The sequence below is a fragment of the Bos taurus genome, chromosome 10, assembly GCF_002263795.3.
Source record: "Bos taurus isolate L1 Dominette 01449 registration number 42190680 breed Hereford chromosome 10, ARS-UCD2.0, whole genome shotgun sequence".
Taxonomy (NCBI): domain Eukaryota; kingdom Metazoa; phylum Chordata; class Mammalia; order Artiodactyla; family Bovidae; genus Bos; species Bos taurus.
This window is the reverse complement of record NC_037337.1, coordinates 53,636,405-54,210,398: the sequence shown is the minus strand read 5'-3', so window position 1 is coordinate 54,210,398 and position 573,994 is coordinate 53,636,405. Positions and strand designations below refer to the sequence as shown.

The window sequence follows — 573,994 nt, the reverse complement described above, 5'->3', positions numbered from 1 at the left end:
TGTGAAAACAGCCATAGATAATATGTGATTGAATGAGCCTGTTTTGTTCCAATAAAACTTTATTTACAAAACAGGAAGCAGGACAAATTTGGCCTGTAGGCCACTTCTGTTTTGGATGAAGACAACATAAAGATGGCAGAGACAAGGCATGATGAAGAGATAAGAGGGAAGTTCTGAAAGTGTGTAAAACACACACAACCAGATGGCAGGAAAAATGTCAAATCACCAGTAATCAAAATATATGACAAATGGATATAATTTCCTAAGCAAAGACAGAAAATTTCAAATTCTGTAAAATAATAACATGTCTAATCATAAGATATTTAGAAGAAATACATCTAAAAAGAAGTTTGAAAAGAAAAAAACATACAAAGATAAATAAGCCTAATAACTAAAAATAGATAACACGTGTGGTAACATTTTAATGTCAGACTAAGAAAAAGGAATTTAATGTAAAGAGGATTTGACAAGATAAAGAACATTTATGTTGACAAAAGATACAATTCCATAAGAAGGCCAATTAATAATGAATCTTTACAAACCTAACAATATAACACCAAAAGTCATGTTTATAATATATGAAGTAAAAACTGATAGAAATACAGATAGGAATGAAAAATACACAGCTATTTTGGAAGACTTCAACTCAAAAACTGACAGATGAAGTAGGAAAAAAGTAAGCAAGAGTAGTGAGGATTTGAATAACACAATAAAGGAACTTGACTGAATAGGTGTAAAGGACTTTGTACACTATAATGGTGAATGCATAATCTCATCAAACACACATGCAACATTAACTACCTTCTAAAACACAAGGAAAATGTTAATAAATTCCCAGATAAGAAATCATTCAGTTCACATTCTTTGATCACACTGCAATAAAATTTGAAATTAGTAAACAAAAGAATACAGTTTTTATAACTTGGAAATAAAAACCCACATCTTTAACTTAGAATAACTGTAGTGAAAAGAAATGTAAAATGAAGTTATTGATTAGTTAAAAATAATGATACCAAAATTTATTCAACATTATTATACAACCAGTTTTGTGCTGAGTGATCTACTTTGATTGTCTCATTTTATTATTGCAATAATCCTGAGAAGTTGATTCCGTTATCATCTCTTTTCACAGATGAGGAACTGAAACACAGAACTCTGTTAAATAACCTGCCCAAGGGCACATACATGACAGAGTTGGGGTTTGAACTGAGCGACTTCACTTTCACTTTTCCCTTCATGCATTGGAGAAGGAAATGGCAACTCACTCCAGCGTTCTTGCCTGGAGAATCCCAGGGATGGGGGAGCCTGGTGGGTTGCTGTCTATGGGGTTGCACAGAGTCAGACATGACTTAGCAGCAGCAGCAGTATAGTCTGGAGCCAGTGTATTTAACCATTACAACAAGAAGAACGATGAGATCAATACAATTCAAAATCTATACATACTCAGAGAAAATATATAGCCTTGGGTGCATACATTAGAAAATAAGAAAAGAGTGAATAGAAGCAAATCATACATATAGCTCAAGAAGCTAAAGGGATAAAAATTTAAACATACCAGGAAAGTATTACTAAAAAAAAACAAAACAGAAATGAATGAAATGAGTAAATTTTAATAAAACTGAAAAGAATCAAAAATATAAAAAGTCTAGTATGTCTAATCAAGGTTTAAAAAAAAAATTATCAACATTTGAAATGAGAAGGGACATTATAAATATAGAGTAGATTCTTAAAAAGTCTGAGATAAATTCTAAATTTAAGATAATAAATCAGAAAAATCTAGACTAAAAAAGTTTCTGGAAAACAGAAATCACCAAAATTGACCCATGGAGGAATGTTCACCTTAAAACAACAAGCAACAATACAAACACTGAGAGCACTGAAAAGGTATTCAAAGCTCTTTCATAAAAGGACACCAAACAAAGAAGGTTCTATAAGTAAGGAATATGCTATACTGATTATAGCAATCTAACGCCTTGAAAAAAGTAAAAAATTTTCTAACCCATTTACATTGGAGCTGACATGGTCTGAAATTTAAAACTGACAAAAAAAGCATACACTCACTTATGAACACATATTTAGGTATCTTAAGTATTAGTAGAATGAATCCAGAATTGTATTTTTTAAATGTCATAACTAATAGCAAGAAGAGATAAGAAAGCCTTCTTCAGCAATCAATGCAAAGAAATAGAGAAAAACAACAGAATGGGAAAGACTAGAGATCTCTTCAAGAAAATTAGAGATACCAAGGGAACATTTCATGCAAAGATGGGCTGGATAAAGTACAGAAATGGTATGGACCAAGCAGAAGATATTAAGAAGAGGTGGCAAGAATACACAGAAGAACTGTATAAAAAAGATCTTCATGACCCAGATAATCATGATGGTGTGATCACTCACCTAGAGCCAGACATCCTGGAATGTGAAGTCAAGTGGGCCTTAGAAAGCATCAGTACGAACAAAGCTAGTGGAGGTGATGGAATTCCAGTTGAGCTATTTCATATCCTGAAAGATGATGCTGTGAAAGTGCTGCACTCAATATGCCAGCAAATTTGGAAAACTCAGCAGTGGCCACAGGACTGCAAAAGGTCAGTTTTCATTCCAATCCCAAAGAAAGGCAATGCCAAAGAATGCTCAAACTACCGCACAATTGCTCTCATCTCACACGCTAGTAAAGTAATGCTCAAAATTCTCCAAGCCAGGCTTCAGCAATACATGAACCATGAACTTCCTGATGTTCAAGCTGGTTTTAGAAAAGGCAGAGGAACCAGAGATCAAATTGCCAACATCCGCTGGATCATGGAAAAAGCAAGAGTTCCAGAAAAACATCTATTTCTGCTTTATTCACTATGCCAAAGCTTTTGACTGTGTGGATCACAATAAACTGTAGAAAATTCTGAAAGAGATGGGAATACCAAACCACCTGACCTGCCTCTTGAGAAATTTGTATGCAGGTCAGGAAGCAACAGGACTGGACATGGAACAACAGACTGGTTCCAAATAGGAAAAGGAGTACGTCAAGGCTGTGTAGTGTCACCCTGCTTATTTAACTTATATGCAGAGTACATCATGAGAAACGCTGGACTGGAAGAAACACAAGCTGGAATCAAGATTGCCGGGAGAAATATCAGTAACCTCAGATATGCAGATGACACCACCCTTATGGCAGAAAGTGAAAAGGAACTAAAAAGCCTCTTGATGAAAGTGAAAGAGGAGAGTGAAAAAGTTGGCTTAAAGCTCAACATTCAGAAAACGAAGATCATGGCATCCGGTCCCATCACTTCATGGGAAGTAGATGGGGAAACAGTGGAAACAGTGTCAGACTTTATTTTTGGGGGCTCCAAAATCACTGCAGATGGTGACTGCAGCCATGAAATTAAAAGACGCTTACTCCTTGGAAGGAAAGTTAGGACCAACCTAGATAGCATATTCAAAAACAGAGACATTACTTTGCCAACAAAGGTTCGTCTAGTCAAGGCTATGGTTTTTCCAGTGGTCATGTATGGATGTGAGAGTTGGACTGTGAAGAAGGCTGAGTGCTGAAGAATTGATGCTTTTGCACTGTGGTGTTGGAGAAGACTCTTGAGAGTCCCTTGGACTGCAAGGAGATCCAACCAGTCCATTCTGAAGGAGATCAGCCCTGGGATTTCTTTGGAAGGAATGATGATAAAGCTGAAACTCCAGTACTTTGGCCACCTCATGGGAAGAGTTGACTCATTGGAAAAGACTCTGATGCTGGGAGGGATTGGGGGCAGGAGGAGAAGGGGACGACAGAGGATGAGATGGCTGGATGGCATCACTGACTCAATGCTCATGAGTCTGAGTGAAGTCCGGGAGTTGGTGATGGACAGGGAGGCCTGGTGTGCTGCGATTCATGGGGTCACAAAGAGTCGGACAGGACTGAGCAACTGAACTGAACTGAACTGAACTAAGGAAGGATTTATCTAAGGTATTCAAGACTGCTTCGAAATTCAGAATATATTAATGCAAGTCAGTACATTCAAAATAAAGTGATATAATTATCTTAAGAAATGCAAAAAGCATTTGATACAATTTGACATCTATTTTTGATTAGAAAGAAAATGACTTTTGCAAACCAGAAGTAGAAAGAAACTTCTTTGTTTTAATGAAAGATATCTGCATACACAATTTTTGAGTATGTGTTAGTCACTCAGTCATGTCCGACTCTTTGGAGCCCCATGGACTATAGCCTGCCAGGCTTCTCTGTCCATGGAATTCTCCAGGCAAAAATACTGGAGGGGGTTGACATTCCCTTCTTCAGGGGATCTTCCCAATGCAGGGATCAAACATGGGTCTCCTGCATTGCAGGCAGGTTCTTTTACCATCTGAGCTACAAGCATCATACCTAATTAAATATTACAAGATTTCCCACTAAAGTTTTTTCAGTATTGTTCTGAGAGTCCTGGCTAATGCTATGGAATAAGAAAAAGAAAGAAATGGCAAACAAGGAGGAAATATTTTCAAAATATGTATTATTACATTTAATAAGGAACACTCCAAAATTGATAAGAAAAAGTGTAAACAACCTAATAAAGACATGTGCCAAGGATCTAAATAACCACTTCAGTAAGAAGAAATTTAAATAATGACTAAAAATAATTTAAAATAACAAAGAATTGCATTTTTCCCCCTTAGAACTGGCAACTTTTTAAGAGATTGATAATATCTAGTGTTTATTAAAAATGTGTGGAAACAGGTATTTTCATATATAGTTGGTCAGAATGTAATTTGTAAGGCTTTCTTAGAAAGCAGTTTAGCAGAATTTACCAAAATTTTTACTCTACAATTTTCTTTTCTCAACAGTTTTGTTGCTGCTGTTTTAGCCAAACAAAATTAATTGTTCATAATGCACAAAAAATATTTGTTTGCGTGCACCAAGAAATTTTAAGAAAGTTTGTTGCAGCATTGTTTCAAATAATGAAAAATTAGAAATAATTTGTATATCCGCTAGTAGGGAAATTACTCAATTATGTTACATTGATACAATAGAATGCTATCCAGCTATTAAAATGAAACTGATATGTATTCAACAGAAAGGGCTGAGAGATGAATTTTTAGGATAAAAATAAAATTATTATAAAGCATGAATTTTTAAATATTACACATATATGTGCATGTAAATGCATAAAAATAAATTGGAAGTAGGATTATTTTGGGAGGACAGCAAGAACGAGGGACAGGAAAGAGGTAAGGCTAATGGCTTAGTCTCTCTATTTCAGTGTTGTTTGAATCTTTCAGTGAAAATATATTCCTGTAAATTTTTCTGTTTTATTAAAGTTTTTTTTTGAGTTTTAACATTCAGAGACTAAAGTGCAAAACCAAAAGTATATATAGCCCAGTGAATGTTAACACGTGTATTACTTATGTAGCCACTGCCTAGATCAAGATGTAGAATATTTCTTCTCCCCAGGACACTCCATTGTGCTCCTCTATTGTACCTGCCACCACAGATTATTTTATCTGTCCCAGAAGTTCATAGAAGTAGAATCATACAGCTTACTTCAATTTTGTGTCTGGCTTTCTTTTGTTACATATCATGTCTACTATACTAATCCATGTTATCAGTTCTTTTTTATTGTTTGTAGTATCCCACTGTTTGAATATACCACAATTTAGTTATCCATCCTCCCTTGACAGACATTAGAGTTATTTCCAGCTATTAGGAAGAAAATTGCTGTGGCCAACCTTGTACAGATCTTCTGCAGTATTCGTGCATTTCTCTCATATACCTAGCACTGAAACTCCTGGGTCATAGAGGGGGTTTTAGTAGAGTGATTCAGGGTGGTTGTTACAATTTACATTTTTGTTAGTGTATATGAAAGTTCCAGTTCTAGTTGATCCATATTCTGGCTACTACTTCATACTGTCAATTCTTTTCATTTTAGCCATTTCAATAAGTGTGTACTGATATTACATTGTGTTTTTTTAATTTGCATTTCCATGATAATTAATCATATGGAATATATTTTCATGTACTTATGTCCATGCTGATAGTCTCTTTTGTGAAATGGCTGCTCAAGTTTTTTCTCATTTTCTTTGAGCTGTTTTTCTCCATTGAGTTGTTTTATCTTTTTCTTTTTAATTTGTTGACATTCTTTAGATATTGCAGATATATTTTTTGGATATATATGCTATATCTATGATATGTTTATATATACATGCATATATATATATGCATATGTATCACAAATATCTTCTCTTAGTCCATGTCTTGGTGATTCACGCTCTTGATGGTGTACTTTGATAAATAGAATTTCAGAATTTGTAAGTCTTTTATTGTTCATGGTTTTTTTGCTCTTATTTAAGAAATCACTGCCTATATCAAGGTCATGGTATTATTCTGTGTTGTCTTCTGGAACAAGGATCAGCAGAATATGGCTCATGTGGCCTGCCACCTGTTTTTGTAAATAAATTTTTACTGGAACACAGCCATTCCAATTTATTTATGTATTCTCTATGGCTACTTTATGCTACAACAGCAGAGTTGAGTAGTTCCAACAGAGACCATGTGGCCCACAAAGTTGAAAATATTGATTATCTTGTCTTTTACAGGAAAAATTTACTAACCCTTCTTCTAGAAAATTATTTACTTTCATATTAGGCTTATAATCCAATCAGAATTAAGTTTTGTAAATGGTGTAAAATAAGGTTAAAGTCTGTTGCATATGAATTATCCAATTGCTTCAGCATCGGTTTTTTAAAATAAAATCTCATTACCACAAAATTGCAGTAGCACCTTTGTCGTATATCAGGCTACTGTGTAGGCATAGCCATTTCCAGACTCTCTCTTCTGTTTCACTGTCTGTTTATCAATCACTGCACCAGTATCACACGCTCTTAAATATCATAGGTCTATGCTAAGTCTTGACATCTGACATTGTAAATCTTCCAACAATTTTTTTTTTCTGATTTTTGGCTTTCTAAGTTGTTTGCATTTCCATATAAAATTTTGGAATGGGTAGCCTTTCCTTCTCCAGGGGATCTTCCCAACCCAGGGATTGAGCCCAGATCTCCCACATTGCAGGCAGATTCTTTACCAGATGAGTCACTTGGGAAGCCCATATAAATTTTAGAATTCCTTAATAAATATCCACAGAAAATTTTGATTGGAACTCGACAGTGACTGTATTGAGTCAGTGAACTAATTTTGGAGTAGTCAACATCTTTATCCAATGGAGTCTCCATATCCAAGAACATGTTCTTTCTTAAAATTGCTTTTGCAATTCAAACTCATTTGTGCTTTCATACAAATTTTAGAATTACTTGTTCCAGTTCCATGAAAAATGCCATTGGTATTTTGATAGGGATTGCATTAAGTCTGTTCACTTCAGTTCAGTCGCTCAGTCATGTCTGACTCTTTGCAACCCCATGAGCTGCAGCATGCCAGACCTCCCTGTCCATCACCAACTCCCGGAGTCTACCCAAACCCAAGTCCATTGAGTCGGTGATGCCATCCAACCATCTCATCCTCTGTCATCCCCTTCTCCTCCTGCCCTCAGTCTTTCCCAGCATCAGGGATTTTCAAATGAGTCAGCTCTTTGCATCAGGTGGCCAAAGTATTGGAGTTTCAGCTTCAACATCAGTCCTTCCAATGAACACCCAGGCCTGATCTCCTTTAGGATGGACTGGTTGAATCTCCTTGCAGTCCAAGGGACTCTCAAGAGTCTTCTCCAACACCACAGTTCACAGTTCAAAGCATCATTTCTTCTGTGCTCAGCTTTCTTTATAGTCCAACTCTCACATCCATACATGACTACTGGAAAAACCATAGCCTTGACTAGATGGACCTTTGTTGACAAAGTAATGTCTCTACCTTTTAATAGGCTGTCTAGGTTGGTCATAACTTTTCTCCCAAGGAGTAAGCATCTTTTAATTTCATGGCTGCAGTCACCATCTGCAGAGATTTTGGAGCCCCCCAAAATAAAGTCTGCCACTGTTTCCACTGTTTCTCTATCTATTTGCCATAAAGTGATGGGACTGGATGTCATGATCTTCGTTTTCTGAATGTTGAGCTTTAAGCCAACTTTTTCACTCTCCTCTTTCACTTTCATCAAGAGGCTCTTTAGTTCTTCACTTTCTGCCATAAGGGTGGTGTCATCTGCATATCTGAGAATATTGATATTTCTCCTGGCAATCTTGATTCCAGCTTGTGCTTCTTCCAGCCCAGTGTTTCTCATGATGTACTCTGCATAGAAGTTAAATAAGCACGGTGACAATATACAGCCTTGACGTACTCCTTTTCCTATTTGGAACCAGTCTGTTGTTCCATGTCCAGTTCTAACTGTTGCTTCCTGACCTGCATACAGGTTTCTCAAGTGGCAGGTCAGGTGGTTTGGTATTCCCATCTCTTTCAGAATTTTCTACAGTTTAGTGTGATCCACACAGTCAGAGGCTTTTGGCATAGTCAATAAAGCAGAAATAGATATTTTTCTGGAACTCTCTTGCTTTTTCTATGATCCAGCAGATGTTGGCAATTTGATCTCTGTTTCCTTTGCCTTTTCTAAAACCAGCTTGAACATTTGGAAGTTCACAGTTCACGTATTGTTGAAGCCTGGCTTGGAGAATTTTGAGCATTACTTTACTAGTGTGTGAGATGCCCTAAAACTTGTCACTAAATCTCCTTCTTGTGAGATCCAGGTGCTTTTCAAGATGCTGCCTCTGTACTGGGTATTAGAGTGAGTGATTTTGTGCATGAGCCCTTCAGGGCCAAGTCTTGGTTTCCCAAAAGCCCACCAACTCTCCCAGACATAATCCATGCTGGTTTTCAGTGCTAAATGTTATGAGGGCTCATTTTCCTGGTGCAGATTTTCTGGGCCATGGAGACTATTGTGGGGAGCTCAGACCCCCACACTTCTCAGGGGAAACCTCTGTGGTTGTGAAATCTCTCCCACTTGTGGGTCACAGCATAGTGGGTATGGATTCTGACTAGACCAAGTCTCTGTCCCTTCTACCTGTCTGGATGTGGCCTTTTCTTTCTATTCTTAATTGTAGAAAATCTATTCTTCTTACTGTGCCATCTTGATCTGGACCCCTCTGGATTTATTATATTTAACAACTATTTAAATTTTTAAAAAATTTTTCTTCTGTCAATTTAGATAACTTGTGATTTTAAAGAAAAGCATCAGTTTTATTTAGTTTGTTAAATTTATTTATATTAAACTACTCATCATGACCCTGCATTATCTTTTTATGTCTATAGGGTCTGCAGTGATGTCTTCCTTTTTCTCTGAGGTTAGCAGTTTATACTTTCTTTTTATTGATTGGTCTTGCCAAGAATTTATCAAGTTTATTGATATTCTGAAAGAACAAATCTTGACTCTGTTGATTTTTTATTTTTGTCTATTTATGTGAGCTTTTTTTTCTGTTAAAAAATGTTTATTTTTATTTTTGACTTTGTCAGGTCTGAGTTGTGGCACTTGGGATCTTTTGTTGTGGCTTGTGGGCTTCTCTCTAATTGTGGTCATGAGCTCAGCTTCCCTGTGACATGTGGGAGCTTAGTTTCCTGATTAGGGATCAAACCTGTGTTCCCTGCACTGGAAGGCAGACTGTCAACCACTGGACCACCAGGGAAGTCCTGAGCTTACTGTTTTTTTCAATATATGTTTTCACTTTTATTAGTTTCTTTCCATATTTTTATTCTTTTTCTAACTTCCTGAGATGGTAACTTAGAAATTGATTTTTAACTCCCCCCACCCCTGCCAATATATGCACTTAAAGTCATCTTCATTCTAAGCACTGTGAATCAATAGGTCAATTCAGGAGAGAGTTAAGAACACAGTAATTTCAACAGAAAGATTTTATTAATAATATAAGGTATTACTGGACTTTACTGGTGGCTCAGACAGTAAAGAATTTATTAGCCATACCAAGGGATTGCAGTAATGAGGGGTTGGTTAGCAAGAAGTAAAGAGGATTCTAAAGAATACGGAAATAGTAGATACAAGGAATAGCTCCTACCACCTATCTCCCCCCCACTTCTCCCCCTCACCCAGAACTGAGACAACACACCAAAGAGGAGGCCCACTAAGACCTGAGACCCAGACTTTTCTGTAGAAGGCAGAGTGTGGCTCACTAGATGGCAGAAAAGTTACTCTGGTGCATCGTGCTAAGATACACCCTGGAAATCCACCCAGTGGGGTGCCAGAAACAACTTCACAGACATGTCTCACCGAAGGGCCTTTGCTACAGAACATGCCAGGGGAAGCTCTTGGCTGCTAAATGCTGCTGCCACAGTGGACTATTCAAGTTTAGAGTAGGGGAGAGCAATGAATCCTGGCAAAGTTTGCCCAGCCAGCACACCAGAACGAGGAAGCAAAAACTCTCCTCCTGCAGTGTATTTACAGTGCCCTCTGATGGCAAAGTTCCAGTTGGCAAGGGGAAATATATAAAGGGCCCAAACCTATTTTCACAAAACAACCTAATAGGTGGAACTTGGAAGGGAAAGGCAATAAATAATAACTAACACATGCTTTTTTAGCTATATCCTATATATTTTGGTGTGTTTCATTTTCAATATTTGATTTTCATTGTGCTTTCCTGACTACTGGGTTATTTAGAAGAGTGTTGGTTAATTTCTAAATGTTATCAGATTTTCTAGTTATCTATTAATTGATTTCTAGTTTTATTCCACCATAGCTTGAGAACATGCCTTAGGTGATTTTAACTTTTTGAAGTTTTTTCAGACTTGTTTTATGCATACCATATAGTACATTTTGGTAAATATTTCATGAGCACGTGAAAAGAGATTGTATTCTACAGTTGCTTATTGTTGTTCAGTCACCACGTCCTGTCTGACTGTGACCCCACAAACTGCAGCATATCAGGTCTCTCTGAGTCTCACATCTCCTGGAGTTTGCCCAAGTTCATGTCTGTTGAATCAGTGTTGCCATCCAACCATTTCATCCTCTGTTGCTCTCTTCTCCTTCTGCTTTCAATCTTTCCCAGCACTAGTGTCTTTTCCAATGAGTTGGCTGTTTGCATCAGGTCACCAAAGTATTGGAGCTTCAGCTTCAGCATCAGTCCTTCCAATGAGTATTCAGGGTTGTCTCTCCCTGCTATTCTCTGGAACTCTGCATTAAGTTGAGTATACCTTTCCCTTTCTCTCTTGCTTTTTGCTTATCTTCTTTCCTCAGCTATTTGTAAAGCCTCCTCAGATACCCACTTTGCCTTCTTGCATTCCTTTTTCTTTGGGATGCTTTTGTTCACTGGTTCCTGTGAAGTATTACAAACCTCTGTTCATAGTTCTTCAGGGACTTTGTTTACCAAATCTAGTCCCTTGAATCTATTTGCCACCTCCACTGTATAAATAGAGGATTTGATTTAGGTTGTACTTGACTGCTGAGTGGTTTTCCCTGCTTTCTTTAGCTTAAGCCTGAATTTTGCTATAAGGAGCTGATAATCTGTGCCACAGTCAGCTCCAGGTCTTGTTTTTGCTGACCGTATAGAACTTCTCCATCTTCAGCTACAAAGAATGTAATCAATCTGATTTTGGTGTTGACCATTTGGTGATGTCCGTGTGTAGAATCGTTTCTTGTGTTGTTGGAAAGGGGTGTTTGCTATGACCAGTGCATTCTCTTGGCAGAATTCAGTTAGCCTTAGCCCTGCTTCATTTTGTACTCCAAGGCCAAACTTGCCTGTAACTCCAGGTATTTCTTAACTTCCTACTTTTGCATTGCAATCCACAGTGATGAATAGAACATCTTTTTTTGGTGTTCGTTCTAGGAGGTCTTATATGTCTTAATAGAACTGATCAACTTCAGCTTCTTTAGCATCAGTCGTTGGGGCATAGACTTGGATTACTGTGATGTTATTTGGTTTGTGTTGGAAATGAACCGAGATCATCCTGTTGTTTTTGATGTTGGTCCCAAGTACTGCATTTCAGACTCTTTTGTTGACTATGAGGGCTTATTCATTTCTTTTAAGGGATTCTTGCCCATAGTAGTAGATATAATGGTCATCTGAATTAAATTCACCCATCCCCGTCCATTTAATTCACTGATTCCCAAGATGTTGATGTTTCCTCTTGCCATCTCCTGCTTGACTGTGTCCAATTTGGCTTGATTCATGGGCCTAACATTCCAGGTTCCTATGCAGTACCGCTCTTTACAACATTGCATTTTACTTTCATCACCAGACACATCCATAACTGAGCTTTGTTTCCACTTTGGCTCAGATGCTTCATTGTTTCTGAAACTATTAGTAATTGTCCTCCACTCTTCCCAGTAGCATATTAGACACCTCCTGACCTGGAGGGCTCATCTTTTGGTGTCATATCTTTTTGCCTTTTTATACAGTTCATGAGGTTCTCACAACAAGTATACTGGGGTGGTTTGCCAGTCCTTCCTCAAGTGGATCATGTTTTGTTTGAACTCTCCACTATGACCCATCTGTCTTGGGTGGCCCTGCACTACATAGCTCATAGCTTCATTGAGCTACACAAGCCCCCTTGGCACAATAAGGCTGTGACCCATTATAGATTATTACAATATAATGAACATATTTCCCTGTGCTGTACCGTAGGACCTCATTTGTTTCTATTTTTTATTTGGTAATGTATATCTGTTTAATCCCAGACTTCTAATTTATCTATACCCCATGACCCTGCCCTTTCCCCTTTGGTAACTGTAAGTTTGTTTTCTATGTCTGACTCTATTTTGTAAGTAAGTTCATTTGTATCACATTTTTAGATTCCATATATAAGTGACATTTTTGTCCCTATCATTCCTAATAAAACCTTAATTACTTCCAGATTCCATGACCAACAAGACCATACCATGGCTGGACTGCAGCTGAACAGGAATGGCCAGAAAGATCCATTAGTGAGATTTGGTCAGCAGATCCTACAGCTCTGAGGAGCCAGAGCCACTGGGGGCAGATGGCACCCAGGGCTCTGGGTAGGAGAAAGAGCCCAAGATCCTTGGCATCAGGCCTGGGAAGCAAGACCCCAAGGACAGGAAGTCCCAAAGTGATGAGGCAGCTGAGTAGTAACCAAATGGCACAAGAGGCTGGGAAAGGCCTGGGGCGCCTGCTGATGGGCGGAACTGGAGACCAAGTTTGTTGCCCCCACATGTCCCCCTTTGCAGCTAAATTGAGTCCCACCTTAAAGGCTGGCTGGTCTTGGAGCTCGGTCAGCCCCACAGCCCTGAGCGACACTTGAATAGCACATGTGGCAGTGGTTCAGAGGGACCCGGGAGGCAGTTCTTGATGATGATTATAAGCAGCCTCATTACCCCCTGACACCTCTAACATAGACCTATAATGTAGCTGTGGGGATGCCCAGATCACAGACATAGTGACATCTGATGTAGCTGTGGAGACATCTGCATCACAGACGTAGTGACGTCTGACGTGGCTGTGGGGACACCCGAATCACAGAGAGTGACGTCTAATGTAGCTGTGGGGATGCCCAAATCACAGATGTAGTGATGTCTGATGTGGCTGCGAGGACACCCGAATCACAGACATAGTGATGTATGACGTAGCTGTGGGGATGCCTGAATCAAAGACACACTGACATATGACGTAGCTCTGGGGACACCGGAATCACAGACAAAGTGACGCATGATGTAACCGTTGGGGCGTGCGTATCAGACATAGTGACGTGTAACGTATCTGTGGGAACGCCCATATCAGACGTAGTGACGTGGCTGTGGGGGCACCCAAATCACAGACATAGTGACGTTTGACGTAGCAAAGTATGACGTAGCTTCAAGGGACGCCAGTATCACAGACGTAGTGGCGTCTGATGTAGCTGTGGGGATGCCAGTATCACAGATATAGTGAGGTCTAACGTGGCTGTGGGGACTCCCATATCAGAAGTAGTGATGAGTGATATAGCTATAGGGGCACCTGAATCGGACACAGTGACGTCTGACGTGCCTGCGGGGACTCCCGAATCACAGACGTAATGATGTATGACGTAGCTGTGGGGGCATCCTGTTATAGACTTATTGACATAGATGTAGGGAGGCCTCGGAGCCCGGGGCTGAACTGGTGGCTGTGGATGACCACTCTATCCTCATGCCTGAAACTCCTTCCAGGCACAGAGGTGAGAAGCTCCAACTGAGAAAACTGGTCTCTCCACCTAGCAGCTCCCGCTGCCCCTGCTGCCTGGCTGGACAGTTAGCTACTGCCGTGTCCGTGGCACAGGTAGGTGGCCAGAATGTGGCACACACTTTTTATGATTAGTGTATACAGTTGATTAAATTTGTTAGTAATTTTGTTCAAAGAATCTACATAACATATATAATTTTTTTTCTTAGTCTAACATACCAGAGAAGGGTATATTAAACTAAAATTGGGGTTATGTCTGTTTCTCCGTTTTTTGTTTTATCATGTTTGAAACTATGTTATTTTGGATGTAAATAGTCAGGATTTGAATTGTTGCTTTGATGAATTTATGCTTTTATCTTTAGGAAATGCTACCATATATCTCTAGTACACTTCTTACCTTGAAGTTTACCTTGTCTGATATTAGTGTAATCATACAAGCTTCCTTTACATTATGGTTTGTATGATATATATTTTCATTATTTTGCTTTCAATCTGTGTACTCGTATTTAAAGTGTAACAACACACACTTGAGTTTTTTTTTTTAAATCTGGTCTGGAAATCTGCCGTTTAGTTGAAGTGTTTAATCCATTTGCACTTCATATAATTACTCATATAATTGACTTATTCTTTTAATTTCTCTTGTCTATTCTTTCTTTTTTCTTTCTCTCCTATTTTTTAGAATTAATTTTTTTTAATTCAGTATTACTTCTTTGGGCTTCCCAGGTGCCTCAGTGGTAAACAGTCTGACTCCAATGCAGGAAACATGGGTTCTAACCCTAGGTTGGTAAGATCCCCAGGAGGAGGGCATAGCAATCCACTCCGGTATTATTGCCTGGGAAATCCCATAGACAGAGGAGCCTGGCAGGCTACAGTCCATGGGGTTGCAAGAGAGTCAGACACAACTTAGCTACTAAACAATGAAAAATTATTTCTTCACTAGTTTTTCTTAAATTCAGGCTTACTGAGGTATACCTGAATAAAAATAGTGAGGTATTCACCATTTTTACTATATAGTTCTTTGAGTTTTTACAAATACCATCACTATCAAGATGCAGGCATACCTTGGAGATATTATTGCACATTCAGTTCCAGACTGTCACAATAAAGTGAATACCACAGTAGAGTCATGTGAATTTTTTGGTTTTCTAGTGCATATAAAAGTTGGGAGGTGATAAAATTCCAGTTGAGCTATTCCAAATCCTGAAAGATGATGCTGTGAAAGTGCTGCACTCAATATGCCAGCAAATTTGGAAAACTCAGCAGTGGCCACAGGACTGCAAAAGGTCAGTTTTCATTCCAATCCCAAAGAAAGGCAATGCCAAAGAATGCTCAAACTACCGTACAGTTGCACTTATCTTACATGCTAGTAAAGTAATGCTCAAAATTCTCCAAGCCAGGCTTCAGCAATATGCAAACCATGAACTTCCTGATGTTCAAGCTGGTTTTAGAAAAGGCAGAGGAACCAGAGATCAAATTGCCAACATCCAGCTGAATCATCGAAAAATCAAAAGAGTTCCAGAAAAACATCTATTTCTGCTTTATTGACTATGCCAAAGCCTTTGACTGTGTGGATCACAATACACTGTGGAAAATTCTGAAAGAGATGGGAATACCAGACCACCTGACCTGCCTCTTGAGAAATTTGTATGCAGGTCAGGAAGCAACAGTTAGAACTGGACATGGAACAACAGACTGGTTCCAAATAGGAAAAGGAGTTCGTCAAGGCTGTATATTGTCACCCTGTTTATTTAACTTATATGCAGAGTACATCATGAGAAACGCTGGACTGGAAGAAACACAAGCGGAATCACAATTGCCAGTAGAAATATCAATAACCTCAGATATGCAGATGACACCACCCTTATGGCAGAAAGTGAAAAGGAACTAAAAAGCCTCTTGATGAAAGTGAAAGAGGAGAGTGAAAGAGTTGGCTTAAAGTTCAACATTCAGAAAACGAAGATCATGGCATCCGGTCCCTTCACTTCATGGGAAATAGATGGGGAAACAATGGAAACAGTGTCAGACTTTATTTTGGGGGGCTCCAAAATCACTGCAGATGGTGACTGCAGCCAAGAAATTAAAAGACGCTTACTCCTTGGAAGGAAAGTTATGACCAACCTAGATAGCATATTCAAAAGCAGAGACGTTACTTTGCCAACAAAGGTTCGTCTAGTCAAGGCTATGGTTTTTCCTGTGGTTGTGTATGGATGTTAGGGTTGGACTGTGAAAAAGGCTGAGTGCTGAAGAATTGATGCTTTTGAAGTGTGGTGTTGGAGAAGACTCTTGAGAGTCCCTTGGACTGCAAGGAGATCCAACCAGTCCATTCTGAAGGAGATCAGCCCTGGGATTTCTTTGGAAGGACTGATGCTAAAGCTGAAACTCCAGTACTTTGGCCACCTCATGGGAAGAGTTGACTCATTGGAAAAGACTCTGATGCTGGGAGGGATTAGGGGCAAGAGGAGAAGGGGACAACAGAGGATGAGATGGCTGGATGGCATCACTGACTCAATGGACGTGAGTCTGAGTGAAGTCCGGGAGTTGGTGATGGACAGGGAGGCCTGGCGTGCTGCGATTCATGGGGTCGCAAAGAGTCGGGCATGACTAAGCGACTGATCTGATCTGATCTGATCTGATAGTCTGTTAAGTGTGAAATAGCATTATATCTTTAAAAATATATTGAATTTAATTAAATAATATGTTACCACTGAAGAATATTAACCATCACATGAGTGTTCAGCAAGTCATAATCTTTTTTTTGGTGGAGGGTCATGCCTCAATTATTTTTTAAAGAGTAGTTTTATTTATTTGTTTATTTTTGGGTGTGCTGAGTCTTTGCTGCTGCATGGGCTGTTCTCTAGTTTGGGAGAGTGGGGGCTACTCTCTAGTTGTGTTACATAGACTTCTCATTGTAGTGGCTTTTCTTTTTGTGGGGCATGGGCACTAGGTGTGTCGGCTTCAGTGGTTATGGCACATGGGTTCAGTAGTTTCATTCCTGGACTCTAGAGCACAGGCTCAATAGTGGTGGTTCCTGGGCTTAGTTTGCACTGTATGGCTTGTGGCATCTTTCCGGATCAGGGATTGAACCCATGTCTCCTGCTTTGGCAGGCAGATTCTTTACCACTGATCCATCAGGGAGGCCCATGCCTCGAAGTTGCTGACTGATCAGAATGGTGGTTGCTGAAGATTGGGGTGGCTGTGGCAATTTCTTAAAATAAGACAGAGATGAAGTTCGCTGCATCAGTAGGCTTTTGCTTTCACAAACAATTTCTGTGTAGCTTGCAGTGATGCCATTTGATAGCATTTTACCCACAGTAGGACTTCTTTCAAAATTAGAAGGTTCTTTCAAAACCTTGCCACTGCATATTCACAGCATCTTTACCATCAGTAAATTCCATCTCAAGAAACTACTTTGCTCATTCATAAGAAGGCACTCCTCGTTGGTTAAAGTTTTATCTTGAAACTGCATCAATTCAGTCACATTTTTAAGTTCAATTTCTAATACTAGTTCTCTTGCCGTTTCTACCACATCTGCAATTATTTCCTCCACTGAAGTTTTGAACCCCTCCAAGTCATTCAAGAGGACTGGAATCAACTTCGTCCAATTCCTGTTAATGTTGATATTTTGACCTCTTACCATGAATCCTTAATGTTCTTAATGGTATCCAGGATGGTGAATCTTTTCCAGAAGGCTTTCAATTTACTTTGTCCAGATCCAGCAAAGGAATCACTATCCATGACAGCTATAGCCTTACAAATTGTATTCGTTAAAAAATAAAATACTTGAAAGTTGAAATGATTCCTTGATCAGTGGGCTGAAGAATGGATGTTGTGTTAGCAGGCATGAAAACAACATGAATCTCATGTATCTCCATTAGAGAGCTTGATGACTAGGTGTGTTATCAGTGAGCAGTGATGTTTTGAAAGGAATCTTTTTTTTCTGAGCAGTAGGTCTTAACAGTGGGCTTAAAATGTTTAGTAAACCATCTTGTCAGCAGGTGTCCTGCTCTCCAGGCTTTGTTGTTCTGTTTATAGAGGACAGACAGGGTAGATTTAGCGTAATTTTTAAGGGCCCTAGGATTTTCACAATGGTAAATGAGCATTGGCTTCAACTTAAAGTCACCAGCTACATTAGCCTGTGATAAAGTCAGCCTGTCCTTTGAAGCTTTGAAGCTAAGCACTGACTTGTTTTCTTTAACGGGCAGTCCTAGATGGCATCTTCTTCCAGTATAAGACTGTTATGTCTACACTGAAAATCTGTTGTTTAGTGTAGCCATGTTTATTACTGACCTTAGCTAGATCTTCTGGATAATTTGCTGCAGCTTCTATATCAGCATTGCTTCTTCACCATGCACTGATATGTTATGAAGACGGCTTCTTTCCTGAAACTTCATGAACCAGCCTCTGCTCACCTCAAACTTTTCTTCTGCAGCTTCCTCACCTCTCCCAGCCTTCACAGAATTGCAGAACACTGGGCCTTGCTCTGCATTAGGCTTCCACTGGAGAGAATGTTGTGGCCATTTTAATCTTGTATGCAGACCACTGAAGCTTTCTCCATATCAGCAATAAGGCTGTTTTGCTGTCCTGTCGTTCATTCCTTTACTGGAGTAGCACTTTTAATTTCCTTCTAGAACTTTGCATTTGTAACTTGGTTAACTGATGTAAGAGGCTTAGCTTTGGGCCTGTGTCAGCTCTCTGTGTGTCTTCCTCACTTAGCTTAATCATTTCTGGCTTTTGATTTTAAATGAAAGCATACAACTCCTCCTTTCACTTGAACACGTGTAGGCCTTTGTAGGGTTATTAATTGGCCTAACTTTAAGATTGTTGTGTCTTGGCAAACAGGCCTGAGGAGAGGGAGCAAGATAGAGGAACACAGGTCTGTAGAGGAGTCAGAACACACACATTTAATAACTTTGCTCTCTTACATGGGTGTAGTACATGGTGCCCCAAACAGTTGCAACAGTGACATCAAAGATCACAGAGCAACATAACAGATATGCTAATAACAGGAAATTTTGAAATATATGAAGAATTATCAGAGTGTGACAGAGAAATGAAAGCAAATGCTATTGGAGAAACGGCACTAAGAGACTTGTTCAATGTAGGGTTGCCACAACCTTCAATTTGTAAAAAATGTTGTATCTGTAAACTACAATAAAGTGAAGCACGATAAAATAGGCATGCCTATATGTTGTTGTTCAGTCACTAAGTTGTGTCCAATTCTCTGCAACCCCATGGACTGCAGCACACCAGGCTTTCCTGTCCTTCACTATCTTCCAGAATTTGTCAAAACTCTGTCCATTGAGTTGGTGATGCCATCCAACCATCTTATCTTCTGTTGCTCCTTTCTCCTCCTGCCCTCAATCTTTCCCAGCATCAGGGTCTTTTCCAATAAATTGACTCTTCCCATCAGAGGGCCAAAGTACTGGAGCTTCAGCATCAGTCCTTCCAGTGAATATTCAGGGTTGATTTCCTTTAGGATTGACTGACTTGATCTCCCTGCAGTCGAAGGGACTCTCAAGAGTCTTCTCCAGCATGACAGTTTGAAAGCATCAATTCTTTGGTGCTCAGCATTCTTTAGGGTCCTGCTCTCGCATTCTTACATGACTTCTACACTTCTCCCCAGAATTGTGCCTGTGCTTCTTTGCAGTGAATCTTTCCCTATTTGTTGATAAATAATCAAGTTATTCCCAGTTTTTCACTATTAAGAATAATGCCTATAACTTACTACCAAATTTTGGTGATTTTGAATAGATTTGCTAGGAACATTTGCATACAGGCTATGACAAGAGTGAAGTCTGTATGCAGGTCAGGAAGCAACAGTTAGAACTGGACATGGAACAGACTGGTTCCAAATAGGAAAAGGAGTACGTCAAGGCTGTATATTGTCACCCTGCTTATTTAACTTCTATGCAGAGTACATCATGAGAAACACTGGGCTGGAGGAAGCACAAGCTGGGATCAAGATTGCTGGGAGAAATATCAATAACCTCAGATATGCAGATGATACCACCCTTATGGCAGAAGGTGAAGAAGAACTAAAGAACCTCTTAATGAAAGTGAAAGAGGAGAGTGAAAAAGTTGGCTTAAAGCTGAACATTCAGAAAACTAAGATCATGGCATCCGGTCCTGTCACTTCATGGCAAATAGATGGGAAAACAGTGGAAACAGTGGCTGACTTTATTTTTCTGGGCTCAAAATCACTGCAGATGGTGATTGCAGCCATGAAATTAAAAGACGCTTATTCCTTGGAAGGAAAGTTATGACCAACCTAGATAGCATATTCAAAAGCAGAGACATTACTTTGCCAACAAAGGTCCATCTAATCAAGGCTATGGTTTCTCCAGTGGTCGTGTATGGATGTGAGAGTTGGACTATAAAGAGGGCTGAGCGCCAAAGAACTGATCCTAAAGGAATCAGCGAACCAAAATGGACTGGAATGGGTGAATTTAATTCAAATGACCATTATATCTACTGTGGGCAAGAATCCCTTAGAAGAAATGGAGTAGCCATCATAGTCAACAAAAGAGTCCAAAATGTAGTACTTGGATGCAGTCTCAAAAATGACAGAATGATCTCTGTTCATTTCCAAGACAAACCATTCAATATCATGGTAGTCCAAGTCTATGCCCCAACCAGTAATGATGAAGAAGCTAAAGTGGAATGGTTCTATGAAGACCTACAAGACCTTCTAGAATTAATACCCAAAAAAGATGTCATTTTCACTATAGGGGACTGGAATGCAAAAGTAGAAAGTCAAGAAACACCTGGACTAACAGGCAGATTTGTCCTTGGACTATAGAATGAAACAGGACAAAGGCTAATAGAGTTCTGCCAAGAGAATGCACTGGTCATAGCAAACACCCTCTTCCAACAGCACAAGAGAAGACTCTACACATGGACGTCACCAGATGGTCAATACCGAAATCAAATTCATTATATTCTTTGCAGCCAGAGAAAGAGAAGCTCTATACAATCAGCAAAAACAAGACTGGGAGCTGATTGTGGCTCAGATCATGAACTCCAAGTTGCAAAATCCAGACTTAAATTGAAGAAAGTAGAGGAAACCACTAGATCATTCAGGTATGACCTAAATCAAATCCCTAACGATTATACAGTGGAAGTGAGAAATAGATTTAAGGGACTAGATCTGATAGAGTGCCTGAAAAACTATGGACGGAGGTTTACAACATTGTATAGGAGACAGGAATCAAGACCATTCCCAAGAAAAAGAAATGCAAAAAAGCAAAATAGCTGTGTGAGGAGGCCTTAACAAATAGCTGTGAAAAGAAGAGAAGCAAAAAGCAAAGGAGAAAAGGAAAGATATACCCATTTTAATGCAGAGTTCCAAAGAATAGCAAGGAGAGATAAGAAAGCCTTCCTCAGTGATCAGTGCGAAGAAATAGAGGAAAACAATAGAATGGGACAGACTAGAGATCTTAAGAAAATTAGAGATACCAGGGGAACATTTCATGAGAAGATGGGCTCAATAAATAACAAAAATTATATGGGCCTAAAAGAAACAGAAGATATTAAGAAGAGGTGGCAAGAATACACAGAAGAACTGTACAAAAAAGATCTTTATCACCCAGATAATCACGATGGTGTGATCACTCACCTAGAGCCAGACATCCTGGAATCTGAAATCAAGTGGGCCTTAGGAAGAATCGCTACAAACAAAGCTAGTGGAGGTGATGGAATTCCAGTTGAGCTATTTCATATCCTGAAAGATGATGCTGTGAAAGTGCCGCACTCAATATGCCAGCAAATTTGGAAAACTCAGCAGTGGCCACAGGACTGGAAAAGGTCAGTTTTCATTCCAATCCCAAAGAAAGGCAGTGCCAAAGAATGCTCAAACTACCGTACAATTGCACTCATCTTACATGCTAGTAAAGTAATGCTCAAAATTCTCCAAGCCAGGCTTCAGCAATATGTGAACTGTGAACTTCCAGATGTTCAAGCTGGTTTTAGAAAAGGCAGAGGAACCAGAGATCAAATTGCCAACATCTGCTGGATCCGAAAAAGCAAGAGAGTTCCAGAAAAGCATCTATTTCTGCTTTATTGACTATGCCAAAGCCTTTGACTGTGTGGATCACAATAAACTGTGGAAAATTCTGAAAGAGATGGGAATACCAGACCACCTGACCTGCCTCTTGAGAAATCTGTATGCAGGTCAGGAAGCAACAGTTAGAACTGGACATGGAACAGACTGGTTCCAAATAGGAAAAGGAGTATGTCAAGGCTGTATATTGTCACCCTGCTTGTTTAACTTCTATGCAGAGTACATCATGAGAAACGCTGGGCTGGAAGAAGCACAAGCTGGAATCAAGATTGCTGGGAGAAATATCAATAACCTCAGATATGCAGATGATACCACCCTTATGGCAGAAAGTGAAGAAGAACTAAAAAGCCTCTTGATGAAAGTGAAAGAGGAGAGTGAAAAAATTGGCTTAAAGCTCAACTGAATGTTTTCTGAAGATCATGGCATCCCGTCCCATCACTTTATGGCAAATAGAAAGAGAAACAGTGGAAACAGTGGCTGACTTTATTTTTTGGGGCTCCAAAATCACTGCAGAATCTGACTGCAGCCATGAAATAAAAAATAAATAAATAAAAGGAGGACTTCTAAGTTTTTCCAAATAGAAGATTTTTTTCAAAAATCTTTTAAATTATGTTATGAAGGCTTATTTTATATGACTTTAATTCTTTTAAATATGTTATTTGATTTATGGTCCAGAATATCATTTATCTTGATGAATGTTTCATATTTTCTTGTAAATATGACATATGTTGTTTTTGGTTGAGTGTTTTATGAAAATTAATTAGTTTAATTTGTTTGACCTGTTGTTTAGGTCTTCTCATTTCTTATTGACTTCTGGTGTAATTGTTTTGTTGATTATAGAAAGAAAAATATTGAAATCACCAATCACAACTTGGAATTTTTCTTTATTTTTTCAATTCTACTCTCTTTGCTTCTTGTATTCTGTATGTCCATGTGCACTTAATATTTTTTGATGTATTCTTAGTGAATTTATAATTAGTCATTATGTAATTTTTCTTTTTATCTCAGGTAGTATTCCTGTTCTAAGGTCCGTTTTCTGATATGAGTATTGCCTTCCTGGCTTTCTTTTGATTAGTATTTGTATAGGCTCCTCAGGTTCCAATCTGTTATGCCAGCTTCTATAACCACCAAAGACCCATGAGTTTTTCTTTCACCCATTTTACTTCTAATACCTGCACCATATCTAATCTGTAATCCAAGCCAAGAACTAGCCAATTCATCCAGGGAAAAAACTGCTTGCCAGCATGACTTTTTTGAAGGGGTTCTTCCACCTTTGGAGTATTGTTCAGCCCTTTTTTCTCCCACATCACTATAATGTCTTTAACAATACAATTTAAAGAATTTCTTTATTTTTCTAGTTGTTGCATCTGAAACATTGGCCTAATGCAACCTATTAAATTGTATGTATAACTTTATAGTTTGTTAATTTAAGGGGAAAAAACATTGTTCATATGCTTAGCAAGGATAGGACTTTTTTTTTTTTAAAGGTTTACTTGATGTTTGTATTTAGAAATATGCCTCAGGGGGTTATAGTTCTTGTGTTTTACAGTATTTGAAACTACCTGCCTTCATATTGTGTTGAGAAGAGCTTTAGGAGGAGAATAGCATATAGGACGCTTTGGATTCAAAAGTAAACTGTATTAAACATGAGAATTATCAAAGTTTTAAAAATTAAGACTTGTTTATTATACAAGTATTATAGTGAAGATGGGTCAAGGAGGATTTCCTCCATTATTGAGGAAATCATGAAGATGGCAAAGCTGATTCAAGGAAGATTCTGAGGAACTCAAGATTCCTTTCCTTTCCGGTGAAAGGAAAGCTGAAAAGAATTTGCTTACAGCTGTAAACTAGTGTGCTGCAATTCATGGGGTCGCAAAGAGTTGGACACGACTGAGCGACTCATCTGATCTAATCTGATCTGATAAACTAGTTAATGTCCCGCAGGGCAAGAAAACCTAAACAACTGGGGTTACCTTTATTTCCAGAGAGAAATCAAAAATTAATATCTAATTTTATAGAATCTAGCTCCTGTGCTATGCTCAGTCACTTCACTCATGTCTGACTCTTCTAGACTTTATGGACTGTAGCCCACCAGGCTCCCTATCCATGGGGTTCTCCAGGCAAGAATCCTGGAGTGGGTTGCCATACTCTCCTCCAAGGAATCTTACCAACACAGGAGTCGAACCCGTGTCTCTTACATCTACCTACATTGGCAGGCAGGTTCTTTACCACTTCCCAGCACCACCTGGGAAGACCAAATAGTAAGTCAACCAAAATATAATTCCCTAATCAGGAATTAAATAATATTTGGATAGAGCCATTAGTGCTTTAGAATAACAGGTGAAGACAAAGAATCAGATCAGATCAGATCAGTCGCTCAGTCGTGTCTGACTCTGCAACCCCATGAATAGCAGCACGCCAGGCCTCCCTGTTCATCACCAACTCCCGGACTTCACTCAGACTCACGTCCATTGAGTCAGTGATGCCATCCAGCCATCTCATCCTCTGTCGTCCCTTTCTTCTCTTGCCCCTAATCCCTCCCAGCATCAGAGTCTTTTCCAATGAGTCAACTCTTCGTGTGAGGTGGCCAAAGTACTGGAGTTTCAGCTTTCAGCATCATTCCTTCCAAAGAAATCCCAGGCTGATCTCCTTCAGAATGGACTGGTTGGATCTCCTTGCAGTCCAAGGGACTCTCAAGAGTCTTCTCCAACACCACAGTTCAAAAGCATCAATTCTTCGGTGCTCAGCCTTCTTCACAGTCCAACTCTCACATCCATATATGACCACAGGAAAAACCATAGCCACGACTAGACGAACCTTTGTTGGCAAAGTAACGTCTCTGCTTTTGAATATGCCTATCTAGGTCATATCAGTAAACAAAGGATGTTGAGCTACCAAGCCATCAGCACCTGTAGCCACCCCGAACCCCCACCCAGTGGTGCACCCTGAGGGGATTCAGGATTGAGAAAAACGGGATACTGGCTCGAGTAGTTAAGGTGCATGCTGTTGTTCAGTCGCTAAGTTGTGTCCTATCCTTTGTGACCCCATCGATTGCCACACACCAGGCTTCCCTGTCCTTCACTATCTCCTGGAGTTTGCTCAAACTCATGTCCATTGAGTCGGTGATTCCATCCAACCATCTCATTCTCTGTCACCCCCTTCTCTTCCTGCTCTCAATCTTTCCCAGTATCAGGGTGTTTTCCAATGAGTTGGCTCTTCCCATCAACAGGTGGCCAAAGTATTAGAGCTTCAGTTTTAGTTTCATTTCCTTTAGGATTGATTGGTTGGATCTCCTTGCAGTCCAAGGGACTCTTAAGAGTCTTCTCCAGCACCACAGTTCAAAAGCATCAATTTTTCAATGCTCAGACTTCTTTATGGTCCAATTCTGGAGGCAGAGGGAGGGCAGTGGTGGGGAGCCTACACACGTCACCTGGTTAGGGTGCATATCTGAAGAATAATTTCAGTAAATCCAGAATCTTGCATGTCCCCATACATAGAAAAGTAATAAACTCATTAACTTGAGATGTCTAGTTTTTCTTCAATTAGCAGCAATCTTTTGATGTTAGACAACCTGGGTTTTTTGTTTTGTTTTTGGCCAGAATTCCTATATATCCTGGCTCCTCCCTTACTGGTTGCGAACAGTCCCTCAAAGCTGTTGAGAGGCTATATCCTTGGCTTAAGTTCTTAGTAAGTCTGCTGAATAAAACATATTTCTTAACTTTCAGGTTGTGTTTTTTTTTTTTTTTTCCAGTCAACATAGTAAAAATGTATGTACCTACCCTTTTGTTTTATTTACAAATATAAAAATATTTTTCTTAATGTAAATATATTGTTATTCAGTCACCCAATCATGTCTGACTTTTTGTGACCCCCATGGTCTGCAGCATACTGGCCTTCCTGTCCCTCACCATCTGGAGTTTGCCCAAATTCATGTCCATTGCGTTAGTGATGCCATCCAGCCATCTCAAGCTCTAATGCCCTCTTCTTCTGCCCTCAATCTTTCCCAGCATCAGGGACTTTTCCAGTGAGTCAGCTGTTCACATCAGATACATCAGATGACCAAAATACTGAATCTTCAGCTTTTTGGAATGCTGAAGGAATATTCATTCCTTCCAGTGAATATTCAGGGTTGATTTTGATTGACTGATTGGATCTCTTTGCTGTCCAAGGGACTCTCAGGAGTCTTCTCCAGCACTATAGTTCGAAGGCATCAATTCTTTGGCACTCAGCCTTCTTTACAGTCCAGCTCTCCCAACCGTATGTGACCACTGGGAAGACCGTAGCCTTGACTACATGGACCTTTGTTGACAGAGTGGTGTCTCTGCTTTTCAACACAGTCTAGGTTTGTCATAGCTTTCCTGCCAAAAAGCAATCATCTTCTGATTTCATGGCTGCAGTCATCATCCTCAGTGATCTTAGAGCCCAAGAAGAGGTAATCTGTCACTGCTTCCAACCTTTTTCCCTCCTATTTGCCATGAAGTAATGGGGCTGGATGCCATGATCTTAGTGTTTTTAATGTTTAATTTTAAGCCTGCTTTTTCACTCTCCTCCTTCACCCTCATCAAGAGGCTCTTTAGTTCCTCTTTGCTTTCTGCCATTAGAGTGGTATCATCTGCCTATCTGATGTTGATGTTTCGCCTGCTTGTCTTGATTCCAGCTTGTAACTCATCCAGCCCAGCATTTTACATGATGTGCTCAGAGTATACCTGGCTGGCCTAGTGGTTTTCCCTGCTTTCCTTAGTTTGAGCCTGAATTTGCTATGAGAAGCTGATGATCTGAGCCACAGTCAGCTCCAAGTCTTGTTTTGGCTGACTGTATACAGCTTCTCCATCTTCAGCTACAAAGAATGCAATCAATGTGTAAAATGGTCTCTCATGTTGTTGAAGAAGGGTGTTTGCTATGACCTGTGCATTCTCTTGGCAGAACTCAGTTAGCCTTTGCCCTGCTTCATTTTGTATTCCAAGGCCAAACTTGCCTGTTATTCCAGGTATCTTTTGCTTTTATTTTCCAATCTGCAATGATGAATAGAAGATCTTTTTCTGGTGTTAGTTCTAGGATGTCTTGCAGGTCTTTATAGAACTGATCAGCTTATTTGGCATCAACGATAGGGGCATAGACTTGAATTACTATGAATGGCTTGCCTTGAAAAGGAACTGAGATCATTCTGTCATTTTTGAGGTTGCACCCAAGTGTTGCATTTCAAACTCTTTTGAGTTTGAAACTTTATTGATTATGAGGGCTACTCCATTTTCTGTATGGGATTCTTGCCCACAGTAGTAGATAGATATAATGGTCATCTGAATTAAATTTGCCCATTCCCAGCCATTTTAGCTCACTGATTCCTAAGATGTCAATGTTTATTCCTGCTTGAACATGTCCAATTTATCTTGATTCATGGACCTAACATTGCAGGTTCCTTTGCAATACTGTTCTTTGTAGCATCAGATTTTACTTTCATCAGCAGACACATCCACAATTGTGTGTTGATTCCACTTTGGTCCAACCACTTTATTCTTTGTGGGGCTATTAGTAGTTGTTCTCCACTTTTCCCCAGTAGCAAATCGGACACCTTTCAACCTGAGGGGACTTATCTTTCAGTGTTGTATCTTTTTGTCTTTGTATATACAGTTCATGAGGTTCTTACGGTGGTTTGCCATTACCTCCTCCAGTGGATCATGTTTTATCAGCATTCTCTACTATGACCTGTCTGTCTTGGGTGGCCCTACACAGCATGGCTCATAACTTTATTGAGCTACACAAGCCCCTCCACCACAATGAGGCAGTGATCTGTGAAGGGGGTAACTCTATTAACATGTAGCAAACTTCTCAGGAATGTTAAACGTGTGTACGGAAAAGCAGAAAATGTGCTATAAGAATTGAGAGATAATTTAGAGGCATTTCTCTTCTATGATCTTTACTAATAACTTTAGCTGGCCTTGCAGGAAGTACCTGTGGCATTAGGGAAATGACGTTTGTTATTTATTGTTAAACCCTCACATTGTGTCCTCACATTGTGTAACTCTTGAAAAATACACATATTCTTATGCAGGAATAATCTTAACAGAAGGGGTAACCCCCTTTTATCTTCTGAATATTCTGCTGCTGCTAAGTCACTTCAGTCGTGTCCAACTCTGTGTGACCCCATAGACGGCCTCCCACCAGGCTCCCCCGTCCCTGGGATTCTCCAGGCAAGAACACTGGAGTGGGTTGCCATTGCCTTCTCCAATCATGAAAGTGAAAAGTGAAAGTGAAGTCGCTCAGTCGTGTCTGACCCTCAGCGACCCCATGGACTGCAGCCTTCCAGGCTCCTCCGTCCATGGGATCTTTCAGGCAAGAGTACTGGAGTGGGGTGCCATTGTACCCAAAGGCAAAGATGGGGTTGTGATTATGATAGATGTAATTTCTGTGCATAAGGGATAAATTATGTGAGCCAAGTTAAATAATGTATAATTTGGCTGCTATAAATAAAAGTAACATTATGCCTACTTTGACCATTTTCAAGTAGACTTACAAGAAAAGGAAACATTGTCCACAAGAAGGATACAAAAGAAGTAACTCCCTCAGGATATTTTTAATTTTAGAGAACCAATGTCCTGAAGAAAGTTATATGAAGAGAGATGTAACAGAATCATTGGAGCTAGGAATGATTTCCACATTTGTCAGTCACTGGCTGAATCATTTAAATTCTCAACCCAGATTTTATGCCTAAGAGTGAACATTAATTAGAAAAACAAATGTTACTACAAAACCACATGAATAACTAATGCCTGGCATAGATCTGATAAAGTAATTTCAGCCAAAGATTTGTGTTGGGGTATCAGTCAGTGAATTAAGCCAGAAATCAAAGCAAAGTTGTCCCTTTATAGCTTCAGAAAGACTGAATGACTTCAATTCTTTTGAGTTTAGAGGTACTCCAGGAATTCTTTTTTAAATGGTTATTAAGAAAGTTATTGTGTGTGTGATAGAAAACTTGCATTGAACAGGTTGAATGACCTCTGAGTTATTTGCATATTACCTTCAGCATTACAAAAGTGCTGGTGTTCCTGAATATTAGAGGTCCTAAAACAACAGACCTTTAAAGATATTTGTGTCACAGAATGGGAAAAAGAAAAATAGAACCCTTTTAAGGCAAATGAAAAGCAAATTCCCCAAAAGATATTAGTATATGGGTTTAAGTCCTCAGATGGGAGCTTCCCTGGTGACTTAGATGGTAAAGTGTCTGCCTACAATGCGGGAGACCTGGGTTCAATCCCTGGGTTGGGAAGATCTCCTGGAGAAGAAAATGGCAACCCACTCCAGTATACTTGCCTGGAGAATCCCATGGACGGAAGAGCCTAATAGGCTACAGTCCATGGGGTCTCAAAGAGTCGGACATGACTGAGTGACTTCCTTTTTACTTTAAGTCCTCAGATAGTCAAAATAACTAAAAAGCAGAAGAAAACTGTGATATCTCTATAATGAAGTAATTTTGTAATATTTTTGCATGTTGAAAATAAGGACGGTCTTTGACCTAGGAATTTGTGGCAATTGGTATGGCTGACTGCATATAGGCAGTCTTCATGCCTATTATATTTTATACTTCTGCTCCTCCTTCTAAGAACTACAGGTTGGGAAATTTGATCTATCCACAGATGATGAGATGATATGGATTCATGCTAATAAGATTCACAGGGTACTTTCTTATCAATTAGATTATCAGTTGCTTTTCATTTATAATATAAGGCATTTCTGACCTAAGTTGAGAGACTAGCTACTCCATTAAATGCTGATGTTCTCTCATTCTAAGCTACTTCTCTCAACTCATAAAAAAAATATTATTAACCTTTCTCATTAGTATAAGTGCAAAAAATGCTAAACAAAATGTGAGAAAGAGAAAGCAACAATGTGTGTTTTTAATCTTCCAGACCAAAAAGATTGTATTCCAGGAAAGAAATCAAGATTCAACATTCGGAAGCTTTTCCTGTGATACATTATATAAATAAGTCATATAAAAATCACAATCATCTCAACAGATGCCAAAAGGGCATTTAATAAAACTCAAACCATTCATATTCTCTAAAATAATAAAAGAAGCAGAAGATATTAAGAAGAGGTGGCAAGAATACACAGAAGAACTGTACAAAAAAGATCTTCACGACCCAGATAATCACAATGGTGTGATCACTCACACTCACCGGGAGCCAGACATCCTGGAATCTGAAGTCAAGTGGGCCTTAGAAAGCATCACTACAAACAAAGCTAGTGGAGGTGATAGAATTCCAGTTGAGCTGTTTCAAATCCTGAAAGATGATGCTGTGAAAGTGCTGTACTCAATTAACCAGCAAATTTGGAAAACTCAGCAGTGGCCACAAAACTGGAAAAGGTCAGTTTTCATTCCAGTCCCAAAGAAAGGAAATGCCAAAGGGTGCTCAAACTACCACACAATTGCACTCATCTCACACGCTAGTAAAGTAATGCTCAAAATTCTCCAAGCCAGGCTTCAGCAATACATGAACTGTGAACTTCCAGATGTTCAAGCTCGTTTTAGAAAAGGCAGAGGAACCAGAGATCAAATTGCCAATATCTGCTGGATCATCGAAAAAGCAAGAGAGTTCCAGAAAAACATCTATTTCTGCTTTATTGACTATGCCAAAGCCTTTGTCTGTGTGGATCACAATAAACTGTGGAAAATTCTGAAAGAGATGGGAATACCAGACCACCTGACCTGCCTCTTGAGAAATCTGTGTGCAGGTCAGGAAGCAACAGTTAGAACTGGACATGGAACAACAGACTGGTTTCAAATAGGAAAAGGAGTACGTCAAGGCTGTATATTGTCACCCTGCTTATTTAACTTCTATGCAGAGTACATCATGAGAAACTCTTGCCTGGAGGAAGCACAAGCTGGAATCAAGATTGTTGGGAGAAGTATCAATATTCTCAGATATGCAGATGACACCACCCTTATGGCAGAAAGTGAAGAGGAACTAAAGAGCCTCTTAATGAAAGTGAAAGAGGAGAGTGAAAAAGTTGGCTTAAAGCTCAACATTCAGAAAACGAAGATCATGGCATCCAGTCCCATCACTTCATGGCAAATAGAGAAACAGTGGAAACGGTGTCAAACTTTATTTTTGGGGGGCTCCAAAATCACTGCAGATGGTGACTGCAGCCATGAAATTAAAAGATGCTTACTCCATTGAAGAAAAGTTATGACCAACCTAGATAGCATATTCAAAAGCAGAGACATTACTTTATCAACAAAAGGTCCGTCTAGTCAAGGCTATGGTTTTTCCAGTGGTCATGTATGGATGTGAGAGTTGGAATGTGAGGAAAGCTGAGCGCAAAAGAATTGATGCTTTTGAACTGTGGTGTTGGAGAAGACTCTTGAGAGTGAGTCCCTTGGACTGCAAAGAGATCCAACCAGTCCATCCTAAAGGAGATCAGTCCTGGGTGTACATTGGAAGGACTGATGTTGAAGGTGAAACTCCAATACTTTGGCTTTTCGAAGGTGAAACTCCAATAATTTGGCAATACCTGATGCGAAGAGCTGACTCATTTGAAAAGACCCTGATGCTGGAAAAATTGAGGGCAGGAGGAGAAGGGGATGACAGAGGATGATATGGTTGGATGGCATCACCGACTCAATGCACATGGGTTTGGGTCAACTCCCAGAGTTGGTGATAGACAGGGAGGCCTGGTGTGCTGCGGTTTATGGGGTTGCAAAGAGTCGGACACGACTGAGCAACTGAACTAAACTGAGATAGTCACTTCCTTAATAAGGTAGAGCGTGTGTATTTCAAACCACCAGTAGATATCAGAATTTAAGTGAAAACAGAAAAGGAATATTTATTAAAAGTGGGCATAATATTATGGTATTACCACTTAATATTGATTTGGAAGTTCTGGTTATGCTATAAAGATGAACCAGAAATAGGTAAACTCTCATTATTTGCAAATTATATTATTTTACATCAAGACACTTCATTTGAATTTCCTAAACCATTAGAATTAATATGATTTTATTAAAGCAGTGAGTATAAGAAAAATGTATATTGGAAAGTGGGAGAAATCACAAGCTGATACCTGAAGGGTGGTTAAGAGTTACCAAGGTGAAGTGGGACAAACAGGAACTGAATTCCTAGGTAAGACCCAGGGGCAAGAGGAGGCATCTGCTGCCTGAGGGAGTCAAGGAAGTTCACTGTTTGTTTGCGTAGGAGTTGGTGCGATTCCAGACAAAACTTCAATAGAATGTTCTGGAACTTCACAAGTTGTTTTAGAGTCCTTTCTGGATAAGGAATGTGCCACTATTATGACTAGTGAAAGGAAGAAACAAGTTTGAGAACTGAATGTGTAATATGAACCAATTTGTGTAAAAATTGGTAATGGGGAGCTAGATATTATATGTGTTTTTATAAATATATACGTGGACAATTTCTGGAAGAATGCACACACACAAAAAAATGTAAACAGCGACTGTCAAAGAGCAGAACTGAGAGTTTGAAAGGAACATGAAGGAAGGGAGCTGTTTTATTTGCTTTATACTCTTCAATATTATTTGCATTTTTCTATGACTGTGTTGTAAATTTTTTATAGCACTGTTTTGAAACAGAGACAATTAGCAGACAATCCCCAATGAAAATATTTCTAGAAGAAAAACAACAAAATATGTTTGAAAACCATCTGTTAAGTTTGGTCCTACTAAAATTAAAGAATATAATATAACTTGCAGTTATAAACATGCCTAAATACTGGGCCAAGAAGAAATAATCAATGGCACAAGATAGCTCAGAAATAAACTTGAATATAAAGTGAAAGCAATAAAGGACATATCATTAATCAACAGAAAAAGGAGTAATTCAGTGAATTATTTTGGAGCAATTGTTTAGCAATTTGGAAAAAAAATCATAGATTTTTACCTCTTAAAAAAACATCAAAATAAATTCCAGATGGTTTGAGTCAAATTTATATAAGCAATTTAAAACAAGAAGAACAGAAGTGAATATTTATCAAACTTTTGGAAGGAGATAGCTGAAAAGCAATAGAAAAAATAAGGGAATTATTTAACTATGTGAACATCTAAAACAGTATGGTTCTGGCATAAAAAACTCAAAATGGTTAAAGATTTAAATGTAAGACCTGAAACCATAAAACTCCTTGAAGAAAACATAGGGGGAAATCTCCATGATACTGGTCTTGGGAATGATTTTTTTGTTGTTGTTGTTATGACACTGAAAGCATAGGCAACAAAATAATAAGTGAATGGAAATATATCAAACTAAAAAGCCTCAGTGTAGCAAAATAAATAATCAACAAGATGAAAAGGCAGCTCACAGAATGGTAGAAATTATTTTCAAGCCATATATTCAAGATATATAAGGAACCCATATATAAATAGCAAAAAGTCAAATAATCTGATTTTTAAATGGCAAAGGACTTCAAAAGACATAGAAACAGACAGTAGGTACACGAAAAGGTGTTTAACATCAGTAATCGTCAGGAAAATGAAAATCAGATATCACCTCACCCCTGCTTTTATCAAAAAGGCAAGAAATAATAAGTGGTGGCAAGGATGTGGAGAAAAGGGAACTCTTGTGCACTGTTGGTAAAAATGTAAATTGGTACAGCCATTATGAAAAACAGTGCGGCGACTCATAAAAAGTTAAAGCTAGCACTACTATATGTTTTAGAAATCTGACTTCTAGATGTACATCCAAAAGAAATGAAATCACTGTCTCAGAGATATCTTCACTCCCATGTTCACTTATTTACAATACCCAAGATATGGAAACAACCTAAGTATCCATTGATGGTTGAATGGAGAAACGAAATGTGGCATATATGTATTATTTGGCAGTAAGAAAGTAGGAAATAGTTCCATTTTCAACAACAAGAATGAAACTTTAAGGTATTATGCTAAGTGAAATGTCAGAAAGACAAATACAGTATGATCTCATTTACACATGCAGCTAAACTCATAGAAACGGAGAGTAGATTGTTAGCTAAACCAGGGATTGAGGGATGGGGGAAATGGGGAGATGTTAGTCAAAGGGTGCAAACATTTAGTTATAAGATGAATGTGTCCTGGATTTACAGTGTACAGTGTGGTGACTATAGTTCAAAATATTGCATTGTAGTCTTCAAAGTTGTTAAGAGGGTTGTTGTTTAGTTGCTAAGTCCTGTCTGACTCTTTTGCAACCCCATGGACTGTAGCCCGCCAGGCTCCTTCTGTCCATGGCATTTCCCAGGCAAGACTACTAGAGTGGGTAGCCATTTCCTTTTCCAGGGGACCTTCTTGACCCAAGGATCGGACCTGCGTCTCCTGCATTGGCAGGCAGATTCTTTACCATGTGCTGCTGCTGCTGTTGCTAAGTCGCTTCAGTCATGTCTGACTCTGTGCGACCCCATAGACGGCAGCCCACCAGGCTCCTCTGTCCCTGGGATTCTCCAGGCAAGAACACTGGAGTGGGTTGCCATTTCCTCCTCCAATGCATGAAAGTGAAAATTGAAAGTGAAGTCGCTCAGTCGTGTCCGACTCTTAGCGACCCCATGGACTGCAGCCTACCAGGCTCCTCCGTCCATGGGATTTTCCAGGCAAGAGTACTGGAGTGGAGTGCCATTTACCATGTGACGAGGGTACAAACACACAAAAAATGGCAACTGTGAGGTGATGGATGTGTTCATTTTTTTTTTAAGTTAATAATAGTAGAAACTGAGTGATGAGAGAGGAGGTTGAAGAGATTTATGGGAAATCTCTGCTTTCCACTCAATTTTCCTATAAACTTAAAATGACTTTAAAAATATAAGATTTATTAATTAAAATAATTGTCTATATAATTTTAACCATGTTGGGTTTGTTGAGACTTGCTTTATAGTTATGTGTTAGTTGCTCAGTCTTTCTGAGTTGTCTGACTCATTTCGACTCCATAGTCTGTCCATGGAATTCCCTAAGCTAGAATACTGGAATGGGTTGCCATTCCCTTCTCCAGAGGATCTTCCTGACCCAGGGATCAAACCCGGGTCTCCTGCATTGCAGGCAGATTCTTTGCTGTCTGAGCTACAGTATAGCCTAATTTTAAAGTAATATTTTGTGTGTGTTTGGAAAAAATGTGTATGTTTTACATTAATCCTTTATTTAGGTCAGTTTTCTTAATTTGGGGGCTTCCCTGGTGGCTCAGATGGTAAAGAATCTGTCTGCAATGCAGGGGACCTGGGTTTAGTCCCTGGGTTGGGAAGATCCCCTGGAGAAGGGAATGGCTACCCACTCCAATATTCTTGCCTGGGAAACCCCGTGGACAAACAAGCCTGGCAGGCTACAGTCCATGGGGTTGCGAAGAGTTGAATACCTTCACTTTCCTTAATTTTATTCATGTCTTCTATATATCAACACTTATTTTGTGTGTGCCTATTTGGCAAATATTTGTTTAAAAATTTTGAGACTATACTATTTAGGATTATACAAATTTAAAACATTTATATTGTCCTGGCCAGTTGCACCTTTTTCATTCTGAAATGATCTTTTTGTCTCTTGTAATGTTTTTTGTATTGGCATTTTATTTGTTTGATATTAACATAGCAAAAAGCTAAACAGTTTTTTAAAAAACTATAGTTGATTTAGAATGCTATACTAATTTCTGATGTACAGCAAAGTGACTCAGTTATATACGTATATACATTCTTTTTCAATATTCTTTTCCATTGTAGTTTATCCCAGATATATTTTCCTGTGTTATACAATAGGACCCTGTTGTTTATCCATCCTAATGTAATAGTGTGCATCTACTAACCAAACTCCCAGTCCATCCCTCTCTCTCCTCCTACACTAGCTTTTTAAGAAGGAGTTTAGTATTTGCATGGCATACCTTTTTCTGTGCTTTTCTTTGAATTTTATTGTTTTAGACCTGTTTCTTGTAAATATCATATATTTATATCATGTTATTTTACCTAGCTTGAATCTCTTTTCTAGAGCATTAAGTCTGTGTCACACAATTCCTGACATACTTGGGTTTAAAATCTGTCATTTTACCTGTGATTTCTACTTGTCTCACTCTTTCTGTTTCTTTTTCTCTTCTTTCTTGCCTTCTTTTTGACTTCTTAAGTATTTGAAATGTATACATTAGGCTTCTCTTCTCCTACTGGTGACTTTAGAAATTTGAAAATATGTGCCTAACTTATCAAAATGAACCAATTCCTTTAGTCTTTTCCAGCACACTATCTAATTTTTGAGAGCATATTAAGTTCATTTCCCATCTCCATGGAATATTGTAGAATTTTAAAATTCTGTGTTGTGATTTTTTTTTTAATTTTACAAGACTTTATTGTCTTGTAAAATGACTTTTATTAAGTCATTGTTCACATTTAGATTTACCTATTATGTCCACCTTTTTTGTTCTTTATTCCTTATTGCATGTCAGATCTTCCATTTGAGATTTTTTTCTTTTTGCCTGAAGTAATTCTAAAAGTAATCTTTTAGAATTTGCCTTCAGAATAAAGCGGCTTCCCTGGTGGCTCAGACTGTAAAGCATCTGCCTGCAGTAGCATCTGCCTGAAGTGCAGGAAACCTGGGTTTGATCCCTGGTTTGGGAAGATACCCTGGAGAAGGCAATGGCACCCCACTCCAGTACTCTTGCCTGGAAAATTGCATGGATGGAGGAGCCCAGTAGGCTGCAGTCCATGGGGTTACTAAGAGTCGGACACGACTGAGCGACTTCACTTTCACTTTTCACTTTCATGATTGGAGAAGGAAATGGCAACCCGCTCCAGTATTCTTACCCGGAGAATCCCAGGGACAGAGGAGCCTGTGGGCTGCTGTCTGTCAGGTCGCACAGAGTCGGACACGACTGATACAACTTAGCAGCAGCTGCAGCAGGAGCCTGGTAGGCTCCAGTCTATGGGGTCACAAAGAGTTGGACACAACTGTGCGACTTCACTTTCACTTTAGAATGTACCTTTGTCTTGGTACATAGAATCCAAGGTTGGCAATTATTTCCTTTAAGAACATTTAAAGATATTCTCCTGTCTTCTGGCCTCCATTTTTCCTATTGAAAAGAAAGTCAACAGCTGACCTTTAAGGTGATCTTTTATATCTGGCTTCCTTTTTCTTTGGTGTTCTGCATTTTCACCATGATGCACCTAGATTGTGATTTCTTTTTATTTAGCTTATTCTATTTGACTCTGTGGATTGTTGTCGTTCATGAGTTCCAGAAAATTCTTAGCCATGATTATGAGTTTTACAAATATTTCCTCTGTCCACCCTCTCTTTCCTTCCTCCTAGAATTCTGACAAATGTATGTTAGACCTTGTCACTCCATCCCCATGCTTTTTAATGTTTGTTTCAAATTTTTCTATGTTTTTCTCTTACATACTGCATTCTAGATAATTTCTTCTAACATTTTTTTATTCATTTATTCTTTCTTCAGCTGGCTAGAACCAACTGGCTGATAAGGACATCCATTACATTCTTTATTGTGATCAGTATGTATTTTTTCTTTCTAGAAATTTCTGATTGGTCATTTGAGGTCTATTTTGTCCTGCTGCTGCTGCTAAGTCGCTTCAGTCGTGTCCAACTCTGTGCAACCCCATAGATGGCAGCCCACCAGGCTCCCCCGTCTCTGGGATTCTCCAAGCAAGAACACTGGAGTGGGTTGCCATTTCCTTCTCCAATGTAGGAAAGTGAAAAGTGAAAGTGAAGTCGCTCAGTTGTGTCTGACTCTTCACGACCCCATGGACTGCAGCCCACCAGGCTCCTCTGTCCATGGGATTTTCCAGGCAAGAGTACTGGAGTGGGGTACCATTATAGATAAAATTTCAAACATATTTTTCTTTCTTTAAACACAGTAGGAATAGAGGGGTTTCAAGTTTATATCTGAATACTTTGTGTTCTATTTATTATGTATTTCTACATCTATTTATTATGTATTTTCTGCTGGTTTTCATTAATTTTTTTCTCCTTGGCCACATCACATAAATATCCTGAGGTTTTGCCCATAATTTTTTTAAATTGCAAAACTAATATATATTCATTGTAAAGAATTTATTTGGATATCTAATTTTGTGTGATGGCAGATCGTAGCTTGTGGGAACTTAGTTCTCTGACCATGGATCAAACCAGGGCCCTTGGCAGTGAAAATGCAGAGTCTAAACCACTGGACCACCAGGGAAGTCCCTTGTTTTCATTAATTGTTTCTTTGCCTTTTTCTATGCTTTTTTTTTTCTTAAATTGTGTATGACCCTTTTTGCAAATTACTGATGGGGTTTCTTTGGGACCTATAATTAAGGTGGGTTTCCCTGGTGGCTCAGTGGTAAAAAATGGGCCTGCCAACGCCTGTCAATGCAGGAGATGCAGGTTGGATCCCTGGGTCAGGAAGATCCACTGGGGAAGAAAATGGCACTCATTCCAGGACTCTTGCCTGGAGAATCCCATGGACAGAGGACCCTGGTGGGCTACAGTCCATGAGGTCACAAAATAGTTGGCTATGACACTGACTAAACAACAATAGTTAAGGTACTTGTAAAATTTTCCTATTGCTGCTATAACAAATAACCACAAATTTAATCACTTAAAATCACACATTTTATTCTCTAATAGCTCTGAATTTTAAAATCAGGGTGTCAGGAGGGCTGTGTTCCTGCTGAGGACTCTGGAAGAATCTGTTTCCTTGTCTCTTAGCTTCCGAGGCTGCCTGTAGTCATTAACTTCTACCTCTTTCTTTGCACAGTTCGAACTCTGCTTCCGTCACCACATCTCCTACTTCTGACTCTGATCCTCTTGCATCTTTTGTATTAGAACCCATATGATTACACTGGATCTACCTGGACAATCCAGGCTAAGCTCCTGTCTCAAGATTCTTACTTAATCACATCTGCAATGTCCCTTTTACCAAGACAAGTATTAACATATTTACTGGCACCATGGATTAGAACATGTACACCTTTTGTTCTGGGGAACAGGGAGAGGTATGATTCTATTCACCACAGTACCTTCTCCACAGAGTATTTGTGTTTGCTTCTGCCAAGGTCCTATCCAGGACCGTCTCTCAAAATAAGTTTATGACTTGAGGTTTTCTTGACCATTTTGTGATTTAAATCTAGGCTGCTCATGCATGGGAAGATACACTGCATAGTTACAAATTCTTAGGGGTTTTAATCCTTTCTTTTTTTCTTCTTCCTCCTCTCTCCATCCCCCTTTTCTTCTCCTTCTCCTCAGTTTAATTTGGGTAAGTTTTCTATTCGTCTCCCCCTCCCTTCCACTTGGGCTTCCCTGGTGGCTCAGTGGTAAAGAACCTTCCTGCCAATGCAGGAGAAGCGGGTTCAGTTCCTGGGTGGGGAGGATACTCTGGAGAAGGAAATGGCAACCCACCCCAATATTCTTGCCTGGAAAATCCCATGGACAGAGGAGGTTGGCGGGCTACAGTCCATGAGGTCTCAAAGAGTCAGACATGACTTAGTGACTAAATAACAACCCTCCCACTTAGGATTTGACATCTGTCCTCACCACCCTGCAAATTTTCCAAGTCAAATCAAAATTTCCAGGAATGCCAACACCCTCAGGCCAAAAGTTGCTTTGTTTTTGTGCCTTCTCTCTCTACATTTCAGCTTTCTCTTGGATTTTGTCCCAGTGGTTTCTAATGATCTCACCAGTTTCTTAGTGCTCCTAATGAAAACATATATATTCAGCATTTGGGGGGTATTTTCAGTTAAAACATTAGTTAAAATACTTAACTGCCATTGCACAAAATTAGATCCCCAAACAAATTCTTTATAATGAACACATATTAGTTTTGCAATTTAAAAAAATTATGGGCAAAATCTCAGGATATTTAAAGAGCAAGGTAAGTCACAGTTAGCACTGATCATAACCAAAAGAATGAATATGGTGATAGTTATTTCTTTTGAGTTCAGACAAAAATGAAATCACCATAGTTTGACAAGTTTAATAGCAGAAGTGATTTAAAGTGAAAGTTAGACCAATGGATTTTGATGTAATTGGATAAAAATTATTTCATTAATCTTCATGGCTTCACCTTTCTTTAGCTTATGATCAAATCTATGTGGCAGTGAGATATAAATCTATTGGGTTTTCATCTCTATATTTCCATTCTCCTTACTTCTCATTCAAGCATGTTGTTCCGTGATCATTGCCTTAAAGAAGGTATGCAGCAGAAGGGAAAGCAGAAATTGACCACAAGTCTCCTTGGATTTTGCATTCCAAAAGTGTCACATGAAAGACTTAAAGGGGAAGTTAAAAGGAAGCAGGGATAAAATTCCTAGGCATAAATGGCATGTCTCAGAAGAAACATGAAAGAACAAAGATCGACCTCAGACTAAACAGATATTCTCTTGGAGAGCAGGAATAAGAAGGCGATCTGTAAAGTCCAGAGCTTAGATACTGGCATTCTACTGTCAGCTAGTACCATCAAGGAGAAAGCAGAGAAAGAGCACAGCCAGAGAGAAGTGGCTCTTGCAGCATCTAGACAGATGAAACGTAGGTAGTCTAAAAAAGATCCCCAGGCACTACATTGGCACAAAAGCAGCAGAGATCTTCTAGAATTGGAAGGTTTGTGGAAACAGGACAATGAACTTCCAGTGGTGACTGTGTAAATTCCCCTCCATGCGCTGGCACTATGTAAGACCTTGAAATTATGGTACAACCCAGGGAAAAGGGCATCCTTAAAAAAAAGCTGAGATCAGCTTTCCTATCAGCTCACGGGAATGGAGTCAGAAAGTGAATCAGGATCAGAAAGTAAAGATGTAAAAAAGAAAGTAAGTGGCATATCTTATACAAGTTTGTGAGTGACATTCAAATGACCTCATCTTTATCTCTAATGCTGACATTTTCCTCAAGTTCCGTCCAAGTTCTTACTGGAAATTTCTAGTTATGTATTCCACTGTCACCTCAAATTTGGCTTACATATTACCATACCACTAATATTCCCACTGTGGCAGAGCCAGCTGGGACAATTACCTCTGTATTCTTCTTCCTGCAATCAGGGGAGAAATAGGGAAATGCAATATGGGCAGAGTGTCCCTTATCGTTATTTAATGTCAGAGTGTTTAGCCCAGGTCAAGGAGGATTTTATGTTCTTTTAAGGTAAGGCCTGCTAAGTCGCTTCAGTCGTGTCCAACTCTGTGTGACCCCATAGACGGCAGCCCACCAGGCTCCCCCGTCCCTGAGATTCTCCAGGCAAGAACTCAAAGTTATGCCAATAGGAGAAATGGAAATCTTTTGTATAGAGAGATGTGTTTAAAAAATTAAACTTTAAGATTGATGGATGTTTGATTATTACGATTACTGAGAAGAATCGAAGTCACCAGTAGAGTGGCAACTTCTTTTCCCAACTTTCCATGGGAGAAAAGTGTCAGAGACAGTGAAGTTTGATCTGAGATCAAACCTTACTTGCATGCTAAAAGTCAACCTGAAAGTTTCAGGGATGCTTCAGAGGACGCAAGACTCCTGGGTCAGAGACAAAGGACGTTTTACTCATGTATGCACAGTGGACAGCATGAGCTTTCCGTTTTTGTGGTTACCATCCCCCGCGCCCACCCCGCCAAGTACCATGAAAGTGATGCAAGTAGATTTTTGTACATGCAGTAGATATGCAGTGGATCCCAAGAAAGGGTTAGGAGTTGATGAGTTCTGTGGGGACAGGTGACAGACTCCAAGGAAATGGAGAGGCAAACACTACAGAATGTGCAGAGGGAAATAGACCAGGTTAAAGATAGGGACATTTTCAAAGTGAGGGGGTTGGAGTTTCCAACTACCATTTGAAGGTCCAAACAGTGAAGCCTTACATGGAAAACAGAGCAGATTTCAAAACCCAAGAACCCAGTGCCTCATTTCTACTGCCACCAACCACTCAACCCTCATCTCAGTAAAATATCTGTATTCTTCCATTTGATTTGGAGAAGGTCAGTACTGCAGGCTGGATCCTCCAGGATATAGACGCTGAGTCAGAGTTTAGAGTGCAAGATGTTTATTACAGAATACCTTTGGGATTAATACCTGTTGTTTAGTCAATCAGTTGTGTCATTCTCTTGGCAACCCCATGGACTTTAACTCACCAGGCTTCTCTGTCCATGAAATCTCCCAGGCAATAATACTGGAGTGGGTTACCATTTCCTTCTCCAGGGGATTTTCCCAACCCATGTCTCCTGCTTGGTAGGCAGATTCTTTACTACTAAGCCACCAGGAAAGCCCTTAATACCTGAAGGGGGGTAAAAAAGCAGCAGGTAGATGCAGAGAGAAAATCCAAACAGTAATGCATTCCTGATGACACTTTTGCCAATGCCACAGAGAGCTCTGGAGCCAATTGTCTGAGTTGCCTTGTATTGGGTGGAAATGATGGGGCCTTACCCGTAGTGTTAGTCAGTCATTGGATGTGTGCCATTGAGAAGGGTTGTAACCTAGGTGAGGGACTTTTCTGCAACTGAGACAGTCCTGGAAAGAGCTAAGAGCTGGGTCCAAAAAACCCAGTGACTGGACAGCAAAGTCCTTCTCTAAAAAGGGGTCTGGGCATCACAGTGTCCATCACTGTATACCTTCTGAATGGCTCAAATCTGCTTCTTAAAATAGAACCCCAATGAAGCTCCTCTAGGATCCTGATGGATCGCTCCTACTGGAGAAAACACTTTAGAAGAGGAGTGTGAGATGAACTGCAGCCCCCAAAATTACAACTTGTCTCAGTCCAGATGCTTGTCATCCTCAGCTGCCATCTCTGCTCTTTTTGGACATGACTACCAAGTGAGAAAAGGGGATTGTTCTTTAGGATGCTATATTCATCTTAAAACAATACTCAGTAGTCTCTTAAATATTGGGACAGTTCCCTTTTCCCAGTACATATATACCTGAGTAAATGACTATAGGTCCTAGTGGAAAAGATTTTTTTTACCATGTACATCTGCCCTGCTGTTGCTGAGCTATTCCTTCTGAGGAGCTGGTATCCTCTGGGTCTAAAAAACTGGTTCAATTTTGAAAAGTGGGAAGAAAAATTATGAATTTTTATTGAGACAACTGTCCTCTGTCTCCTAAATAGTTATCCTTGATGTCTTCTGATGGCACAAATTGAATAGTACATTTAGTTTTGTCCATCTTTTTTGTTCCTAGGGATGCTATATTATACTAACCATCTCCATAATTCTCCATAATTCTCCAGTTCCTTTTAGTTCCTGCTTGAAGTTGCTAGTTATTAAGATAATTGCATCAACCTGGCTTCTGATCATTGAGTACTACCACCTGGCCTCTATCTTTCTAGGGCCCTTATGTCTCTATTGCTATGAGTTAGCCTGGTCTTCCAAGAGCGCGCGTGCGTAGGCATGCTCAGTCGCCTACGACTCTCTGCGGTGCCATGGGCTATATTTAGCCCGGCAGGCTCCTCTGTCCATGGAATTTCCGAGGCAAGAATACTGGAGTAGGTTGCTATTTCTTTCTCCAGGAGATCTTCCTAACCAAGTGATCAAGCCCGTGTGTCTCCTGTGTCTCCCACGTTGGCAATCACATTCTTTGCCACTGAGCCACCTGGGAAGTGCTCATCTCAGAGTGCCTGCATAAAGAAGAGAACCAACAGTGAATTTTACAAGTGATGCTTTTCTTCTGCCACCAGCACATCCCAGTGGTCTTGGTAAATTGTCTATCCTTCAGGTCTTCCCCTTGAATGTTATTAGAGGTTTCTTTGGTTTGTTCTTTGTTTGATATGGTCTACCTACTCTAGCATGCTTATTCCCTTTTGCTTTCATTCCCATTTTCCATCTGCCACAAGGATTCTGGCATTTTGATATCCTTTTTTTGGTCCATCATTTTTCTGCTTATATGTGCTGTCCAGTTAGTTCATACTCTCTTTTGGGATCTTTCCTATGGTTGTTAAATCCTGTGTCTCAGGATTTAATAAATAACCCTATTTACCATCTTTTGTTCTAGTCTCTTGACCAAGTCCCCAGAATACAGTCCCAGGCATGTTTCCCCAGCTCTTTCCAGCACATGCTGGCTGGATCCTGCATTTTCTTTCTGTCCTTATTAGTCCCAGTACATCCCCAGCTGAGTTTTGCTCTTAACCCCATCAGAATCATCCTCTACCTACCAACCTACCGTACAGATTCTTAGAGGAGCATACATTGTTTGGTAGGAGAGAGGAATCTACATTTTCTTAAAGCAAGAGAGTTATGATAACTCTGAATAGGGAAGGTTGGGCTCTCTATGAAAGCTGACAGCTTTCAGGAAATCTGAGAATTCCATATTTTCAAGGAATTTTGAAATTCCCAAACTTCCTCATTCTAAGTATTAAGGTCCAGTTCTTTCTCAAATAGTGTCTTGACCAGTCTTGTTTGAAAGGTGAACTTTTTTGAAAGTACCTACTCTTAAGTTCTGGGCCTTGTCCTAAGTTTTCTCTGCCCCCCTGCTGCAGGAAATGGAAGCCACTTTATATGCTGCTATGGGGCCCCCTGGTTTTCCACTTGTCAACTGAGTATTAATTGCTCTCAGCATCTTGTTGTATTTTTCTATAGCATCAATCCTCTTTTGCATTAGGTACAAAATTCCATTGCCCTTGTACTTACTAACATATCTATATTTCTACAATGTCTAATACATCAGACCAGCTAGGTTATTTCTTTCCACTGATATGCCTTCCCAGTTCATTACGAGGGGAAATATGACCCATTGCATAGCTCCCTGCCTCCAAGGCTGTGCTTCGTTTACTATCAGTGATGGCTTCCTCTTTACCAAGCGGGTAGTGAATGAACTAACTGTAAACCCCTATCTTATCTGTGTTTTTAGGCCACTCCTGGCACTAATTATTGCATGTTGGGCTTTCTGGGAAGCACACTGAATTGGAATTTAGGCTGCAGGTTGTTTATTAGGGAGTGCCATTGTGATAGACACCTGTGGAAGGGAGGGAGGAGCTCTGGAGCTAAAATAGCCCATCAGAGTTTTCCTTATTGGGCCCAGAGGGCAAGGCCTTTATACTCCCCTGTTAATAAGTCATGGCTGTGAGCTTCCCTGGAAGGGGCATGACCATGGGTTAGGCACTATCTGTACCTGAGGCTGATCCCATGAGTGCTGATAGCTGAAGACTGCCTGCTGACAGTGCTTCAGCAGCTGGAGTTACAAACTCTTTCCATGAGCGAGAATCTAGATAGCATATCCTGACCTTCACCGTGGGTGAGGCTGTATCTGAAGAATTCTGGTGGAAGTCTCCTCCTTCGTAGTATCATAGTATCAGCTCCATTGTCATTGTGTGTTGTTGGGTACAAGGCTTAACCACTCACTAACTGTATTCTTTGAGAGCTCTTTGACTTTGATTAACTGATATGAGATCCCACATAATATCTCCTTAGACCAAAGGACTCACTTTATGGCAAAGGAGATGAGACAACTTGTAGTTGAATATAGAATCCACTGGTTCTACCATATATAGCACAAACCAGGAGCTGTCAGCCTGATAATGTGGTGGAATGGCTTTTTGAAACTTTTGTTGAGGTGCTAGCTGGGAGATGACTCCCAGGTGAGAAAGGGTTACTGTTCTTCAGACTATTGTATATATCTTAAAGTGATGATTATTGTATAGAGCTATGTCACAAGTTGTTAGAATGCATATGTTCAGGAACTAAGGAACAGAAATAGTAGTATATTCCTGCTCAGCCATCCAAAAGACCCACTTGGGGAACTTCTCTTCCTATCTTTGCATCTTTAGAATCTGCAGGTTGGGAATTCTAAATTTCCAGCAGGGTGGGTCCTTCCACCAAGGAACATTGTTGTTTAGTCACTGAGCCGTGTCCAACTCTTTTGTGACCCCATGGACTGTAGCCCACCAGTCTCCTCTGTCCATGGGATTTCTCAGATAAGAATACTGGAGTGGGCTCCCATTTCCTTCTCTAGAGGATTTTCCCAACCCAGGGATCGAACCCATGTCTCCTGAATTGGCAGGCAGGTTCTTTTCCACTGAGTCACCAGGGGAGCCCACCAAAGAGCATAGTGTACCTCTAAACCTAAAGCTACAGCTGCTTCCTGGTCACTTTGTGATCCTTGTCCTTCTTCAGCAGTTGGTAGGCAAAGAAAATAATTAGCACAGTGGAAAGGGGTAATGCCTTTCATCATCACAAAGAGGTAGAACTTGATATCTAAAGGAGCAGGGAGAAATGGGTTTGCTTTTCAGGTGATCTGCCATGGCATCTCCGGAAAAGGCAATGGCACCCCACTCCAGTACTCTTGCCTGGAAAATCCCATGGATGGAGGAGCCTGGTAGGCTGCAGTCCATGGGGTCGCTAAGAGTCAGACACGACTGAGCGACTTCCCTTTCACTTTTCACTTTCATGCATTGGAGAAGGAAATGGCAACCCACGGAAGTATTCTTGCTTGGAGAATCCCAGGGATGGAGGAGCCTGGTAGGCTACCGTCTATGGGGTCGCACGGAGTTGGACACAACTGAAGCAACTTAGCAGCAGCCATGGCATCTCTTATTATTTTCCTGCCTGGTTTAACTGTAAATAGATGAAAATAGCAACTATAGGCTGGGAATGACCTTAGCCCTGTTCACATGGAGGGTCTGTGTTACTACACCAGGCAAATCTATTGCAATGGAAACCTTTGCCAATGCAGAGGAAATCTAGAATGAGTGGTAAAGTGGGGAGATTATGAATATCTGACCTTGTGATCCAGTGCAGCAGCAGAGGGCTGTAGCCTCACATTGACCTTCCTTTTGTAACTTTCCCCAGGGATTATGAGCACCAGAATGTAGGAGAAGCTGTGACTGGATGGTGTGAACTCACCGTGACAGCAGACTGAACCTGAGCAGTACCAGGTGTGGATGACATTCATTGCTATTGACGACCCATGCATTTGTGCTTTTCCAGGTTAGTGCGTCTAGCCTTGAGCTGCTGCCAGTGTGGTTGATACTGCTCACAGCTGCACTCAACCCTGGAGAACTGCCTTGGGCCACTAGTTGCAGCCTCATCCAGTAACTCGTGGGAAGGAATCCCTCCCCTGCGGTGGCCCAAAACCAGTGACTGACTGCTTTGGAGATACAAAGCCTCTTCTCAAGGTGGGTCAGGTCTCAGGTGCAGTCAGTGCTGTGTGCCTAGTCTGTGTCTATGTGCAGTACTTTAGCTGAAACCATTTCTTTATATATGTATATATTTTGTATATATCTTTATTTTTTGTATATAAATATTTATATACATATTTTGGAGGGGGGTCCAAATCACTGCAGATGGTGACTGCAGCCATGAAATTAAAAAACACTTGATGCTTGGAAGAAAAGCTATGACTAATCTAGACAGCATATTAAAAAGCAGAGACATTACTTTGCCAACAAAGGTCCATCTAGACAAAGCTATGGTTTTTCCAGTAGTCGTGTGGATGTGAGAGTTGGACTATAAAGAAAGCTAAGCACCAAAGAATTGATGCTTTTGAACTGTGGTGTTGGAGAAGACTCTTGAGAGTCCCTTGGACTGCAAGGAGATCCAGCCAGTCCATCCTAAAGGAAATCAGTACTGACTATTCATTGGAAGGACCGATGCTGAAGCTAAAACTCCAGTACTTTGGCCACCTGATGCAAAGAGCTGACTCATTGAAAAAGACCTTGATGCTGGGAAAGATTAAAGGCAGGAGGAGGAGAGGATGACAGAGGATGAGATAGTTGGATGGCATCAATGACTCGATGAGCGAGCTCTGGGAGTTGGTAATGGATAAATAAGTCTGGTGTGCTGCAGTCCATGGGGTCTCAAAGAGTCGGGCACAACTGAGCGACTGAACTGATATATGTATATATATGTGTATATATATATATATATATTGTTTTTTTTTTTTCGGTTGCTTTGGGTCTTAGTTGTAGGGTGTGGAATCTTCAGTCTTTGTTGCGGCAAGTGAGATCTTTAGTTGCAGCATGCAAACTCTTAGTTGTAGCATATGGGATCTAGTTCTTGGACTTGGGATAGAACCTGGGCTCCCTGCATTGGGAGCTTGGGGTCTTAGCCGCTGGACCACCAGGGAAGTCCCCTGAAAGTATTTCTTTGCTTAGCATCTTCCCTTTTACTACCGTGCCCCCCTCACATCCTGATGGCTTTCTGCTGAGAACACTTCTTCAGTAAATCACATACATAAGAGTCCTTGCTCTGCTTCTAGGGATCCCAACTAACACCGTCTCCTCTTCTCTATCTCCAGAAAGAAAATTCCTGGGGAAGAATTCTTAATGGCCTGGTATGCTTTGGTATGCATTAGAGAATTAACCTTACCTGAAGAGAGGTCAGGGGCTTCCTGGGTGGTGCTAGTGGTAAAGAACCTGCCTGCCAATGCAGGAGATGTAAGAGATGGGGGTTTGATCCCTGGGTCAGGAAGATCCCCTGGAGGAGGGCATGGTAGGCCACTCCAGTATTCTTGCCTAGAGAATCCCCATGGACAGAGGATCCGGGCTGGGCTACAGTCCATAGGGTGACAAAGAATTGGACATGACTGAAGTGACTTAGCATGCACACACACAAAGAGAGATCTGGCCTTTCCCCTCAACCACAGGGAGGTGACCTTGGAATGTCCTGCCTGACAGAAGTGTTTTTGTCTGAGGGTTTTGGCCCACAAGTTAGCAATCTAAAAATGTGACTTTTGTTGGGAGCTTTGGGCTGCTTGATACCAGTTTTGTCTCCAGAAGGGACTGGAGATTAAACATAACAGCCCAACCTCTTGAAATGGCTGAGGAATAAAGGTCAGCCACATAGACAGTATATGATGGAGCCCCAAAGAAAACTCTAAATACCAAAGATTGGGGTAAGCATCCATGGCTGGCCGTGCATATTGTCACACACCACAGCCATAAAGAGTTAACACCGTCCATGGGTCTTTGTGAAGAGGACAACCAGAAGCTCTGTATTTGGACCCATCCTGGACTCTGCCCTATGCATGTGTCTCTTCCCTTGGCTGATTTTAATCCCTGTATTAATCTGTAACTGTGGGTGTAGTAGCTTTCGGAGCATCCCGAGTCCTTCCAGTGAATTATCAAAACTGAGGGTGGTTAGGGGAATTCCTCACATTTGCAGCTGGTACCCTAAGTGGCAGCTGTCTTGTGTGGACACTGTTCCTCCTAAGTGTTCAGTTGGCTAAACTCTCATACCTTGGCTTGAATCTCATCTCCACCTCTGGAACCATCATCACTAGGGCTAAGTGAATGCCACCCAGCAGTACATTTGATTGGAGTTGGGAGGGAGGGCAATTGGCAGAGTGGACAAAGAGATATTTAGTTTCAGCAGCATTTTCTGGGACATGGCATCTGCCCTGCCCAGACTGAAGTTGGCTTTTCTATTCAGATTATTGCTGATGCTGCTTCCTCTACTTTCGTCTTTTTCCTGCATCAGGGACAGACACTCCCCCTCCTTTCAGATGCCCAATGTATGCTTTTATTGACACATCTAATACTGTTTTGCTTGAAAATCAGTGATGTCTTAGTATTGAATCTTTGTTTTTCTGATGCAAAGATATAACTCCTATACTATTTTTATCTCTGACATTGAGTTTCTAAAGTGTTTTGTTACATTGAAATTTCTGTGTAGAGGTAGTATGGCATCCATAGGATTGTGTTTATAATTTTTAAAGATCTGTGGTAATTTTCTTATAAATTTTGATTATCCTAGTTCATAATATCACTTCATCCTTAGTTTCCCCTGTTACAGGTGTTAGTTGATGTTGGGAGCTGGGAGAAGCCTTCATGACTATTTCCCAAAGATATGAAGGAAATTTAATTTGGAATTTGAATATCAGCAGATTTTAAACACAAGTTCTCTTTCACTTAGGATTTAGTTTAGGAACTGGGGTAATTTTCTGTAGACCAATTGAGAGAGTAAAAAAGTGGACACTAAGAAACTAAGACACAGATTGAGAAGAGTTGACATTATTGAAAGATTTCAATTCTGAATGAGAAAGGACTGGTTAGCATTAGAACATCACAGTAGCAAAGACTTGTATTTTATTTTCATTTTCCTATACATATATTAAAGTAAGCTTAACTATATATACATAAGTGAATTTTTTGCTTAACTGATAATAAATCTATATATTTTATTCCATAATATAAGCCTGATTTTTTCCTCCACTGCTTTACTGACAACAGACCTAGTTCAGCACCTTATTAGCTAAGTGTCTTGGGACTCTTTACTGTACGTCTTTGAGTTTTAGTTTCCTGTCTGTAAAACAGCAGTAAGTCTAAGTACCCTGTCAGCTCTTGGGAGCATTACAGGTAATTTATGAAAAGCACTTAGGCCAGTAGAGGTGCTCAGTAAATGTAGTTATTACTATTAGCTCTCATAACATTTTGAGTTTAAAAAATAATCTCACCAAGTATTCTTAAGGAGACACCACTCTGGCATCCTAATTGGATGTACCAGTTAATCAGAATGCTTTTTTGAATGTATCCAAGTACACACCATTCCTTTCGGGTTTCCATCCTCTCTGTATCATGGGTTACTTCTTGAGGATTGAGCTTTTATAGGCTTATGCCTCCGCTGGCCCCACTCTTTTGAAGGCACCAATACTTTCAACCTGCCGTTCAGCTCCACCAGGTTCCTGACCATCTTGCAGCCATTGCTTTTATCTTTGTTTCTAACAGGTAATTTTAAAAATCAGATTCAAACCAGAGTTGTTGGAATACGAGATTAGTCCTATTGCCTTAAGCCTGGATTTTGTGTGCCTGGGAAGAGCCCTGGCTTCTCATATGCCCTAAAGCCCAGGCTCTGCTTATTTCTCTGTGTTCTTCCAGGCCATTTGACTGGATTTCTGCTTCTATTAACTATTCAGATCTCTAGTTCCCCTTTGGAACAGGAGCACTAAACCAAATCCATGTGAATGAGACCCTATGAGCCTACCCTTGAGGTGTGAATCCTGTGCTCCGTAAACCAAGGCTTTGTTAGTTTTCTCATCCCAAGACCCCAAACCACCACCTCTTCTGAGTTCATTATTTTCTCATTTCTATACCCTTACCCTCTGAAATGGACCAACTCTCACTGCCAGTGTGAGTCAGTGAGGAATTTGCTATTTGAACACTAGCTTGCAGCCCCATGACCCAACCTATACCTAGATCTGTTCCTCCTACTGCCTCCTGGATTCATGACCCAGTGTACCTCAGGGTCAAACTCATATAAGCGTCAGGATTGATAAATGCACTCAGGTATTATATCTTTTAAAAATTCACATAAATTACATTCTATATAGAGCTTTGTAGAGCTGCCTGCTATCTACTGTATTACATGTGTTCTTTTAAAATCTTCCAATTATCTAATTTTGTGACAGTCATTCTAGTTTGTTACTGAGTTGCAAATTCCATTTTGTTTTAGAGCCCTAGGAAAATTGCACAAGTTGTTTTAATTAGTATCAATTTGGTTGTCAGATTTTCAAGATGAAGCCTTTGTGTTTCAGGATTATTTAAAGCTAGGGCATTGAAATAATTGGGATTTTTCAAGAATCACTCTTTATGACCCAATTTTAAAGTTATTTTAAATGGTAACATTAAAAAGAATTATTCGTAAGACCAGAAACTATAAAACTCCTAGAGGAGAACATAGGCAAAACACTCTCTGACATACATCACAGCAGGATCCTCTATGACCCACCTCCCAGAATATTGGAAATAAAAGCAAAAATAAACAAATGGGACCTAATTAACCTTAAAAGCTTCTGCACATCAAAGGAAACTATTAGCAAGGTGAAAAGACAGCCTTCAGAATGGGAGAAAATAATAGCAAATGAAGCAACTGACAAACAACTAATCTCAAAAATATACAAGCAACTCCTACAGCTCAACTCCAGAAAAATAAACGACCCAATCAAAAAATGGGCCAAAGAACTAAATAGACATTTCTCCAAAGAAGACATACAGATGGCTAACAAACACATGAAAAGATGCTCAACATCACTCATTATCAGAAAAATGCAAATCAAAACCACTATGAGGTACCATTTCACGCCAGTCAGAATGGCTGCGATCCAAAAGTCTACAAATAATAAATGCTGGAGAGGGTGTGGAGAAAAGGGAACCCTCTTATGCTGTTGGTGGGAATGCAAACTAGTACAGCCACTATGGAGAACAGTGTGGAGATTCCTTAAAAAACTGGAAATAGAACTGCCTTATGATCCAGCAATCCCACTGCTGGGCATACACACTGAGGAAACCAGAATTGAAAGAGACACGTGTACCCCAATGTTCATCGCAGCACTGTTTATAATAGCCAGGACATGGAAGCAACCTAGATGTCCATCAGCAGATGAATGGATAAGAAAGCAGTGGTACATATACACAATGGAGTATTACTCAGCCATTAAAAAGAATACATTTGAATCAGTTCTAATGAGGTGGATGAAACTGGAGCCTATTATACAGAGTGAAGTAAGCCAGAAGGAAAAACATAAATACAGTATACTAACGCATATATATGGAATTTAGAAAGATGGTAACAATAACCCTGTGTACGAGACAGCAAAAGAGACACTGATGTATAGAACAGTCTTATGGACTCTGTGGGAGAGGGAGAGGGTGAGGGTGGGAAGATTTGGGAGAATGACATTGAAACATGTAAAATATCATGTAAGAGACGAGTTGCCAGTCCAGGTTCGATACACGATACTGGATGCTTGGGGCTAGTGCACTGGGACGACCCAGAGGGATGGTATGGGGAGGGAGGAGGGAAGAGGGTTCAGGATGGGGAACACATGTATACCTGTGATGGATTCATTTTGATATTTGGCAAAACTAATACAATTATGTAAAGTTTAAAAAAAAAAAGTCTCTATCTCTTTGGTCTACAGTATCTCAAAGTTATATAAAAAACTAATTGCTAGCCAAAAATATCAGTTTTCACTGTGTAAAATACAACATCAACTCACTTTTCTGCAATGAGAGAAGCAGAGGTTCAGTAATCCAAAAAGAATTTATGTTTGTCTTTTGGATGCTTTTGTTCTTAAATTTGAATATGAGTGAGTCTGATGTCTAGGGAATTCATGTCAAAATAATGAAGCTGCATTATAAAGATCTCAAATAGGGAAGTTGATGTGTTCAATTTTTTTTTTTTTTTTTCAGTTGCTTTCCCAGGTTAAAAGAAGCAAGTTAAGCTGAACTATATTCCTCATTGGAAGATTAGAATATTGAACACAGATGTTAAATCATGGGTCTGGGAAGAATTCTGTAGCAGATTAGAAGCTGCTGAAGTAGGGATTTTTAGATCCCTATTGGGTTACAAATTTAGATCCCTATTGGGAAACAACAACAAAAAAGGAAGATGGATTATGCCATAGAAAGAAAAATTAGAGAAAATATGCAGAAATTCTGTAAATAGAACAGGGATGATGTCTTGCCCAGTATTATGTTGGCTTAGAATATACATACCAAATTCTGCATGTTGCACATCAAGGAAGTAGAGGTAAATTGGAGAAGAAAGTGAAATAATGAACTAATGAAATAAAAACTTTGAAGACTGGGGCATTTCTTATGTCCTGCTGCTGCTGCTAAGTCGCTTCAGTCATGTCCGACTCTGTGCGACCCCATAGACGGCAGCCCACTAGGCTCCTCTGTCCCTGGGATTCTCCAGGCAAGAACACTGGAGTGGGTTGCCATTTCCTTCTCCAATGCATGAAAGTGAAAAGTGAGAGGGAAGTCGCTCAGTCATGCCCTAGTATGTGAGAAATGCACGTATACACAATATTTTTTTAAATACTCTTTTGTATCATTTGAATAGTTTTTTTTAACCATATGTATCTTTTACTACCCAACAACAAACTTGAAAATAGACACCTTGAATTTGAAAATATATCGGATCAGATCAGATCAGTTGCTCAGTCATGTCCGACTCTGCGACCCCATGAATCGCAGCACACCAGGCCTCCCTGTCCATCACCAACTCCCGGAGTTCACTGAGACTCACATACATCGAGTCAGTGATGCCATCCAGTCGTCTCATCCTCTGTCGTCCCCTTCTCCTCTTGCCCCCAATCCCTCCCAGCATCAGAGTCTTTTCCAATGAGTCAACTCTTCACACGGGGTGGCCAAAGTACTGGAGTTTCAGTTCTAGCATCATTCCTTCCAAAGAAATCCCAGGGCTGATCTCCTTCAGAATGGACTGGTTGGATCTCCTTGAAAATATATAGAATTTGACAGTAACAGCAAATGTTTCTCTTAATGGTAAGTACCTAACACTCTACCTAGTGAGTTTAGTTTGCCACAGGATTTCTAAACTAAAAGACAGAATACTTTGTTTATACCTTTCCAACTAGACAGTACATGCCTTAAGGCGAATTACTCTCTCGTAGATCTTTATACCCATCACAGGCTCTAGGGAAACACCTTGCACATAGTAAGTGTTTGTTTTTGAATGAGTGAAGGCATGAATACAGAATGCATGAGTATCTCTGGTTAAGTCTGGATGCCCCAAATAACAAGAACACAGTAATTTGATCGTTTCAGCAGTTTTACTGCCCCACCAGATTGCCTCTGCCATGTTAATTGTGTGATCTGCAAGAACAGTTATAGCTGTTATAATTTACTTCATTTATAGTCTAACTTGTTCACAAAAAATATTTAGATGGCACCGGAATTGCTTTATTGACCATGCCACTTGTTCAATTGGGTTTTCTTTTAGATCCTAACCATTGCAACATGCTGTGCCATGATGTTCAGTTTTCCTTTCATAGTGGTTCATGATTTGGTAACACTTTCTTTGCCTCAGCAGATGTACTGCTCTCATTTAACTATGCCATGCCATCTTTGTTGTAAATATATACAACACAAATATATACATGTATATATATGTGTGTGTATAGGGCTTCCCAGGTGGTGCTAGGGGTAAAGAATCTGTCTGCTGTTATAGGAGATGTATGAGACGTGGGTTCGATCCCTGGGTTGAGAAGATCCCCTGGAGAAGGAAATGCCAACCCACTACAGTATTCTTGATTGGAAATTTCCATGGGCAGAGGAGCCTGGCAGGCTACAGTCCATGGGTCGCAAAGAGTCAGACACGACTGAGCACATACACATACATACATATATGACACAGGAGATAGTCCTTTACATTTCTAACTGTACTTATTTTAACATTGTTAGAAGGGAACATTTCATGCCAAGAGGGGTACAATAAAGGACAGATATGATATGGACCTAACAGAAGCAGAAGGTATTAAGAAGAGGTGGAAAGAATACACAGAATAACTGTATAAAAAATGTGTTAATGTCCTGGATAACCATGATGGTGTGATCACTCACCTAGAGCCATACATCCTGGAGTGTGAAGTCAAGTGGGCCTTAGGAAGCATTACTATGAACAAAGCTAATGGAGGTGATGGAATTCCAGCTGAACTATTTCACATCCTAAATGATGATGCTGTGAAAGTGCTGCACTCAATATGCCAGCAAATTTGGAAAACTCAGCAGTGGCCACAGGACTGGAAAAGGTCAGTTTTCATTCTAGTCTCAGAGAATGGTAAGGCCAGTGAATGTTCAAACTACCATACAGTTGTGCTCATTTCACATGCTAGTGAGGTTATGCTCAAAATCCTTTAACCTAGTTAGGCTTCAGCATTACATGGACTGAGAACTTCCAGAAGTTCTCAGCTGGATTTAGAAAAGGCAAGGGAACCTGAGATCAAATTGCCAACATCTGCTGGACCATAGAAAAAGCAAGTGAATTTGAAAAAGAAAAACATCTGCTTCATAGACTGTACTAAAGCCTACACTAAAACCTTTGACTGTGTGAATCACCACAAACTGTGCTAAATTCTTAAAGAGATGCAAATTCCAGACAACTTTACCTGACTCCTGAGAAACCTGTATGCAGGTCAAGAAACAACAGTTAGAACCTGACGTGAAACAATGAATTAGTTCAAAATTGGGAAAAGAGTACATCAAGGCCGTATATTGTCACCTGCTTATTTAATTTATATATGCAGAATACTTCACATGAAATGCTGGGCTGGATGAAGCTCAAGCTGGATGGAATCAAGTTTGCTGGGAGAAATATCAATAACCTCAGGTATGCAGATGACACCACCCTGATGGCAGAAAGCAAAAAGGAACTAAAGACCCTCTTGAGGAAGGTGAAAGAGGAGAGTGAAAAACCTACCTTAAAACTCAGCATTCAAAAAACTAAGATCATGGAATCCAGTCCCATCACCTTATGGCAGACAGGATGGGGAATAAATGGAAACAGTGACAGACTTGTTCACTGTGCATGGTGACTGCAGCTATGAAATTAAAAGACTTTTGCTCCTTGGAAGAAAAGCTATGACAAACCTAGACAGCATAGTAAAAAGCAGAGACATTACTTTGCCAACAAAAGTCTGTATAGTCAAAGTTATGATTTTTCCAGTGGTCATGTACAGATGTGAGAGCTGGACTGTAAAGAAGGCTGAGCACCAAAGAAGTGATGCTCTCAAATTGTACTGGAGAAGACTCTTGAGAGTTCCTTGGACTGCAAGGAGATCCAACCAGTCCATCCTAAAGGAGATCAGTCCTGGATGTTCTTTGGAAGGACTGATGCTGAAGCTCCAGTACTTTGGCTACCTGATACGTAGAGCTGACTCATTGGAAAAGACCTTGATGCTGAGAAAGACTGAGGGCAGGAGGAGAGGGGGAGACAGAGGATGAGATGGTTGGATGGCATTATTGACTCAATGAACATGAGTTTGAGCAAACTCTAGGAAATAGTGAAGGATAGGGAAGCCTGGCATGCTGCAATCCATGGGTTGCAAAGAGTCGAACACGACTAAGCAATTGAACGACTAATTTATTTTAATAACGAGAATTGATTTGCTGGCATGTAGCTAGCTAGGCATTTAAGAAATGACTCTTTTCTTTGGTTTCTTAGCAATCACATTGATGACCTTTCAGGAGAGTTAATATTTAGCAATGATAACTAACATTCATCTTCCCAGCGCTATGCTTGGCTCTTTAAATAACCTTATTTCTTTATTTTAAAATTTTAATATATGCACGTTATTTTATATACATTTATAAATATATACATAGATTTATAAATATATGAAAATATAAACATAAATATATACATCTCCCACTCTTCCACAATGGGAAGAGCCTGAGAGTCTGGGTGCTTCCACTTCACTTCAGGATGAGAAAGAGGAACTTAGAGAAACCACTGAAAGAGCTTAATATGCATTCCTGCAGTTTGGGGGACACACAAGACCGGTGTCAGAATTATATTTGAAAAGTCTTAAAAAATGAGGGCTTAAGAGGAAGTGGTCAATGGCTATAGTTGAGAAGTCAGTGCCCTTTAGAGTCTATCACAACAAGACTTGTGACATTTCCCATGGACCAGATCTGGATGGGTAATGTGACAGAGAGTCAGCTTGGGGTTGTCTTAGTTCCTGCCCTGGAGGAAATCTCAGTAAAAGGAGGCCAAAAGTAAACCAGCTGAACCCTCAGGGTGTGGAATAAAAAACAAATGGCCAGCTGGAGTAGAGATGGATTTGAGATATGCAGCAGGGGCGGTGGTGGTGATAGGGTTTGCAAAATAACCCAAACATCATCTAGGAGAGAAAGAGCCAGATGTAAACAGCGGCCAAGTCTAAAAGGAGCCAACCGCAATCTGCACCATCATCAGTTAAGTAAGAATTTTCTTGCCCTGCTTTCTTCTCCTCTCCCTCTGCACTCTAGCCTTGGAGAATAATAAAACTGTGGGAGGAGAAGTGCGATGAAAAGGAAGAGAAGTGAATCACATTCCCTTTCCTGACTCCTGGCTTCCCTAACTGCAGACTGCCCTGGATGTAGCCAGTCTGAGCTAGATACAGGAAGCAGAAGTCTAAAATATAAATGAAGTTTATAATTTTATTACATGGGAATATAATTTTTGTTTGCTTATGTCTTCATTTTATCATTCCTTAAATTGAGATATAATTGATGTAAAATATTAGTTTCTGGTACACAACATAATGATTTGATAGATGTATTTATTGCAAAAATGATCACCATAATAAGTCTACTTAACATCCATCATTCAGTTCAGTTCAGTCGCTCAGTCATGTCCAACTCTTTGTGACCCCCATGAATCATAGCATGCCAGGCCTCCCTGTCCATCACCAACTCCCGGAGTTCACTCAGACTCAGGTCCTTCGAGTCAGTGATACCATCCAGCCATCTCATCCTCTGTCGTCCCCTTCTCCTCCTGCCCCCAATCCATCCCAGCATCAGAGTCTTTTCCAATGAGTCAACTCTTCGCATGAGGTGGCCAAAGTACTGGAGTTTCAGCTTTAGCATCATTCCTTCCAAAGAAATCCCAGGGCTGATCTCCTTCAGAATGGACTGGTTGGATCTCCTTGCAGTCCAAGGGACTCTCAAGAGTCTTCTCCAACACCACAGTTCAAAAGCATCAATTCTTCGGTGCTCAGCCTTCTTCACAGTCCAACTCTCACATCCATACATGACCACTGGAAAAACCATAGCCTTGACTAGACGGACCTTTGTTGGCAAAGTAATGTCTCTGTTTTTGAATATGCTATCTAGGTTGGTCCTAACTTTCCTTCCAAGGAGTAAGCATCTTTTAATTTCATGGCTGCAATCACCATCTGCAGTGAACAGTTACAAATATTTTTCTTGTGATAAGAACTTTAAAGATTTACTGTCTTACAAATTTCAAACATAACAAGACAGTATTACTAACTGTAGTCACCATGCCAAACTGTATCCCCAGGAGTGCCACTCTGTTTTTATTCAAAGTGATAGATCTTCTGTCAACAAGTTTCTTGTTATCAGTAAGGAAAATAATCTCTAAGCAATATACCACATTGCTTCAGTCACTTCACTTTTCCTTCAAATTAAACATCTGCCTTAAAACAAAAGTCACTTTTTGACCTTTCCTTCTTTATCCTCCCTTGAAGGAAATATATTTTGTTTAGTTAGAAATATTAATTGTATACTAAATTTTAAATTTAGTATCCAGGTGTCTTTGGTATGAAGTTATGCAGAAAATGTAGATTTGTTTAAAGATCATAAACCATTTTTAAAAATTTAAATTCATAAGCCGTTTTATTTTTTCTCTGTTACACTTCTCTCCTCTTCCAAGCTGTCTATCTTGGGCCCACATTTTATAATCAGAAAAATAAGTAATTAAAATTTTTTTCACCCTGCCTCTTCCTCAAGCTATCTTATCTATCCCTTTCTTTGGTGCTAAACTTGGGAAAGGAGCCCACACACATTACCGCTTTCACTTTTTCACTGCTCGCTCATTCTAATCCTAGCTCTGGTTCACCTCTCTAATGAAACTGCTTTTCAAAGGTCACTCTTGTCCAGTCATGAGATTCAGAGGTATTCTCTTACACTTTATTTTTCTGGGTCATGTTTGTGACAGTGCTTATCACAGTGCCCAGTAACCAGTCAATTCTTAATACATTTTAATTCTTTTCCCACAAGATTTGTCTAATGTTATTGATTGAATGATTAAATATAAAGTATTCTTTATCTGTGTAAAAGATTGAGTCAAATGAAAATTTATGCAGTCCTGGTTTTCCTGTTGCTAATATAGCACAGTGCATTTCAATAGTGTTTTTTTCACTCATATCCAGATCATGGGGCCCAGTAGTTTAGAAATTCAACTCTGATTTGTTGTAATTCATTTCCATTCTGATTAATATAATTATTTAGCTGAAATATAAAATAAATAAGTTCTGGGAGTGTAGTGTACAGCACAATGACTGTAGTTAATAAAATTATATGATTGAAAGTTTCTAAGAGAGTAGATAATAAAAATTCTCATCACAAGAAAAAAAATGTATATGAGGTGATAGATGTTAACTAAACCTATTGGGGTGACCATTTTGCAGTATATACATACATTGTTATTTGTTATACACATAAAACAAATACAATGTTATATGTCAGGTATATCTCAATAATATATCTTAATAATATATCAATAATAATATCTCAGGAAAAATGATCTAGGTTCCTGGCAGGGAAAAAACCTCCGTCAACTATGACTATAAGCAGTAAGATACCAGCCTTCTCTAGAAGAAATCAAGCATGTTTGTTTTCTATATCTGTTACTCTATTTCTGTTTTGTAAACAAGTTCATTTGTACCATTTCCTTAGATTATACATATAAAGCGATACTATATGATATTTGTCTTTGTTTAACTTACTTCACTTTGTATGACAATCTCTAGGACCATCCATGTTGCTGCAAATGGCATTATTTTATCCTTTTGTATGGCTGAGGAATATTGCATATATGGTATATATGGGGGAGTGGATATATTGGAAGATTGGTATTGACATACACACTCACAACTCACACACACACACACACATATATATGTATAATAGATAACTAGTAAGGACCTGGGCTTCCCAGGTGGTGCTAGTGGTAAAGAACCTGCCTGCCAATGCAGGAGATGCAGGTTCGATCCCAGGATCAGGTCAAGATCCCTTGGAGAAGGGTATGGCAACCCACTCCTGTATTCTTTTCTGAAGAATCCTGTGGACAGAGGAGCCTGGAGGGCTATAGTCCATAGGGTTGCAAAAGGTTGGACATGACTGAAGCAACTTTGCAAGCAATGGGGAAAAAATCTAAAAAAGAGAGATATATGTATATGTATAACTGCCTATCTTTGGTTCCCCATTCTTTATCACAGCTCCTGTCCCAGTCCAGCTACTTGGACAGCTGTTTCCAGTTTCCCTTACTGGCAATCCCTAGTCCGTCCCACCTGACCACTGCCAATGCTGAAGGGCATAAAAGTTGTTAAACCCTGGACAGGACATAGCCTCAGATCCGTTATCTAAATTTAGGCTGATGGGAAAACCAACCAATCAACATTTTTAAATGCCCACTGTATGCCAGGCTTTTTAAAAAAAAAACGTTTTATTCATATATAAATTTACCCTTTTAAAATGTATAATTCAATGGCTTTTAGTGTATTTGTAAAGTTGTGCAGTCATCCCCATTCTCTAATTTCAGGACATTTTCATCACCCCAAAAAGAAACCTTGTACTCATTAGCATATACTCCTGTCTCCATTCCTCTAGCCACAGAAAACTACTTTATATTGTATCTCTATGGATTTGCCTATTTTGAACACTTGGCATAAATGGAATAATGTATAGACTTTTATGTCTGGCTTTTTTATTATTTTTATTTATTTATATTTATTTTTAATTAATTAATTTTACTTTACAATATTGTATTGGTTTTGCCATACATTGACTTGAATCCGCCACGAGTGTACATGTGTTCCCCATCCTGAACCCTCCTTCCACCTCCCTCCCCATCCCATCCCTCTGGGTCATCCCAGTACACCAGCCCTGAGTGCTCTGTATCATGCATCGAACCTGGACTGGCGATTTATTTCACATATGATATTTTACATGTTTCAATGCCATTCTCCCATATCATCCTGCCCTTGCCCTCTCCCATAGAGTCCAAAAGACTGTTCAATACATCTGTGTCTCTTTTACTGTCTTGCATACAAGGTTATTGTTACCTTCTTTCTAAATTCCATATATATGTGTTGCTGCTGCTGCTGCTGCTGCTGCTAAGTCGCTTCAGTTGTGTCCGACTCTGTGCAACCCCATAGACGGCAGCCCACCAGGCTCCCCTGTCCCTGGGATTCTCCAGGCAAGAACACTGGAATGGGTTGCCATTTCCTTATATGTGTTAGTATACTGTATTGGTGTTTTTCTTTCTGGCTTACTTCACTCTATATAATAGGCTCCAGTTTCATCCACCTCATTAGAACTGATTCAAATGTATTCTTTTTAATGGCTAAGTAATATTCCATTGTGTATCTATATTACAGCTTTGTTATCCATTCATCTGCTGATAGACATCTAGGTTGCTTCCATGTCCTGGCTATTATAAACAGTGCTGCAATGAACATTGGGGTACATGTGTCTCTTTCGATTCTGGTTTCCTTGGTGTGTATGCACAGCAGTGGGATTGCTGGGTCATAAGGCAGTTCTATTTCCAGTTTTTTAAGGAATCTCCACACTGTTCTCCATAGTGGCTGTACTAGCTTGCATTCCCACCAACTGTGTAAGAGGGTTCCCTTTTCTCCACACCTTCTCCAGCATTTATTGCTTGTAGACTTTTGGATAGTAGCCATTCTGACTGGCATGAAATCGTCCCTCATTGTGGTTTTGATTTGCATTTTTCTGTTAATGAGTGATGTTGAGCATCTTTTCATGTGTTTGTTAGCCATCTGTATATCTTCTTTGGAGAAATGTCTGTTTAGTCCTTTGACCCATTTTTTGATTGGGTCTTTTATTTTTCTGGAATTGAGCTGCAGGAGTTGCTTGTATATTTTTGAGATTAATTCTTTGTCCGTTGCTTCATTTGCTATTATTTTCTCCCATTCTGAAGGGTGTTTTTTCACCTTGCTTATAGTTTCCTTTGTTGTGCAGAAGCTTTTTTAAGTTAGCCTAATATTCCCAATGTTCATCTGTGTTGTAGTGTACATCATTACTTCACTTATTTTAATAGCCTACTAATATTCTACATTTTATTTATAGATTAATTAGTTGATGGGCAATTGGATTGTTTCTACTTTTTATCTACTATGAATAATACTACTTCAAACATTTGTGTAGAACTTTTTTTGTAAACATGAGCTTTCAGTTCTCTTCAGTATAAATCTAGGAATGAAAATATGTTTCATATGATAACTCTATGTTTAACTTTTTTTTAAAGATTTGTTTATTTATTCATTTTATTTTTTGGCTGTGGTGGGTCTTATTGCTGTGAGCAGGCTTTCTCTAGTTGTGGGGAGTGGGAACTACTCTTTGTTGTGGTTCATGGACTTCTCATTGCAGTGGTTTCTCTTGCTGTGGAGCACGGGCTGCAGAGCGCAGGCTTCAGTAGTTGAGGTGCCCAGGTTTAGTTGCTCTGCATCATGTGGCATCTTTCCACACCAGGGATCAAACCAGTGTCCCTTGCATTGCAAGGCAGATTCTTAACTGCTGGACCACCAGGGAGGCCCTGTTAACTTTTGAGGAACCACCAAATTGATTTCCAAAGTGACTGCACTGCTTTATATCTTATCAGCAGTGTATCAGTATTCCAATGTCAAGGTCTTGTTACTTGTTACTGTCTACCTTTTTGATTATAGCCATCCTAATGGGTCTGGAATGATATCTTATTGTGGTTTTGAGTTGCAGCAGCTGATGACTAATGATGTTGAACTTTCATGTGTGTATTTGACATTTGTTTGTCTTTTTTGGAGAAATATCAATTCAGATCCTTTGTCCATTTTTAATTGGTTGTCTTTTTATTGTTGACTTGTAAGAGTTCTTTATTCTGGATACTAGCAGAGAAGGCAACGGCACCCCACTCCAGTACTCTTGCCTGGAAAATCCCATGGATGGAGGAACCTGGTGGGCTGCAGTCCATGGGGTCACTAAGAGTCGGACACGACTGAGAGACTTCACTTTCACTTTTCACTTTCATGCATTAGAGAAGGAAATGGCAACCCACTCCAGTGTTCTTGCCTGGAGAATCCCAGGGACGGGGGAGCCTGGTGGGCTGCCATCTATGGGGTCGCACAGAATCGGACACAACTGAAGCGACTTAGCAGCAGCAGCAGCAGCCGTTCATCAGTTACTACATAATTTGCCAATGTTTTCTCCCAGTTTGTAGGTTTTCTTTTCATTTTCTTGATTGTGTTCTTTGAGGCATAAAAGTTTTTAATTTTGATGAAGTCCAGTTTTTATATATTTTTTATTGTTGCTTGTGCTTTTGTTATCATATCTAAGAGACCATTATCTAATCCAAGGTCAGGAAGATTTATCTCTATGCTTTTTCTAATAGTTTTATGATTTTAGTTCTTACTTCTAGGTCTGTAATCCATTTTTACATTAATTTTTGTATACTGGGTGAAGAAAGGGTTCAACTTTATTCTTTTGTACATGGATATCCAGTGGTCCCAGCACCAACTTTTGAAATGATTATTTTTTTCATGGTGAATTAATTGTGCCCTTTTCAAAAATCAATTGACCATAACTAGAAGTTTTTTTTGTTTTTTTTTTTTTTCTGGACTCTTAATTCTGTACCATTGATCCTTATGCCACTGCACATTGTCTTGATTAGCATAGCTTTGTAGTAAGTTTCAAAATTGAAAAGATGTGAGTCCCTCAACTTTGGCCATTTTCAAGATTAATTTGGCTTCTCAGGATTCCTTATATTTCCATATGAATTTTAGGATCAGCTTATCAATTTCTGCAAAAAATAAAAGTAAAAAAAGAAGACTACCCAAGTCTTTGACAGTGATTGTGTTAAATTTGTAGATCACTTTGGGGAGTATTGCCATCTTAACAATATTAAGTCTTCTGAACCAGGAATGTAGAATGTCTTTCCATTTATTTAAGTCTTTAATTTCTTTCAATAACATCCTGTATTTTTCATTGTGTAAATATTGCTCTTTTGTTAAATTTATTTCTGTGTATTTTTTCTTTTTGAGGCTCTTTTAAATGGAATTCTCTTAATTTTAATTTTGGATGGTTTATTTCTAGTATATAGAAGTAGAATTGATTTTTTTTTAATATTGATCTTGTGTTTTGCAACTTTGCCAAATTCTTTACTTAGTTCTAATGGTACATTGTGTAGATTCTTTAGGATTCTCTATGTACAAGATCATTTTATCTGAAAAATTTTTATTTCTTTTTTTCATCTGAATGCCTTTTTAAAAAATGTATTTATTTATTTGTTTTTGGCTGAACAGGGTCTTCGTTGCTGTGCACAGGCCTTTTCTAGTTGTGGAGAGTGGGCAGTACTCTTCATTGTGGTGCACGGGCATCTCACTGTGGTGGTTTCTCTTGTTGTGGGGCTCTGGATGCGTGGGCTTCAGTAGTTGTACGCAGGGTTAGTTGCTCCACAGCATGTGGGATCTTAGTTCCCAGACCAGGGACTGAATCCGTGTCCCCTGCATTGGCAGGTGGATTCTTAATCACTGGACCTCCAGGGAAGTCCCCCTTTTATTTCTTATTCTTAACTACTTGCCCTAGCTAGCATTTCCAATACAATTTTGAGGTAAAGTGGCCAAGGCAGACATACTATTCTTGTTCCTGATTTTAGAAGGAAAGCATTCAGTATTTCACTGTTAAGTATGATAGGTTTTTAATGAATGGCCTTCATCAAGTTGAGGAAATTGTCTTCTTTTTCTAGTTTTTTTTGGGTGCTTTTGTTAAGAAAGGATGTTGAAAATTGACAGTTTTTTAAATGTGTCTATTGAGGTGACCATGTGGTTTTGTTTTTTATTTGATTCATATTACATTAATTAGCTTTCCAATGTTAATCTGACAGTGTGTTCCTAGGATAAATCCCACTTGGTGTATAATCCTTTAAATATATTGCTGGATTTGGTTTGCTAGTATTGAACATTTTAACTTTGGTATTCATAAGGGACATTGATCTGTAGTTTGCTTCTCTGTGGTGTCTGATTTTGATGTGAGGGTAATACTGCCCTCATATAATAAGCTTGGAAACGTTTCCTCCTCTTCTGTTTTAATAGAAGAATTTTAAAAGGGCTAGTGTTAATTCTTTAAAACCTGAGTAGAATTCATTGGTAAAGTATTTGGACCTAGGTGGGTTTTTATTATTAATTTAATATCTTTACATATAATGATTTTATTCAGATTTTCTATTTCTTTTTGAGTCAGTTTTGGTAGTATGTCTTTCTAAGACTGTTAATTTAATCTAGGCATTGAATTTGTTCTCAAATAATTTTTTTTCATTTTAAATTTATTTATTTTTTAAATCAGGCTTCTCTTGTGGCTCAGCTGATGAAGAATTCACCTGCATGCGGAAGACCTGGGTTTGATCCCTGGGTTGGGAAAATCCCCTAGAGAAGGGAAAGGTTACTCACTTCAGTATTCTGGCCTGGAGAATTCTATGGACTGTGTAGTCCATAGGGTCGCAGAGTTGGACACAATTAAACTGAAGGATAATTGCTTTACAGAATTGTGTTCATTTCTGCCAAACATCAACATAAATCAGCCATAGGTATACATGTGCCCCGCTCCCTCTTGAACCTGCCTCCCATCTTCTTCCCCATCCCACCATTGTAGGTTGTTAGAGAGACCTGGTTTGAGTTCCCTGAGTCATACAGCAAATTCCCACTGGCTATCTATTTTACATATGGTAATTTAAGTTTCCATGTTACTCTCTCCATACACTGTACCCTCTCCTTCCTCCCCACCCAACCCATGTCCATAAGTCTGTTCTCTATCTCTGTTTTTCCATTGCTGCCCTGCAAATAATTTCATCAGTACCATCTTTTTATATTCTGTATCTACATTTTAGTATATGATATTTGTTTTTCTCTTACTGACTTTCTTCACTCTGAAGAATATTATATGGTAAAGAGGGGAAGGTATAAAGGAAAGTAAGAGGACAGTAAAAGAAATGGTAAAGAGAGGGTGGAAAGAAGGAGGGGGAAAAGAAAGCATGTCAAAAGGTGCTAACAAAAATGAATTATGAATGGTAGAACTTCAGATTTTTTTAAATTTTTTTGGAGAGTAGTCCTTCCTGGAATTCTTCACATCATATTGTTACATATCTGTAATTTACTTTAGAATAGCTCCTTAAGGACAGTGTGATATGTGTGTGTATAATTTTAATCTATACCCTAGGCTAATTAATATTGAGTTGGGTGTATATATACATGAATAGTGTGCAAAAAAGAAAAGAAAAAGTTCACATTCTAATATTCTTTAATCAACACAGAGGGCCAGTTAATTAGCATAATATGTATTACAGATTATTTTTTATTGGTAAAATAAATAGTATTCAAGAGATGTGCATTGTTACATGGCAACCTGAATGGGAGGGGAATTTGGGGAAAAATGGATACATGTATATAAATGGTTGTGTCCCTTCTTTGTCCATCTGAAACTATCACAATGTTGTTAATTGGCTATACCCCAATACAAAATAAAAAGATTAAAAAAATAAAAATAAAGAGATGTGCATTGTCTAGGAATATTATACTGGCCCTTTCACAGTTGCATGAACAAGAACAGGCTATGAAAACCTAGTGAACCTGTTAGTCTCTCCCCTTTGGAATGGCATTCGTACTTAGAATTTCAATTCACCCTGTGTACAACCTCTTAAGGGTTTTGTGACCTGAAATCAGCTAGATAATTTGTTCAGTCATATTGCATCTGCCTTAAGTGAATCTTTCCTCCAAGTTACTTGCTCAAGTGCTTAAGAGGACAGAAAGCTAGGGTTTTAGAAAGCTTGTACTGCAAGTGACATGAGCATTTTTATTCTTTCTTACTAATAAAAAAAAAAAAGTGTGGCAGAATTTGACCTAGCAGTTAATGGTATTATAAAATCCATTTGATAGGTTGTGGAGGAAGAGGCTGACTGACCTCAAGTACCTGTAACCATTGGAAGCTTCCAATAAAACCTACTAATCAGGAATAATTAAACTGGCTTAAGTCAATTTGGAAATATACTAGGTAAAGCAGCCTGCTTTATAAGGGGTTTAGTTCTTTGGTAAATGAGTATGTGCTCTCTCCATCAATGTAGCATTGAGTACCATCCTTAAAGAAGTTCAAACAAAATCATATAGTCTGCTTTTTTATGTTAAACAAGGAGAAATTTAGGCCCAAAACAATTAAGTAACATTCTCAAGGTTAGTATACACATTAGTGGTGAAGGAGGGACTGGGTCATGGGTCTAATGACCGAGAATGCTCACTTGCCATGATAATGGAGTAATATTTTCCAAACAAAAATACATGAGATTGTGACCCAGAACGTCTGATATGACTTAGGGAGCTGATAGGACAGAAGACTTGGGACCCCAGCGGGGCTAACAAAACACTCCCATTGCTTTCAGCCATCTTTACTGCTCTGTGCTTACCCGTATTCCAGCTTCTATAATCCAATTTTCTCTAACTTCCTTTAACAGCACTAGGAAGTTGTGTATGTGTGAAGGTCGCTCAGTTGTTTCCAACTCTTTGCGACCCCATGGACTATATAGTCCATGGAATTCTCCAGGCCAGAATACTGGAGTGGGTAGCTATTCCCTTCTTCAGGGGATCTTCCCAACCCAGGGATCAAACCCAGGTCTCCAGCATTGCAGGTGGATTCTTTACCAGCTGAGCCACAAGTGAAGCCCAAACCCCACTAGGAAGTTACTCATTAGCAAAGTTGGGGAGGTGAATGCCAACAATATTACACAATGACTCTTTCTTTCCATTTCTGCTGCTGCTGCTGCTACACTCTCATAATGCAGGCCAAGGAAAAAGTGTGTTTCCTTTGCCTTAGGATGCACAATGAATTTTCCTGTTTATTCAAGCTGACCACTTCTTGATGGTCTCTGGCATACATATTTCAAATGCTGGAAAATTGTATGAAACAAGACCTGTTTCATGGTTTGACTATAGTCAGTTTCAGTAATGTCAGTTTTTTGATCAATGTTTTTGGACCCACATTTATGCAGACTCCTAAATCTTTCTACCCTCTATGTTTTATGAATGTGTATTTACCACAAGGTGCTACAGTGATCTCATATGTCATGTCTGAACGTCTAGGAACGAGCATATGGTTCCAAATAATTCAATACTCCAAGTATCGTTAGTTAGAAAGTATAAATGATTCCCTGATATCCACATAGTTTGATTAATTCAACTCAAGAATTAGAGACTCTTTAAGTTGAAAGAGATATTAAACATCCTTCTGGAAAACTGTCCCTGTCAAGGACTCACCCAGGTTCTGTTTACACTGTCACTTATCACTAATGAAAATGCTCTTCAACCAGTCACAATTTATTCCAATTTGAAGCAGCTTTAACTGCCAGAGAGTTCTTTTCTTTTTTAAAAAACAATTTTATTTAATTATTTGTTTTTGGCTATGATGGGTCTTAGTTGTTGTACAGACCTTTTCTCTAGTCACGGCGAGCAGGGGCTACTCTTCCTTGCAGTGCCTGGGCTTCTTGTCGCTGTGGCTTCTCTTGTGGTGCAGCGTGGGCTTTAGGGTGCATGGGCTTCAGTAGTTTGGGTGTGTGGGCTCAATAGTTGTGGCTTCCAGGTTCTAGGGTGCAGAATCAGCAGTTTTGGTGCACAAGCTTAGTTGCCCCATGGCGTGTGGGATCTTCCCAGCCCGGGGCTTGATCCATTTCCTGCATGGCAGACGTATTCTTTACCACTGAGCCACCAGGGAAGCCCCAGACAGTTCTTATTTGATTAGAAATACTTCTTCTTGTGACTTTCACTAGCCTCTTTTCCTATGGTTTCTTTAGTATCATGATGAATACCTCTAATTTTTCTTTTACTTATCAGCCCTTTAATTATTTGAAAGAAGCTTTCATGCCCCCATCACAGCTTTAAAGATGATTGAAGAACAGAGAAAGAACTCTTTTCTCATGGTTATGTTTCTGTACATCTGATGTATAAAACATCAAGTGTAAAATGTTTTTTAAACTTTTATTAACTTTTTACAGAAATGATCTGAGCTTTGGTAGAAGTATTTGAAAATTACAAATAGATACGTAATATGAGAAAGTCCAGAAACAGATGAAACAAGGATTTGAGTGTAAGCACATTATTTGAGAAATGCAGAATTCTTATGGGAATGGAGGCGTAACGTAAGGAAGAGAATCCAACCAGTGCAGGGTATGTTGGTAAGCCAGTTATCACAGTGGGCCACTAGAGAAAAATCTCATAGAGAAATCCTGGGAAATGATGTAAAATAAATGCCGCAGAATGATTCCACCTTAGGGGTGAACTGCTACCTCAGCATTTCCAGCCTGCTCCCAGACAAGCTGTCTCCCACAGTTCTGAAATAAAAAGCTCTCAGGCACAGAGGAAGCCATTAGAAGTCGGCTGCAATACTGCATAGGACACTGACAGCATCTGGGATAATGAGCAAAATAATGATAATTATTAAAGAATAAAATTTTGATGTAATTCTATCTGAATATAAATTATCATAAAATAATGTCATTCTGCAATATTAACTTGCAGCCTGCTTTGACACTTAGTAATACAGTATTTCATATCTTCCTATGACAATAAATATAAATCTATTCACATCATCATTAATGGCGATATACTCTACGATCATTTATTTAACTAATTCTCTGGTTGAACATTTAGATTGGTTCCAGGTTTTTGTAGTTCTTAAGGGAGATGCTTTGTGTCAGTCTCACTGAATGGTGAATTTATATTTGGTTCAGCTGACGCTCAACTGTATGTTTATTATAATAATATTCTTTAAAGACAAACTGTGGGAAAGAATACTGTGTATTCAACTGCGAATGATTCATACTTTCTTTGCAGTTTAGAAATAATAGCTCAGATAAGTTTGTATTCAAAATACTGTATTATACCTTGTGATTATATCACAAGAGACAGCCATTTAGGTTATAGAAATTCAACTTCATGAATTTAACACCACTACCACAAATTAGGATCCATTTATTTACATTTACAAAAATTAATTTATATTTGAGCTGAGTACCAGCAGTCCAGAGTTATCATGGCTTCCTGTGGGCAGTTATATAGCTGGAATACTTTTCTCCTCAGAACCCTTGTTGTTTGTTTGTTTAAGGCAGTGCTAAATTATGCCTCATATACCCATGGTCTCAGCTTGCTGAGCAGGTATGATACCGTCTTAAGTTAGGTTTCTGGGGAAATAGACTGAGATGGAGATATGCCTGTGGGAGGTTTAATGGGGCGTAGGCTCAGAAACACTCTGAGAAACTTCATCTGGAGACATCTTATCCTGGATTCTGATTGTTGTTGTTCAGTCACTAAGACCTTTCTGACTCTTTGCAATCCCATGAACTGCAGCATGCCAGGCTTCCCTGTCCTTCACCATCTCCTAGAGTTTGCTCAAACTCATGTCCATTGAGTCAGTGATGCCATCCAGCCATCTCATCCTCTGTCATCCCCTCCTCCTCCTGCCCTCAATCTTTCCCAGCATCAGCGTCTTTTCCAGTGAGTCAGCTCTGTACATCAGGTGGCCAGAGTATTGGAGCTTCAGCTTTAGCATCAGTCCTTCCAGTGAGTATTCAGGGTTGATTTCCCTTATAACTGACTGGTTGGATCTCCTTGCAGTCCAAGGGACTCTCAAGAGCCTTCTCCAGCACCACAGTTCAAAAGCATCAATTCTTTGGTGCTCACTCAGCCTTCTTTATACATGACTACTAGTAAAACCATATCTTTGACTTAGACCTTTGTTGCAAAGTGGTATCTCTGACTTTTTAATACTTTGTTTAGGTTTGTTATATCTTTTCTTCCAAGGATCAGGCATCGTTTAATTTCATGACTGCAGTTGCCATCCAGTGATTTTGGAGCCCAAGAAAATAAAATCTGTCACTGTTTCAACTTTTTCCCCATCTGTTTGCCATGAAGTGATTCATGGGGTCGCTGAGTCGGACACAACTGAGTGACTGGACTGAACTGAACTGATAGGAATGGATGCCATGATTTTCATTTTTCTGAATGTTGTATTTTAAGCTAGATTTTTCACGCTCCTCTTTCACCCTCATCAAGAAGCTCTTTAGTTTCTCTTCACTTTCTGCCATTAGGGTGGTATCATCTGCATATCTGAAGTTGTTGGTATTTCTCTCAGCTGTCTTAATTGCAGCTTGTGAGTCATTCAGGCCAGCATTTCACATGATGTACTCTGCATATAAGTTAAATAAGCAGGATGACAATATGCAGCCTTGACATACTCCTTCCCCAAATTTTGATCCAGTTTGTCCTTCCCATGTCTGGTTCTAACTGTTGCTTCTTGTACTTCATACAGGTTTTTTAGGAGACAGGTAATGTGGTCTGGTATTCCCATCTCTAAGAATTTTCCACAGTTAGTTGTGATCTACACAGTCAAAGGCTTTAGCATAGTCAATGAAGCAGAAGTAGTTTTTTTTTTTTTTTTTTTAATTTTCTAGCTTTTGCTATGATCCAGTGGAAGTTGGCAGTTTGATCTCTGGTTCTTCTGCCTTTTCTAAATCTAGCTTGAACATCTGGAAGTTCTCAGATCACATACTGTTGAAGCCTAGCTTGAAGGATTCTGAGCATTACCTTACTAGCATGTGAAATGAGTGCAATTGTATAGTAGTTTGAACGTTCTTTGGCCTTGCCTTTGGGATTGGAATGAAGCCTGACCTTTTCCAGTCCTGTAGCCACTGCTGGGTTTTCCAAATTTGTTGACCTATTGAGTGCAGCACATTCACAGCATCATATTTTAGGACTGTAAATAGCTCAGCTGGAATTCCATCACCTCCACTAGCTTTGTTCATAGTAATACTTCCTAAGGCCCATTTAACTTCACACTCCAAAATGTTTGGCTCTAGGTGAGTGACCACCCCATGATGGGTATCTGGGTCATTAAGACCTTTTTTGTATAGTTCCTCTGTGCATTTCTTGCCGCCTCTTCTTAATCTTTTCAGTTTCTAATAGGTCTTTGTTGTTTCTGTGCTTTATTGTGCCCATCTTTGGATGAAATGTTCCCTTGATATCTCCAGTTTTCTTGAAGAGATCTCTAGTCTTTCCCATTCTATTATTTTCCTCTAATTGTTTACACTGTTCACCTAGAAAGCTTCCTTATCTCTCTTTGCTATTCTCTTGAATTCTGCATTCAGTTGGGTATATCTTTTTCTTTCACCTTTGCTTTTCACTTTTCTTCTTTTCTCAGCAAGTCCTCCTCTTTTACTTCAGCAAGACAACCACTTTGCCTTCATGGATTTTTTTCTTGATAATGGTTTTGGTCACCACTTCCTATACAATGTTACGAACCTCTGTCCATAGTTCTTCAGGCACTCTGTCTACCAGATCTAATCCCTTGAATCTATTTTCCACCTCAACTGTATAATCATAAGGGATTTGATTTAGGTCACACCTGAATGGTCTAGTGGTTTACCCTACTTAAATTTTTAAGCCTGAATTTTGCCATAAGGAGCTCATGATCTGAGCTACAGTCAGCTCCAGGTCTTGTTTTTGTTGACTGTATAGAGCTTCCCCATCTTTGGCTACAAAAAATAAAATGAATCTGATTTCGGTGTTGACCGTCTGGTGATGTCCACATTTTTAGTCATCTCTTGTATTGTTGAAAGAGGACATTTGCTATGACCAGTGAGTTCTCTTGGCAAAACTCTTTTTAGCCTTTGCCCTGCTTCGTTTTGTACTCCATGGCTAAACTTGCCTATTACTCCAGGTATCTGTTTACTTCATACTTTTGTACTCCAATCACCTATGATGGAAAGGACTTTGTGTGTGTGTGTGTGTTACTCTTTTTTATTTCCTGGAGAAATTTATAAGGCTAGTAGGAAAAACTTCAAATCCTGACATTGCATTTGATCCAGAAACTCATTCTCTCTCCTTTTCCACACATCCTGTATCCCTTTTACATTTAACTAGCCCTTCTGCTTGGCTAGGTATCTATAGGCTTTGTCCATTTGCTATCAAAAATGCCTTCAAGTGAAAGTGTTAGTTGCTCAGCTATGTCCAGTTCTTTGCAACTTGTAGCCTGCCAGGCTCCTCTGTCCATGGAATTCTCCAGGCAAGAATACTGGAGTGGGTAGCCACTTCCTTCTCCAGGGGATCTTCCTGATCCAGGGATCAATCCCAGGCCTCCTGCCTTGCAGGTAGATTCTTTACCATCTGAGACATCAGAGAAGCCCTAGGGAAGTTATTAAAGGACATTCCAATGGGTGCTGAATAGTCTTCCTTTCCCCTAATGATATAACACAATGAATGCTATCTCATCCAACTTTCTTTACCCCACCAGTACAGGGACTCTTTTTTAAAAAGAATATTTATTTATTTTTGTGCTGGGATGTAGTTGGGGCACATGAGATCTTTAGTTGCAGTGTGTGGGATCTTTTAGTTGTGGCATGTGAGCTCTTTAAGTTGTGACATGTAGGATCTAGTTCCTTGACCAAAGATGGAACCCAGGCCCCCTGTATTTGAAGTATGGAGTCTTAGCCATTGGACCAAGGGAGGTCCCAGTACAGGGCCTCGTTTCCTTGCCTGCCTGCTTCTTCACACAAGAACTCTAAAATGACCATGTGGCAGCCACGTAGTAAAATATAATACGATTTTTAATACTGTGTTCCTCTCTGGAAGCATTTTCTCTAAGCAAACTATATAGAAATGCCAAGCCTGTAAAGAAAGCATGGAGTTGCAGTGACAGAAAGTACTTGGGGTATTACTGGAGAGAGATATTCCTACCTCCATAACCTGGGTTTCTTTTCCCTGTTTGGAAACTGTCCCCATACAATGGCCATTGATTTGTGTGAGACCAATCCTGAAGAATCATGCCCATCTGTACATGATACTGTGCATTTGTAAATCTGTTTCACTTCTCTATCCAGCCTGCAGGTTTGGAGGAGTGTAGTATGTAATAGGGCCAGTGACGCTCATAGTTCTGGGTCCGCTATCACATCTCTTTGGTAATATTGCTCACTTCGTCTGAGACAGTGATTCTTTGTATAGTGGTGTCGTCTAAGGCACTTTAGGCAGGAAAATTAAACCTGTACCTGAAATAGATTTCAATATTTAGTTTGGAGGAGATGTCTCAGCAAGCCCCCAACTACTGGACCCCTGAAAACTTCACTGACACGGGTAGACCTGAATTTTCATAGGGTTTTTCTCCTATACTCTGGAGTGCATGTGTCTTATCAAGGTGTACAGAGTACTTGCCCATTTCTTACACAGTCGGTTCAACTAACATGAAATGTCTGATGTCATAGAACAGTGAGATAGATGTTCTGTGGGAAGTCCAGATGGTCTAGGTATTTTCCACTATGTTATAATGGAGTGTACAGGGAAGCCTGACATGTTGCAGTCCATGGGATCAAGAAGAGTTGGACATAACTTAGTGACTGAACAACTACAACATAACGGAGTGTGAAAGAGTTAACTTCATTCTGGTGCAAGACCATTAATGTATACTACTGTCCATTCCATGTAAAAGCAAACTGCTAATGCTCCTCCTGCTTGCTGGGTATTGAAAATCAATACATTTGTCAGATTAATAGCCACATACCACTTAATAAGGTCTGTGTTAATCTGCTATAACAATGATATCACATCCATTTCATTAGTTACAACTAGGATTACTACTTAGTTAAGTTTGAGATATTATTCTTGTATTTTAGAGGTCAGACAAGACAAATACATATGAATACAATGAGTACCATATAATGGTACTAATCTCTGTCATTCCCACTAGAGCAGTATTGTTTTTATTTTACAGTCTTCCAAGGATGAGGAAGGAATATCAAGGGTTTCCACTTGGACCTGTCATAACAGTTTTTCTTTCATAGGTCAGGAAACCAATGTGAGGGTTCTGCCCATTGCTGAGTATGTCCACTCCAACAATGTATTTATGTACCAGGGAAATCACCATTAGATCATCTTTTGTGTATTTTAATTCTTGGAACTAATGAAGTCATTATGAGATGGACTTGGGCCAAGATTCTATTTATTACCTGGCCTGCTTGTTCTAACAGAATTCAATTCCATATTCTAACAAAGGTGTGATTACATTTCAGGCCATGGGATATCCACCTCAGTATTCATTCAGACTTTATATCCAACATCCCTGAAAACCTTGTATGTATTCCCTTTCCTCAGTTTATAATATTCCTAAGAAAAGTCTGGGGAACGACTGGGGAAATAACCATGGCACACACTTGCTGTTGTAGTGCAGTGTTCTTAAGGTATCTGGGTTCTGTAATTGATGGGTTCTTAGTCTGAGAACTGTCTTAGATCTGGAAACTAGGTAAGGGATTATTTCTTCCCACTGGGGCCACTAATCTTAACATTTTGCTGATCCAGTAATGTATATCACTGATGAATTGTTTAAATTAGGTTAAACCTTTGTCAGATCCCTATCTTGCTCCTGGACATACCATGTTCTATAGATTACTGTGGGCTAGGCTTCCCTAGGTGCTGGTCCCTTGCTACTCAAGAGAATACTTACACCTGCCTTGCTCCTGACAATTAGGTGCTGCCACCTGGCCTCTCCTATTCCAGGATTATAAAGTTGCTGTTAGGGAGCCTAGTAGCCTAGTTCTGTTACACAATTTCTGTCAGCCTCTTCTTACGGAGAACTGAGCATCTTCCTGCTGCTGCAGCCAATCCTCACCATTACATTTTGTGTTGTTTTGGTAAATGGAATGTCCTCAGGGCCATCTCAGGTAATATAATTAGCTGTTGAATTTTCTACTTCATTTAACACAGTACGTTCCTTTTAGAAAGCTTCTAAGAACCATCGCAGAAACTTATTAGAACTGAATGTCAAGATCCTTACTAGTAAGTTTTAAATCCAATGTTATAGGAGAGTGCCTCTGTATCAACAACTCTCCCTTAGGCTGCTTTGCATCCTGTTCCCTGAGATTCAGCATCCTCAGGATCTTTCCTTGCACATGGTCCCGGTTTTGGACCTCTGCATTGTTACTGAAATGCTACAGCTCATTTGTTCCTAATTTCTCTCCTATCTTAGCAAATCCAATGCCCCTCCTCCCCAATTATGTTGGGATTTTACTCTAGTTATTAATCTGGTTTCCAGGACACAAGTTGGTGGCAGATCCTGAGAAGGGCAAGTATTGTTTTGTAGCTCGCCCATCTGTGTGAAACATCTGCGTATGCTTCAAGCAAAACAGTGTCATCTTCTAACAAGAATGAATGAAGCATTTCTGCAGGCTCAGAGGATTCACACATACAGGGGTTCAAGGTTCTGAGCAGGATCTAGCTAGAATCCTTAACCCAAGTCTCAGGGTCTCATTCTTTCCATCTCAGGGCCCTGACTTTGGCATAGGAAACTTTCTAGGGTTGAAAATGCAATATTTTCTGAAATTCTGCTTCTCTTATGATTAGGTCCTGAGCCAATGATGACTTAAGTGCTGCCTTGTAGGATCTTACTCTTTCAATTAGTCCCTCCCTTTCCTTCCCCCACTGTGTCCACAAGTCTGTTCTCTGTCTTGTCTGTGTGTGTGTGTTCGGTCACCAAGTTGTGTCCAACTCTTTGCGACCCCATGAACTGCAGCACGTTAGGATTCCCTGTCTTTTACTATCTCCCGAAGTTTGCTCAAATTCATGTTCATTAAGTCAGTGATGCCATTCAACCATCTCATCCTCTGTTGCCCCCTTTGCCTTTTGCCCTCAATCTTTGCCGGTATCAGGGTCTTTCCCAATGAGTTGGCTCTTTGTATCAGGTGGCCAAAGTATTGGAGTTTCAGCTTCAGCATCAGTCCTTCCAATGAATATTCAGGGTTGATTTCCTTTAGGGTTGACTGGTTTGATCTCCTTGCCGACCAGGGACTCTCAAGAGTCTTCTCCAGCACCACAGTTCAAAAGCATTAATTCTTCATGGCTAAGCCTTTTTTGTGGTCTACCTCTCACATCTATACATGGCTACTGGAAAAACCATAGCTTTGACTATATGGACCTTTGTCAGCAAAGTGATGTCTTTGCTTTTTAACATGCTGTTTAGGTTTGTCATAGCTTTCTTCCAAGGAACAAGCATCTTTTAATTTCATGGCAGCAGTCTTCCCTGGTGTCTCAGACAGTAAAGAATCTGCCTGCAATATGTGAGACCTGGATTCAATCCCTGGGTCAGAAAGATCCCCTGGAGAAGGGAATGGCTACCCACTCTAGCATTTTTGCTGGAGAATTCCATGGACAGAGGAAGCTGGCAGGCTACAGTCCTTGGGGTAGCAAAGAGTGGAACGCAATTGAGTGACTAACACTTTTTCTACCTTACTATGTCTTAAAAGTAGCTTTCCAACTAGAAGAGGCTGAGTTGAGCCTTCTTTTCTCATTCATTTTCTCTGATTATGGAAATGTTCTACAACTGTAGTGTTCAGTGTGGCAGCTACTAACTATATGTGGCTACTTGAAATGTGGCTAGAGTGACTAAAAAACTGAATTTTAAAAATTTTGCTTAATTTTATCTAATCTTGGTATAAAATTAGGGACTTCCCTGGTAGTCCAGTGATTAAGATTCTGCACTTCCAATGTAGGGGGCTCAAGTTTGATCTCTGGTTGGGAAACTAAGTTACCACAAGCCATGGTAAGCCACATATGGGTAGTGCTACCAAACTAGACAAAGTTTAAAGTCCTGATGGCCCATATAAATCAGGGTATCTACTTTAGCATTCAGAAGCAACCAATACTAATTTTCCCAGATGTCCCACTTTTTCGATTGGTTTCCTTAAGAGAGTTCACTTCATGACCAGCTAAGCCCTTTTTGTTGGAGAAGGCAATGGCACCCCACTCCAGTACTCCTGCCTGAAGAATCCCAGGGATGGGGGAGCCTGGTGGGCTGCAGTCCATGGAGTCGCTGAGGGTTGGACACGACTGAGCGACTTCACTTTCACTTTTCACTTTCATGCATTGGAGAAGGAAATGGCAACCCACTCCAGTGTTCTTGCCTGGAGAATCCCAGGGACAGGGGAGCCTGGTGGGCTGCCGTCTATGGGGTCAACAATGAGTCAGACACGACTGAGTGACTTCACTTTCACTTTCAATGATTTTACTTCTTCAGCATACCAGTACTACCAATACTCTACCTACCTAGAGTGATGAAGTCCTCACTGGCAGCTGGCCAGCAGGTGACTCGGCTCCTAAATACCATCCTTAGGGCCTGCTACCTACCCCATTCCTAACACATTCTGAGGTTACCTAGGAGCAAGAGTTGAGACAAGGTTTCAGGTGCAGGTGACATATGGAAAGAGTGCACTTCAGGAAGCAACTTAAAAGAGAGAGAAGGGCAATGCTCTGGTGCATTTCAAAATGCTTCCTTTTCCTCTCCCCTTGAAGGAAAACCAAGGGGATTTCTCTCTAGAATATACTGTGGGAATCTGGTCAGACTCTTGGAGATAAATCTCACAGTCTTGTGGGTGCCCTGCATGACTGAATCCCATTGGAATTTTTAACTCTCAGAGTTGTCTGCACTAAGCCTCCAGCAATTTGTCAGTCACCGTTTCTACCCAGGCACTGGTTCCTGTGCTATTTCCAGTCATGAATTTGCTCTGTTCTATGCTTAACAATACAAATGATGAAGTATTTTTACTGAGTCTGGGCAGAGATTTCAGCGTTTTCCAAAGAAAACTTATATCTAAAACTCTGTTCTTCCATGGTTGTTTGGGATAATGATGTAGAAAATTATTACAAATGATATGTGTTTAATTAAGGGACCCTACCCCCCAGAATTCCTGTGTCTTTTATGTTAGCTTGGAGGAAACCTGAACCCATTCTGAAAATCGTCTCCTGTGAAAACATTTTGAACAACTCTCATGAATATGAAACAATCTAAAAGATTTGAATTTCAGCACAATAACTGTTTGAGTGTGTATTTTATTTTATTTTTTAAAGATTTTTTTTGATGTGGATCAGTTTTAGTGTTTTGAATTTGTTACAGTATTGCTTCTGTTTTGTATTTTGTTTTTTTGGCTAAAACACATGTGGGATCTTGGATCCCCGACCAGGGATTGAATCCATACTCGTGGACAACCAGGGGAGCTCCTATAAGTATGTATTTTAAATCATATGTCAGTAAAGAACAGTTTCTTCTAACATCAAAAAAGAGCAGACTTTTTAATGGAATAAAAAATTTGATGAAAAATAGCTCAGTTTTACAATTTAACTTAAAAAGGACATTAAATAGAATAGATTGCTATGGATACAACAACATAGAATTCATAAAGTTTTCAAATATAATAAAATCTGTTGGATTTTTCTATATTAAATACAAGTAGAAAAAATAAAAGAAATAGAGGAAGCAGGAGAGGAAGGGGAAAGAACATGAAATGATGTGGTTGCAGGTCAAGTCTGACTTGACAATGGGGCTGGGCCCTCTGGAATATAAATCACACTGAAAGTTTTCCCAGCTGGAGGCGAGAGGGTCAGGCTTCTAGACTTTTAAGTCAGTCATTTACTAACACTCCAGACACTAACCTATGTACCTGGAATGCCTACTTTGTACTTTGAACAGTAATTTGAAATTTGGAAAACTTTATAAAAAAGTGGCCTCAGGCCCATCCTGCTGTTCACTGTCTTCTGAGATTTCCTGGTTAATTTTTTAAAATAAAGTGTTTTTAATTTTTATTTATTTTATTTGTGTTTAATTTTTTGGCTGTGCTGTGTCTTGGTTGCTGCATGCAGCCTTTCTCTAATTGCGGCAAGCAGGGGCTTCTCTTGTGGAGTACAGGCTTAACTGTCCCCCAGCATGTGGGTTCTTAGTTCCCTGACCAGGGATTGAACTCCTGTATCCTGCATTGGCAGAGGGATTCTCAACCACTGGACCACCAGGGAAGTCCCTTCCTAGTTAAGTTTATTGGAGAGTAATACTAATACCAAAAGTCAATAGTCCCTCAAATATTCCCATTGGTCAAGCTGTGATATTTGAGCAGCAGAATAATGATATTAATCATTACTATTCTAAGAATTGATGAAAAACTTGAGTCTGTTAAAGTTAGTGAGTGGAAGAGTATCCAAAAGAAAAAATTAATATGTTAATGTAAAGTATATAAAAACATCATAAATATAAAATGTCCACGTTAATAGGACAACTTTAATGTTAATTCTAGGTACACATGAGATTTGTTGTTCAGTCACTAAGTCATGTCCAACTCTTTGTGATGCTATGAACTGGAGCACGCCAATCTTCCCTGTCCTTCACTATCTCCCAGAGTTTTCTCAAACTCATGTCCATGGAGTCAGTGATGCCATCCAGTCATCTCATCCTCTGTCACCCCCTTTTCCTTTTGCCCTCAATCTTTGCCAGCGTCAAGGTCTTTTCCACTGAGTCAGCTCTATGCATCAGGTGGCAAAAGTATTGGAATTTCAGTTTCAACATCAGTCCTTCCAGTGAATATTCAGGGTTGATTTCCTTTAGTATTGACTGGTTTGATCTTGCTGTCCAAGGGCCTCTCAAGAGTCTTCTCCAGCACCTGGATTCAAAAGCATCAATTCTTTGGTGCTCAGCCTTCTTTATGGTCCATCTCTCACATGACAGCTAGTGGTAGGCAAAAATGCTGATAATTTAAGAGGCAGAGATGGAAAAGATAGTTCTTCTTTTTAAAACAGTTATGAGTTCATATTGACCTCAGTTTATCATATGTGCCTATGCATGCATGTGTGCTAAGTCTCATCAGTTGTGTCCTACTGAAGAGACAGTAAGTTACTTCTTAAAAAGCCTCTGTACAAGAAAATAAGCAAGAAAATTACGTTGGACTGAAATACTATCCTCTGGGGCAAATGTGGCTTTCTTAAGAATACTAGGATTTGAATGCATGTCATACTTAAATAATTCAGAAACAATTAAATACAATTATTTCATCTGGTTATTTAAGAAACTGACACATTTGTTCTATATTTTCCCATCCTTTTAATATTCCTTTTCAGTGACAGGGTAATCAGCTCTGTTTCCTTCTTCATCTGTCTAATTTCCTCCTTCAAGCAGAATGCAGTTCTAAGGAGCAGAAGGGAGAAAATATCTCCTTTCTTTTTAAGAGTTTTTGAGCTTTATCACTCAGTCATGTTCAACTGTCTGTGGCTGCATGAACTGTAGCCCGCCAGGCTCCTCTGTCCATAGACTTTTCCAGGCAAGAATACTGAATGGGGGTGCCATTTCTTCCTCCTAAGAGTTTTTAGAAGTGTTTTTTTTTTTTTTTTTTTTGGAAAAAACTTTTCTGTATTCCTCTATTCAACTCAGTGGTGCAAAAGGGAATACTTTTCTACTGTAGTTTGAAATCCTGTGCTAGATGTCTCTGCTCTTGGTTTAGACATTTTGCTGTGTTATTCTAAAATAAATGTGGCCAAGTTTCAGAGCTTGAGTTTAGGAAGTCTTTCTGTAGTGATGATTGGGTACTGTCATCATTCTTTATCCACCTAGGCTCTGATTGAAACAAAACACCTGGTCTACCAAAACTTTATAAAAGGTAACATCCTGGAGAGCTACCCAAAGATGCCTTCAAAGCTTAATACCTACAGAGAGCACAGATGCTTTCAGCAGGATGAGAATGATTCCAGAAGGGGTTCAGCCTCCACATTTTGAGTAATCAAAACTGCAGAAGGTTTTCAAGTTATAAATCTGTTAATACTTATATAAAAGCTGTTTCATGTTCAGAATAAAAAATGTATTCATCACTGTTATGGGTACATACTAAGAATTTCTGATCTTTTGGAAGACAGATGCTGAAAAAAATTGCAACAAAATTGGCAGTCATTTAGTTCAGCATTTTAATTTTAAAATAATACAGATGCTCAAGGATCTTCATGAAATGTGATGCAGTGGAGATGAGTGTAGTGCAGGAATAGAAATGGAGCACTAGGGAGAATAGTGATCTCTGAGGAAGTGGAAAACAAGACTGTAAGAAATTTTGCCTTATGAAAACTGGCACTAGAAAATCAGCCTCATTCATTTGTTAATTTGTTTTTGCATTTATTTATTCCTCCATATAACAACAAAAGGTTTATTTAGTCTTTATTATATGCCAGACACAGAAACCAAGGAAGCTCTAGCATAGCAGCTTATTCCTTCTGCATCTCTCTGTAACTACAGTGTCACTCTCTTCTGAGAGTGCCTGCTTCTTTCCATATTTCTTATTCAGTTCTTAGAATTTCACAAGTCCTCTAGAGTCTCTCTCTGACATGAAGTTTTAGCCTTGGCTTTCATTGTTAAATGACCTATTCTTCTGGGATTTCTTGGTTCAGATTTCTAAGAGAAAAAAATCTGATTGACTCAGTTCATTGAGCCATATCTGTTGGTACTAGATATGTCATAGGATCTTGCTAGGTTTATGCATTGACTGTCCATTTCCTCTCCCTACCATGCAGCCTAGTCAAAATAGTTGTCAAGGTGATGCTGGGGCACAGTCAGTTGGTATTAAATAGGAGGTTTGAGCTATAAATAGAGGTCATGAATGAGACAAGTAGCAGGAATTAGTGTCCAATACAATATTACCAGAAATTTAGGCAGTAAATTGGTCTATAATGAGGGAAAATTCCCTTAATTATATTTAATGATCCAAGTGATATTCTTCTACTTTATTCACAACCTCTATTTAATACAGATCTTACCTCCAAAATACTTCTTAACTCTCTTCTCTTGAACTTCTGTGCTATTACTTCTTTAGATCAAGTTCTCATGATGTGCTTTCTTTAATATCTCTCTTGGATTGCAGCAATAGTGTGAGTTTCCTGCCTCTTCACTGAGTACATGAGTGATGCACATAAATACAGATCTCACTATTTCATTTTCAGACTTGAGAACTTTCACATAAAGATTAAGACCAGGTTCCTTAACATGGCAGGCATGCCATCAGTCTTCTTATCACACCTAACATTACAAGAAATGAACTGCTTGTAATTCCTTTTCACACCATGTTTTTATTTTTCTGTCTTCAGGCGTTTGTTTATGCTGTTACCTTTGCTTCAAATACCCTTCACCTTATTTTAAAAAGATACTAACAGAGAAAAATACTATTTTATATTTACTCCAGTATTTGCCATTTCTGATGCTTTTTGTTCCTTCTTGAAGATCTACCTGGTGTTATTTCACTTCTGCCTGAAAAACTTCTATAATACGTTTTATCATTTAGGTCTCCTGATGATAAATTTGCACAGGTCTCCTGGTGCCAGGATTGTATGTTTTTATGTGAAAATATCTTTATGTTGCTCTCATTAGTAACACATTTTTGCTGGACAAAGAATTCTAGGTTAAGGGTTTTTCCTTTTAGCACTTTAAAGATGTTCCATTGTCCACACTCCTCCATTATTTCTGAAAAGAAGTCAGTAGTAATTCAAATTATTGTTGTCCTTTATGTGTCAGTTTTCTTTACTTTCAGGATTTTTTCTCTATCTTTAATTTTCAGAGATTTGATTGTTAGGAGTAGACATGATTTACTTCATTTTTATACTGTGTGGTGGCCACTGAACTTCTTAAAGCTGTAAATTTGTTTCTCTTACCCAGATTTGGAGAGTTTTTAATCACTATTTTAAAAATATTTCTTCTATTCCATTCTAAATCTTCTCTCCTTCTGTAACTTCAATAACCCTTACGTCACATATGTTAGAGCTACTGATATTTTCCATAGGTCCTTGAGTCTCTGTTCATATTTTTAACCTTTTTCTCTTTATTGTTCAGACAGAATAATTTCTAGTGACTTGTCTTAAAATTGCCTGAAGTTCCTTTGTCATCTCTATTCTACTGTTCTGCCCATCTAATGAATTTTTTAAATTTCACTAATGATAGTTAGAATAGCTGCTTTAAATTCCTTGTTTGCTGCTGCTGCTGCTGCTAAGTCAAGTCAGTCGTGTCCGACTCTGTGCGACCCCATACACGGCAGCCCACCAGGCTCCCCCGTCCCTGGGATTCTCCAGGCAACAACACTGGATTGGGTTGCCATTTCCTTCTCCAATGCATGAAAGTGAAAAGTGAAAGTGAAGTCCCTCAGTCATGACCAACTCCTAGCGACCCATGGACTGCGGCACACCAGGTTCCTCTGTCCATGGGATTTTTCAGGCAAGAGTACTGGAGTGGGGTGCGATTGCCTTCTCCCCTTGTTTGCTAATTCCAGTATTTGGATCATCACAAAGTCACCCTTCATTGAAGTCTTTTTATTTTCAGACTGAGTCACATTTTCATATTTCTGCATATGTCAAGTAACTTTGGGTTGTAACTTCAGTTCAGTTCAGTCACTCAGTCGTGTCTGACTCTTTGCGACCCCATGAATCACAGCATGCCAGGCCTCCCTGTCCATCACCAACTCCCGGAGTTCACTCAGACTCATGTCCATCAAGTCAGTGATGCCATCCAGCCATCTCATCCTCTGTCGTCCCCTTCTCCTCCTGCCCCAAATCCCTCCCAGCATCAAAGTCTTTTCCAAGGAGTCAACTCTTCCCATGAGGTGGCCAAACTACTGGAGTATCAGCTTTAGCATCATTCCTTCCAAAGAAGTCCAAGGGCTGATCTCCTTCAGAATGGACTGGTTGGATCTCCTTGCATCCAAGGGACTCTCAAGAGTCTTCTCCAACACCACACTTCAAAAGCATCAATTCTTTGGCAATCAGCTTTCTTCACAGTCCAACTCTCACATCCATACGTGACCACTGGAAAAACCATAGCCTTGACTAGACGGACCTTTGTTGGCAAAGTAATGTCTCTGCTTTTGAATATGCTATCTAGGTTGGTCCTAACTTTCCTTCCAAGGAGTAAGCGTCTTTTAATTTCACGGCTGCAGTCACCATCTGCAGAGATTTTGGAGCCCCCAAAAATAAAGTCTGACACTGTTTCCACTGTTTCCCCGTCTATTTCCCATGAAGTGATGGGACCAGATGCCATAATCTTCATTTTCTGAATGTTGAGCTTTAAGCCAACTTTTTCACTCTCCACTTTCATTTTCATCAAGAGGCTTTTGAGTTCCTCTTCACTTTCTGCCATAAGGGTGGTGTCATCTGTGTATCTGAGGTTATTGCTATTTCTCCTGGCAATCTTGATTCCAGCTTGTGCTTCTTCCAGCCCAGCGTTTCTCATGATGTACTCTGCATATAAGTTAAATAGGCAGGGTGACAATATACAGCCTTGACATACTCCTTTTCCTATTTGGAACCAGTCTGTTGTTCCATGTCCAGTTCTAACTGTTGCTTCCTGACCTATATACAGGCTTCTCAAGAGGCAGGTCAGGTGGTCTGGTATTCCCATCTCTTTCAGAATTTTCCACAGTTTGTGATCCACACAGTCAAAGGCTTTGGCATAGTCAATAAAGCAGAAATAACTTAGACCATGTAAATATTAAAATAATGTTATGGAGACTCTGGATTCTACTATATTCCTCCAAAGAGTTGTTTTAACATGAAATTAAGCTTGTTAGACTCAATCTGAAAATTTTGTGTCTTGGGAAATATCTCAGATCATATATCCATCATTAGCTGAGCTGCTTGAAGCCTGTCCATGCATGTATCATTCATTAGTCAATTAAAGAATTGGATAGAATTTATATACAGAATTTTGGATTCTTTGTCTCTGGTTCTGTTTTCCACTTGCTCCAAATTCTATCCTCTGGTTATTCAGGCTAGAAATACTGTGAGTTTTCTATCAGTTTTAGCCAACCTATGTTATTCCAACTATAGTTTGCCCTCAGTTTAAAAGGTATAAAAACGGCAAATGAACTCCATGCCATTCCCTTCACCCAGCTATACTTTTTCTTCCATAAATTGCCTGCTTTTGATCACTCTCTAAAGCCTACAGGTGATTATTTTGTGTTTAGACCTTATAGCTCCTATAAACTACAAATGTATTGGTACAGTAGATTACTTGGTCATATAAGAATTTTAGCTCCTTTGCTCTCTTTCTCTCTCTCCCTTTTTTTGATACCAAAGAACATTTATTTATTTGTCTAGAATTAGCTAAGATATTATCTCCTCAGAGAAACCTTCCCTTTTACCTACCTCCTTCAGGCTGAAAGTTAGTTAGCTACCTAAGAACTAGTTAAGTGTTCCGTCTTTGGGCTTTCATAGGGCTTTGTATCAAATTTGATTATACACTTTTTAGATTTTAGTGAACTTACTTATGTATATGCATTTTTTTCCAACTGACTGCAATAATTTGACCTCAGGTACTTTGTTTATTTATCTTCATATCCCTAGTGTCCAGTACAGGATCCAGTACATGAGCTAAATATTTTGTTGAATATTCTATATTGATACTGAATTGATTCTGTATCGATAGGCCATGAGATATGATTTTTATGATTCTATCCCTGTTGTTAAGTGTGTAAGGGTATAGTATCCAGATATTCAAATCACGTGTGTAAGGATATAGTGTCCAGATATTCAAATCACAGAGTTAAAAGTGACATGTCCAATCTACTTCTTGGCGTAGTAGGGTAGGATGGTTATGGAGACAGTCAAGTAGTGTGGAGTCTTAGAAAGGGTTTTAGATCCAGCAGTGGGAATGACAATTCCACCTATAAACTGAGATATAATCTATGTCCTATTTAGTAGGCACTGATGGTGGGGACAAGAGAATAAGTTAGCCACATTGTGGGCCTACAGGTAGGTGCCTGGAGGTTCTTATCTCATTCACAGCAACTGATTCCAGATTCTCCTCACCTAGTCTGCAATAGCCTTGGCACTGGCTGAGTTGAACCTTAAGTCTGGTGATCTTCAATGATTAAAGTTTATTTCTTCCAGGGGACATGTCAATCCTTGTCCCAGAAATGTCATGTTTTTTGATTAGTTTCATTAGGCCTTAAGCTTGTATTTATCCTTAAAAGGGCCCTAACTAAAGTGAAAATACTAGTGGAAGGAGTAACAGTTTAGAAGATAGTCAATTAACTGATAGTTTACTGAGACCAAGACCAGGCAAGAATGTGCCATATGATGAGTTTAAATAGTCTATAGGATGTGTGGCAGTGGAGTGGATAAGACAGAAGAAAGGCAACAGTAAAACATTTCTGTGTTGTTTCAGGGGACCCTTGTCCATCATAGACTTTCAAGGCCCAGGCCCTTAGGATACAATGTTTTCCCTATTTCTTGAGAAAAAGATGAAAATCATTTGTGACTATTAACTATGTTCTATAAGTTTTACAAAGGTTTTGTATACTTTTCTATAAAAGACAAATTTCACATTATAACAATCATCTATCCAAAGTAACTGTTTGAAATTTATGCCAGGTTTCTGTTTATTGTATATAGTAAAGGACAAAGAAAAACCTGCCTAATAACTTGTCTCAAATGAGATAATAGAGTTATGACAGGATACTGTCATTATTGAACATTTCAGCCCAGGAAACAGTTATAAAAGAGAGTTAGAACTCATTCTACTTTGAGGAACATATCTGATTGTAGGAAAAATCCTTTGGATTTGCCCCAGAAATGAGGAGAGGAGTAGGAGGAATGTGTAGTTTCACTTGAACATTAAAGTATTATGTCCAAGCAGAGAACTAAAACTGCACAAAAGTTGGGTTGCAGCCAGTGTGATGGTATCTGCATGTTGTGTCATATTGTTTTGAATGGAGAAAAATGAAGGGATGGCAGAGTAATCCTTGACTGATCTCTAGGTTTTTAGCTGGGCATAACTCTAGATTCAAAAAATATCTTAAGCAATCAGAGTTGTTGCTGCTGCTGCTGCTGCTAAGTCGCTTCAGTCATGTCCGACTCTGTGCGACCCCATAGACGGCAGCCCACCAGGCTCCCCTGTCCCTGGGATTCTCCAGGCAACAACACTGGAGTGGGTTGCCATTTCCTTCTCCAATGCATGAAAGTGAAAAGTGAAAGTGAAGTCGCTCAGTTGTGTCTGACTCTTCACGACCCCATGGACTGCAGCCTACCAGGCTCCTCCGTCCATGGGATTTTCCAGGCAAGAGTACTGGAGTGGGGTGCCATTGCCTTCTCCGAAGCAATCAGAGTTAGCAGTTGCCAAAATAATGAGCTCAAATAATTTTTGGCCTCAAAAAATCATTTAAAATATAGTCACAAAGATTGAGTTATATGTGAAAGTGAAAGTCACTCAGTCATGTCCCACTCTTTGCAATGCCATGGATGTCCATGGAATTCTTCAGGCCAGAATACTGGAGTGGGTAGCCTTTCCCTTCTCCAGGGGCTCTTCCCAACCCAGGGATTGAAGCCAGGTGTCCCCCATTGCAGGTGATTCTTTACCAGCTGAGCCACAAGGGAAGCCCTATATGTGAAAGGGAGAACTACTGTTTTATGTGGTACTGCATATTTCTTTAATCATTCAAAATGTTATTTCAGGTATAGTCCTAAATTGAGGTATGTAATATGCTTCCACTTGGTTTCTCTAAGTCCTAGTGTGTAACTTTGTTAATGAGGTGCTTTAGACACTGTTGTGGTTCTCCTTAGTACTTAAGATGAGTGGAAGAGCATGCATGATAAGTACATAATGACCAAGTGTGAAGGTACCATCCTTGTAAGTGAGCTTAAAGCTATTATAAAGTGAACAAGATTAAAAAAGAAACAACTTCAGTACTTTGGAGAGTTAATTTTATTCTGGGAAGTTAGCATGTCCAGGTTTATAAGGTCTCCCAGATGAAGCAGTTTGAAAAGTGTTGAGTGATGAGATGTTAAAGGCACATCCAGATGTTAGCTGTTACATTTCTGTTTCAAGCTCTGCCATGTGTCTTCCATTAGTATAAACCTATTAAAATTATTACATCTCTTGACAGTGCAGTGGCTGATGGCACTTCCATTCTTGTTTATTATCTCTTGTTGTTTTCAGTATTCTTGCCATAATATGATGCTTTTTTATGAGGTCACTGAATAGCAGGAAACATGTTTGCTGTCACTTCAGAAATATATTATTTTGGAATTTAAAAATATGCTTTTATTTACTCTACCCAAACTCTAAAATAAGATAGTTAATAAAGACTAAGCTCTGTTACTTAATTTCACACTATATGAGAGTGCTTGAAAACTACATTTCTAAATATCTTTGAATCGTTATTTTCCCCTTTACATTTTTATCTCCAGTTCAACTCATTATCTAAACTACCTAAGGTAAGTCCTTTCCTGTTCTTATACAGAACTGGTAACTAAATATTTGGATTCCTATAAAATAGGGCATAATATTTGGGTACCTGGCCTGCTCACAACCCCTTTCTGAACAAAAGACCAGTAGCAGCCCTTAAGCAGAGGTGACAATGCTCAGGTGTATAGGATCTCAATACCATAACCACAGTTGATTAGACCCAAAGGTATCAGTTTGACCAGAGGTAAAATTACCAACATCTGTTGGATCATAGAAAAACAGGAATTCCAAGGAAACATCTACTTCTGCTTCATTGACTACACTAAAGCCTTTGACTGTGTGGGTCACAACAAACTAGAAAATTCTTGAAGAGAGAATTACCAGACCATCTAACCTGTGTCCTGAGAAACCTGTATGCAGGACAAGAAGCAACAGTTAGAACCGGATGTGGAACAACAAACAGTTCAAAATTGGGAAAGGAGTATGTCAAGGCTGTATGGTGTCACCCTGCTTACTTAATTTATATGCAGTACATCATGTCAGATTCTGGGCTGGATGGCTCACAAGTTGGAATCAATCAAGTTGGATTGTCAGGAGAAATATCAACAACCTCATATATGCAGAATATATGGCATATAACGACAGAAAGGGAAGAACTAAAGAACCTCTCGATAAGGGTGAAAGAGGAGAGTGAAAAAACTAGCTTAAAACTCAGCATTCAGAAGGCTAAGATCATGGCATCTGGTCCCATTACTTCATGGCAAATAGATGAAGGGAAAGTGGAAACAGTGACAGATTTTCTTTTCTTGGACTCCAAGATTACTGCAGACAGTGACTGTTGCCATGAAATTAAAAGGCACTTGCTGCTTAGAAGAAAAGCTATCACAAACCTAGTCAAGGTATTAAAAAGTCAGACATCACTTTGCTGACACAGTAGTCAAGCTTTGATTGAGCTTGATAGCTCAATCACACATAGCTTTGATATAGTCAAAGCTTTGATTTTTCCAGTAGTCATGTACAGATGTGAGAGTTGGACCATTAATAAGGCTGAGCACCAAAGAATTAATGCTTCTGAACTGTGGTGCTGGAGAACACTCTTGAGAGTTCCTTGAACAGCAAGGAGATCAAACCATTAAATCCCAAAGGAAATCAACCCTGAATATTCACTGGAAGGACTGATGCTGAAGCTGCAATACTTTGGCTACCTGATGTGAAGAGCCAGCCCATTTGAAAATACCTTGATAGTGGGGAAGTTTTGAGGGTGGGCAGGGGGGCAACAGAAGATGAGATGGTTGGATGGTATCATGGACTCAATGGACATGAATTTGAGCAAACTCCAGGAGATAGTGAAGGAAAAGAAGCCTGGCATGCTGCAGTCCATGGGGTTGCAAAGAGTTGGACATGACTTAGCGACTAAACAACAAGAACAAAAGGTATCAAATGACCTGGCAAGGAAATGAGTGAGCCTATTATGAGAGCTTTGGCTGAGAATGGTGCCCTGGTGCCCCATAACTGGCCAATACCAACAAAAGCTTCTCTTAGAGAGTTTGAATGAGACACCTACCTTCTTTGAAAGGGTTATCTCATTGTTTTTTCCAGGAGCAGTAGCAATAAAGACAGTGACTGAGTTATGGAGCACTAGAATGTGGAGCAACAAAAGTCTACTGTTGTCTGTGATTAAGTAAGCAAATTGCTAAAATTCTCTTGTTTCCTTAATGATATCCCAGTTCTCCATGGCCTAGCTATATGGCTGTTGAGACCATTTCCATTTCTTTCAATGACCTCCCCTTCTCATATATCCATAAGATCAGATCAGATCAGATCAGTCGCTCAGTCGTGTCCAACTCTTTGCGACCCCATGAATCGCAGCACGCCAGGCCTCCCTGTCCATCACCAACTCCCAGAGTTCACTCAGACTCACGACCATCGAGTCAGTGATGCCATCCAGCCATCTCATCCTCTGTCGTCCCCTTCTCCTCCTTCAGCCCCCAATCCCTCCTAGCATCAGAGTCTTTTCCAATGAGTCAACTCTTTGCATGAGGTGGCCCAAGTACTGGAGTTTCAGCTTTAGCATCATTCCTTCCAAAGAAATCCCAGGGCTGATCTCCTTCAGAATGGACTGGTTGGATCTCCTTGCAGTCCAAGGGACTCTCAAGCGTCTTCTCCAACACCACACTTCAAAAGAATCAATTCTTTGGCGCTCAGCCTTCTTCACAGTCCAACTCTCACATCCATACATGACCACAGGAAAAACCATAGCCTTGACTAGACGAACCTTTGTTGGCAAAGTAATGTCTCTGCTTTTGAATATGCTATCTAGGTTGGTCATAACTTTCCTTCCAAGGAGTAAGCGTCTTTTAATTTCATGGCTGCAGTCACCATCTGCAGTGATTTTGGAGCCCAGAAAAATAAAGTCTGACACTGTTTCCACTGTTTCCCCATCTATTTCCCATGAAGTGATGGGACCAGATGCCATGATCTTCATTTTCTGATTGTCGAGCTTTAAGCCAACTTTTTCACTCTCCACTTTCACTTTCATCAAGAGGCTTTTGAGTTCCTCTTCACTTTCTGCCATAAGGGTGGTGTCATCTGCATATCTGAGGTTATTGCTATTTCTCCCAGCAATCTTGATTCCAGCTTGTGCTTCTTCCAGCCCATCGTTTCTCTTGATGTACTCTGCATATAAGTTAAATAAGCAGGGTGACCCTACACAGCCTTGACATACTCCTTTTCCTATTTGGAACCAGTCTGTTGTTCCATGTTCAGTTCTAACTGTCGCTTCCTGACCTGCATACAGATTTCTCAAGAGGCAGGTTAGATGGTCTGGTATTCCCATCTCTTTCAGAATTTTCCACAGTTTATTGTGATCCACACAGTCAAAGGGTTTGGCATAGTCAATAAAGCAGAAATAGATGTTTTTCTGGAACTCTCTTCCCTTTTCCATGATCCAGTGGATGTTGGCAATTTGATCTCTGGTTCCTCTGCCTTTTCTAAAACCAGCTTGAACATCTGGAAGTTCACGGTTCACGTACTGCTGAAGCCTGGCTTGCAGAATTTTGAGCATTACTTTCCTAGAGTGTGAGATGAGTGCAATTGTGTGGTAGTTTAAGCATTCTTTGGCATTGCCTTTCTTTGAGATTGGACTGAAAACTGACCTTTTGCAGTCCTGTGGCCACTGCTGAGCTTTCCAAATTTGCTGGCATATTGAGTGCAGCACTTTCACAGCATCATCTTTCAGGATGTGAAATAGCTCAACTGGAATTCCATCACCTCCACTAGCTTTGTTCGTAGTGATGCTTTCTAAGGCCCACTTGACTTCACATTCCAGGATATATGGCTCTAAGTGAGTGATCATGATTATCTGGGTCGTGAAGATCTTTTTTGTACAGTTCTTCTGTGTATCTTGCTACCTCTTCTTAATATCCTCTGCTTCTGTTAGGTCCATACCATTTCTGTCCTTTATTGAGCCCATCTTTGCATGAAATGTTCCCTTGGTATCTCTAATTTTCTTGAAGAGATCTCTAGTCTTTCCCATTCTGCTGTTTTCCTCTATTTCTTTGCATTGATCGCTGAGGAAGGCTTTCTTATCTCTCCTTGCTGTTCTTTGGAACTCTGCATTCAGATGCTTATATCTTTCCTTTTCTCCAGTGCTTTTCGCTTCTCTTCTTTTCACAGCTATTTGTAAGGCCTCCCCAGACAGCCATTTTGCTTTTCTGCATTTCTTTTCCATGGGGATGGTCTTGATCCCTGTCTCCTGTACAATGTCACGAACCTCCATCCATAGTTCATCAGGCACTCTATCTATCAGATCTAGGCCCTTAAATCTATTTCTCACTCCCACTGTATAATCATAAGAGATTTGATTTAGGTCATACCTGAATGGTCTAGTGGTTTCCCCCACTTTCTTCACTTTCAGTCTGAATTTGGCAATAAGGAGTTCATGATCTGAGTCACAGTCAGCTCCCGGTCTTGTTTTTGCTGACTGTATAGAGCTTCTGCATCTTTGGCTGCAAAGAATATAATCAGTCTGATTTTGGTGTTGACCATCTGGTGATGTCCATGTGCAGAGTCTTCTCTTGTGTTGTTGGAAGAGGGTGTTTGCTATGACCAGTGCGTTCTCTTGGCAAAACTCTGTTAGCCCTTGCCCTGCTTCATTCTGTACTCCAAGGCCAAATTTGCCTGTTACTCCAGGTGTTTCTTGACTTTCTACTTTTGCATTCCAGTCCCCCATAATGAAAAGAACATCTTTTTTTGGGTGTTAGTTCTAAAAGGTCTTGTAGGTCCTCATAGAACTGTTCAATTTCAGCTTCTTCAGCGTTACGGGTTGGGGCATAGGCTTGGATTACTGTGATATTGAATGGTTTGCCTTGAAAACAAACAGAGATCATTCTGTCGTTTTTGAGATTGCATCCAAGTACTGCATTTCGGACTCTTTTGTTGACCATGATGGCTACTCTATTTCTTCTTGGATTCCTGCCCACAGTAGTAGATATAATGGTCATCTGAGTTAAATTCACCCATTCCAGTCCATTTTAGTTAGCTGATTCCTAGAATGTCTCTTACTAGGGCACTAATCCCATTCATGAGGCCCCACCCTCATGACCTCATGTAATCCTAATTACCTCCTAAAGACTGCACTTCCTAATACCATCACTTTTTACTCTGGGAGGTAGGGTTTTAACACATGAATCTTGGGAGGACACACTTTTTTAGTTCATGATAAATGTCTCAGTCAATGCCAGAATCTTTATCTACAGTGTCTTTGCTGTGTGATCTCATTCAGCCTCTGAGTGGATGCTTTTTAGTGATAAAAAATATAATACTGTCCATTATACTAGTGAATAACTCTGGTTATGAGGTCTCCCAAAGGCAAGGTCTAACTACAAGTGGAGCCTAATCTAAATGTGCAAAAGCAATGAATCAGAGGATTTAAAAATAGTCATTTACCATCTATTTTAAAAAATAATTTTATTTATTCATTTATTTTTGGCTGTACCAGGTCTTCCTTGCTGCATGACCTTTTCTCTAGTTGGAGCAAGTCAGGGCTACTCTCTAGCCATGGTACTTAGGCTTCTCACTGCAGTGGCTTCTCTAGTTGCAGAGCATGGGCTCTAGGGCACACAGGCTTCAGTAGTTGTGGCACATGGGCTCAGTAGTTGCAGTTTCCAGGCTCCATAACACAGGCTGAATAGTTGTGGCTCATGGGCTTAGTTGTACCACAACATGTGAGATCTTAGTTGCTTATGTGGGATCTTAGGTGCATATGGGATCTTCCTGGATCAGGGATCAAACCTGTGTCTCCTGTATTGGCAGGTGGATACCCCACAACTGAACCACCAAGGAAGCACCTTTACCACCTATTGTGATTGTCATAACAACTCTGCAATATGAATTTCTCCATTTTGCAAATAGAAATTGAGACTCAGGGTAGGTAAGTTACTTATCCAAGTTTGCACAGCTAATAGGTGGTAGAACCAGGAATCTAGCCCAGATCTGTCTGAGTCTAAACTGGGTGTTCTTTGCCTAATACTCTTTTAAAGTATGATTTTGTTTTCTTCAAATGCTTTAAATGTCTAATTACCAAAATAGTTTCTTAGTTGAGGCCTCTGCACAGTTTATCTCCTCCTATTCTTTTTATTTGCTGCTGTTGAATGAAATAATTAAAAAAAAAATACATAATACTTCTTCCAGGTTCAAGGAGCCTTCGATATTTTCTGACTATCTTTCTTTTTTTTTTTATTTTTTAATCTTTATTGGAGTATAGTTGCTGTACAAAGTTTTGTATTTTTCAAATTATGAAAGTATGATAACATATTTACAGAAGACTTGGAAAACAGAGAACAAAGTTGTTATACAATATTTTGCTAGTTTCTATTGTACAGAAAAGTGAATCTGTATTATGTATCCATATATATCCTCTTTTTGGGGTTTCTTTCCCTTTTAGGTCACCAGAGAACACTGAGTAGAGTTCCCTGTGCTATATACTAGGTTCTCATTAGTTATCTATTTTGTACATAGTATCAATGGTACGTACATGTCAATCCCAATCTTCCCACCCCATCCCTCTCCCCCGCTCAGCGTCTATACATTTGTTCTCTACACCTGTGTCTCTATTTCTGCTTTGTAAATAAGATTACCTGTGGGACTTCCCAGGTGGCACTAGTGGTAAAGAATCCACCTGCCAATGCAGGAGACCAAGAAATGGGAGTTCGATCTCTAGGTCTTTCTGACTATCTTTCACTCCTTATTACTCCCTACTACCCACTGTTAACCACAATTCTGGACATTCCAGTCTCCTTTTTCCTTCCCTCCAACCCAAAATGATTCTTTTATTCCCCAGTGTTTGCCAAATGTTATAGGTTCTTTAAGGCCCAGATCAAATCCTTCAAATGTATCTTTTCCTTCCCCTTGAACTTTTTACTTATTTCTCGAGAATTTCAGGAGTTTTCTCTTCCTGAATTCCTATAGCATCTATTACATGTTTTAGCCCTTTTGGGATTACATATTCTGTCATATTGTTGTCTTGACTATTATATTTTTTCGGCTTCCTTTCCTCCAACATCATTTAAAAATTTTATGAACTACTAACATATAGCTTTATATGTAATGGATTTTTCTATCCAGCCCAGTTTATACCTCTGAAATAGCATGAATTTTATTTTTATACATTTTATAGCTGGCTGTGACACAGTGTCAGAGCAGGATTTTTTCTTAAAATTTGCACTTTTAACATGTCTAAGGGTTAAATTCTGATTTTGAAACACATTACAGAAAAATAAATTATTGGTTATAAAATTAAAATATTACTTTAATTTAAAAAGTTTGTTGTTTAAAAAAGCAATGGGGTTAAGGTCATAAAACCTGGCTTATAACCCCAAAGTTAGTGTTAATGAACCATGTAACCAAATCTCTCTAAAAATTGATTTCGTAATTACTGAAAGTGAAGGGCCTATGCTAAGTAATATACTCCTCTAAAATTTGGTGATTCTGTAGTATAATTTAATCTGAATTTTAAAAATACTTTAAGTAGATTGGAATTCTATTCTAGCTAATGTTAAAGAAATCTTAAAGATTTCCTGGTGGTCCAGTGGTTAAGACTTTACACTGTCAGTGCAGGGATATTGGGTTTGATCTCTGGTTGGGGAACTAAGATCCCACATGCCTTGCATACAAATGAAAGATATTTTAAGAAAAAAAAAAAAAGATACCTTAGACACTCACAATTACCAAGTTATGTTTGCTTCATGTACATACTGAACTGAATTCTTATTAGCTAACCACCCTTCAATAAGCCTTTTCTGTATCTAGTTTCAAGGTCCATATTATTGTTGCTGTTCAGTCACTCAGTCGTGTTTGACTCTTTGCAACCCCATGGGAAAAACTGCAAATGTTTATTTGACTCACAAAGTGATGAACGTTATTGGATAAAGGTCCAGAATTCACAACATCCTTTGAATTCCTGTTTGTTTTCATAATGTTTCCATAGCTAAATGCTCTGTTTTATATCTTCTCATTACCCTAAAACATCACTTCACAACAAATATAGTGGCTACGTAGAATTATATTGCTAATTTTTTTTACAAATAATTGCAGAATTGAATTATGAAAGACTAGTTTTTAATGGTGAGTTCCAATTAAAGTCAAAGAAGTCAATAACACTGTTGTTGGTTGGGGGGAGGGATAATTTGGAATATTGGGCTTGACATGTACACACTACTATATACAAATATATAATGAATAAGGACCTACCGTATAGCACAGGGACCTCTACTCAATACTCTGTAATGGCCTATATGGGAAAAGAATGGAAATAAGAACTGATTAACTTTGCTGTATACTGAAACAAATAGAATGGGAAAGACTAGAGATCTCTTCAAGAAAATTAGAGATACCAAGGGAACATTTAATGCAAAGATGGGCTCAATAAAGGACAAAAATGGTATGGACCTAACAGAAGCAGAAGATATTAAGAAGAGGTGGCAAGAATACACAGAAGAACTGTACAAAAAAGAGCTTCACAACCCAGATAGTCACGATGGTGTGATCACTCACACTCACCTAGAGCCAGACATCCTGGAATGTGAAGTCAAGTGGGCCTTAGGAAGCATCACTATGAACAAAGCTAGTGGAGGTAATGGAATTCCAGTTGAGCTATTTCAAATCCTAAAAGATGATGCTGTGAAAGTGCCATTTCAAATCCTAAAAGATGATGCTGTGAAAGTGCCACACTCAATATGTCAGCAAATTAGGAAAACCCAGCAGTGGCCACAGGACTGGAAAAGGTCAGTTTTCATTCCAATCCCAAAGAAAGGCAATGCCAAAGAATGCTTAAACTACCGCACAATTGCACTCATCTCACACTCTAGGAAAGTAATGCTCAAAATTCTGCAAGCCAGGCTTCAGCAGTATGTGAACTGTGAACTTCCAGATGTTCAAGCTGGTTTTAGAAAAGGCAGAGGAACCAGAGATCAAATTGCCAACATCCACTGGATCATGGAAAAGGGAAGAGAGTTCCAGAAAAACATCTATTTCTGCTTTATTGACTATGCCAAACCTTTGACTGTGTGGATCACAATAAACTGTGGAAAATTCTGAAAGAGATGGGAATACCAGACCACCTGATCTGCCTCTTGAGAAATTTGTATGCAGGTCAGGAAGCAACAGTTAGAACTGGACATGGAACAACAGACTGGTTCCAAATAGGAAAAGGAGTTCGTCAAGGCTGTATATTGTCACCCTGCTTATTTAACTTATATGCAGAGTACATCATGAGAAACGCTGGACTGGAAGAAACACAAGCTGGAATCAAGATTGTCGGGAGAAATATCAATAATCTCAGATATGCAGATGACACCACCCTTATGGCAGAAAGTGAAGAGGAACTAAAAAGCCTGTTGGTGAAAAGTGAAAGAGGAGAGTGAAAAAGTTGGCTTAAAGCTCAACATTCAGAAAACTAAGATCATGGCATCCGGTTCCACCACTTCATGGGAAATAGATGGGGAAACAGTGTCAGACTTTATTTTTCTGGGCTCCAAAATCACTGCAGATGGTGACTGCAGCCATGAAATTAAAAGACGCTTACTCCTTGGAAGGAAAGTTATGACTACTTTATACCTTTTAACATATATTCAGTTTATTAGATTGTTTGTTGAGAAATAATCAGATTTTATAAGCTTGTTTTAATTAATGTATATGCTGTTCTGGGTTCTGCTTATTTCCTCTCAAGACAGCCAGGTTATAAAATGAATGGTCACTTCCCAATGATGCCATAAGGAAATGTACAGCTTTGGATATTTTTAAGTAAAAAAATGAAAATAACAATTATTCCTGAATTTCTGATAGCTCTATCCAACTATTGGGGGAAAAATAATAAAACTATGATGAATAGAGATCACTTTTGAAAATCATAACCTACAGCTTTCTGCGTTGTGAATAATAGCTTCTTTTAAAGTTAACATTAACTTAGAACCAAATAATTATTAAAAAGAAAATTTTAGACCATGATTAACATTGTGATTTTAAATGAATTATTTAAAATAAAATGTAACAAAAATGGGGAAAATATAGCAAAAAGCGGTGATGTGTTAAAAACTGAAAGTGCCATACGTAAAGAAAGCAGCATGAGGCAATTCACTTGGTCAGGCCTACGGTTCAGATTTTGAGATATGGATTGATTCAAAAGAGTTCTGCACCCATCTTGTGGAACCAAAGTTCTCAAACCTATTGTTGATAGTAATTGCCTTCCACTCCTTCCCTTATAGCATGACTTCTATTTCTTCTGCTCTATTTTTAAATATACTGGCCTCCTTCCTGACCAGTAGCTTCTTTCTTGCCAAATCCAGAGAACTTTTCCCAGTTTGCCTATTGCTCAGTCTTTGCACTGTATTTTAGATGGGTAACCTCATATTTGTTTCATTTTATTTTTAGCATTATAAATATTACATAAGTAATGTGTGTTCTTTTTAGTAAATTAGAACATACAGACTTAAAAAAAATCCTATGTAGTAACTAAGGCTGACATTTTAGTGGAATCTTTCCTGGCTTTTAAATATGTTTATATACTTTGTACATTTGCGTCCTGAGTTAGGTCACTTGGGGTCAGGGATGGGAATCATTAATCATACATTAATACCTAGATGGGGCTAGCTTTTGCTTCACCTGCTTAAAGAGGACATTACTCACTTTTGCAGTGTCCTTTAATTATTACTAGGAGTCCCTAGAGGTGTCTCTCTTGTAGTTGTGTCTTGACTCTTTGTGACCCCATGGACTATAGCCCGCCAGGCTCCTCTGTCCATGGAGTTCTCCAGGCAAGAATACCAGAGTGAGTAGCCATTCCCTTCCCCAGGGGATCTTCCCAACCCCGGGATAGACCCGGATCTCATGCATTGCAGGTGGATTCTTTACCGTCTGAGCCACCAGGGAAGCTCCATATTCTTTTGGTCCCATTGTAAATAGTGCTGCATTTAAAATTTTAATTTCCAATTGTTCATTCCTAGTATATAGAACTACAATTAGTTTTTGTAAGTTGACCTTGTATCTTACAATTTTGTCAAACTTATTAAATAGCTCTGTAGATTGTGGGGGTAGGTTTTCAGAATGTTGAAAATAGATAATCATGTCATCTGTTAAGAGAAACAGTTTTATTTCCTCCTTTCCAAAATTGATTAATTAACTTACCTTATTGTGCAGGATAGAACCATCATTATAATCTCCAGTATGATTATGAATAGGAGTAGTAAGAGTGGAAATCCCTGTCTTACTCCTCATATTAGAGGAAGGAATTTGGTTTTTCATCATTAAATATGAAGTTAGATGTACTTTTTCTCTTTTTTTTTTTTTGAGATGCTCTTTATCAGGTTGAAGTTTCTTTCTACTCCCAGTTAGATGAGAATACAATGTTTTAGTCTTTTTTTTTTTAAACACCACAAGGTAGGCATTACTGTTGATAGGAATTTTAGAGAAATTATTTTAGACCTACATGCATATTTGTCATTTTATTTTGATTACTGTTCTTCTGGTGGGGCTTCTTCAGGTGGCACTAGTGGTAAAGAATTCACCTGCCAATGGAGGAGATGCAAGAGACGTGGGTGCTATCCATGGGTTGGGAAGATTCCCTGGAGAAGGAAATGGCAACCCACTCCAGTATTCATGCCTGGGAAATCCCATGGGCAGAGGAGCCTGGGAGACTACAGTCCATGGCATTGCAAAGAATCTGACGTGATTTTTGACTGAACAACAACAGTCTTCTGGTACCTCAAAATATACCTCTGATACTATTTTCTTCCTGAAGTACATCATTTTGAAGTTCCTTTAGCATGAGTATGTGGGTGGTAAATTTCTTATGCTTTATTTATCTCAAGATATATTTATTTCTCCTCTCTCTCGCAGGATAATATTAGAGACTGAGTACATGGTTCTAGACCGAAATTATTTTCTTTGATAACTTTGAAGGTATAATAAAACCCTCTCATAATAAAATTCATGAAGATGAAAATTTTCAATTGTGTAAAAAGAAGAGTGGGCTTTTTGCAAAAATTAAAGAGAAATGAGTCATCTGAGTCTGACTAGCTGATTGGTTAGAAGTCCTATTGGTCTAGCTCTATAATTAAAATCTTTGCTCATTCTGGTTGTGGTTAATACTACTTGGTGGTGGCTGTCTGCTTCAAAATAAGCATCAGAGGTGCCATTTCTGGATCCTGTCTCACTGGCTGGAACTTCCAGGTCAGTGCCAGCATTTATAGTAACACAGTGTTCAGCTGGGGCCCAGTAGGTCAGTCTAATCAAAAGATACTGAGCTAGAAGAATATTGGCAATAAAAGATCCCTGCCTCCCAGTTTCCTGAGATAGTGAGCTTACTTTTTTCACACACAGTTTTACCCTTTCCTCCATGTCCTACACCTCATCCACATCCTTATCCTAGAAGATAAAGTTTATCTCAACCAATCTGGGATTAGATAAAAGGCAGATAATCATTAATCATTAATTGGTGATTAATCACCAACCATACTTGACTCAAATTCTCACTTATAAATGGGGCTTATTATCCTAGGATTTCACTCATTATTTTACTGTCTTCTAGCTTCCACAATTGCTATTAAATCATCTGCTTTCAGCATAATTGCTTCTTTGTAGGTTGCCTGTCTTTTTTATCTTTGGTTGCTTTAAAGATCTGTTCTTTTTTATTGGTGTCTTGGATTTTATAACAGGCATAAGAATAAATTTTAAATTTATCCTCTTGTGACACTCTGTGCTTCTTGAATCTGTGCATTCATGTCTTTACTAAACCCTGGGAGATTCTAAACAATTAACTTTTGTAATATCACTCTCAATTCTAAAAATCTGTCCTTGGACTCTGATTATTTATATGTCAGATCTTCTCAGTCTATCTTCTATAATTGTTTAACATTTCTTTCATATTTCCCATGTTTTTATCATTCTCTGTTCATTCTGGATAATTTTCTTAGATATTTTATGCTTTACAAATTATCTGTGCCATTCAACCCATCCACTGAGTGTTTTTATCTCAACAAATTATATGTATTTATCTAAAAAAATTTTATTGGAGTATAGTTCATATGCAGTGATGTGTTAGTTTTAGGTGTCCAGAAAATTGACTTGGATCAGTTAACAAACATTTATTTAAAGCTTGAAAGCTTCATTTGGTTATTTGTCACATTTGCTTGGTCTTGTTGTTTGCTCATCATTATGATTTTATCCCTTATTTCTTTAAATATTTTCTAAATAGATATTCTACTTTTTACAGCTAATACAATTTTAATCTCATTTGGGAGTTCTAAATATTTATTATTTCTTCTCATTTTTCACTAATGGTGATTTGTTTCCTTTCTGCTTGGTGAGTTTTGTTGGTGAACTCACACATTTTCTTGATCTTACTCCAGGAATCTGGGGGGATTAATTAGAGATATTTTTCTCTAAAGAGGATTTGTTTTGGTTCTGCTGGGAGCCTGGGGGCACTACCAATCTGGAACTACTTTAGCTTTTTTTCATTTGGTTTAGAAGCTTCGAGCAAGGGTCTCAATTTCAGCTCCTCCATATTATTGTTGACCAAACACAGACTTTATTTTCTGAGCACAGTTCTTTAATGGGCATTTTCTCTGATTAGTCCTTTTATTTTTAATTGCCTATTCACACAATCAGTTTTGTTTTATTTGAGAGGGCAAAGAACTAGAGGGGGAGACATCAGCAAAACACATGGAAATTTTCTCTGCTTCCTTCAAATTTTCAGCAATGCATATATACTTCTCTGAATTTTTTAACATAATCTGGTTGTTTTGCAGTACAAGGGTGTCCCCAGATGATTTCATTTACAATTCTGTTGGAGCAGAGTCTCTTTTAGCTTATTAAAAAATAGACTTTATTTAAAAAAAAAAAACAGAATTAGATTTACAGAAAACCTGAGACTAGAGTTCCCATATATTCTCCACTCAATTTCCCTTATTATTAACGTTAGTCTAATGCATTTGTTACAATTAATGAGCCATTATTGATGCACTGTTATTAACTAAGGCCACAGTTTATTCAGATTTCTTTGGTTTTAGACCTAATGTCTTTTTCTGTTCCTGGATTTGATCCAGGATACCACTTTACATTTACTTGTCATGTTTCTTTAGGCTCCTCTTGGTTGTGATAGTTTCTCAAACTTTCTTTGCTTTGCCTGACATTAATGGTTTTCAGGAGTACTGATGAGGTATTTTGTAGACTGTCCTGACTGGATTTTTTTTTTTTTTTTTGTAGTAAAATATACATAAATAAAATTTACCACTGTAACTACTTTGAAGTATGCTATATGGTGGCATTAAATATATTCATAATGTTGTTCAGTGATAACAATTATCCATTTCCAGAATTTTTTGATCCCCCCAAACAGAAACTCTGAACCCATTAAAGAAAAATAACACACAAGTCTCCTCTCTCTCCATTTCCTGGCAAACTGTATTCTATTTTCTATCTCAGTATTTGTCTATTCTAGATACTTCTTATAAGCAGAATCATACAGTATTTGTTCTTTTGTGTTCTGGACTTCCCTGGTGGCTCAGACGGTAAAGCATCTGTCTACAATACAGGAGACCCGGGTTCGAGCCCTGGGTTGGGAAGATCCCCTGGAGAAGGAAATGGCAATCCACTCCAGTACTATTGCCTGGAAGATCCCATGGACAGAGGAGCCTGGTAGGCTACAGTCTATGGGGTCGAAAAGAGTCGGACACGACTGAGCGACTTCACTTTCACAGTATTTGTTCTTTTGTGTCTGGCTTATTTCACTTAGCATGTTTTCAAGGTTCATCCATTTTATAGTGTATATCCAAATTCATTGTATGTATATACAACATTTTGTTTTATCAGCCTTGCTTATTAATTCTAGGAGAGTTTTGCTGATTCCTTTGGATTTCTCCATCTACTCTTATGTCATCTACAAATGAAGGTATTTTATTTCTTAAATCTATATACTTTTTGTTTCTTTTTCTTGTTTATTATTGGCTAGGTCTCTAGGTGTGAGAGTAAATAAAAATGATGAGAAAGAATATCCTTGCCTTGTTACTGATCTTTGGAGGAAAGCATTCAGTTTCTTACTGTTAAGTATGATGCTAGCTTTAGTTATTTTGTAAATGTCCTTTATCATGTTGAGGAGGTTCCCCTCTATTCCTAGATCGCTGAGAACTTTTACCAGGATCTTCTCAAAAGCTTTTGCTGCATCAATTTATATGATTGTGTTTTTTCTTCTTTATTCTCTTCATGTACTGAGTTGTACTGATTGATTTTATGATGCTGAGCTAGTCTTACTCACCTATAATAAATCTCACTTGTTTGTGTTGAATAATTCTTTTTGTACTTTGTTGGATTCAATTTACTAATATTTGTTAAAGACTTATAACTATGTTCATGAGAGGTATCGTCTATAGTTTTTTCTTCTTATATATGTCCCTAACTGCTTTTGGTATTAGGATCATGCTGGACTCATGAGTGAGTTAGGAGTGTCCCCTTTCTTTCCATTTTTTAGAAGAGATTGTGGAGAATTGGTATCATTTAATCCTTGAATGTTAGTTGAATTCATAAGTGAAACAACCTGGTTCTGCTGCTTTCTTCCTTAGAAAATTATTGACTCCACTCATTATCTATTTTTCTTTATATGAATTTTGGTAGTTTGCATCTTTCAAGGAATTGGTTCATTTCACCTAATTTATAAAATTTCTGCATATGTAGTTGTTGATAGTACTCCTTTCTTTTCCTTTCAGTGTTCATGGGATAATTAATAATGATCCTGATCCCATTTTAATAATGGTATTAAATTATTTAGTTAAATTTTTTCTGTGTATTATTATGATTTGACATCTTAAAAAAAAAATAACCTTTCTGGATGATGAAACTTATTGACCTAGCCAATTCTCAGAGATAGCAAAAGGGCTCAGCCAGGAGTATACCTTAAATATGCCAACTGACCAATGTGGAGTCATACCCCCTCTACCTGGCCTGTACACTTTAGGAGGCAATATTCCTTAGTTTTATTAATCATCCCAGGGCCAGATACCATACAGCTAGGAACAGCCCCTAAAGCTTAAAGCCTGCTCAAATGATTCAAACTGAGCCAGTCCTAAACTGTTCACTTTGCCTTGCTTTTTTTGCAGGATAGCTTAGGTTTTCCCTTGACTCATGTTTTCTGCCTCCTACTACCATGGGGCTTTCCCATGGAGCCCTGCATGGCATTCTGTACCTCCTAGTTATGGAACTTATGAGTATAATGAACTTTATTTTCTTGAGCCTCTTCTGTACCTTTTCTTGTGGTTGCACCTGAGCATCACATAAAAGAACATATAATAGGTAATTACATGCCTTCATTTTTTTTCTTGGTTAATGTGGCCAGAGATTTATTGAATTTATTGATCTTTTCAAAGAACCAGATTTTGGTTTCTGTGATTTTCTCTGTTTTCCTGTTTTCAGTTCCATTAATTTCTATTTTAATTTTTATTATTTCTTTTCTTTTGCTCTCTTTAAGCTTAAATTGTTCTTCTTTCTCCCATTGCCTAAGGTGGAACCTTAGATTGTTGATTTTAGATTTGCCTTCTTTTCTAATATATACATTTAATGCTAAGCATTCTAAGTGCTGTTTTCACTGTATCCCTACAAGTTTTGGTAGATTGTATTTTCATTTTCATTGAGTTCAAAATACTTTTTAATTATTTTAATAGATTTTTATTAAAATATTTTTATTTTATTTAAATAAAATAAGCATTTAATTTAAATAAATATTTATTAAATAAATAGTATTTAAATTAAATAAATAATATTTATTTCATTTACATATTTTATTTTAATGTTTTATATCCATGTATTATTTTAAAGTGTGTTTAATCTCCAAATATTTTGGGTTTTCCAGCTTTTTTATGTTATGCCTCAGAAGATAGTTTATATAATTTCTATTATTACAGATTGAACTATATTCCTCCAAAAATATGCTGAAGTCCTTCCTTGGAAGGAGAGTTACGACCAACCTAGATAGCATATTGAAAAGCAGAGACATTACTTTGCCAACAAAGGTCCGTCTAGTCAAGGCTATGGTTTTTCTAGTGGTCATGTATGGATGTGAGAGTTGGACTGTGAAGAAAGCTGAGCACCAAAGAATTGATGCTTTTGAACTGTGGTGTTGGAGAAGACTCTTGAGAGTCCCTTGGACTGCAAGGAGATCCAGCCAGTCCATTCTGAAGGAGATTGGCCCTGGGATTTCTTTGGAAGGAATGATGTTAAAGCTGAAACTCCAGTACTTTGGCCACCTCATGCAAAGAGTTGACTCATTGGAAAAGACTCTGATGCTGGGAGGGATTGGTGGCAGGAGGAGAAGGTGCCAACAGATGATGAGATGGCTGGATGGCATCACTGACTCGATGGACGTGAGTTTGAGTGAACTCCGGGAGTTGGTGATGGACAGGGAGGCCTGGCGTGCTGCGGTTCATGGGGTCGCAAAGAGTCGGACACGACTGAGCGACTGAACTGAACTGAACTAACCCATCATACACACACCTCTCCCCTTAATCTGTGAATGTGACCTTATTTGGAAATTGGGTCTTTTACAACTGTAATCAAGTTAAGATGAGGTCATTAAGGTGGGTCTAATCCAGTATGACTGGAGGAAATGCCATGTGTAGACAGAGACACACAGGGGGAATGCTATATGATTGTAGAGGCAGAGATTGGCCAGATGCAGCTACAAGCCAAGGAATGGCAGGGAGTGACAGCCACCACCAGAAACTAGGAAAATGCACAGAAGAATTCTCCCCTACAGGTTTCAAAGGGAGCACTGCCCTGCTAACATCTTGACTTTGGACTACCAGTCTCTATACTGGGAGACAATAAATTTATTTTGTTTTAAGCCATCCAGTTTGTCGTGCTTTCTTATAGCAATTCTAGGAAATGAATATAATTTCTATTCTTTTAAATTTATTAATGTGCATTTTATGGCCCAGAATGTGGTCTATCTTGGTAAATGTGCCATGTGACCTTGATAAGAATGTGTATTCTGCTGTTGTTGGATGGAGTATTCTCTAAATGTCAATTAGATCAAGTAGATTTTTGCTGATTCCTTGGGACTAAAAATGCTGTTGAGGGCAATTCCATCCTTACTGATTGTCTGCCTCCATGAACTATCAATGACTGAAAAAGAGGTGTTGGTATCTCCAAATGTACTTGTGGATTTATCTGTTTCTCTTTGCACTCCTATTAGTTTTTGCCTCGTATATTTTGACACTCAACTGTTTGGTTCATACACATTCAGGATTGTTATATCTCCTTGGAGAGTTGATCTCCTTATCCTTTATATAATATTCCTCTTTATCTCTGATAGTTTTTCCGGTTCTGAGATCACTTTGTTTGAAGTTAATGTGGCTACTCCAGCTGTCTTTTGATTAGTGTTAGTATGGTGTACTTTTCCTCCATCTTTTGACATTTTTATTTTAATAATTTAATTTTTAATGTTTTAACCACTTGACTGATGTATTTCACATACTCACCATTTATCCATATAAAGTGTACAATTGTCTTTTAGTGTATTGACAGATTTGTGCAACCATCATCACAATCAATTTTAGAACATTTTCATTACCCTCGCCCCACTCCGCCGAAAATCCGGCAACACCTTAGTCAGTTCCCCATTATCTTTCAGAGCTAGGCAATCACTAAACAGCTTTCTGTCTCTACAGATTTGCCTGTTCTAGACATTCCATATAATATGTGGTCCTAATAGAATGGAATCATATAATATGTGGTCTTTTGTGAATTGCTTCTTTCACATAGCATGTTTTCAAGGTTCATCCATATTGTAGTATGCATCATTCCTTTCTGGCCCTGAATAATATTCCATTGATGAATACACCACTTTTTATTTACCTATTAATCAGTGTATCATTTGAGTCATTTTCACTTTTTGTCTTTTCTGAATACTGCTATAAACATTTGTGTACAACTTTTTGTAAGGGTATATGTTTTCATTTCTCTTGGGCATATAGCTAGGAGTGGGCTACTGGATCACGTGGTAATTTTATGTGTATGGTTTTGAGAAAATGTGAGATTGTTTTCCACAGTCAGTCAGTCAGTTCAGTCGCTTAGTCATGTCCGTCTCTTTGCAACCCCATGGACTGCAGCATGCCAGGCCTCCCTGTCCATCACCAACTCCTGGAGTTTACTCAAACTCACTTCCATTGAGTCGGTGATGCCAACTAACCATCTCATCCTTTGGCATCCCCTTCTCCTCCCACTTTCAAAAAAGAGTAGACTTGCCCCACTGAATGGTATTGGCACCTTTGCTGAAGATCAGATCAGTTCAGTTAGTTCAGTCGCTCAGTCATGTCCGACTCTTTGCGACCCCATGAACCGCAGCACGCCAGGCCTCCCTGTCCATCACCAACTCCCGGAGTTCACTCAAACTCACGTCCATCGAGTCAGTGATGCCATCCAGCCATCTCATCCTCTGTTGTCCCCTTCTCCTCCTGCCCCCAATCCCTCCCAGCATCCCTGAATGTGAAGTTTATTTCTGGATTCCGAAGGTTATTCCCCTCTCCTCCAAATGGAATTTTTATTGTTTACTTTGTTCCAGGAACAATCCTAAGCTCAAATTCATTTACTCCTCAAAGTAACTCTGCGAGATGGGCACTATTCTTACCCTTACTTTACAGATGAAGTAGCTGAGATAATGATTTTCCCAAGCTAGTAAGTGGCAGACCCAGGACATGAACTTAAGATGACTGCCTTGAGAGCCTGAACTTTCAACTATGCTGTAAATAAATGTGAGGAATCAAAACTTGAAATTCCAACAAATAGTTCATTTTAAACAAAACAAGCTAAAGATCAAATTGGCTACTTAGTTTGGAAATCACAGCAGAGTTTGCACAAAAGAGTAGGCGTTTTACCAGCTTACTTTCTACTATTAGAAATGGACCTGTCTTCTTTGGTTGAGACTCTTCCATCGCCACCTTCAGTTCAGTTCAGTCCCTCAGTCGTGTCCGACTCTTTGCGACACCAGTGGACTGCAGCACGCCAGGCCTCCCTGTCCATTAACAACTCCTGGAGTTTACTCAAACTCATGACCATCGGGTCGGTGATGCCATCCAACCATCTCATCTTCTGTTGTCCCCTTCTCCTCTCGCCTTCAATCTTTCCCAGCATCAAGGTCTTTTCAAATGAGACAGCTCTTCACATCAGGTGGCCAAAGTATTGGAGTTTAGCTTCAACATCAATCCTTCCAATGAACACCTAGGACTGGTTTCCCTTAGGATGGACTGGTTGGGTCTCCTTGTAGTCCAAGGGACTCTCAAGAGTCTTCTCCAATTCCACAGTTCAAAGGCATCGATTTTTCTGTGCTCAGCTTTCTTTATAGTCCAACTCTCACATCCATACATGTCTACTGGAAAAACCATAGCCTTGACTAGACAGACCTTTGTTGGCAAAGTAATGTCTCTGCTTTTTAATATGCTGTCTGCTGCTGCTGCTGCTAAGTCACTTCAGTCATGTCCGACTCTGTGTGACCCCATAGATGGCAGGCCACCAGGCTCTCCCATCCCTGGGATTCTCCAGGCAAGAACACTGGAGTGGGTCGCCATTTCCTTCTCCAATGCATCAAAGTGAAAAGTGAAAGTGAGGTCACTCAGTTGTGTCCGACCCTCAGTGACCCCAAGGACTGCAGCCTTCCAGGCTCCTCCGTCCATGGGATTTTCCAGGCAAGAGTACTGGAGTTGGGTGCCACTGCCTTCTCCAATATGCTGTCTAGGTTGGTCATAATTTTTCTTCCAAGGAGTAAGCGTCTTTTTATTTCATGGCTGCAGTCACCATCTGCATGATTTTGGAGCCCAGGAAAATAAAGTCTGCCACTGTTTCCACTGTTTCCCCATCTTTTTGCCATGAAGTGATGGGACCCGATGCCATGATCTTCGTTTTCTGAATGTTGAGCTTTAAGTCAACTTTTTCACTCTCCTCTTTCATCAAGAGGCTCTTTAGTTCTTTTTAACTTTCTGCTATAAGGGTGGTGTCATCTGCATATCTGAGGTTATTGATATTTCTCCCAGCAATCTTGATTCCAGCTTGTGCTTCATCCAGCCCGGCGTTTCTCATGATGTACTCTGCATATAAATTAAATAAGCATGGTGGCAATACACAGCCTTGATGTACTTCTTTTCCTATTTGGAACCAGTCTGTTGTTCCGTGTCCAGTTCTAACTTGCTTCCTGACCTGCATACAGATTTCTCAAGAGGCAGGTCAGGTGGTCTGGTATTCCCATCTCCTTCAAAATTTTCCACAGTTTATTGTGATCCACACAGTCAAAGGCTTTGGCATAGTCAATGAAGCAGAAATAGATGTTTTTCTGGAAGTCTCATGTGCTTTCTATGATCCAACGGAGTTGGCAATTTGATCTCTGGTTCCTCTGCCTTTTCTAAAACCACCTTGAACATCTGGAAGTTCACCGTTCACGTATTGTTGAAGCCTGGCTTGGAGAATTTTGAGCATTACTTTACTAGTGTGTGAGATGAGTGCAATTGTGCAGTAGTTTGAGCATTCTTTGGCATTTCCTTTCTTTGGGATTGGAATGAAAACTGACTTTTTCCAGTCCTGTGGCCAGTGCTGAGTTTTCCAAATTTGCTGGCATATTGAGTGCAGCACTTTCACAGCATCATCTTTTAGGATTTGAAATAGCTCAACTGGAATTCCATCTCCTCCACTATTCCATCACCTCCACTAACTTTGTTCTTAGTGATGCTTCCTAAGGCCCACTTGAGTTCACACTCCAGGATGTCTGGCTCTAGGTGAGTGATCACACCATCGTGACTATCTGGGTCGTGAAGATATTTTGTACAGTTCTTTTGTGTATTCTTGCTGCTGCTGCTGCTGCTAAGTCGCTTCAGTCGTGTCCGACTCTGTGCGACCCCATAGACGGCAGCCCACCAGATTCCCCCGTCTCTGGGATTCTCCAGGCAAGAACACTGGAGTAGGGGTGCCATTGCCTTCTCCGGTGTATTCTTGCTACCTCTTCTTAATATCTTATGCTTCTGTTAGGTCCATACCATTTCTGTCCTTTATTGAGCCCATCTTTGCATGAAATGTTCCCTTGGTATCTCTGATTTTCTTGAAGACATCTCTAGTTTTTCCCATTCTATAAATCAGTCCACGACTTTGGCTTCTTCAGTTCCTGTAAGACTGCGGTTAGGTTTACCGCAAGTCGGGTACAAAGACAGCAGCGCACACTCCCTAGTTCTCAGCCGGGTCCTAAGCTCGCGCTGTTTTCTGCCGAGAGTTGGGGCGTGGTCCCAATCGTGCCCTTAGCTGGAAGGCCGCCGGGGTTGTGATAACTCTCGCGGGAAAGTGCGTCGTTGCCGCGGTAACGGCGTCGTGGTCGCGGAAGATGGCCGGGAGAAGTTTCAAGGTTAGTTCAACTGGCCTCTCCTGGGTAGCAGCTAGGTTTCGGCGTCCTGAGAACACCAAAATTCATTGAACTTTGGTTCTGAAAGTGTCTGCCTCTTTTACAGAGACCGGGCGTTTCAGGGACTCTGCTCCCGCCACGCATTCAGCAACCTGCCACCCCTCGACGGGACCTCCTCGCCAAGGAGGAAGAATATAAGTAAGAACTTCGGCGGTTCAGCTTTTTCTTCTTTCACCTAAATGAGGCTGATTACAAGTACTTTTCCTGGTGACTGGATCTTTGAGACCGTTCATTGTCCAGCATTTTCTTCTCAGCCCATTTACTTGCCCTTCATCTTTTGTCTTTAACTTGAGCCGCGTCCTCGTAGGTGTTGGAAGTGGGAGAAAATTTTACCCAAATAAGTAAACCTGTTCGTCAGCAAGATGATATTTCTAGAAGTAGTTTGGATAGCGTGAATGGCCAGCGAATGGTTCAGTTTCTAGTTAAAGGAATTCCACTTAATTTCAGGTTCCTGGAGTTTACGTATGTAAATTTCTTTTAGGTTTGGTCTCTAAACTCAAAGCATGTTTCTCAGGGCATTTGGAATTTTCATTCTTATCCACGTTTGTTGGAGTTGGAAGGGTTTCCTTTCCTTACCTATTCTCAGTGTAATTACTGATATCCTGACATCACGTGTTTTCACTCTTGGACCACTCCACTCTTCATCCCCCGGTTGTCAAGCAGATGTCAGTAATCTTGTTGATTTGATCTTGTCTCTCCCTTGCCTAAAACTTTGCAGTGGTTTCCAGTTGCACTTCAAAAGCTCTGTCACACTTGGCTTCTACCTCTTGTGTAATCTTGACCTCTTTCGTTTCTGTCTACCAAAGTGGCCTTTTTTGCCTATGATAAGTAGGCTTCCTATTACTCTTTTATTGTCTGATTAAATTTTCTTTGCTATTAGTGTAACTTGTTACCGTTAATTCATTTGTTAGTTTACTTTGTGTCTGTTTTCTGTGCTGGACTGAGTTCCACGAGGTCACAGACCATGTCTTTTATTTGCCCTCATGTATACCCTTACCAAAAAAATAATATTTTAAAAGTTTACTTTCTTTTTAATTAATTTAAAGTAATGTAATTTAAAACTTGCAAAACATCCCAGCAATTCCTCAGATGGTTAAATGTAGTTACCAAATGATCTGTACCTAAAATGAAACCATGTTTAGAGTTAAAACTGAAGTGTACTGTATTTAGATAAGCTAGACATGTTGGCTTCCCATAGCATGTAGAAACATAATCATCTTCCACTGTTTGATAAAATGGGCCTATTATTCTAGTAACAGTGTACTTGATCAGTGGATCTGTTGTTCAGTACAGCTCTGAGTCAGCTAAACCACAAACATTTGTTTTCATTACCATGCATTAGGTTAATTCATCTGGGTATTTCGAAGTATATTTTGCACCTGGCCCTTCATTAAGGCTAATATTTAGTTGCTAAGTCTTGGCTCTTACAACCCCCATAGAATGTAGCCTTCCCAACTCCTCTGTCCATAGACTTCCCTAAACAGAATACTGGAGTAGGTTGCCATTTCCTTCTCCAGGGGATCTTCCCAACCCAGGGATGGAAATCTGTGTCTCCTACGTTGTAGACAGATTCTTTACCACTGAAGCACCTGGGAAGCCTCTTGTTAAGGCTGTCAGTTCAGTTCAGTCACTCAGTCGTGTCTGACTCTTTGTGACCCCATGAATCGCAGCACGCCAGACCTCCCTGTCCATCACAAACTCCCCGAGTTCACTCAGACTCATGTCCATCTCATCCTCTGTCGTCCCCTTCTCCTCCTACTCCCAATCCTTCCCAGCATCTGAGTCTTTTCCAATGAGTCAACTCTCCGCATGAGGTGGCCAAAGTACTGGAGTTTCAGCTTTAGCATCATTCCTTCCAAAGAAATCCCAGGGCTGATCTCCTTCAGAACGGACTGGTTGGATCTCCTTACAGTCCAAAGGGGCTCTCAAGAGTCTTCTCCAACACCACAGTTCAAAAGCATCAATTCTTTGGCGCTCAGCCTTCTTCACAGTCCAACTCTCACATCCATACACAACCACAGGAAAAACCATAGCCTTTGACGGACCTTTGTTGGCAAAGTAATGTCTCTGCTTTTCAATATGCTATCTAGGTTGGTCATAACTTTCCTTCCAAGGAGTAAGCATCTTTTAATTTCATGGCTTGCAATCACCATCTGCAGTGATTTTGGAGCCCAGAAAAATAAAGTCTGACACTGTTTCCACCGTTTCCTCATCTATTTCCCATGAAGTGATGGGACCAGATGCCATGATCTTCGTTTTCTGATTGTTGAGCTTTAAGCCAACTTTTTCACTCTCCACTTTCACTTTCATCAAGAGGCTTTTGAGTTCCTCTTCACTTTCTGCCATAAGGGTGGTGTCATCTGCATATCTGAGGTTATTGATATTTCTCCCGGCAGTCTTGATTCCAGCTTGTGCTTCTTCCAGCCCAGCGTTTCTCATGATGTACTCTGCATATAAGTTAAATAAGCAGGGTGACAATATACAGCCTTGACGTACTCCTTTTCCTATTGGAACCAGTCTGTTGTTCCATGTACACTTCTAACTGTTGCTTCCTGACCTGTATACAGGTTTCTTAAGAGGCAGGTCAGGTGGTCTGGTATTCCCATCTCTTTCAGAATTTTCCACAGTTTATTGTGATCCACACAGTCAAAGGCTTTGGCATAGTCAATAAAGCAGAAATAGACGTTTTTTGGAACTCTCTTGCTTTTTCCATGATCCAGCAGATGTTGGCAATTTGATCTCTGGTTCCTCTGCCTTTTAAAGCCAGCTTGAACATCAGGAAGTTCACGGTTCACACATTGCTGAAGCCTGGCTTGGAGAATTTTGAGCATTACTTTACTAGCATGTGATATGAGTGCAATTGTGCAGTAGTTTGAGCATTCTTTGGCATTGCCTTTCTTCAGGATCAGAATGAAAACTGACCTTTTCCAGTCCTGTGGCCACTGCTGAGTTTTCCAAATTTGCTGGCATATTGAGTGCAGCACTTTCACAGCATCATCTTTCAGGATGTGAAATAGCTCAACTGGAATTCCATCACCTCCACTGGCTTTGTTCGTAGTGATGTTTTCTAAGGCCCACTTGACTTCACATTCCAGAATGTCTGAGTCCAGCTTAAAGTCAGGCATCTATATTCTGTTTTAGCAAAAGTTTTGCGGTAAAGGCTTCCTTTTGTTACTTGTTCTACATACTCTGAGGTGTGCAGTGCTGAGGTGTTTGAACAAAGTAGCTCCCAGGTACTGCTTGAAGTTTGTGGATCACTCAGCACTATGGATAAAGGTGAAATGTTTGGCCATCTTTATAGGCAAGAATATAAGATCATAACACAGTATTTTGCTACATGTTTTCTTGGTGTTAAGCATATGGGGATTTTGTTTTAATTAACTGAACACAGCACTTCCCAGGGATCCCAATGTAGAATCTTTCACAATCAGCTCTTGTCACATAGTTGGAGGAAATAATTACTATGCTGCTAAGTCACTTCAGTTGTGTCCGACTCTGTGCAACCCCATAGATGGCAGCCCACCAGGCTCCCCCGTCCCTCGGATTCTCCAGGCAAGAACACTGGAGTGGGTTGCCATTTCCTTCTCCAATGCATGAAAGTAAAAAGTGAAAGTGAAGTCGCTCAGTTGTGTCCAACCCTCAACAACCCCATGGACTGCAGCCTTCCAGGCTCCTCTGTATGAGATAGTAAACCAAGGAATATGTTAATCACTCAAATCAATAGATATTCCAAGCCATGTGCTTGTATCATAAAATGAGAAAGCTAAATAGTAAGATTATGTGGCATCTGTTTTAACTAACCTTGATAGCTTGCAGGGCAAGCCTTCCCCCAAACTTCTTGCTGCTAAATGCCAACTAAATTGGACATATAGATTAATTTGCAGAGAACTGATATCTTTATATTATTGAATCTGCCTTTCCATGGATATGATATATCTGTATTTTACATGGAGGGGTTTTTGGTGTCCATTAATAATATTTTCTCATATTACTACATAAAGTCTTAAATATTCTTTTCAAGGTACTTTATAGTTTTGTTGTTATAATGAATGGCTATTTTCCTACTACATTTTCTAATTGGTTGTATGTATAGAAACGTTACTGATTTTTTGTATATTGATCCTACACCTGTATTTGTCAAGAGTGTCAGCACCGCTGAACTCTCTTATTTTGCAGAGTCCTTTGAGCTTTTTGTAAAGATGGTTATATCATATGCAAATTGTGATAGTTTTGTTCCTTTACAATTTCTTCTGCATCTTTTTTCTTGATCTGATTAGAACCTCCAGTATAATATGGAATAGAAAAAATGGTGGTAAGCATTATCATCTTAGTTACGATTTTCACTAGTCTGCATTTAATAATGTGCCACTACAATTGAGATTTGCTATAGAATTTTTTTAAAACTTTTTATTGTATACTGGAGTATAGCTGATTAACAGTGTTGTAATAGTTTCAGGTGGACAGCAGTATCAGCCATATCGGCTTTGTGCTGTATGTGCTGTGCTCAGTTGCTCAGTTGTGTCCAACTCTTTGGGACCTCATGGACTGTAAACCGTCAGGCTCCTCTGTCCATGGAATTTTCCAGGCAAGAGTACTGGAGCAGTTTTTTTTTTTTAAGTAACCTCCTTACTGTTCTCCATAGTAGCTGTACCATGTAACAGTGTAGGAGAATTCCCTTCTCTCCACACGCTCTCCAGTATTTATTGTTTGTGGATTTTTTGATGATAGCCATTCTGACTGGTATGAGGTGATTTCTCATTGTAGTTTCGATTTTCTTTTCTCTAATAACTAGTGATGTTGAATGTCTTTCCATGTGCTCATTAGCCATCTGTATGTCCTACCATATGACTCTACAATCCCACTCTTGTGCATATATCTGGAGAAAAACACCTGAAAGGATACACATACCACAGTGTTCATTACAGCACTGTTTATAATAGCCAAGACATGGAGGCAATCTAAATGTCCATCAACAGAGGAATGGTTAAAGGTGTGGTACATATATACAGTGGAATATTACTTGGCCATTAAAAAGAATGAAATAATGCCATTTGCAGCAAAATGGATGAGTGTCATATTGAGTGAAGTTAGTCAGACAGAGAAGGAGAGATATTGTATGACATCCCTTATGTGTAGAATCTAAAAAGAAATGATACAATGCACTTACTTACAAAACAAAAAGATTCACAGACTTAAAAATGAATTGATGGTTGCCAGGGGAAAGGGATAGTTTAAGGGAGTCTGGAAAGATCATGTACACACAGCTATATTTAAAATGGATAACCAATGTGGAGCTCTGCTCAGTGTTATGTGTCAGCCTGGATGGGAGGGGGATTTGAGGGAGAATGGATACATATATAAAAATGGCTGAGCCCTTCACTGTTCACCTGAAACTACCACAACATTGTTAATTGGCCATACTCTAATACAAATAAAAAGTTTAAAGTTTGAAAATAAATATTGAAAAAAAAAAAAAAGAATACTGGAGTGGGTTGCCATTTCCTACTCCAGAGGATCTTCCTGATCCAGAGATGGAACCCGTGTCTTTTGGGTCTCCTGCATTATTGGGCAGATGCTTCGCTACTGTGCCACCTGGGAAGCCCCCAGCACACAATGTTGTGATAGTTTTGGGTGGACAGCAAAGGGACTCTGCCATTTATGTACATGTATCCATTCTCCCCCAAACTCCCCTTCCATCCAGAGTGCCACATAACATTGAATAGAGTTTCTTGTGCTGTACAGTAGATTAGATCCTTGTTGGTTATCCATGTTTTGAAAATTTTATTTTTTAATTGGTGGAAAATTGCTTTACAATATTGCCTTGGTTTCTGCTGTTCAACAATGTGAATCAGTCATAATTATATATATATCATCCCTCCTTAGCTTCCCTCCTGTCCCCACACCCCACCCCTCTAGGTCATCACAGAGCTCCAGGCTGGGCTCCCTATGTTATTTAGCAGCTTTCTCACTAACTATTTCAGTGTATGATAGTGTATATATGTCAATGCTACTTTCTCAGTTTGTCCCACCCTAACCTTCCTCTGCTGTGTCCACAAGTCCATTCTCTAATAGATTTATCAGTATTGTTTTTCTAGATTACATGTATATGCATTAATATACAATACTTGTTTCTTCTCTTCCTTGTTTTAATCTTGCTTTGCATAAGAGGCTCCAGGTTCATGCGCCTCACTACAACTATCTCAGAATCGTTCCTTTTTATGGCTGAGCAATGTTACATTGTATAAATGTACCACAACTTCCTAATCCATTTATTTTCTAGTGTGTATGTCCAGTAGTGGTATTCCTGGGTCATAAGGTTTATTCCTAGTTTCTTACTCTCCATACTATTTTCAATAACTAGATTTATGCCTAGCTAGTTTTTAAGGAATCTCATACTGTGTTCTATAATAGCTGTATCAGTTTACATTCCCATCATGATGTAGAATTTTGGCTAAATATTTTTTATCAGGCTTAAGGACACAGTTTCCATTAATTCTTTATTTTTTAGTCTAGGATGTGAAGTGAAGTGAAAGTTGCTCAGTCGTGACCAACTCTTTGCAGCCTCCCCTGGACTATATAGTCCATGGAATTCTCCAGGCCAGAATACTGGAGTGGGTAGCTTTTCCCTTCTCCAGGGGATCTTCCCGACACAGGGATCGAACCCAGGTCTCTCACATTGACAATATTATATCCTTTTTTGTATTTTGAATGAATGTTAAATTTTAACGAAGTCCCCCCCCAAATTTATGTAGGTAATGAAAATTTTGTCACCCTGTCACCTAATGTTTTAACATACTGAACTACAAAGACAGGTTTATTGTTTTCTTTGAAAGTCCCCTGTGTTAGATTGCTTTAATTTTATGTAGATTTTTTATTTCATCTATAAACAAAATGAAATTGGTCCTACGTTTTTTTCTAGTTCTTTACCTTTCTGATTTTGATATCATTATTATCCTGACCTCATAAAATAAACTGAGCAGCTTTCCTTTTTTGTTTTATTCTGTTCTTGGAAGTTTCTTGTAATCAGAGATCATCTGCCCTATGATTAAAATTGTGAAACTGAGTCTAGTGTGAGGTTTTTTTTTTCCATTCTGTGAATTGTTTCTTTAATAATTATTGCTTCCAGAATAAATTTTGGTTATTTGCTAGTTTTCTAGAAAACTGTCCATTTCCTGTATGTGTCAGTTCAGTTTAGTCACTCTGTCATGTCCGACTCTTTGCAACCCCATGAATTGCAGCACATCAGGCCTCCCTGTCCATCACCAACTCCCGGAGTTCACTCAGACTCACGTCCATCGAGTCAGTGATGCCATCCAGCCATCTCATCCTCTGTCATCCCCTTCTCCTCCTGCCCTCAATCCCTCCCAGCATCAGAGTCTTTTCCAATGAGTCAACTCTTCACATGAGGTGGCCAAAGTACTGGAGTTTCAGTTTTAGCATCATTCCTTCCAAAGAAATCCCAGGGCTGATCTTCAGAATGGACTGGTTGGATCTCCTTGCAGTCCAAGGGACTCTCAAGAGTCTTCTCCAACACCACACTTCAAAAGCATCCATTCTTCGGTGCTCAGCTTTCTTCACAGTCCAACTCTCACATCCATACATGACCACTGGAAAAACCATAGCCTTGACTAGACGGACCTTTGTTGGCAAAGTAATGTCTCTGCTTTTCAATACGCTATCTAGGTTGGTCATAACTTTTCTTCCAAGGAGCAAGCGTCTTTTAATTTCATGGCTGCAATCACCATCTGCAGTGATTTTGGAGCCCCCCAAAAATAAAGTCTGACACTGTTTCCCCATCTATTTCCCATGAAGTGATGGGACCGGATGCCATGATCTTCGTTTCTGAATGTTGAGCTTTAAGCCAACTTTTTCACTCTCCACTTTCACTTTTCATCAAGAGGCTTTTTAGTTCCTCTTCGCTTTCTGCCATAAGGGTGGTGTCATCTGCATATCTGAGGTTATTAATATGTCTCCCGGCAATCTTGATTCCAGCTTGTGCTTCTTCCAGCCCAGCATTTCTCGTGATGTACTCTGCATTTAAGTTAAATAAGCAGGGCGACAATATACAGCCTTGACGTACTCCTTTTCCTATTTGGAACCAGTCTGTTGTTCCGTGTCCAGTTCTAACTGTTGCTTCCTGACCTGCATGTAAGTTTCTCAAGAGGCAACATACATTTATTCTAATTATGCTCTTATATTTTAAGTCTTTACTATATCTGTAACTTAATACATATCTTCTTTTGGGGCCTTTTCTGTCAGTCTTATTGGGAGATGTATATGTTTTATTGGTCTTTTCAGAGAATTAACTTTTGGTTTTATTGCTAATTTTCTGTGTGATTTAAAATTTTTTTCATTAGCCTTGTCTTTATAGTTTCTTTTTCTTCTAATTGTGGATTTAGTTTTTCTTAGTTTAGTTTTCTAATTTTTTAATACATTTAAATTTTGCATTTAAATTTAATACATTTAATATTCTCTGCAACCATAGCTAATCAGTATTTCAAGGTCTGTATTGATATGTCTATTCTTTCTGATTATTTAGTTTTGAATATTTTATGATTTTCATAGTGTTTATTTTAGGAGTGTGTTTTTGTAATTGCCAAGCATCTGTTTGTTTGCTTGTTTTATTTTTTATTTTAAATTTTATTTTTAATTGTACTATGGTCAGAGAATGTATATATGATTTATTTTCAAAAGCGTTTTGAAACTTAGTTATGACCAGGTACATGTGGAATTTTTGTAAATATTCAGTGTATTCTTTGATAGAAAGTGTATTTACTATTTGTTGACTAATAACTTAGATCAAGGTAATTACTTTTGCTGTCCATAATAGCAGTACCCTCATCATTTTTTTCTCCAGTAGCTATATTGGCTTCTGTTAGAGGTGTACTACGGAGAAGGCAGTGGCACCCCACTCCAGTACTCTTGCCTGGAAAATCCCATGGACGGAGGAGCCTGGTGGGCTGCAGTCCATGGGGTCGCTAAGAGTCAGACGCGACTGAGCAATTTCACTTTCACTTTTCACTTTCATGCATTGGAGAAGGAAATGGCAACCCACTCCAGTGTTGTTGCCTGGAGAATCCCAGGGACAGGGGAGCCTGGTGGGCTGCCGTCTATGGGGTCGCACAGAGTCCGACACGACTGAAGCGACGCAGCAGCAGCAGCAGCAGCAGAGGTGTACTAAAATCAGCTATAATTATAACTTAAAAATTTCTTTTAATTTGTCCATTTTTGTTTGGGAGCTATATCATTTTATTTAAAACCTCTTGAATAATTCCTGTCATTATTTGTAGTGTCTTTACATCTTTTTCATTCTTTTATTTTCAAACTTTGTATGTCATGTAGCTTTATTAAGAACATTTCTTTTTAACTCTCTAATAATTTCTGCCTTCTAATAAGTGAATTTATGGTATTTTGTTTGTTGATTTGAAGTTGTTTTGGTCATCTTATGTTTTGTTTTCTATTTGTGCCTTTTCTTTGGTTCTTTTCTGTCGTTTATTTGTTGAATGAGTTTTCATTATATCTTTATTTTCCCTTTATTGTTTTTGGAAAGACCTCAGAATAGTTTAACTTGGTTTCCCTTGTTTGCAAGTTAAATACTAGTTACTTCCCCTTTGTTTTGCATACCCCTACCTGTGTTTTCATATTCTGTGCTAATTTAGATTTATCATCATGTTTTGTCATTTCTTTGCATCATGATTCCTTTTTTTTCTAGGTTCAGTTTCCTTTTTTTATGAAGCATAGAGCATTCATTACTTTTCTATGTGAAAATCTGAGTCTTAAATTCACCAGTCTTACCTGAAAATTTTACTTTGTATTTATTCTTCAAAGATAGTTTAGCTGAATATAGAACTTGAAATGGCTAGTCCCTGTAGCCCACCTCCTGACAGTTCATTAAAAGTACCATTTGGTTGTCCAAAGGTACCATTGTAATCTAGAGATATTAATAAGCCATCTGCTGTCAACTTCTAAGATAATCATGTTGGGAGACTGTTTTTCTCTCTTCTTTTTAAATGTTTGGTTTGTAATTTAAAGCATATTTTCCTTGTCTTTGAAGTTATACAGTTTTACCCAGTGTGTACGGGTGTGGATTTGTTTTCTTGATTCTGCCTGGGATCCCTGTAATTATTCATTTCTGGAAAATTCTCAGCATTATTTCTTTTTATAAAAAGTAGTATCTTTTGTTTTTTGTCTCTTACTGTATTCTTCAGGTTTCAGATAATTTTTGTTTTTCTTTTTTTTTATTGAGGTATACTTGATTTACAATATTATAGTAGTTTAGGTTTATAGCATAGTGATTCAAAACTTTTATGAATTTATTCCATTTAAAATTATTGTCAAATAATAGCTGTATTTCCTGTTTTGTACAGTATATGTTTATGTGTTTGTGGTAAGTCATATCTGACTGTGTGACCCTATGGACTGTAGCCCGCTGGGCTTCTCTGTGCATGGGATTCTCCAGGCAAGAATACTGGAGTGGGTTGCTGTGCCCTCCTCCAGGGGATCTTCCTCACCTAGGGATCGAACCCATGTCTCTTACGTCATCTCCTGCATTGGCCAGTGGGTTCTTTACCACTAGCTCCACCTGAGAAGCCCATATATCCTTGTATCTTATTTATTTCATACACAGCAGTTTGTGTATCTTAATTCTTCACGACTATCATATGCCTTTCTTCTTCCCTCTTCCCATTGGTAACCATTAGTTTGTTCTCTATGTATGTGGGTCTGTTTCTATTCTGTTATATTCATTCATTTGCTTTATTTTTTAGATTTACACATAAGTGATAACACACAGTATTTGTCTTTCTCTGTCTGACGTGTTTCACTAACCAGAATAGCCTCCAGGTCCATTCATGTTGTTGCAAATGCAAAGTTTCATTTTTTTCATAATTGAACAGTATATCATAGTGTGTATGTATGTATTTTTATGCCACATCCTCTTTATCCATTCATCTGTTGATGAACATGTTGATGAACATATCTTGGCTCTTGTAAATGCTGCTATGAACATGAGGGTGCATATATTTTTTTCAAAGTAGTGCTTTCATTTTTGTTGGATATATATGCAAGAGTGGAATTACTGGGTTATATGGTAGTTACATCTTCAATTTTTTGAGAAACTGCCATACTGTTTTCCCCAGTGGCTGCACCAATTTATATGCCCACCAACAGTGTAGGAGGGTTCCCTTTTCTCCACATTCTTGCCAACATTTGTTATTTGTGGTCTTTTTGATAATAGCCATTCTGACAGGTATGAGATCATATTATAGCTTTGCTTTACATTTCTCTGATGATTAACAATGTTGTGCTTTACATGTGCCCATTGGCCATCTGTATTCTTCTTTGGGAAAATGCCTTTTCATGTTTTCTTCCCATTTTTTAACCAGATCATTTGTTTTGTGTTTTTTTTAGTATTGAGTAGTATTAGCTATTTATATATTTTGAATATTAAACCCTTGTTAGTCATATCATTTGCAAACATTTTCTTCCATTCAGTAGATGTTCATTTTGTCAGTGGTTTCCTTTCCTTTTTTTTTTTTTCTCCCCTTTCAAGTTTAATTAGGTCCTGTGCATGTATGTATGTATTTTATTTTCTTAGGAGACAGATCCAAAAAATATTATTGTGATTTATGTCAAAGAATATTCTACCTATGTTTTCTTCTCAGGTTTTATGGTTTGTGGTCTTACATTTAGGTCTTTAATCCATTTTGAGTTTATTTTCGTGTATGCTGTGAAAAAAGTTCTTATTTTATTTTAAATGTAGCAGCCCATCTTCCCAGCATGACTTACTGAAAGACTGTCTTTTCTTCACTGTATATTTTTTTCTGCTTTGTCACAGTTACCCACGTAAGTGTAGGTTTGTTTCTGGGCTCACCCTTCTGCTCCGTTGATCTATGTGTCTGCTTTTGTTCCAGTACCATACTGTTTCACCTGCCCTAGCTTTGTAGTAGAATGATCTATGGATCAAACCAAGAAGAATAATAAACAATTCTACCAAACATTTAGAAAAGAGTTAATGCTTATCCTAAAACAATTCCAAAAAGTTGCAGAGTGAGGAACACTTCTGAACTCATTGAATGAGGCCAGCATCACCTTGATACTAAAGCTATACAAAGATATTACAAAAAAGAAAATTATAGGCTAATATCATTGATGAACATCAATGTAAAAATCCTCAATAAAATATTAGCAAACTGAATCCAGTAATATATTGAAAGGATCATACACTGTGATCAAGTGAGTGTTATCCTGGGATGCAAGGTGGTTCAATATCTGGGAATCTTATCAATGTGATACACACATTAACAAAAGGAGAATAAAAATCATATGCTTATCTGAATAGATCATATGATCAAATGCAAAAAAAAAATTTGACAAAACTCAACATCCATTTATGATAAAAACTCTCCTGTCCTCAATGTTTGTGTGTGTGTGTGTGTTAGTCGCTCAGTCGTGTCTCTTTGCAACCCCATGGACTGTAGCCCACCAGGCTTCTTTGTCCATGGGATTCTCCAGGCAAGAATACTGGAGTGGGTTGCCATTTCCTTCTCCACAATGTTTGTGTAGAGGGAATATATTTCAACATAATGAAGTCCATATATAAGCTCATGGGCTTCCCAGTTTAGCTCAAATGGTAAAGAAACTGTCTGCAATACAGGAGACCCAGGTTCAATCCCTAGCTTGGGAAGATCCCCTGAAAAAAGGTGTGGCAACCCTCCCCACCATTCTTGCTTGGAGACTTCCATGGACGAGGAGCCTGGCAGGCTACAGTCCATGGAGTCACAGAGAATCAGACACGACTGAGTGACTAACACACACGTATAAGCTCATAGCTAACATAATACTTGGTGGTGAAAAGCTAAAAGCATTTTATCTAAGATCGGAAACAAGCATTTTCGTCTAAGATCAGGATGCTCACTCTTAGCACTTTAATTCAGCATAGTATTGAAAGTCCTAGCCATGGTAATCAGAGAAGGAACAAAAGAAAAGGAATCTAACTGGAAGGGAAGTAAAAGTGTCACTGTTTGCTGACAGGATACTATACATAGAAAATCCTAATGATGCCACCAGAAAGCTAGTACAGCTCATCAGTGAATTCAGTAGAGTTGCAAAATTAATACTCATTTCCCTGGTGGCTCAGTTGGTAAAAGAATCTGCTTGCAATGCAAGAGACTGCCTGCAATACAGGAGACCCAGGTTTGATCCCTCGGTCAAGAGGATTCCCTGGAGAAGGAAATGGCAACCCACAGTAGTATCCTTGCCTGGGAAATCCCATGGATAGAGGAACCTGGTGGGCACGGCTCATGTGGTCACCAGAGTCAGACATGACTTAGCAACTAAACCACCAACCACCACTGTACACTAAAAGCAATCTATTAGAAACAGAAATTAAGGAAAGAATCCCATTTATGATTGCATCAAAATAATAAAATACTTAGGAATAAATCTAAGGGGATAAAAGATCTGTACTGAGAAAACTATAAGACACTGATGAAAGAAATTCAAGACAACACGAAGAGGGTGAAAGATATATTGTATTCATAAATTAGTAGAATTAATATTGTTAAAATGACCATAGTACTGAAACCAGTCTATGGATTCATTGCAGTCCTATCAAAATACCAATGGGATTTTTTTTTTTTTAACAAAACTAGAACAAATAACTTTAACATTTGTATAGGTACACAAAAGACCCCTAATAGCTAGGACAATCCAGAGAAAGAACAGAGCTGGATGTGTCACACTTCCTTAGATTATACTCAGCATATCTCTTTAAATTTTGGCATTTCCTCCCTTTCTGGGATTTTCTTCTGCAGTGTCTATTAGGTTGCTATAATCTATCTTTGTCTTATTGTCTATCTTGAATAGATGTTAAACTCTGTCTTGCATTTTTATCTTTTTGTTTCTCTGTACCTTTTTGTTGGTAATTTTCTCATATCTGTCTTCTAATTCATCCATTCCCTCTTCATTCTATTGTTCAATTTATCCATTGCATTTGAGTTTTATTTACATTGACTATATTTTCATTACGTAATTTCTGTTGGGTTGTTTTCCAAATTCAGTGTTTTTTTGAATATATGTTTACAGTGCTTGGTTCTTGCCTAATGGTTTCTATTCTTTTTTTTTCTTTCTTATTGAAAAATGTTACTTAAAATTCTTTCTTAGGTTGTTTTATTATCTCCAGGTCTTTTGGTGCAGATTCTGTTTGTATCTGTTGATTGTCCATCCTGGAAACTTATTTGTTAATGCAATTTATTATCTTTGTGAAGGCATCTTTAGTATTAGAGTTTGCTTTCTGAGAGAGTTGCATTTGTTCTAGATGACTAAATATTCCTAAGGGTGGTTTTGCATTTCAGTTTATTAGCTTATCAGTTTTCACTGGTTCTAAGCCAACTTTCTATATTAAAGTTTTGGCCTAGTGTCCCTATACCATCTGGGTAAGACGAACTTGGAATACACTTCTGTGTGCTCTAATTACTCATAGGAGAATCTTTTCCACACATGGCTTTGGTTTCATTTCCGTTCACCTAAGGTTGTGGGTGGTGGTTTTGTAGTCTGTGGTTCACAGGTGTAGCCCTTTATGATTCCCTCAAGTGCATTGGTTTCTAGCTGTTAAGCTGTTTTGGCTTCTGTTCCTGTTTACTGCTCTAACTTTGAGTTACTGCTGTATTTTTAGTGCCAGCGTGTTTTCTTTGCCTGAGTTTAAGTTTAGCAACATTTCCTTTATTACAGTTTATCCAGGATTTCTATGGGTTTTGGAGCAGAAGAGTAGTCTTTTGAGTTACCTCAGTCTACTATGTTGACCAGAAACTTATCATGGTTCTTGTTAGGGAAATGTGGAAAATAAGGTAAAGGCATCTTGAATACAACTTTAAGACTGCATTAGATATTATTTCTTTTGATTAACTCATCCTAGGGTATAAAAATACTTCTTGAAACATCAGACTGTTTTAAGAAGGGATATGATACTGCTTTTTTCTTTCTGGGGGTTGTCACTGGTGTGCATTACCTCTGAATTACATATCTAAAAAACACAAGATATCTCATTTTAAAAATTGTTTTGCATATTTTCTTCATAAAACTTCAGAAGAGCCTACATCATCTAGAAATGTGACCTATGAATAGAACTGAGAAGTTATATGCTTTTGAAGATGTTTATTATAGTGTTAACCTTTAAAACAGAGAAGGGAACTTGAACTAACAAGAGGAACAGTTTAGTACACTATGTTAAATTCAACTCTTCAGCATATTTTGTAGCCATTTAAGGCTCTGATGCTGGGAGGGATTGGGGGCAGAAGGGGACGACAGAGGATGAGATGGCTGGATGGCATCACTGACTCGATGGACGTGAGTCTCAGTGAACTCCGGGAGTTGGTGATGGACAGGGAGGCCTGGCGTGCTGCGATTCATGGGGTCGCAAAGAGTCAGACACGACTGAGCGACTGATCTGATCTGATCTGAAGGCATTAATTTTAAAACTTATATACAGGTAAATATATTCCATCTATGTTGTTATGGGGGAACAGTACAATATTGTGTATGTGCTTACAGATGATAATTAGAAGGGAATACTAAAAATCATCTGATAATGGTGGTAGGATTATGGGCAATTTTTCCTTTCAAAACAGTTTCCTTCAATGGCATTGGTACTCTTACAGTCTTAATGGGACCAAATAGTATTCCTGTTCTTTGCTAGATTGCAAATAGATGGAAGAAAGAGAAATGGCAGGTGTAGATCAAAGGAATTGCCTGTATTTCTGATGAAGCTTATACTGAAGTATATAACGAGTGAGCCCCCTCAGAATCCCAAGAACATGAAGAGTGAAACTGAGGTGATCTCACCCAGTTTATTCTTTCCAAATAAATCATTCTACTTAAAGTAAGGGCAATATTAGTTGCACTTGTAATGAAATATTTGTACTAGTATATGGAGAGGCTAATATTTACACCACTTGAATTTCCACCACGAAGAAGAAGGAATCATAGGGATTTGGAAATAATCTAATAGTTATGTTAATTCTTAAGTAAAAATGTCATGTGTATGTTTTGGTATTTGTTGACTTAACTGAAGTGTAGTTATTGAAATTCAGTTTCTTTAGCTTTGTGTTACAGTCTTCAGCATATCACAGCTATTAAATTATTTTCTGCTTTTAGACGTTTAAATGCAGAATTAGAGGCAAAAACAGCTGATCTGGTTCGACAAGCTGAGGAAGTAATAGTAAGTAAATGTACAATTATTAGTATTTCCACGTCAGTGTTAATTTTTTAGCTTTTTAATTTGATGTATAACATACATACAAAAAAGTGCCCAAAGCATAAATTTTCAGTTCAGTGAATTATTATAAATTGAAAATCAATATGTGCATAGGTATGTGTATATATGCATATATATGTTTTTTGAGAAGCACACATTTTCTAAAAGCTACTGAAAAAGTGTTTTCCATTTTGATATATCAATCATCTAATTAATAGCTACATTAATATTTAATAATATTTCCTAGTATTTTAAGATTAATGTTTTGTGAGTAGCTATATTGAATTAGTACTAGTAGTTCAGTAAGGATATGGTTTCTGGACAGAAGTTGAATAAAGGATAACGATTATCACTAATGCTCAGATGGTAATCTGTTTCTTAAACTCTGCAGTTAGATGTAACTCAAATTCTTAGGGCTAGTCCATAATCAGATTTATAGTCAGGAAAATGTGGTGAGGCTATATTACTAGACAATATAAGGATATTTGCCCCATTCTGACTACCAAATTGGTTATTCCTTCTTTAAATGCCCCTCTGTAAGCATCAGCATTCCCATTATTAATGATAGGATATAGTAGTATTCCTTAGAGGAATAAGTATCCTAATTGATAGGCTATAATAGTACTCCTTAGAGCTGCTTTCAAACTTGTTTCATTTTTTGTTTTAATTAGTTATAATTCTCTTTCATTTAAACCCCATCCCCATCTCACTTTAGAGTTGATGGGGTCACTGAAGAATAGGTAATATTTTAATGCCTTAGACAGAACTATCATTATTTGTTAGTATAGGAACATAACATTTCAGGTAACAGATGGAGATAATGGTTAAAGATTTGTTAGTTGCATTTGTAATTAAATATTTTATTTAAAAATAAATACTTTATTACGTCTTTTGTTTGTGTCTGTTCTGAAGAGCTGGAAAATAGTTTGAACAAAGAAACCCCACATTATAGTAGAATGAGGGATTCATTATGTATTCTGATCAAATCCATTAGTCCTCTGATGGATATAACTCTTGCCATATTGAATTTTTGTTTTCTTACTTTCATACTGATACATCATCTTCAAAAGCTTTCACTCTTATTGCTTCATTTTTAGTACTTTTAAGTTCTGTGTGGTCATCGTAACATTGAAGTTTGTCTGATTTGAGACAAATTTTTCTATCCATTAAATGGATTTATGTTTTCATTTCTTGTGAACCTTACTTCTTTTGCATGTTACACAAGATGGAAGCCCTAATATAGTTGGGAAGAAGTCAGCTAAGATCATTTAGAGGCATTAACATTCTTAGAATTTTCCCTTAGAGTGACTTTCCTAACCAAGAATGAATGAAAGGTGAAACTACATTGTTACAGACCTTATTTTGATACCATAGCTTTTAGAATTCTGTGCTTTGATTTTATAGAAATTGTGAACAATTTTGAAATGATTAATGATCAGAAAGGCACTTGAATATATCCTAGTTTTGTGAGGTTTTTTTTCTTCATGACTTACCTTTGTTTTATTTAGAGAGATCAGCAAGAAGTCCGATCTAAGTCTGTTTCAGCACAAATTAAATCATATGAGGACAAAGATGATTACAGCTTTAGGTAAGTGACTTATATTCTCAAACACCTTAAAAGTGTGTTTTTACTGGGTAAATGCTTTAAGATTTTTTAAATTGAGGTATAATTGACATACAGTGTTATATTGGTTTTAGGTATACAGCATGATTCAGTATTTGTATGTATTGTGAAATGATCACCACAATGAGTCTACTTAATATCTATTACCATATATAATTACAGAATCTTTTTTCCTTGTGATAACCTTTTTTTAAAAAAATATATATTTTATTGAAGTATAATTGATTTACAATGTTTCAAGTACACAGCAAGACGATTCAGTTATACAAATACACATATTGTTTTTGAAATTATTGTCCATCACAGGTTATCACAGGATATTGACTGTAGTTCTCTATGCTATACAGTAAACCTTTGTTGCTTGTTGCATATCTGTTTTTTAATTAGAAATCTGGCATTCTATTCAACTGAGTTAAACAAGTGGAATCAAAATGTCATAGTATTTTTAGTTAGGCAAAAATTCATAAGTTTTCCAAAATATATATATTATACATATTTATATATATATATATATACACAAAAGCTTTTTTACTACACTTGATAGCATGAGAAAAAACATCAAAAAAAAAAAAAGAAGAGATGGAGAGATTGGAAAACATAAACTAAATGAAATGGGAGCACTGAATATGAAATAGAAAAAGTGAAACAAACTAGATAAAAGTAAAAGATAATCAGATAGTCCAGTTGTTTTTAAACATGACTACTCATAGAAACATATCTGGAGCTCTGGAGAAAAAAAGCAATACCTGAGCATTTTTTTTTTTCCCCAAAAAGTTTCAAGATAATTCTGAAATGCATCTGGATTTTATAGTGATTACAGGTTTTTCTGTTAGATCCTAGTTTTGGTGATACAGAGTTCTATTATTTGTCTGTTGACCAATCATGATACAATGGTAGTAAATGAGTAATAGTTACATAATCACAGTGGTAAAATATGTTTATCAATTTTCACAATCAATGGCCAGACAAAAAATAAAAGATAATTATAATTCCAAGCCATAATGGAAATATGATTAACTTAACAGTATAAAATAATCACATACAACTTGGGTGTTTGAGTGTTTGTTAAGCAGACTGATGTGGTAAGTGGAAGTGCATACATGCACATGTTTTCATCCACCGAGCCAGTCTGTGTCTTTTGGTTGGTGCATTTAATCCACTTACATTTAAGGTAATGATTGATATGTATGATCCTGTTACTGTTTTCTTAATTGTTTTGGGTTTATTTTCTGTAGGTGTTTTCCTTCTCTTGTGTTTCCTGCCTAGAGAAGTTCCGTTAGCATCTATTGTAAAGCTGGTTTGATGGTGCTGAATTCTTTTCACTTGTGCTTGTCTGGAAAGCTTTTGATTTCTCCTTCAAATCTGAAGAAGGGTCTTGCTGGGCAGAGTATTCTTTGTTGTAGGTTCTTCCCTTTCATCACTTGAAACATACCATCCCTTCCCTTCTGGCTTGCAGAGTTTCTATTGAGAAATCAGCTGATAGCCTGAAGGGAGTTTCCTTGTCATTTGTTGTTTTTCTGTTGTTGCTTTTAATATTTTATCTTTGTCTTTAATTTTTGTCAGTTTGATTACTATGTGTCTCAGTGTGTTCCTCCTTGGGTTTGTCCTGCCTGGGATTCACTGTGCTTCCTGGACTTGGTTGACTATTTCCTTTCCCTTATTAAGGCAAGTTTTGAGCTACTGTCTCTTCAATTATTTTCCCATGTCCTTTCGCTCTCTCTTCTCCTTCTGGGACCCAACATTCTCCTGTAATGCGAATGTTGTTGCATTTAATGTTGTCCCAGAGGTCTCTTAGGCTGTCTTCATTTCTTATTCTTTTTTCTATATTCTGTTTTGTGGCAGTGATTTCCACCATTCTGTCCTCCAGGTCATTTATCTGTTCTTCTGCCTCAATTACTCTACTATGGATTCCTTCTAGTGTATTATTCATCTCTGTTTGTTCTTTAGTTCTTCTAGATCTTTGGTAAACATTTCTTGCATCTTCTCAATCTTTGCCTCCATCCTTTTCCTTAGATCCTGGATCATCTTCACTATTATTCTGAGTTCTTTTTCTGGAAGTTGCCTATCTCTACTTCATTTAATTTTGGGGGAGGGGGGTTTATCTTGTCCCTTCATCTGGGAGGTAACTTTCCGCTTTTTTGTCATGATTACTGCTGCTACTAAGTTGCTTCAGTCGTGTCGGGCTCTGTACAACCCCATAGACAGCAGCCCACCAGGCTCCGCCATCCCTGGGATTCTCCAGGCAAGAACACTGGAGTGGGTTGCCATTGCCTTCTCCATTGTGTGAAAGTGAAAAGTGAAAGTGAAGTCACTCAGTTCGTGTCTGACTTGTAGCGACCCTATGGACTGCAGCCCACCAGGCTCCTCCATCCATGGGGTTTTCTAGGCAAGAGTACTGGAGTGGCTTGCCATTGCCTTCTCCGTTTGTCATGATTAACTTTCTGTAATATGGTTTTTGTTTTGCTGCTGTAAGACAATGCTTCTTCTTGCTTCTGTCTGCCCTCTGATGGATGAGTCTAAGAGACTTGTGTAAGCTTCTTGATGGGAGGGACTGGCGATGGGAAAAACTGGGTCTTGCTGTGGTGGGCTGGGCCTTGCTCAGGTAAAGCTTTAGTACAGTTATCTACTGGTGGGTGGGGTTGCATCCCTCCCTGGTAGTTGTTTGGCCTGACCCAGCCCTGGGGTCTATGGGCTCTATGGTTGGGTTAATGGTGAACTCCAAGAGGGTTTATGCCAAGGGGCATCTTCCACCACCCCCGTCCTGTGATGAGCCACTGCCAACCCACACCCCCATAGGAGGCCCTCCAACACTACTAGCAGGTGGTTTGGGTTCAGTCTCCTGTGGGGTCACTGCTCCTCTCCTCTGGGTCTTTGTGCATGTAAAATTTTATTTGTGCCCTCCAAGACTGGAATCTCTGTTTCTCCCAGTCCTCCTGAAGTCACATAATCAAAACCCCTCTGGCCCTCACAGCAGATTTTCTGGGGATTCCCAGTCCCTTTGTCAGATCCCCAGGCTGGGAAGCCTAATGTGGGGTTCAGAACCTTGACATCAGTGTGAGAACTTCTTTGGTATTATTGTTCTCAAGTCTATGGGTCACCTACCCAGCGGGTATAGGATTTGGTTTTATTGTGATTGCACCCCTCCTTCTATCTCACTGTGGCTTCTTCTTTGTCTTTGGACATAGGGTATCTTTTTTTTGGTGGGTTCCAGCATGCAGTCCATGGGGTCGCTAAGAGTTGGGCACGACTGAGCAACTTCACTTTCACTTTCCACTTTCATGCATTGGAGAAGGAAATAGCAACCCACTCCAGTATTCTTGCCTGGAGAATCCCAGGGACAGAGGAGCCTAGTGGGCTGCCATCTGTGGGGTCACACAGAGTCGGACATGACTGAAGTGACTTAGCAGCAGCAGCAGCAGCAGCAGCAGCATGCTCCTGTCGGTGATTGCTGAACAGCTAGCTACAATTTTGGTGCTCTTGCAGGAGGAGACGAATGCATGTCCTTCTGCACAGCCATCCTGAACCATTCTTCTGTGATGAGAACCTTTAAGATCTACCTTTTATTTTTAGCAGCATTCAAGTATGCAGTAAAGTATTATTAAGTGTAGTCTCCATGCCGAACATTATGTCCTGTGACTTATTTATTTTATAATTGGTAGTTTGTGCCCTTTGACTCTTTCACCCATTTCACCTACTCCCAACCAGCCAGCCTCTAGCAACCATCTTTTGTTTGCTTGCTTTTAGATTCTACATATGAGATCAGTTTGTAGTTGTTTTTCTCTGACTTATTTCACTTAGTGTACTGCCTTCGAGTCCATTCATGTCACAGATTGCAAGATTTCATTCTCTTTTATGGCCAAATAATATTTATATATATATATATATATTATAGTTTAGTATATGCATATATATAATATTAGAGAACATGCACATTTTCTTTGCTTGTTCATCCCTTGATGGACATTTAGGTTGTTTCCATGTTTAGGCTATTGTAAATACTGTTGCAGTGAACATGGAGGTGTATATATGTAAAAAAGAAAAAAATATATATATATAGTGTTTTTATTTTCTTTGCATAAATACCTAGAAGTGAGATTTCTGGGTCATATGATAGTTCTATGTTTAATTTTTGAGAAACTTTTATACTGTTTTCCAAAGTGAGTGTACCAAATTATGTTTCTGACAACAGTGTACAAGGTTTCCCTTTTCTCCACAGCCTTGCCAGCATTTGTTATCTTATCTTCTTGATAATAGCTGTTCTTACAGATATAATATCTCATTGATGTTTTGATTTATATTTCCCTGTTGGTTAGTGATATTGAGTATCTTTGCATGCATCTGTGGCAGTCTATATGTCTTCTTTAGAAACTGTCTATTCACATCTTTTGCCCATTTTTAAATCAGTTTGTTGGATTATTTAATTTGAGTTTAATGAGATTTTAAAAATGTATTTTTTGATAGTAACCATTTGCCAGATATATGATTTGAAAATATTTTCTCCTATTTAGTAAATTACCTTTCATTTTGTTGATTTTTTTTTAAAATTTTGCTGTGCAAAAGCTTTTCAGTTTGATGAAGTCCCATGGGTGTATTTTTGTTTTTGTTGCCTTTGCATTTGGTGTCAAATCCAAAAAAAAATCACTAAGACAAGTCTCGAGGAGCTAACCACCTATGTTTTTCTTCTAGGAGTTTTGTGGTTTTAGGTTTTCCATTCAAATGTTTAATCCATTTGAGTTTATTTTTTGTGTATGGTACAAGATAGTGGTCTATTTTCATTTTTTTATATGTGACTGTCCATTTTTCCTGACACTGTTTATTGAAGAAACTACTATTTTCCCATTGTATACCCTTGGCTCCTTTGTCATAAATTGATTGAACAAGTTCATTTCTGGGCTCTGTAGTCTGTTCCATTGACCTATGCGTCTGTTTTTATGCAAATACCATACTGTTCGATTACTGTAGCTTTGTATAATAGCTTGAAATCTGGGATAACACCATTTTTACTGGATAGTGTATGTGGATCTGTTTATAATATCTTTTTGTATGTAAGTATTGGAAATCTATAATTTGAAGAATAATGTAAGTTATAAAAATACTAATAATTGGGGGCTTATACCAGTCAGACACAATGTAAACCTTTTACCTACTTTATTTCATTTAGTTCTCAAAGTGTTATTTTGAAATCAGTGTTACTGTCCTCCTCTTAAAAATGAGGAAACTGCAAAACAAATAAAATAAATGAGAAAACTGCAGCTTAAAGAAGTTTAAGCTTATCTAGGACCCACAGATGGATGGATTTCACTGAGATCCAGACTACAGTTGATAAGACTTCTAAACCTGTCTTCATGAACTGTACCTTTTTTCTTTTAAAATTGCATGTGAAATTAAGTAAAAGTAAATAAATTAATAGATACAAAATATATTAGATCTCCCCCCCCCAAAGATTTCATATGATATGTCTAAAAAAATTAGGGAACAAAAAAAATATTTATGAATAAACTGGGTGTCAGCCATGGAACATTGGGAAAAAGGGCCCTCTTTCCCTCTCTACTACTTTGAGTATGGTAAGCCACTGAGATTTTGGGGTTAATATCATAGCCTACCTTAACTAGTAAAGCAGTTGTTATTGAGTCAGGTGCTGTACAACAAATATTCTAAAAGTGTGGTTTTCACTTAGTGGTTAGGCGGTACCAGCAAAGACACTTGATTTTGGAGGCTGTAAAGATAAGAGTGCTGTTAAATAGTGGCAGTGAATTTAGTAAAACTTGTCACTTTTTATAAATTGCAAGGTTGAATGAATGTCTGATGAACCAGTGTTCTTAAGGAAGAGGTTAGAAAACAGAGTATTATAGTATATGCTCTTGTTATTAGCTATATTGGCACTGTATTATGAGAAAGATAAGTTTAGGAAAGAATTGGCTGTTTTGTAAGTAGAAGTGAAAGGGAATATGGAAATTCTAGGAATTACAGGCCTTGTAATGTTCAAAAAGTCACCTGCTTCTAATTTTGATGAGGTCTGGTCTTTTATTTTTCTTTTGCTCCTTGTGCTTTAGGAGTTATATCAAAGAATCTATTGCTAAATCCAAGGTCATTAAGATCTACTATCTTTTCTTCTAAGAAAATTGTATCATTCTGGCTCTTACATTTAGATCTCTGATCCATTTTGGGTTATTGTTTTTTATATGGTTAGTGTTTTTTACATGGTGTGAGATAAGAGTCACCTTTGATTCTATTTCCTCTGTTGAATGGTCTTGGCATCTTTGTCAAAATCACCTGACTGGAGACCTACAAAATGGTTTTATTTTTGGACTCTCAGTTCTGTTCCATTGATCTGTGTATCAGTTCTTATGCCAGCACTACACTGTCTTGATTACTCTTAACTTTAGAGGGTTAACTTCTTTTTTTTTTTTTAATTTTATTTTTAAAATTTACAATATTGTATTGGTTTTGCCAAATATCAAAATGAATCTGCCACAGGTATACATGTGTTCCCCATCCTGAACCCTCCTCCCTCCTCCTTCCCCATACCATCCCTCTGGGTCGTCCCAGTGCACCAGCCCCAAGGATCCAGTATCGTGCATCGAACCTGGACTGGCGACTCATTCCATATATGATATTATACGTATTTCAATGCCATTCTCCCAAATCATCACACCCTCTCCCTCTCCCACAGAGTCCAAAAGACTGTTCTATACATCAATGTCTCTTTTGCTGTGTCGTATACAGGGGTATTGTTACCATCTTTCTAAATTCCATATATATGCATTAGTATACTGTATTGGTGTTTTTCTTTCTGGCTTACTTCACTCTGTATAATAGGCTCCAGTTTCATCCACCTCATTGGAACTGATTCAAATGTATTCTTTTTAATGGCTGAGTAATACTCCATTGTGTATATGTACCACAGCTTTCTTATCCATTCATCTGCTGATGGACATCTAGGTTGCTTCCACGTCCTGACTATTATAAACAGTGCTGCGATGAGCATTGGGGTACACGTGTCTCTTTCAATTCTGGTTTCCTCAGTATGTATGCCCAGCAGTGGGATTGCTGGATCATAAGGCAGGTTTATTTCCAGTTTTTTAAGGAATCTCCACACTGTTCTCCATAGTGGCTGTACTAGTTTGCATTCCCACCAACAGTGTAAGAGGGTTCCCTTTTCTCCACACCCTCTCCAGCATTTATTGCTTGTAGACTTTTGGATCCCAGCCATTCTGACTGGCGTGAAATGGTACCTCATAGTGGTTTTGATTTGCATTTCTCTGATAATGAGTGATGTTGAGCATCTTTTCATGTGTTTGTTAGCCATCTGTATGTCTTCTTTGGAGAAATGTCTATTTAGTTCTTTGGCCCATTTTTTGATTGGGTCGTTTATTTTTCTGGAGTTGAGCTGTAGGAGTTGCTTGTATATTTTTGAGATTAGTTGTTTGTCTGTCGCTTCATTTGCTATTATTTTCTCCCATTCTGAAGGCTGTCTTTTCACCTTGCTAATAGTTTCCTTTATTGTGCAGAAGCTTTTAAGTTTAATTAGGTCCCATTTGTTTATTTTAGCTTTTATTTCCAGTATTCTGGGAGGTGGGTCATAAAGGATCCTGCTGTGATGTATGTCAAGAGAGTGTTTTGCCTATGTTCTCCTCAGGAGTTTTATAGTTTCTGGTCTTACGTTTAGATCTTTAATCCATTTTGAGTTTATTTTTGTGTATGGTGTTAGAAAGTGCTCTAGTTTCATTCTTTTACAAGTGGTTGACCAGTTTTCCCAGCACCACTTGTTAAAGAGATTGTCTTTACTCCATTGTATATTCTTGCCTCGTTTGTCAAAGATAAGGTGTCCATATGTGCGTGGCTTTATCTCTGGGCTTTCTATTTTGTTGCGTTGATCTATATTTCTGTCTTTGTGCCAGTACCATAGTGTCTTGATGACTGTGGCTTTGTAGTAGAGCCTGAAGTCAGGCAGGTTGATTCCTCCAGTTCCATTCTTCTTTCTCAAGATAGCTTTGGCTATTCGAGGTTTTTTTGTATTTCCATACAAATTGTGAAATTATTTGTTCTAGCTCTGTGAAGAATACCATTGGTAGCTTGTTAGGGATTGCATTGAATCTATAAATTGCTTTGGGTAGTATACTCATTTTCACTATACTGATTCTTCCAATCCATGAACATGGTATATTTCTCCATCTATTAGTGTCCTCTTTGATTTCTTTCACCAGTATTTTATAGTTTTCTATATATAGGTCTTTAGTTTCTTTAGGTAGATATATTCCTAAGTATTTTATTCTTTCCGTTGCAATGGTGAATGGAATTGTTTCCTTAATTTCTCTTTCTGTTCTCTCATTATTAGTGTATAGGAATGCAAGGGATTTCTGTGTGTTGATTTTATATCCTGCAACTTTACTATAATCATTGATTAGTTCTAGTAATTTTCTGGTGGAGTCTTTAGGGTTTTCTATGTAGAGGATCATGTCATCTGCAAACAGTGAGAGTTTTACTTCTTCTTTTCCAATTTGGATTCCTTTTATTTCTTTTTCTGCTCTGATTGCTGTGGCCAAAACTTCCAAAACTATGTTGAATAGTAATGGTGAAAGTGGGCACCCTTGTCTTCTTCCTGACTTTAGAGGAAATGCTTTCAATTTTTCACCATTGAGGATAATGTTTGCTGTGGGTTTGTCATATAGAACTTTTATTATGTTGAGGTACGTTCCTTCTATTCCTGCTTTCTGGAGAGTTTTTATCATAAGTGGATATTGAATTTTGTCAAAGGCTTTCTCTGCATCTATTGAGATAATCATATAGTTTTTATTTTTCAATTTGTTAATGTGGTGTATTACATTGATTGATTTGCGGATATTGAAGAATCCTTGCATCCCTGGGATAAAGCCCACTTGGTCATGGTGTATGATCTTTTTAATATGTTGTTGGATTCTGATTGCTAGAATTTTGTTGAGGATTTTTTCATCTATGTTCATCAGTGATATTGGCCTGTAGTTTTCTTTTTTTGTGGGATCTTCGTCAGGTTTTGGTATTAGGGTGATGGTGGCCTCATAGAATGAGTTTGGAAATTTACCTTCCTCTGCAATTTTCTGGAACAGTTTGAGTAGGATAGATGTTAGCTCTTCTCTAAATTTTTGGTAGAATTCAGCTGTGAAGCCGTCTGGACCTGGGCTTTTGTTTGCCGGAAGATTTTTGATTACAGTTTCAATTTCCGTGCTTGTGATGGGTCTATTAAGATTTTCTATTTCTTCCTGGTCGAGTTTTGGAAAGTTGTACTTTTCTAAGAATTTGTCCATTTCTTCCTCGTTGTCCATTTTATTGGCATATAATTGTTGATAGTAGTCTCTTTTGATCCTTTGTATTTCTGTGTTGTCTGTTGTGATCTCTCCATTTTCATTTCTAATTTTATTGATTTGATTTTTCTCCCTTTGTTTCTTGATGAGTCTGGCTAATGGTTTGTCCATTTTATTTATCCTTTCAAAGAACCAGCTTTTGGCTTTGTTGATTTTTGCTATGGTCTCTTTTGTTTCTTTTTTTTTTTTTTTATTCAATTTTAATTAAAAAAAAATTATACATGTGTTGCCCATCCTGAACCCTCCTCCCTCCTCCCTCCCCATACCATCCCTCTGGGTCGTCCCAGTGCACCAGCCCCAAGCATCCAGCATCGTGCATTGAACCTGGACTGGCATCTCGTTTCATACATGACATTTCACATGTTTCAATGCCATTCTCCCAAATCTTCCCACCCTCTCCCTCTCCCACAGAGTCCATAAGCCTGTTCTATACATCAGTGTCTGTTTTGCTGTCTCATATACAGGGTTATCGTTACCATCTTTCTAAATTCCATATATATGCGTTAGTATACTGTATTGGTGTTTTTCTTTCTGGCTTACTTCACTCTGTATAATAGGCTCCAGTTTCATCCACCTCATTAGAACTGATTCAAATGTATTCTTTTTAATGGCTGAGTAATACTCCATTGTGTATATGTACCACTGCTTTCTTATCCATTCATCTGCTGATGGACATCTAGGTTGTTTCCATGTCCTGGCTATTATAAACAGTGCTGCGATGAACATTGGGGTACACGTGTCTCTTTCCCTTCTGGTCTCCTCAGTGTGTATGCCCAGCAGTGGGATTGCTGGATCATAAGGCAGTTCTATTTCCAGTGTTTTAAGGAATCTCCACACTGTTCTCCATAGTGGCCTTACTAGTTTGCATTCCCACCAACAGTGTAAGAGGGTTCCCTTTTCTCCACACCCTCTCCAGCATTTATTATTTGTAGACTTTTGGATCGCAGCCATTCTGACTGGTGTGAAATGGTATCTCATAGTGGTTTTGATTTGCATTTCTCTGATAATGAGTGATGTTGAGCATCTTTTCATGTGTTTGTTAGCCATCTGTATGTCTTCTTTGGAGAAATGTCTATTTAGATCTTTGGCCCATTTTTTGATTGGGTCATTTATTTTTCTGGAGTTGAGCTGTAGGAGTTGCTTGTATATTTTTGAGATTAGTTGTTTGTCAGTTGCTTCATTTGCTATTATTTTCTCCCATTCTGAAGGCTGTCTTTTCACCTTGCTAATAGTTTCCTTTGATGTGCAGAAGCTTTTAAGTTTAATTAGGTCCCATTTGTTTATTTTAGCTTTTATTTCCAGTATTCTGGGAGGTGGGTCATAGAGGATCCTGCTGTGATGTATGCCAGAGAGTGTTTTGCCTATGTTCTCCTCTAGGATTTTTATAGTTTCTGGTCTTACGTTGAGATCTTTAATCCATTTTGAGTTTATTTTTGTGTATGGTGTTAGAAAGTGTTCTAGTTTCATTCTTTTACAAGTGGTTGACCAGATTTCCCAGCACCACTTGTTAAAGAGATTGTCTTTAATCCATTGTATATTCTTGCCTCCTTTGTCAAAGATAAGGTGTCCATATGTGCGTGGCTTTATCTCTGGGCTTTCTATTTTGTTCCGTTGATCTATATTTCTGTCTTTGTGCCAGTACCATACCGTCTTGATAACTGTGGCTTTGTAGTAGAGCCTGAAGTCAGGTAGGTTGATTCCTCCAGTTCCATTTTTCTTTCTCAAGATAGCTTTGGCTATTCGAGGTTTTTTGTATTTCCATACAAATTGTGAAATTATTTGTTCTAGCTCTGTGAAGAATACCATTGGTAGCTTGTTAGGGATTGCATTGAATCTATAAATTGCTTTGGGTAGTATACTCATTTTCACTATATTGATTCTTCCAATCCATGAACATGGTATATTTCTCCATCTATTAGTGTCCTCTTTGATTTCTTTCACCAGTGTTTTATAGTTTTCTATATATAGGTCTTTAGTTTCTTTAGGTAGATATATTCCTAAGTATTTTATTCTTTTCATTGCAATGGTGAATGGAATTGTTTCCTTAATTTCTCTTTCTGTTTTCTCATTATTAGTGTATAGGAATGCAAGGGATTTCTATGTGTTGGTTTTATATCCTGCAACTTTACTATAATCATTGATTAATTCTAGTAATTTTCTGGCAGAGTCTTTAGGGTTTTCTATGTAGAGGATCATGTCATCTGCAAACAGTGAGAGTTTTACTTCTTCTTTTCCAATTTGGATTCCTTTTATTTCTTTTTCTGCTCTGATTGCTGTGGCCAAAACTTCCAAAACTATGTTGAATAGTAATGGTGAAAGTGGGCACCCTTGTCTTCTTCCTGACTTTAGAGGAAATGCTTTCAATTTTTCACCATTGAGGATAATGTTTGCTGTGGGTTTGTCATATATAGCTTTTATTATGTTGAGGTATGTTCCTTCTATTCCTGCTTTCTGGAGAGTTTTTATCATAAATGGGTGTTGAATTTTGTCAAAGGCTTTCTCTGCATCTATTGAGATAATCATATGGTTTTTGTTTTTCAATTTGTTAATGTGGTGTATTACATTGATTGATTTGCGGATATTGAAGAATCCTTGCATCCCTGGGATAAAGCCGACTTGGTCATGGTGTATGATCTTTTTAATATGTTGTTGGATTCTGATTGCTAGAATTTTGTTGAGGATTTTTGCATCTATGTTCTTCAGTGATATTGGCCTGTAGTTTTCTTTTTTTGTGGGATCTTCGTCAGGTTTTGGTATTAGGGTGATGGTGGCCTCATAGAATGAGTTTGGAAGTTTACCTTCCTCTGCAATTTTCTGGAACAGTTTGAGCAGGATAGATGTTAGCTCTTCTCTAAATTTTTGGTAGAATTCAGCTGTGAAGCCGTCTGGACCTGGGCTTTTGTTTGCTGGAAGATTTTTGATTACAGTTTCAATTTCCGTGCTTGTGATGGGTCTGTTAAGGTTTTCTATTTCTTCCTGGTCGAGTTTTGGAAAGTTGTACTTTTCTAAGAATTTGTCCATTTCTTCCTCGTTGTCCATTTTATTGGCATATAATTGTTGATAATAGTCTCTTATGATCCTTTGTATTTCTGTGTTGTCTGTTGTGATCTCTCCATTTTCGTTTCTAATTTTATTGATTTGATTTTTCTCCCTTTGTTTCTTGATGAGTCTGGCTAATGGTTTATCAATTTTATTTATCCTTTCAAAGAACCAGCTTTTGGCTTTGTTGATTTTTGCTATGGTCTCTTTTGTTTCTTTTGCATTTATTTCTGCCCTAATTTTTAAGATTTCTTTCCTTCTACTAACCCTGGGGTTCTTCATTTCTTCCTTTTCTAGTTGCTTTAGGTGTAGAGTTAGGTTATTTATTTGACTTTTTTCTTGTTTCTTGAGGTGTGCCTGTATTGCTATGAACTTTCCCCTTAGGACTGCTTTTACTGTGTCCCACAGGTTTTGGGTTGTTGTGTTTTCATTTTCATTCGTTTCTATGCAAATTTTGATTTCTTTTTTGATTTCTTCTGTGATTTGTTGGTTATTCAGCAGGGTGTTGTTCAGCCTCCATATGTTGGAATTTTTAATAGTTTTTCTCCTGTAATTGAGATCTAATCTTACTGCATTGTGGTCAGAAAAGATGCTTGGAATGATTTCTATTTTTTTGAATTTACCAAGGCTAGCTTTATGGCCCAGGATGTGATCTATCCTGGAGAAGGTTCCATGTGCGCTTGAGAAAAAGGTGAAGTTCATTGTTTTGGGATGAAATGTCCTATAGATATCAATTAGGTCTAACTGGTCTATTGTATCGTTTAAAGTTTGTGTTTCCTTGTTAATTTTCTGTTTAGTTGATCTATCCATAGGTGTGAGTGGGGTATTAAAGTCTCCCACTATTATTGTGTTATTGTTAATTTCTCCTTTCATACTTGTTAGCATTTGTCTTACATACTGCGGTGCTCCCGTGTTGGGTGCATATATATTTATAATTGTTATATCTTCTTCTTGGATTGATCCTTTGATCATTATGTAGTGACCTTCTTTGTCTCTTTTCACAGCCTTTGTTTTAAAGTCTATTTTATCTGATATGAGTATTGCTACTCCTGCTTTCTTTTGGTCCCTATTTGCTGGAAAATCTTTTTCCAGCCCTTCACTTTCAGTCTGTATGTGTCCCCTGTTTTGAGGTGGGTCTCCTGTAGACAACATATGTAGGGGTCTTGTTTTTGTATCCATTCAGCCAGTCTTTGTCTTTTGGTTGGGGCATTCAACCCATTTACGTTTAAGGTAATTACTGATAAGTATGATCCCGTTGCCATTTACTTTATTGTTTGGGGTTCAAATTTATACACCATTTTTGTGTTTCCTGTCTGGAGAATATCCTTTAGTATTTGTTGGAGAGCTGGTTTGGTGGTGCAGAATTCTCTCAGCTTTTGCTTGTCTGAGAAGCTTTTGATTTCTCCTTCATACTTGAATGAAATCCTTGCTGGATACAATAATCTGGGCTGTAGGTTATTTTCTTTCATCATTTTAAGTATGTCTTGCCATTCCCTCCTGGCTTGAAGAGTTTCTATTGAAAGATCAGCTGTTATCCTTATGGGAATATCCTTATGTGTTATTTGTTGTTTTTCCCTTGCTGCTTTTAATATTTGTTCTTTGTGTTTGATCTTTGTTAATTTGATTAATATGTGTCTTGGGGTGTTTCGCCTTGGGTTTATCCTGTTTGGGACTCTCTAGGTTTCTTGGACTTGGGTGATTATTTCCTTCCCCATCTTAGGGACGTTTTCAACTATTATCTCCTCATGTATTTTCTCATGGTCTTTCTTTTTGTCGTCTTCTTCTGGAACCCCTATGATTCGAATGTTGTAGCGTTTAATATTGTCCTGGAGGTCTCTGAGATTGTCCTCATTTCTTTTAATTCGTTTTTCTTTTATTCTCTCTGATTCATTTATTTCTACCATTCTATCTTCTAATTCACTAATCCTATCTTCTGCCTCTGTTATTCTACTATTTGTTGCCTCCAGAGTGTTTTTAATTTCATTTATTGCATTATTCATTATATATTGACTCTTTTTTATTTCTTCTAGGTCCTTGTTAAACCTTTCTTGCATCTCCTCAATCCTTGTCTCCAAGCTATTTATCTGTGATTCCATTTTAATTTCAAGATTTTGGATTAATTTCACTATCATTATTCGGAATTCTTTATCAGGTAGATTCCCTATCTCTTCCTCTTTTGTTTGGTTTGGTGGGCATTTATCCTGTTCCTTTATCTGCTGGCTAGTCCTCTGTCTCTTCATCTTGTTTAAATTGCTGAGTTTGGGGTGTCCTTTCTGTATTCTGGCAGTTTGTGGAGTTCTCTTTATTGTGGCTTTTCCTCGCTGTGTGTGGGTTTGTACAGGTGGCTTGTCAAGGTTTCCTGGTTAGGGAAGCTTGTGTCGGTGTTCTAATGGGTGGAGCTGTATTTCTTCTCTTTGTTCAGTCGCGCTCCTTTCGAAGAGTTGGATTGCTTTTCTGGGTGCCTGATGTCCTCTGCCGGCGTTCAGAAGTTGTTTTGGGGAATTTACTCGACGTTTAAATGCTCTTTTGATGAATTTGTGGGGGAGAAAGTGTCCTCCCCGTCCTACTCCTCCGCCATCTTGGCTCCTCCTCCTCTCTTTTGTTTCTTTTGCATTTATTTCTGCCCTAATTTTTAAGATTTCTTTCCTTCTACTAACGCTGGGGTTCTTCATTTCTTCCTTTTCTAGTTGCTTTAGGTATAGAGTTAGGTTATTTATTTGACTTTTTTCTTGTTTCTTGAGGTATGCCTGTATTGCTATGAACTTTCCCCTTAGCACTGCATTTATAGTGTCCCACAGGTTTTGGGTTATTGTGTTTTCATTTTCATTCATTTATATGCAAATTTTGATTTCTTTTTTGATTTCTTCTGTGATTTGTTGGTTATTCAGCAGGGTGTTGTTCAGCCTCCATATGTTGGAATTTTTAATCGTTTTTCTCCTGTGATTGAGATCTAATCTTACTGCATTGTGGTCAGAAAAGATGCTTGGAATGATTTCAATTTTTTTGAATTTACCAAGGCTAGATTTATGGCCCAGGGTGTGATCTATCCTGGAGAAGGTTCCATGTGCACTTGAGAAAAAGGTGAAATTCATTGTTTTGGAATGAAATGTCCTATAGATATCAATTAGGTCTAACTGGTCTATTGTATCGTTTAAAGTTTGTGTTTCCTTGTTAATTTTCTGTTTAGTTGATCTATCCATAGGTGTGAGTGGGGTATTAAAGTCTCCCACTATTATTGTGTTATTGTTAATTTCTCCTTTCATACTTGTTAGCATCTGTCTTACATATTTCGGTGCTCCCGTGTTGGGTGCATATATATTTATAATTGTTATATCTTCTTCTTGGATTGATCCTTTGATCATTATGTAGTGACTGTCTTTGTTTCTTTTCACAGCCTTTGTTTTAAAGTCCATTTTATCTGATATGAGTATTGCTACTCCTGCTTTCTTTTGGTCCCTATTTGCATGGAAAATCTTTTTCCAGCCCTTCACTTTCAGTCTGTATGTGTCCCCTGTTTTGAGGTGGGTCTCTTGTAGACAACATATGTAGGGGTCTTGTTTTTGTATCCATTCAGCCAGTCTTTGTCTTTTGGTTGGGACATTCAACCCATTTACATTTAAGGTAATTATTGATAAGTATGATCCCATTGCCATTTAGTTTATTGTTTTGGGTTTGAATTTATACACCGTTTTTGTGTTTCCTGTCTAGAGAATATCCTTTAGTATTTGTTGGAGAGCTGGTTTGGTGGTGCTGAATTCTCTCAGCTTTTGCTTGTCTGTAAAGCTTTTGATTTCTCCCTCATATTTGAATGAGATCCTTGCTGGGTACAGTAATCTGGGCTGTAGGTTATTTTCTTTCATCACTTTAAGTGTGTCTTGCCATTCCCTCCTGGCTTGAAGAGTTTCTATTGAAAGATCAGCTGTTATCCTTATGGGAATATCCTTATGTGTTATTTGTTGTTTTTCCCTTGCTGCTTTTAATATTTGTTCTTTGTGTTTGATCTTTGTTAATTTGATTAATATGTGTCTTGGGGTGTTTCGCCTTGGTTTTATCCTGTTTGGGACTCTCTAGGTTTCTTGGACTTGAGTGATTATTTCCTTCCCCATCTTAGGGACGTTTTCAACTATTATCTCCTCAAATATTTTCTCATGGTCTTTCTTTTTGTCTTCTTCTTCTGGGACCCCTATGATTCGAATGTTGTAGCGTTTAATATTGTCCTGGAGGTCTCTGAGATTGTCCTCATTTCTTTTAATTAGTTTTTCTTTTTTCCTCTCTGATTCATTTATTTCTACCATTCTGTCTTCTAATTCACTAATCCTATCTTCTGCCTCTGTTATTCTACTATTTGTTGCCTCCAGAGTGTTTTTAATTTCATTTATTGCATTATTCATTATATATTGACTCTTTTTTATTTCTTCTTGGTCCTTGTTAAACCTTTCTTGCATCTTCTCAATCCTTGTCTCCAGGCTATTTATCTGTGATTCCATTTTGATTTCAAGATTTTGGATCAATTTCACTATCATTATTCGGAATTCTTTATCAGGTAGATTCCCTATCTCTTCCTCTTTTGTTTGGTTTGGTGGGCATTTATCCTGTTACTTTATCTGCTGAGTATTCCTCTGTCTCTTCATCTTGTTTAAATTGCTGATTTTGGGGTGTCCTCTCTGTATTCTGGCAGTTTGTGGATTCTCTTTATTGTGGCTTTTTCCTCGCTGTGTGTGGGTTTGTACAGGTGGCTTGTCAAGGTTTCTTGGTTAGGGAAGCTTGTGTTGGCATTCTGGTGGGTGGAGCTGGATTTCTTCTCTCTGGAGTGCAATGAAGTATCCAGTAATGAGTTATGAAATGTCTATGGTTTTGGGGTGACTTTGGGCAGCCTGTATCTTGAAGCTCAGGGCTGTGCTCCTTTGTTGCTGGAGAATTTGCTTGGTATGTCTTGCCCTGGAACTTGTTGGCCCGTGTGTGGTGCTTGGTTTCAGTGTATGTATGGAGGCGTTTGATGAGCTCCTGTCAATTAATGATCCTTGGAGTCAGGAGTTTCCTGGAGTCAGGGTTTGGACTTAAGCCTCCTGCTTCCAGTTATTGGTCTTATTTTTACAGTGGTTTCAAAACTTCTCCTTCTATACAGCACCACTGATAAAACATCTACGTTAAAGATGAAAAGTTTCTCCACCATGAGGGTCACCCAGAGAGGTTCACAGCGTTACATGGAGAAGAGAAGAGGGAGGAGGGAGTTAGAGGTGACCTGAATGAGATGAGGTGGAATCAGTAGAGGAGAGAGTGGGCTAGCCAGTAATCACTTCCTTATGTGCACTCCACAACTGGACCACTCAGAGATGTTCATGGAGTTATACAGAGAAGAGAAGAAGGGGGAAGGAGACAGAGGTGGCCAGGAGGATAAAAGGGGGAAATGAAAAGGAGAGAGACAGATCCAGACAGTAATCAGTTCCCTAAGTGTTCTCCACCATCTGGAACACACAGAAATTCACAGAGTTGAGTAGAGTAGAGAGGGGTTAGGGAGGAGACTCAGGCGACCCGGTGGAGAAAAAGGAGAGTTCAAAGGGAGAGGGAGCAGTCAAGCCACTAATCTTGCTCCCTAGTGAAAAATGGGTACTGAAGATTGGGTTCTTAAAGGTACAAAATTGATAACAAATACATAAAAGCAAAAATTAAAAATCTAGAGTAGAGTGTGGAATTTCAAAAATACAGTGTTAAAGAAAAGAAGAAGGAAAAGAAAGAGAGAAACAAAAACAAAAACAAAGTCGCAAAAATTATAAAGAAAATATAGGTACAAAATTGATAACAAATACCGAAAAGCAAAAGTTAAACATCTAGAGTAGAGTTTGGAATTTCAAAAATACAATGTTAAAAAAAAGAAGAAGAAAAAGAAAGAGAGAAAAACAAACAAACAAAGTCACAAAAATTATAAAGAAAATATAGGTACAAAATTGATAACAAATACCAAAAAGGATAAATTGAAAATCTAGAGTAGAGTTTAGAATTTCAGATATACAATGTTACATAAAAGAAGAAGAGAAAGAGAGAGGAAAAAAAAATAGTCACAAAAATTATAAAAAAAAATATAGGTACAAAATTGATAACAAATACCAAAAAGCTAAAATTAAAAATCTAGAGTAGAGATTGGAATTTCAAAAATACAGTGTTAAAGAAAAGAAGAAAAAAAACACAAAAAAACAAGGTCACAAAAATTATAAAAAATATATATATGAAGTTTGCTTTAAAAAGGGGTCTTTTTTTTTTTTTGCTAAGTAATAGGTCATAAAAGTGAAAATTAAAGGAATAATAGAGGACTTAAAAATTTTTTTTAATTAAAAAAAAAAGAAAGAATGATCGTAAAAATAGTAAAAATATATCTAGGACTTTCTCTGGTTTTGTTGTGAGTATTGTGGGGTCAGTTCATTTTCGGCTAGTTCCTTGGTCCGACTTAGATTTCTCAAGATCTGTAGGCCCCTTCCTATGTAGTCGGTACTAACCACAGGGTTTAATCTATTGCCTGTAGCTTCCAAGGTGGTTCCCTCTGTTATAGCTTCTTCTGTTTGCTGGTCTCTTCAGTGTCTGGTTTCTGCCCTGACACAAAGGGGACGGTGGTGGACACTTTTTTTTTTTTTTTAGGCTCACTTGTTTAGGCTCACTTGTTCAGTCGCGCTGTGGGGAGGGAGGGACGCTGCAAACAAATAACACTGGTGTGTGCTTGCAGTGCCCTCAGCCACACTGGGTCTGCCCTACTCATGGCGCATGTAGCCTCCCTGCCCACACTGCTCAGGCTCTAGGTTGCTCCACCAGGAACCATCCGAGGCCGGCCCTGGGCTGCCTGCACCTCCCAGGTCCAAGCTGCTCAGGTTCAGGCACTCGGGTAGTCCTCAGAGGCCCAGACTCGGTTGGGCCTGCGTTTTGTGCCCTTCCCAGGTCCGAGCAGCTCAGGTGATGAGGTGTTTGGCGAGCGCGATTGCTGCGACTTATCGCCTCCCTGCCGCTTGGTTATCTAGGTGTACAACCGGCGCACCTTCTCAGATGGATGTTGACCGTCCAGACCCCCAGGAAGTTTTAGTTAGCAAAAAAGCCTGCTTACAGTTTTATAGATAATGTCTCTCTGGGGCTGCGATTGCCCCCTTCCGGCTCTGGCTGCCTGTCAGTGGAGGGGGATGGTCTGCAGCTGGCTATCTCTGTTCAGTCCTTTGTTCCGTGCGCGGGCCTGGCGGTGTCTTAGGTTAGGGGTGGCTTTTCGCGTGGTAGATATCCCACAGTCTGGTTTGCTAGCCCAAATTATTTCGCTCAGATAGCCCTCGGGGTATTCAGGCCAGATCCTTACTCTAAGCGATGCAGCCCGCGCCGCACCTCCCTGCCCAGCCCCCACTTGCTAGTGGCGTGTGCAGGCGTCTGCGCTGCTTCTCCGCTGGGGGAGTTACCATAGGGCTTGCAATCTGCAGGTTTTAACTGTTTATTTATTTTTCCTCCCTGTTATGTTGCCCTCTGTGCTTCCAAGGCTCGGCACAGATTCGGCAGTGAGAAGGTTTCCTGGTATTCGGAAACTTCTCTCTTTTTAAGACTCCTTTCCCAGGACGGAACTCTGTCCTTCCCTCTTTTGTCTCTTTTTTTGTCTTTTATATTTTTTCCTACCTCCTTTCGAAGACTTGGATTGCTTTTCTGGGTGCCTGATGTCCTCTGCTGGCATTCAGAAGTTGTTTTGTGGAATTTACTCGATGTTTAAATGCTCTTTTGATGAATTTGTTGGGGAGAAAGTGTTCTCCCTGTCCTACTCCTCCGCCATCTTAGCTCCTCCCAGTTAACTGCTTTTAGACCTAAAAAATTATGAGATAAAATTGAAAAAATGTTTAAGGGATAAAAGTCTATTAAATATTAAAGCTCACCTTTGTGGCAAAGGTCAGACTTAAAATAAAGTGATAAAAAACTTTTATCACAACTATTGATAAAAGTTGCCAGTGGATTAAGGTTTTTGAGGGCAAGGATCATTTTAAATTACACCTAGTGAACCTATCCATTTGGATAAAATGTCTCAGATTAAAGATCTAACTAAAGGTAGTAGTCCCCTTATAGAAACTTGACAACCTCAAAGTAAACTATTTTTCAACTGAGTTTGGGGGAAGAGGTGGGAGGAAGGGAGAGAGAGAGGAGTTTAGGGTTAAGAAGCAGTCTTAGAGTTATGAGTGTGGTAATGGCACATGTAACTGACTGGAATCAAATGGGTAAGAAACTTTTGAAAGCGTTATCAGCAAAAGAACATTAAGAATGGTGGACTAAACCTGCTTGTGATTCTTTAAATCTTAGAATAGTTGTGAGATCTCCCAGTCTTCTAAGATGAAGAAGCAGACATTGAGAGTTGCACAGAGAGACTTTAATGTTTAAACACCTTAAAGGCCTTAGAAACAGCAAAGCAATATTACTTAAGTGGCAGTATATTTGGCTCATATTTGAAATATTGAGACCTTATTCATTTAGTCAAGAATAATTATTGCATACAGTCCAGCAGTTCCCCTCTAGCTATATACCCAAGAAAAATGAAGACATGTATCCAAGAAAAAACGTGCATGCAAACATATATAGCCATTTTATTCATAATTGCCCAAACTGGGAACAACTCAAACATCGATCAAAGTGGTGAATGGATAAAAAAATTATGGTATATCCATGTAATTGAGTCTTTCTTTGCAATTAAAGGCAATGAACTGCTGATAACAGCAACAACATGGATGCTGAGTAAAAGAAGATAGACTGAAAAATGTATATACTGTATGATTTCATTTATTTGACATTCTGAAAAAGGTAAAAATATAGGGACAGAAATTGAATTAGTGGTTATGTGGGACTTGGGAAAGGAATTAACTACAGCAGGGCACAAGGGAACTTTTTGGGATGATGGAAATGTTCTTTATCTTGGTTGTGGTGATGGTTACATGACATATAATTTTGTAAAATTTATAGAAATGTACACCTAAAGAGGTATATTTTACCATGTATGAATTTTATTTCAGTAAGCCTGAAAAAAAAATAATGAACACTATTGGAAGGAAAGTTATGACCAACCTAGATAGCATATTCAAAAGCAGAGACATTACTTTGCCAACAAAGGTCGTCTAGTCAAGGCTATGGTTTTTCCTGTGGTCATGTATGGATGTGAGAGTTGGACTGTGAAGAAGGCTGAGTGCCAAAGAATTGATGCTGTGGTGTTGGAGACGACTCTTGAGAGTCCCTTGGACTGCAAGGAGATCCAACCAGTCCATTCTGGAGATCAGCCCTGGGATTTCTTTGGAAGGAATGATACTAAAGCTGAAACTCCAGTACTTTGGCCACCTCATGCGAAGAGTCGATTCATTGGAAAACACCCTGATGCTGGGAGGGATTGGGGGCAGGAGGAGAAGGGGACGACAGAGGATGAGATGGCTGGATGGCATCACTGACTCAATGGACATGAGTCTCAATGAACACCAGGAGTTGGTGTTGGACAGGGAGGCCTGGTGTGCTGCGATTCATGGGGTCGCAAAGAGTCAGACACGACTGAGTGACTGATCTGATCTGATCTGATCTGATTAGTGCCAAAAATAAATTAGGTCATAACAAATTTTGAACAATTAATGTATTGGTGGTACACTGGGGTGAATAAACAGACTAGGTTCTGCTCCCAAGGAGTTAATGCCTAATGTATTAAAAGAACATATTTTTAATATGTTTTGAAATTAAAATTTTTTTCCATAAAGATATCTTTATATCATCATTTGATATATACATTGTGTGTGTATATATATAATATATAACATGAAACTACATATCCATATTGTATATAATGCTTTCTGATATTTTATGGAACATAGTGTTTAATAGTTACCAAAATTCCAAAATTCAGTTACCATTAATTACACTTTTTATCCAGTAAATAAAAAAGATTGAAATAATGTTAACAACTGCTAATCCCTGGTTTCTGTTGAAACAAGTGAGAGACTGATTTTACAAGCATGAAAATAAATCTGTTGTTTTTCTTTCACTAAATTTTCCTTAAGTGCAAAGTGGTGATAACACCTCTGCTTACCTAGATCAGGTGGCCATTTTTTTTTAATGCTAGTATTTGAACAGATGGCTTTTGCCATGTCAAACATGGCACTTGATGGTTGGAAATTAAAGATGGGAGGTAATTCTGTGAAGCGACAATCTGTTTCAGCTTGGAACAGTGATAATTGAATTAAATTATTGTAGTCAGACTATTTATTGTAATAGGTCTTCAACATCCAGGGTTACTTCCCCTGTGTGAATATGGTAGGTAAACCAGATCTCAGTTTCCTGATAGTATAGCATGCCTGTCCTTCAGTCTGCTGGAAGCAGGGTTTACCACACAAGTTATTTTAATCCCATTACACACAAATCTTCAAGAAGTTTACCAAAAATAATCTGAATACTGTGGAAATTATCTTTCATGAAATACACTAACAAAGTAGTAGCACTCTGCTAAACCTGAGGGAGACAGATAACTGTTAAATGTCTTTGGTCCTTATGAATATGTATATGGTAGGTGGGCAGGGGGAGATGGAAGATGTAGAAAAATGTAAGGAAATGGCAAATACTGATTTAAAATAAGAATGATTTAAAGAGATCACTTAATCTTGTATAAAATTTGAAAACAGACTTCCCTGGTGGTCCAATGGCTAAGACTGCATGTTCCCAATGCAGGGGGTCAGGCTTGAATCCCTGGTGGAGGAATTAGATCCCTAATGCCCTGCATGCCACACCTAAGACCCGGCACAGCCAAATAAATAAAGTTTGGAAGCATTTTCATGTCATATATGAGAATGAGTCTTTGGTCTCTAATTTTAAGATATTTGAAGGCCTTTTCCCCCCCTTTATAGAGCAGTTTCTAGTTCTTTAAGAGGCTGTATTTAATATCTATCTTAAGTATATCTTTGTGTTTAGCATTGAACAAAAAGTATAGCTATTAGGTGACTGTAGGTGGCATCCGATAGAAAGTAATTTTGTTTGTATGTTCTCTACTTTGGTTAGGAGTCCTCAGAATATACAGAGGGCTTTTGTTTTTTTTTAATAGCAATGATAGGTACTGAAGTGGTTGGGTTTTAGAAATATTAATACATGTGTTGGGGATGATCTGGAAAATCGGTCATGGGTAGGCAGATTTTTTCTATAAAGAGCCAGATAGTAAATATTTTTAGGTTTGTGGGCTATACAGTCTTTGTCACAGCTACAGATTGGCTGTTGTAGTGCGAAAGCAGCTGTGGACAGTGTGTACGTAAATGGATGTGGGTGATTAAACCTTGGGCTGTAGTTTGCAGACTCCCATAAACATTATGTGTTTTAAGCTACAAACATATTCCCCAAACTGCATAAAAAATGTATTTTAGATATATTTATTTATACATTTAACAAATATTTATTTAGTGCCAATTTAAGAGCTTATGTGCCAGGTACTATGCCAAGGACTAGACGTAGAGCAGTCAACTCAGGCAGAAGTATTGCTACCCTCGTGGAGTTCATGATATAGTGAGGAAGAACACACTGATCAAGTTTTTACGTTTTTAAATGTGTGAGACAAACAATAACACTGAGTGACTTCACAATGTAAAGCCGTGTGGTGAATCATTTTGTAAAATAGATGATTCCCGTGTGAAGCCAGTATCCCTCATTGTGATTTCAATTCATTAAAATTTGTGCTACATTTTCCTACAAAAAAATTGGCACTTTAGTGTTTCTTCCCAAAGATGAATTATTTGACCAAAGCACTTTTCTTGTTTGTGACACTCACTCAAAGTAAGTTAACATGTGTATAATTAGAATTATAGCAAAGTCTACTTGATAGTTTTATATATTTTCCTTTCAGATATAATTGCTGTTGAATTTTATTCTGTCTCAGTTTAGTACCGTCTACTATTAATATATGATGTTTATTTTTTATCTGTAGACGTCCATTATCTGAAGGGACAGTTCATTTACATTCAGAAACTAAGGTATGAATTTAAACTTTTTGGAAATGTGATTACATTCTGTAGAATATAGGTTGGCTTTTAGTATTTTTCTTAGACAAAACCGTATGATTCTATAGAAATAGAATATTAGCCTTGTTATTTAAAAGATATGTGTTTATGAAATATTGCTCGTAAAATAAATTGAATCCTTTTTTGTCTCATAGTTTCACTGAACAGTTTGAAGATACATTAATTTTTAGTTTTCTCTCTGAAGCCCAAATTTATTAGATGGAAGATCTGAAAAAGAAAAGAATTTATATACAATGAAGGCAATTTGGGAGGTTTATTTGTTTGTTTAAATATTTACTGTGTGTAGAGATCACTATTCCAGGTGCTAGGCATACTGGGATGTACAGATTCCACCCATGGGGATCTTTGACCCAGGGAATAGTATACGTGGAGACGTGTCCGAACAAGAATTGATGAGAAGTAAATTCTGTAAATCAGAACATCCAGTTGAACATTCTGCTAACTAGCTGAATATCTTCAAATCTTTGGGACTCATTTTCTTATCTTTAAATCTCTTGGTCCTAGTAATAACTAGGTCTTTTCTAGCTATACAATTCTGGATTCCTTAAAATACAGTTTTATTAATTATGTGAAAATAGGAATTCTATGTAGCAAACTAGTGATTCTGTGTATTATGTAATTGCCTTCCTAGGCAACTGATTAGAATGTAATTAATTAATCAGTCATTTAAATTCTTATCCTTTAGCCAAAGACCAAAAATGTTGATCCCATAAACAAAGTTCAAAACAAACTATACTCTGCAAGTAAAGGAAGGAAATCAAGGTATAGTACAGTTTTTTAAATTATTACTTTCTTTTTTTAGTTTCATAATTTACAGTATCATTGTTCTTAACTAGTAAGTTTTGTTTCTTTGGATCTTTTTATATCCCAAAAGATACAAAATTACACTCTACATTTTTCTCCACAGTTAGTAATTTAAAGCATCTTCTAATCAGAAATATTTGATTAGATAAGCAAAAATGCCACATTTCAAAATTTTTAACTGTTATTTTTAGCTAGTTATTTTCTTAGATCAGAAACTAGAACCTAGATGCTCTTTCTGCCTAGTTCTCTCAAATAGACTGAATAGTCTTATACTTTTTGAACACCATGCATTATTGTGTATATTGAGATATAGAATGATTTTGGCATGCTCTCAATAAAACTACAGTATAGTTGTAATTTACATTCTATTGTTTTGGGTGAAAAAACTTTCAAGACTATTTTTAGTACTTTAAGCACTAAAAGGAGACCCAAGAGATTCTTCAGAATAGTAGACCTTCTTGAAAAGGAGTCTCACACCTGCAGTGGATTGTACCAACCAGCTTCTAATTCACAGTAAATTATTAAATTTACATGTCTATTGCTTATTCAAACTGATAACTGCATTATAATTCTGGAAAATCTTTGTTAATCCTTGTGTATTTTTGTCGTTGTTCAGTTGCCAAGTTGTGTCTGACTGCGACCCCATGAACTGCAGCTTGCCAGGCTTCCCTGTCATTCACTGTCTCCCAGAATTTGCTCAAGCTCATGTCCATTGAGTCAGTGATGCCATTCAACCATCTTATCCTCTGAGGCCTCTTCTTCTCTTGCCCTCAATCTTCCTAACATTAGGGTCCTTTCCAGTGAGTTGACTCTTTACATCAGGTGGCGAAGTATTGGAGCTTCAGCTTCAGCATCAGTCATTCCAGTGAATATTCAGGGTTGATTTAGGATTGACTGGTTTGATCTCCTTGCTGTCCAAGGGACTCATGAAGAGTCTTCTCCAGCACCACAGTTTGAAAGCATCAATTCTTTGGTGCTCACTCAGCCTTCTTTATGCTTCAACTCTCACATCCATACATGACTACTAGAAAAAACATAGCTTTGACTAATGTCTCTGCTTTTTAATATGGTGTCTAGGTATGTCATAGCTTTTCTTTCAAGGAGCAAGCATCTTTTCATTTCATGGCTGCCATCACTGTCCGCAGGGATTTTGGAGCCCAGTAAAATGAAATCTGATACTGTTTCCACTTTTTCCTCATCTATTTGCCATGAAGTGATTGGACCTGATGCCATGATCTTAGTTTTTTGAATGTTGAGTTTTAAGCCAGCTTTTTCACTCTCTTCTTTCACCTTCACCAAGAAAAGCCAAGTAAAGTTTTTGTTTTTTGAATATAAGAGACCAGAAACACAGGGTGAAAGGATAAGGAAGAAAAAAATCTAAAATGGGTAGAAGAAAAGAGAACATATGCTGAATACATAAGTACATACATAACTGGAAAGGGTTATCTTATTTTCAGACTTCAAGTTTACATTTTAAATAAAAGGTTCTTTTCCCAAAAGAATTGTAAAGCCTTTGCTTATGTGTTAAAAGTGAGTTAGGCTTTAAAGTTAAAAGTAAGGCTTTCAGAAACAGACTGAATGAGTTAGTCTTGGCCCATTCCTCAATGCCTTTGATAGTGACTTTTATTTCATATTTCTCCCCTTAAAATCAAAACACAACTTTTTGGTAGATTTTGATCCTGCTTATAATGTTTCTTTAGGTGGAAAAATATGTGGAGTTTGAGCTAAGAAGTCTTTACTCTGCAATTGTTTCTCAAGATGTATTGTTCTTCAGTGTTTGCAGACTTATGGCTAGAGTGATATCAAATTGTACAGTTCTTTTCCAGCAGCAGGTAAAATTAAAAGCCATAGTCTGTATTTGACCTGGGAGGCCAAGTTCAGTACTCTTAGTTTTGGTGTTCGGTTGAGAGTGCTGACCTAAAACACATAATTTTTTAGCAAAAAATGGGTTTGTTTGGAATCAGGAGAGAACTGCACTTTGGGATCTGTCACCATGGTGAGCCACATGCAAGTCCCTGCACAGCAAGGCGAGGGTAACTCTTTCTTAGGGGGAAAAGGAAGCTGGGAAGGCTGTAGGGAACAAAGGCTTTTCATCAGCGGAGCTGTAGCTGGAAAGGAAGAGGAGTCTTTCTTTACACTCTTGGGCTTTGCTGTTGTCGCATGGTGTGAAAGTGGCCCCTCCTGGTCTCCTGACTGTGTGTGTGTGTGTGTTTTTTTTTTTTTTATGATTTTAGTCTTCTCTTTATTTATGTATTTTTGATGTAAACTTATTTATTTTAATTGGTGGCTAATTTACTTTACAATCTTGTATTGGTTTTGCCATAGTGTTTAATTGAGGTTTCTGTTTATTTTTTTTACATTGTCAATGTCTAGAGTAACTGGCATCATAAAGCCTTCTCCAGCTCTGTGATTGTCATAAAGATTAAAAGTCTACTAAATCTCTTGTAGTATAGTCCTTGAAAGTATCAATTGTAGATATCATGATAAACTTAAAATTTATAATAATAATTTTGATCTGCTTTTTAATTTGAATAAAGGTCATATCTGGGAATCATATCTACTTTTTATATTTTATATATATATATATATATATATACACACACACACACACACACATATATATTTCTTTTTTTTTTTTAGTGTAAAATTGAAATACTCTCATGTGCAGACTGCCAGTGATGTTGCCATTCCAGAGGATTTCTCAGACTTTTCTCTTGCAAAAACAATTAGCAAGATTGAAGGGCAACTAGAGGAAGAAGGCTTACCTGATTTTATAAATGATGATATTTTTTCTGGTGTTAGTGAAGACATTGGAACAGGTAGGTTTTTTGTTTATTTATTCTTCTATCACAATTGCTTAAAAAAGCAACACTGAGAACAATTTTTCTTGTATTTAGAAAATGTATTGTGATGTTTTGCATTTGTTTGATAGATGAAATAAAATTGCTTTTAAGTTAGTAATTGTTAAAAATGGATGATGGGTAAGCAGAGTTTCACTGAACCAGTCTCACTACTTTTATATATGTTTGATATTTCTATTATAAAAAGTAAAACTAAAAAGAACTATCTAGGATTAGTTTCATTGACCCATTTTCAACTAAAGTTAAATAAATGCCCCATAGCTTATTATTAAAACATTGAAATAATTTTTTAAAAATGTCTCTTTGAATTCCTTTCATTTGATGTTACTGAATTCTCTTTATTGTGTATTAGATTAACATGTGTTAAAGGATAAATGAATTATTGATTAGCATCAAGTAAAATAATGAATTTTCTAATGAATATTATTTTTTTATGCTTTTATTTATTTTTTTTGTTTTGTTTTTAAATTTTATTTAATTTTTAAACTTTACATAATTGTATTAGTTTTGCCAAATATCAAAATGAATCCACCACAGGTATACATGTGTTCCCCATCCTGAACCCTCCTCCCTCCTCCCTCCCCATACCATCCCTCTGGGTCATCCCAGTGCACTAGCCCTGATACTGATTTCTTTCTTACAAACTCATTCTCTGCATACCACTAGAAAAATACTTAGTCTGAGTCATCAAAAACATTATGTTAGTTACCGGTAGTGCCTCTAAAATTGTTGAATTTATGACGTGCCACCTATTCTATTTACATAAAAAACAATACAGTTGAGTTTATATGAACATAGTTAATGTTGAACTATAATTAACTGGGTTCAGGGATACTGCTTAGTCCCTCTATAATAGCAATGTCTTCACTTGAAAATTTAGCAGTTTGTATTAATATTAGATGATCATGAAGTTTATGTTTAATATTCTGATTCTGTGAAAATCTTATTGATTTACATGTGTAATGATTATTATCCTGCTGCTGCTAATTAGTCATAAATGAGGAATAATTCATTTATGCATTTGTTACGTTTACTAACCTATCCAAGCTTTCTGAGGCTAATCATTAAGAATGAAGGCAAGTGAAAGAAAAAATTACCTTCATGCCTCAAGATGCCTTCAAGGACTAAGTGGTCAGATATTGGCTGTTACTCAGTTAATAGTCACTCATGGCCTTGTTAGAGAGTTCCTCCGCCCAGGTATAAGAACTGGCACAGACTACCTTAAATTGCTGCTTTGTTTCTTATTGCTTAATGACCTCTCTGCCACTTTTGCATCCTTCTCTGTTCACAGTCTTTGACCAAGGTGTCTCCCCTTTTAGGGAGTTCTTGCCTATTCCACATGATTACCTAGAATGGCTGGGTTATGTGTGGAAGGAAGCAATAAAAAAGTAGTTTAGTAGCACAAAACTTTGTAAGACTCCTTTGTAAGTTTAAAGTTGTGTAAGTGTACAAAATGTAATTAAGTATACAAAGCACTGCTTTGTAAGACTAAAATTGGAGTGCGATGAGAGGGAGGTTAATGCTGTGTACCTCCAGAGACAGAGCACTCAGCTCCTTGATGATACTACTGAAGTTAGAGTTGGGGAGAGAAGAGATGGATTGTTTCCCTTCTGTCCTCTGCTAACCTGGAGGCTAGAAGAGAGTCAAGGCTGGAGAAATCTAGGTGTGGCTAGAGCCAACCATAGTTCATCAGTTCCAAGTAATGCTGGGGACAGTTTATAACAAGAGCTTTGAAGCAGGAAGTATGTGTGGAGACGTGTGTGCTCTGTGGGGTTTGTCCTAATGATCTTTCAGAGACTGAATATTAAGATTGTTTACTTAAGATAAGCTTCATGAAGGCAAAGCTTGTCTTAACAATATCCGTATTATGCCTGAAATGTAGTAGAGACTTAATGTATATCTTTTAAATTAATGACTGGATGAATTATGAGTGAGTTCCAAGTTCAGTTTTCACTTTATGTACTTTTATACGCCTAAAAACTGCAAAGGTTTACTGATGTTATTGAATAAAGAACTTTTGCTAGCAATGAAATACTAAAAGTAGATCTTAATTAGGGGTTTGTGGGGAAAAAAGCTTCAGCAGTAAGGTATTTGTGTATTTTTCTGCTTCTCAGACACATACACTACATGTTAACTTAGGTGAAATTGGGATGTGTGTTGTAGTCAGTGGCATTTGATGATTGCAGTAGTTGGGACTGAAGTTGAGTTTTGCTAGAGAGGATTTGTGTTTGTTTCTGCCAAACACTTTGGGAGCATTATTGACCTGAAACCACTTTAAATTCTGCTTGAGGTGTTTTGAATGACATAGGTAAGTATGAATTCAGTCTGTAAACTACTGGCTTTTAGTTCCGATTCTCAGGAAAGATTTTTGATTTTCCCCCCTTTCTTTCTTTACTCTTTTTATATTGAGATATATATAGTTCCTTTTATACCTGGGTAGATTTTTCATTTGCCTCCACATTAGGGATTGTGTCTTTAGTGTTTTCTTCAGTGTTTCCTAAAAGGGATCTCCTATTAGACTCTTCATCTTGAGCACTTTTTTCCTTCATAAAATAATAGTCTGTTTTACAATTGATGGCATCTTAGATTCAATGAAAGACAATATATATTATTATTGATGCAGAAGCACAGATTAGATTTCTGAAGGCCAAACTCCGTGTTATGCAGGAAGAATTGGATAATGTTGTCTGTGAACGCAATAAAACGGTAAGTTTTTAAAACCTTTCAGAATAAATGCTCTTATAGTCAAAGACATTTTAGGAGCAGTTTTCAATTTTATTTTAAAAATAGCTTCACTGAGGTATAATTCACAGTTAACTTTTACATTCAATAATTGTGTATAAATACTGAACTTTGTTCTGAGATGTTGAATTTCCAGAGCTGAAGAGTTTTATGTTAGCAATTAGAATGCTGTATATTAGACTGAGATGTGTAAGCTAATAATATTAAACAGAAATAAAATATCTGACTTCCATTTTTGAGGCAGAAAATGGAATGTAATTTATTTTTCTTTAAGAAATGAGTATAAATATCTCATCAAAGATCATATAATGGAATATTACTCAGCCATAAAAAGGAACACATTTGAGTCAGTCCTAATGAAATGGATCAACTTGGAGCTTACTATACAGAGTGAAGTAAGTCAGAAAGAGAAAAACAAATATTGTATATTAATGCACTAGAAAGATAATATGGATGAACCTGTCTGCAAGGCAGCAGTGGAGATGCAGACATAGAGAACAGACTTGTGGACACAGTGTGGGAAGGGGAGGGAGCAGACGAATTGAAAGAGTAACACTGAACATATACATTACCACATGTAAAATAGATAGCCAGTTTGTTGTATGATGCGGGGAGCTCAAACCCAGACGCTCTGTTGTGACAACCAAGAGGTCTGGGATGGGATGGGAGGAGAGAAGGAGTTTCAAGAGAGAGGGAAGCAATTGCTGATTCATGTTGATGTGTAGCAGAAACTAACACATTGTAAAGCAGTTTTTCTCCAATTAAAAATAAATTACTTCTTTTAAAATAAAAAGATCATATGAAGCTACTTTCTGTTTTCAGTTTTATGATTTTTACTTTTGCGTTTTGATACCAAATCTTGTGTGTTTCTTCATATAATCTATAATTTCATGACTGTATAGGAGGATGAAGTTCAGGATTTAAAGTCTCAACTGAAAAATTTTGAAGAAGATTGTGTGAGACAGCAGCGGACAATTAATTTGCAACAATCTCAAACAGAAAAGTTTAAAACTCTTTTTGAAGAAGCAAACAAAAAATGTGATGGATTACAGCAACAGTTGTCTTCAGTGGAAAGGGTAATAATTTTTCTATTTTTTCCTAACCTAATGCCAAAGATGCACAAAAACACAAAAGTCACATGTTTGCTTAGACACCACTTTTCATGGTACAGTTATTTTGTTAGTGTTTCCTAAAACCTCTTCCCCTGTTATTAGAACAGTATTTTTTAGTGGCATTACTGAAATATAATTCACATACAATACGTGTTACCCTTTAAAGTATACAATTCGGTGGCTTTCAGAGTATTCACAGAGTCGTGCAACTGTCACCACTGTCAAGTTTGGAACGTTTTCATCACCTGGAAAGGCACCCTGTACCCTTTAGCCACAGTACCTCAACCTACTTCACCCCGTCCCCTCAAGCTCTAGGCGGCTTCTCACTTATTTTCTGTCTTGATAGATTTGCCTATTCTGGACATTTCTGGACAGGTAGACTCATACAGTATGTGATACTTCAAAACCAACATTTTTGCTTAATGTTTTTTTCATCTACATTGTAGCATATGTTAGGACTCCATTGCTTTTTATAGAGTAATATTCCTTGTTATAGAGTATATGAATATAATACATTTTATTTATCTGTTTATCAGTTTATGGACATTTGAGTTATTTCTGTTTTGGAACTGTTTTGGATAATGCTGTACTATGAACATGCATATACAAGTGTTTGTGTGGATATATGTTTTTGTTTTTCTTTTGTTTTTCTTGCCTAGGAGTGGAATCACTGGATTTATGTTTTATTTGTTTGTTTTTTATTTTATTTATCTATGACTATGCTGTATCTTCATTGCTGCGTGCAGGCTTTCTCTAGTTGGAGCGGGCGGGGGCTACTCTTCCTTGTGGTGCGCAGGCTTCTTGTTTAGGTGGTTTCTCTTGTTGCGGAACACAGGCCCTAGGCCCATGGGCTTCAGTAGTTGTGGCATGCAGTCCTTTGGGCTCTAGAGAATAGGCTCAGTAGTTGTGGCTCACAGGCCTAGCTTCTCCACAGCGTGTGGGATTCTCTCGGTCCAGGGATTGAACCTGCGTGCCCTGCATTGGCAGGTGGATTCCTAACCACCGGACCACCAGGGAGGTCCCAACCTTATGTTTAGCCTTTTGAGGAACTTCAGATTGTTTTCCGAATCACCTATACCATTTTTACATTTCTAACAGCAGTGTATAAGGGTTCCAGTTTCACCACATCCTATGAGTACATGTTAGATTGGCAGTACCAATCCCCTGTGCATGCTGAGGGATGACTGTATACCATTCTGTGAGTTTTGACAAGGGCATCATCATATAACCATTGCCACAACTGAGTTGTAGAAGACTTTCATCATCCCCAAAAATTTCTCTGTGAATTTAGTCCTCTCCCTACTCCCGGTCTTAGGTAACCACTCTTCTGTTTTTGATTCTTATATTTTGGCCTTTTCTAGAATGTCATATAAATAGAAATACATAGTAACTTCTTAGAGTCTGATTTAACTTAGCATAATGCATTTCTGATTCATCCATGTTATAATCTGTTCTTTTTTATTATTGATTGTAACACAGAATGAATATACCACATTTTGTTTGTCTATTCATCTGGGAAGAAAAATTACTTATAGTATCTTGTAGTCTAAGCCTGTGCTTTTGAAAATGATAGCCACTCGTGAGGCTAGTCCAAATTGTGTCATGCTGTGAGTGTAAATCAGCATCTAATTTTGAAGATGAAATACAAAGAAAGATGTAAAATCTCATTAATATTTTAATATTGGTTACATGTTGAAATGGTAATATTTTGGGTATACTGGGATAAGTGAAATATAGTAATAAAATTAATTTTACTTATTTCTTCTTAAGGTGGCTATTAGAAAATCTAAAATTACATACGTAGTTTGTACTATATTTCTGTTGCTTTAAGAAATAAAGCCAAGTGGTCTAAGAAAGAACAAACTATTATATCTGGGAAACAACTGTTTGTCAGTTTACGATTTGTCATCAGGCATCCAAGCTGTGATCATGTCACTGCTCAAGTAGATGTAACTTGCCTAAATCTTTGATTCTTTTCTTGTTCTTGGCCCTCATACCCAATCCTATGCTTTCTTGATTCTGAATGTTTTTCACTCATCTCTTGTTTTTATTTCCTATTGCTACTTCTTGGTTCAAGCTATTATATCTTATTTCTGAATCCTCTTCACTGGGGTTCTTTCTCTTTTCCATGGTATCCTGTACTCTGTCAAAAGATTAATATTCTCAAAGTACCACATTGATTATAACTCTACTTTTATGTAGGCAGGAAAGGAATTGATATTTTTGAGTGCTGTCTGTCAGGTAAAACACACTGGGAAACTGAATCTGAGAGGTCAGGCAGAATGCCTGTGGTCAAACAGGATTGGCAGAGCAGGATTCAAAGTGTGTTTATTTGACTCTGCAAATCATGTAGACTCTTTCTCCAACCCCCTAATAAATGGACTTAAACACATAGCTGTTCTAAAATTTCATTGTTGTTTAGGGTTAAGTATTTGAAAATTTTATTTCATGGTGAATGTATAAAGGCATTATGATACATTGGCTAGCTGAAGATTTTATGAAGACTTGCATTGACTCTGAACTCCCCAGCTTTAATTCCTATCTGCCTATTGGCCAAACAGACAAAACATAGTTTTCCTGGGTTATGTGGTACTCAAGATTGAATCTTTCTTTGTTAATTCTATTCATTTTTTCTCTATCTCAAAATAAGTCTTAGTGTACAGTTCAGAGAAATACAAACAGAGCTTAAGTAGCTGCTTCTATAAACCTGGAAAAATCAACTATTAAAACATTGTTATACATGTTAACTTATTTTAGCTGTTGATTCTAACAGATGGAGTCATTCTTAAAATATAAAATCAGAAATCATTTTACCCCATCTTTGGATTTTGTTTTTTTATTAATGATATGTTTACAAACCAACTCTATTGAGGAATAACTTAAACACAATATACTTGATTTAATTGTACAATTCATTGAGTTTTGACAAGTTAATATATCCTTGTAACCACCACCATGATTAAGATAAAATTTCTGTCACTCCCCCAAGTTTCCCTTGTCTCTTCCCTATAAGTCCCCAGTCTCTCTAATCATGACCCCAAGCAGCCACTGATTTGCTTTCTTTTGCTGCAGGTTCATTTTCCTTGTTATAAAATTTCATATAGATGGAAACCTAAGTATGTACTTTTTTGCATCTGTTTTCTTCAGCATAATGTTGAGATTCATCAGTGTTGTTGCTTGCTTTATGGTTCATTTTCATGTATTGCTGAGTGGTATTCATTTATGGATTTACCACATTTCATCTGTTCACCAATTGATGGGAATTTGAGTTGTTTTCAGCTTTAGGCTATGAGAAGTAAAGCCACTATGAATTTACACGTACAAGTGCTTTGTGTAGATACATGTTTTTGTGTAAACATATTCAGTATCATTCATCATGTTGATGAAGTGCCTAGGAGTAGAACTCCTGAGTTTATGGAAAACGCATGTTTAACTTTTTAAGAAGCTGTCAAACTGTGTTCTAAAGTGATTATACCATTTTTCATTCCAAGTAGCATTGTATGAGAGTTCTAGTTACTCTGTATTCTTACTAACACTTGGTATTATCAGTCATTTTTAATATTAGCCACTCTGGAGGATCAGACTCTGATGCTGGGAGGGATTGGGGGCAGGAGGAGAAGGGGATGACAGAGGATGAGATGGCTGGATGGCATTACTGACTCGATGGATGTGAGTCTGGGCGAACTCCGGGAGTTGGTGGTGGACAGGGAGGCCTGGCGTGCTGCGATTCATGGGGTCGCAAAGAGTTGGACACGACTGAGCGACTGAACTGAGCTGAACTGAGAGGACCAGAAGTAGTATCTCAATGTAGTTTCATTTGTATTTCCTTGATAACTTGATCGTGAGTATCTTTTCATAGGCTTATTAGCTGTTCATATTATCTTCTCTTCTTATGTATATGTTCAATTTTTTTGCCCAAATTAGAAACATTGGGTTGTATTAAGAGTCCTTAGTGTTTTCTTATATAATTTTTTTGCTAGAAAGAAGGTACTGTGAATAGTTTTTCTCAGTTTGAGTTGACGTTAAATTTTTTAAGTATCTTTCAGAAGGTAGCAGTTTAAAACTTTGATGAATTCTAATACATTTTTTGTGCTCTTTTTCATCCTATTTGAGAAATCTTTGCCCATAAATTTAATTATTGTATGTAAGTCTATTTGGATTTTCCATTATTTTGGAATCAGTTTTGGTAATTTGTGTTTTTAAGAAAGTTTTACAGTGCTGAGTAGTTAAACTCATTGGTATAGATGTGTCCATACGTACATACTCAGTCACTCAGTTGTGTCCAACTCTTTGTGACCCCGTGGCCTATAGCATGCCAGGTTCCTCTTTCCTTGGAGTTTTCCAGGCAAGAATACTGGAGTAGGTTGCCACTTCTATGGGATCTTCCCAACCTAGGGATTGAACCTGTGTCTCTTGTGTCTCCTGCATTGGCAGTCAGATTCTTTACCACTGTGCCGCCTGGGAAGCCCCATCATTTATTATATTTTTACTTATATTTTTAATCTCTGTGATTATGACTTCTGTTTCATTCTTGACACTAATAATTTGTCTCTTCTATGTTTTATTCTTAATTAGTCTAGCTACATACTTATCAAATTCACTGACTTTTTCAATGAATCAGTATTTGACTTTTGTTCATTTTTCTGTACTATTTGTCAGTTTTCCACTATATTGCTTTCTAATGTTACCTTTGCCTTCTCTGGTGGCTCATTGGTAAAGAATCCGTCTGCCAATGCAGGAGACATGAGTTCAGTCCCTGGGTCAGGAAGATCCCCTGGAGAAGGAAATGGCAACCCACTCCAGTGTTCTTGCCAGAGAAATCCCATGGACAGAGGAGCCTGGAGTCCTATAGTCCATGGGGTCACAAAAGAGTCAGACACGACTTAGTAACTAAACAACAACAAACTTTACCATTTCCTTCATTCTTATTTGGGCTTAATTTGTTCTTATTTTTCAGGATTCTTAAGGCAAAAGCTTACATAATTGATTTTTTACTTTTGTCACATAAGAATTTAAAGCTGTAAATTTTCTAAGTGCTGCTTTATCTGTGTCCACAAATTTTGATGCTTTTTATTAAGTTCAAAGTATTTTCTAATTTCCTTCCTGATATTTCTTGACAATTGGATTATTAAAAGTATGTGTTGTTTAATTTTAAATATTATTTTTCCTGTCATTTTGTAAATTGATTTCTAATTGAATTATGTGGTGTGTGATTTTGTTCTTTGAATATTTGTTCCATATAGTTTTGTAGGCCAGCATTTGGCCTCTCTTGGTAAATGCTTAATGTGCCCTTGAAAACAGTATGTGTTATTCTATACTGAGTAGTTTTCTATAAATATGTATTAGGTCAAATTTGTTGACAGTATTGTTCAAGTATTCTGTCTTTATTGTTCTATCAGCTATTGAGAGAGGAGTGCTTGTGCTGAATTCTTTGTTAAAATTGCCCCCTTGGTAACTGTATTGTTTTCTACATCTGTATTTACAAAACATTTTAAGTAGGTTCATTTGTACCATTTTTAAGATTACAGATATAACAGATATCATATGACATTTGTCTTTCTCCGGCTGAGTTACTTCAGTCAGTATGACATTGTCTAGGTCCATCCATGTCCTTGCAAAAGGCATCCTTTCATTCTTATTAATGGCTGAGTAATATTCTATTGTATATATGTGCCACATCTTCTTTATCCATTCTTCTGTTGATGGACATTTAGGTTGCTTCCATGGCCTTGCTATTGTAAATAGTGCTACAGTGAACATTGGGGTGCAGCTATCTTTTTGAGTTATGGTTTTCTCCAGAGATATGCACAGAAATGGGATTGCTGAATTATATGATAGTTCTTTGTTTAGTTTTTTTAAGGAACATCCTGATTCTTCTCTATAGTGGCTATACCAGTTTACATTCCCTCCAGCATTTACTATTTGTAGAGTTTTTTGATGATGGTCATTCTGATTGGTGCGAGGTGATACTCATTGTAGTTTTGACTTGCATTTCTCTAGTAATTAGTGATGTTGAGCATATTTTCGGAGAAGGCAATGGCAACCCACTCCAATACTCTTGCCTGGAAAATCCCATGGACAGAGGAGCCTGGTAGGCTGCAGTCCACGGGGTCGCTAGGAGTCGGACACGACTGAGCGACTTCACTTTCACTTTTCACTTTCATGCACTGGAAAAGGAAATGGCACCCTACTCCAGTGTTCTTGCCTGGAGAATCCCAGGGACAGGGGAGCCTGGTGGGCTGCCATCTCTGGAGTCGCACAGAGTTGGACACGACTGAAGCGACTTAGCAGCAGTAGCAGCAGCAGAGCATATTTTCATGTGCCTCTTGGCTTTCCATATGTCTTCTTTGGAGAAATGTCTATTTAGATCTTTTGCCCACTTTTTATTTATTTATTTTTAATATTGAACTGCATAAACTGTTAGTATGTTTTGGAGATTAATCCTTTGTCAGTTGCTTCATTTGCAGATATTTTCCCCATTCTGTGGGTTGTATTTTTGTTTTCTTTATGTTTTCCTTTGCTGTGTAGAAGCTTTTAAGTTTAATCAGACCCCATTTATTTATTTGTTTTTAATTTCCTTTAGGAGGTGGATCAAAAAAGATCTTGGTGCAATTTATGTTAGAGAATGTTCTATGTTTTCCTCTAAGAATTTTATAGTATCTGGGCTTACATTTAGGTCTTTAATGGTGATGGCATCACCAACTCAATGGACAGGAGTTTGAGCAAGCTCTGGGACATGGTGAAGGATAGGGAAACCTGGCATGCTGCAGTCCACGGGGTCACAAAGAGTCAGACACAATTAAGTGACTGAACAACAACAACAATCCATTTTGAGTTTACTTTTGCATATAGTTTTAAAGAATGTTCTGCTGCTGCTGCTAAGTTGCTTCAGTCGTATCTGACTCTGTGTGACCCCGTAGATGGCAGCCTACCAGGCTCCTCCATCCTTGGGATTCTCCAGACAAGAATGCTGGAGTGGTTTGCCATTTCTATCTCCAGTGCATGAAAGTGAAAAGTGAAAGTGAAGTCACTCACTCGTGTCTGACTCTTCATGACCCCATGGACTGCAGCCTACCAGGCTCCTCCATCCATGGGAGTTTGCAGGTAAGAGTACTGGAGTGGGTTGCCATTGCCTTCTCCAAAAGAATGTTCTAATTTCATCCTTTTACATGTAGCTGTTCATTTTCCCCACACTGCTTAATTGAAGAGACTGTCTTTTCTCCATTGTATGTTCTTGCCTCCTTTGCTATAGATTATGTTACTGTAGGTGTGTGGGTTTATCTTTAGACATTCTATCCTGTTCCATTGATGTATATTCTGTTTTTGTGCTTATATCATACTGTTTTGATTACTATAGCTTTGTAGTATAGTCTGAAGTCAGGGAGCCTGATTCCTCTAACTCCATTTTTCTTAAGATTGCTTTGACTATTCGCAGTCTTTTGTGTTTGCATACAAATTGTAAATATTTTTTGTTCTAATTCTGTGAAAAATGCTGTTAGTAGTTTGATAGGGATTACGTTGAATCTGTAGATTACTTTGGGTTATATACTCATTTTGATAATTTTGATTCTTCCAATCCAAGAATTTGGTACATCTCTCCATTTGTTTGTGTGTCATCTTTGATTTCTTTCATTAGTATTTTATACTTATATGAGTATAAATTTTGCCTCATTACATGGATATAATCTTAGGTGTCTTATTCTTTTTGATGTGACAGAAAATGGGGTTATTTGCTTAATTTTGGTTTCTGACCTTTTGTTGTTAGTGTATAGGAATGCAAGAGATTTCTGTGTATTAATTTTGTATCCTGCAACTTTATCAAATTCATTGATGAGCTTTAGTAGTTTCCTGGTAGCATCTTCAAGATTTTCTATGTACAATATCATGTCATCTTCAAACAATGATAGTTTTACTTCTTTTTCCAATTTGGGTTCCTTTTGTTTCTTCTGTGATTGCTGTAGTTGGACTTCCAAAACTGTGTTGAATAATAGTGGTGAGAGTAGACAACCTTGTCTTATTCTTGATCTTAGAGGAAATGCTTTCAGTTTTTCACCATTGAATATGATTTTTGCTATAGGTTTGTTGTATATTGCTGTTACTATGTTGAGGTAGATTCCCTCTGTGCCCACTTTCTAGAGTGCATGCTAAGTTGCTTTTGTCATGTCCAAATCTTTCTGACCCTGTGGACTGTAGCCCACCAGGCTCCTCTGTCCATGGGATTCTCCAGGCAAGAATACTGGAGTGAGTTGCCATTTCCTTCTCCAGGGGATCTTCCTGACCCTGGGATTGAGCCCACATCTCTTATGTTTCCTGCATTGGCAGCGGGTGGTGGGGGGGGATCTTTACCACAGGCACCACCTGGGAAACCCTTCACTTTCTGGAGAGTTTTTATCATAAATGGGTGTTGAATTTTGTCAAGAGCTTTTTCTGCATCTATTGAGATGATCATGTGGTTTTTATTCTTCAGTTTTTAATGTGGTTTTTCACATTGATTGATATACTTATGTTGAAGAATGTTTGCATCCCTAGGATAAATCCCACTTGACCATGGTGAATGATCCTTTTAATGTGTTGTTGAATTCAGTTGTTTAGTGCTCTTTAGTGATATTAGTATGTAATTATTTTTTCTTTTTTAACATTGGAGTGTAATTGCTTTATAATGTTGTGTTCATTTTCACTGTGCAGTGATGTTAATCAGCTATATGTATACATATATCCCCTTGCTCTTGAGCCTCCCTCCAATTCCTCCTCCCATCCCACCTTCTAGGTCATCAAAAAGCATGGACTGAGCTCCCTATGCTATACAGCAGCTTCCCACTAGCTGTCTGTTTTACACATGGTAGTGCATATTTGTCAGTGATATTTTCTCAATTCATCACCCTCTCCTTCCCCTCACTGTGTCCACAATTCTATTCTCCTAAGTCTGCATCTCTATCCCTGCCCTGCAAATAGGGTCATTGGTATTATTTTCCTAGATTCCATATGTATGCATTAATATACAATATTTGTTTCTCTCTTTCTGACTGACTTCACTCTGTAGGACAGTCTCTAGGTTCACCACATCACTACAAATGACCCAATTTCATTCCTTTTTATGGCTGAGTAATACTCCATTGTATGTATGTACCACATTTCTTTATCCATTCATCTCTCAGTGGCCATTTAGGTTGCTTCCATGTCCTGGCTACTATAAATGGTGCTACTGTGAACATTGGGGTACATGTATTAACATCTTTTTATATTATGGTTTTCTCATGGTATATGCCCAGTAGTGGGATTGCTGGGTCATATGATAGTTTCAGTTTTATAAGGAACCTCCATACTGTTTTCCATAGTGGTTGTATCAATTAACATTTCCCCCATCAGTCCAAGAGCATTCCGTTTTCTCCACACCCTCTCCAACATTTGTTTGTTGATTTTTTGATGGTAGCCATTCAGACTAGTATGAAGTGATACCTCATTGTATTTTTACAATACAGTAATCAGTGATGTTGAGCATCTTTTCATTTGTTTGTTGTTGGCCTATAATTTTTTTTTTTTTGGTGATAGATGTCTGGTTTTGAGATCAGGATGATGATAGACTCATAGAATGAGCTTGGGAGTATTCCTTCATCTACTACTTTTTGGAAGAGTTTCAGAGGAGTGTGTGTTAACTCTTCTTTAAATGCATCATATAATTCTCTTGTGAAGCCATCTGGTCCTGGACTTTTGTTTTTTGGAAGGTTTTAATCACAGTTTCAATTTCAGTGCTTGTAATTGATATGTTCATATTTTTTATTTCTTCCTGGATCAAATTTGGAAGATTGCAGCTTTCTAAGAATTCGTCCATTTGTTCTAGGTTGTCCATTTTATTTCTGTTTAGTTGCTTGTAATAACCTCTTATGATCGTTTGTATTTCTATAATGTCTGTTGTAACTTCTTTTTCATTTCTAGTTTTATTGAGTCCTCTCACTTTTTTCTTGATGAATGAGCTAAAGCTTTATCAATTTTGTTCATCTTCTCAAAGAACCAGCCTTTAGTTTTATTGATCTTTGTTATTGTTCTGTTCATCTCTATTTCATTTATTTCTGCTCTGATGTTTCTGATTTCTAGCCTTCTACTAACTTTGGGTTTTGTTCGTTGTTCTTTCTGTAGTTGCTTTAAGTTTAGGTTGTTCATTTGAGATTTGTCTTGTTTCCTGAGGTAAGATTGTATTGCTATAAACTTCCCTCTTAAAACTGCTTTTGCTGCCTCCTATAGGTTTTGGGTTGTTGTGTTCTTATTGGTCTCTAGGCATTTTTTGATTTCCTCTTTGATTTCTGTAGTGATCCACTGGTTGTTTAGCCTCTTTGTGTTTGTGTTTTATATATATATATATATATATATTTCTTTTTTTTTTTTTCTGTAGTTGATTTCTAATCCTACAGAGTTGTGGTTGGAAAATATGCTTGATATGATTTCATCTTTCTTAAATTTACTGATGCTTTATTTGTGGCCCAAGATGTGACCTATCCTGGAGATTGTTCCATGTACAGTTGAGAAGAAAGTGCATTCTGCTACTTTCGGATAGAATGTCCTATAGTTAATAGTTAAGTCTGTCTGGTGTAATGTGACATTTAAGACTTGTGTTTCCATATTAATTTTCTGTTTGGATGATGTCCGTTGGTGTAAGTGAGGTGTTAAAGTTCCCCACTACTAACGTGTTACTGTTGGTTTTCCCCTTTGTGGCTGTTAGCATTTGCCTTATACATTGAGGTGCTTCTGTCTGTGATTAGTCACTCAGTGCGTCCAATTCTTTGCGACCCCATGGACTTTAGCCTGCCAGGCTCCTCTCTCCATGGGATTCTCCAGTCAAGAATACTGGAGTAGTAGCAATTCCCTTCTCCAGGGGATCTTCCCAGCCCAGGGATCGAACTTGTGTCTCCTGCATTGCAGGTGGATTCTTTATCGTCTGAGCCACCAGGGAAGCATATATACAATTTTTATTTATGTGTATGTATGTATACACATCCATAATTGCTTTAAATGTAAATGGTTTAAATGCTCCAAACAAAAGACATAGACTGGCTGAATGGATAAAAAACAAGACCTGTATATATGCTGCCTATGAAAGATCCACTTCGGACCTAGGGACACATATAGACTGAAAGTGATGTGATGGAATAAGATATCCCATGGAAATGGAAATCAAAAGAAGGCAGGAATAGCAATACTAATATAAGATAGGATAGACTTTAAAGACTATTACAAGAGACAAGGAAGGACATTACATAATGTTTAAGAGATCAATCCAAGAAGATATAAAAATTGAAACTCCAGTACTTTGGCCACCTCATGCAAAGAGTTGACTCATTGGAAAAGACTCTGATGCTGGGAGGTATTGGGGACAGGAGGAGAAGGGGACGACAGAGGATGAGATGGCTGGATGGCATCACTGACTCAATGGATGTGAGTCTGAGTGAACTCTGGGAGTTGGTGATGGACAGGGAGGCCTGGCGTGCTGTGATTCATGGGGTCACGAAGAGTTGGACACGACTGAGCGGCTGAACTGAACTGAACTGAACTGAACTTGTAGATCTTTTTATTCCCTTCCTCTTTTGTTCTCCTGCGATTTGATCTTTGGTGGTGTATTCAGGTTGCCTCCATTTTTCCCCTAAGATTTTGGATATCATTGTTACTATCATTACTCTGAATTCTTTTTCAGGTAGATTTCCTGTCTCCTCTTCATTTAGTTGTTCTTGTGAGTTTTTAGCTTGTTCCTTCCTCTTTAGCGTATTACTCTGTTGTCTCATTTTGTCTAACCTTCTGTGTTTGAGGTCTCCTTTCCAGAGGCTGTAGAATCTTAGTTCATCTTGTTCTGGTGTCTGCTCCCTGGTGGGTGCGGTTGGTCTAGGGGCTTATGCAGACTTCTTGGTGGGAGGGATTGGTACTTACCCACTGGTGGGTAGAGGTGGCTCTTGTCCCTTGTGATGAGCAAGGCCATGTCATGGGGTGTGTTTTTCGGTGGCTGTGAGTTCAGTATGACTTTCAGCATCCTATTTTCTGTAATGGGCTGTGTTCCATCTTGGTTGTTGTTTGGCCTGAGGCTTTCAGCACTGGAGCCTGCAGGTTGTTGGGTGTAGCCAGATCTTGGTGCCAAAATGTGGACCTCCAAGAGAGCTCATTCAGATCTGTTTCCCTGGGACTTCCCCCACCAGTGTCTTTGCCTTCATGGTGAGTCGTAGTTGACCTCAGACCCCTTGGTATGTGTAGCCTGGGTTCCTGTTGAGGTACTGCTCTTTGCAGGATCCCAGTGCACGTGAGACCTTGTGTGCACCCTCCAGAGTAGAATCTCTGTTTTCCCCAGCCCGGTGGAATTCCTACACTCCTAAAGTCCTGCTGGCCTTTAAGACTATGCCCCAAGGGTTCTTCCACCCAGTGCCAGACCCTCAGACTGTATTTGAGGGCTATTTTATGTAGAAACATGCCTGTGTAGCCTTTGTAGGTGTACTATTTCTTGGTGCGTGTGTTGTTTTTAGTGTAGGTGTCTGCCACTTCTTTCTGCTGTGTATGCTGGCAGTTACCCCCTCTATAGGAGGTGTGATTACGTTGTGGTAACCAGCGTATGCACTGGATGTTGAGCAGGGCCTCCCTTGTGCTCTGTTGTCGCTACCCTGTCAGAGGTGGGTTCTATTCCGTAGTTGTTGGATTAGAGGCCCCCAGGTCTGTTTCTTAGGTGTGTTTTTGATCTGCATATGTAAGAAATTGGAATTGGAGCATTCCCACTGGGAGGAAAGCCACTGAGTATTCCTCCTCTGGAGCTGTTCACCAGTGGGTATGGGCTGTTATGTCATTCCTGTTGTATGAGCTCTCAGAGTCCACTGCTGTTGGCACTGCTCTGGGCCCCACCTTAACTGTGGATATGCTGGTAGTTGGCCCTAGTGTCTGTCAGATGTTATTTTCACCAGGCCACCAGCACAGATCCATTGAAGTCAGGTCGCAGGATGCAGTTATCATGGATATGGATCCACTGTAGGCACGATAAGGGGAGTTCATCCTCTGGCCTGGCCCAGCCCACATGTATATATGCTCACAAAGTGTAAAGCTGCTAAAGGTAAGACCTGTCTTGGCTGCACAACTACTCATTATCCATTCAGAGTTGTGGTGGTGTCAGTTCTAGGTTGCCCAGCTGGGAGGAGAGGTTTCTTAGTTGCACAGCCCCTGGGGCCCAGCTGTAGTTTGAGCCCCACCTCTGCATGTGGGCCACCCATAGGAGTCTGCTCCTGAGGCTGCCCCAGAACATAGGAATCCACCTCAGTGAGGAAGGGGTGTGGAGGCATCAGCAGCTGGAGTTGCTGGAGCCCCAGTGGGGACGAGGGGCTCAGAGGGAAGCTGGCAACCATGGCATGAGAGAGCTGGCCCTAGCCAGAGCCCTTCCTAGTGCCTTTGGAGGAAAGGCCGGTGCCTGGGGAGAGAGGCTACAAATGGCTCCACCCCTCTCTCATCACTCAACAATGACGCCTCTCTTCAGTGTTTCCTCCACAAGCATTCGAGGTTGTGGATTTCCTCACTCCTGTCCCCTCAGACCATCTCCCTGCAACTAACTAGAGTCCTCTCCCCAGGTTTCGTCTCTAAATGCCAAGTTCCAGCACCAAACCCGTCTTCCCTGTAGGTCTCACTCGGTCCTGCCTGCCTCAGACTGTTGCTCTGCTCTCCTTTGAATAACACCCGAAGCTCCCCTTCTTTCCCCTCTGATTTCCCCAACAATAAGGGGGCTTCATCAGGTGCAGGAACCTCTCTTCTGCTTTAGCTCCCCACCCGGAAGTGCTGGTCCTGTCCCTCTTCCTCTGCTCTTCCTTTTCCTGTCTTTCTTTTGTCCTACCTGGTTATGTGGGGATCTTTCATGTCCTTTTAGGTGTCTGAGTTCCTCTGCTAGTGTTCAGCTAGTGCTCTGTGAGAACTGTTCTATTTATAGATGATTCTTAATGCATCTGGAGAGAGATAAACTCCACATTCTCCTACTCCTCCATCTTGACTGTCTTTTGTCATCTTTTTACTTTTAATCTGTCTCTACTGAAAATGAGTTTGTTACAGAAACCACATAATTGACTTTTGCTTCTTTATCCACTCTGACAGCCTTTGTCTCTTATTGGAGTGTTTAGTTCATGTACATTAATACAGTTTTTGGTGTTTGGATTTAAATTTGCTATCTTCCTATTTGTTTCCTATTTTTCTGAACTGTTCTTTGTTACTTTTTCCTCCTTTGAATTGAATATTTTTTAGTATTCCATTTTTCTCCAACATTAGCTATAGCTAGGTTTAGATTTAAGGTTTATAATATACATATTTAACATATTACAGTCTACCTTCAAATCATGTTATAGTATTTCACATATAACGTAACACTCTCACAGTATACTCTGTCTGCTTCTTTTGTGGTCATACATTTATCTTTAAATGTCATATATCACACAACATTTTCTCTTTTAACAGTCATTTGTATTTTAAAGAGATGAAGATATTTGCCATTTCTTGTATTCTTCACTCTGGATGTTTTTCCATACTTCTGCTTGAAATACGTACCTTTTCTCTCTTTTTTGAAATAACTACCTTTTCAATTTTTGTGGTGCCAGTTTACTAGTCACTACTTCTTTTTTTGTTTCTCTGTAAAAGACTGTTTTTCCTTACCTGAAAAAACAAAACCTTTTTATTTTGAAGTGATTACAGATTGATGTGAAGTAGCAAAAACAGTACAGAGAAGTCCTGTGTGCCCTTCACTCAGTTTCCCTCAAGGCTAATACCTAACATAATTGTACAACATTAAAATGAGGAAACTGACATTGGTACAATCCATAGACATTATTCAGATTTTATCAGTTTTTGTATAAACTTGTGTGTTTTTGAGTGCTTTAATTTTTGAAGGGTATTTTTCACAAGGTATAGAATTATCAATTGACTGTTTTTTGTTTTCTTTGTTTAAAGATATACTCTGATTTATATGTTGTATAGTTTCTGACTAAAAGTCCACAGTAATTCTTTTCATTCTATTTTTGTAGGCTGCTACTGCTAAGTCTCTTCAGTCATGTCTGACTCTATGCGACCCCATAGACGGCAGCCCACCAGGCTCCCCATCCCTGGGATTCTCCAGGCAACAACACTGGAGTGGGTTGCCATTTCCTTCTCCAGTTTTTGTAGGCAGTGTGTCTTTTTTTTTTTTTTTGGCAGTGTGTCTTTTTTCTCTGTTTTTAAGACACTGTCTTTGTTGGTGGTTTTCAGCAATGTCATAATGATGTGCTTTCTCAGTTTTCTCAGTATGGAGTTTGTATTCTGCCTGAAGTTTGTTGAGCTTTTCTTCCCTAACTTGTTTTTAAATAAGTTTATTTTATTTTATTTTTTTTTTTTAAATTTTATTTTATTTTTAAACTTTACATAATTGTATTAGTTTTGCCAAACATCAAAATGAATCCACCACAGGTATACATGTGTTCCCCATCCTGAACCCTCCCCCCTCCTCCCTCCCCATACCATCCCTCTGGGTCGTCCCAGTGCACTAGCCCCAAGCATCCAGTATCGTGCATCGAACCTGGACTGGCAACTCGTTTCTTACATGATATTTTACATGTTACAGTGTCATTCTCCCAAATCTTCCCACCCTCTCCCTCTCCCACAGAGTCCATAAGACTGTTCTATACATCAGTGTCTCTTTTGCTGTCTCGTACACAGGGTTATTGTTACCATCTTTCTAAATTCCATATATATGCGTTAGAATACTGTATTTATGTTTTTCCTTCTGGCTTACTTCACTCTGTATAATAGGCTCCAGTTTCATCCACCTCATTAGAACTGATTCAAATGTATTCTTTTGAATGGCTGAGTAATACTCCATTGTGTATATGTACCACAGCTTTCTTATCCATTCATCTGCTGATGGACATCTAGGTTGCTTCCATGTCTTGGCTATTATAAACAGTGCTGCGATGAACATTGGGGTACACGTGTCTCTTTCCCTTCTGGTTTCCTCAGTGTGTATGCCCAGCAGTGGGGTTGCTGGATCATAAGGCAGTTCTATTTCCAGTTTTTTAAGGAATCTCCACACTGTTCTCCATAGTGGCTGTACTAGTTTGCATTCCCACCAACAGTGTAAGAGGGTTCCCTTTTCTCCACACCCTCTCCAGCATTTATTATTTGTAGACTTTTGGATCGCAGCCATTCTGACTGGTGTGAAATGGTACCTCATAGTGGTTTTGATTTGCATTTCTCTGATAATGAGTGATGTTGAGCATCTTTTCATGTGTTTGTTAGCCATCTGTATGTCTTTTTTGGAGAAATGTCTATTTAGTTCTTTGGCCCATTTTTTGATTGGGTCGTTTATTTTTCTGGAGTTGAGCTGTAGGAGTTGCTTGTATATTTTTGAGATTAGTTGTTTGTCGGTTGCTTCATTTGCTATTATTTTCTCCCATTCTGAAGGCTGTCTTTTCACCTTGCTAATAGTTTCCTTTGATGTGCAGAAGCTTTTAAGGTTAATTAGGTCCCATTTGTTTATTTTTGCTTTTATTTCCAATATTCTGGGAGGTGGGTCATAGAGGATCCTGCTGTGATGTATGTCGGAGAGTGTTTTGCCTATGTTCTCCTCTAGGAGTTTTATAGTTTCTGGTCTTACGTTTAGATCTTTAATCCATTTTGAGTTTATTTTTGTGTATGGTGTTAGAAAGTGGTCCAGTTTCATTCTTTTACAAGTGGTTGACCAGATTTCCCAGCACCACTTGTTAAAGAGATTGTCTTTAATCCATTGTATATTCTTGCCTCCTTTGTCGAAGATAAGGTGTCCATATGTGCGTGGATTTATCTCTGGGCTTTCTATTTTATTCCATTGATCAATATTTCTGTCTTTGTGCCAGTACCATACTGTCTTGATAACTGTGGCTTTGTAGTAGAGCCTGAAGTCAGGTAGGTTGATTCCTCCAGTTCCATTCTTCTTTCTCAAGATCGCTTTGGCTATTCGAGGTTTTTTGTATTTCCATACAAATTGTGAAATTATTTGTTCTAGCTCTGTGAAGAATACTGTTGGTAGCTTGATAGGGATTGCGTTGAATCTATAAATTGCTTTGGGTAGTATACTCATTTTCACTATATTGATTCTTCCAATCCATGAACACGGTATAATTCTCCATCTATTAGTGTCCTCTTTGATTTCTTTCACCAGTGTTTTATAGTTTTCTATATATAGGTCTTTAGTTTCTTTAGGTAGATATATTCCTAAGTATTTTATTCTTTCTGTTGCAATGGTGAATGGAATTGTTTCCTTAATTTCTCTTTCTGTTTTCTCATTATTAGTGTATAGGAATGCAAGGGATTTCTGTGTGTTGATTTTATATCCTGCAACTTTACTGTAGTCATTGATTATTTCTAGTAATTTTCTGGTGGAGTCTTTAGGGTTTTCTATGTAGAGGATCATGTCATCTGCAAATAGTGAGAGTTTTACTTCTTCTTTTCCAATTTGGATTCCTTTTATTTCTTTTTCTGCTCTGATTGCTGTGGCCAAAACTTCCAAAACTATGTTGAATAGTAATGGTGAAAGTGGGCACCCTTGTCTTGTTCCTGACTTTAGAGGAAATGGTTTCAATTTTTCACCATTGAGGATAATGTTTGCAGTGGGTTTGTCATATATAGCTTTTATTATGTTGAGGTATGTTCCTTCTATTCCTGCTTTCTGGAGAGTTTTTATCATAAATGGATGTTGAATTTTGTCAAAGGCTTTCTCTGCATCTATTGAGATAATCATATGGTTTTTATTTTTCAATTTGTTAATGTGGTGTATTACATTGATTGATTTGCGGATATTGAAGAATTCTTGCATCCCTGGGATAAAGCCCACTTGATCATGGTGTATGATCTTTTTAATGTGTTGTTGGATTCTGATTGCTAGAATTTTGTTAAGGATTTTTGCATCTATGTTCATCAGTGATATTGGCCTGTAGTTTTCTTTTTTTGTGGGATCTTTGTCAGGTTTTGGTATTAGGGTGATGGTGGCCTCATAGAATGAGTTTGGAAGTTTACCTTCCTCTGCAATTTTCTGGAAGAGTTTGAGCAGGATAGGTGTTAGCTCTTCTCTAAATTTTTGGTAGAATTCAGCTGTGAAGCCGTCTGGACCTGGGCTTTTGTTTGCTGGAAGATTTTTGATTACAGTTTCAATTTCCTTGCTTGTGATGGGTCTGTTAAGATTTTCTATTTCTTCCTGGTCCAGTTTTGGAAAGTTGTACTTTTCTAAGAATTTGTCCATTTCTTCCACGTTGTCCATTTTATTGGCATATAATTGTTGATAGTAGTCTCTTATGATCCTTTGTATTTCTGTGTTGTCTGTTGTGATCTCTCCATTTTCGTTTCTAATTTTGTTGATTTGATTTTTCTCCCTTTGTTTCTTGATGAGTCTGGCTAATGGTTTGTCAATTTTATTTATCCTTTCAAAGAACCAGCTTTTGGTTTTGTTGATTTTTGCTATGGTCTCTTTTGTTTCTTTTGCATTTATTTCTGCTCTAATTTTTAAGATTTCTTTCCTTCTACTAACCCTGGGGTTCTTCATTTCTTCCTTTTCTAGTTGCTTTAGGTGTAGAGTTAGGTTATTTATTTGACTTTTTTCTTGTTTCTTGAGGTGTGCCTGTATTGCTATGAACTTTCCCCTTAGGACTGCTTTTACCGTGTCCCACAGGTTTTGGGTTGTTGTGTTTTCATTTTCATTCGTTTCTATGCAAATTTTGATTTCTTTTTTGATTTCTTCTGTGATTTGTTGGTTATTCAGCAGCGTGTTGTTCAGCCTCCATATGTTGGAATTTTTAATAGTTTTTCTCCTGTAATTGAGATCTAATCTTACTGCATTGTGGTCAGAAAAAATGCTTGGAATGATTTCTATCTTTTTGAATTTACCAAGGCTAGCTTTATGGCCCAGGATGTGATCTATCCTGGAGAAGGTTCCATGTGCGCTTGAGAAAAAGGTGAAATTCATTGTTTTGGGATGAAATGACCTATAGATATCAATTAGGTCTAACTGGTCTATTGTATCGTTTAAAGTTTGTGTTTCCTTGTTAATTTTCTGTTTAGTTGATCTATCCATAGGTGTAAGTGGGGTATTAAAGTCTCCCACTATTATTGTGTTATTGTTAATTTCTCCTTTCATACTTGTTAGCATTTGTCTTACGTACTGTGGTGCTCCCGTGTTGGGTGCATATATATTTATAATTGTTATATCTTCTTCTTGGATTGATCCTTTGATCATTATGTAGTGACCTTCTTTGTCTCTTTTCACAGCCTTTGTTTTAAAGTCTATTTTATCTGATATGAGTATTGCTACTCCTGCTTTCTTTTGGTCCCTATTTGCATGGAAAATCTTTTTCCAGCCCTTCACTTTCAGTCTGTATGTGTCCCCTGTTTGAGGTGGGTCTCTTGTAGACAACATATGTAGGGGTCTTGTTTTTGTATCCATTCAGCCAGTCTTTGTCTTTTGGTTGGGGCATTCAACCCATTTACGTTTAAGGTAATTACTGATAAGTATGTTCCAGTTGCCATTTACTTTATTGTTTTGGGTTCGAGTTTATACACCGTTTTTGTGTTTCCTGTCTAGAGAATATCCTTTAGTATTTGTTGGAGAGCTGGTTTGATGGTGCAGAATTCTCTCAGCTTTTGCTTGTCTGAAAAGCTTTTGATTTCTCCTTCATATTTGAATGAGATCCTTGCTGGGTACAATAATCTGGGCTGTAGGTTATTTTCTTTCATCATTTTAAGTATGTCTTGCCATTCCCTCCTGGCTTGAAGAGTTTCTATTGAAAGATCAGCTGTTATCCTTATGGGAATTCCCTTGTGTGTTATTTGTTGTTTTTCCCTTGCTGCTTTTAATATTTGTTCTTTGTGTTTGATCTTTGTTAATTTGATTAATATGTGTCTTGGGGTGTTTCTCCTTGGGTTTATCCTGTTTGGTACTCTCTGGGTTTCTTGGACTTGGGTGATTATTTCCTTCCCCATTTTAGGGAAGTTTTCCACTATTATCTCCTCAAGTATTTTCTCATGGTCTTTCTTTTTGTCGTCTTCTTCTGGAACCCCTATGATTCGAATGTTGTAGCGTTTAATATTGTCCTGGAGGTCTCTGAGATTGTCCTCATTTCTTTTAATTCGTTTTTCTTTTATCCTCTCTGATTCATTTATTTCTACCATTCTATCTTCTAATTCACTAATCCTGTCTTCTGCCTCTGTTATTCTACTATTTGTTGCCTCCAGAGTGTTTTTAATTTCACTTATTGCATTATTCATTATATATTGACTCTTTTTTATTTCTTCTAGGTCCTTGTTAAACCTTTCTTGCATCTTCTCAATCCTTGTCTCCAGGCTATTTATCTGTGATTCCATTTTAGTTTCAAGATTTTGGATCAATTTCACTATCATTATTCGGAATTCTTTATCAGGTAGATTCCCTATGTCTTCCTCTTTTGTTTGGTTTGGTGGGCATTTATCCTGTTCCTTTATCTGCTGAGTATTCCTCTGTCTCTTCATCTTGTTTAAATTGCTGAGTTTGGGGTGTCCTTTCTGTATTCTGGCAGTTTGTGGAGTTCTCTTTATTGTGGTGTTTCCTCGCCGTGTGTGGGTTTGTACAGGTGGCTTGTCAAGGTTTCCTGGTTAGGGAAGCTTGTGTCGGTGTTCTGGTGGGTGGAGCTGTATTTCTTCTCTCTGGAGTGCAATGAAATGTCCAGTAATGAGTTATGAGATGTCTATAGTTTTGGGGTGACTTTGGGCAGCCTGTATCTTGAAGCTCAGGGCTGTGTTCCTTTGTTGCTGGAGAATTTGCTTGGTATGTCTTGCCCTGGAACTTATTGGTCCTTGTGTGGTGCTTGGTTTCAGTGTCGGTATGGAGGCATTTGATGAGCTCCTGTGAATGAATGTTCCTTGGAGTCAGGAGTTCCCTGGAGTCAGGGTTTGGACTTAAGTCTCCTGCTTCCGATTATCGGTCTTATTTTTACAGTAGTTTCAAAACTTCTCCTTCTATACAGCACCATTGATAAAACATCTACATTAAAGATGATAAGTTTCTCTACAGTGAGGGTCACTCAGAGAGGTTCACAGGGTTACATGGAGAAGAGAAGAGGGAGGAGGGAGTTAGAGGTGACCCAAATGAGATGAGGTGAATCAATAGTGGAGAGAGTGGGCTAGCCAGTAGTCACTTCCTTATGTGCACTCCACAACTAGACCACTCAGAGATGTTCACGGGGTTATACAGAGAAGAGAAGAAGGAGGAAGGTAACAGAGGTGGCCAGAAGGATAAAAGGGGGGAATGAAAAGGAGGGAGACAGATCCAGCCAGTAATCAGTTCCCTAAGTGTTCTCCACCGTCTGGAACACACAGAAATTCACAGAGTTGGGTAGAGTAGAGAGGGGTTAGGGAGGAGACACAGGCGACCTGGTGGAGAAAAAGGAGGGTCCAAAGGGAGAGAGAGCAGTCAAGCCAGTAATCTCACTCCCTAGTGAAAGATGGGTCCTGAAGATTGGGTCCTTAAAGGTACAAAATTGGTAACAAATACATAAAAGCAAAAATTAAAAATCTAGAATAGAGTTTGGAATTTCAAAAATACGATGTTAAAGAAAAGAAGAAGGAAAAGAAAGAAAGAACGAACAAACAAAAACAAACAAGGTCGCGAAAATTATAAAGAAAGTACAGGTACAAAATTGATAACTAATACCAGAAAGCGAAAATTAAAAATCTAGAGTAGAGTTTGGAATTTCAAAAATACGATGTTAAAGAAAAGAAGAAGGAAAAGAAAGAGAGAAAAAACGAACAAACAAAAACAAACAAGGTCGCAAAAATTATAAAGAAAGTACAGGTACAAAATTGATAACTAATACCAGAAAGCAAAAATTAAAAATCTAGAGTAGAGTTTGGAATTTCAAAAATACAATGTTAAAAAAAAAAAAAAAAGAAGAAGAAGAAGAAAAATAAAGAGAGAAAACAAACAAACAAATACGAACAATGTCACAAAAATTATACAGAAAATACAGGTACAAAATTGATATCAAATACCAAAAAGCATAAATTAAAAATCTAGAGTAAAGTTTGGAATTTCAGATATACAATGTTATATAAAAGAAGAAGAGAAAGAAACAGAGAAGAAGAAAAAAAAAAAAAAGTCACAGAAATTATATAAAAAAAAACTATAGGTACAAAATTGATAACATATACCAAAAAGCGAAAATTAAAAATCTAGAGTAGAGTTTGGAATTTCAAAAATACAATGTTAAAGAAAAGAAGAAAAAAACAAAAACAAACAAACAAAAAAAACAAGGTCAAAAAATTATAAAATATATATATATGAAGTTTGCTGAAGAAGAAAAAAATAGGGCCTTTTTTTTTTTTTGCAAAGTAATAGGTTATAAAAGTGAAAATTAAAGGAACAATAGAGGACTTAAATTTTTTTTTTTTAATTAAAAAAAAAGAAAGAATGATTGTAAAAATAATAAAAATATATCTAGGACTTTTTTTTTTTTTTTTTTTTTTTGTGGGTGTTGTGGGTTCAGTTCATTTTTGGCTAGTTCCTTGGTCAGATTTATATTTCTCAAGATCTATAGGCCCCTTCCTATGTAGTCCGTAGTAACCACAGGGTTTTGATCTATTGCCTGTAGCTTCCAAGGCGTTTCCCTCTGTTATATCTTCTTCTGTTTGCTAGTCTCTTCAGTATCTGGTTTCCGCCCTGACTCAAAGGGCACGGTGGAGGACACTTTTTTTTTTTTTTTTTTTAGGCTTACTTGTTCAGTCGCGCTGTGGGGAGGGAGGGAGGGAGGGATGCTGCAAACAAATAACACTGGCGTGGGCTCGCAGTGCCTCAGCCACCCTGGGTCTGCCCCCGCTCACGGCGCGTGTAGCCTCCCTGTCCACACTGCTCAGACTCTAGGTTGTTCCGCCGGGAACAATCCGAGGCTGGCCCTGGGCTGCATGCACCTCCCAGGTCCAAGCCGCTCAGGTTCAGGCACTCGGGTAGTCCTCAGAGGCGCAGACTCAGTTGGGCCTGCGTTTTGTGCTCTTCCCAGGTCCGAGCGCCAATTTGCTCTTCCTAGGCGAGCGCCAATGCTGCGACTTATCGCCTCCCCGCCACTCGGTTATCTGGATGTAAAACCGGCGCACCTTCTCAGGCAGATGTTGACCGTCCAGAGCCCCAAGAAGTTTTAGTTAGCAAAGAAGCCTTCTTACAATTTTATAGATAATGTCTCTCTGAGGCTGCGATTGCCCCCTTCCGGCTCTGGCTGCCTGTCACCGGAGGGGGAAGGTCTGCAGCCGGCTATCTGTTCAGTCCTTTGTTCGGTGCGCGGGCCTGGCGGTCTTAGGTTAGGGCTGGCTTTTCGCGTGGTAGGTATCCCACAGTCTGGTTTGCTAGCCCAAATTATTTCGTTCAGATAGCGCTCAGGGTATTCAGGCCAGATTCTTACTCTCAGCGATGCAGCCCACGCCGCGCCTCCCTGCCCAGCCCCGGTTTGCTAATGGTGGATGCAGGCGTCTGCGCTGCTTCTCTGCTGGGGGAGTTACCGTAGGGCTCGCAATCTGCGAGTTTTAAATTGTTTATTTATTTTTTCTCCCTGTTATGTTGCCCTCTGTGCTTCCAAAGCTCGGCACAGATTCGGCAGTGAGAAGGTTTCCTGATGTTTGGAAACTTCTCTCTTTTTAAGATTCCCTTCCCGGGACGGAACTCCGTCCCTCCCTCTTTTGTCTCTTTTTTTTTGTTTTTAATATTTTTTCCTACCTCCTTTCGAAGAGTTGGGTTGCTTTTCTGGGTGCCTGATGTCCTCTGCCGGCATTCAGAAGTTGTTTTGTGGAATTTACTCGACGTTTAAATGCTCTTTTGATGAATTTGTGGGGGAGAAAGTGTTCTCCCCGTCCTACTCCTCCGCCATCTTGGCTCCTCCCCCTAAATAAGTTTATTTATTTATTTATTTTTGGTTGTGCTGGGTCTTCATTGCTGTGTGGGTACTTCTCTAGTTGCAGTAAGTGGGGGCTACTTTTTGTTGCAGTGCATGACCAACCTAGATAACATATTCAAAAGCAGAGACATTACTTTGCCAACAAAGGTCTGTCTAGTCAAGGCTATGGTTTTTCCAGTGGTCATGTATGGAGTGAGAGTTGGACTGTGAAGAAAGCTGAGTGCTAAAGAATTGATGCTTTTGAACTGTGGTGTTGGAGAAGACTCTTGAGAGTCCCTTGGACTGCAAGGAGATCCAACCAGTCCATCCTAAAGGAGGTTAGCCCTGGGATTTCTTTGGAAGGAATGATGCTAAAGCTGAAGCTCCAGTACTTTGGCCACCTGATGCCAAGAGTTGACTCATTGGAAAAGACTCTGATGCTTTGAGGGATTGGGGGCAGGAGGAGAAGGGGACAACAGAGGATGAGATGGCTGGATAGCATCACCAACTCGGTGGACGTGTGTCTGAGTGAACTCCGGGAGTTGGTGATGGACAGGGAGGCCTGGCGTGCTGCGATTCATGGGGTCGCAAAGAGTCGGACACGACTGAGCGACTGAACTGAACTGAACTGAACTTATAGACTTCTCATTGCAGTGGTTTTTCTTGTTGCAGAGCACTGGGCTCTAGGCATTCAGGCTTCAGTAGTTGTGGCATGTTGGCTCAATAATTGCAGCTCTTGGGCTCTAGAGCACAGGCTCAGTAGTTGTGGCTCATGGGCTTAGCTGCCCTCTGGCATGTGGGATCTTCCTGGACCAGGGATTGAACCCATGTCTCCTGCATTGGCAGGTGTGTTCTTAACCACTGAGCTACCAGGGAAGCCCTTGTTAAGCTTTTTGAATCTGTGGGTTCCTACCTCGCTCCCCGACTTGAGACTATAATTATACTTCTGTTAAATTACTTGATATTTCCACAGTAATAATATCAATGATATTTAGTTACTGATGAGCTCTTTTAGCCTTTTTTTTCTTATGTTCTTTATTTGGATAATCTATTGCTATCTTCATTAGGTTACTGATCTTTTCTTTGTACTGTCTGTTAGTGTTAGTTGCTCAGTTGTGTCTGACTCTCTGTGACACCATGGAGGTAGCCCGCCAGGCTCATCTCCAGGTGAGAATAGTGGAGTGGGTTACCATCTCCTACTCCAGGGGATCTTCCTGACCCAGGAACTGAACCCAGGTCTCCTGCATTGCAGGCAGATTCTTTACTGTCTGGGCTACCTGTAATGTCTAGTATGCCCCTATACCTAAGCAGAGATACTCATTTTTATATATTCATCTATAGAAGTTCCATTTGATTTTCCTTTGCATCTTCAATTTATCTTCTCATTAAATTAATGTTTTGCTTTAACCACTTATGTATAATTAAAGTAGCTCTTTGACAGCCTTGTTAGCTGGACCCGTTATATTTCTCACTTATGGATTTGTTTCTATGGACTGATTTTTTTCTTCTGGCTGTTGGTCACATTTGCCTTGGCTTCTTGGCTTGGTTAGTGCTTTTTTACTGAATGCTATTGTTGAATGATTCTATTTAGTGTGCTTTTTGAAGACAGTGTTGGATTTTTATAGGTAGTTATTTGCCAGTTTAATCCTTTTGAGGCCTGTTTTTCAGTTTTATGAGAGTGTGTCTAGAGCAGCCTTCAGAGATAGTTCAACTCTACCCTTAATGCTTCCCCTAAAGAGACCTTTCATCAGATCAGATCAGATCAGATCAGTCGCTCAGTCGTGTCCGACTCTTTGAGACCCTGTGCATCCCAGCACACCAGGCCTCCCTGTCATCACCAACTCCCGGAGTTCACTCAGACTCACATCCATCGAGTCAGTGATGCCATCCAGCCATCTCATCCTCTGTCGTCCCCTTCTCCTCTTGCCCCCAATCCCTCCCAGCATCAGAGTCTTTTCTAGTGAGTCAACTCTTCGCATGAGGTGGCCAAAGTACTGGAGTTTCAGCTTTAGCATCATTCCTTCCAAAGAAATCCCAAGGCTGATCTCCTTCAGAATGGACTGGTTGGATCTCCTTGCAGTCGAAGGGATTCTCAAGAGTCTTCTCCAACACCACAGTTCAAAAGCATCAATTCTTCGGCGCTCAGCCTTCTTCACAGTCCAACTCTCACATCCATACATGACCACTGGAAAAACCACAGCCTTGACTAGACGGACCTTTGTTGACAAAGTAATGTCTCTGTTTTTGAATATGCTATCTAGGTTGGTCATAACTTTCCTTCCAAGGAGTAAGTGTCTTTTAATTTCATGGCTGCAGTCACCATCTGCAGTGATTTTGGAGCCCAGAAAAATAAAGTCTGACACTGTTTCCACCGTTTCCCCATCTATTTCCCATGAAGTGATGGGACTGGATGCCATGATCTTCGTTTTCTGAATGTTGAGCTTTAAGCCAACTTTTTCACTCTCCACTTTCACTTTCATCAAGAGGCTTTTTAGTTCCTCTTCACTTTCTGCCATAAGGGTGGTGTCATCTGCATATCTGAGGTTATTGATATTTCTCCCGACAATCTTGATTCCAGCTTGTGTTTCTTCCAGTCCAGTGTTTCTCATGATGTACTCTGCATATAAGTTAAATAAGCAGGGTGACAATATACAGCCTTGACGTACTCCTTCTCCTGTTTGGAGCCAGTCTGTTGTTCCATGTCCAGTTCTAACTGTTGCTTCCTGACCTGCATATAGATTTCTCAAGAGGCAGACCAGGTGGTCTGGTATTCCCATCTCTTTCAGAATTTTCCACAGTTTATTGTGATCCACACAAAGGCTTTGGCATAGTCAATAAAGCAGAAATAGATGTTTTTCTGGAACTCTCTTGCTTTTTCCATGATCCAGCGGATGTTGGCAATTTGATCTCTGGTTCCTCTGCCTTTTCTAAAACCAGCTTGAACATCAGGAAGTTCATGGTTCACATATTGCTGAAGCCTGGCTTGGAGAATTTTGAACATTACTAGCGTGTGAGATGAGTGCAATTGTGTGGTAGTTTGAGCATTCTTTGGCATTGCCTTTCTTTGGGATTGGAATGAAAACTGACCTTTTGCAGTCCTGTGGCCACTGCTGAGTTTTCCAAATTTGCTGGCATATTGAGTGCAGCACTTTCACAGCATCATCTTTCAGGATTTAGAATAGCTCAACTGGAATTCTATCACCTCCAGTAGCTTTGTTCGTAGCGATGCTTTCTAAGGCCCACTTGACTTCACATTCCAGGATGTCTGGCTCTAGGTCAGTGATCACACCATCGTGATTATCTGGGTCGTGAAGCTCTATTTTGTACAGTTCTTCTGTGTATTCTTGCCATCTCTTCTTAATATCTTCTGCTTCTTTTAGGTCCATACCATTTCTGTCCTTTATCGAGCCCATCTTTGCATGAAATGTTCCTTTGGTATCTCTGATTTTCTTGAAGAGGTCTCTAGTCTTTCCCATTCTGTTGTTTTCCTCTATTTCTTTGCATTGATCGCTAAAGAAGGCTTTCTTACCTCTTCTTGCTATTCTTTGGAACTCTGCATTCCAATACTTATATATTTCCTTTCTCCTTTGCTTTTCGCTTCTCTTCTTTTCACAGCTATTTGTAAGGCCTCCCCAGACAGCCATTTTGCTCTTTTGCATTTCTTTTCCATGGGGATGGTCTTGATCCCTATCTCCTGTACCATGTCATGAACCTCATTCCATAGTTCATCAGGCACTCTGTCTATCAGATCTAGGCCCTTAAATCTATTTCTCACTTCCACTGTATAATCATAAGGGATTTGATTTAGGTCATACCTGAATGGTCTAGTGGTTTTCCGTACTTTCTTCAATATAAGTCTGAATTTGGCAATAAGGAGTTCATGGTCTGAGCCACAGTCAGCTCCTGGTCTTGTTTTTGCTGACTGGATAGAGCTTCTCCATCTTTGGCTGCAAAGAATATAATCAATATGATTTCGGTGTTGACCATCTGGTGACCAGGGGTGGTGGCCGGGAGGACCAACCCCACGTCCAAGGAGCTGTGGCTGCACGGGCGCAGGAGGGCCTAGAGGAGCTATCCCACGTTGAAGGTCAGGAAGGGCGGCGGTGAGGAAATACCCCTCGTCCAAGGTAAGGAGCAATGGCTGCGCTTTGCTGGAGCAGCCGTGAAGAGATACCCCACGCCCAAGGTAAGAGAAACCCAAGTAAGACGGTAGGTGATGCAAGAGGGCATCAGAGGGCAGACACACTGAAACCGCACTCACAGAAAACTAGTCAATCTAATCATACTAGGACCACAGCCGTGTCTAACTCAATGAAACTAAGCCGTGTTCGTGGGGCAACCCAAGATGGCTGGGTCATGGTGGAGAGACCTGACAGAATGTGGTCCACTGGAGAAGGGAATGGCAAACCACTTCAGTATTCTTGCCTTGAGAACCCCATGAACAGTATGAAAAGGCAAAATGATAGGATACTGAAAGAGAAACTCCCCAGGTCAGTAGGTGCCCAATATGCTACTGGAGATCAGTGGAGAAATAACTCCAGAAAGAATGAAGGGATGCAGCCAAAGCAAAAAGAATACCCAGCTGTGGATGTGACTGGTGATAGAAGCAAGGTCCGATGCTGTAAAGAGCAGTATTGCATAGGAACCTGGAATGTCAGGTCCATGAATCAAGGCAAATTGGAAGTGGTCAAACAAGAGATGGCAAGAGTGAATGTTGACATTCTAGGAATCAGCGAACTGAAATGGACTGGAATGGGTGAATTTAACTCAGATGACCATTGTATCTACTACTGCGGGCAGGAATCCCTCAGAAGAAATGGAGTAGCCATCATGGTCAACAAAAGAGTCCGAAATGCAGTACTTGGATGCAGTCTCAAAAACGACAGAATGATCTCTGTTCGTTTCCAAGGCAAACCATTCAATATCACAGTAATCCAAGTCTATGCCCCAACTAGTAACGCTGAAGAAGCTGAAGTTGAATGGTTCTATGAAGATCTACAAGACCTTTCAGAACTAACACCCAAAAAAGATGTCCTTTTCATTATAGGGGACTGGAATGCAAAAGTAGCAAGTCAAGAAACACCTGGAGTAACAGGCAGATTTGGCCTTGGAATACAGAATGAAGCAGGGCAAAGACTAATAGAGTTTGGCCAAGAAAATGCACTGGTCATAACAAACACCGTCTTCCAACAACACAAGAGACCTTTCATGATCTCCACCAAATACCCCAGATGATCACTGAGGACTGTCCATTCTGGCTAGTTAGAGCTCAAATGTCTTCCTGCCCTGTATGACCTATGGGATTTGCTGTATTTACAGCTCCCCAATTGTTTTTTGTCTGGCCTTGTTGGGTTTTCATGTATTAAGGTGTGACCTAGTCCACAGTAGACTCAGGGGACCTCCTATGTAGATTTGTGACGCTCTCTCCTAATGTAGTTCCTCCTTACTTGAACCTTCATATAAATTCCCAGCTGCTTCAGTCTCCTCAACTCTGATCTGTTTCCTCAACTCAGTGGACCTCTGGACTCTTTGCATTTTCTCTTCCCTGTAGGTACTATGTGAAAATTGTCTCCCAAAGGAATGCTGGGGTGATTGTAAAACTCATTTGTTTCCCTTTTCTCAGGAATCACAACCCTACTGTTTTCCAGTATCTGTAAATAGTTACTTAACATATTTTAGTCATTATTTCTAGCTGTTTACAGTGCCTTTTTATATTAGCTATTTATTATTTCTTCATGGCTGGAAGACTTAATCTCAGTTTTATTTTGTTTTTTGGTTAAAATAAACTTGCTGGTACACTCCACAAGTTTCTCTTATTGTGAATATGTCATATTAACACTCCTATTAACATTAGTAACTCACTTTAAAAAAAAAAAAAAGTCTGCCCTTTAGTTACCTTGCTTCAGGAAAAATGATCTCTGTGTCATTTCCTAAAGCTTCTTTCTTCTTTTCTGCTTTCATAATAAAAACTCCTCAAAAGCATTTTCTCACCTCCTTCAAGTCATTTCCTTATCTTGCAAAGAAAGCTTTTTTGCATTTTTGCCTATATGTGTCCTGTAAAATCATGATACGATTCATCCCTTGGCTTGGTTTAATATTTGTATATCTACCATATATATATATATATATATATATATATATTTGGAGAAGGCAGTGACACCCCACTCCAGTACTCTTGCCTGGAAAATCCCATGGACGGAGGAGCCTAGTAGGCTGCGGTCCATGGGGTCGCTAGGAGTTGGACATGACTGAGTGACTTCACTTTCACTTTTCATTTTCATGCATTGGAGAAGGAAATGGCAACCCACTCCAGTGTTCTTGCCTGGAGAATCCCAGGGATGGGGGAGCCTGGTGTGCTGCCGTCTCTGGGGTCTCACGGAGTCGGACATGACTGAAGCGACTTAGCAATAGCAGCAGCAACATATATATTAATATTTGTGTAGTCTCATTTTTATATATTTTATTACATAGCTCTATGCCTTCCCCCATGTTGTTTATATCCTTCTTCCCCAACTTTGGTTCCATGGTACATGACTTATGTTATCTATTGAATATATTCTTAATTTCCCTGCTACTGCTGTGTGGCAAAACCCAACCTAATCCCCCCCATACTCCCTGCCTAAGTGTACAGCCAACCAGATGGGTGCTACTTTAATTTTATTTATAAATATCAAGTGTAGTGCTGTCCTTTCCTACTTTCTGAGAAGTCAGTTTCCTCTCCCATTGTCAGAGCTGATTTTTAAACAGGTAATATTTTCCCCTCATGTATCCAGTGCCTCTTCCAATGTTACCATTCTCAGTTCATGACTTTTCCCCCCTATTTTACTAAGAAAACAGCAAATTTTACTCTCAGTCTCTTGGTCTCTGTACCCTCATCTACTCTGCTTTCCCCCTCATTATGATGAATTACTCCCTCTTTCGTCTAAAGCTTATCACCTCACTGTACACTGGATCCCATACAGTCTCTATTACTCAAGGACTTTGCTCCTATGATTATCCTATCTTTCTTTCTCTTGCAAAAATCAAATTTACTCTGTGTAATTATTTGCATTAGCATACAAACATGCCATAGGATCTCCAATATGTATATTTTTAAAAACTTCCCTAGATCTCATAATTATCTCTAGCCCTGTATCATTACTCCACTTTATAGCAGAGCTTCTTAAAATAGTTATCTATGCTCAGTTTCTCTATTCATCATTTGCCATTCTCTTGAAATTAAAAATTAGACTTCCATCTCTACTCTGCTTCTCAGTAATTCACATTGACAGTTCTAGTCAGTTTTTGTTATTCATAGTAATTGATACCAACATTCTTCCTCCTTAAACACTTGATTTAACTTATGGAGCATCACACTCATAATTTGCCTCCTTGTTTTCCTGACCTTTCCATGTTGGAGTATCCAAGGCTCAGTCCTTGACTCTTTTCTCTTTCTTCATCCAGTTCTGAGATACGTCATTCATTTCCAAGGCTTGGTGTACCATCCATATGTCCATCACTTCCATGTTTCCACTTCTTGCTGTGATCTTCCTTTGAGCCCCAGGCCCTGTGTGTTCTCAGTTCCTTTGTACTTGTGTCTCCATAGTTCCACATCCACAGATTCAACCAGCAGTAGACCATGTATTCCTGTAGTATTTAATGTTGATAAGTTTCTACATGTGAATGGGTCCACATAGTTGAAACCCATGTTGTTCAAGGGTTAATTGCAATCCTTAGAAAAACTTAGATCTACATACACACACACACACCCTACTAAAACACTCCAGAGATTTTTCATGTCATTCAGAATAAAATCCAAACTTTGAGGTAGGGTTTACAAGGTCTGTCTAACATCTCCCTGACTGTTTCTGCGATCTCAAGGCCTAAAACTGCATGTGTCACTCATGTGAAGCCACACTGACCTTTGAATGTGATCTTTGAATATGTCACATGGATTTCTACCTCAGGGTCTTTGTCTTATTTGTTCCTCCAGATCTAGACATGAATCATTCCCTCATTTGGAAGCCTTCCCCTAACCGCTGTATCTTAAATAATTATGTCTCTTACCCATTGCTCTGTCCTCTTTTTTTTTTTTTCCTTGGCCATGCCAAGCTGTTTGTGGGATCTTACTTCCCTGATCAAGGATTAAATGTAGGCCCATGGCAGTGGAAACACAGAGTCCTAACCACCAGACTGCCAGGAAATTCCGTACTCTGTCCTCTTACCCTTTTTCTTCATAGGCCTTATTACTATGTTACATATGAGTAAGTAGGTATGTGTTTATCATCTGTATCTTCCTCTAGAGTGCAACCTTTATGAGAGTAGAACTTTGGTTAATTATCATGTGTCCATCATGTAGTATTGTTGCTGTTGTATTAGTCACTCAGTCATGTCTAACTGTTTGCAGCACCTTGGGCTATAGCCTGCTATCCTCCCCAGTCCATGGAATTCTCCAGGCAAGAATACTGGAGTGGGTAGCCATTCCTTCTCCAGGGGTTCTTCCTGACACAGGTCAAACCCAGGTCTCCTGCATTTCAGGTAGATTCTTTACTGTCTGAGCTATCAGGGACACCCCATCATGTAGTATAATACTGGCAATTTAGTAAGTGCTGGATAAATGTGTTGAATAAGTAAAACCTATTAGACATATATATTACTCCCAATTTCAGATGTAGGAACTGAATTGATCACAGCTGTCAGGTTTTCCGTTCCAAATTTATTGTGTTTTGAGCCTCAGCCACTTGTTTCTAGATCCTTGTCTGCTCATTTATTTGTCCTTATCTGATTATTCCTCATCTGAATTACTGTGGCTGTGTGACTCTTGAAGCATTTGCTATATTTGACTTGTACTTTGGTTACCGAGGACTTCCCTGATAGCTCAGTTGGTAAAGAATTCGATGGAGACTGGGTTTTTGATCCCTGGGTTGGGAAGATACCCTGGAGAAGGAAAAGGCTACCCACTCCAGTATTCTGGCCTAGAGAATTGCATGGACTTTATAGTCCATGGAGTCCCAAAGAGTGGGACCTAACTGAGTGACTTTCATTTCACTTGGTTACCAGTATATACCTCTTTTTTGTACTCTCCCAGTGCCTTATGAATGCATTAAAAATTATGGAACAATCACAAATTATTTCTTCTTGGATATCTTAGTATTTGAGTTTTAAAGTTAGACTTGATTTTCTATAAGCTATCCAGCTTTTCCTTTTAAAGTTAGTATAAACTTCAGGACTTGTGATTTTATAAAATTTTTCTCTAGCAACATGTAAACTTCTTAATTTATAGGGTAATAATAAACTTGTTGTAGGAGAGAGTTTTCATCTTAAAAATACTCTATAATAACATTGGTATCTTGTCTGTACTTTCTTTTGTAAAAAGTACTTAAGCATAGCTGAAAACAGAAAGCTTTTCAAGTTTTTGATAAGATTAACCCTTTGCTTAGTGGATTTTCTCATATAGGAAAACTTTATTTCCTACTTTACTATTCTTGTATCCTTTTTCTTTTTCACTTTTCCCAAGAAATGGGGCAGTATTGATTTAGTATTGATTTATTGATAGGGGACCATCATGTAGTAAAGAAGGGTTTTCATTTTTCTGTGGAGTAGGTTACAGAGTCTCTAGCAAGAAAGAGAAGGGCAAAGATTGATTTCTGTATTCTTATGAGAAGAGGCTGAAATGAAGCAGCAAGAACTGTGGCCTTGGTAGCTAATGAGAATCTGCCTTTTCCATGTGAACAGTGAGAGAAGTCAGGCTGCTCTTAGTGTCGCTACCACCCACAAAGCTGTGAAGAAGGCTGGTGAGAGCAGATGGTATCCAGACACAGTTTGATTTGTTTAGAAACCTGCATAAAGAGCAGCATGTGTTTTGTTTTGTTTTCCCCTTAATTACTCAGAGCCAAGGAGATCAGTTTTCAAATAAAACATAGTGATATAGCCAGGAGAAAAAATTAGAAGAAAACAGACAACTCTGTTATTAACTGCATCATTTCAATTCCATGATATTTATTATCTGCTTTGTATAATGCGATGTACTAGACATTGTAGGGCATGCAAAGTAGAGTGAGTTAAGTATTACAAAATAAATTCAGTTCAGTAAACATGGTATTAGTGCTTTTTATTTGCCACCGAAGTGCTAGGAACATAGAAATTAAAGTACTTCCTATCTTCAAGGAGCTTACAGGATAGTGAGGGAAATTAAGTAAATGGAGATCAGTTCCACACAAGCAGGCACTATGATATATGTATCAATGTGCCATAGAATCTCTAAAGAAAGGGTACTTCATCCAGCCTGAGAAGATAGTGAGGAAAGGCTCCTGGGAGAAGGTAAAACCCTAGTGTATAGCCCTAACTGAGGGTTAAAGGATGAATAGGTGTTAGCCAGTTAAAAATGAGGGGTGGAGAGAAATCAGGGGAGAAGGAAGAGCATGAGCAAAAGGTCAGAGGCAAGAAACATCATGACTCTTCAGGAGAGATCCAAGCAAGTACTGCCCATAGAGCTGAAGGTACATTTGTAGGAGTAGATGAGATTATGGTGCCAGATTGGGATGGAATTTGGAGTTTATTCTATATGTTCATGTTTCTTCCTGTGTGGCCTGTAGATTCTTCAACAGCAGCTCTTAGTCTGTTTGAAGAAGTGCAGGTCTAAACCCACACCAGGATGTGAAAAATATCCTTAAAATCTGTTGTTTTTGCTCAGAATTGGGGTTTTCTTATCTGGCTAATGTAGAATGTTCTGTATTTAACAGATATTTCTTAAATGATATATTTTATCGGGTTTACACAAGCACAATATTAATGAGAGAATTTATGTCTTAAATTGGTGTTTTGGGAGGTTTCCAAGAGAACTATGGTTATAAAAAGTTGTTTATAAAGTAAATACAGAAGAAATGTATACTATATCTTGGGATCAGTAAAAAGAGGCAGAAAATTCCAAACAAAAAGCAATCTGAAAGCCTGATTTGTGACTATATCTTTAAGGATATATTTTCCTAAAACCAATTCAGCGTGGGAATTCCCTGAAACCTCTATCATTCAGTGTTCAGTCTCTGGCTGTGTATGTGTCTGTGTATAATTTAGGAGAAAGCGAGGAATATAGAAATGGAAAATATTGAAAATATCAGAGAGAACTTATGTTTATAAATGTTTTATCTGTCTCTTTTGCTGTACAGGAATTAGAGAATAAAAGAAGACTACAAAAACAGGCTGTTGCTAGTCAAAGTGCCATGGAAGTTCGCTTAAATAGAGCTCTAGAAGAAGCAGAAAAGTATAAACTAGAGTTAAGTAAACTACGGCAAAATAACAAGGTATGGAAAAACGGAATAGTTTTGTTAGTGGTCACCTTTGGTAACTTCCTTTTTTACGCAACACTCAAAAGTAATAGTTTTTAAATTATTGGTATGGGGAGGGAGGAGGGAGGAGGGTTCAGGATGGGGAACACATGTATACCTGTGATGGATTCATTTTGATATTTGGCAAAACTAATACAAATATGTAAAGTTTAAAAATAAAATAAAATTTAAAAAAAATTATAATTCTTGATGTCATGGTGAACATATCTTTTCAAAGAAACACACTCATTAGGAATATGTATATTTCTGGTAAGTTAGGTTTATATTGTTTGGACTAGCACCATCATTAGGTGATAGCACAACTCTTTGGAGGAGGCATTCATTTTTTCCTCCAACAAATCTTTATTGTATGCCCATATTACATGCCAGACACTGTGGGAATAAATGGTGGAAAAATGTTTCTTGTCTCTCAAGTCTTTTAAATCCTTCTCTGAACATCAGTTTTCCAATATATATATAACACAAGGGGCTATATTACCAGGGCACTGGTTGTCAAACTTGAGCACATGTCAGAATTACCTGGAGGGCTTATTAAAACAGATTCCTGGGTCCCAGCCACAGATTTTATTATTCAGTAGTATGGGGTGAGACTTGAGAATGTGTGAGGTTTTTTATTTTATTGGAGTATAATTGATTTACAATGTTGTGTTAGTTTCTGCTGTACAGCAAAGTGAGTAATATATACATATATATATATATATATAATATCTCCACTGTTTTTTAGATTCTTTTCCCATATAGGCTGTTACAAAGTATTGAGTAGGGTTTCTTGAGCTAATAGGAGGTTCTTATTAGTTACATATTTCATATATAGTAGTATGTATATGTCAGTCCCAGTCTACCAGTTTATCCCTTCCCCACCCCTTACTTCCTCATTACCATAAATTTGTTTTCTAGATCTGTGACTCAGTTTTAGTTTTATAGATAAGTTCATTTGTTCTCTTAGATTCTGCATATGAGTGACATCATCTGATATTTGTCTTTGTGTGTTTGCTTACTTTACTCAGTATGATAATCTCTAGGTCTGTCCATGTCATTGCTAATGGCATTATTTCATTCTTGTTTATGGCTGAGTAATATTCCATTATATATATCTACCACATCTTTATCCATTCCTCAGTTGAGGGACATTTAGGTTGCTTCTTCCATGTCCTGGCTATCGTAAATAATGCTGCAGTGCACACTGGGGTACATGTATCTATTTTAAATTATAGTTTTCTCTGGATATGTGCCAAGGAATGGGATCATATAAAAGCGCTGTTTTTAGTTTTTTAAAGAACTTCCATACTATTTTCCATAGTGGCCGTAACAATTTACATTCCCACCAACAGAGCAAGAGGGTTCCCTTTCCTATACCTCCTTTCCAGCATTTATTGTTGGTACATTTTTTTGATGATGGCCATGCAAGTGGAGAGTGAAAAAGTTGGCTTAAAGCTCAACATTCAGAAAACGAAGATCATGGCATCTGGTCCCATCACTTCATGGGAAATAGAAGAGGAACCAGATGGGGAAACAGTGGAAACAGTGTCAGACTTTATTTTTTGGGGCTCCAAAATCACTGCAGATGGTGACTGCAGCCATGAAATTAAAAGGCGCTTACTCCTTGGAAGGAAAGTGATGACCAACCTAGATAGCATATTCAAAAGCAGAGACATTACTTTGCCAACAAAGGTCTGTCTAGTCAAGGCTATGGTTTTTCCAGTGGTCATGTATGGATGTGAGAGTTGGACTGTGAAGAAGGCTAAACGCCAAAGAATTGATGCTTTAGAAGTGTGGTGTTGGAGAAGACTCTTGAGAGTCCCTTGGACCGCAAGATCCAACCAGTCCATTCTGAAGAAGATCAGCCCTGGGATTTCTTTGGAAGGAATGATGCTAAGGCTGAAACTCCAGTACTTTGGCCACCTCATGCAAAGAGTTGACTCATTGGAAAAGAGCCTGATGCTGGGTGGGATTGGGGGCAGGAGGAGAAGGGGACGACAGAGAATGAGATGGCTGGATGGCATCACTGACTCGATGGACTTGAGTCTGAGTGAACTCTGGGAGTTGGTGATGGACAGGGAGGCCTGGCATGCTGCAATTCATGGGGTCGCAAAGAGTCAGACACGACTGAGTGACTGAACTGAACTGAATGCTGACTAGTGTGAGGTGATACCTAATTGTGGTTTTGATTTACATTTCTCTATTGATTAGTGATGATTATCTTTTCATGTGCCTCTTGGCCATTTGTATGTCTTTGGACAAATTACTATTTAGAACTTCCACTCATTAAAAAAATTTTTTTTGATTGAACCATTTTTGAAGTGTTTATTTAATTTGTTAACAATATTGCGTCTTTTAAATATTTTTTGTGTTTCTTTATTCCACAAGGCTTGTGGGTTCTTAGCCCCCTGACCAGGGATGGAACCTGCACCCCCTACAGTGGAAGGTGAGGTCTTATCCTCTGGACTTCCAGGGAAGTCCCCCAGTCTTTTTTTTTTTTTTAATTGGATTCTTTGTTATAAAACTACATGAGCTGTTTCTGTATTTCAGAGATTAATCCCTTGTCAGTTGCTTCATTTGCAAATATTTTCTCCTATTCTGAGGGTTGTCTTCTTGTCTGTGGTTTCCTTCGCTGTGCAAAAGGTTTTAAGTTTCATTAGTTTCCATTTATTTATTTTTGTTTTTATTTTCATTACTATAGACAGTGGATTGAAAAAGTTCTTGGCTGCAAATTATGTCTAAGAGTTCTCTGCCTATGTTTTCCTTTAGGAATTTTATGGTATCAAGCCTTACATTTATTTAGTCTTTAATCTATTTTGAGTTTATTTTTGTATATGTTATTAAGGAGTGTTCTAATTTCATTCTTTTACATGTAGCTGTTTTGTTTTCCCAGCACCACTTATTGAAGAGACTGTTTTTTCTGAATTGTATATTGTTGCTCCTTTGTCATAGATTAGTTGACCATAGGTGTGTGGGTTTATCTCTGGGCTTCCTATCCTGTTCCATTGGTCTATATTTCTGATTTTGTGCCTGTACCATATTGTTCTGATGACTGTAACTTTGTAGTATAGTCTTAATTCATGCAGCTTGGATTCCTCCAGCTGTTTTCTTTCTCAAGATTGCTTGGTCATATGAGGTCTTTTGTGTTTCCATACAAACTGTAAAATTCTTTGTTCTAATTCTGTGAAAAATTGCTATTGATAATTTGATCAGGATTGTATTGACTCTCTATAGACTGCTTTGGGTAGTATAGTCATTTTCACAATATTGATTCTTCCAATCCAAGAGAATAGTATATCTCTCCATCTGTGTGTCATCTTTGATATCTTTCGTCAGTATTTTATAGTTTTCTTAGTACAATTCTTTCGTCTCCTTGCTGTGCCGTGCTGTGCTTAGTTGCTTATTCATGTCTGAGTCTTTGCGACCCCATGGACAGTAGCCCAACAGGCTCCTCTATCCATGTTTGTCTCCTTAGGTAGGTATATTCCTAGATGTTTTATTCTTTTGATGCCACACTAAGTGGAATTTTTTCTTTAATTTCTCTTTCATCTTTCATTGTTAGTACAGGAATACAAAATATTTTTATGTATTAATTTTCTAACCTTGCAGCTTACCAAATTCATTCATGAGCTCTAGTAGTTTTCTGGTAGCATCTTTAGGATTTTCTATGTATAGTGTCACGTAATTTACAAACAGTGACAGTTTTACACTTCTTTTCCAATTTGGATTCCTTTTTTTCTTTTTCTTCTCTGATTGCCATAGCTAGGACTTCAAAACTATGTTGAATAATAATGGCAAGAGTAGACATCTTTGTCGTGTTCCTGATCTTACAGTAAATGTTTTTAGTATTCACCACTGAGAATGATATAATGGTCATCTGAGTAAATTCACCCATTCCATTCTAATTCGCTGTTTCCTAGAATGTCCACGTTCACTCTTGCCATCTCCTGTTTGACCACTTCTAATTTACCTTGATTCACGGACCTGACATTCCAGGTTCCTATGCAATACTGCTCTTTACAGCATTGGACCTTGCTTCTATCACCAGTTGCATCCACAACTGGGTATTGTTTTTGCTTTGGCTCCATCCCTTCATTCTTTCTGGAGTCATTTCTCCACTGATCTCCAGTAGCATATTGGGCACCACCGACCCGGGGAGTTCCCCTTTCAGTATCCTATCATTTTGCCTTTTCATACTGTTCATGGGGTTCTCAAGGCAAGAATACTGAAGTGGTTTGCCATTCCCTTCTCCAATGGACCACATTCTGTCAGACCTCTCCACCATGACCCATCCATCTTGGGTGGCCCCACACAGCATGGCTTAGTTTCATTGAGTTAGACAAGGCTGTGGTCCATGTGATCAGATTGGCTAGTTTTCTGTGAGTATGGTTTCAGTGTGTCTGCCCTCTGATGCCCTCTTGCAACACCTACCATCTTACTTGGGTTTCTCTTACCTTGGGTGTGGGGTATCTCTTCACGGCTGCTCCAGCAAAGTGCAGCCGCTGCTCCTTACCTTGGACGAAGGGTATCTCCTCACGGCCACCCCTCCTGACCTTGAATGTGGAGTAGCTCCTCTCGGCCCTCTGGCGCCCACGCAGCCACTGCTCCTTGGATGTGGGGTTGCTCCTCTCGGCCACCGCCCCTGACCTTGGACGTGGGGTTGCTCCTCTCAGCCATCTCCCCTGACCTCGGACGTGGGGTAGCTCCTCTCTGCCACTCCTGTGCTGACGCAGCCTGGCACTCTCAGTTGCCCCCCCGAGCTTGGGCGAGGGGTAGCTCCTCTTGGCTGCGCTTCTGCATGGTTTGTTGCAGCTGGCATACTTCTGCATGGTCCGTTGCAGCCAGCGTGCTTCTGGAATGGGTGAATTTAACTCAGATGACCATTGTATCTACTACTGTGGGCAAGAATCCCTTAGAAGAAACGGAGTAGCCATCATGGTCAACAAAAGGGTCCGAAATGCAGTACTTGGGTGCAGTCTCATAAACAACAGAATGATGTCTGTTTGTTTCCAAGGCAAACCATTTAATATCACGGTAATCCAAACCTATGCCCTAACCAGTAATGCTGAAGAAGCTGAAGTTGAATGGTTCTTTGAAGACCTACAAGACCTTTTAGAACTAACACCCAAAAAAGATGTCCTTTTCATTATGGGGGACTGGAATACAAAAGTATGAAGTCAAGAAACACCTGGAGTACAGGCAAATTTGGCCTTGGAGTACGGAATGAAGCAGGGCAAAGGATAATAGAGTTTTGCCAAGAGAATGCACTGGTCATAGCAAACACCCTCTTCCAACAACACAAGAGAAGACTCTACACATGGACATCACCAGATGGTCAACACCAAAATCAGACTGATTATATTCTTTGCAGCCAAAGATGGAGAAGCTGTATACAGTCAGCAAAAACAAGACCAGGAGCTGACTGTGGCTCAGATCATGAGCTCTTTATTGCTAAATTCAGACTTAAATTGAAGAAAGTGGGGAAAACCACTAGATCATTCAGGTATGACCTACAAAATCCCTTATGATTATACAGTGGAAGTGAGAAACAGATTAAGGGACTAAATCTGATAGATAGAGTGCCTAATGAACTATAGACGGAGGTTCGTGACACTGTACAGGAGACAGGGATCAAGACCATCCCCATGGAAAAGAAATGCAAAAAAGCAAAATGGCTGTCTGAGGAGGCCTTACACATAGCTGTGAAAGGAAGAGAAGTGAAAAGCAAAGGAGAAAAGGAAAGATATAAGCATTGGAATGCAGAGTTCCAAAGAATAGCAAGGAGAGATAAGAAAGCCTTCCTCAGCAATCAATGCAAAGAAATACAGGAAAACAACAGAATGGGAAAGACTAGAGATCTCCTCAAGAAAATTAGAGATACCAAGGGAACATTTCATGCAAAGATGGGCTTGATAAAGGACAGAAATGGTATGAACCTAACAGAAACAGAAGGTATTAAGAAGAGGTGGCAAGAATACACAAAAGAACTGTACAAAAAAGATCTTCACGACCTAGATAATCACGATGGTGTGATCACTGACCTAGAGCCAGACATCCTGGAATGTGAAGTCAAGTGGGCCTTAGAAAGCATCACTACAAACAAAGCTAGTGGAGGTGATGGAATTCCAGTTGAGCTATTTCAAATCCTGAAAGATGATGCTGTGAAAGTGCTGCACTCAATATGCCAGCAAATTTGGAAAACTCAGCAGTGGCCACAGGACTGGAAGAGGTCAGTTTTCATTCCAATCCCATAGAAAGGCAAAGCCAAACAATGCTCCAACTACTGCACAATCACACTCATCTCACACTCTTGCTTGGAAAATCCATGGACGGAGGAGCCTGGTAGGCTGTAGTCCATGGGGTCACTAAGTCGGACACAACTGAGCGACTTCACTTTCACTTTTTACTTTCATGCATTGGAGAAGGAAATGGCAACCCACTTCAGTGTTCTTGCCTGGAGAATCACAGGGCTGGGGAAGCCTGGTGGGCTGCCGTCTATGGGGTCGCACAGAGTCGGACACGACTGAAGCAATTTAGCAGCAGCAGCAGCAGCACATGCTAGTAAAGTAATGCTCAAAATTCTCCAAGCCAGGCTTCAGCAATACGTGAACCGTGAACTTCCAGATGTTCAAGCTGGTTTTAGAAAAGGCAGAGGAACCAGAGATCAAATTGCCAACATCCACTGGATCATGGAAAAGGGAACAGAGTTCCAGAAAAACATCTATTTCTGCTTTACTGACTATGCCAAACCCTTTGACTGTGTGGATCACAATAAACTGTGGAAAATTCTGAAAGAGATGGGAATACCAAACCACCTGACCTGCCTCTTGAGAAATCTATATGCAGGTCAGGAAGCAACAGTTAGAAGTGGACATGGAACAACAGACTGGTTCCAAATAGGAAAAGGAGTACGTCAAGGCTGTATATTGTCACCCTGCTTATTTAACTTATATGCAGAGTACATCATGAGAAACGCTGGACTGGAAGAAGCACAAGCTGGAATCAAGACTGCCGGGAGAAATATCAATAACCTCAGATATGCAGATGACACCACCCTTATGGCAGAAAGTGAAGAGGAACTAAAAAGCCTCTTGATGAAAGTGAAAGAGGAGAGTGAAAAAGTTGGCTTAAAGCTCAACATTCAGAAAACGAAGATCATGGCATCCAATCCCATCCCTTCATGGGAAATAGATGGGGAAACAGTGGAAACAGTGTCAGACTTATTTTTCTGGGCTCCAAAATCACTGCAGATGGTGACTGCAGCCATGAAATTAAAAGACACTTACTCCTTGGAAGCAAAATGATGACCAACCTAGATAGCATATTCAAAAGCAGAGATCTTACTTTGCCAACAAAGGTCCGTCTAGTCAAGGCTATGGTTTTTCCAGTGTCATGTATGGATGTGAGAGTTGGACTGTGAAGAAAGCTGAGCGCCGAAGAATTGATGCTTTTGAAGTGTGGTGTTGGAGAAGACTCTTGAGAGTCCTTTGCACTGCACGGAGATCCAACCAGTCCATTCTAAAGGAGATGAGTCCTGGGTGTTCATTGGAAGGACTGATGCTGAGGCTGAAACTCCAATACTTTGGCCACCTGATGCGAAGAGTTGACTCATTGGAAAAGACCCTGATGCTGGGAGAGATTGGGGGCAGGAGGAGAAGGGGACTACAGAGGATGAGATGGCTGGATGCCATCACCAACTCGATGACATGAGTTTGAGTGAGCTCCGGCAGTTGGTGATGGATAGGGAGGCCTGGAGTGCTATGATTCATGGGGTCATAAGGAGTAGGACTCAACTGAGCAACTGAACTGAACTGATTGAGAATCATGTTTATTGTGGGTTTGTCTATATTGCTTTTATTATGTTGAATTAGGTTCTTTCTGAGCTTCCCAGGTGGCTCAGTGATAAAGAATCTTCCTGCAATGCAGGAGATGTGGTTTCAATCCCTGGATCAGGAAGACCCCTTGAAGGAAATGGCCACCTACTCCAGTAGTCTTAACTCGGAAATCCCATGGACAGAAGAGCCTGGCAGGCGACAGTGTCTTTGGTGTTGCAAAAGAGTCGGACACAACTTAAAGACTAAACAACTATAAGCTTCTGCCTAGGCCCACTTTCTGGATAGGTGTTTTTTTTTTTTTTTTTTTTTTAATCATAAATGGGTGTTGAATTTTGTCAGAAGCTTTTTCTGCAACTATTGTGATGATATGTTGTTAATTCTTCAATTCAGTGTGGTTTATCATACTGATTTGCAGATATTGAACAATCCTTGTATACCTGAGGTAAATCCCACTTGATCATGGTATGTGATTCTTTTGATGTGTTGTTGGATTCTGTTTGCTAGTATTTTGTTGAGGTCTTTTGCATCTGTGTTCATCAGTGATATTGGCCTATAATTTTCTTTTATTATGATGTCTTTTGTCTGGTTTTGGGATCAGGCTGATCGTCCCCTTGTAGAATGAACTTGGGAATGTTCCCTTTGTCTCCAGCTTTGTGGAAGAGTTTCAGAAGGGTATGTGTTCACTCTTCTCTTAATGTTTAATGTAATTCATTTTTGAAGCCATCTGGTCTTGGAATTTTGTTTGTTGGAAGGTTTTAATCACAATTTCAATTTCAGTACTTGTGACTGAACTGTTCATATTTTCTCTTTCTTCCTGGTTCAGCCTTGGAAGGTTGTATCTTTTGAAGAATTTGTCCGCTTCTAGGTGTCCATTTTATTGGCATGTAGTTGCTTATAGTCTTTTATGATTTTTTGTATTCCTGTAGCATCCATTGTAGCTTTTCCATTTTCATTTCTAATTTTATTGAGTCCTCTCCCTTTTTTTTTTGATGAGGCTGGCTAAATTCTTACAATTTTATCTTCACACAGAACCAGCTTTTAGTTTCACTGATCTTTGTTATTGTTCTCTTCATTGGAGCATTTAATCTGTTTACATTTAATTAAGGTAATTATCAATATATATGTTCCTATTGCCATTTTCTGAATTTTTGGGGTTTCCTTTTGTAGGCCTTTTTCCTTCCTCTTGTTCTTTTCTCTTGTGATTTGATGACTGTCTTTGTTGTATATGGGTTGCTTCTTTTTTGTGTGTATGTCTATTATATTTTTTTTGGTTTGTATTTCTTGTGAGGTTTTGATAAAGTAATCTATATATATAAATATGAATAATTGAGGTGTTAGTTGCTCCATCATGTCTGACTCTTTACAACCCCACCAGGCTCCTCCGTCCATGGAACTCTCCAGGTGAGAATACTGGAATGGGTTGCCATTCCCTTCTCCAGGCGATCTTCCCAGCCCAAAGATCGAACCCAAAGGCCTTACCAGTGAGCTTTCCCATTTCTGATTTTCTTGTTTCTAGTTGTGGTGTTGCGTCCCTTCCTCCCCACCCCACCGACCCCCTGCCCCAAAGTTCTGTTAGCATTTGTTGTAAAGCTGCTTTGGTGGTACTGAATCCTTTTAGCTTTTAGTTGTCTGTTAAGCTTTTGATTTCTCTGCTGATCTGAATTAGATTCTTGCTGTGTATTCTTTTTTGTAGGTTTTTCTCTTTCATCACTTTAAATAAATATATCATGCCACTCCCTTCTGGCCTGCAGAGTTTCTGCTGAAAAACTAGCTGATAACCTTATGAGTATTTCCTTGTTGCTTTTAATATTTTTTTTAATATATGTTAAATTATAATGTGTCTCAGTGTGTTCCTCTATTTATCTTGTATGAGACTCTCTGTACTTCCTGGACTTGGGTGACTGTTTACTTTCCCATATCAGGTTAGTTCTCCATTGTAATCTCTTCAAGTATTTCCTTAGGCTCTTCTCTTTTTCTTCTTCCTCTGGGACCCCTGTAGTTCGAAAGTTGGTGCATTTAATGTTATCACAGAGGTCTCTCAGACTGTCCTTATTTCTTTTCTGTTTTGTTCCACAGCATCTGTTTCCACCATTTTTCTCTTTCAGCTCACTTTTTCATTCTTTTGCCTCAGTTATTCTGCTATTGATTCCTTCTGATGTTTTTTTTTCAGTGATTGTACTGTTTGTCTTTATTTGTTTAGTTCTTCTAAATTTGTTAAACATTTCTTACATATTCTTGATCCATGTCTCCATTCTTTTTTTGGAATCTTGGATCATGTTTACCATCATTACTCTGAATTCTTTTTCAGGTAGATTGCCTGTTTCCTCTTCATTTAATTGTTCTTGTAAAGGTTTCTATCTTGCTTCTTCATCTGCAACATACTTCTTTTCTCATTTTGTCCAACTTAACTGTGTTTTTGGTCTCCTTTCCACAGGCTGCAAGATGGTAGTTCCTCTTGCTTCTGGTGTCTGCCCCGTGGTGGGTGAGATTGGTCCAGAGATTTGTGCCATTATCCCTTTGATAGGGGATTTGACTGGTGGTGTGGTGACCAGAGCTTGCTCTGGACATTTAGCAGGGCCTCCTCTTTGCCCTGTAGTTGTCATTGCCCTGTCAGGGGTGGGGTTTCCTCCCTGGTTGTTGGGAGTAGAGACCCCCAGATCTGTTTCTTAGCTGTGTTTCTGATCTGTAGTGCTAGCTAGGTGTGATCGGACAACTTCCACTGGGAGAGAAGCCACTGAGTATTCCTTCTCTGGAGCTGTTCACCTGTGAGTGTGCTCTGTTGTGCTCCCTTTCATCCATTGTGTGAACTCACAAAATACCCTATCATTGGCACTGCTCTCAGTCCCACCTTAACTATGGGTATGCTCACAATTGGCCCTGGTGACTCTGAGGTCTTGTTTTCACCAGCCACTGATGCAGATCCACTGAGGTCAGGTCCCAGGACTGTAGTGATTATTTATGTACCTGAACCTGCTGTGGGGGGTGTGGGGGCTGTGGAGGCAGCTCAGACTCTGGCCTGGCCCAACCCCTGCAGTGTGTGCCCACAAAGTCTACAGCAGCTAAAGCCAGCCCATCCCAGCTGCAGGAGCACTTGCTGTCCCTTTCAGATGTTTGCAGGTACTAAACTTAGGAAGCTGTCAGTGGAGGTGTAACTCTGAGGTTCACACAGAGGCCAGGAGAGATTTCAGCTCTACTTCTTCGTCACATGGCCCTTTGGGCTCCGCTGTGGTTTCAGCCCCACCTCTGTTTGTGTGTCTCCTATCAGAGTCTGCTCTGGAGGTAGCCTGGGCACACAAGCCCATCAGGCCAGAAGGAACCGAAGTAGTGATCAGGGTGAGAGGGCCACCCAGGCAGGAGGATGCTGGGATAGCGACTGGAAAGTGAAAACCCACTAGGCAGTGATTGGGGTGAGTGGATCACCCAGGCTGGGGGAAGGGGTGGAAGAGGTGATGACAGTGGCGCGCAGGCTGTCTCCTGCAGAGCCTGTGGCTGGAGCGGATGGTGCACGAGGGGAAAAGCTGCGGTAGCAACTCCACCCTTTGTGCATTACTAAACAGTGGCACTTTGTGCAGCCATCCAGGCTTCTTCCACGAGCATTCCTAGTTTTGGAGCTCCTCATTCCCACCCCCTCAGGCTGTTTCCTCAAAGCTCAGAGCCATTCCCACCCAGGATTTGCTCTCCAAACCTCACATTCCAGCACCTATCCTCCAGGCACACCTTGAACACCCATCCTAGGCTGGGGCCTACAGGGCTGTGGCAGGGACCCTTTGTTTTGTTTTGTTAATTTATTTAATTGGAGGCTAATTACTTTACAATATTGTGGTGGTATTTTTTGCCGTACATTGACATGAATTGGTCACAGGTGTACATCCTGAACCCCATCCTGAACCCCGCCCCCCCACCTCCCTTCCCACCCCATCCCTCTGGGTTGTCCTAGAGCACCAGCTTTGAGTGCCCTGCTTCATGCATTGAACTTCCACTGGTCATCTGTTTTACATATGGTAATATGCATATTTTAGTGTTATTCTCTCAAATCGTCCCACCCTCACCTTCTCCCCCATAGTCCAAAAGTCTGTTCTTTATATCTCTGTCTCTTTGGCTGTCTTGCACACAGGGTCGTCGATACTATCTTTCTAAATTCCATATATATGTGTTAATACACTGTCTTGGTTTTTCTCTTTCTGGCTTACTTCACTCTGTATAATAGGCTCCAGTTTCATCCACCTCATTAGAACTGACTCAAATGAATTCTTTTTTATAGCTGAGTAACAGTCCATTGTGTATATGTACCACAACTTCCTTATCCATTCATCTGCTGATGGACATCTAGATTGCTTCCATGTCCCAGCTATTAGGGACCCTTTGCGTAGGACTTCTTGGCCCTGCCTGCCACAGATAAGTTTCTGGTCTGTCTTCTGAGCCCCTGGAGTTCCTCTTCTGTCCCAGGTGATTTCTGCACTGGTGAAGGGGCTTCCCCAGATGTGTGACCCTCTCCTCACCTTCAACTTTCCACCAGATGCACAGGTCCTGTTCTGCTTCCTCTCCTTTTCCTTCTTCCTTCTTTCATTCTACCTGGTTATGCAGGGATCCTTCTCATCCTTTTCGGTGTCCAAGGTTCTCTGCTAGTGTTCAGCAGGTGCTCTGTGACAATTTTTCCATTTGTAGATGTATTCTTGATGCATCTGTGGGGAGAGATGAACTCCATATCTTCCTTCTCCTCTGCCATTTTTGAAAGTCTGAATGTCCATTTTAAACTTCCCAAGTGATGCTGATGCTACTGATTCTGAGATGACATTTTGCTAACCACCATTAAAGAGTTATTGTAAGGATCACCATTGTGTCTCTAGCATCTCGCCAGTGATTGGCATTGAAGTTAACATTCAGTTCCTGGAATATATGTAGAATAAATCAAGGCTCAAATATCAATGTGTGTGAAAGCCTTTTGTATACACTATAAATACTGGCTATTAGTTTTTGGTTTTGTGTCAGCCTGAAATTGATGTTCCACTGGAGTCTCTCCCTTAGGACAATATTTAAGTTATTTAACAGTGCCCTGGATGATGAATTTAGGAGTTGGTCTCATTACATACACAGATGATACTATTTTGGATTAAATTAGTAGTGCTTAATAAGCATCTTTTAATTTCATGGCTGCAGTCACCATCTGCAGTGATTTTGGAGCCCAAAAAAATAAAATCTGACACTGTTTCCACTGTTTCCCCATCTATTTGCCATGAAGTGATGGGACCAGATGCCATGATCTTCGTTTTCTGAATGTTGAGCTTTAAGCCAACTTTTTCACTCTCCACTTTCATCAAGAGGCTTTTTAGTTCCTCTTCACTTTCTCCCATAAGGGTGGTGTCATCTGCATATCTGGCATATCTGAGGTTATTGATATTTCTCCCGGCAATCTTGATTCCAGCTTGTGTTTCTTCCAGTCCAGCGTTTCTCATGATGTACTCTGCATATAAGTTAAATAAGCAGGGTGACAATATACAGCCTTGACGTACTCCTTTTCCTATTTGGAACCAGTCTGTTGTTCCATGTCTAGTTCTAACTGTTGCTTCCTGACCTGCATACAAATTTCTCAAGAGGCAGAGCAGATGGTGACTGCAGCCATGAAATTAAAAGATGCTTACTCCTTGGAAGGAAAGTTATGACCAACTAGATAGCATATTCAAAAGCAGAGACATTACTTTGCCAACAAAGGTTCGTCTAGTCAAAGCTATGGTTTTTCCTGTGGTCATGTATGGATGTGAGAGTTGGACTGTGAAGAAGGCTAAACGCCGAAGAATTGATGCTTTTGAAGTGTGGTGTTGGAGAAGACTCTTGAGAGTCCCTTGGACTGCAAGGAGATCCAACCAGTCCATTCTGAAGGAGATCAGCCCTGGGATTTCTTTGGAAGGAATGATGCTAAAGCTGAAACTCCAGTACTTCGGCCACCTCAAGCAAAGAGTTGACTCATTGGAAAAGACTCTGATGCTGGGAGGGATTGGGGGCAGGAGGAGAAGGGGACGACAGAGGATGAGATGGCTGGATGGCATCACTGACTCGATGGACATGAGTCTGAGTGAACTCTGGGAGTTGGTGATGGACAGGGAGGCCTAGCGTGCTGCGATTCATGGGGTCGCAAAGAGTCGGACGCAACTGAACTGAACTGAGTAAGTGCATGTGTGCTCAGTCATTCAGTCATGTTCAATTCTTTGCGACCCCATGGACCTGTAGCCTGACAGGCTCCTCTGTCCATGGGAATTCCCAGACAAGAATACTGGAGTGGGTTGCCATTTCCTTCTCCAGGGGATCTTCCCGACCCAGGGATTGAACCCACGTCTCCTGCATTGGTAGGCAGATTTTTTACCACTGAGCCACCACACTTAGGGTCTTCCCTTATAGTTCAGTCAGTAAAGAATCTGCCTGCAGTGCAGGAGACCCATAGTATATGCTGTACGATCAGACAGTGTTCACATTTAAGATCTTTCAATAGTATGATAACTGGGATTTATTAATAGAAGGTATTTAATGAACAAGTTAGGAAGTCAGCTTTACAAACTTGCCAATAATTGTCATGCTGTTAGAGCATTATTTTTAATTTTCATGCATTCTAAAGTGATTTTGAAGAAAATAAAATGAAATAATCATGTAAATGTAAATTTCAGTATTTGCTAATTCTGGTTCCAGATTTGAACTCTATTTTAGCACATACATTAGAGAAATGGAAAGAAAAACTTGTTTCCATGACAACATATGACTCTAGCCAGCCATTCTGCAAATTCAAGTAGTGAGACTTTGGTATGTGAACGACTCAGTTCAAAGCCATCAACACTGTAAAAACAATTCAGATGTGTTTAAGACAAAGTTCTGACCCTAGATCTACATTAGGTGATAGATTAAAACATAGTGGGAAGACATTTTGTAATATATATTACTCACTCTTTAGTATCAAGTAGACATTTTGACATCATCATTCTTAAATGTAACTTATTTCAAATTTATGAAAAATGTGTATGCATCTTTTTGATTTTTAAGTCATTTTGCCTTGTTTCTAACTTTGAGGGAGTTTTCAAGACAATCAGTAAGATTTTCCTTGGGGTCTAATCTGTATATGTAAGTTTTTCTTTTATGACCAGTTATATTTTTTTTCTACCTTAATAAATCTTTGTACTTTGCTTCTCATTCTGATTAGACATAGTTAGGTAAACAAGTAAAATTATTCATGTTTATGTGTTTAAGGAATAGTAAGATTTCCATAAAATAGAACAATATTTCCTCAGTCATCAGAAAATTAAAGACTTATTTAAAAAATAATGGTAAAGTCATTCTGCACAGAGCTTAAGAAACAAGTTAAACTGGTTTAGAGTAAGAGTAACTTTTGAAATGAAAAGTCATTCAACTTAAACCAGATGCTGAATGAGTGCAGGGAGCCAATCTTACTCATTGCTATGCCTCAGTGCCTGGAACATAATTATAATTATTATAATAGCAACATAATAATTGCCTCTGAAACAAGCTGAAGGGAGGAATGATGAAAGACAAATGTGTGATGGTTTAACTGTGCATCTGATGGTCGCTTTAAGCTCATTGAAAATATGTCACCAATTACATGTTACTTCATTTAGGAACAGATAATTTCTAATTCTTTGTTAACTCATTTAAAAATATTATGAAGTCCTGCCGTGTACTTGTCAGGTCTTTACTAGAGGCTGGAGACACAAAGGAGATAAAAGGTGAATGTGGCCCTTGTAGTCATGCACCTTATAGTGGAGAAGTTGGATGTTAATTCGACAGTAGATCAAGCAAAACTAAGGTGCAACTGTGATGAATACCATGAAGGAGGGTTCATGGTGCTTTAAGCAGGTAACCAGATCAGTGAGTGCATTTTAAAAACTGTAATCCTAAGTTAAGATCTGAAAAAATCATATAGGAGTTATATAGCAGGGGAGAGATTGGGGCAGAAGGAATGGCTCTGTGGCAAGAAAGAAGGCAAGGTAATGAAGGTAGGGGTGGATGTGAAGGGAGTGTTGCAAAGTGAGGCTTCAAACACAGCTAGGGGCCAAACCATCCAGATCCTTTAGGCCATGTTAAGTATTATGGATTTTACCCAAAGATCAGTGGTAAAGCCACTGCACGGTTATTTTGAAAAAGATGACAGGAGATGATGCCATGATCAGGCGTGCACGTGGAAAGTATAGTCATCTCTCAGTGTCCACAGGTGCTCCAATCTCTTGCATAAAATGTGCAGTATTTGCATATAGCCTACATACATTCTATATACATTAAATTATCTCTAGATTACATATGATACTCAAGACAGTGTAAATGCTATGTAAGTAGTTGCTGACACATGGCAAATTTGAGTTTTGCTTTTTGGAACTTTCTGGAAAATTTTTACCCAGACTGTTTTCCATTCTCACTTGATTGAATCCATTGACGTGGAACCTGGGGATACAGAAGGCCAGCTGCATTTCTTTGTTGGTGTTTCTTTGTGAAGAATCAATTTGGAAGGAGGCCAGAATGGATGCAGTAGGCTGCATCAGAGTAACAGTGTCAGTGAGAGATAAGGATATAGCTTGGACTAAACTGAGAAACGGAGAGAAACCAAGTATCAAAAAATATACCTTGGAGAGAGTATCACTATGATGTGGAGATGGACCGGATATTAGGCTTGTGAGAAAGGGAAGCTTAAGGAAGGATATTTTGACTTCAAGTTTTAAGAATTAGAGTGCCATCCACTGAAAGAAGAAACAGTGTAGTAAGTCTGGAGAAGAAGACTGACTTGTTTTGGAACATGTTAACCTTGGAGATATTCTGAGAAATCCAAGGGGAGATGTCAAGGTGTAGGAGAGAAGCCTGCACAGAGACAGTAGAAGAAGCCGTTAGTGTTCACCAGGGAGAAGGGACAGAGGGAGAGAATGAGCAAAGCCAGGGCCAAGAGCTGAGCCTTGAAGAATTCCATCATCTCAAAAGTGGTCAGCAAACCCGAATACTCCTGAGAAGTCAAGTTTATTGGGGGAACTGGGAAAATTGTATTGGATTTAAAAGCACAGAAGTGACCTTGGCCAGAAATGTTTTAGTAGAGTGATAGGGAAGAAGCTAAATTCAAGGTGGATGAAAAATGATTGCAGGTGAGGAGATGGAGACACAGGATGTGTGTAATTCAGGAAGCTTAGCTGGAGGGACATAAAAGAATTGGGTTAGTTTTAAAAATTGAATTAGTTATATACAAGACAATGAAAGATACTACATCTATAATTGAGTGAGTTTGGGCTCTTAAACAGTTGTGAAACCACCATGTAAGGCAGTACATAGATTGTTTTTCTCACCCCTAGAAAGTTCCCTTGTATTCCCTTTCCAAGGACTCCATCCTCTGTAAGTGAAGGATGTTCTGATACTCTTGGTCTTGATTTTGATATAAATGAAACTGCGTAGAATGTACTCTCTCATGACTGGTTTCTTTCACTAGACATAATGTTGAGATTCATCCATGTTTCAGGTTTTTTCCCTTGATAAGTCTTGCTACCCAGTTACTACTTAATCTTTTCAACTTTTGGTTTAATTTTTTCTATTGTCTTTTTATTTTCACTGAATTCTCCTTATATAATTTTGTCTACTTGCTTTGTTTTTTAATCTGCTATCTTTTCAGTTTCTTAAATTGTAGACTTAGATTGCTGATTTTTCAACTTTCTTTTCTAATACAGCATTTTCCTCAAATGCTGTATTATTTTCCTATAATTTTCCTCAAAATGAAACTTCAGCTGTGTGTCACAATTTTTCTTTGCATATCTTTAATTATATGTATTTTATTTCTATTTTTCACACTGTGACATAATAATCCCACACATATTTAAGGTATAAAACTTGATTTGTAACTATGTGTATACCTATGAAAAATCACAATAGACATATCTATCACTCCTAAAAGTTTCCTTGTGCCTGTTTATAATCATGCCCTTCTCCCAACCTCTATCTCCAGGTAACTTATTTACATTTTCCAGAATTTCATATTCTTTTTAAAAATGTGACTCCTTTTGAGATTTACCCAAAAGTTTCCACTTTTCAGCTACTGCAAGTAAAGCCTCCATGAACATTCATGTATAAGTCTTTTTGTGGACGTATTTTTTCATTTCCTGTGAGTAGATACCTAGGAGTCAGTTTCTGGGTGTATTTTATGTGTGTGTTCAACTGCCAACGTGTTTTCTACAATGGTTGTACCAATTTACATTCTCAACAGCACTGGATGAAAGTTACAGCTGTTTCGTATCTTCAATACCACTTAATATGGTTGGTTTTTTACATTTTAGCTGTTCTAATAGGTACCTCCTGGTATTTCATATTATAGTTTTAATTTGCATTTCCCTAATGACTAGATAAGCATATTCGTGTGCTTATCTGCCATCTTGGTATCTTTTGCCCAATTTTATTGAGATATAATTGACATACAGCATTCTATAAATTTAAGGTATAGAGCATGATGGTTTGACTTACATATTTTGTGAAATGATTTCCACAATAAGTTAATACCCATCATCTCATACATATCTACAAAAAGAAAAAGAAAAAATGTTTTTTTTTTCCTGATGTTGAGAACTCTTAGGTCTGCTCTCTTAACAGCTTTTAAATATACCATACAAGGACTCCCCTAGCAGTCTAGTGATTAAGACTGTGCTTTCACTACAGAGGGCATGGGTTTGGATCCCTGGTCAGGGAACAAAGATCCTGTGTGCTGCAGTCATGGCACAGCCAGGAGAAGAGAAAAAAAAACCAACCAGACAGCAGTGTTAATTCTAGGCATCAAGTTGTATATTACATAGAACGGCTACCGCTTTTTCTTATAGCAGGAAGTTTATGTATTTTGACCAAATCTCTACCTCCTACTACCCTCACCTTTGGTTACTACAAGCTTTATCTTTTTCTGTTAATTTTGTTGTTGTTGCTGTTGTTTTAGACGCTATGTACAAGTAAGATCATATAGTATTTGACTTTCTCTGACTTACTTCACTTAGCATAATGTCCTCATCCATGATGCTGCAAATGGCAGGTTTTACTTCTCTTTTTATAACTGGATAATATTTTGTGTGTGTGTGTGTGTGTGTGTGTGTGTATCTCATAGCTTCTTTATCCATTCATCTGTCACCAGACACTTAGGTTGTTTCTATGTCTTAGCTGTTGTAAATACTGCAGACATTGTATGTAAATATTTCTTTGACATAGTATTTTCATTTTCTTTGGATATACTTTTAGCAGTGGAATTGCTGGATATATGGTAGTTCTATTTTTAATATTTTGAAGAACCTCTAAACTGTTTCCCATAGTGGTTGGAATATAATGTACAATCCTGTCAACAGTGTACCAGTGTTCCCTTTTCCCCACAACCTCAACTGTTTTTTGATGACAGGTATTCAAACAGTTGTGAGGTGATACCTCATTGCAATTTTATTTTGCATTTCCTGAAGGATGAGATGCTGAGCACCTTTTCATGCACCTATTGGCCATCTGCAAATCTTTGGAAAATTGTATATTCATGTCCTTTGCTCATTTTTTTAATTGGATGATTTTTTTGGTGTTGAATTATATGAAATCTCTATGTCTTGGATATTATTAAATCCTTTAGATATATAGTTTACAGTATTTTCCTCATTCTATGGCTTGCTTTTTCATTTTGTTGATCATTTCTTGTTCTGTGCAGAAGCTTTTTACTTTGACATAGTCCAATTTGTGGGGTTTTTTTTCTTATTTTGTGGCTTCTGATAAAGGTATCATTCAAAAGAGTCATTGCCAAGACGCATATCAAGGAGCTTTTTCCTGTGTGTGTGTGTGTGTTTAAGGAGTTTTATGGTTTCTAGTCTTACATGTAAGTTTCTATTCCATTTTGAGTTCATTGTTGTGAGTGGTATAATATAGGACTAGTTTCATTCTTCTTACATGTGAGTATCAAATTTTCCCAGCACCATTTACTGAAGAGACTATCCTTTCCCTATTGAGTATTCTTGGCTCCTCTGTCTAACATTCAGTTCAATTCAATCATTCAGTCGTGTCTGACTCTCTGCGACCCCATGGACACACACCAGGCCTACCTGTCCATCACCAACACCCGGAGTTTACTCAAACTCATGTTCATTGAGTCGGTGATGCCATCCAACCACCTCATCCTCTGTCATCCCCGTCTCCCACCTTCAGTCGTTCCCAGCATCAGGGTCTTTTCAAACGAGTCAGTTCTTCACATCAGGTGGCCACAGTATTGGAGTTTCAGCTTCAACATCACTCCTTCCAGTGAATATTCAGTACTGATTTCATTTAGGATGGACTGGTTGGATCTCCTTGCAGTCCAAGGAATTCTCAAGAGTCTTCTCCAACACCACAGTTCAAAAGCATCAATTCTTTGGTGCTCAGCTTTCTTTACAGTCCAACTCTCACATCCACACATGACTACTGGAAAAACCATAGCCTTGACTAGATGGACCTTTGTTGGCAAAGTAATGTCTCTGCTTTTTAATATGCTGTCTAGGTTGGTCATAACTTTCCTTCCAAGGAGTAAACGCCTTTTAATTTCATGGCTGCAATCACCATCTGCAGTGATTTTGGAGCCCCCCCAAAATAAAGTCTGCCATTGTTTCCACTGTTTCCCCATCTATTTGCCATTAAGTGATGGGACCAGATATGATCTTGGTTTTCTGAATGCTGAGTTTTAGGCCAACTTTTTCACTCTCCTCTTTCACTTTCATCAAGAGGCTCTTTAGTTCTTGTCTCTTTCTGCCATAAGGGTGGTGTCATCTGTATATCTGAAGTTATTGATATTTTTCCCAGCAATCTTGATTCCAGCTTGTGCTTCTTCCAGCCTAGCATTTCTCATGATGTACTCTGCATAGAAGTTAAATAAGCAGGGTGACAATATACAGCCTTGATGTACTCCTTTTCCTATTTGGAACCAGTCTGTTGTTCCATGTCCAGTTCTAACTATTGCTTCCTGACCTGCATACAGATTTCTTAGGAGGTAGGTCAGGTAGTCTGGTATTCTCATTTCTTTCAGAATTTTCCACAGTTTATTGTGATCCACACAGTCAAAGGCTTTGGCATAGTCAATAAAGCAGAAATAGATGTTTTTCTGGAACTCCCTTGCTTTTTCAATGATCCACCAGATGTTGGCAATTTGATCTCTGGTTCTTCTGCCTTTTCTGAAACCAGCTTGATTATCTGGGACGTGAAGATCTTTTTTGTACAGTTATTCTGTGTATTCTTGCCACCTCTTCTTAATATCTTCTGCTTCTGTTAGGTCCATACCATTTCTGTCCTTTATTGAGCCCATCTTTGCATGAAATGTTCCCTTGGTATCTCTGATTTTCTTGAAGAGCTCTCTAGTCTTTCCCATTCTGTTGTTTTCCTCTGTTTCTTGGCACTGATCTCTGAGGAAGGCTTTCTTATCTTTCCTTGCTATTCTTCGGAACTCTGCATTCCAATGCTTATATCTTTCCTTTTCTCTTTTGCTTTTCACATCTCTTCTTTTCACAGCTATTTGTAAGGCCTCCTCAGACAGCCATTTTGCTTTTTTGCATTTCTGTTTCTTGGGGATGGTCTTGATCCCTGTCTCCTGTACAGTGTCATGAACCTCTGTCCATAGTTCATCAGGCACTGTGTCTATCAGATCTAGTCCCTTAAATCTATTTCTCACTTCCACTGTATAATCGTTAGGGATTTGATTTAGGTCATACCTGAATGGTCTAGTGGTTTTCCCTATTTTCTTCAATTTAAGTCTGAATTTCGCAATAAGGAGTTCAAGATCTGAGCCACAGTCCGCTCTTTGTCAGTTTTTGCTGACTGTATAGAGCTTCTCCATTTTTGGCTTCAAAGAATATAATCAATTTGATTTTGGTGTTGACCATCTGGTGATGTCCATGTGTAGAGTCTTCTCTTGTGTTGTTGGAAGAGGATGTTTGCTATGACCAGTGTGTTCTCTTGGCAAAACTCTTAACATTAGTTGACTGTATATGCTGGGGTTTGTTTCTGGGCCGTTGATTTTGTTCCTTTGATCAATGTTTCCAATTTTATGCTGGTACCACTCTATTTTGATTACAGTAGCTTTATAATGTAGCTTAAAATCAGAAAGTATGATGCTTCTTGCTTTGTTCTTTCTCAGTATTGCTTTGGCTATTTGGGGCTTTTTGTGATTCCATATAAATTCAGGATTTTTTCCCTAATTCTGTTTAAAATGTCTTCAGAATCTTCATAGGAATTGGATTGAACCTATAGGTGGCTTTGGTTGCATTGACATTTAAAAAATATTAATTCTTCCAATCCATTTATCTGTGCCTTCTTTGATCCCTTTCACCAGTGTCTTAAAGGTTTCAGTGTAGATCTTTCACATCCTTGATTAAATCATTTCTAAGTTTTAAATTCTTCTTGATATAATGATCAATGGGATTTTCTTTTTAAGATTATTTCCTGCTAAGGTATAGAAACTAAGATAATGATAATTTATATGATTTTTTATATTTTTTATTGACGTTTAGTTACTTTACAGTATTGTGTTAGTTTCTGCTGTATAGCAAAGTGAATCAGCTATATGTATGAATACATTCCCTCTTTTTGGGATTTCCTTCCCATTTAGGTCACCACAGAGCATTGAGTAGGCTTCCCTGAGCTTTACAGGTTCTCATTAGTTATCTATTTTATACATAGGGATACTCTCTGCCAGTTCATCCCACCCCACCTTTGTGTACTTTCCCCACTTGGTGTCCATACATTTGTTCTCTGCATCTGTGTCTGTTTCTGTTTTGCAATTAAGATCATCTACCATTTTTCTATATTCTACATATGTATATTAATATATATTTGCTCTCTTTTTCTGACTTGTTTTAATCTGTATGACAATCTCTAGGTCTAGCCACATCCCTGTAAGTCACCCAATTTCATTCCTTTTATGGCTGAGTAGTTTTCCGTGTTGGAGAAGGCAATGGCAACCCACTCCAGTGTTCTTGCCTGGAGAATCCCAGGGATGGGGAAGCCTGGTGGGCTGCCGTCTATGGGGTCGCACAGAGTCGGACATGACTGAAGCAGCTTAGCAGCTTAGCAGTGTTCCGTTATACCTATATGTAACATTTTCTTTATCCATTCATCTGTTCATGGACATTTAGGTTTCTTTCATGTCCTGCCTATTATGAAGACTGCTGCAATGAACATTGGGTTGCATGTGTTTTTTGGAATGATGGTTTTCTCTGAGTATATGCAATGGGATTGCTGGGTCATATGATAGGTCTATATTTAGCTTTTTAAAGGAAACTCCATATTGTTTTTCATAGTGGCTATACCAATTTCCATTCTCACCAACAATGTAAGGGGGTTCTCTTTTCTCCACACTCTATCCAGAATTTGTTTGTAGATTTTCTGATGATGGCCATCATGACTGGTATGAGGTGATACCTCATTGTAGGTTTGATTTGCATTTCTCTAATAATTAGTGATATTGAGCACCTCTTCATGTGTTATTTGGCCATCTGTGTGTCTTTTTTGGAGAAATGTTTCTTTAGGTCTTCCACTCTTTTTTTTTTTTTTTGGTAATTGAGCTGCGTGCTGTTTATATGTTTTAGAGGTTAATTCTTTTGTCGGTTACTTCATTTGCAAATATTTCCTCCCATTCTTAGGGTTATCTTTTCATCTTTTTTTATGGTTTCTTTTGCTCTGCAAAAGCTTTTACATTTAATTAGGTCCCACTTGTTTATTTCTGTTTTTATTTTCATTACTCCATGCTGCTGCTGCTGCTAAGTCACTTAAGTCATGTCCGACCCTGTGCAACCCCATAGACGGCAGCCCACCAGGCTCCCCCATCCCTGGGGTTCTCCAGGCAAGAACACTGGAGTGGGTTGCCATTTCCTTCTCCAATGCATGAAAGTGAAAAGTGAAAGTGAAGTCGCTCAGTTGTGTCCAACCTTCAGCTACCCCATGGACTGCAGCCTCCCAGGCTCCTCTGTCCTTGGGATTTTCAGGCAACAGTACTGGAGTGGGGTGCCATTGCCTTCTCCACGAGGTGGGTCAAAAAAGATCTTGCTGCAGTTTATGTCAAAGAATGTTTTGCCTGTGTTTTCCACTAACGGTTATGACATTGGTGGTTCAGTGGTAGAATTCTCACCTACCTGTGTTTACTGCTAAGAGTTTTATAGTGTCTGACCTTATATTCAGGTCTTTAATCCATTTTGAGTTTATTTTGTGTATCATATTAAGGAGTGTTCTAATAGAAACTCTACTGAATTTTTAATGTTAATTTTACATCCTACAACTTTACTGAATTTGTTGATGAGATCTAACAGTTTTTTGGTGGCATATATATGATTTTTTATGTATTAAATACCAAATCATATCAACTGCAAATAGAAATTTTACTTCTTCCTTTCCAGTTCTGGTACTTTAGATTTTTCTTGCTGGTTTCTCTGACTAGGAATTCTAGTACTTTGTAAAGTAGGAGAGGTGGGAATGGGCACTTGATTTGTTCCTGACCTTAGAGGAAGATTTCAACATTTCATCATTGCATATGATTTTAGCTGTGGACTTCTCATATATGACCTTTTTTCATTTAAGTATATTCCTTCTAAATCTAATTTATTAAGATATTTTATGAATGGATGTTGAATTTTGTCAAATGCTTAGTCTCTGTCTATTGAAATGATTATGTGATTTTTTTCTTTCATTCTATTAACATATTATTCACCAGAGACACATATTAACATGTCTTTTGTTACCCAAATATTATTTATCAGAGATATTTCTGTATTCACTTACATAACAAATCAACAGCCACAGGTGTTTCTGCAGAAATCCCCTGGTCAATAATGAGTTAATGTATGACATTGACTGATATGCAGATACTGAACTATTCTTGCTTCCCTGGGGTAAATTCCACTTGATCATGATGTATAATCCTTTTAGTGTACTGTTCAATTTAACTTTCTAATATTTTGTTGAGAATTTTTGCATCTGTGTTCACCAGTTTTATTGGCTTATAGTTTTCAAACTTTGCGGTGTCTTTCTTTATCTGATTTGCTATCAGCGTGATGTGGGCCTCAAAGAATGACTTTGGAAACCTTCTTTCTCTTCAGTTTTTTGAATAGTTTGAAAAGGATAAGCATTATCCATTAAATATTCAGTGTATGTAATTCATCTGTGTGTGAAACAATCTGGTTTACACTTTGGTTTGTTGCGAGTATTTTTTTTTTTTTTATTACTGATTAGTAGTAACTGAGGTATGTTCACATTTTGTATTTCTTCCTCATTCAGTCTTAGGAGATTGTACTTTTCTAGAAATTCCTCCATTTCTTCTTGGTTGTCCATTTTATTGGTGTATAATTATTCAGAATAATCTCTTATCCTGTGTAGTTCTGCAATATCAACTCTAACTTCTTTTCTGATTTTATTTGGATCCACTTTCATTTGTTCGTAATGAATCTGGTTAAAAGTTTATCAACTTTGTTCATCTTTTTAAGAACCAGCTCTTAATTTCTTTCTTGCTTGCTTTCTCTCCCCTTTTTTCTTCCATCTCTATTTCATTCATTTCTGCTCTGATCTTTCCTCCTACTAACTCTAGGTGTTTCTTTATAATTAATTTGGATATTAGGTTAGGGCTTTGGGGATTTTTGTTTCCTGATGTAGGCTTGTATTTCTATAAACCCCTCTGGGAACTGCTTTTCCTGCATTCCATAGATTCTGGATCTTTGTGTTTTTGCTTCTGTCTCCATGGGTTTCTCTTGTTTATTTCCTTTTTGATTTCTTCAGTGACTCATTTTGTTGTTCAGTACCACATTGTTTAGCCTCCATGTTGGTGGTTTTTTTTTTTTTTATAGTTGATTTATAGTCTCATAGCATTGTGGTCAGAGAAGAGGCTTGGTATGATATCAGTCTTTTAAAATTTATTGAGACTTATTTTGTGGCCTAGCATGTGATCTGTTATGGAGTGTTCCATTTGCATTTGAAAACAATGTATATTTTGCTGCTTTTGAATAGGATGTTATATACATATATCTGTTAAGCTCATCTGATGTGTTAAGGCCTGTGTTTCCTTTTACATTTCCTGTATGGATGATCTGTCCATTGACGTACGTGGAGTGTTAAAGCCCCTGACATTACTGTCCTTACTGTCAATATCTTTCTTTATACTTGCTAATATTTTCTGTATTTATTTAAATGCTCCAGTTTGTGTGCATATATTTACAAGTGTTATTTATTCTTGTTGAATTGATCCCTTTATCATTATGTAATGTCCTTCTTTGTCTTAGACTTTTTTATCCCTTCACTTTCAGTCTGTGTGTGTAGTTAGATCTGGAGATAAGATAAGATACCTCTTATAGGCAGCATATGTTTACAGATTTTATTTTTGAATCTGTTCAGCCACTCTGTCTTTCCATTGGAACATTTAGTAGATTTACATTTAAAGTAAGTATTGATAGGTAGGTACTTACTGCCATTTTATTAAATTGTTTGGGGACTGTCCTTGTTTATTGTTTTCCTCTCTGCTTAAGATTTGATAACCATCTTAATGTTATATTTGGATTCATCTTGTGTGTATCTATTATAGATTTTTGGTTTGTTGTTATCATGAGGTTTATATACAGCAGCATATACTGGTGAATATTAAAGTTGATGTCTGAAGTTCGAACACACTCTGAAAACCCTGGAGATGAGCAATCTACCCAATTAAGTGTTTGTGGTAATGACCATAAAAATGCTCAACATATTTGGAAGAAGAGTGAGTAAATACAGGGAGAATTTTAACAAAGAGTTAGGAAACAGAAGAACCAAACAAAGCTGAAAAATATAGTAACTGAAATAAAAAATACACTAGCAGGAATCAACATTAGGTTGGTTAATACAGAGGAATGGATCATTAAACTGGAACACAGAATAGTGTAAATCACCCAAGTTGAATAGAAAAAGAAAAACAGAATTTAAAAGGAATGAAGAGTTCAGGAAACCTCTTGGAAAACATTAAGCATATTAATATTCACATTATTTGGGTCCCAGAAGGTGAAGAGTGACAGATAGGGGCAGAGAAATTAGAAGCAATTATAGCTAAAGACATTACTAACATGGGAAAGGAAACAGACATCCAAGTCCAGGAAGAACAGAATCCCGAAGAAGATCAATACAAAGAGTTCCACACCAAGGGACTTAAAGTTAAAATGGCAAAAATTAAAGATAGTGAGAGAATATTAAGGACAGTAAGTGAAAAGCAACTAGTTATGTATAAGGGAACTCCTCTAAGACTGTCAGACACTGCTGACCAGAAGGGAATGGCACAACATATGTGTGATGAAACATCACACAACATCACAACATGTGTGATGAAAGGAAAAAACCTGCAGCCAATAATACTCTATCCAGCAAGACTCTCATTCAGATTTGGAGAGAGAAGTTGTTTTCCAGAGAAGCAAAAGCTGAAAGAACTCAGTACTACTAAATTAGCTTCCTAAGAAATGTTAAAAGGGGGCTTCTCTAAGTGAAAAAGAAAAAACCACAACTAGAAATATGGAAATTACAAAAGGAAAAATCTCATTGGTCAAAATCTCATATAATGTCAAAAACATTAAACATGCAGGAAGGAGTGAAAATTCAGAGATCTTTCTTAATGTAGGCATTTGTTACTATGAACTTCATCTTAGAACCACTCTTGCTACATCCCATAAATTTTGGTATGTTGTGTCTCCATTTTCATTTGAAGATCATTTTTTTCCTCTTTGATTTCTTTGTTCATCCATTGGTTATTCAGGAAAGTCCTGATATTATCTTTGAAGTGTCTCTCTATAAGTCTTTTATTCTTCTAAAAATTGTTAAATGAACTTTAATTATTAGAATAGTTTTAATTTATATAAAATTGTGTAGTACAGAAAATTTCTAGAATCCAGTTTCTTATGAATATATACATTAGTATAGAACATTTTTTACCATTAATGAATCAATAATTATGACTCATTAACTAAAGACCACACTTCATTCATATTTCCTTAGTCTCTTTGGTTCATTATTAAGAACTGAGTTGACTTGTTAGAGTTCTTTATATATCCTAATTACAAAACTTTGGCAGACACCTGCTTTGCAAATGTCTTATCACTTGGCTTTTATTTTTTTAACATTTTTTTTTGAAGAGCAACAATATTTTGAATTTTATAATTATGGTTTTGTGTTCTATTTAAGAATTCTTTGCTAAACCTAAGGGGTCACTAAGATTTGCTCTTAGGTTTTCTTACAGAAGTTGCATAGCTTCATCTTTTGTGTTGAGTTTTGTGCATGATATAAGGGTCAAGGTTCATTATTGGAACATGTGCAGGAATATTTTGTTGAGATTATCCTTTCACTATTGAATTGCCATGGCATCTTTGTTGAAAATCAGTTGCCTAGATGTGTGTGGATGTATTATTACTGGGATCACTATTCTGTTCCACTCATCTGTATGTCTGTCTTCATGTTAATAATGCATTGTCCTGATTGTTACATCTTTATAATAAATCCATAAAGCATGTAATTTCTTTTAGTTACTGCTGACATCAGTATTGGCTTTTCTCTCCCTTTATTTGTAACTCCTTTGTATGTTGTTACAGGCAGCATACAGTTGAGTTTTCCTATTGTTGTAACTCAGTCTGACAATCTCTGACACTAATTAGGAGGCTTAGATCATTACATTTAATATGATTATTAATAATGGTTGTGTTTAACTCTATTAATTTTTATATTTTTCATTCACATACATTATTCTTTCTTCCTCTTGTTTTTCTTTTTGAATATTTTTAATGATTTCATTTTATCTTACTGGCTTATTATCTCCACTTTTTTGTGTATATCTCCACTTATCAGATACACCTTTAACTTAGCGCTATCTAACTTCAAGTAACATAGCATTTTATGAATAAATAAAGAACCTTTCAGCAGTATACTTCTCTCTTCCCCTTTCTGTTGTTGTTGTCATACATTGTACTTATATACACATTCTACATAGTTACTTTTTTGCTTTGAAGAGTTAATGAACTTTCTAAATTAAAGAAAAAAAAAAACCTTTGTATTATAGTACACATAAAATTTACCCTAATTTTTTAGTGTAGAATTCAGTAGTGTTACATATCAAACTGCAAAACTCCTTGTTTATCTTGCAAAAACTGAAAACCTATGTCCATTAAAAAATAATTCCCCATCCCCTTCTCCATGACCCCTGGCAACCACAATTCTACTTTCTATCTCTATTATTTTGACTACTCTAGGTACCTAATGTAAGTGAAATACACTATTTGCCTTTTTGTTACTGGCTTATATCACTTAGCATAATGTCCTCACGGTTCATCCACGTTGTAGCATGTTATCAGAATGTATTCCTTTTGAATAATATTCCATTGGATATATGTAACAAGTTTCATTTATACATTTATTTAAATAAAGCAACTTGGGTTGCTTCCACCTTTTGGCTATTGTGAATAATGCTGATATAAACTTGGGTGTACAGATATCTCTTAAAGATTCTGCTTTCAGTTATTTTGGATATTCACCTAAATGTGGGAATTGCTGGATCATATAATTCTTTTAATTTCTTGAGGAACCACTGTACTATTTTTCCATAGTGGCTGCACTGTTTTACATCCCTACCAACAGTCACAAGAGTTCCTTCAATGTCCTTGCCAATTTTTTGTGTTTTTTTTTTTCTATAGTGATCATCCTAGCCTAATGTTTATTAAATGGCATCTCATTGTGGTTTTGATTTGTATCTCCCTAAATGTTAGTGATGTTGACCACATTTTCATGTGCTCATTAGCCATTTGTAAATCTTTTCTGGAGAATTGTCTATTCAAGTTCTTTACCCATTTATTATTATTTTTTTTTTTTACTTTTCCCATCCACATTTTATATATTAAAAAAATAAGTTATATAATTACAGTATAGACTGGGATACACAGGTTTGGGAACAAACACAACTGATGATTTATAAGCAAACAGTTGGAGAGTGAAGAAATATGTGGTTATCCATTAAATTTCAGTATGTTTTGGGCATCAGTTGATACGTTTTACAGAGTTAACATGGCAAATTAGTTAAATAATGGTCAACTGAAAGAGCTTCTAGTACATTGCTGTTCAATAGAACTTTCTATGGTGATGGACAGGTTCTGTATCTGCATTGCCCAATACAGTAGCCATTATCCACATGTAGCTGTTGAGCACTTGAAATGTGCCTTTCATGAGACTGTGGATACCCATTTATTAAGTGATAGTGTTTTTGTTATTGTGGAGGAGTTATTTCTGTATTTTCAATATTAACAGATATATGATCTTCAAATATTTTCTGTAGGGGCCTTTTTACTCTGTTGATTGTTTCCTTTGAGGTAATCCAATTTCTCTTCTTTAACTTCTGTTTGCCTGTTCTTTTCATTTCATATCCAAGAATTCACAACCAAATCCAGTGTCATGAGCAGTTCACCTACATTTTCTTCTAATAGTTTACAGTTTTAGGGTATACATTTAGGTCTTGATCAAATTTGAGTTAATTTTTGTATATTATATGAAATAGGGATACAGTTTCATTCTTGCTCATGGAGATATCTAGTTGTCCAGTTCAATTTGTTGAAGAGGCCATATTTTCCTAGTGAATAGATTTGGCATCTTTGTTGAACATAATTAGACTTTATATGCAAGGGTTTATTTTAGGGCTCTGTATACATCCATATTACACTACTTTGATTACCATAGATTTGTAATAAAATTTGAAATCCAGAAATATGAGACTTTCAACTGTTGTTATTCATTGATTGACTATTTGTGTTCCCTTGAGATTCCATATAAATATTAGCGTGACCTGTCTCTCTAAAAATGCCATTGGAGTTTTGATAAAGATCATACTGAATCTGTAGATCTCTTGGAGTAGTATTAATATCTTAATAATAGTAAGCCTTCCAATCTTTGACCACAGAATATCCTTCCATTTTTTTGCCTTTAACTATTTTTATCAGTTTTTTTTTAATGTATTTATTTTAATTGGAGGCTAATTACTTTACAATTTTTTTTTTTTTTTACTTTACAATATTGTGGTGGTTTTTTCCATAATTCACATGAATCAGCCATGGGTGTACATGTGTTCCCCATCCTGAACCTCCCTCCCCATCCCATCCCTCAGGGTCATCCCAGTTCTTTGAAGTTTTCAGTGTAAAACTGTTGCACTTCTTGGTTACTTTTATTCCTAAGTTAGTAGTTGTTATTCAGTTGCTAAGTTGTGTCTGACTCTTTGCGATCCCATGATAGCACATCAAGCTCCTGTTTCCTTCACTGTCTCTTGGAGTTTGCTCAGATTCATGTCCATTGAGTTGCTTGATGCCATCCAACCATCTCGTCCTCTGCTGCCCTGTTCTCTCTCTTCTGTCTTTTCCAGCATTGAGGTCTTTTCCAACGAGTTGGCTCTTCACACTAGGTGGCCGAAGTATTAGAGCTTCAGCAACAGCCATTCCAATGAACATTCAGGGTTGATTTCCTTTAGAATTGACTGGTTTGATTTCCCTGAAGTTCAGGGGGACTCTCAAGTCTTCTCCAGCACCACAATTCAAAACCATCAGTTCCTCATTGTTCAGCCTTCTTTATGGTTCAGCTCTCACATCTGTACATCATTACTGGAAAAAGCATAGTTTTGACTATATGGACCTTTGTCAACAAAATGATGCCTCTGCTGTTTAATGCCTCTGTCTAGATTTGTCATAGCTTTCCTTCCAAGGAGCATCTTTTAATTTCTTGGCTGCAGTCACTATCCATGAAGAATGCTGAGTGCCAAAGAACTGATGCTTTTGAACTGTGGTGCTGGAGAAGACTCTTGAGAGTCCCTTGGACTGCAGGGAGATCAAACCAGTCAATCCTAAAGGAAATCAACTCTGAATGTTCATTGGAAGGACTGATGCTGAAGCTCCAATACTTTGGCCACCTGATGCGAAAAGCTGACTCACTGGAAAAGACCCTGATGCTGGGAAAGACTGAAGGCAAAAGGAGAAGGGGACAACAGAGGATGAGATGGTTAGAAGGCATCACTGATTCAATAGACATGAATCTGAGCAAAGTCTAGGAGACTGCAAGACAGAGGAGCCTGGCATGCTGCAGTTGGACACCACTTGGCCACTGAACAAAGTAACTGTCCACAGTGATTTTGGAGCCCAAGAAAATAAAATCTATCACTGCTTCCACTTTTTCCTCTTCTATTTGCCATGAAGTGATGGAACCAGATGCTATGATCTTGGTTTTTTGAATGTTAAGTTTCAAACCAGCTTTTTAATTCTCCTCTTTCCCCCTCATCAAGAAGCTCTTTAGTTCCTCTTCATTTTCCACCATTTGAGTAGTATAATCTCCGTATCAGAGGTTGTTGATATTTCTCCCAGCAGTCTTGATTCTGGCTTGTGATTCATCCAGCCTGGCATTTTGTATGATGTACTTTGTGTAGAAGTTAAATCAGCAGGGTGACAATATACAGCCTTGATGTACTCCTTTCCTGATTTGGAACCAGTCAGTTGTTCCATGTCCAGTTCTAACTGTTGCTTCGTGACACACACATAGGTTTCTCAGGAGACAGGTAGGGTCTCTTGAATTTTCCAGTTCATTGTGGTCCACACAATCAGAGGCTTTTAGCATAGTCAATGAAACGGAAGTAGATGTTTTTCAGTACTTCACTCTTTTTGATGATATTGTATTTGTAATTTTTAAAATTTCTTTAAGAATGTTCATTAGTAGTATATAGAAACACAACTGATTTTTTTTTATGTGTTGATTTTATATTTTGCAACTTTGCCAAATTGATTTATACTGACAGTTTCCTTGTGGAACTTGTAGGGTTTTCTAATACATACAAGATAATGTCATCTGTGAAGAGAGAGAATCTTCCTTCTACTTTTTGATTTGCATGCCTTTTATTTTTATTCCCTAGCCGCTGTGACCAGAACCTGCAGAGTAGGTAAAAGTGAACATCCTTGTCCTGTCTGATCCTAAAGGGAAAGCTTTCAGTCTTTTACCATTGAGTCTGTTTTTAGCTGTGGGCTTGTCATATATTGCTTTTATCATGTTGAAGTAGAATCCTTTTCTTCCTTAATTGTTTTTAATCATGAAAGTGTGTTGAATCTTGCCACAGATCCCAAGGTGTCTCAGAGGTGGTATTAGCCTGCTGGTGGGCAGGGCCAGTGTCTGGCGGTGTGTGGGGGGATGGGGGGTGAGGGGGCAGGGGTCGCAGGAGGGGAGTATTGGTGGCTGGGCTGGTATCAGCCTGATGGTGGGTGGAGCTGGGTCCCAGGGTCTCTGTCTGCAAGGCCCTGGGGATCACAGAGCTAGTGCCTGTGCCCTCCTATGGGGCAGGGCTGTGTTCCAGGGTGGCTGAAGGCTCAGGGTCTTAAGGTAGCCTGCCTGCCAGTGATGGGTGGGGCTTTGTCCTGACCCAGCAATTTGCTTGGCCTGAGGCTTCCCAGTACTGGGGCTGACAGGCTGGTGGGTGGGGCCGTGTTCCAGTGCTAATAAACTAGAGGATGATTCTGAAGTGATGCTTCCCAGCATTGGTGTCCACATGATAGAGCAGGCTCCACAAATGGCTTCTGCCAATGCCTGTGTCCCAAGGATGAACTTCAGTTGCCTCCTGGGTGATCGGCAGGTAGGTCTGACTCTGCTCCTTTCAAAAATTATTGCCTCTTCCTAGGGTCCTGCAGCATGTGAGGTTTTACATGTGCCCTTTAGGAGGTGAGTGTCTATTTCCCACACCTGTGTCCCCTGAAAGTAAGCCCCACTGGTCTTCAAAGCCAAACATAGGGGCTTGTCTTCCCAGTACAAGACTGCCCAGGCCAGGGAGCCCAATGTGGGGCTTAGACCCATTGCTCAGAGAACCTGTGTAACTGTAATTATCCTCCTACTTGTGGGTTTCTATCTGGGGCTATGGGTCTTGACAATAGTGCACCTATGTTCCTTCTACATCTTGCTATGGTTCCTTTTTTATATCCTTAGTTTCTGTTAGATTCTGATCTTTCTCATTAATAGTTGTAATTTTGGTGTGCCTGTGAAAGGAGGTGAGCCCAGGATGTTTGTATTCTGCCATCTTGGCAGGAAAATCTTAGCTACTCTCAAGTTTTAAAATAAAAACTCTACTAACATTTACCACGTTACTATTTCTGATACTTAAGTGTGTATGTAGATTCAGATTTCCTTCTGGTATCATTTCCCTTTTGCATGAAAGATGTCCTTTAACATTTTTTCCAAGTACACGACCTTCCTATGCTTAATGATTTCTACTAACTTGTCTTTAAAGTTCACTGGTCCTTTTTCTCCATTATCCAAGTTGCTACAGAGCTCATCCAGTGGATTTTTACCACAATTGCAAACTTGGTCTTCCTTATCATAGGCAGTGGCTGAATTCTTTGCTCAGCTCTTTAAATCTCAGCTGTCTCTCATAGGTTCCTAGGAGTCATGTTATTTAGGTGTCTGCAAAGGATTTGAGGGATTTCCTACCTGCAAATTTCTACCATTGTGGCAGCACTGCTGTCCCTTCCTCAGCCCAGTATGACTGCTACTTTTTGCTCTGGGTTTATCCCTTGTGAACCATGAAATGAAAAATGCTTTCAGGAGCCAGTTAAATGTGGATGTCAACGAGTATGCTTTCAAGGATCATAACCACCTCGTTTCTGCTTACTACTGATGACATCTCTGCTTTCAAATCTAAGCTACTTTGGCATTGTTGGAATTAGAACCAAGTTGTTATTTTTTAAATGTTTTTTAAAATGGTAGAAGCGTGAGCATTGTTGAAACTTAAACCTAAGTTTTTATTGTTGATATAATTTTTCCATTAAAATACTGTAAAGAATACATAGGATTTTTTCCTTTTGCAGGATATAGCAAATGAAGAACACCAAAAAATCGAAGCATTAAAATCAGAAAACAAGAAGCTAGAAAAACAAAAAGGAGAATTAATGATAGGATTTAAGAAACAGTTAAAATTAATTGATGTTTTAAAAAGGCAGAAGGTGAGTTTATCTTAAACAAAGTTAAAATAAATCCTGGATATTATTTGGCTCTTTCTACTAAGACATTTAGTATTTCTCCTTCAGGTATAGTTTTTATTGCCATGCTTAGTCACAAAATGTTATCTATACATTGATGCAAGTAAATTAGAAACGTTTACTAGTTCTTTTTCCATACAGTATGGATACTCCCTAACTAAAGAAAATAATACCAAATATAAAAAATAACTATAATCTTAAAAAGGGATCAGTTTGCCTCTTGAAATCTTGGAGTGAAACTGATTCCAAACCACTTTTATTGTGGTCACCACACAGGTTTGCCTTGTGGTTAAGAGGATGTGAATTCATGTTTTTGCTACTGTCACCTTTTGCAAAGATTAGGTATTACAACATGGAATTGTTCTCTAAACAGGTTGGTGCAATACCACCAGTGGGCAGGGTTTTTAGTGGCTACTCACTGAATGAAATTACTATTTAAACCTGTTTACTGTAATTAGAATTATACATGCACTTTCACAAATTTCCTATTGTTCTGTGGTCTACTCTTAGACAATATTGATTTCTTTAAACACAGATGCATATTGAAGCTGCCAAGATGCTGTCTTTCACTGAAGAAGAATTTATGAAGGCACTTGAATGGGGAAATTAATAAGTGATCTACTTTTAAACCTCTAGTGTGTGGTGGATATACTCTTAAAGTAAATTTAGGTTTGGGGATATAAAATTGATACCTAATTATTAGCAATGTTTTATAAAATAAAGCAACAGAAATTGAACTTTCGATTCTTTTATCTTTTTTATGACCTTCTAGCCCCTTTCAGCTGCATATGCATAGAAAATATGTTCTAGAGACTTAGCTTTAGTTTGTAAACGATGTTTACCTGAGAGAAACTTTCTATGTTCTTATTGATAACTGCATTAGGTAATAAAGCACTCTGAAATTCCTCACTCTGTACTTTTCTCCTCTCATAATAGGAAGAGTCTTCCCCAGCCAAATCAAGGAAGTGAAGTTCCTAGACACAAACATAGACGTGGTATGAAGAGTTTAGTCTCCTGGGTTGTTTTGATAGGTACAGGGATCCATGTGTAACAGAAAAATCCAAACTTTTGGCCAACTCAATATATGGAGGGTGGTGTAGAATTCAGATCTTCAATTTTATCAGTACAAAAACAATAGTGATTGAAAGAAAACTTGCAGTTACAAGTATTAATTTTTATCAGAAAACAAATGTTTTCTTACAACTAATTGTTTATAAATGATACAGAAATGTTTTAGAAAATCCAGAGACACTGGAGGAGTCCTACTCACTGAACTCTAAAACAAAAGTCACAGTGACACCTAGTGGTAACGTACAGAAGAACCCAGGTTTTACCACACCTTGACGGTATCACTTCTCACAAATTTCACTCCTTTTCTGATATGCTTTTCTAAACTCTTCACCAAGCATATCAATATCATCCTCATTTTTGAATACTCCCTACAAGAAAAATATTTTGTGGGTTACTTTGAATGCCAGAATATTTCAATAAATATTCACAAGACTAAGAGATACAGACATGAAATTTATAAAGTTATTTCTAATATAATGAAATTAATTAGTAAAAAATTTTTTTCTGTAATTTTGACTTACTGTACATACATACTGAATATTCTCAGACTGACCTGATGTCCTGTTAGAACTCGTCATACGAATCTGGACTCTTCTGCTTTACTACTACAAGTACTACTGCTCAGATGGACTGAACGGGAATCCGTTTAATCCACACTGTACCCTCCTACCCTTGTTTTTGTTTTGAAACAGCCCTGCAGTATATGAGGGAAGAAATGAGCTTCACCAGATTTATGCATGGGACTGGCTCTTGCATCAGTTCTGTCTCTAGTCAGCTAACTTCGATCTTTCAGGAAAGAATCCAGGTGTAAAGTTAAGTCAGCTAATCTTAATCCCTTTAAAACAAAATTAAACTTAAATATTTACTTATCTAAAGAATCCAAAGACTAATTTAGGTCATTTGGAGCCACGAGGATCTAAAGGATAAAATCATTTTAGGTTATCAGGTTCTCCCATTTCCACAGTTATTTTGCTACACAAATATCTAAACCCTAAGACATGCTCAGAATTTATAGTTTATTTATCAATTCCATATGGCTTTTGTTATTAATATATCATTTTGTATTCATTCTAACCAATTAGACTATCAGGTCCTATGGACAGGTAATAATTTCTCATTTCTTTCTCCTTCCTTTTGCACTAAACAAAATATACACTTGATTCTTTTGACAGAATAAAGTATCAAATGGCATAATTTCTGTATCTGAAGGGTAGAATTATTATTTACTTTAGTTCATATGTTTATGTGGCCTCTGAAACTCAAGTTGTTATTTTTATAGTCATAAGGTATTTCAGATAGCAAATTTTCATATGTATTCTCTGGAAGTAATATTTTTAAAATAAAGGGTTACCTAGTTATATAATGTAACCCCCTGTTACAGAGCAGATCTCAGACTCAGTTCAAGCTTGTATCTATTACTACCGTTACAGATTACAAGGCTGACCTGTGTATCACCTGCTTTGGTGTCCAGCGTATCACATTTGCTTTAGTTTTAAACTTCTTACACTGGAGAACAGAACCTCTAAAATTTAAATACAGAAATTCCAGCTCAAATTTAATAGAAAGTGCCAAGACCAACTCTCTCATTTTGGAGATGTTCAATTACTGACTCACTTAACATTGCTGCTTTGTAACAGCAAGAACGGAGTGAAACCCAGGCCCTCTGAAATCCTAACGCCTGTCTTCCCCCCACTCTTAGAGGCTATGAATTAAATCTCACTCACTTTAGGGAGATATCCTAGTAGTTTTGTAGCATGTTCTTTGAGAAGTTTTAGTCTTTCTTCTTCAACAATTGCATTTATACATCCTTGTCGTCTTTGCTGCCACTGCCATTCCTCCAGTTCACGTTGCTAGAAATGTAAACAGAACTTACTCTCATAAAACACATTAATCTTTTAAGAATGTGGCAAACGAAACTATTCTTGCAGTAAATTAAGACAAAATTGATAGATTATATATCTTTTATTATATTATGTATAGAATATATATATATATATATTACTGTCATTCTTCCTTTAAAGTTATAAGGAAAATAGTTATGACTGATGTTAGGGAGGCAAGTACATATTTTCAGGACAAGTCATCTTCATTACCAAGGAAAAAAGGTTCAAAGAAGTGATTTCCCAATTAATTCAACAAATATTTATTGAGTGCTTACCAGACCCCAGGTGTTGAAGGGAGCTTACAATATAAGACAAAAAAAAAAAAAAGGTGGATAAAACAACAAGGATAGCTAAAAGATAAGTACTGCCATACGTATTAAGTTTCTTAAAGCCTGTGTGAGGGTACAAGAGCAGCAGCAAATGTTCCAGCAAAAGAACCAGTATTTCTCAGGGAAATGTTCTGATTGATAACCACACCAAACTTCTGAGCTGTGAAAATATGGAAGAGATGACTAGCTTTAACTCATTTTAGGGCTTAAAAGAACTCTTACAGAAATACATCCAAATAAGACTTTTAAATGGCAAAGGATGCTAAAGGCAGGCCACTGAAATAATGATGAATTTCTGCCAATAATTAGTTAAAATAGTATTAATGTTTCAACTTTTCTTTGAAATAATCAGTTTAAGTCATATAAACCAGAAAGCAGGATGTCTGTCTTTTCTGTTACAATGAGAGATAAGCTGCTTCTATATCACCTAATATTTCATTACTGGATGAAAATAAAGAAGAATGCTAGGACACACCCATATCCAATGCCAGTTAAACTTGGAATTGCTTCTCTGTCTACTATCATGTGAGATGTATTACAGAATTAGAAGTATCACCAACAGCTAATTGAGAAGATACTTTCACCCATGTTGCTACTGAATCAAAGGGTAGAATTGCTCTTAAATATTTTATCTCTAAGATGAAACGGGGTAACAGAATCTGCTATAGAATCACTATATCTGAATTTTTTTTAGACTGCATTTCTAAGGCTAAAGGGTCAGATGTGGTCACCACAGGACTAGGTTTTTGCCAAGGAAATAAACAAATGTTGTATGGCAGTTTCCAGGAATCAGTCTTACATCTTTTGTTCCTTCTGCACTTCTTCCATCTGCTGCTTGAAACATGGCTATAGAGGTTGAAGAGCCAATTTAAACCATGAAAATGAGAGCTATACCCTACAGGGGCCATAACAAAACCCAGAAGGAGACTGGGTTCCTGAAGACTATGAATAAAGCCTCAGTTTCTAGACTTCCATGCGAGAGAATAGTAAACTCTTAAGCCGCTGTTAACTTGAGACTCTACTTGTAGACAAACATCATCCTAACTGATCTATTCCTTCTAATGGGGGTGTAAGAAAGTTATCTACTGCTGTGAGGAAAGCTCATTGTTAGATTTTTGTCCACTTGTATGCATGGTCTCTAATTTGGGTTTTCCTTCTTAGGTAGACCACATTAACTATTTACCATAAAAAAACTTTTTATAGTAAATTAGGGTAAATATTTTAGCAAGATATGAAGCCAATTTGTCTATGAGGGCAAATTCTGAATAGCTCTGGTGGTAGAAAGTATCTCCTGGGGAGTTTCAGATTTTGTCTGACTGTGGTTTTATATTAGAGGTAGACAGATAGCTATTTAGGAATATCTATGAAATCTTAAAAAAAAAAAAAAAGAGAGAGCATGCCTTACAGGATTGTATAATGAAATGGATTCATGATTCTATGAACATGAACTCCATCCTCTTCCTTAGGCCAAGGCAGAAATGTGACCCAGTCTCACTGATACCAATAAAACTAACCCCACAGCTTCATTTTGGGAACATACACATTTTTTTCAAAATTAAGATATACATTTCTTAGAAAAGTATCTATGGCTTAGGTAATGTTTTCATATTTCTTCCCTTTATAGCTGTCTTGATAACTTTTCAAGGAGTTTTCTGATTAGCTCTGTAAGCCACGAGATAGGACAGTCACTGGTTCTGCCTCTTTCTAGGCAAGGAGTATTCAAAGCTTTCTGTTCAATTTGCGAAGCTTTTAAAATTTCTGTCTCCTTGATCACTTTGTTCTGACACTGATAATCAACCTTATTGATTCAACAAACATTTACTAAGTATTTACTGCTTGCCAGGAAAAATGCTAGGTGCTTTTTTTTAATCTCTCTTAAAGGTTACAATCAAAGATACAGAATTGAGATTTTTATCCATTAGGAATCCATTTAGTTATGCAGGAGGAGGACATAATGAGTTACTTCATGCCAACTGGTAGCAGATGGACTAGAATCACAAGGAGACTGGTTAGAAGACAATTTCAGTAGTCCACAGAATGATACTAAATGTCTAAATTATGAAGATAAATGGATTTAATAAGAGTTATGGTAGAACTGGAATCAATAGGATTTGATGGCTAAAAGTTAATAGGTAAGAAATGTGATGAATCCAGAATGATTCCAAGGTAACAGCATATTCACTCAGTCACCCACCCGCCTGCCTGTCTTTAACCAAGATTCAGGCTACAGAAACTGGAAAACGTTTGTCTGTCTGCTACTTTCTTTTGGAAACCTTAATTCTAAGGCACCACAAGATTCCAACTATGTCCTTTTAAGCATCTGGAAATACGACAACAGAACTAAGACCTGAGTTGATCAAGCATACAGGAGAGCCAAAAATTGCACCTCAAGTCTCCCAACGCTTCATGCGTGAAAAAGACAGGGCTGACCTCTCAGTTTTTGGTGGCATCCAGCTGTTGCCTTTCTGGCCATTCCTTGGTCCTGTCAGTGTTTTTCTACCACTTGTACCTCCTGTGTTCTCCAGGTCTCAGTCACTGGCCCTCTGATCGCTTCTCATAATATATGATTTGGAAGAAGAATCCTAGTTTGCAACTGTGGGTTACGTAATGCCAGAAATGCTTTTCTAAGAAAAGTTGACCTAAGTTTTCTTCTTCTGTTCAATTGCCTTCAGGAATTTCAACTTGCATTTCTAACTAAATATGACTAAAACTGAAGTCAGTCCATCTTTTTGCTCCAGTTCAAAACATAACAGCACTTGTATTCCTTGAACTTCTCATATTTGAAATCTTGAGAGTTATTTTGATACCTTCCTCCACTCTACCCTATATGGTCCAAGAAAAAAAATCACGCAAGTCTCATCTATTCTTCCTTTAAAAATATCTAAACTCTTCCCTTTCTCCTTCCACTGCTCTGCCAACCTACTCCAGGCCATCATCACTTCAACTCTTAAGGCACCTGTTTTTTTCACCTGTTTTTATTAATTATTTTAATTGCAGGCTAATTACAGTATTGTGGTGGTTTTTGCCATATGTTGACATGAATCAGCCATGGGTGTACATGTGTCCCCCATCCCGAACCTCCCGTTCCACCTCCCTCCCCATCCCATCCGTTTGAGTTGTCCCAGTGCATCAGCTTTGAATGCCCTGTTTCATGTGTTGAACTTGCACTGGTCATCTGTTTCACATATGGTAATATACATGTTTCAGTGCTCGTCTCTCAAATCATCTCACTCTCACCTTCTCCCACAGAGTTCAAGAGTCTGTTCTTTATGTCTGTGTCTCTTTTGCTGTCTTGCATATAGGGTCGTTGTTACCATCTTTCTAAATTCCATATATATGCATTAATATACTATATTGGTGTTTTTCTTTCTGACTTACTTCACTCTGTATAATAGGCTCCAGTTTCATCCACCTCATTAGAACTGATTCAAATGCGCTCGTTTTAATAGCTGAGTAATATTCCATTGTGTACATGTGCCCTTTCTCCTCTTGTTAAAGAGCATAGTACAATAACCAGTTTCTACTGTATCATGGCCAAACTCCTCAGCCTATCATTCATGTTTCTCCATGTGGTAATTCTATAAGCTGCCAACTAAGAATAGCCTTCCTGTCTTCTTTTATTCACTTTTTATGTATTTCTAGATAAATCCACATAAATGAAGTTGCTCAGTCGTGTCCGACTCTTTGAGACCCCAAGGACTGTAGCCCACCAGGCTTCTCCACCCATGGAATTTTCCAGGCATGAGTACTGGAGTGGTTTGCCATTTCCTTCTCCAGGGGATCTTCTGGACCCAGGGATTAAATCTGGGTCTCCCGCGCTGCAGGCAGATGCTTTACCATCTGAGCCACCAGGGAATCTCATAGTTCTGCCATATATGTATTGCACTATTAGTATATCACACTATCACATTCTACAAATGTTTACATTTAAGAAACATATTCTTAGTACAGTAGTATATATAATCAAGTCTTTGGGGTATCTAGACCTTATTTTCTTCTGCTAGATTAAAAGCTACCAGAATGAGCTTTATTTTTTTGGTTCCCTCAGCAGAATGCTAGCTAATGAGTATCTGCTGATTGTAAGAGTATTTTGGGGTTTCTTTTTGTCCACCATTCAGGAAAATCATTATGATAATATATTAATCCCAGCTCTACCATTTAACTTGCTATGACACCTTGGGCAACATATATCATCTCTCAAAATTCAGTTCTTTAAAATGGGGGTAGTAACAGTACCTAAATCACAGAGTTGAAAGTTAAAAGTTATTGATTTGCTTGTAATAAATATAGAATAGTGAATGACATAAGAAAACAATAAATGTTATTGTTACTCCACTTCTATTACTACTTAAAAATATTTACCACATGCTTTATCAGTACTTTTCATATTTAGAGCTCTTTATCTTTCCAAAGCACTTACACATTATCTTACTTGCTTCTTAAAGTAGTAGTTCAGTTTTATGGATGAAGTATAGACATTTCAATGTGCCCAAGTCCCAAACCTACTTTCCTCACCAACTCTTAAATACACATTTCCAACTAAGAAAATTTCCCCTGGGCCTCAAAAATCTATGTGGACAAAATGGAATTATATATCTACCCCCTCAAAATCTGTTTTTCTTCATACATCTTCATACATACATCACCACTCACTCACTGAATATGGAAGTGTGTGACAGCGTTACTCATTAGTCGTAGATGAGAAACGCTGGGCTGGATGAAGCACAAGCTGGAATCAAGATTGCCGGGAGAAATATCAATAACCTCAGATATGCAGATGACACCACCCTTATGGCAGAAAGCGAAGAGGAACTAAAAAGCCTCTTGATGAAAGTGAAAGAGGAGAGTGAAAAAGTTGGCTTAAAGCTCAACATTCAGAAAACAAAGATCATGGCATCTGGTCCCATCACTTCATGGGAAATAGATGGGGAAACAGTGGAAACGGTGTCAAACTTTATTTTTTGGGGCTCCAAAATCACTGCAGATGGTGATTGCAGCCATGTAATTAAAAGACACTTACTCCTTGGAAGGAAAGTTATGACCAACCTAGATAGCATATTGAAAAGCAGAGACATTACTTTGCCAACAAAGGTCCGTCTAGTCAAGGCTATGGTTTTTCCAGTGGTCATGTACGGATGTGAGAGTTGGACTGTGAAGAAGGCTGAGCGCTGAAGAATTGATGCTTTTGAACTGTGGTGTTGGAGAAGACTCTTGAGAGTCCCTTGGACTGTAAGGAGATCCAACCAGTCCATTCTAAAAGAGATCAGTCCTGGGTGTTCTTCGGAAGGAATGATGCTAAAGCTGAAACTCCAGTACTTTGGCCACCTCATGCGAAGAGCTGACTCACTGGAAAAGACTCTGATGCTGGGAGGGACTGAGGGCAGGAGGAGAAGGGGACGACAGAGGATGAGATGGCTGGATGGCATCACCAACTCGCTGGACGTTGAGTCTGAGTGAACTCCGGGAGTTGGTGATGGACAGGGAGGCCTGGCGTGCTGTGATTCATGGGGTCGCAAAGAGTTGGACACGACTGAGCAACTGAACTGAACTGAATCCTCTCAACTCTTCAGATCTAATTGGTCACCGGGACCCATCAATTTTAATTTCCTACCACTTCACTGATGGATTCCTTCTCTATTCACAAGGGTTTTCATCACCTCTCTCTGGGATAATTATAATCACTTCCTGAAGAACTATGGACGGAGGTTTGTAACACTGTACAGGTGGTGGGTGACCAAAACCATCCACAAGAAAAGGAAATGCAACAAGGCAAAAAAAATGGTTACCTAAGGACGCCTTACAATAGCTGAGAAAAGAAGTGAAAGGCAAAGGAGAAAAGGAAAGATATACCCATCTGAAGGCAGAGTTCCAAAGACTAGCAAGGAGAGATAAGAAAGTCTTCTTAAGTGAACAATGCAAAGAAATAGAGAAAAACAACAGAATGGGAAAGAGTAGAGAGATCTCTTCAAGAAAATCAGAGATACCAAGGGAACATTTCATGCAAAGATGGGCACAATAAAGGACAGAAATGGTATGGACCTAACAGAAGCAGAAGATATTAAGAAGAGGTGGCAAGAATACACAGAACTGTACAAAAAAGATCTTCATGACCCAGATAACCATGATGGTGTGATCACTGACCTACAGCCAGACATCCTGGAATGCAAAGTCAAGTGGGCCTTAGGAAAAATCACTACAAACAAAGCTAGTGGAGGTAATGGAATTCCAGTTGAGGTATTTCAAATCCTGAAAGATGATGCTGTGGAAGTGCTGCACTCAATACGCCAGCAAATTTGGAAAACTCAGCAGTGGCCATAGAACTGGAAAAGGTCAGTTTTCATTCCAATCCTGATACTCAAAGAATGTTCAAACTACTGCACAACCACACTCCTTTCACATGATAGCAAGGTAATGCTCAAAATCCTTCAAGCCAGGCTTCAACAGTATGTGAACCGGGAACTTCCAAATGTACAAGGTGGATTTAGAAAAGGCAGGGGAACCAGAAATCAAATTGCCAAAATCCACTGGATCACAGAAAAGCAAGAGAGTTCCAGAAAAACATCTACTTCTGCTTCACTGACTACGTTAAAGCCTTTGACTATGTGCATCATCACAAACTGTGGAAAATTCTTCAAGAGATGGGAATACCAGACCACCTGACCTGCCTCCTGAGAAATCTGTATTCAGGTCAAGAAGCAACAGAACTGGATATGAAACAATGAACTGGTTCAAAATTGGGAAAGGAGTACATCAGGCTGTATATTGTCACCCTGCTTATTTAACTTCTGTGCAGAGTACATCATGTAAATGCTGGGCTGGATGAAGCACAAGCTGGAATCAAGATTTCCAGGAGAAATATCCATAACCTCAGATATGTAGGTGACACCACCTTAATGGCAGAAAGTGAAGAGGAACTAAAGAGCCTCTTGATGAAAGTGAAAGAGGAGAGTGAAAAACTGGTTTAAAACTCAACATTCAAAAAACAAAGATCTCAGTATCTGGTCCCATCACTTCATGGCAATTAGATGGGGAAACAATGGAAACAGTGACAGACTATTTTTTTAGGCTCCAAAATCACTGTAGCGACTTGCAGCCATGAAATTTTAAAAGATGCTTGCTCCTTGGAAGAAAAGCTATGACAAACCTAGACAGCATATTAAAAAGTAGATTCATCGCTTTGCTGATAATGATCTGCATATTCAAAGCTCTGGATTTTTCCAGTAGTCATGTACAGATGTGAGGACTGGACTATAAAGAAGGCTGAGCACCAAAGAATTGATGCTTTCAAACTGTTGCTGGAGAAGACTCTTGAGAATCCCTAGGACAGCAAGGAGATCAAACCAGTCAATCCTAAAGGAAAATCAACCCTGAATATTCACTGGAAGGACTGGTGCTGAAGCTGAAGCTCCAAACTTTGGCCACCTGATGTGAAGAATCAACTCACTGGAAAAGACCCTGATGCTGGGAAAGACTGAGGGCAGAAGAGGGCGACAGAGGATGAGATGTTGGATGGCATCATCGACTCAAGGGACATGAGTCTGAGCCAACTCCAGGAGACAGTGAAAAACAGGGTAGCCTGGCATGCAGCAGCCTATGGGGTCGCAAAGAGTCGCACATGACGGAACAACTAAACAAAAACAACTGATCTTCCACCTCCAGTCGTACTCCGCTCATGTCTTTCTGCAACACTGCTACCTGAATCATCTATCCAAGTGCAGATCTCATCATGCAGCTCAATTCTTCAGTGGATCCCCCCTGAATAAAATCCACCTTTAAAACAGCAGCCAAGACATTCATGATCAGTCTCCTCTCTGCCATACAACATGTCCATTCTGTATGATTATCATCAATACATTTGACATATCTTAATGTATTTTTCTTAACCAACACTAAAAGCTCATAGATGACATGGAGTTAGTCATATTTATGTTCTCAACACCAACCAATGTCTAATACATAGAAAACATCAATAAATATGTTCTAGATTCATTAATTAATGAGTAGTCAGAAAATGTATATATCATATGATTAGGGAATGGATTTCCAACATCTGGCACATAAACAGTTTTCAGTTATTTAGTGGATAAATTAGCCAGTTGCTATTCAATGAAAATTTTAAAAAAACTTTTCCTTACTTTGTCTGCAAGGAACTGGTTGCGGCGCTCTTCTATAAGTTTTTCCACGGCCCTCTTGTGTTCTAGTTGCTTCATTCTTTGCTTCTGCGCATTCATTAATTCTATTCGATCATCCTCAGCAAATTTTGCCAGCATGGCTTTTCTAAATGTCTCCTCTTCCTCTTTTGCAGCCTGAAGTATTAATTCCTTCAAGGCCATTTGGTCCATAAAATCTTGCTTCAACTCCTTTTGCTTTCTCAATTTCTCTTCTGCTTCTTCCTAAATAACAGTACATCTAAAAGTTAATTTAATAATTAACCTGTAAAAGTTAATTCAGTAATTGTTTCTTTACAGTAGATTTATAAAGATAGGGTCAGATAGAGTTTGGTTAAGCTTAATGTTACAATAAGAAATAAAACTGAAAACTTAAACCTTTTCAAGGTAACACTTTTCCCATCCTTTAAAAACTAATAAAGTAGATGTTACCTTTGGATTGCTGATTATTTAAATTTTAACTAATACATATTTACCATCTTATTTCTGTATTCAGAATTAACACATTAACTTTGAAAAGAGCTGTATAAAAATTTGTATATGTGAGTTTATTAAATCTGTCAACTATATAATTTTAGTTTAATCCATAGTACCAACTATGAATCATTCTAGAACCTTGTGTTCAAATCATTGATAAATATTTTTCAGAACAATAATCTAGCAATGAGAATCAGAAGCTTAGAGAAATTCAAATTTACTTGAAGCAGTTAAAAGTCCTTTCCTACAAGGTTTATATTTTCCCAACATTATTATGAAAGATTTCAAAACCAAAAATTTTACAGGGATCACCCATATTTGCTTTATCATTGATCTACTGAATTAGGACTGTTGTAAATTTTAAATCATTTGCTAATCTAACCAACTTTGCTCAATTCTAATACAAGTTCCAGGTAGGCCAGTATCTTCAAAATATTGCCTTAACACCCATGTGGCCAAGGGTACAGATTACAACAAACTATAAGGGATTTACTACAGGCCATCAGAGACATACAGAACTTCCAGGAAGGCCAGGGAACCAAGCTCTCATCCTACTGCTCAAGTCTCATGGTAACTCTGTCTATGGTGACCGACTACTATCTCATCTTCCATCTTCACACCTTGAAGTGAGGGTGATGGCTATTGGAGATAACCTAGTTCATATGAAGAATTCTAGTAAGAGATAAATGTAGTTTTAGCTACATTTCTCTTTGCAGTAAAGCAAGACAAATGAATTTACAACAGGGTAGGATGTAGTAAGGGTAGGAATGGGGTTTTTTTGAGACAGAAAATGTATTTATTATTATGCAAATAGCTATTCAAAATAGCTAGGGACCTGACAAGCTGCCAAAGGCTTTTCCCAAATAACTAGTGTATCCCTGTATTAACAGGCATCACATCAGTAACACATCCAGGAGAACAAAAATAGAATTCAGAAAACAATATCTCAGAGGCCCACCAGATCCTGATTCCTTTATGAAATACTCTATTACAGTGTTGTTGTTGGTTGTGTAGTTGCTAGGTTGTGTCCAACTCTTTCAACCCCATGGACTTTATGTAGCCTGCCAAGCTCCTCTGTCCATGGGATTAATACTGGAGTGGGTTGCCATTTCCTTCTGGAAATGGCAGAATGGGTTTTAAGTGAGCTAATCTGCAAGTATCAGTTACAGCAACTTTGTTAATTATATTGATCATTCAATCTCTTTTTCTTCATTTATCCCTATCTTTCCAAATTCTTTTTCATAGTCTTCTCTATTCCCTGGTAGCTTAGATGGTAAAGAATTAGCCTGCAATGCATGAGACCCAGGTTCAATCCTTGGGTCAGAAAGATCCCCTGGAGAAGGGAATGACAACCCACTCCAGTATTCTTGCCTGGAGAATTCCAGGGACAGAGGAGCCTGGCGGGCTATAGTCCATAGGGTCACAGAGTTGGACACGACTGAGTGTCTAACATACACACACAATCCTCTTTTCAAATCTTATCTTTTTCTTAGTTCTCTCTAATCACTCTTACCTCTTTCAGGGGTCTTATACCATTTAATTTTTCATCATTTAATTTTATTCCATAAATATACACCCCATCTCACTAAAATTCATAGAAGGCATATCTTATTTTCCTTTGGGATGCTGGACACATAGTGTTTTTTATAATAAAAAGTTTGTGTTTATTTGCCATCTATTGCATAGAAGTCAGAGACTCATTAAAGGCAGACATGCTGTGTCAGTTAGCTTTGAATTCCTCCAGAGCTTATAATAATACCTTGCACAAAGAGATTCAGTACATACTGAACCAAATGAATTCTTGACATTTCCTGGCATCCATATCCCATACCAATTTTAGTTTAATCCAATGGTGAAGACATCTGGCTAAAGAACAGGAAAGATTTTGGCAAAACAAAACACCATTCATTATATTTTTTGAACTAGGAAAGTGTTCATATAGTCTTTGATGTGTCTGGATCTGGATTATATAGTTATATAATATGAACTGAATAATTTTCGATATTCTAAAACCCAATATGTGGTTTGAGGAATAGCTGTTCTCCGAAAGTTTGGATTAATTTGCTATAGAACTACTCTGAGTCTAGAAACTCTTTGGAGATGTCTTGGTCTGGGTTCTCCATTGAAAAACAGCCTTAAACAAGGACTTGTATACAGATATTTTATCATGGAGGTAATCTCAGGAAGCAGAGGTGAGGGACAAGCAGAAGTGAAGGAAGAGAAGCCAACACAAGGGTGCATCATTGAACTGGTCACCACCTTGGACAACTGAGGCTTCACTCTGCCAGGACCTTGTGAGGAAGGCATGGGGTGCCTTTCAGGACCTTCCCAAAAGCCTGCTAGAGGTAGAGAAGCATTATCTCTCAATTCCTGTCCACTGCTGGCTGAGGGATGCCCCAAAGGGTGTCACCTCCCTGTCCCCACCCCGACATGTTAGGAAGCTCTCAGCAAGGGGTCAGTCTAAGCCCTCACAACTGTTCCCCACAGTGGTCACAAATCAGAGGGCCTGCTGACAGGATGTGAAACAGGGCACACAAATCTTCTGATAGAGGAAAATGGCTTTAATAATCTTGTCTTTTTTTTCCTACATCTTTTGAAATCATTGCATTTTTAATTCAGAAAATTGCACCACTGAAAATTTCATTTTTTTAGGACACAACTGAGTAATCTTTCATTATTTTCCTAATCTTTTCTCTTCACAGACCCTTTTCCCCTTCAAATATTAAGCAACTAGATTTAAAAATGCTATGTGTTCTCCTGATTTTTAGTTTACTTCTACTTGTATCTTTATTATTTCCTTCCATATTCTTCCCTCATACTTGATTTATAATGTTTTTCTCAGTTATTGAGTTGGCTGCCTACACAATTTTCCCAGTATTTCTCACTTAATAATTGCCTGTGGATTTCTCTGGTGCTCCAGTGGTTAAGAATCCACCTGCTGGCTTCCAGTTCAAGATGGTGGAGTAGAAGGACATGTGCTTGTCTCCTTCTGCAAGAGTACCAAAATCACAACTAGCTGTTGAATAGCCATCAACAGGAGGATGCTGGGACCCACCAAAAAAAGATACCCCATGTCCAAAGACAAAGAAGAAGCTGCATCGAGATGGCAGGAGGGGTGCATTCATGATAAAATCAACCCCCTACCTGCTGGAGAACAATAATACCAAAGAGGTTTCTCACACTGTTGTGAAGGTTTGGACCCCACGTCAGGCTTCCCAGCCTGGAGATCTGACAAAGGGACTGGGAATCCACAGGACTCTGACCTTGAAGGCCAGTGGGATTTGACTGTAAGCCTTCCATGGGACTGCAGGAAACAGATTCCAGTCCTGGAATGTGCACCAGGACCCAGAGGAAAGGAGCAGCGACCCCACAGGAGACACAAACAAAACTACTTGCTAGTACTGGAGGGTCTCCTGCAGACGGTGGGTCAGCAGGGGCTCCACTGGAGGGGGGCACTGGCAGCAGCAGTCCAGGAAGGTCCCACTTGGCATAAGCCCACTTGGAGGTCACCATTAATCCAGGGCTGGGTCAGGCCAAACAACTACCAGGGAGGGAGTGCAACCCCACCCATCAGCAGATAATTGCATTAAACTTTACTGAGCAAGGCCCTGCCCACCAGAGTAAGTCCCAGTTTTTCCCATCGCCAGTCCCTCCCATCAAGAAGCTTACACAAGCCTCTTAGCTTACTCCATCAGAGGGCAGACAGAAGCAGCAAGAAGATCCAGTCTCATAGCTGGCTAGAACAAAAGCTACATTATAGAAAGTTAATCATGATAAAAAAGCAGAAAGTTATGTCCTAGATGAAAGGACAAGATAAAACCCAAGAAAAACAAGTAAATGAAGTGGAGATAGGCAACCTTCCAGAAAAGCAATTCAGAATAATGATACTGAAGATGATACAGGATCTCAGGAAAACAATGGAGAAGATGCAAGAAATGTTTACTAAAGACCTACAAGAATTAAAGAACAGAGATGAATAATACACTAGAAGGAATCAATAGAGTAACTGAGGCAGAAGAACAGATAAATGACCTGGAGGACATAACGGTAGAAATCACTGCCACAGAACAGAATATAGAAAAAAGAATGAAAAGAAATGAAGACAGCCTAAGAGACCTCTGGGACAACATTAAATGCACCCAGAAGGAGAAGAGAGAGAGAAAGGATCTGAGAAAATATTTGAAGAGATTAAGAGCTGAAAACTTGCCTAACATGGGAAAGGAAATAGTCAAACAAGTCCAGGAAGCACAGAGTCCTAGGCAGGATAAACCCAAGGAGGAGCACAGCAAGACACATAGTAATCAAAGTGACAAAAATGAAAGACAAAGATAAAATATTAAAAGCAACAAGGGAAAAACAACAAATAACGTACAAAGGAACTCCCATCAAGCTATCAGCTGATTTCTCAACAGAAACTCTACAAGCTAGAAGGGAAGGGCATGACATATTTAAAGTGAGGATAGAGAAGAACCTGCAGCCAAGAATACCCAGAAAGACTCTCATTCAGATTTGATGAAGAAATAAAAAACTTTCCAGACAAGCAAAAGTGAAGAGAATTCAGCACCACCAAACCAGCTTTACAACAAATGCTAAAGGAACTTCTCTAGGCAGGAAACACAACAGAAGGAAAGACCTACAGAAAATTAACCCAGACAGTTAAGAAAATGGTAATAGGATCAAATGCACCAACCAAAAGACACAGACTGGCTGGCCAGATGAAAATGTGTGCATGGAGGCACTTCCACTTACCACATCACTCTGCTTGACCCCCCAGATTGTATGTAATTATTTTATATTGTTAGGTTAATCATGTTCCCATTATGACTTGAAATTGTAATTATCTTTTATTTTTGTCTGGCTATTGACTGTGAAAACTGATAAACATCTTTTACTATTGTGATTATGTAACTATTACTCACTTACTGCCATTGTATCATGATTGGTCAACAGAAAAATAATATAGAACTCTGTATCACCAAAAGTACAATTTAATAGAAAAACTTGTAATCACTTTTAAAATTCCAGATGCATATCAGAATTATCTTGGGAGTTTTTGAAAAACAGAAAGCCCAGGTGCTGCTTTTTTCTCCAGAGCTCCAGATGTATTTCTAATGAACAGCCATGTTTAATGGCTCTATGATGATCTTTTCCTTTCATCTAGTTTCACTTTTTCTATTTCATATTCAGTGCTCCCATTTACTCTGTTTTCCAATTTCTTCATCTTTTAAAAAATTTTCTTTCTCCAGCCTTATCAAGCATAGTAGAAAAGTTTTGTATACCTATATAGAAATAATATGTATAACATATTTTAGAAAACATGAATTTTTGCCTAATGAAAAAATGTATGACATTTTGATTCCACTTGTTTGACTTAATATCAGTAGAATGCTATATTTCTAATTAAAAAACATATGCAACAAGCAACAAAAGTTTACTTTATAGCACAGAGAACGATAGTATCTCGTAATAACCTATAATGGAAAATAATTTCAAAAATTAATATATTTGTATATATACAACTGAATCAACTTGCTGTGCACCTGAAACACTGTAAGTCAACTATACTTGAATGAAAATTTTTTAAATTAAAAAATAAGAAAAAAAAAAAATAAGGAATCCACCTGCCAATGCAGGGGACACAGGTTCAATCCCTGGCCTGAGAAGATTCTACATGCCACAGGGCGACTAAGCCTGTGCAGCACGACTACAGAAGCCTGCGCATCCTAAAGCTTGTGCTCCGCAACGAGAAGCCACTGCAGTGAGAAGCCTGCACACTGCAACTAGGGAAAGCCCACACACAGCAACAAAGACAACAGCCAAAAATAAACAAACAAAATTTTTTTAATTGCCTAATAGATTTTGATGTCATAATTTCCTCCTCTAAATTGTCTGCAAATATCCTCTTCAACCAATAATAATTGAATGTTTACAGATTTTCAGTTAGTAAGTTAAAATATTTGTTATTAAGTTCTAGTGGTGTTTAAACACCGTTTCCCCTTTCCAATAAATTTTCTTTGGAGATATAACAGTTACGTACTTCAGTACAACAATGTTACATGGGAGATAAAATGTTCATTATACGTCCCTTAATGATTATACCTTTTCTCTGTGATACCTGGGATTCATTTGCTGTTCCACGTACCTAGTAATAATGCTGCCTACCTGCTTCCCATTTGTTCATATATGCCTGTTAGCCTTCATTCATCATTTTATTCTTAATGCTTTGGGGGTTATTTGACATTAGGTATCTATAAGAGAATTTTATTAAGATGTTTCTTTAAAAGAACTGGACACATTTTACAATCTTTTTTTTTTTTTTTTTAAACTTTATATAATTGTATTAGTTTTGCCAAATATCAAAATGAATCCACCACAGGTATACATGTGTTCCTGCAGTTAATAATTAAGGACTCAAATGAAATAAGTTTTGATATTTTACACAGTATCTATTTCTTCCTCATTGACGAAACTGTGTATCTAAGACAATGTTGTTTTAATATAGCTGATAATATTACAAATAATACTATTAATTGTTATAAACATTCATATATCTTATTTTATAAAGTGTTCAAACTTTTGGAGTTCCCCAGTGGTTCAGTGGTTAGGATTCCATGCTTTCACTGCTGATGGTGCGGGTTCAATCCCTGGTCAGAAGTTAAGACCCTACAAGCCGTGCAACATGATCAAAACAAAGTGCTGAAACTTCCGGTTTGTTTAAAAAAAAAAAAAAAAAAAACTTGGGTTTTTTATATTCTGTTATCAACTTATTGAGTGTTCTTTACATATTCTGGATAAAAGTTATTTGTAAGATGCATGTATATGGAATGTTTTCTCCCAACAGTGGCTTGCATTTTCATTTTCCTAACAATGTTAGGAAATTATTCATTTTGATGATGCCTACTTATAAACTTTTTATGGCTCATGCCTTTATCCTAAAAATTTTTAATCTTTGCTATTTCCAAGTTCATAATGACCTTCTCATGTTTTCGTCTAGAAATGTTTTAGCTTCAGCTCTTTTTATGTTATAATATGACACAGTATAACAAGTGCTGGCAAGGATGTGGAGGAATTGGAACTCTCCTACATAGGCAGTAATAGAGTACAGTGGTCCAGCCTCTATCAAAAACAGCTGGGAAGTTCCTCAGAAAACTAAACACAGAATTACCATGTGACCCAACAATACCAGGGCTAGGTATTCACCCAAAGGGATCTGAAAAAGATACTCAAACAAAACTTGTACACAAATGTTCATAGCAGTAACATTCACAATAGTAAAAAAAAAAAAAAAAAGGGGGTAGAAACATATACTATTGAATGGATAGACAAAATGTTGTATATCCATACACTGGACTATTATTCAGCCAAAAAAAAAAGTGGGGGGTGGATTAATTATTGACACATGCTACAAAACAGATGAAACTCCAGAATATTATTCTAAGGGAAAGAAATCACAATGCAAAAGGTCACATATTGCATGATCCCACTTATATTCAGAATAGTGAAATTCATAAAGACAGGAAGCAAATTAGTAGTTGCCAGGGTCTTGGAAAACATGGAAAGAGTGGTAATTGCTTAATGCAAGGTATCCTTTTGGGGTAATGAAAATGTTTTGGAACTAGACAGAGATGGTGGTTGCACAATATTCTGAATGTACTAAATGCTGCTTTAAAACAGTCACTTTTATGTTACATGAATTTTGCCTCAATTAAAAAAAAAAACCTTAAGGAGAAACATAAGCCCACAATTATGGTTAGAGTCATCAACAATCCTCTCTCAACAACTGATGGAACAACTAGACAGAAAATCAGCAAGGACATAGGAGAATTCAACAGCACAATCAATCAATAGAATCTAATTGGCATTTATAGAAATTTTAGACATTTAAACATATTTCTAGAACATTTCACCCAAAGTAGCAGAAAACATATTCTTTTCAAATGTCCACAGAACAAATTTAAAGGAAATAAAATCATATTGGGCATGTTCTCTGATAACAATGAAATCAAACTATAAGTAACTTATTTTTAAAGAAAAATTTCTGGACATTTAGGGACTACGTAACAGTTTTAAGTAATCCATTGGTCAGAAAAAGGCTCAAGAAAATGAAAACATCAAAGATAATGAAAATGAAAACAACACTGAAACTTGTGAGGTGCAACTGAAACAGCTTTGAGGGAAATTTATAGCACCAAATGTATACATACAGTAAAATGCATTTATAGGGGCATGCCTGGAAAATCCCATGGATGGAGGAGCCTGGTGGGCTGCAGTCCATGGGGTCGCTGAGTCAGACAGGACTGAGCGACTTCACTTTCACTTTCATGCACTGGAGAAGGAAATGGCAACCCACTCCAGTGTTCTTGCCTGGGGAATCCCAGGGACAGGGGAGCCTGGTGGGTTGCCGTCCAAGGGGTTGCACAGAGTCGGACACAACTGAAGTGACTTAGCAGCAGCATTGTAGGAAACGTCTCAAATCAATAATCTAAGCTACTACACTTCAGAAACCCATAGAAAGGAAGCAGAAGGGAGTAAATAGAGCAGAAATAAATGGAATTGAAAACAGAAAACTAATAGACAATATAAATGAGGCAAAAGGCTGACTCTTTAAGAAAATTAATGAAACTGAAACCATAAAACTCCTACAAAAGAAGAGAATAAGTTCCTCTAAATCAGCCTTGGCAATGAATTTTTGGATTTGACATCAAAAGCAAAATAAACAAACAGGATTGCATCAAACTAAAAAGCTTCTGTATAGATAAGAAAATGAAGTTAAAGTCACTCAGTTGTGTCATTCTGTGATCCTATGGACTGTAGCCCGCCAGGCTCCTCTGTCCATGGGATTCTCCAGGCAAGAATACTGGAGTGGGTTGCCATTTCCTTCTCCAGGGGATCTTCCCAACCCAGGGGTTGAACCCAGGTCTCCTGCATTGGAGGGAGATTCTTTACCATCTGAGCTACCAGGGAAGACTACAGACAAGGAAATCATCAACAAAATGAAAAGGCAACCTATGGAATGGCAGAAACATTTGCAAATTCTGTATCTGATAGGAGTTAATGTCTAAAATATATAAAAATGACACAAAACTCAACAGAAAAGAACAAAAAAAATCTGATTAAAAAATGGGCAGAGGATCTGAATAGATGTTTTTTCCAAAGAAGATATACAAATGGCCAACAGGGACAAGAAAAGGTACTCAACGCACCACTAAACATCAGGGAATACAAATCAAAACCACAAAGAGATATCTGTAATAATGGCTATCATCAAAAAAGAGATAATAGTTGGTGGGTATGTGGAGAAGGGAACTCTTGTCACTGTGGGTAGAAAAGCAAAGCCAATGGTATAGCCATTGATATAGCCAATGGAGATTCCTCAAAAAATTAAAGACAGAACTACCATATGTTCCAGCAATCCCACTTCCAGGTATATATCCAAAGGAAATGAAAACAGGATCTTAACACGGTATATGCACTCCCGTGTTCATTGTGGCATTACTCACAATAGCAAAAATATGGAAACAACCTAACTGTCCATCAACAGATGAATAAACGAAACGTGGTAGAGCTATATAAAGTGGAATATAATTCAGCCATAAAATCATAAAATAATGAAATCCTGCCATTTGTGACAACACAGATGGATCTTGAGCATTTTATGCTAAATGAAATGAGCTGATCAAAGAAAGACAAATACTGCCTGGTAACACGTGGAATCTTAAAAAAAAATGTCAAACTCATTGAAACAGAAAGTTGGAAAGTAGTTGGCAGAGACTGGTGGGTGGGAGAAATAGGAAAAGTTGGTAAAATGGTATGAACTTCCAGCTCTATGGCAAATAAGATCTGAGGCTCTAACATAAAACATGGTGACTGTAGTTGAAAACACTTCATTGTATAAATGAAATTTCTGAAGAGAGTAGAACTTAAAAATTCTCATAAAAAATATGTGAAGTGATAGATGTGTTAACTAACTATAGATGGGGAATCTTTTTACAATGTAAATATTTATCAAGTCACCATGATATACACTTTAAATATCTTACAGTTTTATATGGCAATTATACCTCAAGGAAGCTAATTTAAAGAAAGATCAGATAAATCCTAATGTAAGAGTTAAACCTCTTCTGGATTATTTTCTACCAAAATTTATATACCTAAACAAGAGCTATCACTTGCTGAGGCAATGCAAAGTGGAGAAAACAGCTCAAATTCAAAACCTGTAATCCCAGAAACTTACAAAATATGAAATTTTGGTCAGGACAGTTAGCAGAAGTGAAACTGAATATATTTGAAACCTTGAGATTTACACAAGTGAAGGAAAAAAAAACCTGCAAGAAACAGTATTATTTATTGGTCGTACAACCTTATCTTAGTCCATGGCACTATAATTTACCAATATAATTATGGCAACAGTGTGTCCACATCTAGAATGTGGTTAAAAAACAAAACCAGAGCTTGTGGGACTACAGGAGAGAATCACGGGTCGACCAAGCCAGTTAAAGGAGAAATCTAAAATCTACACAGAGGAGAAATGGCATTCTTACAGAAGGGAGAAGTGATTTTTCTTATATGGAAAGACACGAGTCTGCATGGTGACAACTGTTCCTGACTCCTCCATAAAATCTACAGGAAAGGAAGACAGGAGGACTGGACATTGGATAACCAAGCCCACTTGAGAATTAGAGTATAATTAAATACATGGAAGGAGCTGATTGATCTGATCAGTATCTGGCAAACTTCAATATCCTCCAGAAAACTCAAAAATGGTGTAAGAAAGTGGGCTTCTATTTGAGTAACTGTGACTTATACAATACAGTTAGATTTTATGATAGCCTTAATGCACAGAGTAAAAGGACTTACTGGCAACTTCTGTTAGCAGTAGCTCGACAATCAGTAACTGAGAATTCTGGTGAATGTAGTGGTGGTCTTGCATCTGGTCCTTCTGGGGCATTTCTAAAAGAGCTCCCTACAAAGATCCACTTTGTTGTCAAGTAAAATAAAAGAACACATTCCAGAGGAAATAATACCCACAGGACTAAGCAAATACTGCCAGAAAGTGTAGGGTCTGCTCTTCCAGGAGAAAGCCCGGTGACACGCAGTATGTGTGTAACAGATATTCTATTTCCCTGCACAGAGGTGCTGCTATACTTCCTATCATGCTGTAACAAAATATTAGAATGCTTTAGTGAGACATGTACAGAATTTCAAATAAATACATCAAGTGCAAAAAGAGTTGTTGATATTTACTTAAACGCTAGTGTTTCAATATTTACTTACATAACAAATCGCTGGCCACAGGAGTTAGTCTCTGCAAAACTCCCCCAGTTGATAATGTGTCAACACCCCACTTACATCAACAGACAGATCATCCAGAAAGAAAACCAGTAACGAAACACAGACCTTAAATGACACATTAGTCCAGACAGGCTTAACTGATATTTATAGAGCATTCCATTTGAAAGCAGAATATATGTTCTTCTCAACTGCACAAGGAATATTCTCCAGGATAGATCATATGCTGAGCAACAAAAGAAGCTAAATTTAAGAAACTTAAAATCATTATCAAGCATATTTTCTGACCACAATGCTATGAGATTAGAAATCAACTACAAGGGATGTCCCTGGTGGTCCAGTGGTTAGGAATCCACCTACCTATGCAGAGAACACAGGCTCAACTCCAAGTCCAGAAGGATTCCACATGCTAGGGGCAACAAGCCCATGTGTCACAACTACCAAGCCTGGGCTCTAGAGCCCACGAGGCACAACTACTGAAGCCTTCATGCTCTCGAGCCTGTGTGCCACAACTACTGAAGCCCGTGCACCCTAGAGCCCATGCTTTGCAACAAGAGAAGCGGCCACAATGAGAAGTTCATGCACCAAAACTAGAGAGTAGCTCCCACTCGCCACAACTAGAGAAAGCCCATGCCCAGCAATGAAGATCCAGCCCTGCCAAAAAAAAAAAAACCAAGAATCAACTCTAAGAAGAAAACTACAAAAAACAAACACACGGAGACTAAACTATATGGTACTAAACAACTTATGCATCACTGAAGAAATCAAAATCAAAACATTTTAGAGATAAATGAAAATGAAACCCCAATCCAAAATCTATGGGACACAGCAAAAACAGTTTCAAGAGAGAAGTCTACAGTAATACAATCTTACCTCAGGAAACAAGAAAAATCCAAAATAAACAATCCAACACTAGACCTAAAGCAACTAAAAAAGAACAGATGAAACTCAAAGTTAATAGGACAGAAATCATAAACATCAGAGCAGAAATGGAGATGAGGGTAACAAAAGAAAAGACTGATGAAACTAAAAGCTGGTTCTTTGAAAAGACAAACTTGGTAAGAGACTACTAGCTGGATGGTTAGAGTTAGTCGCTCAGCTGCGTCCGACTCTTTGTGACCCCTTCCTTGGACTGTAGTCCACCAGGCTCCTCTGTCCATGGAATTCTCCAGGCAAGAATACTGGAATATGTCATTCCCTTCTCCAGGGCATCTTCCCAACCCAGGAACTGAACTCGGGTCTTCTGCATCACAGGCAGACTCTTTACAGTCTGAGACACCAGGGACTCAGTCAAGAGACAACTACAAGCAACTGTATGCAAATAAAATGGATAACCTAGAAAAGAAGACAGATTCTTAGAAAAGTAGAACCTTCCAAGACCAAACCAGGAAGAAATAGAAAATATGAACAGACCAACTACAAGTTACTGAAATTGAAACTGTGATTAAAAATATTCCAACAAATCAAAGTCCAAGACCAGATGGCTTCATAGGTGAATTCTAGAAAATATTTAGAGAAGAGGTAATACCTGTGCTTCTGAAATTCTTCCATAAAACTACAGAAGAAGGAACACTCTCAAATTCATTCTATGAGGCCATCACAATCCCAAAGATAACACACACAAAAAGAGAAAATTACAGGTCAATATCTCTGATGAATATAGATACAAAAATTGTCAACAAAATACTAGCAAACCACATCCGATAACACATTAAAAATATCAAACACCATGATCAGGTGGGATTTAACCTAGGGATACAAGGATTCTTCAACATATGTTAATCGATGTGATACACCACACTAAAAAGCTGAAGAATAAAAAAACTGTATATATGACCATCTCAATAGTTGCATAAAAAAGCTTTTGACAATATTCAACACTCATTTATGATAAAAATTGCTCAGAGAGTGAGCACAGAGGGAACCTACCTCAACATAATAAAGGCCATATATGACAAATCCACAGCAAGTATCAATCTCAACAGTGAAAAACTGAAAGCATTTCCAATAAGATCAAGAAGAAAAGAATGTTCACTCTCATCACTTTTATTCAATATACTTTTGTAAATTCTAGCCATGCAATCAAAGAAGAAAAAGAAACAGAAGGAATCCAAACTGGAAAAGAAGTAAACTGTTATTGTTTGCAGATGACACACTACACATAAAAAACCCTAAAGATGCTATCAGAAAACTACTAGAGCTCATCAATGAATCAATTACATTGTAAGTTATAAAGTTAATACATAGAAATCTCTTGCATTTCTATACACTAAAAACAGAAAAATAGAGAAATTAAGGAAACTATTGCATTTACCATCATATCAAAAAGAATAAAATACCTATGAATAAATTCACCTAAGGAGGCAAAAGACCTGCACTCTGAAAACTATGAGGTAATGATGAAAGAAATCACAGATGACACAAACAGATACACAGACATACCATAACCTTGGATTGGAGGAACTTATATTGTTAAAATGACCAAACAACCCAAGGGAATTTACACATCCAATGCAATCCCTGTCAAATTATCAATGGCATTTTTCACTGACCTAGAAAAAAATTTTCAGTTTGTATGGAAACACAAAACATCCTGAAGCCAACATAATCCTGAGAAATAAAAATGGAACTGGGGGAGTCAGACTACCTGACTTCAGGTTGCACTACAAAGCTTTAGTCATCAAAGTACGGTAATTGCCCCAAAACAGAAATACAGGTCAATGGACTAGGACAGAAAGCCCAGAAATAAACCTTGCACCTGCAAACAATTAATCTACAACAAGGGAGGCAGGAATATACCATGGAGAAAAGACTGTCTCTCAAATCAGTGATGCTGGGAAAACCAGACAGCTACATGTTAAAAAAAAAAAATGAAGTTAGAATATTCTTTTAATACCTTACACGAAAGTAAACTTAAAATGGATTAAAGACCTAAATATAAGACCAGATACCATAAAACTTTTAAAGGAAAAAATATACAGAACACTCTTTGACATAAACCACAGCAAGGTCTTTTGATTCAACTCCTAGAGTAATGAAAATAAAAACAAAACTCAGACCTAATTAAACTTAAAAGACTTTGCACAGCAAAGGAAACCATAAACAAAATGAAAAGACAACCCACAGAATGGGAGAAAATATTTGGAAACAATGTTACTAACAAGGGGTTTACCTCCAAAATGTATAAACAGTTCATGCAGTTTAACACCAAAAAAAAATAAATAAATAAAAAATGGGTAAATACACAGAAATCTCTTGCAGAGAATTTCAATCAGAAGACATAAAGAGGCATTTCTCAAAAGAAGACATACAGATGGCCAAAAAGCACATGAAAAGATGCTCAACATCACTATAACTACAATGAGGTATTACTTCACATCAGTCACAATGATGATAGTCATCACCATTAGTCTAGAAACAGTTAAGTGCTGGACAGGGTGTGAAGAAAAGGAAACCCTCCTTCATTGTTGACAGGAATGTAAATTGGTACAACCACTATGGAGAACAGTATGGAGGTTCTCTAGAAAACTAAAAATAGAACTACCATATGATCCAGCAATCCCACTCCTAGGCATATATCTGGAGAAAATCATAATTCAAAGATATAGGCACTCCAATGTTTTCAGTGCAGGTCTATTTACAATAGCCAAGACATAAAAGCTACCTAAATGGCCATCAACAAAGGAACAGAGAAGGAAGAGTGTGAGTGTGTGTGTGTGTGTGGGTGTGGGTGTGGGTGTGGGTGGTGGAATATTACTTGGCCATAAAAAAGAATGAAATAATGCCATTTATAACAACCGGCATGATAGGTATTATCATACTAAGTGAAAAAAAGTCAGAGGGAGACAAATATATCTCTCTTACACATGGGATCTAAAAAAATGATACAAATGAACTTATTTACAAAACAGAAAGAGACCTCAAAATCAAATTTATGGTTACCAAAGGAGAAAGGTGTATACACACACACACACACATATATATAATAGATAACAAGAACATACTATATAGCACAGGGAACTATATACTCATTATTCTGTAATAATCTAAGTAGTAAAAGAATCAGGAAAAGAATGGATGTATGTATATGCATAACGGAATCACTTTGCTGTATACCTGAAAGTAACACGATATTGTAAATCAACTATACTCCAATATAAATAAAAATTAACTTAAATACACAATAAAACACTGAATAAATATTTTTAAACACTAAAAGAATAAAATTCCTAGCCTAGATAGTTTCACTGGAAAAGTCTACCAAATGTTTAAAGAATTAACTAATATCAATTCTAAACAATAAAAAATAGAAGGAAACTTCTCCATTCATTTTATGAAGGCAGTTTACCCTGACACCAGTATACAAAATGAAAACTAAAAACCAATATTCTTTATGAATATGGATGCAAAAACCCTGAAACACATTATTAGAAAATTAAAATCCAGTCACATATTTAAAGACATACACACCATGTCCAAGTGGGATTTATTCTAGTGATGCAAGGTGGTTCATTAACTCCCAAAGTTAATCAATGCAATCAACCAAGCTAAAGAAGAAACAGCATTTGACAAAATTCAACACCTCTTTATGATAAAAATATTCAGAAAAATAGAAATAGAAGAGAATGTCCTCAACTATAAAAAGAGCATCTACAAAAAACTACAGTTAACATAATGCTTCTCCCCTGAGAGATAACAAAGATGACATCTACTCTCATCATTCATCCAATATAGTGCCAGCCAGTGCTAAAACTTTTAGCCAGTACAATAAAACAAAAAAGTAAATAAAAAGTGTAGAGATGGGACTTCCCTGGTGGTCCAGCAGCTAAGACTCTGCCTTCTCACTGCAGGAGGCCTGGGGTTTGATCCCTGGTCATGGAACTAGATCCCACATGCCACAAGTAAAGATCCCATGTACCACAACTAAAGCTAAATAAATAAATATTTTTTTTAAGTGTATAGATAAGAAACCAGGAAATGAAACTGTTCCTATTTGCAGAAGACATGACTATGTATGGAAAAACAAACCAACTCCTACAAATTCCTACAGCTACTAAGTGAATTCAGCAAGGTCATGAGATACAAGGTAAATATATATTTTTTTTAAAGTCAATTCACTAGCAATGAGTATGTAGACAATGAAATTAAAACTTAAATTCCATTTACAATCATTCAAAAAACTGAAATACTTCGATGTAAATCTAACAAAACATGTACAGGATTTGTATGCTGAAGAATATAAAACACTGATGAAAAAATTCAAAGATGACTTAAACAGAATTGACTTGAACGATACAGGGGTTAAACCACATAAATTTAGTCAGCTCTCTGTATCCACAGTTCTATATCTGTAGATATCTATATATCCATAGATCTATATCTATATCTGTGGAATCAACCAACCATGGACTGTGTAAACAGTAGATTTTACTACTGAAAAATATCCAAATATAGGTGGACTCACACAACTCAAACCTGTGTTGTTCAAGGGGAAATTGTAAATGAAGAGTCATACCATGTTCCTGGACTATAAGACTCAATATAGTGACCATGTCAATCTTCCCCAAATTGATATTCAGATTTAATTTAATTCCTATCAAATTCCCCAAAGACTATTTGTAGATAGAGTTAAGATTACTCTAAACTTTATATGGAAAGGCTGAGGAATTAGAATAACTAAAACGATCTTGAAGACTTTATATAGATACAGTAATCAAAACTGTGTGGTCCTCCTGAAGGGATAGGCACATAAATCAACAGACAAAACAGAGATCCCAGGAATATACGCACAAATGTGCTCAGCTTTGTTTAAAATGTGTTTTAAACAAAGTAGCAAAAGCAACTGCGTGTAAGAGAAAAAACCTTTCAACAAATAGTTGCAACTAGACCAATTGGACATAGAAAAGCAAAACAGAAACTGGCCTAAGTCTCATAACCTACAAACAAAAATTAACTGAAGAGGAAATCTTTTAAGGAAAAAAAAAAAAAGAAAATTCTTTGGGTTCTAGGTAAAGACGTCCTAGAACTGATACTAAAGTTATGGTCCATATAAACAGAAATTGCTAAGTTAGACTTCACAGAAATTGAAAACATTTGCTTTGGAAAAGACCCCCATTAAGAGGATGAAAAGACAACATGTAGACTAGGAAAAAATATCTGTAAACCACACACCTGACAAAGAACTAGAATACATAAAGGACTCTCAAAATCCTATAATAAATTAACAAAAAACACCCAATTAGAAAACTGACAAATTGTCATAACTTGAGGTCAAATTGTTCAATGCTATATCCCATGGTTTTATGACTAGTTATTTTATATATTAATGAGAAGGAGTATTGAAATATTCAAATATAATTACGGATTTATCTTTCTCCTCTCAGTTTTTTCAGTTTTGCTACAGGTATTGTAGTTGAAGTTTTATTTAAGTTCATACACTTCTAGGGTATTATATCCTCTAGATGAATTTAGCCTATTATCATCATGATTTCTACCCTAACATGCTTTTGATTGGTGTTTGTCTGCATATCTTTCTCCATCCTTTTGTTTTTAAACATATATGTCTTCATATTTAAATTATGTCTCTTGTAGACAATATAGTTGCATCATGCTTTTTGATGCAGTTTTTTTTTAATGTTGTCTGGGTCTAGCTCTTTTATCCAGCCTGAAAATCTCTCTTTTAAATGTAGCACTTATACGACACTTACATGTAAGGTAACTATCAATATAGTTGGGTTTAAATCTATTACCTTTCTACTGCTTCATCTCAAAATAGTACTCTTCTCTATGTTAACCTGGAGAAGGAAATGGTGACCCTAGTATTCTTGCCTGGAGAATTCCATGGACAGAGGAGCTTGCTGGGCTGCAGTCAGTGGGGTCACAAAGAGTCAACATGACTGAGCAACTAAAGCTTTCACTTTCACTATGCTAATCATTCCTTCAATTTCCAAAACTTACTTCTAGTTTCTTCTTATATATTTCAGCTTGTTCTTCCTGGTATAATTCCTGTCGCACTTGTTCTAAATCTTCACGTTGCCGCAGCATTTCTTCCAACCTCTGAGTCAGCTATTAAAAAAAAAAAAAAAAAAACATGTATAAGAATCAAATTCTATGACAAATATTTAAGAATTTCTCCAGTGTTAAAACAATTATTTTAGTACCATATTTTTAAGCTGTAGTCTTTTTTCTTCACTTTCTTGAACTTTTGCCATTCGATCTTCTTCTCTTTGTTGCTGCAACTTGGCAAACTCTATTATTTTTCTATTTTCTTCTTCCATCTCCTCCCGTTTCTTTTTTCTCCAGAGAGCCTGCTCTTTCTGAAACTCTTCTATATACCTTCGAGTTGTATTCATTTTCTCTAACCTTTGCTGTCTTTCCCTAAAAAGTAATAGTGAGTGCAGTTCGATAGTAACAGAAATAATAATAAAAAAGTAAAAAAAAACATGAGTGTCATTTCCTTTAGCTGTCTACCAAGGAAACTGAACAGAAAACAAGTTCTCCTGATATGCATTAAGGAAAAAAAGGTTTAGTCACTGTTACTTAATAAGTATCTCTTAATTATCAATTAATTGTTATACTAACAAAGATAAATAAGACTTGGTCTCAGTTTAGGTCATAACATTTACTGAGGACTTACTGTGTATCAGGCACTTCTTAGGTGGTTTATTCTTCATGACAAGCTTGAGATAAATCTAACAAATATTTAAGCATGTTTAAGCATGTAAGAAAGTTGGGGCAAACTTACAATTGATCTTCTTCATAGATTTTCCTAACAATTTCATCAATCATGAGTTTCTCTTTCAGCAGCTGCTCATAAGCTTCCTGCTTTTTCTTCTCTTGTTCCTCCAGTTGTTTCTCTAAGTCATGACTGTACTGTGCTTTTGCTTGGTTTCGTTTGTCCTCTGCAGCACTCTCTTCCTTTATTAACCTCTCGTGCTCTTCCATCATAGTTCTGGCTATTTCAGCATCACGTTTCTGTTATTAAAACAAAACTCATCTTTCTATTATCAAACCTGAGCAAAATATGACAAATACTTTTAGCACATGGAACTGAATACTATAAGGCCTATTTCATAAAATATTTTCATCTGTGTAGATAAAAAGCAAAGGTAAGTCACTGTCACCTGAGGGGTTTGAATGAAAAGCAAATGAATGAAAAGAAGAGTTTGAATGAAAAGTGGGGTTTGAATGAAAAGCAAACCCTAAAGGCTTTCCTATTTCTTCAAGTAGCTCTCAGGGCAATAAGGAGAATAACTCCACACTTGAAAAACAGTAAGTAAGATTAGAAGTGCTTCATTAATAATTTTGTTAATTTCTAAAGCAACAGTCATCTTCCTCATCTACTTAAAAGTTGATGTAGGTAATTTTCACAAATTTTAGCTCCACTGGGTACTGGCTGCTATTTGGAGTAAGGATGGTGCTATCTTTTTTATACCTGTCTGCTATTAAATATAGCTCTGAGCAACTCAAGTTCTCTCAGCCTAAATTTTCTTTGCTGCCAGTGGCCTTTGAAATGTCCCCTTTCTCATTTATTAAAGGCCTTTGAAATAACTTTAACTTAAAAAAAGGGTCACATACAATACTGTGTCTGTTTTCTGAGGTTTTAATTCACTCTTCAAGACCATTCCTTCTGAATGAGACACAATCCTGCATCTTGAATGAGTTACCTTGATTTTTTTGAGCATTTTGAAATCATTTAACAAAATGGTTTAACGTATATACACTGGGGCAGTTTAAAAAGTTATCCTTTACCATTATGATCACATCCCAAATGCTAGAATGGTTAGCAGTATCAAACACAAAATAAGAAACAGATAAAAATATGAAGGTGAACAGTGGCTATCATCAAAAGATCCACAAACAATAAATGCTGGAGAGGGTGTAGAGAGAAGGGAACTTTCCTCACTGTTGGTGGGTATGTAAATTGGTGCTGCCACTATGGAGAACAGTATGGAGGTTCCTTAAAAAACTAAAATAGAGCTACCATATAACCTTGCAATCCCACTCCTGGGCGCATTTCAGGAGAAAAACATGATCCAAAAGGATACATGCACCCCAATGTTCACTGAAGCACTACTTACAATAACCAAGACATGGAAGCAACCTAAATGTCCACCAACAGAGGAATGGATAAAGATGTGGGACATATATACAACGGAATATTACTCAGCCATTAAAAAGAATGAAATAATGCTACTTGCAGGAACATGCATGGACCTAGACAGTGTCATACTTAGTGAAATAAGTTGAACAGAGAAGGAAAAATATCATATGACATTCCTTATACACGGAATATAAAAAGAAATATTACAAATGAACTTACTAAACAGAAAAAGATGCACAGAGAATGAGCTTATGGTTGCAGCAGCAGAAAGAATAGTTAGGGAGTTTGGGGTGGACATGTTTACACTACCATATTTAAAATGGATAACCAACAAGGACTAACTGTATAGCATAAGGAACTCTCCTCAATGTTATGTGGCAGCCTGGATGGGAGGGGAGTCTGGGAGAGAATGGATACATGTCTATGCATGGCTGAGTACCTTCAATTTTCACTTGAAACTATCATACTTGCTAACTGGCTACACACCATAAAAAATAAAAAGTTTTAAAAAATAAAATATAAAGGCTAATGTTAATGCTAATTAAAAGACACTTAGTTCCAAAGAATAGCAAGGATAGATAAGAAAGCCTTCCTCACCGATCAATGCAAAGAATAGAGGAAAATAGAGACTAGAGATCTCTTCAAGAAAATTAGAGACCCCAAGGGAGCATTTCATGCAAAGATGGGCTCAATAAAGGACAGAAATGGTAGAGACCTAACAGAAGCAGAAATTATTAAGAAGAGGTGGCAAGAATACACAGAAGAACTGTACAGAAAACATCTTCACGACCCAGATAATCAGAATGGTGTGATCACTCACCTAGAGCCAGACATCCTGGAATGTGAAGTCAAATGGGCCTTAGGAAGCATCACTATGAACAAAGCTAGTGGAGGTGATGGAATTCCAGTTGAGCTATTTCAAATCCTGAAGGATGACGCTGTGAAAGTGCTGCACTCAATATGCCAGCAAATTTGGAAAACTCAGCAGTGGCCACAGGACTGGAAAAGGTCAGTTCATTCCAATCCCAAAGAAAGGCAATGCCAAAGAATGCTCAAACTACCGCAAAATTGCACTCATCTCACACGCTAGTAAAGTAATGCTTAAAATTCTCCAAGCCAGGCTTCAGTAATACATGAACCGTGAAGTTCCAGATGTTCAAGCTGGTTTTAGAAAAGGCAGAGGAACCAGAGATCAAATTGCCAACATCCACTGGATCATGGAAAAGGGAAGAGAGTTCCAGAAAAACATCTATTTCTGCTTTATTACTGACTATGCCAAAGCCTTTGACTGTGTGGATCACAATAAATTGTGGAAAATTGTGAAAGAGATGGGAATACCAGACCACCTGACCTACCTCTTGAGAAACCTGTATGCAGGTCAGGAAGCAACAGTTAGACTGGACATAGAACACAGACTGGTTCCAAATAGGAAAAGGAGTACATCAAGGCTGTATATTGTCACCCTGCTTATTTAACTTATATGCAGAGTACATCATGAGAAATGCTGGGCTAGAGGAAGCACAAGCTGGAATCAAGATTGCCAGGAGAAATATCAGAAACCTCAGATATGCAGATGACACCAACCCTTATGGCAGAAAGTGATGAAGAACTAAAGAGCCTCTCAAAAGTGAAAGAGGAGAGTGAAAAAGTTGGCTTAAAACTCAACATTCAGAAAACGAAGATCATGGCATCTGGTCCCATCACTTCATGGGAAATAGATGGGGAAACAGTGGAAACAGTGTCAGATTTTATTTTTGGGTGCTCTGAAACCACTGCAGATGGTGACTGCAGCCATGAAATTAAAAGGTGTTTACTCCTTGGAAGGAAAGTTATAACCAACTTAGGCAGCATATTAAAAAGAAGAAACATTACTTTGCCAACAAAGGTCCGTCTAGTCAAGGCTATGGTTTTTCCAGTGGTCATGTATGGATGTGAGAGTTGGACTATAAAGAAAGCTGAGCACCGAAGAATTGATGCTTTTGAACTGTGATGTTGGATAAGACTCTTGAGAGTCCCTTGGACTGCAAGGAGATCCAACCAGTCCATTCTAAAGGAGATCAGTCCTGGGTGTTCATTGGAAGGACTGATGTTGAAGCTGAAATTCCAAATCTTTGGCCACCTGATGCGAAGAGCTGACTCATTTGAAAACACCCTGATGCTGGGAAAGATTGAGGGCAGGAGAAGAAGGGGAGACAGAGGATGAGATGGTTGGATGGCATCATCGACTCGATGGACATGGGTTTGGGTGGACTCTGGCAGTTGGTGATGGACAGGGAGGCCTGGTGTGCTGCAGTTCATGGGGTTACAAAGAGTGGATATGACTGAGCGACTGAACTGAACTCCTTGGAAGGAAAGTTATGACCAACCTAGACAGCATGTTAAAAAGCAGAGACATTACTTGTTCAAAAAAGGTCCCTCTAGTCAAGGCTATGGTTTTTCTAGCAGTAGTGTATAGATGTGAGAGTTGGACTATAAAGAAAGCTGAGTGCCAAAGAATTGATGCTTTTGAACTGTGGTGTTGGAGAAGACTCTTGAGAGTCTTTTGGACTGCAAGGAGAGCCAACCAGTCCATCCTAAGGGAAATCAGTCCTGAATATTCATTGGAAGGACTGATGCTGAAGCTGAAGCTCCAATACTTTAGCCACCTGATGTGAAGAACTGACTCATTCGAAAAGACCCTGATGCTGGGAAAGATTGAAGGCAGGAGGAGAAGGGGACGACAGAGGATGAGATGGTTGGACGGCATCACTGACTCAGTGGACATGAGTTTGAGTGAGCTCCGGGAGTTGGTGATGGACAGGGAGGGCTGGTGTGCTGAGCTTCATGGGGTCGCAGAGTCAGATACAACTGAGTATCTGAACTGATGTAAATGCTATTCCTGATCTAATTGATGCCTTTAACATATACACTGTAAATGTTACTTGACTCAAATTCTTTCTTTCCTCTGCTTTCTTAGCACATATTGTACTAGGCTCTACAGGAAAAATATGACATGACAAAACATGTTTGTACAAATGTACACACACTTACAGAAATACAATAATCTTATTTCACAAATAAGAAAACTAAGGCTAAGAGACACAGCCAAAACTAGCACCTAAATATCCTGACACCTAGTCAAGTCTAAGAGTATTTGATTTAATTTTTGTGGCTCAACTTTATTTAGAAAATAACAAGTATTTCAATAGCCAGAGTAAATATCTACAATTGCCTTGAATAACTTCAATTATCAAAATAATTAAAACTGCTATCTACTGTTCAAACTGTACATCATGTTCTACTTTATTTTTAAAAGGGTAGAATATGGCGTTTAGAGTGACATTTCCTTAGCCTCTCTTACCATCTGCCACACCAAAGGCTATCATTGTTAACAGCATGCTGTACAACCCTATAGATTTTTTCTGTACTAACATACATGCACACTTGTGTCACAACAGCCAGAAACTGTTCTTATCTGAGGCTTATATAACACTGCACTGGTTAAGTGTTTTGATATCACCCATCTAACTGTATGTGTTTGTTGATATACACAACACATATGTATGTGTGTATACAGATATCCACAGATGTTGTATACACATACCTATCTGCACAGGTTTTCAAAAATAAAAATGGTCTATAAAATGGTCAATAAAATTTATTATTTTCCGACATGTTTTTTCACAACTTGCTTTTTTTCCTCTGAATATAGAATATATTCTGGCCAATTTTAAAAGCCAGAATATTTGCCTTTACCTCTCTCTCAGTGTGTGTCTGTGCTCAGATATGTCTGATTTCTTTGCGACCCCATGGACTATAGCCTGCTGGGCTCCTCTGTCCATGGGATTTTCCAGGTAAGAATACTGGAGTGGGTTGCCATTTCCTACTCCAGGGGATCTTCCCAATCCAGGGACTGAACCTGTGCCAACTGCATTAGCAGGCACATTCTTCCCTGCTGAGCCACCAGGGAAGCCCTTCTTTTTAATAGCTGTAAAACATCTCTGAAAGGGATCTAGGAGAGAGGGAACTCTGCTATTAAAATGCGCTACAAAATAATAGAGAAATGAGGGTGAGGGAACTTAAAAGACTATGTAATACTGCCATCAGACTTCTTCATCTATGTCTAGCCTTTCTGAGTGACAACAAAAATTCAAGTGATGATGTACATTCAGCTTGTAAGGGTTAATAAACCCTATTTTAAACTGTGTAATACTACTGCTGAGTGTGTTTGAAACTCCTTTGCCCAAGAGTAACTACTACCGATAATTATGGGTAGTAGGTCAAGAGTAAGGAAAGAGGATAAAATTAGAGGAAATCATGAAAAGAAAAGATTTCTGTTTACTAAACAGAAAAGTTACCCACCTAAAGTTATAGTTGACTTTTTAAAATATAAATTTATTTATTTTAATTGGAGGTTACTTTACAATATTGTATTGGTTTTGCCATACATCAACATGAATCTGCCACAGGTGTACACATATTCCTCATCCCGAACCCCCCTCCCTCCTCCCTTCCTGTACCATCCCTCTGCGTTGTCTCAGTGCACCAGCCTCAAGCATCCAGTATCATGCATTGAACTTGGACTGGCGATTCATTTCATATATGATATTATACATGTTTCAATGCCATTCTCCCAAATCATCCCACCCTCTCCCTCTCCCACAGAATCCTAAAGACTGTTCTATACATCTGTGTCTCTTTTGCTGTCTCGCATACAGGGTTATCGTTACCATCTTTCTAAATTCCATATATATGCGTTAGTATACTGCATTCATGTTTTTCTCTCTGGCTAACTTCACTCTGTATAATAGGCTCCAGTTTCATCCACTTTATTAGAACTGATTAAAATGTATTCTTTTTAATGGCTGAGTAATACTCCATTGTGTATATGTACCACAGCTTTCTTATCCATTCATCTGTTGATGGACATCTAGGTTGCTTCCACGTCCTGGCTATTGTAAACAATGCTGCGATGAACGATTGAAATGAAAAGAATAAAATACTTAGGAATATATCTACCTAAAGAAACTAAAGACCTATATATAGAAAACTATAAAACACTGGTGAAAGAAATCAAAGAGGACACTAATAGATGGAGAAATATACCATGTTCGTGGATCAGAAGAATCAATATAGTGAAAATGAGTATACTACCCAAAGCAATCTATAGATTCAATGCAATCTCTATCAAGCTACGAACAGTATTCTTCACAGAGCTAGAACAAATAATCTCACAATTTGTATGGAAATACAAAAAAACATCGAATAGCCAATGCAATCTTGAGAAAGAAGAATGGAACTGGAGGAATCAACCTGCCTGACCTCAGGCTCTATTACAAAGCCACAGTCATCAAGACAGTATGGTACTGGCACAAAGACAGAAATATAGATCAACGGAACAAAATAGAAAGCCCAGAGATAAAGCCACGCACATATGGACACCTTATCTTTGACAAAGGAGGCAAGAATATACAATGGAGTAAAGACAATCTCTTTAACAAGTAGTGCTGGGAAAACTGGTCAACCACTTGTAAAAGAATGAAACTAGAACACTTTCTAACACCATACACAAAAATAAACTCAAAATGGATTAAAGATCTAAACGTAAGACCAGAAACTATAAAACTCCTAGAGGAGAACATAGGCAAAACACTCTCCGACATACATTACAGCAGGATCCTCTATGACCCACCTCCCAGAATATTGGAAATAAAAGCAAAAATAAACAAATGGGACCTAATTAAACTTAAAAGCTTCTGCACAACAAGGAAACTATAAGCAAGGTGAAAAGACAGCATTCAGAATGGGAGAAAATAATAGCAAATGAAGCAACTGACAAACAACTCATCTCAAAAATATACAAGCAACTCCTGCAGCTCAATTCCAGAAAAATAAATGACCCAATCAAAAAATGGGCCAAAGAACTAAATAGACATTTCTCCAAAGAAGACATACAGATGGCTAACAAACACATGAAAAGATGCTCAACATCACTCATTATCAGAGAAATGCAAATCAAAACCACTATGAGGTATCATTTCACGCCAGTCAGAATGGCTGCGATCCAAAAGTCTACAAGCAATAAATGCTGGAGAGGGTGTGGAGAAAAGGGAACCCTCTTGTGCTGTTGGTGGGAATGCAAACTAGTACAGCCACTATGGAGAACAGTGTGGAGATTCCTTAAAAACTGGAAATAGAACTGCCTTATGACCCAGCAATCCCACTGCTGGGCATACACACTGAGGAAACCAGAATTGAAGGAGACACATGTACCCCAATGTTCATTGCAGCACTGTTTATAGTTGATGTTTTGAACATTTAAAAAATAAAAAATTTAATAGCATTCTAAAATACACTGATCATCAGAGGCAGACACACTGAAACCATACTCACAGAAAACTAGTCAATCTAATCACACTAGGACCACAGCCTTGTCTAACTCAATGAAACTAAGCCATGCCTGCGGGGCAACCCAAGAAGGGCAGGTCATGGTGGAGAGATCTGACAGAATGTGGTCCACTGGAGAAGGGAATGGCAAACCACTTCAGTATTCTTGCCTTGAGAACCCCATGAACAGTATGAAAAGGCAAAATGGTAGGATACTGAAAGAGGAACTCCCTAGGTCAGTAGGTGCCCGATATGCTACTGGAGATCAGTGGAGAAATAACTCCAGAAAGAATGAAGGGATGGAGCCAAAGCAAAAACAATACCCAGCTGTGGATGTGACTGGTGATAGAAGCAAGGTCCAATGCTGTAAAGAGCAATATTGCATAGGAACCTGGAATGTCAGGTCCATGAATCAAAGCAAATTGGAAGTGGTCAAACAAGAGATGGCAAGCGTGAATGTTGACATTCTAGGAATTAGCGAACTCAAATGGACTGGAATGGGTGAATTTAAATCAGATGACCATTCTATCTACTACTGCGAGTACAAATCCCTCAGAAGAAATGGAGTAGCCATCATGGTCAACAAAAGAGTCTGAAATGCAGTACTTGGATGCAATCTCAAAAATGACAGAATGATCTCTGTTCGTCTCCAAGGCAAACTGCCGGGAGCCGGCATATTGCATATTGAGTGCATATTGCATATTGCATATTGAGTGCAGCACTTTCCACAGCATCATCTTTCAGGATCTGGAATAGCTCAACTGGAATTCTATCACTGCCGGGAGCCAGCGTGAGGAACTCCGCCCGTGGCAAAGGTCATGAGGAAGGAGGCTTGGCATACGCAAAGGCGGGATCAAGCCTCAGGAGTCCCCCTGGAAATTCTTGAGCATCTACCCCCAAACCAGAGTCTGCCTACCTTCTGCTTTGTGCTTTCACCTACACCTCTGACTTTACGAGGGCTGTCCCCCACTACCTCTCTCTGAAAAAAGAGTTAATTTACAGGTCCAGTTAATAATTCCTGGGTGTGACAGTGTTTCAACCTACAAACTCCTTTGGATATCCTCTAGCCTGCCTGAATAGGTTTTTCTGGCCACATGTGATTGTTCAGAGCCTCCCAACTGTGAGAGGCAGGAGATGTTCTAAACTGTCTAAACACAGATTCCTTTGAGTAGTTAAAAGATTGATTAGAAATTGTATTGGTGAAGGATTTTTCACTTATTGGGCCAATGTTTGCTGCTTAGTCTCCATACCCCTTACCTACTGTGTCCTTGGCAGTGTATTGATTGATATAATGGGTATATAGAAATGTAAGTAGTAGCCTCAATGTTTGTAACCTTGGACCCTTGAGTTAATTCTTTTCTTGACTGAGCCCACCTTACCTTTGCCCTATAGGAACGCAACTCTATCCAATGCTTTTGGAGGGTGGCGTCTGCCTAATCACCTTTAGAGAAAAATAAGTTTTCTGAAGAAAGGGTCTTAAAATGTTAACAGGCCTCCGGGCCAGCAGATGATGCAAATCACCTAAACTTTTGCATACGATAAGTTTGCAGGAAGAAAGCCTGGCTTACTGCATGACTCTACCCCTTCCCCCATTATCCTCTATGCATAACTTAAGGTATAAAAACTACTTTGAAAAATAAAGTGCGGGCCTTGTTCACCAAAACTTGGTCTCCCCATGTCGTTCTTTCTCTCACCTTCTGGCTGAATTATTCAGCCTCTTTTCTCCACTGAATTTCCTCACTGAGCTATCCTCATTCTATTACTCTTTATATCTTTGATGAATATTTAAAGAAATAGGTCGCCGATGCCATCTCTCCTTCGAATACCCTGGATCAGCAGGGGCTGGACCCCGGCAGCAAACCATTCAATATCACAGTAATCCAAGTCTATGCCCCAACCAATAACGCTGAAGAAGCTGAAGTTGAATGGTTCTATGAAGACCTACAAGACGTTTTAGAACTAACACCCAAAAAAGATGTCCTTTTCATTATAGGGGACTGGAATACAAAAGTAGGAAGTCAAGAAACACCTGGAGTAACAGGCAAATTTGGCCTTGGAATACAGAATGAAGCAGGGCAAAGACTAATAGAGTTTCGCCAAGAAAATGCACTGGTCATAGCAAACACCCTCTTCCAACAACACAAGAGAAGACTCTACACTTGGACATCACCAGATGGTCAACACCGAAATCAGATTGATTATATTCTTTGCAGCCAAAGATGGAGAAGCTCTATACAGTCAACAAAAACAAGACTAGGAGCTGATGTGGCCCAGATCATGAAATCCTTATTGCCAAATTCAGACTTAAATTGAAGAAAGTAGGGAAAACCACTAGACCATTCAGGTATGACCTAAATCAAATCCCTAACGATTATACAGTGGAAGTGAGAAATAGATTTAAGGGACTAGATCTGATAGACACAGTGCCTGATGAACTATGGACAGAGGTTCATGACACTGTACAGGAGACAGGGATCAAGACCATCCCCAAGAAAAAGAAATGCAAAAAAGCAAAATGGCTGTCTGGAGGAGGCCTTACAAATAGCTGTGAAAAGAAGAGAAGCGAAAGCAAAGGAGAAAAGGAAAGATATAAGCATCTGAATGCAGAGTTCCAAAGAATAGCAAGAAGAGATAAGAATTCCTTCCTCAGCGATCAATGCAAAGAAATAGAGAAAAACAACAGAATGGGAAAGACTAGAGATCTCTTCAAGAAAATTAGAGATACCAAGGGAACATTTCATGCAAAGATGGGCTCGATAATGGACAGAAATGGTATGGACCTAATAGAAGCAGAAGATATTAAGAAGAGGTGGCAAGAATACACAGAAGAACTGTACAAAAAAGATCTTCACGACCCAGATAATCATGATGGTGTGATCACTGACCTAGAGCCAGACATCCTGGAATGTGAAGTCAAGTGGGCCTTAGAAAGCATCACTACGAACAAAGCTAGTGGAGGTGATGGAATTCCAGTTGAGCTATTTCAAATCCTGAAAGATGATGCTGTGAAAGTGCTGCACTCAATATGCCAGCAAATCTGGAAAACTCAGCAGTGGCCACAGGATTGGAAAAGGTCAGTTTTCATTCCAATCCTAAAGAAAGGCAATGCCAAAGAATGCTCAAACTACCGCACAATTGCACTCATCTCACACACTAGTAAAGTAATGCTCAAAATTCTCCAAGCCAGGCTTCAACAATATGTGAACCGTGAACTTCCTGATGTTCAAGCTGGTTTTAGAAAAGGCAAAGGAACCAGAGATCAAATTGCCAACATCTGCTGGATCGTGGAAAAAGCAAGAGAGTTCCAGAAAAGCATCTATTTCTGCTTTATTGACTATGCCAAACCCTTTGACTGTGTGGATCACAATAAACTGTGGAAAATTCTTCAAGAGATGGGAATACCAGACCACCTGTCCTGCCTCTTGAGAAATTTGTATGCAGGTCAGGAAGCAACAGTTAGAACTGGACATGGAACAACAGACTGGTTCCAAATAGGAAAAGGTGTACATCAAGGCTGTATATTGTCACCCTGCTTATTTAACTTATATGCAGAGTACATCATGAGAAACACTGGACTGGAAGAAACACAAGCTGGAATCAAGATTGCCGGGAGAAATATCAATAACCTCAGATATGCAGATGACACCACCCTTATGGCAGAAAGTGAAGAGGAACTCAAAAGCCTCTTGATGAAAGTGAAAATGGAGAGTGAAAAAGTTGGCCTAAAGCTCAACATTCAGAAAACGAAGATCATGGCATCTGGTCCCATCACTTCATGGGAAATAGATGGGGAAACAATGGAAACAGTGTCAGACTTTATTTTTTGGGGCTCCAAAATCACTACAGATGGTGACTGCAGCCATGAAATTAAAAGACGCTTACTCCTTGGAAGGAAAGTTATGACCAACCTAGATAGCATACTCAAAAGCAGAGACATTACTTTGCCAACAAAGGTTCGTCTAGTCAATCTATGGTTTTTCCAGTGGTCATGTATGGATGTGAGAGTTGGACTGTGAAGAAGGCTGAGCACCAAAGAATTGATGCTTTTGAACTCTGGTGTTAGAGAAGACTCTTGAGAATCCCTTGGACTGCAATGAAATCCAACCAGTCCATTCTGAAGGAGATCAGCCCTGGGATTTTTGGAAGGAATGATGCTAAAGCTGAAACTCCAGTACTTTGGCCACCTCATGAGAAGAGTTGACTCATTGGAAAAGACTCTGATGCTGGGAGGGATTGGGGACAGGAGGAGAAGGGGACGACAGAGGATGAGATGGCTGGATGGTATCACTGACTCGATGGACATGAGTCTGAGTGAACTCCGGGAGTTGGTGATGGACAGGGAGGCCTGGCGTGCTGCAATTCATGGGGTCGCAAAGAGTCAGACACGACTGAGTGACTGAACTGAACTGAACTGATCATACTAACAACCTGTATTGTTTTAACAAAGAATAATCAGTTAGACACCATCAAGAATGCTGGGAGTTACCAAATACAGATGTTCATTTTAACCAGCAACCTAATTCTCTGTGTCTCTGAAAGGTTCTAATATTAAATTACAGAGCTCAATATCCATAATTTGCTATACCATAACAATCTAAAAACTATAAAATTACTTGAGAAATCAAACAGTGTAAATTCTTTATAGAATGCAACAATTTTCTAAAAATTGCTATGTTTTTGCTTTTCTAAATGAAGCTAAAAATATGGAAAACATTATGACCAGAAACATGATTACCATTTGCTCATATTTAATGGCATCCTTTTCAGCAATTTGAGCTGCTCTTTCTTTATTCATGTAAGCTGCTTTTAATTTCTTCTCCAATTCTCTGAGCTCAGCACTGTTTAAAAAAGACAGAAATTTAAATTTGAGGACCATACATCTCTACTATTGTAAAAATAATATCCACAATTTAAAAGAATTTTTTTCTAAATGTATAAAAGATATTTACATTATTTTTTAGATATTTTGGAAAAAATACCCCTTTCTCCAGTCATTCCAAAAAAATCAGAATGCATGTGAAATGAGACATTATAATTAATTTTTCTAGACAAAACAACCTTTTTATTGTCAATAATCATCACTAAAAATCTTTTTGCTAGTGCCTGGCTCAGAAAAGGTGCTATATCAATATAGGTTAAAATTTCTGTGCAGTTACCAATACTATTAGGCTAAAAGATAATTACAGCAGAGAGGTTTAAACCTATACATGTTACTTCTTATATTTTGTACCTTGGTTTTGCCATCTATAAAAGGTGTAGCTTTGGCAATTAAATGAGTAAATGTGTATAACACTAAAAACTCTACATATGGCAACTATTTTTTGATGATGATGAAGAGGGAGTAACATGGGCAAGTTTACTTCACTTCTCTGAGCTTGCTTATTTATCTGTTAAAAAATGGGGACTGACTTCAGATACTCTCTGAAATACTATAATATGCCATATAAAATTTTTTATTTTAATATGCCAGTCATAATTCTGAATATGACAGAATATGAGAATTCTGAGTTGGAAGGACTGTGAGGTGTCATCAAGACGTACAGGTTAATTCTTACTGGAACAAAGAGGCACTCACCTACCTATAAACTCAACTTACAGGTACTCGGTACCTACAAAGAAACAGTCATAAAGGGTAAGGGAAGAGCAATACTCCTGGTATTATGGTGTGGATCCTTCTTGCCCTTACTACTATAGATGCAAATGTATATGACACAAGATTATTGTCTTTCATAAAAATAGTGTTATAAACGAGGGATAAGTTTCCAGGTTAGCCTTATATATTCTGTTCCACACTAAGGGGTTGAGATACATTTACAAAAATTCTCGTTAGAGTTGGACAATAATGATTATGCACCAATATACACATAAACCCATCAATTTATAATACGGTCTCTACAAAAAAAAAAAAATGTGCATTAAATTGAAAACAACCAAGGAGGCAAAAGTCCTGTATTCAGAAAACTATAAAATACTGATAAAAGAAACCAAAGATGACACAAACAGATGGAGAAATATACCATGTTCTTGGATTGGAAGAATCAATATTGTGAAAATGACTATAATACCCAATGCAATCTAAGATTCAGTGCAACTCCTATCAAATTACCAATGGCATTTTTCACAGATTTAGAACAAAAGTTTTACAATTTGTATGGAAACAAAAAGACCCCAAAGAGCCAAAGTAATCCTGAGAAAGAAAAACAGAGCTGGAGGAATCAGGCTCCCTGACTTCAGAATCAGGCTCCTTGACTTCAGACTATACTACACAGCTACAGTAATCAAAACAGTATGGTACTGGTACAAAAACAGAAATACAAATCCAGGGAATAGGATAGAAAGCCCAGATATAAACCCTCGCATCTATGGGCAACTAATCTATGACAAAGGAGGCAAGGATACACAATACAGGAAAAAACTGTCTCTTCAGTAAGTGGTGTTGGGCAAATGAAACAGCTACATGTAAAAGAATGAAATTAGAACACTCCCTAATACCATACACAAAAATAAATTCAAAATGGATCAAAGCTTTAAATATAAGGACAGACACTATAAACCTCTTAGAGGAAAACATAGGCAGAACACTCTTTGACATAAATCACAGCAAGATTTTTTTTGACCCGCTTCCTAGAGCAGTGAAAATAAAAACAAAAATAAATGGGACCTAATTAAAGGGCTTCCCAGCTGGTGCTAGTGGTAAAGAACCTGCCTAATGATGCAGAAGGCTGCATCATTCTTCTTGGGTCAGGAAGATCTCCTGGAGTAGGAAACAGTAACTCACTCCAGTATTCTTGCCTGGAAAATTCCATGGAAAGAGGAGCCTGGCAGGCTAAAGTCAATGGGGTCACAAAGAGTTGGACACAACTGAGCACTGCAATTAAACTTAAAAGCTTTTCCACAGCAAAGGAAGCCATAAATAAGATAAAAAGACAACCCTCAGAATGGGAGAAAATATTTGCAAATGAAGCAACTGACAAGGAATTAATCTCCAAAATATATAAACTACTCATGCAGCTGAATATCAAAAAAGCAATCCAATCAAAAAATAGGCCAAAGACCTAAATAGATGTTTCTCCAAAGACGACATACCGGTGGCCAACAAGCAAATGAAAAGATGCTCAACATCACTAATTACTAGAGAAGAGAAAGTCAAAACTACAACGAGGTATCACCTCACACCAGTCAGAATGGACATCATCAAAAAATCTACAAACAAATGCTGGAGATGGTGTGAAGAAAATGGAGCCCTTTTACACTGTTGGTAGGAATGTAAATTGATATAGCCACTATAGAGAACAGGTTCTTCAAAAAACTTAAAACAGAACTATCATATGACCCAGCAGTCACACTCTGGGCATATATCTAAAGAAAACCATAATTCAAAAAGACACATGCACCCCAATGTTCACTGCAACACTATTCACAAGTGCCAAGACATGGAAGCAACATAAATGTCCATCAACAGAAAAATGGATAAAGATGTGGTTTATACAATGGAAAATTACTCAGCCATAAAAAGGAATGAAATTGCGCCATTTGCAGAGATATGGACAGACCTAGAGACTGTCATACAGAGTGAAGTCAGAAAGAGAAAAACAAATATCATACAACATTGACCATATGTGGAATCTGGAAAAATGATACAGATGAACTTATTTGCAAAGCAGAAATAAAGACAAAGATGCAGCAACAAGCATATAGATACTGAAGGAGGAAGGAGGGATGAGATGAACTGGGAGACTGGGATTGACATATATACATGGTTGCTGTGGTTCTTGTTTAATCACTAAGTTTTGTCCAACTCTTTTGTAACCCCAAGGACTCTAGCTCACCAGGCTCCTTTGTCTATCGAATTCTCCAGGCAACAATAATGGAACGGGTTGCCATTTTCTTCTCCAGGGGATCTTCTCAACCCAGGGTTCAAACCCACATCTCCTGCACTGCAGGCAGATTGTCTACCCACTCTATTTATGGGAAGCCCCCATATATACACCACTATGTATAAAATAGGTAACTTAGAGAACTAACTGTATAGCACAGAAAACTGTTCAATGTTCTGTGGTGACTTAAATGGGAAGGAAATCCAAAAAAGAAGGAATATGTGTATACTGCAGCTGATCACTTTGCTGTACAGCAGAAACCAACACAACATTGTAAAGCAAATATACTGCAATAAAAATTAATAAAAATAAAACAGAAATTGCAAGCAACCAACATTCAAATAAATGACTATTTAAAAGACAAGGGAACACATATTCATTGGATATATACCTAGAAGTGAAATTTGAGTCATAGGGTAAGACTGTTCAAATTTAGTATATAACGCCGTTTTTTCAAAGCTTTGTCAGATTTATATTCTCATAAACACTGCCTAAGCACTCCCACCATTCCAAATCCTTGGTAATGCTTTAGTCTTGTCATAGATTTTAACTGTTCTTGTGGTGATGTAATTATCATTGTGGTTTTGTTTCTCTATTACTAATGGAAATGAGATCTTTTTATAAGTTTGACTTATTTATATAACTTCTTGGACATTCTTGCTCAGTATTTAAATTTTTTTCATTTTTATTGTCTACTTCTTACTATAGCATAAAAGTTCTTTATATATTGAGGATAAAAGTTTCTTGTTGGCTATTTGCATTGTAAATATTTCCTTCCAGGTCTGTAGTTACTCTCAGAGTGGTTTCTTCAGATGGAGAGAAGTTTTCTAATCCACTAATCTTTTCTTCATTGTCAATGACTTTTGTGTCATGTTTTAAGACATGCTGCCCAACGCACAAACGGAATTAGTTGTATTAGTTGCTCAAAGCTTTGCTATTTCACCATTAATTTTTAGACTATAATCCTTCAGGAACTGATTTTTACATGTGTTGTGAGGTAGAAATCAAATTCACTTTCTTCCATATGGGAATCTAATTGATTCAGTATCATTTTCTTAAATGTTTATTTCTGAATGCTCTGCAGTGATTCTAAAACATATATGGAAATGCAAAGTAGGAATGGCTAAAACAATCTTTCGGGGGACCTCTTCAGGATGAATACTTTTTATAAAGTCATAATATTTGAGAAAGTGTGGTTTTAACACAGGAATGAACAAATGGATCAATGGAATAGACCAGTTCTTCTCAATCAGAAGTGTTAAGTAAGCTCCAATGCCCTTCAGATCAGATCAGATCAGATCAGTCGCTCAGTCGTGTCCGACTCTTTGCGACCCCATGAATCGCAGCACGCCAGGCCCCTGTCCATCACCAACTCCGGGAGTTCACTCAGACTCATGTCCATCGAGTCAGTGATGCCATTCAGCCATTTTATCCTCTGTCGTCCCCTTCTCCTCTTGCCCCCAATCCCTCCCAGCCCCAGAGTCTTTTCCAATGAGTCAACTCTTCACATGAGGTGGCCAAAGTATTGGAGTTTGAGCTTTAGCATCATTCCTTCCAAAGAAATCCCAGGGCTGATCTCCTTCAGAATGGACTGGTTGGATCTCCTTACAGTCCAAGGGACTCTCAAGAGTCTTCTCCAACACCACAGTTCAAAAGCATCAATTCTTCAGCGCTCAGGCCTTCTTCACAGTCCAACTCTCACATCCATACAAGACGAACCTTTGTTGGCAAAGTAATGTCTCTGCTTTTGAATATGCTATCTAGATTGGTCATAACTTTCCTTCCAAATGCCCTTAGGCATCTATTATATACAATGGATTAACTTAGTTCCTCTGGATCTGAAATAATATCAACTATATACTGTCTTTGAGAAAATTAAAAATACAATCACTCAACTTTCTGTGAGGCTTAATCCTCTTATGGGACTCCAGTTGAGGAAGTATGGGATAGAAAAATCCAAAAACAGATCCACGCATGTATGCACACTTACTTTTTGACAAAACTGGCATTACAGAGCCAATTTCCAATTTTACTATGCCAGTCAGCTTAGCAAATACGCTACTAAGTTATTTACTTAAATTTTCAAATTCACATAAAATTGTTCACAATATCCTATGATCTACAGTGATCTCCCATTTGTACAATCTAAAGTTATCCATTATCCCATTATCCATTCCCAGAACTGGCTATTTGTGCATTCTCTTTTACACTTTATTATTCCTGTCAGAGACTGCCAATTTTACTGGCCTTTTTAAAGGCACAATTTTTGGCTTTGTTGATTCTACTTTATGTTTACATTCTAAAATGCTCATTTCTGTTCTTATCTGTATCTGCTACATTGTTTTAAATCACTCCAGATGGGAATTTTCTCTTTGTTTTCAAACAATTCCATATGGAGTATTCTTTCCTAATAGTCTTTTTAGATTATATGCTAACCTCAAGGAAAGAGCTTTAGCTACTTATGGGGATAAATTTGTTTTTTTTTTAATCCTAGAATTTTTTATTGTGTTAAAATATACATTTAAAATATTTGCCATTTTAATCAATTTAAGTGTAAAATTCAGTGGTTTTATTACATTCATAATGCTCAGCAACTATCAACACTATTTCCAAAAATTTTCTCCCAAAAAGAAGTGCTCTTCCTATTTAAGCAATAACCCCCCCATTCATCCCTTCCCCTCTAGTTTACTTTTTGTTTCTGTAAATCTGTCCCTATATATTTCATGTAAGTGGAATTATATAGTCTTTGTCCTTTTGTTTCTGGCTTACTTCACTTCAGTTCACTCAGTCATGTCAAGACTCTTTGCGACCCCATGGACTGCAGCACACCAGGCTTCCCTGTCCATCACCAACTCCCGGAGCTTGCTCAAACTCATGTCCATTGAGTCAACGATGCCATCCAACAATCTCATCCTCTGTTGTCCCCTTCTCCTCCTACCTTCAATCTTTCCCAGCATCAGGGTCTTTTCAATGAGTCAGTTATTCACAGCAGATGGCCACAGTACTGGAGCTTAGGCTTCAGCATCAGTCCTTCCAATGAATATTCAGGACTTATTTCCTTTAGGATAGACTGGTTGGATCTTCTTGCAGTCCAAGGGACTCTCAAGAGTCTTCTCCAACACCACAATTCAAAAGCATCAATTCTTCGGTGCTCAGCTTTTTTTTTTTTTTTGTACCTTTATGGTCCAACTCTCATATCCATACACGAATACTGGAAAAACCATAGCTTTGACTAGACGGACCACTGTCGGCAAAGTGATGTCACTGCTTTTTAATACGCTGTTTAGGTCTGTCATAGCTTTTCTTCCAAAGAGCAAGCATATTTTAATTTCATGGCTGCAGTCACCATATGCAGTGATTTTGAAGCCCCAAAAATAAAGTCTGTCACTGTTTCTATTGCTTCCCCATCTATCTGCCATGAAGTGATGGGACCAGATGCCATGATCTTTGTTTTTTGAATGTTGAGTTTTAAGCCAGATTTTTCACTCTCCTCTTTTACTTTCATCAAGAGGCTCTTTAGTTCCTCTTCACTTTCTGCCATAAGGGTGGTATCATCTGCATATTTGAGGTTATCGATATTTCTCCCAGCAATCTTGATTCCAGCTTGGGCTTCATCCAGCCTGGCATTTCGCATGATGTATTCTGCACCTACTTCACTCAGGATAATGCTTTTCAAGGTTCAACCATACTGCAGCATATATCAGAGCTTCATTCCCTTTTATAACTGAGCAATATTCTATTGTATGTATATACCACAATTCATTTATCTACTCATTGTTTGATAGACACTTAGCTGGCTTCTACCTTTTGGCTACTGTGAATAATGCTGCACAGAATATTGGCATACAAGTATCTGAGTCCCTGTTTTTTAGTTCTCTTGAGTGTATACCTAAGTGTGGAATTGCTGAATCATATGGTAATTCTATGTTTAACTTTTTGAGAAATCACCACTGTTTTCCACAGTGCACCATTTAACATTCTTACTAACAGTATCTGAAGGTTCCAATTTGGCCACATCTTCACCAACACTTACTCTCCATTGGTCTTACTGCAGTTATTCAACAGGTGTTAAGATGGTATCTCTTTGTGGTTCTGATGTGCATTTGCCTAATAACTAATGTTGGGCTTCCCAGGTGGCGCTAATGGTAAAGAACCCACCTGACAATGCAGGAGACACAAGAGATGTGGATTTGATCCCTGGGTCGGTAAGATACCCGGATAAGAAAATGGCAACCTACTCCAGCATTCTTGCCTGGAGAATTCCAAGGACAGAGGAGCCTGGCGGGCTACATTCCATAGAGTCACAGAGTCTGACATAACTGAGCACATAGACACAATAACTAATGTTGAGTACGTTTTCATGTGCTACTGCCCACTGTATCTTCTCTAGAGAAATCTTAAAGTACTTGGCCCATTTTTAAATTGGGTTGTCTTCTGTTGCTGAATTATAGAAATCCTTTATATACTCTGGAACTTAAATCTTAACCAGAGATACAATTTACTTTTCTGGTTTGATTTTTGAATTAGGAGAAACATAGATGAGCACCTTCTGTCAGTCCTTCAGGTAGATCCCAGGTAGGTTAGAATACACAGACACAGTAAGTTGTAATATCTGCTTTTCTTCTTCCAGAACCAGTACTTGCAGTATGGGCTGCTGCCTTCAAGACCGTCTCAGAGCAGGGAGGGGATGGAGCAAGGACAAGTAAAAACATTACAAACTTTTGCTACCATTGCTAATTTTGCCTTTTTCTTGTTTCAGCATTCACATGGTTGCTATAAAATTTTCTTGTTCAGAGTTCTTACAGAGTTGCTTCTGACAGTTTCTGCTAGTTTGACTGAAAGGGCAGGAACCTGGAGCTGCTTCTACACTATTTCCTAGATGTCACTCCAATCTTACAACTGTTAATCTGTGCCACTTTCATGATCATTTAGTTAAAAACACTTTCTAATTTCAATTTTGATTACTTCTTTGGTCTGAGGTTATTTAAAAGCATATTTCAAAATATCTAAACATGCAAAGATTGTCTAGTTTCTTTCTTTTTTTGGGGGGGTGGTGGTTATTGTATATCTAGTTTAACTCCACTGTGGTCAGAGTACATACCTATGAATTAAATGTGTTGAAAATCTGTTGATCTGTTCTGACATAACACATGGTCTTTGTTCATAAATGGTTCAAATATGTTTATTAAAACTACAAATATAGCCAGGTTTAAATTTACAGTCTTAGTATTTTCTATTTGTCCTACCTGTTTTGTGTTCTCTCTTCTTCTTGTCTCTATGTTCGGAGTCCCCAAGACCACACCGCACCCCTGGGTCTGATCCCTCACTTGGAGGATTCACAGGACTCAGCATATAGTTATACCCCTTGATATGATTTTATATTTATTATTTGGATATAATTTCTATTAAGTCTATGGATATGATTTATATTTATTATTTCACTGTGATAAATCATAGTGAAATACAGAGCAGAATCAGAATGGAGGAAAAGCATGTGGGCAAAGTCCGGAGAAAATAAGCTGCAAGTTTCCAAAAGTCCTCTCTCCCAGTGGAGTAAGGCTAACTAGACACACTTAATTTCCCGAGCAATGAGTTGTAACAGTATGTGAAAACTGTCTGCAGGAAATCGCACTAGAGACTCAGGGCCCACAGTTTTTATTAGGGGCTGATCATACACATATCCTCTGCCAACTAAATACCAAATTACCGACTACCAGAAGAAACAGAGTTCAGCATAAACTGTACTGTTTCTTCAAACAATTTAGGCACTCTTATCAGAGAGTGGTAGAAACCCTGAAATCCAAATTTCCAGATATCAGCCAAGGACCAAACTTGCAAAAGCAGGACTTCCTAAAGATATCAGTCTGAAGTGTGCTAGGTTATCTCCTGCCTGCACAGCTTCATCAACTGCTTTTTAACATTTCCCTCCATTAATTTAATTATGTGTTCTTTTCCAACTTTTATTAGAGATGTTTGTTTGAAGTCTAAAAAATTTCTTCATTATTTTTTTACTAAATAATAAAAGATTATTGCCACTTTAACTCCATGTATGTACTTCCTACCTGACTTTTGTTATAGTTCATGTCACCCAGCTACGCTGAATGGCTGAAGGGCATGTCCCTGCTAGACAGGGCCTGACAAAATGCGGTCCACTGGAGAAGGGAATGGCAAATCACTTCAGTACTGTTGCCTTGAGAACCTCATGACCAGTATGAAAAGATAAAAAGACAAGACACTGAAAGATGAGCCCCCCCAGGTCAGTAGCTGTTCAATATACCACTGGGGAAGAGCAAAGAAACAGCTCCAGAAGGAATGAAGAGGCTGAGCCAAAGTGGCACAAATTATGCCCAGTTATGGTTGTATCTGGTAGTGAAAGTAAAATCCAATGCTGTAAAGAACAATACTGCATAGGAACCTAGAGTGTTAGGTTCATGAATCAAGGAAAATTGGATGTAGTCAAACAGGAGATGGCAAGAGTGAACATCAACATTTTAGGAATCGGTGAACTAAAATGGTCAGGACTGGGTGAATTTAATTCAGACGACCATTATTTTACTACTGTGAGCAAGAATCCCTTAGAAGGAGTGGAACAGCCCTTATAATTAACAAATGAGTCCAAAATGCAGTACTTGGGTACAATCTCAAAAATGACAGACTGATCTCTGTTCATTTTCATGGCAAACCATTCAACATCACAGTTTTGCTGAAGAAAATGAAGTTGAACGATTCTATGAAGACCTACATGACCTCCTAGAACTAACACCCAAAAACGATGTTCTTTTCATCATAGGGGACTGGAATGCAAAAGGAGGAAGTGAAGAGATACCTTCACTTCACTTGGAATAACAGCCAAGTTTGGCCTTACAGTACAAAATGAAGCAGGGGAAAGGTTAACAGAGCTTTGCCAAGAAAACGCACTGGTCATAGCAAACACCCTCTTCCAACAACACAAGCGACGACTTTACACGTAGACATCATCAGGTGGTCAGTACTGAAATCAGACTGATTATATTCTTTGCAGCTGAAGATGCAGAAGCTCTATACAGTTAGCAAAAGCAAGACCTGGAACTGACTGTAGCTTACTGCCAACATCCACTGGATCATAGAAAAACCAGGAGAATTCCAGAAAAACACCTATTTCTGCTTCATTGACTACCTTAAAGCCTTTGTGTGGATCACAACAAACTGTGGAAAATTCTTAAAAAGATGGGAATACCAAACCACCTTACCTGCCTCCTGCAAAACTTGTATTCAGGCCAAGAAGCAAAAGTTAGAACTGGACATAGTACAACATACCAGCTCCAAATTGTGAAAGGAGTACATCAAGATTGTATATTGTCACCCTGCTTATTTAACTGATGTGCAGAGTACATCATGGGAAATGCCAGGCTGAAATCAGGATTGCTGGGAGAAATATCAATGACTTCAGATATGCAGATGACACCACCCTTATGGCAGAAAGTGAAGAGGAACTAAAGAGCCTCTTGATGAAGGTGAAAGAGGACAGTGAAAAAGCTGGCTTAAAACTCAACATTCAAAAAACCAAGATCATGGCACCTGGTCTCATCACTTCATAGCAAAAAGATGGGGAAACAATGGAAACAGTGACAGATTTTATTTTCTAGGGCTCCAAAATCACGGCAGATGGTGACTGCAGCCATGAAATTAAAAGATGTTTGCTCCTTGGAAGAAAAGCTATGAAAAAGCTAGACAGTATATTAAAAGGCAGTGACATCACTTTGCCAACAAAGGTCCATCTAATCAAAGGTATGGTTTTTCCAATAGTCATGTAAGGATGTGAGAGTTGGACCATAAAGAAGGCTGAACGCCAAAGAATTGATGCTTGAACTGTGGTGTTGGAGAAGACTCTTGAGAGTCCCTTGGAATGCAAGGAGATCAAACTAGTCAATCCTAAAAGAAATCAATCCTGAATATTCACTGGAAGGACTGATGCTGAAGCTGAAGCTCTGATACTCTGGCCACCTGGTGTGAAGACCCGACTCATTAGAAAAGACCTGACACTGGGAAAGATTAAAGGCAGGAGGAGAAGGGGATGACAGAGGATGAGATGGTTGGATGGCACCACTGACTGAATGGACAAGAATTTGAGCAAGCTCCAGGAAATGGTGAAGGACAGGGAAGCTTGGCTTGCTGCAGTGCATGGGGCTGCAAAGAGTTGGATGTGACTGAGTGATTGAACAATGAGTTCTTTGCAGTTGAAGATGGAGAAGCTCTATACAGCCAGCAAAAACAAGACCTGGAGCTGACTGTGGCTTAGATCATCAGCTCCATTTTGCAAAATTCAGGCTCAAACAGAAGAACGCAGCGAAAACCACTAGGCCATTCAGGTATGACCTAAATCAAATCCCTTATGATTATACAATGGAGGTGACAAATAGATTCAAAGAACTAGATCAGGTAGACAGTGTGCCTGAAGAACTATGGATGGAGGTTCATAACATTGTACAGGAGGTGGTGACCAAAACCATCTCCAAGAAAAAGAAATGCAAGAAGGCAAAGTGATTGTCAGAGGAGGCCTTACAAATAGCTGAGAAAAGAAGAGAAACAAAAGGCAAAGGATAAAGGGAAAGATATTCCCAAGTGAATGCAGAATTCCAGAGAATAGCAAGGAGAGATAAGAAAGCCTTCTTCAGCGATCAATGCAAAGAAGTGGAGAAAAACAACAGAATGGGAAAGACTAGAGATCTTTTTAAGAAAACTGGAACTACCAAGGGAACATTTCATGCAAAGACAGGCACAGTAAAGGACAAAACCAGCAAGGACCTAGTAGAAGCAGAAGATATTAAGAACAGGTGGCAAGAATACACAGAAGAACTGTACAAAAAAGCTCTTAATGACCAGGTAACCACCATGGGGTGATCATTCATCTAGAGCCAGACATCCTGGAGTGTGAAGTCAAGTGGGCCTTAGGAAGCATCACTATGAACAAAGCTAGTGAAGGTGATGGAATTCCAGTTGAGCTATTTCAAATCCTAAAAGATGATGCTGTGAAAGTGCTGCACTCAATATGTCAGCAAATTAGGAAAACTCAGCAGTGGCCACAGGACTGGAAAAGGTCAGTTTTCATTCCAATCCCAAAGAAAGGCAAATCCAAAGAATGTTCAAATTACTACACAACTGTACTCATTTCACATGCCAGCAAAATAATACTCAAAATCCTTCAAGCTAGGCTTCAGCAGTATGTGAACCAAGAACTTCCACATGCACAAGCTGGATTTAGAAAAGGCAGAGGAACCAGAAATCAAATGACCAAAATATGATGGATAACAGAAAAAAAACAAGGGAATTCCAAAAAAAATCTACTTCTGCTTCATTGACTACACTAAAGCCTTTGACTGTGTGGATCACAACAGACTGTGGGATACTCTTGAAGAGACTGGAATACCAGACCACATTACCTGCTTCCTGAGAAACCTGTATCAGGACAAGAAGCAATAGACAGAACTGGACATGGAACAACGGACTGGTTCCAAATTGGGAAAGGAGTATGTCGGCTGTATATTGTCACCCTGCTTAACTTATATGCAGAGTACATTGTAACTAAATGTTGGACTGGAAGACTCACAAGCTGGAATCAAGATTGCCAGGAGAAATACCAACAATCTCAGGTATGTAGATTATACCACTTAATGGCAGAAAGTAGAGAGTAACTAAAGAGCCTCTTGTTGAAGGTGAAAGAGGAGAGTGAAAAAGCTGGCTTAAAACTCAACAATCAAAAAACTAAGATCACAGCATCTTATACCATCACATCATGGCAAATAGATGGGGAAAAAAATGGAACAGTGACAGACTTTATTTTGGGGGGCTCCAAAATCAATGTGGATGGAGACTGAAAACACAAAGAGTCTTGCTCTTGGGAGAAAATCTATGACAAACCTTGACAGTGTACTAAAAAGCACAGACATCAATCACTTTGCCAACAGAGGTCCATATAGGCAAAGCTTTGTTTTTTCCAGTAGTCATGTACCGATGTGAGAGCTGGACCATAAAGCTGGCTGAGCACCAAAGAATTGATGCTTTCAAACTATGGTGCTAGAGAATACTCTTGAGAGTCCCTTGGACAGCAAGGATATTCACTGTGTCTGCAGTTCAGAGTAGACACAACAGTGAATGACCAACAGCAACGTTTTTAACTCTTCATATATTTTAAATTCCAAATCCAATTATTCCAATAAATGATTAACACATTCAAATTTCACCTGGAGTTACTACACATTTGCCTCCCAGAGGTTCTGAAATTAATGTTGAGACTATTCTTCTACTTCCAGAACAACTACTAGTATTTCCTTTAATGCAGGGTTATCAGTAATCAAGTCTCTGCTTTGTTTGACTAAAAATGTTATTTTTAAAATCCATCTCATCTTTGTTTATTATAATTAACATCTTGATTATCAGTCTGGACTATAATCATACTGGCATTGGCAAGGAATTGGCTGTACATTTAACAAGGAAAGGCTGTCTCTGACTCTTCTTTGAGCTAGTTTTTGCTGAACTAATACAAGTTATAAACAAGGTACTTGTTTTTGTTTTCATGAAGCTATAGGTTAACTATATAATCTATAGTTACCCATTATTTAATAACTATAAATTTCAGTCATAATTATACAATTAATTCTAATAACTAAACAATTGTTACTAATTGTAATTATTGACTAACGGTGTAATTAAAAAGGGATTTTTAAAACTAGACAGTTTCTCAATTCTAGTTACAAGCTGTGAAAAAATTAAACTTATAAATATCTTTTTGAATTAAACAAAATCATGTGTTCAAAATAAAAGTCTCATGACTTCTGAACTTGAACTTTTCAAAATAAATTTCAATGATTCTTAAAAATCTGCCCTGGGTTTTAAAAATTAAGTGAAAAGAGCCTAATCATGATTGAGATGATTTTCAATTATTTCAGCTACGTTTCAAGGACTAAAGCAAACACTCCTTGAATTTAGACCTGCCAATCTGCACAGGAGTACACTGATCGGAAAATGGCCCGCTCTCCGTGTCAGTCACTATTTTACCATGCTGAGAAGACATATACTCTATTTGAAAGAATACTCAACAAATGACTTTTGTCTTACATTTGAAGAAAATTTCCACAATATATAGAATTCTAAATGGGCTCTTATTTTCTTTCGGCCCTTTAAATCCACTGTCTTTCATCTTCTAACATTGCTGCTCAAAGTTCAGTCAGACTTCTTACTATTGTTCCCTTGACGGCAACAGTCTTTTTTGTGTGGTTACTTTTGTACATTTTTATGATTTTTCTCCATTGTTAGATTTTGAAAGTTTGACTAGAACAAGCATAAATATGTTTTTAATTATTTATTATGTCTTAACCTGTGACTTTATGTCTTTTACTATTTTTGGAAATTCGCAGCCTATATCTCTTTGAATATTGCATTTCTGCATCATCCTCATTCATTTCTACTACCAGAACTAAAATTATACATCTGGTAGAACTTGCCAGCACAGCCCTTATCCCTTTTAAGCTTTCTTTTGTATTCTTCTATCCTTTTGTTTCTCTATGCTTATTCTGGATATGTTCAACTGATCTGCTCACATAGTATCTCTTCATCTGTATCTATCCAGTAAAATCTAATTAGCTTCTGGATTATTAAAGTAAAACATACACTAAAGTAGAAAATTCTCAAGCACGTATCACGTAAAATGACGTTGACCACCTTGCTATATGCTTACTGGTCAAGCTCACCTTCACTTAACTTTTATTTTTTTTTTTCTTTTTTCTTTTTTTTTTCACTTAATTTTTAGCCATACTTGTGCCACCTGCAAAAACTTCCAGAAGAAATGTAGCTACAAATGCCAGGCTCACTGTTCTGGTTTCCTTCCTCTCCCGTGTCTTATTGTTATACCTTCTCCAGATAGTCTGTTCTCAGAGGGAGCATCTATCTGAATCAAGTAGTTTGCAACTACTACAAAGCTCCTGCATTTAATTCTTATTATCAATGAGTTAAAGCCATGAAATAACGGAACATTTACTTCATCTTCAGATAACATAAAAGTATCATAATAACTAACAATGATTGGAGAATTAGGATCAAAAAAGACAGCTTGAGACTAGAACACTATGAAGACACTGGCAGTCATTTTAATTTTTTTTTTTTTAGAATAGTAATTTCTAGAGAATTTGATAGAAGTTGTGGACACAGAAAAATACACATGGGTGTATTTGCCAAATATATTTACATGTAATTTAAAGAAGTTCAAAACCTCTGAAGCTCATCCATGGGTCATATAGTATTCTACAGAAGCCTTGTTCAGTCAAGACAAAATGTGACTACTATCAAAGTAAATTCCAAATATATTCAACTATGTAAGTACAGCATGGGCATTTAGTTAGCCTCAGTTTTAATCAACAGTGTGATAGGCTGCCACTGAAAAGTAATCTTAGGCAACATTAAGGAACATATTCCAGAACAATGTGGTTAACAGTCTCACTATTAGGGGTACTGAACAACACCCTAGAGTATTACACAGAATTGTGGGAGCAGTATTTTGATCGTGTGTGCTCAGTTGCATCTGACTCTTTGTGCCCCTATGGTCTGGCAGGCATCTCTGTCCATGGGATTTTCTAGGCAAGAATACCGGAATGGGTTGCCATGTTCTCCTTCAGTGGATCTTCCTGACGCAGGGATCGAACCCGTGTCTCCTGCATTGGCAGGTGGATTCTTTACTGCTGAGCTATCAGGAAAGCCCCCAATATTTTGTTAAGGAACATTAAAAGTCTAAGTCACATCTACAGAAGATAATCAGGATGGGGAAGAAGCTTGAAGTCATGTTATCTAAGGAACAGATGAAAGAATGAAGGATATTTAACTTATAGAAGGAAATGTTTAGTGAATTCATAAATATCTAAGTGAAAGTGAAGTGAAAGTGAAAGTCCCTCAGTCGTGCCTGACTCTTGGCAACCCCATGGACTATATAGTTCAAGGAATTTTCCAGGCCAGAATACTGGAGTGGGTAGCTGGTCCCTTCTCCAGGGAATCTTTCCAACCCAGGGATCAAACATAGGTCTCCTGCTTGGCAGGCAGATTCTTTACCACTGAACCACCTGGGAATAGGAAAGGATGTCCTAAAGAACTCTATTTCTTTTTCAGTCAGATAACAGAACTAAGACAACTACCGGGAAATTGACTTTGAAAAAACAGAGGAAAAAGGAGTATTCAAAGAGCTGAATGAAAAAGAAAGTTTCTATTATAGTCACTAGACATGCTGAACCACAGATGACCAGCCATCTTCCAGAAATACTGTAGGAAATTTATGTAGGGGCATAAAACTAAATTAGGCATCACCTAAGATTTCTCTTAAGAGTTAGATTCACAAGTCTATTTTTTTTTTAAAGAGGTCATTTAAAAAATTATCTTTAGAGAAAAGAGAAGAGGGAATTGATATTAATTTTCACCTCAAATATTATCACTTTATTTCTATGAATATGGCCTCTTTTCTCAAATGAATATATATATGTGTATATACACACACACACACATACACATATATGTAGGATTTAAAGCAGTAAGTATTTCCAGTCAAAATATTAACTAAATACAATGACATAAAGAAAGAAATTTCACTCTTAGGTGATAAGCATTACATAAAACTTAAAGACAAAATAAATAAAGGTTTTGGAAGTCAAGATACCTGTTTTCTCTTACTTGTTGCCTCAACTTTTCATCCTTTAGACTTTCACGTTTTAGTTTTGCCAGTTCCGTAGCCAATTTTTCTTCTTGTGCAAGCTGGAGCTCCCTCAATCTTTTGTTTTCTTCTGCCTAAACAAAAAAACAAAACTTTAGTCATTTGTCCTCCAAAATCAGATATTTTTTCATAAAGGCTGAATTTGTTTTATAGTAGAAAACTACAAGTGCCTTCTGAAGAGTCAACTATTCACATTTTATTTTAAAATACAAAACATTATTTCCATAAGTAATTTTTCTGAACATTTTGTCATGGAAAATTCCAAACATCAAACACGAAAAGAAGACTATTGAAACACGCCCTCAGGAAGCCATCACTCATCTTCAACAATTATCAATATTTTCCCAATCTTGTTTCCCTACTCTTCTACTCCACTCCTACTTTTTTCTGCATTTTTTTATTTTGGCCAGAGTATTCAAAAACAAATTCTAGATATATCATTGCTTTGTAAATAGTTCAATATTGATCTTTGACAAGAATTTCTTCTTACATAACCATACCATTAGCAAACTGAAATAAATTAACAATAATTCTTTCAGATCAGATCAGATCAGTCGCTCACTCGTGTCCAACTCTTTGCGACCCCATGAATCGCAGCACGCCAGGCCTCCCTGTCCATCACCAACTCCTGGAGTTCACTCAGACTCACGTCCATCGAGTCAGTGATGCCATCCAGCCATCTCATCCTCTGTCGTCCCCTTCTCCTTCTGCCCCCAATCCCTCCCAGCATCAGAGTCTTTTCCAATGAGTCAACTCTTCCCATGAGGTGGCCAAGTACTGGAGTTTCAGCTTTAGCATCATTCCTTCCAAAGAAATCCCAGGGCTGATCTCCTTCAGAATGGACAGGTTGGATCTCCTTGCAGTCCAAGGGACTCTCAAGAGTCTTCTCCAACACCACAGTTCAAAAGCATCCATTCTTCGGCGTTCAGCCTTCCTCACAGTCCAACTCTCACATCCATACATGACCACTGGAAAAACCATAGCCTTGACTAGACAAACCTTTGTTGGCAAAAATAATGTCTCTGCTTTTGAATATGCTATCTAGGTTGGTCATAACTTTCCTTCCAAGGAGTAAGCATCCTTTAATTTCATGGCTGCAGTCACCATCTGCAGTGATTTTGGAGCCCAGAAAAATAAAATCTGACACTGTTTCCACTGTTTCCCCATCTATTTCCCATGAAGTGATGGGACCAGATGCCATGATCTTCATTTTCTGAATGTTGAGATTTAAGCCAACTTTTTCACTCTCCACTTTCACCTTCATCAAGAGGCTTTTGAGTTCCTCTTCACTTTCTGCCATAAGGGTGGTGTCATCTGCATATCTGAGGTTATTGATATTTCTCCCAGCAATCTTGATTCCAGCTTGTGTTTCTTCCAGTCCAGCGTTTCTCATGATGTACTCTGCACAGAAGTTAAATAAACAGGGTGACAATATACAGCCTTGATGTACTCCTTTTCCTATTTAGAACCAGTCTGTTGTTCCATGTCCAGTTCTACCTTTTGCTTCCTGACCTGCATACAAATTTCTCAAGAGGCAGACCAGGTGGTCTGGTATTCCCATCTCTTTCAGAATTTTCCACAGTTTATGGTGATCCACACAGTCAAAGGCTTTGGCATAGTCAATAAAGCAGAAATAGATGCTTTTCTGGAACTCTCTTGCTTTTTCCATGATCCAGCAGATGTTGGCAATTTGATCTCTGGTTCCTCTGCCTTTTCTAAAACCAGCTTGAACATCAGGAAGTTCACGGTTCACACATGCGGAAGCCTGGCTTGGAGAATTTTGAGCATTACTTTACTAGCGTGTGAGATGAGTGCAATTGTGCTGTAGTTTGAGCATTCTTTGGCATTGCCTTTTTTTAGGATTGGAATGAAAACTGACCTTTTCCAGTCCTGTGGCCACTGCTGAGTTTTCCAAATTTGCTGGCATATTGAGTACAGCACTTTCACAGCATCATCTTTCAGGATTTGAAATAGCTCCACTGGAATTCCATCATCTCCACTAACTTTGTTCGTAGTGATGCTTTCCAAGGCCCACTTGACTCACATTCCAGGATGTCTGGCTCTAGGTCAGTGATCACACCATCGTGATTATGTGGTTCGTGAAGACCTTTTTTGTACAGTTCTTCTGTGTATTCTTGCCATCTCTTCTTAATATCTTCTGCTTCTGTTAGGTCCATACCATTTCTGTCCTTTATCGAGCCTATCTTTACATGAAATGTTCCTTTGGTATCTCTTATTTTCTTAAGAGATCTCTAGTCTTTCCATTCCGTTGATTTCCTCTATTTCTTTGCATTGATCGCTGAAGGCTTTCTTATCTCTTCTTGCTATTCTTTGGAACTCTGCATTCAAATGGCTTATATCTTTCCTTTTCTCCTTTGCCTTTCATCTCTCTCCTTTTCACAGCTATTTGTAAGGCCTCCCCAGACAGCCATTTTGCTTTTTTGCATTTGTTTTCCATGGGGATGGTCTTGATCCCTATCTCCTGTACCATGTCATGAACCTCATTCCATAGTTCATCAGGCACTCTGTCTATCAGATCTAGGCCCTTAAATCTATTTCTCACTTCCACTGTATAATCGTTAGGGATTTGATTTAGGTCATACCTGAATGGTCTAATGGTTTTCTCTACTTTCTTCAATTTAAGTCTGAATCTGGCAATAAGGAGTTCATGGTCTGAGCCACAGTCAGCTCCTGGTCTTGCTTTTGCTGACTGTATAGAGCTTCTCCATCTTTGGCTGCAAAGAATATAATCAATCTGATTTCGGTGTTGACCATCTGGTGATGTCCAAGTGTAGAGTCTTCTCTTGTGTTGTTGGAAGAGGGTGTTTGCTATGACCAGTGCATTTTCTTGGCCAAACTCTATTAGTCTTTGCCCTGCTTTATTCCATATTCCAAGGCCAAATTTGCCTGTTACTCCAGGTGTTTCTTGACTTCCTACTTTTGCATTCCAGTCCCCTATAATGAAAAGGACATCTTTTGGGGGTGTTAGTTCTAAAAGGTCTTGTAGGTCTTCATAGAACCGTTCAACTTCAGCTTCTTCAGTGTTACTGGTTGGGGCATAGACTTGGATTACTGTGATATTGAATGGTTTGCCTTGGAAACAAACAGAGATCATTCTGTTGTTTTTGAGATTGCATCCAAGTACTGCATTTCAGACTCTTTTGTTGACCATGATGGCTACTCCATTTCTTCTGAGGGATTCCTGCCCGCATCTGAGTTAAATTCACCCATTCCAGTCCATTTGAGTTCGCTGATTCCTAGAATGTCAACATTCACTCTTGCCATCTCTTGTTTGACCACTTCCAATTTGCCCTGATTCATGGATCTGACATTCCAGGTTCCTATGCAATATTGCTCTTTACAGCATTGGACCTTGCTTCTATCACCAGTCACATCCACAGCTGGGTATTCTTTTTGCTTTGGCTCCATCCCTTCATTCTTTCTGGAGTTATTTCTCCACTGATCTCCAATAGCATATTGGGCACCTACTGACCTGGGGAGTTCCTCTTTCAGTATCCTATCATTTTGCCTTTTCATACTGTTCATGGGGTTCTCAAGGCAAGAATACTGAAGAATTCCCTTCTCCAGTGGACCACATTCTGTCAGATCTCTCCACCATGACCCGCCCATCTTGGGTTGCCCCACGGGCATGGCTTAGTTTCATTGAGTTAGACAAGGCTGTGGTCCTAGCGTGATTAGATTGACTAGTTTTCTGTGAGTATGGTTTCAGTGTGTTTGCCCTCTGATGCCCTCTTGCAACACCTACCGTCTTACTTGGGTTTCTCTTACCTTGGGTGTGGCGTATCTCTTCACGGCTGCTCCAGCAAAGCACAGCCATTGCTGCTTACCTTGGACGAGGGGTATCTCCTCACCCTAATAATAATTCTTTAGAAAGGCCTAATAACTTGTCCATACTCAGGTTTCCCCAATTGTCTCAAAGATCCTTTTTCTGTTTATTTATTTTTTGGGTTTGTTCAAATCAAAATCCAAGCCAACCCACATACTGTATCTAGTTACTATTTATCTTAAGTCTCTTTCATTTTTTAAGTCTCCTCACACAGTTCCTCCCCCCTCCACCCTACTCCCCCTAAAAAGGCACGGACTTGTAGAAATTACGACATATGACCCACAGGATGCCCCACATTCTGAATTTGACCAATTGCTTCCCCAAGATATCACTTATCTTGTTTCTTTTTCGTATTTCCTATAAAATGGTTGAAAGATCTAGAGCCTTGATTAAATGCTATATTTAGGAAAGAATAAACACATAAAAGGGGTTTCCTGGTGGCTCAGTGGTAAAGAACCTGCCTACCAATGCAGGAAACTTGGGTTTAATACCTGGGTTAGGAAGATCCCCTGGACAGGGAAATGGCAACCTACTCTACTATTCCTGCCTGGGAAATCCCATGGACAGAAGAGGCTGGTGGGCTACAGTCCATGGGGTTGTAAAAGAGTCAGACATAACTGAGCAACTGAGTACGGCATGACAAGCACATAAAAAGATGTTCAATATCATTAAACATCAGGAAGTTCAATTTAAAACAATGATTTATCACTACATACATACTGGAATAGCAGCTAAAATGAAAAGTCGTAACAAAACCAAACACTGGTGAGAACCTACATAATTCACACATTGCTGGGTGGTAATGTAAAATGGTACAGTCACTCTGAAAAACAGCTTTACAGTTTGCTATAAAGCTAACATGCAATTACAACTCAACAGCTGTATTCTTAAGCATTTATCCCAGAGAAATGAGAACACATGTTTATTTAAAAACCTATACCCAAAATGTTTATAGCAGATTTATTCAAAATAGCCAATTGAAAATACCCAGACATTCTTTAACAGGTGAAGGTCAAATAAACTGTGGTATATCCATACTATGGAACACTGCTCAGCAACAAAGAGGAATGAGCATTAATAGAAGCTACAATCTGGCTAAACCTCTAGAAATTTTGCTGAGTGAAAAAAATCCAATCTCAAAAGGTAGCATACTGTTTGATTCTATTTATATAATGTTCTTGGAACATGCTCTATTTTAAGGCTGAAACATAATTCACATAGCATTCAATTTGTATTTCACAATTCACAACTCAGCAGGTTTTTAGTATATTCACAGTGTTGCACATCCAAAACCACTGGCTAGTTTCAGAACTTTTTAAAGATAGACTATTATTTGGAGCAGTACTGAGTTCACAGCAAAATTGAGAACAGAGTTCCCATGTACACTATTCCCACACACATGCACAGTCCCCCTCACGATCAACATTCCACACCAGCGGGGAGATTTGCTACAATCAATAAACCCACACTGACACATCATCACCCAGGGTTCAGTTTACCTTACAGTTCAGTTTGGATGTTATATATTCTACGGGTTTGAACAAATGTACAATGATATGTATCTACCATTACAGTATCATACAGAATTCCACCACCCTTAAAATCCTCTATGCTCTGCTTACTCATCCCTCACTCCTCAAAACTCCTGGCAACCACTAATCTTTACTATCTTCATTGTTTAATGTTTTTCAGAATGTCATATTGTTGAAATCATATGCCTTTTCAGATTGGCTTCTTTCACTTATTAATACACATTTAAGATTTTTCCATGTCTTTCCATGACTTGATAGCTCATTTCTTTTAGCACTGAATAATATTCTATTTTCTGGATTATTTCTTCATTCACCTACTGAAGGACATCTCGGTTGCTTACAGGTTTTGGCCAGTATAAACAAAGCTGCCATAAACATCCACATGCAGGTTTTTGGGTAGATGTAAGCTTTTAACATTACAGAACATTTTTATCACCCCACAAAAGAAACCTCACAGCTGTTAGCAATCATCATTCCCTTTACCCCTCAACCATTAATCTATTTTATAGCTGTGGGAATTTGCCTATTCTAGATATTTAAATGAAATCACTCAATACATGGGGCTTCTCTTGTGGCTCAGCTGGTAAAGAATCTGCCTGCAGTGCGGGAGACCTGGGTTCAATCCCTGAGTTGGGAAGATCCCTTGGAAAAGGGAAAGGCTACCCACTCCAGTATTCTAGCCTGGAGAATTCCATGGACTGTTTAGTCCATGGGGTCACAAAAAGTTGGACACAACTGAGCCACTTTTGGTCACATGCATTACATGGCCTCTCTGTGTTTGGCTTCTTTCATTTAGCGTAATGCTTCAAGGTTACCCATGCTATAGCACATATCAGTAATGCATACCTTTTTATGGTCGTATACTACTGTGCTGTATAGACACAACATATCTTATTTATCCATTCACAAACTGATGAGTATTTGGATTGTTTCCACTTATCTGGCTATCATGAATAATGCTGCAATATGAACATCTGTGTAAAAGTTTTTGTGTGGACATAGATTTTCAATTATCCTGATCATATGCTTAGGAGTGGAACTGCTATGTAATAGAGTAACTATGTTTAACTCTTTAAGTAACTACCAAACTGCTGTGCAAGTCACTATACCATTTCACATTTCCATCCAAAATGTACAAGAGCTCCAACACTTTTTTTCCTCTTCTCCCCCAAATGTAGCAGTCCTCATGGGTCTCAAGTGGTATCTCATTGTGGTTTTCATTTGCATCTCCCTAATGACTAATGATGCTGAGCACAGTTTTTTGGGATATTGTTTATTTATATATATTCTTTGGAGTAATGGCTATTGAAATTCCTTCCTCATTAATTTTTTTTGTCTGTTTACTGATGAATTGAACATTGAACATTCCGTAAGTGACAAAATTATAGAAATAGAGAACATATTAGTGATTATTAGACTTAGGGATGAGATAGGGCCAGACAAGAAAGATATGGGTATGCTTATAAAAGGACGTAATATGGGATCCCTGTGATCATGGAATGCTTTTGTTAGCCAAAGACTCCTGAGTGGAGAATTGGCTCCGCAGCTGACAGCAGCAGCAGTGAGGCTGGGGTGCTCTCTGCTCCTGGGTATCCGCCAACGTCGGCTCCAGCCTTCCCCAGACCCACTTCCAAGCCACAACAGCAGGGCCTTTTCCTTGATCCCTGGCTGCACACTGACTGACACCCGACAGCCAGTGAAGGTTTAAACGCTCAACGAAGATTATCAGTGGGACAGCCAGGGCACCAGGCACGTCATCCAGCTACACTGAGCAGCTGAAGGGTATGTCCCTGTTAGGTAGGGCCTGATGAAACGTGGTCCACTGGAGAAGGGAATGGCAAACTACAGTATTCTTGCCTTGAGAACCCCAAGAAGAGATGAAAAGGCAAAAAGATGTAACACCGAAAGATGAACCTCCCAGGTCAGTAGGTGTCCAATATACCACTGGGGAAGAGCAGAGAAATAGCTACAGAAAGAATGAAGGGGCTGAGTGAGAAATAACACCCAATTGTGGTTGTATCTGGTGATAAAAGCCAAGTCCGATGCTGTAAAGAACAATATTGCATAGGAATCTAGAATGTTAGGTTCATGAATCAAAATTGGATGTGGTCAAACAGGAGATAGCAAGAGTGAACATCAATATTTCATGAATCAGTGAACTAAAATGAACAGGAATGGGAGAATTTAATTCAGATGACTATTATATCTACTACTGTGGGCAAGACTCCCTGAGAAGGAATGGAGTAGCCCTCATAATCAACAAATGAGTCTGAAATGCAGTACTTGGGTACAATTTCAAAACTGACAGACTGATCTCTGCTCATTTTCAAGGCAAACCATTCGACATCACAGTAATTCAAGTCTATGCTGAAGAAGATGAAGTTGAATGGTTCTGAGAAGACCTACAAGACCTCCTAGAACTAACACCAAAAAAAGATGTCCTTTTCATCATAGGGGACTGGAATACAAAAGTAAGAAGTCAAAGGATACCTGGACTAACAAGCAAGTTTGACCTTGGAGTACAAAATGAAGCAGGGCAAAGGCTAACCAAGTTTTACCAAAAGAATGCACTGGTCACAAACACTCTCTTCCAACAACACAAGAGATGACTTTACACATGGACATCACCAGATGGTACCAAAATCAGATTGATTATATTCTTTGCAGTCAAAATGGAGAAGCTCTATTCAGACAGCAAAAACAAGACCTGGAGCTGACTGTGGTTTAGATCATCAGCTCCTTATTGAAAAATTCAGGCTCAAATTTAAGAAAGTAGGAAAAAATACTAGGGCATTCAAATATGATCTAAATCAAATTCCTTATGATTATACAGTGGAGGTGATGAATAGATTCAAGGGACTAGATCTGGCAGACATAGTGCTTGAAGAACTATGGACGGAGGTTCATAACATTGTACAGGAGGTGGTGACCAAAACCATCTCCAAGAAAAAGAAATGCAAGAAGGCAAAGTCTGAGGAGGCCTTACAAATAGTTCAGAAAAGAAGAGAAGCAAAAGGCAAAGGAGAAAAGGAAAAATATTCCCAAGAGAATGTAGAGTTCCAAAGACTAGCAAGGAGAGATAAGAAAGCCTTCTTAAGTGAGTAACGGCAAAGAAAAAGAGGAAAACAACAGAATGGGAAAGACTAGAGATCTTTTTAAGAAAATTGGAAATACCAAAGGAAACTTTCATATAAAGGTAGGCACAATAAGGACAAAAATGGAAAGAACCTAACAGAAGCAGAAGAGATTAAAAAGCGGTGGCAAGAATACACAGAAGAACTGCACACAAAAAGCTCTTAATGACCCAGATAACCACAATGGTGTATTCACTCACCTAGAGCCAGACATCCTGGAGAACTGGACATGGAACAATGGACTGGTTCAAAATTGGGAAAGGAGTATGTCAAGGCTGTATACTGTCACCCTTCTTATTTAACTTATATGCAGAGTAAAAACATGTGAAATGCTGGGCTGGATGAATCACAAGCTGGAACCAAGACTGACAGGAGAAATATCAACAACCTCAGACATGCAGATGATACCACTTTAATGGCAGAAAGTGCTGCTGCTGCTGCTAAGTCACTTCAGTCGTGTCCGACTCTGTGCGACCCCATAGACGGCAGCCCACCAGGCTTCCCGTCCCTGGGATTCTCCAGGCAAGAACACTGGAGTGGGTTGCCATTTCCTTCTCCAATGCATGAAAGTGAAAAGTGAAAGTGAAGTCGCTCAATCGTGTCCGACTCTTAGCGACCCCATGGACTGCAGCCTACCAGGCTCCTCTGTCCATGGGATTTTCTAGGCAAAAGTACTGGAGTGGGGTGCCATTGCCTTCTCCGGGCAGAAAGTGAAGAGGAACTAAAGGTGAAAGGTGATAAAGGTGAAAGAGGCAAGTGAAAAAGCTGGCTTAAAACTCAACATTCAAAAAAGTAATATCACAGCATCCGGTCCTATCACTTCATGGCAAACATATGGGGAAAATGTGGAAACAGTGTCATTTAATTTCTTGGGCTCCAAAATCAACACAGACAGTGACTGCAGCCAAGAAATTAAGACACTCTTTCTTGGAAGAAAAGCTATGACAAACCTAGATAGTGTATTAAAAAGCAGGGACATCACTTTGTCAACAAAGGTCTATATAGAGCTATACTTTTTCCAGTAGTCATATATGGATGTGAGTTGGACTACAAAGAAGGCTGAATACTGAAGAATTGATGCTTTCAAACTGTGGTGCTGGAGAAGAGTCTTGAGAGTCCCTTGGACAGCAAGGAGATCAAACCAGTCAATCCTAAAGGAAATCAACCCTGACAATTCATTGGAAGGAATGATGCTGAAGTTAAAACTCCAATACTTTGTCCACCTGATGCAAAGATCTGACTCACTGGAAAAGACCCTAATGCTGGGAAAGATTGAGGGCAAGAGGAGAAGGAGGTGCAGTTCCTGCACATCCACAAAACTGTAAAGAATGAATTTTATAGTATATAAATTTAAAAAGAAATCAACTAGCACATCCATACCATATACTACTACTTAATAATAAGGAGTAAACTACTGACACATCCAACAACTTAAATGCACCTCAGAGAGTGGAAGAAGATGGTGGAGGAGTAATCTCATCTCTCAGAAGACGAGATGGTTGGATGGCATCACTACCTCAATGGATATGAGTTTGAGCAAACTCTGGGAGATAGTGAAGGACAGGGCAGCCTGACATGATGCAGTTCATGGCAGTCAAGGAGTCAGACAGGACTTGGCAACTGAACAATGATGACGACACGTTATGAACTGTATAGAACTAAACCCACACACACAAAGTAAAACTTGGGAAATCTGAACGAGACTAGCATACAGCTTCATTGTTGATATCTTGCTTGTCATATTGTATTATACTTTTCCAAGATGTACCACTGGGAGAAACTGGGTACAGGATACATATGATCTTTCTATATTATTTCTTATAACTGCATATGAATCTGTAATTATCTATATGAATATATAAATCTATCATCTCAATAAAAATTTCAATGAACAAAAAGCAACAACAAATACTGGTGAGGACACAAAGCAAATGGAATTCTTATACATTACTTAAGGACAAACAAAGTAGAGCAGTAACTCTGGGAAACGATTTGGCAGTTCCTTATAAAATGAAACTAACATATACCATTTGATCCAACCATCCTACTCTCAGGTATCTATCCAAGAGAAATGAAAATTTATGTTCATACAAAATTTATATTCAGTTTTATTCATATTAGCCCAAAGCGGGAAACAACTCAAACAACTTTAACCTGTGAATGGACAAACAAACTGTGGTACATCCATATAACACAATACTATCAGAGGCTTATATGGGTCAGTTGCTCAGTCATTTCCAATTCTTTACGACCCCATGGACTGTAGCCCACCAGGCTCCTCTGTCCATTGGGTTCTCCAGGTAAAAATACTGGAGTGGGTTGCCACTTGTACTCCAGAGGATCTCCCTGACCCAGGGATCAAACCCACATTTCTTGCATCTCCTTCACTAGCAGGTGAATTCTTTACCACTGTGTCACTTGGGAAGCCAGAACACGATTATACCATTCACCAATCAAAATGAGTGATTCATGAAACAACACAAAATCTTAAATTTGTTTGGCTAAGTGAAAGAAGTCAGACCCAAAAAGTGACATATTACATAATTGCATTTATATGTTAGTATGGAAAAGATAAATCTATTGGACAAAAAAGAAATCAATGGTTTCCAGGGACTGGGTGGGTGTGAGTGGTTGACTACAAAGGGGAAGCATGGGGACTGGGTGGGTGTGAGTGGTTGACTATAAAGGGGAAGCATGAAGGAAAGGAATGGAAAGGAATGCTTTGTATGACATTGTAATGGTGGAACCAGCAATTATCCATTTGCCAAAATCCACAGAACTGCACATCTACAGAACTGTACAGAATGAATTTTATAATATGCAAATTTTAAAAGAAATCAACTAGCACATCCATACCATATACCACTACTTAATAATGAGTAAACTACTGACACATCCAACAACTTAAATGAATCTCAGAGAGCAGAAGAAGATGGCAGGAGGAGTAAGACAGGGAGATTGCCAGCCTCCCCAGAGATACATCAAAAACTCATTAAGATCGGGAACAACTACAAAACAACCTCTTGACCCGAGGCCTCTGGGGGGAAGGGGGCAAGCTAACTTCCCTGGAATGAGGTAGAACAGAGAACAAAGACATAAAAACGGAAGAGATGGAGAACTTCAAGATGGGAGCTTGTGTCCCCAGGAAGGGAGGGGTCGTCAAGGAGGAAGAGTTTCCATGCACTGGGAAGCTCCCTCACAGGCTGGACCAAGGGGGAACTGCAGAATCTTGGAGAGCTGGGCAAAGTGGGGGACCTAGAGGGCAGAATTCAGAGAAGCTGCATTTCTCAGCCCATAAGCAGCTCACAGACCCTGGCCCCAACCAGACGACAGACTCAGGGAACCAAGAAGTTCACAGAAGTCCCGCGGCACATAACGTGGGTCCAAGGTGCCAAGAGAAGCGCACACAAACCTCGAGGTGCAGAGGGTTGGCCCGGGGTGCCACAGAAGGGCTCACAAGTCCCGAGGTGCAGAGGGCGGGCTCAGGGTGTGGAAAGAAACCCACACAAGTCTCTGCGATGCAGAACGCAGGTTTGGAGAGCTGAGAAAAACGCCATGCAAGCCCCTGCCTAGCAAGCATCAGCCTGCAGTGCAGGGCAGGACCAGGGTACAGAAGCTTCAGCAAAAATTAAAGGGACAAGTAGGGGCCTGGCAGCAGTGAGGATATGCTGAGGGCCACTTCGACATGGCTGCAGAAACAGACATGTCTAACACTGCCAAAGCCAGGAGGGCTGTCCAACGTCATACTGAATCCACAGACACCCCAAAACCAACTACTAGACACTCTGCTGCCCTGCAGAGAGATGAGATCCAGCTCCATCAACCAGAACACAGGCACAAGTCCCCCTAACCAGGAAACCACCACAGGACACTAATTCAACCCCATCCACAGGGGCACACTCCACAACTAAGAACTATGAACTTGAGAATTTTCTTTTTTTTTTTTTGTCCTTTAAAGTCACATTGTTTATTTCTCCTACATATTTCTATCTTTATGTTAGCCTTTTGTGGTGCTGTGGAATTTTTCTCTTGTTAAAAAAATTTTTTAAGATTTTTTTCCTTCTTTTGTGATTTTTTTTTACTTTGTCTTAGTTCTGTTTTTCTTATTGTTCTTTACCTGCTGTAGCTATTCCTGAATATATATAAATCTTTTTCACATACGTCTATTTATCTTTGCTTTTCTGTTTTTTAACTTCCTCTTCCATCCATTCCTTTTCTCTTTCTCTTTTTTTCCTTCAGTCTTTCTTTTTTCACCATGTAAGTTAAATTGTTGTATTCTCTTTGCTACATTCCCCAGTTGGCACTCTGCTCAGGCTCCAGTTTTCTGGACTGAGTGTTAGTGAGCTCTACTTTTAATTGGCTGATATCACTTTTGGTTTCCTTTGTTCACAAAGTCAATCTCCTGTACTCTCTTTTCTTTAGAATACTTTGGCTATTTATCTCTGTGTGTGTAAGAGTGTGTAAATGCTCCATTATTTTTGTAATTACATGTCTGATATTGTACTGACCATCTATCTTTCATTTCATGTCATGTTTTGCTTTTTGTTTTGGTGTGTTTGCTTTAACCCCTTTTAATACTATGACAAAAAACGTAGGGATCCCCTGTAAGATCACACCTGAACCATTGAGGTGACAGCACTGGGTCCAGACTGCCAGAGAACTCCTAACCCCAAGGGTATTAATTACTGAGCACTTCAACACCTGGACACAAAGTCTGGTATCACGTAGCTGTTGGCAGCATCCTCTGCAGGACACTTTACCCACACAACAAGCAAGACAAAAACACAAAAACAATCCCCAGCATACAGAGTCCCACAGACACTCCGAAATATACCTCATACAGCCCTGCCCATCTAAGGAAAAAAAACTCACCTCCTCCCACTAGAACACGGGTACAAATAACGTCTAAAAAGAAGTCCACACAAACCACTGAAGCAACCTTTCCCTCTGAGGGCAAAAACCAAGGGCAGAAGGAATATAACCCTAAAAGTTGGGGAAAGGAGACCTCAAACTGAGTAAGTTAGAAAGTAAACAAATAAATAAAAAGAGAAATATAGCACAAATGAAGGAACAAGGTAGAAACTCACAAGACCAAATAAACGAAGAGGAAATAAGCAAACTACCTGAAAAAGAATTCAGAATAATGAGAGTAAAGATGTTCCAAGCTTTGAAAGTAGAATGAAGAAAATAAAAGAAACCATCAACACAATTAATACAATTACCAAGTACATAGAAGAAATAAAGAATAAGTAAACAGAGATGAATAGCACAATTATTGAAATTAAAAATACTCTAGAAGGAATCAATAGTACAATAACTGAGGCAGAAGAACAGATAAGTGAGCTGTAAAAGAGAATGGTGGAAATACTGCTGAAGAATAGAATAAAGGACAAGGAACAAAAAGAAACTGAGGATAGACTCAAGAGACCTTTGGGACAATATTAAACACACCAACATTTGAGTTATACGGGTCCCAGAAGAAGACAAAGAGAAAGGAACTGAGAACATTTTTGAAGAGATTATGGGTGAAAACTTCCCCACCATGGGAAAGGAAACAGTCAATCAAGTCCAAGATGTGCAGAGTCCTTTAACAGAATAAACCTAAGGAGAGACATATTGAGACACATACTAATCAAGCTAACAGAGATTAAACACAAAGAAAGAATTTTAAAAGCAGCAAAGGAAAGAAACAAGTAACATACAATGGAAAACCCATACAATTAACAGGAGATCTTTTAGCAGAAACTCTGCAGGCCAGAAGGGAACAGCAGGATATATTTAAAGTACTGCAAGAAAAAAGATCTACAACCAAGATATTCTACCCAGCAAGGATCTCACTCAAAATGGATGGAGAAACCTAAAGCTTCACAGACAAGCAAAAATTAAGAATTTAGTACCACCAACCAGCTTTACAACAAATACTAAAGGGACTTATATAGGCAGCAAACACAAGAGAAAGGAAAGACCTACAAAAACAAACCCAAAACAATTAAGAAATGCCAACAGGAACATATATATGAATAATTACTTTAAACGTAAACAGATTAAATGCACCAACCAAAAGATACAGACTGGTTGAATGGATATAAAAACAAGACCCATATATTTGCTGCCTACAAGAGACCCACTTCAGACCTACAGACACACACAGACTGAAAGTAAAAGGATGGAAAAAGATATTCCATGCAAACGGAAATCAAAAAGAAGCTGGAGTGGCAATTCTTATTTCAGACGAAGTAGACTTTAAAATAAAGAATATTATGAGCAATAAAGAAGGATACTACATAATGATCAAGGGATCAATCCAAGAAGAAGACATAATAATTTTAAATATTTATGCATCCAACAGGAGCACCTCAATATAAGGCAAATACTAACAAAAATACGAGGGGAAATCAACAGTAACACAATAACAGTAGGGTACTTTAACACCCTACTTTCACCAATAGACAGAGCATCAAAACAGAAAATCAATATGGAAATACAAACCTTAAATGAAATATTAGACCAAATGGACCTAATTGCTATCTTCAGGACTTTCCATCCAAATGCAGAAGAATACATTTTCTTCTCAAATGCACATGGAACATTCTCTAGGACAGACCACATCTTGAGCCACAAATCAAGCAGCAGTAAATTTAAGAAAATTGAAATCATATTAAGCATCTTCTCTGATCATAATGCTATGAGACTAGATATCAACTACAGGGGGAAAAAAACTGCAAAAAACACAAACACATGAAGATTAAACAATACACTACTAAATAACAAAGAGGTTAACCAAAAATAAGAAGAGAAATCAAAAGATTCCTAGAAACAAATGACACGGAAAACAGGATGGCCCAAAACCTATGGGATACAGCAAAAGCAGTTCTAAGAGGGAAGTTTATAGCAATACAATCCTATCTCAAGAAACAAGAAAAACATCAAATAGATTACTCTACATCTAAAGCAGCTGGAAAAAGAAGAAGAAAAAAAACCCCAAAGTTGCAAAAGGAAACAAATCATAAAGATCAGAGCAGAAATAAATGAAAAAGAAATGAAGGAAACGATAGTAAAGATTAATAAAACTAAAAGCTGGTTCTTTGAGAAGATAAACAAAATTGACAAACCATTAGCCAGACCTATCAAGAAAAAAGGGGAGAAAAATCAACAAGATTAGAAATGAAAAAGGAGAGGTTACAACAGACAACACAGAAATATAATGGATCGTAAGAGAGTACTATGAGCAACTGTATGTTAATAAAATGGGACAACCTAGAGGAAATGGAGAGATTCTTAAACATGTTCAAGCTTCCAAGACTGAACCAGGAGGAAACAGAAATTATGAAGAAGCCAATTACAAACACTGAAATTGAAACTGTGATTAAAAATCTCCCAAAAACAAAAGCCCAGGGCCAGACAGGGGAATTCTATCAAACATTTAGACGACAGCTAATGTTTTTTTTTTTTGAAACTCTTCCCAAAAATTGCAGAGGAAGGAATACTTCCAAACTCATTCTACGAGGCCACAATCACTGATACAAAAACCAAACAAAGATATCATGAAAAAAGAAAAGTACAGGCCAATATCACTGATGAATATAGATGCAAAAATCCTCATCAAAATTCTAGCAAAAAGAATTTAACAACACATTAAAAAGATTATAGACCATGATCAAGTCAGGTTTATCCCAGGTATGCAAGGATTCTTCAATATATGCATTATTGCATATATGTTATGTTTAACATATTAAACATATTTACAAATTAACAAATTAAAAGATAAAAACCATATGATAACCTCCAGCAGAAAAACCTTTTGACAAAATTCAGCACCCATTTATGATAAAAACTCTTCAAAAAATGGACATAGAAGGAATCTACCTTAGCCTAATAAAGGCCATATACAACAAACCCAGAGCAAACATTATTCTCAATGGGAAGAAACTGAAAGCATTCCTTCTGAGATAAGGAACAAGACAAAGATGCCCACTCTTGCCACAATTATTCAACAGTTTTGGAAGTCCTAGCCACAGCAATCTGAGACAAGAAAGAAATAAAAGGAATCCAGATTGGAAAGGAAGAAGTAAAACTCTATTTGCATGACATGATACTGTATGTAGAAAACCCTAAAGATACTACCAGAAAATTACTGGAACTAATCAGTGAATTTAGTAAAGTCGCAGGATACAAAATCAATACACAGAAATCACTTGCATTCCTATATACTAACAACTGAAAAATCAGAAAGAGAAATTAAGGAATCAATCCCATTTACAATTGCAACTAAAAAAAATCCACAAACAAGTGCTGGAGAGGGTGTGGAGAAAATGGAACCCTCCTACACTGCTGTTGGGAATGTAAACTGATACAGCCACTATGGAAGACAGTCTGGAGATCCCTTAAAAAACTAGGGGTAAAACCACCATAGGGCTTCCCTGATAGCTCAGTTGGTAAAGAATCCACCTACAATGCAGGAGACCCCAGTTCAATTCCTGGGTCGGGAGGATCTGCTGGAGAAGGGACAAGCTACCCACTTCAGTATTCTTGGGCTTCCCTTGTGGCTCAGCTGGTAAAGAATCCACCTGCAATGTGGGAGACATGGGTTCGATCCCTGGGTTGGGAAGATCCCCTGGAGAAGGGAAAGGCTACCCACTCGAGTATTCTGGCTTGGAAAATTCCATAGACTGTATATGTACAGTCCATGAGGTCACAAAGAGTCAGACACGACTGAGCGACTTTCACTTTTCACTTTTCAAAAACCACCATATGTACCAGCAATATCATTTCTAGGCATATACCCTGAAGAAACCAAAACTGAAAAAGAGACATATTCCCCAATGTTCATTGCAGTACTATTTACAATAAACAAAACACAGAATCAACCTAGACGTCTACTGACAGATGAATGGATAAAGAAGCTGTGATACGTATATACAATGGAATATTACTCAGCCATCAAAAGGAACACATTTGAGTCAATTCTAATGAGGCAGACAAACCTAAAGCCTATTATACAGAGTGAAGTAAGTCAAAAAGAGAAATATAAATATCATATACTGACACATACATATGGAATCTAGAAAGATGGTACTGATGAATTTATTTGCAGGACAGCAATGGAGAAACCGACATAGAGAATAGACCTATGGACACGGGGGAAGGGAAGAAGGGAGAGTATGGAGAGAGTAACATGGAAACTTACAAAACCGTCTGTAAAATGGATATCCAACAGGAATTTGCTATATGACTCAGGGAACTCCAACAGGGGCTCTGTGATAATCTAGAAGAGTGGGATGCGGAGGGAAATGGGAGGAGGTTCAGGAAGGGGGCATGGGTATACCTATAGCTGATTCTTGTTGATGTTTGACAGAAAACAACAAAATTCTGTAAAGCAATTATCCTTCAATTAAAACATAGTGTCCCCCCCCCAAAAAAGCAGCAGCAGCTATGGCACATATGTATCATGGAATATTACTCAGCCATAAAAGGAACACATTTGAGTCAGTTCTAATGAGGTGGATGAACCTAGAACCTATTATGCAGAGTAAAGTAATGTAAGTAAGAAAGAGAAAAATATCATATATTAACACATATATATGGAATCTAGAAGGATGGTATTGATCAATCTGTTCGCACAGCAGCACTGGAGACTGCTTACATAGAGAACACTGGAGATGCAGATATAGAGAACATACTTAAGGATAAGGGTGAGGTAGAAGAGGGAGAGGGTTAGATAAATGGAGAGAGCAACATGGATTCATATATACTAACACATGTAAATAGGTAGCCAACAGGAATTTGCTGTATGACTCGGGGAACTCAAACTGGGGCCCTGTAATAACCTAGAGGGATGGGAATGGGCGGGAGACGGGAGGGAGACTCAAGACGGAAGGGACATACACCAATGATTACTAGTATGACAAATCAAACCAATACTGTAAACCAATCATCAAAAATAAATATTTTAAAAAATGAATCTCAAGAGCATGATGTGCAATAAAAACAGCCTATTCAAAAGTGACAGACATATGATTCCATATATATATGTAATCACACACTACTGTTTACACAACATTTTTTTAATAACATTCTTGAAATAACAAAATTATAAAGATGGAAAACAAATTAGTGATTGCTGGCATAGTGGGGATTGAAGGAAGAGTATGACTATAATGGGGGATCATGAATGAGGTCGTGGTGGGGATGGAATAGCTCTGTTTCTTGAATGAGGTGATGGTTGCATAAACGTACACCTTTGATAAAATGACACAGAAGTACATAAGCATAATGCAGCAATGTCACTTTCCAGGATTTGATATTGTAGTACAGTTATAAAAGATGTAATCAATGAAAGAAACTGTTCAGGGGCCAGTGGACAGTACTCCATACTATCTTTGCCCCTTCCCAAGGATTTATAACTAGTTCAACATTTAAAGAAATATATATATATGAATCAGATGTGGGGAGAACAATGAATGTTGACTATAACAAATTAATTGTATTAAAAACTAATCACAAAATAAATAAAAATTAATCAAATAACCACAATGAAGTAGATAGGCAGTAGTGGACCAAAATAACTGTAAAAAAGTGTTTGACAAAGCAAAAGACACAAAGAACTGTACCCAAATCTATAATATAGTAAGTAAATTTGTTGTTCACAAGGGTGCAGATTACCAATTCTGAAACTATCTGTATTCTGGAGTTGAAAGGATAAGTAAATATATTACAGATAATGAGAGCCAGATTTCTTTTTGTTGGGAGAATGCAATTACAAATAAATAACAAAAGGGGAAAGACAAAAGTGAGCCCTGGAGAGGCAGACTGGAGTCAGCAGTACCAACAGACTCATGGCTTGTTTTATTAATAAATATGTGCAGATAGACACAGACGTAAATGTAAACACAGATGTGTGTGTGTGGTTATTTTCTAGTTCTTTCCCCTTAGAGTGTTACACTAATAATGAGCACATCTATCATTCAGACCTTGGTTTCTAAATATCATTCTCCAATGAAAAGAACCAAGTCTCCTTAGAGAACTGGCTGATTCCAAGGCAAGGAAAGAATAAGCTGAGTCTGGAACACGTTCTGGTGCCAGAAAGCAAGTAAACTTCATGTGTAGAGAAGGGTCATGTGGCAGGGAATGTCAGCAACCTCTGGGAGATGAAAACTTCAGTCTTACAACTACAAGAACACGAACTCTGCTGAGTAAGTGAGCTGAGAAGAGGCCCCAAGTTCCATATGAGAATGCATCCCAGGCAACACCTCGATTTTAGCCTTGTGAGACCAAGCAGACAATCCAGCTACACCACGTCTGGACTTCTGACCAACAAGAACTGTGAGGTAACAAATGGGTGTTGTTTCAAGCTGCGAAATTTGTGGCAATTTGACACACAGCAACAGAAACACTAATGTAACAACAACAAAAAAAACTATAGTATTCAAAATAGTCAAGGTCAGGAAAGGCAAGAAAAAGGGAGGAATTCTCATAGAATGGAGGAGACTAAGACTGGTGGAGACTAAAGAGACCTGACAACTAAATGAAACTTGTGATCTTGGAACACAAAAAAGATGTCAGTGGAAAAACTGATGAAATCTGAATAAATCTCACAATTCAGTTAACAGTATTGTGCCAAGGCTAATTTCTTCATTTTGATAATTGTTCTATGATTATGTTAGACATTAACATAAAGGGAACTCAGGTTAAGGGGATACAGGATTTTTTCATACTATTGTTGCAACTATTCCATAAGCCTAACTTTATCTCAGAAAGTTAAAAATACACCTATTTCCAAGTTCTGTCTGCTGAAAAGACCTGGAACCAATATAATAATAAGCATATCTAACATTCAGAATAATAAGCATATCTAAACCCAACCTGTCTCTAAATATTATTTCCACTAAAAAACAATAGAATTCCTTAGTACAATGATCAATTCCAGGTATAAATAAAGAAATTTATAAGATGAGCCTTGTATTAGTTTTCCAGAGAAACAGAAACAATATAATAGGGAATCAGCTCAAGCAGTTTTGGAAATGGGCAAGTCCCAAGACCTGCAGGGTGAGTTGGAAAGCTGGATGAGGACAGCCAGTTAGTTTAGTTCTAGTCTAAGTTCAAAGGCCGGAGAGCCAGTGGTGTAGCTCCTGTCAGAAGGATTTTAGGCTTGAGACTTGAGCTGATATTTCAGTCCAAGTGTGAAGACAGGAAAAATGTTAATGATCCAGCTGGAAGGCAATCAGAGAGGAGCAATTTCCTCTCACTTGGCTTTTTTGTTCTGATAGGCCTTCAGTGATTGGATGAAGCTCACCCACACTAGGGGGGAAATCTGCTTTACCCAATTTACTAATTTAAACGTTAAGCTCATCTAAAAACACCCAAAATAATGTTTGACCAAATATCTGGGCACTCCATGGCCCAGTCCAGTTGACACATAAAATTAACCAACCCTAGTACTCCTGCCTGGAAAATCTCATGGACAGAGGAGCCTGGAAGGCTGCAGTCCATGGGGTCACTGAGGGTCGGACCGACTGAGGGACTTCACTTTCACTTTTTACTTTCATGCATTGGAGAAGGAAATGGCAACCCACTCCAGTGTTCTTGCCTGGAGAATCCCAGGGACGGGGGAGCCTGGTGGGCTGTCGTCTATGGGGTCACACAGAGTCGGACACGACTGAAGTGACTTAGCAGCAGCAGCAGCAGGCTGTAACATTTTGTTCTGACAAAAAGCAAGGAAGCTACCACAGATAAGGAAGTCTTGTCAAAAGGACACAGAGCAACAAAAAGGCATCTACTGGCCAAAGGTAGAACAATTTGAGCATGAAAATGAATAATAAATACAATTAATTCAAGTATATGAAGACCCATGAGTCCACAGAGAAAATTTTAAAAAGAGAAAAAGTCCAAAGCTAAAGAAAACAAAATTTTAAAAAACAACACAGGCATACACCAATGGAAGTAACTAGGAACCAATTCTTACTCTGATAATTAACTATTGATCTCCCTTTCAAGTAAAAATTGTATTTTAGGGTACTAAATTACCCTTTGTTGTTGTTTTTAAACAACGAAATTTAAAAATCAGTGTTTTGCAACCCCTAATAAAGGAAAAAGATTAATTGATGAAACCACAGATTCAAGTTCCTCTCTTTACAACAGAGGAACCAGGTTGTCTCTCTAAATCCACTGATCAACATTAGCACCGGCTAGTGGATTACAGTATCAAGGATAGCACCACCATGGAGTGATTGCCAAAAAGTTGTACATAAATCTATTATGAGATAGTTGATATGAGTTTGAGCAAGCTCCACGAGTTGGTGATGGACAGGGAAGCCTGGTGTGCTACAGTCCATGGGGTTGCAAAGAGTCGGACATGACTGAGCAACTGAACTGAAATCTAATCATGCCTTTAGGGCTAACTTTCATTTAAAGGAAATATAAGAGATACAGGAACAAAGTAAAGGAACTACTGAGAAAGCAAACAAATAAATACAGAAAGTGGGATATCCTATTAAACAACTGACCAAGCAAGTTAAACACATGTTAAAAACAAGTTAAGAACATGAAGTTAAAGAAATAAAGTACAAGGGAAGGGCTGTTTTAGATTAAGAGGGATCCGACATAACCAAATACACTGTATGAACCTTGTTTGGATCTTGACTGAATTGTAAAATCTGTCTTTTAACACAATCACAGAAATTTGACTATGGAATGGTATTAAATGATGCCTAGAATTTATTTATTGATAATTTTATTAGGTAAGATAGTGGCACTTTGCTGCTATGTTTAAAAAAATCCATATTTTATAAGATGTATACTGAAGTACGCAAGAGAGACTTGATACAATACCTGGGATTTTCTTAAAAACTAAAGAAAAAATAAGAATAAAAAGAACGGGGGAAAAAAATCTAATCCCTAAGAATATTCTTGCCCAGGGTTAAAAAGTCATGTCTAAGAGTCTGAAATTTGAAACTCAGAAGGAGGAATACCACTTTTAAAACTTGTTTTTGCCATTCCCTATATCTTGAGAAACCTATATGCAGGTCAGGAAGCAACAGTTAGAACTGGACATGGAACAACAGACTGGTTCCAAATAGGAAAAGGAGTACGTCAAGGCTGTATATTGTCACCCTGCTTATTTAACTTATATGCAGAGTACATCATGAGAAACGCTGGACTGGAAGAAGCACAAGCTGGAATCAAGATTGCCGGGAGAAATATCAATAACCTCAGATATGCAGATGACACCACCCTTATGGCAGAAAGTGAAGAGGAACTCAAAAGCCTCTTGATGAAAGTGAAAGAGAAGAGTGAAAAAGATGGCTTAAAGCTCAACATGAAAACTAAGATCATGGCATCTGGTCCCATCACTTCATGGGAAATAGATAGGGAAACAGTGGAAACAGTGTCAGACTTTATTTTTTTGGGCTCCAAAATCACTGCAGATGGTGATTGCAGCCATGAAATTAAAAGACACTTACTCCTTGGAAGGAAAGTTATGACCAACCTAGATAGCATATTCAAAAGCAGAGACATTACTTTCCCAACAAAGGTCCGTCTAGTCAACATCTGTTTTTCCAGTGGTCATGTATGGATGTGAGAGTTGGACTGTGAAGAAAGCTGAGCGCCAAAGAATTGATGCTTTTGAACTGTGGTGTTGGATAAGACTCTTGAGAGTCCCTTGGACTGCAAGGAGATCCAACCAGTCCATTCTGAAGATCAGCTCTGGGATTTCTTTGGAAGGAATGATGCTAAAGCTGAAACTCCAGTACTTTAGCCACCTCATGCAAAGAGTTGACTCATTGGAAAAGACTCTGATGCTGGGAGGGATTGGGGGCAGGAGAAGGGGACGACAAAGGATGAGATGGCTGGGTGGCATCACCGACTCGATGGACGTGAGTTTGAGTGAACTCCGGGAGTTGGTGATGGACAGGGAGGCCTGGCGTGCTGCAATTCATGGAGTCGCAAAGAGCTGGACACAACTGAGCGACTGAACTGAACTGATACCTTACAAAAATGTTGACCATACAGCAGACACTAAAAGAATACATAAATATCAGATACCTTTTTCACATTTATAAGAACTCCTTTATTTTCTTGTTGGTTTCCCTTTTTCTACCTCCCTCATCTTTTAAAATATTCAGAAAAATCCACTCAAAAGCTATCTCCAAACTTTAGTAGTTACATACTTATGTATTACACCATAATTCTTTCTTTTTTTGGGGGGGAAGCATTTTTTGGCATCCTAGTTCCCCAACCAGGGATCAAATCCATGTAGTTCCAGACAAAGTAAATTCATAGCTAATATATGTGTTCATTTTCTACCACTTAAAATACCTGTTTAATATCTGTAAATTCAAAACAGGTGTTCTTAAATTTTTGTCTTTAGAATTTTATGGAAGGCAAAGAACTAGACTTAAACCATGGAAGTCAGTAATTAGAGATTTCATATTTAAAAGGAAAAAAAAAATCCCGAGTGCTTACTCTTCCAGGCACTATTCTAAGAGCTTTGCCTATGTTAATTATTAAAACAGTACTAATTGATTATTTAAACAATCCTATGACATAAGTACTATTATTATTCTTATTTTCTCAATGAGGCAGACAAAGTAAAAGCAACTTACTCAAGGTTCCATAGCTAACATATCCAGTACCAGGACTCAAAGGCACCAGTCTAGCTCCAAAACCTCAGCTTTTTACCACTACACTGGGCTGACTCACAGGGAGGCATCCTTTGCCTGATGCTTATCCTATCTGCTCCATTCCAGTATTAACAGTTGGCTTTCATTGTTTCCAAAGAGAAAATGAAGAGAAAAATGATGTGAAAATGAATAGTAAAACTTACCTTTTGAATGGCCTCTTCCATATCCAGCTCAAATTGTTCATCCTGTAATAATCTGAGGAACCTTTTGCGCTCAGCCCGGTCATCATTCTCGTTCTGCACCATTTGGTCCCTAGTTTGATTCTGTAGCCTTTGTAGCGCCTCGACATGCAATTTTTTGCAATAGTTTATATCTACTAATTTCTGATGCCTTTCACTGAAGCTCAAAGTTCTCCTTATGGAAGCCTAACATGGAGAAGGGAAAACAAAACAAAAAAAAGCATACTTTGGTATTCCAGGATCTAATTTGTAAAAATACATTGATGTAGCCCCAGAAACAAATGAAACTGTAATCAATGAAAGGCGTTTGGCTTCCTCTCCAAATTCAGAGACATAACAAAAAAGCAATGTGGTAGATTAAAAAAAATTTTTTTTTAAGATGTATTAATGAAGCAGGTACTATTTGTGTTCCCCATCTTATAGATGAGGCATGGAAAGTTAAAACAACTTGACTCAGGTTTCCTCAGCCAATAAACAGCCATATTAGAATTCTAAGACGCGCAGCTGAGTTCTACATATCCAGCTCTTTACCGCTAACTTCATTCCATCCTCTCCTCCTTCCCCCTTGGCCGTGAAGTGCGGTTCAAAAGCTGCTCACGTGTTCCCAATACACATTAAATAAGTCAACCCATATTTATTCATTCGCTCTCTTCTGGAGCTTTATTTCCACTCATTTGTTCAGCAGTTCTTAAACATCTCCCAAATTTCCAGAAGCGTGGGAAGCAAAATTTTTTGCCGGGCAGATCTAAAGAGGGGCGGGGCGGGGCAGCCAGCACGCGCGTCGCTTAAATACCAGCACCTGAGGTCTCTGAGATACGATTTTCCCATTTAATTCTCAGATTAGGCACTTCAAATCCTTTTTTAGAAGCAGGCTGGCTCTAAACTAGAATTAAATCAATATACAACCGAGTCGTTTCGGCAATGCTTACCATCTCAGCAGACGAAACTCCCCTTCTCTCTCTCGGGCGGCTACAACCTCCAGCGGCAAACCTAAACACCAGCAGGGCTCTCTGGTGTCTACGCGGTTTCCCAGCAACCGCCACCACGGAGTGCCCGCTCGAACCTTGACTACGCGCAGTGTCGCAGCTTCCCATTGGACGCAGCAGCACCCAATCAGTACTGAGCTTCTTGAGAGGCTGGCAGGGAGGGCTACTCCATAGGTTTAAAGGAGGCAGGCGGGAGTTCCAAATGTATCATGGTGCAAGACCTTTGCAGTCTGTTAGGAGCCCAAGATTCCCCTCAAGGGACGAAGTGTGGGCTTAGTGGAGTTTGGAACCAAGTTGAAATGTAGAAACTGTTAACTGAGAAATACGGCAAACTCCTATGTAAGACAATGCGGGAGATCTGGGTTCAACCCCTGGGTTGGGAAGATCCCCTGGAGGAGGGCATGGCAACCCACTCCAGTATTCTTGCCTGGAGAATCCTCATGGACATAGGAGCCTGGTGGGCTACAGTCGTTGGGGTCGCAAAGAGTCGGACACGACTGAGCAACTAAGCACCTATGTAAGACATGAGAGCAAAGGCACTTTACTGCATGTTGTACAGGGCTGATGACTGCCTATGTCCTCAGCAATGGGAGGCACGGTCACGGTGCATAATTATTGATTAATAAACACTGTGGGTGGCCCACAGAAGCTGTTGGTAAACTGAAGGAATAAAAACATGACCACATGGATTTCATTCCAGGAACCAATAAGAGAGCAGATATATAATGGCAGGATGTTGGTCATGTTTATTTTACTGGCAAGTTAGACAGTGAAGTCCGTTTTAAATGGAAGAACTTAAGAACAGGAATGGGTCCGACAAATTAGTCAAATATATTGATTTTAAAGATGACATTTATAGAAATCTTGTCAAAACTAAAATTTAAAAAAAAATTTAAGGTAATTAGTGTGTGAACTCGGAGAAGGTGATGGCACCCCACTCCAGTACTCTTGCCTGGAAAATCCCATGGACGGAGGAGCCTGGTGGGCTGCAGTCCATGGGGTCGCGAAGAGTCGGACACAACTGAGTGACTTCCCTTTCACTTTTCACTTTCATGCACTGGAGAAGGAAGTGGCAACCCACTCCAGTGTTCTTGCCTGGAGAATCCCAGGGACAGGGGAGCCTGGTGGGCTGCGGTCTATGGAGTCCCACAGAGTCGGACACGACTGGAGTGACTTAGCAGCAGCAGCAGCAGTGTGTGAACTTGGCTTAGTCTGTGCTATCAAATTAAAGTCCATCTTGTGTAGCAATGTCTGCTTAAATATTAATAATAAGACTTGTAGTTTAAGCTCCAAAATATAAAAACTTGGAAGTTTTCATTTCCCTCCTGACTACCACATAAAGCTGGGTAAAGTTGAAACTAATGACTTTTCTTGCATTCATCATACAGCCGAGGTCAAAGGGCAACCCACCACCCTGAAATCTGGAGAGAGGTAAATACAGAGAGTCACAGTCAAGACCTGCTTATCTGGACCAGGAGCCCCTGAAGCCATGAATTAGGAATAATTAAATTTTAATTTTTATGGATTTCTAGAGACTGAGTATGAACTAAAGTCAGTAAAACTAGTGGGGACTGTAGTATTAGAGATGTCCCCACACTTCCATAGGTTTTGCATCCAGTAATCTCAGCAGGTTCTCACAATGAAAAACCAAGAATGGGCTCCCATGGCTCAAACAGGGGATTGAGAAGAAGAAGCATTTCACAATTTAATATTCAACCCTCTGGAAATATGTCTAGAGCCTTGTCTGCAATAAAGACCTACTTTCCAGAGGAAAAGATTTCACCAGCACCTTATTTCACCTGGGGCAAGGATATCTCTCTGCCTCCAGCCTCCTCCAGCCTTCCTGTCTCATCTAAGTGGACAAAACGGGATCTAAGAAATATTTGTGAAGGTCATAGCCCAGGGACACAGCTCTACTGAAAGATTTAATCATAAAATCATAGAATGCTTCCCCTTTCCCACATTTTATCACCACACCAACAATGCTCCCGTGTATAACAGCTGACTGCAGCTGAAGTCCTACAAAACACTCACTCTGGGAGACAGAAGATGGCAGAGCAGGAAGACGGGAAGATGGCCATCCTCTCCACAAATACACGAAAACGCTCCCTCTGTTTAACAACGGATTTGTAGGGAATCCAAAGACAACAGGAGACAAAAACATGAGAGGGATTTGAAGCCTCTGGAACCTACAGCTACAGCAAAATTAAACACAGTCTAACTCATAGCCATATAATAAAGAAACCGCACTCCAAAGCCCTGTTTACCTCAGTCCCTGTTACCCAATATACCATGTCCAGCTTTCAATAAAAAATTAGAAGGCTAATGGCAGACTGTTAAGAGGGAAGGGAAAGTACACTCTGAAAAGTAAAGTAAGCATCAGAATTAGACTCAGCCATCACACACATTTGGGATTAAACAAGAATTTAAAATAACTACGATTAATATACTAAAGGATCTGACAGAAAAAGCAGACAACATACAAATGAAAGAGTAATTTAAGCAGAGAAATGAAAACTCTTAAGAATCCAAAGGAAAGTGTAGAAATCAAATACACTGTAATGATGAAGAATGCCTTTAATAGGATATCAGTAGAGTGGACACCACTGAAAAGAGAATCAGTGAGCTAGAACATACATCAGTAGAAACCTCCCAAACTGAAATGCAGAGATGAATAGCAAATAGATAATCTTAACAGGCTTTTAGACCTCACCTTAGACTCAAGTTGTTCTCTAACATCAGAAGAGGACTTATATGAGTGTGAGTGAATGTGTGTGTGTAGGGAGAACACTATGTTTCTGTCTTTTGGGAATCTTATAAACTCAGTTATTACAAAATTAAAACTGTTGATAGGGTGTGTACAGTACAAAATATTTTGAAATCAGGATGCAACTACTATTTGCATTTAATCCCATTATTCTAACAACTTCAACAAGTACTCTTCAAAAATTTTTTGCTGTTCTTGTTATTTTGAACACTGGTGTTCTCCAAGCATTTAAAATAGTACTTGGCATATAGTAAGTGATAAATAAATATTTGTTAAATGAACAAATTATTGAAATTGTATTACTGTTATGCACACAGGAGAAAGCTCTACCAGCTATAACTCAATTTTATTTATATTTTCAAAGATCAAACTTTTGGTTTTATAATTTCTATTTTTTTTTAATTTACAAGTCCATTCTTTTCTGCTCTTACTATCATTATTTTCTTCTCTGTTTGTTTTGGGCTTAGTTTGCTCTTAATTGTATAGTTTCATAAGGTGAAAACTTAAATTTTTAAGACTATCCTTCTTGGGAATTCCCTGGAGGTCAGAGTTTTAAAGGGTTTCCCTGTGGCTGAGACAGTAAAGAATCTGCCTGCAATTCAGAAGACCTGGGTTTGATTCTTGGGTTGGAAAGATCCCCTAGAGAAGGGAATGGCTACTTGCTCCAGTATTCTTGCCTGGAGAATTCCATGGACAGAGGAGTCTGGTGGGCCACAAGGATCGCAAAGAGTTGGACATGACTAAGTGACTAAGACACACACACTGGGGTTAAAACTCAAAGTTTCCATTATAGGGGGTAAGGATTCAATTCCTGGTCAGCGAACTAAGATCCCACATGCCAAAAAATAAAGGACCATCTTCTTTTCAAATATGAATATATAACTTATAATTCCCTTTAAGCCTAACTTTAGCTGCCTCCCCCAGATTTTGATGTGTTGTGATTCTCAATTGTTCAATTAAAAATAGTCAAAGACTTCTTTGACCCATGAATTGTTTAAGAGCGTTTTGTTAACTTTCTCAACAGTTCAGATTGTCCAGATGTCTTTTTGTTATTGATTTCTGGTTTAACTCCATTATGGTCAGAGAACATACTTTGTATGACTTCAAATCTTTTTAATTGAGGTTTGTTTTATTGTTCAGAATATAGTCTGTTCTGGTGAATGTTTCATATGTTCTTGAAAAGAATACATAATCTGGTGTTTGTGGTGAGGTGTTCAACAAGGTCAAGGTGACTGAGAACGCTGTTCAAGATGACTAGGAATGCTGTTCAAGCTTTCTATATCCTCAAAACTCCTCTCAGTAATTGCTTTATCAATTGATAAATGCTTTATCAATTACTGAGAGGAGTGTTTAAGTAGCCAAGAATAACTGTGAATTTGCTTATTTCTCTTTTCAGTTCTTTTTTTTTTTTTGCTACATATATTTTAAAGCTCTATTGTTAGATGTATACATCTTTAGGATTATGAGGTCCTAAAAACATTTTGACATTAACATTTTGAAATGACCCTCTTTTTCTCTGGTAATATTCTTTTTTCTGAAGTCTTTTTGATATTAATATAGGCACTCCAGTTTTTATTTAACTAATATTTATATAATGTATCTTTCTCCATGCTTTTACTTTTAATCTTTTATATTTAAATTGGATTGTCTGTAGATAGCATATAGTTGGGTGCTGCTTTTTTATTCAATCTGACAATCACCATCCTTTAATTGGTGTGTTTATACTATTTACAGTTACATATCATTATGGGTATGTATCAGAGAAGGCAATGGCACCCCATTCCAGCACTCCTGCCTGGAAAATCCCATGGACAGAGGAGCCTGGGGGCTGCAGTCCATGGGGTCGCTAAGAGTCGGACACTACTGAGCAACTTCACTTTCCCTTTTCACTTTCCTGCATTGGAGAAGGAAATGGCAACCCACTCCAGTGTTCCTGCCTGGAGAATGCCAGGGACGGAGGAACCTGGTGGGCTGCCGTCTATGGGGTCGCACAGAGTCGGACACGACTGAAGTGACTTAGCAGCAGCCTCAGCAGCATGGGTATGTATGGATTGATATCTACAATTTTGCAAATTTTAAAATATTTGTTGCATCTGTTATATATTCATTTTTCTCTTTTTCTTTTTGATCATTTTTTGTGATGCCATTTTATTTTCATTATCAGCTTATTATTTATGCCTCTAATTTTTTTAGTGATTTCTCTATGATTTACTATGAATATGTATATTTAAATACTCAGATATTGTAATTCTGCTTCACTTGTCATGTGTAAACCTTAAAACAGTTTAATTTCAATTCCTCCATCCCATCTTTTCTGCTATTATCATATATTTTACTTTTACATATCATATCCACAATATATATGTTACCACAAGTGTTAGACTGTTTGATATTTTCTCAAAGCTCTCAAATGCTCAATTTTTCCCTCCTCCAATCTTTCTTTGTGTTTCAGTTTAGGTAATTTTTATTTTTACATCTTCAAATTTACTGACTCATTCCTCGGTAGCATTAAGTCCTCTGATGAGCCTGTCAAAGGCATTCTTCGTGTTCATTACCATTCTGTTTGTATTTAGTATTTCCATTAGCTGTTAGTTTCCATCTTCTCACCTAAAAGTACTCATCTTCTCACATATATTGTCTATCTTTTCCTTTAGAGACTTTAATATATTAATTATAGTATTTAACTTTTTCTGATAGTTTCACCATCTGGGTCATGTGAATTTTGTTCTGTTGATTGCTTCATCTTAATATACTTTTTATAATTTTTTTGTACTTTTTATGCAGGTGTGTGTGTCATACTTTTTGAATGACAGACATCTTGTGTAAGACAGCGAAGACTGAGTTAAGTCATATTTATGCCTGGTAATAAGCATGTCCATTCTCCTACCATTAATGTAGGAGGCTGAGTTTGTAGAGTCAGAAATTAAACTGGATTTGAACATTATCTTCAGTACACAGTATCTTCAAATTTCTCTCCTGTTATCTTGTGCTTATGTTGGGGGTTGGTTTTCCAGAGAGCTTCTCTCAACATTCCTGACTCACCCCTAGCTTTGGGCCTTTCCTGGGTTCCTGCATGTCAGAGGGTCTCTCCATACTCTTCTCCTCCCCCAGCAGCACATCTCTCTTTTTGGTGGCTCCTGCTTGCTAGCCAGGAAGTGGTAAGAAGGGGGTCCTCTGTTATCTTGATCCAGTCTCAGCACTTTAGACAGACCTTGGCACACTAGATCTCTGGTTTGGGGGGGGTCTCATATACTGGAAAAACTTTTCTTAATGGTAAGTGTTCACTATTTTCTCTTAGCCTTTAAAGAAAGTCTGAAACCATCAACCTGAACTGTAACAGCTTATATGTCTACCCCTTCAGATTTCTTCTTCAAACTTCGGCCAAAATGGATTTCTCTGAGCTTTTTCTTGTTGGCAGGGGGTGGGGGGGGGCTTGTATATCTGGATTTATTAATAAGACTATGTGATGACTGAAAGTCCACCAGCTCTCTTGCCAACAAGCTAACACATGCTCTGAATGGCATAGCAGAAACATAGAAGGAACCTTGGTTCTTTATGATCATGGAGCTACCACACCAGCCCTGGGTTGCCTAGCTCAGCACTTCATGTCTGAAAGAAAAGTAAACTCATCTGTCTAAGCTTCTGTGTCCTCTGTTCCACTGGGATTCGATTAGCTATCCAAATGTAATTCCTAACTGATACAATCACTATCTCTGGTTAATTTCATGAGTGAAAATGAAGAAAAACAAAACATTTGAAGTATTCCTTGCCTTTTTAAATTAATGTTTGATTTTAATGATTATGAGTATTTAGATTTCCTTCCTCACATTTGCCTCTCTTCCTTCTTTATCTTTTAGAAGTTACTAGCCAGTTTCCTTCCTTAATCCCTGCAATCTTGGAGTCAGGAATTTTTTATTTTTTTGATCACAATTTTTGATTCTTGTTTTTTCCTCCAACATATCTATGCAGGGACTTCCTTGGTGGTCCAATGGCTAAGAGTTTGTGCTGCCAGTGCAGAGGACCTGGGTTCAGTCCCTGGTCAGGAACTAGGTCCCACAAGCCACAACTAAGAGCATGGTGCAACTAAAAATCCCGGATGCCTCAACTAAGACCCAGTGCAGCCAAATAAAAAGATGATTGGAAAAAAAAAAAAACTACACACGCAAAAAAAAAACCCCAGGATATCCATGTAGCATGCTTGTCCAGTAATTCGATAATCCCGAGTCATTAAATTGTTATCTAAAATTGGCACAAGGATTAAGTCACCAGCCATTGTGGTCACTGACCTGCAACACATCCTGAAAAGGAGTTTAGAATGCAGATAAGAAAGGAGGCACTCTGTGCTCTGGGAACAACTGGCAGAACAAGCTTTCAGATAGATATTTTCAGAAGATTTTATGAGTTCAAGCATTGATACCTGCATCTTCTCATATGCAGTAAGCAATAAAATCATTAATGGAGACATGTGCTCCTCATGACTAGCAGCAACATTCATGAAACTTGCAGTAACCTTCTACATGTGTGCTTGACTGCATGTATCCCCTCCACTAAAATCACATAAAATACTGAACTTCTCCCTACCTCTTCAGAGCAATTCCGCAGAGCTATCGGGGATGCTGTCTCCAGACTATAGCCCTTATTTTGCCCCAAATAAAACTGAAATCACAACTCTTACACGGTGCATATTTTCAGTCAACATCATTTGCAAATTGGATAAACATGTCTTCTGTATTTTCAAGTACTTCATGGATAAAAATGTTGAGTAAGACTGGGAGAACACAGAGCCCTGACATGTGCTACAAGAGTCTCTCTCCAGGTGGAACTAGATCAGCAAACTTTGAGTAAGGTCATTCAACTATTTACCAAAGCTCAAACTTTACTAATATACTACCAATATTTGCAGACCCTTCTATAGGAATATACTGAGGGAATTCTCCAAAAACACTTCTCTAAAGTCTAGATACATTATGATTTCTTCATTTCCTTAACTACCTAACACAATCTAATTGACTGCTTGGCATCCAAATGACAAATCCTTTGGTTGTATGGATAGACTCAAGTCAACATTATATATCTTAAATGTTCACAGGTCAATAAATATAGATTTTTTGAAACATTAAAAGAGTACAAACCTGATCGTTAAATATTTAGTTACTTGATGAAGGTAAGCTCTATCATGACAATGGACTTCTAAATCACAATAGTGGTTTAGTTTTTGCAAGGAAATATTTGTAACTTTGGAGAAGGAAATGGCAACCCACTCCAGTATTCTTGCCTAGGAAATCCCTTGGACAGAGGAGCCTGGTGGGTTACAGTCCACAGGGTTGCAATGTCAGATGTGACTCAGCGACTGAACAACAAAATTTGTAACTTTAAGACTACTCATTAATCAAATACACAAAGTATTTCGTTCATCAATACATAGATTATCTGTTTCATCAGGCAGTTAAATATATCAATACTATTTGCTTCTTAAAATAAGCAATTAATATTTCAGAACACCACACATAGCAATAGTTTAAATGCAATACTCATTGTCTAACTGAACCCTGAACATAGCATAGCTTAATAAACAAACATTGAAAGATTAACATTACATTTAGAATGTAGCAGTCTGAATGTTAGGATGATCAAAAGGATGCTTCACATGGGGAATCTATTGAGGGGGAAGCACTACATTTAGTTAGTACAAATAAACTAAGGAGAAACCATGTAGGTTATCAAAAATTATGAGAGAAAAAAAAAGGATTTGTAAATTGGTTGCTATGCTTTTATCCACAATAGTGAGGGGAACAACAACAAAAGTCAACAGCATTCTGACCAAGTAGAAATCAAGTTCTCAGTCATACAGTCCTTACACTGCACTCCTGGTTGCCCTAGCAAAGGGACCTCCATCTTTAGGTAAGATGGAGGAAGGAAATTCTGTTCAAAAAGGTATATACAACTGACCGTTGAACAACATGGGTTTGAACTGCAAAGGTCCACTTTACAGGCTTTTTTTTTTTTTTTCCAATAAATACATACAGTACTGCAGTACCACAGGATTGCTGGTTGGTTGAATCTGCAGGTGCAAAACCATGGATACTAAGGAGTGTATATGGGACTTGAACATCTGTGGATTTGGGTATCCAGGATAAGTCCTAGAACAATTCCTTGAAGATACTCCAAAACCACTGTATGTGGCAAAGACAGGCCATGAGAAAAAAATACAAAGTACAAATGAAAAGCTTCAGTTGAGCCTTGAAAGAGTTTCTGGGAGCTGCAAACCTTTTGCTCCCCTCTCTCCTTGGGTCAATGATCACATGACTGCATATCAACATTACCTCCACTGCTCTACCCATTGGCAATACTGTCTGAGAGGAACAGAGAGAAGGTTGCCCTTTAGGTATTGTGTATAAATTGAACTGAGATGAAGCCATGACACCACCCTTATGCCAGAAAGTGAAGAACTAAAGAGCATCTTGATGACAATGAAAGAGGAGAGTGAAAAAGCTGGCTTAAAACTCAACATTCAGAAAACTAAGATCATGGCACCCAGTCCCATCGCTTCATGGCAAATAAATGGGGAAACAGTGGAAATAGTGACAGACTTTATTTTGGGGGGCTCCAAAATCACTGCAGATGGTGACTGCAGCCATGAAATTAAAAGATGCTTACTCCTTGGAAGGAAAGTTAGGACCAACCTAGACAGCATATTAAAAAGCGGAGACATTACTTTGCCAACAAAGGTCTGTCTAGTCAAAGCTATGGTTTTTCCAGTAGTCATGTATGGATGTGAGAATTGGACTATAAAGAAAGCTGAGTGCCAAAGAATGGATGCTTTTGAACTGTGGTGTGGGAGAAGACTCTTGAGAGTCCCTTGGACAGCAAGGAGATCCAATCAGTCCATCCTAAAGAAAATCAGTCCCGAATATTCATTGGAAGGACTGATGCTGAAGCTGAAACTCCAATACTTTGGCCACCTGACGTGAAGAACTGACTCATTTGAAAAGACCTTGATGCTGGGAAAGATTGAAGGTGGGAGGAGAAGGGGACAACAGAGGATGAGATAGTTGGATGGCATCACTGACTCAATGGACATGAGTTTAAGTAAACTCCAGGAGTTGGTCATGGACAGGGAGGCCCGGCGTGCTGCAGTCCATGGGGTCGCAAAGAGTTAGACATGACTGAGCGACTGAACTGAACCGAAGCCTGCTGCAGATTTCTTAGCTTAATCTTCCCCTCAAAGTGTTAGGATCTTTATAGAGAGAGTAAGAGATGAGGACAAGTTTAGGATATAACAGATTCAGTAGTTCCTAACAGCAAAATGTCATGCAGCAAGTATTTTAGCAAACATGTATGCATTTGTTTCTCTAAGGACTTTTGATTGTAAGGCAATTTTAGTTACAGCTCTTTGTGTCCAGTCCACACATGAGTATTGTAGAAAGATTCTACAATAATTTATGCAATTATTAAGGGGGTTGGCAGAGATTTTGGCCAGACTGTTCTTCTAAAGCAAAGACAAATTTAATCAATTGCAACAATTAGCTGGTTTTACCTGAATTACCCTAAAATTAACAAATAATAGACTTTGTTTTTTTAGGGCAGTTTCAGGTTTCCACGAGAACTGACAGAATACAGAATGTTCCCATATGTCCCCTCTCCCCTTCCACCTCCACAATTTTCACTATCATTAGTGCCATACATTAGTTACAGTTGATGAACCAATATTAATACACTATTCACTATAGACCATAGCTTACATTAGAGTTCACGCTTTGTCTTCTGCAAGTCTATATGGGTTTTGACAATTGCATTATGTCATGTATCCACCATTATGGTATCACACAGAATAGTTTTACTGCTCTAAAAGGTTCTGTGGTCACCTATTCATCTCTCCCTCCTTCTACTCAACACCCTGGAAACCACTAATCTTCCTACTATATCTATAGTTTGCCTTTTCCAGAATGTCATATTGGAATGACACTGGAATCATACAGTATGTATGACTGGAATCATATAGTTGGAATCATACAGTATGTAGCCTTTATAGACTGATTTCTTTCACTCAGCAGTATGCATTTAAGGTTCCTCAATATCTTTTATGGTTGGATAGCACACTTATTTTTATCACTGAATACTATTTCATTGTAAGACTTAAAAAAAACAACTGTCACATTTAAAGATGTGTCATGATAAACTATTACTATCATAAATGATATTTCATTGTTAAGGAAGGATTTATGCTCTCCCAGAATTAAGGAGAAATCTTCTGGTTCATTTCCCTTTGGGATACAGCTTTTCACTTACAGGTCTAGACTAATGGTCTAGATATCAGATGGAAAAGAGCTTTCCCTAATAATAAATGATGGATTATGCTGATTAATGTTCCCCAATAGTTACAGCATAGCAAGGTTGAACATATCAAAGTTGCTGATCGGAAATCAGGCATGTTAATAGGTATACACTGTAAGATACAACTATACTGTAGAAATTATTTACAAAATCGTATTGCTTTATAAAATGAAGCAATTAGAACAAAACAATTTTTCTTTTGTTCAGAAAAAATGCCCAAATCTAATCTAATTTGCTGCAGCTGGACACCACCTGCAGATGACTGTTTAAGTACTCTGAACATTACACACTTATCTTTTAAATATTGATAATGCCATTTTTCATTTCCTCGACATGAAATCCCACAGGGAATAATTATGCTAATAAACCTTAATGATTCTTGCAAATAAATGATCAAACCAAATTGCTACTGTTGATTTATATTAATGGATGCCTTTAGGACGAGATTTGCCAGTACGGTGCTGCCTCTTGAATCTCAATTCATCTCATTTAGCTGAAGAGTGTACATAGTTTGTTAAATGGATGAAGTGTTTAAAATATAATGTGTTTGTGCAGTTTTTGCTCTTCATAATGTTCAAGCATTACCATCTTGCCTTGTGGCAAATCTACATTTAATGGTTTCATTGTATGTAACTTCCTTTTGTACTTTTTCTCTCCTTTATATGCGGTTAGGAAATGACTACTTTCTGGTTGCTTCAGAATAGGCCAGCTTCCATATGTTGAATCTGATTGTTTCATTGAGACAATGAAATCTATTTCTGGGTATTTTAGCCATCATAACCTGGGACTCACATTGACCATGTGATGATGGGATAAAGTGCCAAATCATTTTTGGTGGGGGAAGGGCACTATTAAATGGCTTATTTGTTGCCTCATTTAAACCTAGAGGAGTGGGTCTCTTCCTCTCCTGCTCTCCCACTTTTACTCCTGCTCAGGTACCCTCACCAAGTGTACAGGGGCCAGGAAGGTGCTGACTTTGTGAATTCTCAAGCAAAACTGGAAAATAACTGCAGAATTGTTATACACTCATTTCCAGGGCTGGGGAACACTACAAAGAAAGAAGGCTTATTCTTTGTGGATGTGAACACAGTTTACCTGAGTAATTTTGTAAAAAGTCACTCTCACTTAAAATATCATATAATTGGAAAAATATCACCTTCACTCAGACAATTGCCTCAACTGTCCTTTTTTATGCACTTGTAATATCAAATTCTAAGCACAGGAGAAAAGCAAAGTGGAGCCAAATAGGTATAGGCACAGAATTGAATGAAAGTGATGTAAATTAGTAGTAAAATAAGGGACAGGAATATATTAAAAATCACGTATACATAAACAGAGTATAAAACTTGTGATACTAAGTAACAGTTACCTAGGAATTTGTCCTGTGCTGCACAGAGGCTATAATTTTGCTAGTGGTAAAGGAAAGATGACCACACTTAACTCACTGTGAACGGCAGAGGCATTCCCTTCTAAATTATAAAGCTCTTAATGATTTTTTAAAATATATGTATCACTAATACATATGTACATAAATTACCTTTATAAAGGTATTTTTTTCATGTCTTAACTTTAAAAAAAGTGAGAAATTTTGATCAAATTTGGTACATTTATGGCAATTTTTTCTAATTAAAAATTAGTAAGATCCAAAATCATAAACCACTAAATGCATCACTAAATTCACTGTTGTTGATGGTGGTATTTAGTTGCTAAGTCATGTCTGACTCTTTTGCAATCCTATGGACTGTAGCCTGCCAGGCTCCTCTGTCCATGGGATTTTCCAAGCAAGAATACAGGAGTGAGTTGCTATTTCCTTCTGCAGGGAATCTTCCCTACTCAGGGATCAAACCCCATCTCCTGCATTGGCAGATGGATTCTTTACCACTGAGCCACCAGGGATACCCCATATTCACTGTAAAATTTTCTAAATTTGGCAAAAAATCAGGGGTGGTTGAAATATAAAGGAATGATTTAAGTACATAATAGCACATCAGCTATGTAGCTAGAGAAAGGTAGGTGTGTCCAGAGCACTGGAGAGCAGGCCAGGGAGAGGTGGTTCGTGGGAAGCACCCTCACAGGAAAGGAGAATGACTGGACACTTGAAACCCAAGGAGTAATTCTAAGGTCCTGGGAGAAGAAGAGGGACTCAACCACCCTCCAGGGGAATGGCAGATGAAGAAGGGAGCTACCTGCTGAGGTAGTCAAAGGGCCCAAGCTGGCTGTGAGCCCTTGGAGCCAGGCAGAGAAGTATAAGTACAAGGATATTTCCATAGTTCTGCCTTCAGACCCAGCCCTGCTTCTCCATTCCCAGAGGTGAGAGAGGAGCAGGGAGTGTGAGAGGGAAAGAGAAAGAGAGAAGCTGTATCAATCAAGTGATACAGCTAACAGAAAAGAAGGGGCCAGAAATTCTGTAACAACCCTGTGCTTGTGCTCAGTCACGTCAATCATGTCTGGCTCTTTTGTGACGCTATGGACTGCAGTCTGCCAGGCTCCTCTGCCCATTAGATTTTCCTGGCAAGAATACTGGAGTGGGTTGCCATCCTCCTCCAGAGGATTTTCCAACCCAGGGATCGAACCTGCGTTGCCTGTGTCTCTGGCGTTGCAGGTGGATTCTTTATTACTGGGCCACCTTAAGGTAATAGATGGCAACATGTATAAGGAAATGCAGTGGAAAACAGTCAATATCAGAAGTATTATCCTGCTACCTTATCATCTATTGACCATCTACTATATGCCAGTCACTTCGTATATAATTGTCTACAATCATCAGAACAACCCAGTTCATTTTACCAAAAAAAGGTTCAAAAGAAACAACTTGCCAAGTTCACAAAAAGGGCCCGTACTGGGACAGAGTTTTTGTACCCAGTCTGTCTCCCCAGCTTATGCTCTTTTCATGAGCTCAGTATTTTTCAAATTGTGGATCACAAATAGCATTTAAATAAAAATAGAATAGCATAGAAAATATTCGAGTGCATCAAATCTAGTACTGTTGTTTTGTTTTGTGAAACGTTTTAGTTATTGAAAGAAAGAATGGATGTATATAAACTGGATCATTACCTAAAATGTGTTTCTTATTTAATGGGTCAAGGTCAAAGAAGTTTAAAAACGGAATTAGATCACATTGCCTCTCTTTTCTAATCTTAGGGAGATTCTCTTCACTTCTGAATTACAGCAAGTTTTGCATTTTATGGAATGTTTTCCACAAACTATACCAATCCTTTCAATGATTATGAATTATATATCAGTGATCCTCATTTATTCTTTCCTATGCGAACCTAGCCTTCAGTTTTGCATTATAACTTATTACTATAATAAAACACACATGTTAGCAATACATCATAAATTATATAATATACTTTTAATTTATACACAATAAAATATGTAATATACTAGTGGTATACACATTATACAATTTATATTCTACACAGTATTTATGGAACAAGAATAGTAACTACTGAGTACCCAGTACTGGTTGATCTGTGTTCACATAAGGAATAACAATTATGTTTTTTTTCAGAGGCAGAGCCTTCCCCACTTTGGAAATATGGAGAGTGCTAGGGGAAACTCATAGGCATAAAGGCTGTGTCTGTAGAGAAAGGAAACAATGGTTTCAGTCCTAATTTTAGAAGCAGTCGGTGCCAAGGAATCCAATTCTAGATAAACAGATACATTTATGGGAATCCAGGCACCAGATCCTTTCATCTAACCTTTCTTCTTGGAGACTGCTGGTAAGCTTGAATTTGTCTGGTCTTCCGTGCAGTGTTTCTTGCCCACATACCAACTTGGGGTTCAACACATAAACGGGAAAACCTTTATTATCATAGGTTTCAGTGTATAAGGTACTAACGGGAGACAGAACAACTGGAAAACCAAGGTGACTCTGGCCTACGAGGAAATACCAGTCATAAAAGCAGCCAGAAAAGGAAGAATAAGAGTAGATAGAACCAGAGTGAAAGAACATATTGCCTTGTGTTCTGTGATTACTCAATGTTTCATTGGATCTCTAGTTATTTCTATATTAATTCATCCATGGCCACAATTATCTGCTGTACACCTCTTCATAATACAATCCTGTTCCTTAGGGTTTTCCTTTCCTTGTACGTATACCTAAGAAATAGCAAAATTACAACCCTCTAAGGCTAATCCAGCCCCTGAGTTCTTTAAAATCCATTATAGTTCCTGGCATCTGATGACCTGAACCAAGCTAATACATTTTATTGAATCTGTGACACATCAATGGTAGGATGCACTGTTATTTTATTCATCAGTAAAGAAGAAAAAGCTCTTCCAGTTAAATTGGCACATTGTCAATTTTAAGAGCTATCCCAATTTTAGAAAGGTTAAAATGAAAAAAAGAAAGTATATGTTAGCATCTGTGAAACATGGATTTTTGTTTCCCACAAAGGAGCAGAGTTAACGAATTGTAATAAAGGGAACTACAACAACCAAAGAGAAACCATTACTATGAAACCCTCACCAGCAGAGTAGAATCCTAATTCTTTTTCAAGTTATTTTTTATCCCTCTGTGGCATCAACCAGGGCAATAACTACACTCTGCATCAGCTGGGGTCTTCTGAGATGCAGATGGCAAGACAATTGGTTGGTCAAGACATTTATTTTGGGAAGGGTCTATAAAGGATGAAGGAGGAAGGGAAGTAGAGGGAAGCAGCGAGAGGCTTCAGAACTGTTACAGGTCTGACACCTGTAAAAGGAGAGAATAAGCAAGACTGGAGGAGCCTCAAACTGTAGCACAACTGAGAGTCTCTGCCAGTCCCCAAGCAAAGACTTTACATCAGAGGTGTCCCATGCTGGGTTCAAAATACTCAGGCATTGTCTGGGAGCAGCTTCAGGAGAGCATTGTCATACTGAGTCCTGCCACAGTGACAACGGCATGCCACCATGCTTCCCACATTTCAGTAGCTGTCCCATCTGCTGATCTTCTTACAGGTTATCTTTCTTGTCACTGCTACCCTATTCATGTAGTGTGTATGGGCTAAGTCACTTCAGTCGTGTCTGACTCTTTGTGAACCTATGGGATGTAGCCCTCCAGGCTCCAAAAATACTCTACACACCAGCTTTCTCTACTTACATCTTACAATCAGGCCCATAGTATCCTTGGGGAATGGCATGGCCTGCAAGTTACCGTCAGGACTAGGTGTCATTCACCCTATCAAATGGAGACCCTTGTCTTTCCACAAGTCCACAAAAGGGCTGTCCTTGGTTTCCAGGGTTCCCCTGTTCAGTGTGCAGACTGGGACACCGTCTGCCCCTCCCCACACCCCTTTGCTGCATAAGTATTATGAAACAGGCTTTAAATCTTAAAAACTGAGGCTTAGAAACTCTTATAAGGAGATATTTATGAGATGAACTATCAGAAGAAAACCGTGTTCACACAATATTTTGGACTTCTCTGCAGTCCAGTGGTTAAGACTCTGTGCTTCTAATGCAAGGGGCACAAGTTCGATCCCTGGTTGGGGAACTAAAATCTTGCAAGCTTCATGGCGTGGCCAAAAAAATGCCAAATCAAATAGTATTTCATGATCACTTGCAAAGAAACTCATAAAAGCAACTATAAACTCACGAAAGCAACTGAACTTATTTACAGGATGCAGTGGCAAGGACAAACAGTATCTTTGACCTTGAACAAGTCATTTAACCTCCCTGATGTGTGTTTGCTCATCTATAAAACGAAGAGAGTGGGGTAGATGATCCTTGAGGCCTCTTCTAGCTCTAACAGTATATGAAATAAAAGTCAACTTAGAGATTAATTGAGTTTCTCAGCCTCAAGCAATTAATTACACTGTTGCTGCCCTTTAACAGACCCATCACAGAAGAAAATTACTCAACTGACAGATTTTAATCTTCACCAACTCATGTTGACTTTAAGTCCAGCACTATTTTTTAAGATTTACAAATTAATGCTTTCACAACAGGTTCAACAGCATTCTGGGCAAGGAATTTGACCCGACAGACATATCATAACACTAAGGCCATTCTTTTCCATTAAAAAAAGTCCTTGTGCTGACATTTTTCTGCATTAAGAATCTCATCAGACACTCTACCAGAGTTTTATAAATTGATAGACAGTGGTTTTGTGAAACTCTTAACCGATTTCTGAAGTGCTCAAGGACATCTGATCAGGGATTTTATTTCTGCCCACACCTACTTCAGCTAATTCCATGTGTTTCTTTTTCTTTTTTGGCTTCTGTGTTTCTTTACATAGCCTTTACCTTGGGTCAACACTGAATTATTAGTAGAAAAGATGTTGGTTAATTTTCTAGCAAAAAAAAAAAATTTTTTTTTGATCTCCAGTTAATGTTATCCCCTTTTGACATCTTTTTATTTAGACAATGCTATATTTTCCTATTTTCCTTTAAATATTAGTTAGTAACTAATTTAGATTTTAAAAATTAAATCCCATAACATTTAATTTATAGAACTTTGACTTCTGATATCTAGTTTCTACTTTTATATCACTGCTACTTGCAATGGTAATAATCCTGACATACAGAAAAGTATGGAGAATAATATGACACCCAAGTTTTCATAACTCAACATAAGAAAAACTATGGAAGCTGTTTTGTGTACTTGCATCCTGTCTTCCTTCTTCCTTCTTGAGATAACACTGCATTTAATAGCATTTACCATTCTCATGTAGGTCTTACACTCCTAATACCAGGAATCTACCTCTAAAAAAATATGTAATATTATTTTGCATACTTTAATGATAAAACAGCCATACTTCTGCACATTGCTTTTAGTTCCACATCATGTTTGTGAGATTACTCCACGGTAGGACATGTACATCTACTTTGTTTTCTCCAAGCTATGGCTTATATTTTTACTTGCTCTAAAATCCTTTTTAATGCCAGAAATTTTAAATCTACTACAGTCAAATTTATCAATTATTTCCTATATTTCTTATGGGGGGGGGTGGGGGTGGCCTTATTTAAGCAATCCTTTAATGAGGTAAGTTCATAAAACTTTTCATAAACCATCTATAATTCAGCTAGGATTTACATCTCTTTTTATGTTACATAAGTACACAATTTTATTATTCTTTTGTCCATATGGATAATGATTGTCTCAGCATCACAATCTTTACCTAATAATTTACAATGCACCAATTTCATGGTTTTAATTACTGTATGTTTCTAATAATACTTTAATGTAAAATTATATAGAATTATAATAATACTTTACCAGATTTGCTGTTTTTAAAACTTTCTTGGCTATTATTTGTCCTCAATTTGTATATATAAATTCAGATTTCCTTTCCAAGTTTCATGAAAAAATAAAACTATTTGGAATTTGACTGGAATTCCATATAATCTATGGATCAATTTGGAGAAAACCCAACATCTCTATGAGAGTATGCCTTGCCATCCTAGTACATGGTACATCTTTATAATGTCTTTTAAGAAATCTTTTATTAAGTTTTGTAATTTTCTTTATAAAGATTTCATGCCTCTTTTTGTTAGGTTTGTTCCTCATTACTTTGTTGCTGCCACAAATAATATCTATATCATTTAAGGTTCAAGTAGGAAACAGCGCCCTCATTTGGGTAACTTACAAAGATACAAGCAGGGTTAAGGGAAGCCAGAAATTATTCAGTATCAAGGGGAACTGTTACCACTTCTAAACCTACAGGCAAGAGGAGGAGGCAATTTTCTAGAACCCAGAGCCAAAAACTGCTCCACGGACAGAGCTCCTGATGGGAGCTGGCATCTCTGGTCAAAGTATACAGTCAGCCAGGAACAATATCACAGGGAGAAGAGGTGAGGCAATATAAAACCCATCTTCTTTACCCTTCCTTGATCTCTCACTGGTTAATGAGAAGTCTCTCATCACAAGTCAATAAGTCATTACCAACCATGGATAAGAGTGAATAGTAAATCTGGAGGCAGAGACAGACATCCATCCCTGTATCTTTTACAAAATGTTCTGCTTATTGCTGTTGTATAGGAATGCAAAACATTTCTGCATATTGACTTTATATCCACTAGTCTTGCTGAATCCACTTGTAATTCTTATCATTTATCTGTGGATCCCCTTAAGTTTTCATATTTATGTTTTTCCTTTCCTTAAACCATTAAAATTTTTTCTATCCTTATGGAACTGACCCGAACCTACAATCAAATATCAACTAGAAGAACTACCAGTGGCAACCTTAACTTACAGGCTTGACATCTTATCTCTAAGTATGATGTTGGCACAATATTTTGTTCGTTGCTTTATTATCACAAAAGCATTATATGTATATTGTTAGAACATAAGGATATAGATAACTAAATATAAGAACACAATACTATATTTCTTCACCCAGAGATTATGACTATTAACACCTTGGTGAATCACCCACATATATAAAGATTTTAACAGAGACTGTACTGTATATTCTGTAACGTAAAAGTTGCATATTGAAAACTGGTTTTCACACTGTAGGTGTTTTGTTTTGTTTGTGAAGAGTTTTAGTCTTGAATGAGAATGCAGTTTTATTAATTGGATCCTTCCATCATCATATACAAAACTTAATCCAAAATGAACCTAAGACCTAAACCTAAGAGCTAAAACTGTAAAATTCATAGAAGAAAACATAGGGTAAAAGGTTTATGACAGCAGATTTGGCAATGTTTTCTTGGACATGACGTCAAAAGCCCAGGTAACCAAAGAAAAAATAGATAAACTGACTACATCAAAATAAAAATCTGTGCATCAAAAGACACTATCAACAGAGTGAAAAGGCAATACAGAGAATAGGAAAAAATATTTACAAATCATCTATCTGATAAGGGGTCAATATCCAGAATATATAGAGAACTCTTGCAATTCAACAACCGTAACAAAACCCAACCAATTTTTTAAATGGGCAAATAATTTGAATAGATACTTCTCCAAGGAGATACAAATGGCCAACAAGTATAGGAAAAGACCCTCAGCATTACTAACCATTAGGGAAACACAAATCAAAACCACAGTGTGATACGCCCTCACATCCACTAGGGTAACTACTATTTAAAAAAACAAAATAAGAAAACAACCATTGTTGGCGAGGATGTGGCAAGTCAGAGCTCATGTTGGTGGGAATATAAATGGTGTAGCTGCTATGAAAAACAGTTTGATTCTTTATTAAAACATTAAAATAGAATTACCATACAATCCAGCAATCCTACTTCTGGGCATATACCCAAAATGATTGAAAGCAAGTCTTGAAGAAATTTGTACACCCAAATTCATAGCAGCATTATTCAAAAAAGTCAAAAGGTGAAAGCAACCCAACTGACCATGGATGCATGAATGAGTAAACAAAATGTGATATGTACACTCATGGGCATATTCAGTTTAGTTCAGTCGCTCAGTCGTGTCCGACTCTTTGCGTCCCCTTGAATTGCAACACGCCAGGCCCCCTGTCCATCACCACCTCCCGGAGTTCACCCAAACCCATGTGCATCGCGTCGGTGATGTCATCCAGCCATCTCATCCTCTGTTGGCCCCTTCTCCTCCTGCCCCCAGTCCCTCCCAGCATCAGGGTCTTTTCCAATGAGTCAACTCTTCACATGAAGTAGCCAAAGTATTGGAGTTTCAGCCTCAGCATCAGTCCTTCCAATGAACACCTAGGATCGGTCTCCTTTAGAATGGACTGATTGGATCTCCTTGCAGTCCAAGGGACTCAAAAGAGTCTCTCCAACACCACAGTTCAAAAGCATCAATTCTTCAGTGCTCAGCTTTCTTCACAGTCCAACTCTCACACCCATACATAACCACTGGAAAAACCATAGCCTTGACTAGACAGATCTTTGTTGGCAAAGTAATGTCTCTGCTTTTTAATATGCTATCTAGGTTGGTCATAACTTTCCTTCCAAGGAGTAAGCATCTTTTAATTTCATGGCTGCAATCACCATCTGCAGTGATTTTGGAGCCCAGGAAAATAAAGTCTGACACTGTTTCCACTGTTTCCCCATCTATTTCCCATGAAGTGATAGGACCAGATGCCATGATCTTAGTTTTCTGAATGTTGAGCTTTAAGCCAACTTTTTCACTCTCTTCTTTCACCTTCATCAAGAGGCTTTTTAGTTCCTCTTCACTTTCTGCCATAGGGTGGTGTTATCTGCTTATCTGAGGTTATTGATATTTCTCCCAGCAATCTTGATTCCAGCTTGTGCTTCCTCCAGCCCAGCGTTTCTCATGATGTACTCTGCATATAAGTTAAATAAGGAGGGTGACAATATACAGCCTTGACATACTCCTTTTCCTATTTGGAACCAGTCTGTTGTTCCATGTCTGGTTCTAACTGTTGCTTCCTGACCTGCATATAGGTTTCTCAAGAGGCAAGTAAGGTGGTTTGGTATTCCCATCTCTTTCAGAATTTTCCACAGTTTATTGTGATCCACACAGTCAAAGGCTTTGGCATAGTCAATAAAGCAGAAATAGATGCTTTTCTGGAACTCTCTTGCTTTTTCTATGATCCAGCAGATGTTGGCAATTTGATCTCTGGTTCCTCTGCCTTTTCTAAAAACAGCTTGAACATCTGGAAATTCACAGTTCACGTATTGCTGAAGCCTGGCTTGGAGAATTTTGAGCATTTCTTTACTAGCGTGTGAGATGAATGCAATTGTGCGGTAGTTTGAGCATTCTTTGGCATTGCCTCTCTTTGGGACTGGAATGAAAACTGATCTTTTCCAGTCCTGTGGCCACTGCTGAGTTTTCCAAATTTGTTGGCATATTGAGTGCAGCACTTTCACAGCATCATCTTTCAGGATTTGAAATAGCTCCACTGGAATTCCATTACCTCCACTAGCTTGTTCGTAGTGATGCTTTCTAAGGCCCATTTGACTTCACATTCCAGGATGTCTGGCTCTAGGTGAGTGATCACACCATCATGATTATCTGGGTTGTGAAGATGTTTTCTGTACAGTTCTTCTGTGTATTCTTGCCACCTCTTCTTAATATCTTATGCTTCTGTTAGGTCCATACCATTTCTGTCTTTTATCGAGCCCATCTTTGCATGAAATCTCAAAAACCACAGAATGATCTCTGTTCGTTTCCAAGGTAAACCATTCAATATCACGGTGATCCAAGCCTATGCCCCAACCAGTAACGCTGAAGAAGCTGAAGTTGAATGGTTCTATGAAGACCTATAAGACCTTTTAGAACTAACACCTAAGAAAGATGTCCTTTTCATTAGAGGGGACTGGAATGCAAAAGTAGGAAATCAAGAAACACCTGGAGTAATGGGCAAATTTGGCCTTGGAGTACAGAATGAAGCAGGGCAAAGGCTAATAGAGTTTTGCCAAGAGAGCCCACTGGTCATAGCAAACACCCTCTTCCAATAACACAAGAGAAGACTCTACACATGGACATCACCAGATGGTCAACACCGAAATCAGATTGATTATATTCTTTGCAGCCAAAGATGGAGAAACTCTATACAGTCAGCAAAAACAAGACCGGGAGCTGACTGTGGCTCAGATCATGAACTCCTTATTGGCAAATTCAGACTTATATTGAAGAAAGTAAGGAAAACCACTAGATCATTCAGGTATGACCTAAATCAAGGGCATGTTATCCACCCTTAAAAAAGAAATGAAACTCTGACACATGCTACAACATGGATGAATCTTCAAGACATTGTCCTAAGTGAAATAAGCCTGGCACAAAAAGACAAATACTATCTGATTTCACTTGTGTATGATACCTAGAAGAGTGACAGTCATAAAGCCAGGGTTAGGATATGGGAGGGGTGCCAGGGCATGGGGCAGGAGACAAGAGTGGGTAGTTACTGTTTACTTGGCACAGACTTTCGGTTTCACAAGAAGAAGAGTTTGGGAAATGGATGATGCAATGGTTATACAATGATGTGAATACACTTAATGCCAATGAACTGTACACTAAAAATGTTTAAAATATGTTGCATTTATTTTACTACCAAAAAATGTGCAGGTGAATGAATTACACCCTCCAGATGGTCTGATTCAGGAAATTATGGGTAGAGCCCCTCACATCCCTCTCACAGTCTTCACAGAGAAGCCAAAATAAATTGAGATTTCCTTAGGTGAAAGGAAGTAGGATGGAGACTTCCCTGGTGATCCAGTGGCTAGGATTTCAAGCTCCCAGTGTCTGGGGTCCAGGTCTAATTCCTCGTCAGGGGACTAGATCCCACATACTGCAACTAAAGATCATGTGCCACAGTGAAGATCAAAGATCCTGCATGCCACAACTCAGACCTGGCACAGCCAAATAAATAAAAATAAACATTAAAGATAGAGAAGGAAGTGAGATGGAAGAAGCAATAGTGGAATGAAATAGAAATAAATTAAAAACCAAAGCTTGATTACTTTCAATTCTACTGAATGCTAATCTTTCCAGATGCCTTCAGAGAAACCTTGACTTTATATTTTAGAAATTATTCTCACCTGTAGTGGGCAAGATACCAAACCCTTTACCAACGTAGTTATAATTTCAGAGAGATGCAATGGTTTTTATTTTAACTTCCCTCCTCTAACTATTCCATTTTTCCTTTTTCTGATTATTGCAGCTTGATTTTCTTGTGTTTCATTTTAAATAAATAAAGCTTAACTCCTCAAACCTTTCTTAAAGCCTGATGTCTAGAAAACAGACTGTATCATTCATTCAGTCTGAGTTTATACCTGTAACTAACTTTCTTCTAATAAGAGAAACTACGTTACTAGTCATCAGCTTGCGCTTAGAATTACTGTCCTCCCTACTGCAATCTTCAGTATCACTTAACAAATGTGTCAAGTGGATGCTTGTCAGAGATAATGGAAATTTTACCAAAATACCATGGAGATGTGGCTTTTAAGGAAACAAAGAGTTGAGTTCACTCAGACTCATGAATGTAAAGTATAAAAATAATGCACATTTTCAATAGTTTTTTGAAAGACATTTGCCTATTAATCTTTTTAATTCCCTTTTTATCCCTACTCAGAACATCCACCCAGTATATAATTGGTTCATAGTAGGCATACAGTAAATACTTGTTGATAATCAAACATGGGGCATGTTCAACCAGAAAAAAACTATATGGTATTTAAGAGACACTTTTCTCACACATGAAAATCAATAGGTCTTCTAACATAGAAGTTAAACATTAAACTTAAAATACTTAGATCATGGTATAAGAATGCTACAATTGTTTTAGATTTCACAGAGACCCATTCTTCCTGCCCAGTTATTAATACCTTAGATGGGCAGAGCCTAAGTTGGCCTAGATTGGCTACCAGATCAAAATTTGAAATTGTGTTAAAGTTTTTTTAATGCTTTCTTTGAGAAAAATGGTTTGCTGAGTTTGCTGAGTCCACATCTTGTTCTGCTCAGCTAGAGAAGGCATTTTGATGTAGGAAAATCCAATTCCTTAACTGACATATCTTTGTGGTTGACAGAAATAGCTATGCCTGGATTTTCAGAGACAGCAATGGCCACTCCTAATTTAACATTTAATACTACCTTTGTTACCAATAAATTATCTAATCTGTAGGTGTAGCTCTCATAGCTGCATTTAGCTTTAAAGAGGGAATCTATCTTATTGGTTTTAACTCTGCATGGAAACTTCTTTGTTGCTGTTTTACTTACTTAATTTACTTACTTTATTTACAATCAAGAAATAAATTAGAAAGAATAAAATAGTCAAAGAATTATCTATTCATGGCTTTTTAAAATTGTCTATAGTGAGTTGTAAGGTTGTAGTTAACTCATTTAAAAGAATTATCTTTCTCTAGAAAACCATTTTCAAATAGATAGTGCTTGTCCTTGTTGTTGTTACACTGAGTGCAATTCAGTGAGCTACATGGCAAAATATGTATTATGTAAATAAACGGGATTCACTTAACATTAAAAGAGTGAAGGAGAAACAAAAACTTTTTCAGACAACAAAAAAGAGAATTATCAACTCAGTAAACATCTATCCGCCCCTCTCTTTGTCCTAAAATTGTCCAAGTGACTCTCAACCTTATACCTCTAAATTCACTCCTAGAAAATAAAAATACCTAATATTTACTGGTTTTACTAGGTACCATCAGCACCTTATATGTACTGCTTAATCACTTTAACTCCAGGAGTAGGCACTATGGTCACTGTAAATTTAGAGAGGAAGATCAAAGCAGATAATTTAGGATGCCTAACATAATACAGCTACTAAATGATGAAGCCAGGAGTCGGAGTCACATGTCAAGCCACTGGACCCTATTGTCATCCACACAAAAACACTGAGTAGAGCCTGCCTAGCAGTAAACTGGGAGAAGAAATGGCAGCCCACTCCAGTATTCTTGCCTGGAGAATCCATGGACAGAGGAGCCTGGTGGGCTGCCGTCTATGGGGTCACACAGAGTCAGACACTACTGAAGTGACTTAGCAGCAGCAGCAGACCATCTCTAATAGGAATCTATTATCTGCTCAGTGCTTGCTTGAACATATGTCAGATTTACTAAGTATAACTTTGCTCTTTCATGTCCATGTTTTTGCAGAAATGAACAAGTTATAATTTAGTCTCATTTCAGAGACCAAATTTGCCATTTTGAAAAACTGTAGTAGAAACAGGGTCCTTTTGTCTTTGTCCACAGGCTTCACCTGAGCAATAAAGCCAACAATCATGGGTCCTTATTGCCTCACTTACATAATAAGAATCATTTTTCCCCCCATGTGGGAAAAAACCACGTGGGCCATCTCAGTTTTATTTCCCACTTCTGAGCCACAGAACACATTAATTCTCAAATATGCTTACTCAGGGCCTCTATCTACAGTCCTTACACAGACAAAACTATAATGGGAAGCCTGAATAAGTAGTTCCTCCAGCATCAGACTGAGAGGTTTGTTTTGTTCATTTATTTATTTTAAAGAAAACTTCTGGGATACAGATCCAAATGAGACTGCAGGATTAGTAAGAGTCAAATCTTACCTTTTTAATCCAGACTGACCAATACAGATGGCCAAGAAACAATGTGAGGACCTAGTACATCCTGTGAATGCTTCCCAAAATGTTAAATAAGAATGACAAGATCCACCATGCCTAGAGCCTGTGTCCTGCAACAAAAGAAGCCACCAGGAGAAACCATTGCACTGCAACGAAGAGTAGCCCCTACTCTGTGCAACTAGAGAAAGTCCATGCAAAGCAACAAAGACCCAGTGCAGCCAAAAACAAATAACTAAAACCAAAACAAACAAACAGAAAAACCCCAAAAACCCTCTTCTCTGAAAATCACCAGGGATCTGAGTTCTTCTGAGTATGAATTGACTATTCTCCCTTCTTGGCCCAAGCAATAAACCCTTCTCTGTCCAAAAAAAAAAAAAAAAGAATGACAAAATCATAAAAAACCAACAATCTTATCTGCATATGTATATGGTATGAGTAGACAGAAATATAAAAGTATTTCAGAAGCACAGCATTAACAAGAAAAGATTCCTCAATAGTAACGCCAACTCAATGGAGATTCTTAGTACCTACGTAATCCTACTGCTTTGCAATCAGATCAGATCAGATCAGTCGCTCAGTCGTGTCTGACTCTTTGCGAACCCATGAATCACAGCACGCCAGGCCTCCCTGTCCATCATCAACTCCCGGAGTTCACTCAGACTCATGTCCGTCAAGTCAGTGATGCCATCCAGCCATCTCATCCTCTGTCATCCCCTTCTCCTCTTGCCCCCAATCCCTCCCAGCATCAGTCTTTTCCAATGAGTCAACTCTTCACATGAGGTGGCCAAAGTACTGGAGTTTCAGCTTTAGCATCATTCCTTCCAAAGAAATCTCAGGGCTGATCTCCTTCAGAATGGACTGGTTGGATCTCCTTACAGTCCAAGGGACTCTCAAGAGTCTTCTCCAACACCACAGTTCAAAAGCATCAATTCTTTGGCACTCAGCCTTCTTCACAGTCCAACTCTCACATCCAAACATGACCACAGGAAAAACCATAGCCCTGACTAGACGGACCTTTGTTGGCAGAGCATGTCTCTGCTTTTGAATATGTTATCTAGGTTGGTCATAACTTTCCTTCCAAGGAGTAAGCGTCTTTTAATTTCATGGCTGCAGTCACCATCTGCAGTGATTTTGAAGCCCAGGAAAATAAAGTCTGACACTGTTTCCACTGTTTCCCCATCTATTTCCCATGAAGTGATGGGACCAGATGCCATGATCTTCGTTTTCTGAATGTTGAGCATTAAGCCAACTTTTTCACTCTCCACTTTCACCTTCATCAAGAGGCTTTTTAGTTCCTCTTCACTTTCTGCCATAGGGTGGTGTCATCTGCATATCTGAGGTTATTGATATTTCTCCCAGCAATCTTGATTCCAGCTTGTGTTTCTTCCAGTCCAGCGTTTCTCATGATGTACTTTGCATGTAAGTTAAATAAACAGGGTGACAATATATAGCCTTGATGTACTCCTTTTCCTATTTGGAACAAGTCTGTTGTTCCATGTCCAGTTCTAACTTTTGCTTCGTGACCTGCATACAGATTTCTCAAGAGGCAGATCAGATGGTCTGGTATTCCAATCTCTTTCAGAATTTTCCACAGTTTATTGTGATCCACACAGTCAAAGGCTTTGGCATAGTCAATAAAGCAGAAATAGATGCTTTTCTGGAACTCTCTTGCTTTTTCCATGATCCAGCGGATGTTGGCAATTTGATCTCTGGTTCCTCTGCCTTTTCTAAGACCAGCTTGAACATCAGGAAGTTCACGGTTCACATATTGCTGAAGCCTGGCTTGGAGAATTTTAAGCATTACTTTACTAGAGTGTGAGATGAGTGCAATTGTGCGGTAGTTTGAGCATTCTTTGGCATTGCCTTTCTTTGGGATTGGAATGAAAACTGACCTTTTCCAGTCCTCTGGCCACTGCTGAGTTTTCCAAATTTGCTGACATATTGAGTGAAGCACTTTCACAGTATCATCTTTCAGGATTTGGAATAGCTCAACTTGAATTCTATCATCTCCACTAGCTTTGTTCGTAGTGATGCTTTCTAAGGCCCAGTTGCTTTGCAATAGATACCCAGAATAGTGTTAGAGACCAAAAAGTGACATCAACATGAAAACAGTAGATGTAATGGATGCTGTGTCGTGTTGCCCAGATCTGTCTTCCGGTCTAAGGACTTTATTTTCCTAGATGCTAGGAGTGCTGTCACTAGATAACCCTCAGCTGTCAGTCCCCTCGGGAACTTGCCCTTGGCCACAGTGTGCCCTCTCTCTTAGGGGACCAGCTTGCATCTAATGTCTGCCTGATGTGGGAGTATGAAAGCCCCACCTCATCACTACAAAGAGAGTCAACTCTAAAGGGCCTTCCCCGCTCTTCTGAGAAGCTCTCCAGGGCCTGAGTTGAGGCCCTTGTGGCGGTTGAGCTCACTTTTCACTCTGCCTAGTCCTGCCTCCTTCCCTTCCACAAACGTCAATCCCAAGAGTGATCCCTGATACATGCTCTGCATGCCAACCTTTGTCTCTGAGTCTGCTTCTCAGGGAACCCAAATTTGAATACTAGAGAAATTAAATTCTTTGTTTCTAATGTGTTATTAAAATATAAATATTACCTTATAAGGAAATATGTTTTTAATTAGCATTTAAGAATACTATAACGTATTGTTTAGGCATTTAAAAATCACTTTTCTCATTGATATAGGTTGGGTTGCTTCATTTATTGTGACAGAAAAACAATCAGGAGGATAGAATACAAAACTGTCGAGTCCCCACATGCAGGAGATTATACTGAGGATTGGAATAAGAAGTACAAAGGAAAGAGAGAAATTAGGAGTTTGCTAGTCCCATTGGAACCCAATGGGAAAGTTTTTTGTCAAGGCCTAAAGCCATCCGGCTTTCTACAGGACTGATTCCCTCCACGGACTCTGTCAAAGCCATGATGGCACGGTGAAGAAAATTTAGTATGACCATCATTTGCCTTCCCTCTATTCTTAGTCGCTATCTTGGTCTGGTGTCTCAGAAAATCTTCCTTCTTTATTCTTTTACTAGCCAAATGTTGAAAGCATTTGAATTCTGGTAGAGAATTCAAGAGAAGGTGAAAAGCTTTCAGTGTAGAGACATGAATCTGAGTTGCCAATAGAAGAGTTTCAAACAACTTGACTAGAGGAAGGAAGGAAATATAAGGCAGATAGTCTGCTATAGGCTAAGCCATATACCCTCCTAAAACACCTTTGATAGAGTCTTTAATTAGTTATACCTCATGCTGTGATTATTCATCTACCTCGCAGTGACAGCTTGGTAGTACAGGCTACTTCACTATCAGTTTGAATTTCAAGCCTAGATTTAACAATTCATTCAACAGATAATTACTGAGAACCTAGCGGTAATAAACAAAGCAGACAAGTCACCTGTCTTCTATTAGGGAGAGCAGAAATAAACAAAAACAAAATTTTAGATCATAATAAAAGCTAAGAAGAGACTAAAGCAAGGTTAAAAGATGGAGGACCACTAGGAGTAAGGATGTTGACTATTTTAGCTGTGAGAAACTAGGTCAGTGAACATTCTTCTAAAGAGACAGCTTGTTTACCTTCCTCTGCAATTTTCTGGAAGAGTTTGAGCAGGATAGGTGTTAGCTCTTCTCTAAATTTTTGGTAGAATTCAGCTGTGAAGCTGTCTGGACCTGGGCTTTTGTTTGCTGGAAGATTTCTGATTACAGTTTCAATTTCTGTGCTTGTGATGGGTCTGTTAAGATTTTCTATTTCTTCCTGGTCCAGTTTTGGAAAGTTGTACTTTTCTAAGAATTTGTCCATTTCTTCCACGTTGTCCATTTTATTGGCATATAATTGTTGATAGTAGTCTCTTATGATCCTTTGTATTTCTGTGTTGTCTGTTGTGATCTTTCCATTTTCATTCCTAATTTTATTGATTTGATTTTTCTCCCTTTGTTTCTTGATGAGTCTGGCTAATGGTTTGTCCATTTTATTTATCCTTTCAAAGAACCAGCTTTTGGCTTTGTTGATTTTTGCTATGGTCTCTTTTGTTTCTTTTGCATTTATTTCTGCCCTAATTTTTAAGATTTCTTTCCTTCTACTAACCCTGGGGTTCTTCATTTCTTCCTTTTCTAGTTGCTTTAGGTGTAGAGTTAGGTTATTTATTTGACTTTTTTCTTGTTTCTTGAGGTATGCCTGTATTGCTATGAACTTTCCCCTTAGGACTGCTTTTACAGTGTCCTACAGGTTTTGGGTTGTTGTGTTTTCATTTTCATTCATTTCTATGCAAATTTTGATTTCTTTTTTGATTTCTTCTGTGATTTGTTGGTTATTCAGCAGCGTGTTGTTCAGCCTCCATATGTTGGAATTTTTAATAGTTTTTCTCCTGTAATTGACATCTAATCTTACTGCATTGTGGTCAGAAAAGATGCTTGGAATGATTTCAATTTTTTTGAACTTACCAAGGCTAGATTTATGGCCCAGGATGTGATCTATCCTGGAGAAGGTTCCATGTGTGCTTGAGAAAAAGGTGAAATTCATTGTTTTGGGATGAAATGTCCTATAGATATCAATTAGGTCTAACTGGTCTATTGTATCATTTAAAGTTTGTGTTTCCTTGTTAATTTTCTGTTTAGTTGATTATCCATAGGTGTGAGTGGGGTATTAAAGTCTCCCACTATTATTGTGTTATTGTTAATTTCTCCTTTCATACTTGTTAGCATTTGTCTTACATATTGCAGTGCTCCTATGTTGGGTGTATATATATTTATAATTGTTATATCTTCTTCTTGGATTGATCCTTTGATCATTATGTAGTGACCATCTTTGTCTCTTTTCACAGCCTTTGTTTTAAAGTCTATTTTATCTGATATGAGTATTGGTACTCCTGCTTTCTTTTGGTCCCTATTTGCATGGAAAATCTTTTTCCAGCCCTTCACTTTCAGTCTGTATGTGTCCCCTGTTTTGAGGTGGGTCTCTTGTAGACAGCATATGTAGGGGTCTTGTTTTTGTATCCATTCAGCTAGTCTTTGTCTTTTGGTTGGGGCATTCAACCCATTTACGTTTAAGGTAATTATTGATAAGTATGATCCCATTGCCATTTACTTTATTGTTTTGGGTTCGAATTTATACACCATTTTTGTGTTTCCTGTCTAGAGAATATCCTTTAGTAGGCCACCATCACCCTAATACCAAAACCTGACAAAGATCCCACAAAAAAAGAAAACTACAGGCCAATATCACTGATGAACATAGATGCAAAAATCCTTAACAAAATTCTAGCAATCAGAATCCAACAACACATTAGAAAGATCATACACCATGACCAAGTGGGCTTTATCCCAGGGATGCAAGGATTCTTCAATATCCACAAATCAATCAATGTAATACACCACATTAACAAATTGAAAAATAAAAACCATATGATTATCTCAATAGATGCAGAGAAAGCCTTTGACAAAATTCAACATCCATTTATGATAAAAACTCTCCAGAAAGCAGGAATAGAAGGAACATACCTCAACATAATGAAAGCTCTATATGACAAACCCACAGCAAACATTATCCTCAATGGTGAAAAATTGAAAGCATTTCCTCTAAAGTCAGGAAGAAGACAAGGGTGCCCACTTTCACCATTACTATTCAACATAGTTTTGGAAGTTATGGCCACAGCAATCAGAGCAAAAAAAGAAATAAAAGGATCCAAATTGGAAAAGAAGAAGTAAAACTTTCACTGTTTGCAGATGACACGATCCTCTACATAGAAAACCCTAAAGATTCCACCAGAAAATTACTAGAACTAATCAATGATTATAGTAAAGTTGCAGGATATAAAATCAATACACAGAAATCCCTTGCATTCCTATACACTAATAACGAGAAAATAGAAAGAGAAATTAATGAAACAATTCCATTCACTATTGCAACGAAAAGAATAAAATACTTAGGAATATATCTACCTAAAGAAACTAAAGACCTATATATAGAAAACTATAAAACACTGGTGAAAGAAATCAAAGAGGACACTAATAGATGGAGAAATATACCATGTTCATGGATTGGAAGAATCAATATAGTGAAAATGAGTATACTACCCAAAGCAATTTATAGATTCAATGCAATCCCTGTCAAGCTACCAACGGTATTCTTCACAGAGCTAGAACAAATAATTTCACAATTTGTATGGAAATACAAAAAACCTCAAATAGCCAAAGCTATCTTGAGAAACAAGAATGGAACTGGAGGAATCAACCTACCTGACTTCAGGCTCTATTACAAAGCCACAGTCATCAAGACAGTATGGTACTGGCACAAAGACAGAAATATAGATCAATGCAACAAAAAAGAAAGCCCAGAGATAAATCCACGCACATATGGACACCTTATCTTTGACAAAGGAGGCAAGAATATACAATGGATTAAAGACAATCTCTTTAACAAGTGGTGCTGGGAAAACTGGTCAACCACTTGTAAAGAATGAAACTAGAGCACTCTCTAACACCATACACAAAAATAAACTCAAAATGGTTAAAAAATCTAAACTTAAGACCAGAAACTATAAAACTCCTAGAGGAGAACATAGGCAAAACACTCTCCGACATACATCACAGCAGGATCCTCTATGACCCACCTCCCAGAATATTGGAAATAAAAGCAAAAATAAACAAATGGGACCTAATTAACCGTAAAAGCTTCTGCACATCAAAGGAAACTATAAGCAAGGTGAAAAGACAGCCTTCAGAATGGGAGAAAATAATAGCAAATGAAGCAACTGACAAACAACTCATCTCAAAAATATACAAGCAACTCCTATAGCTCAATTCCAGAAAAATAAATGACCCAATCAAAAAAATGGGCCAAAGAACTAAATAGACATTTCTCCAAAGAAGACATACAGATGGCTAAGAAACACATGAAAAGATGCTCAACATCACTCATTATCAGAGAAATGCAAATCAAAACCACTATGAGGTACCATTTCATGCCAGTCAGAATGGCTGTGATCCAAAAGTCTACAAGCAATAAATGCTGGAGAGGGTGTGGAGAAAAGGGAACCCTATTACACTGTTGGTGGGAATGCAAACTAGTACAGCCACTATGGAGAACAGTGTGGAGATTCCTTAAAAAACTGGGAATAGAACTGCCTTATGACCCAGCAATCCCACTGCTGGGCATACACACTGAGGAAACCAAAAGGGAAAGAGACACGTGTACCCCGATGTTCATCGCAGCACTGTTTATAATAGCCAGGACATGGAAGCAACCTAGATGTCCAACAGCAGATGAATGGATAAGAAAGCTGTGGTACATATACACAATGGAGTATTACTCAGCCATTAAAAAGAATACATTTGAAGCAGTTCTAATGAGGTGGATGAAACTGGAGCCTATTATACAGAATGAAGTAAGCCAGAAAGAAAAACACCAATACAGTATACTAACGCATATATATGGAATTTAGACAGATGGTAACAATAACCCTGTATACGAGACAGCAGAAGAGACACTGATGTATAGAACAGTCTTTTGGACTCTGTGGGAGAGGGAGTGGGTGGGATGATTTGGGAGAATGGCATTGAAATATGTATAATATCATATATGGAACGAGTTGCCAGTCCAGGTTCGATGCACGATACTGGATGCTTGGGGCTGGTGCACTGGGACGACCCAGAGGGATGGTATGGGGAGGGAGGAGGGAGGAGGGTTCAGGATGGGGAACACATGTATACCTGTGGTGGATTCATTTCGATATTTGGCAAAACCAATACAATATTGTAAAGTTTAAAAATAAAATAAAATTAAAAATAAATAAAACAAAAAACAAAAAAATAGAGACAGCTTGGGAGCAGAGATCTGAACAGTAAATATCAGGCCATGTGAAGCTTTAGGTAAAGACCATCCGATGCAAAGGCTATATTCCACAAACAACAAAAAGGAGGTACACCAGGAATGGAGCAAATGAAGCAGAGAGGGAGGGAGGGGTTGGAAAGGTCAGATCACAAAGAACATCGAGGGCTAGACCAAAGAGTTTGAATTTTGTTCTAAATGTAATAGGAAATGGACTTCCCTGGTGGTCCAGGGGCTAAGAATCCACCCTCCCAATGCAGGGTTCCCAGGATTGATCCCAGGTCAGGGAACTAGATCCCACATGCCACAACTAAGAGTTTACAAACCACAACTAACAAACCGGCACAGCCAAATAAATAAACAAACATTTGTTTATTTAAAAAATAAATAAATGTAATAGGAAGCCACTGGACAGATTTTTAAATAGGAAGAAATACGACATGATGTAAGTTTTTGAAGAGTCCTCTAAGGGCTGTTGCGCTATGAAACTGCACGAGTGAAGTCAGGGAGAACAGTCAGGAAGCCATGGCTGTGGAGCAGTGAGAGTTCAGAATGGTGGTAGCAGAAGTGATGGGAACTGGTTGGGTCTAGAATGTATTTTAGAAATAAAACTGTCAGGACTTGATGATGGGTTAGATGTGGGGAACGACAAAAAAAGCATTTACTCAAGGATACCTCCCAAGTTTTCTTTGCCAGCACAGCTGGATGAACAATGATGCCATCGATTGGGTTGGAGGATGCTGGGGAGGAATAGAATTGGAAGCCATGAAAAATCAAAAGTCCTATTTGGACCTGTTAAATTTGAGATGTCTATACCCCAGTGGAGCTCTTGAGTTGACAGTTACACATACACACCTATCAGTCAAAAGAGAAGTTGGGGCTGTAAATATAGATCTACATGTCAACATGATAAGGATTCTCATGAATCGCACAGGACTAGGACTAAACCCAGAAGTAGAAAGAGAAACTAGAACACTTTCTAACACCATACACAAAAATAAACTCAAAATGGATTAAAAATCTAAACTTAAGACCAGAAACTATAAAACTCCTAGAGGAGAACATAGGCAAAACACTCTCCGACATACATCACAGCAGGATCCTCTATGACCCACCTCCCAGAATATTGGAAATAAAAGCAAAAATAAACAAATGGGACCTAATTAACCTTAAAAGCTTCTGCACATCAAAGGAAACTATTAGCAAGGTGAAAAGACAGCCTTCAGAATGGGAGAAAATAATAGCAAATGAAGCAACTGACAAACAACTCATCTCAAAAATATACAAGCAACTCCTACAGCTCAACTCCAGAAAAATAAATGACCCAATCAAAAAATGGGCCAAAGAACTAAATAGACATTTCTCCAAAGAAGACATACAGATGGCTAACAAACACATGAAAAGATGCTCAACATCACTCATTATCAGAGAAATGCAAATCAAAACCACTATGAGGTACCATCTCACACCAGTCAGAATGGCTGCGATCCAAAAGTCTACAAATAATAAATGCTGGAGAGGGTGTGGAGAAAAGGGAACCCTATTACACTGTTGGTGGGAATGCAAACTAGTACAGCCACTATGGAGAACAGTGTGGAGATTCCTTAAAAAACTGGAAATAGAACTGCCTTATGATCCAGCAATCCCACTGCTGGGCATACACACTAAGGAAACCAGAAGGGAAAGAGACACGTGTACCCCAATGTTCATCGCAGCACTGTTTATAATAGCCAGGACATGGAAGCAACCTAGATGTCCATCAGCAGATGAATGGATAAGAAAGCTGTGGTACATATACACAATGGAGTATTACTCAGCCATTAAAAAGAATACATTTGAATCAGTTCTAATGAGGTGGATGAAACTGGAGCCTATTATACAGAGTGAAGTAAGCCAGAAGGAAAAACACCAATGCAGTATACTAATGCATATATATGGAATTTAGACAGATGGTAACAATAACCCTGTGTACGAGACAGCAAAAGAGACAGTGATGTATAGAACAGTCTTATGGACTCTGAGGGAGAGGGAGAGGGTGGGAAGATTTGGGAGAATAGCATTGAAACATGTAAAATATCATGTATGAAACGAGATGCCAGTCCAGGTTCAATGCACGATACTGGATGCTTGGGGTTAGTGCACTGGGACGACCCAGAGGGATGGTATGGGGAGGGAGGAGGGAGGAGGGTTCAGGATGGGGAACACATGTATACCTGTGGCGGATTCAATTCGATATTTGGCAAAACTAATACAATTATGTAAAGTTTTAAAATAAAATAAAATTTAAAAAAAAGAGATTTAGGATTAAGCTCTGAGGAATGCTAATATTTGGAACAAGAGTTTATGGCACTGGAATCATCAGGAGAACTTTAAATAAGAATTGGACTTGGACTCATTTCTCAAAGATTCTGATTTAATTGGTCTGGGGGTGCAGCTAGAGTAAGTCTACAGATTTAAAAGCTCCTAGTGATTCTTATGTGCAGTTAAGGTTGAGAACCATTGATTCAAATGATTAGGAATAAAATGATTAGAATGGAGGGGGCCATCGGCAAGGTAGGAAGAAAACCAGGAAAGTAATGCCTTAGAAGTTAAGTGAAGGGAATGTTCCAGGAATGAAATGGTTAACTGTGTCAAATGCTAATGAGCAGCAAAGTCAAAGAAGGAAGACAGGGCAAGGATGGGGTGCCCTAAAGGTGAAAAGTTCTGGTGGGGTTGTGGAGATGGAGGCCTGCCCAGCATGGATTAGACAGACTGGAGAGTGAGGCAGGAGAGACACTTTTGTCCCCTGTGTCTGCTCTGCCCCACCCAAGTCCTGGGCTCAGATCCAGAGACCCTGGCTGCCCCTTGTCCAGAAGCTTGTGTATCCAGAGACCATCAAATAATACCATCTCAACTACTTGCTCACACAGCCAGTCAACACTGACTCCACAAACTCATTCAATACCTATTGAGCACTTACATGTGCTAGTGTTAGGCAGAGGGGACAGAGAGTAAAATAAGATATGCCTCTTGCTCCCATGGAATTTTCAGTCTGCTGAGGAAGCAAGTCACAAATAATTGCAACAAAGTAGTCATCTTGATTCTACATCCACAATGTCTATCTTCATTCCCATTTCCACTAATCTAGTTTAGGCCTTGAAAATGAATAATAGTGTCCTAACCAGTTTCTGTATATCCAGTCTCTCCCTTCTTGCTAATATAGTTTAAACCTTGCTGCCGAATTCCTTTTCCTAAAGCACAACTCTGTTTATATCATTCATTAATTGTGGAAGCAGACATTTAGCACCTACTAAATACAAAAAGAATCTGCCTGCCAATGCAGGAGATATAAGACAGGGTTCGATTGTTGGGTCGGGAAGATCTTCTGGAGGAGGACATGGCAACCTACTCCAATATTCTTGCCTGGAGAATCCCATGGACAGAAGAGCCTGGTGGGCTACAGTCCATAGGGTCACAGAGAGTCAGACATGACTAAAACGACTTAGTACATACACACAAAGCACAACTCTCTTCATGTCATTTATTAATTGTGGAAGTATACATTTAGCGCTTACTAAATACACAAAGAAATTCAGTTTCCCCTCCTATGATGTTAGGGTCACTTTCTAGTTCCAAAATCCTGAGTCTGTAATCTCAATCAACAGTAACCACAACAGTTACCTGGTCTATGCATGAATCTCCTTTATGAATCTCTATAAATCAGAAGAGGATAATCATAAACTGGATAAAAGTACATCCAATTGGTACTTAAACCTCTGAGGATGGAAAATTCACTTTTGAAAGAGTTCAAAACATGTTCAAGAAGTTTCGATTTTTATGAAGTTATTCCTTCATAACGCTTCTTGCTTACTCATTAGAATGCAGGCTTCTTGGCTTGCATTCAAGGTCTGCTATTATTTGACCTTGAGGCATTCCAGTCCTAGTTTCTTATATTTTCCTTCTGTTTCCTTTCCTGAATGTGCTTTCACACCACCACACTATCCCTCTATCCCCTCATATCCAAATACTTCAAGACAGAGCTCAAGTGACACCTTCTCTGTAAAACCACCAAGTCCCCCAGGAGACCATCATTCCCTCACCTGAGACCCCCTCATGCTTCTTACCTTCCTCTTGGGTTCCCTCCCTTGGTGATTAGGGCATGCATCCTATTTTCCATGCCTCAGTGAAAGGTCCAGGAGAGCCAGGCCCCTCTCTTGAGAACCTCTGTCTCCTGCACAGGGCATGGCACAGTGCCTTGAAAGTTTCCTTAGACACCTGTGGAGTAAATACAGCATCAATTCTCTGGATCCATTTCCCATTCTAAGAGAGAAGCTATATCAGCTTTCCTAGACTCTACTATTTTGATGCCCAAATTTAAAGTATTACTTATTGCATGCCTGAAATTGCAGGCACATTTGGAGGGCAGGGGTCAAGACAATACTACACATGAAAGAATTATAAACAGAATAAAATGTTAATTGTAAGCAAGGGAAAACAACAAAGGAATGCATGGAGGGAGGAGATAAACTTGGTCAAGAGATGCCATGGAAGGTTAAGAGGAAGAGAATTTCCTTGAACTTGCCTTTGAATCTCCATATAAAGAGACTCCTTAGGTCTTGGGCATTTTAAGCCTGAAACAAAGGCTGAGTCAGGGACACTAGAGGGAGCCAAGGCCTGCAGACTGGAGAGAAAGCTTCCAGGGTGTTAGCCTTGGGTTCACAGATTCTACAACATTTGCTTAGTAGATTGAGAAGGCTATTCTTTATCATACATTCAAATGCTTCCACAGGACAATTTCTAAAAGGAAAATTATTTTTAGTCTCTCTTTTTTTTTTTTTTTTTTAACTAATGTTAAACCTCTTTTGAGGAGATCAATATTAAGTACTTATGTCTGTATATTTTATGTCCTCTTTGTCCATGAATATCTCCTGAATCTTAACTGTGAGCTCGTGTGGTTTCTTGGAGCTGGGAGTAGACAAAGACCAGTGAAACCCTGTCCAGTGACTTGGCCTGAAGCTGGATGGTCTGTGACCACTGGTTCCCAGGGCGGTCACATTGTCAGGCCAGGTGACCAGAGGTTGCTGCCCTTATGTGTTCAAATATGAGGACTTTGTGGCAGATTACAGCAAAGAAGTCACCCCTCTAGCCTTTTCTCTCAGTCTAGATCCACAGAGAGCCCTAAGCAGGAGTGTTTAAAAGGACCTGGAAGTTTTGAGGCAACTGTGTGAGCTCAGTATGGCCAGCATCAACACTGCCCATGTCTGCCTGACAGACAAACGGATGGGAAAACAGAGGCCCCCATCCATGGGCATAAGAACAAGGTATAGTTGGAAGGAGGAAAAAAGAAAATCGAGTACAGCCCTGATGTACTGCCCTACCTCAGACAGGGTGACATGAGACAGTGTGAAACCCACAGCTGCAAAAGGATAGGAACTGAATCATAGTTTTGCCATATGTAAATGTTCATTTAAACTAAATTTGGGGACAGAGGAGCTTAAAAATGTAAAAGGTAAAAAGGATATCATACCTCTAAAGCAACAGTGACTTAAAGCTCGCCCAAGCCAAAGGGACAAGAGGCCTCACAGCCAAGAGAGAGCACTTTAGGTGCCCTGGCTTGGACCATCTTCCCACAGTACCTACCCTAGTGCCACCAGACGGAAATGCAAACGATCAGAAACCAATCAGTAGGAAGTCAACCCTGAATAGTCATTGTGAGGACTGATGCTGAAGCTCCAATACTTCGGCCACCTGATGTGAAGAGTCGACTCATTGGATAAGACCCTGATGCTGGGAAAGGTTGAGGGCAGGAGGAGAAGGGGACGACAGAGGATGAGATGGTTGGATGGCATCACTGACTCAATGGACATGAGTTTGAGCAAACTCTGGGAGATAGTGAAAGACAGGGAAGTCTGGCATGCTGCAGTCCATGGGGTCACAAAGAGTCAACGAAGCTCAGCGAGTGAGTAACAATAAAAACAAGGCAGGAGGGCCTCACCAGCTGCTGGAGGGCCCAAGAGGCTCCCTTTTCCTCCAGATGCCACTTTCAGAGCTCCCCTTGACATGGCCATCAGAAGCTAGAAGTCAGGTTGAAGGTGGGAGGCTGAAAATCCAGGCCTAGAGGGAGGAATGGAGGGGAACTTGTGAGGCAGGCTGTTAGGCTAAGACAAGAGAAGCACTTTATCTGCATCTGTCTGTTCCGTTCCCCTTGCTGCTGTCTTGGTATCCTGATGCTGTCCCTCTCCCCTTAAATCCAAAGGGAACAAACAACAGGAGACACAAGAAAGCAAGCAGATCTGGAGAGACTGCTTTGGCCACTGGACAAGCCCAGTGTAGGGGAGCCGGGTGAGCAGAAGCCCGGGTGCTACGCCTGTGGGTGGGGAAGGCGGAACTGAATCGCTGGCAGGGTTGGAGGAAAGGACACTTCTGTGCAGGTGGGAGGGTCGTGTGGAGCCATCTGAAGGCAGGGCTGGGGGCAAGCAGTGGAGGGGGCAGGCGGACTCACCGGGGAAAGCTTGGAAGCTCTGGGCCTGTCGGGTCTGAGTTCGTTCAGCCACCCACTGCTTTTCCCAGAAACAGGGCCCAGCCTGGCTTCCCTAGCGGAAGAGCAGACCCTGGGGCGGAGCAACGGCAGAATAGAAGCTGAGAGAGAAGCCCGCAGCATCTGTCTCCGGGGCGCGATGTGAACCTTGTGATGACCCGCCAAGCCCTGAGAGGAGAGGCTAATGCGCAGCACATGTGGGCCGAGGCGCTACACACAGCTGGGCCTCGGTCTGGAGTTCCGGGGCTGAGCCCACCCTGGAGGCTCAGAGTCCACCTCCGTCCATGGGAGTCTCCAGGCAAGAATGCTGGAGTGGGTTGCCATACCATTCTCCAGGGCATCTTCTCCACCCAGGATCAAACCCGGGTCTCCCTCATTGAAGGCTTCTTTACAGTCTTAGCCACCAGAGAAGCTCCAGAAGGAGTAAATAGAACTGAGAAGAGGAGAGAGGCAGCGCTCTTTGGGTGTGGAGAGCTGGGTGACCACATCAAGAGGAACTCTGAGCTCTGAGTCTGGTGCACAGGCATGTTCTTCCTCAGCAGACGCCCCAGAAGGTTGGGCGTGGAGGGCAGCCGCAGTCACACCTGTCCCAGCGGACTCCCATGGCTGGTGTTGACTTGGATGTAAAGCTTGGTGAAGGCCACGGCGTACTCCCACTTGGATGCCCCTTCCCTGTTCCTGCAGAGCACATCCTTCCACATGGAATTCAGCTGCCACCTTTTTCATAAACCCACCTGGAGTCCCTCAGAAGCCCCATTATCTCCCTCACCTGAGACCCCTCAGGCTTATTTTTACTTTCCTCATGGGGTTCCCCCTTTGGTGATTGGGGCAAGCATCCTATTACCCATGCCTCACAGAAAGGTCCATGAGAGCCAGGCCCCTCTGTTGGGCATCTCTATCTCCTGCACAGCACCCAGTACGGGCTTGAAAGTTTCATTAGACACCTGTGAAATGGATAAAGCAGAAATTCTCTGGATCTGTGTACTATTCTGTGAAAGGAGGAAGTTATATGAACGTTTCCACAAGCTCTTATTTTCTGATCCCCAATTAGATTAAGTATTAAACACCTGCTGCACGCCTGCTACTGTAACTCTCATTTCAAAGAACTGAAAGACACAAATGTGATTTTGTTGTGGTAACTCAGTGTACAACGAACAATTAGATTATGAGACTAAATATAATAAAATGCTAAACTGCACATTGTGAGAGGGGCTCAGAGGAGGGAGAGACGCATGTGGTCCAGCGAGGGCCTGGAGAACCAAGAGGAAGAGTAGTTGGACTGAGCTTTGATGGTGGGTGGATTTGCACAGGTTCACAGCCCCACAGCCATTTCAACCCTTGCCCTTGACACCTTGCCTATGCAAGCTCTTCATTGCTGTTGTTTTCACTAAGTAAACTAGAGGCAAGTCAGGAGCCCAGAGCAGCCTCTGGTGGGCTCCATCTCCTTGGAGTCGTGTTTTCTTTTTGATCTTCAAACCTCCCAGGCAGAAGCTGTAGTCATGATTAAGAAGCGCTGATAATCAGGACCCTTCTTGGATTTCTGCTGCTCAGACCTTGGAAAACTGAGGTGTGGTGGTTGGGAGTCTCCCTTGAATTTATCCTGATTCTTAACTCAAAACAGGTGTTTATTGCCCTGGTCATCCAGGATGGATGCTTCGCAAGTCCTGTGGGACTGCCCAGACCTCAACCCTTGCCATGACAAGGGGGTGTCTTTTTCAAGGTTCCCATCATCCAGATACTGGGGAATGATTCTGATGCTCAGCTGGTGGTCACAGGAACATCACTGTCCTCAGCTCAGGCATCCGAGATGCCCCAGAACTTCTCTGTAAGAGATGAGACTTTCCTTCTCCGGAGTCTCGTCTGCATTTGGTTTCCTAGGTAGGAAGGACTCAAGCACCCTCGGGTAGCCCTCCTGTCTTATCTGTTGACATAAGTCAGGGTAAAGGCAGAGCTGCCTGAAAACCAGTCGTGGGCTCCAGTGTTGCCTTTTCATGCAGATAAAACACTTGCTCCGGGATAATATGGTCTGTGAGTCCAACAAACAGGCAGACGCTAAGCTTACAACACGGCTGGTCTTGTGATGGTGGCATGCCTTCTGGCTTCCCACAGAGCTTCACTGTGTTTCCCATTGCAGTCATCACGGTCTCTTCCTCTATGTATATTCGTGCCTGCGATGCCTAGCACAGAGCTTGGCTTCAGCAGACATCCTATAACAATGCCAAATCCTGAGGGAAACATTTGGCCAATGAATGACATTAGCTAATGCAGCCTTAAAGGTATGGGATGACACAGTGATACAGATAAATATCCTCTGTATCATTTTATAACAGTAAATCTGAAACCCCATCTATCGGGAAAGCATTGTCTCCACCACGATGACCACGTCAGAGCTCCTACTTATCCAGTTCTGCTGAGTGAGTGTGGAAGGGGTTGCTTTCTGTAATCTGTTTACTTTAAGGAGCTCAGTCACGTGTTCAGCTCACAGCCCGTTTATCAGGATGAAGGATGCTCTCTGGAGAGAGCAGACAGCAGGGCAGGCTGAGCTCGGATGACAGTCTGCCCCATGGAGATTGACTTTAATGAAGCACAGAATAAACAGGAAGATTAAGAGGGTGCAAAAATCAGTGACAAGTTTTGAGTTCACCTCTCTGTAGGAAAAGAAAGGTTCTCTGTACAGCTGAGAGCTGTCTCTGGGTTATAGATGAGGGGCATCTGTTTGGTCACTAATGATCCCATGCTATCTAAATCAGCCTTTGTGCAGGGAAAGAAAAGTTCTCTCTTAATTTACAGGCCTGCTTCTGTGCAATTTAATTTACCCACAATGTGATTTGCTTTATAGTGAGTAGAAAGATTGGTATTATTAAAGGGTTTGAAGAATTATTTAATAGGCTAAAATGTCAGCCTGATACACAAGGACTAAATATTTCTCATTTTGTTCCTTTATACAGTCCCTCCACAGTGTGCTGAGAAAGCATGGTCACTCAGAGCCTCATGATCTAAAATTATGGTCCATCCTGGAGGGCTGGTTCACCTTCTGGAAGGCCTAAATTCTTGAAGTAAAACAAAGAACTAGTCTTCTTCATAAAACAGTGCCATTTCCATAGAAACTTAATGGCATTCAGACGTTTTGTTGTATATTGCTCCAGTTCCTCATTTCATATATGATTTTTTTGATAAATAGAAAGCAAAAGTTACAGAAAAGCCAGAGGACAGAGTCTAAAATTCACACCCATCTTTTGAAGATGACAATTTCATTTAGAGGATCCAAATGGGAATCTTATCTCATTGTCATTGCTTTCTGTATACATAGATCTTACTAAAGGTGGGAGCAAGGTTTTTATTTGATATAGCATATTCCTTATTTAATCAAACTTTGAGAGCTGGTTTCTGTGTGTGTACATTGGGCAGAGGTAGTGGCATGCTGCAGTCCAAGGGGTTGCAAAGAGTTGAGTGCGACTTAGCCACTGAACAAGTCATGTTGACATATTATAGCCTTCCTACCAGTAGATGGCACTCTGGTTCAAATTGATATTCTAAGCTTCCAATTGCCCAGCAGAGACGCTTTGTGAGCAGTAATGCTGAGAGAGTGTGCAAAACAGCTGAGATGTATCCAAGTGAAAATATGTGGTAACAAAATAGTTCAAAACCATATTGGCAACCTATTTTAGGAGAGTTGGCATGTATTAATACAAGGATACAGGGCACAAACCTAGACAGCATATTAAAAAACAGAGACATCAGTTTGACAACAAAGGTCCATATAGTCAAAACTATTATTTTTTTCAGCAGTCATGCACAGCTGTGGGAGTTGGACCATAAAGAAGGCTGAGCACTGGAGAGTTGATGCTTTCAAACTGGTGCTGGAGAGGACTCTTGAGAGTCACTTGGACTGCAAAGAGATCAAATCCGTCAATCCTAAAAATCAACCCTGAATATTCACTGGAAGGACTGATGCTGAAGCTGAAGCTCCAATACTTTGGCCACCTGACGCGAAGAGCTGACTCACTGGAAAAGACACTGATGCTGGGAAAGATTGAGGGCAGGAGGAGAAGGGGACGACAGAGGGTGAGATGGTTGGATGGCATCACCGACTCAATGGACATGAGTTTGAGCTAACTCTGGGAGAGTGAAGGACAGGGAAGCCTGGAGTGCTGCAGTCCATGGGGTCACAAAGAGTTGGACGTGACTTAGCAACTGAACAACCACATAAGGCGCAATCCTAATAGGGAGATAAGAATGCCTGGAACCAGAAGAGATTCACTGAGAATTCTTTTGTGGAAGAGCTTCCTTAAGTAGAGTGCTTTGAATAGAGAGGAAGGGACATGAGGCAGCAAGAAACAAGCATTCCAGGTAGGAGAAGTGGGCTGTAGAAAGGTTTCTTGGGAGCCAAAGTATGTATAAGGAATATGAAACAGTTTGGGTCTACTCTGAGAAACATCTGATGGAGGCTTAAAGTTAATATCTAAGTTTCATTTAATGGGAAGTAAGTGGCGGGGGCAGGCAAGGGGAGCAGGAGAAACATTCAGCTTTGCAAAACTAAACAAAAATAAAACATGGTCAACCAAAGGTATGCCTTGCATCTGATTTTCACTTTTGATTTTTACAGTAAATAAAATTCAAATCAACCAACTGAGCCAATCTCTTTCATTTTTGGTTTTATATAAGTACTTATATAAGTACTTACATTTATATTTTACATTATGTAATTCTTGAACTTGCACCAGTCAAATGTAAACACTGAGTTTTCTATCTAAATGCACAACTCTGAACCATGTGTCTTTAGCACTCCCAAAAAGCTATCCATTAGGCCTTAATTTTTGTTACCTTAATTATTTCCTAATTTTCTGACTCTCTCCTGTAAATTTTTGGGCTTTTTTTTGCCTAAGTTTAGGATGAAAGATCATAGTGTAAAGAGAGAAATTGTATTTGTGGGTAGATTCAGTTTGTATTTATATTTAGAGCATTTGAGGCAGTGGAGGAATCCTAATTGGCATTATACTTTCTAATGCAGATTCAAAGTTAAAGCAGTAAGGAGGTGTTTTTAAATAATTCAGCAGAAACTGCATCAAATTAACAGTTATTTAAATCTTTTTAAGGTCTCAAGTATAGTTAAACCAATAATGGGAGCTATGTTGCTTAATCTACAGAAAGTGCTTTCCATTTACCATGTGTTACCAGGGCTATCATTAAAATAGTAATTTATTATGAGGATGAGTCTTTAAAATGCTATGCTGAGGCCCTGGGTTCTGGAATCACTGGCTAGGTCAGCACTTTGTGGTTTTAAGCAGTGATGTGCCTTTGGTAAGAAAAAAAAGAATGATGTTCATTAATTCTTGATGTGCTTTAAACACTGAAATACCGTAATTTATTTTTTTCCCTAGAATGGGAAAAATCACCCTTCAACAAGTAGGTTAAATACTCTAATTCTCCTCAAGATTAATCATGTCTCCCTTTCAATGGGAATGGACGCCCCCAACAAGCACAGGATGTTCCCACATTCGGACAGGGAAGGTATCTTTGTGTGGTCCCTGCTGTGGTCACTGTTCCGACCAATAGACACGATCTGCAGCAGGACTATGGGAAGGAAAGTGTGCAGTCTGGTAGAGGACCAGAGGAAATGTAGGGGGTCACGCTGTCATGCTGGGTGTCGTGACAATAGCCTTGTTCTCTGGGACTCAGCTAGTCAGCTTCAGTTGTCTGAGTTTCTTGGTGTTGCCATCATTGTCCTGCAAGGTTGTTGGCTTTGATATTTGAAGATGGTCCTTAGGCCATATTCCTTGAATGTGAAAATGCATGTTCTGTTAGGTAAGTCTATGTGACTGGAAGGAGATGCAGAACTGCATTAAGTATGGTGAATGGTAAAAGATGAGAAAGATAGGAAGAAAGAGGATGGCACTGTGGAGGGCCTTGAACACCTAGAACTTGGGTCTTTTAGAAGTCCAATGCGCTATCCATTGTGCAACGGAGCCACCTCGTACTTGGGTCTTTTAAAAGTGAGTCTGGGATTGAGGCCACACACACTCTTACATTTAGTCCCAGTCATTTATGACACTTGGCAAAGCAGTTGCAACTTAAATTTTTTATTTCCAACAATAACCCATGAAAAGAATCTTATAGCCCCTAAAATATTCATGTTATTGCTGCTGCATGTTCGTGCTAGAATTTGAGGGCTTGCCTTCAGCTATACCTTAGCATAAAAGAAATCGTAGTAAAAATAATTGGCATAAAGCCATCAACTTGCTCATTTGCTGTCTTTCACTGTAAGACAATAAAGGAATTAAATGATGTCTCATTTGGCTTTATATACTTGCATACTTAAATGTTTGGATACTTCTTTGCTAAGTAAACTGGGCCTGATCAGACAAGCCAGTAGTGAATACCTCCAATTTTCAAATGTATTAATTCTTTCCAACTGTGTATTACTAATAATATTTTTATTGGCTGTTATACCCTATCAATGACATATGGTTGAATGGATGAAGCAGGTTAACAAAGCTACTTGTGAAAAATAAGTTACATCCGTGCTATACATATTTTCAAAAAACATATAATCTCATAATACACACACACACAAAGACACACATCCTATGAGTACAAATTAAGTCATTTTAACACTTAATGCCCCAAATCCAATGACCATGAGCTTTTCTCCTGCTTGATTATCCAGTCTTTTACAAAGTCTATTTCCCAAAATATTTCTGAGAGCCCCAGTGGAGCTCACATGCATATACAAATATTAGTCTCAGACCCAATGGCTGAATTAATGTATAACTCCCATCTACATTTATGGTAATTCTGAGATTTGTTCATACAAAGCAATAATTACCAAAAAAAAAAAAAATGGTTCCAATATAATTACCTATTTCTGCCATCACAGCACAGAGATTTCTTGTTTTGTTCAGGAAGGAGAAATTTGGAGGTGATAGCAAAATGTTCTCTCTACTTTGTTTTTTCTCTCCATCTAAGATGTCCCAAAGCCCCCCAAATGTTCCAATTCATGAAAGGTACCTGCACACATACATACACACAAACACACACTCACACATACTCACACTCAAACATACACACACACATTACCTTTCTCCAAGTTATAAGCCATCCACGGGGTCCAAACTGGAGCAACTTTCTTAAATTTTCCTTCCACTGTGGGGAAGCACTCAGCCAAATCTCACTCATTTCATTCTTTTATTCTCCCCTCTTCTTACACCAACTGTAAATAAAATATGTGTCTCTATGAGAAATAACCAGCAAGCATGCATGCTAAATTGCTTTAGTTGAATCCAACTCTTTGCGACCCTATGGACCTCCAGGCACGTCTGCTGTGAGATTCTCCAGGGAAGAATACTGGAGTGGGTTGCCATGACCTCCTCCAGGAAATTGCTAGCATAGTACACTCAAATTAGATACAAAGGGTGAAAAAAAAAATTCCCTCCTCCATCACCCAGCTCATGCCCAATCTTATTTCACTGACACTCATTCAACCCTGGATTAGGAAATTTGAAGTCCATATGGACAAATTTTGTTCAGATTTTAAAAAATCAAATATAAAAAAGAGTCAAAGAACAAAATTAAGAACTTGGATCTTTCTACTGATCGTGTATCTATGTATTATCCTTTTGAGAGAATATACTTATTTTCAATCACATACAAAACATTTACACAAACCAACTATGTAATAGGACCCAGAAGAAGTCACAATAAATTCCAAAGAATCAGATGATATAGTATTACCTGAAATATGTATAAAATAAGAAATAGGTAACAAGAAAAGAAATATTAAAATATACTTGTCTGGAAACTAAAAATATGTGTCCAAACCCTTTGTTTAAATAGGAAACTTAAAATTAAATGGTATTAAAAATATACCAGTCAAAATTTGTATGACACACTACATCACTGCTTAGAAGGAAATTTATAGATTTAATAAACATATCCATCAGAAAATAAGAAAGATTTAAAACCAATGAGCTAAGTGCTTACATCAGGAAATTGGAAAATGAACAACAGAGATAGCCCTAAGATATACAAAGGGAGGAAATAATACATATAAGATGAAAATCAATAAAACACTGAACAACAGAAACACCAAAAAAGAAAAATTTAGCTAAACGAAGACCAGAATTTTTTTAATAAGATTGATAAAACAGAAGAGCTTTAGGCAAGAATGTTAAAGGGGAAAAGTGACAACCAGAAACTGCAAATAAACAGAATACAGAAAGAAATTAGAAATTTAAAATTGTACACCCAGATATGCATAGCCAATATGTTTGAAAACCTGGACAAAATGAACAAATGTCTCTGAAAATATACAAATGCCAAAAAATGATGTAAGATGAAGTCTAAAATGTGAATAGACTAAAACCACTAGTGAAATTGGAAAAATAAGAATTCACCTTTTCATGAAAATAATAAAAATCCTCTAGCCACAGACTGTTCAAATTCTACCAAATTTTCTAGAAATGTGTAACAATCATATGTAGGTTGTTACGGAATGTAGAAAAAGAGAGGACGCTAGGCAATTCACTTTATGAAATCTGTATAATTTGGATTCCAATACAAAATGATGATAGTAAAAGGAAATTATACCCATTTCATATATGAAAATAGATGTAAAATAAAAAAAAAAATAGCTAACAGAACCTGGCAGAGTTTTTAAAAATAATATATTATAATGAAATAAGATTTATCTTAGGGATGAAAAATGCTTTTATAACAGAAAATCTCTCCTTGTAGATCACCACATTAATGAACTAAAAAGGAAAAAAAAAACACTATCTCATAGAAGCCTAAAGAGCATTTGAAAAAAAGTCAATGTCTATTTGTAATATAAAAATATGAACTCTCAGATAACTAGGAATAGAAGGGAACGTCTGGGTCTTGGTAAAGTCTGTTTGTTGCTACCTGGAGTAAACCTCATACCTACTAGAGTAACTCTAAATGTAGCCATCTTAAAATCAGTAACAAAGAAAACAGCTATCACTACTCTTGTTCAGCATAACTTTGGAAGTCCTGGCCACTGTAACAAAAAAGAGCAAAGCAAGAACTAAAAGTTTTGAGAGGGAAAAGACTTAATAATATTATTTTTTCCTGATAGCATGATTCCCTACTTGGAAAACCGTCAAAAGCAACAACCTGTCATGATAAGAGAGCTAATGGTTTCATTACACTAATAGCAATTGAAGAGAAAATGTAATTTTAAAAACAGCCTTCCTCACAATAACAACAACAGCTATATAATATCTAGGAATGAAATACTAAGGCATGCATAAGAAGCCTTGATGGAGAAAAATCTAAAAGGTATAAAGGGTATTAAAGGGTATAAAAAAGACCCCAAATAAATGTAGAGGTTTTTCATGTTAATGGATGAAATGACTTATTTGTTTTAAAAATATAAGTTTTCCCCACAACATCTATTCACATTTCCTGATCTCTTCCCCTAAAGTTGAACAAGAAATTCACTGTCCTCTAGAACAAACAATGCAGCAATAAGCACCCTCCTATATGTCCCCTTATGGATCTGGATAGGAATTATTTGGGGATATGGAATCAAGATTGGAATTGCAGGTATGAGCTGTATGTATCTTTGGCTTACCAGTGTGGCAGATTGCCCTCTAGGACAGCTATACCAGTTCACACTCCAAGTAATTATACATGAGAGCACCACATCCCTTCATCCTCACCAACATATAGTATTTTCTGACTCTGTAATTCGATGGGAGTAATAAGGCTTTCCTGGTGGCTCAGTGGTAAAGATTCTGCTTGCCAATGCAGGAGACGTGGGTTCAGTCCCTGGGTTGGGAAGATCTCCTGGGGGAGGAACTGGCCACTCACTCTAGAATTCTTGGGTGGGAAATCCCTTGGACAGAGAAAACTGGCAGGCTACAGTCCATGGGGTCACAAAGAGTCAGACATGACTGAGCACTTAGCACATTGGCACAGGAAGTAACAATTCAAGTACCCATAAAGCCTTAAGATAGATTATGAAACATAGTGCTGAATGAAAACAAGTTACATCACAATACTGTCTGTGTGAGCTAAAAAAACAAGGAACTCTGGTCAATACCCTGTAATAATCTAAATGAGAAAAGAATTTGAAAAAGAATGTGTTCTACGCTGTGCTGCATACGTATAATGGAATTATTTTGATGTACTCCTGAAACGAACACAATATTGTTAATCAACTATACTCCAATGTACTGATAAAATAAAAAATGTTAATTGTTTTTACAATTTATAAATAAATTCAACAAGAAAAATACACATACAAAAAGGCACAGCATAAGTTACAAGGATACGTAAATATCTAAGGACATCTGGCAAATCCACCAGAGTGGATGCCTCTGTGAAGAGGATGGAATGGCTGTGGGGATCATGGCTGAAGAGGGAAAATGAAATAAAATTAAAATATAACACAATGAAATAAATGAAGGGATGTGCATAAACCTATGTCAACAGAGTGCCATGAACCAGAGTGTTACTAACTCAGCTCTTGTCACCTGGGGGGAAACAAGTCCATAGAAAGGTAGAAAGGGACAGTGCAGAGTCCTGGGGCAAATCTCTCTTACTTCACCATCCAAGGTGTCAGGAATTCTTCAATTTGTCCATCACCTATAAAATAATACCCAAGATCCTTAGCAATACATTCAGAACTTCTCATCATCTTCCCCCTGTTCCCTTCTATCTCATTGAACTTCAATCTATCTGTCCCCTAAGGAGGCACAAGATTACTTCAATACTCTGTATCTTTACACCAGCTCCTTCCATTGCTTGGGATGCTTTCCCCAACTTGTCTAGCCAGTAAACTCCTATTCATTCAACATGACCTCTGCTGTGAGCACCTTCTTTGCCTTTTATCCTCCTTCACCTGCTCTTCTACCACACATATATCTACTGGGCACTTGTGACACAGCATGGCATTGTCCCATTACTTGCTCACGTATCTTTCCTGGATTAGATTACAAGCTCCTTGAGAAAAGAGTCTGTCTTATTTTGGAACACACCTAAAAAACACAGGCTTCCTATAAGTATAATTGAATGAATGAATGCATACTCAGTGATGGGAATTTGCAGAGATTTCTAATGAGGCCCTTTTAAAGAAGTGTTGCAAAAACACCAATGTGTACTGTTATGGAGACTGGAGTAATGAGAGAGGGAGAGTTGTGGAGCTAAATTGCAGGGAAGATCCATCTTGTCAATAACCCTGCTCCTCTTCCTTCTTTTCATGGAATTTCACATCTACTATGCTACCAATGGAGAAGGCGATGGCACCCCACTCCAGTACTCTTGCCTGGAAAATCCCATGGATGGAGGAGCCTGGTAGGCTGCAGTCCAGGAGGTCGCTAAGAGTCAGACACGACTGAGCGACTTCCCTTTCACTTTTCACTTTCACGCATTGGAGAAGGAAATGGCAACCCACTCCAGTGTTCCTGCCTGGAAAATCCCATGGACGGAGGAGCCTGGTGGGCTGCAGTCCATGGGGTCGCTAAGAGTTGGACACGACTGAGCGACTTCCCTTTCACTTTTCACTTTCATGCATTGGAGAAGGAAATGGCAACCCACTCCAGTGTTCCTGCCCAGAGAATCCCAGGGATGGGGGAGCCTGGTGGGCTGCCGTCTATGGGGTCGCACAGAGTCAGACACAACTGAAGTGACTTAGCAGCAGCATGCTACAAATAAATAGCAGCAGGCACCAAATGAGGAGCTATGCTTTCTTAGCATCTCTGATCTCCTAATTTTCCGACGGTGGGATGCTGCTGTGATTGCTGACACCTTTGGGTCCTCCGACCCTACCACTTTCCCTCAGTCCTGCAACTTTATCCTCATCAAACTTCAATTTTATATTCTGTTATGTGTGTTAGAGTAAGCAGATGTAACTTGAGGGGCTCTGATCTTTCAGTGCAGCTTCCTGCCCACAATGATCTCCCTGATTGTCCTACTTCCATGATTGAAGTAGGACAATAACATGACTCTCCACTAGAGTCAGACGAGTCCCAGGCTACCCAAACCTTCACTCTAGACTTCAAAGACAGTGCCTTGCAGAAACCAATATATTTACGCCTATTTTCAGACCATCCCATTAGCAATTCCGTTACCTGGGCCAGGGATGCAGAGGAAGTATGTACATCCTAATGAGGATTAAGGACATGGTAAGAAGGAGCAGGAAGTTAGGGAAAGTGTCCCTGGACCAGAAATGGACAGCCAGGAAAGCACTAGAGAAAATGTCATCAGTCAAAGGAAAGAAAACAGGCATAGGGTGGACCAAGCACATATTAATAACTTCTCAAATTTATTTCTTATCTTTCATAGTTCTATTCTCATTCTCCCTGATGCTGGGAAAGATAAAGGGAAGAAGGAGAAGAGGGCATCAGAGGATGAGATGGCTGGATGGCATCACTAATGCAATGGACATGAACTTGGGCAAACTTCAGAAGATAGTGAGGGACAGGGAGGCCTGGCGTTCTGCAGTCTTTTGGGTTGCAAAGACACGACTGGGTGACTGGACAACAACAACATTCTCATTATGGAGTTCTCACCTGGGCAACCTTTGTGGGTTTGCTTTTTCTTTTTTTTGACCTACTTCCTCATTTTCATAGACAAAGGGTCTCCCCAAAGATGTCTTTTTTAACCTCCTTGCATGAATTTTCAGCATGAAACTCACTCTGCTCCCCACTTCCACTATCCACAATAAACTCTCAATGTAGAGTTAAACTGATTGGACTAAAGGTCAGTTACATTACATTTAAATAAGCATGGAGAATATAAAAAACAGCAGGAAACACAGTGCAGATGTCTTCAGCTACACTTTGATAAGCCCAGCAGCTGCGGCCATTTGAATGCTCTCATGGGAATTAAAAAACTAAAATCCATAAAACAATCTTCAGGCAATAACACTGAGTCTGCCTCTCCATGGAGAATAGGAATCAGTGGAGTAAGACTCAGCATCAGTGAGCTTGCTACTGAATCTAATTATTTTCTGGTGTGACGTTGTTATGGGAAATGTAACAATTGGTATTGACTTTTAAACAGTTCTGTACCTATTTATTATTTGACCTCATTTAACAATTCATTTCCCAGAAAGTATTACACACAAAGCTAAAAAACAGGGGTCGTGGAGACAGGTTTTTCTCATCTGTTTGTTGCAAAAGAGACAAACAGTACTAAACACAGCTATTGAATTGCACATACATATCTGAAATCCAGGGCTTCCCTGGTGGCTCAGTCAGTAAAGAATCCATCTGCAATGCAGGAGAAGTGGGTTCGATTCCTGGGTTGGGAAGATACCCTGGAGGAGGGCATGGCAACCCACTCCAGTATTCTTGTCTGGAGAATCCCCATGGACAGGGATGTCTGGTGGGATACGGTCCTTGGGGTTGGGAAGAGTTGGACATGACTGAATGGCTAAGCACACACACATCTGAAATCCACTCCTTTCTTGAATGAACTACAGGATCTAAATGTCAGTTTGGCCAATTAAAGTGTTACATTCCGCTGGTGGTGTTTTCTTTGCCAACCAAGAATTATGATTTTTAAAATGAAAAGGCAAAAAAAATATTGTAAAGAAAAGACAGTTATGTGTAAAAAAAAAATGTACTTGAAATCCAGTACCAACAAACTTATCAGTGCTTTCCTCCACTGGAGGTCATCTGTAATGAGTGAATAAATAGTCAAAGGTAAAAGATTTATGTAGACACTGTCCAATTCAACCCAAGTTCAATTCAACTCATGAAAAAATGCTTTACAAGAACACAAAGCTTACAAAACAGAGTTGTTACTATCCACCACTATGACTGAATTAAAGACAATTTAGACTTCTGATAATAGCTTTAGCTATCCAAGTCCACATATTGAACATGTACTATATAATCAGGACCTATTCTAGGCAGTTGTATTTTCATTACATATTGCAAAGCTCATTTTAGAAATAAGAAACATAAGACTCAGAAACTGTAAAACATCTTCCATGATTTCATGGCACTTGGATGGCAAAGTGGAGATGGGAACATGGCTCCCTAAGATTCCAAATCATAGGTTCATGTATCCATTCCATACCTCTCTTTCAGAAAGTGCCTCAGAGCCACCAGTATATGTTTCTGACATCTTTGGGTAGGAAATGCTTCTGAAAGTATATTGAAGAATAAACGGCCCAGAGTCATTTGGAGCCCCCATACTAAGAAAGGTGAATAATCCATACCGATTTGAAAGAAAGATAAAACAACTACTGAGGTACGAGGCTGCTTTTCTGGTGACTCTTCCACAGCTCTTCATTCTGCTTCTGCTTTCCCTTATAATAGGGACTGTTGTTTTTGTTCAGTCACTCAGTCATGTCTGACTCTTTGCAACTTCATGGACTGAAGCATGCCACATCTCCCTGTCCCTCACCATCTCCCAGAGTTTGCCCATGTAGCAGGAGTAGTATTTAGGAAAAAACATTAATGTGCTTTTCTTATTGGCTTTCCTGAATACAAGACATCCCCCCTAATCTTGTATTTCTACTAAAGGCATTGTGTGTTTATTGATAGTGATGGCTCCAAAAGGCATATCAAGAGAGTGAAAGAGTTAATACTCAGTTTTTAATATTTAAAAAATAATTTTGCAGAAAGATGTTACAAAAAAGATTATTTTCTCAAGATAAGATTCTCAAAATTCCTTTTTTCCCTTGATCAGACTAAAAACTAAGTATGGATGAATGAACCCAAACAGTTCACTCATATTACAGAGAAGATACTCCTTCCACTAAGGCAGCTATATCAGGAAACCATTGTTCTGTGGTAAGAGTGAAAATATGGGCTTCCCCAGTGGCTGAGTGGTGAAGAATTCACCTGTGAAGCAGGAGATGCAGGTTCAATCTGTGGGTCAAAAAGACCCCCTGGAGGAAGAAATGGCAATGCACTTCAGTATTCTTGACTGAAAAGTCCCATGGAAAAAGGAACCTGGCAGGCTACAGTCCATGGGGTCACAAAGAGTCAGACACGACTGAAGTGACTCAGCATGGCCCCGCAAGAAGAAAAATATAGGTCAGGAGAAAAACCTGACCCATCTCACCCTGCTGCTGCTGCTAAGTCGCTTCAGTCGTGTCCGACTCTGTGGGACCCCAGAGATGGCAGCCCACCAGGCTCCCTCGTCCCTGGGATTCTCCAGGCAAGAACACTGGAGTAGCTTGCCATTTCCTTCTCCAGCGCATGAAAGTGAAAAGTGAAAGTGAAGTTGCTCAGTCATGTCCAACTCCTAGCGACCCCATGGACTGCAGTCTACCAGGCTCCTCCACCCATGGGATTTTCCAGGCAAGAGTACTGGAGCGGGGTGCCATTGCCTTCTCCGAATCTCACCCTAAGATCAGATCAGATCAGTTGCTCAGTCGTGTCCGACTCTTTGCGACCCCATGAACCGCAGCACGCCAGGCCTCCCTATCCATCACTAACTCCTGGAGTTCACCCAGACTCATGTCCATCGAGTCAGTGATGCCATCCAGCCATCTCATCCTCTGTTGGCACCTTCTCCTCCTGCCCCCAATCCCTCCCAGCATCAGAGTCTTTTCCAATGAGTCAACTCTTCACATGAGGTGGCCAAAGTACTGGAGTTTCAGCTTTAGCATCATTCCTTCCAAAGAAATCCCAGGGCTGATCTCCTTCAGAATGGACTGGTTGGATCTCCTTGCCCTCCAAGGGACTCTCAAGAGTCTTCTCCAACACCACAGTTCAAAAGCATCAATTCTTCGGCGTTCAGCCTTCCTCACAGTTCAACTCTCACATCCATACATGACCACTGGAAAAACCATAGCCTTGACTAGACAAACCTTTGTTGGCAAAAGTAATGTCTCTGCTTTTGAATATGCTATCTAGGTTGGTCATAACTTTCTTTCCAAGGAGTAAGCATCTTTTAATTTCATGGCTGCAGTCACCATCTGTAGTGATTTTGGAGCCCAGAAAAATAAAATCTGACACTGTTTCCACTGTTTCCCCATCTATTTGCCATGAAGTGATGGGACCAGATGCCATGATCTTCGTTTTCTGAATGTTGAGTTTTAAGCCAGCTTTTTCACTCTCCACTTTCACCTTCATCAAGAGGCTTTTGAGTTCCTCTTCACTTTCTGCCATAAGGGTGGTGTCATCTGCATATCTGAGGTTATTGATATTTCTCCCAGCAATCTTGATTCCAGCTTGTGTTTCTTCCAGTCCAGCGTTTCTCATGATGTACTCTGCATAGAAGTTAAATAAACAAGGTGACAATATACAGCCTTGACGAACTCCTTTTCCTATTTGGAACCAGTCTGTTGTTCCATGTCCAGTTCTAACTGTTGCTTCCTGACCTGCATACAAAGTTCTCAAGAGGCAGATCAGGTGGTCTGGTATTTCCATCTCCTTCAGAATTTTCCACAGTTTATTGTGATCCACACAGTCAAAGGCTTTGGCATAGTCAATAAAGCAGAAATAGATGCTTTTCTGGAACTCTCTTGCTTTTTCCATGATCCAGCGGATGTTGGCAATTTGATCTCTGGTTCCTCTGCCTTTTCTAAAACCAGCTTGAACATCAGGAAGTTCACGGTTCACATTTTGCTGAAGCCTGGCTTGGAGAATTTTGAGCATTACTTTACTAGCGTGTGAGATGACTGCAATTGTGCAGTAGTTTGAGCATTCTTTGGCATTGCCTTTCTTTGGGATTGGAATGAAAACTGACCTTTTCCAGTCCTGTGGCCACTGCTGAGTTTTCCAAATTTGCTGGCATATTGAGTGCAGCACTTTCACAGCATCATCTTTCAGGACTTGGAATAGCTCAACTGGAATTCCATCACCTCCACTAGCTTTGTTCGTAGTGATGTTTTCTAAGGCCCACTTGACTTCACATTCCAGGATGTCTGGCTCTAGGTCAATGATCACACCATCATGATTATCTGGGTCGTGCAGATCTTTTTTGTACAGTTCTTCTGTGTATTCTTGCCATCTCTTCTTAATATCTTCTGCTTCTGTTAGGTCCATACCATTTCTGTCCTTTATCGAGCTCATCTTTGCATGAAATGTTCCTTTGGTATGTCTGATTTTCTTGAAGAGATCCCTAGTCTTTCCCATTCTGTTGTTTTCCTCTATTTCTTTGCATTGATCACTGAAGAAGGCTTTCTTATCTCTTCTTGCTATTCTTTGGAACTCTGCATTCAGATGCTTATATCTTTCCTTTTCTCCTTTGCTTTTCACTTCTCTTCTTTTCACAGCTATTTGTAAGGCCTCCCCAGACAGCCATTTTGCTTTTTTACATTTGTTTTCCATGGGAATGGTCTTGATCCCTGTCTCCTGTACAATGTCACAAACCTCATTCCATAGTTCATTAGGCACTCTATCTATCAGATCTAGGCCCTTAAATCTATTTCTCACTTCTACTGTATAATCATAAGGGATTTGATTTAGGTCATACCTGAATGGTCTAGTGGTTTTCCCTACTTTCTTCAAGTCTGAATTTGGCAATAAGGAGTTCATGGTCTGAGCCACAGTCAGCTCCTGGTCTTGTTTTTGCTGACTGTATAGAGCTTCTCCATCTTTGGCTGCAAAGAATATAATCAGTCTGATTTCAGTGTTGACCATCTGGTGATGTCCATGTATTCAGTCTTCTCTTGTGTTGTTGGAAGAGGGTGTTTGTTATGACCAGTGCATTTTCTTGGCAAAACTCTATTTGTCTTTGCCCTGCTTCATTCCGTATTCCAAGGCCAAATTTGCCTGTTACTCCAGGTGTTTCTTGACTTCCTACTTTTAAGAGGATACTAAGAAAAAGGAAATCAAAGACAGTGGATACTGGAGTTCTTATTTTTTTCCTCTCTTCTTGGGGCAAAGCTTTAAGACAGGGTGGTTAAGGAAACACCAAGTAAACTGAGGGGCATGTACAATGCAGGAAGGGGTACAACAGAAAGAAACTAGAGCCTTTGTTCCCACGTGCCCTAGTTCTGAGTTGAGGGCCTTGAGGGCATACCTTGGAACTGGTGAGAAGACCTCACAGCAGAGACTTGGAGTGACTCCTCGGGTCAGGGTTCCAGAAGGAGTAGTTGAGCCCTGAGTGGTCAGCATGCATGAGGCAGGGTCTGTAAGAGTGAGAGTTCAGGGAAGCGAAATCAGTCAACACAAATGTATTATTTCTATGGGTTACGTTTCTAGGTGTGGGTAAACTAGATTTTTTGCTCAGGATTCCACTGGGCTGAAATCAAGGTATTGGCTGTGCTGGGGTCTCATCTAGAGATTGGAGGCCTCTTCTAAGCATATTCAAGTCATTAGCAGGATTCATCTCCTTTCAGCTGTGGGAATGAGGCCTCCGCTTCTTGCTGGCTATTGGCCAGGAGTTGCTCTCAGTTTGTAGAGGATGTCCTCAAATTTAGCTACTTGCTGTTGTTGTTCAGTTGCTAAGTCATGTCTGACTCTTTGCAACCCCAAGGACTGCAGCACACCAGGTTTCCCTGTCCTTCACTGTCTCCCAGAGTTTGCTCAGATTCATGTCCATTGAGTCAGTGACACCATCTGGTTAGCTCCAAGGTTCTCTCCCATAAGTCCTCTCACACTTCCAATCTGTCAGGTCCACCTACACAATCTCCCTCTTGATTAAACAAAGGCAACTTATTTATTAGTAACCTGACATTTAATATCTCATCATATTCACAGTTTCTGCCTGTAGTCAAGGGGAGAAGATATATGGAGGGTGTGTACCCCAGGGGGCTGGAATTTTGGGGGCTGATGCAAATTTCTGCTTTCCACAATGATGCAAATTCTAGTGCTCTTCAAAGTTCCTAGATATTTTTTTGCAAGTAAACAGTCTGTTTACATTTGTCATAATGACCTCAAATCTTTAAACTCTGGAGTGTTTTGTTATGTTTTAACTTGGCAATATTGCCAGGCCATTTATATTTTCAGAGATGCATGTTGAGAAGGCTGGGATAGCCATATCTATGGTTGTGTTTTAGAGCCGTTTCTGGTGAAGGGGTTTGGCGGATCTGATGTCACTCCCCAAAGAAGAAGGAGGTGAGAATCATTGCTTTAAATTGTGGAAATGAGATTTCTAAAGTACCACGTGCCTTATGGATTCAATCATATTTCCTTTTCTTTTTTTTAGATTATAACATTTAATTTTTATTTTATTTTTAAACTTTACAATATTGTATTAGTTTTGCCAAATATCGAAATGAATCCACCACAGGTATACATGTGTTCCCCATCCTGAACCCTCCTCCCTCCTCCCTCCCTATACCATCCCTCTGGGTCGTCCCAGTGCACCAGCCCCAAGCATCCAGTATCGTGCATCGAACCTGGACTGGCAATTTGTTTCATACATGATATTATACATGTTTCAATGCCATTCTCCCAAATCTTCCCACCCTCTCCCTCTCCCACAGAGACCATAAGACTGTTCTATACATCAGTGTTTCTTTTGCTATCTTGTACACAGGGTTATTGTTACCATCCTTCTAAATTCCATATATATGCAATCATATTTCTTTAAAACTTCACAAGCCTGGATGCCAGAGTCTACGATAATTTTTAGAAAAAACCATGAAAAGTTAAACCAAGTATAGGCAATTTACCAAACCATGTTGAAACTTAACACCAAAAATAAAAGTATTTTTGATGCTTTCCTGAATGATATCTCTCAGATAGAAACATTTATGCAAATGACACCATTAGAATCCTTTTAAAGATTTTTTTCATTTAAAATTCCTACTGGTAAATATTAATAGGAATTCAACTCCGGAACTTTACCTTCTTTGTATCTTAAAAGCCAACATGGGCCTTACACGAGATGAGATAATTGACTTTTTAGGACTCTACAGAGGAAGGTATCAGGTGTATTATCTTCCATTAAAATATTGACCTCATTTTGTCTCTTTGGATTTTGTTTGGATTTTATGAGAAAAGATTAGAAATTTCAAGGTTTCTTTCAGAATCTTTGCTGTCCTACTGAAACCCAGGGAAGGAAGCAGAGAAAGCCATGGGATGGTTTTGGTGGCGTCCCCACTGAAGCTATCATTTTGGCATGGCCTTATTTTGTACTGTGATGATCACTTTTTGAGTAAAGTCCATTAATAGATGTAGTTTGATTGAGGTTAGGAGGCAGTAAGGGTAAGGGACATTTGCATTGTGTGTCCCATGAACCCTCCGCCCTTTCCACTTTCCTCTGTCTCATCTCACGCCCATCCCCTGCATATCAAGCATGGGAACCTCAGCAGAGAGAAGGTAGAGAGTAGGGAGAGGAGAAGTCCTGCGGGAAGAGCTAGGGGGAGTCATTAAGAAATGGTTTTAACCTCCTCATGGATGGAATAAAAAGATCTTCTAATATGGAACTAGAGAGAATTCCACCTTGTCCCACTTCTCTCCACATCCTAAATTCCACCACATTTACCCACTAAGTCAGAGAATCACACCATCATGTAAAGCTACTATTGACTGCTGGGAATAGCTAATGTATGCCACAAAGGCAGAAGACTATTGGGAAAGAGATTCAGGGAGCCTTCCCATTACAATCTAGAAAAATAATAGTTTTCCTAAAGCCCACCTCCACCCAGTTCACTTTTTCTTACATCTCATTAGGCAGAACAGGATCACATGTCCACCCCTAGCTTCAGGAAAGTGATTTTTTTTTTTTTTAAGGGCACATGACTGTCACAGTCAAAATGGGGCTCTGATAGTATAAGACAGGGATTTTCACACCTTTTCTGTAAAGGGCTATACAGTATAAATATTTTAGGTTTTGTGGGCCAGATGGTTTCTGTTGCCACTGCTGAGTTCTGCCCTTGCAGCATGAAAGCAGCTGTAGGCAACACATGATGAGGCTGTGTTCCAATAAAACTTTATTTATAAACACAGGCAGCAGGCTGGATTTAGCCTATGGACCTTAGTCTGCCCACTCTTGATGTAGGAGACAGATCGTAGGTAAGCAACAAGCAAGATCTCCCATCCCACCTGTCTGTTTTCAAGAATCACTCTCTCCTCCCCTTTCCCATTCTGCATTCTAGTTCTTGAACACACAAAGAGAATAGGGATCAGCAAACATGGCATTTCACATTTGGAAGGGGTCTAGCTTCTGGGCTCAGACTCGGTTTCAAATCTCTCCTGACACAGGTGTCTGTGATTCTAAGCAAATTGGAACACAGCCACCTGGTATCCTAGTCCTGTCATTTACTCAAGTGCAGGAGGGCCCCATGGTGCCGGAGTCAAGAAGGTACAAGTGAAAGTGGCTGTCACAAGATGATGAATGGCTGCCCTCTGAAGTTTTTATTTGAATCCTAAGTGACAAAACCAGATCAACCAAGGAAATTTGGTGATTTTCTCTGCTGCAAAGCAGCCACCTGGTGAATATTACTTTGCAGCCACCAACCCTTGGCAGAGGTTGAAACAGCAGCTATAATTATAAAGAGCAGGGAGGAAACTCTAAAAAATCTCTTCTGGGTGGCAAAATTCTGAAAAATCAAGATAATTACAACACTAGCTCATCCTGATTTGCTTGGCTGTTTACAGATGAGGAGAAGCTGATGCACTGAGAGCTTTTTCTTTTTCTTTTTTTCCCCTTCTCTTCTATTTGCATTAAATCCTGTGTGGCTCCTCTCTGAAATGTGTGCATATGCTGTGTCCATGTGAGACGCCACCACTGGCACTTGTCATAAGAATTAATCCCTCTCAAGCTTGTTTACAGCTCAGCACTTGTCACACTGCTCCCTTGAGCTTCACGGCTGGTCGGGTTCTTTTTCTCCCCAGCTCTGCGGAAGATTTAATTTCTTTTTTGTTTGTGTGTGTTCTTACCCTTGCAGGTGCAGGAAAGAAAAAATTGCTGCGCCCAGATGTTTTGAAGCTGTAGTAGCATACATACAGCTCAGATTAAACAGAAAAAAACTGCATAAGGCAGGCGCTTCAAGTACATTATTCTATAGGGTATTTAATAAACCTATCATGTCTTCTTGACAATAAGACTCCTGAATATAATTTTAGGAACAGTTAAGGCATCACCAGATCGACTCATTCATAGATGATTTTACAGCGAGATCTGTCATTTTTGAGTGGGGCGCATTACATTATCCCATTTTCAACTTAGAAAATATCTTCTCAGAACAGAACAGTCTGGGAATTGGGTAGACACATCGCCTATCAAGCTGTCTCAGTTCATTACTGGATTAGTTAGACCTCGGGGATTGCAGGCCAGATTTCACCTTAGTTTTGTAACACAGCAAACATAAGCCAAACACAAACAACCCTCTTGCTGATCATTGAGCTCTGTACTAATATGCAAAAGCCCTGCTCAAGTTGCAGATGGATAATACTTCTGTGGTCCCTCAGTTTGGATTTTCCTTTCCCCAAAGCGATGGGCTAACCTGCTTTGTACACAGCAACTGTCAAAGAGGGGAAGGACTTCAACTCAGGAGAAGAGAGAATGCTCAAAACTCTCCAGACTCCACTCCTCTAGCCTCCAACAATTGTTCCCCATGACTGCATGGAGGTGCCTCATCACCTCTGGCAATGAGCATTTTAAATATTTCCTCTCAGCCAGAGTCTAGATGGTGATACTTGTCCTGAAGTCCCACCTGTGCAATACACCCACCCCTGCTTTGTGACATGGTTCCCTCGAGGACCCTGGGAGGACATTACTATTTCTACCTTTCCCCAGAGATGTAGAAGAGTTCTCTGCTGACCTGCTTGAGATACTGGTTTAAAAGAAAACTTCCATCTCCCTTTGTTCATGAAGCTAAACAGCCTCAGTAGAATTAGGAAGAGAATGCTATTGGCCTCTGTTTCTTTATAGGGAAGAAAGAGGTCATGCAAAAAGAGAGAAAGAGAAGCTCTCATATTTTAATTTAAGTGCCAGTCCTGGATCCCCAGTTGGCAAAGCCTTTTATAGTCAGTTCTTGGCCCAGCATTCTGCATCTGCAAGATCAGAGCTTATTAGTATCATCTCTTACTTCTGCCTCCTAATGCTGCCACCAGAGACTGTAAAAATCTTAGACTACACACACTGCGAGGCAAATGGCTTTTCCTTAACTGCCACAGTGCAGGTTTTTGCTTGCACTGATAAACATATTCCTCTAGCCATACTGGTAATATTAAACACTCTCGTCATCCCAATACCTTCTAGAACACTCACTTAGAACATGGAGACTATATTAGAAATCTATATCAACTATAATGGGCTGTGTGTAAAATAAAGAATAGGAAGATCCTGGAACCATCTTTGGTTTAATAGATTATGACAGTGATGCTTCTGTTCATAGGTCATCAATCAGTTTTAACAATAAAACCATCATATAATTTATAGTTTTATCTATTTATGTTTTCTCTCTTTAATTTGTTCAAAGCATCTCATCAAACACCAAGTATCCTTAAAGCAGGAAGCCTACAGATTCATCAAGATATGGTGGGACTTTATGAAGGAACTCTTGTGGTGGTGATGGTTGTTCTGCTAGTATAAGTAATTTGTACATCTTTAGCAAGTGCTGATTATAAATATTTTAAACATGGGGACCTTGTACCTTGAAGGTAAATCAACACCACTGTTCACCACTGGATTATGGGTGATAGGGCAATAACTACACCAGCCAATAGGTGGCTAGGTGTGGCCAGCTCCTTACTTTCACTGAAATGAGAATCCAGGTGATGACCTTGGTAGCCCAAAAGGCACCTGCTTACTCCTTCCCCAAATCTTCACAAACACATCCACAAACACGTGTGCATGCACTGACCAGATCCAAAAATGTATATACAACAAAGATTAATTCTGCTGAGAGTCAGCTATTAATATATTGTATTGAGAAGTGACACAGTGAAGCTACTGTGTCTTTCTTTTAAAATAATGTTTATCAAATTGGTTTGAGCCTGGAGCAAAGCCAGGAGGAAGGGAGTCTTTAGCTGCAGACTAGATCCCCAGAGTAAAAGAAGCTAGAAAGGAGTCTGGAGACAGAGGGTAGGAATGAGGAAGGAAGGAATGAACGAGGGGAAGCAGAAGCAAGGCGGAGAGGGACATTCTATGTGCGCTCTGCCTGCTTCAAAATTTTGTCTGAAAATGACTGGGCTAGTAGACAACAGGCAGATGCCAAGCCAAAGTCATGCGAGTGTGCTAAGTCTCTTCAGTCGTGACTGACTCTTTGTGACCCTATGGACTCTAGCCCTCCAGAATCCTCTGTCCATGGGATGCTCTAGGCAAGAATATTGGAGTGGGTTGCCATTTCCTTCTCCAGGGGATCTTCCTGCCCCAGGGATAGAACCTGTGCCTCCTGCGTTGGCAGGCAGATTCTTTCCCACTCGCCCACCTGGGAAACCAAGGTCTACTAGAAGCAATTCCCTCTCTCTCTGCAGAAAGAACCCACTAAAACTTTTAAGCAATTACTTTCCCCCCCTTTTCTGTAGAAGAATCTCAACTTACGTTTCCAGCTCATCTCCTGTCACTCTAATTCTTACCTAGAACTGGTCACCTTTGTTAACATTTCATGCAAATTCATGCCTTCATATCTTGGCTGAGGCTTTTCAGACAGCTCTTTGCCATCTTCTATTTAAAAACTCTTGCCTATCTTTTGGAATGAAGCTCAAAGGTATTGTCTTCTGTGATATCTTTCTTGAGTAGATCAGTCAGTCCCTCCACTGTGTTTCCAGGGTATGTCCCACCCATTTATTATCCAGGGTATGTCCCATCCATTTATTATCTTGTATGGGAATGTATTATCTTGTTTGAGCGCTTCCCCCTCATCAAGATGGAACTCTCAGAGAGCAATGATGGCACTTGCTCACCTATGTATCCTCAAGGTTTATTTAGCTCACAGTAGGCACTTGATTCTCCAAGTCAGGCTTCAGCAATATGTGAACTGTGAACTTCCTGATGTTCAAGCTGGTTTTAGAAAAGGCAGAGGAACCAGAGATCAAATTGCCAACATCCACTGGATCATGGAAAAAGCAAGAGAGTTCCAGAAAAACATCTATTTCTCCTTTATTGACTATGCCAAAGCCTTTGACTGTGTGGATCACAATAAACTGTGGAAAATTCTGAAGGAGATGGGAATACCAGACCACCTGATCTGTCTCTTGAGAAATTTGTATACAGGTCAGGAAGCAACAGTTAGAACTGGACATGGAACAACAGACTGGTTCCAAATAGGAAAAGGAGTTCGTCAAGGCTGTATATTGTCACCTTGTTTATTTAACTTCTATGCAGAGTACATCATGAGAAACGCTGGACTGGAAGAAACACAAACTGGAATCAAGATTGCCGGGAGAAATATCAATAACCTCAGATATGCAGATGACACCACCCTTATGGCAGAAAGTGAAGAGGAACTAAAAAGCCTATTGATGAAAGTGAAAGTGGAGAGTGAAAAAGTTGGCTTAAAGCTCAACATTCAGAAAACTAAGATCATGGCATCCGGTCCCATCACTTCATGGGAAATAGATGGGGAAACAGTGGAAACAGTGTCAGACTTTATTTTTCTGGGCCCCAAAATCACTGCAGATGGTGACTGCAGCCATGAAATTAAAAGATGCTTACTCCTTGGAAGGAAAGTTATGACCAACCTAGATAGCATGTTCAAAAGCAGAGACGTTACTTTGCCAACAAAGGTCCGTCTAGTCAAGGCTATGGTTTTTCCAGTGGTCATGTATGGATGTGAGAGTTGGACTGTGAAGAAGGCTGAACACCAAAGAATTGATGCTTTTGACCTGTGGTGTTGGAGAAGGCTCTTGAGAGTCCCTTGGACTGCAAGGAGATCCAACCAGTCCATTCTAAAGGAGATCAGCCCTGGGATTTCTTTGGAAGGAATGATGCTAAAGCTGAAACTCCAGTACTTTGGCCACCTCATGTGAAGAGTTGACTCATTGGAAAAGACTCTGATGCTGGGAGGGATTGGGGGCGGGAGGAGAAGGGGACGACAAAGGATGAGATGGCTGGATGGCATCACTGACTCGATGGACGTGAGTCTCAGTGAACTCCGGGAGTTGGTGATGGACAGGGAGGCCTGGCGTGCTGCGATTCATGGGGTTGCAGAGTCGGACACGACTGAGTAACTGATCTGATCTGATCTGAGGCACTTGATGGGAGAAGGCAATGGCACCCCACTCCAGTATTCTTGCCTGGAAAATCCCACGGACAGAGGAGCCTGGTAGGCTGCAGTCCATGGGGTCGCTAAGAGTCGTACATGACTGAAGCGATTTAGCAGCAGCAGGCACTTGTTGGGGCTTCCAGGTGGCATTAGTGGTAAAGAATCTGCCTGCCAATGCAGGAGACATAAGAGACAAGGGTTCCATCCCTGGATCAGGAAGATCCCCTGGAGGACAGCACAGCAACCCATTCCAGTATTATTGCCTGAAGAATCCCATTGGCAGAGGTGCCTGGTGGGTTACAGTCCATAGCGTTGCAAATAGTTGGACATGACTGAAACGACTTAGCACACACTCGTGTATTTAGTGGATGAATGGAGCACTGCAATTTTTAAAAAATGAAGAAAACAGTGTGTGGAATTAGCAGGTAAGAAAGTTCCAAATGATGCTCTAATCACAATTCCAGCCTTTTTCTTTCAAAGATTCATCTTTTACTTCCAAACATTTAACTCTGAACACTTCCATCCTTCCGAAATCAGAGCTGTAGCCAAAATAAGTGTCAAGGCTTAGAAAAACCATAGGGAAAGTTTTGGGATCCTGGTAATTGAAGATGGATTTAAACTTCTGTGAAATACCATCATTGCCTGCTTGTGTTATTTCTTTATGCATTTAATAGAGTGCTTACCTTTCAAAACCCAGTTGTGGCTTGCTGTTACACTTTCTTTGTACTTGCTTTAACACCTGTTAACCACAACACTGAGGTTGCCAGTCCTGGCTTCACCTTGTTCTCTGGCTGTTGCTATCACAGTGTAACTGCAGCTCTGCAGCTGCTACATTGGCAGCTATGGTAGGGATCAGGACTGGTCTCTGGCCCCTGGGTCGCTTTAACAGTCACACGGTGGTAGGTGCATTAGAGGCCTCTTTTCTTCTGGCTTGTACAGCCCTTTGCTTATCCTGTCCTTGCAAAGCCCATCACCTCGAGGTAGTAGCACTGCATATCAATTGCCCTCACTAGACTGCAAGTTCTCTGAGGGAAGGAATGTGCCTGACTCATTATCTTTTCTCTGACACTTCTCAGGGCCTGGCATTGGAAGGAAAAAAAAAGAATAATGAATGAACAAATGATGAGCGAATGAATGAGTAAAAATGTCCTCATTAAAATTCTTTGTTGGAACTTCAATTAAGTCACTCATTATGCATATCAGTTATTATTCCCCACCAAATGATACTTCTGATTCAGTGTAATTGGCTGCTTTTTTTCCTTCACCCTGGAAACAAGTAATCTTTCTTGATTATCAACAGCTATGCTATAATACAAAAATAGAAAAGAAAAATCTAGACATGGTATAAACCTGCTAATGGCTTCCTCTCTGGGAGTTATCTTTGCACATCTCTAAATTGCTTTGAATAATATTTGTTATCCTCACCCTCTCAGGCCAGTTGGACATGGTGTGCCCTGTTTATATAGCTGAGTGTATCTAATTCCATTAGCACCACAATAAAATGATGCTGCATTTTAAAAATACCTCAAATATTTTTCATTGGAAGAATGGAATGTTTCTGTTTTTGGGGGGTCTTGAGAGGGGTATCTCTTTTTGAGATTTTTTTATTGAAGTATACTTGATGTAAAATATTATATAAGTTACAGGTGTACAATACAGTGATTCACAATTTTTAGAGGCTATACTCCACTCCAGTACTCTCGCCTGGAAAATCCCATGGACGGAAAGAGCCTGGTGGGCTGCAGTCCATGGGGTCGCTAAGAGTCGGACACGACTGAGCAACTTCACTTTCACTTTTCACTTTCATGCATTGGAGAAGGAAATGGCAACCCACTCCAGTGTTCTTGCCTGGAGAATCCCAGGGACGGGGGAGCCTGGTGGGCTGCCGTCTATGGGGTCACACAGAGTCAGACACGACTGAAGTGACTTAGCAGCAGCATACTCCATTTATACTTATCATAAAGTATTGGCTTTGTTGTACAATATATCCTTGTAACTTAACTTTATATCAATACATAATAGCTTGTAGCAAAGTGCTTCTTGGGAATCTTTGGGAAATTAGGCAATATGCTGAAACTATCACACCATCCAATAATAATGATGCCAAACAGATGATTCTTCCCAGTTGAATTATCTGTCTTGACTCACCTAAATTTAATCTCCATTTCCAAGTCAGAAAGCACTTATGGGTGTGGTGAAATGAGAAATACGGGCCTGGGCTCAGAGCAGAGTGAAGCTGACTGGTCAAACAGGCCACAAATGATCAAACTCCTTTCTCTTCATGTCTGTAAAACAGGGACAATAAGATTGACTCCACAAGGTCCTTGTGAAAATTTAAAGACAAGCTTGCATGCTTAACACTTGTAGCCAAATTTTGTGAAGCAGCATTTTCTCCATTGATGTTAGTATGCTTCCTTTTCTGACCCTCTGGTCTCCACCAGGGCTTCTTTTCCCATCAGGGTGCACTGTGTGTCAGTCTACAGATACAACTTCCTGTTCCAGGGGAACAGATGGAGGTATGTTCTCCATGTAGTTACACAGTTGAGACAGGCAATTTAAACTTACAATGAGGCAATTTCACAGTGCTTTGATGTAAAACTGGGAACTTTTTTTTTTGGCTTTTCCCTAGTGATGGTGCCTTTTTTTTTTTTCTGTCCAGAGAGTGCTCTTCTCGGCTCAACCTATGGGATTACTAATCTCCCTATTTCACCCACATTCCTTTCCTTCTAACCCTCCAAATCTCAGAGCAGGGTCTTAGCTTCTGCACCAGCCATGCTGGAAGCTGCCTTTGCTCCCAGCTCAGCCAGTCTTCCCTGGGTTCTCCTCACAGGAAAAGACTCCAGGTTCTGAGTCCAGACTGCACTTCTCTGATCTGGAGTGTCCCCTAGGAGCCTATTCCAAGTGCCTTTCCTGTCAGCTCTGCCTAAGCAAACACTCCTGCCTCAGATTTTAAGGCTGTACTTTACAGGGTATTCCTACATCTCCACTGGGTTATTTTGTCAGCTCTTCTCTGGACTGTCAGGTATCCTAAAAATACATCTTAGTTCATCACAGTCACTTCCATTCCCCATTTTAATCTTAGGCTCTTGTGGAAAATCCCCATCCTTCACAGGGGTAATAGAGTTGACTACAGTCAAAGGCATGTTTACAGCTAAAGAGCGCTCTTGACTCTGGAAGTTGTTTCTCATCTTCCTTTACAAAAGTAAAACCAGTTCAGAGTATGTATTCATGTTCTATTACAACTATTACTTCCTCCTTCAACTAGCTGCCTTTCAATTAATAGTCAGTTTGGGAGAAAAACAATATTTAAACTTAACATGTTAGTTTTTCTCCTGTTTAAAATTTTTTATTGTCAAAAATTCAAAAAATGCAAATAAACAAAAAGAGAAAATGATACCATATAATCCCATAAACCATACCTAACCACTGCCAACTGTTTTATCTTTTGTATATATTGACACATCTATATCTATGCTACAAAATCTCCATACAAATTTGTTTTTAAATATCTTTAAAAAGCTGAAAATGTCCTGCCTTATGTTCAACTATCTTTATTGCAAGCTCACTTCTTGTCACAATGATTACAAGAGGGTTCTTCAAGTAATATGATAATGTACACATAGTAGTTGCTTGACTAACATAATCTCATTAATAATCAAACTAGATTAAGGTTAATTGACCTAAAAAATGCTTTTAATTTGTTAAAGGTACAATATCAATGCAGGTTTATAAAATGTAAATTCTGATATTACAAAGCACTGAACAAAAGGTTCCACTCTTGCTATTCATAGTGTTTGTTTTCATAGCATTTATTCCCAAACTGGCTCATATTCATCAGTGACTAATGTAGTAGCAAATTATATTAGTTTAACTATTTTAAGTCTTAACTTATGAATATACTTGGTGGTGGTGGTTTAGTTGCTAAATCGTTTCTGACTCTTTTCAACCTCATGAACTGTAGCCCACCAGGCTTCTCTGTCGATGGGATTCTCCTTGCAAGAATACTGGAGTGGGTGGCCATTTCCTACTCCAGGGGATCTTCCCCACCCAGGGATCGAACCTGGGTTTCCTGCATTGCAGGCAAGTTCTTTACCTCTGAGCCACCAGGGAAGGCCTTGACTGAACATAATATGTGCATTTGTTTCTGAAATCACTGTTCTTCACATTGATTTGTATGTTTATCTTTACGCCAACACATAATAATTACTTAAACTTTGTAGTAGGTTTTGAGATCAAATAGGATAAGTCCTCCAGTTTTGTTCTTTTCAATATGGTTGTTGATAGTTTTGATTTTATTAAGGACGACTGCTATTCTAGGTGTTTTTCATTTTCATAAAAAATTCTAGGATCTATTTCTCAACCTACTGAGATTTTGATAGGAATTTTATTTACTCTATTGGCTGATTTGGGAAATACTGCCACCTGAACAATATTAACTCTTCCAATTTATTAACTTAGTGTATATCTCCATTTATTTAGGCCTTTAGTTTCTCTCAATAATGACTACAGTTCTCAGTGGACAGGTCTTGTCCTTTTATTAACATTATTTGTAAGTATTTTATTCTTGTGTATACTACTGTGAATGGAAACGTTTTCTTAATTTCATCACTGGATTGCTTATTAATATTGTATCATGTGGCCTCACTTATTTCTAATAAACATTCTGTTTTGTTTTTACTTGATTCTCCAGCAGCAGCAGCAGCCACCAAGGTGGAGGGTAAGGAGATGATTCAGTGTTCTCTTTGGGAGAAAATTCCTCCCTATCGCAGTGGCAGCCATAACAGCTCTAGTTCTATCTTTTTGGTATGTTGAGTTTCAACATTAAAAGGAATCAATTACAAATAATCTATTTTCCCATGCACCTATGGTCAACTAATCTATGACAATGGAGAAAAGACAGCCTCTTCAGTAAGTGATGCTAGGAAAACTGGACAGCCACATGTAAAAGAAAAAATTAGCATACTCCCTAACACCACACACAAAAATAAACTCAAAATGGATTAAAGACCTAACTGTAAGAATGTATACTATTCAACTCTCACAGGAAAACATAGGCAGAACATTCTCTGACATAAATCACAGCAATATCTTTTTTGATCCACATCCTAGGGTAATAAAAATAAAAGCAAAAATAAACAACTGGGAGCCAATTAAACTTAAAAGCTTTTCTACAGCAAAAGAAACCATAAACAAATTGAAAAGACAACCCAACACAGAATGGGAGAAAATATTTGCAAATGAAGAGACTGAAAAGGGATTAGTCACCAAAATATACAAACAGCAAATCCAGCTCAAAATCAGAAAAACAAACCACCTAATCCGAAAATGAGCAGATCTAAATAGACATTTCTCCAAAGAAGACATACAGATAGCCAAAAAGCACATGAAAAGATGTTCAACATCACTAATTATCACAGAAATGCAAATCAAAATTACAATGAGGTATCATCTCACACTGGTTAGACTGGCCATCATCAAAAAGTCTACAAACACAGCAGCATACTGGAAACACAAAAAATTCTACCAACAATAAATGCTGGAGAGGGTATGGAGAAAACGAAATCCTCCTATACTGTTGATGGGAATGTAAACTGGTACAACCATTATGGAAAACAATATGGAGTTTCCTTTAAAAACTAAATATAGAACTAAAATATGATCCAGAAATCCCATTCCTGGACATATATCTGGAGAAAACCATAATGTGAAAAGATGCATGCACCCCAATGTTCATTGCAGCACTGTATACAATAGCCAAGACATGGAAGCAACATATATGTCCATTGACAGAAGAATGGATAAAGAAGCTATGGCACCTATATACAATGGACTATAACTAAGCCATGAAAAAGAATGGAATAATGCCATTTGGAGGAACATGCATGGAGCTTGAGATTATCATACTAAGTGAAGTCAATCACACAGAGAAAGACAAATATCATATATCACTTACATGTGGAATCTAATAAAAAATGATACAAATGAACTTATTTACTGCCGGAGTCAAGCCCCGGTGGATCCAAGGAAATTCAAAGGAGAGACGGCTTCGGTGATCAGGATAGGATAGCTTTAATTAAATATTAATTAGAGATATAAAGAGTAATAGAATGAGGATAGCTCAGTAGGAAAATTCAGTGGAGAAAAGAGGCTGAAAAACTTGGTTTGCGTGGAAAGCTAGTAAAATTCCAAGGCAAGGAATTTACGTCACCTACGTAGGCCGCAGGTGTCCTCCCATTCTCCCGAAGGAGAGGAGACACTAAGGCCTCCCCGGTCAGATCTTAGAAGCCCAGGCATGATTAGTAGGCTTGATGAGCCTCCACGTTCCAGATGGGGGTTCAGCCAGAAGGTGAGACAAAGAACAACATGGGGAGACCAGTCTTTCAAGGAACTGATCCTATTTTTTATTTTTCCAGGGTCTGTTTTTATACACTGAGATGTTATACAAAAGTCACGCGGGGTCAGCAGTCCTGACTTTTATTAAAGTCAGGTGCTTCATACAAATGTATACAGAGATCTTAGAGGTGTTACATCACCTTCTGGCCAGGAGGCCTGCTGACAATTTATGACCCTCTCCTTGTGACAGCGGTCAGTCAACCAGAACACTTATTTCTCCAGGGGTGATTATTCTTAAAACAGACGCCACCTTCCAAAGGTACCAGATAAAGTTACATTCCTATAGGGTGAGGGTGCAGTGGGTTTTAATTAAGAAAAGAATTTGCTTAGCCTAAGGTCCAATGTGATTAATACCAAAGATTAATACTTACTTCTTCTATATATTCATTAATGTGTATAAGGGCAGGGGATGTGGAGACTTAGCAGTAAACATTGGCTCAACAAATGAAAAACCCTTCACCAATATAATTTCTAATCAGCCCACTATACTATACTAATAGTTTCTAACTTCTCTAAAGAACCTGTTTTTAGAAGGTTTAAAGCATCTTGTGCCTCTCACGGTTGGGAGGCTGTGAACAATCACATGTGGCCAGACAAGCCTGTCAGGCAGGCTAGAGAACCTTCAGAGGAGTTTGTAGATTGAAACACTCCTGTCAAGCCCAGGAATTATTATTAACTGGAGCTGTAAGTTAACTCCTTCTCTGAAAGAGGTGGTGGGGGACAGCCCCCCGTAAAGTCAGAGGTGTAGGTGAGAGCACAAAGTAGTAAAGTAGGCAGGCTCTGGTTATGGGGGTAGACGCTCGAGAATTTCCAGGGGGACTCCTGAGGCTCGATCCCACCTTTGCATATGTCGAGCCTCCTTCCTCATGACCTTTGCCACAGGCGGAGCTCCTCACGCTGGCTCCCGGCAATTTACAAATTAGAAACAGATCTTAAAATCAAACTTATGGTTACCAAAGGGGAATGTGGAGAGAAGTGATAAATTAGGAGATTGGGATTGACATATATACACTACTATGGATAAAATAGATAACTGAAAAGGACCTACTATATAGCACAGGGAACTGTACTTAATATTCTCTAATAATCTATATGGAAAAGAATCTGAAAAAGAATGGATATATAAAGTGAAATCGCTTTGCTGATAAAGGTATATATAGTGATAGTTATTTTTTTTTCCAGTAGTCATGTACGGATGTGAGAGTTGGACCATACAGAAGGCTGAGTGCCAAAGAATTGACATTTTCCAACTGTGGTTTTGGAGAAGACTCTTGAGAGTCCCCTGGACAGCAAAGAGATCAACCAATCCTAGAGGAAATCAACCCTGAATATTCATTGGAAGTACAGATGTTGAAGCTGAAGCTCCAGTACTTTGGCCACCTGATGTGAAGACCCAACTCATTGGAAAAGACCCTGATGCTGGGAAAGATTGAGGGCAAGAGGATAAGTGGGCAGCAGAGGATGACATGGTTGGATGGCATCACTGTCTCAGTGGACATGAGTTTGACCAAACTCACGGAGATAGTGATGGACAGAGAAGCCTGGCATGCTGCAGTTCATGGGGTCTCAAAGAGTTGGACACAACTTAGTGACTAAACAACAACAACAAAATAAATATATTTTGGAGAATTCCCTCCCTGGTGGCTCAGATGGTAACAAATCTGCCTGGAATATGTATATGGTAGTAGTTTAGTCACTTCTGGAGAAGGGCATGGCAACCCACTCCAGTATTCTTGCCTGGACAATTCCATGGACTGAGGAGCCTTGGTGGGCTACAGTGCGTGAGGTTGCAAAGAGTCAGACACGGCTGAACAACTAAAACTTTCTTCACTTTAATCGCTAAGTTGTGTCTGACTCTTGCAACTCCATAGTATAGGCCACCAGGGTCCTCTGTCCATAGGCTTCCCCAGGCACGGACACTGGAGTGGGTTGCCATGCCCTTCTCTAGGGGATCTTCCTGACCCAGGGATGGAAACTGCATTGCCGGCAGATTCTTTACCGACTGAGCCACTTGGGGCTTCCCTGAATCAGTGAAAACTGATTCACTTTGCTGTACACCTGAAAGTAATACATTATAAGTTAACTATACTCTAATAACAATTTAACAAAAAACAATCTGTTTTACTATCCTTCCATTTTGCAGATGAAGAAACTAACTGACCTCAGATTCACTAAGAAAATTTGCTGTGTAGTTTAAAATGAAGTGAAAAATTACAAAGGTAAAATAAGGTGTGACATAGATGTACAAAAGAAGTAAATGAATCAGTAGAATTAGAGCCAGTCTTGTTCCTAATGAAACATTTTATTCTCTCACTATCAATATTAATTCATGACAGATACAACTCTTCAGCTTTATGCAAATTTCACAGAAGAAAAATATGTAAATTTGTCATTTTTCTTATCTCAAATTGAAGCTGCATTCAAAAAGGTTAAAAGGCTGCATAATTACACTGTTATTAAATGTCACATGCCCTGATATTATGTAGGTTAGGCCAAGTGGCTTTGTAACTCAGGTCTAATTATTTGTGACCTGTATATGGGATGCCCCCAAGGATATTATTACTGAAGTACCAACCCTTCTCCTGACTTCATGGCTGCTAGTGGCAGCAAAGCTGTGAAGCTCAGACATGTCTTTCCTGTTTATTCAGTGGGTATAGTGGTATTTTAGCAATATTCTTGCTTTTCAGTATAATTGTATACTTTTTGAATTTATATCTCCTGTAACATTTTAAAATCCTTTTCATATGCAGAACTCACTTAAGTGTATAATAGCCAATTTGTTATTAACCCATTTTGGCAGAGAGAAGTTAGTGAGAGCTGAATACTAACAAGCAGAGTAACAAAGCCACCAGGACTCTCAATTATTTACAGAGGTAGAATTCATACACAGAAGACTTTTTGACATAGGACACAGGGAGTGAAGGGTCTCATTTTTAAAGGTCATGAGATCCTGAGAGCAAAACTGTTCTGAAAATCCCAAGTAAAATGATGGAAACAGGAAAAAGCATATTTAAAAATATATTTGGAGAAGTCTGCTAAGACTTCTCTTTTAACTGCGAGGGAAAAAAACTAATCCAACTTGTTATAAAGTAATGAGAAGTCATTGAGTTTTTGTCATTTACTTAACTATACTTACATACTATATTCATTAAGTGTTTTCAGTAGTCTAAGAACAGGAATGCTACTTATTATAAAGTAAAGGTCACTATTTTTAAATCTACAACTTTTTTGTTGTTAAGATATCAGAAAGGTATCAGGGAGCAGCTGAAAAGGAGAAATTGGGCCATTGCTGTACAATGAGATACTAGGAATTTTAACATAAGTATTTTCACTTAGAAACAGCTTTGTGATTAAGGCTTTATTTGCCTGCAATATGTATATATATCTATAACTTTTCTTTGTATTTTAAAACAGAAAACTTATGTTCCAAGTGAGCTTTGCTTATAGCTCAGTCAGTAAAGAATCTGCCTGCAATTCAGGGACCTGGGTTTGATTCCTGGGTCAGGAAGATCCCCTGGAGAAGGAAATGGCAACCCACTTCAGTATTCTTGCCTGGAGAATCCCATTAACAGAAGAGCCTGGCAGGCTATAGTCCATGGGGTCACAAGAGTCAGACACAACTTAGCGACTAAACCCCCACCATGTTCCAAGTACCAAAGACATTTTTTGTAAACATATTGCTAACACAGGGAATCACAACATATCATAAATTATAAACACAGCACATTAAGAATATAAATATAAATGATGTATTGTAAATTGATTGAAAAATTTAAAATAACTTCACCAGCATTTTAGAATTTAGAAGCACTTCAGTAGTATTTGGTGGCCTAAGGATCATTTAAAATCTATTATTAAGATTATGTGCAGTCCAGGTTCAATGCACGGTACTGGATGCTTGGGGCTGGTGCACTGGGACGACCCAGAGGGAGGGGAGGGGAGGGAGAAGGGTGGAGGGTTCAGGATGGGGAATGCGGGTATACCTGTGGTGGATTCATTTCGATATTTGGCAAAACTAATACAATATTGTAAAGTTTAAAAATAAAATAAAATTTAAAAAAAAAAAAGATTATGTGCACCAATGCCTTCGTTTTCTTTGGATCAATTCCCTACAGCAAGTGAAGATATACAAAATGCTTCCCTTGACTCTAAAGCTATGTTCAAAATTTATTTTATGACAGTGACTTTTTCTTATTAATAAGCCTTTTAAAAGTTTCTCCTATCTTCCTGTACCTGCCATGGGAGAGAGGGCCACTGCCAAGTATTATAAATCCTAAATGGTGTGACCTCTGAGAAACAACATTGTCTATGTTGGGGAGATCAGAGGTCTAGGCCTTGGGGGCCAAATCTTGGCTCTGTCCCTTATTAACGTGTGAGCCTGGAGAATTTATTTAATCTCCCTTTAAGTTAGTTTCATTAGCTTCATTGGGATAACTACAGCAAGCTCATGGGATTGTTATGAGGATTGTTATGGCTGCTTATAAACATAAGACCAGATTCTTATTAGGCACTAAATATGGCTTCCCTATAGGAAAAGGAGTATGTCAAGGCTGTATATTGTTACCCTGCTTATTTAACTTATATGCAGAGTACATCATGAGAAACTCTGGACTGGAAGAAGCACAAGCTGGAATCAAGATTGCCAGGAGAAATATCAATAACCTCAGACATGCAGATGACATCACCCTTATGGCAGAAAGTGAAGAGGAACTAAAAAGCCTCTTGATGAAAGTGAAAGTGGAGAGTGAAAAGGTTGGCTTAAACTCAACATTCAGAAAACTAAGATCATAGCATCTGGTCCCATCACTTCATGGGAAATAGATGGGGAAACAGTGGAAACAGTGTCAGACTTTTTGGGCGGGGGGCTCCAAAATCACTGCAGATGATGATTGCAGGCATGAAATTAAAAGACACTCCTTGGAAGAAAAGTTATAACCATCCTAGATAGCATATTGAAAAGCAGAGACATTATTTTGCCAACAAAGGTCCATCTAGTCAAGGCTATGGTTTTTCCAGTGGTCATGTATGGATGTGAGAGTTGGACTGTGAAGAAAGCTGAGCACTGAAGAATTGATGCTTTTGAACTGTGGTGTTGGAGAAGACTCTTGAGAGTCCCTTGGACTGCAAGGAGATCCAACCAGTCCATTCTGAAGGAGATCAGCCCTGGGATTTCTTTGGAAGGAATGATGCTAAAGCTGAAACTCCAATACTTTGACTACCTCATGGGAAGAGTTGACTCATTGGAAAAGACTCTGATGCTGGGAGGGATTGGGGGCAGGAGGAGAAGGGGACGACAGAGGATGAGATGGCTGGATGGCATCACTGACTCGATGGACGTGAGTCTGAGTGAACTTCAGGAGTTGGTGATGGACAGGGAGGCCTGGCATGCTGCAATTCATGGGGTCACAAAGAGTTGGACACGACTGAGTGACTGAAGTGAACTGAACTGATAGGTAGTATTTTATTCCCTTAATCTTTGTAGTCATATGTAATAATATTTTTAAGTTGATAATATTTGAATCTTGTCCTGAGAAACGAATGTGCATCTATCTTCTATCTGTATCTCATCCTGAGAAAGATAAGTAATTGCTCAGCTTAGTACTGTAATAAACCAAATGCTAAGTATCACTATTTCAGATAGACTATTTAATACCTGTGTCATATTTATATTAGGTGAAAATAACTCCAAGTAAAAAACATAATTACATAGGATACTAAGAAAATTTAATCTTTTAGCATCAGTGAAATGAACTTAACAGTATTATATTTAGCTACCCTATTTAAAACCCTCTAACATAACAAAATCTTTTTGTAGTTTTATGGCATCCTCCAAGGAATGATTGGTAATTATTTTCTGATTGCACTGCAGATCTAGTTCATTAGGACTGAGGTAGAATGAGTTTGTACATTTTGAGTAGAATTAGCTTGCACATTTTGAATTAGACTACAGAAGGGTACAAGTAGTAAATGAACCTTGGTACCATTTCCAGACTGGCATGTGAAAACCCAAAAGACACCCTTTGTCCATAGTCATTTCTTCAAATATTGAAGAGTTGATAATGCTTCTGTTCTAAATGAATATGTTAAAATTGGAAGGCTGGAGAACAAATCTTTTTTAGTCACAAGGTCAGTAAACAAAAATCACCATTTGTCTACAAATCCAGCAGATTAGGAGTTTTCCATGACCTCCCCAGCCTGCTTACTAATGGGGTCATTATCACAACAATTTCCTCAAGTCCTCTTCATTTTCTGTGTCATAATATTGTAGTTGAGTTCTTTGTATAAAACATATAGCTAGATGGTATTTTGAAATCCTATTTAATAATCTTTGTATTTCAAAAGACCAGTTTAATCCATTTTCATTTATCATGATCACTCACATATTTGGTTTAATTCCTACCATATTGTATTATATTTTCTTGTTCCTGGGCTTTTTATTTGTTCCCTCTCTGACTTTGCCTATTTTATTTTATTTATTTATTTTTGATTGACTGAAATTTCTTTACTCACATTTCCCCTCTAGGGATTTAAGGGATTCTGATTGTACTTGACTGAAAATCTAAAATTAGTCAATGTTTCTTCCTCCTTAGAATGTAAGGACTCTGATTACAAGCCTTACTATCCATGTTAATTTGGGTTGTTTCTCAAGTTTCACTGTATTGTTTTCCAAGCTCCATAATAAGGATGCTTCCTTTTCTTTTGTATATAGTCAACTATTAATTTATATATTGTTTTGCTCATATTATTCTTACAAGCCCACACTTTACTCTGGTTTTAGTTTCCTAAAGTATTTACTTTTATAAAATTTTCTTCAAGGATCTGAGTGCAGTAAACTTATTCTTTGGTTGTTTGAAAGGGATTTTCTTTTTTCTTTATTCTTGAAGATAATTCATCTGGGTAAGAGTTATAGACTGACAGTTACTTTTTCTCAATATGTTGAAATTATTATTCTATCATCTTATGACCATCAATATAACAAGTCTTCAGTCAGTCAGTTGAATTTTTTTCCACTATAAATACACTGTCTTTTCTTGTTCAGTTCAGTTCAGTTCAATCACTCAGTCGTGTCTAATTCTTTGTGACCCCATGGACTACAACATGCCAGGCTTCCCTGTCCATCACCAACTCCCAAAGCTTGGTCAAACTCATGTCCATTGAGTCGGTGATGCCATCAAACCATCTCATCCTCCGTTGTACTCTTCTCCTCCCGCCTTCAATCTTTCCCAGCATCAGGGGTCTTTTCCAGTGAGTCAGTTTTCCACCTAAGGTGGCCAAAGTATTGGAGCTTCAGCTTCAGCATCAGTCTTTACAATGAATATTCAGGACTGATTTCCTTTAGGATTCACTGGCTTGATCTCCTTGCTGTCCAAGCAACTCTCAAAAGTCTTCTCTAACACTATAGTTCAAAAGTATCAATTCTTCAGCAGTCAGCCTTCTTTATGGTCCAAATCTCACATCCATACATAACTACTGGAAAACCATAGTTTTGACTATTCAGACCCTTGTCAGCAAAGTAATATCTCTGCTTTTTAATATGCTGTCTAGGCTGGCCATAGCTTTTCTTCCAAGGACCAAGTATCTTTTAATTTCATGGCTGCAGTCACCATCTACAGTGATTTTGAAGCCCAAGAAAATAAGTCTGTCACTGTTTCCTCATCTATTTGCCATGAAGTGATGGGACCAGATGCCATGATCTTAGTTTTTTGAATGTTGAGTTTTAAGCCAGCTCTTTCACTCTACTCCTTCATTTTCATCAAGAGGCTCTTTAGTTCCTCTTCGTTTTCTTTCATAAGGATGATGTCATCTGCATATCTAAGGTCACTGATATTTCTCCCTACAATCTTGATTTCAGCTTTTGCTTCATCCAGTCCAGCATTTCACATGATATACTCTGCATGTAAGTTAAATAAGCAAGGTGACAATATACAGCCTAAGTACTCCTTTCCCAATTTGGAACCAGTCAGTTGTTCCAAGTCTGCTTCTAACTGTTGTTTCTTGATCTGCATACAGATTTCTCAAGAGGCAGGCAAGGTGGTCTGGTATTCCCATCTCTTGAAGAATTTTCCACATTTTTTGTGATCTACACAGTCAAAGGCTTTAGTGGAATCAATGAAGCAGTAGTAGATGCCTTTCTAATGGCATTTTCTTGCCTTTTCTATGATCCAACGGATATTGGCAATTTGATCTCTGGTTCCTCTGCCTTTTCCAAATCCAGCTTGTATATCTGGAAGATCTCAGTTCATGTACTGCTGAAGCCTGGCTTGGAGAATTTTTAGCATTACTTTGCTAGCAAGTGAGATGAGTGCAATTGTGCTGTAGTCTGAGCATTCTTTTGCCCTTCTTTGGGATTGGAATGAAAACTGACCTTTTCCAGTCCTGTGGCCAGTGCTGAGTTTTCCAAATTTGCTGGCATATTGAAGGCAGCACTTTAACAGCATCATCTTTTAGGACTTGAGATTGATCAGCTGGAATTCCATCACCTCCACTAACTTTGTTTGTAGTGATGCTTCCTAAGGTCCACTTGACTTTGAAAACTCCAGGATATCCAGCTCTAGGTGAGTGAACACACCATCATGGCTATCTGGGTCATTAAGATATTTTTTTGTTTAGTTCATCTGTGTATTCTTGCTCTCTCTGTGAAGTCGCTCAGTCATGTCCGACCCTTGGCAAACCCATGGACCGTAGCCTACCAGGCTCCTCAGTCCATGGAATTTTCCAGGCAAGAGTACTGGAGTGGGTTGTCATTTCCTTCTTTAGGATATATTATAATATATAATAATAATTATATAATGTATTATTGCTACCTCTTCTTAATATCTTCTGCTTCTATTAGGTCTATACTGTTTGTGTCCTTTATTGTGCCCATCTTTGCATGAAATGTACCCCTGGTATCTCTAATTTTCTTGAAGAGCTCTCTAGTGTTTCCCATTCTATTGTTTTCCTCTACTTTGCATTGATCACTTAGGAAGGCTTTCTTAGCTCTCCTTGCTATTCTTTCGAACTCAGCATTCAGATGGGTATGTCTTTCCTTTTCTCCTTCACCTTTGCTTCTCTTCTTTTCTCAGCTATTTGTAAGGCCTTGTTAAGCAACCATTTTGCCTTTTCTCATTTCTTTTTCTTGGGGATGGTTTTGATCACCACCTCCTGTACAATGTTACAAATCTCCATCCATAGTTCTTCTGGCACTCTATCAGATTTAATCCCTCGAATTTACTTGTCACTTCCACTGTATAATCGTAAGGGATTTGATTTAGGTCATACCTGAATAATCCAGTGGTTTTCTCTACTTTCTTCAATTTATGTCTGAATTTGGCAATGAGTTCACGATCTGAGCCACAGTCTGCTCCCAGTTTTGTTTCTGCTGACTGTATAGAGCTTCTCCATCTTTGACTGAAAAGAATATAATCAATCTGATTTTGGTATTGACCATCTGGTGATGCCCACTTGTAGACTTGTTTCTTGTGTTGTTAGAAGATGGTGTTTGTTATGACCAGTGCGTTTTCATGACAAAACTCGGTTAGCCTTTGCCCTGCTTCATTTTGTACTCCAAGGTCAAACTTGCCTGTTACTCCAGGTATCTCTTGACTTCCTACTTTTTCATTCCAGTCCTCTATAATGAAAAGGACATCTTTCCTTTGGTGTTAGTTCTAAGTCTTGTAGGTCTTCATAGAACCATTCAACTTCAACTTCTTCAGCATTAGTGGTTGGGGCATAGAGTTGGATTGCTGTGATATTGAATGGTTTGCCTTGGAAACAAACCAAGATCATTCTGTCATTCTTGAGACTGCACCCAAAACTGCATTTCAGACTCTTTAATTGACTTTCATTGACTCCACTTCTTCTACGGCATTTTTGTCCACAGTAGTGGATATGATGCTCATTTGAATTAAATTCTCCCATTCCAGTCCATTTTAGTTTACTGATTTCTAAAATGTCAATGTTTACTCTTGCCATCTCCTATTTGATCATGTCCAGTTTATCTTGGGAGAAGGAAATGGCAACCCACTGCAGTACTTTTGCCTCAACAATCCCATGGATGGAGGAGTCTGGTGGGCTGCAGTCCATGGGGTTGCTGAGAGTTGGACACAACTGAGCGACTTCACTTTCACTTTTCTCTTTCATGCATTGGAGAAGGAAATGGCAACCCACTCCAGTGTTCTTGCCTGGAGAATACCAGGGATGGGGGAGACTGGTGGGCTGCCATCTATGTGGTCACACAGAGTCGGACATGACTGAAGCGACTTAGCAGCAGCAGTTTACCTTGATTCATGAACCTAACAGAAGCAGAAGATATTAAGAAGAGGTGGCAAGAATAAACAGAGGAACTGTACAAAAGGGATCTTCATGACTCAGATGATTAGGACGGTGTGATCACTCACCTAGAGTCAGACATCCTGGAATGTGAAGTCAAGTGGGCCTTAGGAAGTATCACTATGAACAAAGCTAGTGGAGGTGATGGAATTCCAGTTGAGCTATTCCAAGTCCTGAAAGATGATGCTGAAAGTGCTGCACTCAATATGTCAGCAAATTTAGAAAACTCAGCAGTGGCCACAGGACTGGAAAAGGTCACTTTTCATTCCAATCCTAAAGAAAGGCAATGCCAAAGAATGTTCAAACTACCACACAATTGCACTCATCTCACACACTAGCAAAGTAATGCTCAAAATTCTCCAAGCCAGGCTTCAACAGTATGTGAACCGTGAACTTCCAGATGTTTAAGCTGAATTTAGAAAAGGCAGAGGAACCAGAGATCAAATTGCCAATATCTGTTGGATCATCAAAAAAGCAAGAGAGTTTCAGAAAAACATCTACTTCTGCTTTATTGACTATGCCAAAGCCTTTGACTGTGTGGATCACAATAAACTGTGGAAAATTCTGAAAGAGATGGGAATACCAGACCACCTGATCTGCCTCTTGAGAAACCAATATGCAGGTCAGGAAGCAACAGTTAGAACTGGGCATGGAACAACAGACTAGTTCCAAATAGGAAAAGGAGTACGTCAAGGCTATACATTGTCACCCTGCTTATTTAACTTATATGCAGAGTACATCATGAGAAACGCTAGGCTGGAGGAAGCAAAAGCTGGAATCAAGTTTGTCAGGAGAAATATCAATAACCTCAGATATGCAGATGACACTACCCTTATGGCAGAAGAACTAAAGAACACCCTTATGAAGAACTAAAGAGCCTCTTGATGAAAGTGAGAGAGGAGAGTGAAAAAGTTGGCTTAAAGCTCAGCATTCAGAAAAGCAAGATCATGGCATCTGGTCCCATCACTTCATGGCAAATAGATGGGGAAACAGTGGAAACAGTGGCAGATCTTATTTTGGGGGCTCCAAAATCACTGCAGATGGTGACTGCAGCCATGAAATTGAGACACTTACTCCTTGGAAGGAAAGTTATGACCAACTTAGATAGCATATTAAAAAGCAGAGACATTATTTTGCCAACAAAAGTCCACCTGGTCAAGGCTATTGTTTTTCCAGTAGTCATGTATGGATGTGAGAGTTGGACTATAAAGAAAGCTGAGTGCTGAAGAACTGATGCTTTTGAACTGTAGTGTTGGAGAAGACTCTTGAGAGTCCCTTGGAGGGCAAGGAAATCCAACCAGTCTATCCTAAAGGAAATCAGTCCTGAATATTCATTGGAAGGACTGATGTTGAAGCTGAAACTCCGATACTTTGGCCACCTGATGCAAAAAGCTGACTCATTTGAAAAGACCCTGATTCTGGGAAAGATTGAAGGTGGGAGGAGAAGGAGATGACAGAGGATGAGATGGTTGGATGGCATCACCAACTCAATAGACATGAGTTTGAGTAAACTCTGTGAGTAGGTGATGGACAGGGAGGCCTGACGTGTTGTAGTCCATGGGGTCGCAGAGTCAGACACGACTGAGCGACTGAACTGAACTGAACTGAACATTCTCCTGTCAATGGTTGTTCAGCGATTAGTTGCTATTTTGGAGTTCTCATAGGAGAATATGAGTGCATGTCCTTCTGCTCCCTCATCTTGCAGTTTCTCTCTGTGGTTTCATTTTTGGTATATTCTAAATTTTTCCATCTGTCTTTTGTATTCTCTACTTCTGCATTTCATTTGAATTACAGAAAAGGGAACTTGGTGTACCTTCAGTTTGAAGACTCATGTCTTTTCTTTTGGTGTGTGTGTGTGTTTTACTTCAATTCTAGAAAATTTGCAGACGTTTTCTCCTCAAACATTGATGCATCTGTTTTCTTTCCTTGTGGAGCTGTTTTGAGATATGTTCAACCTGCTAATTATACGTTTCATGTCTTATAACCTGTCTTTTTTGTGCATTCTATATTTTTAATCTGTGTTTTCATAATATCCAGAGATTTATTTTTAGGTCACTAGTTCTCTTTTCACTATTTAAACAATTTCTGTGTTTTAAATTCCTATGACTGTAATGACTATATTCATTAATAAAGATATACTTGGTTCTTTTAAATATTTGCCTCTTTTTCACAGTGGTTTGTACATCAATGTGATTTTTACTACTCTTTTCCTCTTTTTGATCATTAAAACAAATTTGTAGACTTTATAAAACTGCTCTGTTACCTCAAGTTCTTAGCCTGTTAATTCTCTAGTTTATTGTGTCTGGTAACATGAAAAGGTTTCCATGAAGCAATTTTACAGTTTCTTTTCTTCCCTGCTGGGTGTCCCAAATTGTAATAGTTATGGATAATTTTAAATTAAGGTCTTACACTATATTGTTGTTATTTAGTCCCTAAGCCATGTCCTACTCTTTGGTGACCCCCATGGACTGTAGCCTTGGCTTCCCCTGTGTGTCTCAGCATTAAAGAGTTCACCTGCAATGCAGGAAACACCAGAGACACGAGTTTGATGCCTGGGTGGGGACAATCCCCTGGAAAAGGAAATGGCAACGCATTCCAGTATTCTTGCTGGAAAAATCCCATGAACAGAGGAGCCTGGTGGGCTACAGTCCATGGGGTCGTGAAGAATCAGAGAGGACTGAGCACACAGGAGCAGGAATATGGACAGTCACCCACCAGGCTCCTCTGTCCATGGGATTTCCCAGGCAAGAATAATGGTGTGGGTTGCCACTTCCTTCTCCAGGGGATCTTCCCAACCCAGTAATCAAAACCATGTCTCATGTGTCTCCTGCATTGGCAAGTGGATTCTTTAACCACTGAGCCACCTATGGGATATTATAAATTCAATCCTCTATACTACCCCTCAATGAGACCACTGGTGGGAATGGTGTTAAGATCTCAATTTCTTAAAATTTGAAGCATATCCAAGTCATAAAACTAGGCAAGTGACTAGCTACTTTGCATCCTCCCAAAATTTCATGAATGAAGTTTTTCTAGTTTCCTTTTCATAGAAATATAAACTATGATCCCCTTTGTGTTATCCTACATTTTTTCAGAGTGCTTAGTTCCAGTTCCTTTTGAATTCAAGGCTGTATCCTAAAGTTAGCCAAGCCACTGTAAAAACATTAAAACCCCAATTCCTAATTTAAGTGTCAACAGAAGTTCCCCTTCTGGGGAACTAGAAGATTAATCAATCTTCCTATTGAAGACAACTTTAAAAGTGCTACAATAAAAAAATTAGATTCTTAAAAGCATCTAAAAATATACAAGATATTGAAGAAATACTAGATATAGATTGAGAAGAGAGGATAAGAATTCAGAGATTTACATTTGCTCAGGGAACATTAGCTGATTCAGAATAGGTAGCTGAGAAAGATTTCCATCTCTACCTTTTGTTTTATTCAGGCCTTTGGTGGATTGGATGAGGATCACCCATATTGGGGAGGACAACCCACTTTACTCAATCTATCCATAAAATGTTAATCTTGTCTAGAAACATCCTCACAGACACACCAAGAAATATGTTTATCCAAATATCTGGGGATCACAGCCCAGTCAAGATGACACATATAATTAACTTACAATTTGGTTCCTACCTGTAACCAATGTTGAGAAGCACTGCTCTGGATACTGCAAAGAATGAAGTTTGAAGTATCTTTCTTTCTTCAAGTATTAGTAGCTAACAGTCATCTCAATGGTCAAGTGCTTCTCACAATAAGTGAAAACACAAGTTTAGAGAGTGGTCAGTTAAATAGGTCAGCTTGGGATAGAGAAATTGGAGGAAGTGATATTCTAACAAACGCTTGCCTTATGTAGATTTAGAAACATATTGACTCTTTTCCAAATCCCCACATAAAAGAAGCAAATTCTAAACACAGGAGTTTGATCTCTTTAAGCAACGAACTACTTCAAAATTCTAATGCAGGTTTGTTGCATTGAACAAGAAAGACGGCTTTAATTTTCTTGCATAATTTGAAAACTTGCCATTCAATTACTAAATATTTAAAAACTTTTCAGTATGTTCCCTCTTGTATTCTTATAAACCTTTTATGAGTTGGGGAAAAAAAATCAGTGTAGCATTCATGAATAAGTAAGCACAAAGAGTGCCTTGGTGCAAATTCAATGATCATCACTATTTTGTTTTGTCATTTGGCAGCAAGAATAGACTTAACATCTAAACATAATCAGCACTGAATTTGTGATGTTTTATCCTACAGCTCGAAATTTCAAAATACAGAATTTGAATCTGTTTATCCTCTCATAGTATAGTTAGGCACTAGAAGCAACTGTAGAGTGTGAATCCTATTTCCTGTTGGCAAAGTGTGGATCAGTTCTCCACTTGGTAAAGCATCTTTGTCACAGCAACTGGAAAAATATGCATGAAGAAATTAGTAAATCTAGTGATACATTCTTATCTTAATCAAAAGTCAATTTCTGACAATATTCTGGTTAAAATTAAGCTAAGCTCAGGGCTAACCACCCCTGGAAGGTCAGAAAACAACCTCTGAACAGACTTAGACCACCTGAATTCTAAATTCAATTTTCTTATTCTGTTCGAGTTAACTTTGGGAATGTTATTGAAGCTTTCCAAGTCTCTTTTTATTAATTTATACAACAGAAAATGGCAATATATACCTCATAGAGTTTTCACAAATATTAAATGATACAACCTTTTTAAAATCAACAGTACCGTGTTAGAGATATACTCAATGGATGCTCATTCCCTCCATCTCTCTTCCAGTTTTCTACCACTTTTCCTCTTCCCCAGGTAGAATGTACTTTGGACTTCACTTGTCTAAATCTGTAAGTTGGATAATGCTATGTAATAGTATGAGGCTGAGGTTGACCTAAAACGGGAGAAAGAAAATAATCCATGTCCAGTTCCAATACTGGATACAAAATAAACTGAGAGGTACAGTGAGTCCAGGTAAACTGAAAGCTCTTGAGAATCACAATAATGTGAGCATACCAAGATGTCAGTTGTTTGAATTGAGTTATTGCTGTATTTCTCAATCTTAGAGACACTGGAAAAGTGAGAAAGATTTCCTTGATAAATTATTGAAGCTAATTTGCAAATATTCTTAGAGGCTGGAGTCCAACCCCATGAGTTTGATTAAATTTGACTGTTATAACTGTTCCCCATAGCTTTCTATTGCCATCAGGTTTTCCTGATTTCACCCTATCCTTCCCACATTGGTATTTGAATATTATCTCCTTCCAAAAAGTCAAAAAACAAATATCTATACAACACTTTAAATTTACAATTTTGCTGAACTCCCAAAATTCCATTAACATTGTAGAAAATGGGTAAAATGACGACAAATGGGTATGGCTCTTCCTCACCAAAACCCCATCCTACCTCTCAAAAGTCACCTATTGTACAGAGTTTTTAAAATTATGGTAATGTATACATTACAGGACTTCCCTGTAGTTCAACCGGTAAAGAATCTCCCTGCAATGCAGGAAACCAGGATTCAATCCCCAGGTCAGGAAGATCCTCTGGAGAAGGGAATGGCAGTCCACTCCAGTATTCTTGCATGGAGAATTCCATGGACAGAGAAGACCTGTGGGGTCACAAAGAGTTGGACATGACTGAGTGACTAAAACAAGACATACATTAAGAGGGCTTCCCAGGTGACGTTAGTGGTAAAGAACCTGCCTGCCAGTGCAGGAGATGTAAAGAGATGAGGGTTCGATCTCTGGGTCAAGAAGATCCCCTGGAGGAAGGCATGACAACACATTCCAGTATTCTTGCCCAGAGAATCCCATGGACAAAGGAGTCTGGTGGGCTATAGTCCACGCAGTCTCAAAGAGTCAGATACTACTGAAGCAACTTAGCATGCATGCACACATACATTACAAAATTTACCATCTTTAAGCATATGTAGTCCAGTAGTGTTATATATGTTCACTCTATTGAGTAATCAATCTCCAAAATACTTTTCATCTTGCAAAATTGAAACTCTATACCCAGTAAATGATAACTCCTCATTATCCCTTCCCTCTACTCTCTGGCAACAGCCATTCTACTTTCAATTTGTTTATTTTGACTACTCTAAGTACCTTGTGTTTGTGTTCAGTCACTTCAGTCATGTCCAGCTCCTTGTGACCCCAGGGACTGTAGTCCTCCAGGCTCCTCTGTCCATAGGATTCTCCAGGCAAGAATACTGAAGAGGTTTGCCATGCCCTCCACTAGGGACCCATGCCATCCCAGGGACCCAACCCAAGTCTCTTGCATTGGAGGCATATTCTTTACCGTGAGCTGCCAGGGAAGCCCCATTCTAAGTATCTTATATAGGTGGAATCATATAATGTTTGTCTTTTTGTAATCACTTTATTTCTCTTACCATAATGTCCTCAAGGTTCATCCATGATGTAGCATGTGCCAGAGCTTCATTCTTTTTTAGAGTAATATTCCACTGAATGTGTATATCAGTGGACACTTGGGTTGCTTCCACCGTTTGGGTATTGTAAACAATGCTGTTATGAACTTGGGAATACATCTATCTCTTCAAGATCCTGCCTTTAAATATTTTGGGTATAGATCCAGATGTAGAATTGCAGGATCATATGGCAATTCTCTGATTTTCGTGAAGTTCCTTTGGTATCTCTGATTTTCTTGAAGAGATCCCTAGACTAGGGATCTCTTCAAGAAAATCAGAGATACCAAAGGAACTTTTCATGCAAAGATGGGCTCGATAAAGGACAGAAATGGTATGGACCTAACAGAAGCAGAAGATATTAAGAAGAGGTGGCAAGAATACACAGAAGAACTGTACAAAAAAGATCTTCATGACCCAGATAATCACGATGGTGTGATCACTCACCTAGAGCCAGACATCCTGGAATATGAAGTCAAGTAGGCCTTAGAAAGCATCACTATGAACAAAGCTAGTGGGGGTGATGGAATTCCAGTTGAGCTATTCCAAGTCCTGAAAGATGATGCTGTGAAAGTGCTGTAGTCAATATGCCAGCAAATTTGGAAAACTCAGCAGTGGCCACAGGACTGGAAAAGGTCAGTTTTCATTCCAATCCCAAAGAAAGGCAATGCCAAAGAATGCTCAAACTACCGCACAATTGCACTCATCTCACACACTAGCAAAGTAATGCTCAAAATTCTCCAAGCCAGGCTTCAACAGTATGTGAACCGTGAACTTCCTGATGTTCAAGCTGGTTTTAGAAAAGGCAGAGGAACCAGAGATCAAATTGCCAACATCCGCTGGATCATGGAAAAAGCAAGAGAGTTCCAGAAAAGCATCTATTTCTGCTTTATTGACTATGCCAAAGCCTTTGACTGTGTGGATCACAATAAACTGTGGAAAATTCTGAAAGAGATGGGAATCCCAGACCACCTGATCTGCCTCTTGAGAAATTTGTATGCAGGTCAGGAAGCAACAGTTAGAACTGGACATGGAACAACAGACTGGTTCCGAATAGGAAAAGGAGTTCATGAAGGCTGTATATTGTCACCCTGTTTATTTAACTTATATGGAGAGCACATCATGAGAAACGCTGGACTGGAAGAAACACAAGCTGGAATCAAGATTGCTGGGAGAAATATCAATAACCTCAGATATGCAGATGACACCACCCTTATGGCAGAAAGTGAAGAGGAACTCAAAAGCCTCTTGATGAAAGTGAAAGTGGAAAGTGAAAAAGTTGGCTTAAAGCTCAAAATTCAGAAAGTAAGATCATGGCATCTGGTCCCATCACTTCATGGGAAATAGATGGGGAAACAGTGGAAACAGTGTCAGACTTTATTTTTCTGGGCTCCAAAATCACTACAGATGGTGACTGCAGCCGTGAAATTAAAAGACACTTATTCCTTGGAAGGAAAGTTATGACCAACCTAGATAGCATATTCAAAAGCAGAGACATTACTTTTGCCAACAAAGGTTCATCTAGTCAAGGCTATGGTTTTTCCAGTGGTCATATATGGATGTGAGAGTTGGACTGTGAAGAAGGCTGAGCACCGAAGAATTGATGCTTTTGAACTGTGGTGTTGGAGAAGACTCTTGAGAGTCCCTTGGACTGCAAGGAGATCCAACCAGTCCATTCTGAAGGACAGCAGCCCTGGGATTTCTTTGGAAGGAATGATGCTAAAGCTGAAACTCCAGTACTTTGGCCACCTCATGTGAAGAGTTGACTCATTGGAAAAGACTCTGATGCTGGGAGGGATTGGGGGCAGGAGGAGAAGGGGACGACAGAGGATGAGATGGCTGGATGGCATCACTGACTCGATGGACATGAGTCTCAGTGAACTCCAGGAGTTGGTGATAGACAGGGAGGCCTGGCATGCTGCAATTCATGGGGTCGCAAAGAGTCAGACACGACTGAGCGACTGATCTGATCTGATCTGACGGCAATTCTATTTTTAATTTTTTAAGGAAGCACTATTTCTCATAGTGGTTGTACCATTTTATATTCCCACCAAGAGTCCACAAGTGCTCCAATTTCTCCACAACTTTGTCAACACTTGCTATGTTCTGTTTTTTGGGCAGCAGATATCCCAATGGATTTCAGGTGCTATCCTATTGTGAGTTTGAGTTGTTGTTGTTCAGTCGCTAAGTCATGTCCGACTCTTTGCTATCCCATGGACTGCGGCATGCCAGGCTTCCTTGTTTTTCACTATCTCCTGGAGTTTGCTCAGATTCATGTCCATTGAGTTGGTGATCCTTTATAACCATCTCATCCTCTGCTGCCCCCTTATCCTTTTGCTTTCAATCTTTCCCAGCATCAGGATCTTTTCCAATGAGTCAGCTCTTTGCACCAGATGAGCAAAGTATTGGAGTTTCAGCATCAGTACTTCCAATGAATATTCTGGGATTATTTTCTTTAGAATTGACTAGTTGGATCTCCTTGCAGACTAAGGGACTCTCAAGAGTCTTCATTAGCACCACAATTCCAAAGCATAAATTCTTTGGTGCTCAACCTTCCTTATGGTCCAACTCTCACATGTATACATGACTACTGGAAAAACCATAGCTTTAACTATACAGATCTTGGTCAGCAAAGTGATATCTTTGCTTTTTAATATGCTATCTAGGTTTGTCATACCTTTCCTTCCAAGGAGCAAGCATCTTTTAATTTCATGGCTGCTGTTACCATGAGCAGTGATTTTGGACACCAAGAAAATAAAATCTGTCACTGCTTCCACTTTCCCCCCTTCTATTTGCCATGAAGTGATGGGACCAGATGCCATGATTCTTTTTTTTTTTAATGCTGAGTTTTAAGCCAGCATTTTAGTGATGTGGAGCATCTTTTTATGTGCTTCTTGATAATTTAGTATCGTCTTTGGAGAAATGTCTATTCTTTTGTCCATTTTTAAGTGGGTTGTTTTTTGTTGTTGAGTTGTAAAAGTTCTTTTTATTTTTTATTGAAGGATAATTGCTTTACAGAAATTTATTGTTTCCTATCAAACCTCAATATGAATCAGCCACAGGCATATATATATTCCCTCCCTTTTAAAGCTCAGTCCCATCTCCCTCCCCACCCCACCCCTCTAGGTTGAAAAAGAGCCCCTGTTTGAGTTTCCTGAGGCATACAGCAAATTCCTGTTGGCTATCTATTTTACATATGGTAATGTAAGCTTAGTCCTTGGAAGGAAAGTTATGACCAACCTAGATAGCATATTGAAAAGCAGAGACATTACTTTGCCAACAAAGGTCCGTTTAGTCAAGGCTATGGTTTTCCCAGTGGTCATGTATGGATGTGAGAGTTGGACTGTGAAGAAGGCTGAGCGCTGAAGAATTGATGCTTTTGAACTGTGGTGTTGGAGAAGACTCCTGGGAGACCCTTGGACTGAAAGGAGATCCAACCAGTCCATTCTAAAGGAGATCAGTCCTGGGTGTTCATTGGAAGGACTGATGCTAAAGCTGAAACTCCAATACTTTGGCCACTTCATGAGAAGAGTTGACTCATTGGAAAAGACTCTGATGCTGGGAGGGATTGGGGGCAGAAGGAGAAGGGGACGACAGAGGATGAGATGGCTGGATGGCATCACTGCCTCGATGGACATGAGTTTGAGTGAACTCTGGGAGTTGGTGATGGACAGGGAGGCCTGGTGTGCTGCAATTCATGGGGTTGCAAAGAGTCGGACACGATTGAGTGACTGAACTGAACTGAACTGAATATAAGTTTCCATGTTACTCTCTCCATGCATCTCACCCTCTCCTCTCCTCTCCCCATGTCCATAAGTCTATTCTCTATGTCAGTTTCTCCAATGCTGCCCTGTACATAAATTCTTCAGTACCATTTTTCTACAGTCCGTATATGTGCGTTAGAATACAATATTTATCTTTCTCCTTATGACTCACTTTACTCTGTATAACAGGCTCTAGGTTCATCCACCTCATCAGAACTGACTCAAATGCATTCTTTTTTATGACTGAGTATTGTGTATATGTACTACAACTTCTTTATCCATTCATCTGTCGATGGAGATCTAGGTTGCTTCCATGTTCTAGCTATTGTAAATAATGCTGCAATGAACAATGGGTTAAGTGTGTCTTTTTCCACCCTGGTTTCCTTCAGGGTATTTGCCTAGGAGTGGGATTTCTGGGTCATATGGTGGTAGGAGTTCTTTATATACTGTTGATATGTATCTTTTATCAGATATATGATTTGAAAACATTTCTCTTGTTTGGTGGGGTGTCTTTTACTGTGTTTGCAGTATCTTTTGATGAACAGAATATTAAAATTTTGATATAGTCCTATTTGTCTATTTTGTTGCGTGTGTCTTTGGTGTTATTGACTGGTTAATCTTTGACAAGAGAGTCAAGACTATTCAATGGGGGAAAAGTCTCTTCAACAAATGATGATAGGACAACTGGATATCACATGCAAAAAAAAAAAAGAATGAAATTATACTCTTACCTCACACTATATACAAAAATTAATTCAAAAAAGATCAGTATAGGAGCTAAAACTAAACCTCTTAGAAGAAAATATAGTAAGTCTTCATAATCTTGGATATCGCAATGGATTCTTAGCTAAAAAAAAAAAATCCTCTTACAACTCAACAACAACAACAAAAGAAAAACACCCCAATATTTTAAATGGCAAAGTACTTGTACAGACATTTCTCCAAAGAAGATATACAAATGGCCAAGAAGGACATGAAAATGCTCAATATCTTTAACTATTAAGAAAATGCAAATAAAAACTATAATGAAGTACCACTTCACATGCCATCCAGAATGGCAATAATAATAATAAAAACAAGAACAAAAAGAACAGCAATGGAACATAACAAGTGCTGGTAAGGATGTGGAGAAATTGGAAATTTCTGCACATTATTGGCAGTAAAGTAAAATGGTCCAGTCACTGTGGAAAACAGTTTTGTGGTTTCCCCAAAAGGTTGAAAATAGAATTACCATGTGGTTCCACAGTTCCACTCCTAGGTGTGTACCTGAAAGAAATGAAAATACTTTCTTCAACAAGCATATGTACATGCACACTCATAGCAGCACTATTCACAATAGAGAAAAGGTGAAAACAACCCAAATGCCCATCAACAAACAAAGGGATAAACAAATTATTATATATATATACTATAGAATATTATTCAGTGATAAAAAGGAGAAAAGCACTGATACAAGCTATGACATGAATGAAATTCAAAAATATTATGAAAAGTCAAAGAACCCAGATACAAAAGACTGCATATTGCATGATTATATGTATATTAAATACCCAGAATAGAGAAATCTATAGAGATAGAATACAAATTGATGGAGGATTGGCTAAGTTGGTGGAATAGAAAAACCCTGAGCTCACCTCATTTCCCAGGCACACTAAAATCACAACTACTGCATAATAACAATTTATGAAAAAGACTGGAACTACCAGAGAAGATTTACAGATAAAAATATAAGGAAGGAACCACAACAAAATAGACAGGAAGGGTGAATACAGTATAATCATATCAAATCCCATACCCCTGGGTGGGTAACTCACAAATGGGATAATAATCATAATTGCAGAGAGTTATCTCAAAGGAGTAAAAGGTACAAACCACATGTTAGGCTCCTCAACCCAGGGTTCTTGCACTGGGAAGAGAGAACAACATGTTCCAAATGAAGGAACAAGATAAAACCCCAGAAGAAGTAAATGAAGTGGAGATAGGCAATCTACATAAGAAAGAGTTCAGGGTAGTGATTATTAAGATGATCAAAGAACTCAGGAGAAGAATGGACCCACAGAGTCAGAAGTTAGTTTTTAACAAAGAGTTTAAAAATATAAAGAAAAACCAAACAGAGATAAAGAATACAATAACTGAAATTAAAAAATACACTAGAAGGACTCAAGAGGAGAGTAAACGAAGTTGAGACCAAAAACAAAGAAAAGGTCAATAAAACTAAGATCTGGTTCTTTGGAAAGAAAAACAAAATTGATCAATCTTTAGCCAGACTTATCAAGTAAAATAAATAAATAAATAAATAAGAGGGCTTAAGTCAATAAAATCAGGAATGAAAAAGAAGTTACAACCAACACAGCAGAAATACAAAGCCACATATGAAACCACTACAAATAGCTATATGCCAATAAAAGAGAAAACCTAGAAGAAATGGACAAATTCCTAGAAATGTACCATCTCCCAATGTACGACCTCCCAAGAGCCAAAAAGAAATAGATAATATGAACAGATCAACTACCAGTAATAATACCGAATCTATAATAGAACAACTCCTAACAAAAGTCCATGAATAATGGCTTCACAGTTGAGTTCTAATAAACACTTGGAGAAGAGTTAACATGTATCCTTTTCAAACTATTAACAAAAATTGCAGAGGGAAGAAGGAACACTCCCAAACTCATTCTATAAGGCCAGCATTGCACTGATACCAAAACCAAAGATATTACAAAAAAAAGAAAATTATGGGACAATATCACTGATGAACATAGATGCAAAAATCCTTAACAAAATATCAGCAAACCAAATCCAACAATACACTGAATGGTTCATACAACATGATCAAGTGGGAATTATCCCAGGGATGCAAGGATTCTTCAGTATTTTCAAAGACCAATCAATATGATATACCATGTTAATAAATTGAAAAAAAATATGACTGTCTCAATAGATGCTGAAAAAGCATTTGACAAAATTCAGTATCCATTTAAGATATAAATTCTCCAGAAAGTGGGCATAGAGGGAACATACCTCAACATAGTAAAGGTCATACATGACAAGCTTATAGCAAACAACATACTCAATGGTGAAAAGTTGAAAGCAAGATCAGGATTAAGACAAGGATGCCCACTCTTGCCACTTTAATTCAACAAAGTATTGGAAGTCCTAGCCACAGGAATAAGAAAGAAAGAAAGGGAGGGAAAGAGGGAGATAGGAAAGAAGGAATAAAGAAAGGAAAAGGAATCCAAATTAGATAGGAAGACCTAAAACTGTTATTGTTTGCAGATGACATGTTACTATACATAGAAAATCCTGGAGATGCCACCAAAAATATAATACAGCTCATCAGAGAATTTGGTGATGCTGCAGGATGCAAAATTAATATACAAAAATCTGTTTTATGTCTATACACTAACAACAAACTATCAGAAAGAGAAATTAAGGAAACGATCCTAATTAACATCACATCAAAAAAAATAAACTAGCAGTAAACCTAGGACTTGTACTCAGGAAGTTGTAAAACACTTATGAAATAAATTGAAGATGATTTAAACAGATGGAGATATATACTGTGTTTGTGGATTAGAAGCATTAATACTGTTAAAAATGACAATACTACCCGAGGCAATCTTCAGATTCAGTGTAATCCCTATCAAAATACCAAGGGCATTTTTCACAGAACTAGAACAAATAACTTTAAGTATTTGTATGGAAACACAAAAGACCCCCAATAGCCAAACAATCTTGAGGTAAAAAAGAGCTGGCAAAATCACCTTCCCTGACTTCAGACTGTAAGGCTACAGTAATCAAAACAACATGGTGTCGCCACAAAAACAGACACATAGTTCCATAGAACAGAATAGAAAGCCCAGAAAGAAATCCACATATTTATGGTCAATTAATCTCCAACATGTGGTCATGTATGGATGTGAGAGTTGGACTGTGAAGAAGGCTGAGCGCTGAAGAATTGATGCTTTTGAACTGTGGTGTTGGAGAAGACTCTTGACAGTCCCTTGGACTACAAGGAGATCCAACCAGTCCATTCTGAAGGAGATCAGCCCTGGGTGTTCTTTGGAAGGAACGATGCTAAAGCTGAAACTCCAGTACTTTGGCCACCTCATGCGAAGAGTTGACTGATTGGAAAAGACTCTGATGCTGGGAGGGATTGGGGGCAGGAGGAGAAGGGGACGACAGAGGATGAGATGGCTGGATGGTATCACTGACTCAGTGGATGTGAGTCTGAGTGAACTCCGGGAGTTGGTGATGGACAGGGAGGCCTGGCGTGCTGCGATTCATGGGGTCGCAAAGAGTCGGACATGCCTGAGCGACTGAACTGAACTGAACTGAATCTTCAACAATGGAGGTAAAAGTATACAATGGGGGAAAGACGGTCTCTTCAGTAAGTAGTGCTGGGGAAACTGAACAGCTGCATGTAAAAGAATGAAAATAAAACATTTTCTCCTACTATATTCATTTTACTACTTTTGTCTTTTAACCTTTCTACTGGCTGTGTAAATGGTTGATTTACTAACTTTACTGCATATTTGCCTTACCAACAGGAATTTTCCTTTCATAATTTTCATATTTCTAGTTGTGGCTTTTTCCTTTTGCTTAGAGAAGACCCTTTAACACTTCTTGGATAGCTGACTTCATCAAGTTGAACTGTTTTAACTTTTGCTTGTCTTTTATACTTTTAATCTCTCCTTCGAATCTAAATAATAACCTTGCTGGGTAGAGTATTCTTGATTGTAGGTTTTTTTCCCCTTTCATAACTTGAAATAGAAGTGTGAGGAAATATAAATGTCCTTAAAAGGAGAGTGCCGTCTTCAGCCATTTTTTTAAAGATATTTTTTTAAGTGCCACAGCCAAATTTTAAGTCCACAGCAAAACTGAGATGAATGGTAGTGAATTCCCCATATACTTTCTGCTGAAGAATGATTTGAAAGCTTCTTTTTAGGATAAAGAAGTAGGTCACACATGAAGGGAATTTTGATGAGTAATGCTCTACTCCTGAAATGATTCTTTCTTTAGTAGTCATATATGAACATCATAGAATCACTTGAGTCTCATTAACATTTGTCTATTGGATTCTACCCCTGACTTCAAAATAATGACCTTAAATTTTTTTATTCATTGCTTTTAATTGACCAAACTGGCCACATTTAAATTCCTAATGGTTCCTATACTTACCAGATGAAACAAAAGATGCAAAAATATTTTGCTGTGAAATACGTCATCCTCCAAGAGTTTCATCAAATTGTCTTTGCCCACCAGCTACAATAAAACTAACACATCTACTAGCATCAAATAGTGTGCTGGTTTTGTTGAGGTTTATTTACTAGTCTAATGATTATCTCAGTAAATCCAGGACTCTAAATGAAAACCATATAGATAATTGCATTGTAATGTGTTTTCTTTTCACTTTGTGTGATGCTAAGTCACTTTATTTGTGTCTTGACTCTCTGTGACCCTATGGACTGTAGCCCACCAGGCTCCTCTGTTCATGGGATTCTCCAGGTAAGAATACTGGAGTGGGCTGCCATGGCTTTCTCCAGGTGATTTTCCCAACCCAGGGATCGAACCTGTGACTCACATCTCTTGCATTGGCAGGTGGGTTCTTCACCGGTTGTGCCACTGGGCAGCCCTCTTTTCACGTTAGTCAGGTTTAATTCTGTATGTCACATAACTCTGTGTGTGTGTGTGTGTGTGTGTGTGTGTTTATGTTAGTCACTCACTTGTGTTTGACATAACTAGTGCTTTACAAATGTTGTGGTTGGTGTAATATGAATGAAAGAAAATATATTTGTACTATTGTAAAATGTTTGAACATATTAGTTCTCACACCATCTTTGTGTGCTTTTCAAAGTACTGCTTAACAGTGTTAATAAGTATCAAGTTATGTATTGCTAATTTGAGAAATTAACTTTTATATGTATTAAAAATTTAGTATACATTTTTGTGACTAGAAATGTAAGATTGTTAGCCCTCTTTTCTGCAAACTTAAGAGCTTTGTAACTGCTAATGTTTTTAATGGTACTTGATATCTACAAGGATCACTTAATTGAACTCTTGAGTGTCATAAGATTGGTCACTTACATTCTAAAGATTTTTGGCTTGCCTTATTCTCTGTGTGTTATCTTTTTATAAGTAGATCTTAAGTACAATGTAGTCAAATTTATCAACCTTCCATTTTTGTATTCTGTTCAAGCAAGAAAACTTTCCAGACCACAAAGACATGAAGTCATTCTTCTGTATTATCTCTCAAAGTTTCATCATTTGGTCTTTCACGCTTGGATTATAATCCACCTTGAAATGTTTTCATGTATAATGTGAGGTAAGGTCAGATTCATATTTTTTTTCATTCTGATGGGGCTTTCTCCTCTCATCTGGAATAGCATCTTTGTCATAAATCAAGGGTCTATTATAGGACAATTATAATGCTAATGCATAATAAACACAATGATTTGCCATCTAATTTGACAACAAAATATTTCACACTCCAGTCTGCCTTAAAAAATGTAACATTTAGAATCCACTTTCACCTGCCTAACCTGCTTTCGACAGAGTGAGGACGCACTGGTAATAAAAGTAAAATAAAACATTGTACTTTGGAGGTACACATGACACTTGAAACACTGTTCAGCTATAACTGCATCGTTTCAAATCAGAGTGCTACGTATGATCTCTGTTGCAACCACTCAACTCTGATGTTGAGTATGTCATCATTGGTGATATCATCTAACCATCTCATCCTCTGTCACCCCCTTTTCCTTCTGCCTTCAATCTTTCCCAGCATCAGGGTCTTTTCCAAAGAGTTGGCTCTTTGCATCAGGTTGCCAAAGTATTGGAGCTTCAGCATCAGGACTTCTAATGAATATTCAGGGTTTATTTCCTTTAGGATTAACTGGTTTGATCTCCTTGCTGTCCAAGGGATTCTTAGAGAGTCTTCTCCTAGTACTATTTTCATTTTTTTTAGGTCAGTATTTATGGTCCCACTTTCATTTCTTATTTGGTCATTTTTGTCTTATAATACTTGTTTTGTAAGCTGTTTTTCATCTTAAATCAGAGTAGCTTCTCTGTGATCTATAACTAAGAAGCTTCTTTGACAAAGAAGGCATCTCTCACTTGCTCTTGGTTTGGTAAAATTTTAACATTGGTTTCTACCTGAAATTTTCCTTAAATATCTATAGAAAGTTTTAAGAAAACTTTGGCCTAGTATTGTAAGTGCTACATTATAAATTTGCTTGATTTGTGTTATTTGTTTTTTAAGGAATAAACAGTATCCCTTACTATTAACATTTCTAATTACAAAATTATGATAAGGATTCTAATTCTTGGTAAGATGGAATAAACACACTTCATTCTGACTTTCCCACTGAAGGCAGCTATAAAACCTGGACAGAATACATGTAACAGCTTTTGAAAACTCTGAAATGTGAATAGTAGCAGGTAGATTGGAGAAGGACAGATTCAAAGTATCACCTAATCAGGGGTGAGTAAACTATTTTTCTCCTTCTGGTATCCTTCAGCCTGGATTTAAAGCAGCCTGAAATGAGGCACTGGTGTGGTCCAAGAGAAGTTATAGAGAAAGCTTCCAGATCACTCTCAAAGAGCAAGATAGGGGTCTCCTGGTAGCTGCAGGACCACATAAGCACCCGAAATTGAGGAAGGACCACTTTCCTATCAGAGGAGTTAAAGTCTCAAGAGGGTGAGGTGATTCCCATTGCTTTTTTTAGCTCTCATGGACTTCCTTCCACCTAACTCTGGACCTAAGGGCAGTTATGGTAAGAGTGTGACAGCATGAAGTTAAAAAAAAAACAAAACAAAACCCAGGATCAAAAGGGAGGCCCATGAAATTCAGAGTGCTCAGGAGAATATTTAAGAAGAGAAGTTTTTGACAATTATATAATAAGAAACATTTGACAATTAGCTACAATACTCCTGGTATCACTTCTGAGGAATGCACCTATGGTTCTGATCATAAACAACATACCAAAGACTGAGAACTGAACTAAGAGAGAGACCAATGCCCAGGATTCAGATTGGCTAGTGATCAGTATACATGTGAGACAGATTTGAATATAACCTAAAGGCTTTGAAAATGGAAAAGTGAAGTTGCTCAGTCATGTCCAACTCTTTGCAACCCCATGGACTGTAGCCCACAGGCTCCTCCTTCCATGGGATTTTCCAAGCAAGAATACTGGAGTGGGGAACTGACCTTGAAACTAAAACTCAAAGATGGCTAGTTGGACCTTGCAGCCTGAACCCAACTAGGTTCACTGCCTGCTGAAATAAAAATATCAACATTCTCCATAGGATTTAAACAAACCCAGAGTCTCATAACATAATATTCAAAATATCTTGCATACCATCTAGAATTACAGCAAATGAAAAACCAGACAGATCTGAACTCATATGAGAAAAACACAATCAACACATACCAATGCTGATTTTCTAAACTGAAGTATAATTGATTATATTGGTTCCAAGTGTACAACATAGTGACTAAATATTTTTGTAGATTATACTCCATTTAACATTATAAAACAATGGCTGTATTTCTCAGTGCTATACAATATATCTGTGTTCTTATCTATTTTATTACCAAAGCTGATTTGATGGAGGTGTTTCGGTTATCTGACACAGCACTAAAGAAGCTATTAAAAAGTATTCCAGGAAGTAAGGGCAAACCTTCCCAATATGAGTGGAAAGATATGAGAAATGGAGTATTTTCTGCCAAATCATTAAACAAAGGATGTCACAGTCATCAGTGGTTGTAGCCCTCCAACACGAGTTGGTGAGCTCTGAGGAAACTCAGGAAGGAAAAAATACCTGCCATCAGGCATCCATCAGACAGCGGCCACTTCTGACAGTGAGCCCTAAGGAAGCTCAGGATGTGAAAACACAGGATATTGTCCCCGATAGGTGAGATACACATCAAAGGAATGATGTCAGTGAGCCCAGACTCTTGCATCTACCCATACAAAGAAGGGTATTTTTAATTCCTTAATGTGGGATACCTGGTTTTCTTTAATTAACCACAATCTTTTGATATTCCTGACTGCTACTGCTAAGTCACTTCAGTTGTGTCCGACTCTGTGCGACCCCATAGATGGCAGTCCACCAGGCTCCCGTCCCTGGGATTCTCCAGGCAAGAACACTGGAGTGGGTTGCCATTGCCTTCTCCAATGCATAAAAGTGAAACGTGAAAGTGAAGTCGCTCAGTCGTGTCCGACTCTTAGCGACCCCATGGAACGCAGCCTACCAGGCTCCTCCATCCATGGGATTTTCCAGGCAAGAGTACTGGAGTGGGGTGCCATTGCCTTCTCCATATTCCTGACTACCTGCCATTTATTGCAAAGCTCCTATATATCCTAGCTCCCCCCTTGCCTCCTTGGAGCAGTTCTCTCAGGGTTGTGTGAGATGCTGCCTCCCAGGCTTTAAGTCCTAAAAATTTCTACCTAGTAAAATACAGCTCTCAACTTTTAGATTGTAAATATTTTTTTAAGTTGACAGACATAAAGTCTCAGCAAAGAAACAAAAGATATTAAGAACAGCCAGATGAGAATTTTATACAAAAAATATAACTATATTTTAAAAAATCTCACTCAGTGGAAATGGATGGCAAAAAAGTCAATTAGCATATAGCGCCGGAGTCCAGCTCTAGCAGCCAGGGATTCAACCTGAAGAGATGGACTGTGTCGGCGATGAGGCAGCCTCTCAGTTTTCTTTTGGACTGTTTATTTCAAGTTTAAGATTCTCTTTTATACTTTTACAAAAACATTAGGCCAGAGGTTTGACATTTCCAGTCCTCCCTCTCCCAGATTTATTATCTCCATAAATTATTGTTGCTCTTCAGAGTTCCTGCTTCAGTGATTCTCTGGGAATCAGCCTTATCATCTATTATCTACCTCCTCTAATGTGTCCTATAGTTAACTTATGATTACATTGTAACTCATGCTACATTTCTCAGTTTACTACTTATCTTTCTAAATCCTGTTTGCCCCTAACATCCTGAGCTCACTATCTCTTAAAAAGGCTTCTAGCTATAGTGTCTCTAAAAATTCCTAACTTCTATAAGCTATAGTAAATTTTGCTAACTCTACAACATTCCTTAAATCTTTAACTTCTGTTTTAATTATTTCTAAGCCCTAAATTCAGTAAACTCCTTTGCCATAAACATTCTCCTCACAAATAGGCTTCAGATAGCAATTCCTCCCATGGCCTCAAGCTACGGCCTATGTGCTCATCCTAGAACACTTTTTTGTAAAAGTCCTTGAACAAATGTCAATGATTAACTTTATGAATTATTTTCTGAGCACAGCTGCAGAAGGCTTTGTGCCTTCTCATGCTCCTCTCAAGAACAATAAGCACCTTAATATTCCTTTTCAGTCAACTCAGCCGAGGAGAGGAAAAGACAAATCAGAATTACAAGGCCTAACTCCTTCATCCCGGGGCTGTGCCTGCAGAATGAAGAGAGGGGTCTGGGGCCATGCCTCCATTTTGTCAGTAATTCCTACCGTGGCTCCCGACAATATAGATCAATAGAAATGATCATGTCTGAAAACAGAGACAGAAATACTTCTTAAAACATACAGAGCTTAAGGAACCTGTGAGGCAATACAAAAAGGTGTAATGTTTGTGTTACCAGAGTTCCAGACAGAGAGAGAAAGAAATAACTGCTAAAACCATTCACTAAGATGACTACTATCAAAAACTCTGAAATTAACATGTGTTGGCCAGGATGTGGAGAAACTGGAACCCACATGCATTGCTGATGGTATTGTAAAATGGGGCAGCCACTGTAGAAAAGATTTTCAATGTCTCAAAATGTTGTATATCCAACTACAATATGACTCAGCAATTCCACTTCTAGATATATACCCAAAAGAACAGAAAAGGAAGACTTAAACAGATACTTGTACACAAATGTTCAAAGCTGCATTACTCAGAGTAGCTACAAAAAGTGGAAACAATCCTGGGGAATTCCCTGGCAGTCCAATGGTTAGGACTTGACACTGTCACTGCTATGGCTCAGTGTTTAATCCCTGGTGAAAGTCACCCAGCACAGTCAAAAAAAAAAAAAAAGGAAAGAAAAAAAAGTGGAAACAACCCAAATGTCCTTTTACAGATAAATGGACAAATTGTGGTAAGTACATACAAGGAAATATTATTCAGTCATAAATAAGAATTAAGGTCTGGAATATGCTGCAACATAAATGAACCTTGGAAACATTATGCTAAGTGAAATAATATAGAAATAAAATGATACAGACACACACATATTATATGATACCACTTATATGAAGCATTTAGAATATACAAATTCATTGAGACAGAAAGTAGATAGAAGTTACCAGAGACTAGGGGGAGGAAAAAATGCAAAGCTGAATGGGTACAGTTTGTCTGGGATGATAAAAAAGTTCTAGAAATAGATAGCTGTGATGGTGGTACAACCTGGTGAATGTACTGAATGATGCTGAATTGTACACTTCAAATGTTAAAACAGTAAACATTATGTTATGTATATTTTACCCAAAATTTTTTAAAAAGGGTTTCCCCTGACTGAAGACTTCCAAAATTTGGCAAAGGATAGAAACCTACAGATTCAAGAAGCTAGCAATCCCAAATATGATAATCCCACAGAAATCCACACCCACACACATCATAATCAAACTGCTAAAAAACAAACACAAAGAAAATAAGTTGAAAGCAGTTCAAAGAAAAACAACACCTTAGGATAGAGGAACAATGATTCAAATGACTGCTGATTTCTTACTAGAAACCATGGAGACTCAAGCAAAATGGCACAGCATTTTTTAAAGTACAGGAAAAAAAATCTGTCTTCCTAAAATGCTATATCCAATTAAAATATTATTTAGGAACCAAGGTTAAATAAAGGCATTCTCAGATGAAGGAAAACTAAGAGAAACTGTTGTCATCAAATCTACTCTAAAAAATGATTAAAAGAAGTTTCTCAGACAAAAAGGAAATGATACCTGAAGGAAACTTGGCATGTTATTAATAATAGATGAGCAAAAGAAATGAGTAAATTTCTTAGTGAACAGAATACACTATTCTCTCTTGAAATCTTTAAAATGTATTTGATGTTTAAAAACAAAAATTATAACACTAGTGGAGTTTTTAACGAATGTAGATGAAGTATATTGGACAATTACAACACAAGGAAGATAATGGGAAATATGGTGATAAATTTTCTGCATTTCACCTTAAGAGATAAAATATTTATCCTAAGTAAAAGGCGACAAGTTAGGTATGCAAACTGTGTGGCTACTCTGAAAGATTTTTAGCTTTTTATGAAGTTGAACATACACTTACAATGTGACCCAGCAATCTTTCTCCTAGGTGTTTATCTGAGAGAAATGAAAACTTATGGTCACACAAAAATATGTATGCGAACGCTTATACCAACTCTACTTATAATCATCAAACAAGAGATAACTCATATGTCCTTCAACAGGTTAATGGATATTCAGCCATAAAAAAGAACAAACTGCTAATATATGGAACGGCTTGTATGTATTTCATATGCATTGCATTGAGTGAAAAAAAGCCAGTCTCAAAAGGTTATGTAAGGTGTGTTCTCTTTTGTCTCAAAAAGACAAAACTGTAGTAACAGAGACCATGTCAGTGGTTATAATATAGCACAAAACTGAAGAACTGGAAAAAGTAACATGTGGGCCAGAGTGAGATTTTAATTAACATTACCCAATATGCAATAAAACAAGTAGACAAAATCAGTTAGGATGTAAAAGATTTGAATCATAAAAATTAGGAAAACTGACCTAGTGTACATATATAAAACACTGTACCCAACAACTGCAGAATACATATACCTTTCAAGTACATAGGAAGCATTAACCAAAACTAACATTTACTAAACCATGAAGACAATCACATTTCAAAGGTTAAAATTATGTAGATTATATTCTCTGATATACCAGTACAATAAAGACACTACTACTGCACACCTAGTAATGTGGATAAAATTAGAGACTGACTATAACAACTGTTGGTGACAATTTGGGACAACCAGAACTCTCATATAATGCTGATGAAAATATAAAACAATGTAGCCCCTTTGGAAAAAGAGTTTAGCAATTTCCTAAAGAATTAAACAATTTACCATGTGACCTCATCATCCCACTCCTAGGTATTTATCAAAAATAAATGAAAACATATGTCTGTAAAAAGACTTAAATTACAAAGCTCAGAGCAGCTTACTAGAGCTAAAAATTGAAAGCAACCTTTACTGGTTTCCTTCACTGCATAATAGATTACTATAAATTTACTGGCTTAAAATAAGTATTTTATTTAAATTGATTTTTGATAGGCAATTCACTAACACAGTTCAAAATGCCAAAGGTATGTAAAGGTATAAAGTTAAAACTTTTCATCTCAACTCAGACTCCCAGGCATCTACTTCCCTGCCTTACTGCAATTCTTGATTAAAGAGCTTTGAAAGAATTATTTTGTGCATATAAGATCAAATCTGTATGTGTACGTATTTGCATGCATACACATGTGTGCATTTGTATGTTTATATGAGCATATAGAATGGAATGATACATACCAGGTTATCATCATTGATTACTTTGTGTCTTTTGGGTAAGAGGTAAAAAACTGAGAAAGAAAATGTTACTTTTTTTTTATTAATATATATATATATATATATATATATATATATATATATATCATTTGTTGATCTAATTCTAGTCAGAAGCTCAGGCTTTTGAGAAACAGATTACCTGTATGATTAGCTTTGGCAAATTTCTTTTTCTTTCTATGCCTCAATTTCCTCATTTACAAATGGCACTAATAGTTCCTATTTCATAAGATTTGGGGGACAATTATAGCAAATAATTACCCTAATGTCTTGCATATAATAAATGGTTAGTAAATGTTAGTTATAAAAAATAAGCACCTTGACCTAATTTTAAGAAAACAAAAATGATTCAATAGGATCTAAGCATCCAAAGAAAGCAGCTAGAAAGAAGACAACAAAATAAAATTAGAGAAATGTGAAAGGGACATTTTAGGTCAAGAGTATTATAAATCCATACTTTAAACTCCTCTTCTGCTCTCTATATATGTGAATTATAGATTCAATTAACAATAAGAAAAAGACTGACTCATGCTCAAATACAAAATAAGCATTTCTCTGGGTCATAAATAGAAGGCAACAAAGTAGAAAGATGTAGCTAAATCTACAGTCCTGGAGATTCCTAGATCCAGGAAGCAGCCAGAAGCCACTGGGAGTGTTTATTCCTTCAATGTGAGAAAAATCACTCCAAATGTGGCATGGAACCATGGTATAGTTAGGCTCTCTGTGAAAATATCTGGTGATCACTACTTGACATTACTTCTATTATAAACCTGTGTAACTTTATTATTGATATGATAAGCAGAGAAAACTGCATAGAGATCTTAGCAAAGCTGCATGCTGCCTTTGATACAGGGCCAACTGCAGCACCGCCATGGAGGTCTAGCTGGACTTGTGCCCTGGATGAGTAGAGGAAGGCAGCAACAAAACTGCCAAATAGGTGAGCACAAGAGAAGAGGAAAAAACTCCCACTGAATATTAATCCATAGGTTCCAACCATCTGATGAAATTAAGATTAAGAAAAAGTATTTGGAAAGAATAGCACCCTTTGCTAAATAATCATACACTGGGAAATACCAATAAATGTGTTTGGTAGTTACTTGAATAATGTTACATTTGGATCCCCTCTTGAGAACAGTAATACCACAGAGAATAACAAGTCAAAATTGATAATTTATGGAATTATTTTGCTTCCTCAACATGTTATTTTTGGAATAACATTGATGAGATTTGTATAAAGTATAAAAACCTAGGCATATAAACCTACTGATTTTTATTTTACTTGAAAAAATGAATTACCATTAGCAGCAGACAGGGGTATGAATACACATTTATATCATGGCAAAAGGTATAATAAGTATGACTGAGTGATCAGATTGTTACTACTTCTCTTCCATGGCTCTTATTCTTGTTCCTGGAAATGTTGACTTAACTCTTGGACTCCACCTGTCAGCATTCCCTCATCTTATTTTTGAGCTTGTTGTCAGAAGATTCCTGCAAACCAGTAATGACTCTAAACTCATTAAGTTCAGTTCAGTCTCTCAGTCGCATCCGACTCTTTGCGACCCCATGAACCGAAGCACACCAGGCCTCCCTGTCCATCACCAACTCCTGGAGTCCACCCAAACCCATGTCAACTGAGTCGGTGATGCCATCCAACCATCATATCCTCTGTCGTCCACTTCTCCTCCTGCCCTCAATCTTTCCCATCATTAGGGTCTTTTGAAATGAGTCAGCTCTTCACATCAGGTGGCCAAAGTATTGGAGTTTCAGCTTCAACATCAGTCCTTCTAATGAACATCTAGGACTGATCTCCTTTAGGATGGACTGGTTGGATCTCCTTGCAGTCCAAGGGACTTTCAAGAGAATTCTCCAACACCACAGTTCAAAAGCATCAATTCTTCGGTGCTCAGCTTTCTTTATAGTCCAGCTCTCACATCCATACATGACTACTGGAAAAACCATAACCTTGACTAGACGGACCTTTGCTGACAAAGTAATGTCCCTGCTTTTTAATATGCTGTCTAGGTTGGTCGTTACTTTTCTTCCAAGGAGTAAGCCTCTTTTAATTTTATGGCTGCAATTACCATCTGCAGTGATTTTGGAGTCCCCCAAAATAAAGTCAGTCACTGTTTCCACTGTTTCCCCATCTATCTGCCATGAAGTGGTGGGTCCATTCTGAAGGAGATCAGCCCTGGGATTTCTTTGGAAGGAATGATGCTAAAGCTGAAACTCCAGTACTTTGGCCACCTCATGTGAAGAGTTGACTAATTGGAAAAGACTCTGATGCTGGGAGGGATTGGGGGCAGGAGAAGAGGACGACAGAGGATAAGATGGCTGGATGGCATCACTGACTTGATGGACATGAGTCTGGGTGAACTCCGGGAGTTGGTGATGGACAGGGAGGCCTGGCATGCTGCGATTCATGGGGTCGCAAAGAGTCGGACACGACTGAGCGACTGAACTGAACTGATGGGATCGGATGCCATGATCTTCGTTTTCAGAATGTTGAGCTTTAAGCCAACTTTTTCACTCTCCTCTTTCACTTTCACCAAGAGGCTCTTTAGTTCTTCTTCACTTTCTGCCATAAGGGTGGTGTCATCTGCATATCTGAGGTTATTGATATTTCTCCTGGCAATCTTGATTCCAGCTTGTGCTTCCTCCAGCCCAGCATCTCTCATGATGTACTCTAATTTCATTACTAAGCTTTAATTCTCATAGGAGAATTACAATATTTTTTCTTGTTTCATCAATTTGTTGACTGGTTTTTCTTGAAATTCAGAAAAAATATGATTCCCAAGAAATGCTGTGAAGGAATTTCCACATAGAAACACTTTGGGGCCTCTCCTTAACCCACTGGAGTGAGTTGCCATTTCATTCTCTAGGGAAGCCCCAAACAATTGGTATGGTGACCATATTGTTAATTAAACTTTTCTTGCTTAGGCCTTCCTTCTCCCTTTACTGGTTGGAGGTGAGAAGCTTGGCCTGTTCCAATCCTGCAAGTATCTAAATTTATGGACTTTTTCTATACTCTTTTGTTCCCACTTTCAATCCTACCATTTCTTGTCTGAGTTCACTTCTTTCTCAAAGTACATTGTTAAATGAAGCCAATATAGTAACCAAACATGCTATTAACACTGTTATTCAAACTCCTCCAAAAAAGATACAACTTCATTAAGTATACTATTTGTCTTTGAAGTATTACAAATTTACCAAATCTTTCACTATAGCTGAATGTGGATCACCTCAGGTAGACTTGCCATCTGTCACCTAAGCCTATGCAATGCACTGGTGTAATGTAGTTTAGTGGTGTTTCTCCTAATGGCCACAATCTACTTTCAGGATGAATTCCTGTATCAGTAGGGAAGAGACTTATGTGCTGCAGAACAAAAATTCTCTAACTGCAATAGCTTTTTCTTCTTCATGCTATATGTCCATTTAAATAAACGGGAAGGCTCTTTTCATAGTCCCTCAGGAACCAAGCCTGATATAGCAATCATTATCACAATAGTAAAAAAATTATCATGTTTGAAGGAAAAGAGGATTCTAAAGAGTCTCAAATTAACAACCAAATGCTCAAACCTGGAAGTCACTTTCACTCACAACTCACTGGCCAGGAACTAGTCAAATGGCCATACATTAGAAATATTTGGTGAGTAGCAGGAATAAAAAGTCCACAGTAGGCTAAAAATAAGCTGAAGAGTCAAAGAAAAAAAATCTAGATGAATAAACTCTTACAATTAAAGAGCTGGACCAAGAAGCTTTCCATAAGTATTATTGTAAGATAATTAAAATAAGTATGTGGCTCTTATTTTTCAATTTAAAAAGTAAATACTCTTGAATCTAATAAATTATACACTTAGAATTTTAGTACAGGTAAATAAAATATGGACCAAAATTTAGGAAATAACTTCACTGCAGTGTCTATAATAATGAAAACAAAAGAATGGTTATAAAATTATGACATACCCATACAAAGGCATATGGCAGAGGTTGGCAAACTTTTTCTTAAAGTGTCAGATTGTAAATCCTTGAGGTTTTCGGACCACATGGTCTCTGACAGTACAACTGTGCTGTTGCAGTGCAAAAGCTACAACAGATAATATATAAACAAATGACATAGCTGTTTTCTAACAGAATTTTGTTTGTAAAAATAGGTGGCCAACTGCGGGTCATAGTTTGCTAGCCTCTAATATCAGCAATTAAAATCAAGATTTTAAGGCAATGACTAAATGCTTAAAATGTTTTGAAAGTTAAAAACTAGAGTTTATAGTTACACCGAATTCTCCACAAAGGGCAGGTTTTACTTTAATATTTAGGAGGGAAAAGTCTTTTTAAAAAGAGGTTGGTTGCATAGCTAGAACATGGAAGCAACCTAGATGATCAACTGACAGATGAATGGATAAAGAAGTTGTGGTACATATACACAGTGGAATATTACTCAGCCATAAAAAGGAATATCCTCGAGTCAGTTCTAATGAGATGGATGAAACTAGAGTCTATTATACAAAGTGAAGTCAGAAAGAGAAAAATATCATATACTAATACATATGTATGGAATCGAGAAAAATGATACTGAAGAATTTTTTTTCAGGGTAGCAATGGAGAAACAGACATCAAGAATAGACTTATGGACATGGAGAGAGGGGAGGAGATAGTGAGATGTATGGAGAGAGTAACATGAGAACCTATATTACCATATGTAAACTAGATAGCCAACAGGAATTTGCTGTATGCCTCAGGAAACTCAAACAGGGGCTCTGTATCAACCTAGAGGGGTGGGATGGGGATGGAGATCAGAGGGAGGTTCAAATGTGAGTGGATATATGCATACCTATGGTTGATTTATGTTGACGCTTGACAGAAAACAACAAAATTCTGTAAAGCAATTATCCTTTAATTAAAAAATAAATATAAAACAAAGAAGTTTGAATGGGTGAGTAATGCAATCAGCTTTCCTGCTTTGTTTTTGGAAAAGTCAAATGACCCTAGGTATACCTGAAATATTTCTGAAAATCAAAATCCAAGATCACTTCTGTGATCAGCAGTTATTCAGGCCATTAACATCTGCAACTATAGCTTCATTTATATCTTGGTCCAAAAATCTTCATAATGATGACTCACTGTGTCATCAAAGAAGACTAAATTATGCATCATATATTCTTGTAAATAACAAGTGATTTTATAATACCTTTTACAAGCAATTAAAAGTTACCTTTAGCTAACTGTAAAAGTAATTCACCCAGGAAACCTCATCCCTCGATGATATTACAGATGCTACTTCAGATGTGCTGAATTTCTTAAAGATGAACCAAGTGAAGTACCTTTGAATTTACAGATTTTGAGTTGAAAATTAAACATTACCATGACTTAAAAAAAATCTATTTCACTTCATTTTTGTGTACATGGATTAGCAGATATGCCTCATTAGTAAGCAATATTTTTAAGACAGTCATTTCTCTTTTAATGCTTAGACACAGTAAATTGTGTTTCATTTCCTAGTTGAAAAAGAAGTCTTAGTGTTATAGTAATCTAGTAAAAATAAAACACTTGCAATTCTTTTCAGTGCCTAAAGTGTTAGTCACTGAGTCGTGTCCAACTCTTTGCGACCCCATGGACTGGTCCGCCAGGCACCCCTGTCCATGGGATTCTCCAGACGAGAATCCTGGAATGGGTTACCATTCCCTTCTCCAGGGCATCTTCCTGACCCAGGGATTGAACCCAGGTCTCCCGCATTGCAGGCAGATTCTTTACCATCTGAGCCACCAGGGAAGCCCTTTTAGTGCCTATGATACATACAAAAGTCCTATTTCACTGAAGCCACAGCAAGTGAGTGATCCTGGAGTAAAAAGTTTGATGAAACACAAATGATCATGTCAACCATGAAGCAACAATATGGTATTACAGAAGGCTTTAAAAGCGCAATGATGTCAAAACATTTATAATTATTAAATAAAGTATATCTTTAAATCACATGCTGTCTTTCCTGTCAATAGAATATTCACTAACCCTTCCTCTTAAGGTAAAATTCCTCAATCCCTATTAATAAAACAGATCAGTAGGTCCTCTTCTTTATGTTAAGAGGGCCTCCATTCCATATACATATAATCACTGTAGGAATAATAAGACTGTAATTAGTACCATCAATGGGAGGGTTATTTGCAAACACATGTATTTTTAAAAGGGACATTCAATATAAAAGCTAGGAACTACAGATGTGGTGCGTTCAAATCTTGGCTTGTAACCTTAGGCAAATAATTGCACAGATATTTGGTTTCCTCATCTTTTTACTTATAGCTAAAACAGTATGATTTGTATTTTGTCAACTCCTTTTAAAAATGTTGAGAATAGTTCTTTAAAAATTTATAGGGTGAAAAATTTTACAATTTCCTCCCTAAAACATTAGAGAGATGCAAAGGGGAAAAAAATAACAAAAATATGGCATTCAGATTTTCAATGAAAATTAAATGTTGCATCTGCAAAATGAAAGTTTCTTAACATCACTGAACTGTACATGGAATCAATCATAATCCTATTGTTAGGTAACAGGGAACTGTAAAATGGTAAGACCCTTTGGTAGTTAGCTCTTAGGTAAAGGGTCACTAGAGTGCATTTCTGACTTTCATAGTCAATCAAGAAAGTCTAAGTGCTTGTTGTGTATTGGTTTGTTATTATTTCAAATCCACTTGTTTATGACTTAAGTGAAGTTGTTTTGATCTAAGGGTGAATTTGTTTACACTAAGGAAGGTATGCCGGGATGATGTGATTGACATCTGCTGTTGTAGGTAAGTATTCAGTAGCTCACTCACTCGGGGTGCCTCTGGGGGTACTAATCAATACAAACATATGGAAGAGCAACTATCAAGCGATGGACATTTAAACTTCAACCACCAAGAATCTGTGAGGACTTACAGAGAGTGTTTAGCCTGGGCAAGGCTACTCTTTGCTGAAAACAGCTCTCTGAAGATCTTGAGACACTTGTTCCTGCCGTGGTCAGGCCACTCTTGGTCCTCAGCAGTGTTAAACTGTGCAGCAGTCTCAGGAAGAGAAGGGACATCTGTTCCTGCCTTGACAAGGCTCCTCCTGGTAGGCAGTGGTGCAAGTCATGCAATGGCCCCTGCAGTTATAACATCTGAGGCAGCAAAGCTTGCCTACCAACATGCGTGCTGTCATCCCCAAACTATGTACCCCAGCAGCAAGGGACCTAAGCTGTCAACTGATATCCAGCTTTTAGTTGGAAGGACTGACTCTTCAGACAACCAATTCAGAGAGAGTAATACCTCAACTAGATTTGGACTTTACTTCTTTCATCTCTTCTTTGCCTGGAACAATAGTGTAATCAACCATTATTGGTTTGAAGCATGTTATTTCTTTATTAGCTTATTAACAGACATTATTCTATATGGTATTGGCTTGTGAAATATTATTATTATAAACTATAATTCTCACAGTGAACTAGTGTTAAATTAATTACTGGCAAAGAAAATTTCAGTCCCTGAACACCATTTTCCCAGACAAAATAGCACTCTAAAGCACATAAATGCAAAATACAGTCCACTGGTCAACCCCCAACCAACATTCTGTTTTTGTAAACAAAGTTTTGCTGGAACACAAACTGGCCATCATTTACATACTGTCTACAGGTACTCTTAAGCTACAAGGAAGAGTTGGATAATTGTGACCACATGGTCAACAATTATTCACTATCTGATTCTACACAGAAGTCTACTGACCACTGTGCTAAGGCACTACTTCTCAAAGGTTTGGTTTGCATATCTGAATTGTTTGTTCCCAATGAGAAATGAGATTTTGTGAAAACATAAACCAATTATGTTACCAAGTACAATATTTATTTAAACTACTGTTTGTTTTTTTTCTCATTGCTAGATTTTCTCAGTGAAGAATTTATAGTCTGGTACAGGTTCTTTTTCTCATAGTGGATAGGTATGAACAATTCATTGATTAGGTACTTTCACTACTATAAGCAAAACTGGTATCTAATCAGGAGGAGGAACTACTCAGAGTTCACAAGGAATTACCGTATCATTTACAGACCTACTTTGGCACAGTGCTCCAGGTTTTTGCAGCATTAGGCAGCAGGCTTGGCAGTTATTTGAATCAGATTCAGAAAATGGTCCTTACATAGACTTTCTCATCTTCTTGCTCTCCTAAGGAATATGTTACTCCAAAAATCTTCTGTGCTATAGATTTATGTTTCAACAAGGTGAAGGATGACAGTTAATAAGTCTTTATTTCCCCACTTTTTATTAGGAGCAGGAACTATAAAAATATTTACCCCCACCCCAAAAAATATTCAAGAAAATAAGTCAATAATTTATTTTGCCCATTTAGCCTCTTTAATTTACTGAGCAGATAGAAAACTATTTTAAATTATAATTCTCTTGAAGTAGAAGAATTTGTAAAGTAAATCTATTCTCTGTAAATATTAGCAGTTTCCCCTCTGTACTTTAAGTGTCAATTTAAAATAAATCATGCATCAATTAAAGAAAACAGAATGCAATCTACCGGTAGCTTTAACATGAAATTTCCTTGAACAATATACAATTTCTAGAGGCGCCAAAGGTAATCTGACTCAAGCAGCTTTCTGAAAAATAAAATTATTCAGGGACAGATTTTTATTGCAAATATTTACTCAAAAAAACTACTATATACAGCATAATTTTAATACCCATTTAAAACATTTAACAGTGAAACAAAATTTAAGAATTCAAAGCACATTTTAAGAAGTAAAAATGTAGCATTTTAAATAAAAGTTTATTAGTACTTCAAAGCAAACTACTCTTATTCATATTATTCATTTCTGTATCTATTATTTTCTATATGATAAAAAAACTGAAAAAATCAATTTAGCAGCCATCTTAAGGATAAATTAGGCTAAATATCCCAAACCAATTTTTTACATCCTGCTTTAGGTCCCATTTGAAGTTTCTATTTTACAATTACAGAAAAAGTCACTTAAACATGGCTGAATTCATGCCAGTTTACTGCTTTACAAATATCTACATTAATCTGTACTTTGGTTTGGTTTCCAGACCATGTTTATGGTTCTATTTCTAAAGAAGATCATTAAAACAATATTAAAAGCATAATAGCTACAGGATTTTCAACAATGGATTTCTACTTTATACAACTAGTTTATCAAGGGATTTCTGCACAGCGTACACACTGACAAAAAGCACAAATATAAATTTTTATTTTAATAATTTCACTTTCACTGAAAGTTTAATTAAGGTAAGCTTACAGCCTGGCAGGCTAACACTTGTATGGAGGTACACAGATTCAAATATTCTGTTCACATGCTTCTGGCAGTCTGGAATGTTATATTATATTCAAAATTAAGTTTACGTTCATCCAAATTCTCATTAGATCAACTAATTTAGCATTCTAAACATGCTCCATTTACCAGAATCATACTCAAAATGAAGCTCTCATTAACAACGCCAATCAGCTATTATTTTAAATCAATTATTCCCAAAAGGCATGTGGTTTCCAAATTTCTTCCTTTAAGTTAATTGAAAAGGATGTACAGGTAATAAGGACTTTTAGCTTAGGACTGATGGAAATTTCAAAAGCTTCATTAACATAACTAATATTCTAATAATCAATTCATATTGATCACCAAGTTCCATGTCCTTGAAAACTGCGAAATGACTTTTTCATTGCCAACTTAACTTTCATTAAATCTTACTCATGTTTTAAAAACTTCTTGGAAATTCATACCTAGTCATGCTATTAATGATGGATTGATTTAATAACCTAGGCTCAACATACAGGTAAAATATATGAATGGCCTCCCTTACATTTTTCTATGTCTGCGCTCTGCAACAACACCACTGAGGTCACCTGATAGCACTGTTCCAAATGGTCTTACTATTGGTACACTAAAACTTAGAATGCCTAGTTAATTTCAACTTCTTTCTTTTTCATCTACCAGGTCTCCTGTTGTCTCTGTTGTGCTAAGACTATTTTCTCCAGGAACGTTATCTGTTTGATCAGACACTACAGCATCAGTCTTGGCTGAAGGATCACCACTACCCTTCTGAAGAATCTCTGTGGCTTCAAACTCAAGCACTTCTGATGGAGTCAAAGGTTCCAAATGAACACTGCCTTGCTCACTAACATCAGAACTAACAGATTCACGTTCATCTCTTTTTCTCAAAAACTGATCAATACTAACATCACCAGATGTTAACCGCAAATCTTTAATATTCTTGGAAGAAAATCTAGCTTCACCAGCATTGCGATCCTCAATCTGATCACATGCAATGAGGTTTTCTGAACTTTGGCACATCTTCAACTCTGTTTCCTGACATATGTGCTCTACTTGTTTTTCCTTTTCCACTTTATCTGCATCAATAGTTGAATCATAACTGAAGATATTCTTTGAGCCAGTTTCCTGATCTTCAAGACAGTTATCATTTTCTTTATCTGAAACGGATATGTCTTCTTCACTTTTTGTTGTTGATGAGCCTTCAAATAAATGCACATCACATCCATTTTTTATTTCCTCTGAAGAAGCTTCATCTTGTTTACTGAAAAAATAAAGCTACTTATTATCTATTTCTTCATAATACAATGTATTTGAATACTTACTTTCAAAGTAAAGACATTTTCTGAAAAAGAAAAAAAGGCACACTTGCCCACCCAAAAAAGAAAAAAAATCAAAGTCCCCAGTCCTTGCCATGATGTTACAATTTAGGAAGTGGCCATTTTCTTAGGCAGCAGAGTGAGAAACTCCATAGTCACATATTCAAAGGAGTCCTGAGGAGTTAACTCATTAGTTTTGATCCTCGTTATCATTACTTTACCTGTTCATACTCTTGCTTGATTTTAGTTAAAATGTGAGTGTGCTTATTAGCTCATAAGAGTACTTTAAATAAGGAATGAATGTATGTGGGAAAAATCCTATTTTATTTTTCTTTGATTTACATGTCCTCTTAGGATTAGCATGTTTTTCCTAAGCAAAAGCAAGTAAGCATTCACAAAGATTTTACTAATTTCATAACAGCCTAACTTAGAAAAACATGAACACATGTCTAAGAAATATGTAAGCATAAAACTTGAATACCTGTAAGTTTACGTGTATACGTGTCTGTGTATGTATACAGACATACGTAAGTAAGATGTGTTACGCTGATGTGTTAACAGAAACTCTGATGTATTAACAGAAACTATTCAGTGAATATAATTTCCTATGCTATATAGTAGAACCCTGCTGTTTATCTATTTTATATATAATAACACATATATATGTTAATCCCAAACTCCTAATTTATCCTTCCTCCACCCTCTTTCCCTTTTGGTAACCATAGTTTGTTTTCAATGTCTGCAAGCCTTAGAAACAGATTTCCAAGATGATCTCAGGTCACTTATATAGATGTAACAATGCTTATTTTACCAAAAAGAATTTTAATGATTACATTTATCTTATTTCTTACATTAATCCACCTGGAATTTAGACTTTTTTGTAATGAAGTACCCATATATCAAAGCAATGTTATCAAATAGTCATTTATTATTTACTAAATTATATTTGTAAGGCTGTTTCTCTGCTATTTAATTTGTTCTGATGTGTCTTTAGACTATTACAAGCCAATACCATCCAGTTTTAACAATTAGAAATTAACATTGTACTTCATTATCTAATAGGTTAAATCACCTACATTCTACTGTTCTTCTCCCTAAATTAGTAGTTTGAAGAAGTAAAAGATATTTGTACACGGATGCTCATTAAAACAGTGTTTAAAATAGTGAATACAGAAACAATCTAATATCTAACACAGCTATGATTTTTTAAATTGTGGTATTAATAAATAGAAAAATATGAATCCTACTTGAAACACCACTAATTTCCAAATCAAATCCAATTTGGATTTTCAATTAAGTGCTCATTAACCATAATTTGGAAAAAATGACCTATCACGTAAGTTACTAATAAATTATTTTGTATCTCAGTAAATTTTTTCTTTAAAATCTTCTAAATTGCACATTTCTCATTGTTATTATTGTGAATTAACTATGTTATGCATTAGATTTTGTAATGACATGTTATGGGTATATAAGAATGGTTCTGCTGCCTTAATTAATACTTTGGTTAATTTCAGTCATACTTTGCTCATTTTCTTGGGTCTTACAGGTCAATTACATTATCTCAAAAAGTTATAATAGTTCCCTCATTTAAATTTGTAAAATTCTTATTTTTGTTCAGATCTTATTGAACTAATTATAATTTACAGAAAATGTTAAATAATATAGATGTGTCTAGTCTTTCTCCTAAGTCCTTAGTTGAATTTTGTTAACTTTTTTCATCTAAAATTCTAGGAAAAATACTAGATAAAGAAAGGGCTAGATAATTGTCCTGGTCAAGTCTAAGAAACATCGTCAAAAGGTCTTATTCCATAATTTTCTTTTTAGAGGCAATAGATTGATTAATCTCATCAAGTTAACAAGCAGACTATGGTAAAACACACAGCATAAAGACAGAAATGGGGAAAGTAATTAAAAGACAAAATCATCTTTAACTGGAATAAAGTTCTAATTAGAATATTGGATTCTCTTTTGCTAAAAAATAGTGAAATCTCGTGTTCTAAGTGTTCTACTCAAGAATTAAATTAAAAAAAAAAAACACGTTGAATTTTGAAACTTTTATGTTGAGATCCTACCACACAAGTAACTTATAGCTTTTAAAAAATACTTTAAAAATAAGATTTTAAAACTATTTGCAATAATTGTCACCATCTTATAACCTGCAGCATCTTGTAACTATTTTCATTTAACAGAGGCAATTACAATCCATTACCATTTTATTTACTTGTACTCTAAAAAATTAACAACTTATAAAATGTATTCTACATATTTAAAAGGCTTCAAAACTAAGGATCTGTAGTACATTTCTGTTGTATTAAAATTTCAAAATTTGATTTTAATTGAAAGTCATTACTAAAAGGAACACCATATATAAAATTTAAATAGCCCTTTCCCAAATAACTGAAATAATATACAGCTCAAATATCATTTTATATACACAAATTTCAAGAGATTCAGCTTTTCCTTATATTTACCTTTCTGAATTTGATGTTTCTGTTTCTCCTTCAGCCAAATTAGATCTTGCAATTTCCTGAAATGATTAATAACATTTTTCTTTTATATTCAAAACTAAGCTTACATTCAAATTATGTTTATATTCAAAACTGCTACTTTTATTAAACTTTCTAGATAAAAAGAACTTGTGTGCTGCCTAGTATTCCAAAGAAAGAGAAAAAACAATTTCTTAAAGTATGTTTTAGAATAACTCTTAAACTAAAAACAGGATTTCAAAAATTGTTTTTTAAAAAACTCATAAGAATTTCAGTGTACCAAAAGTTTTTGAAGCAAGGATATGAAACAGTTACCCAGTTATAACAATACCTGCTTTCCTTAGATTCTTCTAAGTGTGAACCATAATTGTAATTACTAGAAAACTAGTAAAGCACACCTTGAATTTGAATAAGTCTCATCCACAGTATTTTATACACACATATTAAAAACAGGTACTTAGGTAAAACATTATGAAACTATGATTTTATATTTGGAGTCATGGTAACCCTTCCATTGTCAAACCAAGTAATATTAAATAATATACAAATGAAGTATTTTGATTATTTCAAATGTTTTTTTGGGGAGGAAAGAATATAATAAAACCTCAGTAATAAAGAGGCAAGCTTAACAGTTTAAAACAATTAGAAATTATTGAGACTTTACGATGCATGAAGTAGTATATTAAGAACTTTACATTCACTGTCTCATTTAATCTTCATTATTAGATATTATAAACTCCATTTCTACAAATGAGAATAAAGACTGTGGGGGTTAAGCATCAATAGAAAACCCAAGGCAAAACCACAGTAAGTGGTGAAATTTCAAATCTAGGTCCAACTTTTAGTCACTAGAATGATTGATTCAAGTCTGTGAAAGTGATCATGGTGTATTAATCACATACATGTATTTCCCTGCTCTCCAAAAACACTACTAAAATGAGGGCAAGGAAATAAAACAATTTCCGCTCATAAAGACCAAGAAAGCATCAAAGCATACTAACTGTCAAAGAGATGTCAACAAATTTGTAGACGCAAAGTAGCTGGAGGAATAGAAATTAACTTCACAGTGTGGAGGAAGTGATAACTAAACATTTGAACAGGGGAGTGCAAGGAAAAGAGAATCAATTTTCCCAGAGAAGTTAACAGATCTGGTATTTGGAGAAATTCAGTACAATATTCAATACATAAAAGGTAAAAATAAAGAATGAATACTGCTGAGAAATCTAAATACTCTTTCCCCAACTCACACAACAGGTACCTATTCTTTCCTCTACTGCTTAGGCCAAAGGCCAAGTCTTTGAACTGGAGACTGTCTATGGACTTGTTAACACCAGGAATGGCAAAGGGCAGGTAAGAGTTACTGAAAGAAAACAGAAAAATTTAGTAAAGGTCCATAAACTGAATAAAGTGATCCTCATTTATCTCTCTGCCTGGCTCCCAGAATGCTAGCAGCCAGAGGAACCACTCATCACTCCACCAACCCCAGCTGGAATCTAGGAGATTCCTTTTTGAAGAAAATTATCAGCCTCAAAAACTTTGAGAGCATCCTTCCTACCAAAGAATAAGTCACCTCAGCATCTGATTTTCCTATGCTGAAGTCTAAAAAATTGCCAAGTAGACTGAGCATGTCATACAGCACAGTAATCCATGAAGCAACCTTCACAACATAATCCATGTCAGCAGTTCTCCAAGTTGGTTCACAGACATATGGGGCCTCCAAGACACTTTTAGGAGGCATGTGAGGTTAAAATTCTTGGTACGAAGCAGTAATGAGTAAAAAAGCTGACATTTTAACACAAATCAAGGCACTGACATTGAACCAGTCACTGTATTCTCCACTGGCATACACCAGCAGTAAAATTAATTTTACTAAATGTCAACCCTTGAGTATATGTCTTTTGAATAGTCTGTGTAATGAAATACCAAGCATGCATAAAGTACTGCTGCTGCACACCAAAAACACTTGGGTCTGTGATTTAGTTGTAAGATGAACTTGGCCAAATTTTTTTTCATGGAACATCATTTTTATTTTTAAAGAATGACTGTCAAACTATGAATATTTAGACCCGAGTATTCAGAATGTATTTTCTTCAAAAATGACAAAATGAGTACGTCACATTAAAGTAAACAATCAAACAGTGTTTGTTGCCAGGAATAAAATTCAAGAAAAATTTAAATCTTAGGATAACTTGTATCTACTATTCATGAGATAAATGCTAATACTAATGAATGTGATTACCTGATTTGTAATATGAAACATGGCAAAACTTGGAGGATCTATGTGACTTGTATATATTCTATATATTGAATATATAGAACAAATATACTCTAAATGACTAATGAACAATGTTATAAAATCACATACGGATAAAAGATCCAAACAAAGTGCAAGCCTGACCAGCAGATTTTAATGAACCGCAGAGTACAAAATGTTCAGTGATATGATGTCAGATTCCACATTGCAACAAAGCTTTAAGAAAATTTCCACAAGTCTAATTTTGATGTCATAAAAAGAATATCATAATTATCTGAGATTATTAAAGTACTGGTTGAAGCTGGGTATTCTTTATATATTTCAATCAAAATATATCACAACAGACTGAACGCAGAAACACAAGAATCTAGTTTCCTTCTGCTTAACTAGACATTAAAAAGATAAGCAAAAGTGTAGAACAATTTATTCTAAATAAATTTCTTTTTGTTTGCAAATAGTTATTTTTCAGGAAAATATTTATATATTTTAAGTAACAATATTTTTTAAATTTCATATTTTTATTTTCTAGTACCATAAACATCAATAAATTTTAGGAGTACTAGGGGGAATAGATAGATGAAATAGGAATGTACCCTGTGGTATGCTGCACTGCACAACCTGTCCCTGTACAAACATAGGGTTTTTGATCATCTTTTTTGTGCTTTAATTTTTAACATGAATGAACATTCAAGGTGTAGACATCCTTTACATTACACAGATTAAAATAAACAAGAGAATAAAGAAAGAGGCTAGGAGACATCAGAGACTTTGCCAGAAACAAAATAAATATATATGATATATATATTCAATATTCCTGGAGATATGATATATTATTATATACATTAAACAAGAACAAAAAAAAAAACTGAAAACAACTGAAGAACAAATAAAAAACTAAAGAGCAATTCAAAATAAATATATGGCAACTAAAATAAGTAATTAAGTTTAGAAAATCTTTTTTGAAAGACCGAATGAAAAGACAAAAAGATGGAAGGCAAGAAAGAAAATGCCATACAATCAGAGAAGTTGATGCAGAAAGTAGCTGTCATCAATAGGAGTTTCCAAAAAAAAAAAAAAAAAAGAGAGAGAACAGAGAAGAAAATAAAAGTGAAAATTTACCAAAGAAATAAAACAAGAAAACTTCCCCCAAACATAAATATCTAAGATTACAAAGGCTTATCAAATTTGTACCATAATGAAAGAAAAAAGGATGATGGGTGAACATATGAAATTTCAAAACACTTGAGATAAACATTAAAGTTTCCAAAGAACAAAATAATATAAACACCAAGTGGACCAAAAATGGCATCAGACATAATGAAAACAATACTTTTAAAAATGCATAGGAAAAATGTTTTCTATTGCCAAACCATTAATATCATTAGAATAAATAGTTATAAATTTACATGAAGTGAAAAAAGACACAACCTTTCTATGGAAATTGTTAAAGGACATATTTCATCAAAATAAGGAGTAAAACAATAAAAGGACTCACAGTTCAGGAAACAGGACATCCAACACAACAAAGTGGCAAAGTAAAACCCTGATCAACAAACTATGCATCAAGCTTAGAGAGTAACTAGTTTAAAGCTGACTGGAGAGAAGATCTCCAGATCCTCCAACAATTTTTTTGGATATGTGTGAACATTCTGAAAAAAATACTTCCAGATACTGAACAAACTGCAGCATTTAAAAAAAGCATTAGGTACACAGAAGAGTAAACAAATCAGTAAAAATATAATTTTACCTCAGAAAAACAAAATGAAGTATAGGAAAGAAAATTATTGTACATTTCCTAGCTCAGTATGCTGCTGCTAAGTCGCTTCAGTCGTGTCCGACTCTGTGCAACTCCACAGACGGCAGCCCACCAGGCTCCCCCGTCCCTGGAATTCTCCAGGCAAGAACACTGGAGTGGGTTGCCATTTCCTTCTCCAACGAATCAAAGTGAAAAGTGAAAGCGAAGTCGCTCAGTATAGTGGTACCAAAAATTGTGATGTTGGGATTTCTTGGTGGTTCTTTGGTAAAGAACTAGCCTGCCAATGCAGGAGACATAGGTTAGATCCCTGAACTAAGATCCCAGATGCTGCAGAGCAACTAAGCCCATGTGTCACAGTTAGTGAGCCCGTGCTCTAGAGTCTAGGAGCTCCAACAATTGAGCCCATGAGCCGAAACTGCTGAAGTCCTCATGTTCTAGAGTCTGTGCTCCATAACAAGAGAAGCCACTGCAATGAGAAGCCTGCACACTCCAACTGGAGAGTAGCTCCCACTCTCTGCAACTAGAGAAAAGCCTGCACAGCAATGAAAACCTAGCAGTTAAAAATTTAAAAAAATAAAAAAGTTGTGCTGTTAACTGGGCTGAGATCAGTGCTATGCCAAGCCACAGAGTTACCAGAGACAAAATACATATAAAATTTACCATTTTAACCATTTTTAAATGTATAGCTCAGTGGTATTAAATAGCAATACATTCACATTGTTACACAACCATTACCACCATCCATCCCCTATAATTTTTTTCATCTTGTAAACCTGAAAAATCTATACCAATTAAACAATAACTCCCTATTCCCTCCTCCCCCAGACTCTGGAAACAACCACTATACTCTTTTTTGATTACTCTCAGTACCTCATATAAATGAAATCATATATCTTTTTGTGACTAACATTTGATTAGCAAAATGTCATCAAAGTTCATCCATATTGTAGAATTCTCTTACTTCAAATGGGGTGTATACCACATTTTTTATCCATTCATCTGTTGATGGACCCTTGGTTTACTTCCATATTTTAGCTATTATGAATAATGTTGCTATGAAAACAGGGGTACAAATATCTCAACTCTTGAGGAACTGCTGGACCATATAATTTTTTGAGGAACGGCCATACTGGTTTCCACAATGGATATACCATTTTACCTTGCCACCAACTTTCCTGATAGTTCAGTTGGTAAAGAATCTGCCTGCAATGCAGGAGACCCCGGTTGGATTCCTGGGTCGGGACGATCTGGTGGAGAAGGGATAGGCTACCCACCCCAGTATTCTTGGGCTTCCCTTGTGGCTCAGCTGGTAAAGATTCACCCTGCAATGCAGGAGACCTGGGTTTGATCTCTGGGTCAGGAAGATCCCCTGGAGAAGGGAAAGGCTAGCCACTCCAGTATTCTGGCCTGGAGAATTCCATGGACTGTATAGGCCATGGACTTGCAAAGAGTCAGACATGACTGAGCGACTTTCTCTCACTCACTTAAATGCACAAGGTCTCCAATATCTTCACATCATCATCATCATTTGTCTTCTGGTTCTGGAGATTTTGTGGGGCTTTTATGTTTCTTTTTTTAAAAAGTAACCAGCCTAATGGGTGTGAAATGGTACCTCACTGTAGTTTTGATTTGTATTTATCTAATATTTAGTGACATTGCACACCTTTTTATGTGTTTATTGGCCATTGATAAATCTTCTTTGAAAAAAATGTCTGTTCAAGTCCTTTATGCATTTTTTAGTTGGGTGGTTTTGTAGTTATTGTGTTTATGAATCCTCTATATATTCTGGATATTAATCCCTTACAGATATATGATTTGCAAGTATGTCCTCATATTCTATGGGTTGCCTTTTTATTCTCCAGGTAGAATATTTGATGCACAAATTTTTTTAATATAAATTTATTTAATTGGAGGCTAATAACTTTACAATATTGTATTGGTTTTGCCATGCATCAACATGAATCCACCATGGGTATACATGTGTTCCCCATCCTGAACCCCCCTCCCATCTCCCTCCCCGTACCATCCCTCTGGGTCATCCCAGTGCACCAGCCCTGAGCATCTTGTATCATGCATCGAACCTGGACTGACAATTCGTTTCACATGATATTATACATGTTTCAATGCCATTCTCCCAAATCATCCCACCCTCTCCCTCTCCCACAGACTCCAAAAGACTGTTCTATACATCTGTGTCTCTTTTGCTGTCTTGCATACAGGGTTATCGTTACCATCTTTCTAAATTCCATATATATGCGTTAGTATACTGTATTGGTGTCTTTCTTTCTGGCTTACTTCACTCTGTATAATAGACTCCAGTTTCATCCACTTCATTAGAACTGATTCAAATGTATTCTTTTTAAAGGCTGAGTAATACTCCATTGTGTATATGTACCACAGCTTTGTTATCCATTCATCTGCTGATGGACATCTAGGTTGCTTCCATGTCCTGGCTATTATAAACAGCACTGTGATGAACATTGGGGTACATGTGTCTCTTTCAATTCTGGTTTCCTCGGTGTGTATGCCCAGCAGTGGGATTGCTGGGTCATATGGCAGTTCTATTTCCAGTTTTTTAAGAAATCTCCACACTGTTCTCCATAGTGGCTGTACTAGTTTGCATTCCCACCAACAGTGTAATAGGGTTCCCTTTTCTCCACACCCTTTCCAGCATTTATTGCTTGTAGACTTTTGGATAGCAGCCATTCTGACTGGCATGAAATGGTACCTCATTGTGGTTTTGATTTGATGCACAAAATTTTTAATTTGTACAATTTTTTTCTTTCATTACCTGTACCTTTGTGCAATATCCAAAAACTCACTGCCAATTTCAACATCATGAAGCTTTTGTCCTTTGTTTTATTCTAAGAGTTTTATCATTTTAGGTATTACACTTAAGACCCTCATCAATTTTGAGCTAATGTTTGTATATAGTGTTTGTGTATAGTGCTGGGTAAAAGTTCAACTTAATTCTTTGCATGTGAATATCCAGTTTTGCCAGCATCATTTATTAAACAGACTGTCCTTTCATCATTGGTCTTAGCATCCTTGTAAAAATCACTTGACCCTATATATATAAAGGTTTATCTCGAGGCTCTCTATTCTATTCTACCGGTCTATGGGTTTGTCTTAATACCACACTGTTTTGTTTACCGTAGCTTTGTTGTAAATTTTAAAATCAGGATGTTTGACTGCTGGTTTTTTTTTTTTTTTTTCCAAAGCTGTTTTGGCTATTTGAAGTTCCTTGAGTTTCCATATACATTTTAGGATGAGTTTTTTTATTCCTGCAAAAAAAAAAATCTTTGGGATTTTTGTAAGGATTGCAATAAATCTGTAGATTGCTTTGAGTAGTACTGGTGTTTTAACAATATTAAGTCTTTCAATTCATGAACATGGGTTGTCTTTCCATTTATGTCTTCTCTAATTTCTTTCAGCAAGGTTTTATAGTTTCTTTGTAGAAGTCTTTTACTACTCTTTGATAAGTTAATTCCTAAGTACTTTATTTTTTTATGCTATTGCAAATTGTTTTGTAATTTCCTTTTCAGATTGTTCATTTCTTGTGTATAGAAATACAGTCAATTTTTGTATGTTGACCCTGTATCCTACTATTTGGCTGAATTAACTTTAATTCTAATATGGTTTTTGTGTGGAATCTTCAGGGTTTTCTATATATAAAATGATACCATCTGCCAACATATATAATTTTACTTCTTTTCCAGTTTGGATGCTTTTTATTTCTTTTTCTTGACTAACTGCTCTGCCTAAAACTTCCTATGTTGGAAAGTAGTGAAAGTGGCCATGTTGCCTTCTTCTTGATCTTAAGAATTAAATCTTTTAGTCTTTTACCATTGAGTATGATGTTTGCTGTGGGGTTTTTCTTATATGGCTTTATCATGTTGTGGTAGTTTCCTTCTATTCCTAGGTTGCTGAGCATTTTTATTATTCAAGTGTGTTGAATTTTGTCAAACACAATTTCTGCATCAATTGAGGTGATAATGTGGCTTTTATTGCTTTCTTTCATTGATTTGGCTTATTACATTGATCATATTCATATATTGAACCACTCCTGCATTTCAGGAATGAATCCCATTTGTTCATGGTATATAATCCTTTTAATATGTGGCTGAATTCTGTTTACTAGAACTTTGTTGAGGATATTTGCATCAATGTTCATAAGGAACTTGGTCTAGTTTTCTTTCTTCTAGTGTCTTTTTCTGGCTTTGGTATCAAGGTAATGCTGGCCTCATAAAATGAGTTTAGAACTATTTCTTCCACTTCAGTGCTTGGAAAAGTGTAAAAGAAGAGGTGTTAGTTCTTATTTAGATGTTTTTTAGAATTCACTAAAGAAGTTGTCAAGTCAAGAGGTTTTCTTTGTTAGATTTTTGCTTACTGATTCACTCTAGTTATGTGTCTATTCAGGTTTTCTATTTCTTTATGATTTAGTCCTGCTGTTTCAAGTTTCTAGCGACTTGTCCATTTCATGTAGGTTATCCAATTCACTGGCATACGGTTCACAGTACTCTCTTATGATCATTTTTGTTTCTACAGAAACAGTTCTACTGTCCCAACTTTCATTTCTGATTTTAATAATTTAAATCTTCTCTCTTTTTAAGTATTTCTGGCTAAAGGTTTCTCAATTTCATTGGTCTTTGCAATAAGCCAATTTTTCTCTATTGCTTTTCTATTCTCTATTTATTTCCACACTAATCTTATTTTTTTCCTTCCGTTAGCTCTGGGTTTAGTTTGCGTTTTTTTTTCCTAGTTCATTAAGTTGTACAGTTGGGTTGTTGCTTTGAGATCTCTCATTTTTTAATGTAAGGATTTACAGCCATATATTTCTCCTTCAGTATCATTTCCACTGAATTTTTAAAGTTTTGGTTATGTTGTGTTTTTGCTTGCATTCTTAGATCTAAGTATTTTCTAACTTCCCTTGTGATTTCTTTAATCCACTGGTTGTTTTAAAGTGTGTTAATTTCTATGATCTGATGAATTTTTCATTTTCCCTTTTTGATACCTGATATTGTCCTGATGTGATCAGAGAAGATACTTTGTATGACATCTATATTTTAAAATTCACTGATGCTTAATTTGTGGCTTATACTATATGGTCTGTCCTGGAAAATGTCCCATGTGCACTTGACAAGAAAGTGTATTCTGTCATTGCTGGGTACAGTGTTCTGTGTATGTATGCAAAATCTAATAGGTTTATTAATAAACTTCCTAGCTCCCTACTTATGTCTGATTATTCTATCAATTATTGGAAGTAGGTTATTGAAGTCTCCAACTATGACTGCAGAATAGTCTATTTCTCCCTTCAACTCTATGAATTTTTCCTTCATATAAATTGATGGTCCGTTATTAGGTGTGCAAATATTCATAACTGTTATATCTTCTTGCAGTATTAAACTTTTTATTAATATATAATGTCTCTCCTTTTCTCTTATAAGCTTTTTTGACTGAAAGTCTATTTTAATAGTCTATTAGTAAAGCCATCCATGCTCTTTTGGTTACTATTTGCATGGACTATTTTTCATCCTTTCACTTTTCCCTTGTGTCTCTGAATTTCAAGTGAGTCTCCTGTACACAGCATGTAGTTGGATCATGTGTTTTTATCCACTCCACTAACCTCATCTTTTGATTGGGAAGTTTAATTCACTTACATTCAGATTAATTATTGATAAGGAGGGACTTATCTGTCATTGTGCTGTTTGTTTTCTATATATCTTACAACTTGTCTGGCTCTCATTTCCTGCATTACTGACCTCTTTTCTGTTTAACTGATTTTCTGTAGTGAAATGTTTAAGTTCTTTTCTCATTTCCCCTTGTGTATATTTTACAGCTGTTTTCGTGGTTACTTTGAGGATTATGTTTAAGTTATAACTCTCCAACACAAATTTATACCCACTAATTTCAATAAGATATCAATACAAAAACTCTTGTTCCTTTATAGTTCCATGCCCATTCCTTTTGTTTGTCAATGTCACAAAATTACAACTTTATTCATTATATACCTAAATATAAACTAAATGCATTAGTACCCTAACTTATGTAGGAAACAAAATTTAGAGTTGCAGAGTTAGAGAAATATTTGGTCTTACACTAATTGTTTTTATTAAGTTCATTCATCTCTTAACCCACATAAGAAAACAAAAAGTATTAGGTACAATTACAAATCACTGTTACAGAGTAGTAGTTTTAAACCGCCCATGCACTTACCTTTATTGAGATACTTATTTTGCTACAGAGCTGAGTTTCATGTACTGCCCTTTTGTCTCACCATGGAGAATTCCCTGAGCACTTCTGGTAGGGCAGATCTAGTGGTCAAGAACTCTTAGTTTTGTTTATGTGACAATGTCTTAATTTCTAACTTCTGAGGGATAGTATTGTGCGATATAGAATTCTTGATACTTTTTTTTCTTTGTAGTGGTTTGAATATATCAACCCGCTGCCTGTTGATTTCCAACATTCCTGATTAGAAGTCTGTAGATAATATTATTAAGAATGCCTTGTATGTGACGATTCATTTCTCCTTCCTGCTTTCAAGATTCTTGCTTTACCTTTTAGAAGTTTAATTATAATATGTCTCAGTGTGGGTCTCTTTGAATTCACCTTACTTGGAATTCTTTGTGTTTCCTGAATGGTTATATTCATGTATTTCATCAAATTTGGGAAGTCTGCAATCTCTTTTTCTTCAAATAGTCTCTCTGCCCCTTTCTCTCTCTTTTCCTTCTGAGACTCTCATCATGTGCATGTTGGTCTGCTCCATGGTGGCCTATACTTCCCGTAGGCTCTGTTCACTTTTCTCCAAGCTGTTTCCTTTCTGTTCCTCAAACTCTGTAACTTCTACTGTCTTAACTTCAAGTCTGTTGATTCTTCTCTTTTCAAATCTGCCTTTGAATCCTCTAGTGAATTTTTCAACTTCAGTTATTGCACTTTTCATCTCCAGAATTTCTTTTTAGGTTTTCTATCCCTTTACTTATATTTCCATTTTGTTCATATACTATTTTCTTGACTTTCACCACACCTTTCTTTTGTTCTCTGGGCATCTTTATGACAGTTGCTTTAAAGTCTTTGTCTAGTGTATCTGGCACATGTCTTTTTCAGAAGTTTCTGTTGAATTTTTTCTCTTGAATGGGCCATTCTTGCCTGTTTCTTTGTACGCCTTGTGATTGTTTCTTGAACACTAGAGTGTTGTACTCTGAGTCTAATAATGTAGTAACTCTGAGAATCAGATTCTCCCCCTAGCCCAGCGTTTTCTGGTTTTATTTTAATTAAAACATTTTTATTGTTGTAGGCTATCTCTGTTCCCAAATCAGCCTGAGGTGTAAACCTGAGGTCTTCTCATGTCTTTTCTGAGCCTTTCCCTTGGCATATACAATCACTTCTAATTTTACCCACATATACAGTTGATTTTGAATGTCCTAGTCACATTATTGACTAGGACAATAATGTGTTAGGACAATCCCCAAACACATTATTGACCAGGGGATTTTTGCAGAAACTAATGCCAGTGGCTGGCAATTTGTTCTGTAAGTGAATGTTGAAAGACTTTGGTCAATAAGGTTTGGGTAATAAAAGATGTATTACTGTGTCACTGTTCAATAAGTTGTTAATATCTGGCTCCTGAAAGGGGGAAAAGAGAAAGATGAAGGAAGAAAAAGGACTGTGCACTTAAATCCCTTGGAAGTCACTTCAGCTGGAGGGGAAGGTGCTTGCAAGAAAGGGAGGAGGTGCAGCAATACTGAGCCCACTTTCTTGTCTTCAAAACTCTGTGTTAAGAAGCAGCAATCAATGATAACAGCACAGATTCCCAGTATCTGGAGGACAAGGTCTTTTTTGCCCACTCTAGCTCGCATAAGTTGCATGCAAGCTGCTCTAGGAACATGGGCACAGTTGCCTGCCATATGGTTGCTACAGTGTTAAGTGCTTAAATTGATGTAAGTTAACTGAAATTCACTCTGCAAGTCTTCTCCTGGAAGTTACAAGCCTTTAACAGACTCAAGAGTTTCAAAAAAGTTATATCAGATAGATTCAGCCTGTGCAATTGCTGTCTAGGTGGGAAGCCAGATCCCCGGTGCTTCCTACTATGTCATCTTCTCAGAATCCTCCTCTCTGTATAGTTTATAAGTTTTTCCCCACAGAACACTTACGTAGTTGAAAAGTGTTGAAAACTTGAAAAGTAAGTATATTAAACTCAAACAGTAGTTTAAGTTTAAACATTTTATTCCAACAAAAACCAGAATTTGTTACTATTTTACTTTACTGGTTTTAGTGGAAGCAAGCACATCAATAATATTTTCAAAATCTAATTTTTTCTTATCTTGTTTTCAAATAAGTAAACTATCATATTTGGCAATTTGTCTTGATCAAATGACAATTTTAAATAATTTAAAATTAGCTTACTGAAACTTCATTTTACCGAGACTGTGGCATTGTTTTAAAATCTGGGTATCACTTTGTTAATCAGTTTTAGAAGACACAAATATACTGCTTATATTCTATGTTGCTTTCAACTACTTCATACGAAATTTCTATAGAACTTTTATTGTCAAAATATTTAAGGACTGAGTCAGCAGCTACTTTTTGTAAATCAGATGTAATTTATAGAAAATAACTTTGCTCCAGTTTAAAAGTTCAAAATCTGAAGACATTTTATTTAACTTTTCATATATCTATTTCGAATATGAAGTTAGGGCATTTATAACCTGAATGTTTACTTGATAATCACTTTTCCCATAATTATCAATAGTCTCATTTAGTGAATCACACATTGCCAATTTTTCATTTATTTTCAAATTCAGGGAGAATATTCACATCTCTTGCTCAAGTTTTACATTCACTGGACACACTTTCAACATTACTTTCTCTCATTTGTGGAAAGCAAAAGAATAGGATTTTTATAAAGCATGGAGATTTATACACGGTCATGTTTTCTAACTGTAAAACTTTATTAAACTTTTGCCACTTTGTTCAAAATATAGATAATTTTTATAAAAATCTGTAATATATTTTTACCAAGATGTTTTTGATCTCAAAATAAAGTATTTTGACATTTGAAACTATTTCTTCTCATAGCTGATAAATGTCTATAATTTGTGTGTAAAGTATCAAGTATCTTGCTTGAGTTTAATCTTGATGCTTATCAGGGATCTGTATGTGATTTTAATATTGTTTTCAGAATTGACAAGAATATTTCATCTGCTCACTATATTACCCTACTCCTAAAATATATATCCTTTGTACAATACTAAAAAAAAGATATTTAAATTTACAGATGTATAATTTTTTATATTAAATTATGATTATGAGCTGAGAAAGGCACAAATTTGGCATAATTATTTAGGGAGAGAAATACTGGCTTATATAAACTTCTATACATCTGCCATATCTATTCCATTATCATATCCTGGCCATGACCATTTTTTTATATAAGTATCCCTTTCTACCTTATCAAAATGTGATAATCTAGACCATGTCTAGTTTATTTTTAATAATAGCTTTATTGAGGTATAATTATCCAACTTATTTTATTTCAATTAAGTTGAAACTTTCTTCTCTTGCAATGATATCATTCTTAATGTAAATATACCTGGTAATCAAAAACATTCACTCATGATGTACTATACCTGGTTTATAATAAAAAAGTAAAAAGGACTGTTTTACTTCTTTCATTCTCCATAGTATTTCAGACAACAGGATTTCCTAGTAACACTATAAATGTTTTGAACTTTACTATACAAATGAAACACAGAATATTTTTAATGATTAGCTATATGATTTTAATGTTTTTAGTTCAACTGAATTTAGAGTATTTCAGGATCTGAACTTCCAATAATTTCTTGTGATCCTTTGAGAGAAATTATTTTTTGTACAAAACATACATATGTAAAGTCACTCATGTATTTTATCACATTTTATAAAGCATTACCTATTAAACTATCAGTTTGGATACACATTAAAAAACATGTCCATTTAAAAAAGCATCATGATGAAATATGAAATTTTCATTATCACAAATTCTGTTTAAATTTTTCAAACCTTTGAAACCATTTTTTGAGTTGCAAATATTTAATTTCGTTGCATTTTTGCAAAAAGAATCCACAGGAAAAAAAACTAAAGACAAGGATTCTCTGGAATAAATAATCCAATCACAATTAACTAACTCACCATTAGACTGCTTTTAAAAGACTCAGCTTTAGAAAAATCTGTGCCCACCAGGTGAAAGACATACTTTAAAATTTGCATTTTGTTCTTGGATGGGCCTATGCTCTATTAAAATCATTTTACTTTATTAGAAATAGGTGGCTGCAATGAATTATAATTTTAATTCAATGGCATTTTCTTATTTTATTGCACATGCTTATATTACTAGCTTCTGAAATTTCTAACATTTAATTTTCTTGTCTTTTTCACACAATTAAAAAAATTATTTATTTAACTCTAAATTTCATAGTAATTCTACTCTAATAGTGTTAACATTAGATTTCAAGTAGCTGAAATTTTTTTTATACCAAACCTGTTACTCTTCCCTATAATTCTGATTAACCTTTACATTTACATGCATTTTTCTTCTTCTAAACAATAGACCACTTGAGTTTTTAGATGTTATATTTAAAGAATTTTAGTATAAATTTTAAATACTTATTTTTAATTAACACATTCAGTATTATTTCACACTGAATATTGTTATGATATTTAACAAACAGGTCTACACAAATGTTTGTGTGAAAAATACAAGAATCAGTTACTATAAACAACAGAAAACTATATACCAGATTTCCAGACCAATGTGGTGAAAAAAGTAGTGAAAAATATTTTTTATATAAACAAGTGAGTAACAATAAATTTCACTGTTTTCAGTGAAGAAAGTATAAAGTTTCCTGGTAAGAAAACACTTTTTCAGAAAATTTTCACATTTCATCAAATCAATCTTATTTATGAAAGGTCAAATATATTAATAACTAACATCGGTATTACTTACCTTAGTGTTGTTAATAATGTAAAAAAATCACAAACATAGATTTGTAATTAATAATAACTTTCCCTTTTACTTAGCAGTAACGTGAAGTTACAAGCAATGAAAATGTGTCACCTTCCCTCATGACTGAACAAGGATCATAAAAAAAAAACAGAAGTGAGACCTTGTGTTTATGTTCCCTATGTGCATGACTCTAGGGTCACAGAAGGGCAGGGCTGGATGCTGTCTTTAATTACAGCTTTGAAATTATGCTCATCATGGATTACTTTGCATTAATTTTTGTTCTTAAAAATATAAATGAAAATGTTTATCTGATTATTAAATTTTTTTGAAGCCCCCTTAAATTTTTCGCCAGAGGTGAGGCCTTACTTGCCTCACTCTAATTCTGGCCCTGGTTGGGATGCTGCGGTTAGGAGGAAAGAGGAAAGTAGGGATGGTGGTCTAGAGAAGTAAATCCTTAACTACTATTAACAATCAGTCATAGTTCAAAAAAAGACAAATCAAAATACAGTTATATTATTAACAAATAATAATAAAATAAATACGAGATCAAATAGCTGAAAGAGCTGAAAATGGCTGCCTCTAAAGACCTGAATGGAAAAGGGTGAAGGAGATGAGTCACTACTTTTATGATAAACTATGCACACAAATTTTTAACTTTTAATTTGATAAAGATAAAATGTAATTTTACAAAGTCTCAAACTCTTATGTCTGAAAAACTTACAAAGCCAAGAAAAAAAAAAAAAAAAGAACCAAAACATAACACAAAAGAAAAACAAAGACCTTAGAAATTCTTTATGGATATCCCCAAGCAGCCTTAAAGGAATAGACCAATTTGTCATTTCATTAATGAAGTAACAGGGAACCCCTATTTTTATGTGTATGTTTGAATTGAGAAAAAAATATTTTTAAAAAAGGGAGAAATACTTTTTCATGTGAACCTACCACAGCTGATACACTTAAAATATTGGATTATAAGTTTTTCATGTCTAATTGTCCTACTAGATTCTGACCACCTTGGGGACAGGGAAATAATTTTATTAATCTTTGCTGCCAATACAAATTCCTAGAACTTGCTATCCAGTGTTCCCTAATAGCCAAGGAAGGAAGCAAGGAAAGAGAAAGGAATCTGTACCTACCTTCTCTCTCTCAGCCTTTACTTAGTTATAATGAAACTAAACTAACTCTAAGACTACAGGGGAAGGGTTATGGTATACATATAGTGAGGATATGAAAGCAGTAGAATGTTGCAATGTATACAGAGCAGCAGAACAGAGGCTGTTTTAGAAAACCACTATACAATATGAATTCCCATATACAGTCTATATACTATGAAAGGAATTGATTTTGATGGAGAAAATGTAAAACTATAGAAACGAAAATATGACAACAGGAAAATACTATTGAGTTTTAACACTGATTCCACTCCAGTGTATCAGATCAAAACCTTGAAGTTTGATCCAAGCTATCCTCCATATTACATGTGTACTTAAATGCCTGGGTCTATTAAGGGACTATCCACAGCACATATATGCTTGAAAGAAGTACCCAGACCAAACTGTTCTATGTAGCCTTCCATGTAATATGGCTTCCTTTAACTCTGCTTATGGCCTGCTAAATTTTTAGCATAAGCTTTTTTGCTTTTAATGAAAAAATAAATAAATAAACTTCAGGAAGTTTGTTGATGTATATGAAAAGGTTGGTTTTACTTGACACAGATGCAACAGGGCAATCAAAGGAAAGTAAGAGTCTGATGAGTTTATTCAACATGAATATATCAGGAAAGAGTCAATGGATGTTGTTAGAAATTATGAATTCATAGGTTTTTCTTTACGTCCATGCCTTTACATATTTGGAAAAAAGAGAGGCAAACCCTGTTGTCCCCAGGGCATAGGGGCCAACTGTGGCTGGGTGACAGAAGAAAACATTTCTATTCTACAGAGCCAGCTTGAAAACCTCAGGACAACAGAGAACATCATACCAACCCCTACCACCCACCACTAGGATGAAAAGAAAGTGAAAGTGTTAGCCTCTCAGTCATGTCTGACTCTTCCAACCCCATGGACTGTAGCCTGCCAGGCTCTTCTGTCCATGGAATTCTCCAGGCAAGAATACTGGAGTGGGTTGCCATTCCCTTCTCCAGGGGATCTTCCCAACCCAGAGATTGAACCCACATCTCCTGTACTGCAGACAGATTGATTACCATCTGAGTCACCAGGGAAGCCCACTAGGATAGCAAACATCAAATAATAAGCAAGAGCAGTACTGTTGGAAGAAAGGCAAGAGTGCAAAGAGAGAGAAAGAAAATCTCTATGGCTCAATCCCACAAAAAAAAGACTAAAGCTGAGTGTGGAGCAAGGATACCGAGGAAAAAAAAAACCTCCAGTAACATAACTTCCACATTAAGCACAAGGAAATACTACAGGAATTGAACTTGGCAGTATATGAAGGGTAGCCATAGAGATAAAAAATAAACCCAAGTCAACTCACTACTGCTGCTGCCGATGCTAAGTCACTTCAGTTCATGTCCGACTCTGTGTGACCCCACAGACGGCAGCCCACCAAGCTCCGCCGTCCCTGGGATTCTCCAGGCAAGAACACTGGAGTGGGTTGCCAATTCCTTCTCCAATGCATGAAAGTGAAAAGTGAAAGTGAAGTCGCTCAGTCGTGTCCAACTCTTGGTGACCCCATGGACTTCAGCCTACCAGGCTCCTCCATCCATGGGATTTTCCAGGCAACAGTACTGGAGTGGGGTGTCACTACCTTCTCCCAACTCACTACTACGTGGACCAAATCTCACATTAATGGCCTAAGATGAGAAAAGGCATGCCCATTTTCAGATACTATTTATCTTAGTCCAACACATAATGCCTTGCTTTCAATCACACATTCACAGAAAATGCAAGGGGAAAAAATCTGTAATGTCAAAAGATAAAACAATCAGCAGAACCATACTTAGATATAACCCAGCTATTAGAACTACTAGAAAGAATATTTTAAATTATTATGATTACTATGTTATATGCTTTGGTAGAAAAAGGAGGAAATACGCATGATCAGACGGAAACTTTATCAAAAAATCAGAAACTGTAATAACCAATGAAATGCTAGGGAAAATAACCCAAGCAAACCACAATGACAGAAAAGAAATGCAAAAATTTTTTGATGGGTTCATCAACGGACCTTAAACAACTGAAAAAAAAATGAATCAGTAAACAGGTCAACAGACAAAAATTACCCAAACTGAAACACTTAAAAAAAAAAAAAAAAAAGTATGGGGGGAGGTGAGGTGGGAGACTAGAACAGGGCATTTAAGAACAGGAATTAACATCAAATGGTATAACATGTGTGAAATTGAAACCCCAGAAGTAGAAGATACAGGACAGGGCAGAGAATACCAATCAGGATGAATGTCAAAAAAAATAGATAAACATATAAACAAACAAATGAACAAACCAGACTTAAGACACATCTTGTTCAAACTGATAAAAACTAAAGACAAAGACAAAAAACCTTGAGGGTAACCAAAGAAAATCATACTTACATACCCGTATAGAAACAAAGACAAAAATTATAGTAAGACATCTCATCAGAAAATATATAAGCCAAGAGACAATAAATGATGTCTGTAAACTGCTCAAAGAAAACAGTAAATCCAGAATTCTATACTCATCAAAAATTTATTTTCAAAAATGAAAAACAAAAGATTTTTTTGAAGGAAAAAAGCATGGAATAAATAATTACCAGTAGATCTGCAACATGAGATATTTCAAATGAAGTTTAGGCAAAAGGAATGTGATACCAGACAGAAACCAATAACTACATAAAGAAAGAGCAAGCCCTAGAAATGGTAAGAATAAAGGTGAATACGAAAATTGTTTAAGTATTTAATTGCTTTAAAAAAGACTATTTAAAACAAAAATAGTAACACTGTATTGTCTTTGTAACCAGATTAAAAGTAAAATATATGATAACATTAGAAACAAGAAGAGCACACAAAATATCGACATCAAGAATAAAAGAGATTATCATTGCAGACCCAACAGACATCAAAATAATAAGGGACTACTAGAAACATTTGTATACATATAAATTCATAATAGATAAAATGTACCAATTCCTCAAAAACACAAACCAGTAACCAAGAAATCATATATCTAGTAAAGACATTTATTTGTAGCTAAAAATCTATCAAACAAAAGAAAACTTTCTGTAAAAGACAGCCACATGGGAGAAGGCTGGTACTGCCTAGGTTTCACTTATTTCCTCTACAACATAGAAATTCTACTCAAAAAATAAATGCTGAACCTACCTTGCTTCACTTCTACTCAGAAAGAGACAAGCTATATTATGCAATATTTTAAGAACTGACATCAAGAAAGCAACTACAAAAGCAAAATTATTTCTACACTCATACATTAGACTGCCCAGTTTTGTTGTTGTTTAGTTGTTAAGTCATGTCCCATTCTTTTGTGACCCCGTGAACTGTAGCCCAGCCAGTCTCTTCTGCTCATGGCATTTCCCAGGCAAGAGTACCGGCGTGGGTTGCCGTTTCCTTGACAGGGAATTGTCCCAACCCAGAGATGGAACCTATGTCTCCTGAAGTACAGGTGGATTCTTTACCACTGAGCCACCAGAGAAGCCCAGACTGCCCAGTAAAAAATTTATATGATAACTCTGAGTGTTATATTCAGATTTCCTTTTTAAGATAGCTAAAATGTATTCAAAATATTTCTATATTAAAAATTATTTAAATCTTGAGTCTCAGAAAATAGAATTTCCTAAAAAGATTTTCCAATCTGTCAAATATGTGATATTTTAATGATTTCAGAATTTTTAAGTCATAAAATTATCTCCATTACTTACTAATTGAAATAAATAACAAGCATGTGAAACGTAATAATGTCTTTGTCAAAATAAACCACTTTATAATTTTACTGAGTTAGATATTTTTTAATGAAAACAAAAATCTCAATTATTTTTCTTTTTGATAACATGACAATAATTCCTAGGGATGTACACACACTGAATTGAAGTTTTATAAATCACACCAACAATACTTTCAATTGTATAAATCTTTAAGAGGTAGGAAATACAACATAATTTACCTCAGACACAGATTCTTGTTCCTTTGTGGGAGCTTCATTTTTTAATCTTGAAAACAAAATAAGTATTGAGCGTTTAATTTTATGTTTATAATATAGAAACAAGAAACAAATTTTTTGCATGCCTAAAATAATTTAAATGTAGATCCATATTAATGTACATTTATACTATAACAGTAAATTACCTCTATAATAAATACTTTAAGGGAAAAACAAAATGCACAAGAATAAATAGTAGGTTCAATATATGTTCTAAATAAATGAATACAGATAAATATTTCCTTCTCTAAAAACAAGAGCACTTAAGAAATGTTCTCCATGTTAAGTACAAATTCAAAAAAAGACATAACACATTAGCTATGTGACAAAAAGACATTACTCTTTAAAAAATGAAAGCAAGTTTATATGTCTAATATATATAACATGCATCAGTATTTACTACTAAAGGACTCAAAAAGTGAGAGAAAATAAATATTTTATCTATTAATAAAGTTTGAAATAGTAATGTGTCATTTCAATATATGTTACAACTAACTAACTTTAGAGGTAGTAAAATTACAGAAATAATTTAGAATTTTGAAGGATGCATTCTCTTAAAAATTCATAAGCATAGCTCAAATATTAAATATAAATTTGTAAACTTTTATTTCTAAAAAAATACTAACTGTAACATTACAATATTAATAAAGGCACATGTCATCTATAAAATCTTTTTAATATCAATTTAACATAAAAACTAGCTTTGTTTTAAATTGCTGATAACTATTTGATGATATATTGAACAATTTTGGTCTGAGTATGTAGAATGTCCACCTGATCAGAAATGTTATTAATAAATAGTTAAGTGATTCATAACTTAATAAAGGCTTAAACTGTACTTAAGGATTAACATATTCAACATAAGCAACAACTATACTGACTTAAATTTCATGGACAAAAATGAAGACATCGGAGAAGGAAACGGCACCCCACTCCAGTACTCTTGCCTGGAAATTCCCATGGACGGAGGAGCCTGGTAGGCTGCAGTCCATGGGGTCGCTAGGAGTCGGACACGACTGAGCGACTTCACTTTGACTTTTCACTTTCATGCATTGGAGGAGGAAATGGCAACCCACTCCAGTGTTCTTGCCTGGAGAATCCCATGGACAGAGGAGCCTGGTGGGCTGCCTTCTATGGGGTCGCACAGAGTCGGACACGACTGAAGCGACTTAGCAGCAGCAGCAGTAGGACAGACATTATCAACCATCCTAAAAGCTAATCCCATAGTTATTTAACGAAATATGGAGTTGGCAAACACCCCTCCTTGTCCATTCTCCAAGGGCACATTAAAAAAACTAGGTTTATAGATGCTATTTTTCTAGATATTAATAACTAAGCAAAATTACTTAAGCACATTTTAGTTATTACATGAAGATGTAAATAATTTAAAACAGGACAAGTCCTTTTAGTTGAAGTACTATATGGCAGTGTTTACAGTAATTTTCAACTAATTCTGCTAAAAAAAATCTAAATGAATAAAATTTGCACAAAAAAGTGACAAAATACATAAATGTCTATCATTTCCAGGTTAAAGGTTTTGTAATTCTCTCAGGTATTTAATTGTGAACAAGAGTATTCATACAGGTGAAATAATATAACTATTGGTTATAAAATAGTTTAAAAATATTTCATAAAAGAATTCTCCTTTTCAGCTTATTACTGGAAATGTTATCAAAGACTGATCTCAAATTCTTGCAAAAGAAACATTACCATGCTAATCATTTTCACATACAGCTATTCTAATAAACTGATTTTATGCAGCAATTAAAATGAAAGCTATTAAGCATGTGTTACTATTATTGTTGGTATTTCAACTGGGGAAACTGAATTTTCTTAATATCTCTGCAAAGGAGGTTGGTGACAGGTTTTTATTACTCTTCATTTTACTGGCTAAGAAACTGGTAGATGAGAATAAAATAAATTATTGAAATAACTAGCAATAAGAGGCTTATGTTCCCAATCTTGTTTTGTGGCTTTAACCATACTGGTATTCTGCTTAAGGGACAGAATTGTAATAACCAGTGAAAATATTAGAAAAACAAATCTAAAAAATTAGAAAAAGCACACTACATGAAATTTCATTGAATTACAAAATTCATCATTAAAATGTACACCACAATCTTGTAAGTACAAAAGCATACTTGAGATCAATAAATTTTTAAACAACTACTAATACATCACTAACATTTTGAAAAGAAAAAATGTTCTTACCTTTAATCTTACTCATTAAAGATGCCTGCTGAAATAGTCATCATTTGAGATATTCAATTGCTTGGTAGAAGACAGTGAAATTTGCTAAGCTCAAAGTTCTGAGCTAATGACCTGCCATTAGATAATTACACTTTTCACCTGTGAATTCTGCAATATTTTAAAATAAATTTTGCATAGCATTCAAAACAAACACTATTTAAGATTCCAATGTTAAGGAAACAGAAGGACTGGTCATCATGGATTTCAATAACTACCACTAGAGATCAAGATTGTAAATGATTTTTCTTTGCTATGTAAACCTACTTTCCCCTTAAAGTTCAAAATGAAATAAATGTCCCTACTTGCAATTTTTCTGCAGATGACATGACCAATCCAAAGTTACAGGTAAATTACATCACTGTGTTCATTTGAGGTTTCATTCACTATAAACATACCATGAAGTAGAGGGAAGTGTTATAAGGGGGGAAATGCTTGTATTCATTTCTGTCAGACCACATTCTTTTCTTCTAACACCACTTAAAAGTCAAAAATTTTATTACTGATTTTTAAAATGTAATCTTTAAAAATATTTATAAGCAACTAAAAAAGCTGAAAGGAGGTTTACAACAAGCCAGTAGTAAAGTCAACCAGTTCTCAAGACCTTCCACTTACATATTCACACTAACCATCCACAAATAAAACACCCAGTGCACCATTCTCATAGTTCATTCTGAGAGGTGTTAACAGATGTGTGGAAAGGATGATCTAAACATTTACCAGGTCGCACATACATCAGGTACTGTGCTAAGAGTTTCAATCCAAAGTTGTCAAGGAAATGCACTGAAGCGAATGTTTACAGAACTGTGAAGTGTTCAAAAGGAGAGACATCTATATTGTGGCTATACAAAGGACTGAGACATTATGAAGGGGAAAGATGCAAGAAAGCAGTGAAGATACTACAGTGAACGTGGTTTTGCAGGAGGAGGTGAGGCTAGCAAAGCAGGGAAAGGCAAGTCAAGGCAGAGAAAAAACAAAGGAATATGACAAGACGATGATGATATAATACTGAGTGACCTCATGACTAGAAGGTAGGGAACAAGAAAAAGTAGTCAATGATGCAACTGAAGAAATAGCAAGGACTACTTTAGGAAAGGTCTTGAGTGTCACAGTAAAGTGTGCTAAGAACTTCATTCTAAGGTTAATAAGAAAGTATGATCAGATTTGTGCATCAGGAAAAGAAAAAGGCAGTATCAGAAGAGGATAAGCTCCAGTCAAGGAGCCCAGATAAGAGACATTTAATGACTGAATAAAGAACAACAAAGTGGCTAAGCTGTTTTTGTTTTTAATGAAAACATGGGATGTAGTTTTTGACTCAAAAAAAAAATAATGGTTAGACACACAAAGTTGTCAATGAAAAAGCCACAGAAATTGGGAAGTCACACAGCATCTCAACTGGGCTTCCCTGGTGGCTGTAAGTAAAGAATCTGCCTGCAATGCAGGAGACCTGGGTTTGATCTCTGGGTTGAGAAGATCCCATGAAGGGACTGGCAACCCACTCCAGTACTTTTGCCTGGAGAATCCCCATGGACAGAGGAGCCTAGCGGGCTGCATTCCATGGGGTCTCAAAAGAGTCAGATGTGACTGAGTGACTAAGCACAGCACGGCATACCACAACTACAAATAGTTTAAAGTCACTGGCACTCCTAATGCTTGCTTACTCAGATATGATCAGGCAAGAATACTGGAGTGGGTTGTCATTCCCTTCTCAAGGGGATCTTCCTGACCCAGGGAATGAACCTGGGTCTCTGGCATTGCAGGCAGATTCTTTACCGTCTGAGCTACCAAAGAATCCAGTCTTACTAAAGAGACTAATTTATGCCTAATTTGTTTGCTGAAATGTCCTACTGTCCATGTATCATAGAAATACTACTCTAAGATTGGGAAGCTAGATTTAGATTCTGATTCCAATGTTACAACTGTACCAGTTGTTGCCTACCCTTCTGGGGAAACAAAGGGCCTTCACTTTGAAGCTCAAGCCCATCCATACACTCATGGAGAGTAAACAAGGCAGGAAAGTACATTTGGAACCACAAGCACAATCAGGGAAGCAATAGGCTATAGTACTTTTTAGTTTAGTCTCTCAAGACCGACGACCATAATTTAAATTGAGGCTCTTAACAGCTATGTGACTTTGGGCAAATGACTTAACCTGTATCTCAGCTGTCTCATCCATAAAATTGGGACAAGAACAGTGTATATCTCACTGGTTTGTGAGAATTAAACAAATAAATGTAAAAGACACAGTGTATGTACTTAATGTTAGCTATTATTACAACCATGGGTTGAGGTCAGGAATCAATCTTACTGTCTAGAATATGAGTGTGCTACACAGGCTCTTCAAGTTTTTTACCTAAATATCTTCTATATTTTGAGATTCTTCTGCCATACTTCCCCCTTCCTCAAACAAAATATATTAGGTATTCATTTTCATTGCTCATTCCTCTAGTATGAAATTATCTACCCTTTTCTAAAGACATGGGTATGATTTGGTCACCAGGGAAGATAAGAGTAAAAAATCATTTCAGGTGGACAGAGGAAAGAACCAGGTAAAGACAAAGAATTAAGAAAAACAAAATATTTATATGTAATAACATGAAGCAAAAGATAAGACCCTCAGTGGAGGCAGATTCTAATACCTATTTGGGCTATAATTTTACTTCATTTTTTAAGAATTTTATGACAATATTGAATTAGGCCCTGAATACTTATAATGCATATACAAACTATCCTCAGAATCAGGAAACTGAAAAAATGGTAGTAAACACAGAAACACTGATAGAAGTCGGTAGAGTTTGCCCTAAATGAAGGATGACACCAAATCTCATTTATCTTTCCCTTTCAATGGGTCTCCCATCATTTCCTGATTAACAGCTATCACAGGCAGAAGTCTGAAATGCCAGAAACCACTGTGTTTTGATACACAGCTTCTACTTACTAACTTGCAATTATATACCAGGGGCAAGTATATTGTATCCACTTTGAAAAGGAAACCCAACTTTACAGTTACTAAAGATCTGATTTGAGACAGTAATGAGATAATAACATCCATGGTAGGATAAAATAATCTAAGGGTATGACCCTTTATTATCTCCAATCCCAGTTATATTTCAAAAGTTTAGAGAAAGAAAAAAGCCCAAAATAAATTCTGTGTATCTCATAGATGAAATCAGTTTTTTTTTCCCTGCTAAACTAAATATATGAAATATGACACTGACAATTTTGAACATTTAAAATGCCTAGTGACTTGGATTATGATCAATAATTCCTCCAAGTAAGTTCAGAACTTCAGAGGAAAATAATGGAATGACTCTTTACAAATTCAATGGAAATAAAGTTAGTAGAAGTAAACATTTTTTAACAGATATATTATTTTCAAATATAAAACTTATTTTTAAAAGGGTGCCATTCTGCTTCTAAAAGTACTATCTGTTTGCATTTATGAAAGTTAATGACACTGGTTTAGCTGACAACGGTATAATAAAATGATATTTCTCTTTGGAACAAGTCCTATTCTCTTCTGGTACAGCATTTCACAAAAATCATATAATGATATATATACATGTATTGGGGGTTTAACTAATTATGAAATCAGTTTACTGTGTGGCCCTGTGAAGATGTGGATTCCGTGTCTCCATTTCCGATTGCCTATCCTGCAGTTATTCTGGTGGCATGAACTATATCTTTTTCATGTTTCAAATTCCAGCACTTGACAAAGAGTCTTGCACACTGAAGGCAGGGAATCAATGTTTGGTATCAATGAATATGTGAATAATAATATCTATATTATACTATGAAAGAGCCATGTAGTTACCACTGATATTAAATATAAAGTTTAGTAGCCAGAAATACGAGAAATTCAGTTTCAAGGAAAGTCAGCTTTATGTTTCCATTTTTCCTAGTACTCTTTATATTAGGGGAATTTAATCAAATATAAAACATTTTAATCTATAAAACACATTTTACCTCTTTCAAATCCTCAAAATAATCATGTACAGATTATTTACATGATGAATAAACTGAACTTGAACATGAAATGAGAGAGCTTGAACTTGAATTATGTAACTTGAACATGAAGTGAGACAGCTGGGTTTTGAACTCTGATATTTGGACTCCGGTCAGTGCCTTTACATTATACTCTGCTTAGAACACAACTGGAAGTCATTGAGAGAACTAAAACAACTTTGATAGTCACTTCAAATTGTGGCTTTTAGGACATTTATTTCAGTCAATAAACACACACTTTGGCTAAATAGCCGTTTTCCAAGCTTGATTTATTACGGCCTTACTATGGATTCTTATGCTCTGAAGACTGCTAAAGAGAAAATCCTATTCTCAACTTTTTGTCAAGAAAACAAATGTTGCAAAATTTAAAATTTTACTTCCAATCTATGTTATAATTAATCTATCTTGGTAGATATATAGAAGAAGATGAAGAAAGGGAAAAATACAATAGGAGATTAACACATAGAAAAGGGCAATTCCATGATTGAGTTACAATGTCACATATGAGAAAAGTAGGTTTATAAAAATATTTCAAAGGTCTACAAAAGGAGGAGCCCCTTTACTATTGATAGCTAGCATAGTTACACATTTTCATAAACTTAGTAATACTAGGTAAGTAACCAAGATGATTCAAAATGATTAATAATTAAAAGGTTTTCTTTAAAAAAGAGCTTCTATAAGCTCAAAAAAAAAAAAAAAAGCTGTCCTTTTAAACAGAGATTACATACTAGTTTACAACAAGGGTGTTTGTTGTTTCACAGTCTTTAGACAGGAAAAGTCAGAAGTACAATCAAATTCTAAAATTTGAGAATTATATAAAGCACAAGTGAACACTGCAATAAATGCCATCCATGCAGCAGTTTGGAGGAATATACTCCAAGATCCGTGAACTATCAACCCAAATTACAAATAACTGTACAGATGGATTGCTACTGAAACTCTCAATAATGAGATTTCACTGATACGCAGTTCCCAGTCTCCTGAAAGTAGTAGCTGTAATAACATTATTAACAGCAGTAACAGCTGGAGCAGCAGCAGGAACAGCAGTAACTAGAAGTGGTAATAGCACCAGCAGCAGTAGAGCAACAATGGCACCAAGAGCATGCATTTATTGAATGATTACTTTTAGTCAGAATAGTGCCAAATAATTTTAATTATTTAAATAATTTAAATTAATAATTTAATGTCCACAGATTATCTCTATTTCTTATAGCCACCCTGCAAGACTGTTACATAAATTTCACAAACAAGGAAGATAAAGTGAAGTAATTTTCACAAGGCTACAGAGCTGGTTAGATACACAACTAGGATTTAAACCCAGAGCTGCCTTATTTCAAAGCTGTACTACTTTCTCAACACTATACAGAAGTAAGGATAAAGATACCTTTCAGTGTGGAAGATTAAAAACAGTAGGTTCCTACACTTCAATAAATGATATAGAAAAAGAGAAGCATAATAGCTTCTCCATGTTTGTAGAGGAAGGTAAGCTCTTCCAGGTGGATAAGTACCAAAGAGATTAGAGTGAGGCTCTACAAGGATCTCAAAACCAGCAAGGGAGGCTGAAAATATGAAATGAACTATATAGTGTGGCAGTATAATTTAGGGGAAACTAAGACAGGTGAACCTAGGAGCATTCATAACCATTCCTTAAAAAATACAAGTTTATTGAGCTTTAGACACTAAAAATCTAATGTTATAACTAATACATGATTCAGATGACTGGCTCTTAAGAAATATTTACTGGGTTAGGTACACTTAATATAAATGATTTGTGAAAATGGTATGAGGAGTTAGAATGAAAAGCAGGCTGAAGATTAGGATAATTCTATCTGAATAAAATGCAGACAGAGGTGAAATCATGAAAAGTTGTAAGAAGAAGATAAATTTACACTTACATAGTGCTGCTTCCTATGTGCCAATCATTTTCTAAATACCATATACATATATTAACTCACTTAATTCCCTCTACAGTTTATGAACAGGTAGTTGTTTATATGTATTTTACAAATGGGAAATGAGGCACAGGAATCTGTAACCTACCCAAAGTCACACATGTTGTGATAAACAGCAGGGTAGGAACTCCAAACTAGGCAACCAACTGCAGAGCCTGTGCTTACTATACCATACTGTACCTTTAAGGGTCTGAGAGGGTTTAAAATGAAGCTGGGTTTCAAATCATCTAATCTTTCTGTCAAAGACAACCTCCTGAGGCTGTTTAAATAGGAAGTAAAACTTTACTACATAGGAAACTCCTTAACAGATAATATAAAAGGCTGAAAATAAGTCTCAAGAAAAGTAGGTGAGTGGGTAGACTGATAAGCTAAGCATAAAGAGTTACAGATAGAAGCCAGAAATAAATGAAAGATTCTTAAGCTTCTTAGTGTTAAATCATGTAAAGTAACCATACTCTCCAACAAAAAAAAATCCCTTACTGTTGTAATCAGAGGCAGAATAAACTATTAACTGGTCTCTGTTATGCAGTTAATAGATTTTACAAACATAATAAGGAGGTTATCATTTTTCTGATAAAATTTCTAAAAATATGAAAATGTATATTGCTAGCATCTATTTACAAACTCTATCTTACAAATGATTCATAACCTAAGTGAAATGTCTAGAAACCCATCTTGGGCAACACCCTACACAGCTGCTTTTTATTTCCCAGTTCATAAAATCTGAAGGACTCCAGATGAGTATTCCACACACTATTCCAAGGAGATTAAGAAGTTCATAATTATTCAAAGAAAAAAATTCTAAGGTCAAATAAATATTTCTCTTAGGGGGCTTCCCTGGTAGCTCAGACAGTAAAGAATCTGCCCACAGCGCGGGAGACCTGGGTTCAATCCCTGGGTTGAGAAGATCCCCTGGAGGAGGAATTGGCAAACCACTCCAGTACTACTGCCTGGAGAATTCCATGGACAGAGGAGCCTGGAAGGCTACAGTTCATCAGACACGAATGAGCAACTAACACTTTCACTTCATTTTTTCACTTTAGACATTCACAAGCCACATACAGCATGAAAAATTCCATGTCAAAGAATCAGTTTAACTTTAACTTGCATTGCTTAAATTTATTTGACCATGGAAAATTTCCCCCCAACTTAATAAATTATGGACATTAGTTCTACAGTACAGAACTTGGGAAAAACTGACCTAATTACTTTCTTTAATATAAGTGTAAGAGAACTACTTTTATAAGAGTACATGAAGGAGTTAAATGTGCTAAGGAATAACATGAACATTTAATTTTCTAAAGGTCACAGAGTCCCTATTTCTGCTAATGGGGATAAGGATACATAGTAGCATTCTAAATTCATCTCATCATAAGAATAAATAACGGAATGTAAGAATAACCAATATTGAAAAACAGAATCTCAGAACTCTGAAACAATCAGCACTCACATTTTACAAACAGGGTAACTGAGGGTCTCAAAATAGCAATGGACTTAACCTGAGCCAATTTCACGTTTTATTTAATGGTAACCAAAAGCACACATGCATGCAATGGTAATTTCTGATCAGGTGAATAAAATAGTCAGAATAACCTGATAGCAAGGCGGGATTAGGCTCAAGATAAAACTTGTTAGCACAAAATTAAAATTTGACCAACTGCCTATAATGAACACGTTTTTGTACTAACTGCCTAAGGTGTTTTATTTGAACCATTTTTTTTTTAAATGAAGTTATCCGTGATAGAACTTTAAGAACTTAAACTTGAAGAAAATGAATCTGATATTATAAGATACAGTCCTATGGAAGAACACAAATCGGTACTCCCACATCATTATACCAAGAATACAATTTCTCATATTTTTTTTAACTATAGCCAAGGTAGAACAAATATACATAAATGAAAAAGGAACTTAAGTTAAAAATGTAAAGTTTGTTTCTGGGGAAAATTTAAAAATTTTTTAAAAAACTGAGTAGAATAGAGGGTGAAATGACAAAACCTCCTAGAGACAAGTAAGGAAACAAAGCATTAACGCCAAATCCACCTACTAAGAGGCCATTTTCAGAGCTTTTGAAAAATTATTCATTTACAGTAAAAATTAGTTTGGAAATTTTAAATTAATGGGTTCAAATTTTCTATCATTAATAGCAAGAAGCACATTACAGAATAAGTAGTCATCTAAATTGGCTTCAAATCTGTTTCAAAATAAAACTGAAGAAGTTCTGATTTTACAGTAAAAAACATGATTGAGTCACACTTTCAGAGCCTGCCTAACCCTTATGACAAATAAGATCATAAAAGGTACTTTGTGTGTCTTTAAAATTCAGTAAACTAGTATAATATAAAGAAATGACCTTTCAGTTGTGCTGGGGAAAAAAAATGCAAGATTCACTAAGTAGATACAGCTCTCAGTGTGCAGGCCAAGTAATAGGACTTCCATGAAACAACAAAAGCAATGCTATTTATATGATTAAATCTATACCTTTTATCTGAAATCCTTTATTAGTAAATAATTCCTGAGGCACTTAAACAATATAATTTTTATTAAAAGAAAATAATACCATCAAAACTGTTCATTAGAGCTATAGTCCATGTAAGTAAAATAAACAAAAGTCAAATTTTTGAAATATATTTATGTAGAAATACATTTTATATATGATAGAAACAAATGGATTATTGGCCTCCATAGTTTTTAATATTAACATTACCAGATGAACTATTAAAATGGCTAAATAGATATTATGTATTAGATGTACAAATATATAACTTTAAAACGTGTTTTAAGGTCTGGAAGAAGAGGTGTTGTCAATTCTTTATACCTTAGAATTCACAATTATTAAGACAATATTAATAATAATAATTCTGAAATAAGAAAGAACATATTATAATGTTTAATGGTCTGAACAACATCCAAATTAAATTAAAAAGCTATAAATAAGCAGCTATAGGAAATCTGTAGAGAATTCTAGGGGATATTTTGAAGTTCTTAACAAAACAAAGCAAACACTGAACAACATTTTTAAAGAAAAGAATATAAAAATAGACATCAATAAATTTGGAGAACATAAAACCAATCTATTAAAATTAAAATTAATTTTTTTTAAATAAAAAATTTGATAATTGATATTGCTGAAAAACTATAAACTTACTCCTGGGTAATATATTTTAAATAACAATAAAAGCAAGTAAAATTTTGGAACATAATTGTAGAGACCTGTTGTTCCAAGGACATGAAAATAAGCATTTCCTAATAACCAGAGCTTTTGTACTCCTTGGATGTAGTCATGCTAGAGAAAGATTAAAGGGCAGCAGCCAAAATGACTAAACTTCAACCAGAACGTTGAAGCACAGATTTTATTTTTTGGCCAGAAGTGACCCACAAGCTTAAGATCAAGAGCCAAAGCCCCCAGTGGGAAGCTATGCTCAACTGGTGGGCCTTGAGACCATCACTGGCTATATCAGCATCAGCCTTACGGAAGGCCAGCCATGAAGGATGGGAGTCTTCCCAAGATCGGATTTCCTGAGACCACAACCTAGAGCAGGCCCCACAGTCAAATTAGTCACATTCCTTGGAAAGAGAGAACAGGCATCAGTTGTGTTCATCGAAGGGGGACACTGTCCAGGTGTACCCTGGACATTTTTTGAAATCTCTGGGCTGCTTCTCCATCTGAAAAATAAGAAAAATAGCACAATGACAGACAACGAATGAGGAAAAGACAATCGTCCGGCCTAAAAACTTAAGATTTATAAGAAATTACAAAAGCAGACAAAACAGACAAAAAGACAGACAGCCATATCTTTTGGAACGTATTATTCTGAAGGCAAGTACAGCAGAGAAAAACACAAATTATTTTAAGCAAAGAAATGACCAAAGCAACAAAAGTTATTTTTGGAGAGAGCCAACTGGAGAAAAAAAGAAAAAATGAATGTTAAGATATGTCAACCTGACACAAAGATAAGGTGGAATAAGAACCTAGTCCCATTTGAAGCTGAAAAGAGCTGAATAATGAGAGCTAATGTCATGAACTTGGCTGCTTAACTGCCTTTGTGTAAGAAAACATCTCAGAACTTTGAACTTAGGAAATTCCAACTTGTCTTGCACCAGGTCACGAGCTCCAAAGAGCAGGAACCTATTTCAACAAGCAGCTTTAAAAAAAAAAAACAAAATACTTTAATATTTTTCATTTCTATTAATGATACGTTTAAAAATGCAGTAGTGCTAAAATCCATCAAAGTAAAATGCACTGAATAAAAATTAAACTTACTCAGAAAGATGTTCAGAAGTTGGGATACAAACAGAAACTGAAATTAGAAGAAAAGTTTTATATTTAAAACAGCATATGAAATATGATGAGTGAGAAAAACGATTTAGTAAAGAGAACATACTGTGGCTGACCAAAAATACTAGAATAAATAGCAAAAATCTGAAGTAACACAATTATATATACATACCTTTCTCTATTACAACTTGACAAGCATGAGTTTCATGTTGACTTAAGTGTGTAGCCATATTATCTAAGCCAGAAACATCAGTTAGGAAGTCACAATTAAGGCACACTAGAGTAATGCCCCTATAAAAAACAAAGCAAATAGTATAAAAGAAAACATTTTTATCTTTTATGAAAACCTACATACCAGCTCAATGAATAGTTTTTCACGATTTGCTCTTTGTGTCATAACGATCACTCCAATTTTTGTTATATAAACCTGACAGAACTGAAATGATTCTTTAGAAAATGGCATGAAAGTGTCTGTCACTCTTCATATTCAAATTATACTACCATTTACTGACAGAAAGTATTTTCGTTTTATAAACTTTTCTCCCTCATACCAGTTACTAATAGCTAAAAAGTCGAGACCTACAGTCTAGTCTTGGTTGCACTAACATGTGTCACTTTGACAAGTCACAATCTATCTGTGCCTATGTGTGTGTTAGTTGCTTAGTCATGTCCAACCCTTTGCAACCCCATGGGACTATAGCCCGTCAGGCTTCTCCGTCCATGGAATTCTCCAGGCAAGAATGAATACTGGAGTGGGTTGCCACTTCCTTCTCCATGGGTTCTTCCTGACCTAGGGATTGAATCCCAGTTTCCCGCATTAGCAAGCATATTTTTTACCGTCTAAAACACCAGGGAAGCCTGTGCCCATCTTCAAAACAAAAGTATAGTATACATAAATGTACAATATATATACAGGTCAATATATATTTACTAAGGTTGCATTTCGGAGAAGGCAATGGCAACCCACTCCAGTACTCTTGCCTGGAAAATCCCATGGGCGGAGGAGCCTGGTAGGCTGCAGTCCATGGGGTCGCTAAGAGTTGGACACGATTGAGAGACTTCACTTTCACTTTTCACTTTCATGCACTGGAGAAGGAAATGGCAACCCACTCCAGTGTTCTTGCCTGGAGAATCCCAGGGACGGGGGAGCCTGGTCGGCTGCCATCTATGGGGTTGCACAGAGTCAGACACAACTGAAGCAACTTAGCAGCAGCAGCAGCAGCAGCATACTACTAGTATATTGTATTGTGAATATAATGATGACTAAAAAATATAGTCTGTCTCTAGTAGAACACTGATCTAGTGTTTATCTAGGAGAGGAAAAAATTAGAAATGAGAAGGTTCTAAAAATATATCATGTAATAGATGCTACCATTGCATGGTGTTGCCGTTTAGTTGCTAAGTCATGTCTGACTCTTTGTGACCCCATGGACTACAGCCCACCAAACTTCTCTGTCCATGGAATTTCCCCGTCAAGAATACTGGAGTGGGTTGTCATTTTCTTCTCCAGGGTATCTTTCTGACCCAGGGATTGAATCCACGCCTCCTGCTTGGCAGGCGGGTTCTTTACCACTGAACCACTTATCATTGTATACTATGTGTTAAAGATTTTCACATACATAATTTAGTTTATTCTCACCACAAGCATCCAAGGTTGGTATGGTACTCATGTAACAATTAACTGAAGGGCTAAGTCACTACTAAAGTCCAAAGTCTGAGTTCTTTAGCATCCCAGTAATGTCAACTGGCCCACTTGCTTGAACCTAAACTACTGGTTCCCTTAACAAAACGTCACTGGGTAATGTAGTTCTTAAATGAAATATGTAGTGATTATAAATTTTCAAAAAGGTTAGGAAACAATTCCCATAGTCATCAATACTTTTTGCTGAATTCAGCAATAGTTTTTACAGTTATTGAATCAAACTGTGTAGCATTTGCTATTTGAAGTATTTAAACACAATTTCATATTATAGTATGTAAAATTAAGACTCTAACTTAAAATGTGCTTAAACATTTTAATTTAGTTTAAAATATTATTAAGCCTGCAAAAATATGTGACTGTTTCAGAGAACTTAGAAAACCACTATGTTTATTATGTTGTTTAGAGTTAAGCACATGGGAGCTTGTGGATCAAGCATCTGAAGAACTATTTAAAAGAAAATCAAATAAGATTTAACATATAAATGACGTTAAATTGTTTAAAGGTAATTGAAGCACAAATGAAACTAATAAAATTTAGTCTGTTCAGCTTAAATGAAATTTATCAAACTCTTCTATCAGTATAAATAATACTCATCCTTGAAAACCAAGTAACTTAACACCTATGTAAATCATTCCAAGTAAAGTAATCCCACTCCTCTTTGAAAAAAGTAACCCTCAGTGCACTTATTAAATTCCCTCTTGATTTGTTGTGGTTATTTACATTCACCTCTTATCTCCCACCAATAAAATGCACCTTCTCTGAAGGTTGGTTCTAAGACTTCCTCATTATTACTATTATCTTTACAGAGTCTGCTATATTACAGACCTAATATGTAGTAAATATATAAAAAATGAATATTCCATTCCAATAAAAGAATAATTACAAAAACTACTGTTCTATGTAGTTGTAAGTTTATATGTTCCATTCACAGAAATTGACAAATTTTCAACCTGAGAACTATTCAAGTTGAGAGAAAAACATCCCAGAACTTTAAAATCACGTAAGTCATTTTTTAAAAACCAAACACACAATGGAGCTTCACAACAGTGAGGTAAAAATCAAACAAAACCTCTTCTGAATGTAATAACACTCTTCATTCTTATAAGAATTTTCAATATAAGCAACACCTAATATGACTTAATCTATTGCCTTGAAGTTAGTAAATGTTTTAAAATTGGTACTAATATATTTTTTAAAACAATCAAACTTTCCTCTCCCTGTGAACCACTGTTCCAAAATAATCAATGGGACCTATTGCCAAATATGTCATTTTAAATATATCATTAATTTATTCAACAAATATCTACCAAATGCCTAATTACTATCAATGCCTTACAAAAATAAAAATCCAAACCACACACATTCTAGTGAGAGGACACAGAAAATAAAGTACACAGTATATGAGATGATGAAAGATAATCCAGAAAAAAATGATCCATAAAGGGGAGATAAAAGACTCTAGGGTAAAGCATAGGAGAGAGGATACAACAGAAGACCCAAAAGCGATAAAGGAGCTAACCATACAGAAGTCTGGGGAAGAGCAAACTAGTCACAGAGAATAGTAAGTACAAAGGCTCTGAGACATAGTATCATCCTCTCTTCCAGATTTTCCACTAACCCAACATATCAAAACCAGTACTGGTTAACCATATCTGTATATATTAGCTTGGTGCAGCAAAGATACTGATATTTCAAGTAGCATTGGCAAGCTAGACAAAATAATTAAGAGCAGTGGGTTCTAAACAATGCAGAAGAATATGAAAAACACAGTGCTCAGTGGATTCTGAATTAAGCGTGTGGTAAAACCAATGTTTTTAGAAATATTCACCAACAGTTCTTTCTGCAAAGTAAGCAAGTAGCACACTTTCCTTAATCTGAAAAAGTAAAATTTAAAATGACTATGTACTAATTTCAAGAATTTCAGCGGCTTAAGAAATTTACTTCAAAACTGAAAAAGTGTCACTTTATTGCATATTTTAGGCCTCTTTTCACTATTCAAATATTATTGGAAAGCCCTACTTTTTGTTCTCATTTTACAATGCAAATACATGAAAGCTTCATTTTGATACCACTGGTCACCGCTGAAACAAATTTAGTGACAGAATATAGACTAATCAGGTACTTTGTAAAACAGTCTAGCAGTTCCTCAAAAGTTCAACATAGAGTTACCATATAACCCAGCAATTCTAATCCTAGATACATAACTAAAGAAAAATGAAAAGATATGTCCAGACAAAAATAATACACAAATGTTCATAACATCAGTATTTATAATGGCTTCAAATTTAAAATAACCTAAATGGATAAACAAACTATAATATACATACAATAGAATACTATTCAGCAATAAGAAAAAGAAGCACTGACATACACAACAATATGGATAACTCTTAAAAACATGCTAAATGGAAGACACAAAGGATCATATATTTTATCATTCCATTTACATGAAATGTCCAGAATAGACAAATCTATATAGACAGAAAGTAGATTAGCAGTTGCTTAAGGATAAAAGGAGTTGGAAGGAAATAAACATAACCACTAATGAGTACAGAGTGTCTTCCTCAAGTGACAAAAATGTACTAAAATTAACTGTGGTGACTGTACAACCCTGTGAATATACCCAAAACTATTAATTGTACAACTTAAACACATGGATTGCATGATATATGAACTGTATCTTGATAAAAATGCTATATATAGCATATTTAAGTCATATAATTTTTCAACAGAAAAAAATTTAAAAGATCAACTAGTTACCTGAGATCTTCTGAATACTTCTTAAAGATACAAAACCTTTTACTTGGACGATTACTATGAAAGCTGAAAGAGACAAAATAGATTTTATTAATTCTACTATATGGTAAGTCATATTAATTTATAGCTATACATCAAGTCTATACTTAAATTTCTAGTTTTGAATAAAATATGATATAAATAATACTGTTTAATTCAGTATTTTAACATAAAGTTATCCATTTTCCAGTGAAATGTATTTTACTAAGCATATTCTCATTTGCTCAGTACCATACTTTCACATACTCAAGAGTATAAGAAAAAAGTCACATGAAATTCTTTTTTTTGAATTGTTAAAAGAATTGAAAACAATTTAAAATTTTGTTAATAACATTTTTGCCCATAACATGAACAATTACCAATAATAATCATTTAGAAAAATCTTCTTCTAACTTAACATGTTTGTGTTGAGGAAGGGGAGAAGAACCCAAATATCTTGGAAGTAACAGTACTTGAGCTAAAGGCCACTGTATACCATTTGTAAAATCAAGCATTTAGAGAGCTCTTTGCAATTATCAGTAGACTTTAAAACAAAAACAAATTAAAGCAGAACTCTTGAGCTAAAACAATGCTCCCGCTAAACACAGAATAGAAAACCCCTAACCAAGCTTTGCAGCCAATGATAACAGCTTTCTTTTATATCGTTTAATCTGATAAGGAAAGCTTTTCTATACTAGAAAACCAGGATTAGCTTAGCACAGTACCACTTAGCACATATAAAAATGTAGTCACAGACTAATAACATCGTATCATCTAGGAGCTTATTTAGAAATGCAAAGTCTATGCCCCACACACACCTACTGAATTAATCTCTGGCAGCGAGGTCCAGGAAGCTGTTTTAACAAGCTTTTTCAGTAATTCTTATGCAAGCTGAAGTTTGAAGAGCAGGAGCTTGCAATTATAGATCTAAAGTAGCCAACACACCAGGTCAATTCTCAGTCTCAGATAGAAATAACCATCACAAGCAGAGCATGTATGTATGGGAAAAGAAATACTCTGACAGTTTTAATCCCTAGAAAACATCCTCAGAAGATTTCTAAGTCATTTCCTCAATCTGGGGATAATTACTACCATAGAGTTTATAAATTCAATGTAATATGACAAAAATAATTGAATAATTATTTTAGGAAGAGACCATCAGGGAGGTTGGGAAACACAAATTATACGCAAAAATGTGTTCATACAACTGTTATTTTCTCAGAGGAGTGTGTCTAAGATTTTATCTGATTACCAGAGAAGGTGAACCAAGTAAATTAATTTTTTAAATGAGATTTTAAAGTAACTTTTAAAAGCTCTTTCTTCCTTCTCCTCAAACAGATTGCTTTATTTGGTAAGAGGAGAGGAAAAAGTTACATTTTAGGGTATTTTGATGGCTTCCACTTCTGTCTAACTTACACCTTATTAAAATGTTGGTACTTTAAAAATTTTCATCATCTGAATTCAGTTTTAAGTTCCCAATCTATAAAAATGAATTATACTCTCTATTATTTATTACACAAACTCCATTCTTCTAGTTTTGTGTATTATAGGAATGGAAAAGTGAATCTGTAGCTCATAAATAAAGAGGGGGAAAAACTACCTTTCTTCTAGACCTGCGTGAAGTTAATAACAATATGTAAATAATCTAAGAAAGGGGAAAAAAAGTTAAGATTTTTATTACAATACAGTAAAATATAACATTTAAATCTAAGTTTTGAAAAATCACCACCTGTTTATATTTATATATAATTATCAAAACTCATTAAGCTGTTTTCTAAAAATAAGTGAATTTTATTGTATATAAATTAGACCTCAATAAGATTAGATGGGGGAAAAAACTCCCTTTGACCATCTTTTCTTAGCAATCTTGATTTGGTATAAGTGAAAACTTTACTTCCAAAGAAATACAAAAGCGATCAGTTTCCTAAATATCCAACAATACTGACAGTATGCCTACTATTTAAAACACTAGACTAGAAGTTAATAATACAGTACGAAAGGCAGGTTGTCTGCCTTAGAATATCATGTTCCAGGGTTAGCAGGGGAAGGTAGTCAAAAAGCAGCTGGCTCAGAAGAAATGCCTAATAAACATTGGCTTAACATATGAGTACATATGCATAAATATATAATTGCCACAAGATAAACATCAACAGCAATACATATAGTTTTGTGGTTGCGTGAGGGAAAGCTGAAGGTAAATGGAGAAGTCAGCTAACAGTCAGGAGTATATTTCAGTTAGGAAGGTCTCTATACTGACTTACTCCAAGAAAAGCAAATAAGAGTTGAAAGCACTGGAAAAGTCGTTAGGAATTAGATATTAAAAAGTCTCATATTCTCCAGAAAATCTGAACTTCATCCTATTAATATTAGGTAGGTGAAGGATTTCAGGCCAAAAAATGACCTGACCAGATGTTAGTAACAAAAGAAAAGAAAAAATGGAAAAGGGGCCAAGTGGTGGATTGTGGACAGGAGACCATTTATGAAGTAATCACAATAATCTGTTCTTCTAATGACTATTATTTCATGCCAATGAATCTATATAAAATATATAATGAACTAAAGCATAGCTTATAAAAATTAATTCAGTAATCTTATTTATTGTATAGGAACAAATTGTTATACCAGCTTTCTTTTTCCTTGGAAAATTTTTAAATCATCCTTCAAATCGTAAACGAAATGTCACTTATACAATACCTTCTTATTTCTTGTTTAAAGACTTCATCCTTACCTTCTCTGGGCTCAAACAGTCATTTATTTATCACATTAAACTAGGTAAATATATCTCTCCTACTAAATTGTGAAAATTAAAGGCAAGAGCTTTATCTACAATACCTAGTAATGACAATTTAGAAATAATACCTATAATTACTTGAATATCTCCTAAGTGCAAATGATTTTATTAAACATTTTAAGTACATTTCCCCAATAATGACAGTAACTTTTTCTTCAAGAAAAGAAAAATGGGAATCAGTTAAATAACTTGCCCAAAGTGACACATGCAATAAATGGTGAGTTCTGTTTTCAAATTCAGATTTGTCAGATTCTTCACCATCAGTTTACCATACTTCTTAGTAAACAGTAAATAAACTCTGCCAGAAAAAAATATTAAGTACTTGTCTGTGACCATAATTCTATTACATGTAGAGAAAAAGCCTTCTTTCTTATTCATAATGTTGAAGAATAGCAACATCACACAGCAATTCAGTTTTTTGCAAATGACTTCTACTGCCACCTAAAAGCTATTAGCAAATAAGGTGCAATAATTTAAAAAATCAAACCTAAATAATGCTACTTCAAAAAAACCATTGAAAATTAATGTTAATGATGCTCTTCTTTGTAAGAGTCTTATTTCAAAGATGTTCCAACTGTGTAAGATTTTTTTAATATACTCTTGAGATTTTATTAGAGCCTTTTTTTGTAATTATACTAATGACTCTCACTTGCTGTCTGTAATGTGCTAGGTGACATGGTAAACATAAAGAGCTACTTCTCAAGGAGATAATAGTTGTATTACACAACTAAACATAATAAAGGGAGACAGGCTAATTGGGAATGTTTTGGAACAGAATGCATTTGTAGGTTTTATAAGACAAATGAGAAGCCTGTGATAAATGGGAGAGGGAGGAATAGAATGACTCTTGGCCTAAGAAAACATAAAATATTTTCTGACTCGATCCCCTACAAACTAAGTGCAGAATTAAAGCTGCACTGGGGCGGCAATGTATTGGTCAAAGAACAAAAGACTTTCCACACAGAAGTATTCTTCACAAAGGATGCCAGGGCCTGGTTTAGAGGAAATGGATTGATTATAGGTGCAAGCAAAAGGAACCTGACAGATAAGAGACGAAATTGTAAATTAACTGAAAGAAGCTGGGGAAGAACTAGAGGAGATAAGGGGCAGGGTTAACTGCGAAGTGCAACGTGTGTGATTTCTGAGATCAATGCCTGGATGAAGGTAACAGGAAAAATACTTGAGACTGAAAAGATTAATTAAAATGATGGACTCCAACTGTGTAATTATAGTAGGCCAGAGTGACAACTAAGAGAATTTAAGATAAAGCGTTAATAAGATACTACCTTGCTGCAAGGAGATCCAACCAGTCCATTCTAAAGGAGATCAGTCCTGGGTGTTCTTTGGAAGGACTGATGCTAAAGCTGAAACTCCAATACTTTGGCCACCTGATGCAAAGAGTTGACTCACTGGAAAAGACTCTGATGCTGGGAGAGATTAGGGGCAGGAGGAGAAGGGGACGACAGAGGATGAGATGGCTGGATGGCATCGCTGACTCAATGGACATGAGTTTGAGTGAACTCCAGGAGTTGGTGATGGACAGGGAGGCCTGGCGTGCTGCAATTCATGGGGTCGCAAAGAGTCGGACACGACTGAGCGACTGAACTGAACTGAACTGGAGGTACTACAGATAAGAATAAAAAAGTATACTTCTTATTTTTAAAAATAAAAAGACAGGTCCCAATTCAAGTTAAAGATCATGAATCAGAGTTGATCTGAATCAAGCACTACTTGGTAGTTTAGAATTGAGCATAAAGTTCAGTAGAAGATGATGTTCAAGTCTTTGGCCTTTAAGCCAGGTAAGCAAGACTAAATGTGTAAAAGATTCTAGAACAAAAACAAAGCAACAGTCAAAACAGATGACCCTGAGGGTAAGGATGACTATAAAGTTAGATGAGTGCTACTGGTCCAGAAAAAGGACTTCAAAGCCCAGAAAGTCACAGGGAAATGGGAATTCAAAAGAAATGAAGCATATATAAGATTAAAATATTATTGTGGTAAGAAAGGGAGCACAACAACTGAAGAAGTCAGGGACCATGAAGTCAGGCTAGATATCAAGGGGGTTAAAACACTGTGAGAGAGGTGCTAAAGCCACCAAGAAACATGGCAGAGTCCTTGTAAAGGAGAGGTTGATTATGACCTGAAAGTAACACAAAGGTCATATTGTGATCTGTATAAAAATCACTTTTGTTAGTTATACTCTAATTCTAACTTTTGGGGGGGAGGGGAAGCAAAACTTCAGTGAATAATCAACCTAACTGGCTTATATTGGAACAATTTTTGACTATTTTTTTTTAAATAAAAATCCATCCTGAAGGATACCTCAACTAATGCGATACCAATGAAGATAACATAGGCTGTGAAAGTTTTCTCTGCATGGAATAAATACTGAAGTTATCTAAACTGAATGAATTAATGAAAAATAATTCCAACAGTGGCAATAATGAAATAGTCTCTCATCTCACTGAATGAATGCAAGGATGGATGGCCTGATGGATGGATGGACAGACAGACAGAATGGATTATAGAGAAAAATAGAGAGAGAAAGAAAGAGAAACAAGATCCAGTAAAATATCTAAGATCACTGAAAATCCTGGAATCACAAAGTGACTGCTTTGAAGAAAATAACACTCATGAGATTACACGTATGCTTCACGAGGAAGTGAAAAGTGAAAGTGTTAGTCACTCAATTGTGTCCAACTCTTTATTCTTTACCACGTGACATTACTTTTCCGTCTTTGGAAGTAATGGTGTTTCAAAGTTCTATAGGATAAAAAATTCCCATAGGAAAACTATTTTCCCTAACAAATCTATCTTAATTTCATTAGTCTAACTGTTCTTACAATTCAAGTTTCCAGGAACTTTATGAATTACTATGTTGAAAAATAGTACGAGGAATCATCTTAGAAGTTCTCTAATTATTTCTCAAAGAGCAAAACTGACTTATACTAGGGCCAACTGTTTTCAAGAACAAACTTGCTAAACTGTAATTTTAATTGGCAATTATAGTTGTTTAACTCATCTTACCTCATCATATGATTCACATAGGATTTGCTACAGCTAGTGTTGTATCTGCAAAAACTACAGTGGACATATGTAGGAAAGTGGTTTGCAAAATCTTTTATTTCAGAATAACACTCAATGCACTTGTGAACTCCCCGACGATACCTTATAGAGATACAAAGAAAATGATAAAAATATATTTTAAAACAAATATAATAAAGGAGAGCCTTATTAACGGTCTGTTAATTAAAGCTAAGGTGTTTACAACTTCAAATAGGGATTTATAATTTGAAAAATCTGCTATAGAATAACAGCTAGAATAAGTATAAATAATTTAATATTAGCTAGTGTTTTTTACTGGAATAAAAGGGATTAAATTAACCATTCAAGACATAAGCACAACACAAAATCCCAGTGTTTTATGTTGAATGAACATTAAAAATATTATATTTTTATATAGTAAAAAATACTATAATTTTTTATAATGAATATAAAAAGATAGTAATTCAAGTACTGTTCAATAGCTATAAAAACATTTTTTATTATTTGTTGGCATTAAGTGATAGCATATAAATATACAAGAGAGTTGTATAATAGGGTAAAATTTATATTAAATGAAACTTTTATCATGTTCCTGCTCAGTTACTAATTAAGATTAAATTAGTATTGGGTATCAAGAATATAAGTTTACCTTAAATTCCTCAATGCTGTATTGACTTTACTTTTTTTATTGCTACTAGCCAATGTGCTTTGTTTCTTCTGCAGATTAGATATTTTTGATTTGTATTTAGGTTTATTTCCATTAGGCTTACTTGCATTAGGTTTACTTGCAATGGATTTAGTTATATTAGGTTTACTTGTGTTGGATTTTGTGGGACTTTTAGCAGTTATATTTTTAGTCCTCGGAGGTGAGAGCTGAAGGGTAGAAGTGCTTGCACTAATGGAAGGTGTGGTTGAAGATCCTGATTGAAGAGGTCCAACTGAAGCTCGAATAGTAACCTACAAAAATGAAGATAATATCTGCTTTAGAAAATTAATCATTACCTTACTGTTAAAATATCACTGCATAACAAAAAGTTAAACATCAAGTATTTGGAAAGGGCAAGTATAAACTATAACTGGATAAGTCTTTCATTTATTTTAAATGTTCATACCAATTAAATGAAATTAAACTTGATATTTACTCACTTGTAATCTTACATTTTTGTACTGATATCAGTTATATGTTAAGTTATTAATGGATAATTAGCAGTTAAAGCAAATTATATGAATATTAAAAGAGTACATTCCCTAGCTATTTCTATGCTCTGATTCAACTTTAGAAATTCACAAACACAAAGGTCAAAATTTATATCTCAAAACCTAGAAAGGACTGCATCACCCTTCAACAACTATAAAGCAAGCAAATCTATGCTAAACATGATTTCTTCTTTTCAGGGGCTCATTGGGCAGGATATATGTTTACAAAGATTATGAGAGGGGTTATATAAATTCATTACACTGTATGGAGAGTTTAATAATACTGAGAATTTCCTTAAAGGGAGCTAATATAAGACTTATCATTAGGTATTCAGAAATTATATTTGCTGGTGGACAATGGGAAAACACAATTGCCTACCACACTAACCATTTGACTATACATACCCCATGTATTTGAGAAACAGCCTATGAGGAAATATCATGAAAAATACGTGCTTTGGCATCATACAAAGGCACTGGACTAGTAATGAAAGACTTGAGGTTAAAGCTAAGACTATTTCTTCCTAGCCATGTGACCTTGATTAAGTTACTTACCCTCTCTAAGCTTCTTTATCTATAAGGGACAATATCTGCCTTATCTACTTTACTGGATTACTGCCTGGATTAAATAATAGAATATATGAAAAAGTATACCAAAAGCCTAATTCTAAGGTGCTATAAAACATTTAGTATCATTATTATTATTATTATTATTATTATTATTATTAAGGGAAAATATGAAAGAGGACTGCCCTGTTTACATTAGTGTTTTGCATGTCTAGTCTCAGCATGGAATGAATGGACTGCAGGGAAGGATGCTGGATAGCTTCTCTTGCTCTAGGTCTTCAGAGCATGGCTTAATATTGTTATAGTTAATTCAAATAACAGACATACCCACATTCAAAGGTAAGTACCCAAAGCCAAATATAAATGTTTTGGGGATTATTTCACTTTGGATTATCCATGCCTCTGTTTCCCTCCACTGGAGCAAATATTCAAGAGCTGACTGTATATAAAGAAGTCAGAGAAAACAGAGGTATATAAGGCAAAAAGGGAAAAGTAAATTACAATCATCAGTATGCAGTCAGACATGTGTTGGTTCACTTAAAACATAATGCTATCCAGCAGCAGAACTTGCATCTCTAAGAGTAGAATCAGTAATACCTTCAATAAACACCTAAGAACCTACAGCATTCAACAGGCACTATACCAGATGCTGAGGATACAAAGATAAATAAAACATGATTCCTCAAGCATCTTACAGTTCAACAGATAAAAATGACAAATACACTGCCAACAGGAATAGCTCAAAAATAGCCTATGTAACACTGATGCAACCCATTGCCTCCAGCATAGTTAATCTAGTTACACTTTTTACAAAGGAATACCGCTCTAGACTTGCACACACTATTGACCAAAAAGCAATGGTTAGGCGTTTTTTCCCTAAACATAGAACAGTGAAATTTAAAATTAAAGTCTTAACTAAATCACAAATCATTTTTAAAGTATTATATCCAACAAATAAAACCAGGCAGGAGTTAATGTCTATTATCATACAAAATGTTAAAATACAACATATTTGAACTCACTTTTGTTCCAGGAGGCAATCCTTCTAGTTGTTTAGGTTTTATAAATGTCCGATGATGCTGAGTCTTGTGATCCATTTTCTCTTTGCATGTTAAAAATTGCAGTCTGCATTTTGTACAACGGTGTATTCCCTTTTTCTGTTCAGGAACCAGAAAGAGGGGAGAAAAATAGTTTCTACAACCACAAATCCTGCATTCTGAAGCCACTTTAATTTTAATGATACTAAATCATTTTAAAACTAGTATTTTACATCTCCTATCACACATAATAGCAAAATATTACTATTTTTTTAATTATTAGCATTTAGTTTTCAAAAACATTTGTTTCTATACAGAAATTGAACATGAAAGGTTGCCATCGATAGATTCTAATGAAAATTTCTTAATAGTGCTATGAAAGCTCTTCTGGTTATAATTTTTAAGTACTTAGACACACGATACTGTGAAAATGAGCTACATGCATTTTTATCCCATAAAAGAATAAATTATTTTTAATTTTTGCTATTTCCAGTTTGTTGGCAAGATGGAAAAATAAGTTCAAATAAACTACACATTTCAAAGAAACCTGTTAGAACAATGGATGTATAAAGCAGTGCTGTCTAAAAAACTTTCTTCAATGATGAAATGTAATTCAGCTGCACTGTTCAAAACAGTAGCAACTAGACAGATGTGGTTATTGAGCACTTGAAATGTGCTAAGTGCAACTGAGCAATCAAATTTTAAATAATTTAACTTTAAATAGCTACATATGGCTAGAGGCTACAGCACTGAATAGTGTGGATATAGAGGCATAAATCAAAACAACTATTACCAATCTACTTACTGGCTGAGACCCCTTGACTGAATCCCTCCTCAAACTTAATCCTATTATTTTTCCACAGATGGGAAACAGGACCCAAGAAAAATCTAAATCCCTTCCCCATAGCTATTCAGTGACAAGGCCAGACACCTGATCCAATGTTCTTTCTACTACACAATATCAATTACAATCTTTACCTTTATGCTCTCATTAATTTAAAAAGTATATATGTGTGTGTATATATATACAAACTGAAGCAACATATAAACTCAGAAGAATGGTTTCCCTGAAGTTATGATCTGCCAGATACATCACTACTTCCATTTACACAATCAATCATCTACAAAATTCAAACAGATAATACATTGAGAAGTACCTCGCACAGTACTGGCACACATCAGATATTTCATACAGTTCTTTACAAAGTTCAAAGCAATATATAAATATGTTTGCATTACTATTTTAGGTACAAATTAAGACTATTTTAGAAATGTGATGCATTAGATTATATTGGAAATACGGGCAATTTTAATTCACTCATACATACTGAAAGAGGAGGAAGAGAAAGAGAAAACTTGGACAAGAAACAGATACCAAGTTACAATGACAGAAAAAAGTTCTCCAGAATTCAGTACCCAGAAATCTTTTCTCTATGTATAATCACTCCTAAAAAAAAAAAAAAAAATGTATAATCACTCCTTAGGTTCTCTCTTCATTTCATGGCTTTAAATATCTTGTATCCAACTGCCTATTTGACATCACTGTGTGTGGGTGTGTGCTAAGTGCTTCAGTTGTGTCTGACTCTTTGTGACCCCACGGACTATAGCCTGCCAGGCTTCTCTGTCCATGGGAATTCTCCAGGCAAGAATACTGGAGTGGGTCGCCATTACATGTAGGGAGGATCTTCTCAACAAAGTGATGGAACCCAGGTCTCACATCTCTCCTGCACTGGCAGCCAGGTTCTTTACCACTAGTGGCACTTGGAAAGCCCACTTGACATCACTACTTGTATGCATTTTAAACCAACATGGACAAAATGGAATTCCATATTTCCTCCCTCCCTTCCTGCCCCCCAAAATACATCTACTCCTCAATTTTCATCACATGACAATAGATGAACATTCCATTCTTGCAGCTGCTTAGGACAAAAAACTTGGGTCACTCTCTCTCACATCCCATATCCAACCCATCAGTAAAACCTGTCGGCTCTACCTTCAAAAACCGTCACAGTATTTCCACTTATTACCTCCAACCACCACTACCATACTTATCCAAAACACACATCTTGCCTAATAATAACCTCCTTTGTTCTCCCTTTCATGTTCTTTCTTCCCTATGGTCTATTCTCCTCCCAGTGGTCAATGATCTTAAAACATGGCAGATCTTTCACCTGCTTAAAATGTTGACAGTATTCCAAAGTCCTGATTCTGATTTACAAGGTTCTATATGCATTGGCCTGCATTCTATTGCTACCACCTTATTTCCTACGACTTTCCCTCTTATTACTTTACTACTCTGCTCTAGCCACAATTGAGTGTGAGGATTCAATAAGATAATACATGTAAAGTACCTGTTACTGGTAGAAGGTAAATGACTGCATAGATGTTAACTGCATACTTTAACTGTTTTCATTAAAGATATAATGAACATATTTAACACATACAAAATCACTTTCATTATTTCTTAAAAGTCATAAAAACTGGATTGTTAGCTCTAAAATCACCCAAGACATAATAATACATTGCCTTAGACAGAAGTTACAACCAAAGTCATCTAAAACAATAAAAAGTCAACAATTCTCATTATTTCATATTGGACTAATAGCTCAGCTATAATTTCCCAATCTTTTGTAAATAATCATACAAACTATAAATATCTTGAAGGATGCCTGATGATCCTTCTTATTAATAGATTTTCACCTTCCTAACTTCTGGCTGTCTAATTCCTAGGCTCTCCAAATAAACAAAAAAGAAAAACTGTACACCTATGGCAAGTGATGACATAAACCCTAGGGTAGAAAAACTGATTACAAATCACACAGTTCACATGGTCGGCCCACATACCTCTTTCATAATTACTATTCTTCCCTATTCTTAATATTAATATTAATCTTACTCTGGAGCTTAATAAAACATAAAGGAAAATGATGTTAAAAGCCCCATAATGAAATAAAACTGTTTTATATTTAATTCTCCCTTTCAAAATTAAAGGCCAAAGATGAAATATAGAGTGCCAAGAATAGCACTTCTCAAATTCTGTTCTTCAAAAAATGTTAATAAATACTGTGCAAATAAAGGGTTCAATGGCCAAATAAGTCTGGGGAATAAACACTATATCCCTGTTTAGACATGTACAATGTCCATTAGCATATTAAAATTTCCGAGGAGTCCTATTTTAAAAAAGAACAATTTAATTTTGTAAATCTGTGCTTCGCCAAATTTATTTACCAGTAGCAACTGGAGGGGGACATCTATGAACACCTGATGAACACTGCTGGGGAAATACAAAATAGAGAGATCTTGCCAGAACTTCTCAAAGATAGGTAGCATCCCAGTCACAGCAAAGTTCAGTTCAGTTCAGTTCAGTCACTCAGTCATGTCCAATTCTTTGAGACCCCATGGACTACAGCACACCAGACCTACCTGTCCATCACCAACTCCAGGAGTATACTCAAACTCATGTCCATTGAGTCAGTGATGCCATCCAACCATCTCATTCTCTGTCATCCCCTTCTCCTCCCGCCTTCAATCTTTCCCAGAATCAAGGTCTTTTCAAATGGGTTAGCTCTTCACATCAGGTGGCCAAAGTATTGGAGTTTCAGCTTCAACATCAGTCCTTTCAATGAATATTCAGGACTGATTTCCTTTAGGATGAACTGGCTGGATCTCCTTGCCCTCCAAGGGACTCTCGGGTCTTCTCCAATACCACAGTTCAAAAGCATCAATTCTTCGGTGCTCAGCTCTTTTCATAGTCCAACTCTCATATCCATACATGACTACTGGAAAAACAATAGCCTTGACTAGACAGGCCTTTGTTGGCAAATAATGTTTCTGCTTTTAAACATGCTGTCTAGTTTGGTGATAACTTTTCTTCCAAGGAGCAGGCGTCTTTTAATTTCATGGCTGCAGTCACCAACTGCAGTGATTTTGGAACCCCCCAAAAATAAAGTCTGCCACTATTTCCACTGTTTCCCCATCTATTTGCCATGAAGTGATGGGAACAGATGCCAGAATCTTCATTTTCTGAATGTTGAGCTTTAAGCCAACTTTTTTTCACTCTCCTCTTTCACTTTCATCAAGAGACTCTTTAGTCCTTCTTCGCTTTCTGCCATAAGGGTGGTGTCACCTGCATATCTGAGGTTACTGATAATTTTTCCTGGCAATCTTGATTCCAGCTTGTGCTTCATTCAGCCCAGCATTTCTCATGATGTACTCTACATATAAGTTATATAAGCAGGGTGACAATATACACCTTGACATACTTCTTTTCCTATTTGGAACCAGTCTGTCGTTCCAAGTCTTACTGTTGCTTCCTGACCTGCATACACATTTCTCAAGAGGCAGGTCAGGTGGTCTGATATTCCCACCTCTTCCAGAATTTTCCCCAGTTTGTGGTGATCCACACAGTCAAAGGCTTTGTCATAGTCAATAAAGCAGAAATAGATGTTTTTCTGGAACTCTCTTGCCTTTTTGATGATCCAACAGATGTTGGCAATTTGATCTCTGGTTCCTCTGCCTTTTCTAAAACCAGCTTGAACATCTGGAAGTTCATGGTTCAAGTATTGTTGAAGCCTGGCTTGGAGAATTTTTTTTTTATATAAATTTATTTATTTTAATTGGAGAACTTTGAGCATTACTTTACTAGTGTGTGAGAGGAGTGCAATTGTGTGGTAGGTTGAGCATTCTCTGGCATTGCCTTTCTTTGGGATTGGAATGAAAACTGACCTTTTCCAGTCCTGTGGCCATTGCTGCCTTTTTCAAATTTGCTGGCATACTGAGTGCAGCACTTTTACAGCATCATCTTTCAGGATTTGAAATAGCTCAACAGGAATTCCATCACCTCCACTAGCTTTGTTAATAGTGATGCTTCCTAGGGCCCACTTGAATTCACATTCCAGGATGTCTGGCTCTAGGTCAGCGATCACACCATTGTGATTACCTGGGTTGTGAAGCTCTTTTTTGTATAGTTCTTCTGTGTATTCTTGCCACCTCTTAATATCTTCTGCTTTTGTTAAGTCCATACCATTTCTGTCCTTTAGTGAGCCCATCTTTGCATGAAATGTTCCCTTGATATCTTTAATTTTCTTGAAGAGATCTCTAGTCTTTCCCATTCTATTGTTTTCCTCTATTTCTTTGCACTGATCGCTAAGGAAGGCTTTCTTATCTCTCCTTGCTATTCTTTGGAACTCTGCATTCAGATGCTTATATCTTCCCTTTTCTCCTTTGCTTTTCACTTCTCTTCTTTACACAGCTATTTGTAAGGCCTCCTCAGACAGCCATTTCTTTTTCTTGGGAATGGTCTTGATTCCTGTCTCCCGTACAATGTCACAAACCTCCATCCATAGTTCATCAGGCACTCTATTGTCTATTTCTCATTTCTACTGTATAATCGTAAGGGATTTGATTTAGGTCATACCTGAATGGCCTAGTGGTTTTCCGTATTTTCTTCAATTTAAGTCTGAATTTGGCAATAAGGAGTTCATGACCTGAGCCACAGTCAGCTCCCGGTCTTGTTTTTGCTGATTGTATAGAGCTTCTCCACCTCTGGCTGCAAAGAATATAATCAGTCCAATTTCAGTGTTGGCTATCTGGTGATGTCCATGTGTAGAGTCTTCTCTTGTGTTGTTGGAAGAGGGTGTTTGCAATGATCAGTGCGTTCTCTTGGCAAAACTCTATTAGCCTTAGCCCTGCTTCATTCTGTTCTCCAAGGCCAAATTTTTCTGTTACTCCAGGTGTTTCTTGACTTCCTACTTTTGCATTCCAGTCCCCTATAATGAAAAGGACATCTTTTTGGGGTTTTAGTTCTAAAAGGTCTTGTAGGTCTTCATAGAGCCATTCAACTTCAGCTTCTTTAGCATTACTGGTTGGGGCATAGACTTTGATTACCTTGATATTGAATGGTTTGCCTTGGAAACAAAGAGAGATCATTCTCTCATTTTTGAGATTGCATCCAAATACTGCATTTTGGACTCTTGTTGATTATGATGGCTACTCCATTTCTTCTAAGGGATTCTTGCCCACAGTAGTAGATATAAAGGTCATCTGAGTTAAATTCACCCATTCCAGTCCATTTTAGTTTGCTGATTCCTAAAATGTCAACGTTCACTCTTTTCATCTGTTTGACCACTTCCAATTTGCCTTGACTCATGGACTTAACATTCCAGGTTCCTATGCAATATTGCTCTTTACAGCATTGGACCTTGCTTCCATCACCAGTCATCCACAACTGGGTGCTGTTTTTGCTCTGGCTCCATCTCTTCATTCTTTCTGGAGTTATTTCACCACTGACCTCCAGTAGCATATTGGGCAGTTCATCTTTCAGTGTCCTATCTTTTTAACTTTTCATACTGTTCATGGAGTTATAAAGGCAAGAATACTTTGTGGCAAGTGGTTTGCCATTCTCTTCTTCAGTGGACCACATTTTGTCAAAACACACGTTACATTTTGTCAGTCACAGCACAGGTGATCCCAAATTTAATAGGAAATTCTACTTTTATGATCTTTTCCAATGAAAAACCACAAGACAATTTCATGATTATCTAATGACTAGAGTGGAAAGCAAGGTGAGCACCAATGCTGAAAAAACTGACATGTCAGTTTAATCAGTAACAAGAAAATGCATTGAGCTAATTCACGAGGTGGCAAAAGTTGGTAAAATGATCAGATTCAATAAATCCACTAACTTCTGGTTTTGGCAAAAGCACTGTTAGTGTTCTTTCAAGTATTTAAGAACAGAATCAGAAACAATTCCATTCACCATTGCAACGAAAAGAATAAAATATGTAGGAATATATCTACCTAAAGAAACTAAAGACCTATATATAGAAAACTATAAAACACTGGTGAAAGAAATCAAAGAGGACACTAACAGGTGGAGAAATATACCATGCTTATGGATCGGAAGAATCAATATAGTGAAACTGAGTATTTTCTACCGAAAGCAATCTATAGATTCAATGCAATCCCTATCAAGCTACCAATGGTATTTTCCACAGAGCTAGAACAAATAAAAAATTTGTATGGAAATACAAAAAAACCTCAAATAGCCAATGCTATCTTGAGAAAGAAGAATGGAACTGGAGGAATCAACCTGCCTGACTTCAGGCTCTACTACAAAGCCACAGTCATCAAGACAGTATGGTACTGGCACAAAGATAGAAATATAGATCAATGCAACAAAATAGAAAGCCCATAGATAAATCCACACACCTATGGACACCATATCTTTGACAAAGGAGGCAAGAATATACAATGGAGAAAAGACAATCTCTTTAACAAGTGGTGCTGAGAAAACTGGTCAACCACTTGTAAAAGAGTGAAACTAGAACACTTTCTAACACCATACACCAAAATAAACCTAAAATGGATTAAAGATCTAAATGTAAGACCAGAAACTATAAAACTCCTAGAGGAAAACATAGGCAAAACACTCTCTGACATACATCACAGCAGGATCCTCTATGACCCACCTCCCAGAATATTGGAAATAAAAGCAAAAATAAACAAATGGGACCTGATTAAAATTAAAAGCTTCGGCACAACAAAGGAAACTATAAGCAAGGTGAAAAGACAGCCTTCAGAATGGGAGAAAATAATAGCAAATGAAACAACTGACAAACAACTAATCTCAAAAATATACAAGCAACTCCTGCAGCTCAATTCCAGAAAAATAAACAGCCCACTCAAAAAATGGGCCGAACAACTAAATAGACATTTCTCCAAAGAAGACATACAAATGGCTAACAAACATATGAAAAGATGCTCAACATCACTCATTATCAGAGAAATTCAAATCAAAACCACAATGAGGTACCATTTCACGCCAGTCAGAATGTCTGCTATCCAAAAGTCTACAAGCAATAAATGCTGGAGAGGGTGTGGAGAAAAGGGAACCCTATTATACTGTTGGTGGGAATGCAAACTAGTACAGCCACTATGGAGAACAGTGTGGAGATTCCTTAAAAAACTGGAAATAGAACTGCCTTATGACCCAGCAATCCCACTGCTGGGCATACACACTGAGGAAACCAGAATTGAAAGAGACACGTGTACCCCAATGTTCATCACAGCGCTGTTTATAATAGCCAGGACATGGAAGCAACCTAGATGTCCATCAGCAAATGAATGGATACAAAAGCTGTGATACATATACACAATGGAGTATTACTCAGCCTTTAAAAAGAATACATTTGAATCAGTTCTAACGAGGTGGATGAAACTGGAGCCTATTATACATAGTGAAGTAAGCCAGAAAGAAAGACACCAATACAGTATACTAACGCATATATATGGAATTTAGAAAGATGGTAACAATAACCCTGCATGCGAGACAGCAAAAGAGACACAGATGTATAGAACAGTCTTTTGGACTCTGTGGGAGAGGGAGAGGGTGGGATGATTTGGGAGAATGGCATTGAAACATGTATAATATCATATAAGAAACGAATCGCCAGTCCAGGTTCGATGCAGGATACAGGATGCTTGGGGCTGGTGCACTGGGATGACCGAGAGGGATGGTACGGGGAGGGAGGTGGGAGGGGGGTTCAGGATGGGGAGCATGTGTACACCCATGGCAGATTCATGTTGATATATGGCAAAACCAATACAATATTGTAAAGTAATTAACCTCCACTTAAAATAAATAAATTTAAATTAAAAAAAAAAAAAGAACAGGAGCAGTGTTGCATTGAACTTTTCAGCCCAAACAAAGGATGACTTAACTGCTTCAGGAACACAACCAGTAAGCATAATATCAGAATTCAAGACACAGGTATAAGCACTAATACTGGGTCCCCAAAATTACATAGTAGAACTAAATCGAGTTCTCTGTCAGAGTTCATGTATCAGCAGTAAGTGTCACTACTATTTTCTGGGCAGCTATAAAAGACCATTCCTGGTCAATGATGCCAACATGTCTTCTTATAATATGGGGGCTAAAAGTGGAAATACAGTTTGAAGAGAAAGAATAAAACACGATTATGAGTTATCAACCTTTTCTTTATCAGTTCGAACTCATCTTTTCCCCTGCTCATGATAATTACCTTCCCCAGTCCTACTCTTAGCCTCTGAAATACCCATTCTTTTGGATATTCCTCCACTCATCTTCTCTTTTTTCCTTCAATTCGAGATTTCCTGGTATTTCTAGCTATCTTTCAAAATTATCATGTATGAACCATAGTATCATCAGAAAGGAAGCAAGGAAAAGAAGTGGGAGTTTCAGCAGTAACTTAGAATAAATTGTAACTTAATCATGTCATTTGGAACAATGCTGCTTCCCTTGCAGAACAAATCTAAACAATGTTCTAAGTCATAATCTATCTTTTCTCTAAAACAACATAAATGAATAAGAACTAGCAGATCTCACCTGATGCTTCATATAATGATGCATATAGGGTGTTGCAATTTTAATAACTTTGAGACAAAATGGACATAGCAAGTTCTTGGTGTTTTCATGAGATGTTCTAAAATGAGTTTCTACATCAGAAAATGATGATGATCTATAATTGCAAACCTACAAAAAAAAATCTGATTTAGTCTGAAAATTTATAATGATATCCAATTTCAAAGTAACAGTAATAGGTCATTTGTTCAGAAGAACACTATGTACTATTAATTCTGTCTAATGCCTACATAACCTAGAATCCTATTAATAAAAACATCAAAAGATAATCTTTGAAACAGAAGAGTTAGTTTTCAAAGCTTAAGGATACTTCTCAAAATATAACTAGATTCTCTTTTATCAGATATTTTTTATCACCCCCAATCTTGACTTGAATTATCTAACTCTGACACCTCTGGTCCTATAAAGTTCCTTCTTAATTGCTACATAAAACAGCATCTTTCCTTAGATTATAAATGGTCTCCAGGCTATGGAATGACAGTTTATTTTTACCTTACTTTCCCATTTCTCCAAATTCTGGAAAAGAACTTGTCCCAAAGCATTTGGTAGGGTCCTCTGAATTAAAAGCATTTCATATTCCCCTTTGTATGCCTATATTCTTCCCTGTAGGTTAAGATAAGTCTATGTTTGTCTTTCTGCCACAGGGCTTTTTCTTTGTCTAATACAGGAGTGTGCAAACAATGGCCTATGGGTCAATTCCAACTCTCTGCTGACCCCACACAACAATATATGAGTTATGCCAACAGACTTTCTACTAAGTTATTTACAAAATAGATTTTAATTTTAGTAACTAATTTTATCAAAATTGTTAGAAAAATAAAAGAATATATTTCATAACACAAGGAAATTATATAAAATTCAAACTTCAGTGTCCATAAATAAAGTTCTATTGAAACACAGTCACATCCATTCGTTTACTTATTGTCTATGACTGCCTCTGTGCTACAATGGCAGAGTTGATTTGTTCCAACAGAAACCTATGATCATCAAAACCTGAGTATTTACTATCGTGCCCTTTATACAAAAAATTTGCTGATGCCTGGCCTGAAAGTAAAAGTCAGTCGTGTCCAACTCTTTGCAACCCCGTGGGCTGTAACCCGCCAGGCTCCTCTGTCTGTGGAATTCTCCAGGCAAGAATACTAGAGTGGGTAGCCATTCCCTTCTCCAGGGGATTTTCCCAACCAAGGGATCGAACCCAGGTCTCTCACATTACAGGCAGATTCTTTATGATCTGAGCCATCAGGGAAGCCTGGCTTAATAGGTTTAAATCTTGTAACCAAAACAAATAACAAACAAACCAACCAAACACAACATATACAATAAAATATGTATATACCTGGCAAATATATGGCATTTCACCAGGTTTATGATTGTCCTTCATATGTTGTAAAAGGATATGCTCTGTTTCAAATGACAATTCACATATTTTGCAAATGGCTAAAAGTGGGGGGGGAAAAGACATTGTATCATTATATACATACACATAAGTATTCAATCTATATTGTACACCTGAAACTAATACAATGTTAAATGTCAATTACACTTCAGTTTAAAAGAAAAAATCCTCTCAAGGCAAAGAAACAAAATCAGATACATACATTTACAATTCATTTTGTATATCTATATCAACAATACTAGTAGTAATATTGGCAGTGGTGGTGATGGTGTACAGTTCCATAGTTGTTTACTGTGGCCAAGCACAGTTCTAAGGACTTGACTAACTCACTCAATTCCCATCAAAACATTATGAAGCAGGTATTTCTATCATCCCCATTATTCAAATATTAAGTGACCTGCTAGAGATCACATTAGAATCACATATTACGAGGCAGAGCTTGGATATGAACCCAAGCTGTCTTGATCCAAAGTATGTGATTTTAACTAACACTGTATTTACTTTTCTTACTCAAGTTTAAAAGAAGGGCATTGATTGCACTTTGAAAACTATGATCTGAGCCTTCTAATTTAGTCCTCCACATGTAATGCACAAGTTATTTACCATAATGAATTATTTATTAAGATGGAATTTCAGTAACTAATTTTATTAAAAAACTGTATAAGTTAAAAATTAACTTTTTCAACTTTACTCTCAAATTCCAAAGTTTTTTTTTTATTCTTGTTTTTCTACCACACTTGTTCAGAGTTCAGTAACAAACTCTTTTCAGAGTTTATATTGTTAAAAATCAACAAATACGCAATACTTAAATGAAACTGTAACTTACTAGAGAATTCATGGGGTGTGTGTGTACTTTCAATGTGACACTGCAGTTGAAATGGTGTGGGAAACTGACGGTAGCAGTGCTGGCAGGTGGTGTGGTTTTCCCAGCTTTCACTGCTCTGCTTCTCAAGTTCCAAATGATGTTTCATGTGGTTCATAAACCTATCAATGATTGTCAACAGGTGCAAAAATTCAGATTTAAAAACAAAAATCTCACTAATAAGTACTTGAATCTAAATCTTAAAATTATAGATAAATTAATGAAAATAAAATTTCAAAAGCCTTAAAGTCCTCTAGAAGAGTGTGCACTTGAAATAATGACTTTCATTAAGTAGCTAAGTAAACACGTTTTCATCTTTGTCTAAAAATAGTTATTAGCATTAATTTGAAATATCAGAAATTTATTTTAATCATTTCAGATTATTAAAATTTTTTAAATATAAAACAGCAGATTTCTTCTCCATATAAGAAATACTACTTACATTTTAAAATAAAATACTGAAAGGAAGGAAACTCTACCATTAAAATCAGCTAGAATCATGAGAGAAATCTTTTAAGGCTCTGAAGATATACAATAGACTCCAGCTGCTTAAAAGACTAATTACTGGCATTTTTACTTGTGTCTTGGTTTTTAAATGCGTGTAACAGCAATTTTAATGCCTACAATTACAAGAACCTTTTGTTTTATTTAATGATACTGGTTTACTGTTAGCGAAGACTTCACTTTAACTTGCAGACTGAGCCCTTTGTAGGCAAAGTCCATTTTTCAGTTTTACATTCTGCTATTTCAGCTTCCTTAAAAGGCTTCTTATGAGCAGGAACTATGACCTTCAATGGCAGAGAGTACAATATAAATGGGAATACCTATTTAAAAGAGCTTACTGAAGCTTTTTGGTGAATTTGAAAGTAAAGTTATTCAATCAAAATAACAATTTTTAGACTGGGTCAACTATTAACAATTACTCACTTTGAGACACTAAAGGAAATAATGTTGAAAACTAAGTGATATTATCCATCTGGACAGCAATCATCATAAATGTTACAGTATTTTTTTTTTCACATCTCACATAACACTACTCTTTAGTACAGGTTATGGTATATTTTGAAATATCTTTTAGTATTCCTTTGGTTTTAACACCAGCTCTACAAACACCTATTATAAATCCTAGTCTTGGCTAAATATTTACCTATAGAGAAAATGTCATAAGCCATTAACCTCTCAGCTTACAATTTTCAAAATTAAAGTGTATCTATATAATATAATCTCTTAATGAGCATGCTTTCTCTCAACATGAGCCCCCATCAGGATCTCATACTACTTAAACATACTACTTAAACCAACAAATGGAAACAAGGAAAACAAAAAACACAAACATCTTGCAAATATATTCACAAAATAAAATAAACATGTTTTGTGTGACACTCAATGTAGGGGAGGAAAAAACCATACCACAATACACTGACAGGGAAGAGAATAAAAATCTACAGTTATCAGTTTCTTACCATTCCTCTACAAACATCAATTTACCCTCCCAGTTTCTACTGTCAAGGTGAAATATTACTTAACACGTATAACTTCTTTGGTCATAAAATGTTTTCTATTAAGGTTATGCTTACTAAATAATCAGTATTTCAAAAACATTCAATTCCTGGATGTTCCCAGATGCTGTGTGCTTAAAATTTCTAGTATTAGGACTCTTTAGAAATATGTAACTAGTATTCTAAAATAATAACAAAAAAGAAAATTTACCTTCATATGTTTAATATTAGTGTGTTAATCTCAAAGGAAAATCCAAAAAAACAACTACTGAAATATATTCTAATATCATATATATAACATTTAAGTATAACAAAGAACTAAGCCAGGAAACCATATTTCTATGCATTTTATATTAACATGATTCTTCTGGTATGTTTTACTATTAAAGTGGTAAAAATATAAAAGTAGGAGGCCAAGTTCTATTGTAATATTGTTTCAATGTGTGTGCACGCTCAGTGTCTGACTCTTTGCAACCCCATGGACTATATATATAGCCCACTGGGCTCCTCAGTCCGTGCAATTTTCCAGGCAAGAATACTGAAGCAGGTTGCCATTTCCTGCTCCAGGGGACTACTTCAGTATTATATCACAAAGTACAATGCTCATTCTGTTAAACTTACTGGGACCATTAGCTATTAATGGCTGTTAAAATTTGATGAAAGGAGATAAATGTGACAACTCACATGAAATAATATATGTAAAAGAATTTCTAAAACTATAAAGCACTATCATAAAAAATTATTATCACAGGAGTTTATCACAGTTTATTTCAGGGTTTTTCTATATGCTTCTTTTCAGACCTTAAGAACTCACAGGAAAATAAAATAAATACTGGATCTAGAAGTAACCTATAGGTGCCTAAGAATGCTTATATAATAATAGTCATGAGGCATAAACAAAAAACGTATGCCTTTTTATCTTTGTACACACACATCTCACCTGAAGAAATACACAGACATCTGCAACTTACTTCGAAACATATAAAAAAACCCCAAATAGTTTGAAGGAAGGATGACTAGATACACAATAAAACAAGTACAGTTAAATGTTAACAGTAGAATCAAGATGATAAGTATACAGTTGTATCCATTATAAAATATTTTTAAATTTGCTGAATGCTGAAAATTTTTATAATAAAATGATGTTAAAAAACCTTACCAAATATAAAAGTCAAGCTGTGTAACCAATGAAAAATATCAATCAATATGTCTTTTTAATCTTGTAACTAACTTATTTATGGGATGACAGTTACTAATATCCCATGTAATTCAAAGATTACAAAGCATAAATTCCTAAAATGTCAAGTATTTATGAGTACAAATTTCAAAATTCCACTGAAATTAAATCTCTAATTCTTAAAGGGCTTAAATTTAAAATCAAAGCAGTCATATTTCCTAGAACTTGTACTTCTCCCAAGATCACTATAAGATAAATGTTCTAAAAATTATAAATTGCAAGATTTGAGCATGAGTATATAAGAAGTCAAACTGGACAAAATATCAGTAAGTAGTTCTTCTTGTGATATGAAAAAAGTAAAATTCAAAGGCAGCTAACTAGGAAAATTATCTCATGAAAATTCCTAGATCACTGATAATACAGGGAAAATAAATTAATTTTTTTGGAAATATAGTTTGTCCTTTTTAAGCTATTTTAAAGAAACACAACTAACTGGATCTAAGAGTCAAGTCTAATATCTAAGAAAGAACAAAAGCTTTTCAACAAAAGAATTTGCCTTTGTGCTTAGCTCAAAGTGTTAAAATTACTTATCTAGAATAACATTAAAAATGCAAGATAAAGATACAACCTGTAGCATTCCAATTTTCAAATAGAAATAAAAATAAATGCTTACATACCTAATATTATTTTTAAGAATTTTCAAGCAACTGAAACATTTAAAGGTTGTGTAAGTCTTCTGTTCTTCCTGGACATCTCCTTCATGTTTCCCATAATAAAAGTCATTAACTAACATAATCAGTTTTCCTTTTTCTGAATCAATAGTTTTATTTTTATTTGCTGTACTTGAAATTTCTGTTTTAGCCAGCCCCAAGACGTTATTTATCATGTCTGGACAACAGTACTGCAAGAGAAAAAAGCAGAAACCTTATTTATCACTTTAAAAAATAGAAACCAAAATACGGTTCTTTGTTACCTTACAACTAAGGTAAGATCATATAAAACTGTGCTTGGCAATATATCTGGAAAAATTTTTGCCAGAAGTTTACCCTGCATATACATACTCTAAAAAATTCAAACAATAAATATCTATGATCTTAATAAATTTAAAAAAATTTTTAAAGAAAGAAAAGAAAAATCTTAAAAGCAGGACTTGGATATTGATCTAATAGTTTTTCCTTATAATGTACCTTTTCATATGTAAATATCTAATAATATTTAAATTAAATAAACAATTATTCATATCCATGTCATAAAGAGTATAGAAAGGAAACGTAGTTTTACATGCCACAATGTATATGCTTAATTATCAAGTGATATACTATATTTTGTAATATCTGGTTGGAACTGGACACTGAGTACAGTTAATCTGCCATTCCCAAGACTCAAGGTGCTAGAAAATATATAGGGACAAAATAAAGAAGCATCGGTTACATCTTGAAAGCTTCAGCAATTACATCTTGAAATCTAGAATGCTCATATATTTGAAGGGGAACTTTAGTTTCTAGTGAGTAAAATCAAGGTGTCATATAAACTAGTTCTAAGGTAGAATACTTTCACATATGAACCTTTTTCTTTCAACAAGATAATTTATTCTACATAATTTTCAGTTTTAGAATTTCTCTAAGGCAGTTTTACAAAGAGGGCAATCCAGGGAAGACTTGCATTAGAAAAACCAGAAATGCTTGTCAAAATGCTGAGTCCAATTCAGACCAATAAACCACAATGTCTAGAGGTAGGGCCCAGAAATCTATATTCCTTAACAGGCCACCTAGGTAATTCCCCCTTCACGGATCACTGCCTTGTCATGGCAAATAGGCTTGCATAACTTGATGAAGCTATGATCCATGACATGTAGAGCCACCCAAGACAGACGGGTCACAGTGGAGAGTTCTGCCAAAACGTGATCCACTGGAAGAGGGACCCACTCCAGTATATGTGCCATGAGAACTTCATGAACTGTATAAAAGGACAAAAGATATGACACCAAAAGATGAGTCCTCCAGGTCTGAAGGTGTCCCATATGCTACTGGAGAAGAGCAGAGGAGAACTACTAATAGCTCCAGAGGGAATGAAGTGAGTTGGCCAAAGTGGAAATGATGCTCAGTTGTGGATGTCTGGTGGTTAAAGTAAAATTTGACACTACAAAGAACAGTATTGCATAGGAACCTGGAATGTTAGCTCCACGAATCAAGGTAAACTGAACATGGTCAAGCAAGAGATGGTAAGAATAAACACTGACATCTTTTGAATCAGTGAACCAAAATGGATGGGAATGGGCGAATTTAATTCAGATGACCATTATACCTACTACTGTGGGCAAGAATCCCTTAGAAGAAATGAAGTAGCCCTCATAATCAATAATGGAGTCTGAAATGCAGTACTTGGGTGCAACCTCAAAAATGACAGAATGATCTCAGTTCATTTCCAAGGCAAGTTATTCAACACCACAGTAATCCAAGTCTATGCTCCTATCACCAATGCCAAAAAAGTTGATCAGTTCTATGAAGACCTAGAAGACCTCCTAGAACTAATACCAAAAAAAGAAGTTCTACTCATCACTGGGGACTGGAATGCAAAAGTAGGAAGTCAAAAGATACTTGGAATAACAGGCAAGTTTAGCCTTGGAGAACAAAATGAAGCAGGGCAAAGGCAAGAAATGACTTTACACATAGACATCAGCAAATAGCCAATACCGAAATAAAATCTATTACATTCTTTGTAGCCAAATTAGACAAACTGTATACAGTCAGCAAAAATAAGACTGGAGCTGACTGTGGCTCAGATCATCAGTTTCTCATAGCAAAATTCAGGCTTAAACTAAAGAAAGCTTGGGAAACCACTAGGCGAGTCAGGTATGACTTAAATTAAATCCCCTCTGAATATGAATATTGATGCTTTTGAACTGTGGTGCTGAATAAGACTCTTCAGAGTCCCTTGGACTGCAAGGAAATCAAACCAGTCAAACCTAAAGGAAATCAGTCTTGAATATTCATTAGGAGGACTGATGCTGAGCTGAAGCTCCAATACTTTGGCCACCTGATGCGAAAAACTGACTCATTGGAAAAGACCCTGATAGTAGGAAAGATTGAAGGCAGGAGGAGAAAGGGACAACAGAGGATGAGATGGTTGAATGATATCACCAACTCGATGGACATGAGTTTGAGCAAGCTCCGGGAGTTGGTGATGGACAGGGAAGCCTGGTGCTGCAGTCCATGGGTGGCAAAGAGTCAGACATGACTTAGCGACTGAACTGAACGGATGAATATGCAGTGGAGGTAAGAAATATTCAAGGGATAAGAACTTGTGAACAGTATGCCTGAAGAACAATGGAAGGAGGTCCACAATACTGTTCAAGAGGCAGTGAACAAAACCATCCCAAAGAAAGTCCCATTCAGGGACTTTTCCAATGAGTCAACTGTTCATATCAGATGACCAAAATACTGGAGTTTCAACTTCAGCATCAGTTCTTGTAATAAGTTTTCAGGGTTGATTTCCCTTAAGATTGATTTGTTTGATCTCCTTGCTCTCCAAGGGACTCTCAAGAGTATTGCCCAGCACCACAGTTTGAAAGTATCAATTCTTGGGCACTCTGCTTTCTTTATGATCTAGCTCTCACAACTGTATGTGACCACTGGGAAGATCATAGCCTTGACTATACAGATCTTTGTTAGAGAGTAATGTCTCTGCTTTTCAACATACTGTCTAGGTTTGTCATAGCTTTCCTGCCAAGAAGCAGACGTCTTCTGATCTCATGGCTGCATTCACCATCTGCAGTGATTTAGAGACCAACAAGAGGAAATCTGTCACTACTTCCACCTTTTCCACCTCTATTTGCCATGAAGTAATGGGGCCAGATGCCATGATCTTTGTTTCTTTAATATTAGTTTTAAGCCAGCTCTCACTCTCTTCCTTCACCCTCATCAAGAGGCTCTTTAGTTCCTCTTCACTTTCTGCCATTAAGTGGTATCATCCACATATCTGAGGTTGTTGATGTTTCTCCCACCTGTCTTGATTCCAGCTTGTAACTCATCCAGCCTGACATTTTTCATGATGTGCTCAGCATATAGATTAAACAAACAGGGTGACAGCAGACAGCCCTGCTGTACTCCTTTTTCAGTCTTGAACCAATCAGTTGTTTCATACAGGGTTTAACTGTTGCTTCTTGACCTGCATACAGGTTTCTCAGGAGACAGGTAAGATGGTCTGGTATTCCCACTTCTCTTAAGAGCTTTCCATAGTTTGTTAGTGATCCACACAGTCAAAGGCTTTGGCCTAGCCAATGAAACAGAGTAGATATTTTTATGGAATTCCCTAGCTTTGTCTATGATCCAGCAAATATTGGCAATTTGATCTCTGGTTACTCTTTCTTTTCTAAACCCAGCTTGGACATCTGGAAGTTCTTGGTTCACATATGCTGAAGCCTAGCATGCAAGATTTTAAGCATGACCTTACTAGCATGGGAGATGAGTGCAACTGTCTGATGGTTATCACATTCTTTAGTAGTATCCTTCTTGGGAATTGAGATGAGGATTGACCTTTTCCAGTCCTGTGGACACTGCTTGGTCTTCCAGATTTACTGACATATTGAATGCAACATCTTGATGGCATCATCCTTTAGGGTTTTGAATAGTTCTACTGGAATTTGGTCACATCCACTAGCTTTATTAACAGCAGTGCTTCCTAAGCCCCACTTGACTTCATTCTCCAGAATGTCTGGCTCTGGGTTGCTGACCACACCATTGCAATCATTTGGTTCATCTGGATCTTTTTTATACAGTTCTGTTGGGTATTCTTTCCTTCTCTTCTTGATCTCTTCAGCATCTACTAGGTCTTTACCATTTATGTCCTTTATTGTGCCCATCTTCGGGCACAGGGTCCCTTGATGTCTCCAGTTTTCCTGAAGAGATCTCCAATCTTGCCCCTTCTGTTGTTTTCTTCTAGTTTTATACTCTGTTCATTGAAGAAGACCTTCTTGTCTCTCTGTGCTGTTCTTTGGAAATCTGCGTTTAGTTGGATATTCCTTTCCCTTTCTCCCTTGCTTTCCACTTCTTTCTTTAGCTATTTGTTAGGCCTCCTCAGATAACCACTTTGTCTTCTTGCTTTTCTTTTTCTTTGGGATGGTTTTGTTCACTGCCTCCTGTACAGTATTGTGGACCTCCTTCCATTGTTCTTCAGGCATACTGTTCACAAGTTCTTATCCCTTGAATATTTCTTACCTCCACTGCATATTCATCCATTCAGTTCAGTCACTAAGTCATGTCTGACTCTTTGCCACCCATGGACTGCAGCACCAGGCTTCCCTGCCCATCACCAACTCCCGGAGCTTGCTCAAACTCATGTCCATCGAGTTGGTGATATCATTCAACCATCTCATCCTCTGTTGTCCCTTTCTCCTCCTGCCTTCAATCTTTCCTACCATCAGGGTCTTTTCCAATGAGTCAGTTTTTCGCATCAGGTGGCCAAAGTATTGGAGCTTCAGCTCACATCAGTCCTCCTAATGAATATTCAAGACTGATTTCCTTTAGGTTTGACTGGTTTGATTTCCTTGCAGTCCAAGGGACTCTGAAGAGTCTTATTCAGCACCACAGTTCAGCTGGGAAAGATTGAGGGCAGAAGGAGAAACAGGAATCAGAGGATGAGATGGCTGGATAGCATCACTAATGCAATGGACACAAACCTGGGCAAACTCTGGGACATGGTGAGGGACAAAGAGGCTGGCATGTTACAAACTATGGGGTCACAAAGAGTCAGACACAACTGGGTGACTGAACAACAAAAACAACTATGTAATTCTTTTACAATTTAAACCATTGACTTAAAACTCTTCCTGCTGCTGCTGCTAAGTCGCTTCAGTCGTGTCCGACTCTGTGCGACCCCATAGATGGCAGCCCACCAGGCTACCCCATCCCTGGGATTCTCCAGGCAAGAACACTGGAGTGGGTTGCCATTTCCTTCTCCAACGCATGAAAGTGAAAAGTGAAAGTGAAGTCAGTCATGTCCGACTCTTCAGCGACCCCATGGACTGCAGCCCACCAGGCTCCTCCATCCATGGGATTTTCCAAGCAAGAGTACTGGAGTGGGGTGCCATTGCCTTCTCATAAACTCTTCCTAAACATGTTATTTAGTAAGTTAGTCACATCATAAGAAAGTTTGACAATCTAAACACAACTCTATTCCATTTATAAAAATAACAACATCTTCCTCTCCTGCCATATTGAAATGCTACATACATTATTGGTGAAACTTTGTATGTCACATGAGAAACTGGGCTTTTGATATGACAGACCTATAACATTTCCTTTGATTGCACTTATTTTGCTCACTTGTCAATTCTGAAACCTTTAAAGGGGAAAAAAAACAAAAAAAGGCACACCAAAAAAATCTTAAAAAGATCCTCTAAAAGAGAGGAGAAAAAAATACTAAATAAAATGAACTGACCAAAAGTGATATAATTTGTTTCTGGAGTTAAGGTTGCACCCATAAGCTAAACTAGGATAAGTACATTAGTTCTCTAATACAATATGATCCTCTGTGGTCTATACTCTGAAAGACACAGTTGAAATGAAACCACAATAAAAAGAGGGAAATGACAAAGGTTTTGCTACCTATATTTATCGATTCTTCCTAAGACACACATAATATTTAAGAGTTCAAACTGAGGAAACTTGAACTGTTAAAAGAACTTTAGAAAGCTAAGTTCTGTCTAAAAACATTGGGTTTGACTTTAAGGAAAAATGGAGAAAAAGATCAATCAGAGTAAACTCACCAGCACTATTAGAAAAATGATTTAAAATATGTGTCTTACTACAAATGATGTACATCTGTAACATCATTTTGACAGACAAAACTTCTCAGCTTATCTGTGGTTTTACTATGGGGATGGATCTCAAACATCAGGAAAATTATAATGCAGAAAATTACATAAAAGAATAGTGTCTCTAATTACAATTGTGGATAATCTTTATACTCAGAAATTTGGCTTTCAGATTGAAGAGTTATTCTGAGTCATATTTGAGAATTGAGGCTATTCTGAAATCTACAAAAGAATCTACGTAATCTATGGTAAAATATGCTGCAAGATTCATATTCTTCAGAAATGTCTAATTTAGTACATCTATAAAAGTTTATTATCCTAAATACTCATAAATCCATAATTGATCATCAACTGCTTGCTGTTCTTCCATTTTCTTTTTTTTCTACAGAAAACTAAGGTAGGACCAGATTTTTAAAATAAACATATAAATCTCATTCAAAGTATCTTTTAAACAATGTTTCATACTCCTATTAAAAAAAGCTGAATGACAAACCACCAATAACCAAAAATGAAAAAGGTGCACTGAAGAAGGTTGGGGGATTTAGCAACTGAGAGGAAAGCAAAGTATAGAAAATATACAAAAGACAGAATGCAAAATTCAGAAATGAGAACCAGGCTAAGATTTAAAGTTTTAGAGGACTATAGTCAAATGTCTTGAACATGAAAGAACTCAAAGAATACTGTTCCAGGCTCTTTTTGAAGAAATTACTAAATGAACTTTAATCAAACAAGTGATCCCTAAAGGAACCATGACAAAAAGACTGGTGATGAACACTGAATCTATTTACTGTGGAAAAGGATTAAAACAAATACAAAAATAAGGTTAAGAATACTGAAAATGGTATATGTCCTTAACAATGGAAAAATGATATAACCAACAAATAAAAACTGAAAGGAAGTAAAAGGACAATAAATATGAGATCAAGAAAGTTCACAGATTGCTTCCACATGGTAGCAGCACATCAAGGAATATAATTTAGAATTACCAAATAAAGACGTATAGGTATGAGCATTTTTAATAGTACAAAGAAATACTACATTCAGAATGCTAATATTGACTAATACTGGTAGCAGAGGAAAAAGTATGAATGGGGTTAAGAATAGGAAATTTAAAGCTACTTTAATCCATTTTAACGGGAGAGAATGGCCATAAGAATAGAAGACTACTGGAATCATATAACATTCAAACTTGAAGGATGAGGATAAACATGAAAACAAACATACAACTTCTCTAAAAATCCAAACTACATACATATAAAGCAACCACAGAGTGAAAGAAAGAAAGATAACTCAACTTAGTTAAAAAAAATTGTGACAGAACTAAGATCAAAGAAACCTATCACATCGATGAAAATAAGGAAATTTAAATCAACTACTGAAACAAAAGATTTTCATGTAGGATTACTAAGGATTACAACTCTCTACTTAAAGCAAGAGGCGTGCTTAAAACAAAGCAACTCAGAAGGGTTGAAAATACCAATAAAAGGATAAACAAAGAATACATTAGGTAAATAGAAACCAGAAGAAAACAAAGGTTGTGAGTCTAAAACGCGTCAAACTTTAAGACAAAAAAGGACACTTTATAAAAATCCTAAAGGATACGTTCACAGTATAGTTATAAAAGAGATTCATCTGTATCACAAACAGTATCAACAATCTTAAAAAAGAATTGCAATATACCAAAGAAAATATTGGTACTGAAAGATGTGGATTGAGATGTTATTTCTCAACCCATGACAGAGCAAGTAGACAAAAACTAAGTGAAGACACAGAAATCTAAATAATGTGATTAGTAATCTAGATCTGGTTGATAAATATCTAATTCCATACCCTAAAAAAGAACTAATATATCTGTCTTCAAGTTAAATAGCCCATACATTTGTCAAAAGGTGGTAAAAAGTATTTGAGAACTTGAGCTTACCCTTAAAGTTTTGAACATCAGTTACACCAACTAACTAGGTCTAAAACAATGATAAAAATGTCTATCTCAAAGAATTTTCTAGTTTCCTGGTGTTGCAGTGGATAAGAATCCACCTGATATTGTAGGGGACATGGGTTCAATCCCTGGTCCAGAAAGATTCCACACGGCATGCAGCAACTTAAGCCCATAAACAATAACCACTGAGCCTGCACTCTAGGACCCACGAGCCACAACGACTGAGCCTGTGTGCTCCAACTACTGAAGCCTGCACACCTGGAGCCTGTGCTCTGCAACAAGAAGCCACTGCAATGAAAAGTCTGCACATTGCAACTAGAGAGTAACCCCCACTCTCCACAACTAGAGAAAGCCCATGCACAGCAACAAAGAGCAGCCAAAGAAGATAGAGTATATGTTTAGTTTCTAAAAAAAAAGAAAAATAATTTTCTAAAGATTAAATGATGTTTTTAAAGCTTAGTAGTCTCTCCATGGTCTCAAATAAGTATATGGTTCTTATTATTATAGCATATTTGAATTATGTTTTAGGTATTTTTCATTGAAAGAAAACAATATTTCTGAGGCATAGTCATCTATTTATCTATTAAAAAAGCAAAATAAAATCATCTACAAATAATCTAAAAAACTTATTTTTTCAAAATGGAAACTACTATTACAAATTATTGTTTGTGTATAAAATACACAATCTAGAACATAAAAAGTCTTTGTAATTTTATACTTCCCTGAGCAAGATTTAGTGATTAGTCTGTAAGATTTTTTATGACATAAATATATCATAAATTATTCATATTACATTCAACTCAGTTCAATAATATGTCTTAGAGATATCTTCCCATTCAAGAGATTACATCCTTTTTAAAAAATATTGTATAGTGTTTTATTATAGAATATTATATGAAGTTGTGATTACTTCTAATATGAGTAATCACAAACAAGGGTATAATATGTTTTGGAAGTAAAGCTACATTTTGGAAAATAATTGCCAGTCTCACCAGGTACAATATATATAATATGCTACAGCTTGTATAAGAAACAGAAATGAAATAAGAACATTTGTGTTCACTTGTTTATGCAGAAAGAAGACTAGGGAAGATTTAAAAACAAAATAATAACTATTATTTTCTTTGAGAGTCACACTGAAAACCAGGTAAATAAGAGACAAGGATAAGAGTTTTTACTTGTCTGCCCTGTACTTTTGAACTTTTAAATTTTGAATCATATATTACCTACTCAAATAATTAAAGATAACTAAAGAATTTACACTTTTCTTTTTTCCCCTATGTCCAAAATGCAAAACAAAACAAAACAAAACACCCAGATATCTCAAGATATTACATAAATAGTAAAATTGAAAGCATTTCTACAGGTTAATTCTCATATAAAAACAAAGCACAAAGTGCAATTATCATACAGTACATACTGCAAGCTAAAAGTAGTGACAGACCAAATACAGTTTTGTATGTAAATGAAGAGACAATGTTTGAATTTCTAAAGAAGTTCCTTTATTTTTTTCTACTTCTGTTTTTCATAAAATACTCCATCTTAAGAGATCTGTCAATCACTAAAACAGCAAGAATCTTTCCTGAGATATTTCTGTACCATTGCATCCTTCTTCCTTTTCTCCACATGATCTACACTGCCTTTTGTCTTGTCTCTTCTCTTTACCCCTTCCTTCCATTTATACCCAGCACAGAAGAGGAATACAGCCTATCTTTACACAGACATAGCAGGGTACTATAATACCTACTAAAATATTTTAAGTGAAGTGTTACCTAAACCTATTTCATTTGTACTTTGAAAATTTCTTAAACTCCAATTTCAGAAGCTTCTTGTATCAATAAGAATCTCAAATTAATTTATAATCATTACACAAACTATATTCTGGACTGAGTTAAAACAATGACTTCATATGAAATGCTCTACCATTTGGAGTTTATGTCTGGGTGTTGAAATTAATGTAAAACTAAGATATTCATTGTGTAATGTGACATGCACATATTAGCATGAACAAAAAAGATAACTAAAGGAACTGTTAACTTATATGAAATACTGCATGCATGAGTGCTCAGTAGTGTCAGACTCTTCGCGACACCATCGACTATAGCCCGCCAGGCTGCTTTGCCCACAGGATTTTCCAGGAAGAATACTGGAATGGGTTGCCATTCCTTCTCCAGGGAATCTTCCCAATCCAGGGATCAAACCCACATTTCCTAAGTCTTCTGGTGGATTCTCTACCACTGAGCCACCTGGGAAGCCATTATATGAAACATTAAACACATTATAAAATGCCTATTTTTAAGAAGTTTCAACTATGCGTAAGGTAGTAAATAAGATATTTTGAATAATGCATTATTTTCATTTAAAATTAGAATATGATAAGTAGGCATAATATATATGAACTTGGTTTTTAAAATTTGATGACTCAGAAGAAATTTTTAAATCTTTTCCTGTGCTGTGCTTAGTCACTCGGTCACATCCAACACTTTGCAACCTGATGGTCTGTAGCCCACCAGGCACCTCTGTTCATAGGAATTCTTCAGGCAAGAATACTGGAGTGGGTCGCCATGCCTTCCTCCAGGGGATTTTCATCTTACATGAAAACAATGATTATGAATATGAACTTCTACCTTATATGAAAATATTACAAGAATATTTATCTTAAGAGCTGAACAAATCATTATTTACTACAAATCAATCAGTATTTTTAAGGATTTACAAACCTTTTTAAAATTAAATTCTGAAAAATTTTACCTTCATGTGATTTTTCAAAGGATCCAAAAGATTGAAATGAATATTGCACTTTGGACAGGCTCTTGGAAAAGGTGTTCCATTTTTAGACTGATTTGATGAAGTATTTGAACCTAAAATAAATTCAAAATATATGTGATTCATCACTTTTTAACCTTCAATAACCACTATTAATCATTTGTACTACAATTTCTATAATTCATATATAAATACTATAATTTCTTTATATATGCCACATTTCATATTTACCTTTTGATGACACAGCCTGGGGAGATGTCACTGAAAGAGATTTAACTGAAGAAAATACAGCTGAGGAATTTGTTCCAGAAACACCTTCACTGGGTTTAGACTTTTTTGGGTTAACACTGTTTACTTCAGAAGTAGAAGGACGTTTTGATAAAAATGAACTTTCATTCATACCTACAATGATTTAAATAGTGGAAAAATATTTTTAAAGTCTTCAGAATATTGCTTACAACTAAGTAAAAATACTTTGGAGCTAAATTAAAAAATACTTTGGAGTCAAATTAAAAGTAATATAATCAACATATCATACAAGTAACAATAAATAATGGCAAAAATTGATGTGATCTAAAGTTAGGGGATAAAAAGAAACTACAAAATATCTATTATATACAATATACACTCAAATAGTTCATAAAATACCTTTCAATGTGGGAAAATAATAAATACGGCTTCAAATAAATATATAAATAATGACTATGAAAGAAGGCAGAGCAAAATAAAATATGTCAAGCAAAAAAAAAAACTTAAAACACAAAGCGTATGCCAAACTAAGTTCCCACAAATAAATTAACTTTAGATGCTTAAGTAAATGAGTTTGTTTTAAAAAAAAAATTTTAGAGAGACACTTCAGAAGCTTTTAACAACTTAAAATGTCTAATGAAAAGTTAGTTTTGTCCACTTAACAAAGAGGTGGTCTACTCATGGCTTTCAAAAAACTCAACATTCAAAAATGAAGATCCTGGCACCTGATCCCATCACTTCATGGCAAATAGAGGGGGAAACAGTGGAAACTATGACAGACTTTTTTTTCTTGGGCTCCAAAATCACTGCAGATGGTGACTGCAGCTGTGAATTAAAAGATGCTTGCTTCTTGGAAGAAAAGCTATGACAAACCTAGACAGCATATTAATAAGCAGAGACAGTATTACTTTGCTGACAAAGGTCCATCTGGTCAAAGCTATGGTTTTTCCAGTAGTCATGTATGGATGTGAGAGTTGGACCATAAAGAAGGATGAACACCAAAGAACTGATGCTTTTGAACTGTGGTGCTGGAGAAAACTCTTGAGAGTCCCTTGGACTGCTAGGAGATCAAACCAGTCAATCCTAAAGGAAATCAATCCTGAATATTCATTAGAAGGACTGATGTTGCACCTGAAGCTCCAATACTTTGGCCACCGGATGCAAAGAACTGACTCATTGAAAACGACTGATGCTGGGAAAGATTGAAGGCAGGAGAAGAAGGGGACGACAGAGAAGGAGATGACTGGCTGGCATTACTGACTCAGTGGACATGAGTTTGAGCATGTTCTGGGAGATGGTGAAAGATAGGGAAGCCTGCCATGCTACAGTCTATGGGGTCGCAAAGAGTAGGACATGACTGAGTGACTAAACAATTCATGGCTTTAGGTTATATTGTCCATTTATTCTTACACACAAAGTTGAAATGGCTAATCTTGAATGATAAAACCTCACACATTCATGTGAAAGGGCTCATAATAGAGTTAGGATTATACAACGGTTTTAAATTTAGCTTCCCCAGAGCCTAAAGGGCTCTTCCTTAGGGAATATACTGGGTGTGTTTGACAGAGAAGCTGTGATTTTATATGCTATTTATTAGACTTTTGAATAAAATTTTGTTTTTATAAGGATTTAATTCCTAAGTGAAGTTTTATTTTGAAAACTATAACCTTAAAGCCTAAAGGACTGTAGCCTTAGAGGATTAGCAAGAGAAATGGAAATAGGCTATACGTAGGCTGAGTAAAAATTCTTTTTGAAAATAAAACACACTGTACTTGGTAACAAGGATTTTAAAACTGCACATATTTTAATGCTCTCACAACTGTACACTGAAAGCAGAAGCAAAAAATACTCCAGGCTTTCAAATCAGACAGGTTAAGTTCAAATCAAAGCCCTGTCACTGATAAGTTATGTATTCTTGGCTAATTTAATTAACTTCTCTGAGCCTCCGTTTCTTCTTTTGTAAAGTAAGAGTTATAACACCTTATTTTACCCAGTGCTTTATAGTGCACTTAAAAATAAAGCATGCAACACAGTATTTAGTATAAAGAAGGCATTTAATAATAAATGCAAGCTACTATCATTACTAAAAAAACCTTTCATATCTTAACTTTTAAGAGCAACCAACACAACATCTGGCACACAGAAAGCATTCAATAATAAAGGATAGTATCTTGTCATTACTGCTGCTGCTAAGTCGCTTCAGTTGTGTCCAACTCTGTGCGACCCCATAGATGGTAGCCCACCAGGCTCCCCCGGTCCCTGGGATTCTCCAGGCAAGAACACTGGAGTGGGTTGCCATTTCCTTCTCCAACGCATGGAAGTGAAAAGTGAAAGTGAAGTTGCTCAGTCGTGTCCGACTCTAGCGACCCCATGGACTGCAGCCTACCAGGCTCCTCCGTCTATTGGATTTTCTAGGCAAAAGTACTGGAGTGGGGTGCCACTGCCTTATCCATTGTCATTATTAATAAGATATTTTATATCTTAACATACTTTAGAGGGCAAAAATTATTCTAACAGATTCATCTGTCTGCTTAATAAGGGAAAATATGCCCAGAAAACAAGGGTATTACAATACCTAGCTCCTCTGTTTCATCCTTTGAGATAACATAAAAATGATTTTTTTTTTTCTAACTTGAAAGCATGTGATTACTGATGGCTATTATAAGTACCTGGGAAAGCTTCTGTATAATCAGAGTAGCATTCTTGTGAGATGCTTAGGCTACTTGAAAAGTTAATGAATAGGGATATTTTGGATTAAAATTCTGATTATGTAACAGCTAGATAGTACAAACAGACTGTTTTATGATAAGAATTTTTTTAACACGAGAAACAAAATTACTCTGAATTTGAGAGTTTTAAATTCTGACCCTTTAACTTATCTCTGTTATCTTTGGCTATCATTATTTCCTACACTCAATAGCTCTATCTCTGCCAGTAAAAATTCTATTCTCATTCAAAATCAAACTCAAACTCAGTTCTTTCCAAACATCCATGATCACTTGACCTTGATCAGTTAATCATGCTAGAGAACATACACCTGTTACTATTCATAACAAATATTTGTTGTAGAGCCCTTTAAAGCTTACAAAGCATTTCACATTTTATTTATCTTAGTTGGTTTTCAGAAAGTCCTAAGTAAAAGAGAGCAAGAATTAAAATTGTATCTATAAATAGCTGATTGCAGGTCTGGAGAATCAATGCATTAAATAAGAAAAATAACATTTCCATTTCAATAATCTGAGAAAACTGAAGTGTAAAGACATGCTACAGACGACAAAAATCTTAATAGCAGCTTAACACTACAGCTTTAAGTCGCTCTGCAGTTTTAAAACGCTAGTAGAGCAGGAGTCATTGTTCTTACTTAGTCCCAAGTCATTTCAAGAACTCAGGTTTTTCTATAAATACAAGTCCATGTGTTTCGTGAAACCAGACTTAAGACAATAATTTTTCTCCTTATTTCTTCTGGTTATTACCTATTTTAGTAACTAGATTTCTAAAAATATGTAGGTGAAACACCCAAATAAATGAACATCAACTAAATATTATATAAATGGAAAGACATTTTAGGTACTGATATTACTATAAAAATGGGGAAACGTTTCCTAAATTTTCCACGCTTATTAGTGAGTAAGCCAAAAATTCCCCCAAATCTGTATTCAAATCACTATTTTAAATATTTGAAATATATCAAAATACTAGTATACAAAGCATAATTCCCTGTACAAAGAATTTTCAATTAGATAAAACTGTTTCATAACACACTACATTATTTAAGTTAATGAAGAACTTTGTTTTTTATAGTCACTAAATTGTGTCTGACTCTTTGCAACCCCAAGGACTGTAGCATGCCAGACTCCTCTGTTCTCCACTATCTCCCACAGTTTACTCAAATTTATGTCCACTGAGTCAGTGATGTTATCTCACCATCACATTCTTTGTTGTGCCATTCTCTTTTGCTTTCAATCTTTCCCAGCATCAAGGTCTTTTCCAATGACTCACTCTTCGCACCAGGTGGCCAAAATATTGGACCTTCAGCTTCAGCATCAGTCCTTCCAATAATATTCAGGGCTGATTTCCTTTAGGATTGACTGGTTTGCTTTCCTTACAGTACAAGAGACTCTCAAGAGGCTTCTCCAACACAATTCAAAAGCATCCGTTCTCAGCGCTCAACTTTCTATATGGTCCAACTCACACGTTCATACATGACTACAGGAAAAACCATGGTGTGCTGCAGTCTATGGAGTCACAAAGAGTCGGACACGATTGAGTGACTGAACTGAACTGAACAGGAAGAAACCATAGCTTTGACTATATAAACCTTTGGTGGCAAAGTGATGTCTCTGCTTTTTAATACAGTCTAGGTTTGTCACAGCTTTCAAGGAGCAAGCGTCTCTTAATTTCACGGCTGCACTCACTGTCCACAGTGATTTTAGAGCCCAAGAAAATAAAACCTTTCACTGCTTCCTTTTACCCCTTCTATTTGCCATGAAGTGATGGGATTGGACACCATGATCTTAGTTTCTTTGAATGTTGAGTTTCAAGCCAGCTTTTTCACTCTCCTGTTTCACCCTTAGCAAGAGGCTCTTTAGTTCCTTTTCACTTTCTGTCACTAGAGTGCTATCATCTGCATATCTGACGTAGTTGATATTTCTCCTGGCAAACTTGATTCCAACTTGTGTTTCATTCAGCCAGGCATTTTGCATGATGTACTCTGCATTTAAGTTAAAGAAGCACGGTGACAATACTCAGCCTTGTCATACTCCTTTTCCAATTTTGAATCAGTCAGCTGTTCCATGTCCAGTTGTGTTACTTCTTGACCCACATACAGATTTCTCCAAAGGCAGGTAAGGTGCTCTCGCATTCCCACCTCTTTAAGAATTCTCCATAGTTTGTTGTAATCCACACAGTCAAAGGCTTTTGCATAGTCAATGAAACAGAAGTAGCTGTTTTTCTGGAACTCCCTTGCCTTCTCCATGATCCACCCAATGTTGGCAATTTGATCTCTGGTTCTTCTGCCTCTTTGAAACCTAAGCTTGCACATCTGGAAGTTCTTGGTTCACATACTATTGAAATCTAGGTGGAAGGATTTTTTACTATATCCTTGTTAGCATGTGAAAAGAGCACAACTGTACATCAGTTTGAGCATTCTTTGTCACTGCCCATCTTTGGGCCTGGAATGAAAACTAACCTTTTCCAGTCCTATGGCCTCTGCTGAGTTTTCAAATTCGCTGGCATATTGAGTACAGCGCTTTAATAGGGTGATCTTTTAGGATCTGAAATAGTAGAGCTGGATTTCCATCATTTTCACTAGCTTTGTTTGTAGTACTGCTTCTGAAGGCCCACTTGACTTCACACTCCAGGATGTTCAGCTCTAGGTGAGCGATCTATGGTTAACTATACCATGGTTAACTAGGTAATTAAGACTTTTTTGGTATACTTCTGTAGGTATTGCCACCTCTTCTTAATCACTTCTCTTTCTGTGAGGTCCTGACTGTTTCTGTCCTTTATCATGCCCATCCTTGCATGAAATGCTCCCTTGTAATCTCCAATTTTCCTGAAGAGATCTCTGGTCTCTCCCTATAGTTTTCCTCTATTTCTTGGCATTGTTCATTGAAAAAGGTCTTCTTGTCTCTCCTTGCTATTTTCTGGAACTCTGCATTCACTGCAGTATATCTTTAACTTTCGCTTCTCTTCTTTCCTCAGATATCTGTTAAGCCTCCTCAGACAACCACTTTGCCTTCTTCCATTTCTTTCTCTTCGCGACAGTTTTGGTAAACTGCCACCTGTACAATGCTATGAACCTTCGTCCATAGTTCTTCAGGCACTGTCTACCAGATCTAATCCCTTGAATCTATTCATCACCTCTGCTGTATAATCATAAGGGAGTTGATCCAGGCAAGAATAGTGGAGTGGGCTGCCATTTCCTTGTCCAGAGGTCTTCCCAGGGATCGAACCTGTGCCTCTTATGTCTCCTTCATTGGCAGGCAGGTTCTTTACCACTAGTGCTACTTGGGAATGCCCCAAACCTGAATGACCTAGTTGTTTTCCCTACTTTCTTCAATTTAAGCCTGAATTTTGCACTAAGAAGCTCATGACCTAAGTCACAGTCAGCTCCAAGTCTTGTTTTTGCTGACTGTATACAGCTTCTCTATCTTTGGCTGCAAAGAACATAATCAATCTGATTTCAGTACCGACTATCGGGTGATGTCCACATGTAGAGTCATCTCTTGGGTTGCTGGAAAAGATGTTTGCTATGACCAGTACGTTCTCTTGACACTGTTAGCCTTCGCCCTGCCTCATTTTGTACTCCCAGGCCAAACTTGCCTGTTACTCCAGGTATCTCTTGACTTCCTATTTTTGCATTCCAATCCTCTATGACGGAAAGGACATCTTTTTTTGGAGTTAGTTCTAGAAGTAGGTCTTCATTGAACTGGTCAACTTCAGCTTCACTGGCATCAGTGACTGGGGCACAGACTTGGATTACCGTGATGCTGAATGGCTTGCCTTGGAAACGAACTGAGATCATTCTGCTGTTTTGAAGACTGCACCCACGTGCTACATTTCAGACTCTTGTTGACTATGAGGGCTACTCCATTTCTTCTAAGGGATTCTTGCCTGCAGAAGTAGTTATAATGGTCATCTGAATTAAATTTGCCCGTTCCTGTCCATTTTAGTTCACTGATTCCTAGTATGTCAATGTTCACTCTTGCCATGTCCTGCTTGAACACATTTAATTTACCTTGAAACAATGGAGACAGTGACAGACTTTATTTTCTTGGGCTCCAAAATCACTGCAGATGGTGACTGCAGCCATGAAATTAAAAGATGCTTGCTCCCTGGAAGAAAAGCTATGACAAACCTGGACAGCATATTAAAAAGCAAGGACAATACTTTGCCGACAAAGGTCCATTTAGTCAAAGCTATAGTTTTTCCAGTAGTCATATGTGGATGGGAGAATTGGAGCATAAAGAAAGCTAAGTGCCAAAGAACTGAAGCTTTTGAACTGTGATGTTGGAGAAGACTCTTGAGAGTCCCTTCGAGTACAAGGAGATCCAACCAGTAATCCTAAAGGAAATAAGTCCTGAATATTCACTGGAAAGGCTGATGCTGAAACTGAAGCTTCAATATTTTGGCCACCTGATGGGAAGAACTAATTCAGTGGGGAAGACCCTGATGCTGGGAAAGAGTGAAGGCAGGAAGAGAAGGGGGATGACAGAGGATGATATGGTTGGATGGCATCACCGGCTCAATGGACATGAGTTTGAGCAAGCTCTAGGAAATGCTGCAGTCCATACAGTCACAAAGAATCAGACACGACTGAGTGACTGAACTGATTGAATTCACCTTGGTTCACAGACCTCACATTTCAGGTTCCTATGCAATGTTGTCCTTTACAGCATCAGACTTTATTGTCACCACTGGATATAACCACAACTGAGCCTTGTTTCCGCTCTGGCCCAGCCACTTCATTCTTTCTGGAGTTATAAGTAATTGCCCTCTGCTTTTACCCAGTAGCATATTGGACACTTTTATCATAGTATATAATAAAGGTAACTCTTCTTCAACAGGGAAACTTCATTACTCCTTTAATGGGCATTTACTGAGTACTGACTATAGAAGAATTTAGTGCAGCCACTTTATAACAGCACTCTATAATCGTACTTTACGTCTAAATCATTTATTGAATATAAACATACTAACCTAATTGAGAAATTATTAACTATAATCATATACTCTTCCATACTAATAGCTACAGAACCTAATAAATATATCTTTTTACAGAGTATTTAGAGTATCAGAGAACTTCCTTAACTTAAAGAAATTACTTTGAAGATTTTTTACAAAAACAGAACTATAGATCAATGAAACAGGATAGAATGTCCAGAAATAAACCCACACACCTATTGTCAATTAATATACAACAAAGGAAGCAAGAATAGACAATGGAGAAAAGACAGTTTCTTCAGTAAGTAATGCTGGGAAAACTGGACAGCTATATGTAAAACAATGAAATTAGAACATTCTCTAACACCACATGAAAAAATAAACTCAAGATGGATCAAAGACCTAAATGAAAGGCTGGACACTATACAACTCAGAGGAAAACATAGGCAGAACACTCTTTGACGTAATTCACAGCAATGTCTTTTTTGATCCACCTCCTTTGGTAATGAAAACAAACAAAACACAAGTGGGACCTCATTAAACTTAAAAGCTTCTGTCCAGCAAAAGAAACCATAAACAACATGAAAAGGTAACCAAGAGAATGGGAGAAAATATTTGTAAACAAACCAACAAACAAGGGATTTACCAATACAACAAATTATCAGAGAAATGCAAATCAAAACTACAAAGAGGTATCACCTCACACCAGTCAGAAAGGCCATCATCAAAAAGTCTACAAACTATAAATGCTAGAGAAGGTGTGAAGGAAACCCTCCTGCACTGTTGGTGGGAATGTAAATTGGTACAACCATTATGGAGAACAGTATTGAGGTTCCTTAAAAAACTCAAAACAGAGATACCATATGATCCAGTAACCCCATTCCTCGGCATGCTGCTGCTGCTGCTGCTAAGTTCCTTCAGTCGTGTCCGACTCTGTGCGACCCCATAGACGGCAGCCCACCAGGCTCCCCTGTCCCTGGGATTCTCCAGGCAAGAACACTGGAATGGGTTGCCATTGCCTTCTCCATTGTGTGAAAGTGAAAGTGAAGTCGCTCTGTCACGTTCGACTCGTAGTGACCCCATGGACTACAGCCTACCAGGCTCCTCCATCCATGGGATTTTCCAGGCAAGAGTACTGGAGTGGCTTGCCATTGCCTTCTCCGATTCCTCAGCATATTACTGGAGAAAACCATACTTCAAATAGATACATGCACCCGAATGTTCACTGCAGCACTATTTACAATAATTAAAACACTGAAGCAACCTAAATGTCCATCTACAGAGAAATGGATAAAGATGTGGTACATATATGCAATTGAATAGTAGCCATAAAAAGAACAAAAAAATGCCATTTACAGCAACATGAATGGACCTAGAGATTATCATGTTAAGTGAAGTAAGTCACACAAAGACAAATATAAAATATCACTCATATGTGGAATATAATTTTTAAAAGATACAAATAAATTTACTCACAAAACAGAAACAGACTTACAGATACTGAAAACAAACTAATGGCTACCAAAAGGGAATGTGGGGACAGAGAAATAAACCAGGAGCTTGGGATGAACACAAACACACTATTACATATACAACAGAAAACCAACAAGGACCTACTGTACAGCAGAGAGAATTTTACTCAGTATTGTGTGATAACCTATATGAGAAACGCATCTAAAAAAGAATGAATATATATAATGTATAACTGAATCAAGTTGTTATACACCTGAAAATAACATAACATTGTAAATCAACTATACTCCAATAAAACAAAGTAAAAATAAAATAAAAATTTTTCTCAGCCCACGTTTAATGCCAACTGAGAACAAGGTCAAAGCTGGTTAGCATACTAAATTAACAGGAAGAAAGATAACATTACTAATATACAATATATAGTAATTAATTAATTAATATATTAATATATAAACGAATATAATATTACTAAATAAGATTTCATTTAAAACCACCAAAATGGCATTCAAGAATTGTTAGTGCCATTACACCTTACAATATGTGAAAAACTTAACATGAAGACACAGACCTCAAAACAGAAAGTCAATTTCATATGCTTATTCACCAAGTTTTCTTTTTCTAATTTTTTGAAAAAGTGCTGAAACCAACCTGTTATAGAAAGTGCTGGTCCTGCTTGGTAATGTGGTAATCCTGAATCTTGGGTCAAGTCAAACAGTAACTCTGAAGAATTATTAGAAACAACTCGTGATGAGTTCGTTACATAACCCTGTTAAAATATTTCAAAGGAAGAACATTACATGTAGTCAAACAAAGTTATAATTATTTTGCTTCACAAACTTGTAAAGGGAAATGTAACTGTATGCCAATATTATAAGGATAACCTTTAATGACTCCATTACTAATGAGCTAAAATACACAAGGCAATTATTACTATTATGCCAAAATTAATATCTACTAAAACTGAAAGCAAGTTATTACTGCTGCTGCTGCTAAGTCACTTCAGTCGTGTCCGACTCTGTGCGACCCCATAGACGGCAGCCCACCAGGCTCCCCCGTCCCCGGGATTCTCCAGGCAAGAACACTGGAGTGGGTTGCCATTTCCTTCTCCAACACATGAAAGTGAAAAGTGAAAGCGAAGTCCTTCAGTCGTGTCCGACTCTTCGAGACCCCATGGACTACAGCCTACCAGGCTCCTCCATCCATGGGATTTTCCAGGCAAGAGTACTGGAGTGGGGCGCCACTGCCTTCTCCAAAGTTATTACTGAGAGTTGGCTTATCCCTGACTAGCCAGTTACAATTAGGGAAAAATCCCAGCCTGATTTTTTTTCAAGGTCAAAGAAACATACAAACCCATTTTAAATCAGTAAGATTGATATACTTCAGAGAGTCACTAAAAATGTAGGATTCCTATCAAAGAGCAAATAACAGAGGTTATCAAAATCTTTGGGTAAAAGCAAGGAAAAAATAAGTAAACATACTGACCTAAGTACAATTTCAAAAGCTTCTATTCCTCTATAAACCCCATAGATAAAATATAAGGGCAAACAAACTGGGAACTACTCTGTAGTACGATGCATCAAGGTTAGGGACGAACACATCACATGGTACGAGTTTTGGAATCACTTTTATTGGCAAAATTTGTAAGCCAAGTCTCAGGAAGAGAAAGAATGAATCCCCCACTCTTCCCACCATCCTATGCAAAGTCATGCTGGGCCAGGCAATCTCCCATCTTATAGGGCAAATATACAAACTGTCAGAAGGATGAACAAATAAGAAAGCTAGGCACACAGGGTTTAGAATGGAAGCTGTTTATAGGAATGATCTGGGACATCTGCTCCATTTCTTGAGGCCTTAGGGCTCAAGGAAAGCTTCAGTCCTTCATCAGGGCAAAGGGTGGTCTCAGCAGGAAGATACCAAGAAAAGAAGAGTGAAAAGTATGAAAAGAATCATAACATAGTCAAACATCAGACAGTATAAATTTATACGTTAGCACAAAGATATAGGGTATGTAATAGTATAAAATACTAAATAGATTATTTAGTATTAATAAGGAATGCTCAAACTCCCACAGAGTTGGCAACTGGATGGAGAAGGCAATGGCAACCCACTCCAGTATTCTTGCCGGAAAGGTCCCATGGATGGAGGAGCCTGGTAGGCTGCAGTCCACGGGATCGCTAGGAGTCAGACACGACTGAGCAACTTCACTTTCACTTTTCACTTTCCTGCATTGGAGAAGGAAATGGCAACCCACTCCAGTATTCTTGCCTGGAGAACCCCAGGGACGGGAGAGCCGGGAGGGCTGCCATCTATGGGGTCGCACAGAGTCGGACACGACTGAAGCAACTTAGCAGCAGCAGCAGCAAACTACCACACAATTGCACTCATCTCACACGCTAGTAAAATAATGCTCAAAATTCTCCAAGCCAGCTTCAGCAGTACGTGAACCGTGAACTTCCAGATGTTCAAGCTGGTTTTAGAAAAGGCAGAGGAACCAGAGATCAAATTGCCAACATCTACTGGATCATCAAAAAAGCAAGAGAGTTCCAGAAAAACATCTATTTCTGCTTTATTGCCTATGCCAAAGCCTTCGACTGTGTGGATCACAATAAATTGTGGAAAATTCTGAAAGAGATGGGAATACCAGACCACCTGACCTGCCTCTTGAGAAACCTGTATGCAGGTCAGGAAGAAACAGTTAGAACTGGACATGGAACAACAGACTGGTTCCAAATAGGAAAAGGAGTACGTCAAGGCTGTATATTGTCACCCTGCTTATTTAACTTATATGCAGAGTACATCATGAGAAACACTGGGCTGGAAGAAGCACAAGCTGGAATCAAGACTGCTGGGAGAAATATCAATAACCTCAGATATGGAGATGACACCACCCTTATGGCAGAAAGTGAAGAGGAACTAAAAAAAGCCTCTTGATGAAAGTGAAAGTGGAGAGTGAAAAGTTGGCTTAAAGCTCAACATTCAGAAAACTAAGATCATGGCATCTGGTCCTATCACTTCATGGCAAATAGATGGGGAAACAGTGGAAACAGTGTCAGACTTTATTTTCTTGGGCTCCAAAATCACTGTGGACAATGACTGCAGCCATGAAATTAAAAGACGCTTTCTCCTTGGAAGGAAAGTTATGACCAACCTAGACAGCATATTCAAAAGCAGAGACGTTACTTTGCCAACAAAGGTCCGTCTAGTCAAGGCTATGGTTTTTCCAGCGGTCATGTATGGATGTGAGTTCGACCGTGAAGAAAGCTGAGCGCCTAAGTATTGATGCTTTTGAACTGTGGTGTTGGAGAAGACTCTTGAGTGTCCCTTGGACTGCAAGGAGATCCAACCAATCCATTCTGAAGGAGATCAGCCCTGGGATTTCTTTGGAAAGAATGATGCTAAAGCTGAAACTCCAGTACTTTGGCCACCTCATGCGAAGAGTTGACTCATTGGAAAAGACTCTGGTACTGGGAGGGATTGGGGGCAGGAGGAGAAGGGGACGACGGAGGATGAGATGGCTGGATGGCATCACCGACTCGATGGACGTGAGTTTGAGTTAACTTCGGGAGTTGGTGATGGACAGGGAGGCCTGGTGTGCTGCGATTCATGGGGTCGCAAAGAGCTGGACATGACTGAGCGACTGAACTGAACTGAACTGAATCATGAAAAATATGGTCAATATAATTTAGGTGTATATATGTACTCCAAAATTTTTATATATTAAATACACTGATACACACACAAAAAATAGATCCCAATGCTGTATATATAAGATCACCACTGAAGAGTGAGTTCTTATTAGAGTGATTTTTGGACTATTCTATGGGTCATAATATACAGCAAGTAAAAGCTCAAAGATTAACAAGACTTAAAGTCTAAAACAGAAAAAATCACTTTAAGAGAAAAATGGGCAAAGGACATAAACTGAGGCACTTCAAAAACAAAAAACAATGACCAATATATACAAAAACTATTTTTTTCAATTTAGCCAAAGAAATGCAAATAAAGACAATGGCAGTTAAACAGTACAAAATAACTGCTACTTCTCTTAAAAGTATCAAGCTCATAATAGACATAGAATAAGTAATTGTAGAAAAATATGAGGAGACTAAGAAGAAATAACAAACTGTAAGGTGTGATCCTAAATAGAATCCTGGGAATTAAAAAAAGTCATTAATGAAAAAACTGGTAAAACTGAATAAGATCTGCAATTTAGTTATATTAAGTAAGATGACATCAATACAGGAAACTACTTTCCGTTAGGGGCATATTGTATTACTTTCCCTATAAGTCTAAAATTAGTATGAATTAAAATTTACAAATTAAAAAATAATGAAAACACATACTACTGGCAAAATAGAGGCTATCTTTAGGTATAACTTTTCTGCATGAAAATTTTGGCAGTAGCTATCAAAGGTTTTATATAAGTTCACATCCTTTTGTTCAACTATTTTACTTTAAAATTTTATGGTACAGAAATGAAAATGCTTATTGGGTAATTATAGCATTTTTAACAGTAAAAATTAAAAATCTTTAGTCCAACAATGAAAGAATGGCTAAATAAAATGACAGACTATCATACAACCACTAATATCATGATTTTGAGAAAAAGCCAATGATACATTCTTAGTAGAATGTTCAGGGATAAAAGAGAATACGTATCTGGGTATACAGTCTGCTTCTGATTGATATAACCTACACTGTTTGCAGGTGAGAAAAAAAATCAAAGTACAGTATGCACTCGTCTCTCTTTCTAAATTTTCCCACCAAAATACACAGTATTTCAAAATAGAAACAGAAAGGTTTTGTTTGTTCTGTGCTTATAAATTAAGGTATAAATAAGTTTTAAGAATTTTGGTTTACTACTAACTTTTCTATTGAAACGGGTTTGTCCATAAAAAGTTACAGAAACAAAAATATGGGTGAAAGGAGTTAAAATATACAAGCTTCCAGTTATAAAATAATGAAAACATGACATTGAGCATGGTGACTGTGTTAATAACACTGTAGCGCATATGTGAAAGTTACTAAGAGAGATCTTAGAATTTCTCATCACAAGAAAAAAATTCTATAATGACATATGGTGACAGACTAGAACCAGACTTACTGTGGTGGTCATTTCACAATATACACAAATTTTAAACCATTGTGCTGTACACTTCAAACTAATAGCATGTTGAACATCTGAAACCAATAGAATGTTGTACGTCAACTACACCTCAATAAAAATTTTTCTTAGTTTTGAAAAGACATAAGCCTTCCCTACCACACCCTTCACAAATGGCCAATCTGTCACTAAATAAATTATTACTGTTGTTTAAAAAAAAAAATTGTTATGGAAACAAGTACAGAAGTAACCAAAACCACTCCTAGATTTTAAGGCCTAAGAGGCAGATACCTGCATTTGAACCTTAATGTGTAATACAAAAAAAAATCAGTGATGCCACATTACTTAATTGCAACCAAACATGACATTGCTTCAACATAAATATTTTCTTCAAATATTTACACTTAAAAAGGTAAAACATTCACTTATATTTTCTAAAACAGTTAACAGAAGTATAAAGTTAATACTGTTAAATGCTTTCTTAGGAAACAGCTCACAATTTCAGAGAGCAGGTACATATTATTCAACAATAACAGATTAAAATAATTATCTAACATAGAACTTTTAATATCTTCTAAATAGTTCAGAAAGATCAACACAACTGGGCTCCAGAAGATCCACACATTTATTTAGCTACAAAACCTTGGGCAAGTCATTTCTGAACTTGAAGTTATTCACCTTTCACACTTAAAAAAAGCCATAAGTGTGCATGCTAGGTCACTTCAGGGGTGCCTGACTCTCTGCAACTCTATGGACTGTAGCCTGCCAGGATCCTCCATCCAAGGCATTCTCCAGGCAAGGATACTGGAGTGGGTTGTCATGCTCTCCTCCAGGTGATCCTTCCATCCCAGGGATCAAACCCTCCTCTCAAGTCTCCTTCATTGGCAGGGTTCTTTACCACTAGCACCGCCTGGAAGTCACAGTCATATTTTAAATAAACCTGCACTTCAAGGCACATTATATTATTAAAACAAGTAGTTGTCACACAGTACTAACAAAGACCTAATATTATATCCCATTTTACAAATAGGTAAACTGCTGCTGGTGCTGCTGCTGCTGCTAAGTCGCTTCAGTCATCCGACTCTGTGCAACCCCATAGACGGCAGCCCACCAGCTCCCCCGTCCCTGGGGTTCTCCAGGCAAGAACACTGGAGTGGGTTGCCATTTCCTTTTCCAGTGCATGAAAGTGCAAAGTGAAAGAAAGTGAAGTCACTCAGTTGTGTCCGACCCTTAGCGACCCCATGGACTGCAACCTACCAGGCTCCTTCATCCATGGTATTTTCCAGGCAAGAGTACTGGAGTGGCTTGCCACTGCCTTCTCCTAATGTTTACCTAATAAGTAAACTAATGAAAGGAGCAGTGACCCCACAAGAGACTGACCCAGACTTGCCCATTAGTGTCCAGGAGTCTCCAGCAGAGGCATGGGTCGGCAGTGACTGCTGCAAGGTTGGGGACACTAAGTGTAGCAGTGCATGCATGGGACCATTTGAAGGATGTAGCCATTATCTTGGAGAAGGCAATGGCACCCCACTCCAGTACTCTTGCCTGGAAAATCTCATGGACGGAGGAGCCTGGTAGGCTGCAGTCCATGGGGTCGCTAAGAGTCGGACCGACTGAGCGACTTCACTTTCACTTTTCACTTTCATGCATTGGAGGAGAAAACGGCAACCCACTCCAGTGTTCTTGCCTGGAGAATCCCATGGACAGAGGAGCCTGGTGGGCTGCCGTCTATGGGGTCGCACAGAGTCAGACACGACTGAAGTGACTTAGCAGCAGCAGCAGCTATTATCTTCATTACCTCCACTGTAGTTTGGCCCCAGGTCAATTAACAGGGAGGGAACACAGTCCTGCCCTTCAACAGAAAATTGGATTAAAGATTTACTGAGCATGGCCCCGTCCATAAGAACAAAACCCAGTTTCCCCCTCAGTCAGTCTCTCCCATCAGAAAGCTTCAATAAGCCTCTTCTTCTTCTCCATTAGGGGGAAAACAGACTGAAAACCACAATCACCCAAAACTAAACAATCTGACCACATGGACCACAGCCTTGTCTAACTCAATGAAACTATAAGCCATGCCCTGTAGCACGACCCCAGACAGATGGGTTATGGTGGAGAGTTCTGACAAAACGTGGCCCACGGGAGAAGGGAATGGCAAACCACTTCAGTATTCTTGCCTTGAGAACCTCATGAACAGTATGAAAAGTCAAAAAGATAGGACACTGAAAGATGAACTCCCCAGGTCAGTAGGTGCCCAATATGTTACTACAGATCACCGGAGAATTAACTCCAGAAAGAATGAAGGGATGGAGCCAAAGCAAAAACAACACCCAGTTGTGGATGTGACTGGTGACAGAAGCAAGGTCCGACACTGTAACGAGCAATATTGCATAGGAACCTGGAATGTTAGGTCCATGAATCAAGGCAAATTCGAAGTGGTCAAACAGGAGATGGCAAGAGTGAATGTTCACATTCTAGGAATCAGTGAACTAAGATGGACTGGAATGGGTGAATTTAACTCCGATGACCATTATATCTACTATTGTGGGCAAGAATCCCTTAGAAGAAATGCTTATTTAACTTATATGCAGAGTACATCATGAGAAACGCTGGGCTGGATAAAACACAAGCTGGAATCAAGATTGCCAGGAGAAATATCAATAACCTCAGATATGCAGATGACACCACCCTTATGGCAGAAAGTGAAGAACTAAAGAGCCTCTTGATGAAAGTGAAAGAAGAGAGTGAAAAAGTTGGCTTAAAGCTCAACATTCAGAAAACTAAGATCATGGCATTCGGTCCCATCTCTTCATGGCAAATAGATGGGGAAAGAGGGGAAACGGTGACAGACTTTATTTTGGAGGGCTCCAAAATCACTGCAGATGGTGACTGAAGCCATGAAATTAAAAGATGCTAAAAAAAATAAAATAAAAAAAAAGATGCTTGCTCCTTGAAAGCAAAGTTATGTCCAACCTAGATAGCATATTCAAAAGCAGAGACATTACCTTGCCAACAAAGGTCTGTCTAGTCAAAGCTATGGTTTTTCTAGTATTCATGCATGGATGTGAGAGTTGGACTATAAAGAAAGCTGAGCGCCAAAGAATTGATGCTTTTGAACTGTGGTGTTGGAGAAGACTCTTGAGCGTCCCTTGGACAGCAAGGAGATCCAACCACGCCATCCTAAGGAAATCAGTCCTGAATATTCACTAAAGGACTGATGCTGAAGCTGAAACTCCAATACTTTGGCCACCTGATGCAAAGAACTGACTCATGTGAAAAGACCCCAATGCTGGGAAAGATTGACGGTACGAGGAGAAGGGGACAACAGAGGATGAAATGGTTGGTTGACATCACCAACTCAATAGACATGATTCTGAGTAAACTCCGTGAGTTGGTGATGGACAGGAAGGTCTGGCGTGCTGCAGTCCATGGGGTTGCAAAGAGTCCATGAGTGACTGAACTGAACTGAAACTAATGTTAGGTGTGGTTACACAAGGTTCCCAATTCAATCCTACTTATTATTGATGGAGCTGTAATTAGAACCTGGGTCTGTTTAATTACAAAGCCTATGCCCTTAAGCTATATCACATTGACTTTTAAAATATAGTATATCCTCACTCCCTGAGATTTGAAAGAGATACAGAAGTATAAAGATATTACATGAAAAAGTAAAAATACACATATACAGAAAACATGACATAAAATGAAAAATTGTAATATATTTAACGCAGTGGCTTGTAAAATTCAGAGTGAGTTCCCTTACATAGGATTCTCAATTCATTCCAGAGTATATAATATCTCTGTCATTCCTAACTGTGCACAATAGAATCACATAGAGTGTTTTTAAATGTATTATTTTTAAGACACATCCACCCAGACCAACTGACAAAATTTTTTAAAAAACTTCCCCAAGTTTGGGAACCGTGAATTGAGGTGTTTTGATTTAAAAACTATGCCTATAGGACTTCCCTGGTAGCTCAACTGTAAAGAATTCACCTGCCAGTCCAGGAGACACATGTTCGATCCCTGATCGGCGAAGATTCCGCATGTCGTGGAGCAATTGTGCCTGTGCACCATAACTACTGAGCCTGTGTTCTAGAGCCTAGGAGCTGCAACTACCAAGCCCGTGCCAGAACTACTGGGGCCTACAGGCCCCAAAACCTGTGCTCCAAAAGAGAAACCACAGCAGTGAGACACCAGCGGAGAATAGCCCCCTTTCACCACAACTAGAGAAAAGCTAAGGCAGCAATGAAGACCCAGCCCAGTGAAAAGTAAATAAAATTATTACAAAAAAAACAAAAACTATGCCTACGGATGTAAAATATTTTCAGCTAGAAAAAGCTCCAGTTTCTAACTTTAACACCAAAAATACCACCCCTCACTGTTATTTTTTATTCTCCCTAAGTCCAATGTTGTGAAGATTTTTATATATCAAACTAAATTAAATAATAAAGTTTCTTTTTCTGATTTTCTATCCTTCAAATGCCAAACAGCTTATAATAAGTATGAGAAACTTTCCAAGTTAATTTGATTCTACTAATAACAAAGAATCTTTACATTTTAGGTAGCTTGCCATGTTAGGATCCAAGATTGAAAGTTAGCTCTCATTTTAGAAATGAAGAAAATGAGGCTGAGAGAAGTTTTGACAATGCTCTAGTTTTAAAAAAGGCAGAATCATCATTCAAGTCTCTTGGTTCAATATAAGTTTTCTAGACAACTAGTCCTGGACTCTTATCAGTATTATTATTTCAGAATGCTAAAACCACAGAAAAGATTTGGAGGCAGGGAGGGGAAGGTATTTGCCTAAAGATACTCTTACTTTTTATGATATATGACCTCTTCAAAACATAACTGGGAGCTGACTTTGTTTAGGCATAGATTTTCCTTTTCATGAATATAAAATTAAATTTAATAGGTCCTCTATGAAAGAAACATCTCAAAATATAAATTTTTTGTGGTAACAAATATATGTAATTTACCTAATAGTAATATGAAATACAGGGAAAATGGATTATTCTAAAAATATTTAGATTCAATTCTGTTTTTGAACTTGAATATTTGTAATAAAATCTATAGGTGCTTCAGCAGTTGTTTCACTTATTGTAAAAAGAACAAATATTTTAGGGAAAATTTACTGATTCTGTAAGGCCAATGTCAAAGAGCTTATGATGGCATGAAAAAAACTACTGAGTTAATTCAACTCCAGTAGCAAAGAATCTTCAAATTTTGGGTAACTTTCTGTTTAAGGATTCTTAAGTCCTTGATTTCAGAACCCCTTCAAATATTTAAAATCAAAAGGTAGGTTATATCTACTGATATTTACCATATTACAGATTAAAATAGAAAATTTCAAAATAATAAACCCATTACAAATTAACATGAATAACATTTTTTTTTAAATGGCTATCTAGCAAACACAAAAGAATCAGAGAAAACAGTGGCACTGTTTTACATCTCTGCAAATATCCTTAATGTCTAGATTAATAAAAAACAGCTATACTCTCATAACTGCTTCTGCTTTCATTCTGTTAAAATGTTTTGGTTGAAGAATCAAGATACTCTGGTTTCATAAATATTAACAGCTAAAAAAGGGAGTATTTTAATAGCAAATTACAATAAATGTGTATATATTTCTTTGATACAATACCAAAACTCAACAGTCAGTATTTTCTTAAAGGTTTGCTGCAAAGTGGAATCTGACTCCCTATCACTGAGCTTTTTGAACTGTTACATTAAAATGTATTATCTTGCACTTTGAATGAATCTTATTCATGCATGATTTTATTATATCATACATTATTTTGAAAATACTGATTTCTTTGAATTACATAATCTTCCAAATGTTGACAGAGTTCATTACACAATATAAAAAAATCATATTTATTAATACTACCAACCATAAGAAAAGATTTTATGTACTGAGAAGCTGTTAAGATAATGATGACTGATACAAGTTGTTCATAATTCTAATTTTTACTTGATAGCTCAAATTTCATCAGTGGCAAGAAATACTATTAGTTGTTTTCATTTAGGTTGACAAGTACACTTTATTCAATTTTGAAGAACTGTCTACCAAACAACAAAAAGTGAAGAACTCACTGTGTGTGGCAGACAGACTCTTAAAAGTAGCCTCCATGATCCCCACTCCCTGGAATTCATGTCCTGTGTGATTCTCTCTCTTTGAGTGACGGCAAGTCATGTGACTTGCTTCTGACAGAGTAGAGCAAAAGTGACAGGGATACATATGACTTTTTCTATGTGATTACATTACATAATTACTTTGCCAACAAAGGTTCATCTAGTCAAGGCTATGGTTTTTCCTGTGGTCATGTATGGATGTGAGAGTTGGACTGTGAAGAAGGCTGAGCGCCAAAGAACTGATGCTTTGGAACTGTGGTGTTGGAGAAGACTCTTGAGAGTCCCTTGGACTGCAAGGAGATCCAACCAGTCCATTCTGAAGGAGATCAGCCCTGGGATTTCTTTGGAAGGAATGATGCTAAAGCTGAAACTCCAGTACTTTGGCCACCTCGTGCGAAGAGTTGACTCATTGGAAAAGACTCTGATGCTGGGAGGGATTGGGGGCAGGAGGAGAAGGGGACGACAGAGGATGAGATGGCTGGATGGCATCGCTGACTCAATGGACGTGAGTCTCAGTGAACTCCAGGAGTTGGTGATGGACAGGGAGGCCTGGCGTGCTGCGATTCATGGGGTTGCAAAGAGTCGGACATGACTGAGCGACTGATCTGATCTGATCTGATCTGATAATGCCATCCTGCTAAGCATTCTCTCTCCCTTGTGGGCTCTGAAGAAGTAAGAGCCATGGTGGGAAAACTCAACCCGGCAAGGAGCCAACCAAAAGCCAGTAAAATATTGAGATGCTCAATATGACAACCCTTAAGGAACAGAATGCTACCAATAACCATGAGAACTTGGAAGTAGACACTTCCTAGTTGAGCTTCACATCTTGAATGAAGCCTGGAGGAACCCTGAAGCAGAAGATCCAGCTAAGACATGACATGACTCCTAACTCACAAAATCTGTGACATAATAGAAGTATGTGGTTTTAAACCACTAAGTTAATAGTAATATACACCATGGTTTCAGTCATCCTTTCAAGTAAAAATGGTTTTCTGGGTAATTTAGCTGAACATTAAGCCACACTAGAACTTTTTCCCAAGCTAATCATCATACCTCAGACATAGAAGTATATTATGCATACTACCCATTTCATACGTGAAACATTTTAAAAGACATATATTCAAGGGTAGAGAGTTCATAAAATTAATGACATTTTAATATTTCATCAAAGTAACTGAGTATGACTGAAACAATTTTTATTTTGAGTACATGATGATGACTAGTACAAAAACTACTATTCATACTAACACCCCAGCAGTTTACTCACCATTGCTTTTGCATCATCAGTTCAAGTGTCAACACAGTGACAAAAGCAAACAGTTCCTTTGCATTATTTTGACAATACTGTTGATCCAAAGCCCATGAAACAGTCTCAGGGGTACCCCAGGGGACTGATGACTACACTTTGAAAATTTTTACACTAAGGCAATGGACTGAAATCCCAGATCTACCATTTTCCAGCTGTGCCACCTTGAGTGAATTATTTAAACTACGTGAGCCTCAGTTTCCTCAACTATAAAACAAAAATAAATAATACTGCCTACTTCATAGGAACATTTAAGAATTTAAAGAGATTAATTCATGATAGCACAAAACCTTACACACATTAACAACTCAATATTAACTATTACTTTCTATAAAAGTTAAACTAAACTATGAAGGTATGTTTTCAGAATAAAAGGCTACAATAGCCTCTAGCAATTTTCCCAGTTAAGAACTAAGAACATTTAGTCCAGTTTACAATCTGAAATAGCTTGCCATTATTACTAAATATACTTTTATTCATGTTTTAATAGCACAGTTTTCAATACTGTAGCCTATTTAAGCATATTATCAGATCTAAAAACAGGCTGGGTAGTTTGTTCCTACAATTATTATTTGGGTACTGGTTAAACTATCATAAAGATGGTGATATTTTCTGATGCTGATAATGATTCCACTGAATGATTAGCCATGGAAATACAGAATTTTCACTGTGCCTTGTTGACACAGATAAATAATACCCAACATATCCCTGAGCTGACTGTGTAGTTTCAGAAACACTTACAGGTTTAGACAAAGGCTGAACAATAACAGAACTATCTGAAGATCTAGATTCAGGATGAAAATTTACTGGCGAGGCCACTGGATTTGATGCTGGATTCGTGTAATGTTGACTTGTAGGCTTGAATGCAGGAGTAATACCTGTATTTTAAAATTACACAACACATTGAATATATTTCTATATAATCAATGATGTCAAAATACTTCACTTTAAAATAAAAATAGTAAAATACTACTGTACCTCGGCAGAGTGCACCATTCTTTATTCCCCTCGAATATGAGCTGGGGTTTACTCTATTCAAAATATCTATAAAAGATTACATTATTTTAAAACTCATTGTTTGAATTATATATATATATATAAATAGAAATCATACACTGAAAACAACTGAAAAGATTTCTGGAAGGAGTATACAGGTTAACATATATATCTTTATCTACTAAAAATAGTATCTTAATTCTTATAGAATAATATTTCTAACTGTAATTCAAAATCCAAAACCCAGAAGTTAAAGATTGATAAATATGACTACCCATAAGTAAAATCTTCTGCATGGCAAAGAAATAGTTCACATAATTGGCAAAAATATTCCAAAAATATATTCATATACAACTAAAATTGAAGTATATATCTTGCTTTGAGAGATGAAAGGGCTGTACATACATGCATTCAAGTTCCTATTTACTGAAAATCAAATCCTGTCCAACATCCATATCCAATTCACACCCTTATAAGCCCTAAAGTATCATTATAAGGGACCTCATTGGATTATCTCCACCATTACTCAAGTCCTGAAAGGGAAGCTATTAGAGAATGCAGACTAAAGTGAACATACAGTTTACCAGAATATCTTGCAACTTAACGGGCTTCATATTTATCACTATACCAGAAGTCAGTCAGAGCCTAATACGACTTTCAGGATCAGTTTAAAGTTTCTAATTGCATGCATGCATGTGAACTCAATAATTTACAGGTTTTTCTATGACAGAACTAAAATTCAGAAGACTAAGGATCTGCCTAAAATTATTGTTTAGAAAAAGGTAAAAGGACCAACACCAGACCTCATAAAACAATTTCCTCATTTCCCCTAATAATAGAAAGGAACAAGCCTCCATAAATTAATTCTGTAGTATAGACAGAGAGAGAGAGTGCAAGCTACTAGCTGCTGCTGCTGCTGCTGCTAAGTTGCTTCAGTTATGTCTGACTCTGTGCGACCCCATAGACAGCAGTCCACCAGGCTCCTCTGTCCCTGGGATTCTCCAGGCAAGAACACTGGAGTGGGTTGCCATTTCCTTCTCTAATGCATGAAAGTGAAAAATGAAAGTGAAGTCACTTAGTTGTGCCTGACTCTTAGCAACCCCATGGACTGCAGCCTACCAGGCTCCTCCGTCCATGAGATTTTCCAGGCAAGAGTACTGGAGTGGGGTGCCATTGCCTTCTCCAATTCTGTAGTGTAAAGGGCCATATAAAAGTAGGACTGTTTTCTGAAAATGACAGTGCAGTACTCTATACCTAAGTATTAGAGATGTCCATTCTAAAGGAGGTCAGTCATGGGTGTTCTTTGGAAGGAATGATGCTAAAGCTGAAACTCCGGTACTTTGGCCACCTCATGGGAAGAGTTGACTCATTGGAAAAGACTCTGATGCTGGGAGGGATTGGGGGCAGGAGGAGAAGGGGACGACAGAGGATGAGATGGCTGGATGGCATCACCGACTCGATGGACGTGAGTTTGAGTGAACTCCAGGAGTTGGTGATAGACAGGGAGGCCTGGTGTGCTGCAATTCATGGGGTCACAAAGAGTTGGACACGACTGAGCGACTGAACTGAACTGAACTGAAAGGAGAACAATCTGCTCAAACAACTTGACACTACTTTCATGCATAAATTCAAGATTAAGTATTTATTCAAACCTTCAAAGGATTACTGCTCAAGTATGTTTTGGTTTTTGTATTCTACAATAAAAAATTTTTTACCTTCCTTTGTGGCGACATATATAAACATTTAGCTCATACTCCATATGTTAAAATATTTTATGGCTTATACAAAAGCAACAATACAATCATTTAAATTCTGCATCTTAAGAGTACAGAAAAGAAATTCTACTGGGATCAGTCTCCTTCTGACAATTATTTTAAAATTAACATACATTTTTCTATTTGAACACTGTTAAGAGTCATCTAAAAATCAGTATAAATTCAATTTAAGTCTTAATTGTCTTGTTTTCAGTAAGACAATTTGAGTAACAATTTTGCAATATGGTAATATTCCCATATAAAATAATTATAGCAACTAGAAACAGTAATTAAGAGAATGTATAATTATGTTCCACTATCAGCAACAAGTATGCCACCACACCTAGTTCAATTTATAATCAAAGTAGCACTCCATTCAGAACCTCTTTTGAGTGATTATCAATCTTCCACAAAAAATGCTATTCAGAATTTCATCAGTTAAGCTAGTCTCCCTCTGATAAAACTGAAAAAAAAAAAAAGTGTCATTCCAAGCTTAGAGGCAATAGAAGAAAGAATCAGGCTTTCAGAAAATTTGAAAGCAGTCTCTCTGTTATACTTTTAAGCACTGATTTTGGCAAAACAAAACAAAACACTAGTATGCTGGTTATGAGCTTTGGTAAATTCTCCTGACTTAAGCAAACAAAACACACGTAAGTGCAATGGGAAGGGATCTATTTTCTCTTTCTCCCCTGAAATGTATACATTACTTCTCTGTACTTCCATACATTACTGAGTGGATGTTTTAACAAGAGCCATTTGTCTTTAACATTATAACAATGGCAAATCCAATTACTCTTAACTGAAATCATTCACTGCCTATGAATTTTGTAGCTACTATAAATGTCACTGCAATGAGGCAGCTGCTTGCATGTGAGAACCCCTATCTAAGACTAACCTAAACATACTTAGTGTATTCTAACATTTTAAGCAAAATATTCTAAACTCTTCTATTTCTGGGTTTTAAGTGAGGGGGGAAAAAAAAGAAAATGAACAAAAAGATAAACAGGTTACTTGGCTCCACTAAAAATTATGATTTCTATTATGAAAAACTTCTGATGTCACCAGTTTGTCTTAGTCCATTTAGTTTTCTCACATCTGATATTTTAACTTCTTAGCTCCTTCCATAAGTTCCCGATTTTAAAACTTTAATTCTGAAATTCTTACCAATTTCCCACCCAATCTTTCATCCTTAACTCCTTACAAAGGAACAAGGACTTAATTAAATGCATATAAGAGAGTTCACAAGGTTTTCCATTAGAAATGGTATCTTAGAAAACTGGGGTTTACTGAAAGTAAATGCTCACTTGAAATTGCTGGTTTTGAACTTGATATCTCTCCAACAAAGATCGGTTCATCATCATCATCATCATCAACCTCTTTTACTTTCTTCTGCCATGGTTCCAACTCTTCTTCTTCACATTCCATAAAGAGCTCTGCCATTTTTGAATTATCTAATTTTCAAAAGGAGAGAAGCAAACCTTATTTTCAAAAAGAAAAATAAATACATTTTTGTAATACATAGTAGGAGATTTAAGATCTACTTTAATAATCCTAATAGCAATTTCTGAGTTGATATTCACAGTTAGTACATGGCAGCAATAGTGAGAAACTCAGAGTTCACTCTCTAAGATTTAAACTAGTAAAACTTAGATAAAGAGATGATTGATAGATAATGGTTGATAGTAGTTATTTACAGTGGACAGAACATTTGGGAACAAAGTCAGTTTCAGTCATACACCTGGAATATGATTATCTATGAAAAAGATTGCACTGAACCATTATCTGGGAAAAAATGTACTAACAAATGAGAGACAAACTAAGAATAAAAGGCAACAGATGGGAGAGAGAACAGAAAAACTGAACCCAATTCAGGTATGTCAGGTACATAGCAAAGAAAGGATGAGATGCTAGACTAAAATAAAAGAACAAAGTGAGATTTATTCCAATCAGGGAAAATTTCTTGCCTGAAGAAACAGACCAAAGAACATACAGTAAAATATCACCATCCTAGAAGTTCTGACCAAGCATAGAAGCATTTTAGTGCCTTGGTGTTAAATATACAACCAATAAGCACCAGAAATTTTAGAAAAACCTCTTGTCTTCCAGACCAAAATCAATAAAACAGAGAAAGAACCCTTAGGAAAAGAGGTACAAAAAGAAAGACAAATATTAGAGAAAATATAGTTAGCATCTTCAGAGATATGAGACCAAAAAGGATGTTATAAAAAGTAATGACAAAATAGGATTTAAAATACAATAGCCAAAATTTTTTCATTCACTTAAAAAAACAAATGTCCTCAGAACTGAAAAAAAAAATGTATATAAACACACACACACACACAAACAAAACAGAGAATACAAGGTTGTTAGAAAATCAATTTAAAGGTACAACACTTAAATTTATAGAAAGAGAATAGAGAGAAAGCAGGGGGTAAGTTATCAAAGAAATAATGCAAGAAAATTTCCAAGATCAGAAGACAATAATCTCTGAGCTGAAAGATCCCATTAACACTCACTACAACAATCAAGAAAAAAGTTATACCAGGACATATCACTGCCAAATTTCAGAACAAAAAAGATAAAGAGAATATCTTCAGGGATTGGGAGTTAGGGAACAGAAACAGGTCATATACAAAAGATTAAGAGTAATAAGAACAGAAACTAGAACACAGTAAAACAATTCTTTAAAAATTCTTACCAAAATTATATTTCAATTTAGAAAATCCAAACTTTTCATTTAAGTTTAAGAGTAAGGATCAGCAACATCACAGAAAATTTACTTCCCAGGCACTCGTTCTCCTGAAGTTACTATAGAATCCACCAAAACAAGAGACTCAGTAAAGAAAGAGGAAGACACAGGATGTAGAAAACATGGCATTCAACACAGTACAAAGTTCCAGGACAACAGAAGTTCAGCAGGCCTAAAGAACAGCCAGTCTAGACTAACGCCTGAGAACAGTACCTTCAGGAGGAACATCTCCAGGAGGCCAAAGAAAAGATGATTAAAATATAAAATTTTATACTACCTGACAGATTTCAACATACTGAAAATTGAACTGAGATGTTCTTGAGGGTGTGAGAAGATTTAGCTATAGACGTTAATAAAAGTTAGCAAATCAAAAAACATGAAAAGTATTCATTGCTGGGTAAACAAACAAGTAAAAAATGTATTCCCTCACATGCTATTCTATATATAATAGCATATGAATAGCATACTACCATGCTCATCAGTAAATAGTGTTTATATGGACATCATAATGAAAATATCAAATACAGATTTAACCAAAAATTGGGAGACACTTAGAGGGAAGGAAGGGATAGCTGTAAAAAGCAAAAATCCTCATGACAGAATAGTACCAGAAAATGGTTAAAACTGACTATGCAACGGAAAGCACAAATATATACGCACATATGCACTTTTTAAGAAACTGAGGCTAAACCACGTAGTCTTTTTAAGTTGTTTGCTTTATTTAAAACTATGTGTATACTTTAAGCTGAGATGAAGGAGAAAAAGGAAGAGTAAGAGTAGCAGAGGAGGGAAAAAAAGAGATACAGTATTAAAGTTCTAAACTAAAGTAATAGGAATGGAGATGGGTACAAGTGATATATAAAGAGGGTATATATACATATGCGTGTGTGTATATACACACACACACACACAAGGGCCAACTCATAGGAAAAGACCCTGATGCTGGGAAAGATTGAGGGCAGAAGAGGGCGACAGAGGAGGAGATGGCTGGATGGCATCACTGACACAATGGACGTGAGCTTGAGCAAACTCAGGGAGATAGTGAAGGACAGGGAAGCCTGGCGTGCTGCAATCCATGGGGTGGCAAAGAGTTGAACATGACTGAGCGACTAAACAACAAAATGTCTGTCTGTCTATCTGTCTGTCTGTATAGGACAGGATGCTGCTGCTGCTCTTAGTCACTTCAGTCATGTCCGACTCTGTGCGACCCCATAGACAGCAGCACACCAGGCTCCCCCGTCCCTGGGATTCTCCAGGCAAGAACACTGGAGTGGGTTGCCATTTCCTTCTCCAATGAAGGAAAGTGAAAAGTGAAAGTGAAGTCACTCAGTTGTGCCTGACTCTTAGCGACCCCATGGACTGCAGCCTACCAGGCTCCTCCACCCGTGAGATTCTCCAGGCAAGAGTACTGGAGTGGGGTGCCATTGCCTTCTCCAATGCAGGAAAGTGAAAAGTGAAAATGAAGTCTCTCAATCGTGTCCGACTCTTAGCGACCCCATGGACTACAGCTTACCAGGCTCCTCCGTCCATGCAATTTTCCAGGCAAGAGTACTGGAGTGGGGGTATAGGACAGACGGAGACTTCAAAAGGAAAAAACCTCCAGGGCTCAAAGGTTCTGGCTTAGACAATGATATCATTATGAATTAAAGGTGGTAACTTCTAGAGGTCATTTTTTATTATAATAAAGCAATGCCATTTCTCTTTTGACTCAAACTTAAGACAATGTTCTACCACCGTCTTAAAAGATAGTGCTAATTGAAACAGTACTTTGGAGATGTCATACACAGGAAATACCTTATTAAAGTAGGTGCCATTCTTTTACAAATTTAAAAGAATTTTCCCTTCTATAAATGTACCTTAAATCATTTCCTGGTCTATAATTACTTAAATGTTTAGTAGTCCACCTACCAAAAAATATATAAATAAATAAGGCCTTCTCATTTTCCCAAATGTCATCAATATCATGAAATGATCCCTTTCTTTTCTAAACTATACTGTTTTAATAGTTATATAGAATTCTTCAAGTCAAATGATTAAAAACATTACCACATTTAAGGCAAAATGAGCTCCTTGACAGTATATTTCACTCTACATATAAGATAGGCAGTACAGACATATATAATAATCTAAAACCAGGAAAGTAGGTGAAGTCAAGCAATGCCTACTTTTAAAAGATTAGGGAAATTCATTAAATACCAATATTAAAAATATCCTATATTTCTAGTTGGTACATGTTACGAACTAAACTGAGTTTCTCCAAAATTCATATTCTGAAGTCCTCACCATCAGTACCTCACAATGTGTATATATTTGGAGGCAGAATCTTTAAAGAAGTAAGTTAAAGTGAGATTATGAGAGTGGGCGCTAATACATTATGATCATTGTCCATAAGAGAAGAGCAGATCAGGACACATATACATGTACAGAGGTAAGACCATTTGAAGACATAGGAAGCAGATGACCATCTATAAGCAAAGGAGAGGCCTGAAATATATCCTTCCTTCAAGTCACTCAAAAATACCTAGATCTTAGACATCTAGCCTCCAGAAATATGAGAAAATAAGTTTCTGTTAAGTCATCTACTCTATAATACTTTGCTATGACAGATCTATCAAACTCATGGAGAAAACAAAGGTCTTCCACCTCACTCTTTAGCATGGCACTGCCATTGTCAATATATTCAGGATATGTTGTTGAGAAATAATTTTTGAAGATACATGACAGCTTTATAATATTTTTAGAAATAATTAGATTTTGCCTATGCATAAAAGAAACATAAGAAAGCCTTCCTAAGTGATCAATGCAAAGAAATAGAGGAAAACAATAGAATGGGAAAGACTAGAGATCTCTTCAAGAAAATGAGAGATACCAAGGGAACATTTCATGCAAAGAAGGGCTCAATAAAGGACAGAAATGGTATGGACCTAATAGAAACAGAAGATATTAAGAAGAGGTGGCAAGAATACACAGAAGAACTATACAAAAAAACAAGTCTTAATGTTCCAGGATAACCATGATGGTGAGATCACTCACCTAGAGCCAGACATCCTAGAGTACAAAGTCAAGTGGGCCTTAGAAAGCATCACTACGAACAAGCTAGTGGACATGATAGAATTCCAGCTGAGCTATTTCAAATCCTAAAAGATGATGCTGTTAAAGTGCTGCACTCAATATGCCAACAAATTTGGAAAACTCAGCAACGGCCACAGGACTGGAAAGGTGAGTTTTCATTCCCATCCCAAAGAAAGGCAATGCCAAAGAATGCTCAAACTACCACACAACTGCACTCATCTCACACATTAGCAAAGTAATGTTCAAAATTCTCCAAGCTAGGCTTCAACAGTATGTGAACCAAGAACTTCCAGATTGTTCAAGCTGGATTTAGAAAAGGCAGAGGAACCAGAGATCAATTTGCCAACATCCACTGGATCATCAAAAAAGCAAGAGAATTCCAGGAAAATACCTACATCTACTTCATTGACTACACTAAAGACTTTGACTGTGTGGATCAAACAAACTGTGGAAAATTCTTCACGAGATGGGAATATCAGACCACCTGACTTGCCTCCTGAGAAATCTGTATGCAGGTCAGGAAGCAACAGTTAGAACCAGACATGGAACAACAGACTGGTTCTAAATTGGGAAAGGAGTACATCAAGGCTGTATATTGTTTCCCTTCTTATTTAACTTACATGCAGAGTACATCATGTGAAATGCCAGGCTGGATGAAGCACAGCTAGAATCAAGATTGCCAGGAGAAAAATCTGCTATGTACAGAGAAGGCAATGGCACCCTAATCCAGTACTCTTGCCTGGAAAATCCCATGGACAGAGCAGCCTGGTAGGCTGTAGTCCATGGGGTCGCAAAGAGTCGGACACGACTGAACGACTTCGCTTTCACTTTTCACTTTCATGTGTTGGAGAAGGAAATAGCAACCCACTTCAGTGTTCTTGCCTGGAGAATCCCACGGACGGGGGAGCCTTGTGGGCTGCCGTCTATGGGGTCGCACAGAGTCGGACACGACTGAAGTGACTTAGCAGCAGCAGCAAGGAATCATAATGTTGATCTTCCTTTTTCCACATGGTTTATTTGGCATCTGTATGTCTTCTTGGTAAAATATCTGTTCATATCTTTCACCTATTTTTCTTTTTATTAACAAATAAATAGCTCCTTTTTATCCTCAAGAAAAAAGAAAAGAAAAGAAAAATCTGATATGTAGATGACACCACCCTTATGGAAGAAAGGGAAGAAGAAACAGCCTTTTGATGAAAGTGAAAGAGGAAAATGAAAAAGCTGGCTTAAAACTCAGCATTTAAAAAAAAAAAGATCCTGGCATCTGGTCAGGTGATCCAGTCCCATCACTTCATGGCAAACAGATTGGGGAAACAATGGAAACAGTGACAGACTTTATTTTCTCTGGCTCCAAAATCACTGCAGATGGTGACTGCAGCCATGAAATTAAAAGACGCTTGCTCCTTGGAAGAAAAGTTACGACCAACCTAGACAGCATATTAAAAAGCAGAGACATTACTTTGCCAACAAAGGGCCGTCTAGTCAAAGCTATGGTTTTTCCAGTAGTTATGTATGGATGTGAGAGCTGGACCATAAAGAAAGCTGAGCACCGAAGTTGTGTTGTGGTGTTGGAGAAGACTCTTCAGAGTCCCTTGGATAGTAAGGAGAGCAAACCAGTCCATCCTAAAGGAAATCAGTCCTGAATATTCATTGGAAGGACTGATGCTGAGGCTGAAGCTCCAATACTTCTGCCACCTGATGAGAAGAATTGACTCTTACCACCCATATTCTTGCCACCTCTTCTTAATCACTTCTCCTTCTGTGAGGTCCTGACCGTTTCTGTCCTTTATCATGCCCATCCTTGCATGAAATGCTCCCTTGTAATCTCCAATTTTCCTGAAGAGATCTCTGGTCTCTCCCTATAGTTTTCCTCTATTTCTTGGCATTGTTCATTGAAAAAGGTCTTCTTGTCTCTCCTTGCTATTTTCTGGAACTCTGCATTCACTGCAGTATATCTTTAACTTTCGCTTCTCTTCTTTCCTCAGATATCTGTTAAGCCTCCTCAGACAACCACTTTGCCTTCTTCCATTTCTTTCTCTTCACGACAGTTTTGGTAAACTGCCACCTGTACAATGCTATGAACCTTCGTCCATAGTTCTTCAGGCACTGTCTACCAGATCTAATCCCTTGAATCTATTCATCACCTCTGCTGTATAATCATAAGGGAGTTGATCCAGGCAAGAATAGTGGAGTGGGCTGCCATTTCCTCGTCCAGAGGTCTTCCCAGGGATCGAACCTGTGCCTCTTATGTCTCCTTCATTGGCAGGCAGGTTCTTTACCACTAGTGCTACTTGGGAATGCCCAAAACCTGAATGGCCTAGTTGTTTTCCTTACTTTCTTCAATTTAAGCCTGAATTTTGCACTAAGAAGCTCATGACCTAAGTCACAGTCAGCTCCAAGTCTTGTTTTTGCTGACTGTATATAGCTTCTCTATCTTTGGCTGCAAAGAACATAATCAATCTGATTTCAGTACCGACTATCTGGTGATGTCCATATGTAGAGTCATCTCTTGGGTTGCTGGAAAAGATGTTTGCTATGACCAGTACGTTCTCTTGACACTGTTAGCCTTCGCCCTGCCTCATTTTGTACTCCCAGGCCAAACTTGCCTGTTACTCCAGGTATCTCTTGACTTCCTATTTTTGCATTCCAATCCTCTATGACGGAAAGGACATCTTTTTTTGGAGTTAGTTCTAGAAGTAGGTCTTCATTGAACTGGTCAACTTCAGCTTCGCTGGCATCAGTGATTGGGGCACAGACTTGGATTACTGTGATGCTGAATGGCTTGCCTTGGAAACGAACTGAGATCATTCTGCTGTTTTGAAGACTGCACCCACGTGCTACATTTTAGACTCTTTTGTTGACTATGAGGGCTACTCCATTTCTTCTAAGGGATTCTTGCCTGCAGAAGTAGTTATAATGGTCATCTGAATTAAATTTGCCCGTTCCTATCCATTTTAGTTCACTGATTCCTAGTATATCAATGTTCACTCTTGCCATGTCCTGCTTGAACACATTTAATTTACCTTGAAACAATGGAGACAGTGACAGACTTTATTTTCTTGGGCTCCAAAATCACTGCAGATGGTGACTGCAGCCATGAAATTAAAAGATGCTTGCTCCCTGGAAGAAAAGCTATGACAAACCTAGACAGCATATTAAAAAGCAGAGACGATACTTTGCCGACAAAGGTCCATCTAGTCAAAGCCATGGTTTTTCCAGTAGTCCTGTATGGATGGGAGAGCTGGACCATAAAAAAAGCTGAGCACCGAAGAATTGATTGTTTTAAACTGTGGTGTTGGAAGAGTCTTGAGAATCCCTTGGACATTAAGGAGATCCAACCAGTTAATCCTAAAGGAAATTGGTCCTGAATACTCATTGGAAGGGCTGATGGTGAAGCTGAAGCTCCAATACTTTGGCCACCTGATACGAAGAACTGACTCAATGGAAAAGACCCTGATGTTGGGAAAGACTGAAGGTAGGAGAATAAGGAGACAACAGAGGATGAGATGGTTGGATGGCATCACCGACTCAATGGACATGAGTTTGAGCAAGCTCCAGGAGTTGGTGATGGACAGAGAAGCCTGGCGTGCTGCAGTCCCTGGGGTCACAAAGAGTCAGTCATGACTGAGCAACTGAACTGAACTGAACACTAGTATCTATCCTAGCAACAACACTTACTTTTTGGCTGAAAAAGGTTGCCACCAATCAAGATGAAAAGTTGATTTTCTGTAAACTGTTATCTAAGTACTGATACATGATATCAGTCAATTTTATGAGTCTCTTTAAGTAAAGCCAAATACTGAAAAATGAAACTTGAAATTCAGAAGTTCTTGGATCTAATTTTGATCTTCAAACTCACCATGTGACTCCATACAAGGCAGCAAGTTATACCTCAGTTTTCTTTACTATAAAATAAAGATAACTAGCATTAAAGTGGATTTCATTAAATACATACATGTTTAACCTTTTCTCATATAAAAAGCTCAAGTTTAAATTTGATAAGTCTAATATAAATATTTAACTGACTCTACATAATTGGTTCATTCTTGAATGAACTCAAATTTATTAAGTAAAATGGTGATTCCATTAAGCCCTTAATATTTGAGCAAGTCTGAAATTACTATATATAAAGTTTTTTAAAAGCATCCTTCTGTAGAAATGAATAATCACCTCATAGTATAGTATTGTATTAAATCTGAACATTCAGATGCTGACATTAACCTTTAACTGTTGCTGAGTCTTCACATTTCAGATATAAATATAACTGTTTCCATATGAAAACATAATCATAAATCAATTTTAGTTTATGTTTTTCTGGGTTTTCTAATCAATGAACTCAAAAGGACAAAAACTAGTTGGATATAGTACTTTATCGTAGATTACTTCATTCAAATAATTACTCAAACTAATCACAGTCATTTTTTCCTATATGTAAGGTAATGGGGCTAAGTTCTTGGGGAAAAACATAGATAAATAAGTCATAGTACTTGCCTTCAAAAATTCATAATCTATTATGTCTAAAATTCAAAACAAATGTTGCTAAAATAAATTTTCAAAATTTTGAACCGTCTTATTTAAAACAATCTGTTTTCTGGATTCCCACACATACAGCAGCATACATATTTTTTAAATATGCAGATATTTTTAAAAACCTCATGTTATAGTTATAAAGCAAAAAAAGGAAAAAATCAGATAACAGAAACCTAAAATACTGAGGTACACAGTTAATACAATCTTCACATTCCTCTTTATTCTCAGGCTGACTAAAGCAAATTTTCCTGCATTTTATCCAATAATTTTCAAGTTATTTGGATTGAATCAGACCCCATGAAGAAATTTTTTTAATTTCAGAATCTATTGCTATTAAATGTTTAAAATACAAGAACAAGAGACTCTAGTGAATATTTATATAATATTAAATATGAACTAAATTCAGTAAATTTTAATATCAACTACATTCACCAGGTTCTCAGGTTATTCTTTAACTCAGTTATTTGAATAGTTGTAGCCCGCCCCTATACTAACATCAGAGGTATGTATAGATAATACATACAATTCTTGCTCACATTAAGGACCTACTAGTATCAAGAATACAGAATATTCTTTAACAGCTTCAATTACACAGCCTATGAAACTCAAATATAACATTTTTGTTAAGTGATCATAAAAACATCATTTAGCAGAACTTTAAAATCAGTATGCAATTTACAAATATTCAATTAATAAATGACCTGTCCATGTGAACAAGATATCCACTACCTCGTGGACAGAGGAGCCTGGTAGGCTACAGTCCATGGAGCTGCAAAGAGTCTGACACAACTTAGTGACAGAGTATGCACACATGACTATAAAGATGACTTTAAGATGATCTACTTTAAAGGCCTGAGGATCGTAGTAGCTACTTAGGAACCTCCACTGATACACCAGCAAAGACACTAAAACACTGGTAATTAGAATTGCAATTTCAGTCAAAAGCTGCACTGTGTAATACAGTAGCTACTAGCCACATGTGACTATATAATTAAAACTAAATAAAATTTAAAATTCAGTTCCTCAGTTTCACCAACCACACTGCAAATGCTCAAAGCCACAAACAGCTGGTGGCTACTGCATTGGAAAGTGCAGCTACAGAACATTTCTATTGGACAACGTTAGTCTAAAGAGTCACTGCCATATTTCATTCTGATCAATATATACTTTCATGGATTCCTTTGGCATGTCAGCCTCTGGAGCATGCCAAAACTATCAAAGTAAAAATCTTGTAAGTCACTACTTCAGAATTTTGGTGGTAAGCCATAGAATTCTATGAAGGCTAAATCAGCTACCACTGAGATGAAATATCCAACAAAGATATGCAGTGGAAATCTCAAAGCTCCTACAGCTTCTACAGCTCAGACTTGGCTCCAAAACAGCTAGAAAAAGAGAATACACTACACTTCAGCTACTGACAGAGGTAGAAATTTCATGATCATGTTTAATACACTTGTTTCCAAATGAATTCCAAGTAAATGACTTATAAGACTTTTTAGATTATATCACTGTCTTTTGGAGACTGCTTGCATAAATAATTCCTACTTTGTTATTTTTTGTTTCAGATTTTATGTATCTAAAATTAAACTATATCTTAAGAAAGTCAAAGGAAATGTGAGGTTTAAATTTTTAACTGTTTGAAAATTTTACTTTTAGCCACTGACAGATATCACCTCATGTGATGTCACTGTTAAATAATAAAGGTAATGAATTTAGTCCTACGTACTCTCTGAAAAAGGAAAAATTAAGCCATTCCACAAACCACAGCTGTAGAGTCTACACATAAAAAGAGGACTAGGCTAGAAGTCGGAAGAACCAAGTCATAGCCCCAGCACTACCACAACTTTTAGTCCAGTTACCTCACAATTCTGGGTCTCAGCTCTCAGTTCAACTGAACGATCCCTAAGGCTAAATTCAGCTTTTTATACTTTACTGTATACTTTAAATATTTACTAACTATGAAATAGTAAAACTCAGTGGAGAACAACAGGTTCAAACTCTGACTCAACCACTTATTAGCTATATGACCTTGGCCAAGTTAGTAATCTCTGTACCCTGCCTACATACACATACACACACACACACACACACATTTATGTATATATGCATATATATGTGTATATATATATATATATTTATTTCACAGTTATGATGAAGATTAAATGAAATAATAAACACAAAGCACATAGCTCAGTGCCAGGCACGCATAAATCACTGAATAAGTCTTAACCACTTTTAACTCTAGGCTAAATCTCATTTTAAAGAACTATAAGAACAGATCACAATTTCATTATTACATTGCAATTTATAAGTTATCATTTGCACATTTAGAAATCACTTTGTCATACAGGATCTTCACTACAGTAGTATTCCTCACAAAAGTTTAGCTTTTATAAAGCTAAATAAACATTCTGGAATGTGGCAGCCAAATCTATCCTGTGATACTTTCATCTTTAAAAAAAAAGCATTTATAAACTAGTTAAAACACTTATTAACATAAAAAATGCTAAACCGTCATACGCATATAACACATACTTATGGTTTACCAACACTGCTAAATTTGATTTGTCACTTTTCTCCTCTCACAAATTTCCCCAAATAATCAAGCATTCACATCATTTCACTGACTCCAAAGCTTTGGTTTATGTTCTATTTCATTTTATAAACAGTTCTTTTAGTCTTTGTCATTAATGGCATACTGAAATGGAGGTCTGTAATTTTAGAATTCTAATCCCAAATGAACAGAGCTTTAAGCAGTCAAAGTGGGTTCTGAACTATGAGTAACAATCTAGTATTTCCAATCCTTGTTTTATGATCTCTCAAGAATTTTCAACTATCTCAAGGAGATACTAGAAAATTAATTTTAATCTGTTTATTTTCTTAGAATCATACAGTCTTTTGAGGAAGAAGAATCATGTTTAAAACTCAGCTTAACATCCATCACCTATTGAGCCTATCATGGAAATTAATTTTAACATGATCAGAAAAGCAGAGAATTATTATATCTAATTTGGCATTCTAAGACAAGTCACACAAACAGAAACCTTAAATCATAAGCAATAAACCTGTATATTGAGAGACCCACAAAAATTTGGTTTCATAAATTCAGGTACTTAAATAATAAATTTTATAAATAAAATTATTATAATTTTATTTAAAAATATTAAGCAGATAACATTTTAAATCAGTATTTCCTCCTTTTATGACTTTATTTTATTGTTAGAAAGCTAAGCATCTATCTTTTTCAGAGTCAGTCTAGTTGTTACTGTTAAAAACCAGACTTATTCTTGAAAAGTGTACATTCCAACCAAACAAAACGCACAACTGAAAACATCTGACCACTAGCAGCTAAAATACTGCAGACAAAATATTGGGGGATCACAGAAACTCAAAAATAATTTCATTAAATCTCATCCGATTTCTGAAACACTCTGTTATCTGAATTTTTATTCTGGAATTAGTCACTTCAAGAAATGGAGAAAAGGACCTTAAAAGGGGAGAATATGGACATATGTAGTTTAATTTTTTTTAAAAATTTCAAATGTCATTTTACAAAAAGATGACTCATTTAGGAATCTTAAGAGTAAAGATGCAAACAGAGAAGCGTTGGGACTCAGTATGAAGGAAGAGTGGTCTACAAATGAGATTAGAATAAGGATAGGGAAATTTTAGGTCTTTTAGCTAGGGTAAAAGAGCTTGCCCTAGCTATTTCCAAGACTAAGGGTGAAAAAGCAATTTGGCCAGCTTCTCCTGTCCATCTCCTAAACTTCATTCTCTGAAGGTAATCAAAGAATTAACACTTTAATACTCTGAAATTAGGAGAAATCCACACAGATGCCTTACTCATGTAGGGCATCAAAATATGCCACTTTGGCAATTAAGAAGGAAACACCAAAAAAGCTCTCTGCCCTCCTCTTACATGTCTAAAAGCAGAACATAATTTCCCATTGCAAAGGTCTTCCCCTTCCCTTCTCCCACTTCAGGAGGAGGAAAAACTACCATTATCACTGGAGACAGAAAGTCCCTGTCAGATGGCTCTGCACAAACAAATCTTACTAAAACAGTCCTTATCTTAGATTAATTTCCCCCATACATGTATGTACATTCCCTCAATTTATCACTCCTAGAAGCCCAAACCCTTTTTCCCTTGACCTGCCACTTCTCTCCAAATTTATCACCTTTTAAAAAAACAGTATGCTGAAGAAGCTGAAGTTGAACGGTTCTATGAAGACCTACAAGACCTTCTAGAACTAACACCCAAAAAAAGATGTCCTTTTCATCATAGGGGACTGGAATGCAAAAGTAGGAAGTCAAGAAACACCTGGAGTAACAGGCAAATTTGGCCTTGGAATATGAAATGAAGCAGGGCAAAGACTAATAGAGTTTTGCCAAGAAAATACACTGGTCATAACAAACACCCTCTTCCAACAACACAAGAGAAGACTCTATACGTGGACATCACCAGATGGCCAACATCGAAATCAGATTGATTATATTCTTTGCAGCCAAAGATGGAGAAGCTCTATACAGTCAGCAAAAACAAGACCAGGAGCTGACTGTGGCTCAGATCATGAACTCCTTATTGGCAAATTCAGACTTAAATTGAAGAAAGTGGGGAAAACCACTAGACCACTCAGGTATGACCTAAATCAAATCCATAAGAAATAGTTTTAACGGCCTAGATTTGATAGAGTGCCTGGTGAACCATGGAATGAGGTTTGTGACATTCTACAGGAGACAGGGATCAAGACCATCCCCATGGAAAAGAAATGCAAAAAAGCAAAATGGCTGTAAGGGGAGGCCTTACAAATAGCTGTGAAAAGAAGAGAAGGGAAAAGCAAAGGAGAAAAGGAAAGATATAAGCATCTGAATGCAGAGTTCCAAAGAATAGCAAGAAGAGATAAGAAAGCCTTCCTCAGTGATCAATGCAAAGAAATAGAGGAAAACAACAGAATGGGAAAGACTAGGGATCTCTTCAAGAAAATCAGAGATACCAAAGGAACATTTCATGCAAAGATGAGCTCAATAAAGGACAGAAATGGTATGGACCTAAGAGAAGCAGAAGATATTAAGAAGAGATGGCAAGAATACACAGAAGAACTGTACACAAAAAGATCTTCACAACCCAGATAATCATGATGGTGTGATCACTGACCTAGAGCCAGACATCCTGGAATGTGAAGTCAAGTGGGCCTTAGAAAGCATCACTACGAACAAAGCTAGTGGAGGTGATGGAATTCCAGTTGAGCTATTCCAAGTCCTGAAAGATGATGCTGTGAAAGTGCTGTACTCAATATGCCAGCAAATTTGGAAAACTCAGCAGTGGCCACAGGACTGCAAAAGGTCAGTTTTCGTTCCAATCCCAAAGAAAGGCAATGCCAAAGAATGCTCAAACTACTGCACAATTGCACTCATCTCACACGCTAGTAAAGTAATGCTCAAAATTCTCTAAGCCAGGCCTCAGCAATACGTGAACCGTGAACTTCCTGATGTTTAAGCTGGTTTTAGGAAAGGCAGAAGAACCAGAGATCAAATTGCCAACATCCGCTGGATCATGGAAAAAGCAAGAGAGTTCCAGAAAAACATCTATTTCTGCTTTATTGACTATGCCAAAGCCTTTGACTGTGTGGATCACAATAAACTGTGGAAAATTCTGAAAGAGATGGGAATACCAGACCACCTGACCTGCCTCTTGAGAAACCTGTATGCAGGTCAGGAAGCAACACTTAGAACTGGACATGGAACAACAGACTGGTTCCAAATAGGAAAAGGAGTACGTCAAGGCTGTATATTGTCACCCTACTTATTTAACTTATATTCAGAGTACATCATGCAAAATGCCAGGCTGAATGAAGCACAGGCTGGAATCAAGATTGCCAGGAGAAATATCAGTAACCTCAGATATGCAGATAACACCACCCTTATGGCAGAAAGAGAAGAGGAACTAAAGAGCCTCTTGATGATGGTGAAATAGATGAGTGAAAAAGCTGGCTTAAAACTCAACATTCAAAAAATGAAGATCCTGGCATCCCGTCACATCACTTCAGAGCAAACAGATGGGGAAATGATGGAACCGGTGACAGATTTTATTTTCTTGGGCTCCAAAATCACTGTGGACAATGACTGCAGCCATGAAATTAAAAGACGCTTGCTCGTTGGAAGAAGAACAATGACAAACCTAAACAGCATATTAAAAAGCAGAGACATTACTTTACCTACAAAGGTCCGTATAGTCAAAGCTATGGTTTTTCCAGTAGTTATGTTCAGATGTCAGAGCTGGACAATAAAAAAGGCTGAGCGCCAAAGAACTGATGTCTTTGAACTGTGGTGCTAGAGAAGACTCTTAAGAGTCCCTTGAACAACAAGAAAATCAAATCAGTCAATCCTAAAGGAAATCAATCCATAATATTCATTGGAAGGACTGATGCTAAAAGCTGAGGCTCCAATACTCTGGACACCTGATGGGCAGAGCCAACCACTGGAAAAGACCCTGATGCTGGGAAAGACTGAAGGCAGGAGGAGAAGGGGATGACAGAGGATGAGATAGTTGGATGGCATCACCAATTCAATGGACCTGAGTTTGAGCAAACTCCAGAAAAGGTGAGGGACACGGAAGCCTGGCATGCTGTAGTCCATGGGGTCTCAAAGAGTCAGACACCATTGAGCGACTAAACAACAACAAACTGGTTTATGGAAAAGAGAACTTATAGACTCCTTTACAGAATTAGTTGTAGGCACATTTTAAACAATGATCGGTAAACCTAGTGTTTCTCTCTCCACCTCTAGGTTTCACTTCCTTTATTCTGATTCTACCCTACAAAAGGGTCCTTCTATTGTGAAGGACTACAGCAGCTCAGGACCTCCCTGGTGGTTCAGTGGTTAAGAATCCACCTGACAATGCAGGAGACACGGGTTCGATCCCTAGTCAGGAAGATCCCCTGGAGAAGGAAACAGCAACCCACTCCAGTATTCTTGCCTGGGAAATCCCATGCACACAGGAGCTTGGCAAATTACATGGGGTTGCAAAAGAGTAGGACATGATATAGTGACTAAACCCCATCATCACGAAGAACAAACCGCAGCTCCAACTAACACCTTCCAACATTCAAGACTTGGACAATGATAAGAGGACCAGCTCTGACTCAAGTTGACTGGCTTGGCTAAAGTCATATGCCCTTCCCTAAATCAATCACTACTGATCCCCCTGGTAATAGACACACAACCACAAGGTTAACTACTGGAGGAGGGGGTGGTTCCCCAAGGGAAAATCAACATGTATGTTACCAAGGTAAGGGACTTAAGGATGAATGGATGTTGAGTAGCAAGAACAACAAACGCCCACTAGCAGGAATTAGAATTAAAGCTTTGTCCCAATCAAAAGACTAAGATTTCTAACATAGAAAAAACATAAGACTGGGGCAGGCATGGCAAAAATGAAAGGTGTTTACAGATATTTTAAAGTTTGTCATAAGAAAAAAGGCAAGAGGAAGACCTGATCCTGTGGCTCAAGTGATGATAACAACAATAACAACACTGCTAATATTTACTTGTTTTTGAGTAAACCAGAGATTTTCATTTCTAGTTTGAGCTTAAAAACAACTACTGAGTTCATTACATACAACTATAAGTTATAATAATTATGTTATTATGTATAATAATATCATTACCATTAGCTAATTAATTAAACACTCATTATTTCATCTAATCCTCAAAAACCTTTATGACACTATTACTATCCTTGCTTTATAGCTGTGGAAATCCAATTATAGAGGTTAAGTACCGGCCCCAAAGAAACACAATTAAGTGGCTGAGCAAGGACTCAAACCCAGACACTTCAAAGGCCGAAGATTTCAACCACATACTATTTGCCTACAACAAGAACAAAATCAGAATAACAGGGAGGCAGATTACATATATGAAACAATCAGCAATTAAAATATCAGGAAATTAGATGAACTTGAGAGTGATAGATCACTAAAGAAAAATGAAAAATTCAAGCATTATGAATTGAAAATAATCACTTTCAAGATCCCTAAGGATCCTTCCAACTTGAATACTGTAAACATCTAGTATACAAAAATTTTTGGCCTAGACTGAAGGAAAAGGGGAATTTATTATTACTTCAATTAAAAAAAAAAAAAACTGCTCTAATTGAAAAAGTTGAATTATTAAAGTTCATCTTAGGAGTTAGAAATGAAGAATTTTAGTACTCTACCTACTATACCTAAATATTTTCCAGAAACTCTCAAGTACAATGTAACAAATGAAACTGTCATCCTTTTGCACTTTTTTCAGTGTTTCCCTCTTTCATTCATCATATCTTATCAAGTCCTCAGTTCTATAGTCTTCCTTCAAAATATTTCCCACAGCCAACCTTGCCTTTCCATTTGTAAGTACTTGTTCAGGCCCTAAGAACTGCACACCTATAGCAACAGATTTACAAGATTCACTTTGTCTCTTAGCATCCAGATCTGCTTTCATCCATTTAATATAAAATCATCAAATTATCAATTCCCTGAAATAATGCTTTTATTGTGTCACTTATCAATTCCAAACTCAATAACTCCACCAATACAGGCAGAGCTGGGTTATCCCAGTGCCAGAGGCTTCCAGAATGCAACGAAGCACAGAATAAGCCAAATGCTCTAGGAGCTGACACTTCCACTAGAAGTTGTGCTGCTTGGCTTGCACTGTCTAACCCAAGAAGAGAACACATAATTCTGAGCTAGAAAGACTGAAGCTGGAGAAGGAAATGGCAACCCACTCCAGTATTCTTGCCTGGAGAATCCCATGGACGGAGGAGCCTGGTGGGCTATACAGTCCACGGGGTCGCAAAGAGTCGGACACGACTGAGCGACTTAAAAAAAAATTAAAAAATAAAAAAAATAAAAAGAAAGACTGAAGCTGAAGTGAAAGAAGGCCAAAGCATCACATCTTACAAAAAATATGCACTGTCTGGTACCCAGGAATTATTACAATGACTGAAATAAACTTTTTCTAAGACTCAATTTTCTCATCTATAAAGGACAGATGATAATAATACCACCCATCTCCAAAGAGCATTTGTTTTGAGGATGAAATATAATCATGAAACACATTATAATCAATAAAATACTACATTAAAAAAAATGAAATGAATCTTGCACCTTATTTTATGTCCTTGAATATGTTCTAGTGTCTCCCAGTTTAGAGTCTATGGGAACTTGAACAGAATTTGTATCCTACTGTTCTGTGAAAATTGTATAAATTTTAATTATGTTGAACTGGTTCATGGTGCTTTTCAGGTCTACTATATTCTTCTACTTTTCTATATATTTATTCTATTAATTTTTGAGAGTTTGATATTGAAACTCCAACTAAAAATCTTACTTTATCTATTTAAAAAAAATTGTAAAGTACAGTAGAACTATATTCTATATTTTTCAAGTCTCCTATAAATGCATTATTATATTTTCATAATTTAAAAAATTTTAAATAAAGAAATGAAAGATTAGAAAGATATCTTCCTCTCTAAAGAACATGAATACTAACAATGTAGTGTCAATTTTCTTATTTACCTTTTTCTACTCAATAAAGTTGGGAGATTATTTATTTTTCCTCATGGAATTTACAAAGCCACTTCCATGCTGTACTTTTTTCCATAAGGACCTTTCTATCAGCAGCCAGCAATCCGAAAGTTGAAAGTCAGATATTAAACCCTAAACAGGAAAAGCAAAATGAGTAAACAAAAGAGATAGGGATTAGGATATATCTAAAATTCCCAGACTGCTACCAAACCCTCCAGGTTTTGCTTCTCAAACTTGCCAAAGGTTAAGAACAAATACCTACAAAATAAGGAATACAGGATAAAGCCTTAGAAACAAGGAGCAAATTATGTCATAGACTAATGATATTTGCATTGGTTAAAATCCCTCAATACAAAGACATTCACATCATGCTGAAGAAATCTGGCCAAAATAAAACCCAACAGTGCAGCTGATTTTCTAAGGATGAAACCTATAAACTCAACCTGAGAAATTTAAGAAATATATATTAATTTACTTAAAAGTGACTGTAACAAACACAATGCATATTAACACAAATACTTTTATGAAAAATAGCTGTTTTTTCCAAAACAAAAATTTAGAGGATGGCACTGTTTTCCATTTTTGCAAATCTTATTAATTTTAATACCTGTGTTCAGAGACAGCTGGATTCCCTTATCTGCTTCTGTATTCAATCTGTTATACTACCTTGTTCTGTTGAAGTGAGGGAAATCCAGCTTCATAGGATGTTAATAGATACATGGTAAAGGGAAGGCCTTGTAGAACCCTTACTCCATTAGCGAAGGAATGCAAAGAAGTGGAAAACCTATAATGGTAGTAGGAGGCAAGAAGGTTTCACGTGTGAGTTGGAAAGCAGTGGAACTCTGTATCTTACCATCCAAATTAACCATCAACCTTCGGCATACTATCAGAGTCCATAGGAACAGTTTCAGCTCTAATTTTCTTTCTTTAGCAGTTCTAGTTTTAAAAACTGACATTTTATGAATTCCACTGTTTCCGAGATATCTTCAAACAACAAAGGGAAAATTTACTTATTACTTTAAAATAGAATAAAACTCATTCTATCTTATGATTACTATGTGAGCCATAGAATACTTTTATAAATCTAAGATACATTATGGAATCTGAGTGGTATTATTTTTCCTGCACCTTAAAATATTTTGCTAATTCCTTCATTCTAGGTGTTATTTCACTGCTGAGCATCAATTTTTCCCAACTATACTTTTAAAAAGAACACTAAAATAATAAAACAGAAGAATGATTTAACTGCCTAGAAGGATAATGCAAAAGTGAAATAAATCATCACTAATACATTATGCTTTGCCTTTCTCCTCTTCTTTTGAGTTTTCCTATGGTTTGGCACAAAATACTGCATCAGCTTCCAAAAAGGCATAGAAGACTAGAGGCATTATCTTTGCAGTGTCAGGAAGGAAAGACTTTACTTCTACCCTTTTAGGATACAGTATCTGTGGCCTGTGAATTAAATTAACAAAAGACAAGTCAACAGGAGAAAAAACACATTAATTTTTATTAATATTTACATACACTAGAGTTCACAAAAAAGAAGTAAAACTCAAGCAGTTAGATTCAGAGTATATATCATTTAAACAAAGGAAAGGGAATTGGGGCTTTAAGAGACAATAAATTGGGGGCGGGGGAGATTAGCAACTATGTGGTAGAACTAATGGAAGGTAAGGGTTATTTTAGTTGAGTCTGTTTATGCAAACTCATCTCAGTATCAACTCTCCATCTTAAATATTAAGAGTCACTCTTCCCTTTCTGGCAGGGTGATGGGAAAACCTTCAAAAAAGAAATGTATGCCCTGCTTTTAGGCAGTTGATGTGGGGGGCAGGGGGAGGGGGTTGGTGGCAACTCTTACTGCAATTCCACATTTGTTGATTCTCAATTACCTTCCTCTCAAAATAATCCTTTTGTCAAAGTGGCGTATTTTAGGGGGCAGATCCTTTCATCAGCTTCTAGTTTTCATTGACTATGGTTAAGAACTCAGAACTTGGGGGCTTCACTGGTAGCTCAGTGGTAAAGAATCCACTTGCCAACGGAGGAGCCATAGGCTGGATCCTTGGTCCAGAAAGATCCCACATGCCACTGAGCAACAAAGTCCAGGTGCCACAACTACTGAGCCTGTGCTCTAGAGCCTGGAAACCTCAACTACCAAAGCCCACGTGACCCAGGTTCAGCAACAAGAGAGGCCACTGCAATGAGAAGCCAACACACCACAACCGGAGACTGGCCCCCACTCAGTGAAACTAGAGAAAAGGCCCTCGAAGTAACAATGGTCCAGCACAGCCAATAAATAAAGAACTCAGAACTTTTAATTTTCTGTCCATACTGAACAGATGAAAACTGACAGAGGAGACATTTCAAAATTATTAGATGAACCTAAAGAAGCACTTCAGACTGCAATAATGACAGTGAAATTTGGGAACTCTTAGGCTAAGTCTAGATTAGACTAAATCCCTAAACAGATTTTCTCAAATTCAAAAATGAGTAAACAATATATTTCTAAAAACTAAAAGGAAATACAGTATTCTCATTCAGCAGGAAAGGCTTCATCATGCAAAATTTTTATAAGAATGCAAAATTTTTATAAGAATGCAAAAGGACACGTGACAGTACTCTTTCATTCTTCATGTCTGTGGGCTAAAATTTAACTTGATACAGTTCTTGAGTGGAGAAGTATTAAATGCAGATGTATACAATGGTGACTAGAAAGAAACAGGCAATGCAGAGAATTTTTTAATTCATTGAATTATTCTAATTGGTGTCTACAAATCTAAAACTGGAAATACCTTGCAATTAGGAAGTAAAGATGGCCATCTTCTCTTTAGCAAAATTTTGAACCATACAAGTTTTCAAAAACTTCTTGAAGTATTGCATTAGAGGATGCACATTGCAAAAAGAAGACCCAGAAGGAATGATAAGAATGAACCTACTAGGGAAATATTTGAAATCTCATCACTATGTTCCAGCTTCATGTATGACAGTTGAAGAATTAGTCATATGCAGACAATGTTGCCTATTTTAAGTAAACTTCAAACTGGAAAACACAGACTAAAACTCTAGGCAACATATGACAGTGTGACACTGTAAGCTTGAAAAATGCATAGAGTGATTCAGAAAAGGGATGAGAGCAGAACCAAGAACATCTCAAGAACTAACAAAAGAATCTGAAAATTCTATCAGAAATACAACTTGTGACAAATTTTTTTAAGTTTATAATTGGCTTAGTATTATCTATCAAGAAACTTTCCTTAGTTGGCAGTATCAGAAAGAACAAGGTTGAACTTCTGTGAAATTTCACACAGGAAAAGCAAGAGAAGTTAATTGCATATAATCTGGTTTTCAAACATATTTAATGATTCTTACTGCCCTAAGAAAAATTAGTACTCTCAGGACTTCCCTGGTGGTCCCAGGGTTAAGAATCCACCTTCTAACTCAGGGGACATGGGATCAACCCCTGGGTGGGGTACTAAGATCCCAGATGCCACAACTAGAGAAAGCCCACACACTACACAACCAAAAAATTTAAATATATAAAATAATTTTAAAATTAAAAAAAACAATCTAGAACTCTTCTCAGCTTAATGCATTCTCAAGTATCAATGAATTTTTAAAACCCTGTATAAGTTAACCTGGAGAGAGTTATATTATATAAAAAGACTAAAGGAGGGATAGATACTGATTAAGAAAGTCAGGACCTATCCATGAGCTGAACAACACAGGGTTTAGGCCCTGCTCAGTTGAAAATTAGTGTGTAATAGTTGACACCTCTGTATGCATGATTCCAAATACATGGATTCAACCCAACTGCTGATCATGTAATACTGCAGCATTTTTACTGAAAAAGAAAATCCACATGGACCTGAAGTTCAAACTCATGTTGTTCAAGGGTCAACTATACTTAAAAATAGCAATGGCACCCCACTTCAGTACTCTTGCCTGGAAAATCCCATGGACGGAGAAGCCTGGAAGGCTGCAGTCCATGGGGTCGCTGAGGGTCAGACACAACTGAGCAATTTTACTTTTACTTTTCACTTTCATGCATTGGAGAAGGAAATGGCAACCCACTTCAATGTTCTTGCCTGGGGAATCCCAGGGACAGGGGAGCCTGGTAGGCTGCCATCTATGGGGTCGCACAGAGTTGGACACGACTGAAGTGACTTAGCAGCAGCATACTTAAAAAATGACTTGAAGATGATGGCCAATGACTAATATTACTATCATTATATGAAGAAAGCTTCAATTACAAAACCATAAGTTACCAAGAACATTCCTCATGCAACTAGGAAAAGCACTTATGGGAACTATAAGACAATTCTATCTCACCCTCTAACCAAAATATTCTAAGGTCTAAGCGGGAAGAATAAAGGAAGATGCTCTGCGTGTGAATAAAAAACTGAAAAAAAAAAAATCATGTTACAAACACAGTATTTGTCAAGAGAATTCAAATGTGATACATATTAATTGTAGGGGTAGTATTTAATTAGATGCATGAAATGTATTTTTTATTTCTTATTTCCAAGTACACACAAAGAAATGTTATGTTGAAATTCTTATTAAAAGTTCAAATAAGTTGTTTTACATTATTACTTTGCTGTTTAGTTGCTCAGTCATGTCCAACTTTTTGCAACCCCATGGACTGTAGCCCACCAGGCTCCTCCATCCATGGGATTTCCTAAGCAAGAATACGAGAGTGGGTTGTCATTTCCTTCTCTAGGGGATCTTCCCAACCCAGGGATTGAACCTGCATCTTCTGCACTGTCTGGCAGGTTCTTTACCATTGAGTCAATGGGGATAAGCCCACATTACCCCTCTATCCTTCTGTAAATTATATTCAAATTACATGATGATATAAAATTATATAAAATAGTTTAAATGTTTAAAAAAATAATTCCTTTTGATCTAGAAAATAAAGATTGATAATAATTTTTCCTGGTATAATGAGAATTAAAAGAATCCTTAAAACAACTACTTTGCAAAAATTTCAAGCACACATTTTTGATAGAAGTTACCAAGTAAATCAAGTCATTATATATATCTTTAAAACAATTTGACTGAAAAATCAAGTATTTTTGAGTATCCTAAAGCAGGAAAAATAAACTATTCAGGACTATATATTTCATTAGTGAGTATGTCATAAATATTTCTCATCACTCAAAAGTTATTTCTGAAATAACAAAATATGTTGTCAACAGTCTCCAATTTCCTGTCATCTAAAAATCTCATTTACTTTCTACTTAAAAAAAAATTGGTATTCCACGAAGGTATGCTGCTGCTAAGTCGCTTCAGTCATGTCCGACTCTGTGCGACCCCATAGACGGCAGCCCACCAGGCTCTACCATCCCTGGGATTCTCCAGGCAAGAACACTGGAGTGGGTTGCCATTTCCTTCTCCAATGCATGAAAGTGAAAAGTGAAAGTGAAGTCACTCAGTCGTGTCCGACTCTTGGCGACCCCATGGACTGCAGCCCACCAGGCTCCTCTGTCCATGGGATTTTCCAGGCAAGAGTATTGGAGTGGGATGCCATTGCCTTCTCCGAATCTTGGTATAGTTCTAAATTTAAAAAGAACAGTGTGGTAAAGAAGTGCACAAAATGATTTATTTATTTTCTTTGACCTTCTTGCCCCTACTAAGAAAGCCAATGCTGAGTAGTAAAACACTGGACTAAGAAGCAGGACTGGACCAGATAGCCTAACTGGAAAGAATGAGCTTAACTAGGAAAGCTGTGGTTTGTAGTCTTTCAACACATAACTTTCTATTTCTCAAAGCTCACTACTGCTATGAGGGTTTTGAGCAAACTTTCAAAGGAAGCGAAGTCTAATATCTACTTTCTGTCTCCTCTTCCCTATCCACTATAGGCTCTGATGCCAACTGGAGCAGCAATTCCAAGATCCCTAAACTAGGTAAGTCAGTCTTATCCTTCAAAACTGCTCCCCTCCTTCATTCTCAAACATCCATTTCTAGAGGATTGCTCTGTGTTATCAGATCACTGCAGTTAAATTCATACCAAATACTAATGCCAAAATATCAGCCCACAGATTATCTGCTAATTACAAAGGGAAATGCCTAAAATGGACAGATAGTCTGTCACCATCATACCCAAGAGATCAAATTTAGGATTACCAACAGGATAACTCCACTTGATGTGCCTTCTGATGTTGTATAATGTGCAGCACACTGCATGACTTGTGAAGTATTTTTGCCAAAATTATTTAGCCTGATCTACTCAAGCCTTTAGACCTAACTTCAAGTTTATAGAAAATATAGGGAATACAGGATACAATTAAACCCCATGAGGAAGAAACTGTCAGTAAAATACAGAATGTAGGTTATTCTACAAGCCTATGGCCTGGTCTCTTCAAAATGTCAATGCCATTAAAAAAAAAAAAAAAGGAACTACACTAAATTAAAAGAAACTAACACAAATGGAATGCATGATTGGATACTTGTTCCGAAATAAATGACTAAAAAGAAAATTTTGAGGACAACAGGGAACATATGAAGAACATGAGAATACATATTACCTACACACATTATATTATCAGGGATTGCTGCTGCTAAGTCCCTTTAGTCATGTCCAAATCTGTGCAACACCATAGATGGCAGCCCACCAGGCTCCCCTCTCCTTGGGATTCTCCAGGCAAGAACACTTGAGTGGGTTGCCATTTCCTTCTCCAATGCATGCATGCATCCTCAGTCGCTTCAGTGGTGTTCAACCCTGTGCAACCCTATGGACAGCAGCCCACCAGGCTCCTCTGTCCACGGGATTCTCTAGACAAGAATACTATCAGGGATTATGTAGGAATTATTCTTAACTTTAAGTGTGATTATGATATTGTCTATACATACTGACACAGTACGTAAGTGTGAACTGCCATGATGTATGAAATATGCTTTGAAAATGTTCACCAAAAATAACCCTGAGATAAGTAGATAAAGCAAATGTGGCAAAATAGTAACAACGGTAAAAACTAGGTAGTAATATGAGGGCTCAACCGGGCTATTCAATCAATTCTTCAATGGTGGGGTCGGGGGGAAAAATAACATGAAAACTTACATTAACGAAAAGTTATAAAGCTAAGAAATGAACTCTTAAAAATGCAAAGGAAAGGGCAACTGAATATTCTTTCTTAAATTTTGCAGGTGAGCCTATGCTCTTTTCCTCACTCACCTCATTCTCACACAAAAAAATTAAAGTTAATTGCACACTCAATGAGGAATAAGAAGACCTAAGATTCAAGAAATGGCTCTATCACTTTCTAGCCATGACTTCATTCAAGATCTCTCACCTGAGTTCTCCTTCCTCACAAGCAAAATCAGTTCCAGCATCACAGATCAGTATAGAAGGGAGGAGATACATATCAGAAGGTGGTAGCAATGATCGATACAAATGCAGGACACAATTACACTGGTATTTGTACTGATATTTTAAAACATTGAGAGCACAAAGCCCCAATTTAATTCTCTAAACACATCAGTGCCTTGGTCACAGGCACAGTAAGTTTCTGCTTAAACACAGCCTGAATAGGAAAACCAATCCCCCAAAGCAGGACTCCTCACAACTGCAGAAAGGTGGCTTTTGTGCTTTCCATCGGTCCTCTGTTTCAATTTTTTGTTTAATGGTTTAATGCCGCTAAAAGACGTCAAATTCTTAATATACAGTTACAAACTGAAAACAATAAATCAATCAGGTTTAGGTTCACAGAATTTTTTTTTTAAACTAACAACTCTTGGTAAACAAAGAGAACCCCCCGGACGAAGGTCTCGCGTGCTTGCTTTGACGTTTCTCCTCTCTAGTCAACCGTTCCATAAAAACGTTAACACTTGAAATTAAGTCGGGAATTCTGAACTCCCTCCATCTCTAGAGCAGGATAAAAACCTCAGAATGAGATCATTCTTTCCATCTCAGAAGTGCAACCTGCAAGCTCCGTTAGGAAATTGTGTATCAAGTCCACGTCTCTCCTCAGCGCCCCTCTCCTGTAGACAATAACGGGACGTCTAGGGCAGAGCGGGGAAGCCCTCTGACAAGAAGGCGGATGTGAACGGGGAATGACTGGTCACCTGGGCGGGGGAACCTGGGCCCTAAGGCCCAGGAGGCCTCAAGGTTCGGCAGCCCCTTTGGTCTCTCTGCCTCCGACTGAAGAGACTCGGGGTAGAGCCGAAACGAGAGGCGCACAGGTTCCTGGCAAACAGCAGCACAAAATATACGGAAGGCCAAGGGAGGAGCCTCCAGAGAGAAAAACCCAAACCAGGCCAGGGGCAAACAAGCCCTGGGGGGCGAGGCGGGGCTGGAAGGCGACAGCGGCGGCCTGCGCGGCTCCGGCCCGCCACCCGGAGTCGGCCTCCGCGTCGCGCCGGTGTCCCTCCCCCGCCGGGGCCGGCGCAAGATGGCGGTCCGGCCGTCGCCGCGCAGCCGGTCCCCTCCCCCGCGCCCTGGGCGCTCTCGGCGACCCGCGCCGGCCTCGACACCCCCAGCCCGGCGCCCCCGGAGTGAGACGGCGCAGGCCGCGCGGGAGGGCCTCTGCCTGCTACAACGCGGGGCGGGCGTGGGCGGGCGGGGGCGGGGGGCGCTTACCGTGAGCGGAGCGGATCGGCCTGACTGGGGCCCTGAGGAGGAGGAGAAAGAGGAGGAGGAAAAGGAGGAGCACGAAAAACTACACGGCGGCGACGGCGGCGGCTCCCATTGCGGAGCAGGCGGCCGAGCCGTGGGCAGGGGGGGCTCTCGTGGAGCCAGCGCGCTGCCTCATGGGTAGGCTCCGGGTCAGCCTCTGCGCGTCCGGACTCCCTTTCTTCTCGCCGACGCGGGAGGCGGGCGCGGGCATGTGCACCGCGTCGCGAGCCCTCGAAGGATCCGGTGGCTCTCCACGAGCGAGCCGCCGCCGATTGCCAGGGACTGGGTCGGGGTCGGAGCGGTCGTGGGTGCCACCTACTCCCTGGCCAGCAATCCCGAAACCGGGGCCGCATCGAATCTGAAGACGTGGAAAAGCGAGTTCCAGGACCTCCCTGTGTGTAACAGCTAGTTTTCCGTAAGCTTGGAAAGTAAGAAGGTCTAAGAAGAGAGGCGCCATTAAAAAGAAGTACTGTGCCTGAGCGGAGACGACACACAAGATGAAAAAAAGAAGTAGAGAAGGTTCTTTTAATAATTGGTTAATTTTGCCAATTTTGTTTCAAACACGCGATTTTTGCTTCTGTCTCCTTTAATTCCTAGCTTCCATGGGTGCTTGTAATAACTTAAAAAACGAAAACAAATACAAAAGATAAGTGCATTTACAAGAACACCTGCTAAGATACTGGTTGCACAAATACTTGCAAAACATTGTACTGATCTGTAAGGAAAGTTTCTTCTCCCAGTTGTCCTCACAAGATCGATGACAGTAGTGATCTAGCTCTCATGAGTGATCTGAATTAGAAATCTTGCCTCGTTAGGTCCTTAATATACACCAATCACTGCACTCACCATTCAGCCACTGCTGCTGCCGCTGCTAAGTCGCTTCAGTTGTGTCCGACTCTGTGCAACCCCATAGACGGCAGCCCACCAGGCTCCCCCGTCCCTGGGATTCTCCTGGCAAGCACGAGTGGGTTGCCATTTCCTTCTCCAGTGCGTGAAAGTGAAAAGTGAAAGTGAAGTCGCTCAGTCGTGTCCGACTCTAGGCGACCCCATGGACTGCAGCCCGCCAGGCTCCTCCGTCCATGGGATTTTCCAGGCTAGAGTACTGAAGTGGGGTGCCATTGCCTTCTCCGATTCAGCCACTGGATCGTACTAATTCTTCTTGCATATTTGAATCAGTTTCTTCTTTCTCAACCAGACTGTCCCCAGCTTTTCTCTAGCGTTTATCGTTACAGTTTTTTCCTTATTGATTACCACTCCCAGGTCAGTCTTCCTCCAAAACTACTTGGATTAGCCCTGGAAACCTGGAATGGCTACAGACGACTATGACCGACTCCTCTCCCAGCTGGGCCAGAAGCAGTCTACCCAGCTTTCCCTTTCTTGTAGGCACTGAAAATAAGCTTTATAGGAAAAGACAGAATAAGCAAAATGACAAACGTAGAAAGCTGAAAGTTCAAAAATCTTGGGGCATTCGTAACTCATATTTCAAATGTTTCAAATATAGTTCCTAATGGTTAACAAAGGGTGTTACAGTATGATAGTGAACTTAAGATTTCAGTCTGTATTCTACAGTCTGATCCTCAGTTTGCAGAGACAGAAACTTAATGTTGTTCACCTCCAGAGCTAATTTAAATCCAATGGAATGATTTATGCCAACTAAACTTACTAAAGACTGATGTATAAACAAAAAATACTATTTATTCCTCCCCTGCCTCCGGTGAAAAACAAAGCTGCAATGAAAACCAGAAAACTGTACACATTTTTACTCAAAAGGAATGTTTCTATGAGAAGCCACGTTTTAAAGGTTACCTGGTGAGAGTAGGAAATCAACAAACTGGATGATGTATTTCACTATTCATCCTCAAAACTCCAGGCTAAGATCTAGAACACAACTGTCTTGGTTCTCTTGACGCTGTGCACACCTTCCCATCATTTTTAAGGGCTTCCTCTGACTTGTATTTTCTGCCCCTTTACATTCTGTACATGCTAAGTATCCTCATAGTACTCATCCTCCTTAAGTGAGATCATATGCCACTCTTCCCTAACTGTAATGGCTATAAGTGATTTCCCACCTCTTCCACAACTCCATTGTGTTCACCCGAATTTGGGCAGAATAATCACCACCCCAACTCCAAGAATATTGCCTCTAACTTAAAACGATCAGAATACCCTTCCCTGCCTTGAACCAGTTACTGTTTCATAAATCAGTGAGAGTAAAAACCAGGACTTTTGTTTGATTGTGAACAAAAGAGAAGTTCTTTCTTTCTCTGGATGATGTGGCATTAGAATGTGAATACCAGAAGAGGTACTACTTTTCTCACGTGTGTGCTACTGAGAGCCAACTGAGAGTAAAGCTAGCAGATGGAGGAGAAATGGCTGGGCAAATATATCATACCAAAAAAAGTCAATCCCTGAGAGCATCATAAACCTCCAAAATCAAACCTAACCTGAATCCCATTCTATTGCTAGACTTCTCTGTTACATGAGCCAATGAATTCCCTTTTCTGTTTAGGCTAAAGGGGTCCAAAATAAGCCACTGTGGCATAAAAATTATTTTCAGTTAAAGGTGTTTAAGTTCCTGAAATCCCTTAGTTAACTAAAAGCAGAACCTCCCAAAAGAAGTCAATTGTCATGTATCTCCTCCCAGGAAGCAACTGGGGAAGACTGACTCATCACTGCAGACTATGAGAAATGTCACCACACCTAAACAGACATTGTCACAAAACCATCATATCTTCTATCTATTCTCTTAAGAACCCATTTATCTTTCCTAAAAGTCGTTTGTTTTCCCCTAAATGCCTTCTCTCCCCCAACCCGCTTCTAAGAGGTTGTTTTCATATAAGTAGTACCTTTCTCCACCTCTCCTTTGTCTATTAAAATAGCATATAAGCCCCAAATTTTAGCTACCCTTTTGAGTCACATCTCTTTGTGAACTCCCATAAAGTGGTATGTGTTTAAAATCTTTTCTCTTGCTCACCTGTCTTTTGTCACTTTCATTTGTGTGCAAGTGTGCGCGGTTGTTCAGTCATGTCCAAGTCTTAGTGACCCCATGGAATGTAGCCAACCAGGCTCCTCTGTCCATGAAATTTTCCAAGCAAAAACACTGGAGTAGGGTTGCCATTTCCTCCTCCAGAGGATCTTCCCAACCCAGGGATCGAACCCATGTATCCTGTGGGTTCTGCATTGGCAGGCAAATTCTTTACCACTGAACCACCTGGGTGGAGAAGGCAATGGCACCCCACTCCAGTATTCTTGCCTGGAAAATCCCATGGATGGAGGAGCCTGGTAGGCTGCAGTCCATGGGGTCACTAAGAGTCAGACACAACTGAGCAACGTCACTCTCACTTTTCACTTTCATGCATTGGAGAAGGAAATGGCAACCCACTCCAGTGTTCTTGCCTGGAGAATCCCAGTGACAGGGGAGCCTGGTGGGCTGCCGTCTATGGGGTTGCACAGAGTTGGACACGACTGAAGTGACTTGGCAGCAGCAGCAGAGCCACCTGGGAACCCCAGTTTAACTTGCAGGCCCCTCCAAAACTAAATATAAGAGAGTAGAGAAATTGGCTTTCCTACCTGACAAAACCACATTAGTTTGGTTTTCTTTATCTGTAACTGAAAGCATCCTAACGGTAGGGACAAGGATAAATATTTACCATCTTATTTTCCTTTGTGTATCCAGGAAATCCACTTTTCCTAGCTCCCTTACTTCTACTTCAGGCTGTGTGACTGTTTCTGGCCAGTGGAATATAAACAGAAGCAGTGATTGCCTAATCTAAACCTGACCCTTAAAACCTCCAATGATTTATAGTTCTCTTTTGTTTTTCATACATCAGTCAGTCATACACGGAAAACTCTGAGGAACTAACGAATGGCAGTAATATTAAATGGAAGAACCCTGGGTCTCTTAATAATTGCACAGAGCACAGTCACTTCATCAATCCTCATTGAACTGTTTACAGCAAAACATACATCTTTATTGGGTTAAGACACTAGGATTTTAGACTTGTTGGTTACACTAGTAATAATCACCTACCCTGATTAATAATAGAAATGGTGGCCTACTGTAACAAAAATCTAAAATATGTGGCATTAGTTTAGCAGAGCAGTGATGTAGGAAATAATGAAATGTTCAGTTCAGTTCAGTCGCTCAGTCATGTCCGACTCTTTGTGACCCCATGAATTGCAGCATGCCAGGCCTCCCTGCCCATCACCAACTCCCAGAGTTCACTCAAACTCATGTCCATCAAGTTGGTGATGCCATCCAGCCATCTCATCCTCTGTTGTCCCCTTCTCCTGCCCCAAATCCCTCCCAGCATCAGGGTCTTTTCCAATGAGTCAACTCTTCACATGAGTATTGGAGTTTCAGCTTTAGCATCAGTCCTTCCAATGAACACCCAGGACTGACCTCCTGTAGAATGGACTGGTTGGATCTCCTTGCAGTCCAAGGGACTCTCAAGAGTCTTCTCCAACACCACAGTTCAAAAGCATCAATTCTTTGGCACTCAGCTTTCTTCACAGTCCAACTCTCACATCCATACATGACCACTGGAAAAACCATAGCCTTGACTAGATGGACCTTTGTTGGCAAAGTAACATCTCTGCTTTTGAATATGCTAGCTAGGTTGGTCATAACTTCCCTTCCAAGGAGTAAGCCTCTTTTAATTTCATGGCTGCAGCACGATCTGCAGTGATTTGGGAGCCCCCCAAAATAAAGTCTGACACTGTTTCCACTGTTTCCCCATCTATTTCCCATGAAGTGATGGGACCAGATGCCATGATCTTAGTTTTCTGAATGTTGAGCTTTAAACCAACTTTTTCACTCTCCACTTTCACTTTCATCAAGAGGCTTTTTAGTTCCTCTTCATTTTCTGCCATAAGGGTGGTGTCATCAGCCAGACTTCCTGGAATGTGAAGTCAAGTGGGCCTTAGAAAGCATCACTATGAACAAAGCTAGTGGAGGTGATGGAATTCCAGTTGAGCTATTTCAAATCCTGAAAGATGATGCTATGAAAGTGCTGCACTCAATATACCAGCAAATTTGGAAAACTCAGCAGTGGCCACAGGACTGGAAAAGGTCAGTTTTCATTCCAATCCCAAAGAAAGGCAATGCCAAAGAATGCTCAAACTACCACACAATTGCACTCATCTCACATGCTAGTAAAGTAATGCTCAATATTCTCCAAGCCAGGCTTCAGCAATATGTGAACTGTGAACTTCCAGATGTTGTTCAAGCTGGTTTTAGAAAAGGCAGAGGAACCAGAGATCAAATTGCCAACATCCGCTGGATCATGGAAAAAGGAAGAAAGTTCCAGAAAAACATCTATTTCTGGTTTATTGACTATGCCAAAGCCTTTGACTGTGGGGATCACAATAAACTGTGGAAAATGAAACATAGTAGGCTGAATAACCGTAGATTCATATCAAGCAGTGGCGAAACTGTTGCCTATAATATGTCAGAAAGCAGATCAGAACAAGTAAATCATTTGTAGCTCTAAGGGAAGACCTCAGAAAGCAGTATTAATGGTGGATGTTGGTGATTTCTTTATGTGATTAGAAGGGTATTACCAGAAAGAGATTTACCAGAAAGAGATTAGCATAGAAGACAATTGACCAATTTACAAACAGAAATGAAAGGGAATATAGAGAATCTAGCATTTGGGGGACTTGCAGGGTTTGAAAACACAATACTACTACATTCCAAAGAGAAAGGGAGGTGATTTAAAAAGGCTTTGAGCAAGGAAGCCCGAGTAAGTTTTGAAAAAAATGACTCAGACCTTAGGTAAGAACAGATTATTCCTTTATTTCAGATAAGCATAGCACTTATTCTTTTGATAGCTTCAAGTTAGTAGCTGTTATTTTTTTTGTTTGTTTCCAGCTTCACTGAGGCATAATTGACAAAACTTTATATACTTAAAATGAACAACATGATGATTTGATATACATACCATTGTAAAATGATTATCACAATCAGGTTAATCAACACATTCATACCTCAGGTAGTAATTCTGTGTGTGTGTGTCTGGTGAGAAAGTTTAAAATCTACCCTCTTAGAAAATTTCTAGTATACACTACAGTATTATGCTGTACATTAGATCTCCAGAACTGACCCTTTAACCAGCATGTCTCCAAAGTTCAGTTCAGTTGCTCAGTCATGTCTGACCCTTTGCGACCCCATGAATTGCAGCACGCCAGGCCTCCCTGTCCACTCAAACTCATGTCCATCGAGTTGGTGATGCCATCCAGCCATCTCCTCCTCTGTCGTTCCCTTCTCCTCCTGCCCCCAATCCCTCTCAGCATCAGGGTCTTTTCCAATGAGTCAACTCTTCACATGAGGTGGCCAAAGTATTGGAGTTTCAGCTTTGGCATCATTCCTTCCAATGAATACCCAGGACTGACCTCTTTAGGATGGACTGGTTGGATCTCCTTGCACCCTCTCCAGAGTCTTCTCCAACACCACAGTTCAAAAGCATCAATTCTTCAGCACTCAGCTTTCTTCACAGTCCAACTCTCACATCCATACATGACCACTGGAAAAACCATAGCCTTGACTAGATGGACCTTTGTTGGCAAAGTAATGTCTCTGCTTTTGAATATGCTAGCTAGGTTGGTCATAACTTTCCTTCCAAGGAGTAAGCCTCTTTTAATTTCATGGCTGCAGTCACAATCTGCAGTGATTTGGGAGCCCCCAAAAATAAAGTCTGACACTGTTTCTACTGTTTCCCCATCTATTTCCCATGAAGTGATGGGACCAGATGCCATGATCTTAGTTTTCTGAATGTTGAGCTTTAAGAGCTTTAAGCCAACATTTTCACTCTCCACTTTCACTTTCATCAAGAGGCTTTTGAGTTCCTCTTCACTTTCTGCCATAAGGGTGGTGTCATCTGCATATCTGAGGTTAGTGATATTTCTCCCGGCAATCTTGATTCCAGCTTGTGCTTCTTCCAGCCCAGTGTTTCTCATGATGTACTCTGCATATAAGTTAAATAAGCAGGGTGACAATATACAGCCTTGATGTACTCTTTTCCTATTTGGAACCAGTCTGTTGTTCCATGTCCAGTTCTAACTGTTGCTTCCTGACCTGCATACAGGTTTCTCAAGAGGCAGGTCAGGTGGTCTGGTATTCCCATCTCTTTCAGAATTTTCCACAGTTTATTGTGATCCACACAGTCAAAGGCTTTGGCATAGTCAATAAAGCAGAAAGAGATGTTTTTCTGGTGTCTCCAAAGTAGCAGCTATTAAATTGAGAGATTTGATCAAGAAAGTAGAGAAATAAGGCAGCTTTTAGAACAATGTCTCCAGAGGGAATATTCTGGTACTTCAACCATGACTCTTGGATGTCTATCCATCTTTTTAGGTGCTCCTTTTGCCCAAGTTTCAAGATACTCTTGCATCCAACAGCGAGACCTGCAGCTCTTTTTCAGAGGACTGTGCTTAGCCTACTGGAGCCACTTTGCCTGCCTTCACAGAGACTAGAAGTAGCCTGGTACATACCCTTTAGAGCAAGCTCCTAACCAAGGACTGACAAATGTAGGCATATGAAAGCCCTAGCTCCCCTGTCTTGGGTGGGAAACTCTGAGACATCTTTTACACTCCTGAATTCCCCTGTAGGATCATGCTGAAGCTACTTCTGTAGCTTTTTATCTAAAGTTGCTTATGTGCAACTTAACTATCCTGCTTATGTGCACTTTACAGTATTACCCTAGATGCAAAGCTACCCTTCTTAACTCAGCTTTGTGATGCAGGAGCTGGGAACCTGCAAATCAGTTTTGTGCTTTGCCAGCTGCTCCCTGTTATATTCAGCCAACAGAGGACACTTGAAGGAGACTGCAAGTTCCTGTTTACTTCTGTTTGTTTTATGTTCCTGCCATGATGTATCCAACAACTTTCTATAGTCCCAGCAGCAATAACTCATTCCAGTAGCAGAGGTTGAATCCAGTTTACAGTTTTCCCAGCACTCGCAGAACTAGTCTCATTGCACCCCTATAGAGATATCAACACCAGCCATCACCCCCTCCCCAAAGGTCCCAGTTCTGTGGTTCCTCTCCTCCAAGCTCAGAGATTCCAGTGATCTGAGATCACCAGAGATCACCAGGTGAGCAGTGCACCTTTCTCAGAGACTGAGTTTGAACTCCATGGAGCCAATCCTTCAAGCTTCAGAGAGTTTGTTATGAACTGCATATATGTACCTCCTCAAAAATCCCTGTGTTGAAACCCTAGTCCCCAGTGTGATGGTATTTGGAGATAGAGCCTTTGGGAGGTGCCTCTCTTGTTCTCTCCTCTTCTCTCCTTCTCCCCTTCCTCCCTCTCGCTCCATACGGCCAGAAGGCAGCTGTCCACAAGTGAGGAAGCAGTTCTTCACCAGACTCCAGCTCTGCCACACCTTGATCTTTGACTTCTCAGCCTCTAGATCTGTGAGAAATAAATGTTAGTTGTTTAAGCTACCTGGTCTGTGGTATTTTTGTAATAGCAGCCCCAAATGAACAAAATGGTGTGAGTCATTCAAACATCTTCTCTTAGTTCCCTCAGTCCTAGAGGTGGTTGCTGCTTCCTGTAGTTGTTATATCCATAATAGTTAATGTTCTCTTTTTGCTTTAACAATTCTTTATTTTAAATTCTCTTTGTGACAATAATTAGTAGGCTTCTGCCACCTAACTGGATCCTGGGTGATACACTTAGCTTCCTCTTCTCCCTTGTTCTGCTCTTCCTCCTCCTATGCAGTGCTCTTAATAAGTCATTGTTCACAAACTCTCTTCTCAGGATGTGCTTCTGGGGAACTCAGTCTTTTTGTTGTTCAGTCGCTCAGTTAAGTCCAACTCTCTGGGACCCCATGGTCACAAATGAATATTCCAATGAATGTTCAGGATTGATTTCCTTTAGGATTGAATGATTTGCTCTCCTTGCAGTCCAAGGGACTCTCAAGAGTTTTCTCTAGCACCACAGTTCAAAAGCATCAATTCTTCGGTGCTCAGCCTTCTTTATGGTCCAACTCTCACATCTGTACATGACTACTGGAAAAACTATACCTTTAACTATACAGACCTTGTTGGCAAAGTGATGTCTCTGCTTTTTAATATGCTGTCTATATTTGTCATAGCTTTTCTTCCAAGGAGCAAGCATCTTTTAATTTTGTGGCAGCAGCCACTGTCCACAGTGATTTTGGAGCCTAAGAAAATAAAGTCTGTCACTGTTTCCATTATTTCCCCATCTATTTCCCATGAAGTGATGGGACTGGATGCCATGATCTTCATTTTTGAATGTTGAATTTTAAGCCAGCTTTTTCACTGTCTTCTTTCACCTTCATCAAGAGGCTCTTTAGTTCTTCTTCACTTTCTGCCATAAGGGTGGTGTCATCTGCATATCTGAGGTTATTGATACTTGTCCCAGCAATCTTGATTCCAACTTGTGCTTCTTCCAGCCCAACATTTCTCATGATGTACTCTGCATGTAAGTTAAATAAGCAGGGTGACAATAAAAAAACAGCCTTGACGTACTCCTTTCCCAATTTGGAACCAGTCTGTTGTTCCATGTCCAGTTATAACTGTTGCTTCTTGACCCGCATACAGTTTTTTCAGGAGGCAGGTAAGGGGGTCTGATATTCCCATCTCTTTAAGGATTTTCCACAGTTTGTTGTGATCCACAGCGTCAAAGGCTTTAGTGTAGTCAATGAAGCAGAAGTAGAATTTTTCTACTGGAATTCCCTTGCTTTTGTATGATCCAATGGAACTCAGTCTAAGGCTCAGAAAGAACTTCAGATGTTATTAATGACATATTGAACTGAGTGGAAACAGATGGATCAGAAGTTTCTACTATATTTTTTGAGGAAATTGTATTGCCAAAGTTATCTATAAACCTAATCTGAAATTACTTTTAATTGATTAAGCTATAAAGCCATCTTTGGTTGACCCTAGGCTCTTCAAGTATGAAAGCTATACAGTCTCTAATGAGAGCTATACACTCTCATTCAGATATGGCCAAGGAAGATTACAGACAAGAAAAACCTCCCAGGGGTAGAGCCAGAGGAGGTGAAGAAAGTGTATGTGATGGTTAATTTTGTGTGTCAGCCTGACTTGGATAAGGGATGCCCAGATAACTAAAAAACATTATTTCTAGGTGTGTCTGTGAAAGTGTTTCTAGTAGAGATTATCATTTGAATCAGTAGACTGAATAAAGAAGACTGCCTCCACCAATGTAGGTGGGCATCATCCAATCTGCTGAGGCTTGATGAGAACCAGAAAGGCAGATGAAGGGCCAATTTGCCACCTGCTTGAGCTGGAAGGTTCACCTTTTCCTACCCTCAGATATCAGCTTTGGACCTTTGAACTCAAACCATGACTTATACCATTAGGTCTCCTGGTTCTTAGCTTTCACGCTTGGACTGAATTATATCACCAGCTTTCCTGGTTCTCTGGCTATATATACAGATATATAGATATCATACATGGGAATTTATTAGATAGATGTGAGTTTTTTATATTGTTTCTGTCTCTAGACCCTAATACAGAATCTCCCCAAAAGAAGAATTAGAGTTTAATCACCTAATCAAGGAAATTTCTTCACTCCTGGAATAGAGGTCCTTCAGAATGGTTTGGAACCAGGATTTCAGAATTGCTATGAAACAGCGGCTGCTGTGTCTCTTGTTCTTCTCCGTTCCTAACAAAGGTGTCTTGCAGTTATCCCTCCTCACATCTACCATTGTATGTTGGATGTAAGTCTGGTAAGAGAAGTATAATGTTTGTTTATAGGTTACCAGACCACAAGAAGTCATCTAGATCTGATGGAGAGATGTATATACCATCTAGGATTTTAAGATACATACAATAACTTGATGAAACTTTGGATTATATACTTTGGAGATGGGTTAGTATAAGGGAGAAAGGGAAAAATGGATATTTGGGACTAGAAGTATGGATTGAGTTAGAGACCATCACTTCATTTCTTCCTTTGAACATTTCCTATTTTACATTCAAGTGGCAGCATATGGCTTGTTTAGGCCAATGGAATGTCATCGAAAGCAATTTACATCAGTGCTACTAAAGGTGTAGTTCAGAGATCAGAGTCATTCTATGACTTGTTTGTTTCTGAGCCATACAAGGTAAGTACAGCAAATGAAAGTGTTTAGAAACCTTTAAAGGGACTTCCCTAGTAGGCATGGTTAAGAATCCACCTGCCAATCCAGAGGACATGGGTTCAATTCCTGGTGTGGGATCTGCCATGACGCAACTAAACCCATGTGCCACAACTACTGAGCCCGCTTGCCTAGAGCCTGTGCTCCACAATAAGAGAAGCCACCACAAGGAGAAGCCCTCACACTACAGTGAAGAGTAGCCCCCACTCTTAGCAAATAGAGAAAGCCTGAAAGCAACGACAAAGACAAGCACAGCCAAAACTAAATAAATAAAAAATTTTAAAAAGAAACCTTTATAGAAATTTTACAGTGTCACAACATTTTTTTTGCCTTTTACAAAATAGTCTGTAACAGATTGGAAAGCTTTTTAAAAAGTTGTCCTTTGCTACAGTTAGTTTGAAGAGCTCTATTCTAACATCACTTCTAGCCCAGTTCCTGAAATCACTTAAGATCTTCTAAGATCTTGTTGTTCTTTAGTTGGTACAGAGGATCCACTAGAGTATTCTGAATCCCTGGAAGACTGTACTGGGCATAAGTAACCTGGAATTTCTGAATGACTGATGGAAGAGAAACACTTCCCCCACTAAACACATTAGTCTACACTAGACCATGAGGTGAATAATAAATTGACCTTAATATGTGAAGTCACTGAGATTTGGGGGTCATTTGTTTGGGTAGCTAGTGTGAGTTATCCAACTACATTGTTACTGAATTTGCCTAGCACAGTGACTTTCATTTCTATTTCATTTCATGATTCATGAATTTATATCTTCAAAGCATCAGAGCTATATATATCTTATCACTTAGTTGACAATCCCATTTGGATGTCTAACAGGGACCAAAAAAGTCAATGGTTTTAAAACTTAATCCATTATGCTCCCTCTCTTTTTCCTTAAAGAGTCAGACATGACTGAGCATGCATGCATACACACATTCCATTTTGTTGAACCATATCACAATCCCTCCAATTTTCCAACCCTAAAACCTGGGAGTAACCTTTATCTTTTCCTTCTCTAGAGCCCACCATAATCATCAATCCTGTACCGAGTTTGGGAGAGTCTACCTTCTCTACTTTCTGATCCTTCCCCTATTTGGGATTTCTAGTTCCTCTACTCTATCTCATTTGA

General features: G+C 38.0%; 3 protein-coding genes and 1 pseudogene across 24 annotated transcripts; 1 reads left to right on the top strand and 3 right to left on the bottom strand.

Moving 5' to 3' along the window:
• Nucleotides 1-13,194: 13,194 nt before the first annotated feature.
• Nucleotides 13,195-18,956, bottom strand: LOC101908421 (tigger transposable element-derived protein 1-like; annotated as a pseudogene).
• A 92,316-nt stretch (nt 18,957-111,272) lies between these two features.
• Nucleotides 111,273-232,053, top strand: TEX9 (testis expressed 9). Of its 9 annotated transcripts, none has more exons than XM_005211668.4 (12): nt 111,273-111,421; nt 111,525-111,616; nt 127,631-127,694; nt 129,239-129,318; nt 153,670-153,715; nt 154,449-154,525; nt 157,208-157,386; nt 160,052-160,134; nt 161,073-161,246; nt 196,309-196,443; nt 231,146-231,280; nt 231,852-232,053. In XM_005211668.4, exons 1-12 carry the CDS (start codon nt 111,401-111,403, stop codon nt 231,924-231,926), a joined length of 1,161 nt encoding a protein of 386 aa, XP_005211725.2. In that variant the 5' UTR covers nt 111,273-111,400; the 3' UTR covers nt 231,927-232,053.
• Nucleotides 231,056-405,664, bottom strand: MNS1 (meiosis specific nuclear structural 1). 4 transcript variants are annotated; one of them, XM_005211696.5, is made up of 16 exons: nt 403,697-405,664; nt 385,506-385,642; nt 384,041-384,436; nt 375,278-375,386; nt 364,403-364,535; nt 356,783-356,901; nt 354,912-355,062; nt 315,942-316,163; nt 291,552-291,679; nt 274,738-274,840; nt 262,278-262,507; nt 261,694-261,910; nt 261,491-261,598; nt 242,735-242,992; nt 234,112-234,237; nt 232,476-232,755 (listed from the first exon to the last, which is right to left on the bottom strand). In XM_005211696.5, exons 8-16 carry the CDS (start codon nt 316,041-316,043, stop codon nt 232,666-232,668), a joined length of 1,362 nt encoding a protein of 453 aa, XP_005211753.1. In that variant the 5' UTR covers nt 316,044-316,163; nt 354,912-355,062; nt 356,783-356,901; nt 364,403-364,535; nt 375,278-375,386; nt 384,041-384,436; nt 385,506-385,642; nt 403,697-405,664; the 3' UTR covers nt 232,476-232,665.
• A 26,529-nt stretch (nt 405,665-432,193) lies between these two features.
• On the bottom strand, nt 432,194-561,845 carry ZNF280D (zinc finger protein 280D). Of its 11 annotated transcripts, none has more exons than XM_010809306.4 (23): nt 561,710-561,845; nt 553,742-553,918; nt 553,126-553,266; nt 542,898-542,943; nt 534,522-534,668; nt 531,446-531,511; nt 531,209-531,345; nt 518,571-518,688; nt 508,767-508,937; nt 508,521-508,630; nt 497,697-497,920; nt 494,308-494,465; nt 493,422-493,522; nt 492,050-492,196; nt 482,671-482,805; nt 480,534-480,841; nt 479,867-480,007; nt 474,034-474,096; nt 469,744-469,862; nt 469,557-469,593; nt 457,053-457,098; nt 436,942-436,997; nt 432,194-434,412 (listed from the first exon to the last, which is right to left on the bottom strand). In XM_010809306.4, the coding sequence occupies exons 4-23, from the start codon at nt 542,908-542,910 to the stop codon at nt 433,788-433,790; spliced, it is 2,922 nt and encodes a 973-aa protein (XP_010807608.2). In that variant the 5' UTR covers nt 542,911-542,943; nt 553,126-553,266; nt 553,742-553,918; nt 561,710-561,845; the 3' UTR covers nt 432,194-433,787. The 11 variants fall into 11 exon arrangements, with proteins under 11 accessions (XP_010807608.2, XP_059746826.1, XP_002690904.3 ...); XM_059890843.1 differs by having other exon boundaries at nt 553,801-553,918; XM_002690858.7 differs by lacking the exon at nt 553,742-553,918.
• Between the last annotated feature and the right edge of the window lie 12,149 nt (nt 561,846-573,994).

Bases quoted from the DNA above. Each gene is read 5' to 3' on its own strand.
- ZNF280D (XM_010809306.4), bottom strand. The intron at 474,097-479,866 runs GTAAGATGAGTT...TGTCTCTTTCAG, and splicing joins TATGTGAATCATATGATGAG to CTTTCATAGTAATCGTCCAA. The intron at 436,998-457,052 runs GTAAATTATGTT...TAATCATTTCAG, and splicing joins AACAAGAATCTGTGTCTGAG to GAAATTGCAAGATCTAATTT.
- MNS1 (XM_005211695.5), bottom strand. The intron at 261,911-262,277 runs GTAAGTTTGCCC...ATTACTTTTTAG, and splicing joins ATCTATGAAGAAGATCAATT to GGAAAGACAGCAAAGGTTAG. The intron at 234,238-242,734 runs GTAAGGAAAAGT...TTACATTTCTAG, and splicing joins ACCAGTTCCTTGCAGACAAA to CAACGTGAACTGGAGGAATG.
- TEX9 (XM_005211668.4), top strand. From the start codon at position 111,401: ATGGCCGGGAGAAGTTTCAAG. The intron at 111,617-127,630 runs GTAAGAACTTCG...TTCTGCTTTTAG, and splicing joins GCCAAGGAGGAAGAATATAA to ACGTTTAAATGCAGAATTAG. The intron at 196,444-231,145 runs GTATGGAAAAAC...TTCCTTTTGCAG, and splicing joins AACTACGGCAAAATAACAAG to GATATAGCAAATGAAGAACA.